Source organism: Plecotus auritus (genome assembly GCF_963455305.1).
Source record: "Plecotus auritus genome assembly, chromosome: 11".
NCBI classification, from domain to species: domain Eukaryota; kingdom Metazoa; phylum Chordata; class Mammalia; order Chiroptera; family Vespertilionidae; genus Plecotus; species Plecotus auritus.
In genome coordinates, this window is record NC_137777.1 from 45,134 (window position 1) to 570,646 (window position 525,513).

Below are 525,513 nucleotides of genomic sequence, written 5' to 3' on the forward strand. Positions count from 1 at the left end.
GTTTCTAACTCTCTGTCCCTCTTCCTTCATCTCTATAAAAAACCAATAAAATATATTAAAAAAAAAAAAAAAAAAAAAGACATTGTTCGAGTTATGATCGGAGACAAATTTGTTACGAAATGGAGTGCAATTTCCTTACCTAACAACACTGTCTGCAGAAGAATACATGACATGTCTGCTGATATACTTGATAAGGTAATCCAGGAAATTAAATATGCTCCACTTCCAATATTTTTTTTACATATATTTTATTGATTTTTTACAGAGAGGAAGGGAGAGGGAGAGAGAGCTAGAAACATCAATGAGAAAGGAACATTGATCAGCTGCCTCCTGCACACCCGCCACTGGGGATGTGCCCGCAACGAAGGCACATACCCTTGACCGAAATCTAACCTGGGACCTCTCAGTCCACAAGCCGACGCTCCATCCGCTGAGCCAAACCGGCCAGGGCTCCACTTCCAATGTTTAGTATCCAGCTTGATGAATCTACAGACGTTGCAACTGTTCACAGTTACTGGTTTACATGAGGTATATTAATGATGGTGACTTTAAAGATGAGTTTCTTTTTTGCAAACCTCTTGACAACTACTGCACATGATGTATTTCACCCAGTTGGTTCATTTCTGAAAGAGCATAAGATCTCTTGGGAAAAGGTTTGTGGTGTTTGCACAGATGATGCTCCAGCTATGCTAGGATGTCGATCTGGATTTCAACATTTGATACTGAATGAGTCGCCAAAAGTCATCGGAACTCACTGTATGATTTATCGGCAAATATTAGCAACAAAGACGCTGCCACAAGAGTGACAAGAAGTAATGAAAAGCGTCATAGGTTCTGTCAATTTTGTAAAGGCGAGCACTTTAAACAGTTGACTGTTTTCGCAACTGTGCAACGAGTTGGATGCACTGAACAATGCTATGCTATTTCACACTGAAGTGAGATGATTGTCAAGAGGAAAAGTTTTAAAACATGTTTTTGAGCTTCGTGATGAACTCAAAACATTTTTTAATCAGAAAGCAAGACCGCAGTTCAAAGCACTTTTCAGCAATAAAAGTGAACTGCAGAAAATAGCTTACTTGATTGACATCTTTGCCATCTTGAATGAGGTAAATTTCTCACTGCAAGGACCAAGTGCAACATGCCTCAATTTGTCTGAAAAGATCCAGGACTCATTTCCTTACCCAACAATAAAAAACATTTAGGATGAAAAATGTGTTAAAAAAATTACATCTTAAAAGCACAGGTGTCTTGGTGACATCATCATCAAACATTCAAAATGCTTCAACTGGCCAGCAGAGGAGATTAGAGGCAATCAGGCAGGCAGGGGAGAGCAGTTAGGGGGATCAGGCCAGCAGGGGAGAGCAGTTAGGGGGATCAGAATGGCAGGCAGGTGAGCGTTTAGGAGCCAGGGGTACTCAGGGGTGTTGTAGTGTAATCCCCATCTTACAAAGGACGCCTCAAAAAAAGGTCAAATTATGGAGTCATTTATTAAAAGCCAGCGGCATACGAGGGAGCAAAAGTGCTCCAGACCTCGCAGCCCCGAACAGCTAGCCACATCTGGCTTATATTGACAGAATATCACAAAGGTATTGATTACATCTTTGGGTCTGGAATGAGGAACCTGTTTCGCAAAAAAGCATTTTTACAGAAGCAGATTTTGAGCAACTTAGTTATCTAAAGTATCTACGAATCACTGAATCAACAGAAACGCATTATCTGGGACCACCTGGACAATTTAGAATAATTGTGCTGTCCAGATTCCGGGACCACTGAGTCAGCGGAAACTCAGTTATCTGTAGCTACTGAGACAATTTAGGATCACTATCTGTCCTGGGTCCCAGAGGAATGTGCTTCGATGACCAGTGAGATCACAATCAATGGGATATTCAAACCGCCATCAAGGGAGTATTCAATCATACATAAGTTCAGAAAATCAAAATCACTTTTAAATGAGTACAGAACCCAAAACAGCAAGGTTAAAATATTAAACAGCAATTTTTACCCAAGTATGGTTGCTACCATACTTCACTCAGGGGCCCCAGATTGGAGAACGTGCAGGCTGAGTTGAGGGGAGCCCCTTCCTGTGCACGAATTTCATGCACTGGGCCTCTAGTTTAAAAATAAAAACCTTGGCCGAGACATCTCACTGTCTGATGACTCACAGGTGGCTGTATCTGCTCCCGGCCCAAACTCACCTTGTTGCCCCCTCACCAGGCCCCATGGCTCACCTCAGCTCTCACCACCAGAACACACCGCTTGCATGCTCACCCTTACCTTACACTTAGATCCGCCTCACTGCTCACCTCACATGTATACTGACGATCACGGGTGCTCCTCAACCACCTTCTCATCTGAGCTGCCACCTCCTCTTTCCCTTGGGAGGACACTGCCCAACTCCTTTGTCCCATAACCGCCTCTCACCTCCACCCCCACATCGCCTCTGCCCCCCACCCAGAAAAAGGCCCATCTCTTACGCCTTGCTTTAGGTTTCAGTGACCTATGACAAGCAAAACTTGCTCAACCAAGAAATGCACACAAAACGCTCTAGCAGACAATCTTAGCAAAACAGCTACCTCACAAGACGATCATGCTACAAATACACAAAAGGACGCGAGAAAACACGCAACCACAACAAAAACAGGTAAACATGTCAAGCACCTCGACAAAGAACCTGGACAGTCAGGGGAAAAAGCGTCTAGGGAAATTAAGCTCTGGGGGATGTGAACTACAGCGCTGAGCATGCCCCAAACACATACCTTCTCAAGCACAAAGCTATTCTTGCTACGAATAAACCTACGCCCCTTCCTTCCCTTTCAAATAACCCCGGGCACTTCCTCCTTAGAAATCCTGGCAAGAACTCAGGAACTACTTTGTAGTCCCACGTTGCCCTTCTCTATCCCATTATCATGCAAACTGCCTCATGCTTCCTCCGGAATGACCAATGCTTATGTTCACAGGAAAAAAATTGAAACCGAAACCTGCAAACAATTTCTGAAACTTTCATGAAGTCAAACTGAGAAACCATACACAAAGGCTAGCACACACACTCTGTGACTCAGTAGCCTCATCAACATTCTTGGTAGCCTTTTCACAACAGTCTGCCATGGCAAGACCTCTTTTCCTAACGACTCCCAATTCAAACAGGGCCACACACAAAGAAGGGAACAGCTTCGCCAAAGACAAGACCCAGAACATGACTTTAGAGACAATCGAACTTCCCCATTCTGAAGGACTAGGGATGGACTGGGACTGTGAGGCCCACCACAAAAACCTGCGAGCTACAAAACAGATGCAAAACATACAAAAATAGGAACATATAGATAGGCCAATCTCATTGCATCATTTCTTCAGGATAAAAACCTTCCAATCCCCTGACACAGCAGCACTGCTTCTTCAATGTACGTCTCTTGTTAACGTAAAAAAACCATTAAAACCTGTAGAGGCCGAAACCGGTTTGGCTCAGTGGATAGAGCGTCGGCCTGCGGACTGAAGGGTACTAGGTTTGATTCCGGTCAAAGGCATGTACCTGGGTTGCGGGCACATCCCCAGTCGGGGAGGTGCGGGAGGCAGCTGATCGATGTTTCTCTCTCATATATATTTCTGGCTCTCTGTCCCTCTCCCTTCCTCTCTGTAAAAAATCAATAAAATATATTTAAAAAAAAACAAACAAAAAACAAAAAACCTGTACAGAATTTTTGTGAGTTTATTTAAGCCAAACTGTCAACATATGCCAGGAAGCAGAACCTCAATGAATTGAGACAATGCTCCGGAGAATGGCGGGTAACATCTGTATTTATACATTGCAATCAAAGGAGGGACCTAGGTGGGTTACATGAAATCCATTGGTGATGGATTAAGGAGGTGGGATAAAGCAAACCACAGGAAACCCCTGGGATTGAATAAAAAGTAAAATGATGGACACATACTTAGGTGGGTGCAGGAACAATTAACATGATAATGAAGGAATTTGTGGCATCTGTCCTGGCGCCCAGCACATTTGGTTGTGTCCCAGGGGCCCCACAAAAGGGGAAGTTACAAGTTACCCAGACATTTCAAGGGTAAGTTATCATAGATACAAAAAGACAGGTGGGCTCAGTTAAGGTAAAGGTTGACCTTGTCAGTGAAGATACTGGCCTAGGATGAAACTGCCCACCATCACTGCTTTTAGTTAAGTTTAATTTCAGACCATCCTTTGTGGTGACTTTAGGTCTCTGAGTTTGCCAGACGGCCATGCAGGCCTCCCCTGAGCTTGTCAGGTCAGCATGTGGCTCCTTTCGTCCACACATCCCCCTTTTGGTCATAAATCAATCCAAAGGATGCATTGATGACCAACCTTTTGGTTGGATAATGGAGTCCCACGGTGCTAGGAAGGCTCATTCCTAGGATGTCTCAGTGTCAGCATGTCTTTCAGAACAGGTGGACCACTGGGGATGGAGCCAGACCATAACCTTAGATGGCATTTAAGGTCAAATTATTATTATTCAAAAAGGGCAGGTAAGTGGGAGGTATTGATTACATCTTTGAATAATTGTGCTGTCCAGATTCCGGGACCACTGAGTCAACGGAAACTCAGTTATCTGTAGCTACTGAGACAATTTAGGATCACTATCTGTCCTGGGTCCCAGAGGAATGTGCTTCGATGACCGTGATCCGAGTCTTTTTTGCTGTTTGTCAAGTTTTGTTTTTCTCCATCTACTAAAACATTTACATACCAGGAACAAAAGTAACAATACTAAACCAATAACATTAATTAGGAACAGAAAATACTAGACAAGGAAAAGTCTAAGGGGAACAAGCATCCCAGACAACCGAAAAACGCTTTACATGTATAGCGTTACATTTACAATTTATATCATAATTGTTTATTAAGCTATTTTCATGTTTTCCTCTTTCATCGACTGTCAGTTGTACCTTATGATATGTTTGGCCAGATGAATTAATACTCTCTACTATTTCATTATCTAGAAGCTCTAATTTTCTTCTGGCCAATTAGTTTCCATAGAAATGACTTCATGGGGAGGATTAAGTTCAATTTCCCAATACATTGCTTTTTCAGTATCAATATTATCACAGATTTTATGAACATCAGGCAAAGTCATTCTGACTATAATTTCAGTTTACACCATATTCTAGTATTATTTAATGTAAACTTGGTGATATTACAGTAAAAATTGCTTAGTATAACAGAAGAGTCTTTTAACCCTTCCCAGCAAAAACGCCTCTTTCCCATATACCATATATTGTTATTTGTTGGGGTAGATACAATAGGCCAGGACTAGGTGAATTCAATATTCCACATGGATTGGGGGCATAACCATTCACTTTTCCAATTTTCACAGACAGTGAGATGGGTTCACATTGTTTATTATCTTTAAATATGGCCCCTCTACTTCCCATTGGAAGTATTCTAGTATTATTGAGGATGGTCCCTATGCCAGCCAGTTGAACTACTGGGAATTTAAGCTTAGGATTTAACTAGCACCTGGGTTTTTAAAACACAACATCGTAGATAGCATTTTCCATTCAAATTTCCCAAATTCCTGGGCAACCATATGAGTCCCAGAAGTGTCTGGCCTGGGCTTCTGCAGCCATTGGAGTTGGCCATTGTTTCATAGACACTTCAGATTCCTCGCATTAGCATAGACAGTAGGCCCTGTTGAGTTAGGGCACGTTCCCATTGTTGGGTTTGTGCATGAGTTTTTATAGTCTGTCGAGTCTGTTCTATCCATGAAACTAAGGCTTTATTGTCTTTCCATGCTGCTTCCCACCCTTTCTCCTTCCTGAAACAGCATTCCCTCTATACAACCTATTTGAGATAAAAACCTTTGTCTAATGAATGACGTTCTTCATTAGCTGCAAATTCAGCTTGTCCCAGGATACCAAGGCCAGCCCCTACTCCTCCAAGTATTCCCCTTTTCATTCTTTGGCGGGGGCCAATGTTGTTGGATCCACCAGGAATGTTGTTGCCATTGGGTAGTTATGGCTTGGGATCAGTTAGGGTAGACTGAGTGGACCCAAAAAATGATGAGTTTCCCGTGCCATAGTTAAATGGGTGAAGGTGACCCCCAAATGAGCTAGAGTTTGAGTATTCCATAGGGCTTCTCACAAGTGTCCAGGACACAAGGACGGTGGGGTAATTATAGACATCTCTACCCACCAAGTGATTCCAATGATTTCTGAAATGGGATCCATTGATTTCTTTCTTGTTTCATAGACATCCAGCCATAGGAGCATAGGGGGTGAGTCCGAGGACATGATATACTATGACACATAGGACAGGCTGCTGCAACCCTTTGGCTATCATACCCAGGTGTTTTTCTTAGCTATTCATCACCCATCTCTATAGCTATACAATATTCATCCAGATTAGATCCATATACAATTCTACCAGTGAAATTATCAGGGAGGTATTCTTTGAGATATTTGCCTAAGGTGGGTCCTTTATAATCGATATACCCAGAAAAAACTAAACAAAAACTTATATTGATAGTAGGAGAAGACCAATGTGTGGCTAACAAAGCATTAATTTCACTATCATACCTGATAATCAGAACATCATTGTGTACTAGGTGGGAAAGATTAGCAGGTATCCAAGTTAAATTTTTCATAGCTAATAAGGGAGGAGGTCTGGGGAGGTAGATATTGTTTCCACTAAGGAACCATAAAGATAATAATAATAATATGAAAATCATTTTATGTACATTCAATCAATAACAATCAGATGATATAAAAACAAGGTTCAAGCAATATCAGTTTGTGTGCATACAGGCCTTGTTGACGTCGTCTTGGGATAGCTGTCTGCCTCCGTGGTCAACGACTTCTCGTCCTTGGAAGGTCTTTGATCTCCGCTGCAGACAGGTGTCGGAGATGGGAGTAGGTGTCCATTCATAGTCAGGTGCCTTTTTTAAATGAAAAATGTGAATCCATGAGCTAACTCCTTTAAGTTTGGCAGCACATGAGTTAATTAGTAATACCTGGTAAGGTCCCCTCCAACAAGGTTGAAGAGTCTTTTATTTGGTGTCTTTTCCAATACTCCAAATCTCCTGGTTGTAAGCCATGATCTTGAAAACTTCATCTCCCGGGAGCTCACTGTGAAATTAATCTGCTACCAGTTTGTTAGTTCCTATAATGCAGAATGTCTGCTCTTTACTTTTGCTTATATTCGGGAAACAAAAGATTTAAAAGTCAACAATATTTAAAACAGTCATAAGAATAATTATCCTCAATTCGTTTAGTCCCATAGTTACTTTTGTTTATCCTGATTATTTGCCAGTAGTTTTTGAATTCAGTTATTCCTTGAAGTTCTATAAATCTTCATGCAGTTCAAAAATATGACCTGCTTAGAAGCCTGCAATTTAGAATAAGTCCGAGTCCTTTTCATGGATTTTTCTGGACATATAATATACCTACAAATACATCAGAATGCAGCTGTCCAGAAATGACAAAAATTTAAAAGTTGCATGATTATAGATTTGATTAAAAAAAAAAAAAACTTTGGCCCTAACCGGTTTGGCTCAGTGGATGGAGCATCGGCCTGCGGACTGAAGGGTCCCAGGTTCGATTCCAGTCAAGGGCATGTACCTTGGTTGCGGGCACATCCCCAGTAGGGAGTGTGCAGGAGGTGGCTGATCGATGTTTCTGTCTCATCGATGTTTCTAACTCTCTATCCCTCTCCCTTCCTCTCTGTAAAAAAAATCAATAAAATATATATTTTTTAAAAATTTGCTTTTCTATAAAATATAATATTCCAAGACAACAACTTCTTGCTAAGTAATAATCCCTGTAAAATGACATAGAGAATATAAAATTTGTATACCTTTAGATTCAATTATAATTTCAACATATAAAGAATAATATGTAATATTTTAAAATGAAGCACATGGCTTATTGCAAGCAGTGTATTGAGCATTGAAAATAATTCATAAACTCCCAATCTGTGAAATGCAACTACCCAGAGTATCACTGGCAGACGCCCCCACAGGGAATCAGGACGCTTGGCTTGCCCGGTGTCCCTGCCTGGACACATGCTACCTCCCTAAAGTTTCCTGTTTGAACTTGGCTCTGAATCTTTGCAAGTTCCTTTCTGAAGCAGAGTGCCTTAACAATGCACGTGACCTGTCCCTTGCTCTTGATTGGAGCACAGGCACACGGTCTTTCCCAATTGGCTAATTCAAAGCGGCGGGGGGGGGGGGGGGGTTTGGCCTTTGCTGTTCCAAGATGGCGGCCCCCAGGGGAGCAGCAAGCCATATGGCCAACATGGTGGCTGCCAAGTCACACATTCCCAAAGGAGGCTGTCTAAACTGTTCTTTGACAGAAAAGATGATTTGTTTATTCTCACAATAAACAAGGAAAGAGCAAACCGAAATCCCTAAAAGATACACAGCCACAATTACATTGCAGACAAACAGACAGAAATCTCACTAGCTGTTTCTGGCAGCTGAACCCTGAGAGGGAGAGCAAGAAGAGCCCCCAAAATGAAGAATTCTAGCCGAAACCGGTTTTGCTCAGTGGATAGAGCATCGGCCTGCAGACTGAAAGGTCCCGGGTTCAATTCCGGTCAAGGGCATGTACCTTGGTTGCGGGCACATCCCCGGTGGGAGGTGTGCAGGAGGCAGCTGATCGATGTTTCTCTCTCATCCATGTTTCTGGCTCTCTGTCCCTCTCCCTTCCTCTCTGTGAAATATCAATAAAATATATTTTAAAAAAAAAAAAAGAATTCTTGGCAGCTGCTGGGACGTTCTTGCAATCTCTCTCACGCTTTCTACCCCACCACACACAACTAGGCTTCCCCAGAGCGGGAACTGCCTCTTCTTTCAACAAATTAAACAACAACAAAGAGACACAAAAACATCAACACTCATACAGGCACGCAGAACACACTAAAAGTTTACACCAGAGAATGTCCAGCATTAAAAATTACCAAAGCAGTGTCTTTTGTCCCCAGTTCGGGAACTGCCCCTCTCTAGAATTTCAGTATATTCCCAATGGACTATTCAAAAAAATGGGTTGGGGTCTTTTCTTTTTGCCTCTAAATCAGAGGCATGCTTCCTATGGGGAAAAACAGGTTGTAAACATTTATTAACTTCAGGATAGTTCTGAGACAGTCTCTAAAATTCTTTATTAATTTCCATCTTATTGGAAGAAATTTTTCTTTCTGTGCTTTTCCTTAGAAGCTTCTAATTTCCAGAGGGGAGAAACCAAGATGGCGACATAGGTAAGCACCTAAACTGCTGCCTCGCACAACAATTTCAAAACTAAAACTAAAAGACAAAACGGACATCATCCATCAACACAGGAAAGCTGGCTGAGTGGAACTTCTACAACTAGTAGGAAAGAGAAAAGCACACGGAGACTCAGAGGAGCTGCAAAACTCAGGTACAGAGACACGCGCGCGCAGAGAGGACGGGCAGCTGAGTGCCTGCCTGGCTATCCCAAGCGGGAGGGAGACGGAAGCTCCCAACTGCACTGAACCCCAGTCCTGGGTGAGACCCTGGGAACCCAGACTCATACGGGAGGAACCTGGACTGTCAGGAAAAGAGAAAAGCACATGGAGACTCAGGGAAGCTGCAAAAGGCAGAGGTCTGGAGGCGCACGCACGAGCGCAAGTGGAGAGGACTGACTGCTGAGTGTGCCGCTGGCTTTCTCAAACGGGAGGGAGACAGAAGCTCCCAACTGCACTGAACTCCAGTTCCAGGTGAGAATCTGAGAACCCAGACCCATTTGTGGAGAAACTGGACTGTCTGGCAGCAGGCAAAACTCAAGGGCGGCTTTCTCTCAGAGGTGCTTGCAGCGAATACCAAGGGTCACTGACACCCAGGGGCCTCATAGGGCAGGGCTGACGGGAAGCCAAGGCTGTCTGCTCCGCCCTGAGACTCCGCCCCATTAAAGCTGAACACAGAGGCTTTTGCAATTTTGCAAGTCTTGTCTCATAAGGGTGTCTCCAGAACAGAAGTTCTCCCGGCGTAGACACATCTGATCCTCACAGCCAATTGGCCTGAAGGTCAATTTCTCCCAGTGATACCAACAACAATCAACACTTAACTACAACAAGGCTGTGCACACAGTCCACAAAGGGGTGCACCAAGAGTGTCCACCTCAGGTAACTGGGGAGGCTGAACCACTGGGCCCTAGAGGACACCTACCACACAAAGCTACTCTACCAACTCAGGGAAGCAACGAAAATACGGAGACAAAGAAACAGATCACAAATGAAAGAAATGGAGGAAAGCAAACGACTAGATATAGAGTTCAAAACCATGGTTATAAGGTTTTTTTTCAAGAATTTTCTAGAAAAGGCCATAAATTTAGCGAGACCCTCGAAGATATGAAAAAGAACCAACTAGAAATTAAACATACACTGACAGAAACAAAAAAAAATATTATACAGAGACCTAACAGCCAGACTAGAGGACCGCAACAATCAAGTCAAAGATTTGAAATACAAAGAAGCAAAAAACACTCAACCAAAAAAGCAAAAAAGAAAAAAGAATCCAAAAATTTGAAGATAGTGTAAGGAGCCTCTGGGACAACTTCAAGTGTACCAACATCAGAATTATGGGGGTGCCAGAAGAAGAGAGAGAGCAAGATACAGAAAACCTATTTGAACAAATAATGACTGAAAACTTCCCCCACCTGGTGAAAGACATAGACTTACAAGTCCAGGAAGCGCACAGAACCCCAAACAAAAGGAATCCAAAGAGGACCACACCAAGACACATCATAATTAAAATGCCAAGGGCAAAAGACAAAGAGAGAATATTAAAAGCAGCAAGAGAAAAAGTTAGTTACTTACGAGGGAGCACCCATTCGACACTCAGCTGATTTCTCAACAGAAACTATGCAGGCCGCCCTGACTGGTTTAGCTCAGTGGATAGAGCGTCAGCTTGCGGACTCAAGGGTCCCAGGTTCGATTCTGGTCAAGGGCATGTACCTTGGTTGCGGGCACATCCCCAGTAGGGGGTGTGCAGGAGGCAGCTTGTGGGAACCCCTTTCACGTCCCGCGTGGTTCAGGGTTCCGGTTCAGGGTTCGGGTTCTGGAGAAGGCCGCACACAAATGAAAAGAGACTTGGAAAAGAGTTAATTTGGGAAAATTGGGGGGCCAGGCGGGAGCCCACCTCTAGTGGGATGACTACCGCTAGGCTCTGGCCTTGCTATCCCTTTTATTGAGGCTGTGGGATACACCCATTACCCTTAAGCAGCTTTGGGAAACACCCATAGCCCTTAAGCAGGTAATAAGCGGATTATCATATCAGTAAGGATTTACATGATTACAAGATGGGGAAGTTGCCTCAATTACCATTGTCTCAATTAGATAGGGAGTGGTTGGCTCTGACCTTTCAGAGCTTCAAGGTTGACCAGCCTTCCAAGGTTCCTTGTCCACACCTTTCTGATTAGTGAGACAATGATCGGTTTCCGGCAGCAGCTGATCGATGTTTCTCTCTCATCGATGTTTCTAACTCTCTATCCCTCTCCCTTCCTCTCTGTAAAAAATCAATAAAATATATTAAAAAAAAAAAAAGAAAGAAACTATGCAGGCCAGATGGGAGTGGCAAGAAATATTCAAAGTGATGAATAGCAAGAACCTACAACCAAGATTACTCTACCCAGCAAAGCTATCATTCAGAATGGAAGGTCAGATAAAGAGCTTCACAGAAAAGAAAAAGCTAAAGGAGTTCATCAACACCAAACCAGTATAATATGAAATGCTGAAAGGTATTCTTTAAGAAGAGGAAGAAGAAGAAAAAGGTAAAGATAAAAATTATGAAAACCAAATACATATCCACCAACAAGTGAATCTAAAAAAAAAAAGTGAATCTAAAAATCAAGTGAATTAAAAATCTAATGAACAGAATAAACAGGTGAATATAATAGAATCAGGGTCATAGAAAGGGAGTGGACTGACAATTCTCGGGGGGAAAGGGGTGTGGGGGGTGTGGGAAGAGACTGGACAAAAATCGTACACCTATGGATGAGGACAATGGGGGCGAGGTAAGGGCAGAGGGTGGGGTGGGAACCGGGTGGAGGGGAGCTATGGGGGGAAAAAGAGGAACAATTGTAATAATCTGAACAATAAAGATTTAATAAATTAAAAAAAAAGAAGCTTCTAATTTCCAAATCAAGATATGCTTCCCGCCCGCTGCCCGGAGCCAGTGCGGCTGTGAGGGGCTGCGTCTCGCCGCCTACCGGCTGGGCATGGTGTTGGGCGCCGGGCCCCGCCTCGCCTGTCTCGAGGTGCCCAGGGTAAAGGCAGCAGTAATGCTGATGCTGGCGAGCAAACTGAAGCGGGATGATGGTCTCAAAGGGTCCCGGACGTCAGCCACAGCCTCTGACTCTACTTGGAGGGTGTCTGTGAGAGACAGACTGCTTGTTAAAGAGGTTGCAGAACTTGAAGCTAAGTTACCTTGTACATGTAAAGTGCATTTTCCTGATCCAAACAAGCTTCATTGCTTTCAGCTAACTGTGACCTCAGATGAGGGTTACTACCAGGGTGGAAATTTTTAGTTTGAAACAGAAGTTCCTGATGCATACAACATGGTGCCACCCAAAGTGAGATGCTTGACCAGGATCTGGCACCCCAACATCACAGAGACAGGCGAGACATGTCTGAGTTTACTGAGGGAACATTTGATCGACAGCACTGGCTGGGCTCCCACGAGCACATTAAAGGTTGTTGTTTGGGGATTAAACGCTTTGTTTACTGATCTTCTGAACTTCGATGACCCACTGAATATCAAGGCTGCAGAGCATCACCTGAGGGACAAGGAGGACTTCCTGGTACAAAGTGGAAGACTACATGAAGCGATACGCCAGATGATAGGAGGGGCGCTGCAGCATGGACTGTGCTAGAGGATCGTCTCCAGCTCTCGAGGGGCCCTCCATCTCAGTCCTCGCTTCCCGCAGACCCTGACTCTGCTGGGTCCTGTGACATGTCCTGCGGAGGAACCTCTTGACGACTGCCCATTGTAGACAGAGTTCCACATAAATACAGCAAGAAAATGCGTTTGGGCTCTAAAGAGTTGTCTGCTTGCCTTAACATGTTTACTTTGTGAACCTGTACTGTGTAGGCTGAGGAAATGCTTGAGAAGTTGTAATGAACTCAGAACCGGAGCTTGCTTCTTACCTTCCCCCAAATCACTTTCCTGCACAGCAATGCCAATGACCTGCCAGGAGCTGGCAGATGGGTGGTCCCGAGCCCACTGCAAACTGATTGGATGCGCAGTCTCTTATCTCCTCCCATGAATGTCAGCCCTGCCTCAGTGTCTGAGGCTTCCCAGAATGCAGTCATTCACTGTACATCTCTTACTGAAATGCGTATTTTATTTAATGTAAGTATATTTTGGAACAGATTTGTAATTTGTACAATTTAATGCTTTAATTATTTTTTCCTGAAAGGGTGAAGAGAGACCGACTCCATGTTCCCTTTGTTCCATGTCCTCCACCTCGCGGAGTCAGGTTCCCACCCTAGAACCTCTCCAAGAGCCCAACCCACACTTTTGAATTAGCCAATAGAAATGCAAGAGGAAAGTAAGCCGTGCCCTGCCCCCATGTGCAACCTGACCCCAACCAATCAGTGGAGGCCACACTACCTCACCCCTCCTACCTCTCCCAGGACCCCTATAAATCAGCGCGTTTGGGGTCTGGGGTTCTCTCTCTCCACCTTGCCGCTGCGCCTGTGTGTGTGTGTGTGGGCCTGAGCTCGAGCTAGCTCGATTAAAGGCTCTTTGCTTTTGCATCGGACTCGGCTCCCTGGTGGTATTTGGGGATCACGAAATCTGGGCATAACATTCCTATTCTCCTTTAGTTTATATTTTCATTGTATAGAGCAGACAGAAAGATGTTGGGTCAAGCAATTATTGAAGAGAAATACAAAGAAAATATGAAAGACAAAAAAAAAGATATGCTTCCCATATACTCATTCACTTTAATTTCAGAGCCGGCATTTTCTAATTTCTGCATGCAAAATATTGACATAGGTACCCCCAAAAAAACTGCATTTTGGGCCATTTCTCAGTTAATATTTTCTAGTTAAATCTTCTCATTTCTGTAAAGTACTTGCAAGTAAAGGCTTCCTATCAGGAGTATTAAATGAGGGCTGGGGTCTTGGGAGCTTCTTGCCTTGGAGGCACAATCTCCCATGTTAAATTATTTTATTTTAGGATATGTGTAGTCTGAGCAAACTGTAGACATGTTATGTAGTGGGTCAAATGTGGCCTCAGTTTCTCTCCCGGCTGTCTAAAACCACAGGAAAGTTTCGGGGCCCGGGCAGACCAAGCCTTATGGTGGCCCCCTAGATGAGCCATTTAGTTAACAGTTGCGTTGGGACTTCCCTATGGGGCTCCCGCATTTCTGACACCTCCACAAAGATGCTTAGTCACCTAAGAACACCCCAGAATCAGACTATTCAAAAAAAAGAAAGAAATGTTGGCCCTTTATCTTCGGAGCTAAATGAGTTCAGCTCATTTATACGGCGAAGGTTGTTTTTGCTCAGACTCAGCAATTCCAGTTGAAAAGCCAAAATCAAAACCAGCCACCCATTGTTTTTCCTCCAGTCCCGCCTTAGCCTGGGTTCTGTCAACCCCTAACCTGGGTTCTGTCAACCCTGGTTCCACCTCGAGGACTGTAAACACAGCTCAGATACAGTCAGAGCCTCTGCCAAAGCAAGGGAAGGTCCCGGATCCAAGACACAACTCACCCACATTCACCCAATGGGCGGAGAACCGGCGGGCTCCCTTTGCTGGATCCTAGCACCGAGACCGAGTCGAAGCCAAACTGTCGACATATGCCAGGTAGCAGAGACTCAACTAATTGACATAATGCTCCAGAGAATGGCGGGTTACATTTGTATTTATACATTGCCGTCAAAGGAGGGACCTAGGTGGGTTACATGAAATTCATTGGCGATAGATTAAGGAGGTGGGATAAAGCAAAGTGGAGGAAACCCTGGGATTGGATAAAAAGTGAAATGATGGACACATACTTAGGTGGGTGCAGGAACAATTAACGTGATAATGAAGGGATTTGTGGCATCAGTCCTGGCGCCCACCACATTTGGTTGCGCCCCAAGGGGTCCAGAAAAAGGGAAGTTACCAGTTATCCAGATATTTCAAGGACATGTTATCATAGATGCAAAAAGACAGATAGGCTCAGTTAAGGTAAAGGTTGACCTTGTCAGTGAAGATACCGGCCTAGGACATGACTACCCTCCACAACTGCTTTTAGTTGAAGTTTAATTTCAGACCATCCTTTGTGGTGACTTTAGGTCTCTGAGTTTGCAAGACCGCCATGCAGGCCTCCCCTGAGCCATCAGGTCAGCGTGTGGTCCCTTTCATCCACACTCTGCTGATACCTTGACGCTAACACATAGCTTTTCCATGACGATTACAATTAATCAACAATAATGCCGGACAGAAGAATATCCAGGAATGGAGGGAGTGCTCTCAGGAATGGTGGTTTCCCACGTGGTTGTATCCATTTTAACTCAAAGGAGGAGACGGCACTGATTACTTGAAATCCGTGGCTCAAACACTGGGGAGGTGGGAGAGAGCGAAGCACAGAGGCCTCTGGAGTGGGATACAAAGAAAAAAGTAAAACCTTAGGTGGGTGCAGGATACTTAAGAGTCAGCCATTCACAGGATCACAATAACAATACAGCCATTTCTACTCTGCACCAGGGGCTGGGACTGCGCCCTCAGGGGTCCGGAGAAATGGAACTTCAAAGTGACAAGGACATTTCACAACAGGTCCTCTCATAGGCAAAGGACAATGAGCCGCTAAAGACGCAAATGACTCGTCCTCAGGGAAGACATTGCCCGAGGACATGGCGACCCACTAGCAACTCCTTGCCATTGCAAGCTTTGGCTTTAAAGGCCATCCTTGGGGCTTACTTTTGGTCTCTGCAGTTGGGGAGGCTGACAAGCAGCACTTCCCTCACTGACTCAGGGAAACCTGCCTGGAAACCATACATGAAACACATCCACCAGTCACCGTACTACATGATAGATCCTCCCTTCCCCCAAATGATGGACAGAGTATGACGTAAACTGCACCTGCGGCCTGGACATTCCTGAGCACCTAACCAGGCACCTTATATGGACTATACATTGAACCGCCAATCAGCACCTGCCAAATACCCTAAGCCCCCGATTCCTAAGTACCTAAGTGCCTAATCATGTGCCTTATATGAAACCACCAATCAGTGTGTGCCGAGTACCCTAAGCCCCATCCCTTCCCGTTCCTCCCCTCAAAAGGCGTGTTCACTCCTGCACATGTGCTCTCTTCCTTTGCAAGGCAGCCCGGCAGGGTCCTTCTCCTCGAATAAAGCCTGTCGTCCTGGCTTTCGGCCTCTGTCTCATCTTTCACTACAAACACCCCATCTGCTTTCTCCTAATACAAAGTGGTCAACGCGCTTCCATGGCATTAGGAAGTGAATCCAACGCAGCACTCAATCCTGGGATTCAAACCACATCCTGGGCGGGGGGGGGGGGGGGGGGCGGGGCGGGGGGGTTGGCTATGGGCGATGCCAACATTTCCAATGTGAGCGAGCACTTCATTGTACAAACCTTACATACACCACACACCCCATGAGGTACTCACCACAGGTACTGAAACCCCTGGGCATATGTGGGCTTCCAACATGAAGCCTGGGGCGGGGCGGGGGGGGGGGGGGCACAGGGCCACAGTGGGTGGGACCAGGAAAGCTAGCCTCCTGACATGGATGGTGGAGATCACCTCCCAACACCATCACTCATTCCAGGGAAAGAGGTTCACATTCTTCACATATAAATGCCATCATTTACCCAATGACTCACAGACTGTCTCTTCCACCTCACACATCATCCAACTTCATTTCAAATCGAAAAAGGGACCCTCCACACAGGCAGCTCGTGACAACATTTGGGGATGCTCGGCTCGGTTCTAAGACGGTTGGGTGGGGGGAAGGCTAAACTACACAGAAGAATGGACAGGGTGACACCTGCCTCAGGGAACGTACCTATTACGAACACACCTTTTGCCTTAGCAGCACCTGAGCTGGGGGGCGCTCACAGGATCCCTCCTTTCACACGCCCGCTACAAAGGGGCACATCTGGCCTTAGTGTCCGGTCAGTATCCTGACATCATGGAGCAAATGGAAATCCCTCCATCAAAAAGCTATACACCAACATTTCTCCTCGGCGAGGACTTGGCGCCATCTTCTGGGAAACACGGGCAAGGGCTTTACAACTGGAGTCCGCTCAGCACCACGGACAGAGACACAATGGCTCGCACAGAGGTTCCTGGGAGGAAGTTGGCAACAGTACGATGCTCTGCTCTCCTCCATCATTCAATTCCAAAGAACATACTTGCAATCCGAATGGATATTTCTTTAAAAACGAACAACAAAATATTATTTTTGTAGCATAATATTCACACACAGAGTGCAAGAAAAAAACTACCATGCAAACCTTTAACTTTCAAAAAAGATCGCTTCTCTTTCGTCACTTTATCTCACACACAGGTAGTGAGTTTGGCCTTTGAACTTCACAGGATTCAGAAAAATCATCAACGATGACGCGTTCACATTTAGGATACGGAAAATGAAACATCAATCCTACTTTATCACATGAGAAATTCAACTGCAACACCTATGGATGCCACATGCTGCCAGCAGGCACAGGAGAACATGTTTATTTAGACTCAGGGCGGCTAGGAATTGTTTGAATTTTACATCTTTAACAGTCAATAGGAGTAGTATCCCGCTGGTGCTCACTGGTTACAGCATCAACTTACAAGATACACAACTCAACACTCTCTACTTTTCTTACAAAGGGCAAAAAAACAGAATCTTGGTCAGGATGGCAGTCACCTGACAGGGAACTTCCATACAACAGTCTCCGAGACACCCCTCCCCCGCTTGGCAGGGATGGGAAGGAAGAAGTGCACAACCCAGAGCCGTAACAGTGACTTCTGGGAATTCTTCCTCATCATGGATTCTATCGCAGAATGCATATTTCTTCTCCCTCTCTCTTTGTTTTATGAAGTAATAACCTTTTACTTTAATAAAAAAACACTCTGTTTCAACACCAACCTATTCCGCAGAATGTTTTTCTCGAGGCACTAACACGTTCCCATGATAAAAACTGCCTGCGTCTAGCAAAACCCTCAGGATAGACAGCCTCCCCAATACTGGCTGCCCCTACAGTGGCGGTCTCCAGGGTACAGACGGCCTCATCAGGGACAGCCTTGCCTCCCCGGTACGAAATAACTAACTGCCTCCAGAATGGCGGCCTCCAGCTCGATGGCTGGCTGCTTTGGTCATGGCCGCCTCCAAGAAACTGGCTGCCTCAATCACAGCGGCCTCCAGGTCCCTGGATGCTTCAGGAATGGCCGCCTCTCGCTGACGATCGCGGGAATAACATGTTCTCACGATACCCCTGCTATTCAATGGACAGACTGGATGCTCCAGAATGGCGGCCTCCTGGGGACTGACTGCTTCAAGAATGCCCGCCTCCAGGTGAAGAGTTCACATCCTGAAGGTATCGGGTCATGATGCCAGTGCAGCAGTCCCTAAGGCCTCCCTTGGCAGGGCTGGGGCGGAAAGAGGTGACAAGTCGACACCCGTGACTTCAGTCCACTCAGCGACGGGATGGTTGCCGCCCTGGACAGCCTCCATGATTTCCTGGGTTTCTTTTTTGCTTTTTTTCAGGCGAGATTTTTTGGGACCTGAAACTTCAGCACCAAGGACAGAAGCACAATATGTTATTCCTGGAATGGCCACAAGAGGGCAGCAGAGGATCGCTTTTGCGCAGGAATTGCCTGACAGCGTCCTTGCAAGTTTGCTCATCCAAGCATGCTCTCTTTTCAGTCAAAAGACAAGAAAAACCCTTGGAAATCCGTTACCCCAAAATGGCAACTTTCATCGTCTGCGCCTCCTCATGCCCAATCACAGTACTTAGGACAGAGGGGACTCCTAAGCGTTAGGTCCCTCCCTGGAATTTACCTGAGCCTGCCTCTAACACTGACAGCCTGTTTTCTTTTGAACAACACCGCTAGGAGTCTCAGTTCTATAAATTGTAAAATTCACACCCCGGCCCTCTTTGTGTGTGTCTGTGTGTGTGTGTGTGTGTGTGGTTAATCCTCACACAAGGGTATTTTCTTCTTTGATCTTTCAGAGAGAGCGGAAGGGAGGGATAAAGCACACAAGACACAGATAGAAACATCCATGTCACGGAGAGACATCTATGATTGCTTGCCTCCCGTACTCGCAGGGGATCAAACCTGAAACCCACAAACATGTCCTTCACTGGGAATCACACAGGGAACCTTCCGGATGCAGGCACACACTCTAACCAATGACCACACCGGTCAGGCCACATTCCTGGTTCCTACCTTAGAACATTCATGGCTGCCAGAACGAGCCATGACGCCTGGGCTCTGCCTCCAGAGAGACTGTAAGATGGGACTGCGCAGCTAAGTAGACGGAAAGGGAAGTGGTGCTCCAGATGCTGCTGTTCAGCTGCAGGACATGCTCCTGAAAAGTGGTCGGTACCACAGGAAAGGCTCCCTAATCTCCACCCCGCCTCTCTCTCCAATTGGGAAAAATTCATACTGCTTGCCCTTAAGCTGTGACCTAATGTGGGTCTGGGTCCCAAAACCAGTCATTTTACAAGGCATGTGGACGCAAATTATCTAAGGAAACATCTTCTTCATCATACAAAATTTAAGGATGGTTTTGGATCATTTACTAAAACTTCTACGCTGTTCCATTAATTTACATGACAATGAAGGCAAAAAGAAGTTAGGTATTTGGAATACATACGTTCTGGGACATGGTGAAGCGGGCTGATATTTAGGAAAAGGGCAACACACTTGGAAGGTTAGAGAATCTCTAAAAATAAACCCACAACCAATAGCACATGTACAGCTGGGGATGCTCAATAGGCTCCTGTGGGCAGCTTGAAGACCTAAAGCTGAGGCCTTTAGGCTGACGTTCCCTTCCTAACACCAGGGATCGACATGGAAATCTCTGAGGAAGAAATGGGGGAGACCTATAGGTTCTTTCTTCACTCTTTCCGTCAGCCGGAACCCACCTACATAAGCACCTACGTCACTCACATGGAGCACATACACAGCAGCAATGAAGTGAAACACTAAAAAAAAATTAAAAGAAATATAACAATTCCTGACCTTTACTTGTGGTAAATAAATAATAAAAAACATAAAGCACCTATATACATACATAAAAATGACGGAACTTGTTTTTTTAAATAAATAAATGGGAGATGGCGACGTAACCACAAAACGATGTACCTCAAGTCCGATGTAACCCGGAGGACTGCCTGTATTTACAAGTTTTACACCCTTCTTAGAACCTAGAATAGTAAATTAAGCCCACAGAAATTAGAAGGAACTGTGCATGCACAGTTGTCTGGAAAGTTATGTACTTAAAACAGAAGCAATTTTTAACTCTTGTGCTAGTATTTTGACTTAATTGTAGTATTCTGAATAGTTTAAGTGAGCTGCAACAAACAAAAGCTATTTTCAATTTAGAAAAAAAAGTACTAGAGGAAAACATGGAATAGTTTAAAAAGCATAAGAACCTAGATTGTTGTTCTAGAGGCCTTTTCTTTGGTCACCTAGTTCAGTCTCTTGACACTCAGAGCGGGGAAATTATTCCAAACGTTTTCGACCCAATTCACTCCTTTAATTTGCACTTCTTCACTTCTTCATGCGTAATTGCAGCAGTTCTGATAGAGGAAATTCTCAAAAACTGATCTTAGGCTGGGTCTGCATTTACAATGTTCTTTTGGACATGGAACAAACCTCTTACGGTCTTTTTTTATTAGTAATAAACTTACCATGTTTATAGCTACCACAGTCATTGTTGGAAGACCTAAGCTAAGACTCAGCTCTGCTCCTGAGAGGCTGTGAGGTTGGCCCTCGCAGTGCTCACGTAAACTGGGACCGGAACTGCACACTCCTAAGTCCCGTGTCCAGTCGAGGGGATGTGCTCACGGAAAGGTAGTCCCACGGGAATCCCTCACTTAAATTGGCACCTGAGACTTGTGCCCCAGAAGCAGTCCAGGCACACGTTCCTGGTCCTCACGGGCTGGCCCTGGGACCCCAGGCACCTCGGGAAGGCCGGGGCTTGCACTGAAGTCAGCCTCTTGGTCCCTATGGACTACACACCCCCAACTCTGCCCCCGCCTATGCACCTGTGTGCACAGGCTTACGTGCTCACACTCATCCACACATGCCCTATCACGCTCACACTCACTGACCGCTCCCTGAAGCCAGTCGTGCCAGACTCCGCCCTCCCCTCCCACAGTCCAGGCAGCAAGTGTTGAAACAGCCTCTTCCTGGAGGCAGAACCTCCCCTTCCCCACTGCTGTCCCCTGCCCTGCTGTCCAGTCCCCTCTGCCTGTTTGGGCCCCTCCCACTCCCCTGCTGTTCCAGGTTCTGGGTCCTCCCAGCAGAACACTGAGAACAGGCAGATCCTGGCTCACACGCATTCCTGCTTCCCTCCTCTTGGACCTCCAGCATCTTCCTCCTGCCCCTTCCCAGAAACTGTAGAGAGAGGCCCGGAGCTGGAGAGGTGCAGGCTCACACACAGTAGGGCCTAGGAGTCCAGCTCTCAGCGGCCAGGCCCCTCCTGGGCCAAGTTTATTTGGGGAGACTGGAGGTACCCCAGGTTCTAGGCCAGGCATCCAAAGCCATGCCCTCTCCACACCCAGTCCCTCCTGCAGAGGCACCCCCTCCCGTGGCCCAGGGCCCTGGTTCCCCTTCAGCGACGATAGCATTGCCTCGTCTGCCTTGGGCCAGTGCTCTTTTGTGGGTTGGTGGCACGTGTTGGTGGCACAAGTTGGCCTGCACAGGGAGGGGGCTGTGTCGGTATCCACAGAGAGGTCCAGCTCGGCCTGCTGAGTCCCGGGGTGACCTTGGTTGGTCTGTTTCCAGGGTGCCACCTCCCTCATCAGCTGTCTGCCCCTGGTTATGGCAGGGCCCTCACCAAGGATGGTGGTGAGAACCCTAGAGAGGCTCCAAGAGCTCCAGGGATGACAGGAGTCTCTGTAGGTTCCCCTGCCCCTACCTCCCCCGTGTACTGGCCCAGGATTCTGGGGGTGTTTGGACAGAACTGTGTGTTGAAGCATAGCCCCTATCTTCCTAGCTTGTGCAGGAGGCAACCAATGGATGTGTTTCTCTCACATCAATGTTTCTGTCTTTCCCTCTCTCTTCCGCTATCTCTAAAAATCAATGGAAAAATACACAACAAAAAGAATGGATAGGGCACCTGGATGGTGGCTCAGAGGGCAGACAGCACACTCCCATCTCTGGTCTTCAAATGCATCTTCCCCAGTGTGTTGTGCTTCTCAAGGCCAACCTGCTCCAGGGACTTTCTGTGAAGCCCAGCAGCATGACACAGCACTCAGCTGTGTGCTCCTCCGTAAGAGTGGGAGGAAAACATCCATGTGAGACACTGATTGGCTGCTTCCTGAGCACAGGCTCCTACCAGGCCTGGGGTGAACCTGAAACCCAGGTACATGCCCTTGACTGGGAATCAAACCAGCCACCCTTTAGTGTGCGAGCACATTCACCACTGAGCCACTCTGGCCAGGGCACTTACTTTCTTAAAGCTGTTTACTCTCCCAGAAGCCAGTGAAGACCTCGATGCAGGATTAATGTGGTTACTTCAGGAGCAGCAAGATGGGAACAGGAGGAGGGGGGGCCACATCAGATAGCCAGCCAGGAGCATAAAAATGTGCAGGCCCTCTGTGAGGCCGCACCCACCAGCCTTCACATTGTGTCCTGGCACAATAAAGTAACTGATGAGAGAAATAGTACCCAACAGGTAAGGAGAATCACTCCACGAGTGTTGGGACTAACCCTGGAGGCTCAAGCATCATTCAGGATAAGAGATGGGGATGAGGCTGGGGGGTGAGGTGGGTGGTATTGAGCAAAAAAACAAAAACAAAACAAAGACAGAGAGAAACCAAGATGGCGGCATAGGTAAGCACCTAAACTGCTGCCTCGCACAACAATTTCAAAACTACAACTAAAAGACAGAACGGACACCATCCAGAACCACAGGAAAGCTGGCTGAGTGAAAATTCTACAACTAGAAGGAAAGAGAAAAGCTCACAGAGAATTGGAGGTACGGCAAAGGGGCTTTGTGCGCGCAGAGAGGAAGGGCAGCTGAGAGCCTGGCTGACTTTCTCTGGCGGAAGGGGGAAGGAAGCCTCCGACCGCACTGAACCCCAGTTCTGACTGCACTGAACCCCAGTTCCGGGTGAACCCCTGGGGACCCACGCTCTTACGGGGGGAGTCTGGACTCTCGGGCGGAGACTCGGGAGCCGGGGAAGGCGGAGGACTGAAAGTGCGCACGCGCGCACGCCAGTGTGCACAAAGGCTGCGGAAGTTGCCACAGGCTTTCCCTAGTGGAAGGGAGTCAGAGGATTCTGACTGCACTGAGCCCCAGTTCTGACTGCAGTGAACCCCAGTTCCAGGCGAGCCCCTGGGGACCCACACTCTTGTGGGGGGAGTCTGGACTCTCAGGCGGAGACTCGAGCTGGGGAAGGCGGAGGACTAAAAGCGCACATGCATGCAAGGGCAAGGCTGACAGGAAGCCAAGACTGAGACTCCACCCCATCCAAGCTGAGCACAGAGGCTATTGCAATTTGGCAAGTCTAATCCTATAAGGCTGTCTCCAGCACCGAACTTCTCCCAGCATAGACACAGCTGATCCTTACAGCCAACTGGCCCGGAGGTCAATTCTTCCCAGTGATACCAACAACAATAAAGACTTAATTACAACAAGGCTGTACACACAGTCCACAAAGGGGTGCACCAAGAGTGTCCACCTCAGGTTAACTGGGGAAGCAGACCCACTGGGCCAGATTGGAAACCTAGCACAAATATCTACCTTACCAACTCAGGGAATCAGTGAAAATGCGGGGTCAAAGAATCAGATCACAAACGAAAGAAATGGAGGAAAACAAACGACTGGATATAGAATTCAAAACCACGGTTATAAGACTTTTTAAGAATATCCTAGAAAAGGCCGATAAATATAACGAGACCCTCGAAGATATGAAAAAGGACCAACTAGAAATTAAACATACACTGACTGAAATAAAAAATATTATACAGAGACCCAGAAACAGAATAGAGGAACACAAGAATCAAGTCAAAGAATTGAAATACAAAGAAGCAAAAAACACTCAACCGAAAAAGCAAAAAGCAAAAAAAAATCCAAAAAGTTGAAGATAATGTAAGAAGACTCTGGGACAACTTCAAGCGTACCAACATCAGAATTATGGGGGTGCCAGAAGAAGAGAGAGAGCAAGATACTGAAAACCTTTTTGAAGAAATAATGACCGAAAACTTCCCCCACCTGGTGAAAGAAATAGACTTACAAGTCCAGGAAGCCCACAGAACCCCAAACAAAAGGAATTCAAAGAGGACCACACCAAGACACATCATAATTAAAATGCCAAGAGCAAAAGACAAAGAGAGAATATTAAAAGCAGCAAGAGAAAAACAGTTAATTACCTACAAGGGAGCACCCATACGACTGTCAGCTGACTTCTCAACAGAAACTATGCAGGCCAGACGGGAGTGGCAAGAAATTTTCAATGTGATGAATAGCAAGAACCTACAACCAAGATTACTCTACCCAGCAAAGCTATCATTCAGAATTGAAGGGCAGATAAAGAGCTTCACAGATAAGAAAAAGCTGAAGGAGTTCATCACCACCAAACCAGTATTATATGAAATGCTGAAAGGTATTCTTAAAGAAGAGGAAGAAGAAAAAAGTAGAGAAAAATTATGAACAACAAATACTTATCTATCAACAAGCGAACCTAAAAATCAAGTGAATTAAAAACCTGAGGAACAGAATAATCTGGTGAATATAATAGAATCAGGGGCATAGAAAGGGAGTGGACTGATAATTCTCAGGGGGAAAGGGGTATGGGGGGTTCATGAAGAGAATAGACAAAAATCATACACCTATGGATGAGGACAGTGGGGGGGAGGTAAGGGCAGAAGGTGGGGTGGGAAATGGGTGGAGGGGAGCTATGGGGGGAAAAAGGAGAAATAATTGTAATAATCTGAATAAAGATTTATTTAAAAAAAACAAAAAAACAAAACAAAAACAAAACAAAAAACTCCTGGACAGACAACAGTGTGGTGATTGCCAAGGGGAGGAGGGATGGAGGAAGGGTATGAGGGTGGGGGAGATAAATGGTGATGGAGATTTGACTTGGGGTGGTAAACACACAATTCAGTTGTACCGATGAGTTATAGAATTGTGCACCTAAAAGCTGTATAATTTCATTAACCAGTATTACCACAGTAATTCCAAACAACATTTTTGGTAAACAGAAAACAGACTTTGGGGGCTAACGGAATGTTCTTTAGTATTTTTTAAAATATATTTTTATTTATTTCAGAGACAGGAAGAGGGAGACACAGAAACATTAAAGATGAGAATCACTGATTGACTGCCTCCTACATGCCCCCTACTGGGGATCCAGCCTGCAAGCTGGGCATGTGCCCTGACCAGGAATGAAACCACAGCCTCCTGGTTCATAGGTTGATGCGCAACCACGGAGCAACACCAGCCGGGCGCTAACGGAACGTTCTGAACAAGCTTGAAATGCCTACCAAACATCCGAGTAGAGATGCTGACTGGGTAGGTGGGCTCCAGGTACCTCTCAAGTGTGGGATGCACACTTGACAGACACCAGCAAAGACAGCATCGAAGCCACTGACTGAGACAACTGCAAAACCTGGTTCAGTGCAGCACAGGCCCTGGGACTCCGGCCCGGTCCCTGAGAACAAAGGCTTGCCTGCAGGGCCACACTGCTCCCAGGAGCAGGACAACACCAAGGACTGAGCACTGGGATGAACTGGACTCCACAGTGCCCGACGCTGGCCTCACCTGTACTTCGTCTGACACAGGCAGTTCGCACACACTCCCATCCGTTTTTATTGTTTTGTTTCTTTCTGTTGTTTTTACTATTTTTTTCTTTACTCAAGTACCATCCGGTGTAACAGCATGCCTTTCCTAAGTGAGCACCAATGTGCGATTATGCAGCTTCCCCCTCACCCTCAGCCACAGTCTAACCCTGGAAACTGAGCAAGACGTTCAAGCCTTTTAAATGGACCGCCCTCTTCTAGCAGCAGGAACCGTTCATCTGGAAACCTACAAACGGGGTCTTGTGCTTGTCAGGTAGTAATTCCATATGCTGGCCTCACATCTGCCCAGCAGCCATGGCACCAGGTTGACTGACCGTCCAGGGACAGCCCAACCCCCATCCCTCTGACTAAGTGCACTCCCGGCAAACCCCTACACCCTTGGGGGAGGCGGGCAGTCGCAGGATGGGAGGAGAGGCTAAAAGAAATTGAACCTAAACTCTTCATCTGGAATGTCCAGGGTGGACTTAGTTCCCCTTTCCAGGCGGGGCCTGCAGACCCTTCGGCTCTTCTTTCTGGTGGCCTCACCCACGGGCTGCACATGGGCTGAATGGGCTGCTGTGGGAGAGGGGAGAGTGTCAGACAGTAATAGCAGCTAACGCCAACTGGGCCCATACAGCTAGAACCACTTTGTGTGCATCCACGGATTGACTTCTCTCAGTTACAGGGTAGGTATCATCACCACACCCCAGTGAGAAGCACAGAATTTCTCTACCCTTGCGCCCCCAGAGAGGCCCGAGTTCCGTGCTGCGGAGACACAGGCTTCCCCTCGCAGCCCTGCTGCTGGGGATCCTTCCTTTCACTCCCAGGCGTTTGGTCCGTCAGCCTCTTCCCAGCTCCTCACCTGCCTGGAGAGCCCGCAGGGCTTCTCGCCGCTCGGCTTCCATCCGAGCCCTGTAATCCCCGAACAAGGAGCGCATCAGCTGCCTCTTCCGGGGCAGAGGGGTTCTCTCGCTGCGCAGGGTTCGGATCGCCCCAATAGCCTGCTCTTCTGCAGATAAAACCAAGGACTAGAGACCGCTCCATCCTCACCTCCTTCGCAAAAGCAACAGGTCCGACCCCTGGCAGCACCTGCAGGCCACAGTCCTGTCACGGTTCGCCTCCCCCCAACGCTGCCCAAGGGCCCCTCACTCTGTTTCGGGCTGGGCCTCTGCATCTTGAGGCCCAGTTCCAGCTGCTCCACGCACCAGGCCAGCTCCCGAGCCAGCTGCTCCGCCTGAGACAGATGAGAGACAGGGCCTGTGAGAGGCCACCAGGACCCTGAGGCCCCCACCGCCCTGGGGCCCCTGCCTCAACTCCCGCAAATCCCGGCGGACTCGCACCCAGAACGCACCCGGGGCCTCCACCCCCGACGCAGGGCCGCCCTTGCCTGGGCCTCCGGGCTCGGAGGGGATTCCTCCGGGGCCGGCTTTTCGCAGGCCTTCCCGGCTCCATTCGACACAGCTTTCCCACTTTTCTTCTTCCTTTGCTTCCTGGAAGCTGCGCCGCCTTCACCGCCCACGGGACGCGCCCTGGAGGTGTCGTCACTGCACACGGGGTGTCCTGAACAGGGACGGACGGGGTGAAACCCGACAGTGGAAGGACTTGGGGGGGCGGCCCGAGGAACCAGGGACTGCGGGGCGCGCGGGCGGTACCTGGGGCGGGGGCCGCCGGTGTCTCCCGAGCAGGATGTCCTAGGGTCTGGAGAAAAGGGGGCAGCAAGAGGCTCACGAGGGGCAGCCCACAGCCCGAGGCCCCGCCACCCACGCAACCTCTCGACACCGCTCACCGCCATGCGCTGCAGTCGCTGCCGCCGGAACCTACGCAGCCGGAGTCCGCGGCGTCATCCGCTCCTCCTCCTCCAGGAACGGTCTGCCGCGCCGCCCGCGGTGGGCGGGACCCGCGAGATGGGCGGGACCCGCGAGATGGGCGGGACCCGCGAGATGGGCGGGACCCGCGAGATGGGCGGGACCCGCGAGATGGGCGGGACCCGCGAGATGGGCGGGACCCGCGAGAGCGGGGTGAGAAGTGGGCGGAACCCGCGAGGTGGGCCGGATCCACGAGGTGGGCGGGGCGAGAAGTGGGCGGGGCGTACGGAGGGCGGGGCGTGTGGGGGCGGCTGCAGGCGTGACGCCCTCTGGAACACGTGTTTACGCGCACCCACTAAGTGCAGACGCTGTTCCGGAGAAATGACAGCCGGAGAGGAGGCAACTGGCTCTCCAAGCGCACCTTCCAGTGGAGCAACAACAGCAGGTAAACACACGTGAAGGGCTGTCCCGCAGCGCAGCGCTGTGACTAGCGGCTGAGAGTCAGCAAGGCTTCCTGGGCAATCACCTGGTAGAAAACGGAATGACAGGTGACAGGGAATCGAAAAGGTAATTAAAACCCAGATGGTTAGAGCATCTGCCCGTGCAGCCAAGGATCGTGGGTTCGAATCCCGGTCAAGGGCATGCACCTGGGTTGCAGGTTCCATCCCAGGCCCCAGTTAGTGCACGTGGGGGAGGCAAACCATGTGTCTGAAATCAATGTCTCTCTCTTCATCTCTCTCTCTCGCCCGCCCTCCCACTCTCTCTAAAAATTAATGGAAAAAATATTCTTGGGTGAGGATTAACACAAAAAAATAGGCGCTTTGAATGAATGGAGATAAATTCTATATTACTTTATTGGAAAATTTGCTATTATAAGTGTATTAATTTTCCTCCAGATAAACCTATAAACTTAACAAACTTAACAAAATCCAATAAAAATACCTGTTTTGTTTTGCTTTTAACCTTTTTTGTTGAAAGTATTACATATGGCCCTAACCGGTTTGGCTCAGTGGATAGAGCGTTGGCCTGCGGACTGAAGGGTCCCAGGTTCAATTCCGGTCAAGGGCATGAACCTTGGTTGTGGGCACATCCCCGGTGGGGGGTGTGCAGGAAGCAGCTGATCGATGTTTCTAACTCTCTATACCTCTCCCTTCCTCTCTGTAAAAAATCAATAAAATATATTTAAAAAAAAACTATTACTTATGTCCCCCTTCCCCCCCAACACCTTCTAGCCCACCCCCACCCCACCCCCCCACCTCAGACCTTCACCACCCTGTTGTCTGTGTCCATGGGTTATGCATATATGTATACAAGTTCTTTGGTTGATTTCTTCCCAGCCACTCACCCTACCCCATCTTCCCTCTGAGCTTCCTCAGTCTGTTCTATGCTTCTGTGTCTCTGGATCTATTTTGTTCATCAGTTTATTTTATTCATTACATTTCACATATGAGTGAGATCATGTGATATTTGTCTTTCTCTGATTGGCTTATTTGGTGCGAGTGTACCCCCCATGTCCCGTGTGGTTCAGGGTTCAGGTTCAGGGTTCCGGCTCTGGAGGAGGCCGCACACAAATGAAAGAGACAAGACGAGAAAATACTAATTTGGGAATTGGGGGCCAGGCGGAAGCCCAAGAGAGGACTCGGCTTTGCTCTGGCCTTGCGATCCCTTTTATTCAGGTTTGGGATCCACCTATAGCCCTTAGGCAGGCGATTTCCAGTAACAGGCAAACTATCCTATCAGTAAGGATTTACATGAGACTGAAAGGTGGAAGTTGCTTCAGCTCCCTTTGTCTCCATCAGACAGTGGGTGTTGGGCTCTGACTCTTGCCAGAGCCTCAAGGTTGACCAGCCTTCCGACTCCTTGTCCACCCCTTCCCGCTAGTGAAGGCAATGGGCAGCTTCCAGCAATTTCGCGTAGCATAATACCCTCCAGGCTCCTGCATGCTGTTTCAGAGGGTAAAAGGTCCTTCTTCTTCTTTTTTATTTTTTTAAAAGATCCTTCTTTTTTTAGTGTTGCATACTGGAAGGACTGGGGGGGGGGGGGGGGGCAGGCGGCGGCCGGAGGAACCAGGGACTGCGTGGCGCGCGGGCGGTAAATGTACCACAGCTTTTTTATCCACTCATCTGCTGATGGGCACATGGGCTGTTTCCAAACCCTAGCTATCCAAAATTGTGCTGCTGCCCTAGCTGGTGTGGCTCAGTGGATAAAGTGTCGGCCTGTGGACTGAAGGGTCCCGGGTTCAATTCTGGCCAAGGGCACATGCCCGGGTTGCAGGCTCGGTCCCCAGTCGGGGCATGTGGGAGACAGCCGGTCAGTGAATTTTCTCTCATCGTTGATGTTTCTATTTCTCTCTCCCTCTCCCTTCCTCTCTGAAATCAATATATATATATATATATATATATATATATATATATATATATATATATTTTAAATGTGCTGCTATGAACATGGGGTGTATAAATTCTTCTGATTGGTTTTTCCATCTATTGGTTGTAATCATTTGATTGAGGGCTTCAGGTCTTCCACGTGCAGTCTTATCTGTTCAGACTTTAGAAGTTGCGTATCAAAGTCCACACAGAGGTAGATCTGATTCTACCTGCATTTCTAATCGGTTGTTTTTCCCTATTTAGTTACCACCCCGTTAGCTGCATGGACCGGTTCTAACAGTGGCGCCCCGGCTGGGAGCTCCGTCTACGCTGGGGTCCCGGGCGGACCCACCGAGTCGCTGCGGCCTCCAGCCACCTAGAGCGGCTACGCTGGCCCGGGCCGGTCGGGCCCTCCGACAGGAAGTTGGGGCGGGACTTCCGGAGTCCGCCTCCGGGCCGAGCCACTTAGCAGTCGCAGCATTGCCCCTTCCCAGAGCTACCCCAGGGCGCGAGGGCGGAACCTGTACGGTGCCGACCACCCTCCCGCGTGATGTCCGTGCCCACGCGGTGGGTGCTGGCCCCGGACTATCAAGCGCAGACGGAGGGGGGTCGTGGGAACCGCGGGCGGAGGGACGGGGTCTGCTGAGCCTGGGCAGGTCTGAGCCCTGGGGGCTGCGCGGGGGGGTCGGGTGGCACCTTCCGAGGGTGCACCGCAGTGGCCGACCTGCTCCTGCCCGGAGCGTGGCAGCGGGACCGCCTGGCGCAGCTGCCGCAGAGTGACGGGGCAGCTGTGCGGTGAGTGCTGTCCTGGAGCGTGGGGTTGGTGGGAGGAAGGGCCTCAGGAACTCGGTGGGAACGCAGGCCCCGGTGAAAGGTGGGGCTGTCGCGCAGCACTGGATTCACTGCTTGGAGGCCTCCTCGGTGGTGGATTCGCTCTCCGGGTGGAGGGGTTCTGGGGAGTCGGGGGAATTTGCTCTCTCTTGGGAGTGGGGTGAGGGGTGGGTCATGCCCTTCCTGTGGATGCCTGCCGTGGACTGGTGACTGCTTGTCCTTCCACTTGTCCTGTTCAGCACCAGGTTGAGCCCTGAACCATGAGAATTTGCTTCCAAGTTCATTGGCAGGATGCAGTTTCTTGAGATTGTTGCACCGAGTGCATGTTTCCTTGCTGACTCCTTTATCTCCTGGAGGCCCCAGCCCTTGCACGTGACCCTTGTGTCTCAGAGTCAGCGACAACACATGTCATTTCTTAGAATTCAGGAGGCTAACCCAGGCGCATAGCCTTAATTCCCTCTGCAGAGTCTGTTTTACTGTGTAATGTGACATACCCACAGATGCCAGGCATTCAGATGTGGACATGGGTGGGACGGGTATTCTGGCTACCGCTGATTGGGTCTATGTCCTCCTGGCCAAGATGCCACCATATACTGGGATGAGAAGAACAAGATCTAACATGAGGACAGTTTGTTACACTTTATAATGAAAAGACAAAATATAGCTTAGAATAATCTGGAAGGGTACATTAGAAACTGGGAAGGGGGCTGAGTGGCTGGCTGGGCGATACTTCCTAAGTCCTTTTCTACCTTTTGAACTTTGAGACCTATGGTTGTGCCCATTTGGTGGCAGTGATAATGATTTAAAGAATCTTAAAATTAAGTGAACTGCCTGAATATTGCAAATGACTGAGTCTCCCCTTGGGAGAGGGAGTGTGACCCCCCCACCCCCCCCACACACACACCATGAAAGCGACATCTGCTCTGTTCTGCTGCCACATGGACAGGTGTCTTAAGTCATTGCTCTCCCTGCTTACCACTTTACCAGGCTAATCTTCCTGGCATGGTTCCTTAGTTCTATCTCTTTAGTAACATAGAAATGTGGCTGGTGCCTCACCTTCATAGACAAACAAGGCTTCTTACAGGCAGCCGCCCCGGTAACCCTGCCTCTGAGCCCCATCCACACCTCTACCCCATCTCACCCATGCCTTCTTCCACCTTTCTAAGAAGGTCTAGCCTAAAACCCTTCTCTGCGCCTGGTTTAAATGCTCCCCAGCCCTAAGGCTCCCCCCCTCCCCAGAACACTTGCCCATCTCACTGATGCATTTGCTATGATCTGTCTCCCCACTGAGTCCCTGAGTGTCACTCTCACTGCTGTATCTACACAACATCCCAGAACAAGCCCTGATTGGCATATGGTGGTTGTTGGGGAAACACTGAAAAGATGTTTCCAATATGAAAAATCCAACTTAGCCAGGCAGCTCAATTAGAGCATCGTCCTGATACAAAAGGCGTGTGTAAAAGCACATAGAAGAATCAACAATTGAATGCATAAATACCCCCACTTTCTTCCTTCCTCCCTCAAATCAAAAGTTTTAAAAAATCCAGTCCATAGCTTGGCAGGCAATGGTAGAGGGGTCAATGTACCCATTGGTGGTACAGTGTGAAGAAGGGGCTAAGGAAGGGGTGTTACCCAGCTCCTGGGTGAGCCACTGGGCACACTGGATTTGCACAAAGATGGAGCACTAGGATGGGTGGGGTGTCATGTCACTACTTCTGTGACACTGAGCTGGGAACCACGCCCCTCACCATCAGCAGCCAGGTACTGGGACTGAGTTCCCCACTGGAGCCCTCCTTCTGGAGGGGACTTTGTCTGCGTCACCCTGCGATCCCCATGAGTTGTCTGTGTTATAATTAGAGGCAGAGTGCTTCATGAACTCGAGGGACCAAGGCTAGAGGCCAGAAAGGAAGTTGGCCTGGACTGGCTGCCCTGGTGTCCTGAGTGTGACACTTTGTCGTGTATCCAAGTGGGAATGTTTTGTCTTCCTGCTCAGAGAGAACAGTTAGGGCTGGAGAGATGAGCCCAGTTTGGGAGTCTTTACAGGATAAGGGTTGTTTTCTTTGTTTGTTTTTAATATATTATATTGTGTTTGTTTTTAATATATTATATTGATTTTTAACAGAGAGGAAGGGAGAGGGACAGAGAGTTAGAAACATCGATGAGAGAGAAACATCGATCAGCTGCTTCCGGCACACTTCCTACTGGGGTTGTGCCCACAACCAAGGTACATGCCCTTGACTGGAATAGAACCTGGGACCCTTCAGTCGCAGGCTGATGCTCTATCCACTGAGCCAAACTGGTTAGGGCGATAAGGGTTGTTGATGCCTCAGGCCTGGACAAATTAACCGAGGAAGTTGGTGCGGGCACAGAAGTGAACCCTGGAGCACCAACACACAGAGGGAGATGAAGAACCTGGGAGGGAGCCGCTGGTGCAGAGAGAGGATAGCTCAGGAGGGAGGAGATGAGGATATCTACTGTGGATGCCGCCGGGAGGGCACAGCTCTGACAGAACTGACCACTAGGATGCCACCATGATGACCATGCACCTGTGTGCAGCACAGGCTGCCCCTAGCTACCCAAACTCTGGGGCTGCTGGTCCTCCTGTGAGCGGGTCAGGTGGTCCACCGTCAGGGCATTGTCAGGAATGAGGGCAGGCCCACAGTGGGTGAAGGCTCTGGGGGCTGCTCTCTTCCTGTCATGGCAGGCCTGGGCTCTTCCACAGTGTGCCCATAGGGCAGGGTGTACGCACCCACCTGGGGCTCTGGCTCAGGAGTCTGTCCCTGTGGCTGGCTGACACTCTACTTGAATCCAGGATCAGGGAATGTGGTGGTGATCCCCAAGACTCAGCATCAGGTTCTCCTCAGGCCTCGGGGTTGCAGGGGTGGAGGATGGGTCCCTGGGGCTAACCCTCCTGCACACTCACAGTGTCCTTTCTGGCCTCCAGGTCCCAGTCATGCCCAGCCTCAGAGCTCGCCCCGAAGAGGCAGAAATGGAGCCCTCAGTTCCTGGACCGTCCCCTTGGACCCCTTCAGCCCAGGCCTGTGTGAGTGATGCTACCACCGCGACCCACCCTGCATCTGAATTCTGTGATCCCCTCTCCTGCAGTGACACTGAGCTGGGAACCACCCCCCCTCACCACCAGCAGCAGCCAGGTACTGGGACCGAGTTCCCCACTGGTGCCCTCATTCTGAGGGGCCTTTGTGTCACCCAGCGATCCCCATGAGTTGTCTGTGTTGTAATTAGGGGTGGAGTGCTTCGTGAACTTGAGGGGCCAAGGCTAGAGGCCACAAAGGAAGTTGGCCTGGACCCTGACTGCCCGGGTACCCTGAGCGGGACACTTTGGTTTCCCTGCCTGCCATAGAGGAGTGCAATGTGATGGTTGCCAGCTGATCCCTGTCTGGGCCAACCACCAGTGGTGATGGTCCTCTTCCCTCAGAGCTCTGCAGGTCTGGGCCCTGCCCACGCTCTTCCTTCGCTCTGCCCAGCTGCTTCATCCCCTTTAGAGCCTGGCCGAGTCCTTCCTAACCGCTCGCTAGCTTTGCTCTGCTGTGGCCCTCAGTGGAGATCAGAATGGTTACTCAGTATTAGCTTTCTTCAATGGCACCTGATGAGGGCTGTTGTGCAAGAGGACACTCTTGTGTTCTACGTGGGACTGTTATACTTGGGACATCTGGGCGGAGTACCCTAGTCAGAAACTCTGTGGCCAAGGAAGGCTGGGCTAAGGGCAGAGATGGTGTGGGGCAGTCCTGTGTGTGTCAGAGGGGAGAGGCGAGGCCAGTAGCATGTGGACATTCCCTAGACACCTCGGGGCTCCCAACCCTGGGGTTGCCACAACATAGTGTGTCTGGACCAAGGGTTGGACGACGCATGGGTGTGGTGGGCAGACAAGCTGAGCATGTGGCCACGCCAGGTCTGCGTTGAGAACAACAGAAGCATCCAGACAAGCCAGGGAGACAGTGCTATTGTGATAGCAAATTCCTAAAGTTCCAAGTGGTGGTAACCTGAATTGAGGGACAGGTTGGAAGGTGACGGGCCCAAGGAGGCGGTGAAGTTCAAGAGGGGTGTCTTTTACCTATCTACTCAGCACCGCTGACTATGGCCAGACAAGGGGTTGCCCCAGTCCTGGGACGTGAGCCCTGTTGGGGCACAGTCTGGGCTGTGCAGGAGACAACAAGAAGGAGTGGTGGTCAGAGAAGGCCTTTCCAGTGAGGTGTGTTCCACACAAGGCAGACCTTAGGGGAGCGTATCTGCCATGCTTGGGAAACAGCAAGAGCAGAGTTGGGGTGAGTTTGGGGAGGGACTAGGAGGACGAAGTGGTCTGCCTTCACCAGGCTGCCTATGGGCAGGGGGGGAAGGTGGGAGGCCAGGGGTGTGACTCAATGTCCAGGCAGGAGAAGACAGCAGCAGCATGGCCTGGGTGTCACAATTTGAATGAGACAGAGACTCAAGATCTTCCTTCAAATGAGAGATTCAGGGGAACGAGGGTTTCCTTGTTCCTTCAGGCATGAAGAGACAAGAGGGAGGTGCCAGAACCCTTCTGGCGTGCCATGGGACCTTCAGAAAGATGGACACAGGTGACGTGGTCCCAGGGCAAGAAGTTGTTCAGCTGACACCGGTCACATTTGCAGGTTTTAGAAGGTAAAGGTGGCTTTGGCAGGACAGGACACGGTCTCTGAAGGCTCCTGTGTGGAACAGGACAGAACCTGACATTGCCCTGGAGTCCACACCACACAGCTGGAACCAACTCTGCCTCTCTGGGCCCACCTCCCCCCATAGCGACTTCCCACAGCAAAGCCCAGAACCCACTAGTTAGCACTCAGTGAACAACAGATGAGCCCAAGAAGCTTACCACGTGCATCATGGAAAATAAACATGGGGAATGTTTACCAATGTCATGCAGGGCATGTAATGTTTTCCTTGTATAGGTGGGGGGGTGAGTGCCTGGGTTTGGAACACACGCCAAGATACAGTCAACAGGACTTGCTGATGACCTGCTGTGGGTGAGGAGAAGGGCAGGCAAGGGGCATCTGGGACTCTGGCCTAAACCAAGCATGTCACACTTGCGGCCCACAGGCCGCATGCAGCCCACACAAATATTTTTTGCAGCCCAGCCAATATAACGGTAGGTAAGAAATGTTTTAATAAAAATTTCGTAACTTAATTTCTACAATTCCCTGTTATACATAATTATTATTTTTTTTAAACATATTTCTTTATTGATTTCAGAAAGGAAGGGAGAGGGATGAAGGGAGAGGGACAGAGAGAAACATCCATGATGAGAGAGAATCATGGATCGGCTGCCTCCTGCACACCTCCCACTGGGGATCGAGCCTGCAACCCGGGCATGTGCCCTGACCGGGAATTGAACCGTGACCTCCTGGTTCATAGGTCGACGCTCAACCACTGAGCCACGTTGGCCAGATACACATAATTATTAATAGCGAACTACAACGTTCATTAATGATTGATTACTATAATCGTGTTGCATTCATTTCCCTTACGTGCCTTACGCGCAGGCACACCATTTCTCTCCACTAATGCTAGCAGCAAATATTTCAGCAGCCGATTGCCACATCATGAGTCTTGTACTGACTTGTTTGGTGTTTGCAACAGGAAATATTTCGCTTTCGGAGAACAAGAAAAATGGGTTTATTTATGTTATGCTTATTAATTTGTGCAGTTATTCAGTGTCTGGTAAGTTAATGTTCAAGAAAAAATTAATTTTTCTTAAAATGTTCTATTATTTTATGTTAACGATTACTCATTTATTTCAGCCCTTTGTATTTAGCGTGTCTCTATAGAAAAAAAAACCTACGTTTCTATGAAAATTGAAGGTTTTTCTTGCAGACCACATAAACTTAAACCTTGTTTATTTGGCCCGTGTTCGCCTTTGAGTTTGGCATGCTTGGCCTAAACCAGTGGTTGGCAAACCACGGCTCGCGAGCCACATACAGCTCTTTGGCCCCTTGAGTATGGATCTTCCACAAAATACCACGGCCTGGGCGAGTCTATTTTGAAGAAGGGGCGTTAGAAGAAGTTTAAGTTTAAAAAATTTGGCTCTCAGCCCTGACCGGTTTGACTCAGTGGATAGAGCATCAGCCTGCGGACTAAAGGGTCCCAGGTTCTATTCCAGTCAAGGGCATGTACCTTGGTTGCAGGCACATCCCCAGTGGGAGGTGTGCAGGAGGCAGCTGATCGATGTTTCTCTTTTATCGATGTTTCTAACTCTCTATCCCTCTCTCTTCCTCTCTGTAAAAAAATCAATAAAATATATTTAAAAATAATAATAAAAAATTTGGCTCTCAAAAGAAATTTCAATTGTTGTACTGTTGATATTTGGCTCTGTTGACTAATGAGTTTGCCGACTACTGGCCTAAACCAATAGATAGACTGCAGGTGATTTCCTGAGATGTGGGTACTGGGGCAGGTGGCTGAAGGTTGGTGTTCACTTGCCATACTACCTTGTCCCTTTGGAACTTCCCTGCCCCTCCCTGGTCCCCTTGAGAGATCTGGGACTAACACCCCAGTGGGTCCCACACTCCCAGACCATATTTTCCTGTTTCCTTCCAAGTTATTTTACGTTTGTCATTTCAGATTGGGACACCAGGATTGAGGGCAAGGAGTTTCTTCAGAAGGAAGAAGTTTCTGAGGATTTAGACTCACAGGCAGAAATATTAGAAAACTGTACCAGTGATGTTTCCCTGGCACCTGAGCTCGGAGAACTCTGTGAGGACGTATTAGAAAGAGACTGGGGAGTCCCTGATGACACCAGCCAGGTGCAGTCCCTCTGCGGAGAGGAGGACCTCACACCAGTGGCAGTGCTCCTGACCAGCCCCTTAGGGGACAGAGAGATGCACTGTGATGATTTTGAGAGCAGCTTTAGTCGGAGCCCACACCCGGAAGCATATCAAGGAATCTCTGTGGAAGAGAGTCCACATCTGTACACGTGTGGCCAAAGCTTCCAACACAGCATGGACCTAACTAGCCACGAGGGTACCCACACAGTTGAAAGCACCTTCATATGTAATGAGTGTGGAAAAACCTTCAGAGGAAACACTGATCTTATTCAGCATCAGATCATCCACACTGGACAGAAGTCCTTCATAGGCAGTGAATGCAGAAAAGCCTTCAGCCAGAATTCAGCTCTTAAAAATCATGGGAGATCTCATGTGAGCGAGCCCTACCAGTGCAACGAATGTGGAGAAGCCTTCCATGTGCGCTCAGACCTTATTAGGCATCGGGTCACCCATGGGGGAGAGAAGCCTTACGTTTGCAGTGACTGTGGGAAAGCCTTCAGCCAGAATTCCAGCCTTAAGAAGCACCAGAAGTCTCACATGAGCAAGAAGCCCTATGAATGCAGTGAGTGTGGGAAGGCTTTTAGGCGGAGCTCAAACCTTACCCAACACCAGAGGATTCATTCTGGGGAGAAGCCGTATGTGTGCAACGATTGTGGGAAAGCCTTTAGGCGGAGCTCCAACCTCATCAAACACCACAGGATTCACACAGGTGAGAAGCCTTTTGAGTGTAAAGAGTGTGGGAAGGCATTCAGCCAGAGCTCCCATCTGAGGAAGCACCAGAGGGTTCACACTGGAGAGAGACCTTATGAGTGTAATGAGTGCGGCAAGCCATTCAGCCGGGTCTCCAACCTCATTAAGCATCACCGGGTTCACACAGGAGAGAAGCCCTATAAATGCAGTGACTGCGGGAAGGCCTTCAGTCAGAGTTCAAGCCTCATTCAACATCGGAGAATTCACACTGGAGAGAAGCCTCATGTGTGTGATGTGTGTGGAAAAGCCTTTAGTTACAGCTCAGTGCTCAGAAAGCACCAGATAATCCACACGGGAGAAAAGCCCTATGTGTGTGGTGTCTGCGGGAAGGCCTTCAGCCACAGCTCCGCCCTCATTCAGCACCAGGGTGTGCACACGGGTGAAAAGCCCTACGAGTGTCGGGAATGTGGGAAGACCTTTGGCCGCAGCTCTAACCTTATCCTTCACCAACGAGTTCACACTGGAGAGAAACCCTATGAATGTACTGAATGTGGAAAAACCTTCAGCCAGAGCTCAACTCTCATTCAGCATCAGAGAATCCATAATGGATTGAAACCCCATGAGTGCAACCATTGTGGTAAAGCCTTCAACCGAAGCTCAAACCTCATTCACCACCAGAAAGTTCACACTGGAGAGAAGCCATACACATGCACTGAATGTGGTAAGGGCTTCAGCCAGAGCTCACATCTCATTCAACATCAGATCATCCACACCGGTGAGAGGCCCTACAAGTGCATCGAGTGTGGGAAATCCTTCAGTCAGCGCTCGGTCCTTATCCAGCACCAGAGGATTCATACTGGAGTGAAGCCCTACGACTGCACTGCCTGTGGGAAGGCCTTCAGCCAGCGCTCAAAGCTGCTCAAGCACCAGCTGACCCACACCAGGGAGTGAAGCCACCCGCCTTACCGTGAGGCTCACTCCCTGCTCTCCACCCACAATTCGTTCACAAAGTCTTCAGCCCTCCAGTGGGGTGTTTTTCACATGCTTCCTCCCGCCTCCCTCCTGCCATGGCAGCCACCTGAGGTGACCTTTTGGTTCTTTCTCATTTTGTCTTTACATGTTAGGAGCCATGTTTGTTGGGAGGGAAAAGATGATAGAGGCTGCATATTTATGAAGAATTTATTACTATTATCAAATATAACCAAAAAAGTAGGCATTTGCTTCCAGGTAACCACAGTAATTCTTTTGTTTGGTAATTACTCACAAGGAGGGAGTCCTTTGTCAGTGGCTGTAATCCATGTTCTGTTTACATTAAATCAGGTTGAGAGGATGTCTGATCTGACTGCTGTCCCCCTCTCCCAGTGTGGTGTGTACTCATTACCAGCAATCCCTCGCCTTCCTGTCCACTGCTGCTCCCTTTCCTTTGTACCTATCTGTAGTCTGAACCCATGCTTTTTCCTCACAGCTCCGCGGTGACTCAGCCCCTACTCAGGGCCGCTGTACAGTGACACATGCAGCTGTTTCCCTGCCTCCAGTTCTGTGCTTTCCAGTCCTGGCTGTCAGCCCACAGAGGACAGCTCTCGCCTGGCCCCACCTGTTCTCCCTACAAGCTCCCAGGCTTGGGGTTTCCCCCAGGTCCATTCATCAGCAGACATTTATAAAGCACCTGCTAGCTGCCCCCAGATGGAGACTGGCCCTCAGTTTCCCAGAGCTGTGTTCACGCTCCCTGAGCAGGGCGACTTGATCGAAAAGCAGCACTTTTGCTACCAGGAGGCCCCTGGTCACCAGCTGCCAGGTCTCAACCTGGTGGTGTCATAGGGTGGATGGGTGGACAGGCCCCTCCCTCCTGCCTTGTTCCAGGAGGAGAGGAGGAAATGGATAGGTGTAGTCAGGTTTGTAACTATGGTGGGGAAATAAGGGTTTGGCTTCTGTTTTCAATGAGGAAAGAGGTTGTAGGAGGCTTGCAAAAGGTTAGTCCGATGGGGGTGGGCCAGAATGGGCTGCCCCAGAGACCATCAAAAGTAGCCCATCATTGCTCACTCAGAGACACAGGTTCTCTTCACCCCAACAGCCCCCCAAGCCGTGTTCACGAGGTAGCACTCTAGAAAATGCCGCCCTGTTACCTCTAACTCACTTGGTCTCTCAGCCTCCTGGAGGCCTCCAATCTGCTGACCCACTTGCTCCCTCTCTGGCATCACATTTCTCCTCGTCCAGCCTGAATTCGATCCTTGCTTTTTTCAGCGAGTGCTTGCTGGCCCTCACTGGGATACAGCAGGAAACGACAGACAGAAATGGTTGTGCTTGAGGAGTTAACATCTAGTGAGCGAGGACATGACCCAGCGGTCTGACTACTATGAAGCAGTGGGAAGCAGGGGATGGGGTCTGGGACGACCTTGGCCCCGAGCTTCACAGTCCTCGGTAGAGACCGTGCTCCACGGGTAAGGGAGGGGCGGGGGGAGGTGATAAACGGAATCCCCTGGAGAAAGTTGCTTTCACGACTGTTAGGAGGCCGCTGGCGCAGCACCAGCTCGATGTCCCCGGCTGCCTAATCGCGCACGTCCTCCCACTGACCTGCCTTGGCCTCGGCTAGACCGAACCCCTCCGGCACCGACCTGTCCTGCCGAGTGCCTCCCGAGACCTCTGAGCCCACACCACATGTGCCAGATGGAGGGTCACAGGCCCACGGCTCCTCCCAGGCAGCCAGGACCGTCCCCTTCGGACGCCTCTCCCAAGTGCGTGTAGGCACCGCGGTGCCGCCCACCGCCTCCGGGGCGCACGTCGCACACACACCCCCCCAATAGGTAAACACCGGCGAGGCGGTCACTGTCACCATAACCACCGCTGCCAGGCCCTCGCTGGGTACCGGAGCAGCGGGCAGAAGCTACGCCACGGAGGGAGTGGCAACCCGCACAAGCGGAGTAGAGACCCGCCAGCGCAGAGGCCAAAAGCCGGGCGCGAGCGAGGTACCTTAGTCCCAGGGATGGAGCTGGGCGGGGTGGGGTGGCCGCACCGGAAGCTCCTAGGAGGCCGTCGGAAGTGTGGCCGGTAGGAGGCCCGCGCGCGGGGTGGCCTCTCTAGGCAGCGCAGAGACCTCCGATCTCGGTGGCTCCAGAACGCGCGCCTCGCTGTCACTTAGGAGAAAGGCGCCGGGAGGGGGAGTCGGGGCCGACGTCAGGCCTGGGGGATGTCGCGCTCTAGGATTGGTGATCCAGGCGAGTGGGCGGTGACTAGGGAGGCGGGGCCCCCAGGGATTGGTGGGAGCACGTGCGAGGCGGGGCGTCCCCTTTGTTCCAGAGCGCAGCGGCCGGCCGCCCCTTGGTGTGTGAGGCTGCGGTGGGGACGGTGAGTGAGGCCTGGTGGGCGCGGGCGAGCCGGGACTTCTCCCCTCACTGATGCAGGAGCCGGCCCGTCCCCGCACGAATCCGGTGCTTCCCCACGAACACGCACTGCCCCCTCCCTTCGCGCCGGTTCCCTCCTGCGAGGACGCGCGGGAGCCTGCTCCCTTCCCCGGACCCCAGCGAGCCCCACCCCAGCCTTTGCCCCGCCCCGGCACCCACTCCCCCTCCCCTGCGCGTTCAGGCCCTTCCCCGGCCCCCTCTCCCGCGGACGGCGGGCCTTCCGGGGTTGGACGGGTGCAGCGGGTCCCGGCGGGGAGGGTGGTCGGCCTCGGGGGCGCCGGGCTCCCCGGAAACCGCCTGAGGGGCCCGGGGCGAAAGTGCTTCTCGCCGCAGCTCACACCCTCCCTGCGTTTTCCTACCGACGCCGTCTCTTTCCTGTTACTTTGTAAGAGTCCTTTTCCAATGAATGAGACCAACGTTTTCTAACAGTTTGCAGATATTCCCCTTGTTTAGCACTTGCTTAATATTGTAGTAGACAATAATATGCAATAATTTTCGAAAAACACAAACATGTCGTAAATATAAAAAGTGGAAGTCCTTCCGCGAGGAGCTGCCATGCGCGCGGAGGTGGCCCTGGCTGGTTTGCTTTGTGTCCTTCCCGGATCTACCTGCGCTTTTTTGTTTTTAAGCTGAAAGGAGGCTCCGACGCGCGGCGCTTGGGTTTTCTCTGCTGCAGACCGCCTTCTCGGCCGATCGGCTGTGACCCCCGGCCCCCTGCAGGGCGACGGGGAGGTGGACAAGGTCGAGGCGGGGCCTCCTCCCCGACGTTCCGCATTCTCGCCAGGTCAGTGTCTTACTTTCCGTTCTGGAGGTAGATGAGGTGGACACTTCCGTGTGCTCTGGCCTATTTCCTTTGTGATATGCCAGTTCATATTTTCCATATACGTTGAAAACGTTCTTCTCAAAGGGTCGTTCTGTTCTGGTTTGGGGTTCTTTGAGATGGAAAACCTGAGGTTTCTAATACTCAAATGTTTACATTTAAGGCTTTGTGTTTTAAGGGCTCTCCCCAATCCAAAATTATTTTTACAATACACTCTTGTTTTTCTCTGATCCTTGTAAAATGTTGGATCCCTCCGGAATTTGTTGTGGTGTGGGTGACCTGGGAATACAACTTCATTCTCCACCGCAAACCGCCCCCCCCCCATATCATGCTATTTCTAAGTCTACTTATTGAATAATACTATTTTCATTGATTTGGAAAACCACTGCTATTGTGTATTGAATTCTTACATGTCTTTGGGCCCATTTCTGGATTTTGTGGCAGTTTTGATGTGCATAAATTTTTATTTTGTGAGCAGATCTGCATCCCAGGCATTCTGTTTTGGGTATTTAGAAAGGCCCTTCCTACTAAAATTAATGAAAACTTACCTGCGTTTTTATTCAAGTTATTTTATGATGTAATTTAAAATTTTAACTCCTGTTCGTGAATTAGCCTAGTGGATACTTAGACTTTCCGTATAAGGTAGGAGATGATCTGTTTTGTCTTTTGTGTTTTTTTTTTTTTTTTATAATATATTTTATTGATTTTTTACAGAGAGGAAGGGAGAGGGATAGAGAGCTAGAAACATTGATGAGAGAGAAACATCGATCAGCTGCCTCCTGCACACCCCCCACTGGGGATGTGCCCGCAACCAACGTACATGCCCTTGACCGGAATCGAACCCGGGACCCTTCAGTCCGCAGGCCGACGCTCTATCCACTGAGCCAAACCGGTTTCGGCGGAGATGATCTGTTTTGTCCTATTTTTTTGTTTCTTTGCCTTGAGAGATTTGTTGAGCTTTGTGTGAAGATGGTTTCATTTTCCTCAGAGCACTGAGCCCTTTGTCCTGGCACAATGCACTGAACATCTTCCCACAGCGCCCTGAATCCTGGACGGCCCTGCACTGCGGTTCGGAGCCGCCTCTTCATCCAGGCCCATGTGGCTCTGGCCCAGCTTTGGGGGTGCAGTGGGCAGCATCAGCAGCATGTTTCCTTGCCATTTGTGACTCGAATCTTTTCCCCATGTTTTCTGGTATGGATTGTTAGTGTAAGGAGTCTAGTGGCTCACATGTCTGTTTGTGGTCACTCACTCGGCTCAGAGCTGCCTCTTCTGAAGGCGTTTGTTTGCACCCTGAAAGCAGTCTCCATGGACATGATGGGGCAAGGCATTCCTGCAGGAAAACCTGGGGGTGAGAGGGGAAGGGGAGGGAGGGAGCTCTGAGAGCCGCCCAGCCCAGTGTCTGTCACAGCTTGTCACGTGACTTTGGAAGGACAGGCATGCTGGCATCAAGACCATCAGAAATGGCTGCTCTGCCTGTGGAGTAGCCTGCTGTCTGTCTCAATGCTTCACTAATAAACTCACTTTTGCTTTAAACTCTTAAAAAAAAAAAAAAAAGACCATAATGAATTCCAACAAGGGTGTTAAGTTCCTAAAGCTTAGCTTACAAAACAAAATAATAATAATAAAAGTTAAGTTCCAAGCTCTTTGCTTCTCTGCACTCCCCTTTTTAGGTCTTGTCTGTGTTCTTATTCATCCTGCAAGAGAGTCATTGGAATTCCATTAGAGTTGCATTGCACTTATACACACAGGTTTGGGGGAAATGGGCATTTTGGGTGAATAAAGGGGCGGATGCAGTGAGTTCAGTGTGTATCTTCTGGAAAGGTGTCGGGATAAACAGGCACGCACATCTCTTGTTTTAAAGAGAAAGCAGGGTTATGGCGCCCCCCTCCAGGTGGCCTGTAGTGCATTCTCCAGATGGGTGTCTCTGTTGTTCCTGGTGTGGTCTGCCTGCTGGGCTTCTGTGTCCTGTTGCAGACCCCTGTCAGCACTCCAGAAAATGGGAACCCACTCCTGCCAGGACGTCTCCCGGTCCCTCCTTTTTCCCAGCACCTTAGTGTGATGGATATCTCAGCCTCACTTGTCCAGAACCTGCCTACGCCTGGGCCTCCCTTAGACCAAATTCCTGAGTCACTCCAGACTCACTTTATCAGAAGCCAACCTCCCACGAGGCACCAAGGCTGCCAGGCACAGCCAGGCATAGCTGAGGTGTCAGTAGTAGCCGTGGAGGGTCATGGTCAGGCCAAGCATGCAGGGCCTGGGGTGGGGTCCCCGCAGGAGTGTGGGCCTTGAGCAGAGCCATCCCTCCCCACCTCTCCTCTTGGGGGGTTGTCTCTGGAGCAGCCTGGCCTGGCACCCACACCAGACCAGAAGACCACTGGGCACCTGTGCACATGCTCTCTGTCTTGCATAGGCCCTTGTCAGCAGACTGTGGGCTGGGCCTGGTGTGGGGGCAGATGGCCCAGAGTCCTCAGGTGCACAAGTGTCCCCAGCTTCCCAGGGTCTTTACCTTCCTGGGTCCACTCCCAGGAATGGCGTGTTTCTTTGACTCCTGAAGAGTCAGGTCAGACCTCACAGAGGGCAGGGCTCCCCAGAAGTCAGGGTCTGCAGGACAAGGCCAGGCTCCTCATGTGCTCCCTCCTCTTTCTCAGCCCCACAGGATTCTTTCAGTTCCATCTTCATAAGAGACTCCAGGGGCCGAGCGATGGCAGCGGCCAGTCTCCTGCCACCAGCAGCAGGACCCCAGGTGAGCTGCCCCTGAGGCCTGTGGAGCTGCATTTTCTCCCTCGCCCAGGGCTCCCAGTGGCAGCCTGAGCATCAGCACATCCCCTGAAGTCCATGGCCCCTTCCTGTCACCCTACTGGCTCCCAGGGTACCCCCATGTGTCATAGGGCTTTCCCCCAATTTTGGGGTCTACCTCACCCCATGTTGCTTGTACCCACTCTTTTTTTTTAATATATTTTTTACTGATTTCAGAGAGGAAGGAAGAGAGAGAAACATCATTGATGAGAGAGAACCATTGTTCGGCTGCCTCCTGCACACCCCGTACTGGGGTTCGAGCCCACAACCCAGGCACATGCCCTTGACCAGAATCGAACCCGGGACCCTTCAGTCCACAGGCCAATGCTCTATCCACTTAGCCACTCTGGCTAGGGCGCACCCACTCTTTCTTAGCAGCCCCTGTCATTTCAGGTGAAGGTGACCTTCGAGGATGTGGCTGTGCTCCTCTCCCAGGAGGAGTGGGACCAGCTGGGCCCTGCTCAGAGGGGCCTTTACCGACACGTGATGATGGAGACCTATGGGAACGTGGTTTCCCTGGGTAAGGCCCCTCAGCAGGCCAGTCTGTGTCTGTGAGCTTCCCGGGGGCGGGGCCGTATGGGGGGGGTGGCCTTGGGGTTTCCTCAGGGTGCTCAGCTCCAGAGGGAGGTTGGTGCTATCTCCCACCTGCAGGCTGCTCAGGTGGGGTGGGACGCTCTAGACAAAAGACCTTCCTTCCTCGTGAGCAGGACTTCCAGGAACCAAGCCCAATGTGATCTCTCAGCTGGAGCGAGGAGAGGAGCCCTGGGTCCTGGACGGGCATGGGGCCAAGGAGAGCCGGGGCCTGGGCAACGACAGTTCAGGTGAGTGAGAGGAGCTGGCGCACCTGCCCTGAGGGCTGAGCATGTCCCAGTGGCCGGGAGTAAGCAGATGGCTTCCACCTGGGGCCTCTCCCAGGAAAGGAGTCTGGGTTGGCGGGACTGAGCCAGGAGAGGCCACTGCAGATGAGTGCACACTTGTGATTCTGCCTGCCAGCACGTAGTTATGGGATGTCAGAACGTGAAGGTTACCTGGCTTATTTAGCAAAGAGCAGCCCTAACCAGTGTGGCTCAGTGGATAGAGCGTCGGCCTGCAGACTGAAGGGCCCCAGGTTCGATTCCAGTCAAAGGCATGTACCTTCGTTGTGGGCACATCCCCAGTAGGGGGGTGTGCAGGAGGCAGCTGATCGATGTTTCTAACTCTCTATTCCTCTTCCTTCATCGCTGTAAAAAATCAATAAAATATATTAAAAAAAAAAAAAAGAGCGAAGCACCCTAGTGTGGAAGGGAGGTTAACCTGACCCTGTGATGAGGCTGAAGTACACTGTTTGAGATGATGAAAAGGGAACCCGCCATCCCCATGTCTGTGTAATGTTGTGCTGGGGTCCCACACATTAAAACATGATACACACACACACACACACACACGACTGAAGCTAAAAAAAAACTGGGAAGAAGAAAGGTATTTGATTGTCTACTTGGAAAAAGGTTGATTAGAATTCACAATCAATTAGGGACAAACTCAGTTTTACTTTATTCATCAACAACAAAGGTGTGATATTTTCGCCAGTTTTATTGAGATAAAACTTATCTGCTGTCCTCACGGCTGCCCCAGAGGCTCCATCTCTGGCCTACACCTGTCTCTGCCGCCTTGCTCCCCAGCACAATATACATGAAAAACTCACAGCTCCTTGAGCACAAGTCTGTGGTCTTGTGTCTGTGGGATTAGTCTGTGCAGTGCTCCCTGAAGTCATAGATGATCCTGCATTTATTTCTGCTCCAAATGGCCTCTGGGAGCCCAGTGCACAGAGGACTCCAGGGAGAGCAGGGCTCAGGCTGTGCTGGGCTGTCACCTGCTGCCATGGCACATGTGTACCTCACACAGGAGTGACCTCAGGCTAGAGGTTTACCTTTCAGCCTGGACACCTCTCTTGTTTGATAACACTGTGCTGTCCCATCCTCTCAGCCCACACAGCCGAGTGCCCCACACCTCTGACCATCCCTCGGCAGCCACCTTCAGGGGTACACTGAGCTGCAATTTGAGTGGGTTAACAGTTGCGTTAACATTTTCCCTTTGGATGTGTGGTTTCAGAATATGAGAAGAAGGGAAGGAACCAAAGTAGTTTGAAGCCATTCATTTCAGAGGAATTCTCCGTGATTGTGGACAAAACTCCCCCAGGGTGGATTGATCAAGGAAATTACAAACCTGAACAGAGCTTCTGTCTGAGTCCAAGTCCTGTGGGCCCCCCTGAAGTTCAGGTCTCCAGCCCCAGCAAGCCACTCAATCAGCAGCCGGCTGCTTCTGGCGGCGGGGAGAGACCTTACAAGTGCATCGAGTGTGGGAAATGCTTTGGCCGGAGCTCCCATCTCCTCCAGCATCAGAGGACCCACACTGGGGAGAAGCCCTACGTGTGTGGGATATGTGGAAAGGCCTTCAGCCAGAGCTCAGTCCTCAGCAAACACAGGAGGATCCACACAGGCGAGAAGCCCTATGAGTGTAACGAGTGCGGAAAGGCGTTCCGTGTGAGCTCAGACCTCGCTCAGCATCACAAGATCCACACAGGGGAGAAGCCCCATGAGTGTCTCGAGTGCCGCAAGGCCTTCACTCAGCTCTCACACCTCATTCAGCACCAGCGGATCCACACGGGGGAGCGGCCCTACGTGTGCCCACTGTGCGGGAAGGCCTTCAACCACAGCACTGTGCTGCGCAGCCACCAGCGGGTGCACACGGGGGAAAAGCCCCATGAGTGTGCGGAGTGTGGCCGGGCCTTCAGCGTTAAGAGGACGCTGCTGCAGCACCAGCGGGTGCACACCGGGGAGAAGCCTTACTCCTGCAGCGAGTGTGGGCGCGCCTTCAGTGACCGCTCGGTCCTCATCCAGCACCACAACGTGCACACGGGCGAGAAGCCCTACGAGTGTGGGGAGTGTGGCAAGGCCTTCAGCCACCGCTCCACTCTGATGAACCACGAGCGGATCCACACGGAGGAGAAGCCCTACGGCTGCTACGCCTGCGGCAAGGCCTTCGTGCAGCACTCCCACCTGATCCAGCACCAGCGGGTGCACACCGGGGAGAAGCCCTACGTTTGCAGCGAGTGCGGGCACGCCTTCAGCGCCCGCAGGTCTCTGGTCCAGCACGAGAGGATACACACAGGTGAGCGGCCCTTCCGCTGCACACAGTGCGACAAGGCGTTCAGCCTGAAAGCCACGCTGATCGTGCACCTGAGGACGCACACGGGCGAGAGGCCCTATGAGTGCAGCCGCTGCGGGAAGGCCTTCAGCCAGTACTCTGTGCTCATCCAGCACCAGAGGATCCACACGGGCGAGCGGCCCTATGAGTGCGCTGAGTGCGGTCGAGCCTTCAACCAGCACGGGCACCTGATCCAGCACCAGAAGGTGCACCAGAAGCTGTGACCTCGGCAACCACGAGTCGCTCACACTTGGGCACACACTCGGGAAGCCCCCAGCTCAGGAGAAGCTTCTGTCAGCTGCATAGGAAGGAAGCCCTTTGGTGACTGAGGGTCACAGAGTAATTCCAGGGAGAAGCACTGAGCTCATCATCCTGGGGAATAACTTCAGAGGTGACAATTCTATTTTTTTCAACGTCTTGGAGAGTAATCACAGTTGTAGTGGATTTTGGTAAAGACAGTCATAATTCTTTAACATTAGACAGTTTGTTTAAATTGAGAATAAGCCCTAGCTGGTTTGGCTCAGTGGATAGAGCATCAGCCTGCGGACTGAAGGGTCCCAGGTTTGATTCCGGTCAAGGGCACATGCCTGGGTTGCGGGCTCGATCCCCAGTGTGGAGGGGGGGGCCTGCAGGAGGTAGCCAATCAATGATTTCTCTTATTGACATTTCTATCTCCCTCTCCCTCTCTGAAATCAATAAAAATATGTTTAAAAAATAATAAAATAGAGAAACTAAAGGAAATTAAAGCATGAGGATTACTGTCACAATAACACTTGTTTACATCCCAATTAAAGGTTCTTAGAACACTTAATGCCTTTCCTAGTCACAATGATTGTTCTAATTACTGCACTTAGAATTAGAATATTGGACTATTTTCTGTTAAACCACTTAAGTGTCTTGGATGAAATGATATTAGAAAGTGTCACCAAGTAGCATCATGTAATACGGTTGGAAATCATAAGTGTGTGGAATCTTCTGTTTTGTGTGGAGGAAAAAAAAGTAAACATTAGTGAGAAATTATAAATTTAGGGAAAAACCTTTATCTGGGGCTTTAAATTCATTCAAGATCAGAAGGGATATCCTGACTTTTTATTAAAAATTTCATCTCAAAAATGAATGTTTTTCTCAAAAACCCATCTTTATAACCAACAGACGCTGTGCCCCAGAAATCATGGGATGTTTTGGGTGCCGGGGCCCCATTTGAGTGGAGGTGGGAAGCTCTGCTCAGCCCAGACATAGTTGCTGCACCTAGTGGGTGCTGCTGTTTCCAAAAGATGTGACTTAAAAGACTTCTTTGGTGCCTGTTTTAAAAATAAACTTCTCAAATTCAAATAGCTCTTTTTCCTATCAAATATTTCTGTTCCTAAGTTTAAGGGACTTTGTTTTTTTTCCTGGTTCCAAGAGTGTTTATTATCCATTGTCATGTACTGTAATGAATCTGGTTTATTAATAATTTTTCAGTTTTTTCTCCAAAATTTTATCCATTTCTCAGGAGAAATGAAGCACTGTGCCATCGGTCCTTAAATCCACAGCAATGCCTGTTCCCCGTGCACACCCTCCTGAGGAGCCGATCACATGTCACCACCCGCCCTTCCAAGCGCAGCGCCAGCCCTCCCTCATGGAGCCCTCCTCAGACACAGGTCCTAATCCGGTGGGAGGGTTAGGGCAGGAGAGAGACATGTTGACGGCAGCATGAGAATACGTTCAGTTACGTTATGCTGTTCAGTGTAGAGAATACCATTATGCCTTTTAAAAATATATACATATATTTTTATTGATTTCAGAGAGGGAGAGAGACAGACAGAAACATCAATGATGAGAGAGCCTCATTGATCAGCTGCCTCCTGCATGCCCCCCCACTGGGGATCGAGCCCGCAACCCAGGCATGTGCCCCTGACCGGAACTGAACTTGCAACGACCCCCTAGTCCAAGGCCAATGCTCTATCCACTGAGCCAAACTGCCTAGGGCCCATTATGCCTTTTCTTGATCAGATGCCATGGACCTCTTGGTGAGCATCAGGCTCAGTGTCCATGGAGCTGGGGGTGAGCACAGCGCCCTCCCCCTAGGGAGGCTCCTGGGCTGTGCATTTCTGCCCCAAGAGTGGGAGGTGACACACCACCTGCTGGGTCACCAAGTGGCCCTGGCATCGAAGGCCAAAATGCTCTGGGTTCCCCTCACCCGGGTAACTGCCTTCTCAGCCATTACTTCCCAGCTCTGACTTGTTGGCAGCATTCAACACTTACTTCGAAGTCTGCACATTTTATGTATTTAAATCTATAGTATTTCTCCTTACAGCTAGCAAGAATTTGACAGTTCTTTTCAAATTTTCTATTGGAGAACATTTTAGTCCACCTGAAATTTGTTTCTGTGTAACTGTATAACCTGACATACCTTCCAATAAAAAAGCAATGAGCAGAACGTATTTGTGGGTGAAGAAAAAGCAGTAACTTTGGCATAAGGAATTTCTACAAATAAGGGAAAACACTGCCAGGAAGACCTGAAAGAGGCTCGTGTGCCAATTCCAAACAATTAGGAACATGTATTCTGTATCACAGCTGTGAAGGCGTGGGGACGGGGGGCTTTGGTGCTGGCTGCTGCTGTTACTCATAAAATCAGACTCACCAGGTGTGGGGACACAACGCATGATCCACCTCTGGAGCAGATGACTGGAGCCTGAGGTGGCCCTGAGAGAGGCAGGGGCACTCCTGGAGGACACGCTGGGGGAGCGAGGCCACTCCACGCAGAGGGCCTGGTGGCACCGGTCCAGGATGGTCTCTCCCATGCATGGATTTGGCCAAGGGCAGAGGGAGGTCACAGGTATGGCACTGGGAGCACTGGGGTCTGCCATGGCCCACCTGGGTGAGAATGGGAAATGCTTGTTGTCATGCATAAAAGTTCTCAACCTGAGAAATGAAGTTGACATGGTGTGGAGGTCACGGGTCCCCAAGACTTGCCCTCACTTCTAATACCAATCAAAAGTTCAGAGGTCACCAACATCACCCTCAATTTCAATAATTTGCTACATTGACTCAGAACTCACCCTGAAAGCTGACTACAGTGTGTTACAGGGAACAGACATTAAAAGCAATCAGCCAAGGGATTGCATGGGGCAGAATCCAGGAAAAATACCAAATGCAGGGATTTTGTTGTCTTCTCCCTGGGAAGTCACAGCTTTTCCTTCTAGGCACCGATATGTAACAATGTTCAAGGGATGTTGCCACCCAAGGAAGCTCACTTGATCCTTGGCATCCAGAGTTTTCATTGGCTTGGTGACATCAACATAGCTGACTGCCTGCATGCCTGACCTCAGACTCCAGCGCTGCCAGAGGTCCAACCATAAATCAGACTGCTAGCAAACTATTGGCTGTGGCCCTAGGGTACAAGTAAACACCACCAGGGAAAAGCCAGCCCGCTCCTGGGGTCAGGTTAGCCCTTTCTGCACGGGGGTTAAGAGTGGGTGGGAGCCCAGGCCTGCCTCAAGCTGCTCTGACTTCAGTCACTTGTCTCCAGGTTATTGTCCATGTCATAGGCTCATTGCATAAATGAAATGAAATCACAGCAGGAAGACAGTTTCTGTGTGACTGTGTTGTGTGCTCACAGGACTCTGCACAGGTGCAGCCACCAGGGAGCCGTTCACTGCTAAGAGGTGGGCATCCAAACATCTCACAACCCCAGTGGGTCTAGGAGAGGCTCAGTCCTCAGCTACAGGAAGGAAGGATGCAGAAAACGGACAGACTGGGGTGGGGCACAGGCTGCACAGCCACCTCCAGGGGGGACTCAAGGAGAGCCTAGAGTACGGTACACTCGGACTGGGCCAGCCCCAAGGACAGCTCCCAGTGACACTCTGGCTCAGGTCTGATGTCCTGCCTTGGTCTCTGTCCAGGGATGTGCACAGGGTCAGCCACAATCCTAGGTCATGGCACCAAGCATGAACACAGCATGACTCCACCTGGCCTCATCGTGCCCATCGGGATGGGTGCTGTCACCTCTCACCTGGGGATGCTGACAGTACGTGGGCCAAGGGCTTCAGCTGTCTGACCCTCTGACCCAGCAGCTGAGCTGAGTCGCTGCCAGCTGCTCAGAGCTGTCCACAACCACCAATCCACAGGCAGCCCTGTCACACGCTGCTGCTCCCAAAGGCCTCTTGTGACCTGAGAGGCAACAGAACAGCTGCAAGGAGTCAGCCCACCAGGTGCCCAGGGGTAACGGCCTGAGACGGCCCAGTGGGGACATCTGGAATCCATGGGGCCCTTCGTCCATGCTGCCCCCTCCCTAGATGGGCTTGATCTTGGCCCTCGTGAAAGTGTCACCAACTCACGTTACATGCCTTTTTGAGCCAAAATCAAGCACAACAGAAAACTTGTCACACCATGTTCCCTAGTTTTGCACAATGAAAACAACCAGCATTTTCTTCTTCCGGGGACACTGTATCATTAAATATGCTTCTTCACCTGGTGCTGCCCACCCGCCTCTCCGACCCTCCCACAGAGGGTTTCTGTGCTCTCTTCAAGGGGGCCACAGTCACTTGGGGTGCCCCTTGCTCAGGGGACATCCAGACTGATGGTACGAAGCTCGGAGCAGCAGTTCTTAACAATCTGAAGGAAGACCATCTGGCCAAAGCAGTATCGCGCACGATTCCACCTAACCGACATAAAGATTCCCAGTCGAGGGCATGTACCTGGGTTGCAATTTCAATCCCTGAGCCTGGTCTGGAGTGCGTGCAGGAGGCAACCAATTAATGTGTCTTTCTCACATCGATGTTTCTCTCTCCTCTCTTTCTCTCTCTCCCTTTTTTCTGAAAATCAATGGGGGAAAAAAAGTATCCTTAGGTGTAGATTAAGAAATAAATAAATAAAACATAAAACTCTGAAGAAAACATGGGGAAAACCTTCAGAACCTTGGATTTAGCAATGATTTCTTAGATATGATACCCAAAGCACAAGCAACAAAAGAAAAAAATAGATAAACTGAACTTCATTAAGTTAAAAACTTTTGTACATCAAAGGACATTATCATGAGAGTATACAGAGCCCAGCTGGTGTGGCTCAGTGTTTGAGTGTTGACCTATGAACCAAGAGGTCACTGGTTCGATTCCTGGTTAGGGCACATGCCTGGGTTGCAGGCTCCATCCCCAGTAGGGTGAGTGCAGGAGATAGCCAATCGATGATTCTCATTGATGTTTCTGTCTCCCTCTCTCCCTAATGATCAATATAAACATTCTTTAAAAAAGAACTGTGGGCCCCCTCTCTCTCTACCCCCAGCACACAACGGGTTCCTGACGTGCCTGTGGTGGCGAACACATCTCCTCTGTCCATGTGGCTTATGGCCATGTGGGACTCTACACATGGACTAGTAGACTTGAACATGGCAAGGAAGCTCTCCAGGGGTCCTCAAACTTTTTAAACAGGGGGCCAGTTCACTGTCCCTCAGACCGTTGGAGGGCCGGACTATAGTTTAAAAAAAAAATCTATGAACAAATTCCTATGCGCACTGCGGGCCCGGGACGCGTCGGCTGCTAAGAAGGACAGGCAGCGGCACCTGGCGGGCCGCATGTGGCCTGCGGGCCGTAGTTTGAGGACCCTTGCTAGACACTGGCCTGCTCCTGGAACCCCAGATACACCTTTTCCAGGAGTGCTTCTCTCAATAAACTTTGCCTCCGTTAAAAAAAAACAAAAACACAAAACTGTGCATATTATTTAAAAAAGAGAAAGTAGACACAGAAAAAAAGAGAGTAGACAGACAAGTCACAGAATGAGGGAAAATATTTGCAAATCATATCTGATAAGGACTTACTGTGCAAAATATATAAAGAACTACTCAACAACAAAAAAACAAAATAACCCAATTCAAAAATGGGCAAAGGAACTGAATAGACATATGAGTCAATCAGCACGTGAAAAAGTCATTACAAAAATGCAAACCAAAACCACAGTGAGGTACCGGTTCAAACCCTTTTAAGACGGCTATTACAAAAAAAAAAAAAAATAGCAACTGTTGGCAAAGATGTGGAGAAATTGAAACCTTCATTGTTAGTAGAGATTCAAAATTGGTACAGCCACTGTGGAAAAGTTTGGCTAGTACTCAAAAAGTTAAACATAGAATCACCATATAATCCATCAATTTCACTCCTAGGATTATATCCAGATGTATTGCAAGTAAGAATTCAAACAGATACTTGTACACCAATGTTCACAGCATTATGCACACTAGCCCAAAGGTAGAAACACTCAAGTGTCTGTCTATCAATATAAATGTAAAAACAAAATGTGTTATCTACAAAGGATGGTATACTACTCAGCCATAAAAAAGAATAACTTTCCGATACAGACTACAACACGGATGAACCTTGAGGACATTTATAATGCTAAGTGATATAAGACAGACATAAAGGGCAAATATTATATGATTCCATTTATATGTGTACCTAGAATATGTACATTCATCCAAACGGAAAACAGAATAGAGGGTTGCCAGCTGCATGGGCAAGGGGAGGATGGAAAGTTACTGTTTAATGGGTACAGAGTTTCTGTTTGGGATAATAAAACAGTTCTGTAGATAGTCAGTGGTGATGATTAAACAACATTGTGAATGTGTTTAATATCAATGAATTGTACACCTTACATGGTTAAAATGATAAATTTTGTTATCTGTACTTTAGCACAATAAAAAAGCAATCATCCACTCTATTAGGTACACAAAACAAGTATGAATGCTGTTAATTTTTTAACATTTACAATATATAAATATGTAGAATTCTTTACAGTGTGAATTTTCTAGTATTGAGGAAATAGCAATGGTGACAGTAGCAAAGGTTTTTTTTTGTGTTTTTTTTTTAAATATATTTTATTGATTTTTTACAGAGAGGAAGGATGAAGGATAGATAGTCAGAAACATCGATCAGCTGCCTCTTGCACACCTCCCACTGGGGACGTGCCCGCAACCAAGTCACATGCCCTTGACCGGAATCGAACCCGGGACCCTTCAGTCCGCAGGCCGACGCTCTATCCACTGAGCCAAACCGGTTTTGGCAGCAAAGGTGTTTTGCTGCAATGACAAGCACAACAGTATTTTCTTTAAAATAATTAGACACCTCTTGCCCAGCCAGGATGGCTCAGTGGTTGAGTGTCAACCTATGAACCAGGATGTCACGGTTTGATTCCTGGTCATGGCACATGCCTGGGTTGTGGGCTCAATCCCCAGTGGGGGCGTGCAGGATGCAACTAATCAGTGATTCTCTATCAACATTGATGTTTGTATCTCCCTCTCCCTTCCTTCCTCTCTCTGAAATCAATAAAAACATATTTAAACATATGTATACTGAGCTGTATAAATTTAGGGTTCCTCCCATTTCTGTAAGTATTTATATTCAAATATACAAACTTACATAAGAGAATTCAAATCCTTTGAGCCAGGTGTTCCTTCCAGGACATCATCAAGAAGGGCAGGACCAGCCCTAACCGGTGTGGCTCAGTGGATAGAGCCTCGGCCTGCGGACTCAAGGGTCCCGGGTTCGATTCTGGTCAAGGGAATGTGCCTTAGTTGTGGGCACATCCCCAGTAGGGAGTGTACAGGAGGCAGCTGATCGATGTTTCTCTCTCATCAATATTTCTAACTCTCTCTCCCTTTCCCTTCCTCTCTGTAAAAAATCTGTAAAATATATTTAAAAAAAAGGGCAGGACGGTCTATGGCAGTGAAACTGGAGAGTGCCTCCCTGCGGGCACTTCCGGTGACTGGGTGACCGAGTCTCCTGTGCACAGACAGGGACATGCACTGAAGTGACAACAGGGGCCACCGAGTCTGGGTGTGGACCGGACAGGGCTGGAGCTCATGTGCCAGCTGCGACGGGGGTGGTGTCTTCCCTCAGCACTCCCCTTAATGTCGGGAACTGGCAGAAGCTGGCGGTGATGAAGTGACTGGCACTGTCTGACCCTGCTTGCTCTCGGGAGCAGAGCTCCCGGGGTCTCACACAGGCATCCTCAAACTACGGCCCGCGGGACACAGGCGACCCTCGGAGGACATTGATCCGGCCCGCTGGGTGCCGCTGCCTGTCCTGCTTAGCAGCCGACGCGTCCCAGGCCCGCAGTGCGCATAGGAATTTGTTCATAGTTGTTTTTTTAAACTATAGTCCGGCCCTCCCACGGTCTGAGGGACAGTGACCTGGCCCGTTTAAAAAGTTTGAGGACCCCTGGCTCACATTTCACCCAAATGCCCTTCCCTCTTCTTGTCGACCAACACTGCTCCTCTCCCACGTAGAAGATTCATCTCAGGAATCATCCCATCGAAACACTCAGGCTGATGGAGTGGACCTGGGTTTCAGCAGAGGCCGCCCCCAGGGCTGCAGTGCTGGCCCATAGACATCTTCCCCCAAACTCCTGTCATTAGCTGCACACACTGGACCCTACAATGCTGCTCAGTGACTTGTGAGGGACCCAGCTCCTCAGCCACCTGAGTCTTCGAGTCCCAGCCGCTCTCTCCCCTCCGCACCAGTACACATGGCTCATCACCTCACTCCAACTGTGTGGTGATCCCAGGCCTGGGACCTGCAGGTCCAGCTCCTGGGAGGGAGACAGGGACTGGGGTTGGTGCCTAGCACACAGGGGTAGGGGCCGGCCAGGGGCCTGCAGGGGCCAGGGAAGCACATGTGGGGGGAGATGGGAAGTCCTCACACGCCAGGGGCTGGGGTGGTCATGAAGACTAAAATCTGAGCACAGGAACAACAGCGCAGGGTCCCTCCCCACAGGACTACGCAGCCTCCCCTGGAACGTGACCTGCCTTGGGCCCGGGGCAGGGAGAGTCTACCCAGGAGCTCAGAGGAGGGAGAGGCTAACCCAGCCACACCCAGGCCGCTCCTAGGCACAGACCAAACCTGTCTCTTAGCCCCCATCCCAGTCACTGTGGAGCCCTCAGTGCCCAGGGCTGTTCCCTGAGCTGCAGCCTGGCAAGGGGCCTAACCCCGGGAGACCAGGTCTCTGTAGGTCTCTAGCATCACGTCCCTGTAGAGGCCCTTCTGAGCAGGGCCCAGACATTCCCACCCCTCCTGGGAGAGGGGCACAGCCACGTCCTCGAAGGTCACCGGGGCCTGAAATGACAGGGACTCCCGCAGGACCGGGTGAGGCTCAGACGGGGCCCTGGGGCAGGTCAGATGAGGGGGATCCTGGGAGAACAGTCCTGAGGGGGCCCTGGGCAGGCCAGCAGAGGCATGCTGCGCACACAGCAGGTCTGATCCCCCAGCACGGCCTAGGCAGGTGGACTGACCATTTGGCTACTGCGGCAGCTAATTCAGGGAGACTGGGGGAGTCCCAAGGTCACCCCTCCTTCGCTCAGCACCTAGACCAAAGATGTCTGACAGTGTTTGCTGAGGCAGAGCAGGAAGGGAAGCCCTCGGTGGAGACCTCATACCTCCAAGGGGGGATGGATGCTCACCTGGGGCGCGGTGGACAGGTGCAAAGCCGCCATTACGTGGTACGCTGGTCTTCCCGGGGGTGGGAGGCAGGAGTCAGTCACTCAGGTGCTGAGGGAAGAGAGGAGCACATGGAGGCCCAGCCTGGTCCCTCCTGCGGGCCCAGCTCATCCCCGTGCGGCACAGCTGGCCTCCCAGAAAACTTCCTGCCCCGGCCCCACACACATCAACACCCGTACGTGAAAGAATAAAGATAACACACCAAGGGTTGAGGAGGAAAATGGAGTAGCAAAAACACACAAAAAATAGAAGGCACAGAGTGAAGACAAACTATAGGAGGTAAAAATACAAAACTATGCCCTGACCGGTGTGGCTCAGTGGATAGAGCGTAGGCCTGCGGACTGAAGGGTCCCGGGTTCGATTCCGGCCAAGGGCATGTACCTTGGTTACAGGCACATCCCCAGTGGGAGGTGTGCAGGAGGCAGCCGATCAATGATTCTCTCTCATCATTGATGTTTCTGTCTCTCTCTCCTTCTCTCTTCCTCTCTGAAATCAATAAAGAAATATATTTAAAAAAAAAAACAATTAAAAAAAAATACAAAACTAGTAGAAACAAGTCCCGTGGATGAGTGATGGTGAGAAAGAAAAGGGTTAAACTCACCTACGAGAAGCACAAGCACATAAGATGCATCTACATAACCTAAAGTGAAACAACACACACAGGAGGAATATCATACACACCACACAAACACTAATGAAAACAAAGCAGCTCTTTTTTAAAAACCATCGCTCGAATCTATGCTTTTCATTGATTTTAAAGAGGAGGAAGGGAGAGGGGGAGAGAAACACCGATTGGTTGCCTCCCGCATGCAACCCGACCAGAGATTGAACCCACAACCTGGGTATGTGCCCTGATTGGGAATCGAACCTGTGACCTGTCAGTGTACAGGACAATGCTCCAACCAGTGGAGCCACAGCAGCCAGGGCTAAAGCAGCCCTTTCCTGGAGTGGCACCACCCTGACTTCCAGATGCATCAGCTGTGCCTCTGCTGAGCTAGCCCCGAGCTGGGGTCTGCACGCCTCTGTGCTGGCTCCCCCTTCGGTGTTGTGTTACTGAGCTCAATAAGCATTGCTGCATGTGATTGAGCAATGTTTATATCAACCAAATGGAAGTGAAAGCAAAATTCACTAATAGGAACAAAAATGAACACTGCATATTAAAAAGGAAAAACCACCAAAAACTGTCATTGCAAACATGTATCTACCAACAAACGCTCAAACTGTAAAAATCCAAAGCTAACTGAAGCATCAAAGAGGAGCTGGTAACCGTCCTGAGAATGAGAGATTTTATCACACTTCCCTCAAACCCGTGGATTAACAATTTTACCTAACGCATGAAGAATACACATTTTTCCCAGATGTACATTATTATTTAAGAAAAAAAAACAACACACATGCCAGACAACAAAGACAGTGTCAACAAATTACAAAGGCTGCGTTATTTGGCAAAATATTCTCTGACCATACTGTTTTTATACTAGAAATACATGATTAAAAAAGTACCCCCTCCAAGAAAAACAGAAAATAATGGTGGAAATGTCAAAAAAGGCTCCCTAAAAAAAAAAATGTGCATCCTTAACGCACTAATTTGAACACAAGAGAGACTCAAATACATGATCTAAACATTTAACAAGAAATCAGGCACAGTGTAAGAAAGCAATTCAGGAAAAGATGATGAAAGAAAAGAAAACAATGTCAATAAGTAAATAATCTCAACATTGGTTCTTTGAAATTGCTAAAAATACACAAACATCTGGCAAGGCCAATGTGGGGACCTGGGGGCCACAGAGAAAGAAAAGAAATGTTTTTTTAAAAATATATATATATTTTTATTGATTTTTTACAGAGAGGAAGGAAGAGGGATAGTCAGAAACATCGATGAGAGAGAAACATCGATCAGCTGCCTCCTGCACACCTCCTACTGGGGATGTGCCCGCAACCAAGGCACATGCCCTTGACTGGAATCGAACCTGGGACCTTTCAGTCCACAGGCCGACGCTCTATCCACTGAGCCAAACCAGTTTTGGCAAGAAATGCTTTTAAGAACAGAAACGGGAACTAAGTACATACCACACACACAGCAGTGGTTCCCAGTGTGGCCCAAGACCAAAAAGAAATATGAGCCATAAGGACTGGAAGAGAATAAAATCCCATTATTAAGAGAATGATAAGATCATCCATAGAGAAAATCCAAGATGTTCAACCCACTGCTGGAACGATACGAATTCGACAGGACTGCCCCATAGGAGAGCAGTAGGGAGTATGTCAGTGCCGCTCTGATATAGTCAGAAACCAGAAACCAGAAACCTGCACTCACAACAGCCACAAACACTCCTAGGCGGCACCTAAGAAGACTAACAAAATATATGGGAGGACTTTATGGACAAAATTATAAAACTTTATTGAAGGACATTAAAAAGACCTATGGAGAAAGACAATGTTCATAAATAGGACTCAATACCACACAAATGCCACCTCTCCTCCAATGAATCTATTACTTCTGTGCAATCAAAACTGCAACCGGACATCTCACGAAAATCACTCTAAGTATCACAAGAGTAATGATCCCAGATTAACCACAGCAATGCCAGAAAGCCAGTAAGGTGGTCAGAGGTGTGCCTTCCAGGCATGACGACTCACTGAGGCTGTGGGAACAGTGAGTGTGAGCCTGGGGGGGAGGTGACAGAACATTGCAGAGTGCACGTTGACGGCACATTTGCCATGTGAGCAGCTGGGTAGTGTGCAACAAAGGGTGCTGCCACCATTGGCTTCCACAGGAAAACCAAGTTAGCTCCCTACTGCCATGGCACACAAAGATATGTGTCAGGCTGAAGACCTAAGTGTTTGCAAAAAAATGCTTCTAGCCATTACGGAAATGTTCAATTTCACTCCATCAAAAAAAAAAAACTTCGATACGAAATACCACAAAATTAAAAGACAAGCAGCCGCTCGGCAGGTGTGGCTCAGTGGTTGGACGTCAGCCCATGAACCAGGAGTTGCAGGTTGGATCCCAGGTAGGGGGCATGAAGGAGGCAGCTCATTGATGTTTCTCTCTCCATCCCTCTCCCCTTCTCTCTCTAAAATTATTATACATACATACACATATATATGCTCAAAACCATGAAGCACACAAAGAAGAAGAGAAACAGGAATGTGGCTGCCGGAGCATGCAAGGCGGACTGGGGAGGAGGCGGTGCCACAGACGGGGTTGGGGACTGCCTCCGGCGGCAGTGGGGGCCCACGAGGGACAGTAGGGAGACCGTGGCAATGGGAGCGCACGGGGCCAGTGGAGGCGCACAGAGGGCAGTGGCAGTGGACAGGAGGTGTGTTGGCATTAAATGCCCGGAGCTGGAGGCCAAAGGAAGAAGGAAAGGCGGAGATCCTGCACCTGAAGGACCCGGGCGGAGGGGGAAGCTTTGCAAGGGGAGGGCCGGCTTCGCTGGGGGCGGGTAACCGTCGGCAAGGTCGACGCGGTCCCTGGACGCAGAGGGGACGCCACGCCGGGAGCGGGTGGTCAGGGTTTGGGGGTCAAATGCGGGAGGTGTGGCCGACCCCCGGGCGGTTGCGAGTGGAGGTTCGCGCCAGGGAGGGCCCCCCCCGCCTCCCGGCCCGCCCAGTAGGGCCCACACTCACCTCCCCGCAGCCAAGGAGCAGAGGCCTGAGAAGGCACCGCCCGCCTCCCGCCCCGCCAATTGAAACCCGCCGGAAGTGATGCAAGCCCCGCCCCTGCGCCCTGGCCACTCTAGGAAACGGCTCCCACATCTCGGTGGCTCGACTCCTCCAGGAACTGCAACTGTGGTGCAACAAGTCAGGATGCTGCCACGGGGTGCAGTTGGAAGCCTGTGTTCAGAGTGGGGCTTTGTGGACCAATTTCAAAGACTAACATTTTACAGCAATTCTTTTTCAGTGAAACTCTCTAGGGAGCTGCTAAAGGCGCTACAACCAACAGAAGACCAGGCCTTTCTTCTACAGAGAAAGCCAGAGAATCATGTGGGTCACCAGGATGGTATCACCCAGGAAGTTCAAGAGGATGCTTACGGGTCAAAGTCAACCCCTGTAAATGGGCCGTGTCCACTCTACCTAGACAAAAGTCCTCCCCCAGCACCAGCTTCTGCAGCATTCCTTCTTGATAGCCAGTCTCGTGGCCGGCCAAGGCCCCTGGTAACTATCAGGAGCAGTAATGCTGTAGCAGGTCACTTAACTATAGGTAACCAAGACTCAAGCTCTTCCCTTCAGGTGTTTCTCTGCACAGAATGCTAGGCCTGCTAGCCCAGGGCCAAGGCCAGGTTGGGCCAGGGAAGGAAAGGCTGAGAACTGGGGGCAAAGCCCACACTGAAGATGGGTTGGATCATGAGAGCAAGGAGCCACCTGACAGTCACAGGAAGGCCTTCTCACCCAGGAGGGCCCCAGCAGCACAGCCCATGGAATGGCTGAGTGGCCCCGTGTTCAGGTAGGTGGTCATCATGGAGTGCCAGCCAGTGCACCTGTCTGCAGTTAGTGCCCTGCAGCCCTTTTCACTGGCTCACAAGGGAACCACTGTGAGGCAGATTCTTGGGAGTGTCCTGGTCCTAATGGCTGATGGGTTAGGCCGCAGCCGTGGGCAAACTATGACCTGCGGGACGGATCCGGCCCGTTCGGCTGTTCTCTCCGGCCCGCGGAGCTGAAAGAGCAGTGGAGGGTTCTCTTGCTCTCCCCTCTGCTCCTTTACTTCGAATTTATATTAGTTCACACAAACACTCCATCCATGCTTTTGTTCCGGCCCTCCGGTCCAGTTTAAGAACCCATTGTGGCCCTCTAGTCAAAAAAGTTTGCCCACCCCTGCTAGGGTCTCACTTTGGTGCCTGCTTAGCAGCTTCTGCCACCTTTGACAGAACTGTCAGGAAATGTGTCATTAGCTGTGGCCAAACAGGAAGCCGTTTGTTCTGAGAAACTCCATCTTCTCATCACAGAAGAGTTCTGTGGCTTCAGACATCCACACCCTCACCTACTTCCTCCCAGTGCTCAGGACACAGGTCCATGTGTTGGATGCTGGTGGGATTCCAGGAATGAAGGTGTGATTGGATTGAGCACCCCCACCTACACTCGAGCTGCCTCTGCTCGGTGGTCCTCCCAGCAGAACACTTCCCTCTGAAACCACAGGCAGAACAGCTTAGTGTCAGGAAAACAAACTTTATTGAGCCCCCCACCCTAGTTCTCTTTCTCCTGTACAGTCTTGGTTCCCCGTAGACGCCCAGTCCGGCGAGCGGCAATGAGACCCACTTTTCGGCCAGCAGGGGCATCTCTGCGGATGGTGGAGGGTTTGCCGATGTGCTGGTGGTTGCCACCTCCAAATGGATGCTCTACAGGCTGCAGACAAAGGGAGGTAGTGTTAATGTGGGGTGGTCCCAATCTATCTAAGGGAGGGGTTGGGGAAGGGGCTGGATCAAGAGGCCTATACCTATGAATTGTCACCCAAATCCCCCACCTGAGGGGAGATTCTAAAGGACCTGCCTACCAGACTCAGGCCCTGTATCCTGAACACTCCCCACTCCTATTACAGGGCTACTTACGTTCATGGCCACACCCCGCACACGTGGCCAGCAATTTCTCTTTGCTTTATACTTGTGGTAGGCACGCCCAGCCTTCAGAATGGGCTTGTCAATGCGGCCACCTCCAGCCACCACACCTGTTGAGGATAATTAGGCAATTCAGAAAGGTGCATCATATTCTCTCATCAGACAGAATATCCCCTGCCAGGTCCTTCTCAGCACCCCACTGCCTGCACTAATCACCTTCTCTCTGTACTGTCATATAGAATCACAAAATTCACCGAAGTGGCAGTAACACTTGGCAACCACCACCCAGAAGGAAGCCCCCTTGTGGCCTGTCAGTGACTGACAGCAAGCGTCTTCAGGCCCCACGGGATGCCAAGCCACACATTTACAGACCATGTCCTCTGGAATACCCATCTCAACCCAGGGTTGTCCAGGGAAGCCCTCCCCGTACCATGTCTGACATGGGCAGGTCACTCAAACTTTGAACCCCAACGTGATGGCTGAGCCACCATGCCATATCTCAGCTAGCTTTGCCACAGGACTTGAAAACGTTGCCAAGCAGCACAGTGAACAAACCTGGGTACAAATCCTTTTTAATGCACATACCGGGCAATTTCATGGAAATCACACATCTCTGAAAAGGTTGTTAGCAGGTGAAGGCAGGGGGGGCAGGAACCAAGCAAGTCCAGGTTATGGGAGAATGCAGACAAGTCCAGTAGATTAAACCTGGTCTCCTTCACCTCCCACCACGGAATGAAGCAGATACCGTGCCCACTTTTCAAATATTACGACTCGAAAACTACGTATGTACTCAAGCTTACAGAGCCTACACTTTATTGGAGTAGGAAGTCAGGTTCCAGGGCCCAGGTCTACCGGCTTGCTAACGGTTCACAAGCGACCCAAAACATTCAACTGCTGCCTGCCACTCACCGACCACAGCTCTGTTGGCAGAGGAAATGACCTTCTTGGAGCCCGAGGGCAACTTCACTCGCGTCTTTTTGGTCTCGGGGTTGTGGGAGATGACCGTGGCATAATTCCCAGAGGCCCGGGCCAACTTGCCCCGATCACCAGGCTTCTCCTCCAGGCAACACACGATGGTGCCCTCAGGCATGGTGCCCACCGGGAGCACATTGCCAATGTTCAGCTGGGCTGCAAGGGAGAACAGCCAGGAACTGTCAGTATGGTGAGATGGCACTTTCAAAAAAAACATTTTTATTGATTTCAGAGGAAGGGAGAAAACCATCAGTGAGAATCATCCATCAGCAGCCTCACCCCACTAGGGATGAGACCACAACCCGGCAAGTGCCCCAACCAGAAACCAAACGGTGACCTCCTGGTTCATAGGTCGATAATCTGAGACACGCCGGCGGGCCGGTTAGTGTTTTTAACGACTGCTGGCCAGAAGCAACGCAAATCCACTCCCTCCTCACAACACCCCAGCGCAGCCCTCCTCCATTCTCCGGCCACCGCACAGGTTATGTTCGGCCCAGCAGGGATCATCCCCCTGTGAGGCTTCTTCCTGGATGCCTTTCCTGCCGACCTAGGGGGTGTACCTCCCTATGCAACCCCATCCTCCCATCGAAGCATGACGCTTACCCTTCTTGCCACAGTACACGAACTGGCCGGTGTGGATGCCTTCGGCGGCAATGAAAAGCTCCGTCCGCTTCTTAAAACGGTACGGATCCCGGAAGACCACCTTGGCCAGGGGCGCACCGCGGCCTGGGTCATGGATGATATCCTGCGGGCAGAGGCGGCGTGAGCGTGGGGGACCCAGCGGAGCACCCCATGCCCGCGCCCGCACCGGCCTGCGCCCTGCACCTTCACGATGCCTTTGATGTAGCCGTGCCGCTCCGCGAAGTCCACGGCGCGGAGACGCGCGGCGCCCTTGCGGTGTTTCACGTGCGCGCGGAACACGGAGCCGGCGCCTTTCCTCTGCCCACGAATCACGCGGCCCATGGCGGCAGTCTGGGGAAACCTCACGGTCAGCGCCCGGGTGAGGCACAGACACTCCCGCCACCCGGCTTCAGTGATCCTTTTTCCCAGGCTCCATCCTCCAGTTCCTGGCCCACTTCGTGCCACCACCCCCAGCTGTGCACCCGGGAGTCATCTCAGGAGCCAGCCTAGGTCCTTCGCGGGCCTCAGGGGGGGGGACAACGGCGGATGGCAGCGGATAACAGCGGAGCGGTCGGCGCAAAAACACTACTTACCTTCTGCCTAGCGCGGCGGAAAGAGGATCCTCGGCTCCCGAAAGCGGCCTTATCTTCCGGGGCGGGCCCTAAAGCACTTTAACTTCCGGGCAGGCGCCGAAGCCGCAAACAAAGTGCATACTGGAACATGTAGTCTTACCCCGCCGCCCGGGCCTCTGCGCAGGCGCATTGGAGTGACCCGCCCAGCAGGCAGCTCTCAGGCCACCCGGTCGGCCAGCCGGCGGGGCTCGGAAGAAGGGTAGAGGGGCGCCCCACCCTCAAGGAGGACTCTCGAGGGACGGGCATCCCCCACTGAGCGATCGGGGAGGCCATGAGGGGTTGGGTGGTTTATTCAGGGTCACGCTGCCTAACACCGAGCGCGGGGTCGGGGGCTCCCGACTTGGCCTGGCGAGATCGCCTTTAAAGGAAACGGGTGGGTAGATTCGGGAAACGTGGTTTACAGTGAGAAGACCGGGGTCTAGAAGACAGGGCAAACGTTCGACTTCTGCGGAGGAAGAGGGGCAGCCAGCCAGTAAATGGGGAGAGCAGAGCTGGGGTTCCATGGCCCAGGACGAAGGCGGGAATGGGCGAGGGAACATGACCTTCCCCAGAACCTGAGGGGAGAGGTGAGTGGGATTTGAATCGGGAAAGGGAGCAGCTAGAGGTGGGGGTGGGGGTCTTAGCTGTGGAGAGGGGGCTTCCTGGGGACCTGGAGGGACAGCCAGCGGGGCAGGGAGGGAGTGAGGGCAGGGTCAGCGGTTTTTTTTCCTAAGTCAGTTTTTTATGGCTGGGTAGCTAAGGAGGCCCCATAAGCCAAGGTTTCGGGGTACATCCCGGGTAGGGCACGTACAAGATTCAACTAATGAACGCATAACTAAGTGGAACGACAAATCGATGTTTCTTTCTCTCTCAATTCAATAAAAAAGAATGTATATTCTCAGTTTTATTCTCCTTAAACCAGAGTGAGTCTTTATAAGAGAATTTCTTTCCCTGGGCTCCGGCCCCGCCCCGCCCCGCCCCGCCCCTGGGCCAGGGCCGGTCCCTTCGTTGGACCCCGACCTACCTCAACTTTGGCCCCACCCTTTCCTTGGGCCCTGACCCCGCCCTCCATTGTTTCAGCCCCCCCCCCCCCCCCGCTGGGGCCCCGTCCCTCCACAGGGCTTTGCACTTTCCCCGCGCTCTGGCCCCGCCCCTTCTCCGGCGCTCGGGGGACGGAGCTGGGAACCACCGAGAGGGCCAAGCTTCCTAGCCGCCCAGAGGGGCCGGAAATCAATAGAACAGCTGGCGCGGGTTTCGAGGCCTGTTTCCGGCGTCGTCGCACGTTAGGAGCTCCCGGCGGTCCTCCGGGAGGGTGAGTGGAGGCGACCGCGCCCTCCGCCGGAGTGCCCTCGCGGACCAGCGTCCGCCTGCCTCCAGCACTAAGGGCCCCGCGCTCCGCAGCCTCTCGGCGGGGAAGCTCGGGTGGCGCGGCGCCTTGGAGAGGCCCTGAGCGCCTGGCAGAGAATGGTGGAGCCGCGGCCGCCTTCCCCGCGGAGGCGGGAGGTGTTGGGACGAGTGCCGCAGGCTCCAGCGCGGCCTCCCCGCCAGCCTGCTCCAGAGGGATCCTGGGTTCTCCTTCCTGCATACCACCGTCTCCGAGGGCCTTCTTTCCCCCTCACGGCCCCTGGGAGACCTAGACTTAGATACGGTGTCCGGAAGGGCTGTTCCTTGCGTGGGTAGGAAGTTTGCCTCTCAGGGCTGCCCTTCTCTGCTGGGGACCAGGATCCAGCACTGCCCGACAATGGTCTCTTCTGCCCAGTCAGTATTGGGTGCACACGGCCTGGGGCACCCACCTCCAAGCCACTTCTGACCCAGAGTCTCCACTAGGAAACCCACTCCTCATTCTGACCTACCAGGGGGACATGGGGAGAGGATTACAGGAGGGGTTCCTGAATCCGTCCTCTTTGCCCCACGATTCGTTGTCAGACTCCTGGCTACTCTGACGTCCAGTCGCAACGTGCTTCCCTGTGATCCAGCCCCACCGGCTCCTTCAGCCCATTCCTTCCTGCCTGAGCCCCTTGGCAAATGCTGGGCCTGTTGCCTGGAGCACCTTCCCGACCTCAATCTCCTTGGCCTAGTTAACTCCTCCAGGAAGTCACCCATCCGAATAAGTCAGGGTATCCTACTTTATTTTTCTCTTTTTAATTCTCATCTGAGGATATGTTTCCATTGATTTTTAGAGAGAGTGAAAGACAGAAATATCAATTTGAGAGAAACACATCAATTAGTTGAGCCGGACCAGGGTCGGGACGGGGGAGGAGTCTGCAACCTAGGTACATGCCCTTGACCAGAATCAGAATTGAACCCAGGACCCTACAATGCTTGTTCAGTGACTTGTGAGGGACCCTTGGGTCCATAGGCCAACGCTCTATCCACTGAGCCAAATCGGCTAGGGCAGAGTATCCTACTGTAAATGCTTTCGTAGTTCCTTGTGTGTGGGTGTCATCACGGTTCTAACTCTGCATTTATTTGGGTGGTTACTAAACTTTTTTCTCTATTAGACTGTGCTTCGTGAAGGCAAAGCCCTTGTGCATTGCTCACGCTGCATCCCATTGCCTGGTTGAGCACCGGGCACGAGTGGCAACCACCCCTTAAGTGTTGGTGGAGTGATTCACAACCTCCACACGCTCTGAAAGATGAACGAAGCCTCGGGGGACCTATGCTCAAGTACTGTGGCTGCTTTGGTTTCCCCCTGTGTCACAGCCAGAGAATATCTGGAAGTGGAGGTAAAGGATCAGAAAACACAGTGCCCCCTGGGTTACCCTGGGTGTCAGGGGTGGTGGGGCCTCCAGCATCCTGACCTCTGACCCTTTCACAACTGTCAACAGGTTTCTCGGCCAGGACACACGGATACTCACCCACGAAGCCTCATGGTAGGAGTCTGACTGCCTCCATTCCCTCACTCTTCTTGTGAGGGTTCTGCCACCTCCTCTGGGTACCCACCCTGCCCATTTGTGCCTGGGCCTAGATCCTGCTTCAGCCTCTCGCTGTGGCCCTTGCCAGACTCTGGCATGCCCATCCCCAAGGTAGTGAGCAAACCCTTGCCGGGACTCGGGCCTGCCTGAGGCTCTCGAGTGGAGGGTTGTAGGTCCACGGTCTGGGTCCCTTCCCTCCTCCATACTGCCCCTGTCCTTGATTTTAGAGCCAAAGGCTCCTGGTGACTGTCTTGCCCAACCCTGTGGTCCACATTTCTGAGACACACCATGAGGTGGCCCCAGAATGGGGCTGGCACCCAGCGGTCCCTGGGGTGTTGGTGTGTGTCCTTTCAGGAGGCTGTGACATTTGGTGACGTGGCTGTGCACTTCTCGCGGGAGGAGTGGCAGTGTCTGGACCCTGGCCAGAGGGCCCTCTACAAGGAGGTGATGCTGGAGAACCACAGCAGTGTGGCCGGACTAGGTGAGGCTGTACCTTGGGACCCCTCCCCCTGCGTCATAGATCAGCACCTGCCTGGCCAGGCCTCTTTCAGAGCTGGGGATATGGAGGCCATGTGGTCAGGTCCTGACCCTAGCACGGGTCCTGGTGAGCCAGCCAGGATCTTAGATCTGCTCACGTCACAGGGTTTAATCCTCACGTGGTATGTGGACTTCTGGGAGGTAATACAACCTCCTTCTTGTCTGGGCTAAGAGATTAACTTTTAAGGAATAGAATTCAAACTAAGTAGCTTTTTTGCTATCTTTTTTAACCTCTGGAGGAGTTTATATAGATGGAGTTCGTTGAACTTGTTGAGTTTTTGGGGGAAGTCCCTGTAAAACACCTGGGCCCTGGGGAAGCCCTTCCTTCTTTCACGGTCGATGGTCCAACAAGCTTGTGAATTTCTCCTCTTGCCACCTTTGTCATTTCCAGTTTTTGTACAAATTCACCTGTTCACTTGGACTTCCCGTTTTCAGCATGTACTTATTCATAACACTCTCCGTCTTTACTTTGAAGCTCTGTTGTGTGTGCAGCTGTTCCCTTATGTAAGTTTTTGGCCGTGTCTTTTTTTTTTTTTTTTTTAATATATTTTATTGATATTTTACAGAGAGGAAGGGAGAGGGATAGAGAGCTAGAAACATCGATGAGAGAGAAACATCGATCAGCTGTTTGGCCGTGTCTTGATTGGTACAGGACTGTTTATTCATCTTTTCTTTTTTTTTTTTTTTTTTTTAATATATTTTATTGATTTTTCACAGAGAGGAAGGGAGAGGGATAGAGAGCTAGAAACATCGATGAGAGAGAAACATCGATCAGCTGCCTCCTGCACGCCCCCTACTGGGGTTGTGCCCGCAACCAAGGTACATGCCCTTGACCGGAATCGAACCCGGGACCCTTCAGTCCGCAGGCCGACGCTCTATCCACTGAGCCAAACCGGTTTCGGCTATTCATCTTTTCAAAGAGCCAGGTTTTGGTTTTGCTCAGCTTTTGGGGAGTGGTGTGTGGGGGTCCTTACTCTCTATTTCACTGGATTCTGCCCGGTTTTTGTTATTTTCTTCCTTTGTGTTTTGTGTTTGCTGTGTTGTTTCCAGTTTCTTGAATTTACCGTTCACCTCATTTGTGTTCTACTGTCCTTATTTCTAGTAAATATATTTAAAAACGTAAACTTCTGTCTTTATATACCACTTCAGCTTCATCCTACAGATTGTGCCAGTTAGTAAGTCGTTACGGAATCTCCAAGGGGCTGATAGTTGTGAGCTGCGTGTTGTGGTTACTTTCACGTTCTGTTGCATTTTGTTTGTGTTCTGGGGTCCTAAGCACTGCACCATGACACCTTCAAGGCTGGCCCAAGCATGTTTCTCAATGTTCCATATGTGCTTGGATGAGAACACATGATTCCTGTTCAGTGTGGGGTCCTGCCTGCACTTGAGGCCTTCAGCCTGGGATCTCTCTGCCTGCCCTTCTCCACCCCCGTGGTGGGGAACCTGAGGGAAGCTCCAAACACAGGGATGGGATGGGAGCTCACCACACTGATGCCCGCAGCCTGGGGCTGATGGCCTGGAAGGAGGGTGTCAGGTGGATGCCCACAGGTCTCCACCGCTTCCCAGGCTGACTAGCTCCCTTGCTTTGTGCAAGGATGCACGACTGGGGGTATCTGGTGTGAGGACTGGACCTCACTGCCTTCTGGTTTAAAGTGTGCTTCATTCATTGCTTTATTTTTGTTCTTTTGTTTTCATTCTTTTTCCTTTTTACAAATTTTTGTTATTGATTGATTTTTAGAAAGAGGAAAGAGAGAGAGAGAGAGAGAGAGAGAGAGAGAGAGAGAGAGAGAGAAAACATTGATTTGATGTTCTGCATATTTATGCATTCATTGGTTGATTCTTGTTTGTACCCTGACTGGAGATCAAACCTGCATCCTTGGCGTATCAGGACAACACTAAGCAATTGAACTACTAAGCCAGGCTGGGTTTTTTTTTTTTTGTTTTTTTTTTAATAAGAGTTTCTTTGACCCAAACTGATGATCTATGCTGAGAAGCAAGATCTCAAATGCTCCTGTCTTCTTTCTTGATCACCCCTGCCTCTTGGAGCACATCCCTGCCCTCTGAACTGAGGGACTTGCTGGTAGTGCCTAACAGCGGCCTCTTCTTGGCCAACTCTTGGGTGACAGGGTCCACTGGGGATCTTGGCCTTGAAGCAGAAGGTAATGGGCTGGGAGTCCAGGCATCCCTTGCTGTCTAGCCTCAGGAGCTGGACTGAACCCGACAGAGAGGGCCCATGAGCCCAGATCCTAACCCTAAGATGCTCCCTTTAGAGACTCTTGCCTGTACCCCAGCAGCCTCCCACCCCTTTACTCTTCGAAACCAGGGGGCACTGAGCCCTGAGTTGCATTCCCAGCAGCACCAATGTGGTTTCCTTTGTCACCTTGACAGCAGGATTTCTGCTCTTCAAGCCTGAACTGATCTCCCGGCTGGAGCAAGGGCAGGAGCCATGGGTCCTTGACCTGCAGGGAACAGAGGCGAGAGAGGCACGAAGGACCCTCCAGACAGGTGAGGCTTGGTCCTGTGGCACAGAGTCTGTGCCCGGGAAGGCAGACCCTAGAGATCACCATGTGAATTTGTTTTTAAACCACATTTTATTAAGTCTCTCATCTTACCAATACTCTTATTAAGATACAAACATGGATGCAAGAGAAGGAGTAATCTTGGTTCTGAGCAGCCTCTCGGGTGAACTTCATGTCACTGGTACTGTTGCGCTTCCTCCAGAATGTCTGGGATCCCGGATGACCCTAGCCTCTCAGGTCAGGCTCCGGGGCTGCCATAACAAAGCACCAGAGCCTGGAGGCTTGAATTGACAAAGATTAATATCTCACAGTCTTGGGGCCAGAGGTCCAAAATCAAGGCATTGCCAGTGTTGTGACCCCTCTGAAGTCTGTAGGGGAGGATCCTTCCAGCTTCTGGTGGCCCCAGCTGTTCCTCCGCTTGTGGCTGCATCACCCAGTCCTCCGCGTCACAGCGCATTCTTCCGTGTCTGTCTTTCCAAGGACAGCAGTCATACTGGACTAGGGCCTCCATACTTCAGTGTGACCTCATCCTAACTGACTCCATCTCTAGGGTCCTGTTTGTAGATAAGTTCGTATGCTGAGGTTCTGGGCTGGAGCGTCAGCACACCTTTTTTGGGAGCGCAATCAGCTCATCACAAGGGCCTTCCTGTCCAGACCTCTTTCTGACCCTTTTTGGGAAGGTGTAAAGCAAGCATGCAGCCCGCCTGGGGCGAGTTTGACGTGCTTGATGTAAAGGGACAGATTGGCCCAGTTAAAACCCAGCCCTCATGAAACATTTCCAGGGTGGAGAGAGATTTTTAAAAATTACATATTTTACTGTTTTTTTTAAAAAAACCAAACATTTTATTGCTTTTTTACAGAGAGGAAGGGAGTTAGAAACATTGATGAGAGAGAAACATTGATCAGCTGCCTCCTGCACACTCCCTACTGGGTATGTGCCCGCAACCAAGGTGAATGCCCTTGACCGGAATCGAACCTGGGACCTTTCAGTCCGCAAGCCAATGCTCTATCCACTGAGCCAAACCGGTTAGGGCAAGATTTAAAAAAAAACACAAAAAACAACAACATGTTTTTATTGATTCAGAGAGAGGAAGGGAGAGAGAGAGAGAAACATCAGTGGTGAGAGAGAATCATTGATTGGCTGCCTCCTGTAGGCCCCACACTGGGGATGGAGCCTGCAACCCGGGTATGTACTCTGACTGGGAATCGAACCACGACCTCCTGGTTCATATGTCAGTGCTTAACCACTGAGCCACGCAGGCCAGGCTGGCACCATGGCAGGAGAGCCAGAGCTCCTTAGTAAGTGGTTCACATATGGAGGTGACCTTCCTAGTGGTTAGGCATCAAGAAGACTTCCGTGCGATGAGACTTAGAGCTGCTCCCAGACCTGGATGTTCAGGGCAGAGGACAGCCTCGTGGATGACAGTTTGTGGAACGTGTTAGAACATGCCCAAGATGTGATATTGTTGGTTGTGAGCTCATATTCCAGGATCCTCCTGGTCATGAGAGAGGGCAGGGCCTGCAGCTGCCGCCATCACAGCCAGCCCAGTCCCAGGACTCGAGGCCCCCTGGGGACTTCATGGTCAGTGTCATAGTTGCAATGGTGAGGACAGAATTTAGTCCGATTGACAACTGCAGTAGGTCAGAGTTCACTGAGAGCTTACTCAGCTTCCACTTGCTCAGAGGTGACGGAGCCAGGCACGGGGTGTGACGGATCACAGAAGAGAAAGGCAGGTCCCTGTGACACACTTGGCTTGCTGACGGGCTCTGCTCTTGGGAGTTGGCTGCAACAAGCATCCTCCAGTTTTCTCGGGCCGATGCTTTAAAGGGGTTGGTGTCATCCTAGGGATGCAACTTGGAGCTGTTAGAAGCCATGCTAGTGTTTTGTTCTTCCATACCGAGGGGAGGCCTGGTTGAGCAAGGCTCAGAGGAGCCTGGCTGGGCTAGTGAGGAGAGGGTCATTGTCAGAGGAGTAGTCATTAGTAAGTGGAGACAGGAAGAGATGGGCTGTACTGTGTGCTGGTGTCTTGGGACCCTGAAGGGAAGGAACATGTGCATGTTGAGCCAGACAGGAGCCTGCTGGCTGTATGTAGGAGACTGTTGCTAGGGATGTGGCATGTAGGGAGGCAAGACCTTTGTAATGTCACTAACTGCTGCTTGCAAACTTGGCTACAAGAGAGAGGCAGGAGGACTCCGAGGCAGCCAGGTGGGTTTGCAGTGTCCTCATCTGGCTGCAGGAGGCCCAGGCAGTGCTGACATCCTTAACTGCTCTTTCATGGCTGTTCATAGGGGCCTCTGCCTTGAAGCAGCATGCAGAGGAGAGGAGTACTTGTCTGTTTATGTCCCACATCTTAAGGGCACAGAGATGTTGAAAAGGTGTGTGTTTGGTGAAACAGACCTGGATTCATTCCTTAGTCTCTCATAAGCTGTGTGACCATGGGCGAACTATTTAACCTCTCTGAGCCACACATCCCTTATCCACTACTGACCTCACTAGCTTGCATGCAGCCCCTTCCATACGCCAGGACTGACATAGAGATGGGTCTCCATTGCTGAAGCACTGATGTGAGGTGTCAGCAGAGCCCTGTTGCTGGGTCCTCGGTTTCACTGTGGGACAGCCCTAGGCTGGTGAGGGCCCTGGAGGTGATTAGGGATGACAGGGTCCAACTTAAGCAAAGACACTTCCTGGGATTGCAGAGTAAGAAGGAGGTTGAAGCTTATGTGGAGAGTCCAGAGGGTAAGTGAATGTCAGGAAGGCTTGTGGGGGCTGGCAGGGTAGGTGGACCCCCCCAGAAATACACAGGAAGGAGAAATCCATATGGGGAAGGTGAGGGGCAGACTGGCAAGGGACATGGTCAGTTGTCAAACTGGGGAGAGTGGCCTGGAGCAAGCAGAATTCTGGCCTTGGGTCGCACTCAGAAGCCCAACCAGGAGAGAGTCCCATGCCCAGCCCTTCGGCCTCACCCTTGTACACCTTTCAATAGCTTTCCTGCCTCGTCTTTCTCAGCACCTGCCCATCCCTCTGTTTAAAATTTAAAATTCATCTTTCTTCCTCACCACCTCCTCTGACCTCTCAGCCTAAATCTGCCTCTCGCTAAACCCCCCACCCTATCAGGTTCACTTTCTTTTTTTGTTGGTAATCCTCACTTGAGGATAGTTTTTCAATTGATTTTTAGAGAGAGTGAAAGCAGGGGGAAAAAAGACAGAAACATTGATGTGAGAGACACATTGATTGGTTGCCTCCTGTATGCACTCCAGCTGGGACTGGGGATCAAGCCTGTAACTGAGATACATGCTCTTGACCCGGATCTCGGGCTGATGTTCTATCCACTGAGCCAAACCATCTAGGGCTTACATTCTTCATGGACTTTTCCTCACACCATTTCCCCACAGAATGAACCTCTACTGATGTAGCCCCCTGTGGGAGAGTGGCTCTTAGCGCTCAGCTGAGTACACTGTGGTAAAATGAATGTGTAAAAGAAAAAGTATGAATGAAACCAAATTGTGAGAACTGTCAAAGGTGTCAAGTTTTGGTAGTGTCTTTGCATGTCAGGTGTCCTAGGAGGGAGCTCAGTTCCTAGTGATGATCCCCACCTCAGCCTCTGTCCTTTCTGTGAGCTCGGAAGAAGGAGCCTTATCCTGCCTGTATGTTTCAGATTCTACAATAAGCACTGATGGTGAGCAGGCTGGTGAAGATGTGCACATGCTAAAATCAGAATCCCTGACAGCGATGGTCAAAATCCCCCCTTGGGATTATCCGCAGAGTCCTGGCTTTGGAGACACCTCTGATCCCGAGGTCTGGCCAGAGAGTAAGCTAAGCTCTCTCTTTCAGAAACACCACTTGCACACAGGGACTGTGGCTCCCAGGAAGACCTCTGCCAAGGAGGATAAGCAGGGACATGTCAGCCTGGATTGTCAACCTGAGAAAAGTCAGGGGGTTGCTGTAGACGGGCCATCTCGAAGATGCGATGTGTGTGGCAGCAGTTTCAGATTCATGGCTCTGCCTCACTTCGGTGTACAGAAGAAATCTAACAGATGTCAGGAGTGTGAGAAAAAGTTATCTGATTGCTTAAAGGGGAAACATCAAAGTAACTGCCATGGAGAGAAGCCATATGAGTGTGGGGAATGTGGGAAAGTCTTCAGGTTGTGCTCACAGCTTAATCAGCATCAGAGAATCCACACTGGAGAGAAACCATTCAAATGCATAGAGTGTGGGAAAGCCTTTCGCCTGAGCTCAAAACTTATTCAGCATCAAAGAATTCATACTGGAGAGAAACCCTACAGGTGTGAGGAGTGTGGAAAAGCCTTTGGTCAGAGCTCCAGCCTCATCCACCATCAGAGGGTGCACACAGGAGAGAGGCCCTATGGCTGTCGTGAGTGTGGGAAGGCCTTCAGCCAGCAGTCTCAGCTGGTCAGACACCAGAGGACTCACACTGGAGAGAGGCCCTACTCATGCCAGGAGTGTGGGAAGGCCTTCAGCCAGAGTTCAACCCTGGCGCAGCACCAGCTGATGCACGCTGGGGAGAAGCCTCCAGTTCCAAGAACCCTGGATGGTGCCAGCCTCGTTGCACACCAGAGAATCCACGCTGCAGAGAAACCGTTTAAGTGCGATGAGTGTGGGAAGGCTTTCAGGTGGGTCTCTCGGCTTAGTCAGCACCAGCTGATTCACACTGGAGAGAAACCATATAAATGCAACAAGTGTGCAAAAGCCTTCGGTTGTAGCTCACGGCTTATTCGCCACCAAAGAACTCACACTGGAGAAAAACCATTCAAATGTGACGAGTGTGGGAAGGGCTTTGTCCAGGGCTCACACCTGATTCAGCACCAGAGAATTCACACCGGAGAGAAACCCTATGAGTGTAGTGATTGTGGAAAAGCCTTCAGCCAGAGCTCAAGCCTCATTTACCATCAGAGAATCCACAAGGGAGAGAAACCCTACGAGTGTCTGGAATGTGGAAAAGCCTTCAGTATGAGCACACAGCTCACAATTCATCAGAGGGTTCACACTGGGGAGAGACCCTATAAATGTGGTGAGTGCGGGAAAGCCTTCAGTCAGAACTCAACCCTTTTCCAACACCAGATAATTCATGCTGGAGTAAAGCCCTATGGATGCAATGAGTGTGGGAAAGCCTTTAGTCGAAGTTCATACCTTATTGAGCACCAGAGGATTCACACACGTGCCCAGTGGTACCATGAATATGGGGGCACCCTGGAGGGTTCTACCCATGTGAGCCGTAAAAAAGTTAACACTGTAAAGAAATTACACAAGTGTAATGAATGTGAGAAAATATTCAGATGGCGCTCCCATCTCATTATACATCAGAGGATTCACACTGGAGAGAAGCCTTATAAATGTAACGAATGTGGCAAAGCCTTTAATCGGAGCTCAAGACTCACTCAGCATCAGAAGATTCATATGGGATAGACCACTCACCTCTTTAAATGTGTGTAAGTGGGAATAAACCCACAGCCTTAATCTACTTAAATTATATGGGATCGTTGATACTAACAAGTTAGAAAGATTCAGAATTGCTCTTTTAAAAGTATCCAAGTTCATACAAAATGTGTTTATTGCTGGGATTCTGATCTTATCCCACTCCATAACCCGGTGTCCCTTACATCAGGGGAGTCATGTGTAGAGTTCTGAGTGCGCAGAGGGATGACCCCAGGTTCTGCAGCTGAGGCCTGAGAAGTCCTGTGAGCTTTGCCAAATGAGATGCTCAGTGTCTTCAGCACCAGTATACTCAGACTGGCTTAAGCAAGGATGTGTGAGCGTGCATGCGCTGAAATCCAGAAGAGGAGTGTTTGGAATTCCATTCTGCCTTCACCTGACTCCTTTTCTTTAAACCTCCTCCCCCATCAGCAGTCCAGGCATGCAGCCACCCTGGGTCAACTTGAGTTTCCACATGGGTCAGGCCACTATGATTAATCTGACTGACAGGCTGGGCCCATGTTCATTCACTTTGTCTCACAGAGCAGTTACTGCCATGGAGGCCACTGGATGAGACAGACCTGCCGCATTGACCCCCTCCCTGTCCAGTGTCCTGGATTCACCAGTTGGGAAGGAGTCCAGGGGCCAGGAGTCCACTTGAGACCTGCTGACCTTTGGTACCATTGCCACAATTGGAGGGGCAATATTTGAGATACCTTCATCCCAGTGGAGGAGCCATTTTTTCCACATGTGGACGGGTATCCCAGAGGGACACAGGTTAGTCACTTCAGGATTTGTTGTGACAATTTGGGTCACCATCACACTGGTTTGGCCAAGCCCACGGCAGGTCCCCAAGACCTTGCCGCGTCTATCGCCGTGCATGGCATAGCCTGAAGCAGGGTATGGATTTGAGTCGGGTGAAGAAAATGCTTGCTGGTCCCTGTGTTTGCGTTAGGAGGTTCCCGAGCTTTCTGCTGTTGTTGGGAGCAGTGGACTTCGAGGTGGTTGAGTTTATGTGAGTTTGTGTTTCCAGCACATGGGTGGAGCCAGTCAGCCTGATCACCAATTGATACTGCTTATCCATCACTGCCTGACAGGTTCTCCACCTCGTGCCAGGATGCCATGAAATCAGTGGGCCCATCTCTCTAGTCATCCCTACTCTACCCAGAACTTGCGTCTGGAATGGTCAGTGCCAGAGGACCAGGGACTTCTGTACATCATGCAGAGGTTATGCTCCTTGTGTCCCTACTTCAGCTGCTGTGCTCACCTAGGTGGTCACTGCTGGCACACCTAGATGGGTGGGCCCAATTTGAAAGGGCCGTAAATATTTTAGGCCAGCCTACAATGGTTCTGGAGCCAAGGTCCTGAGTGGAGAGGGCACACTCCTGCCATCTGCTGGCACTTGGTACTGTTGTGCACCGAAGGGCCTCTTCATTGGACCCCACCTCCCTTGCCTACTCCTGGGTAATGAGGGACAAAAGGACGGAGGATTATATAGACTCCTCCAGACTCCAGCCTGGACATGATGCTCTTTTTTCCCCCTAACAGTAACTGCAGGCCAGAGACTTCTACCTTAAATCTCGTTCAGCATTTGAGTCTGCACAGCCATGGTCCTGGATCAAGGGCTGGTGAACCCAGCCCAAGGCCTGGTTTTGTGTGGTGCTGGGGCATTAATCAAACACTGAGGCCATAAGACTGGGTGTTTTGAATGCCTACCAAGCAGACCAGATGTTTTGAAATATTCTGTCCTTTTTTTAATATATTTTTATTGATTTCAGAGAGGAAGGGAGAGAGAGAAGTATCAATGATAACAAAGGATCACCGATTGGCTGCCTCCTGCACACCCCACACTGGGGATTGAGCCCGCAACCCAGGCATGTGCCCTGACCGGCAATTAAACCCTGACCTGGTTCATAGGTTAATTCTCAACCATTGAGCCCTGCCAGCCCAGCTCTACTTTCATGCTATATTCTCCAATTTGGGCTTCAGTAAATATGAACTCATTTTAAGGACTTCCAGCACTGTTTAAGAATAGGTTTTAAAATACTTTGGAAAAAAAAAAAAAAAAGAAAAAAGAAAAAAAATAAAATACTTTGGACTTCTCTTTTTGAGTCAATAAACCCATAATTTTAAGCTGGTTGCTTTTATTCTCAATTATTAGATTGAACTTTGACTTATGATGTTGGATTGTAACTATTTTGACGTTTGTGGAAACTTCCAAAAGCGTTTGTGGCAAGGCAGAACCCAGTGAGTTTACGCACCTGCATCCCCCGTGTGTGTGACTTACACTCACATCCCAGGAAATGTTTGTTGAATGAGGGAATGATGAATCGGAGGAGTCTCCAGGCTTTGAAGTTGAGAGGTCAGAGACCCACAGAAGAGGAACAACTACCAAGAGCTTCCACAGGATCTAAATAAAGTTGACACAACTGAAAGGTAATTTTCCAGGTGCATCATTCCCTGTGCAGGCCTGGGACAAAGGTGGGAAAGGCCAGCCTCTGCCCTCATGGCCGGGTCCATGGCGATCAACCACAAACAAGGGTAGAAGATTCCTTTGTAGCCTGGGTGAATCCTGTGGGTGTACGGGGTCTGCCCACTTCAGCCTGACGAGAGCTGAGCCAAGGGAGCTGTAGCAGTTAGAGCTGACACCCACCTACCACCTGATTTTGTACGATTCTGGAGTGAAGAATGATTTTTTTAAAAATTGATTTGACAGAGAGGGCGGGGGGAGAGAAACACTGATTTGCTCCACTCTTTTATATATTTATTGGTTGATTCTTATATGTGCCCTGACAGGAGATCAAACCTGAAACCTTGGTATATTGGAACTACGCTCTAACCAATTGAGCTACCTGGCCAGGGTAGGATGGAGAACATCTCAACCACCTGTTCCTAACTGGATGACAAAAGGCACAGACCATCTTCTGATGGGGGGAGGGGAGGCTGGTGGGTGCCCCCACTTACCTGGGGTGAGGGTGGTGGTGGGAACATATGGCACGGGACCAAAAGCTGTGCCTCAGAAATCCCCCTTCCCCAGTCTACTGACCCTCTCGTGACCCTCAGAGTGGACTACCAGAGTAGATACAGCAACACAGCCATGGAGATAGCCAGAAACTCCAGCTGGTGCACGAGTGTTCTCTGTGGCCTGGTGGGCAGAAAAACTGAAAATCCCAGTGGTTACCTGCTATTTGATGCTGCAGCTCCAAGTGTCTGCCCACCCCCTGCTGCAGGGGCTGCTGAGAGGCTCGAGGTGGGTTCTTGAGTAACAGGTCCATTTCCCCACCTGGTGTCAGTAAAACAAGGGTGGCCTGGAAGATACCTTTCCTCACTGCCACCAGGTGAATAATTTTGAGCCATGGAGTCCCAGCCACAAGGTCCCACAGTGGCAGTGGAGCTTATAGCGCCCTGGTGGGGCACACAGGCTGGGCTCAGACCCAAGGTCTCCATTCCTGATTGCACTGGACAAACATCACTGGTAATCTTGCACACCAGAAGCTCCCAGGTCTCAGTTGCTTTCACTCTGGGACCACCAGCCCAAGGTGACCAGCACACCCACCCTGGAGGTGCTGGGAAAGGCCCCTGCTCCTTCCTGGGCTCAATACAGCATCCAGTATGATCCTTCTAAAACAGCTGTCAGGGTAGGGCATGCACTCAGTACCCTCACTCACCTCTACACTCCCCTTCTGCCCATAAGTCTCCCTTGGGTCACTGCTCCCTGACCTCTTGCAAGTCTTTGCTCACATACCATCTTCTAGGAGGCCCACCTAATGACCCAATGTAAAATGACAGCCCAATTCTCCTCAGTCCTGCTTCCCATTCCCTGGACACTGGCCTATTTTGTCATTTACTATCCTATTTAATAAAGAGGTAATGTGCAAATTGACCCTCACGCCCTTGCACAAGATGGCCCCCCCATGTACTCAAAGATGGCTGGCAGGGGAGGGCAGTTGGGGGTGACTGGGCCTGCAGGGGAGGTCAGTTGGGGGTAATCGGGCTTGCAGGGGAGGGAGGGTAGTTGTGGGGGAACCAGGCCGGCAGGGGAGGGCAGTTGGGGGCAACTGGGCCAGCAGGGAAGGGCAGTTGGGGCGACCGGGCCTGCAGGGGAGGGCAGTTGGGGCGACCGGGCCTGCAGGGGAGGGCAGTTGGGGGTGACCGGGCCTGCAGGGGAGGGCAGTTGGGGCGACTGGGCCTGCAGGGGAGGGCAGTTGGGGTGACCGGGCCTGCAGGGGAGGGCAGTTGGGGCGACCATACCTGCAGGGGAGGGCAGTTGGGGCAACCAGGCCTGCAGGGGAGGGCAGTTGGGGGGGGACCAGGCTGGGAGGGGAGGGCAGTTGGGGGTGACCGGGCCAGCAGCGGAGTAGTTAGGCATCAATCAGGCTGGCAGGGTAGTGGTTAGGGGGTGATCTGGCTGGCAGGCAGGCAAGCAGTTGGGAGCCAGCAGTCCCGGATTGTGAGAGGGGTGTCCAACTGCTGGTCTAGCCCTAAACCAGCAGTCAGACATCCCCCAAGGGGTCCCAGATTTGACAGGATGCAGCCTGGGCTGAGGGACACCCCCCCCCTCCGCCAGTGCATGAATTTCATGCACCAGGCCTCTAGTATCCAGTAACAAGCTACACCAGTTATTAGTTGTTATGCACTCTGTAATGCCTTCCTCTCCCCACTACAATGCTGGCTCCTTGAGATCAGGGATTTAAGACGAGAATGAAATATCCACTCTGAAACACATGGATCATAGAAACAAATGAGCAGAACACTCAGATGCTACCTGGGGCCCAGCTGAACAAACGTGGCATCTGCATGAAGACCTTGGACTGGGCCCTAGACTGACCGGACCAGATGGCCACCCTGGAGCAGCAGGTACCCTCACCCAGCAACGCCACCAATAGCCAGGGGAGGTGTGTGCAGAGTGATACTACCTAGGAAGACATGTTTTTAATTGTTGCTTTACTCCCAAACAAAGGAAAAACAGTGCTGACTTTTTCAATCAAACAGAGAATGACATGGCTGCATTCACACTCTCACTGAAGAGTGCCTCCTAGGCAAGGTGGGCTTCCCTTTGGAGATGTCTGAGCAACTGTCCCCAGGTCACCAGAGCAACTGGGAGTGCAGGTCAGTCCTGCAGTTTGTGCTCACACTTCTTCTCCAGATCAGCCATCTCCTTCAACACCAAGGCCACGCTGTACCGAAGCTCCTGGAATTTGGCTGTGGGGACCTCAAAGCGGTGTGCTGACCCATCCGAAAGTGTCAGCTGCATCAGGACACTTGGCTGCAGGGAGCGGGCCAGGGCACTGGTGGAAATTGCCACGTCCACCCTCCACCGAAAGTTGGCAATGTGGGGCAGCCAGGCCCCCTGCTGCCTGGCCACAGAGTCAAGGAGAGGTCGCTGGCTCCCAAACACCACACTGGCCAAGTCCATGACCAGGTCTTGGGGGATGCAGAGTTCCTGGAGCTGGTCCTTGAAGGTGTCGGGCTTCAGACTGGCTGGGGGCAGCCGGAGGGCCTGCTGGAGCAGCGTGTGGGTGCCAGCAAGCAGGGCACCCAGCCGCTCCTCTGACAGGTGTGCAGTAGTCCCAAGGCGCTGCACAGCTTCACGGCAGTCCTCTCCCTGCAGGCCACTGACCACCAGCTTCAACAGTTTTCTGAACGTGCCCCTGTCCAAGTCCCCCAGGAGCCGGGGCATTGCTGCCACCTCTGGGGGAAGCTGGGCCCCCAGGAAACTCACCTGGCCGCTGTGACTGACACCAGGGTGATGCAAGTATGGAGCTACAGCTCCCACGGCGGACATTACTGCTTCCTCCTCTCTGATCAATCAGCTCAGAGGCAGGTCCCAGCTGCAACTGCCTGGAGGGGGTGGAGAGAAACCTAGTGATTTCCCACGTCCTTTGGGTGACTGAGGACTGACCTGATTCCCACCTTCGAGACAGTGACAGTGGGAACTACTGATGACAGCCCATGTGACGGGAAGCACCCTGGGATCCGGTGGTCCCAGGAAGAGGGGAGGCAGGAGTTAGCAAGAGAGACGGCAGGGATGGGAAGAGAGCAGCCACCGGCGCGGGGGAAGGAGTCGACAGATATGGGACCGGTTTGAGTCATGCCCTGAGCTCGCCGTGACTTCCTGGACACCTTACATGGGCACGAGCCGCGGTCAGCGTTCTGCAGCCGCGCCCCAAGCTGCATCGAATGGGCGGGCCGGCGCGCCACTGTCGCGGACAGGCCTCCGGCCTCCAGAGTTACCTAGCCGCGGTGACCAAGGGACGGCGTGCCGCTCAGGAGACCCCTCCCGGAAGGGGCGACCCAACCCACCGCACCCCCAGGCCCGAGCAGCCCCCGACCTGGCGCGCGCACGGTCTGAAGTGGAACAGCCCGAACAAAAAGCGGCAGGGCGGCCGGAAGCGACCCAAAAATACTTCCGGGAAGCTCTAGGACACCGGGAGGACCCGGTCCTCTGTGATCCGCGGGCCCGAGTGTTTCCCCTTCCACACAGATTGGGAAATGCAAACAGATTCTTTTCTTTCCAAGAAAAAGAAAATAAAAGGTTGTACAGGGCTGGCCCGGGCCTGGAGCGGAGAGTGGGCTCGATGTTCGGGGTCCAGCCTGTCCTGCCGGTCCGCCGGCCCACCGGGACCCTCTCCGACGCCCCTCACCCCACCCGACCACCGACGGCGCGAGTCCTCCGCGGTCCTAGAGCAGCCCCGGAAGTGCCAGGCAACCGCGCTGCCGTTTCCGGCCCCCGCGGCCTTTGAGGCAGTGAACCGGGAGGGAGCGCCTTGCTCGGGTGCCGCCCGACCCCGCCCGTTCCGCCTGGCCCCGCCCCTCTCGTCGGACCCGCTACGCCCAGGTGAGCAGCCCCTTCTGCGCGCTGGCTCTCCAGGGCGGGCTGCGAGTGCGGGCGGGAGCCGCTGGGGCCGACTGCGGACGGTGGAAGAGCCAGCCGAGTGGGCGGGTTCGAAGGGAGGCGTGGGAAGGCCCAGCGGACCGAGGTGCCCTGGCGGAGCCTCGGGAGGTTTCACCCGAGGTCGCGACGGGCTGGGACGACGGCGCGGAGGTTTAAGTGACCTGCCCGGCGGAAGGTCGGTCCCAACCAGCTTGGGCGTGCGGTGGAAGCGTCGGGATGTGTCTGCAACCCTGGGCTGCCAGAGCTCGCGGGCCGGAGGAGGCCACCGGGGAGACTTGGGGAGAATGAGGACCTCCGCTTGGCCTGAGGGGCGGCGAGGATATGGGAGGCGACCCAGGAGGCTGGGGACGAAGGGGTGACAAGGGCGGCGAGTTTCTGGCTGCGTCCTGGGTCTCCCACCCTGTGGGTGGGGGCGGATGGGGGCTGCACACCTTGTGCCAGATGCGGCTCTACCCCAGGTGGGCCCGGAAACCGGACCACTGGAGCGGCCAGCTTTCACCCCTCAGCTCCCGGCCCCACCTGGATTCTGGCTCTGCCAATTCTAGTGATTTTCCGTGTAACTGGGCAGTCAGGCACGCGCCGAGTCCTGCTGCAGAGTGACCTGCCTCTGACCAGCAACTTCTATAAGAGAGTGTATTCGTGGCCCCAGGGGGCCACTCTGGGAACCCACTAATGCCACCCTTCGCCTGTCCACCCTCATACCCCTTGGGCCCTGGAAGTTAATGAAGTGATGTAATGACACTGAGTGGGTCTGAGTGTGGGTCCCCTCCCTCCGAGGGTGAGCGTTGGAGGCCCAGGCCAGGGCAGCCCCCCTCAGGTCCTGAGTCTTCCTTCAGATCCTGCTCCCCCAGGATGGCAGATGCACTCGGGCTTCCAGCGCCCCAGGTGAGTTCACTTTCCTCCCTACCTTCCCTTTTCTGGAGCGGTGAGCCCAGCTCCTGGAGAAGCCGGGCGTCCCTGGCACCCAAGGACAGGGCTCTGGGATTGGACTCACACCCTCCCCAGGGATAGGGACTCTGGGAACTCAGCCGGGTCCTCGTGGCCGGCTGGTCCTCGGGCTGAGCGCAGCAGGTGTGCCCAGTGGGCGCAGCCCCAGGGCAGCGGCCACCTGTCGTTACAGGAGGCGGTGCCGCTGACCTTCCAGGATGTGGCCGTGTACTTCTCTCGCGCGGAGGGGCAGCAGCTGGACTCAGACCAGCGGGCACTATACAGGGATGTGATGCTGGAGAACTACGGGCACGTGGCCTCACTGGGTGCGGTTCTGCCTGGGCTTGTGGTGTGGGCCTCCAGGGAGCTCGGGGGCTGCTTCCACACTTTGGAGCCCAAAGGGGAGGGTCCTGCCTCTTGTCCCCAGGTACCAGTCTGGTCTCTGCCTGGTTCCCAATTCCAGACTTCACTCTGCATGCCTGTGCCCACCTGTGTACCCAGGGGCAGGAGAACTGATGAGTTATTCTCCTTCAGCGCTCACTCTCAGCCCCTGCTTCTCCTGACCAACCCCTTCCACTCCACCAACACACACATTTTGTGACCCCTGCCCTCTCCCACCTGGGGTGGCGGTGTGGAGAAGCAGGAGGCGTCGGGGAAACTACTTCTCACCCGGCCTGGAAGATGCAGTGGGCAGTGCTCTGTTCCAGCTCACCCAGTGCCCTCACCTCAACAGGACTCCCTGTCCCTAAGCCGGAGCTGATCTCCCAGCTGGAGCAAGGTGAAGAGCTGTGGGTCCTGGATCTCATGGGAGCTGAGGAACCGGAGCCCTTGAACAGCTGCAGCACAGGTGAGAGTCCGTGGGGCTGGTTAGGTGGTGGGCTCACTTCCATGGGCTCCTGGGGGCAGTCTGAACAGCGTTGTGTACTCCTGCAGACATGTGTGCCTGTTTGAACAGCTTTCATTTTACTGACTTGTTTGCTTTCCTTTTAAAAATACACAGTTCTTCTGGTTATTAGGGAAGTTTGCATTTAGTAATTACGTCTATGCTAAACCTGTATAACAGCTTCATTTCTTCTTTATATAATAGCCTTTCTATCTTCCTCCTCTAGACAGTAGCTATTGGTTATCTACCGATTACTCCTGCATCTCCCAATCTTAGTAAATAGTGTTTTTGTAAATGTTTACCTTGTTCTGTTGAACATACTTTTTTTTTTGTTTTATTGATTTTTTTTTTTTACAGAGAGGAAGGGAGAGGAATAGAGAGTTAGAAACATCGATCAGCTGCCTCCTGCGCGCCCCCTACTGGTGATGTGCCTGTAACCTAGGTACATGCCCTTGACCAGAATCGAACCCGAGACTCTTGAGTCCGCAGGCCAACGCTCTATCCACTGAGCCAAACCGGTTAGGGCTGAAAATATTTTATTAGTTGACTTGTCAGCACCAAGCGCCATCTCTGACTCCCAGCTACTGAGATGACCAGTGTTCTGCTTTCTCTGCCCATTATCCTCCCATTTTTGGTCAGTTGTCAAAGCACATAACACATCATCACTCTTATCCTCATCTTTGTTAGTACCCTAGGTCTTCAATTACTTGTATTAATTTTCCATCCTGAACCCTTCTCCGAAATTTTCTCCAGCATTTCCTGTTTGGATGGAATTTACCTCTAGTAGCATAAAGTTGCTGAGTTTTAAGAGACACAACTACGTCAACCAAATCTCTATCAAGATAAAGAACATCCCCATGACTCAGAAGACTCCTGGGTGTGCAATATATGTTATTGAGCACATGCATGCCTTTTTTCGCTAGAGATAAATTAAGAGCTTAATTGTTTTTTAAAACCATGATTCTGGCCCTAACCGGTTTGGCTCAGTGGATAGAGCCACGGCCTGCGGACTGAGGGGTCCCAGGTTCAATTCCTGTCAAGGGCATGTACCTTGGTTGCGGGGACATCCCCAGTAGGGGGCGTGAAGGAGGCAGCTGATCGATGTTTCTAACTATCCCTCTCCCTTCCTCTCTGTAAAAAAATCAATAAATGTATATAATTTAAAAAATAAAACAAACAAAAAACCATGATTCTGTCCTAGCTTGTTTTGCTCAGTGGGTAGAGCGTTGGCTTGCGGACTGGTCCCAAGTTTGATTCCAGTCAAGGGCACATGCCCAGTTTGTGGGCTCAATCTCCAGTGGGGGGCATGCAGGAGACAGCCCATCAATAATTCTCTCTCATCATAGATGTTTCTATTTCTCCCTCTTCCTCTCTGAAATCAATAAAATTATATTTTTAAAAACAACAACAACAACATGATTGTAAAAGCCACTGTTTTGTTGTAAATTTGACTAAAGTGTTGATTGTGCTGTTCTAAATTTGAATGGTAGTAGGCTGTTATGTATGGTTAGTGCCATGATATGAACGGAATGCCCAGTGTGGTGTCAGCTCCCCACAGTGCTCAGGAGAAGAGTCCTCATTTAGGGACCTGAAGTCCTGTCTGGGGAGGTGAGAGAAAGGGCTGCCCAGGATATGTAGTGTGGGTGTGATGGCACCCCTGATTGGGCAGCCCCCCCAGAGTGTCCGGGTGTCCAGGCCTTTCAGTTTGATGGGAAAAGGTGGTTCTGTTTCTGTGAGGTTTTCTCATGCAGAGGAGCAGTAGTGAACACAGTTGCCTTGCTTTATTTTTTATTTTAAAAAATATTTGTATGGATTTCAGAGAGGAAGGGAGAGGGAGAGAGAGAGAAACATCAATGATGAGAGAAAATCATAGATCGGCTGCCTCCTGCATGCCCCCGACTGGGATGGAGCCCACAACCTGGGCATGTGTCCTTGACCGGATTCGAACCTGGGACCCTTCAATCACCAGGCTGACACTCTATCCACCACCTAGGGCAGTTGCCTTACTTTAGAAGTAATTACCTCAAAGTTTGTTGGTGACGGGTGCCAGGTAGAAGCTGGTGAGTGTCGAAGGAGAGGATGTTTCTCAGTATTAATGTGTCCTGGGGCCTGAGGCACTGGTTGTCCTCAGAGCTTGCTGTTCTAGCTCCAGCAGCGAACCTGCACATGGACTCTTGTTGGGCTGTGGTTGCAGTGACAGTGACCTTGTTAGCATCCTTGGGCTGGTCTTCCTTTGTCACCATCTCTAGTGCTTTTATACGTGCTGTCCTACCACAGATGACCTCTGGGAGGCAGCAGAGCCTCACCCCTGCTGCTGTTTCCTGCAATCATCCAGAAAGGCCTGGCAGCCAGGTGTGGGAAGTTCTGTCTGTTCACTTACCTCTTTTGTTTTCTGGATTCTGTTTTGGCACATTTCAGTGGATTCTGGTTCTGCTGGGTCTGTCATAACACCGATGACAGTGGGTGAGGTCACCCACATGGATGTAAGCAGCTCTGTCCCCGCAGAGTTGAGAACATGTCAACAGTGGAACGTTTTCGCCAAGTGTCCCAAAGAAAAGGGGTAATATGTGTACAACAGCATGAAATCTATTTTTAAAACTCTCATTACATTAATATGAGACATCAGGGAGGAAATAGAATTTAAGTTTTGTTTGATTCCTAAAAGGAGACTATAAAAAAAAATAGGTATTGGATATTTTTCCATGCTAATTTAGATTCTCTCTCTCTCTCTCTCTCTCTCTCTCTCTCTATCTCTATCTCTATCTCTTTCTCTCTCTCCATATATATATGTGTGTGTGTCTGTGTGTCTGTATATATATGTGTATATATACATATATGTGTGTGTATGTAAAACTTTTATTTTTTTCTTTATATCATAGCCAGGACAAAATACTATTTTTTCCTTTAAAAGCACTTTTTGGCCCTGGCCGGTTTGGCTCAGTGGATAGAGCGTCGGCCTGCGAACTGAAAGGTCTCAGGTTCGATTCCAGGCAAGGGCACGTACCTTGGTTGCGGGCACATCCCCAGTGGGGGGTGTGCAGGAGGCAGCTAATCCATGTTACTCTCTCATCGATGTTTCTGACTCTCTATCCCTCTCCCTTACTCTGTAAAAAATCAATAAAATATATTAATAAAAATAAAAGCACTTTTTGTTGCCCTGACCGGTTTGGCTCAATGGATAGAGAATTGGCCTGAGAACTGAAGGGTCCCAGGTTCGATTCCAGTCAAGGCCACATGCCGGGGTTGTGGTGCTTGATCCCCAGTGAGGGGTGTGGAAGAGGCAGGCAATCAATAATTCTCTCTCACCATTGGTATTACTATCTCTCTTTCCCTCTCACTTTCTCTCTAAAATCAATTTTTAAAATATATTAAAAAATACTTTTTATTGAAAAATAACGTACATACATAAAATCACACCATTTGTAGCTGTAGCGCTTACTGGATTTTCATAAATTAAATGCGGACACATTTAGACCTCTGCCTTCCCTGGCTCCCGAGTCTCCGCCCGAGAGTCCAGATTCCCCCCACAAGAGCGTGGGTTCCCAGGGGCTCACCTGGAACTGGGGTTAACCACCAGATAAGAAACAATTTTATCAGCAGCATGGAAGCCCCCTTTCTGACCCTCCAGTCACTGATCATTGCTACCTCCAGGGTAACCACTAAGTTTTGTTTTCAACTTTACATATATAAACTGAATTGCTTCCCCCCTCAGAATTATGTGTGTAACACCTGCGTGTAATAGACAGGGATCGTTTCTTCAGTTCTCATCAACACTGGATATTGTTATTTTTTTTTTTTAATATTTTATTGATTTTTTACAGAGAGGAAGGAAGAGGGATAGAGAGTTAGAAACATCGATGAGAGAGAAACATCGATCAGCTGCCTCCTGCACACCTCCTACTAGGGATGTGCCCGCAACCAAGTTACGTGCCCTTGACCGGAATCGAACCTGGGACCTTTCAGTCCGCAGGCTGACGCTCTATCCACTGAGCCAAACCGGTTTTGGCTCGTTATTTTTTTTTTAATAAATCTTTATTCAGATTATTACAATTGTTTCTCCTTTTTCCCCCATAGCTCCCCTCCACCCGGTTTCCACTCCACCTTCTGCCCTTACCTCCCCCCCACTGTCCTCACCAATAGGTGTATGATTTTTGTCCAGTCTCTTCCTGAACCCCCCCATACCCCTTTCCCCCTGAGAATTATCAGTCCACTCCCTTTCTATGCCCCTGATTCTATTATATTCACCAGTTTATTCTGTTCCTCAGATTTTTAATTCACTTGTTGATAGATATGTATTTGTTGTTCATAATTTTTATCTTTACTTTTTTCTTCTTCCTCCTCTTCTTAAAGAATACCCTTCAGCATTTCATGTAATCCTGGTTTGGGGGTGATGAACTCCTTTAGCTTTTTCTTATCTTTGAAGCTCTTTATCTGCCCTTCAATTCTGAATGATAGCTTTGCTGGGTAGAGTAATCTTGGTTGTAGGTTCTTGCTATTCATCACTTTGAAAATTTCTTACCACTCCCGTCTAGCCTGCATAGTTTCTGTTGAGAAATCAGCTGACAATCGTATGGGTGCTCCCTTGTAGGTAATTAACTGATTTTCTCTTGCTGCTTTTAAGATTCTCTCTTTGTCTTTTGCTCTTGGCATTTTAATTATGATGTGTCTTGGTGTGGTCCTCTTTGGATTCCTTTCGTTTGGGGTTCTGTGTGCTTCCTGGACTTGTAAGTCTATTTCTTTCACCAGGTGGGGGAATTTTTCAGTCATTATCTCTTCAAATAGGTCTTCAGTATCTTGCTCTCTCTCTTCTTCTGGCACCCCCATAATTCTGATGTTGGTACGCTTGAAGTTGTCCCAGAGTCTTCTTACACTATCTTCAACTTTTTGGATTTTTTTTTCTTTTTGCTTTTTCAGTTGAGTGTTTTTTGCTTCTTTGTATTTCAATTCTTTGACTTGATTCTTGTGTTCCTCTAATCTGTTGTTGGGTCTCTGTATAATATTTTTTATTTCAGTCAGTGTATGTTTAATTTCTAGTTGGTCCTTTTTCATATCTTCGAGGGTCTCATTATATTTATCAGCCTTTTCTAGGATATTCTTGAAAAGCCTTATAACCGTGGTTTTGAATTCTATATCCAGTCATTTGTTTTCCTCCATTTCTTTAGTTTGTGATCTGTTTCTTTGACGCCGCATTTTCACTGCTTCCCTGAGTTGGTAGGGTAGATTTGTGTGCTAGGTTTCCTATATGGCCCAGTGGCTCAGCCTCCCCAGTTACCTGAGGTGGATACTCTTGGTGCACCCCTTTGTGGACTGTGTGTACAGCCTTGTTGTAGTTAAGTCTTGATTGTTGTTGGTATCACTGGGAGGAATTGACCTCCAGGCCAGTTGGCTGTAAGAATCAGCTGTGTCTGCGCTGGGAGAAGTTCAGTGCTGGAGACAGCCTTATAGGATTAGACTTGCCAAATTGCAATAGCCTCTGTGCTCAGCTTGAATGGGGTGGAGTCTCAGGGCGGAGCAGACAGTCTTGGCTTCCAGTCAGCCTTGCCCTTGCGCGCGCGCACGCGTGCACCTTCAGACCTCTGCCTTCCCTGGCTCCCGAGTCTCCGCCCGAGAGTCCAGATTCCCCCCACAAGAGCGTGGGTTCCCAGGGGCTCACCTGGAACTGGGGTTGAGTGCAGTCAGAACTGGGGTTCAGTGCAGTCAGGAGCTTCTGACTCCCTTCTGCTAGGGAAAGCCTGTGGCAACCACCGCAGCCTTTGTGCACACTGGCGCGCGCGCCTCCAGAACCCTGCCTGCCGGGGCTTCCCTGGGTCTCCCCCGGGTCTCCGAGTCTCCGGGTGCCTTTCTCTCTACCTGACAGACCAGACTCCCCCTGTATGAGCCTGGGTCCACGGGGTTTCGCCCGGGACTGGAGTTCAGTGCAGTCAGAACTGGGGTTCAGTGTGGTCGGGGGCTTCCTTCCCCCTTCCGCCAGAGAAAGTCAGCCAGGCTCTCAGCCACCCTTCCTCTCTGCGTGCACAAAGACCCTTTGCCATACCTCCAGTTCTCTGTGAGCTTTTCTCTTTCCTTCTAGTTGCAGAATTTTCACTCAGCCAGCTTTCCTGTGGTTCTGGATGGTGTCCATTCTGTCTTTTAGTTGTAGTTTTGAAATTGTTGTGCGAGGCAGCAGTTTAGGTGCTTACCTTTGCCGCCATCTTGGTTTCTCTGATATGGTTATTTTTTAAGTACTTAGAATAAAGCCTTAGGTTTTTCTTTTGTTTGTTTGAATTGATTTTAGAGAGAGGAAGGGAGAGAGAGAGAGAAACATTGATGTAAGAGAAACACATCCGTCAGTTGACTTCAGCACGTGCCCCAACTGGGGATCAAACCTGCAACCTGGGTATGTGCCCTGATGACAAATTGAACCCTCCACCTTTTGGTGGACGGGACAACACTCAAACCAAGCCATCTGGCCAGGGCAAGTCTAAGGTTCTTGAGCTTGTGTTGGTGCCCTCATGACCATTCCCTGTCCCATCTTGCCACTCTCCCCTCATACTTCTTGCTGCCGCCACAGTGAGATTCTTGAATTTGATGGGTTCTGTCACACGTCACATCCAGGGCCTTGTCTGCCATTGCGAACTGTGTCATCTTCAGGCTCTAGCGGAAACCACTTCCTCCCAGAGGTCTTCTGTAACCATGTAGACCAGCTTGGAGGCCATGCTGTATTTCCCACATTTCTGTGTAGTTTCCCTGTCACGTGATTTCTCATCCTTGTTAAAAACTTGCTTAATTGTCTATCTACCTGAATAATATATAAGTCTCAGGAGGTCAGAGGCTGTATTTGCCGCCTTGTTATATTCCTTACCTAACACATGCCTGGCCTAAATATGTGCTGAATGGATTAATTTGCCAATTTGATAGGTGAAACATTATAATTTGTTTTAATTTTCATTCCTTTGATTACTAATGAACCTAAATATTTTTAACCTATGGACTGGTCATCTTTACTTCTGAATTCTGCCTGTCACCTATGTTTATCTTTTTTTTAAAATATATTTTATTGATTTTTTTTACAGAGAGGAAGGGAGAGGGAGAGGGATAGAGAGTTAGAAACATTGATGAGGGAGAAACATCAATTCAGCTGCCTCCTGCACACTCCCTACTGGGGATGTGCTCACAACCAAGGTACATGCCCTTGACCAGAATCGAACCTGGGACCCTTCAGTCCGCAGGCCAACGCTCTGTCCACTGAGCCAAACTGGTTAGGGCTATATTTATCTTTTACAGAATGCTTTATGGTTGCTTTTTGACACATTAAGGATATTATCCTAGTGGATGGTTTTCTTCAATAATGCCTTTCTGCTTTTATGTAACAGATTTTGAGATTGGGACCAAGAAAGACCTGTCCATTCTAAACCAGAAATGCTCTGAAGAAGTAAAAACCCCAGAAGTGATATCAAGCAGATTCTCAGGGTGCAATCCACAGGCCCCTGTGTTGCAGGGAATTCGGGAACCTGAGGATAAAGTAGAAGGACACATGTGGGATTCTGTTGGGCAGAGTTTCAAGAAACTTCATCTTCAGAAGAGAGTTTTTAGGAAAGAAACTGCCATGTGCAGGGAAAGGTCTCCAGGAGAAAGAACCCAGGAAGGTGGTACCTTTGATGGAAACTTGAATCTGAATCAAAATGCTGTTAGACTTCAAAGAAATAAAACAAGAGAGAGAGCTTTTACATGTGAAATATGCAGCAAAACCTTCAAATACAATTCAGACCTAACTAGACATCAGAGAAGTCACACGGGGGAAAAACCTTATAAATGTGGTCAGTGTGGCCGAGCCTTTGCTCTGAGCTCAGGCCTAATTTTGCACCATCAAGTTCACACTGGAAGTAAACCATTTAAATGTAATGAATGTGGGAAGACTTTTCGTCTCAATTCCCACCTAGTTCTCCATCAGAGACTTCATACTGGAGAAAAACCTTTCAGGTGTAGTGAATGTGGGAAGGCCTTCAGTCGTAGTTCAAGTCTTATTCAACATCGAATCATTCACACAGGAGAGAAACCATACAAATGCAATGAATGTGGAAAAGGCTTCAGCCAGAGCCCGCAGTTAACACAGCATCAGAGAATCCACACTGGCGAGAGGCCGCACGGGTGTGATCAGTGTGGGAAGGCCTTCAGTCGAAGTTCAAGCCTTATTCAGCACCAGAGGATCCACACTGGCGAGAAGCCCCATGTATGTGACCAGTGTGGGAAGGCCTTCAGTCAGAGCTCAAGCCTTTTTCTCCATCACAGGGTGCACACGGGAGAGAAGCCCTACGTTTGTAATGAGTGTGGCAAAGCCTTTGGTTTTAACTCTCACCTCACCGAACACGTAAGGATCCACACGGGAGAGAAGCCCTATGTTTGTAATGAGTGCGGCAAAGCCTTTAGCCGGAGTTCAACTCTTGTTCAGCATCGAAGAGTTCACACTGGGGAGAAGCCTTACCAGTGCATTGAATGTGGGAAAGCCTTCAGTCAGAGCTCACAACTTGCCCTACACCGAAGAGTTCATACTGGAGAGAAGCCCTATGAGTGTGGTGATTGTGGGAAAGCCTTCAGCCGGAGGTCAACCCTCACTCAGCATCAGAGAGTTCATACTGGAGGGAGCACTCATGCATACAGAAAGTGTGGTTCAGCCTTTGTTCCTGGCTCCAGCCTTAGGCCACACGGACAGATGCCCACTGGAGAGAAACACTCTGTGTGTGATGGACACAGCACAGGCTTCAGTCGTGGCACGAACCTTGTTCTGCACTGGGCGATTCACAAACGTTTCATGTTTTCAGAATCAGTCACTGTGTAGCCTTTTGAATCTGGCTGCTTTGGTTTAAGTACAGATTCATCGTGATGTGTGTGCCAGTAGTTCTTCCTTCTTTACTGCCCAGTAGCATCCATTGTACAGAGGAGGCAGTTTGTTTACCCATTCCCCACTGAAGAGTATTTGGGTTGCCCTGTCTGGAGCAAGTATGAATAAAGCAAGTATGAATAAAGCTGCTGTAGGCATTTGTGACAGGCCATTTTGTGGATCTGACTTCTCCATTCTCTTGGGTCACAGAAAGTGGGCTACATGGTAAGCTTATGTTTAACTGGGAAGTTTGAGAAACACTGGTCCAGTTCATCTCCATGGTGTGAATGCCCTGCATCCTGACTCAATGCTGAGACTGCCGGAGGAATCTTTTGTCTAACCCACTCTTTTTTTTTTTTAAATATACTTTTATTGATTTCAGAGAGGAATGGAGAGGGAGAGAGATAGAAACATAAATGATGAGAATCACTGATCAGCTGCCTCCTGCATGCCCCCCGCTGGGGATTGAGCCCACAACCCAGGCATGTGCCCTTGACCGGAATTGAACCTGGGACCCTTCAGTCTGCAGGCTGACACTCTATCCACTGAGCCAAACAAGCCAGGGCTGTGTAACCCACTCTTCATTCCCTCCAGGCCAACTCTAATGTGACCCCTTCAAGTCTCTTCCTCAATCTCTGCTCCCACCCTCCCTGGGTTTTCTTAGGGAATTTGGGGTCGTTTCTGCATTAGATTTAACATTTGTCCTGGGATTTGCTTGACTTATTCCACCTGCTCATGTTCTGCCTCTCCTGTTAATAAAAATTCTTAAGCACAGAACCTCTTCCAAATGTGGGCTTGGCCAACCCCAGTGTGGTCTTCTGTGTGGAATGGTCTGCAGGCCTTTTTTCTTCTGTGCTGGGCTTATCCTGTGGACTTTTCCCTCAGCTCTAAAATGTGAATAAAAATACCTGCCCCACATAATGTATGTCCTTCAGGAAAAGTAAGTCTCCCACCCGTGGGCCCCATAGCACAACTCTCATACTCAAATTGTGTCACAGCTCATGCTTTTTTTTAGTTCACTTTCTACCTGGTTCTCCATTATACCTGGAGTTATTTGTTGTCAGAGGATTTTCTTGGACACCGTTCTATCTCCAGAACATGATAGAGATAGATGCTTTAGACATATTTGGGAAGGAAGAGAGGAAGAAGCAAGGAAGGAAAGAAGCGAGAAAAACTCATGAAATCACCTTGTGAGTTGAAGGCAATGCGTGAATGTGGAGCACTGATACAGTGTCTTTTTGCTCGTTTTGTTAGTAAAGCACGTGGGTGAGTTAGAGCAGCAGTCCCCAACCTTTTGGACCTCATGGACCCCAGTGGTCCACGGACCACCGGTTGGCAACCGCTGCTCCAAAGGTTTCCTTAAACCAGCGGTCGCCAACCTTTCGAACCTCATGGACCACATTGGTCCACAGACCACGGGTTGGCAACTACTGTCCTAGAGGGCCCGAGTGTTGTTCTTCTCGTGCCTGGTGTAAGCATTGGTGCAGGTAGGAAAGACAAACATGACTCAGGAGAGGAGGTGGCTGAACACAATTTAAATATATATATATATATATATATATATATATATATATATATATATAAAATATCTTTTATTGACTTTTTACAGAGAGGAAGGGAGAGGGAGAGTTAGAAACATCGATGAGAGAGAAACACCAATCAGCTGCCAAGGTACATGCCCCTGACCAGAATCGAACCCGGGACCCTTGAGTCCGCAGGCAGACGCTCTATCCACTGAGCCAAACCGGCCAGGGCTAAAATATTTTTTTTTTAATATATTTTATTGATTTTTTACAGAGAGGAATGGAGAGGGATAGAGAGTTAGAAACATCGATGAGAGAGAAACATCGATCAGCTGCCTCCTGCACACTCCCCACCGGGTATGTGCCTGCAACCAAGGTACATGCCCTTGACCGGAATCGAACCTGGGACCCTTCAGTCCGCAGGCCGACGCTCTATCCACTGAGCCAAACCGGTCAGGGCTAAAATATATTTTTATTAATTTCAGAGAGGAAGGGAGAGATAGAAACATCAATGATGAGAATCATAGATGGGCTGCCTCCTGCATGCCCATCACTGGGGACCGAGCCCACACCCCAACATGTACCCTGACCTGGAATGGAACAGTGACCTCCTGGTTCATAGGTTGATGTGTAACCACTGAGCAAAGCCTGTGGGGCTGAGCACAATTTTTGACAGCGGTAGAGGGAGTGGTTACTACATCACCAGGGGAGGGACTGCATTAAGAACTGGAAAGGTGCTGAAACCAGTGTGGCTCAGTGGATAGAGCGTCGGCCTGCGGACTGAAGGGTCCCAGGTTCGGTTCCAGTCAAGGGCACATCCCCAGTAGGTGTGCAGGAGGCAGCTGATCGATGTTTCTCTCTCATCGATGTTTCTAACTCTCTATCCCTCTCCCTTCCTCTCTGTAAAATATCAATAAAATATATTAAAAAAAAAAAAACTGGAAAGGTGAAGGGGCAGGGTAGGATGTGGCTGGGCCTTTGAGTTTTGGTCTCATCTGGGAGGCTCAACTACTGAGGCCTGAGAAATTCAGATGGTCACTTTGGAGAGTGGAAGACATCATCCTGGAAAAACATCCTAAGATTGCTGCCAAGTGCTAGTTTACGTTTAAAGTGAAGCCAGCCAGCCTGGCTGTCTGCAGTGGTAATGATGGAGAGTGCTTGCCTTCACCCAGTCGGGTTTTCTCTGGTGGGGAGGACGGAGAGGCAGCTGGAAAGGAGAGCAGAGACCACCTGACCATTTGTATGGGAGCAGTCAGAGGCTGGGTCACAGGGAAGGGACAAACTGCAAGACAGGACACGGAACTCAACCCAGGGCATTTGGAATTGAGCTTCCAGCCCTCTGCAGTTTCCGGTGGTGACAGGATCCAGGGTGTGGCCACGGGCTGAGTGGTGTGGGCTTCAGTGTCCTGTTGTGCGAGAGTGTCAGGCTGCTCAGCTTCCAATTCAGGCTAAATGCAGATTAGAAAGTGCTGAGGGCGTACCAGTAAAGATGAAGGCGAGCAATTACCAAGAGCTAAGATGACAGAGCAAGAAGACAAAATGATAGACATGGAGGACGAAGACTGTCCCGATTAAAAAATTACAGGTGTAAAATAAAAATTTTAGCCCAGACCGGTGTGGCTCAGTGGATAGAGCGTCGGCCTGCGGACTGAAGGGTCCCAGGTTCGATCCCGGTCAAGGGCACGTACCTTGGTTGCGGGCACAACCCCAGTAGGGAGTGTGCAGGAGGCAGCTGATGGATGTTTCTCTCTCATCGATGTTTCTAACTCTCTGTCCCTCTCCCTTCCTCTCTGTAAAAAATCAATAACAGCCCTGGCCGGGTTTGGCTCAGTGGATAGAGCGTCGGCCTGCGGACTCAGGGGTCCCGGGTTCGATTCCGGTCAAGGGCATGTACCTTGGTTGCGGGCACGTCCCCAGTGGGGGGTGTGCAGGAGGCAGCTGATTGATGTTTCTCTCTCATCAATGTTTCTGACTGTCTCTCTCTCTCTCCCTTCCTCTCTGTAAAAAAATCAATAAAATGTATTTAAAAAAAAAATCAATAACATATATTTAAAAAATAAAAATAAAATAAAAATTTTAACTTCCTGGGCTGAAAGCCTTTTAAAAGAGTCTATTGAGCCATTTCTAGCAAGAAAAGGAGACCAAGTCCTGGGTCGGTAGTCTAAACCGCCCCCTGCCACACACACACCCCCACCCCGCTCCCCAGCAGCGGCAGGTGGAGAAGACCTGCAGGTGAAGACAGGGTTCTCTGTCCAGGAGTTGACAGGCTCACACAGGAAGTGGGAACAGAGATGCGTCATCTGGAGAGAATCTGCACTGGGTGGGGGAGGGGTGGGGGTGGGACGGTGAGGACCGCAGGCTCGGGAGGGCGCAGTCCCTGAGGAAGGAGGCTAGGCTCGGGAGGGTGGGGGGCCAGGTCCGGAAAGTTCACGTGTGACGGAAGCAAAAGCCCGAGGGTACCGGGCTGCTCTCTCCAGACAATCGCGGGAACATCCCTGGACACTCATCCCGCTCCTGCCCGACGGCTCCGGCTCCTGGGATTTCCCGTAGGGCAGCTCGGAGGGGACCGACGACTGGGCGAGCCCGGCGTGCAAACCCCGGCTCGGGACCCGCCGCCGCGCCGGCCTCGTGGGAGGAGCCGGCCTCCGGCGCTCCCGGCTCCCGACATGCCGCGCGCCGGCGCACGCGCACGCGCAGGGGACCGGCGGCGGCGCCCCCTGGCGACAGGCGCGGGCGGCGCGGGGGCGGGGCAGGAGGCGGGGGGTTGCGCTGGTGACGGGAGGACGCGCGGCCGCGGCGCACTGGGCCGGTGGAGGCGGCGGCGGTGGCGGACGCGGATCGGGCGGCGCCGGCGGCGGGGAAGCCGCAGGCATCTCACGCGCGGCGCGCGGGCCGGGATGAGGGGCTGTGTCGGCGCGGCCCGCGCGCAGCCAGCAGGTGAGAGCGCGGGCGGTGGGCGGCGCGGCCGGGAAAATGGCGGAGAGGCCGGCGCAACGGCCCCCGCCGGGCCGCGCGAGGATCCGGGGCCGCGGCCACCGAGGGGTTGGAGGGGAGGACGGACGGGGCCGCCGCCGGGCGCGGCAGGGGCGGGGTGCGCGGAAGGCGAGGGCCCGGGCCGCTCTGGACGGGGTGTGAGGGGGCGTGGGTGGGCGTGAGCGCCCAGCCGGGGTGGGCGTGAGGGCGCTGCGGCCCGAGTTCGGGCGTCGGCGCGGCCTCCGGGTCGCCGTCGGGCGGGTGCGGGGCCGCCGGATTAGTCCGGGTCGGCGCGTGCGGATGCGGGGCCGCCGAACCCCACGGACACGGCCTCTGCAGCAGGGCGGGCTGGGCGCTTCGCCTTCCCTCCCAGGCGCCCCCCGGAGTGGGATTCCCTCGGCCGCCTCTCGGTTGCGGGAGCGGAGTGGGCGGAGGTGGAGCGTTTTGTGCCGAGGCCGCGAGCGAGGCAGGCGGTGGACTTGGGTCAGGACGTTTTTTATCTGCAACGCGCAGCCGGTGCGAGGCCGCGGCAGCTGTGGGTGTGTGGCCTGCTGCTCCCACCAGCAGCTGCTGTGGGCGCTGCGCTGCCTTCACCAGCAAAAATGCGGCGCCCCCTCCCCTCCCCCCGCCATCCCTCAGAGCCGAGTGGTTTAACCAAACCTCCAGTGACCTCTGCAGAAACCTGCCGTTGCAAAGGCTCGTGTTCCTCCCCCGGGGCAGACAATAGGGGATTTGTCTTTGAAGCCAGTGCGGGGAATTGAACCCTGTGCGTCCTGGGTGCCTCTGCAAACAGCAGGTGGTTCCCGATCCGCGGCTCTCCCTTCACAATGAGCAAGGTGTGCTTCTCCTCGCTGGGGGAAGGGGAAGGAGATCTGATAGGAGGTGCGACTGTAAAGCCAGGAGACTCATTCCATAAAGCGTCCTGGCCGACTGGGTGAGCCACAGACGCTGGCTCTGTGCAGGAACGGGGGCCAGCCGGCCGGCCTGCCCGCCCGCACTTTGTCTCCTCAGCTCTCTTGCCAAGAAGCTGGAGAAGAGGGCGGGTTCTGGAGTCAGACGCCTGCCTTTGTACTCAATGCCTTTGGTCCCTCATCTGTAAAATGGGAGCACCAATCATATTGGCCTCATAGGGTGGTGATGAGGACTCATCGAACCAAAAACTGTAAAACGCTTTGTGCTTGCTACATACTAAGTGTTCACAAAAGTTAGGGTGCCATCACTGCCGAGATGTGGTTCCAGGTGCATTTGCTGTGGTCCCCGAGCTTCACCCTCCTAATTGTATGTTAACGTCAAGTCAGTGGCTCCATTTTCTTACAAAGGCAAGATTGGGCCATCTGTGGAGAAACAAGACTTTTTTTAAAAATATATTTTTATTGATTTCAGAGAGGAAAGGAGAGAGAGAGACATAGAAACATCAATGATGAGAGAGAATCACTGACCGGCTGCCTCCTGCAGGCCCCACACTGGGGATCAAGCCCGCAACCCAGGCATGTGCCCCGACTGGCAATCAAACCATGACCTCCTGGTTCATAGGTCGATGCTCAACCACTGAGCCACGCCTGGCAAGAAACAAGTCTTTATGAAAGTACACAAGGACAAGTCTCGTGTACTTGGATAACTTACATAGAACTGCTTTTAAAACATTTTTAGAAAAAGAAAGCTCTGATGAGCCACCTGAATACTCTGTTCTTACTGCCCTTGGGAGTTGGTAGGATTGTTGTCGACAGAAATGAGATTTAGAGCAGTTTTTGGGTAATTTCCTGTTTTAGTTGTGCCACCCAAGCCATAGTTGTTATACTTTACAGTGTTATCCTTGAAATAGAAAAGATAACTTTCTAACAAACTTTAAGTAACAGTAAGGACATAGCAATAGACAGTGAGAACTTGGATATACCAGTGCTGTAACATCCTATGTTGCTAAACTGTTGGAAGAAATTAGACTTAACTTGCTTCAGAACAAAGTGGAAAATTTCCTAAGGAGATGATTCTCTTTCTCAGATGGAGGGAAAGTACCTCAGACTTAACCTAGACCAGTGGTCAGCAAACTCATTAGTCAACAGAGCCAAATATCAACAGGACAACGATTGAAATTTCTTTTGAGAGCCAAATATTTTAAACTTAAACTTCTTCTAACACCACTTCTTCAAAATAGACTCGCCCAGGCCGTGGTATTTTGTGGAAGAGCCACACTTAAGGGGCCAAAGAGCCGCATGTGGCTCGCGAGCCGCAGTTTGCTGACCACAGCCCTAGACACTACACCTGTCTCCGCTATCGGTGTGATACTGAGACTAGGGGGGAGCCCTTCCCCTTAGGTAGTCTTTTGGCATTTATGGGATTTATAATGAGAACATTTAATGTTCAGAACAAATGGTAACAAAACAGCTTTTGTGAGCAAATTTGAAAATATCTCAAGATAGATTTTAAAATGTCCACCCCATCCTTTTCTCCTGCACGCGTGCTGGCATGGACTGCCCTTGAACACCTTAATAACAGCGACTCAGTGTCTTGTTAGGCTTCTCTCAGGTTCTTGGTGCTTTTGGGGGGAAAAAGTAATCTGTGCTCACAGGGAGGCAGCTAGCTTTGCTCACAAGACCCTTTGCTCAGCCTTTCCACCAACCCCTTGTCATTTGGTCATTTGTTGTGAGTCTTAACACGTTCCCTCCCCAAGTTCGCTCTGTGCGTGTCCTATGCCAGCACAGCCCCATGCTCGCTGGGCCAGGGAGACACCTCTGGCAGAACCGAGCTGGAGTGTCTGCCTGCTTCCAGGTCCCTTCTTCTCTACCTTCCTTGCTCCCCGAGGTAGATCCACACCCCCTCTGCTGCCTCCGGGACCTGCTCGCTGTGCTTCCTTCAGCCTTGGGGCCTGCTTCCCGAGGCCCTGTCTGACCCTGACCCCCATCCTCTGCCCACACTGTTCCACCTTCTGGGATGGACCTCCTCATCCGGGCCTATTGCCTGGATCACTCCTGCTTCTGCGGGGCTCCCGTCTTGGGCTTTTTGGGACAGACATTTTGCAGATTTTTATATTTCCCTGAAACTTGAGTTTCTCAGCAGTGCCTGCCATCTTGTTCCCCAAAATGTGGTGGTGACATAAATGAAGTTTATCTTCATATGTCTGAGAGTTCTGATAATAGGAGTTGCTTCCCTACTAAACTCAGAAAGTCATACTCATCTTTGACACAGTTTGTGTATTGTGAAAAGTGCTTATTGGTCATTATTATGCTCCATCAGGTGGAGTTTTTCTTGGCTTAACATTTGGTGTGGATTTTTTCTACTTTTTTGAAGTCTTTGGGAAAACTGTACTATTGAGTATTAGGAATGTTTTTCAATATTCTGTAATGTTTCCTAAGTATCATTCACTCAGTGCTTTTTAACTGAACATCTAATCTGTGCTCAGTTAGTTGTGTGTAGACTGTGGCACACTGTTCTTTGAAGAAGTTTGAAAAGGGCAAAGCCTATTAAGGCAATGAGCCCTTCAAACAGGTCTGTACACTAGAGCCACTGGCAGTTCCCCTGCCTGTCTTTATAAATAAAGTTTTGTTGAAGCCTTCACTTTTTTTTGTCTGTGGGGTGGGTGCTTTGGCAGAACTGACTAGTTGAAACAGAAACTGGTGTCAGAACAAAGATAAGTTGGGTTATGAGTGTTTGTGGGGGTTAGAAGGTTGTAAGGAATAAGGAAGTAAGGATTTTAATGTGAGTGTCTTTGAATTCAGGGGAAAGACTTCAGATTGTAGCTCTCTAGCTAAGTCCTGAAAAAACGGTTTAGGAACCTCTCACTGACAGTATGAGCAGGACGGGTGGGAGAAGGAAGAGATTTGATTCAGGGATTTAATTGGACAGCTTTCTCAGCGGGAGGCTGAGGTGACAAATTACCTCAACATTTCAGTGGCTCACAACAGCAGATTTGCTTCTTGCTCACATTTCATTTGCTTTCCTCTGAGAGTCCATTCATGGGTCTAGGGCCAGCCCTTGTTTGAATCATGGTATCCTTATGGCAGCGTGGCAGAGACGGTGTCTCTTCACGCTTCAGCTGACAGCTCAGAGTCCATGGGCCAGAGCAGGTCATCTGCCCCAGCCCACCAGGGGAGGGGACTGATGCTCTTTCCCTCTTTCCGTAAGTGGGCAGGCAGTCCCCTGGCAGTACGGAGGACAGGCAGCCCTCTTGTGGGGAAGGGCTGAGCAACCCCCTCCTCCCACTGCACCCAGAGAAAACAAGCCTGTTCCATGCTCTGAGCCTTCTCGGGGCGTTGGGGGGAGAGGAGGTGCCAGCCAGCCCTCCCTGCTCAGCCTGGGGCACTGGAGCCAGCCTCCTTCAGGCTCCTCAGACCCTGCATTCTCCACTCCTGGCGTCTGGTGCTGGGGGACCTTGGGGACCGGCATCGGCTTGGTGGCTACCTGGAAGCTTGGCACCCTGGGCTCTCCCCGACTGCTGCGTCCCACTGCTCCGGTGTTGCTCATTGTATCTCCCAAGTAGTTACCAACCTGTCATTCCCCTGTCACCAGGGCCACTGCCAAGCAGGGCCTGTACCAGGTCCCGTGTGCACGATGACCACGCCTCCTGGGTGGGCTCCCTGCCCTCTGTCCTCCACAGCGCTGTGCAGGGGTGTGTGCAGAGCTGTGGTTCTCAGGGGTGGTTTGTCTGAGACATTTGTCATTGTCCCGACTGGGAGAGGTGCCACTGGCATCGGCTACGTGAGGCCAGAGGTGCTGTCAGCATCCTGTGGTGCGCAGGAGGGCCCACGCCTATGTGCCGGCCGCAGAGCAGGCCCCGAGCCTGTCCTGGAGATCGCACCCCTCCTTCCTGCTCCCGTGCTCTGCTCTCCAGCCGAGTGCACCAAGCTTGCCCTGCTCCTGTTCCTTCCTCCCCCCAAAAATGCAAAGCTCAGGTGCCCCTTCAGCTCCTCTGACCCTCCTGGGGCTTGTCCTAACAGGAGCCCGTCCTGGTCCCTCCCTCAGCCCAGAAGTTCTCCTGCCTCCCAGGCCATCTGAGCTGGGCCTGTGGTCCCTGCACAGCCACCAGACGTCTGTGCGCGTGCTAAATAGATTAAAATTGCACACTGAATGGGTAAAAGAAGAAATGGGGGCCAGGAAAAGGCTGTTGCAGAAGGGGAGGTGGTGCCCCCACGTGCAGAAGTCAGCACCAGGCACCTCTGTTTGCTCTTGGTCCCCCTGCAATGGCTCCTGGCAGCCCTGTGCACTGTGAACCACCACCACCTTGTCCAGCCTCACAGCAAGCTGCTGTCCACGCCAGCCCACCCCGCTCACTGCCTTGTGCTGGTGGCCACCTCAGGGGCCAGGCCCATGAGTATGGCCATCTGGGCTCGCCTGTGGGCGTAGGAAGACAATCATGGTTGAGCCCAGTGGTCTTCTGGGTGCATTCAACATAGATGGGCGCGCGAATGGGGCTTTCAGAGTCTTGGAGGGAAGAGGGTTTACCGGCAAGTGTGGTGAGAGTTTGGCTGCGTAGTTTCTGGGCCGTGTCCATGGTGGGGGTCGGGGGGGCTTGACTGTCATCACCAGCAGGCTGTGGGCTGTCAGAGCTGCAGCTCATGCCTCTCAGTGTAAAGTGTTGTGGAGTTTTCGGCTAAACTCAGGCCCCGCACCCACCACAGTGCCCCTGCCCGTGCCCTGTGTGGTGGTGTCTCCCTGCACCAGCTCTGACGCAGTGAGCACCTGCTGCGCATTTCACAGCAGCAGCTCGGGACCTGGCCCCAGCCCACCACCCCGTCCTGTGCCTGCCTCCCACCTGCTCAGCCCATCCCCCACTTCCTGTCTCCGGGCCACCAGCGCCCTCTCCTCCCCTCAGTCACCTCTGCTAGTTCATCTCAGCCTGGCTCTCTGCCTGTCCCCTCTCCTGCCTGTAAACACACTGATGAGGGAAAGTGGAGTTTCTGTTATATGCTGATTTCTTCTAAACTTGTATCCAAAGCTCGGACCTTTTCCTGAGCCACCAAGGTGACTTGCTGCTGGGCCTGCAGAGGCTCTGCCTCTGGCAGCCTCCCCTCCACAGGGCCCTCCAGCCCTGCCTGACCCCGCCCTTGGACTGCCCTGTGCTCTGTCCTCCATTCCTCCTCGTGCCTGCCGCTGGGTGGTCACCTGTGTGCCTGCAGGACTCACCTGCTAGGGGCTGCGCATGGGGTGCAGTGAGAGGGACACGACGCAGACGCAGGATGCTGCCCCACGCAGCAGGTGACACGCAGGCTCTGAGCCAGGCTCCCCCAGGATTGAGGAGGCAGGAGGGAACCAGGCATCTGGGAGGTGCCTGACCGGGAGGGTAAGGGGCGGGCTGAGATCTGGGGAGCAGACATGCAGGGCGGTTCTCCCCTCCGCAGGTTGATTTCTGCTTCCTCGTGTTTTTCAAGAAGCTTCTCCCCACTGGGGACAGAGTGGCTCCAAAGCTGGTACTTTCAGCAGTGAGGGTGGTTTCTGCCGCCGTGGCCCGGTGCCCATCCTGGGGGGGGGGGCAGATGGCACTCAAACACCTGAGGGCCTAGGGAAGGGGTTTCCAGAGGAGGGGAGGCGACAGAAGCTGAGCAGCGGGAGCTTCAGAGCACGAGTTCAGACATTGTGGGACCTCGGGGTCCTGCCTTGTGAGCCCCGTTTTCTGTCTGAGGTGAGGACAGACACAGCTGCCACCTCCTCAGGCGCTGGATGGTGTTTGTACGGCTCTTGCCTCGCGTGACACTGCGTACAGTAGGTGTTAGAGGTGGTTCCTGATGCACGTTACACTGCGTACAGTAGGTGTTAGAGGTGGTTCCTGATGCACGTTACACTGTGTGCAGTGGGGTTAGAGGTGGTTCCTGATGCACGTTACACTGTGTGCAGTGGGGTTAGAGGTGGTTCCTGATGCACATTACACTTTGTGCAGTGGGGTTAGAGGCGAGTCTCTGTGGGTACTTGGAAGGGTAAGGGGTTGTGTTCCCGTTCAAGCCAAATGCTGCCCCTCCACTGTCTGCGAGGTTACTTATGGGGTGATGCTGTTACCCGCACATCAGTGCAGACACCACCTGACATGCGCATGGCTGACCTGCTGTTCACTGCGTGGTGCAGTGTAGTGGTCAGCAGACCAGGTCGGTGCCGGGGAGACTGCCTGGAGCTCTGCGTGCCCCGCAGGGCCTGGGCTCCCTCGGATGGCGGCTGCAGCCTCCCATGCTCGTGACACGTGGTTGTCTGTCAGCCTTCTGGTCCCCGAGGCTGCTGCCTCCGGAGCCGGCACCCACACCCCTCTTTCCCCTCAGCGGGCTGTCGTACTGACACCAGCTGACCGACGGGCTGCCTCGCGTGGGCTGTGTGTGTGGCTCATCTGCCAGCATGTGCGCCCGGACAGGGACTGGGCCTGGGCAGCCCATCCTTGGACTTTGGTTGAGAACTCACGTTAGGCCCTGGCATGGAGTCAGTTTTCAGGAATGTTCCATGGATGGCGGGCAAGGATCTGAGCCCTGCGTGCCCCCGAGAGGAAGCCTGGCGCGCCGAGCCCCTCTCCTGCCCTGGAGGTCCTGCCCGCGCTCGCCTCCTAGGCTGGGTGGCCACATTTCTGGAGCCGCACCGGCGTTGTCGTCGGGCTAGCTTGTCCCTGCCTGACGTTCAGAACCCCACATCCGTATGTTTTCAGTGTGCTGGGCACAAAGCACGTGTCTGGAGCTTTAAACATCTTGCCTGACAACGTTGGTCTCCTTTCTGTTTGGTACGGTCCTCTGTCCGTTTATCTCTGCGAGCTCGGTATTCTGCGTGTCCTGTCCTTTGGGACAGGTCGCTCTTTTCCTCCTTTCTTAACTCCTTTTGGGCTGCTTCCCTTCTCTTCTCCCTTTTCTCCTCTGCTAGCTTGGGATTCAGTCCTCGGCCTGCATGGGGCCGCCCCAGATGTTTAACACGCAGAATTCATGTGTCAAAATCTAAACGTAACTGTTGTCTTTTCTTTTCTCCAAACAATTCAGAGACCTTAGGACACTGTGGTTGTGGTGACCTAGGTCCCGGCCCGGGCCTGAGCCCCGTGTCCCACCGCTGCCTGGTGCTCTCTGGTGCCTGCAGCTTGGCCCTGGCCCGTCCCAGGCTCTGTCCTCGCTACGGGCCAGGCCTCACGTCGGCTCCTGGGTTCCCTTCATGTTTCCCTCTGAGGCTCTGCACTATCTTCCCAACTCATCAACAGATGTAACTTTTTTAAAATAGTTTAAACTCTCATATGGTTTGTTTGTTGTTTCTTAGAGGCTGGTCAAAGCTTTCTCGTCGTTATTGTGACAGAAATGGGCACGTTTGCTCTCAGGTATTTATCGCCAGTAGGTGCTGAGGGCTCCCACTGCTGCTCTGGTCCTCCCATTGGTCTGGCCACGCTCGGCCCTTCCGGTGAAATGTTTCTCAGATTCATCCACAGTTTTCTGGAAACTCCAGCAAGTAACTGGGAGCCGCCCCCCCTCCCCCGAGGCAGCAGAGGCCCCCCTCAGACCCACTGCAGACACGGGGCAGCTCCCCAGCCCCCGAAGCCCTGCTGTGCCCAGGCCCTGTGCAGACCCAGCCTCCCCCCCAGGACTGTGTTCCTGATATTTGTATGCCCTGCTTTTACTGTATTACAAGTTTGTTTTGTTTTACTTTCTTCTGGTGTGAATGAGCCTTTCAGGTGAGAACCGCTCCGTAACTGCCCATCGAACCGACCTGCCTGTGGGTTTGACTCGATAACGGCCTTCTCTGCCTGTGACACCCTGAGCATGCTTCAGGGCTCCAGCTCCGGCCCTCTGCCCTCCATGCTCTCAGGGTCTGCTCTTGAGTCTGCATCTGAAAACAACTTCGTTTCACTCCTCTTCCTGAAAGGGAGCCTCCCTGGGTTCAGTTCCCACGATGTGGACACAGACCAGACCTTCCGTGGCCGCTCACACCCCCAGCCGCACCCCCCAGGGAGCAGTGAGTTCCCTCTTCCGTGGGCTCTGCTCAGCTGCGTGGGTGTGTATGTTCATGGAAATTGTCAAACTGCACTTAAGAAATGTCTGCTGGCCTTTCACCTGGGGGACGGGGACCTACTGTGGCGCTGGGCTGTGTTCTGGAGCCCTGCCTTCCAGAGTGCCAGACCTCAAGCAGGAATCGAGGGTCCAGCCTCCTGGAGGCCTCTGACAGGTGCTGTTTACTGTTCCAGTTGCTCACCTCCACCTGAGGGCTCTGTGGCTGTGGCTGTGGGAGTCTCAGGATACCTTGTCAGGCGTTGGCCCCTTCCCTTCCCTCCAGTCACCCTCTCCTCCAGGTCATGGGTGTGGAAGGAGCTCATGGAGAGGTCAGAGGCTGGGCCAGGTGCAGGGGTGGCCACACGGTGGAGCATGTGCCCAAGGGAGTGAGGAGCAGCACGCAGGGAGGGCCGCTCCGGACCCTGTCAGGCCTGCTGTCGGTCACACACATGCCCACACAGGGCTGCACCATGCTCTCGTGTGCTCATACATACACGTGTCCACACACACGGTCAGCACCACCCAATGTGTGCAGGCGGACCTGCCAGCCTGTGGGTTGGAGGGTGTGGGGCTGCCCTGGGGACAGGACAGGACAGGGCTGGGTGGGTGCTCACACTCGGGACTGAGGAGCGGGCACAGCACCCTGTCTGCGGGAGGGGCGTCGCCCTGTTCCAGGAGCAGATTGCCGTTTCCTGGGCTGGGTCTCCCTCCGCACAGGCCCGCCAGTGGCACAGAGCATCTTCTGTTCCAGCGCCCGCGTGGGAAGTTGGCGTCAAGGATCTTCTCACCCACTCACCACTGGAACTTTCCCACCGTGGGAATGGGGGGATGGCGAGAGACCCGGATGGCGACTAGGGGTCCCTCAAACATGGTGTGTAGGTGCGGCATCTTGCCCTGCTCTGGGCATGTTCCTCGCCTGCCGGCCGTCCTGCTATCCCACTGAAGCTCAGTGTTGGCACAGGCAGGTCTGGCCAGGCTGTGGCCCTGGACCGCTCCCGGCTCACGTGTGGGAGGAAGGCTGAGGCTGGGGCAGGGGGCCCAGGAGCCCCTGGTGGGAGGAGTCCACAGAGGTGCTGTGCCTGCAGCTCTTGGGAGCAGGGCGGATGTTGTCACGCCGAGTGAATTTCACGAGTATTCACTGCTCATGGTGCCAAGCGACTGTCGGGGCTGTGAGGTCCTCAGTGGGCGCCGAGCCCCATTTCTCCACACTGACACCTGGTTCTGGGGCTGGCCACCTCCCCTTGCGGGGCATGGAACCAGAGGCCCGGGTCCCCAAGGGGCAGCCCATGGCTGAGGGGCGGGGGGAGGCGGAGTGCTGTGTGCTGGGGGCTCGGAACCCTCAGGGCTGCTCCGCTCTGTTGTCCATCCGAGAGGCTTGGGCTGGGGTGACTTTCAAGGTGACGAGCCTCCTTCCAAGTGAGGGGTCTGCATGGAGCATTGGGGGTGTTGGCCAGGACAGAGTGCAGGGCCCTCCTCAGCTTCCTTTCCCAGGAAATAGGCAGCAAACCCACCACAGGAGGCTGTGATGTGAGTTCTGTTTTAAAAACTCTTACAAGATACTGAGCAGAGATAGGGGAGGGAAGGGGCAGGGGTTCTCTCCACAATGGGACCCCCCAGGAGCCTGGCGGGCTGCCCCCGACCTGCACAGACAGGTGAGAAGTGACCTGGAAACAGCTGAGAACTGGAGAAGTGTAGGCTTCAGGACTTTTTTTTTTTTTTTTTTTTTTTTAATATATTTTATTGATTTTTACAGAGAGGAAGGGAGAGGGATAGAGAGTTAGAAACATCGATGAGAGAGAAACATCGATCAGCTGCCTCCTGCACACTCCCTACTGGGGATGTGCCCACAACCAAGGTACATGCCCTTGACCGGAATCGAACCTGGGACCCTTCAGTCCGCAGGCCGACGCTCTAGCCACTGAGCCAAACCGGTTAGGGCAGGACTTTTTTTTTTTTAAACATATTTTTATTGATTTCAGAGAGGAAGGAGAGGGAGAGAGAGAGATAGAAACATCAATGATGAGAGAGAATCATTGATCTGCTGCCTCCTGCAAGTCCCCCACTGGGGATCGAGCCCACAACCCAGGCATGTGCCCCTGACCAGAATCGAACCTGGGACCCTTCAGTTTGCAGGCCAACGCTCTATCCACTGAGCCAAACCGGCTAGGGCGGCTTCGGGACTTTTTGAGAAAAGTTGCAATGACCACTGATAGAAATTAAAAACTATTTTATTGCCCTAGCTGCTGTGGCTCAGTGGATACAGCGTCAGCCTGCGGACCAAAGGGTCCCGGGTTCAATTCTGGTCAAGGGCATGTACCTTGGTTGCGGGCTCCTCCCCGGCTGTGTCAGGGTGCGTGCAGGAGGCAACCAATCGATGTGTTTCTCTCACATTGATGTTTCTCTCTGTCTTTCCCTCTCTCTTCCACTCTCCCTAAAAATTCAATGGAAAAATATCCTCGGGTGAAGATGAACACACACAAAAAAAGTAATAAAATAAAAAATATTTAAAAAAACAAAAAACTATTTTATTGAAAATACAGTTTTAAAAGTAAGTGCAGGACAGAAGCAGAGCATAAAACCACAGAAAGCAAACACCCTGAACGCAGGGTGGGAGAGAGGGGCACAAGCGAAGGTTCCGTTCCCACTGGTGCCAAGCACAGATGCTCACGGCGGGTCCCGAGGCCAGGTGTCCGGCGCCAGAGGTGGGCCAGGCTGCCTGGCACTGCCTTCTCTGTGTTTTCAGTTTCACTGTTGAAGACTTTGCTTCTTTTCCTTGAGACCCTCCATTTTCTCCTTTTAGCAGCTGTGGCCTGGGGCAGGGCCAGCCTGCTGGGTGCCCTGTGGCCTGAGTGTGACTCCTTCCTCTCTTAACCGTTTTCATTCGAAAGGAGACTTCTGTTAAGAGATCAGCCAGTGATTCCATCCAGTGTTTGCTGACTCGCTGAGCAGAAGGTGAGGCACTGGGAATGCAGTTGTAAGCAGAGTCCTCATCCTAATTTCACCTGTGACACCATCACAGGGAGGCTTCCGTGTCAGAGCAGCATCTGCTGCCGCAGGTGCTGCTGGCTCTCCTTCCCCTGGGCCAAGTCCTCTGTCCTGGGTCTGAGGTCACCAAGCTGCCCCAGCGCCCCTGCTGAAGCCCCTGGTTCGCCATGTAAGGTGGGGCGGACGTAGCAGCATGGAGACCTCTGACCCCCAGGGCACTCACTGGAAGGGGTGTGTGTTGGCACAGCCCTGCAGGCTGGGAATGCTGCTGCCTCTGTCGCGGAGCCTGCCACCACGGCTGTCGTGTCTCCGAGCCCAGCGGGCAGCGCCGTGCTGCTGGAGGGGCGCTGTCCCTGCTCGTGGCAGCTTCTCTGTTCCGACCACTTGCATATTTTGTTCTTGGTCCCGCCGGGACCCCTGGTGCCATTTAGTTGGCAAGGGAAGTCCAGGAAGGCAGGGATGGTGGGGGCTTGGCCATGGCCCAGGGGTTGGGGGGTCCTGACTGCCTGTCCTTGTGCTTAGGATTTGATCTAGGTTTCACCAGGCTCAGCCAGGCTCCATCCCTGCGGTGGCCGCTCTCCGATGCTTCAGAGACAACGCCACAGTCAGATCCACTTTCCGCCCGATGGTGTGGTTCCACACACGCATCCTTTCGCTGTGGGGTGGCCCGGGAAGGTTTGGGAGCTGATGCTAACCTGCGAGCTGATTCCATGACTTGATGATGGGCTGGGCCACAGCTGTAGCGGTCAGGGCGGTCATCCTGTGGAGCAGGGGACCGGAGATGCCAGCCGCCTGCCTGGCAGAATGGGGCATTGTGCCTGCTGCTCAGAGCCCAGCCTGCAGACGTGGGACTGAGAGCACTCATTGTTCACACGGGGAAACTTGGGAAAACAGCAGTGAGAGTGGCACTCGGGCCTTCTGGAAGCCATGGCTGAGTCAACACTTGTTTATTCACCGAAATGAACAACAAGATTGAAAAATAGGGAACAAGATTTAAGTCAGAGGAGGATGTCAGCCAACTGGGAGGAGTGGAAGCCTGAGCCTTGAGGGGGCTGAGTGTGTGTTGAACAAAGAGGACTTTTAGGGGTACCAGTGGGGCGTGGACTTGACAGAGGGGCTTGTGGCCTGGTGGGCGTGGAGAACGGGGCATGGTGCCTGGGGGAGGTGCGCTGCCAGAGGAAGGTGGGTGCTCTGCCTGCATTTCTGTAAGACCCCACTCGGGAAATGGGGAGAAGATGGGAAACCCCGACTTGCTGTGGAGATGCCGACCACTGGCCGAGCCGAGGGCCTCTGTGGCCTGGGCCATGGCTCCCTTGGACTTACTCGCAGACTAGCAAGGGTTGGGTCCCGGCTGGAGTTCGGGGGCAGGGCCAAGGTCACCCTGAAGGAGCTATTGCTGAGGCGTCACCCTCCTCCCGCCCACCTGGCAGCACCAGCCGTGACTGTGACCGAGGCCCTGATGGCCCTGATGGCCCGTCAGAAACCCTCACACCTTGCTTGCTGGCACCTGAGGGAATGGAGGGTTGCTGTGTGGCAGACGGAGAGCCGGCCTGCAAGGGCAGCCAGCCTGGCAGAGCTGGAGGCAGCTGCAGGCCTTCCTGAGAGTCTTGCCATGGGGGCTCACCCAGGGGAGGCGCAGGGCATTGTGTCTTCCATCTGAGCTGGGTTTCTGTCTCTTGCAACCAAAAAATGCCCTAATATACCAGAAACTCATTTTCAGAGCGGAGCCTGTAAGAAAACTTGGCAATAGAGCCTTCTGGGACAACACACCTGATTTCATTCTGTCCTGCCTCTTGTCTCTTTCCTTAGGGATGAGCAGTAATCAGGGGCAGCAAGGGACCCTTAGGTACACACGAGAGAAAGGGGAGAAAAGGGGCCATGGAACGGCTGGCGAGAAGACGTTTAGAAGATTAGCCCAGGAGACAGAAGGGAATTTTTGATAGAACTGTCTCTGCACTAAAAACATTCAGAATGCATAAAGAGAGGAGAGCTCTAAGAAAAGGCAAAATTAACCAAAGGAGAGAATATGAGAGAACTAAGAAAGAAAAAACAAGAGCATTACAAACCTGAGAGCCCAGTTACCAACAGCAGGTAACGGGGCGGACGTGGCCGGAAATGAATTGGTCCTCAGAGGACAGGCTGCTCGGAAGAATATGCTGCGTTTAAAAAGAACAGAGAGCAGACCAGGGCGGGTAGACCAAAGGGACACAAAAGTATACAGCTTCCAAGGGTAAAATCCACCATGTCTGGCATCCAATAAAAAAGGACGAGGCGCCGAAACCAGTTTGGCTCGGTGGATGGAGCGTCGGCCTGCGGACTGAAGGGTCCCGGGTTCGATTCCGGTCAAGGGCATGTACCTTGGTTGCGGGCACATCCCCAGTGGGAGGTGTGCAGGAGGCAGCTGATCGATGTTTCTCTGTCATCGATGTTTCTCTGTCATCGATGTTTCTGACTCTCTATCCCTCTCCTTTCCTCTCTGTAAAATATCAATAAAATATATATATTTTTTTTAAAAAAATGATGAGGCATGGAAAGAAACAGGAAAATGCAAATCATAATGTAGTGAAAAGTCAAACAAAACTGATGCAAAACTGACTTATATGATAGGCTGAGTAGACAAGGTCCTTAAAGCAGTTATAATTGCATTCCATTCGTTCAAAAACTGAGGGAAACACATAAGTACAGACATGGTGAAGTAAAGACAGTTAACTAAAAAATAAATAAACCCAAATTAGACTTCTAGAGTTTAAACTAAACTGTCTGAATGCAAGCACAATGGATGGGATTAGCAGCTGAATAGGCATTGCAGAAGCAAAGATGAGTGAACTTGCAGACAAAACAGTGAGACTGATCCACGCTAAAACAAGGAGAGGAAAAGTACTTTTAAATAAACAAAAGCAAGAAAGAGCATGATGGAAATGTGGGACAGCTGGCAGAGGGCTGATGTCTGTGTAATGGGAGTTCCCAAAAGGGAGGGTGGGAGGTAGCGACAGAAACACTGTTTGGTGAAACCCAGATCAAAGTCTCAACAAACCCTAAGCACAAGAAATGTTAATAAATTACACAAGGCCCATCACAATCAAATTGCTCAAAAATAGCAATGAAAAGTCTTACAGTTTGATTTTTAAATTTCTCTTTTGTTTTAATTTTCTTTTTAAAAAATAATGACATTTAATTCTTAATATATATGTATTTTTAATTTTTTTAAATATATATTTTATTGACTTTCTACAGAGAGGAAGGAAGAGGGATAGAGAGTTAGAAACATCGATAGAGAGAATCATTGATGGGCTGCCTCCTGCACACCTCCTACTGGGGATCAAGCCCCCGCAACCAGGGCATGTGCCCTGACTCGGAATTGAACTGTGACCTCCTGGTTCGTAAATCCTCACTCAACCACTGAGCCACACTGGCCGGGCAGGTTTTTCTGATTAAGATACCTGTACCTACTGTAAGACCACAAAGATTATTGTCTACATTTTTCCTAAAAGCCTTTTTGTTTTACTTTTAACATTTAGATCTACAGTTTATCTGGCATTGAGTTTTGGGTCAAGGTTCTTGTTTTGTTTTTTGTGGTTTCTTTTCCCCCTATGTCTGTATGTAGTCAACACAACACTTTTGAGAAGTCCACTCTTTGTCATGACTCAGGTGCATCGAATATTCTGGAGCGTTGCCCTGTCGGGCTGCGTTGTGTGCTTCACCCATGTTGCCACCATAGCGCCCTGCCCGATGCCCGAGGGCACTACATCTGAGAGGCAGTGGGCAGCTTTCCTGGGGCCAGCTGGTGAGGGGGTCTGGATGCCTTCTCACGGTCTGGCAAGGGCTGGGTCCCGGCTGGGGCTCGGGGGTAGGGCCCGGGAACCTGAGAAACTGGCTCAGGACGGGGCGTTTCTCATTCTCGCCAGCGCTCTGGGCTGTGAGGGACCAGCTGGGCTGTTACTGGCTCCAGAACCCCAAGGTGTAATAACATGTTTCCTGGATGTATGTGCTTAGACAGCAGAGCTCTCTTGCAGGGTGGCACCTTCCCTTGTGGTGCTGAAGGGGGCATCCCGATGATCCGCTGACTGTCTGCCGGGGTCACGGAGAGGCTGCGATGTCCCAGGCGCAGGACTGCGAATGTGAGAGCCATCATGCTGGCCTGCCGGAGCCTCGGGCCTCGGGGCCGAGCACCAGGTGAGGGAAGCCGCCGCAGGGCTAGGCCATCAGAGGACTGGCTCAGTGGGGCGTCGAGGCTGATCTGCACTTGCTTCTGAATTTGCCCTCTTCCGTGGAAACCTAGCCCAAGGCATCGCCCCCACTTTGTGCCCTGGATGCAAGACAGAGGGAGAGGTTTTTCTCACGCAAGTGGACACGGCTGCCTGGGCCGGACACTCTGCAGGCCCTGATGCTGGGCCCGATCCCGGTGCCCTCTCTGGGCATCGACCCACCCCGAGGCAGGTAGCTGTAGCTCATCATTTTCCTTTTTCTTCCATTTTTATTTTTCTAATTTTTAACTTTGTCTGGAAATACTTGCACACTTACGGAAAAGTTGCAAGAACAGGAATGTGTCCTCTGACCAGATTCACCCTTTGTGACCGTTGTGTCCTCTTCCACCCTTCACACACATCGTCCAGGGCGGGCCACAGATGTCACGGCCAGGGTTGGCGCACATCACCCAGGGAGGTGTCACCAAGAGTAATCTGCCCCTTTAGAGAAGCCCTAAATGAGTGGATAAATTATGGTTGGGTGTAAGACTAAGTCATCACAAAGGCTTCTGTTTTCTCCTGGAATAGATCCCGTGAAGGTGCCAACAGAGTGTGAGAGGTGACAGGTGATTCCACAATTCATAGGGAACACAGGGTCAAGAATAGCCAGGACGTGGCTGAAGAAGCAGGAAGTTGGGGTCTGGGAAATTCTGCACCCAGTACACAGCCAGTGCTATTCAGACACTGGTGCTGGTCAGGGGAGGCTGAGCCAGTGAGCCATCAGGAGCTCAGACACAGTGCCCTGCCACACCCATCAGGGGGGTCCCCTGGCTGTCCATGTGGGGAGAATGAGGTTTCGCATCATAAACAAAAGTCAGGTAGATTAAGAATTTCATGAAATTCATGCAAGGCAAATCTGTAAAACTTTGCAAGTCAACTTAGAATATTTTTGACCTAAAAATAGGGACGATTTCTTAAACACAATAGACAGAGGAGAAATTATGAAGAAAAAGATTTATAAATTCAACTATGTTGTAAGCCTTTCATCAAAAGTCAAGGTATTATAAAGAGAGTGAAAGGACAAGCCTCAAGCTTTTTTTAAAATATATTTTTATTGATTTCAGAGAGGAAATGAGAGGGGGAGAGAGAGATAGAAACATCAGTGATCAGAGAGAATCATTGATGGGCTGCCTCCTGCATGTGCCCCAACCGGGAATCAAACCCTGGTTCATAGGTCGATCCTCAATCCTCAGCAATGCTGCCCCGGGCTCAAAAGATTTATTTTATTTTTTTAAATAAAACTCCTGTTGCCCTAGCTGGTTTGGCTCAGTGGATAGAGCGTCGGCCTGAGGACAAAAGGGTCCCGGGTTTGATTCTGATCAAGGGCACATGCCCAGGTTGTGGGCTTGATCCCCAATGCGGGGAGTACAGGAGGCAGCTGATGGATGATTCTCTCTCATCATTGATGTTTCTCTCTCTCCTTCCCTCTCCCTTCCTCTCTGAAATGAAAACAAACAAACAAACAACTTCAAATCAGTAAGAAAAAAAATTTTTTTTTTTCACTGTATTCCCCCATTCAATCTTGGCTGCCACAATCAGACAGACAGAAAGCGCGAGGACTCTCTTTTCTTGCATCTGAAGAAAAAAAATTTAATGTGCAAAAGTTACATGTGTTTTTAGTAAAGGACAAATATAAAAGGCTCATGAATTATGAGAAAGATGCTTGACTTCATTAATAATCAGGAAAAATTAAAACCACGTACATGGGTATTCATTATACTAATCTATGTTGGTGTATGTTTAAAAATTTGTTATAAAAATTTTGAAAAAAAACGTATCAATCAAGGGGTGGAGGGTGTAAAGTTGAAGTTGTGGCAAATTCTACTAAAGGTAACCCTCCCCACAATTTTCTACACAACTACATATGTATAGGCGTCTGCATGGCTTTTTATAAAAAGAGCTTACAGAACTTTGTGTGGTTACTGTGACAGTCCTTCCCTGCCATTAAGTCTGGATTCACATTAGAACACATCTTTACAAGGAGGTAGTGTTGACTCTGCCCCAAGGACAGACATTGACCTCACCCCAAAAACTTTAAAGATCAACATGGAAAATCTCATTTACTGTACGCTGCAGTAGAAAAACACACTATTTTTTAGAGGATAACGTGTTCTAATTGTGTCCAATTACAAAAGTTAGCGATCTGTAACATTGTCGACAACCCAGAGGCTGCGGCACAGTGAAAAGTGTTGGAGGGTCTGAGCTCTTGTCCCCTGTGTGTCATCAGTTGGGCTCCAGGGCACTCTGATGACAATTCTCAGAAACAAGGAAGAAAGGTGTCTGACACACGGCAGCTGCCAGTGCTCCGCGCGGTCTCTGTTCCAAGACGCTCTGGACGGAGCCCTGCCTCCGGGCACGGAAGGGAGAGGGAAGCGGGCGCTGCGCGTGGCCAGCAGCTGGTGATGGTGTCGCAGGCAGAGTCCCCGTGCTAACGTAGTGGGCCCGGTAATGGCGAGAGGCGGCAGCTTGCACACGGCAGCTGCCATGGCACTCCAGCCCGAGAGGGCTGCCATGTGAAGGTGGGGAGCCTGGCCGCTGGGCTGTGGACCTGCCAGACCTTGACCCTCCGGTGCTCTGGGCACTAACTGGAAAGCTGGAGGAAGGCCATCTTTCCAACTTCTTTATAACCTGAGATTGTTTCTGTGATGGCCTGATTGTGTGTCCCCCACGTTGGACGTGAAGAGGAGACACTGGTCAGCTTCAAGAAGGTCTTGTGGTGTAAGGGCGCTGTCTTGCATTGGAAGCTGTGTTGTGAGGAAGTGCCCCCTGCAGGCGCGCCCAGTGGGTGGGTGCTGCATGGTGCTGGGGGCTGGGACGGGGCTGGGGCAGGGCCGCCTGCCCACACACTCACGCTGGCTCTTTCCCAGGCTGGAGTGGGTGGAGATCATCGAGCCACGCACGCGCGAGCGCATGTACGCCAACCTGGTCACCGGCGAGTGCGTGTGGGACCCGCCCGCGGGCGTCCGCATCAAGCGCACCAGCGAGAACCAGTGGTGGGAGCTCTTCGACCCCAACACGTCGCGCTTCTACTACTACAGCGCCACCACGCAGCGCACCGTGTGGCACCGGCCACAGGGCTGCGACATTATCCCCCTGGCCAAGCTGCAGACACTGAAGCAGAACACGGAGTCCCCTCGCGCCTCCGCGGACAACAGCCCCGGGCGTGGCAGCAGCCTCAGCCGTGATGGCAGCACCAGCTCCTCCCTGGACCCCGAGCCAGACCCTGGGGAGAAGGCACAGGAGCCGCTGGGGAGGAGCAGGCCGATGGCATTCGGGGCTGCAAAGGAGGAAAGTGGCAGGTGGGGCACTGTGGTGCAGGTGGGGGGCCCACGGGGCAGGTGGGGGGCCGGCTGGGTTTCACCAGGGACAGTGGAAACCTGGAGACCTGACTTGCACAGTGGGGTCCATCTTGCTCCTCTGAGGATGATGGCAATGCCTGGAAGGGAAGGGGCGGTGGCACAGGCAGGTTCTGTGTGTTTGGGACCTGCACTGCTGGTGTGGTGCTCCTGCATGTGGGGGAGAGGTGGGCCGCACAGGGGTCAGGTCAGACGGAAGAAACACTCACTTGTCCTGATGAAGGGGACAGCTTTGTGGGCAGGAGCTAGGACACTGGGGTCACACCTGAGAAACAAAGGGTGACACACACATTCTTAAAGGGAAAGTGTGCTGTTTTAAATGCACCTGTTTCTACCTGTTCATGTCCTTTGTTTCATTTCGCTGCATTTCAGTTCTTCCCCACCAGGAGTGTTTCCTGAGAAGGACTATGAGGTTTACCGGGATTACAGTGCAGACGGCCAGCTCCTTCACTACAGGTAGAGCCCGCCGTCTCAGGCTTGGCCTGTCTCCTGGCGGAGGGTGGTTTCTTGGCAGCTGTCGGGTGAGCTGGAAAAGAGTCGGGCTCAGCAGGAAGCACCTAGCGGCTGTGCGTGGCGGGTCCGCCGGCACAGGGCAGAGACCTCCGGAGCGGCCCCAGGCTCCTGTGGCAGCTTTTGGGTCTGGAAGAACCTTATCTCTGCCCACCTTGGGGGATCATGGGGCCTCTGGCCAAGCAACAAAGCACCTCAGCATGTGGTCTTCCTGGGAGCTCCCGGCCAGGCACCAAACACTTCCCAGGTGAAGGGGCACCTTGGCTTTAGTCGTAGGGAAGGGGGCTTGGGCCTCTCTTGGCCCTGGGTTTGACCTTGCAGGGTGTTGGAAGGTTCTGGAAATGACGCTTGGGACCCTGGTGTGCAGCAGCCATTATGCTGGGTGGGGCCATTCCTTGGCCAGCTCTTGTGTCCAGGCTGCAGCAGGAGTCTCCTGCCCCGGCTGTGGGGGTCCAGGTGGGTGTGTGCCTGTGGGTGGCCTGGGTGCCCCAGCACAGACCCGGAGTAACCCCAGTGCTGGGGAGGGATTCGAAGGCCTGAGGGGCCTTTGCTCCGGCAGTTTCAATGATTGAGCTTAGAGGTGGTACCCGGGTTTGTACTTCACCCGGCAGGGGATCTGCGCCGACCCTGGGTCCAGCCATGTGGCTGTGTGACCATGGGCGTATTTCCAGCCTCCTTGTGCCTCTGTCCTCGTCAGAGAAGCGGGTGCGGGAGGCTGGCTGGGTGGGCCTCTGTGCTGTGACAGTGCTGGGAAAACTTCCCAAGGTGCAGGGGAGCCAACCTTAAAAGGGGTATGGGGCCGAGAGACTGAAGAAAGAGGCGGACAACTCCAGGACTAAAACGTATTATTAAGGGAGCTGACAGACAGCAGCTGAGGCCTGGGTCTCTGCACCCTAAGGGGATGTGGGTGTGATACATGTGGCCTCCCGGGACGCATGGCTGTAGACCACATGTTAGGACATAAAACAAGTCTCTGCAAGTTCAAGAAGATGGAAATCATATCAAGCATCTTCTCAGATCATAGTGGAATGAAATTTGAAATCAACTACAGTAAAAACACCCCAAAACATTCAAACACATGGAGGCTAACTAGCATGTTATTAAACAATGAATGGGTCACCAACGAGATCAAGAAAGAAATAAAAACCTCCTGGAAACATATGAAAATGAACACACAACAACCCAAAACCTCTGGGACACAGCAAACGCAGTCCTGAGAGGCCTGCCTCAAAAAGCAAGAAAAAATAATACTAAACTATTTAGCCCTACAACTTAAAGAATTAGAGAATAGCAAGAAAAGTCCAGAGTAAGTAGAAGGAAGGAAATAATAAAGATTAGAGCAGAGATAAATGACATAGAGACTAAAAACCAATACAAAAAACCAATGAAACCGAGAGCTGGTTCTTTGAAAAGATAAATAAGATGGATGAACCATTAGCCAGGCTCATCAAGAAACAAAGAGAAAACCCAAGTAAGTAAAATCAGAAACTAAAGCAGTGATGTAACAGCTGACACCACAGAAGCACGAAGGATTGTGAGAAAACGCTGAGCAGCTGACTCCACAGGCCTCTGGGAGGGCTGCCCACTCTGTTCGGGCAGTGCTGTGTGTGGTGCTGGGCCGGGGCCCTTGCGAGGAGTGTCAGAAGGCGGTCCAGTGGGGGTCTGGGGGGAGATCCCTGCAGGAGAGCCCCGGAGGGAAGCCTGCAGGCTGAGTCAGGAGGTGTGTGGAGGAGCTCCCAGGACAAGTGGCGTCCAGGTCATTTACAGGGAGCCCCTCCTACAAGGACCAGCCCCCACGGGGAGCGGGGATGAGGAGGAGGAAGAGAAATGACCAGGGAGGCGGGTGATGGTCCAGGCAGGCAGCAGGGCCAGACTTCCGCCTCCACCAGCATCCTGTGCACCCCACTGCCGCCTCCAGGTAACCTGTGCCTGTTCCTCCCCCAGGACCTCCTCCCTCCGGTGGAACTCGGGCACCAAGGAGCGCATGCTCATCAAAGTTGCTGACCGGGAGCCCAGCTTCCTCTCCCCACAGGGCAACGGGTACCCCCTGGACAGCCAGCCTGGGGGCCGCTCCCGCAGACCTTCAGGTGGCCAGCACTCACCCAGCCTGCAGACGTTTGCCCCGGACACAGACAGCTCCGTCTTCTTCCCGGAGCGGAGGCCATCGCCCTTCCTGAAGAGGTCCGAGCTGGGGAGCTGCTCCCCACTGCTGACCCAGCCCCGCAAGCCGGCCTGTGACTCACAGCCCTCTTCCCCGCGCTATGCCTACGAGCCCCCCCTCTACGAGGAACCCCCCATCGAGTTCCAGGCCCCCATCTACGATGAGCCCCCCATGGACGTGCAGTATGAGGCCGGCGGTGCCTGCCAGGGTGGCTCCCCCCAGCGCTCTCCGGGCCGGAAGCCCGTGCCCTTCCCGCAGTCGCCCAAGCATGCCTCTGCCTCCCCCTTCCAGCAGCTGGTGCTCACCCGGCAGAAGTGCCCAGAGCGCTTCCTGAGCCTGGAGTACAGCCCTGCGGGCAAGGAGTATGTGCGGCAGCTGGTGTACGTGGAGCAGGCCGGCTCGAGCCCCAGGCTGCGGGCAGGCCCGCGGCACAAGTACACGCCCAACCCTGGTGGGGGGTCCCTCTCACTACAGCCCAGCCCCTGCTTGCTGCGGGACCAGCGTCTGGGGATCACATCCGGGGACTACAGCAGCATGGAGGGGCCTGAGGTGCGGCATGCCCCTCCCTCGCCGCTCCCCCAGGCCCAGGATGATGCCATGTCCTGGTCTAGCCAGCAGGACACCATGTCCTCCACAGGCTACTCCCCCGGCACACGCAAGAGAAAGAGCAGGAACCCCTCTCTGTGCCATGCCCCCAGTGCCTCGTCCACCGATAGCCCTGGGGACCTCGACCTGCTCCCCCAGTCCCTGACGGAGGAGCGGCCCAAGTGTGGGCCCAGCCTGGCCCCAAAGCACCTGGAGGCCAAGACGGGCGAGGCGGACGGGGCACGGGGTGGGGCCGAACCCTTCCTGGCACAGGCAAGGCTGGCCTGGGAGGCTCAGCAGGCCCACTTCCACATGAAGCAGAGGGGAAGCTGGGACTCCCAGCAGGATGGCTCAGGCTACGAGAGCGACGGGGCCGTGCCACTCCCCATGCCCGGGCCTGTGGTGCGCGCCTTCAGCGAGGACGAGGCCTTGGCCCAGCAGGAGAGCAGCAGGCACTGGCAGAGGGGCGCCTTGGAGAGGCTGGCCTTCCCCCAGATCTTGCTCGAGAAAAGCGTCTCCGTGCAGACCAACCTGGCCTCACCCGAACCCTACCTCCACCCCTCACAGGTATGAACAGCTGGCAGGCAGGGGTGGGGCAGGCGGTGGTCCCAAGACATGGTGGGTCGCTCACTGTTGCTGACAGCCAGGTGGACAGGTAGCAAATACCTCCCTCCAAGGACTCTCCCAAGGCCGGCCTCCCTCAGGTCCGTTCCTGGTGAGGCCTAGCTGGGTGCTGGCAAGTCACCTGGGGCCCGAGGCCTTGCCCTGACTCCAGGCCGTGGATGCAGGGGTGGTGGACAGGCATGCCCACCCTCTGAGCCTGAGCCTCTCCCACCTGTGAACGGGCTGTCAGGCGAGGCACAGTGCCGGTGGGATGTCAGGCACTCAGGTGACTTAGAGCCCTTCCTGAACAGGCTCCTGCACCCAGGGAGCCTGACACCAACCCTGGGGCCGATGAGCTCACCTGGGCCAGTAGTCCCAGGACCTCAGGCTGTGGCTGTGGCTGTGGCTGTGGCTGTGGCTGTGGCTGTGGCTGTGGTTGAAGCAGAGGCCCAGCCAGATGTGTCCTCCTGGGACAGCACCAGGCAGAGGCCAAGGTCAGGCCCTAGGAGCCTGCATGCACCTCCTGTCCAGGATGCATGCTGGGAATGTGGTGTCGGCTGATGTTCTGGTTCTCACCTCCTGACCTGCTTTATGAAGCCTCGGCCGAGGGTCTACACTGGCATCTGCTCAGAGCTGGCCGTGGTCACAAGGCCTCCCAGTGTCAGGCTCCTCCGTCTACTCCCAGCCCTGCCAGGGAGCCGTGCCCAGTGATCTTGGGTGGTCAGCATCCCCGTGGCAGGGCCACCTTAGTGGCCCTCCAGGCTAGAGAGCTCAGAGCACGTTCCTGTCCATAGCTCGTAGCACTGGAGGATGATGGACAATAAGACCGATAGGAAGAGGCTGGCCCCCCAACCCTAGGTCTCAGGAGTGGGGAGGGGCCTTTCTGGGTCCCTGCGCAGCCTTGCATGGGGAGGACGCTCACCTATCTTTGTGAGGCTGGTAGAAATTGAGGAGGCCAAAGCTGGGGGCATAGCCTGGCGCCACCATGGGACACCCTGAAAATGTTGCTGCCCTGCCTCCCCTCGAGCAGATTCACTGAAAGCCCCACCTAGAACCTTGGGACCGGTGAGGGGGCGAGCCTGTCACCTGCTGGGTTACGTAGGGCCCACCCCTCACAGCCCCTCTCTCCCTCCCAGTCCGAGGACCTAGGCTCCTGTGCCCAGTTTGAGAGCGGCCGACAGCCCCGCAGTGTGATGCCCAGTGCCAGCTGCGTGTTCCCCACATTCACGCTGCGCAAGCCGTCCTCAGAGACCGACATAGAGAACTGGGCCTCGAAACACTTCAACAAGCACACGCAGGGCCTCTTCCGGCGGAAAGTGTCCATCGCCAACATGCTGGCCTGGAGCAGCGAGTCCATCAAGAAGCCCATGATCGTGACCAGCGACCGCCACGTGAAGAAGGAGGCGTGCGAGCTCTTCAAGCTGATCCAGATGTACATGGGTGACCGGCGCGCCAAGGCAGACCCGCTGCACGTGGCCCTGGAGATTGCCACCAAGGGCTGGAGCATGCAGGGCCTGCGGGACGAGCTGTACATCCAGCTCTGCCGGCAGACCACGGAGAACTTCCGCCTGGAGAGCCTGGCCCGAGGCTGGGAGCTCATGGCCATCTGCCTGGCCTTTTTCCCACCCACACCCAAGTTCCACTCCTACTTAGAGGGCTACATCTACCGGCACATGGACCCCGTCAACGACACCAAAGGTAAGGCCCAGCTCTTGGCCCTTGGCACCCCAGGCTCTGCCGCCAGCCAGGTAAGGGCCGAGCTGAGAGCTTCCCGGCCTGTGCTGGGCAGTGCCTCAGAGCAGCAGGTATGGGGGGTGGGCACGGCACTCCGAGCAAATACCTGGTTTGTGCACTTGCAGCCTCGGGAGCCCCTCCTCGGCACTGAGGCCCGGAGAATAGCCACAGGGTCCCTGGCCACAGGCCGACAGGTTGGGGGCCAGGACAAGGACTCTGGTATCCATGGCTCAGCCAGCTGGTGTCCACTCTGCTCTGAGGCCACTGTGGCCGGTAGCCCTGCTTGATGAGGCAGGAAGGCCCCAGTCAGCCCATGTGCGCGTGCTGCAGTCACTCTGAGGTGTCCTTTGGCCGGGGTGGTGGCTGTCTGTTCTGCGGAGAACTGGGGTTTTGGAGGAGGGTTCCTGGGAGCAGGGAGGAGCATGGTGACCGTAGCGTGTATGGGCCCAGCTCTGGGTCTGGCAAGACACCAGCAGACCATTAGGGTGCTGCAGACTGAGCTGGTCCTGAGCCGCCCCAAGAGGTCAGGGGTTGGGACCAGCATAGGTAGCCACCTGCTGACAGCTGCCGGGATCAGGTGCAGGGCCAGCTTCCACCCTGGGCTCCTGAAGTTCACGTGTCGGGTTCATCTGGACCCAGGCCTGGCCTACTTAAGGGAGGATTTGGGGCTCAGGTGCTGCCAGCCAAGCGGCTGGACTGAATCCTGGGCCAGGCAGAGTGAGCACGGGGGCAGGGCCATAAATAGCACCAGGACACACATGTGCACAGCCCCATGCTGACACGCTCTACAGTCAAGACATGCCACCGCCTGCTCTGCAGGATGACGGTGCACCAGCCTCAGTGTGGGGGCCAGGCCTATATGCTTGTGACGGGGCTGCAGCGCGGCGCAGTGCTACTGCAAGGGAACGGGATCGAGCACAGGCGCCATCCAGCATGTCTGTTGCTTGGGAGCCAGGAGGTTTTCACACAGGCAAGCCGTTTTTGAAGCAGAATCCTGAACACAACAGACAGATTTCCCCAGGCGGCTCCTGCATGTGCAGCCAAGTAGGCTGGCAGGCGGCCTGGCTCTGCTCAGTCTTCCTGGGCCTCTCCAGGAGCAGCGCGTCCCGTGGGCTCATGGTTCAGCTCAGTGTCTTCCAAAGGCCTTACAATGTCACTCCTCTGAGTTGAAAGCTTGGAAGAGTGTCCACTGCTCAGCATACAGCCTGCGGGTCCCCAGGGAGTGCTTGCTGAGGGGAAAGGTGAGTGAGCAGTGTACAAAGGTCAGGGGCTTCCAGAACCTTCCTGCCTGTACTTCCTTTGGCACGGAAGTTTGTGCGCTTGCGTCCTAGTGTTTGTGCTGTGAGAGCCTGGCTGGCATGTGAGAGGGAACCGGATTGGCCTACGCAGCCATGGCTGAGTGAGGCCAGGATGGTCCCAGCATACCGTGCGGCCGGGGCCCACAGCGGAAGACTGGGTCTCTGTGGGCACACTGCAGAGACCTGCGTCTGGGCTGTGGGATCTGGTCTCACTTGTGTCACGGGGCTGCCCTCTGACCTTGAGACCTACTCCTAACGTCTGCCACAGGCCCAGCTCAGCAGTGAGCCCAGAGAAGAGGCTTTGTGCTCCCTCCCACTGGCCCCGTCAAGAGCGTGGGTGCTGGCTGATCAGTAAGGCAGGCCTCATCAGCCCAGGAGGATGCAGCCTCTGCTCAGAAAAAGGGAATTGCTGCCTGTCTCAGGAGTGCTGGCGAGGGCAGAGCTGAGCCTGCTGCCATGTAGGGCACCCCATCCTGGACCGTGCTGCTAGCTGAGACTTGGAAGCCTTTGGTTCATCTGCTAGCATGTATGTGACATCACCACCCTTGGGAACCGAGGCAGAACACGCTGAACCCTGGTTCACATGTTCCCCACCCCCAGCTTAGCCTCATGTCAGACATGGTCACACCTTTATGCCAGCCACCATCAGGAAACTAAAGAACGTGCTACTAAATAACCCATGGGTCAAATAACAATCAAAAGGAAAATTAGAAAGTATTTTGAACTGAAAGAAAAAGAAAGACATTTTGAATATGTAGGATGCAACCAATGCAGTTCTTAGAGGGAAATTTATAGCACCTCCTAGTAAATGCCAGTATATTTATCGCAGTAAAAAAAAATGATACCCACAAGGAAAATAAGATCTGAAGTTAATGACTTCAGCTTCTATTTTAAGAAACTTCTAAAAAAAAAAAAAAGGAAGTAAATTATATTGAAAGTAAACAGAAGAAAGGAAATAAGATCAAAATAGAAGTCAGTGAAAGGGAAAATTCTATATAATGAAAGGCTAATATACAAGTTGACCAAACGACAGAACGACCGGTAGCTGTGATGCGCACTGACTACCAGGGGGCAGATGCTCAACGCAGGAGCTGCCCCTGATGGTCAGTGTGCTCCCACAGGGGGAGCGCCACTCAGCCAGAAGCCGGGCTCACGGCTGGCGAGCCCAGCGGCAGTTGTAGGAGCCTCTCCCGCCTCTGCGGCAGCACTAAGGATGTCCGACTGCCGGCAGTCAGACCGTGAGAGGGCACAGGCCAGGCTGAGGGACCCCCTCCCCCACAAGTGCACTAGTTTCATGCACCGGGCCTCTAGTGTAAAAATAATACAGAAAATCAGTGAAACAAAATGCTGATTATTTGAGAAGATCGATAAAATTGATAAGCCTCCAGCCAGTCTGATCAGGACAAAAATAGAGAAGACATAAATTACCAACATGAAGAATGGGAAATGATATCACTGCATAGTCAACAGATGTTCATAATAAGAAAACGTTATGAACAACTTAATGCCAATAAACTTGACAATTTAGAGGAAATGGACAAATTCCTTGACACAAACTACCAAAGATCACTCAGTAAGAAATAGTTAAAGTGCAACTTTATGCAGGAAGGGAAATAGAGGGGGGAGGGGGGAGAATAAATAACCAAAAAAAGTCTGTCACGGAAAAATCTTTGTTTCTATTGGTGTTTTTTAAAAATATATTTTATTAATTTCAGAGAGGAAGGGAGAGGGGGAGAGAGAGAGGAAAGTCAATGATGATAGAGGATCATTAATCGGTTGCCTCCTGCATGCCCCACACTGGGGATCTAGCTTGCAACCTGCGCATGTACCCTGACCGGGAATCGAACCGTGACTTCTTGGTTCATAGGTCGACACTCAACCACTGAGCCACACCAGCTAGGCAGTTTCTATGGTTTTAATACTCTAAGCTAATAAAGAATTTTAATTGGCGCTTAAAAAACGTTCCACAAAAAATTCAAGGCCCAAATGGCTTCACTGGTGTATTCTACCAAACATTTTATTGTTTGTATAGCAATTCTTTGCAAACTCATCTAGAAAATTGAAGTGGAAGTAATATTTCCCAATCCATGCTATACCAAAGTAGAAAAGGACATTACAAGCAAGAAAAGCACAGACTGTCCCTCATGAACCTAGAGAAAAAAGTTTTAACAATATTTTAGCAAATGGAATCCAACAATATGTAAAAAGAATGTTTAACATTCAAAAACCCATCGTTGTAATTTTTCACTCAACAGCGAGAAAAAGAAAAACCGCGTGACCATGTCAGTTAATGTAGAAAAAGCTTTTGACAAAACCCAGCGTGGTGTTTCTGACAAAGTGGAACACACTGGGACTAGAAGGGAACCTCGGGAACCTGATGAAAGGCACCGGCCAGGGCTGGGCAGCAGGGCTCAGCAGACCGTGCACAGCCGTGCACAGCAGACCGTGCACAGCAGACCGTTCACAGCAGCGTGCACAGCGGGAGCCACCAGCGTCCGTCAGCAGGTGAACGGGGAACGGTGCGCCCTGTCCATACTCCGCGATAGTTTTCAGCCACAAAAGGGAAGTTCTCTTTTCTTCTTAATAATTTTTATTTTTATTTTTATTTTTTAAGCCTTGTTGAAACAAGGCCACCAAAAATTTTGGTTGCCTCCTCCAAAACAATTAGGAGAGAGAATTTTTTTAAAAAATTTTTATGAGTTTACTTGGGCCAAACTGATGACGTAGGCAGGGAAGCAAGACCTCAAATGCTCCAGAGAAGGACAGTCTTGCAGCTTCTTTTATGCACTTGAGATTGAAAAGGGGAGGAAGGAAGATTCCCTGGAGGTGGGAGAAAGCAGGGAATGTAAACAGTCGAGTTAACAAGATCAGGTGCTCTCTTGAGGGTTAATGCCCCCTTGGAGAGGTATGACTTCTGGTATTTCAGAGGTAGAAAGTTCTAATGTGAACTACAACATAGATGAATCTTAAAAAATTATACTAAGCCCTACCCGGTTTGGCTCAGTGGCTAGAGCGTCGGCCTGTGGACTAAAGGGTCCTGGGTTCGATTCTGGTCAAAGGCACATGCCCAGGTTGTGGGCTCTATTCCCAGTGGGGGGCGTGCAGGAGGCAGCTGATCAATGATTCTCTTTCATCATTGATGTTTCCATCTCCCTCTCCCTTCCTTTCTGAATTCAATAAAAAAAATTTTTTTTAAATCCTATCTAATACAGAGGGAATATGCTAATTGACTGTCACGCCCTCAAAGAAAGGTGGCGGCGCCCACAACTACAAGATGGCAGTGCCCAGTCCCCTCAGCCCTGCCAGGGCAGCAGGTGGGTGGCATGGCCGGGCCTGCCCCGAGGAGGGTCCGGCCACTCCGCGCACCTGCCTCCGGAGTCCCCCAGTCCCCCCAGCCACCCAGGGCTGCCCGAGGCTCAGGTAAGGCTGAGGCTTGCGCTGCCGGCAATGGCAGCAGCAGAGGTGTGATGGGAGCGTTGCTTTCTCCTGATCGCTGGGTCGCCTCCCGCCCCTGAGGGCTCCTGGACTGTGAGAGGGGGCAAGCCGGGCTGAGGGACCCCCTTTTCCAGTGCATGAATTTTCATGCACTGGGCCTCTAGTAAATAAATAAAAGATAAACCAGTTATAGACAAGCAAGGAGAGAAGACAAGGGTCCATGTGGAGGTGGGTCAGAGTTGAAGGCATCAGCGTGGAAGGCAAACGGCCAGCACACACGTCTTTCCTCCGATGCCAGCTGAGAACGCCCAGAAGCAGTGGTATCCTCAATAGCATGACGACCAGATCTTGGTTTCTAATACCATTTTCTGTTAAAAGGAATCAGAGCTCCTTGGAGCAACAGCTGACTCTAGGGCTGGTCGCGGAATGCACACAGTGCCAAAGTGAGGGTGTGCTGGGGGTGAGGGGTGAGGGGTGAGGGGCGTGTCACAGGACACAGGGCCCACCCACAGAGCTCCCGTTCCCATAGCTGCAGCAACTGAGCAACAAAATGAAGTCACATCAGATTATAACCCAATGTGTAAAATCAACATCTGTATTTCCATCCCGATACAAAAAAACGATTAGATAAATGTCCCCTGTGCTGGGTGGAGATGGCCCACCCTTCCTATGGCCCAGGCCTGACTTCCTTCTAGGGAGCACAGGCAGACAACGGTGGGGAGCCCTTTGTGCAGAGAGGAGGGTGCCTGGAGAGCCTGAGCAGGCCCAGCGTGCAGCCTTTTCAGAAGGCGGTGCGGTGCGCCCCTGCCTGTCTGTGCCGGATGCTCATAAGCTGACTGTCCCCTCCCCATACCTTCCTCCCTTCCCCATGGTGCCCAGAGGGCCCCTGGCACCTGCCCAACCACTGGCCCAGTTAGCTCAAGAGGCACCACACGTCTGTCTGGGTGCTCACCCTGTCCCCAGAGTGTGAGCAAGAAGCAGCCGCTTATAAGATCCTCGCCTCGCCAGCACTCCTGGGCTGGGGTCCCCACATCCCCGCTGGGCATTGGCTGGTGGCCCTGTCGCCCCTGCGGAATCCAGCTTGGGGGCAACAGCTTCCCCGCTGACCGGGCAGCCCTGCAGACCCAGGGCCTCCTGCAGCCGCAGGGGACCAAGTGGGCACTCGCTCCGGCCTTTGCGTTCGTGGTCCTCATGGCTCTGTTTGCTCCCCAGTGACACAGCACATGAAGCAGCTCCTGGACAGAAACTCTAAGAAGAAGTCCAAGTTGAGAAAGAAACCCAAGCCCTATGTTGAGGAGCCAGATGGTAGGGCCTCTCTCTGCAGCCACTGCGCTGCTCTGCACAGCTCTGCTCTGGCCTCGGCCACCTGGCCTCTCTAACCGCTTCTGGGCTGGGGTTGGGCACTAACCATCAGCCTCCAGCCTCCTGAGCCGGCTGGAGGTCCTGGTCACTGACACGCGCCTCCAGCTCAGGCCTCCTTGGAGCCCTGGCTCAGAACCACACCCTGCCCAAGCTCTAGGGAAGCCGTTCACCTGAGGCTGCCCTCCCTGCGGGGGAACTGAGTACTGTTGCTGTCAGGCTCACCTCCCCCTTCTTCACTCTGCTTACCTGCGCCTTCTCCCCTGAGCTACTCCACTGGGTCCTTCCTCAGGGCTGCCCTGGGCAGGAGAAGGGCAGTTGAAACCCAGGATTCCTGGCTGCTCTTGGTCTTGCTGGCACAGGAGTCGAAGGAGCTTGTGAGCTCCTGCCTGAGCCCACTTCTTGAGAGTCAGCTGCAGCTCCAGGTGGGGCTGGGGGTGCAGTGATCCTGTCCCTGGGACCTGCATCCTGGGGTGCTGTGGGTGGGAGGAGTGTCTACCTGGCGCAGCAGCGGAGACTGGGAGAGCTGCTTTCGTCCCTCTGTGGGCCTGTCTCCCGACCTGTAACAGGATGGGTGTGTCCTGGTGAGTCCTGGCGAGGCCAGACGGGCCGTGGGCTTGGAGCAGAACACCCACAACACTGCCAGGGTTTCCCTGGGCTGCCCATGGGCACTGCTGACCCCACGCACACAGCGGACACCCCACGTCCTGGCCCAGGAGGCTGTGCCCACGGCAGCACATGGTACAGAGGGGTCTGCGCACGCGTGGCCTCCGTCTGTGGTCCACCCTGTGGTACCAGCCTCTGAGGTCAGCCCTTCAGCCCCTGGGAGACAGGTGTCCCCGTCCCGTCCTGCAAAGGAGGGGCCTCGGGCCACAAAGGCTGCATCTGGCCAGTCACCAGCTGAGAGGTGGCAGCCTCTGGGTCTTTAGATCACAGCCTGTAGGAGAGGCTGGGTCAGGCCCCAGGAAGCCTTGGGACAAGGTCAGGGGTGTCTCCCACAGTCCGCAAGACTGGGGACAGGAGGCGCTCCCCAGAGGGAGAGGTAGGCCTGCCCCACTGTGAGGGCCAGCAACTGCTGCGAAGTGCTCCCTGGGCTCCATTGCTTGAGCACCGTCCATTCCAAACCGGAGCTCACCCGGAAGGGCCGCGTCAGCCTGTGGCACGAGGATCCGGCCACGTCCACAGCGGGCTGTCAGAGGCGGCACTAGGGTTCTCTGCCAGGGTCCGTGTTCCCCAGGGGCCTGAAAGAGATTCTCTAGGTGCAAACATCATGAGAAATGTTTAGGGTTGGTTTTTTGTTTAGTTGGTTTACTTTAAAAAAGAATCCCCTTGTCAGTTGAAATGACAAAACTCTTAAGAAAATTAGAAATGAAAAGATTTTTATGACTAAGACATGCAGAGTGTGTTTTTAAAATGTTTTTATTAATTTTTAGAGAGGAAGGAGAGGGAGAGAGAAAGCATGGATGTGAGAGCGAAACATTGATCCGCTGCCTCCTGCACACCCCTACCCAGGATTGAGCCCACAGCCAGGGCATGTGGTCTGGCTGGGATGGGACAGCAGCCTTTCCATCAGGGGACGCTGACCAGCCACTGGGCCACACTGGCCAGGGCTGTTCTTGTTTTTCACCCTGGGGTCCAAGGACCCCCATGTCCGTGAAAAACTGACTTCTTTCTTTTTAATTTTTTAAAAAATATATTTATTGATTTTTTGCAGACAGGAAGAGAGAGGGATAGAGAGTTAGAAACATCGATGAGAGAGAAACATCGATCAGCTGCCTCCTGCACACCTCCTACTGGGGATGTGCCCACAACCAAGGCACGTGCCCTTGACCGGAATCGAACCTGGGACCCTTCAGTCCGCAGGCCGACGCTCTATCCACTGAGCCACACCGGTTAGGGCAAAACTGACTTCTTTAAAAGATTCAGACATTTCGATTTGAGACTTGGGAGGCTTCCCTTGGGCAAGCAGGCGGGCCCAGCAGGGTACCGTCCAGCCCACCTGTCTGTCTGCCCCTTGGTCTGCAGCTGGCCAGATGGCTCCTCTGGGCTTGGCCTCACTGTGTGTTCTCTGTCCCACTGCTGCTCCCCTTCTCGTCCCCCCTCTGTGCTCCATATGTTCCAGACCCACCTAAGCAAGGTCTCCTTCTCTCCCTCCTCCCTTCTCATCTCTGTGTCTGGAGAGCCCTGGCCAAGGCCCCTGAGGTCCTTGCCCTTAGAATGCTGGCCAACCCCCCAGCGAGAAGGGGGGCTGCCAGGGGCAGAGGGGGAGGAAGCTGCAGACTCCGAAGGCAGTCCTTGCAAGGCATGGTCTTTCCAGGGCACTGTCCTCCCAGTGACACCCAGGCTCAGACACAGGGCCTCCCCTCCACACTCGTCCCCTTTGCACCATGGACCAGGCCTGGGCCTCCCTCTCCTGACTCCCACCCAGGCAGCCCTCAGCCCCGCAGGTACGGGGTCCTGGGGCCAAAACCCTCTCCCAGGGCAGCCCAGGATTCCCATGAGGAGAAGGGCTGCAGGAGAGCAGGGTCTGGTGTCCAGCCAGCCCGACCTCCCCTAGTGCTGGCCCAACACAGCATGTCCTGAGGACCCCTAGGTGCTGCACGGAGATGGCTCTGCAGGGCCAGCGGGGGAGGGAGCCTGAGGTTTGGAGGCCCTGGAACCCAGGCCTTGCCCTGTCTTTTCTGTGACTCCTGCCTTGCCCTGTCCTTTCTGTGACTCCTCCTGGGGAACAGACCTGCAACCCAAACTGCCCTTCCTGCACGGATGGGAGAAGGGTGGGACAGCAGAGAGGTTCCTCCTCCAGCCTGGCTCTTCTGGAGGTGGGAGAAGTGCCCCTTTCTTGTGTGTTTTCTGCTCCAGAGGACAGCCCTGGGGAATGAGGACCAACTGCCCTGGGCTGGGCGGGCAGGAGCCTGCTGGCCACCGGGCACCGGCCAAGGCTGCCTCTCTCACCCCTCTCTGCTGCTTCCTCTCTCTGTCACGGGCTGGCTGCAGCCCCTATGCCACACACCTCCACACCAAGCTGACCAGCACCCGTTCCTTTCCAGGGGTGGCGATAAGCACATATGCCAAGTACTGCTACCACAAGCTGCAGAAGGCAGCCCTGACAGGGGCCAAGAAGGTACACGTGTCTCCTGGGACAGCCTGGCAGGGTGGGGCGGCGGGACTCTGGGGCAGCCTACACCTGGGGGCAATGACAGCCACGGTGTGGAAGGTGCCGGGGAGAGTCCACAGGGATGGGCAGCCAGGAGTGCACCCCCAGGTCAGGAGCCAATGCAGACAAAGGGGCGTGTGGCTGGGCAAGGGCTTCAGGCCACCAGTCTTCAATGAGGGTGGCAGCAACCCCAGCTGCCCCAGGCTTGCCACCTTCTGGCTGGTGTGGCCGGGTTCAGAGGGCAGGCCGAGGGGCCACCCCTCTCTAAGGGGACCTCCCCCGCGGGTGGGCTCGGGACTGTTCTTTGCTCACACCGGGCCACCCACCAGCCTGGAGGTCTGAGAGCCCAGAGTCATCACAGGCTCCTGCCAAGGAGGGGCCCCACCCCACAGACCGGGGAGCCCGTCCCACATGGGCAGACGGGCAGGTGGTTCCAGCAGCACCCTCCCCTGCTGCTTCCCTGACACCTGCCTAGAGGGGACCTCCCCCACCTGGACGAGCTTGGCAGCCACACCCCTTCCCACAGCCATCTGCCCTCCGGCTCCAGTAGAGGCAGGAGGCCTCAGGCACCGCCAGCTGGGCCTTGTTCCTGGACTGTTGGGACCTGCAGCCGTCCCCTTCCGTCTGCCCTGGGGGGGGTAGTATCTGCACCCCTCCCCCTCCTCCCTTTCCACCCACGACTCCACCCAGGAGCCCCTCAGGCCCTCTACACCTGACCTCCCACCTCTGTTGAGGGCACCTACCCCCCACTATCCCAGAGCCTGGTCTCCCCTTCCACTTCCTCTCCCCTTTGAATGCATTGCTCCAGCCCTGCCACAGACTTCAGAAGCGACCACTGCACCCCCGTGTGATCGACTGTGGCCCCCATCCACCAGCCTGGCCCCTCTGGCCCAGGCAGCTCCGACTGGCCTGCCCAGAACCATTCCCACCTTCTCCTCTGAGGCTTCTGGATGCTGTAGGCGGCCCAGCAGGAGGCTGCTGGTGACTGGCCAAGCCAAGGGTAGTCCTGGGGGTGGGGGCTGGGAGCTGGGCCTGGCAGGACAGAGCAGCTGTCTTTGCAGGGACTGAAGAAACCCAACGTGGAGGAGATCCGGCACGCCAAGAACGCGGTGTTCAGCCCGTCGATGTTCGGCAGTGCCCTGCCGGAGATCATGAGCATGCAGAAGGAGCGCTACCCAGAGCGGCAGCTGCCCTGGGTGCAGACGCGGCTGTCGGAGGAGGTGCTGGCGCTCAACGGTGACCAGACAGAAGGCATCTTCAGGTGCCCGAGGCCTGGGCCGGGGGCTGGGGGCGGAGGTGGCTAAACTGTGTGTGTGGGACTTCAAAGCAGCCAGGAGGCCAGCGTTCGTTCAGGTGGGGAAAGGCACCTTGAGAGGCAGGGCAGGCCATCCTCAGGAGGCAGAGCCAGGCGGGAGGGCTGGCTGGGTCAGTGCCGCTGCAGAAATGGCCACCAGGGCTCGGAACGCTGGGAGTCCAGCCATGAGCAGGCTGAAATGGAAGCCGGGAGTGGCAGCAACCCAGCCGTTGGTCCTCACCGTGACAGGACGACAAACCCGTCCCACGGGCAGTGGTACTTGTCCCCTCACCTGCCCAGGCCCCAGGACAGCAGCTGGGTAAACTGAGGCTTGTGGGTTTGGGCCTCAGTGTCCCTAAGAGGAATCATATGTATGGGAGTGGGAAGGAGGCCCATGCTGGTGGGGGGGGGGGGCGGCTGAGCAACCTGCTGGGAAGCCAGGCTCCTCCTCCCTGACACCCTCCTTCTGCTCAGAGTCCCCGGGGACATTGATGAAGTGAACGCCCTGAAGCTTCAGGTGGACCAGTGGAAGGTGCCTACAGGCCTGGAGGACCCCCATGTCCCTGGTGAGCCCCAGGCCCCTGGGCAGCAGGAGCAGGCCCAATCCAGGTGATGTAGCGGCTCCCGGTTCATTTCCAGCAAGGGCCGCCTCCTGTCCGCTGGAAAGCCACCCTGGGTCCTCCCTCCAGCCTTGCCTGCTCACAGCAGCTGCACAGCCCTCCCTGAGAAGCCATATTTTGGGCCTGGATCTGTCCCGGCTCTCAGGTCCGTAACCTCCATAGGCCAGGGTCATCGCAGCCCACCTCGGCTGGGTGGACCCTTCCGTCGGGTCTGCCAGTCAGCCCTCAGGCTGCCTGCCGCCTGCCCTCCCCCTCCAAGGCCCCTTTCACGCTCTTGTTGCGGAGTCTGTTAGGTGGTCCATACTGCTCTCTGCCCAGGGGTGCCAGCCCTTGGGCCTGGCTGAGCCGCTCACTGTGTCTGCAGCGTCTCTGCTGAAGCTGTGGTACCGGGAGCTGGAGGAGCCCCTGATCCCGCACGAGTTCTACGAGCAGTGCATCGCTCAGTACGAGAGCCCGGAGGCGGCCGTGGCGGTGGTGCACTCGCTGCCCCGCATCAACCGCCTGGTGCTGTGCTACCTCATCCGCTTCCTCCAGGTGTGTGGGGGCCCTCGGATGCCACGCCCCCCACCCCGGCACCCCCCCCCCCCCAGTCCAGGCCCACTCCGCCCCACCGTATGCCCCTCCCAGGCATGCCCTGCCCCTGCCCACCAGCCACTGCCTCTTGCAGGTATTCGTGCAGCCTGCCAATGTGGCCATCACCAAAATGGATGTAAGCAACCTGGCCATGGTGATGGCGCCCAACTGCCTGCGCTGCCGATCCGACGACCCGCGCGTCATCTTCGAGAACACTCGCAAGGAAATGTCCTTCTTGCGCGTGCTCATCCAGCACCTGGACACCAGTTTCATGGAGGGCGTGCTATAGCACGTGGGCTGAGGGACCGAGGGTGGGGACAGAGCCAGGCTCGGTGCACCAGGGCAGGGGAGCACGTGGGGAGGGGGGAGGGAATGCCCCAGCCATGGAGGTAGCATGCCAGGCTCCAGCCATGCCCGACCCAGCCCTGGAACATCCCCCCCTCCCCCAGGACTCAGCCAGGGTAGAGGGACTTTGAGAAGGGTGCCTCTGACTCCACCTGCCTCATGGCCAGTGCCGGGTACTGCCCACCCCCCACCACAAGCCAGCCAGGGTCAGCCCCAAGAAAGTGCCTTCTGTTTCCTGGAGCCAAGTGACACTGCCCCACGGGCGCCGAGGGCACAGCTGCCTCCCAGGGGCTCCTGTGCTCAGCCTGGGCCTGGCGTGGGCCCTCCCAGGTCGCCTCTCTCTCCCTCAATCTTCTGACCAGTTTCCTCCCTCCTCAGCCCCCCATTCCCTAGCCACCTGTGGCCTCCAGCATACTAACTGCACAGGAGTTTGGGGGCTCCAGGACACTGGCCTATCCAACATCTGAGCCTGGCCCAGGCAGAGCCCGGCAGGCTATCTCTGGGTGGGGAGGGACCCCCAAACCAAAGTCCTGAGGGGGCAGGCGTGGGCAGGCATTCTTGGGGCAGGGTGGGGGTGGGGGGACGAGAGTATTTTTTCTTGGTGTAACTATAAATTCAGAATCTATCCTGCAGCCCAACCCTCCTGTGTATAGAGATATAAATAGAGGGAAAGATATAAGAACTACATTTGCTAATGACATAGTTTTAACCCAAATGCTATTTATCTCCAAGCCATCCTAACCCGTCCTCTGTGCAGAGCAAGTTATCGTTCCTTTTCTTCTCCACTTCTTGGCTTCTGACCAAAAACCAGACCCTGCCCCTCCCCAGGGGGAGAGGGAAGGAGCTGAGGGCGCCCAGGACTGCCCTTCCTGGAGGCCAGAGCTGGGGAGAGGGGACCCCTAGACTCTCAGTTTGTACGTTTTCCATTTTGGAATTTTCAGTTTCAATTACAAAACTTAATTTCTCCCCAGTTTTTATATATATATATATTTTTAGAGTTGAGTTTTTATTTATTAAAAAAGCCCAGCCCTGCAGAAGCTCGGGTACCCTTGGATGGTGTGTCCTCAGTCGGGTGATTTTGGGCCTGAGTGGGGCCACCTAGCCAGACTTGCTCTGACGCATGGACTGAAGAGGTGACAACTGTGTGAATAAAGTACATATGGAAACTTGGGAGCCATGGTCGCTGATGTTCCTAAGGGTGGCTGCGGGGGTTTGGCCAGCCAGTTGCTGGTAAGGGCCTCTGGATGGACAGGCCAGGGAAGAACGGGAGAAGCGGCAAGTTGGGCGGGTGGGGGGAGAGCAAGGCTGCTGGGGAGGCGGGTACACAAGGAAGCAACCCAGGCCAAGGAGACTGATTCTGGGCCACCTGTGGTCACTGGGGTAATGGACTTGACCCCAAAAACCCAGGACTCCCCGGGGGTTGGGCCTTTTCTGATCCGCCCTCCCCCAACCCGGCACAGGCTTCTGGACAGTACTGGTTCAACTCTTTACTCAGCACCTGGCTGGACACCCAGACTCTGCTGCACCGGGCTGGCTGCCTAGGGAGCGGGGAGAAGACAGGCAGGCACATGTGGGCCGGCCTGCACCCCACCCGCATCTGACCACAGGGCGGGTTGCCCCACAGGCCCAGAAAAGCAAGTGTCCGGGCCGCCCGGAGTCCGGCACGCGGGAGCCGCCAGAACCGGTGACCTCCGCCGCCGTCCCCGGAACCCGAAGCGCGAGGCCTTGGCCGCGGGGGGGCGCGTGTTGGTGCAGCGCCTCCACCACCTGACCCGCCGGCCGCTTCCGGCGCGGGAGGAGGATGTGGCCTGTGTGCGGGGCGCTCCGGGCCTGGGCTCTGCCCTTGGCGCGGGCCTCGGGGTCGCGGGCCTGCAGTGGGGCTGGGGGCGTTGCCTACACTCAGGGCCAGAGCCCAGCGCCCCGCACCCGCGAGTACTTTTACTACGTGGACCACCAGGGCCAGGTGGGCCGGGGCGGGACGGAGGACCACTGGGGAGGGGGGGCGGGCCGGAAGGGCGGGCGGGTCCGTTAGACCCGCGAGCGCGTGTGAACTGTGGCCAAGCGCTGGGGAGACACGCCCTCGGGTCTTAGCTCTGGAGGGTTGGTCGTCCCTCCCCTCGCCCCCCGCGCCCCCAGCTGCCAGCTCTACACGTGTCTGCACCCCCAGTTCCTTCCCACCTTCAGCCTCCAGTCCTGGGCTGCCCCGCCTGCTTTGGAAGCCCTGGCGGTGGGCAATGGCCACACCCAGGAGGAAGCCAGTCAGGTAGCCCCGCGGAGAATGTGGCACCTGATTAGAAGCTTGAGGTTAAAGACGCGGAAAAGGCCGCTTAGTGAACCTGAAGCCGGGCTCGGGTGCGGGCCAATCGGGGAATGGGAAGGGCCCGGGTTCCCTCTACGCGCTCCTCTGTACACGGTGTGCACAGACGAGCAAGGGAAGCGGATACAGGCCCGGCCAAGGGCCATAAGGACCTTCCGCCTCGGGCAGGCCGGCCGGCCGGGCTCATGGGTACCGCCTGCTCCTCTGTCTGCAGCTTTTCCTGGATGACTCCAAAATGAAGAATTTCATCACCTGTTTCAAAGGTACTGCTGCGCCCTCCTCTCCCACCTTCCTTCTCCCTTCGGGGAAGGCTTCGGAGGGCTTCGCTCCCCAACCCCGCCCGCGGCAGGGGCTGGGCATCCTGAGCTCCCGAGCTCCGCTATCTAGTGCGCCAGGGCGGCCCTCCGACTGCCGGCGCCGGCCCCTGGCGTGGCCCTGGGGTAACGAGGCCTGGCATGGTGAGCAGCCCGTGTCCTTCGCCTCCCCAGACCTGCAGTTCCTGGTCACCTTCTTCTCCCGTCTGAGACCCAACCGCAGCGGGCGCTACGAGGCCTCCTTCCCCTTCCTTTCTCCCTGCGGCAGGGAGCGCAACTTCCTGCGCTGCGAGGACCGGCCCGTGGTCTTTACGCATCTGCTGGCTGCAGGCCCCGGGTCCCCGCGCCTCTCCTACTGCGGCGGCGGCGAGGCGCTGGCCGTGCCCTTCGAGCCCGAGCGCCTGCTGCCCCTGGCCACCAACGGGCGCCTATACCACCCGGCACCGGAACGCGCAGGGGGCGTAGGTCTGGTGCGCTCGGCCCTGGCCTTCGAGCTCAGCGCCTGCTTCGAGTACCCGCCCGGTGCGTCCGCGGTGCCCTCCCACGTGCACTGGCAGGGCCAACGCCTCCCCCTCACCATGGATCTGGCCCCACTGCTGCTCGCCGCCCCCTCGCCCTGAGTGTCAGGCGGGAGGCCGCGGGCCCTGAGCGCTCCTCTCGCCCGCGTCGCTGCGCACGCGCCACCTGGAGAGCGCGCAGGCCGCGTGCGCGTGCGCGGCGGGGAGCATCTAGGCCCCGCCCCTCCCGGCGCTGTCCGAGGTGCTGCCGCGGCCGGTCCCCGACCGAATGCCGGAAGGGGCCCGGGCTCGGGCCCTTCTACTCCCTCCCGATCTGGGGTGTCCTCTGCTTCCGCCCGCGCTCGCGACGGCAGGCCCGGACGACCGAGCGGGAGGCGCAGGGGCTCCAGCGTGCGTGCGCGACCGGCGCCCGCCCCTCCCCCGCCCGGGCTGCTCCGTGGGCTGGGGCGCCGTGGGCTCGGCGGGGGAGCCGCGCTGCAGGAGCGTCAGGTGAGGGGGCGCCCGTACGAAGGTCAGCGGGCGTGGGGCGGGATCGGGGCCGTCTACTGCGCGCACCGAGGATGTGCGACCTGGCGGGACCACGCCCTGCCCTGAATCGCCTGGAACAGACCCGTGCTCTGGGGATGCAGGCGACGCCTTGGGGTACCGAGGTGCCTGGTTCGGTTTTCATTCTGCACCTGATGGGTCGCGGGGCTTCCTCCCACCCCACCCCCCGCACAGATGGGCGCCCTGGAGGCAGTGCCAGCCATCTCGAAGCCTATGCGTGACGCCCGGCCCCCTACCCAGCCGGATTAGGGTTTGTCTGCTGAGTAAAAGGATTTGTGTGCGGGCCTCCCAGGCTCTTCCCGCCTGGGCCCTCATCCCTGCCCAGCTGGCCCTGTGACATGGATCCCCATCTAGGGGTGCCCGTAGGATCAGCAGTGCCCTGAGTCCCGAGGAGGAAGCCAAGAACCTTCTCTACTGGAGAGGCCTTGCCCCTGGAAGATGGGTGTGGGCAAGCCCTTTTGCTCAAGGAGATGAGTGCCAGGGGCCAAGAGAAACCCCCTGGCTTCTTGGGGCTCGCAAACATCCTGACACCAGGGAGCTGCCTCTGCCTGGGCCAAAGCTACTCCATTAAAGCTTTTGCTGTGCCTACTTCATCTCTAGTGACTTTAAGTAATCGCTTTAGGGCAAGATTCAACCAGCAAGGCCACCTAGTTCCTTTCTACAAGACTCACTCTTGATAGCGGAAAACCTGGGGAACAGGGGGGTGCTCAGAGCAGGTACCACTTGAGGTGGCGCTTGAGGCTGGGTGACAGCCAACCCTCAGCCCTGCCACCCTGGTTGGTTTCTCAGCTCAGATCCCCACCTTTAAAACTGGACTCCTTGTGCCTGGAACTAGATCCAGGCCTTCCTGTCTCTCTAGGACACAGTTGCATGTGCATAAATCCACAACACACCACATTCCTTCAGACCAGAAAGTCACTGTTGAAACTACACTAGAAACCCAGTTGGTGGCCCAACCATTCCAGGGCCCCACTGTCCCCCAAAAGAGGCACCTTTTTGGGAGCCAGCATGAAGAACACAGGCCTATAGCTTGGGAAATGTTCTCCCTTATCACTTGCTTCATCATCCTACTCTCTAACAACTTCCCACAGAACAAGCCCTCATTCCAGTAAGCTGTCCCACCCACCCCACTCCTGGGGCAGGACAGAGGAGGGCCTGGATTTTTCTGGGACTCTTGACTCCTCCAAGACTAGTTCTGCCCTGCCTCCCATCAAGTGACCTTATTTGGGGGGTACAAAAGGGATCTCTACTCTGGGCTCTGGGCCTTACAAGATCTCATGCCAGTCCCGAGAGCAGAGTCCACATGTACAAGGGGTGGTATCTGCCCCTCCCCCTCTGGCCCAGGCTTGGGGAACGGCTCTGGACTTCACCACCCACGTGCTCCCAAGCCCATATCACTATGCCTTCCACCAGCCTCTTGCAATGTAGGTCCAGAGTGGCTAGTGGGAGGGTGTAGAGGGCGGTGCTGCCTAGACAGACATGCACATGGCTGGGCGGGCAGCCTCCGTGCCAGGCAGAGATGGAATGGAGAGAGAAGGGGATGGGGTGGGCTCTCCCCATGTGGCCTGTGTGCAGACAGAGGACATCAGAAACTCAAAATTGGAACCTAACATCCCAAATCCTTGACTATATTCATTAAGGAATTGTTTTATCAGTTTCTTAAATTGATTTATAACTTTTCAAACATTAGACACGGTGTGAGCTTCCATCCATGCTTTTCACTGACTCTCAAGTGCTAGGGCAAGGCCTTGCCAAACTGTTTCAGGAAGTGCTTCCCATCTGGGGCCCCATTGTAGCGAAGTTGGTGAGGAGGCTGCCACTTTGTGGTTGGCCTCGGGAGATGGCCTCCGGGGCCCCGGCACTGCTGCTGCTGTCGCTGCTCTGTCTGCCCAGTCTCCCGCCCGGAGCCACCAGCTGCCCGGCTGCCTGCCGCTGCTACAGCACCACGGTGGAGTGTGGGGCCCTGGGGCTGCACGTTGTCCCGCCAGGAATCCCGCCTGGGACACAGGTGGGAACTGTGAGGGACTGCGGGCGAGGAGGGAAGGGTGTGTGAGCATCCTGGTGGGTAGATGGGGACCTTAGTTGGAGGAACACTCCCTCAGTGGGGTAAACACTGCCTGCCTCCCTCCCTCTGGCCTGCAGACGCTGTTCCTGCAGGATAACAGCATCGCGTGCCTGGAGCTAGGCATCCTGGCGCCCCTGGCCGCCCTTCACAGTCTCTACCTGCACAACAACAGCCTTCGCACCCTGGAGCCAGGCACCTTTCACGCACAGTCGCGCCTGCTGGAGCTCGCACTCACAGGCAACCAGCTGCGAGGCCTGCGCCTGGGGGCTTTTGCAGGCCTGGCTCAGCTGCGCATACTCTACCTGGCTGGTAACCAGCTGATGCAGCTGCTGGATTTCACCTTCCTGCATCTGCCGGTGAGGGGGGCAGCGGGGGGGGGGGGGTTCAGGGGGGGAAGGGCAGGGATCCTCCTGTACTGTCAGCTGCTCTGAGGGGCTGGAGTTGTGAAGGGGACAAAAGTCAACCAGCCTAGGCTGGAGCCATCCAGGCTCAGCCACCTGGTGTGCGGATGATCGAATAAATTCGTAATCCCTCACCAAAAAAAAAAAAAAAAAAAGTCAACCAGCCTAGCCTGGTAAGGAAACATGTCTGCTAGGACCCCTTTCCCTGATGATCTGCTGTCCTTGCTTCAGCGACTGCAGGAGCTGCACCTACAGGAAAACAACATTAAGCTGCTGGAGGACCAGGCCCTGGCCGGGCTCTCCTCACTGGCACTGCTGGACCTCAGTAGGAACCAGCTGGGCACCATCAGCCATGAGACCCTGAAGCCCCTGGCCAGCCTGCAGGTCCTACGCCTCACAGGTACCTCTCTGGCACAAGGGATCTCATGCAAAGATATCCAGCCACAGTGCTGGCAGTAGGGAGTAGGCCCAGCTATGGAGGGCAACCCAATGGCAGTGGCCAAGAGCTGTACACCCCCAGGGCAGCTCTGGAGGGCCACACCACTACCAGCAACCACGGCGAATGCTGCCAGGAATGGGGGTATTGGTAGGGGCACAGTTCAGAGAACCTTTGTAAGAAGACAAAACAGTCTCTAAATAAAGTAGACACAGTTGAGGGGCCATCAGAGGGCAGGTAGGTGGAAACTAGAAGGATGAGACCGGGATTGTGGCATTTCTAGGAGACAACACCTGAGAGACAAGGCTGACAGCATTTGCAAGGTTTTAGTGGTGGTGAGATGTCTATGTGGACACCAGGATTCCCCCCAAATAGTGGGACTTGTTGCAGACTTCAGAGGGACAAGACTTCTTAGATATCCTGACTGAAGGGGCCAGGGAAGAGTCGGCCCACACTCTAAGGAGCTTGGTTGGGGTCAGCGCAGGGGTGGCAGGGGTCCCTGACTCTGTGGGAGGTAGTGAAGGGCTCCTGCTCTGGCCAGCGGAACCCCAACTGCACAGGCTGTGGTCGCAGCTGCCCCCGGGCTACCGGCTCACCGCTGCTCTGTCCACAGAGAACCCGTGGCGCTGTGACTGCGCGCTGCACTGGCTGGGCGCGTGGCTCAAGGAGGCGGGGCAGAGGTTGCTCAGCTCCAGGGACAGGAAGATCGTGTGCGCAGAGCCCCCACGCCTGGCCCTCCAGAGTCTCCTGGATGTCTCTGGCAGTAGCCTCATCTGCATCCCACCTTCTGTGCACGTTGAGCCGCTGGAGGTGACAGCCAACCTGGGTGAGAACCTGCGGGTTGCCTGCCAGGCTTCCGGCTACCCGCAGCCCCTGGTAACCTGGAGAAAGGTGGCCCAGCCTCGCGAGGGACAACCGCGGGCCCAGGTCCCGCCAGAAGGCGGGGCGCCAGGCCCAGGCGGGCACGGAGCCTCCGACACAGGCAGCGGCATGCTCTTTCTCACCAACATCACCCTGGCCCACGCCGGCAAGTACGAGTGCGAGGCCTCTAACGCCGGCGGCGCCGCTCGGGTGCCCTTCCAGCTCCTGGTCAACGTGTCCCAGCAGCAGCTGCAGCGGGCGCCCCCGCCGGCGGCCGTTGGCCCCGCGCCCCTGCCCGAGGCGAGCAGCATGGCCTTCCGCGCCCTGGGCCTGGCCACGCAGACGGTGATCGCGGCGGCCATCGCGCTTCTGGCGCTGACGGTGCTGCTGCTGGCGACCCTCATCTGTCGCAGGCGCCGGCGGCGGAAAAAGGCGCCCGGGCCGCCGGGGGAGGGCGCGCTGTTCGTCAATGACTACTCAGATGGGCCCTGCACCTCCGCGCAGCTGGAGGAGCTCCGGGGCGAGCGGGGCCACGAGATGTTCGTCATCGACCGCTCCAAGCCGCTCTTCGCTGAGGACCCAGCCCAGGCGGTGGCGCCCGGGCCCGCGCAGGGGTTCCCGCTGCAGCCGCCCGCCGCCTACGAGATCCACTGCTGAGGGCTGGGCGGGCGACGCCCGGCGGATGGGCCAGTTGGCGGACTCCGTTCGCGCATGCTCCAGCGTGATCAGTAAAGGGTGGAAGCTGCGCGATGTGAACCGAGCTGTGTGTGAGGTCTGGGGGCACGGAGGCGGGGACGGGGCGATGCAGGCACCCGGAGCGCCGCAGCTCTGCAGGCACAAGTCCTGGGATGCAAACGTTGGATGGCCAGGGAGGCTCCCACCACCCCTCCTGAGGTCCTCTCGTCCTGTGAAGATGCCCAGACCTGCTAGGAATGCCCCGGGGAGGGAGAGCAGACTGGAAGACAGTTCCCCGGGGCCATACTGGGTGTGGCAGCAGAGCCAGGGACAAGGCGCTGACCAATTAGGACAGAAAAAACAGCCACAAATTTAAGTTCCAAACACACTGCACATTTGTACCGTAATAACACGGTCTGGTCCCAAAGCCAGCCGACAGTCTCCGGAGTGCCAGGGCAGGGAAATCATGACAGGCCCGCGTGCAGAGGACCAACCTCCTCGAAGCAGGCCAGTCCCAACTTGAACACAGGGCAGTGTGCTCTGGAGGGGGGCCCAGAGCATTCTGAAGCGGACCGGGACCCAGAGGGTAGCCAAGTGCAGACGAACCAAGCAGGGCTGGGACCCAGACCTCAGGCCCACAGACGGGTGAGCAGTCAGGGGAGCAAGCGCGGGGCGGAACTTCGCAGGGCACTGCAGAACGCGCAGGGAGGCTCAAGGGGCACCCAAGGGGCACAGAAATCAGACACCAGTGCCTTTGTGCCAGGCCTCTAGCAGGGTCCCGGCCAAGGCTGTGCCGACCCAGGAGGGGGAGGGGCCTCCAGCAGCCCTGGACTCGGGGACAGCCTGTTTGTCACCCGGAAGCCCAGCGATCACAAACTGAAGTAGTCTGCAGCCAGGCGACCATAGATGTCCGTGGTCCAGACCACATGGGCACGGCCCGAGGCTAGCAGCAGCTGGTGCAACTCGGCCTCCACACGAGCAAATTTCTCCTCATTGATGGAGGCCTCCAGCAGAACAGAGGCGGGTGGCGGCCAGGGCAGGCCCTCATAGCAGTCCACAGGGAAGGGATGCACCACTGTGCGCAGCTCGGCCTGTGCCACCGAGTCCCGCAGGAGCTCCTTGAGACCTGCCATGGACAACGGGTTGCCATAGAGGCCGAGGTAGCGGAGGCTGGCACAGCGGGTCAACACAGGGAGTGTAGCCAGCAGCTGGGTGTCGGCAAGCTGACATTCGGTGAGCTCGAGGTGCAGCAGTGTGGCCGCCGCCGCCCGCAGCAGACCCTGGAAAGGCTCCAGCTGGCTGCCAGACAGGTCGTTGCCACTCAGGTCCAACTTCTTGAGTTGGACAGCATGGGGGCTGCGTGCCAGGAAGCGCAGGTCCTCAGGCAGCAGAGCACAGAAGGCCAGCTCCAGGCTCTCCAGGGGGCTCTGCAGAGTGCTGCAGGTAAAGCAAGGGGTCATGAACAGGCAGGGCAGGGGAGGGTCTTGGGGAGGGGACAGGCAGAACAGTAGTAGGGCCCACTCACCTGAGCAGCTGGTCCAGCCGCCCCGAGAGGAGAGAGGAGCCCATGCTGAGCTCCCGCAGACAGGTGAAGCGGCCCATCTGGGCCAGGAAGTATCGGAAGTTGTCCTCGCCATCCACGGAGGGCTGCCGTGAGTCCCCGTGTACGTAGTGCAGCCGAAGGCTGGCCAAATGCTGAAAGCGGGCCACGTGTGGGATGATGACAGACAGGCCACGCAGGCCCAGGTTGTTGAAGCGCAGGTCCACGCGGCGCAGGCAGCCTGCATCCAGCAGCTGCAGCAGAGCCACCGTGTTTCGCATGGGCAGGTCCTCAGCCCGCAGGTCCCGGCAGCACAGCCGCAGCGGGCTGCCTGCACCGCTACGGAGGGCCTCCCGCAGGAACGCGTAAGAGGCCCGGTTCACCCGAAGGTCCACACGCACCTCCACAGGAACAGGCTTTAGCCCAGGCTCCACAGTCCCACCTTGCTGCTGTGCGATGCACGTGCGGGCCACAGCTGCCGTGCAGTCCCACATGCTCATGGTGCCGGGGTCCTGCTCCACGCCGTCGTCCAGGAGGCCCGTCATGTCCAGCACCCGCAGTGCATGCTTCCTGGGAGCACAGGTGGGCTGAGACAGGTGGTAAGAGGGAGAACCCACACCCAACCCCAGCCACCTTGGGACAGAAGCAACATGCCTACTTCTGCACTGAGCTCTTAGCACCAGCCTGAAACCTCTCTGGGGACCCTTCCTGCACGTCCCAAGCCTGAGGGCCCTCGGTGAGCCCATCCATACCTGCAAAAGGATTGTGCGCCAGCCTCAGCCTCTGGGGTATGGAGCCGGGCTGTGAGCCCCAGGATCACAGCCTGCATGCTCTCCGTGCTGGGCCGCTCCTGCAGCAGGGCCCGGCTGCAGTGGGCGCACTCCTGCAGCAGCTGCTGGAAACTGAGCAGGGGGAAGGGCCACGTGTGCACCAGTTCGCGGAGCACAACAGTCTTCTTGTCCATGAAGGCCACCTTGAACAGCAGGGGGAAGAGCTCGCGCGGGAGCAGGGGCAGCGCCTGGCAGGCTGCAGGCTGACACTGGAGCACCTGCCGCGTGCTCAAGAACACAAGCGTGTGCATGACGCCGGGCCAGGCAGGAGGCCACCTGCGGGGAAGGGACCTTCAGTGGGGAGGGCAGACCCCAGGCTACCGCCTGCCACAGATTCCTTCACACACTAGCAGCAGGAAAGCCCAGCACAGTGCCTGCCAGTCTGTGGTCAGTGGGACCCCAGCTCTGAAGAGGAAGTGCTAGGTGCCTAGCAATGGGCGAGGCAGAGTGCAGAGGGGGACAAGCCCCCCCCCCCCCCCCCCCCCCCCCCCCCGCTAGTTCCCACACTCCAGAAGCACGGGGGCTTGTTCAGGAAAACAAAGCCATCAAGCAGCAGGCAAGAGCATGGCCCCAGGGAGGACCCGCCCACCTGGTGTGCTTTTGACAGCTGTTGCCTGCAGGCCCCCCACCCCCTCCACACGTCAGGCCTCCCAAATTACAAAGCAGCTTATTAGAGATCCGCCCTCAAAAGTAAAATACAGTTCTGGCCCTCCCCCTTCACAAGCACTAGAAGGGTGGGATCCTGGGGAAGAGGGGCTGGGAGCTGCATCTCAGTTCCCTCCCGTGCCCTCCTCCAAGGCCACTGCAGGCTGTCCCAGGACAGGACAGCAGAGGAGCTGCTCAACAAACACCAGGGCAAGTGTAAAGGACCGGGGCCCAGGAAACGGAATCCAGATGGCCTGAGTAACCCAAACCCTAGACGTGACCCTTAGTCCTAACTTCTACATCCAGACGTGTTGCTAGGCATGGGAACCCCCGGAAAGGAACCCTCACCCACCGATCAGCTGTGTGAACATCTCCCTCCTCTCTGAAGAGCCAAGTCAAGAAACCAAGTTTCAAACCCATAGATTCAGAAGGCCCCAGGCCAGGGAACTGCTCAGATAGTTCGAGGCCACTGCCAAAGGGGCATTCAAGCTAACGAGAGGCACCAAGGGATGCCTCAGGCCGCAGGAACCTGGGTCAGCTCTGCTGCTGAATCAGAGCACCTCACCCCCAAACTGCCTCCCGGTCACAGGAAGCAAAACAGATGAGGACTAAGGACTAGGCCTCCCCGGCTAGGGCTGCAGCCTGGGTGATGGGCCGGGAAGGGGCGCCTGGCCTCAGACCTCACAGAACCTAAGCCCTTGGGACAGCGGTTCCTGAGAAGCCGACGCCAGCCTCGGCCGCGCTCTGCCCGTGGACAAATCTCGCGAGGACGATGCATACCTCGCTGAGAAAGGACAGACCAACGAGCACCTGTCACGAGAGGAAACGAAAGCAGCCCGTGCGGTCACCGGGGGAGGAGCTCTGTGCGGCGACTGCCGCCCCTCCGCCGGCCCGCAGTGCCCGGCGTTTCCCGAAGGCGCCCCCGCACCGCCTCCCGGCCTCGGGGCGGCGCTCGCCCCGACCCCTCCTCCTCCCGGCCGTGCAGCCCGGGTGGGGACCCGCGTCCTCTCCCGTCCCACAGCCCCACCACCCGAGTGGCGCGCCCGTGTCCTGCGGCCTGGCAGGGCCGGGAGTGCAACGCCCCGCTCAGTCCCAGCCGACGGCCCGCGCTCACCGGCCCCGCAGCAGCCTCCGCTGCCGTCAGCACCGCCCCGCCCAGCGCGCCGCGATGACGTCGTCTCCCCCCATTGGCCGTCGCTCCAGGCATCCGGGGATTGGCTGCCCCAGCTTCGCGTTGGCTCCGACGCCCCGCCCCCGACCCCGCCGAGTCCCCATTGGCTGCCGGCCGGCGGCGTCCTCGCGGCGGGAGAATCGCGGGGCGCGGGAGCGGAGGCCGCGCGCGGTGCCTGCGTGCATGGAGCGGCTGCGGGAGGTGCGGGCGCAGCTGCAGGCGTGGGAACGCGCGTTCCGGCGGCAGCGCGGGCGGCGGCCGGTGCAGGTACGGGCTTCCCGGGGGCGGGAGGCTGCGGGGGCGGCCCCGGCTGACGCTCTCCCTTCACAGGAGGACGTGGAAGCGGCGCCCGAGGAGACCCGCGGTGAGCGCCTGGCGGCGGGGTCACCGGGTGGAGGCACGAGGGGTGAGGGAGCCGAACGGGAACCGCTGAACCCTGACCTCTAACCCCTGACCCGTCCCCAGCGCTCTACCGGGAGTACCGCGCCCTGAAGGAGACCTTGCGTCCGGCCAGCAGCGCTGGAACCCGCGTCCCCGTGCAGGCGCTTCCGGAGGCGCCCGAGGAGGTACTGGGGCCCCCGTACCCTAGCTTCCCGGCGTAGCTTTCTTTGCGGCGAGGACCTTCGGGAGCTCCGTGGGGCACAGAATTTGGGGGAAGCGCTGGACGGGGTGGAGGGCCCGGCCCCCTCCAGGTCTCTCAGGGTCTGGGGCTGGAGACACCTCTGTCCCCCACACCAGCCTTGCCGACCCCACTGTCTCCTGCAGGTGCCCGAGCCCAGCTGCTGGGGATCCCACCTGAATCGGGCTGTAACCCAGAGTCTCCCTCCTGCTGCAGGGCCGAGCCCTCGCGGGTCTGTGCCGGACTATGGGAAGAGGCTCAAGGCAAACCTGAAGGATGCTCTGCAGGTGAGGAGTAGGGCCACGGAGGCGTCCATCCTGGTCCAGAACTGCTCTCGGCTCAGGGGCAGAATGAGCAGACACCCCTCCACAGGCGCCCCTGCTCGCTCCAGCACGCACACGCCTCCCGCACTAACCAGGCCTCCACTTCTGAAAGGAGGTCTGCTCCCAGCTTCCTTTGCGTTCGGTCACACGGAGGGGTTAGGTGGGGACCCTGGCAGGCCGCAGGATCTTTGGCAGCTCAGGGCCTGAACGCCTGCTTGCTTGTCTGTCCTCCCCTTTCCAGGCTGGGCCAGCTCTGCGCCGAATACCCCGGCCTCCGCAAAGACCCCCACCCGAGGTGCCTTCCCCGGGGCTGCCAGCTGCAGGGGCTTCCCCCGTGTCTTCTGAAGAAGTCAGGGAGGTGCTGCCCCAGGTCCCCAGGCCCCAGCGAAGGCCAGGCCGGCTCCAGCAGCTGCAGGAGTCCCTGAGCCTGCGGCTGAGCTCCCTAGATCCTGGCTGGCTACAGAGGTGTCACAATGAGACCCGAGGTTTTCTGGGGACTTCTGAGGCCTGCCATCCTGTCCTGGGTACAGAGGAGCCACAGCCCCTGACTTCAGGTGTTCCCCCTGATCCTGGCCCCAGCGGGGGCCCTGAGGCATCTTTTCTGGGCTCAGAGGCTCCAGCTCTGAAGGTACCCGGGGTCAGTGCAGGGAGCCCCCTACTGGGCAGCAGTCAAGGCAAGAAGCGGAGACAGAGTGGGGAGCCAAAGGCCACCGCTGCACAGACCCAGCAGCACAGCAGCCAAGAAGGCTCCCCGCCAGAGGGAGCGAGGGCTGCACTGCATGCAGAAGATCACCCAGGGGAGCCCGTGCGGGCGCAGCCCCTCACCAGCCCCTCAGCCCCCAGGTAATACAGCTCAGCCTCCCAGCAGGGTCACCTGGAGTTGGGCCAAGGTGGGGATGCTATGGGCAAGACACACCTGTACGTCCCTTCTAGGCCAGCTGTCCGGGACAGGGGTAATTACGTTCGGCTCAACCTGAAGCAGAAACGCTACGTTCGGGGCCCAGCCCTGCGTGGCAGACGCCTCCGAAAGCAGGTGAGATTGTGGCAGGCACTTCCCTCACCCCTCCTGCCTCTCGCCTTGTGACCCTCCGTTGTGCCCCACCCCAGGCGTGGAAACAGAAATGGAAGAAGAAGGCGGAATGTTTCGGGGGTGGGCAGCCCAGCGCCCCGGTCAAGGATTCTTGCTTCCGGTGTGGGCAGCTCAGCCACTGGGCATCCCAGTGCCCCAAACCAGGTGAGGTTTCTGTGCTGGTGTGTTGGGCCAATGCTGCTTGGAGCGGGTACTGTGCTCTTTGGGGTCTGACGGAAGCAAAAAGCCCTCCTAACTCCATACCCCAGGCCCGAAACCTACCCGGGTCCCCAAGAAGGAGGGTGGCGAGGATGAAGACGACATGCAGATGTTGCCCAGGTTGGAGGCAGTAGCTCAGAGGACACACACTGCCTGTGGCCAGCTCCTTGGTGAGTGGAATCCGCCTTCTTGCTAGAATGAGGCCAGACCAGCCTAGAGTTCCCACAACACCCTCTCCTGTCCACCCCCTGCAGGTGAGGAAGATACGGATCCTGCTGGGTCCGAGTTGCTAGTGCCCATGGAGGCACCTGTGCCTGGGGCACCCTGCCCGTCCCCAGCTGTGCCGCCACTCTACCTGCCAGGTCCCTTGGGGCAGGTGGCAGGTGAGCAAATGCCAACCAGCCTAGGACCTTTACCCAAAGGTGGGGGCGACTCGGCCATGCTGACCCAACACCTGTGTCCACAGCGACGCCAGTTGAGGTGTTGCAGGCCCTGGAGCAGCTGGGGCACCGAGCCTTCCGTCCTGGGCAGGAGCACGCGGTCATGCGAATCCTGTCTGGTGAGCGTGGCTGCCGGGGGCGTGAGGGAGGCTGAGGCCAGGCCACAGAGCAGCTCTGCTGACTTGGCTCCCGTCCAGGCATGTCCACACTGCTGGTGCTGCCCACTGGTGCCGGCAAGTCCCTGTGCTACCAACTCCCTGCGCTGCTCTACGCCCAGCGTAGCCCCTGTCTCACGCTGGTCATCTCTCCTCTCCTGTCCCTCATGGACGACCAGGTGTGTGGACTGGACCCTCGGGTGTGGGTGGAAGGCAAGCACCGGCACCCCAGGCTTTGCTGTCCCTTTGGGCTGCTGCTTCTTACCCGCCAGCATCCTGCAGCTGTGGGGGTCCCGACAGTTCTCGGTCCGCCAGCTCTGTTCACAGCCCTCAGCCTGGACGTGGCCTAAGGGCAGCAGGGACATGGCTGGCAGATCCTCCCCTAAAAGGAGACGTCTCCATTGAGGCCTGTCTGTTCCCAGTGCCTGAGCCCAGGCCCAGCGCAGCTCTGAACTCTTAGTTCTATTCTAGGGTTTGGGTGTTTTCTCCTCATAAGACTTGGGGTGGATACAGCAGTTGCTATTGAGCTGAGTGATTTGGGGGGGCGGGCTTTATGGCCTTCAACAGACTGGCTCCTATGTCTGCAGGTGTCTGGCCTGCCCCGAGGCCTGAAGGCGGCTTGCGTACACTCGGGCATGACAAGGAAGCAGCGGGACGCAGCCCTGCAGAGGGTGAGGGGCCTTCCAGAGCAAGACCCTTGGGGGCACCAGGGCCCAGGGCAGTGGTCCTGACCTTGCTGTTCACAGGCTCGGGCAGGCCAGGTACACGTGCTGATGCTGTCGCCCGAGGCGTTGGTTGGAGCTGGGACCGGGAGTCCTGCCTGCCTCACTCAGCTGCCCCCAGTGGCCTTTGTCTGTATAGATGAAGCCCACTGCCTCTCTCAGTGGTCCCACAACTTCAGACCCTGCTATCTACGTGTCTGCAAGGTGAGCCGTGTCCTGAATACAGGTGAGCAGGTCCGGGGGCAGTGGGCATCCTCACCACCCCACTCTGCACAGGTGCTGCGGGAATGCCTGGGTGTGCGCTGCTTCCTGGGTCTCACAGCCACAGCCACACGCAGCACCACTCTCGATGTGGCCAAGCATCTGGGCATAGCCAAGGAGGCTGTCCTCAGGGGACCGGTCACCATCCCTGCCAACCTGCACCTCTCTGTGTCCATGGACAGGGACCCCGACCAGGTAGGTGTACACACACAGGGAGAGGCTTCGCCTCCCGCCTGCCCGCACTGACCACTGTCCCTCGCCAGGCTCTGGTGACACTGCTGCAGGGTGACCGCTTCCGCACCCTGGACTCCGTCATCGTCTACTGCAACAGGCGTGAGGACACTGAGCGTGTCTCCGCTCGGCTGCGCACCTGTTTGCCTGAGGCCAGGGCTCCGGGGCCTGGAGGTGAGGCTGGGCAGGGCTGTGCCTCAGACGTCCCCGTGCATACAGCCCACCAACCATCCGTGTCTTTCCTGCAGGCCGGGCCCCGGAGGCTGTGGCTGAAGCCTACCACGCCGGCATGTGCAGCCGGGAGCGGCGGCGGGTGCAGCGGGCCTTCATGGAGGGCCGGTTGCGGGTGGTGGTGGCCACAGTGGCCTTTGGGATGGGATTGGACCGGCCAGATGTGCGGGCTGTTCTGCACCTGGGGCTGCCCCCGAGTTTTGAGAGCTACATTCAGGCCGTGGGCCGGGCTGGGCGTGATGGGCAGCCCGCACACTGCCACCTCTTCCTGCAGCCCCAGGTTGGTGCCCACCAGCTCGAACTCCCTCCCACCCCCCAGTGCCATGGCCGCACGCTCACGGCCATCCTGATGCAGGGCGAGGACCTTCGGGAGCTGCGCAGACACGTGCACGCCAACGCCATCGACTTCCTTGCTGTGAAGAAGCTGGTGCAGCGTGCGTTCCCGCCCTGCACCTGCACCCAACGGCTGTCTGAGCAGGAGGGAGGCGAGAGACAGGAGGGGTGCTCCTCCAAGCAACCCAGCCGTGAGCAAACAGCCCGGTGCCCAGGCCACAAGCGGGCGCTCCCAGTGCAGCCGACAGTGCAGGCTCTGGACGTGCCTGAGGAGGGTGAGGAACTGGGGCAGGTATGGAGGGGCATCTCACAGGCCCATGTCTTCTGAGACCTGCTCTTCCCCCAGTCATTGAGACTCTTCTGTGCTACTTGGAGCTGCACCCACAGCGCTGGCTGGAGCTGCTGGCACCCACCTACACTCACTGCTGCGTGCGATGCCCTGGGGGCCCCACCCAGCTCCAGGCCCTGGCCCGCAGGTGAACACACGTCCTATCCCAGACGGGTGACAGGGACAGAGGACTTGGGCTGCCACTCACTCACCCCTACCCCGGCACAGGTGTGTCCCCCTGGCTGCATGCTTGGCCCAGCAGCTGCCCGAGAACACAGGTGGGGGAAGCAGCACTGTGGAGTTTGACATGGTTGAGCTGGTGGACTCCATGGGCTGGGAGCTGGCCCCCGTGCGGAAGGCTCTCCACCAACTGCAGTGGGACCCGGAGCCCAGGAAAGGTGCGCCCCCACCCTTGGCCCTGTATGCCACCTGCCTGCCAACCTGCCCATCTGACACGCTCTTTGGCAGGTGTGCCTCGGGGCACAGGGGTGCTGGTGGAGTTCAGCGAGCTGGCCTTCTACCTGCACAGCCCTGGGGACCTGACCGCCCAGGAGAAGGACCAGATCTGTGGCTTCCTTCACGGCCGAGTGCAGGCCAGAGAGCGGGAGGCCCTGGCCCACCTGCGCCTTATGTTCCAGGCCTTTCACAGGTGCAGGGATGGGTGGGCAGAGGGCGGTTCACAACCCCTATCCCAGGGGGTGGCTCTGACGAGCTCATCCCACCCCAGCGTAGCCTTCCCCAGCTGCGGGCCCTGCTTGGAGCAGCCGGACAATGGCCGCAGCACCAGGCTCAAGGCCCTGCTCAGCCACTACTTGGAGGAAGAGGGGCCGGGGGCTGAGGAGGAAGAACAGGGCCCAGAGCCAGGCCAGGCCAAGGTGAGCGCTAGTCCCTCCTGGGCCCGGGGCCAGGTCGGACAGTCAAACGTGTGTGTGCACACCTCCTGCCCTGCCCCTGCCGTGGAGCTTAGTGGTCTGAAGCTCAGGTTGTGCTGACACGCCCCACCCTCAGCTCCAGGACTGGGAGGACCAGGTCCGCAGGGATGTCCGCCACTTCCTGTCCTCGTGGCCAGAGCAGCAGTTCTCAGGCAGGGCTGTGGCCCGCATCTTCCATGGCATCGGTGAGGGCCTGGGCAGCTCGGCCCCACCTGGTGGGCAGGGGGCTGGACCCAGTTGACAGTCCTCAGGGCCATGTACCCCATTCCACCACAGGAAGCCCCTGCTTTCCAGCCCAGGTGTATGGACGGGACCGACGCTTCTGGAGGAAGTACCTGCACCTGAGCTTCCACGCCCTGATCAAGCTGGCCACCGAGGAGATCCTGTTGTGGGGCCGCTGACACCTGGCCGCAGCCAGGCCCTGTCCCCCGTGTCAGACACGGCGTGAACAGGCACATGGAGAGTGGCAGGTGCCAGACCCAAGACGAGGGGAAGTCAGTGGCTGGGACAGTGACTGACCACCTTGGACAAAGCCTACTGCCCGGAATGTGGGCACAAGGAGGCCCCAAAATACAAAATAAAAGATGCTCAAGTTGCAGGGACCCTCCTCTTCGGTGGGGCGGTGCCACAGTCTGGCAGCCTTGGGCACCACACATCCCAGACAGACAAGCAGGCCGGTCACACTGGGCTTTACTGACTAGTCTTAGCACCCAGCTCAGGCCAGAGCTCTGGGTGCCAGGCTCAGGTACAGAATGGGTGTGGAGAGCAAGGAAGAGTGAGAAACAGAGGTGCAGGCCCAGGCTGTCGGCCAGGGCTCCAGCCAGTATACCCATCAGCAGCTTCCCCAGCAGCTCCAGCGTGGCCAGGAGGCTGTAGTGTGTGGCCTGGTGGGCGGGGGGGAGGGGGGGGAAGGAGGGGGGGGGGGGACAGGTTAGGACTTGCTTGGACCTCAGCCCTGCATCCCCTTGGTGTCCTGGCCATGACCCCTCACCTGCAAGGCACTGTGTGCCAGCTGGCTGCAGCACATCATCAGAGTGAAGGTGGCGGTTGTGACCAGGCCCCCCAAGAAGTGCTGCAGGCACAGGCTCAGCAAGACTGCCCCTGGGAAGACCAAGGTCAGCAGAGCCCAGGATGTAGTGTTCTTCCCCCATGCCCAACGCCCAGCCCCTCACCTCTCAGGACTGTGCCAGGGTCCAGCCTGGCCCACGGGGTGTCCAAGCAGAAGAGCAGAGTGGTCTGGCAGGCAAGGCCCCCAAGACGGAACTGAAGTACTGACCTCAGCAGGGGCAGCAGCTTTCTGGGGTGGGAAGACTGGGCAGGTCAGGGGTTTGGGGAGATGGGGGTGAGCAGGTGAGTGGGACATGCTGAGGAAGGCTCACCGGCGTCCGGACAGCAGGGCCCCACCCAGGGACGAGCCAGCAATGGAGCAGGCCACGGCGCCCACACTGTTCCACAGCCCCAGCTCCGGGGCAGAGAGGCCTCGGTCCAGCAAGAGGAGTGGGAACAGGCTGCTGGCACCCTGCTCACCTGTGGGGAGAACATGAGTAGGTGTACAACTGCCTCCCTTTTCCACCTGGGGCCTTGGCCATGCTCCCCAGCCGGCTGCTACCTGCCTCTGGTGCTGAGATGGTAGAGAGGGCATTTGCAAGCTCAGGGTCAGCAGGACCCAGGGAATGTGGCTGGAGCTCAGTGGCACAACATAAAGCCCCAGAAAGAGGATGGCCCTGCAAGTGGTTCCTGGGGACCCACCTGGAGGTCCCCACCATGCCATTGCCTGACTCAAGCCCTCACTCACCCAGCTTGTAAGTGAGGACAAAGCCGGCAGTCCACAGGGTCCCGGGCACAGCTACCAAGTCCTGCAGAAGGCTCAGGGTGTGTGGGGGGAGTTCTGAGGGCTGACGAGAGGGCAATTTTTGCAGGGCTGGTGTAGCCCAAGCCAGGGCAGCAGCCAGCCAGTAGGTGGCAGCCAGGAGCAGAAACAGCTGAGGCCAGGAGAGGGTGGGCACCAGGGCCAGCAGCCCACCACCCGCCAGCACTGACCCCAGCTTGTACGCAACCACCTGCACGGTATTGCCAGGCCCCAGCTCCGCCGGTTCCAGGAGCTGCATGGCCAGTGTGTCGAGGGCAACGTCCTGCACGGCTGCACCCAGGTTCAGCAACAGCAGCAGCCCCGCCACGGTAACCATAAGCTCCGCCTGGCCACCTTCAGCCGGAGGCAGAGCTGCCAGCAGCCCGCACACCAGGCCCAGAGCAGCCGTGCTGAGCGTCAGCCAGGCCCTGGGAGAGCCCCGCGTGCCCACCAGCGGGGCCCACACCAGCTTGAACAGCCAGGGCGCATACAGCACCTTGGTCAGTCCCACGCGAGTCAGGGAGAGGCCGCCCGCTCGCAGCAGCACGGGCAGCAGGCCAGACTGCAACCCGTAGGGCAGGCCCTGCACCAGGTAGAGGCCGGCCAGCGGCAGCAGCTTCCCACGCATGGCCGGGGCTGGGGCCGAGTTCAAGGCTGGGCCTGGAGCGGGACGGGCAAAACGGCTCGGTGTCTGGTCTGGTCAAGGGTCACACGGCTGCATGGCCTTTGGACTGGGCCGGGCGGGGTCAGGGTTAGACTGGCTGGCGTCCGACCCGCAGAGCCGCAGGCCACCCTCCGCTCCTGGGACCCCGCTGGCCATAGAGCGCCAGCGGGCCAGAGCGGCCGCGTGCGCCGGCGCCCCCAGTGGCCCACGTCGGTACTGCGTCCAGAGTAGAAAGCGGCAATGAGACCCATTCTGGTCCTTCTCAGGGTTATCAGGTCCGGCCCCCAGATCTCGGGGACCTAGACCCAAACTCTGCAGAAGTGTTTCCTGGCCCAGTGGCCGCAGTCTCTCCAGCACTCCCCATGGAGGAGCTGGTTCAAGTTCCACTGTCTGGCCCAAGGCCCTGGCTGTGCTTGCGGTTTCAGCAGCTCCCAAGCTCCCATGCCCAGCCCACTCCAGCTGGCCCTGCGGAGACACACCCATCCAAGCAGAAGCTAAACGTGGGGTCTTTGTGGCCTCTCCTGCCCAGAGCTGCACGCACACACACACACACACACACACACACGCCCCCGTTGGTAAGAACTGCTTCGGTTTCTGAGCCTAGACCCATCTGCAGGCTCGAATCAAAGCGTTCCCTCAACTGCTGGGGTCACCGTGAGTGGGTTTCCTGTCATGTCTACATATTTTGGGGTCCCAAGTTTCCTCCTCTTTAAAATAGGGCCATGTGGCTCAGTTGGTTGAGCGTTGTCCCATGCACCAGAGGTGGCCAGATTCCCGGTCAGGGCAATGCCTGTTGCAGGCTCTATCGCCAGAAGGCGTGCAGGAGGCAGCCAATCAATGGTCCTCATGGATGTTTCCCTCTCTCTAAGATCAATAAAAAATATTTTAAAATATAAGTAAAATAGGGACTACCATGCCTACCTCGGCGACACACAGCAGTGTCTGGCATGCACACAGCAGGCATCACCTGCATGTTCCATGGCAAGGACACCGGCTACCCACCTCCCCGTCCTGGGTCCTCCAGCCCAGCTATCCCGGGCGTCTCCTCAGCATCACACCTGGTCTCTCTCTTCACCCTCCGATGCTCCAGCTCCGGGGGGGCCTCCCCTCACTGCCTCCCAACCCGAGGGCTGCATGTACACTCCCATGCCACACACATTCACCACACGCTTCAAACACAACCCAGGCTGGGAGACCCATTTGTTCCTCGGCTCCCCCAGCAGCCCCGGGTGGCAGTCAGGACACCAAGCCTTTCTCTGAGCCCCCACGTGCAGAGCCAGACCCCTGATGGGGCTGCGATGGCAGGAAGGGCACCTCTTCTGGGAGTCCCCCTCAACCGCTCCTCTGGACGGCAGACCAGGCCTGCGCAGACAGGCCACAGGAGGCAGGGGAAGGCACACATAGATGTGCACACCTACGCCAAACGTCAGCTCTCACAGCTTTATTAGAGGCCGGCAGAGAGGCAAGTGCCCAGCCCACAGGTGGCGGGGCCCCTCAAACCCAGGCACTGTCACCCAGGCCTGGTCCCCAGAGTACTCAGGAGTACTCGCGGGTGAACTTGGCGTGGAACTGGCTCAGCTTTTCCAAAAGGGGACGCAGTTTCTCCATGGCGGGCAGGATGGTCATCCTAAAAGGAGAGGAAGGTAAGTGAAGAGCAAAGGGCGTGGGGCCGCGGGGCGGGACAGTGCGGCGCGGGGCCTCACCGGAAGTGGTAGGTGCCTTCGCGCTGCCCGAAGCCGCTGCCTGGCACCACGCAGATGCCCGTCTCCTCCAGCAGCCTCAGGCAGAAGAACATGTCGGGAGCCAGACCCAGCTCCTGGGGGGGCGGGGGGGGGGCGGTCAGGCGGGTGTTCCAGGCCGCGCCCTCCCTGGGGACCGGCCTGCCCACTGGGCCCGCACCTTTGCACGATGAATCGCGCGCGGGGGCAGCTGTATGCGCGGGAAGGAGTACATGGCGCCCTGCACCGGGTTGCAGCGGATGCCAGGAACCTCGTTGAAGACCTGCTCTGTTAGCTTGGCCTTGGCCGCCAGCTCGGCCAGCACCGCCTGTTTCTCCTGCGGGGGGAGGGCCCATCAGGCGTGGGCGCAGCGCCCCCCGGCCCAGCCGCTCACCGCCCAGCGCGCCGGCCACTCTGCTCACCGCCTGGAACTGGGTGAAGGAGGGGTCCGAGGGCTCGGGCGGGCTGACCACTATGTCCAGCACAACCTGGCCCGGCAGCGGTGGGCACAGCCGCACGCTCATCAGCTTCTGCATCTGCTGCTGCACCGCGGGGTCCATGTTCACCACCTCCACGTAGCCGCCGCGGAGCCCGCACCTGCAAGGCGAAGGCGAGCGTCCAGGCAGGGCCGCAGCGGGCGGCCGGCCGGCCGGGGTCAGAGAGGCCCCGCCCAGGGTCTGGCCCGCACGCACTCGCCCATATAGCCCTTGGAGACCGAGTGGAAGGAGGCGAGCTCCTGCTGCGTCGAGTACGGCGGCCCCATCTCCATGAGCACCTTCTTGAACGAGTGGAACTGCGAGCCCTCGGCGTACACGTTGTCCTGGTACACCTGCGGGCGACGGCGTCACGGGCGCCCGGGCTGGCCCCGCCCCCCGCCCCCGCGCGCCCCGGCCAGCACCTCGTCAGCCATCAGGAAGAGCCGCTCCTCGAAGGCGAAGCGGATCACAGCCTCGATGCACTCGCGGGTCTGCACCTGGCCTGGGGCGCAGGGACACGGCAAGTCCGGGGTCAGCCAGGCGCGCCAGGCTCTCAGCCGGGCGGTGGGGCGAGGACACGCGGTCGGGACAGCAGGGGCGGGACGGGCGGGGCAGGGATGGGTGGGGGCGGGGACGGCGGGCGCGCACCGGTGGGGTTGCCGGGGTTGATGATGCAGAGCGCGCGGGGGCGGCAGTGGCCCCGCGCCTGGCACAGTGCCCGCCGAAGCTCCGCCACGTCCAGCGCCCAGGCGCGGTCCTCGTCCAGGTAGTAGTCCACCTGCACCGCGTTGAGCTCGGCCAGCGCCGCCGAGTAGAGCGGGTACTGAGGGATGGGGATGAGCACGCCCGTGCGGCAGCGGCCCTCGCCGGCCACCAGCAGCTTCAGCACCGTCTGCGGGCGGACGGGGAGGCGGAGGAGTTGGCGGGGCCGGGGCTGCCCGTCTCCCCCACCCCACGCTGCGTGCCCGGAGGAGCCTGACCGCCGGACACACAGAGAACCGCGGTGTCCTCTGCCCGGCCCGGCCCCCGCCTACCACGATGGCATCGCTGGCCCCCGTGGATAGGAAGATGTTGTTGGGGTCCGCGGGGATGCCCCCGTCACGCCGCTGGATGTACTGCGCCACGTGCTCTCGGATGGGCTGGATGCCCGAGCTGTTGCTGTAAGCCCCTGGCCGGGGGCGGGGGAGGCCCGTTAGGTCCGGGTTGCTGGGGGTGGGGGGAAGATCCTCTCCTTCCAGAGGGTGGGTCCGCCCCGCCCCTTCCCTCGCCGCCCCGCCCCTTCCCTCGCCGCCCAGCCCTGGGACAGCCTCCTCCAGTCCTCCTCCCTGGGGCTCTGTACGCGCTCACCTAGGCTGTGGCCCCCGCACGCCTGTAGGATGCTCTCCGCCCTTCTCTTGGCATCTTCGGGGAAGTCCGGGCTGTTCAGAAGACCCGGGTGGACGCAGAGGGCCAGGACCTGGGAGGAGCGATTGCTGAGGCCAGGCTCAGGGCAAAGGGCACAGGGCATATGGCACAGGACACAGGGCTGGCACGGGGCTCAGGACACAGGACACGGGCCACGGGGCTCAGGGCTGACAGGCTGACCGGGAGAGGTCGTCAGAGCAGCACCAGCCTCACCTGGCGCAGGAAGGTGATGGGCTTCTGCCCCATGGCATGTGCATCCCCGATGTTAGCACGGATGACCTCAGTAAAGGGCTTCTTTACCCCCTGGGAGGATGGAGGTGGGACACTGAGAATGGGCCTTCTCACTCCCCCAGGCTCCTGTCCCATGGGCTGCTAGGTGCTGCCTGGAGGGCTGTGGTGGGTCCAGGGCCATACCTGGCGCAGCTCCTGCTCCAGCTCCAGGGCGCGCAGCACAATGGGGCCACGGACGGCATACTCCACCCTCTTCACACAGGCATTCATGGTGTCCAGCGTCAGCACCTTTTCCTTCAGCCCGTTCATCTCAGCCTGGTTGTGGCCACCCGCCCTCACTGCCATGACCCTACTTAGACCGGGCAGGAGGGAGGCTCAGGAGGTGGCAGGATCCAGACGTAGGAATGAGGGAAGCTGAGTCCCAGCTCAGCGGGCCAGGGCTGGCAAGGGGGAGCCTGGGTAGGGGCTCCAGGTAAGAAGGGCCCTCTTCTCGACAGCTGCTGGCCCCACTGAGAGGGACAGGAAAGGCTGAAGGCGGAGCTAGGGCCTCTGGGGCCACAGGGCCCCGCCCCACCCATCTGGGCACAGCTCTGCCCCAGGGAGCCACAGGGAGTGGGTGAGGAGGCAGGCGGGGCTTGGGGCTCAGCCCAGTGCCTGCCGTGTCCCCATGACAGGAGCAGGAGACCCACATGGGGGGTAGGGACAGACGGTGCAGGAAGCTCTGAGGGACTGAGTCTGGGGGAGGGGAGCTGGGCTGAGTGCCCCAAGGAGGTGGGCAGAGCTAGGCAGGGCTGAACCCAGAGGAGAGAACGGAGATTTACCCTAGCTGGGCTAGGAGGCAGCCTAACCCGGTGGAGTCCCCCATCTTTGCTTGGGTCAGCAGCCCTATCTCCCAGGTAACTGAGCCAAGCCTCAGGAATCCTGGGGTGTTGGGGGAGGGGGGGAGGCCCTGGGGATTCCATCTGGCCCCTCCTGGGCGGGCGGTCATGACAGGGTGGGGGCTGCAGGGGCCCGTGCTCAGGCCTTGGGTGCCATCAGCACTGCGAGACCCGAGCCCGTGTTGGGGGGAGGCCCTTGGACACTTGCTGCCCTGCACGGGGTGCCCTTTCACCAGGCCGGCTGGGGCTGCCCTTGGGGCCACCCCACGGGCAGGGTGACCTCAGCTCTACTTCCCGTGGCTGCTAATTGGTGGAGAGCGGGAAGTGAGCAGTGATAGGCCCGCAGAGCCCCACCCCCACAGGCCCTGCCCAGGGTGGCCACCCCAGCTATGGCATCTGACGCTGAGCCAGGGCCTGAGCTGAGGGTCAGGGAGCCTGCATCGCGCTGTCCTGGGGGCGACTGGTCAGGCCAGAGGGGAGCCCAGCTGTTCGGCTCCTGCTGGCTGGAGAGGACAGAGGGGCCCGGGCACAGGCGCCGGCCTCACTCTCACCTCACACCTTCTGCTCCGCTGCCACTCCGCTGCCTCTTCAGCCTTCCTGTGAGCAGGCCTGTCCCTCCGGCCCCCAGGCCAGAGTGCAGGCTAATATGGGCCCAGCCCCAGGCGGAGCCAGCCCCTCCCACCCCGGCAGCTTGGTGGCAGGTGGACTTGGGCAGCACACCAGCCCCACGACATTTAACCAGCAGCTCACACCTGCCCATCCCCAAGGTGAGACCCCTCCCACCACCAGGCTCAGGGGAGGACTGGCCTGTGTTCAATGAGCTGACCAGGTTGGTGTTCAGCGAGGAGGGGAAGGTGACCTGAGCCCATGCTACCCAGCGCTGATGGCCATGCAGAACCTCCCTCCATGGACAGATGAGCTGGCAGTGCCCTCAGCCCTCCCACGCGAGGCCCCTAAGGGGCCCCTGTCACATCGTACCCAGCCAGCTCAGAGCTTGAGTGGCCAACTGCTGGCCCCCTTTGCCAGCCCAGGGAAAATCTGGCAGCTAGGCCCCAGGAACGGGCTGCATGCCAAGCATGGGGGACCTGCCCCCCAGGTTTCTGACACTAGCCTTGTATGTCTTTGCCCCTCCCTCCCCAAACCAGGATCTCTGCTCCCCTGGCACGCATCCCTGTCCCCAGGGAGTGTCCTTCCACAGCTCCTTTAGGACAGCAAAGAGTTACAGAGGAGCCGCCAGGAGCCAGGGAAGGCAGGGCACAGCGAGGGCCAGGCTTCCTGCCTGGCATCTGCGGGCCTCACTCCCACACGGGCTGGGCCACCACCAGCGAGCCCTAGCGTGCACCCACAGGCCCGACAGGCGCACCCAGGCCCAGCGCACAGCAGCTCCCATGGGGACGGTGGCCCAGCTGAGACACAACAAGGCAGGTGGCAGAGGGCTCTTTATCGAGAGTCACAGGATGAAACAAGGTCTCTGTAGCCAGGTGCCCCCCAGGTATGGCTTCTGCCAAGGCCCATTCCTGCCTGAGGAGGTGGGGTCCCAGATGGCTGGCTGCCCGCCCACAGGGCACACGTCGGGATCTCCAGCAAAAGGCCTGAGGCAGCCTCCGCCGGGCCTGGGAGCAGAGCCTTGGCACCCCAGCGCCAGCCCCTCACATGAGCAGGCAGCACGGCCTCTTCTCCACGGGGGCCTCCTCTGAGGGGGCTGTGAGCTTGAGCAGGGGGGCGTCCCCACCAGCCCTGGAGCCACACTCTGGCTGGGGAGCCTCTGTGTCCGCAGGCAGACCAGACCCGGGGGCCTCGGGCCCGCGCTGCAGCTTAGCAGCCGCTCGCTGGCGCTTGAGCTCCGCCAGGGTGTGGTGGGCCTTGGTGCGGCCCAGGCTGTGGCCTAGGCTGTCGGGGGCCACGCTCTCCAGGGGGTTCAGCTGGTAGGAGACACTCCGGTCGAGCCGCTTGGAGTACAGGTGCCGTCCCGGGGTGCCCCCAACTCGGCCGTTGTGTGGCCTAGACACTTCGGAGTCCTCCTCCTGTAAGAGGAGCGTGGGCCCCAGAGGCCATTCAGGGGGACCCTGTCTGGCCTCCCCTGGTCCTGGGCCCACTGCTGTGTAGTAAAGGGGAGGCACGGGGGTGGGGCACCAGCTAGTCTATGGTGCAGGGTCACTGATCCACCGGCTCCTGGGTCAAGGCCTGCTCCACAGTGAGGGGGAGGGGCTCACCTCAGGGGGCGGTGGCCCGAGCTCAGTGTCTGTCTGGCCGTCCTCATCCTCCTCTGGTGGCTCTGGGCTGGTGGGAGGTGGCTGTTGCCACACAATGGCCTCCTGGGCATGCTCCTTGCGGTACAGGCTGGTGCGCTGGGTTAGACTCACTCGCCTCACCACCTTCCTGGGGGAGTGCAGGGTGAGGTTGGGGAGGACACTTCCCGCCCCGTGGACTCTGCCCCAAGCTCCAGGTGGCACCGTGGCCTGCCACTGCCGTCAGTGGGGGCAAAGGCCTGGGCATGGCCAGAGGGGCGGGGCGGGGGCGGGGCCAGGCAGGGCGCAGGTGCTCACCCCCGGCTGCCAGCACTGGAGGTACGGCGGCGCAGCAGAGAGCGCTGGCGACCTTGGCCCCGCAGGAGTGCGTCCTGCTTGTGCTTCAGCTCCAGCAGCTTGGCCCGCACCTCCTCATCCCCGCACACGTCTGCGGAGAAGCGGGCAAAGGGTCAAGGGCACCCTCCCTCTGCTCACCTGCACCCCGAGGAGGTGGTCCCAGCTCACCGAGAGGCGTCTCTTCCATCAGGGACTTTCCATTGAGGTCGGCACCGTGTGCCACCAGCAGCTCCACCAGGTGCACCTGTGGGTCAGCGGACCAGGCTGCTGAGTTCCAGAGCTGGGAGACCATCAGTGGCCGGCCGCCCACTGCTCCAGCCCACTCACCTGGCCCCAGTACGCCGCGGCATGCAGCGGCTCCCAGCCGTCGCGGTCCTTGGCGCCCAGGCTGACCCGATGCTCCAACAGCAGGGCCGCTGCCTCGCTGAACCCGTTGGCGGCAGCGATGTGTAGCTAAGGCAAACCACCCTCCTGAGTCCTGGCCACGCCCGCAGCACCCCCCCCCCCCCCCCCCCCGCGTTCCCTGGCCAGTCCTCACCAGCGTGGCCCCGTGGTCCCCAGGGGCGTCCAGGTCGGCCCCTGTCTGCAGTAGGCCCCGGATGTCCTCCAGCATGTGCAGCTCCGGCAAGGCCCGGGCCCCCTCAATGCCCTCCTGGGTGATGCCTGCAGGGCAACAGGCTCAGAGCCAGCACCGCGGGCCCCCCGCCCCCCCCTCCGGCAGCAGGTGGGGTCACACTCACCCCGGTTGGCCATGGCCGTCTCAAGGCAGTCCAGCGTCTGCTCATCCTCACAGAGGTCGTAGGGCATGTTTCCATCAGTGTTGACTGCCAAGAGGTCAGCGCCGCTGCAGGGAAGATGGATAGGGTGCTGGCCATAGGGCCCCCTCACCTTCTCCCTACAAGGGAGGTCCAGGCCTCACTCAGAGGTCCTCCTCTGCCAAAGCCTCAGCCTAGGGCTGCCTCCAGGGCAGTGGGGCCGACAATGAGGAGGCCCAGGCCCCAGATGCTGCTGGGAGAGGCTGCCCTGTCCTGTTGGTGCCCCTCAGCCTTGGCTCCTGTCTTCAAGCCCTGCAGTCTTCTCCTGTGTCTCTAGGTTATTGGCACCCATCAGCCCCCATGAACATGCACATTGGGCCCACCTGCCAGGAGTGGGTGATGGTACTCTGGAGGCCCCAGGGGCAGAGCCTGGGCACCAAGACAGCCCTGCAGAGCTGCAGGGAGCAGAGCTCACGTGGGAGCCTGGGGGGACACGGGGGGGTTCTCACTGTGGAGAGGAGAGGGGCTCAGTACTGCCGCTCCCTCGCACATGCCATCAATAAATGGGCCGCTCCACAGACAGTCTGAGCAGCTAACCATCTATCCCCGTGGTCGGCAAACTGCGGCTCGTGAGCCACATGCGGCTCTTTGGCCCCTTGAGTGTGACTCTTCCACAAAATACCATGGCCTGGGAGAGTCTATTTTGAAGAAGTGGCGTTAGAAGAAGTTTAAGTTTAAAAAATTTGGCTCTCAAAAGAAATCTCAATCGTTGTCTTGTTGATATTTGGCTCTGTTGACTGATGAGTTTGCCGACCACTGATCTATCCTACTAGAGGGGTCAGAGTTGAGGAGCTGTGGGCGCGGGAGGGGTGACTACTGGATCTGGTGAAGCCGACCATTGGCACGTTCACTCCTCAGGATAAAGGCCTCACCTGGGTCCAGGTACTGCCTCCCTCCTTGCCAATTTCACCCTCATCACTGACCAGATGGTATTTCTCTGTACGGAGCCTGGGGAGGCCAGGAGGCCAGTGCTGGAGGTCAAGGCTTGCCCTCAGGGAGTTCCTGAACTCATGACAGTCCTTGGCAGGACGTACCCAGGGAAGCAGCCAGGCGGCAAACAACGACCCTGTCCGCAGTGCGTGTGGCCCCTGCCACGCCTGGCTCTCCGTGCCAGGACACAGGCAGTAAGCAAAGGCCAATGGGAACCAGAGGCGAGGGCACGCTTCCTCCAGACGGTGCCCGGGCCGTGTCTCAGGACCAACTGCCCGCTGCCCAGCCGTGGCCCCTCCCTGACCCAGATGCCCACTCTGGCCACACCTGCTCCCAGGGGCCCTACCGGGCAATGAGCAGCTCCACCAGGTGCAGGTGGCCGCAGGTGGCCGCAGCGTGCAGGGGGGTCCAGCTCTCACTGTCACGGGCGTTGACCGTGGCCCCGGCCTCGAGCAGCTGCTGCACCATTTCCCGGAAGTCGTCGATGCAGCTCTGCAAACCAGGCAGCCTGAGCACCAGGCCGGCCCCCTCCACACCCCCGCCCCCAGCCAGCTCGCCCTCCCGGCCCCTGCATGGCTCACCTGGTGCAGGGCCGTCAGGCCGTCCTCATTGGCCAGGTCGGGGCTGACCCCGCTCTGAAGGAACTGGCGGACTGCAAGAAGGAGGGGTGGCTCAGGGGCAGGAATGGAGATCCTGCCACAGGCCGGCTCTGTCCTGGGCGGGCCCTGCACCTGAGGTTACCTGGCTGACTGCTGTGCTGTGGCTGGGAGCAGAGAAGGATGAGGAAGATGGTGGTACAGGTGGCAGGAGGTCTCTGCCTCCAGTCCCTAGCAGGACCCACCCTTCCCAAATCCTGGCACTCCACCCCTCAAGACTCCCAGACGTACCCCCTCCTATGTGAGCGTGGTCGCACTGGGCTCCAGACTACCCCACTCTGGCCTGGGTGTTGGCGCACTCCTCCAAACCCCCTCCCCATGTCCCGTGTCTCCCCCCAGCCTTCCCCACAGACCACTTGGCCCCCACAAACGCCCATCCCTGGTACCTGCACCCCCCTCCCCCCTGCAGGGTGGGCTGAGTGCCCGGGCTCCCCAGGGTCTCCCAGGAGCAGAACTGGCCCGGCCCTCAGGCCTCTTCAGCAGCCCCGCCTTGGGCCCAGGCTCTTGCCAAGGTCACCGGGGACCGCTCTGTGGCCTGGACCTCCCTGGGGGTGCCTGTGGGCAGCACAAGGACGCACCCTCTTCCCCACAGTGCCCTGTGCCACACCCACCGCGCCCTGTCTACTTCCCCAGCCTGGGCCTTCCTCGCCCCCGGCTCTGCAGCAGAGGTCCCTGCCCCGGAAGGAGGCGGGGGAGGGACGGGCAGCCGGCCCAAAGCTTAGGCCAGGAAGGTCCTGAGGGGAAGCCCTGCTCCCCACAGCACTCTCCTGAGCACCGTCCAGCCCCCGGGCCTTTTCCTCCCGGGTCCCCAGCCCAGTCCCCAGCAGGAAGACTGGGCCGCCCCAGCCCACTGCAGCCACACACTGGACACCTCTCCAGGCTCCTAGAAGCCTCGCATCTGAAGCAGGAGCCTGCATGCTGCCCCCTCACCTGCAGCCACAGCTGAGGCAGCTGGGCCGGACCCCAGGTCCCCGTGAGATGCAGCGTGTCCTGGGCAGGCCTCACGAGGACTATGCCAGGGGGGCACCGCCCTAGGGTCAGCCATACTCACCTTCTTCCAGGTCATTTCGGGCAGCGGCCTCGAGAAGGGTGACGCTGGGAGGGAAGAGGACCCGCTTCTGCAGCCTGCCGCCAGCCGCCTCCTTCCGCAGCCGCTCCCTGTGGCCCTTTCTGCCCTGGGCCTCCTTCTCAGCCTGGGCCCACATCTTCACCTGCTGGGCACGGCGCTTCTGGGCGTGCTTCAGCCGCTCCTGCGTGCTCATCCTGCCCACCGCGGGCATCTCTGCCAGCAGCTCCAGGTGCTCGGCCATGGCGGGGGCTTCCTGCCAGGGGGGTTGCTCGGGGCACCAGACAGGGAAACAGGGGGGCCAGGCTGGGCCTGAGGGGCGGGGCAGCCGGCTGGACTGGGACCCTCGGGGGCATCCCCTCCTCAAGGCTCGGTGCCCTCTGCCCCTGGCAAGGCTGGGTCAGGAGATCCCACTCTGACCAGGCTCAGGCAGCCTGAGGGGCACAGGCCCCTGGCAGAAAGGGCGGCGCCAGCAGCCACTTCTCAGGAGCCCTGGCAGCTGGGCTGTTCGAGGGCAGGGCCGCCCTCTCTCCCTCCTGGGGTCAGGGTGCACAGCCTGGGGAGCAGCAGGACCCGTCTGCCTTCGTCCAGGTTCTGCAGCTAGTCGCCCAGGTAACAAGGTCGCAGCTTCCTGGCGCCCCGCCGAAGGGGACGGGCGGGCAGGACAGTGGGCAGAGGCCCCTGCGAGCCCCTTTCCTTCCAGCCTCAGGGGCCCGGGTAGGGCCTGGGAGCAGCCATGGCCTGGCCTCCTCTGTCCTCTGCCTCCTCCTGTCTGTCCCCTGGGTCAGTGCATGGGCACAAACAAGGTGTGGCCGGGGGCGGGCTCAGCAGCCAGGGCAGGGTGTGTGCTTAGAGCCTTGGGGTCCCAGACATGGTGCCCGGGGCGAGGCGGAGCAGGTCTTCCGGAGGGTAGCCCGTGGCGGAGCCGGGCAGGCAATCCAGCCGCAGACAGCAGCGGCTCCAGCAGCCTGAGGAGGAAGAGGAAGCACAGGGAGGCTGGCTCCGGTGGGGACTGGCGAGGCTCCCAGCAGCTGGCAGGTGAGACCGGGGCCTGCCCTGTATGAGGCCCACCCCGCGCCCACAGAGAGCCCTGCCAGGCAACAGTCCTGGCTGCGGGGAGTTGGGGGCTGGGAGCCGGGGGCCCACGGCTTGCTCTGCCCCCTCTGAGTCACACTGTGTTTAAAAAGGCTGAGAAGGGCCCGGTCAGTGTCACTCAGGGGTTGAGCTTCGAACTATGAACCAGGAGGTCACGGTTCAGTTCCTGGTCAGGGCACACGCCTGGGTTGTGGGCTTGATCCCCAGTAGGGGTGTGTAGGAGGCAGCCAATCAATAGTTCTCTCATCACTGATGTTCCTCTCTCTCTCCCTCTCCCATCCTCTCTGAAATATATACACACTAGAGGCCCGATGCGCGAAATCCGTGCAAGGGGCTCAGCCCTCACTGCCCTGGCTGCCTCACGGCCCCGCGGCCCCACCCACTCGTCGATCGGGGAAGGTCGGTCCAGAAGGTGGTTCAGCAGTCCAGTCTAATTAGCATATTAGCTCTTTATTACATAGGAGATATATCCTTTTTTTTTTTTTAAAGAAAGGGCTGAGGAGGGAGCAGGAGGCTGCCTCCAGGGCCCAGGGACTGCTTCGGGGCTGCTCTCTGCCGCTTCCCAAGGCTCCAGGTTCTGGCCCTGGTCCCACAGCATCCGACCTGCCTGCCCCCAGGCCGGGCCAGGCAGCACTGCCTTCTCCTTGGGCTCTCCAGGAACTGCCCAAGGGCAGGCCCTACCTCCTGGGCCATAGGCCAAACAAGGCCCCGCCTGTCCTGGCCAACACCCTGGCTCCCCAGGCCCAGCATCGGGCCTTTTCCTCCTGGGTCCCTAGCCCAGCCCAGTCAATGCCCCAGCCATCTGGGCTGCAAGAAAAGCCCCCATCACGTGGACATGGGCAGAGTGGCCTCCCAGGGCTGGGGTCTATGAAGCTAGGCAGGCAGCTTGGCTGGGGCACAGCCACATAGAATCCACCGTGGCCTTCCTGCCCAGTACCCCTGTGTGGTCACTGGGTGTGGTCACATGACATGCCTCCGGAGGCCCTGGCTGTATTCCATCCAGAAGGTCCCCTTTTCACTCGGCCAGGCCTGTGGCCATCTAGATACTGACCCCTGCTCTGGCCAGACTTGTATTTAGGGCGCCTAGTGAGCACCCCTTCTTTCTGTCGTGGGCCAGATCAAACGAGATCCGGTTCTTCCTGCTTCAGGACCTCCAGGAGCTTCCCTGTCCAGGCCCGACGTGCTCTGGCCTCTGCGAGCCTGGCCTGGGTGGCTTCTTGGGGATGGGATTGGGGACTAACTTGGCCCGGGGAAGAGCTAGCTGTCCAGGCAGCACCCCGATCTGGGCAGCCTGTGTCCAGCTGCCCCCTCTGCAGACTCTTGGGGCCAGGGGCAGGCGCAAGCTGTCCAGACTCCCCGTCCCAGCCCCAGTCCTGCCTTGGCCCTCAGGCACACAGCCTCCCACAGTGAGACAGGCTGGGGCCGGGCCCTGCAGATACCTGCCAGGTCCAGACCACACCTGAGGCACAGCAGAGCCTCACCGCCCCCCCCCCCCCCCGCCAAGGCCCCCTTCCCTCCTTTCTGCTGGTTACCTACAGCTCCCCTCAGGCCCCTCTCTGCCGAAGAGCTGGGATCCACCCCCTCGTCCCTCCTGCAAGGTGGGACCTTCACCTCTTCCATCAGTCTCTGGGCCTGTCAGGGAAACTGACCCCAAGAGACCAAGAACACGGGGCAGAGGTCAGCGCCCTCTGCTCGGCCCTCAGTCTCCAGCCAAAGGAAGTCCCCCCGCCCCAAGCTTCCCAGCAGAGTGGGCCCCAGGGTCTCCTGCACCAGTTTCACTTCTCCAAGACGGTGCCAACGTGAGAGCCACTGCCTGCCTTTGGGAAGTTTAACGAGATGTAAGCAATGTCGTCATTTCATATGAGAAAGGAGACTCTGAGGCCCACGTCCTGCAGACAACCACCTCGAGTCGCTGCTAGCTTCCCACAGAACGCATGCTGTCTTTGGTTTTGAAACGTGAAGGCCATCTCTGCAAACCCATCACCGAGCAGGTCCCCCCGCAGCCGCAGTGGGAGGAAAGGGCGCTGGCTGCGCTGCACACCGGGCCCCGCCCGCCCCAGCACCTGGGGCCGCCCACCCAGGTCCTCTGCCCACCCAGGTCCTCCCTCTGCGGGACACCTGCGGGCCACCCTCCTGCTGGAAGCCCCTGAAGGCAGGCTCCGGGGACTTGGGGCAGCTGGACCTGGGCATCCTCGGAGAAAGAAGGTGCCCAAGGTGACTCCAGGGCCCCGCTGCAGTGGGCACCCCCTCCCAGGACCTGACCCCCCCGCCTGAGACCCCTGCCCCCTGCCCTCACCTCGCTACGCTCAGCCTCCTCTTTCAGCCACAGCCCAGGAACAGCTGCCGGAACCGGAACCGGCGGCCAGCCCCTCGGTGGGGCCAGGAAGGCGAGACCAGCTCAGGAGGGTTTCCCCGGAACGGCCCACACGCCACACCCAGGCTGAGGGGGCTCAGCAGGGCAGCTCCCGCCTCTGTCTACAAAGCCTCCCCCAAGCCTCCCTGGAATGTCAAACAGAGATAATCTGGGCCACTTTTTCCAGTTCTCGGCTCTGTGCCAGGCGAGCTGCACAGGAGTGTGGACGGAGGTGGGAGGCCCCAAAACCTGGGCTCCCCAAGACTGCCAAGAGCACCCCGGGACCCCTGGCCTTTTGGACGGGAGGCCCTGGTCCCCGACCCCAGCCTAGGCGTGTTCCAGCAGCCCCCACACTCACTGCCACTGCCCTCCAGCAGGTCCCTGTCATGACCCCCGCCTTCCACAGGGGGGACAGCCTCTGCCTGAATGCAGGTGCCCGTGAGCCTCTGCTCCACCTGCCTCTCGTGCCCACCCCCGGGCACCTTGCGAGCGAGCGAGGGACAGGGCAACAGGAGCCAGAGTCTGGGAGAGCGGGGGGGGGGGGGGGGGGGGAGGGGAGAATCTCAGCAATGCTGGGGGCGGGGCAGCCCCAGCGGCAAGGCCGGGCCCCTGCCACATCCCCTGGTTCTGGGGGTTTCACGTCTGCCCTGCCTGGGCTGTTGGAGTGGGCTCCCATAGCTGCCAATCAAAAGAGCTGGTTCTATTTGTGGCATCCTATATAACAAATATGCAAATTGACCCTCACACCCTCACAAGATGACTGCCTATGACCAGGCCGGCAGGGGAGTTAGTGAGGGACGACCAAACAACTGAACAGCAGACTGAGTGGTGAGACCAGGCCGGCGAGGGGGGGTAGTTGGGGGCGACCAGGCCAGCAAGAGGGGTGCAGTTGGGGGCAACTAGGCCAGCATGGGGGGCAGTTAGGGGTGATCAGGCCGGCACGCAGATGCAGTGAGGGGCGATCAGGCTGGCGGCGGCGGGGGGCAGTTAGGGGCAACCAGGCAGGCAGGCAAGTGAATGATTAAGAGCCAGCGGTCCAGGATTGTGAGAGGAATGTCCGACTGCAGGTTTAGGCCCGATCCCTGGGATGGGGCCTAAACAGACAGTCAGACATCCCCCGAGGGGTCCCAGATTGGAGAGGGTGCAGGCTGGGCTGAGGGGACTGCCCCCCCCCCGCCCCCATGTACAAATTTCGTGCACAGTGTCTCTAGTTACTTATAATAGCCCGAAGGGAAACTTTCACAGATGCCCCGACTCTAAGTAAAGTGTGTTGTCATTCTGCAGAAACACAGAGACAAGGTGAGATGAGGTCATTGAAACGTCATGGCGCGGGACTGTGCACCTTCACCAGACTCCGAGGCAGAGCGGACACTGCCCTGGCCTGCAGGCGCAGAGAGGGCGAGACTCCTGGGCAGCGAGGGGGCCGCGCAGCAAGGCCTCAGGGACACCCGTAGTTCATTAGGCCCCCCAGCCCCACCCGGACTTGGCTCACCCGGGAGACTGCGTCCCTGCAGAACGCCCCACCCCACAGGCACAGGTGCCCCATTTCCAGGCGGTGAAGGCCAGATGCCCAGACCCTGTCTGGGGCCCTGGCCTGTCTCTTCCACAAGCGGACACGCTTGTTGGGGGCTCAGCGAGCGCCAGCACCTGGAGGAGGGGCCTCTGTCATGTGGGAAAGCTGGTGGCGAAGCCGGCAGAGCCATGTGGCTGGGCAGCAGGCCCCTCAGGCCCACGTGCCCCGCGGCTCACTCCGCCCAGAGCCGGAGCAGGTGCCCGGAGACCCTGAAACGTGAGGAGTGCCGCACGGGGCCGTGAAGAAGCGGCCGTGTGAGGGCTCCGGCCCCCCGACGGCTCTCCTCACTGCCCTGCTCCCCCCGGCTATGCTCGGGGGGGGGGGGGGGGGACAAAGGGGAACAAGGGCAGGCCCTACCCTCAGCGAGGCCCACTGCAGGCAGGCAGAGGTCACGGGGTGGCCGTCCAGGGGCCTCGGCGCCCGGATCCCTGTGAGGAGAAGGGCCCCGAGCAGGCCGGGGAGCGGCAGTGCGGAGCTGGGGGCCGGCGGGTGGGCTGAGGAGGTGTGGGTGGCAGGGGCAGTGTGGCAGCGGCTTCTCAAAATGGTGGGGAGACTGTGGAGGAGCAAATCGGGTGCTGCCATGGGCACCCTGCCCACGGACACCCTATGTGCAGAGCAGCACCCCCAGGGCACACTCACCTGCCCAGAGGCCTGCCCTGGAACTTTCTAGACGCTAACCCCCAGCACTCCCACCAGGCCCCTGGCCGCAGCACCTTTGGGACAAAAACGCTGGAAGTGACCTGCCAGCCTTCGAAGGGGCCGCGCTAAGGAGGTCCCAGGGGCTTAGGAGGGAGCCCGTGCACGCGTGGCGCCTGTTCAGTGGAAAGGTGTAAAATCTGCGTATGACAGGCTGCCTTTCGGTAAACAGGGAATAAACAATGTAGGTTTGTGTCCACGTAGACACACGAGAGATGACTGATGGGTCACAGGTGGGGGGGGGCGGGGGCGCGCAGCTGGGTGGTGAGCACTTTAGGTCATTTCTGTTGTTTGACTCTGAGACCTGAAGGTAAACTTCAAAACAACCTGACACGCTCTGCTCGGACCGGGCGGGTGGGGCTGTAGAGCGCATGCCGCCTTCTGTCCTGGCCAAGAAGCTGGCCTCTGCCCAACCGGCCGCAGGAGCCAGAGGCTTTCAGACAAATGAGTGATGTGATCAGACCCGGGTGGGGGCCTCACCAGACGCTGACACCTGCGCGCTCCCCAGCAGGGAGTGGACAGAGGACAAGAGTAACCAGGGGCAGGTGGGGAGGCGGTCAGATCCCAGGAAAGGCTAGCAAGGGGCGGGGGGGGGGGGGGAGGAGGAAGGAGGGCCCTGAAAAGGGGGCGGGGCGGGGCTGGGAGCATGTCCAGGTGAGGGGCAGAGGGGAGAAGACCAGGTGGCTGCTGCAGGGACCGTGGGGAGGGCTGAGCAGGCGGCAGGGAGCCCCAGGACACAGACAGGGTCCCCCTCTTCTCATGGTCACATCAGACCCCGTGGGAGAAACAATCAAACCACAGACGGGAGGGGACAAGCAAAGGGATAGCCTTTCTGAGCCTGACACAAAACCCAGAAACCGAAAAGAAAATGGATTAATCCGATTACACTCCATTTCCAAAACGCCCGCGCTGTGCAAACACCACCAAACCTGCTGAGCTCGCCTCGGGCACACACCCCTTCCTCCTCCCTCCTCTGCCGCACGCCCCTCACCTCTGCCTTCCTCTCTCCCTCTCCGGAGCGCCAAGGGCCCTGCCTTTGCCGCTGTAACTTGTAACTTGTCTCCTGAGCCCGTTTCTTCTGCTCACGTGCTCCCCTCATCTGTCTCGGAGGAGGAACGGCAACAAAAGGCACCGGAGTCTCCGGGGAAAACCACACGGGAGCACCGCGCCGACGGGTCAGACTCAGAACGGGAACGGTGTCTCCCCGGAGCTCACCTCAGACGCCATGGAATCAGCCAAACCCCGCAGTTGTGCTGCAAACTCTAATTTCCCAACACAAGTCTCTCTCCAAACTAAGTCTCCATTTTACAGGAAATGCAACAGGTCAAGAATAGTGGGGACCACCCTAAAAGGAACAAGTTTCAGGTGCTTATACATGTAGATAGCGAGGTCCATCATAAAGGTTAGCAAGACGCTAAGGCACGGGCTTGGGGGGGAGTGGGCTCCGGGGGCAAGCGCGCCCGTGTGCAGGCAGCGGCTCCGGCCCCGCACAGCGGGAAGGGAGTCTTTCCAATGGAGACACGGGTCCAGGCAGCTCAGGGGGCCAGGGGCTGTGCCTCGCAGTGTGCCCGAGGGGAAGCCTGCAAGGACAGGGGCGGCCCCCGAGCTAGCGCGTGGCCAACTGGACTCAACACAACTGGAGCGTCTGCTCGGCCAAAGACCCTGTGAAGGGGCTGGAGGACATGTTTGCACACCACAGAGCCAACCAGGACACAGGGCGAGAGGCCCTGCCGGCTTTACCCTCAAGGAGACGCCAACGGTGGCCATAGGGAGCCCCCCCGCCACCCCCAGGAACGGCACGGCGGGAGCAAGGGTCTCCCACGGCTGGGGTGCGGCCACTCTGGAAAAGTTTGGCAGTTTCTTAAAAAAAAACTAAACGTGTGCTTACCGCATGACTGAGCAGCTGTGCTTTGGGGCACTTATCCCAGAGAAAGGAACATTTAAGTTCACACAAAAACCTGTACGTGGGTTTCATAGCGACTTGATTCATGACAGCCCCACGCTGGAAACAGGTGTCCCTTCACGGAACCCACCAAGACCAGGTGCGCACAGCTCACCTGGGGCAGGAGGGCACCAGCGCGGCCCCAGCGCAGCCCAAGGCACTCCCCGGCGGCCAGATCCAGCGTGTGGGGCGGAGCTGGGGAAGGGGAGGCTGCCCCAGGCTCACGGCGTCCTGGGTGGTGACACATATCTACACGTGTGACACGTGCGACAGGCTGCACAGAGCTAAGCACACATTCACGCACTCACACGCAACACGTGGAACGCTGGTAAGCCTGTAAGGGTCTGTGTCCCGGGCGAGGGCGGCAGCGCGGGCACGTGCCTGTGGGGGACCGGGACGTGAGGGGTCTCTCTGAATGACTTCTTACAACTATGTATGTACATCTACATGATCTCAAAATCACATTCAAAAGTAAAACGAGTGACAAAGCAAGCCACCAAGTAGGAAGTAATATTGGCAACGCTCTCCCCAACAGGAACGCGGGCCGAAGGCTTCCCTCGGCAGCCACTCCGCATCAGCACACACCCACAAAGGTGCCCACGTCCTTGGTCATCAGGGAAGCGCACAGGAAACCTGACACAGCCCGGGACACGCCCACCATGGCTGCGCCCGACCACGTGGGGGTGTCCGTGAAACACGCACTCCCCCACCGCCATCCCGCTCCTGGCACTGTCCCCAGCAGAAACGTGCCGGGTCCCCACACGGAACCCGCTCTGGGCCATGGCTACCACGGACATCCCAGGGCAGCTGACCAACAGGGACACAGGCTTTCGTTCACGGACCAGAGACGCTCGGCTCCCTGAGGCTCCCGGCGGCACTGGGCCACGCAGCGGGCAGTGCACTCCGAGACGAAGGGCACCCGTGGCCTCCCAGGCCCGGCCTCATTGGCAGTGGGAACCACCAGGATGGCTCCCGGCAGCAGCAGAGGAGGGATCAGCTGTCAAGTAACCCTTGCCGGGCACAGTGTCAGAATGCCCTGCCGGAGGCCAGCCCTGGAGGCTGGAGGGTTAAGAGCCCCTGGGAGGGCCCAGCCAGCCAGGGCGCTGAGGCCAGAAGCAGAAAGCGGGCAGATGGAGAGGAATGTGCAACACTCTGAGACAGAAGGCGTGTGGGAGACGTGCAGGATATTCTTAGGAACCTATAGGAGGGTTACTCAAATAAATAGCAAGGTTGTAGAGCACAAGCTCAGTGTCAAAATCAACTGCATGTCTCTGTACTTGGACAATGCAGAACTTTAAATACCATTTACAAAATCCGTATCACAAAGCATGGAATACACACACACACACACACACACACACACACACACACACACCAGGCAAGCAGACCCGGAGGACAACCCCAGCTGCAACCACGTGAGGTCAGGAGCCACCCAGCTAAGATGATTCTGAACTCCTTACCCACACAGAAACTCTGAGATAATGTGTATTGCTTAAACCATTCTATTTTAAGATTATTTGTTAAAAGGCAATAGACAGCCGAAACTGGTTTGGCTCAGTGGATAGAGCGTTGGCCTGCAAACTGAAAGGTCCCGGGTTCGATTCCGGTCGGGGGCATGTACCTTGGTTGTGGGCACATCCTCAGTGGGAGGTGTGCAGGAGGCAGCTGATCGATGTTTCTAGCTCTCTATCCCTCTCTCTTCCTCTCTGTGAAATACCAATAAAATATACTTTAAAAAAAAATAAAATAAAAGGCAATAGGCAATTAGTACAGAGACCTAAATAAATGGACATGTATCATGTTCTATATTGTTAAAATGTCAATTCACCCCAAATAGAGCTACAGGATTAATACAATCCCAATAAGCTTCTTTTTTTGTGGGAAATCACAAGCTAATTCTAAATGTATAAGGAACTGCACAACATCTCAAAGAACCAAAATGATGTGAAAAACGGAAACCAAGTTGGAGAATTTACGGTTCTCGACCTCGAGACGTACGAAGCTACAGCAATCAAACCCGTGGGGTAGCGGCACAAGGTACATGCATAAAACGGAGGATCCAGAAACAGACCCACTCCTGCACGTCAACCGGTTTCCAACAAGGTGTTGGGCCATATGACGGAGGGAGGGTGGTCTTCAAAAAGGGGAGTCGGGACAGCCAGATGCCCGCAAGGAGACGAGGCCCTTGGCCTCTCCTCGCGGCGTGGAAGGAAACACGGGCAAACTGGACTTGGTCGAAATGAAAAGCGTCTACCGTTCAAGACACTGGCACACAATTACCAGGCGGGCCAGCCCGGGAGAACGGGACTGGCATCCTAAAGATGCAAAGAACTCTGAAAACTCGGTGGGACAGCCCTAACCGGTGTGGCTCAGTGGATAGAGCGTCGGCCTGCGGACGGAAGGGTCCCGGGTTCGATTCCGGTCAAGGGCACGGACCTGGGTTGCGGGCACATCCCCAGTAGGGGGCGTGCAGGAGGCAGCTGATCGATGTCTCTCTCTCATCGATGTTTCTAACTTTCTATCCCTCTCTCTTCCTCTCTGTAAAAAGTCAATAAAATATATTTAAAAAAAAAAAAAAAAACTCGGTAAGACAAACAGCCCTTTTTTTAAAAAAATATATTTTATTGATTTTTTACAGAGAAGAAGGGAGAGGTATAGAGAGTTAGAAACATCGATCAGCTGCCTCCTGCACACCCCCCACTGGAGATGTGCCCGCAACCAAGGTACGTGCCCTTGACTGGAATCAAATCTGGGACCTTTCAGTCCGCAGGCCGACGCTCTATCCACTGAGCCAAACCGGCCAGGGCCAAACAGCCCATTTTTTAAAAAAGTTTTTATTGATTTCAGAGGAAGAGGGGGAGAGAGAGAGAGAGAGAAACATCGATCAGCCGCCTCCCGAAAGCCTCTACCAGGGATTGAGCATGTACCCCGACCAGGAAGCCAACCAGTGAGCCCCCGGTGCACAGGACGACACTCAACCAGCTGAGCCACACCGGCCAGGGCACACAGCCCGTTTTTTAAAGGGCAAAGGATTTGAACAGACACCTCACAAAAGAACATATACAAACGGCCAACAAAGCAAGCACATGAAGAAGATGCTCAACACCACCCTTAGGAAATGCCCCCGACACGCCTGTGAAAGGGCTGAACTTTTAAAAGGATGACAGCGCTACCTTAAAGAGAATATGGAGCGAGGGGGGATGTAAAACGAACGTGAAGCCATTTTAGAAAATAGTTGGGCACTTTCTTATGAAGTTAACCACACACTTCAACCCGTTCTATCATTTCGGACCAAGAGAAACAAACCCCATGTCCACACAGACTTGTAAGCATGAACGCTCAGAGCAGCTGTGCTCACAGCCGCCGAACCCTGGTGTGCGTACACCTGCCCCGCCGGTGTGTGGCTCGGTGGCTGAGTGTCAACCCATGAACCAGGAGGTCACAGTTCAATTCCCTGTCAGGGCCCAGGCCCGGGCTGTGGGCTCCGATACCCAGTAGGGAGTGTGCAGGAGGCAGCCGATTGATAATCCTCTCTCATCGTTGATGTTTCTATCTCTTTCCCTCTCCCTTCCTCTCTCTGAAAATCAATAAAAAATAAGTAAATAAATGTTACTATAGGATAATTTATCTTTAAAAAAGAAAGAAAAAGAAAGAAAGAAAGAAAGAAAGAAAGAAAGAAAGAAATGGCTGTTACCTGCACCATGGAATACCCCACTCAGCAAAACAGGGATCAACTACCCAACGTTCCCGCAGGGGAAGGAGTCCGACACCAAGGGTTTGTGTATGGTTTTGTTCGTGTGGAACTCTACGAGGGAGACGGGAATCTATAGGAGAAAGCCATGCACTGGTCGCCGAGGCTCTACCCCTAGACGGCGGCCGTGCTTCCCAGACGGGCACATGTCTCAAAATCCACCAAGCACACGCTCTCCTCCGTGGCACCCTCCCCCTGGGCATCTGTGGAAGCAGACTTCCGGGCCCCTCTCGGGGCCCCTTCTCAGCATGGGTGCTAGGGAGGGCCTGCCCAAAGCCACAGAGCTGGAAGGGGTGGGAGAAGCTCGCTCTCTCCCTTCCACCTCCACGCAGAGGTTGTGCGTGCGTGGTGAAAAGGTGGTGGGACGGGGCCAGAGCAGAGGAGGGAGGATTTCGGGCGAGTACAAGAATCAGATCACTCACCTGGCTAAGGCACAAAGGATGAAGGCAAAGAGCTGAGACTGAGCCAAGGTCACGGGGCGGGGTGGGGGTGGGGGTGGGGGGGCAGCTGCCGCACCCAGCTATTTGGATGGAGGAATGGGTGGGAAGTGCCCTATCAGGGTTCTTCAGGAGGAAGTTTTGAGAGAGCCAGGAGGTGAGGGAAGAGCCTGGGACTCCCACTCAGATGCCTTGCTTTGCTGACGCGTGGACTGTGCTGGGGCTGGGGTGGGGCACTCTTGGGCAGCTATGGTATGCTGGTCACCCGAGGTTCACCTGAGACGCAGACTCCAAAACGGCACACAGTGAACAGGCCGCTGGTAGACACCAGAGATTTGGGGAGGGCCCCCCCTTTCTCTGGCTTCCCTAAACCTGGCCCTCTCCGCAGCCACGGAGGTTAATCCCACAATCACCGCAGCCTTTGCTCCAGGACGGCAAGGGGTCCCCACCGACCCTGGTACTTGATTGCAGGCCTGGGGTACCCCCTGCACAGCACGGGGCCAGGCGCTTTCCACACATTAGGACGTCTCCACGTGACCCCAATTTGTGAGGCGGAGCCCGGGATCCCCACACTCTTAAGTGAGGTCACTCGAGCCCCTGAAAGTTTAAGGAACTTGCCGGGGAGAGGCCCCAGTGGGTCCCCTGGCCTGAGGCCGAAGCCCACACCAAGCCTGGGTGAGTCACTTCCCCGCGGGCCCCGCAGGGCCTGGGCTGAAATGGAGATGCTTCCAGAGCTGACCACAGGCTGCAGGAATGAAAACCACCCCTCGCGTCGGCATTCCGGTGCCCTTCACGGGGCGTCTCTTCTCCAAGCTGCTCCTGACCCTTGGCACCGACCCTGGGCCTCACCCACCAGCACCCAGTGGGGCCTGGAGAGACCTCTGCCCTGGCCTGTGTGCGGCCCAGACCTGGGATTCCCTGAGGCGGCCCATCTGGGCCCAGCCTCCTCTTCCTCCCCACCTGATCTTATCTTCCTCTTCCTCTCAGCTCAGCACAGCCTCCCCTCAGGCCTCCTCCCTCCTGGGGGCCCGCATCCCGTCTCCCCCAGGCTGGCCTCCCGTCTCCCCAAGGACCCATCCTCCTCTCTCCCTGGGGGCCCGGCCTCCCGTCTCCCCCTATGACCGGCCTCCGATCTCCCCCAGGCTGGCCTCCCGTCTCCCCAAGGACCCATCCTCCTCTCTCCCTGGGGGCCCGGCCTCCCGTCTCCCCCTATGACCGGCCTCCTGTCTCCCCCAGGCTGGCCTCCTCTCCCCGTGACCGGCCTCATTCCCCAAGGCTGGCCCGGCCTCCCATCTCCCGGGGGGGCCCGGCCTCCTCCCTCCTGGGGGCCCGGCCTCCCGTCTCCCGGGGGGCCCCGGCCTCCTCCCACCGCAGGCCCCGGAAGTCTGAGCCTCACCTTCCGCCGCGCGCAATCGGTCGGATCCGATCCACCGGTCAGACAGCCCCGCGCTCCTCCAGGCGCCGCAGGGGTGGGTCCCGCGCCGGGCCCTCGCCATGGCAACGCTACACTTCCGGCCGCGCGGCCCAGAGCCGGAAGCCCGGCGCCCGAGGGAGCCGGGGGCGGGGTCTGCCGTGAGCGGCGGGTGAATCTCTGCGGCAGGGGCGCCCTCGGCGTGGGTGGGCCCGGGTGGGGCGGGGAGGGCGAGTCGTTGGGAGGCTCTCGGGAGGGTGGTCATCCCTGCAGGCCGGGCTTTAAAGGAAGGGTCGGCGTTCAGCCGACGGAGCGGAGGCACCTCGCGGACAGGGAGCAGCGGGCGCGGCGGGGAGGACCGGTGCGGAGCCTCGGGCGGCAGCGGGCTGTGGTCAGAGGTGGCCGGGCTGGAACAGGAGCTGGATCTATCCTGCAAGCGAGGGGGGACCCGAGAGGAGAGCGGAGACGGAAGGCCCAGTGGGCCAGGAGGCCATCGGTGGTAACCGCCTGGTGAGACACACGACACCGTCCGGAGCTCTCGGAACAGAGGCAGCCGAGAGGCGCCGAGGGCAGAGGCAGCCAGGCGAAGTCTGAAGGGAGCGGCGGGCGGTGCGAACAGCGGGGCACCCCACGTGCACCTCAGCCCAGGCTTCACCGTGCTCCGTCCGATAGCCGCCCTGGGGCCCGGGGGCCTTGGGACCAACAGTAGCCACCACTGCCAGTAAGATCTGGACAAACTTGCCCGGTGTGTGTGGTTGAGGGCATCTGGGTTTTGTTTTTTTAAAAAATATTTTATTGATATTTTACAGAGAGGAAGGGAGAGGGATAAAAAGCTAGAAACATCCATGAGAGAGAAACATCCATCAGCTGCCTCCTGCACACCTCCCACTGGGGATGTGCCCGCAACCAAGGTACATGCCCTTGACCGGAATCGAACCCGGGACCCTTCAGTCCGCAGGCCGACGCTCTATCCACGGAGCCACACCGGTTTCGGCGGCATCTGGGTTTTAAGGCCTGGACTGACTCATAGATCAGGCAGCCTCAGGGAGGACACGGTGAGGGGATGGAGAGGGTCTGGGAGTTAGGAGGACTGGTGAGTCTGGGTGGCTGCCAGAGACGTTTTGCTGGGACCACACCTGTGGATCAGTCCTGTCCCTGCTAAAGCCCTCACAGGGGGCCAGGTCTGCGCAGGGGGTGCTGGTCCCTCAGGCTTCACTAGCCTGAGCTTCCACCACCTCCCCTAGAGAGCCCCTCCCCCACCCAGGCCAGCCCCCTCCAGCCTGGAGCGCATTTCCCTCCTAGACCCCAGAGGAACCCTGGTGTGCCCGCAAGGACTTTTTAAATATGCAATACCGAGGGAAGGTAGGGGAGGGTGGGGGTAAGGGCGAGAGATCAACCAAAGGACTTGTATGCATGCATATAAGCCTAACCAATGGACACAGACACCAGGGGGGTGAGGGCATGAGTGGGGGAGTGGGGGGGGGAAGGGGGGGATAAGGACACATATGTAATACCTTAATCAATAAAGAAAAAATAATAAAACACACACACACAAATAAAATAGGCAATACCTGACTATTTAGAGAGGGACGCTGACCTCTTTTCCTTTAGATTATCAAATAAAAATATAACAGTCAACATAGCTGGTTTAAATGAATCAAAGTTATACCGATTTTAAAAATATATGTTTTTATTGATTTCAGAGGGAGATGAAGGGAGAGGGATAGAGAGATAGAAACATCGATTGGCTGCCTCCTGCAACCAGATGAAGCCTGCAACCCAGGCATGTGCCCTGACCAGGAATCAAACGGGTGACCTCTTGGTTCATGGGTTGATGCTCAACCACTGAGCCACACCAGCCAGGACCTATTTGGTTTGTTGTTGTTTTTTGTCAGATGGGGGGGGGGGGGATTTTTTTTGGTGTGACACCGCAGACTTTTAGTAATTATTTTATGTGCCATGAGATGAAAACAATTGAAAACCGTTGTTCTAGGCCAGGGGTGGGAAACCTTTCTTCTGCCAAGGGCCTTTGGATATTTATAACATCATTCCCGGGCCATACAAAATCATCAACTTAAACATTACGTGGCTCTGAAAAAAGCTCCTAGGTTTATTGAATTTCGAGTCCCGCCTGCAGTTGCCCTGATGGGGCCAGACCAAATGACACCGCATGTCCCCGCCAGACATTCCCCACCCCTGTCCTAGACCAAGCGCCAGGGCGCTGTGGCCGCCTCGAAGTCCTTCCTGTGCACCCCCCCACACACAAGCCTGCACGCACTCCCACGCGGGGTGAAGCCAGGTGCTCCTGGAAGACTCTCCTGGGGAGGGATTGTGACCCATGGGGCTCCCTGAGAAGTGGCTAGGAGACCCGTTCCTCCTGTGCACCCCAGCCCAGGGTACTGCCCAAGTGCCCCCAAGGAAGGAGAGGCATCCTCCCCCAGGGGTAACCCCCAGAGCAGGAGAAGAAAGGTGAGGCAACCCTGGCTCCTAGAAGTCCTCCATGGCCAGCAGGTCCAGCTCACCCAGGGCCAGCGTTAAATGAGGGCCGTCCGCTCCAACGACCGACTGTGGACGGGCACCAAGATCTCCAGGGCCTGGGGAGCCACGGCGGCCCTGCAGCAGCCCCTGGGAAAATCCTTTGAATCAACTGTGTCTCTCTCCGCCCCCCACTCGAGGTTTCCTCCAGTCCACCACTCAGGTCCTCCCAGCTGCTTGGCCTTGAACCCCTCTTGGCAGCCTGGCTAGAGCAAATCACTCTCCTGTCTGTTAAATGGGAGCCTATAAGCCCCAACCCGGACAGATTGATAAAATAACCCTGAGTCCTGGGCCCCTTCCGGGCTTTTCCTTCCAGCTCATAGGGGGTGCCAAAGGCAGCCCAGGGGTGAGAAACAAGGCCTGGGTGGCCTCCTGCAACCCCCACTGGAATCTCCCCTGCCCCTCCCTCCCAGATTAACTGAAACCTGCTAATTGTGGCAGCCCTCTGCCTGGTCCCCTCCCCCACCGCCCTATTTCACCTCCCTTTGCCTCCTCTCCCCTCCCCCTTCCATCCGAATGATAAAGGGCCCGGGGCCCCGCCTGCCCCCACCCAGCCTCAGGCCCTAGCCCTGCCTCCCCATCCTACCCTATTGCCCTGCGCCCTCAGCCCTTCCAGACCCTTGCCCACGTTGCTGGCCTCCCCTTTATGGGGCCCTGCAGCAACCCAGGCCTGGGGCTCGCGGGGGCAGAGTCGCCCTCCCAGCCCCCCAAGAGGAGGAAGAAGAGATACCTTCGGCATGACAAGCCGCCCTACACCTACTTGGCTATGATCGCCCTGGTGATCCAGGCTGCACCTTCCCGCAGGCTGAAGCTGGCCCAGGTGAGAGGGTCCCCGCTCTCGCTCGCACTCCGTGTTGGGACCTTTCCCCAGACCCGACCCCCACCTACTTCCAGGCTTAGGCTCCGGCCTCCATGCCCACCTGGCCCTGCCCAGCTATGCCAATGGGGCCAGTACCGATTTGGGCACCGGAGGAGAGAGCTGAGGTGCTCAGAAGGCCCAACCCTCACTAGCGAGGTGCCCTCTTCTCCCTCGGGCGTGCAGGTGTTGGGAGGTGGTGCAGGGGCGCCCCTAAGCTTGGCTGTGGGGGAGGGGCGGCGCTGCCCCCCTGCGCGCCCAGGCTCACGGCGCCCACCCCGTGGTTTCAGATCATCCGTCAGGTCCAGGCCGTGTTCCCCTTCTTCAGGGACGACTATGAGGGCTGGAAGGACTCCATCCGCCACAACCTCTCTTCCAACCGCTGCTTCCGCAAGGTGGGGCAGGGCCGGGGCCGGAGCGGGAGCCGGGGGCGGGGTGAGAAGGGAAATCCTGAATATCCCGGGTCGGGCGGCCCCACCAAGCTTGCGCCCCCCTCCCCCCCCACACACACACCAGGTGCCCAAGGATCCTGCGAAGCCCAAGGCCAAGGGCAACTTCTGGGCGGTCGACGTGAGCCTGATCCCGGCGGAGGCGCTGCGGCTGCAGAACACGGCCCTGTGCCGGCGCTGGCAGGGCAGGGGCGCGCGGGGGACCTTCGCCAAGGACCTGGGCCCCTACGTGCTGCAGGGCCGGCCCTACCGACCGCCCAAGCCGCCCCGTCCTCCCAGTCCCCAGCTGCCACCCAGCGAGGGCTTCAGCATCAAGTCCCTGCTGGGGGACGCCGGGGAGGGAGCACCCCCAAGCAGCCAAGGTGGAGCGGGTGCCCTTCCAAGTAAGGAGGAGGTGGTGCCCACACCGCCCGTGCCCTCTGAGCGGCCACTGTGGCCCCTCTGCCCCCTCCCAGGGATCATGAGGCCAGAGGGGGAGACTTCCCAGGGGAGAGCCAGCAGGCCTCCACCCCTCTGCCCTGAGCCCAGGGCCTGGCCTCTCCACTTACTGCCGGGTACCTCCGACCCTGGGGGTCACAGGGCTTCCCTTTGGGGGCAGCTCCCCACCTCCTACTTGCCCATATATACCCCCAACGTGGTAGTGCCCTTGGCACCGCTACCACCCACCTCCTGCCCCCAGTGCCCGCCCTCATCCAGCCCAGCCTACTGGGGTGTGGCCCCTGAAACCCACAGCCCTCCAGGGCTGCTCTGGGATCTAGATGCCCTATTCCAGGGGGTGCCACCCAACAAGAGCATCTATGACGTGTGGGTTAGCCACCCCGGAGAACTGGCCGCCCCCACCCCAGGGTGGCTGCTCTCTTGGTACAGCCTGTGAGCTCCAGGGCAGGGGCTGCCTCCCCTCCCCCACCCCCACCCCGCCCCACCCTTGCTGCCACTGGCTTGTTGAGGGGACCGAAGGCCAAGAGGACTCAGAAGTGTGGCCACAGCGGCCTGGAAACAGCAGGCACCAGCCACTGTGGGAGTCTACCATGTTTATTGGCCACCCCACAAAGGGCGTGTCAACCCGGCCCTGCTGGTCCGTCAGGCCCCTGCTACCCCACAGGCAAGGCTGGGAGGAGTGGCAATGCTGGAGTGGGCTTGCCTGTCCCCTTCCGAGCCCCTCCTTCTCTGGCCTCTTCTGTCCGTCCATCCATCCATCCATCCATCACCATCTGCCGCCACCCTCTCCTGGCTGCGGGGTTGGGGGAGGGAGAACTTACATGGCAGCTCAGCCTGAAGCGCTTTCCTTCCTCAACTGTCTGGGCAGAAGGAAGCACCTTTTTGGGGAAAGGCATAGGGGAACAGGGACCCGACCTGGTGTGGGTGGTGTGGTGGGGGAGAGAACAGTAAAGGAATGGACCGCATTTTAATGCCAAGACTGATGTTTGGTGTCGGGGGGCCGTGACTGTGGTGACTCAGAAACCAGTAGGCCAGGCCCGGCTGCTCTGGGGTCCCCCGCTGCGTTAGGAGATAGTAGCAAATGGTGATAAGGAGGGAGCCTGGGCCTGGGCTGAGGGGCGGGCAATCTGTACTCCGGGCGGAACACTCCTCGCCGGGAGGGGGGTGAGACAGCTCTGGGAGTTTGGGAACCAGGGAGCTCCCAGAGGTCAAAGGTTGTCGGAGTGTAGGGGTTTGGCTGCTTCCGCCGGCAGAGGGCGCAACCCCAGACTCCTGGGCCTGACTACGAGAGCAAGTCCTCGGGGGACCCGGGAGCCGAGCCGTCGGGGCCCGGGCTGGCAGGGCTTCCCGGGGACGGCGTAGGGGTGCAGAGGGTCCCGGTGAGCGCCGTGTCCGTGCTGACGGAGGAGGGCGTCCCGGAGCGCCGGGTTCTGCGGCGCCGCGCCGGCCCCAGCTCCACGCGGCCCACTCGCTCCGCGAACTTGAGCGAGCATACGGTCTCGCCGAGATCCTCGGGCCGCGTGGAGATCTGCGGGGAAGCGGCGCTGTGGGCGGGACCTGGCATGCAAATCGCCCCCCCGCCCCAGGCTTCGCCTCCGCCTGCACCCGCGGACGCCCACCTGCAGCAGCAGCACCGCCGTGGCGCCCGGGCCGAGCGCGGGCTGCAGCAGGCGCGTGAGCTGCGAGTCGCGGAAGGGCACGTGCGGCCGGCGGGCCCGCAGCGCCGTCATCACCCCTCCCAGCGCCAGCAGCGAGCGGTTGATGGTCCGGGCCTCCCGGAGACGCTGGGCGTCCTGAGTGTCGCCTCTCGCCCTGCAGACGGCCCCCGCCTTCCGGGCGCGCTCAGACCCCGCCAGGTCCACCAGGTGCAGCGTGCCTGCGGGGGCGAGCGAAACAAGTGGAGGGGACTCCCAGCAAGGTCCCCGTGAACCCCTGCTCTGCCAGCGCCGAGAGACCCTCCACCGCGGTGCGGGGCGGGGCGGGGCGGGGCGCGGCCGTGGTACCCGTGGTGCCTGAGCCGCGCGGGGAGGATGCTGCCTGCAGTGTCAGCGTGACCAGCGCGTGAGAGCGAGAGCTGTGCTGGTTCATGGCGGTGGCAGCGGTGGCCCGGTTGCTCCTCCCCAGGCTCAGCATCTGGAACGCGCAGCGACAAGGCATGGCCTACTGCAGGGTCCACGTCCCCAGGTGTGAGCACAGCTGTGGGCCCCCCTGGGCAGCCTTACCTGGTGCAGGGTCTCCAGGTTGGGCACATCCCAGTACGTGAGGCCGGCCACTTGGATCCCTCCCTGACCTGCAGGGCCCTGCCTCACCGCCAGGCGCTCAGGGGGCCCGGGGGCCAGGAGGTCCCTGGTGAGAAAGGTGAGGCCTTGGTTCAGGGGTTCTTGGCAAAGGGGCGGGAGGCGGGGGGGACCTAGGAGGCAGCCAGAGTGTCGCCCTGACCTGACAGCCTCGTTGTAGATCTCCACCATGCTGAGGGTCACTCGGGGGTGCCCTCCGGCCCTCATCTCCCGGAACAGTGACTGCAGCGCCCTAGGAGCTATGCCGGGGTCCTCAGGTGGGCCCTGGAGAGGGGGTGGGTGCCACATTGGGCTCACATCCTAGTCCCTGGCCCCAGGAGCCACCCAGAGCGCACACCCCCCCTTCCCACCTCCATGCTGTAGGTCTTTCCGGTCCCCGTCTGGCCGTAGGTGAAAATGCAGACACTGTAGCCTTGGAGGCAGGACAGCACCGCAGGCTCCAGCTCCCTGAAGACCTAGGGGTGTGGGGAGGGCCCTGAGTCCCGGACCTGGGCAAGGTGGGAATAAAGTGCGAGTGCCCTGGAAAGTCTGCTGGAAGAGGGTCTCCTGCCAGGCAGAGGTTCCCTGATAGGAATGTCCCCCGCAAAGGGAGGAGTGTGACAGGAAGAGGGAACAGGCGTGCAGAGTATTGGCGTACTGGTGACCACGTGGGAGGACCAGGGCGTTCATAGTCACTGCCAGGGTCAAACCCAAGGGCATGATTGCAATGCCCCCTCACAGGAGACCACTGTTGTGAGGGTTAAGGGGGAACGTGTGCCCAGGGGCTACCGTGGTGCTCTCCACAGGAAGGGTGAGCCCAGGAAGGCTGGGAGGTGGGGGTGGGAACGCTGGCCCACCAGGATGCTGGTGCAGAAAGGGCTGGGGGGAGATGGGGCTGTGACTTTGTGTCCTGTTGGCAACTGGACATCAACAGTAGCCTGTGAGCAACGGCATGGCCAGCGTTCGTGCACAGCAGGTGGGCAAGTGGATGAGCTGTCGTTTCTGCTGAACGTGCTGGCTGCCAGCCAGGAGAGCAGAGTCCAGCATTGCGCGTTGGTGCCTAAGCTCCCATGTCTGGAAGGAAGCACCGGGGGTGACGGTGGCACCATCGCAGACGTGGCACCGAGAGATGCCTTTCAGTCTCGCCCAGACACTCTGACTTGGAGGGCCCTGTCCAGGACAAGCTCCCTCCCCACCCCAGTGCAGGACTGCAGTGTAGGGTGGGAGTGAGGCCTGGCTAGTGTGTCAGGTACAGAGGTAGGTGGGAAACAGCTGTAGTACCCCAGGATGTGGGGGAGGGAGACCTGGCCACCCCGAAGCCAACAGGAGTCTGATTCTCAGTCCCCTCCCAGGCCTGCCTCCATTTCCTGAAGCTCCAGCAGCAAAATTTTGTGTGCAACACATCGTGTGCGTGAAGCAGGGTGGTGGTGGCTGGGTTAAGCCTCAGCTTTTCTGCTGGGTCTGGCAGGAAAGGGGAGGGGTCAGGGAGGCGGGGTCCGCACAGGGTAACCCAGCCCAGAGGCTGGAGGCTCGCTTGCCAGTGCCCTGTCTGTGCCCTTGGCCACAAAGCAAGGAAGGCTGCCTGTCCTCACAGCTGGCAGACTCTGGGCCTGGCCATGGAGCAGGCAGCCTGGGAAGCCGGGGGTGGGGGTGGGGAGTGGTCACAGCACCATCATCCCCAGCCAGCTGTGCGTGAGCAGTGACCTCAGACAGATTCATTTTCTTTAGTTTCCTGGTAAAAAACATTATTTTTAAATGTTAACCTTCCTGTCTGAACCAGATCTGTTCCCCCTGGGCCTGCACAGCTTGGTGAGGGGACGCAGAGGGGAAACCCTGGAAGGAACGTTATGTGCCCAGCTCGGCTTCCGGTCCTGCCTCCCAGCCTCCCAGCCTCCCTCCCCCTTCCCTGCTGGAATCTAGCCATGTTAGCTCCTGGGAGGGCAGAAGGGCAGGGAAGGGGCACCAGAGCCTCCGGGGGCTCTGAGGGAGGGTCAACACAGGTGTGAGGGTGGAGCATCACCTCTTCCTGGCTGGCGTCTGGAGGGAAGACCCAGTCCAGACGGAAGCGACGCTGGTGCCCTCGGTAGCAGGTAGTGACCGTGCCGCCTGGGCCGGGCTCCGAGCTCACCAGGCTGGAGGGTGTCCCTGGCCTCAGCCGACACAGCACACGGATATTTCCTGGGGTTGAGATCACGGCAAGGGGCTGCCTCCCAGACCCTGAGGCACAGAGAGGCTCCAGTGCCTCTGGCCTGCCCACCCCACCCCGCCATGCTCCGCAGTGGCCATACCCTTGAGCTCCAGTAGCCGCCCTGGGCATCCAGTTGGGGGCTCCTGCTGCCCTTCAGGGAGCTGAGCTCCGGCCCCACTGACTGACAGTGTCCTCAGGGCCCAAGATACCTGGGGGAACAGGGGTGTGAGCAAGGCAGGGAGGGACAGCCAAGGAGAGGGGAGGGGTGCTCAGGGCAAGATGGAGCCACTCTATGGCCACCAGCTGTGGGAATCCACAATATTCCGTGGCTGGGGTCCCTGGGGGTATCACTCAGTGGGCCTGGATGGAGCCCACCAATCAGGACCGTGGGCAAGGATGCCATCTGTCTCCTCTGGGCTTCCTGACAATCCTGTGAGGGATTCACCGCCACCCCAGTTAGCACAGGACAAGAATGAGACCCAGAAGTGAGGTAACACCTGGGTCACAGGAGCTGTCCTGGTTCCAGAACCCACAACCTCCATTAGATCAGGCAGCTCCCTGGGGCTGGGAAGGAGGAAAGAGGGGTGGTTCCCTGAGGGGAGGACACCGACTGGCTGCCCCCGAGCGCACACACTGGAGAGAGAGCAGGTGGTCCTGACCTGGCCCCGGGCCTCACTCAGGGAGCCCTGGCAGCTCTGAGTGAAGGTGCTGACCAGGCCTCGGAGGTCCCCGCAGCCCTGACGCAGGCTGGCCATGCGTGCCCGGAGTCCTGGTGGGAGAAGGAAGTTGTGAGGGAAAGCCCCAACCCCATGGCCTTCCCAGGAGCCCCCAGCCCCAGGTCTCACCTGCCAGCTGCCCGTGCACCTGCTGCAGCTCCCTTCTGCAGCTCTGTTCTGTCTCCTGCTGGAGCTGCCGGAGGGCCCCCTGGAGGCCCTGCAGCTGCACCTCCTGCACCCCCAGCTGCCCCACCCCACCCCGTCACTGAGGGAGTAGGCACTTACCAGGCCTAGCCTCAGACATCCCCCTCCCAGTGCCTCCGTCTCCCCAGGCCCCGGGCCCAGCACTCACCTGGACTCGGAGGGCGTCTGTGGCCTGCTGGGCCTCCTGAAGCTGGCCCTGGAGCTCCACCAGTGCCTCTGCCTCCTCCTGCGGGAGGGGTGGGAGCCATGGAGCCAGAAGGAAACTCACTCGGGGAGGGCATTCTAGCGGCCCCATTGCACACAAGGGGCAGTCGGGTCAAGAGGGGCAGACAGAGCCAATCATGAATCCATGCAGGACTTTACCCCAAGTCCCTTGCTCGCCTGGGGTCAGTCACTCAGAGGACCCATGGTGAGTGTGTGTGTGTGTGTCTCTGTGTGTGTGTGTGTGTGTGTGTGTGTGTGTATGTATGTTTGGGGGAGGGGGAATCTCCCATGGGCATCAGTCTCCTCCATGGGGTTGCCCTGGCCCTGTCCACATCCTGGTCCTGGAAGGTCAGAGAGCGCCCCCTGCCTCTGTTCCACAGAGCACCAGGTCCTGAGGGCGATGCTGCTGGAGACCAGGTGTGCAAGAGCCCCAGGCTGCAGGGATAGCAGCAGGTAAGGAGCAGAATACCTGCGGAGCCCTGGCGGGGAGGCCAGCACCCCAGTGCCTCAGGAGGTCCTGGGTGAGGATCAGGCTCTGTTTCAAGGCCTCGTTCTCCAGGGTTAGATGCTGAACCCTTTTCTCTGAGTCTGTTGCCCCCTACAGGAGAGGAAGATCTCTGCACTCACCGGAAAGCCCTGGCCCCTCTCCCCAGCCCTACTTGAGCCCAGCCTAGCAGCCTCACCACTCCCAGGTGAAGTTGGCCCAGTCCCTCCTCCTGCAGATCCAGCTGCTGCTTCAGCTCCTCCAGCTGGGAAGGAGGAAGGGAGACAGGGTGGAGCACCTCCTTCCAGCCCCCCCAGTGCCCACCCCTTCCTGGGTCCTCACCTGTCCAAGAACCAGCTGCTCCAGCTGCTGCCAAGCCCTCTGGTCCTCCACCAACTGGGGAGGCTGCTGCCCCTGGGCCTCAGCCCTCGGTGAAAGGGAAGGGTTTTCTAGGGATGTGGGTCCTGAGGTGGGGTGCACACAGTTAGGACTGATTGAGATTTCTGGCCTGGAAAGGGGGGTGGGGGCACCTTGGGAGCAGGGCTTGGGATCCCGCACTCTAGGCTGCCCGCCAGGTCCTGGTAGTCTTCACGCCCTCCACACACTCCCTTTTCAAATCACTATTTCTTACGCACCACCAGTAGTGGGGGGCTGCACCCTCGAGGCTGGCTGAGTTTCCTGGGGCAGGGCCTGCCTCCCCCTGGGGCTCCGAATCCATGCCAGGAGAGCCAAGAGCTGACCAATCACCGTCAACAGTGGGGGGACATCACCAGGCTGTGAAGGAGATAAGATTCAGAATGCAAGAGACTCCGGGGGTCCGGGGGTGTGGAGGCCAGGACTGGGAGAAAGGACCCTTGGCCAGCTCACCTCTCAGCCCGGCTCACCTTGCTCAGATCGGCAGGATACCCGCAGCTCTCTTCCGCCCCCAGCTGGACTGAAAGGAACTCGGCAAGACGCACGAGAGCCTCTTCGAGGGAGACCTCAGCGGGGCGGCCCTCGGATCCCTCTCCAGGCCTATCTTCCGACTCTGGGCAGCCTGCAAGGCCAGGTAGTGGGAGGGGGAGGCGTGCTGGAGGCTAGGCTTCCAGATGGCACCTGTCGGGTATCCCTCCCAATGAGGTCACGGACACCTCTCTCATCGCCCCGGGGACGCAGCGTTCCGGACGCACGACAGCACCTACCGACCAGGCCTGTCAGCTCGGTCCACAGTTCTGCAGGGGGCTGGTCGGGGCGGCGGCGATCCCCGGGCTTGCAGCGGGCATTCTAGAGAGGGAGCAGGGGAAGCGCTTGAGGAGAGGCCGGCCAGCCTCCCTCCGGGAAGTGGGCCACAAGGGTCTCTGCTTGCAACCTGAGCAGAGACAGGGTCCTCTGCACGGCCCTCCTCCCCAGAGTCAGAGCCCTGGTGACCTGCGCTGCGCCGGCCTGCGCAACCCGCTCTCAGAAGGGGGTTGCAGGTCGTGCTGCGTCCGCCCCCGCTCACCTGGGCGGGGTCCCTGGAGTCGGCGGACGCCGCGGCCCCTCCATCCCTGCGAAAAAGGCTGTAGAAAATGTAGATGAGCAGCGAGTAGAAGGCGTACATGGGAGCGCGGGGCGGCAGAGGGCCCGGCTTCGCGCCGCCCCGCGTCCCCGCGCCCGGACTCCGCTCCCGCCCGCAGCACAGCCGGTGCGCATGCTCGGGGCGGCCGCCCCCACGGCCCGGCTCCCGCGGGCGTAGAGCGCGCGCCCGAGGAAAGAGGTGCTAGAGACTGGTGTCCCCGGGCCCACACCCGGACACCTGCCCTCGGCCCCTAATCCCGACTTCCAGGAGACCGCAGGCTGAGATTGCCCACAGCCCCGCATCTCCTTTTCTCCGAGTCCCTCCCAGCCCTCCGCGGGGGTCCCCACGGCTTTCGCCCCTTAGAGCCAGAGCCCACCAGCATCCTCCCTCTCCTCCCCTACAGCGCCGCCCCTCCTCTCAGCCCCGCCCATCAGATCTCCTAACACCCAGCCCTCCTAGAAACCGCCCCTGACAACCCCGCCCCCGCCCCTGCCCCTCCACTCCCTGCCTCGTCCAGCCCCTTTTTACGGTCCTGCCCCTCCTCACAGCCCCACCCATTCATTCAGCCCCGCCCCCTCTCACAGCCCCACCCCCTCACACCCCCACCCATCATTTTCAGCCCCGCTCCTTCCGGCCTTTCCTCTTATAGCCCCGCCCATCAAAGCCCCGCCCCTCCCCTGCCACGCCCCTTACGGCCCCTTCCTCCGACTCTTCCCCCTCCACCCCCGCAGCCCCTTCTCCAAGCCCCACCTTCCAGCTCCGCCCTCCATCGACCCGGTTTGCGCTCCTAGACTGTCTCCTCGGCCCCGGCCTCGTTCCCGCCACTCTAGCCTCCGCTCCTCTCGTTGGTTCGTGCCGGGCCGACACAGGAACGGTGGCGCCGTGCGCAGGTTCCGGCCTCCCGTGTGCCGCTGAGTTGGGGCCGCGCAGCTGGGCCTGGGCCGGCTCTGAGGGCCGGGGCCGTCGCTCCGCCCGGGCTGGGTTCCGGAGACGCCGTCTCCCCAAGCGCAGGGTCCAGGCCGTGGGCCTGCGCTCGTCCCGAGCTGTTCTCCCCCGGGCCCGGCGCCCCCATTCGGGTTCCAGGGCTCACACGCGCCCAATCTAGGCCCCCCCTCCCGTTTTCTTTTTCCGGCCAAAATAGGTTTTCCTCCCCAGTGGTGTCCAGTGGCCTCGGAGCTGCAGAAACGTTCGGGTGAGCTGCTCCCAACATTTAGAAATGGGGCTCTGGAAACTGGGAGTCCTCGAGAGCTGCCCTTAGGGCTCCAGGGCGCCGGCTTCTGCGTTCCTTCTTAACTTTCCAAAGTGTCTCCTCAAACTCACCGCCGCCCGAGGTGCCATGGCACCCAAGCCATGGGGTGAGTGGAGCATGGCCCTGTCCCACCTGGCGCTGGGAGTGGTGTCTCTGCATGCAGCCCTGAGCACTGCCCAGGTGAGTACACAGGGGCTGGGTAGGGAGTATCCCATTCCCGAACCCCAAGGACCTAGCCAGTTCCTTGGGTCAGGGAGAGAGTGGTGAGAGGTGAGTCTGGAGTCCAGGCTTTCATGAGACCCCCCTTAGACCCTCCCCTGTTTAAAGGAAGGTCCTGGCCTCTTTTCCCCACGTCTCCCCTCCCTGTGTTGACAGGCAAGTCGAGGGGCTGCTGCTGGCTTCCTGCTCCAGGCCTTGGCTGCTGCCACCATGCTGGTTCCAGGGCTAGGCACCGATGAAGATTGTCTTGCTGGAGCCTGGGTGGCCACTGTCATTGGCCTGCCCCTTCTGGCCTTCGATTTCCACTGGGTGAATGGGGATCGCTCCTCTGCAAACCTGCTCCTGGGAGGAGGCATGGTGCTGGCAGTGGCTGGTGACCACCTGGGAGCGGAGGGCCGCTCTGTGGCCGGTCAGGCGGTGGTGCTGGTGGTGGCAGTTACTATTCTCATTGTGGCTGTATTCACAACCAACACTTACGGCATGTGGGGGGGCTTGATGCTGGGTGCTGCAGGCCTCCTGGGCCGGCTGGAGGAGGACAGGCTGCTGTTGCTGCCGAAGGAGGACATCTGTCGCTGGGTCCTGGCCGCGGGCAGTTGGGCCTACCACCGGGCCTTGCACACACAGCGCCTGCAGTGGGAGTGATGTTTGGAGACTGCTGGACTGGGCTTCTGCCCTGGTTACCACCTCACCTCCTGGGGCCTCCTTCCCTAGAGATAGCGTCTCCTGCCTCCCAAAGTGGGCTTGCTGTAGGGTGACTCCTCTGGGGCAGAATCTGGGCACTGGTCCTCTGGTGGAGTGTGAGGACCCGCCTAGACCAGAATAAAGGGGATGGAGTCCAAGCACATTTGGGGGTCTGGTTCTGAGCAGGCTATGGTTGTGGATCCAGAGAGAGGCTTGGTCTCCAATAAACCTTAGGGATTCTACAGGAATATGGAATCTGCCCATTCTTGAGAGGGACTGAGCTTTCTAAAGCTCCCAGGTCAGCAACCGGATTCCAGGAGCAAAGGAAGAGGATGCACTGGAAGCAGCCTAGGGCCTCGCCCACCCTGGGCTCCTGCTGGCACCTGGACTGAGAAGACATAATCCTGGGAGCCTGCTCTCCGGGGACATGGTGGAGTTCTGAACACCCTTGCATAGCCTGGCAGGTGGGCCTCTGGGCAGTGACCCTGTGGGCTGCTGGCTGGGGTGGGGGACAAGGGAGGTCTGTACCGCAGCTGTTCCCAGAAACGCACATTCCCTCCCAGGGCTGCCTGGACCTCTACCTGTTTGTCCTCCAGCCTGTGCAAGGCAAGTCCTCGCTTTCCTCTCTGGACCCTCTCCAGCTCCCTACCCCAGGGTTAGGAAACCAGATTGGGCAGAGCAGGGAGTCAGATTCGGGCCTGGAGTGCTCCCTCCGGCAGTCCCCGCGCTTGCCTCCTATGGACGCACATTTGGTCCCGCACAGGAGGGCGAGGGGTGGCCGCGGGATTTATCCATCCAGTGAGCAAGATCGAGTCCACGTGAGCTCGGGTATTGGGGGACAAAGGCGCGGACACACCCTAATGTGACGATCCCGTAGGCCGCGCCTTGGACCCAGCAGAAGCGCGGCCGGTTCCCGGCGGCCCCAGGTGCGCCCTCCGCGGGCCTCCCTCGGCCCCGCCCCTCGCCTGCCCACTCTGCAGGGGTGGGCCCTCGCGCGCTCATTGGCTCTGCCCGCCGCACCGGCTAACCCCAAGCGGAACATCCATTGGTCCGCGCGTGTCACATGACCGAGAGACCCAGGGGGCGGTGGCGGCGGTGGGGGAAGGAGCGCGGAGCAAAAACAAAGATGGCGGCCGCTCCGGGGTCGGTGGCCGCGGCAGCTGCGGGGCGACGCGCGGGCCGGATCCACTGAAGCGGCGGCGCAGGGAGCGGGGCTGCAGGGTCGCGGCGGCAGCGACAGGGCGGCGGCGGCGCGCGGTGCTCCTAACCTCCAGCCTCGGGAGCGCGCCCTCACCCGCCCGCCGGGCCGGCCGGCAGCGATGTCCGGCGCCGAGGAGGCCGGCGGAGGCGGTCCGGCTACGGGGTCCGCCGGCGCCGTGCCGGTCGGAGCCGGGCCCGGGGCGGCCGCAGGGCAGGCGGCCGCGGCAGCGCTGGGCGAGGCGGCAGGGCCCGGGCTCCCGGACGAGGCGGGCCTGGCCGGCGCCCGGCAGCTGCAGGAGGCGGCGGGCGACCCCGACGCGCCGCCCAAGAAGCGGCTGCGGGCGGCCGAGGCAGCCGAGGCGGCGGCGGGCAGCGGGAAGCTGGAGGAGCGGCTCTACTCGGTTCTGTGCTGCACCGTCTGCCTGGACCTGCCCAAGGCCTCCGTGTACCAGGTAGGGCCGCTGGCCCGACCCCGACCCGGCCAGGCCGGCGCCCCGGGCACCACGTCTCCTCCGAGGCCAGGCCCAGCGGTCGGGACTCCGGCGCCTGTTTGGAAGCTCCTCCTCCTCCTCCTCTCAGGACTTTATTTCCTGCTCGAACCCCCTTCTTGTTCCGATTCCCCTTGTTTCCTGGCCTGGACCTTTCTCCCACCTCGATGTGTCTTTCCCCTGCTGACCCCAGAGAAAGCGGGTGACAGATCCCCCCCCCCCCCAGCTTACTCCCCGCATTGCTGAGCTCCCTGGACTCGGGGAGCTCCCGACTTTACTCCTCACTTGAGAGCTATTCTGTTCTTTCACCAGCCACCCCCCCAAAACCTGCACTCAGGCACCCCTTCTTCCTCCTGAGAGGAAGAACCCCCTGGGCCTCCTTTTTTCTGGAAAAATGCTGAGAAGAGAGGGGATGCCTCTTCTCCCTCCCCCATTTCTCACCCGCATTCCGTTCTGAATGAAGCATCTGCATCCAGCGCCATAGTCGGGGTCCCTTCCTAGTCTGACCCGGTGTCACTAGAACATGCTGTGCCCCAGGGTAGACTCCCTGCCCTGCCTGCCTCACCCAGACCTGGTTTCCTAGGCTACCGCGCTCTAGGAGGTCTGTCCACCCTCCTCTGGTGGCTGTTTTCCCACTTCTTAACCGGTTCGGGGCAGTTCTGGAGGGTACCTGGACCAGGTGGGTCTTAAGAAGGTACCCAGCAGCAGCAGCAGCAGCAGCAGCAGGGACCACTCGCTGGCCCCAGAGTTAGTGTACAGTGTCCTGCCTTCTGTCTCTCCACCTCAAGCCCTCCACCCACCCACCCACACACACTCACTTACCTGTCTGTTCCAGCCCCCAGCATCCCTTTGAGGGATGAAGCAGGTTCCTTGTCACTTGTCTGCACTACAAGAGTTGGGCTTCTACTCAGACGGGGCCTGGGTGAGACGGCCATTGTTGTCACAAGCAGTTTGGGGCTAGTCCCGTTTACCATTTCCCAACCTCGGGGTCTCTCACATCCTTTCTGCTGTGCCTGCCGTGTGGTTGCTTAGGAGGCCCCTGGTGTGCCGGAGAGGAAGTGGGTTGAGTTCTCAACCTCCCTCCTGGGTTTTGGGGAGCTCCTGGCCTGAGGCCCTGGTCAGGGACACTGCAGGCCTTGGGCCTGGTGCCAGTGGGGGAGTGCTTCTCATAACCCCGCAGCCTGGGGATGCGCCTCAGGACTCTGGGCACGGAAAAAGGGGCTGAGAGAGGACGGACCTTTGGTCCTCCCAGGTGGGAGAACTTCCTTGGGCCTTGAGTGACAGCCCAGGCAGCCAGGCCAATGGGATGGGACCCCAGGGAAATGTGAGGGTCTCCTCATCCCTCCTCCAGTGAGTGGGCTGGAGCTGGACCTGGCATGATGGCTCCTGGTCCACTTAGCACAGAGAGCTGAGCTCTGCCTGTGGCCAGAGCTGCTGGTGACCAGGCCTCTGAGCCTGGCTGGTTCAAACCGGCCCACACTGTGCTGGGAGCTGAGTAGCTGTGATGGAGAAGGAGGTGCAGGGGCATCACTGACCATGGCCCTCCCCATGGCCTACGGCTCTACTCATGGCTTCCCTGAGAACATGTCTGTGAAAAACAAAATGAACATGTCTGTGCAGCAGGGAGAGTCCCGACGCTGAGCCCCAGGCAAGCCCGTTCTTCCCAGTGACACCTGGGCCTGGTTGGGATGCTTTCCTTCTTGCCTCGAGGCCTGGAGAAAGCCCCAACACATGGGGTCAGCGGGAGAGCCCTTGGCACTATAAGGGCTGGCTGGAGCCCTACCCTGGTCAGAACTTGCTTTGGGTGCTGGAGGATCTGCCATGGGATGGGGTGCCTGGCAAGGGTTCAGTCCGGAACCGGGTGGGAGAGGCCCGAGAGCTGGGGGAAGGAGGGAAGGTTTCTTGGTGACTTGCTGCTGTGTGGTGTCCCATTTCACCCCCAGTGACCCTGGATGGGGGCATCGAGGGCAGGGGCCCAGACAGACAGACCTGGTTGGTACCAAAGCTGAGTGTTCTTGAGAGGATCTGGGTTCCACATGCTGCCTTGAGACGCGGGCCCAGAGCCTTGTGCACGTCGCGGGTCATGCCCATTGCTGGCCACCACCTGTTGGCCTGGGCTCAGCCCTTGCCCTTCTGCGGGCCTTCTTTGGGGAGCAGTGTTGGGCTGGTTTGGGCAACATTACCCTGACCCCGTCTGGACCCAGGCTCGGGGTGGGCAGCAGCCACACCGGCCTCTGAGAGCTGTCTCAGCTGGTGTCTGCTGCTCCTGGCACTGGCTGTGAGGACAACTCCATGGGCCTGGAGTCAGCTGAGTGCTTGGTCCCGCAAGAGCTCGCTCTCTGGCCACCAGACCCACCTCCATGTCCCCAGAGGCTCGCCTTGGTGGGTGATGGGCCCATCACCTGCTCTCAGGTCTGAACCTCAGCCCTGCAGGGCGGCTCTCCTGGCACGTCGTGTCACACACCTGGGTCAGGCACTTGCTCAGGGCTCGGCCACGAACAGCACTGAGGCCAGTGGGTCTCATCGTGGCCTGCATGAGGTCAGGTCAGTGCAGAACAGGTACAGCAGGTGCTGGCTCTGATGTTCTTTGTGTGGGTGTTAGATGTGTCCTTGGTGACTGGCCTGACAAGGTATGTGGCCTAGGAGGACACTGGGGTAGGCCCCTGGGTGGGGGCAGAAGGACTGCATCTGCTCTGGATGCAGCCGTGTGGTCACAGCCATGGGACCAGCCCCTTTGCCAGGGGCACCTTCTCTGGGACAAACAGCTTCGATGGTGTCTGGAGCCTGGAGCCACGGCCTGATCCCTCCCTCCCAGCTCTCCCTCTGCCCTTCACACGAGGCCCAGTGCATCCTCCACCCGGTTCTGACATTAGCTGAGGCCTTGAGCCATGAAGTGTGTCTGGAGGGAGGGGCCACATAGCTCTTTCACTCCTCACTGGTGCTCAGCCAGAAAAGCTCCCTATGACCCTCATCAGGAGGAAGGCGCTTCTGGGAGGTGGTCCCAACTGGCCCTCTGACCCCTGTGCCTCCAGCTTCTGGCCTCAGACCCAGGCCTGTTCCTCCTGGGCCCCTTCCACCTGGTGCCCCTCCTGCTCGTCCTCACAGTCCCTGCTGGGCCTCCTCTCCTTAAGGCCTCCTGTCATTGCCCGAACTGAGCTCAGGCCCTGGCCCAAGGGGCCTTTTACCTGATTGGTAAAGGGCTCAGGAAGCAGGCGCCGGTGGGTGTGGCACAGGCATTGGGGAGCCTCATGCACACCTTTGCAGCAGCTGTCTGCAGGCCTGAGCTGTAGGCACTGTTCCAAGTAAGTCCAGGTGGGTTTGTCCTCCTCCAAGGCCTGGGGTCCTCCCCCCCCCCCCCCCCCCCCCGCTCCCGGGCCGTGGCTGGCTCATGCTTTTAGGTGAGACAGGTAGCAGAGAGGAGCTTTAAATGTATCTGCTTAGGTGTCCAAAGCCGGGGCAGAGAGAGGGTTCTGGACTGGCTAGATGCGAAGCTGTGTGTGTGGTGGTTTGTCGTGTGCGTTACCTTGTGGTCCAGGCAGCACTTAGTTCTGAGTAATGAGCCTGACTCAGTCGGAGTGACAGGTTCCCACCTGAGTCCTGGCTCTCAGGGTGGTGTGACGTCAGGAGCCACTGGCCCAGGACTGCAGACTGAAGTGTGGCTTGCACGGAAGCACCTGGGTGCCTGGGACGCTGCAGTCCCTCCCACGCCCCTTGATCAAAGAGTGGAGGACACTTTGGGCGGAGCATGTGGGATATGTGGTGCCCAAGGCCCTGCTGGGCCTGGTGAGGGGGACCTCCGCTGGGCTGAGTGGCCCTTGTGGGTTTGGTGCCCCCAGCTGTGGCTGCTCAGCAGGAGGTGTCCAGACCTAGAGTGGCACAGGGCCCAGGCCCAGGGGTGTCTCCATGGTGGTGTCCTGTTGGCCTTACTGAGCCAGATGCTCCGGGGCTTGGCCTGAAGTGTCCTCCTGTTACCAAGTGGTGAGTCGGCCGTGTCGCTTTCCTCCCTGCTGAGGCAGGGACGGGCTCTTCCCGAGCCGGCGGCAGCACCGGGCTCTGCTGGCTCAGGCCCTTGGCGAGAGGCGTGTGATCTGGGCCCTTGGTCTGCGCCTCCCAGGAGGTGGCAGGGGCCTGTGGCATGTGTCCCCCACTGACCCCTGTGGGTGGGCAGGACAGACTGCTTCTCCACCCTGCTCCTCCTGCCCATTCCTGGGACCAGCTGTGTGTCCCGAGCTGGAGCGGGCTAGCTAGCCCCTGCCAGATCTGTCCTCCAAGACTGAGCCAGCCAGCTCCCCGCCATCTTACACTGACTTAGAAAGTGAGGTTTGCATGCAGATAATCTGTGAAGTTTGTGTGGGCATGGATTCTGTTTGCACCAAGAGGACACTCAGCACGAGTCTTTTTTTTTTTTTTTTCCAATTTTTTATTTATTGATTTTAGGGAGAGAGAGAGAAGCATCGATTTGTTGTTCCACTTATTTATGCATTCATTGGTTGGTTCTTATATGTGCCCTGACCCGAGATCGAACCTGCAACCTTGGTGTATCAGGACGACACTCTGCCCGATTGACCTCCCTGGCCAGGCTCAGCTCAGCTCTTTATTCTTGCACCTCTTTGGCTCCTGTGTGTGTCTCTCCTCCCCTTACACTGAGTGTGTGGGGGCCCGGCCCGTGGTCCACCGTGCCTCGTCTCGGCACCACGTGGGTGCTCGGGTGTGTGGAGCTAGTGAGAGACCCACAGAGTGGAGCTAGCAGCCTGCCGTCCACAGGCTCAGGGCCTCGGTGGGAGTGGCAGGTTGCTGATAGGCAATCTCTGGGCCTCAGATCTTCAGGTTCAGAAAGGGAGGGGGGCCTGGCTCTTACCCATGGCAGCAACATGTCCCCCTACACTTACCCCCCACCCATTCCCACCTCCCTCTAGCATGCACTGTCTATGTGCCCTTGTCCCAGGCCAACTCGGCCTCCCCACCTGCATCAGCTTTTTTGCCACCAGGTCTTGGGAAGGCACCTGCAGGTAGCCACCATCACTGGGTGGGTGGCAGCTGCCTGCTCACCTGTGCCCGTCAAGAAGGCAGAGGGAAGGGGACCAGGTCCCAGCCCCAGCATGAGGTGGCCCTTCTGAATGCCAGGGAGAGGCGCACCTGCCTCGGCACGGGAACAGCATCGGCTGCCTCGCTCCATCAAGCGTCTGAGTTCCTGTAGGCACCCAAACCAGGAGCCTCAGGACTGTCCCCGGCTCCTTTTATGGGAAAGGCCAGGCTCCCCAGCAGCAGGCCTGCCTCGGTGATGAGCCGGAACCTCTACAAGCTGCCACAGGCCACCCTGGAGACCAGCTCACAAGGAGCCGGCTGGCTGTGTCTCAGCAGGGCTCCAGGAAAGAGGCCTGACCCTACTAAGCAGTGTCCCTGTGGGTGCTGAGCACCAGCGGAGCTGGCGGGCAGCGTGTGTGTGTGTGTGTGTGTGTGTACATGTGTGTACATGTGTGTACGCGCGAGTCCACAGGTCTGTGAGCTCATCTCCCTTTCCTTCTTCGCAGTGTACTAACGGTCACTTGATGTGCGCTGGCTGTTTTATCCACCTACTAGCAGATGCCCGGCTGAAGGAGGAGCAGGCCACGTGCCCCAACTGTCGTTGTGAGATCAGTAAGAGCCTCTGCTGCCGCAACCTGGCTGTGGAGAAAGCTGTGAGCGAGCTGCCCTCCGAGTGTGGCTTCTGCCTGCGCCAGTTCCCCCGCTCTCTCCTGGAGAGGCACCAGAAGGAGGAGTGCCAAGACAGGTGACCGCCTGGGGCAGGCTGCGTGGGGCCGGCAAGGCCTCGGCGTGCGTCATGCTCTGGCTGGTGCTTGTTGCCCGGCCTTGCGTTCTGCCTTGTAGGGCTGGGCCAGCGTGAAGCTGCTCAGGGTCCAGAGGGCGGGGGGCTTGGATCTGTACACAGTGGCTGTCTGGACATCACCCTGGTTCTCTCCGGTGCTCTGGATGTGAGGTGGCCTCTTCGAGGCTGTCCTTGGCATCCCTGGGCCCAGGAGAGGCCAGCTCAGGAGCTCTGGGGTCTCGATGTGAGGCACCCCAGCCCAGTCCTGGCCACTCCCCAGTCCCCAGCAGCTGGGGCCTGGCCAGGAGCCTCACTCGGAGTGAAGCTGTACCGGGTCCGGGATAGTAGTTGGCAGCCACTGTTTCCAAGCAGGACGGTGACTCCACAACAGTGGGTGTGAGTGGCTTGTGCTCACACAGCTCCTTCTCTCCATCTCACACTCTGTCCTCTTCCCGAGTGGCGACACACTGAGTGTGTGCTTCAGGGAGCGGCTTGTGTGCGGATGGATGGAGGCCTGCGGCATAGGCCTTGACCACGGTGCCCCTCGCCCCCAGGGTGACCCAGTGCAAGTACAAGCGAATTGGCTGCCCGTGGCACGGCCCCTTCCATGAGCTGACTGTGCACGAGGCCGCCTGTGCCCACCCCACCAAGACGGGCAATGAGCTGATGGAGATCCTGGATGAGATGGACCAGAGCCACCGCAAGGAGATGCAGCTCTACAACAGCATCTTTAGCCTGCTGAGCTTCGAGAAGATCGGCTACACAGGTGAGGCGTCCGCCACCCCTGCCGGCCACAGAGCCTGGGGCTGGCGGCTGGGAGCCTGGGAGCACTGGGCTCTGGGCAGTGGGCGCAGGCCGAGCCAGGCGGCTGGGCTCTGAACAAGCTCCTTTGAGTGGAGGACACCTTGGGGGAGAAGATGGACCAGTGGCCGAGCAGGGGAGGGGCCCAGGCAGGACCTCAGGGCACCTGCATGGCTCTCACAGGCCCCTCCCACCCGTCGTCCCCACCCCGGCCCTACCGCCTCAGTAAGTGGGGTCCTCGCTGTGTGGGGGATGGGTGGGGCTGTCTCGGGGGCCCAGGAACTGGTGGCCTGCCCCGCAGAGCCAGGGCCAGAAGAACTGTCGTCATGTTGGGTCCTGCACGTGGGTGTGAGCCTGCAGTGGCCACAAAGCTTCCGAGGCCACAAGAAGATGCTCAGGGCCAGGGCTTCAGAACAAGCTGAGGGTGCCCAGCTCAAAATGCAGAGCTGGAATGGACTCCCAGGGACAGGCAGGCTGGACCGCATTCGGGCCCACTGGATCTCCTGGGCTCTCCTGGTCACTGCCTTTGGACATGCTGGGAACAGGAGCCAGGCCAGAGCCTGGTCTAGACACAGAACAGCCAGAAGCACCTGCTGATGCTGGGGCCGCTCAGGGAGACTCCAGCCTCTACGGCCCAGCCCATGCCGCGGGCCGGCTCAAAGCACCAAGGGCGGTCGCTGGCAGCCAGTCACCATGCTGCCTGGACTGGGCCTGGCCCAGGGTGGGCCTGCACAGGCCGAGAGGCTGAGGGCCTGGGGCCTGGTTAGTTGCAGCCTCAGTCTCCCGGTGGGCGCCGCGGCACAAAGAGCCCAGGCCAGACCTCGGTATCTGGGCAGGCCAAGGCGGCGTGACGTGGGCGGTGGCAGGGCAGGGAGCCCATCCGCGCAGGAAGGACTGGCCGCCTCTGGAGGGACAAGCCGGCCTTGGGCACGTGCTGTGCTGAGGACTGGACAGCAGAGCACAGCAGTGGGCCGCATGCCAGCGCTCGACTCTGGCCAGATGCCACGCACTGGCCTGCCTGCCGGCTTTCTGGCAGCTCTGTATGGAACCAATAAAGTGCACTGTTCTCAGAACTGCATCCTGTCTGTGTGTCTGCTTACCATGGCCCTGGGGCGGGCGGGGGCCAGGAGGGAGGCCAGGGGGCGGGCTGGCCATCCACCTCACTGCCTCTGGACTCCCTGCAGCTAACGCGTGTCACTTCTTTCCCCAAAGCTTGTGTGTGCCTCCATTTGCCATAATTGCCTTTGATTTGCCTTGTGACAAGTAGAGCACCTGTGTCCTCCTGGTAAGTTGCCTTCCTCCCTGGCTGAGCCTGTGTCCTCGGCTGGTCGGAAGGCACCGCTACCAGCCCGGCCCACCCTGACTGCCGGCTCTGTCCGGCCTATCTGTCTCCACAGAGGTCCAGTTCCGGCCGTACCGCACGGACGACTTCATCACGCGCCTGTACTACGAGACGCCACGGTTCACCGTGCTGAACCAGACGTGGGTCCTGAAGGCGCGAGTGAACGACTCGGAGCGCAACCCCAACCTGTCATGCAAGCGCACGCTGTCCTTCCAGCTGCTCCTCAAGAGCAAGGTCACGGCGCCCCTGGAGTGCTCCTTCCTGCTGCTCAAGGGCCCCTACGATGACGTCAAGATCAGCCCCGTCATCTACCACTTTGTCTTCACCAACGAAAGCAACGAGACGGACTACGTGCCGCTGCCCATCGTGGACTCGGTGGAGTGCAACAAGCTGCTGGCCGCCAAGAACATCAACCTGCGGCTCTTCCTCTTCCAGATCCAGAAGTAGGCGCCGCCGCGCTGCCCACACCTGCCTGGCCGCGGCTTTGCAGTGCTGTCTGACCATCTCAGCAGAGGAGGAACAGACGTGAACACGGGAAAGTCTGCATGCGTGTGCGAAGGTGTGAGCGCTCACCACCTGGCCCTCCACCTGCCTCCCTGTCCAGGGCACGGAGGCTGGTCCAGGGACACGGCAAGGCGAGCTCAGCAGACCCGCCGGCCTCTGCCACTCGGCGAAGCGCCTGCCTGCCCTGGGCCGCACACAGCTCCTGGGCCGGCTCGGGCGCTGGCTTCAGACAGCATATCTGATTGCAATTAAAAAGGCACCTTGTTTCCTACTTTCTGTTTTGTTCAAGGGTAAGGCGTGGCTGTGAGTGGACAGTGGGGCAACTTTGGTGGCCTGGGGGTCAGAGCCGCTCATCCCTCAGTGTGCCCCTAGGAGGCACTCGGAGATGCTGCTTGCTCCACCATAGGCCCCAGCAGGGGAGTGGACAGGGGCGGGGTCTCTGACAGCCTCAGCGCACCCCCAGCCACTCCAGGGAGGCAGGACCTGGCCACCTGGGCTGGCGGACGTTCGGAATGCAGGGTGAAATTCTGTCTCTTCCCAGGAAATAAATGGAATTCTTCACAGGCTCCTCTGTAAGTTATGCAAATTAGCAAGAGAGAATCTCTTTTCTGTATTCAGCAGTGAGGGCGCAGCACCCTGGGCTGTGAGGGAAGCTTTGGGAGCCACTGGTGGTGGCGGAGCCTGGCTGGTGAGGGTCAGGTAAGCCAGCTGCCCCCATGCGCTCGGGACCAGCTGCTAGTCCTGCGTCTGGGACCCACTGTGGTCAGCACCTGGGCAGCGTAGTTTCTCACTGGAGGGTGGTCCCTTCCTAGCCTCGACTTTGGTGCGTCCCTCCCCCCAAACACACACCCAGGCCCCACGACCCTGCAGCCCATCCCCAGTGAGCATGCCCGGTGTGCGGGCCTCAGGGTAAAAGCAGCCCTGTCTGGAGGACCCTGGGACCCTCACAGCTACTGGAGAGGACCCTCCCCCCGCTTCCCGCCTTTGCTAAGGAGACACAGCTTTTCATTGCTTCAATACCAAAGAACTGTTTCCTTTGCCCCGGCCGGGCCCATCCTGGGCCTCAGAGCAGTCCTATTGCTCTGACCCCACAGGGCTGTGGGCAGCGCAGCCACAGCTTGGCCTCTCTCAGGCTCCTCCCTCTCCGGCCCTCCACTTGTTCTCCTGCCAGGCTGGCTCCCCAAGCTGCTCTGAGGAAACTATTTGGCTTCCTGCTCCAGCCCAGGGCATGGGGTTTTGGGGGGTCGCTCGTCTGCAGACGGCCTGGCCACTGAGGGGACCAGGAGGCACTCTACAAAGGACCCCACTGCAGCCCTCTACCCCCTTCGATCTCAACTTGAACACACCCTGGGGTGAGTCCCACTGTCCTCGGGCTGTCCCCCGCCTGGTGGGCGAAAAGGAGACATTCAGGTAGATGCATGTCAGGGGTCCTGTGTAGGAGATTGTGCTGTGTCACTGCATCTCGGCCTCTCTTGGGGACCGACACCCTCTCTTAGAGTTTCTGGATTTCCAAGTGATGGTGGTATGAGGGCATCCAGGCTGGGATGGGGCCTCCCAATTGTGCCTGGGTGGCTTGTGTGAGATTGAGTCAACCTGGGCAGCCCCAGTGGCTCTCCTGGGGGCAGGGGCAGGGTGGGAGAGGGCAGGCTTCTGTGTGCAGGTGAAGGAAGGTATGTGGCTTCCTGGGACTAACAGCCTTGTTTGTGTGGCAGGAGGGTCCGCCACACGCGAGGGCTTACAGCCCACATTGCCTGCAGCCAAGGGCGGGTGAGGGAGTGGGACTGCGCCCAGGGCCCTCCTTGTAGGAGGTACGGGTGTGTCTGGGTTGCCCAAGAGGACTGCTAACACATCCCAGCCCTGTGATGTCACCTTGCAGCCTGGGGCAGCCAGGAACCCTGGTGAATTTCGGCTTCCATGGGGTTGCCACAAACCTGTGGCATCATCTCTCTGGGCCACTGATTTACAGAGACACCAGTGGTCTGTCTCCAGGACCCCCTGCCATCTTGGCACCCTGACCTGAGCGGGTGGAGGTGCCACCTCTGCGGCTGTGGGGGCAGCGGGGCAGCGCAGACCCAGCTGCCTGCTCCTCAGCCCCACTCCCTGCGAGCACTCCATTCTCAGTTCACCCAAAGTGAGACATTGCAAAAATAATAAAAATAATTTTTTAAAGAGTGGAGTGAGAGGTGTTTTTACCACTGTTGGAAATGACGTACATGTCACTTTTGTGGTCTGCGTTTCCTTTGGATATTTTCTGTATGTAACTATAGTTTTAAAAAAATTCCAAACCATGTTTTGTCTGTGTTTCTTTATGAGAAGACAGCCTCATGGGTGGGCTTCCCTGGGTTCTGTTAGTCTCCCAGCCAGGGCTTGGCCTCCGTCCCTGCTGGCCGCCAGCCCGTGGCCTCCCCACCTTAAGCCTCCAGCCCCTGCTCAGCACCACGTTGTATATGCATATCCCTGTCTGATCAGTGGGGAAACTGAGGCATGGAGCAGTTGGGTCCTCTGAAGGGTAATCGGGCCCCCAGAACCTGGGCTGCCTTGAGAATGCTGGTGTGGCAGGGGGAGCCCAGTCACCATCTTTCCAGAAGCTCTGCCCATTCAGCTGATCCAGTCCACTTCCTGGCATTGCTCCCCCATAACCAGGCCTGCCTGGATTCCCAGCGGAGCACCGCACTCTGCAGAAGAGGAGGAGGGTCTCAGGTCTAGCTTCCCACCTCTGGCAGCTCCTCAGGCTTGGCCTCGCCCCCACCCCTGTGGCCTGGGCAGTGGCCCAGGGTAGCCTTTCTTGGACCTGAGGACCCATCTGCCCTCCACATCCCTCCCTCCTTAACAGACCTTGTCGTCCATCCACTGGGTGAGGCTTTACCCCACTGGGAGTCTTCTGATTTCCGTACAGAAGAAACACCCACCCCTGCCTGGTTCGGTTGGTTGGGCGTCATCCTGTGCACCAGGAGGTTGCCAGTTGTATTCCTGGTCAGGGCACATGCCAGGGATGCGGGCTGCAGGCTTGATCCCCCATAGGAGGCATTCAGGAGACAGCTGATCAATGTTCTCTCTCACATTGATGTTTCTCTCTCCCTCTCCCTTCATCTCTCTAAAAATCAAACTATTATTTTTTAAAATAAACACGTCCATCTCCCACTCCTTCCTTCCATGCCTCCTCTGGGGCCTTTGGGACGCCAGCCACGGCACCCAGTGCCCTGGGCATGCCATTGGCAGGGACTGAGCCCCAAGTGTGGCAGGTGCTGGAATCTCCCAGCGTGGGGCCAGGGCGGGCGATCAGAGCCTGGGCCTGGATGCACCAAGCCCACGGGGTCCAGACGTGCGCAGAGCTCCGCAGGAGCAGCCAGCACCGCGTTGGGGCAAGTGCCACTCTTGCCGCCTCTCAGCACAGCCTGGATCTGCAGCTCTAACGGAGAAATACCTCCCTCCCCTGGCAGCACCGAGTTTGAGTCTCCAAAAGGGTCGGTAGTGCAGCCACATTCAGGGCTCATCTGACCACGTGGATGTGCACAGATTCTCAGCCTGCGGATCACCGATCACCTCCTACGTGAGGACAGTGTCCCCTTAGGAAAATTCGCACCTGTGATTGGTTTGTTGTGGCGGGAGGGAGGGGTCCTGCGGGGCAGTGGCGGCGGTGCGGGTTCCTACGCATCCAAACGACCCGTAGTCCTGGTAGGCGGCGCCCTCTCTCAGCTCTTCCCGCCCAGCAACAGCCAGACTACAGCTCCCGGGATGCTCCGGGCGACTGGACTACACTTCCCGGGATGCTCTGCGCCGCGCGGGGCGGTGCTGGGCTTGCGCAGGGGCCAGGGGCCAGGCCGCGAGAGCGCGGGAAATCCGGATTCTTCCCGGCGGCTGGATCCCTGCGCGGTGCCCGGACTATGAGCCTGGACCGCGAGCTTCGCCGTAAGTTCCGCGGCCGAGCGCCCGAGGGCGAGGGCTCGGGGCGGGCCCGGGAGGAGAGGCTCAGCCTCCCGGCCTCGTTCTCTCTCTGTAGAGCTGAACAAGGCCAAAGCCAAGGCCCAGAACAGCGGGCAGCTGCGGGAGGAGGCCGCCCTCTGCCACCAGCTGGGGGAGCTCCTGGCCAGCCATGGTGCGTTCCTCGCGCGGGGCCGGGTGGGGTCCACGGCTGGGGTCCGGGGAGCTCGGGATGGGGTCCACGGCTGGGGCTTGGGGAGCTCAGGGGCCTGGGGACCCGGGACGGGTGCGGGGAGCCTTGTCCGGCGCGGCCCTCGGCCGACCGCCCGGCCTGCTGAAGCCCGCCCGCCCGCCTGCATCCAGGCCGCTATTCCGAGGCTCTGCAGGAGCATCAGCAGGAGCTGCGGCTGCGGGAGAGCGCCGAGGACGCCCTGGGCTGCGCCGTGGCCCACAGGAAGATCGGGGAGCGGCTGGCGGAGATGGAGGACTACTCAGCCGCCTTGCAGGTGGGCGTGCCCACCCAGCACCCAAGCTTGCCAGACCCAGTCCTCCCGGGCCTGCCCTTCGCGGGGGGAAGGGGTCTCTTTCTTTCCTTTTTATGTTTTTATTGATTGACAGAAAAGGAAAGGGAGGGAGAGAGAAAACATCAATGATGAGAATCAGTGATTGGCCACCCACTGGGCATCGAGCCCACAAACCCGGCATGTGCCCCAACCAGGAATTGAAACGTGACCTCCTGGTTCATAGATCCACGCTCAACCGCTGAGCCACGCTGGCTGGGCAGGGGTCCCTTTCTGAGGACAGAGGAACAGCCTGCTGTCCCAGCCTCTGGCCTAGAGGGGGACATACTGCAACTGGGCAGGCCTGTGCCAGTGGATGGTCACCTGGTCCTTGGGTGGCTGCACCACAGTCTCCTGAGAGCTTGGCCCCAGAAACAACCACTAATGAACCCATCACTTAAGCTGTGTTTGTGGACTGGGGGGTGAGGGTCAGGACCCACTGTTCACACAGAGCCTAGCCTGGCATTTGCTTGTTGGGTGTGGAACCAGTGTCCCCACAGACAGCCCTTGGCATAGCGGAGATGCTCGGGGGAGGGGTGTTCCAGGGACTACGGAGCTCTCCTGTGTAAGCATAGGGACCCCCGGGAATTGAGTGACATGTGGGGTTTGGTTTGCTTGAAGCAGGGGTTGGTCACAGCCACTGTCCCTCTGTACCCCAGCACCAGCACCAGTACCTGGAGCTGGCCTGTTCCCTGTCCAACCACACTGAGGTGCAGAGGGCTTGGGCCACCATTGGCCGCACCCACCTGGACATCTATGACCACGGCCAGTCGCAGGATGCCTTGCTGCAGGCTCGAGCTGCCTTTGAGAAGAGCTTGGCTATTGTGGATGAGAAGCTGCAGAGTGAGTGCCCGGGGTCCAGCCCTACCACCCTCTGCCTCCAGAGCTGTGGGTGGAGGCAAAGTGTTCCCCCCCCTGCCAGCCTGTGTGGTGGGTTCTGCTGCCTGGGCCTCCCCTTGTGAGGCTGGGGTCTGTTCTTAGAAGCCCCCTCGTGTGGGGGCGCCCAGTCTGTGCTTCTGGCAGCCTCAAGCCTGGCAGTCTGTTGTCTGCTCTTGGTTCCTCCACACTCTGTCTGCAGCACAACCCCTGAGACCCCCCACCCCCCCGTAAGAGGCAGGAGGAGGGGTGGGGGATGGGGTCCAAAGCCGGAGACCCCAATTGGGGTCAAGGCCCTGAGTGTCTTAGAGGGGTCATCTTCCAGGGATGTTGCCCAAGCGAGAGCTGAGTGAGATGAGGGCCCGACTCTACCTCAACCTGGGCCTCACCTTTGAGAGTCTGCGGCAGACGGCCCTGTGCAACGACTACTTCAAGAAGAGCATCTTTCTTGCCGAGTAAGCCTGCCCCACTCGGCCCAGGAGGGAGCTAACTCCCCTGTTGCTAGAGGAAGCAGCCCTGGGGGAGGGGGGCAGCCTGGCGTGTCTGCCACGTGCCAGGGGAGGAGCTGGGGGCGGCTGGGCCAGGTGGCATCCACCAGCAGCCGTGCCTCAGTGCTCCGGGTGTCCGTGCTGGCGCCTTGGGCACTCAGCGCCCGTCACCCGCAGGCAGAACCACCTGTACGAGGACCTGTTCCGTGCCCGCTACAACCTGGGCGCCATCCACTGGCGCCAGGGGCAGCACTCCCAGGCTATGCGCTGTCTGGAGGGGGCTCGGGAGTGTGCGCGCACCATGCGGAAGGGATTCATGGAGAGCGAGTGCTGCGTCCTCATCTCACAGGTGCCCTCTGGGGTGCGGGCGCAGCTGTGGGCTGGCCGGAGCCCTGGGGAATGCAAGCCTCACCTCCCTCATCCCCCAGGTACTCCAAGACCTGGGTGATTTTCTGGCTGCGAAGAGAGCGCTGAAGAAGGCCTACAGGCTGGGCTCCCAGAAGCCTTTGCAGAAGGCGGCTGTGTGCCAGGCCCTCAAGTATGGTGAGCCTGGAAGGGGACCCCAGGCGCTAAGGGCTCCCCTTCCTTGGCAAAGGGGGCCAGGCATGTGTCCTTGGGGGAGGTGGCAGCCCCAATTCCTGTTGGGAGGAGAAGCCCACGTTTATCTGAGTCTACAGCACAGTGTACGCAGAGGCCATGAGGGTGGTCAGGAGACGAGGCATTTCCACGTGAACTGGCATCCTCACCAAACGAGACAAAGGTTGTCCCCACTTGGAGTGGACAGGGTGTGTGGCCCGGGGCGCCCATGGGTGGCGTCAGCAGCTGCCGGCAGTGGTCTGCCTTTGCTGCGAGCCAGCATCATCTGTTAATTCTCGTAACCCTTGCAACAACCCCCCGGGGCTGATCCTCTGACTACCCTTTCTTACCAACGGGCAAACAGGCTGGGCAGGGCGGGTGGCCCTGAGGGCACAGGGCTAACGGATGGCAGAGCCGGGCTGGGCCCTGTGTCTGCCGCCCCCTTGCATGAGGCTCTTCCTGGCAGTGCTGGCGGTGATCCGGCTGCAGCAGCAGTTGGAGGAGTCCGAGAGCAGTGACCCTCAGAGCGCCATGGGCATCTGTGAGCAGCTGGGGGACCTGTTCTCCAAGGCAGGCGACTTCCCCAGGGCGGCGACGGCCTACCAGAAGCAGGTGCACACCCGGCTGGAGGGGAGGGACAGGGAGGGGGAGACTGCAACGCTCTGGGCCCGGAAGGTGTGCAGTAGCCGCCCTATCGCATCCCCAGCTGGACTTTGCGAAGCTGCTGAAGAGGCCGGGGCCCGAGCTGGCCGTCATCCATGTGTCCCTGGCCACCACCCTGGGAGACATGAAGGACCCCCGTGGGGCCGTGCGCCACTATGAAGAGGAGCTGAGGCTGCGCGAGGGCAACGCCCTGGAGGTGAGCCTCTGCACCTGTCCCCATGGCTCTGCCTCGGGACTGCCACCTGGTGCCGGCGCAGATGGGCACTTCTTTCGCAGGGGCAGCCATCACGGAACCCGTTTATCTTCCTCTTGCTCCAGGAGGCCAAGACCTGGCTGAACATTGCCCTGTCCCGCGAGGAGGCCGGTGACACCTATGAGGAGCTGGCACCATGCTTCCAGAAGGCTCTCGGCTGTGCCCAGCAGGCTCAGCGGCCCCAGTTGCAGGTGTGGCCCCAACCACCCAGCTGGTGCCCTTGTCCCCACCCTGTGTCTCCCCCCCCCCACCTCCGCCGGGGTGGCTGGCGTCCCCGTGGCCCTGATTGGGCGTCGCCTGCTCCGTAGAGGCAGGTCCTGCAGCACCTCCACACAGTGCAGCTGCGGCTGCAGCCCCAGGAGGCCCCTGGCACTGAAGCCAGGCTCCAGGCGCTGCGTGTGGACCAGGACGAGGAGGAGGAGGAGGATGGAGAAGGGGGAGAGGACAGCGACACCCCAGAGGCCAGCGAGGTGGAGCTCTCAGACAGCGGTGAGGACTGAACGTGGCCGGTGGCCCTGCTGTTTCTCCCCTTCGTCCGCTCAAGCTGGGCCCGGGGCTGCGGTTGGTGAGGATGGGGCCTGATCACAGGTCGTGTCAGGAGACAGCTCCATGCAAGGAGGAGGCCAGTGCCGTGAGGTGGGCCGAGGGGTGCACAGGGAGCCTGGGCAGCTTGGGACTTCCCGGAGCGTCGGTGATGGGAGCTGGTGGGTGCCACGGGGAGGCAGTGCAGGGTTGACCTGCAGAAAGGGCACCTTCGAGCACACTCTTCCTGAAACACAGTGGTGTGGGTTCCCCTGGAGGCCGATGTGGTCAGCCTTGTGGCAGGTGGACCTGAGGGACAGTCTGAGGTGGGCATGGGTTGCGCATCTCAGGGAGTGGGGGAAGGGAGGGCTGGGCCTAGGGGGAGTGGCTCAGTGTTGGACGTGAGAGGCTCTCGGCGAGCGTCCAGGGCAGGTGGGAGGTTTGGGCCTGGGCTGAGAGGGGCTGGCGGGGTGCAGGGGGCCATGGGCAGGGCGTAGCAGGAGGACCAGTGACGACTTTAACATGGTCACCACGAGGAAAGGCTCCAGAAGGGGCCAGAGGCACAGGCGGGGCAGAGGCAGGAGCAGAGTGAAGGGGGGGGTGCAGGGAGCTGGGGTGAGGCCACAGTGCACGGAGACGGAGCCTGGTTCGAGGACAGCTGTTGTTTGATTTAAGGACAAGCTGTCTTTAACGTGTGTGACTTGTCCTAACAAGGCTGTTTCTCGGTAGAGGGAGGACACACCACAGCGTGGGGTCTGGGTGGGGGCGAGAGGGCTGGGTGGGCTGGGCTTGCTCACCGGGGCCCACTCGGCTGTCAGAGGGCGAGAGCCAGTCCCAGGACCTGGAGGAGGAGGAGGAGCTGCGGGGCTGCCTGGGCCGGCAGCAGGTGAACAAGGTGAGGCCTGAGGGGGGGGGGGGGGGGGGCGGGGCGGGGGAGGTCCCTCGGGGGCTCACCAGCGCAGCCTGGTCCCCACTGCCTCTGCCCCCAACACACGTGTCCCGTGGTGCCTGTGCCCACAGTGGAACCGGCGCAACGACGTGGGGGAGACCCTGCTGCACCGAGCCTGCATCGAGGGCCAGCTGCGCCGCGTCCAGGACCTCGTGCGGCAGGTGGGCCTGCGCCCGTCCCTCCACCCGTGGGTGCAGCAGGGGCTCTCAGAGGGTCCGCTATCGGCCCCAAGGGGAGGGGAGGCAGCCCCGCGCTGATGGACTGTGGGACCAGGCCCTGGCCCTCCTCCGGCCTCCGCCCTGAGGGAAGGCCAGGCTGTGGGGCACTCGGGTCAGGCTCCTTCCCATCCTTGGTCACAGGGTCACCCCCTGAACCCTCGGGACTACTGTGGTTGGACGCCCTTGCACGAGGCCTGCAACTACGGGCATCTGGGTGAGCGTGGGCCAGGGATCTGCACACACACAGGGAGGGGTCCGAGCAGGGTGCTGGAAGTTGGCTCACGTTCCCCGTCCCACAGACATCGTCCGCTTCCTGCTGGACCACGGGGCCGCGGTGGACGACCCGGGCGGCCAGGGCTGCGAGGGCATCACTCCCCTGCACGATGCTCTCCACTGCGGCCACTTTGAGGTGGCCGAGCTGCTCATTGAACGGGGGGCGTCCGTCACCCTCCGAACCAGGAAGGTGAGTGGGGACAAGGGCCAGGTGGGCACGGCCACGGTAGGTGGGTCTGTTCCCGCCGGCCCTGCTCAGCTGGGTGCCACACAGGGCCACAGCCCACTGGAGACGCTGCAGCAGTGGGTGAGGCTGTACCACCGGGACCTGGACTGCGAGACACGAGAGAAGGCTGGTGCCATGGAGAGGAGGCTCAGGGCGGCCTCCTCGGGCCGAGGCAAGCAGGGACCTCCTGCCCCGGGGACAGCGCCCCCACCTGGAGAGTTTCCTGGGCCTTGGGCATTTTCACGCGGGTGGCAGGGACGTGCAGGGCCCACCTCATCGCAGATTCCATCTCCCCACAGCTCCCCACAGCCCCCTGGCTCCCCGGAGCCTCTCAAGTGACCATCTATTTGACCCTGAGACCTCTCCTTCCTCGAGCCCCTGCCCAGGACTCCCAGAGGCCTCTCAGGCCAGTGCCAGGGTCTGGGAGGCACAGGCAGTGCCGGCTGTGGCCAGGCCGCGGAGGAGCAGGCACCAGCTGGCCAGCAGCAGCAGCAGCTCGGAGGGTGAGGACAGTGTGGGCCTACCTGGGGCCCCCCAGAAGAGGCCTCGGCACTCTGCTCCAGCACAGCGAGCCGGGGCCTGCGTGCTTGGCCATGTCAACAATAGGAAGGTGGCAGCAGCTGGCCAGGCAGCCTACAGGGCAGCCATTCGAGGAGTGGGCAGTGCCCAGAGCTGCCGCCCCAAGCCTGGCCCACCTCGGGGCCCGGGTGAGGCCCCCACTCCCACGGCAGCGCTGATCCCTGAGGAGGAGTGTCTGGCCGGGGCCTGGCTGGAAGATGACTTGCTGCTGACCCAGGGCTGCCGCCCGCCCCACCCCCAGAGCAGTGGGTACAGGGCCAGGCGCAGTGCCTCGGAGTCCAGCGGTGACGAGAGTCCTGTCAGGCCACGGGCCCAGGCCAGGCAGAGCCAGCTGCCCCGTCTCAGGAGTTGGCGTGCCACTGTCCGAGCGGTCCGAGCAGGTGGAGACAGCAGCTCAGCCATGGAGCCCCTGCGGAGCCCTCACGTCCCCGGCAGTGGGGACACCCCTGCAGCCGGCCTTTCCTCGGTGGGTGCTCAGGCCTGGAGCAGAGCCAGCCCCTGGCTCGGGGGCGGGGCAGGGCGGGGGCTATTTTTTCTGACTGCTATCCCTCTCTGCCCCCTTCCAGGGGCCGGTCCTGCCTCCTACCATCCGGGTTCGAGTTCGCGTTCAGGATAACCTTTTCCTCATCCCCGTCCCACACAGGTGAGGCGTCCCCGCTCCCTCTGTGCCCCTGTGGGCTCAGCCGGGTGGCAGCCGAGAACCCTGGTGTTTATGCATTTTGTGCATCAGGTGGAGCCCATCACCTTGCTGGCCTGAGGGCCTGGTAGCTGGGGTGGGGCCGCAGGCAAGGGCGGGGGGCTCTTCTCTAGCATAGGTGGGCCCTGGAGTGGCCAGTGAGGTCCTGTGGCCCCTGGGAGGGGCCCGGGAGCTGGAGGCGGCATGTGGAGGAGGGGAGGAGCCAGGTGAGGGAGCTTTCACCCGTGAGCGTGAGGGTGAGCCCGGGGGCATTTCCTCAGCTGTGCAGGGACGTGGCCAGGTCCAGGCTCAGCGCAGCCTCTGGTCCCACAGCAAGGAGGCCCACTCTGTGGCCTGGCTGGCCGAGCAGGCCGCCCAGCGCTACTACCAGGCCTGCGGGCTGCTGCCCAGGCTCACCCTACGGAAGGAGGGGGCCCTGCTGGCCCCGCAGGATCCCATCCCCGATGTGCTGCAGAGCAACGAGGAGGTGAGTGGCGGGAACCAGGCCCCGAGTGTGGCCGTCCCTGGTGCTGGGTTCCCCAGGGCTGCCTACCTATGGTGCTTTCAGGTGTTGGCTGAAGTGACCTCATGGGACCTCCCGCCTCTGACCGACCGTTACCGCAGGGCCTGCCAGAGTCTGGAACAGGGTAAGGGCCCAGGAGGCCCACAGTGGCCTGGGTGAGGGGCTGGGCACCTGTTACTCACACTGCCAGGTCCCCAGGTATCCACACCTGTCCTTGGGTTTTCCTCCCCCACCAGTGCCCCCAGTATGAGCAGTGTGTGGGGGAAGCTGTGTGGGACCTTGTAGAGACCTCAGAGCTGAGAGGCTGGGCCAGGCTTGGCCCGGCAGGAAGTCTGGCACCTCTGGGAGCTGCCAGGCTGAGGTGGGGAGAGCCTTATGGGGCAGATACAGGTCTGCACACCACCAGCCTGCACTGGGGCCCACCGGCTTGGAGCAGGTGGGCTGGGGAGTGAGGGGGGCTGTGCAGGTTTCAAGGGGCAGACAGGCCGGCTCTGGCCCTGGTGACACCACATCCCCTTGGCAGGGGAGCACCCGCAGGTGCTGCAGGCCATGGAGCGCCAGGGTGTGGGCCCCTTGTTCAGCGCCTGCTCCCTGGCCCTGCGCCAGGCCCAGCTCACCCCCTTGCTTCGGGCCCTCAAGCTGCACTCGGCACTCCGGGAACTGCGCCTAGCGGGGAACCGGTTGGGGGATGGCTGTGCCACTGAACTACTGGCTGCCCTGGAAACTTTGCCGGGCCTGACCCTCCTCGACCTCTCTTCCAATCACCTGGGCCCTGAAGGCCTGAGCCAGCTTGCCTCCGGCCTCGTGGGACAGGCCACCCTGCAGGTAAAGGAATGGGGAGCAGCAGGCCAGAGGCGGGTGGGAAGGCACACCTGCGTGTGCTGACTGGTGCCCAGCCCTGGGGAGGGAAGGGGGGACCAAGGACATCAGATCCTGTGGGGGGGCCTGTGTCTTCCCAGAACTTGGAGGAGCTGGACTTAAGCATGAACCCCCTCGGGGATGGCTGTAGCCAGGCCCTGGCCTCAGTCCTGCGGGCCTGCCCTGCACTCAGCACTCTGCACCTCCGGGCCTGTGGCTTCGGCGCCGGTTTCCTCCTGAGCCACCAGGCAGCCCTGGGCCGAGCCTTCTTAGGTGAGCTGACCACACGTCCACTTCCTGGCCCCAGGCTTCCAGTTGCCATCAGGAGGGCGTGTGCAGGGACTCAGAGAGCCTTGAGCAAGGGGGGCCTTGGGGCATCACCTGGCTGCTGGACGCATGTAGGTAGACAGATACGGTAGAGGCATCTGGTACTTTCCCAGCCAGATCGTACCACAGGGCAGAGTCCCAGCCCCACTGCTCTCACCAGCTCAGTCCCGTGGGCCCGAATCATTCCATGTACACCCAGCAGGGCTGCAGAGAGCCAGGTCTCAGCGCTGAGGCTGGGGTCAGTGGTTCCCCAGAGGGCCTTTCTGCAGCGGTGGTGGGGCTGTGAGCAGCAGGGGAGGAGTTTGGGGTTAGGGCAGTAGAATGTTCCCCGGCCCCACCCACACATCCTGCCCGGGCCTGTCTCAGGCGACCTGGGTGTCCTGTGACCTGGGTGTCCTGTCGTGGGTCAGGGCAGGCAGAGGCCAGAGACATGGGCAGAAGCTGGGCTCAGGAGTCTGGCCCGCCCCCCATCCCCAGGCAAGAGGCCTGTTCCCTGTGCACGAGGTCTCGGTGACAGCTCCCCAGAGGGTCCAGGACTCTGCAGCTGGGCTGGGTGGTGCTGTGTAGGGCTGACAGCGCTTCTGGCCCCTGGTTCAGATGCCAAGCACCTGAAGACACTGTCCCTGTCCTACAACATCCTGGGCACCACCGCCCTGGCCCAGACCCTGCAGAGCCTGCCTGCCCAGACCCTCCTGCACTTGGAAGTCAGTTCCATGGTGGCCAGCAAGAGTGACTCGGGCCTGGTGGAACCCGTGGTCAGATACCTGACCAAGGTACATGGTTGGGCCAAACGCCGAGCCACGGGAACCCTGGGCCACCCGGCCAAAGCCTGGGGCAGGGGCTGGGAGGGTTGCAGGTTCTGAAGAAGAGCTGTGGGGAAGCTCCCTGACCTGGGCTCTGGATCCCAGGGGGCCCCCTTGCCCCCAAGCCAGTCCAAGGGAATGTCAGGCCTCCCAGTGCTCAATCCTGGGGGTACTTCCAGGCGGGGCGGGCCATGATTCTCAAGTCATTCTGACCTACAAATTGAGGGGCTGTTGCTTCCCTCTGATGCCCCGTCACCCCTAAGAAAGAAGGAAGGTGTCTGGCCTCCGCTGTGCCGGCCTCTGGGAGGCAGGGAGGACCAGCACCCACTCACTGCAGCCTTGGGCCTCTGTGTCTAGGAAGGCTGTGCCCTGGCGCACTTGAACCTGTCTGCAAACCACCTGGGTGACCAGGCAGTGAGAGACCTGAGCAGGTAACACCACCCTGCCCGTGCCCACTGCCTGAGGGGGTTCTGATCTCCAGGCCCAGGAGCCTTGGGTTTGGGGGGCACTAGGTCAGGCAGGAAAGGGGAGCAAAGGTGGTGCCAGCTCCTTCCTGAATGTGCCCCAAGCCTGGCCACTACCACCTTGGCCCCTGGCAGTGCCCTGACAGCCGTGGGGGAACACCTGAGCCTGTGCCAGTGCCTGTGCCAGGCTGGGGGCAAGACCTACTGGGCTTAGCCCGCGGCCCGCAGAGCAGTGGGTTTGTCCGGAGCAGCTTTTCCTAGTGATGGGGGCCTCCCTCCCTGGAAACTGACGCCTTCACTTCTTCCCTCACCCCAGATGTCTCCCTCTTTGCCCCTCACTTGTCTCGCTGGACCTGTCTGCCAACCCCGAGATCAGCTGTGCTGGCCTGCAGGCGCTCCTGTCTGCCCTCCAGGAGCGGCCCCAGGGCCTGAGCTTCCTGGGCCTGTCCGGTGAGCTCGGGATGGTGGCCACATCTGCCCCACCAGGGGTGGGGACACAGCTTCCTCCTCGGGGACCTCCTGCGGCCCAGGTGCCTCCTTTGAAGGGGCTGTCACTGCCACTAGCCAGAAGTTGAGGGTGGGCTGGGCCCCTTGCAGCTGACACAGGGCAGGACAGGTAACTGGAAGGGGGGTAAAGGCTGCCATTAAGGGACCTTCCCAGTTCTTGGCAGGGGCTCGCTGACCCTCCCTTCCCAACCTGTGGCTTGTTCTCCTGGTGGGCATGCCCAGCAGTACCCAGGGGTGACCACCCAGCAGCCTGGCACATTCAGCTGGAGCCTGGGGCAGGAGAGCTCAGCTCTGTCCTCAGCCGGACAGGCTGGGAGTGGGGTACTCAGGAGTCTGGTTCTTCCTGCTCCTCCAAGTGGCAGATCTCCCACCTGGCCTCCTGGGGTTCCACCCTCACCAAGCCCTTGGGGTCCTGAGTGTACCAGGCCTGAGCCTCACAGGCACCCCTACTGTGTGCACGTTATGCATGGGAAGACCCAGGCGTTGTCATGGACACTCAGGCACAGATGTGGACGCAGTGTTTATTTCCGCCACCCTCCCTCCTGCCTGGCCGCCTGGGAGAGCACTCCCTCCTAGAGTGGCCCACACCTCTTGGGCCCTGCGGTGTTCCTTCCCCAGGGCAACTGGTCACCAGGAAGGACACGCGGGCTAGAGAGCGCCCTGGGGCGCGGCTCCCACGGGGCCGCCAGACTTTGCTGGAAGCAGCTCCCTGAGGCCTGCTCCCGCCTCCCCGCTGCAGGCTGTACTGTCCGGGGTCCCCTCGGCCCCGGCCTCTGGGACAAGATCGCCGCGCGGCTGCGGGAGCTACAACTGTGCAGCAGGCGGCTCTTCGCCGAGGACCGGGCCGCCCTGGGCCAGCTGCTGTCCGGACAGCCGGACCCCGCCGCCTGCACCCTGGACCGAGGCTCCCGGCTGTTCTTCCGGCGACTCTGACAGCCGGGGCCGGCGCCGTCCCGTCCCCTCCCAACCCCCGCGCCCCCAATAAAGCACTGCTGCCGCCTCACCCGGCTGCCCCTGAGAGGTGGGCGGGAGGCGGGGTCGGCTCTGCTGCGGGGAAGCACCCACGGGATGGGGGGGGGCAGCTGCCGCCACTTGGAGGACCCACGGGCTCCGAGGCGGGGTGGCCTGCGCGCCGAACCCAGCGCCCGCTTCCGGGCTGTCCCGGTCCCAGCCGCGTCGGGGGCGGGGCGTCCTGTGCGCGCAGGCGCGGGGGGCGGGGCAAAGGGAGGGAGGGCGCGCATGCGTGGATGTGGCCGAGCGGTCGATCGGAGCCCCGCCCCGGCGCCATCTCTGGGACGCGGCCGTGGTTCCTGCCCAGGTACTCGGGGCTGGAGGGCGGGCCAGCACCGCGGGCCCGAGGAGGAGGGCGACTCGGGCTCCGGCCTGCGGGCATCGCCACCCCGCTGAGCCCTTTGTCGGGGTTTCCTCTCCTGGTGCCCGGTTGGCGCCTCCGCGCGTGGCGGGTGGGCAGCAGCCCCAGGCGTGTCCCCGCCTGCGCGCCGGGTCCCCCTGGACGGGGTGGCAGCCCAGTGTCCCCACAGCCACATCGCGAGCATTCTCCGGAAACTCGCTTTTCTGGCTCGGAGTCCGGTTTGTGAGGTTTAGTCTCGTACTCGCCTGTAACCGGGGGGCATCGATTTGCGTGGCTGAATGGAATCCGCCGACTGGGCGCTCCCCACCCCCGGGGCCCGGGAGGGTTGCTCAAGAGTCTCCGTGTCCCCGCCCAGTGGGCTCCTGCCCTGCCCCCGCCTCCGCAGGCAGGGCCCCGCTTCTGTGGGATGTGCTGCTGGGCTGGGACGACCCCGCTGCCCAGCCCCTGCCCTCGGTGTGCGCTGCCCGCTTCGTTTCCCGCATAGCTGCCTGCCCACCCCCGTGGGACCGCACCGCCTCAGCACTGCCCTCCCGCTGCCTCGGCTCACGTCCCGGTGTCTCATGGAGCCTCCAACCCAACACATCCAAACCAGGGCACACTCCCCGCACCCCCGCCTGCCCCGCAAACCTGCTCCCTCCCGCCTCCGTCTCGGCTCCTTATCATCACGGCACCATCAGACCCAACAAGACTGTCATTCTTAACTCCTTATGCCCCATTTCAAGTCCTCTGGTGGGTCCACCTCCAGACCCAGCCACGCACCCACCTCCTGCCTGGGCCCCTGCTTCCCGCCCACTGTCCTCCCGAGTCCAAGAGCCTGTCTTAAATCCTCCAGGAGCTCCTGACCCGGGACACCCCTTACTCAGAAAGACCCCTGGCTCGTCTGTTCTCCCCAATCAGACCTTTACACAGACCCGGGTCCTGGCCCGTGGGCTCAGCGGTTGAGCATCCTCCCGTGCAAAAGGTCTCCGGTTCCTTTCAGCCAGGGCACATGCCGGGCTGGCAGGCTTGATCCCCAGGTGGGGGGAGAGGGGTGTGCAGGAGGCAGCCTATGGATGTTCCTTAAATATGGGTGCCCAGGTGGGGGGAGAGGGCGTGTGCAGGAGGCAGCCTATGGATGTTCCTTAAATATGGGTGCCCAGGTGGGGGGAGAGGGGGTGTGCAGGAGGCAGCCTATGGATGTTCCTTAAATATGGGTGCTGTTCTTTCTCCCTCCTCTCTCTCTCTCTCTCTCTCTCTCTCTCTCTCTCTCTCTCTCTCAAAAAAAAAGACCACCTGTAACCTGTGCTGTTTCCTCTGCCCAAACGCTCCTCCTGGCCGGCCACGTGCTGCCACCGCCTCCTCCCGGTCACCAGGCTCAGGGCAGCCTGCCCTTCCCCGTACCATGGCTGCTCTCCTTTAAATTTTTTTTTCTTATTAACTTAGAGAGAGAGAGGGAAAGAGAAACACTGACTTGTTGTTCCACACATGTATGCATTTGTTGGCGGGTTCCTTCTTGTGTGTGCCCTGGCCAGAGGTCAAACCCCCAGCCTTGGCGTATGGTGACTTGGGCAGGGCCGTGACTGCTCTGCTGAGATGCTTCCCCGCCGGGGAGGGGGGGCGGGTCCCACACAGCACCACTGCCCTGGGCTCATTGCTGTTTCTCCTCCGTCTCTGCCGAGAGCGGGAAGCTCTTCGCAAGGCGTCAGGGGTGCCTCTGAGTTGGTGCTCGCTCTGCTCCTCAGGTCTCTGCTGTGGCCGCCTGAGCCTAAGGATGTTCCACGGGATCCCAGCCACGCCAGGCGTGGGAGGTGAGCTGGGTCCGGGGACCGGAAGGGCCCAGGCTTTTAGCCACTGCAGCAGAGACCAACCTGAGCCATGGCGGGGGTTATGGGAGCCTAAGTGTCCCCTCCCATATGGGGACCAAGTGGGGACGTAGCCTGGGGGTGGTCTCTGGAGGGCTGGGGTGGGTGGATGGACTGCCAGCTCTCTGCCTGCTCTGTTACAGCCCCTGGAAACAAGCCAGAGTTGTATGAGGTGAGTGGCGGGCACCCCTTCCTGGTTGGCACTGACCCACAGCGTATGCCCACGTGAACACCACCCTGATGCCAACCTGCTGCCCCTCTCTCCAACAGGAAGTGAAGCTGTACAAGAACGCCCGAGAGCGGGAGAAGTGAGTTTAGCGCCCAGGTCACCCCCCAGCACACCCCCTGAGGCCCACGCTCCTACCCTGACAGCCTCCACACCCAGGGTCCGGAGGACGTGGGTCAGAGCGCTGCCACAGCGGCACGCACCCACTGGGTTGGTGCCTGGCCCTGGGGGCCTCGTGGCCTTGGCCTGACGGACACGCCCTCCTCAGGTACGACAACATGGCGGAGCTGTTTGCCGTGGTGAAGACCATGCAGGCCCTGGAGAAGGCGTACATCAAGGACTGTGTCACCCCCAACGAGTGAGGCCCCGAGGGCCCGCTGCCACCCACAGATGGGTGCCTGGCCCTGGAAGCCGTGTCTGCCGTCCAGGGCCAGGGTTCTTAGGAGTGAGAGGGGAGAGGGGTCCGTATGTGGGCATCTGCCTCCCCCGCCGGGCTGGAGGGTGCCCCTGGGTGCTGGCAGCCCGGGCACCGTCTGCAGCGTCCCCACGGAGAGGTGCCCACCGCCCTGCTCTCGGGGTTCGTCCCCGCCTGCTCCCCCGGGTGCAGATGCCTCATTGGTGAGGACTCCGGAAGGCGAGCAAGGGAGTCGGGAGGGACGTCTAAGGCGCTGCTGATCCTGGCACCCGGGAGGTCCATGGAGCCTTTATTCAGTGGGAGAGGCCCACCCAGAGGCCACGAGCTGTGGGTGTGGGGCATGACCAGCACAGTCCCGGAGAGCGGGCGGCGGGGAGAGCCTCTGCCAGCGCTGGGCTCTGGCCCATCTGCGGTCCAGGCCTGGTCCCCCGCCCCCGCCCCCAAAACCTTCTCGTGGAGACCCGAAGGAAGGTCTCGTTTCGCCCGCAGTGGCCCAGCTCTGACTCGTCACCCCGCTCCCCTCCTCCCCAGAGCGGCCCTGGGCGGGGGGCAGGCAGGGCGGCCCGGCTGGCCCTGAGCCGGTCCTCTCCCCAGGTATACCGCGGCCTGCTCCCGCCTCCTGGTGCAGTACAAAGCCGCCTTCCGGCAGGTCCAGGGCTCAGAGATCAGCTCCATCGATGAATTCTGCCGCAAGTTCCGCGTGAGTCCGCCAGGGGGGCGAGAGGTGGGCGCGATGCGGGTGCTGTTGGGAAGGGGCTTGGCCAACTCCCACACGCCCCCCCCCCCCAGTTGGACTGCCCGCTGGCCATGGAGAGGATCAAGGAGGACAGGCCCATCACCATCAAGGACGACAAGGGCAACCTCAACCGCTGCATCGCAGACGTGGTCTCGGTGAGCCCGCTGTGCGCAGGGTCCAGCCTCCGGAGCTGCGGGCCCTGGCTCCTCACTGGCAGGGCCTGTGGCTTAGAGTAAGGGGCGGCAGGCCGCTCCCCTGGGCCATGTCCAGGAGGCCTCCGAGTCCCCCCCACCCCATGCCTGAGACCCACGTGGGGCGGCCCGGGGTCAAGTCTGCCAGAGCTCCCACAGGCAGCAAGGTGGATGGACCCCAGGCTGTGGGAACAGAAGTGTGGGAGGAGCCTGAGGACCAACAGCCAAGGCGTGGAGGGAGAGGCTGGGTTCCTCAGGAAGAGAGGGGCTGGGGGGGCCTGGGCCAGATCCTGCGAGGGGCCGCCCTCTTGGCCCCTGGTGGGGGTATCGCCTCATGCGCACACTTGCCCCCAGCTCTTCATCACGGTGATGGACAAGCTGCGCCTGGAGATCCGCGCCATGGATGAGGTGCGGCTCCGGGGGGCGGGGGCGCGGGAGGCGGCGGGGGGCTGAGGGCCGGGGGAGTGGGGCTCACAGGGCCACGTGCGTGCAGATCCAGCCGGACCTGCGGGAGCTGATGGAGACGATGCACCGCATGAGCCACCTGCCTCCCGACTTCGAGGGCCGCCAGACCGTCAGCCAGTGGTGAGTGTCTGGCCCTTCCAGGTGGCCCTGGGGTCCCTCCCTCCGAGCCCACTCCAGCGCTGTGCTCCCCCTCCTCCCTCCAGGCTGCAGACCCTGAGCGGCATGTCCGCGTCCGACGAGCTGGACGACAACCAAGTACGCCAGATGCTCTTCGACCTGGAGTCCGCCTACAACGCCTTCAACCGCTTCCTGCACGCCTGAGTCCTGGCCTCGCTGCCCGCCTGAGTCCTGGCCTCCCTGCCCGCCTGAGTCCTGGCCTCCCTGCCCGCCTGAGTCCTGGCCTCCCTGCCCGCCTGAGTCCTGGCCTCGCTGCCCATGCGGAGCAGACAGGAGTGGGTGGAGCGGGAGTTCTCAGCCCGGCCCCCAGGAACCCAGCCTCCCAGGACGGTGTCTTCGCTTTCTGTGGCAGCCCTGTCTGTCTGTCTGTCTGTCTGTCTACGTGGGTCTACCTGGGACCCCCTCCCCACAATAAAGATGTTTTCTGACCTTCCTGCTGCTGTGGGCACCCACCTGGGCCTGCCTGGCATGTTTGTCTGCCCTCTGGGCCTCGTGTGGGACCCTGGCATCCTGGAGCACACCGTTCATCCAGGGAAGGTCAGGGTGCCCTTCGGGGCAGCAGCCTCCCTGCTGGGCACAGCCTGGGCAAGCAAGGGGGTGGTCGAGCCTCCACCTGGGCCAGGGGTGGCGGCAGCCCAGGCAGACAGCAACACGGCAGGAGACCAAGGCTCTGGATTCCAGGATGCACCGTTTCAGCTTTTAGCACCTGTGGGTAAGGGACAAGCCAGAGTCCAATGGAAGCATTTTCTCTTTCTGAACTGCCTCTTGCTACTGTGGCCACTACAGGCCATGAAAGAAGGCATCTCACAGCGTTTTACAAGGAAAAGAGCAGAAACAGGGACCGGCGTGGGGGGTCAGAGCCAGGGCTGGCGGGAGGGTTGATGGGGACCTCAGGTGGGGTGTGGGCTATGCCGAGCGGGGCACCTGTTACCGTGAGGAAGGAACGGCCCTGAGCAGGTCTGCCTCAGGCTGGCCTGTCGTCTGTGGGTTCTTCACTCACAGCACAAATCCAGGTGGATTTTATTTTATTTTTAACTTTTTAAAAGCTTTTTTTTGTTTGTTTTTAAAATATATTTTATTGATTTTTTACAGAGAGGAAAGGAGAGGGATAGAGAGCTAGAAACATCGATGAGAGAGAAACATCAATCAGCTGCCTCCTGCACACTCCCTACTGGGTATGTGCCCACAACCAAGGTACATGCCCTTGACCGGAATCGAACCTGGGACCCTTGAGTCCGCAGACCGACGCTCTATCCACTGAGCCAAACCGGTTAGGGCTAAAAGCGTATTTTTTAATTGACTTCAGAGAGGAAGGGAGAGGGAAAGAGAGAAACATCAATGATGAAAGAGAATCACTGATGGGCTGCCTCCCGCACGCCCCCCCATGGGGACCGAGCCCACAACCTGGGCACGTGCCCTGACCGGGAATCCAACTGTGACCTCCTGGTTTGTAAGTCGGCGCTCAACCCCTGAGCCACGCGGCTGGGCTATTTTCATTATTGCCATCAAACATATAAAACAAAGTTTGCCTTTTTAACTTCAGTGGCATTGAGTACAGTTAGTGTGCGACCTTTGCCACCATCTGTCCCAAGAACCCTCTTCCCCTCCGTAAACTGGAACTCGCCCCATTAAACTCCCCGTCCTTCTCCGGCCACCGGCACCCACCGTCCTGCTTTCCGTCCCAGGCTCTGACTGCGTGCCCCCGTGGTGGTGGTGGACTGCCGTCCTTGTGACCCATGTCGCTCACTTAGCATCGTGTGCTCCAGGTGCATCGTGTAGCATGCAACTCTTTTCTTCCTTTTTTAAAATATATATATATATTTTTAATTTTATTTCAGAAAGGAACGGAGAGGGAGAGAGAGAGAGAAACACCAATGATGAGAGAATCATCACTGGGCTGCCTCTTGAGCATGGAACTGATAGATCCTCCCTTCCCCCAACTGATGAGCGGAGTAACAGTAAACATGATGTAACCTGCAGCCCAGAAATACCTGAGTGACTAACCACGTACCTTATACGGACTATACATTGAAACAACAATCAGCACCTGCCAAATACCCTAAGCCCTTGGTCCTAGGTACCTGAGTGCCTAACCACGTACCTTATATGGACCATACATTAAGCCACCAATCAGCACCTGCCAAATACCCTAAGCCCTTGTTCCTAAGAACCTGAGTGCCTAACCATGTACCTTAGGTGGACCATACATTAAGCCACCAATCAGCACCGCTGAGTACCCTAAGCCCCCATTCCTTCCCATTCCTCCCCTCAAAAGGAGTGCTCAGCCCTAGCCGGTTTGGCTCAGTGGATAGAGCGTCAGCCTGCGGACTGAAGGGTCCCAGTTTCGATACTGGCCAAGGGCACATGCCCGGGTTGTGGGCTTGATCCCCAATAGGGGGCGTGCAGGAGGCAGCCGATCAATGATTCTCTCTCATCATTGATGTTTCTATTTATCCCTCTACCTTCCTCTCTGAAATCAATAAAGAAATAAATTTATTTTTTATTTTTTTAAATATATTTTTTATTGATTTTTTACAGAGAGGAAGGGAGAGAGATAGAGCTAGAAACATCAATGAGAGAGAAACATCGATCAGCCGTCTCCTGCACACCTCCCACTGGGGATGTGCCCGCAACCAAGGTACATGCCCTTGACTGGAATCGAACCTGGGACCCTTCAGTCCGCAGGCGACCCTCCATCCACTGAGCCAAACCGGCTAGGGCTATATTTAAAAAAAAAAAAAAAAGAAAGGAGTGCTCACCTCTGCCTGAGTTGCTGCTCTCCCCTTGCGAGACAGACAGCCAGCAGGTCTTTCCCCTAATAAAGCCTGTGTCACCTGGTTTTCAGCCTCAGACTGATCTTTCATTTTTGGTGCCAAAAATCCGGGAAGGGGGTATGCCATTTTGGGCTCACTTACCTCATGGCTCCTCCCATTGTTAGGCCCACTGGTATCTATTCTTTTAATTCTGCTCTTTGGCCCCTGTCTCATGCGCTGTTTCACTAGTTTCTTACAGAACAGAATGCAGGCGTTCACCAACCAGAAGGTGGGAGAGATCTCTCTGGCCTTGAATTCAGAACCTAGAGACACCTATGTCCCAGAATCTTTGAGACCCCGGGTAGATGCCCCTGACGACGCCCCCTCTCAGCAGGAAGCAGCTACGGAAGACGGACCTTCGCCCCCTGACCTTGCCTGGACTCTCCATATTTTTTTTACTATTACCAAAAGCCTGGAATGATAGATCCTCCCTTCCCCCAACTGATGAGCGGAGTAACAGCAAACATGATGTAACCTGCAGCCAGGAAATACCTGAGTGACTAACCACGTACCTTATACGGACTATACACTGAACCACCAATCAGCACCTGCCAAATACCCTAAGCCCTTGTTCCTAAGTACCTGAGTGCCTAACTATGTACCTTATATGGACCATACATTAAGCCACCAATCAGCACCACTGAGTACCCTAAGCCCCCATTCCTCCCCTCAAAGGGAGTGCTCACCTCTGCATGAGTTACTGCTCTCCCCTTGCTAGACAGACAGCCCGGCAGGTCTTTCCCCTAATAAAGCCTGTGTCACCCGGTTTTCGGCCTCAGACTGATCTTTCAGGAACAGAGAGCAAAATCTCGGAGGGAAGGTGGGGGAGGTAACCAACCAAGGACCTTGTACGCATATATGCATGGCCCGTGGACAGACAATGGGGTGGGGAGGACCTGGGGCAGGGGCGGGCTGAAGGGGATTAATGGGGGGAAAATGGGAACATATGTAATACTTTAAACAAAGAATTAAAAAAAAAAAATAGGCTGCCTACGGCCTCCCCTCCCCTCTCCACCAGCCCCCCATTGGGGATTGGGGAATCCAACGGTGACCTCCTGGTTCATAGGTGAATGCTCAACCACGGAGCTACGCAGGCCGGACAGTTCTCTTCCTGTTTAAGGCTGAATGCTATTCCATTAAACGGACAGGCCAACACTTTGTCACACACAACAGTTGACCCCAGACCGAGGACACTGCCCTTAGCCCGACGCCCTGCCCTGGGACCACCGGATGCCAGGGAGAGTCCCTTGGACACGGGCCCCTGCTCCCTTGGAGCTCAGAGTCAGGGGTCAGGGGTACTGACCCACTGTAGGTGTGGAGGGGCTGCCAGAGGCAAGGCTGGCTCCCTGGGGGCCTGCCCCTTCACCCAGATGCCAGCGAGACAAAGATAAGGCCAGGGGTCAAAGGTCTCAAGAGGCAGCCTGTAGGGAGGGGCCAGGGCAGGTTTCCTCACTCAGGAGTCCCTTTGCTGTTAAGGCTGAATAGGACAGTATCTGTATTTCATGTGTGGACCAAAGGGGCCACATGCTGACCTGACAAGCTCAGGGGAGGCCTGCATGGCGGTCTTGCAAACTCAAAGACCTGAAGTCACCACAAAGGATGGTCTGAAATTAAACTTTAAGTAAAAGCAGTTGTGGTGGGCAGTTACGTCCTAGGCCGGTATCTTCCCTGACAAGGTCAACCTTTACCTTAACTCACTGGTCAGCAAACACATTAATCAACAGAGCCGCAGTTTGCCGACCACTGCCTTAACTGAACCTGTCTTTTTGCATCTAGGATAACATGTTCTTGAAATGTCTGGGTAACGTGTAACTTCCCTTTTTCCAGATCCCTCGGGGCACAACCTACTGTGCAGGGCTCCAGGGCAGAGACCACGAATCCCTTCATTGTTATGTTATTGTCCCTGCACCCAGCTAAGCATGTGTCCATCATTTTACTTTTTATCCAATCCCAGGGGTTTCCCCGCTTTGCTTTCTCCCACCTCTCTAGTCCATCACCAATGGATTTCATGTCACCCAGCTACGTCCCTTCCTTTGATGGCCATGTATAGATGCAGAGGTAGCCCGCCATTCCCCGGAGCATTATCTTGATAATCCGTTGAGTTTCTGCTTCCTGGCAATTGTGGACAGTTTGGTTCAAATAAATTCACAAAAATTCTTGACCGGTTTGAGTGTTTTTATGTGAACACACGTATCCATCTGAGCAGACACCTGCTCCCCACGTTCTGTTGCTGTGGACCCGGGTGTGTGGGTGTTGTGATTACAATGAGTTTATTAGATGATGGGACGATGCCAGAGGGGCCTGGGGACGAAGGAGAGGGCCTGGCACCCACAGGACAGGCCGACACCAGCACAGAAACCGCTGGGGACTCCATCTGCCTGCCCCGGCTGAGCTAGGAGGGGGGCATCAGTGGGAAGAGGGGGGGCAGGCAGAAGTGGAGGAAAGTGGACGGGCACGGAGGTCCCCTGAGGCCTGCCAGCAGGTGTCAGGCCTTCCAGGGGTCAGGCATGGCAGAGACCTTTCCCAGAAGCTGACAGGCCCCAGGCAGCGGGGTCCTGGTGCAGGGAAGACGGGCTCAGCTGTCAGAACGGTGTAGGGGGAGCCTGAAATCCAGCTCCCCTCCTCATTGAACCAGCGTACAGGATCATCTGAACCCCACCGGGCTCCTGCCCCTTCCCTCGCGGGTCCCCCCCCCCCCGCAGACGGCACCCTGTGGCACTGTCCTGGGACCTGGGTTCCGCTGCCGGGAGCTCCCCCTCCCTCACCCCCCTCACTCAGGCAGGGCCCAGGGTCAGGAGACAAGGTTGGCCTTTCCCCCAGACGCCAGCTCGGCAGCCGGGTCAAAGGCTGAGAGGGAGCCTCAGGGAGAGGCCGGGCCAGACGCCACACCCAAGAGGCCCCCTGCCCCCAGGTGCCAAAGGAGAGACAAGCAGGCTCCTGGCGGGCTTGGCCATTTCCTGAGGAATTCCCCAGGAGCCTGGGGGAGGGGAACATGACTCAGCCCACCTCCAACAGGGAGACAGCCGCCCAGGGCAAAAGGCCCCACGTTCTCAAGGCTCTGGGGGTGCTTCAGCCTCCGGAGCCAGGGAGGACCCCTGGGAAGGGGTGGGAGGGGGCGCTCAGGTGGAATGTCGGGGAGCATCCTCGCTTGGGGGCACCCCGAGAAACAACTGCAGGAGGCGATGCCCGAGGCCCTCAGGGGAGCAGCAGGCAGGTAGTGGACCCCCAGGGTGTGAGTCCAGGGAAGGGGCCCTCGTCCCTGCAGGCAGCGGCTCCTGGGCTGGGACAGGGTCTGTCCTGGATGCTCAGCCTCAGTGTCAGACCAGCACGGAGTGCAGCAGGAAATTCCAGGAGAGCTTCTCCCGGCCCCACCACCACCCCAGGCCCTGGCCCAGGCCGCACAACCCCCAGGCAGTGGCTCCTCGTTTTGGGGAGGACCTGCCTCTGGAATGGTTAATCTGCGACTCTGCTGACAGCCAATCACAGAGCCCTCTGCAGGGAGTACCTGGGAGAGAGCTTGTGCCTAGCCCCAGTCTGGCCCCAGGCAGCCCTCTCCGCCCGCAGCTGCCCCAGCGTGTCCGCCTCCGCGGCAGCGGCTCCGGCATGGCGGTCTGGACCCCGCAGAGGCCAGGGCTGCTGCTGGCGGTGCTGGCGGTGACCGTGGCGGCAGCCCAGCCTGCTCACCTGCTGACTTCGAGGTCCTCGGCCCAGGGCGCTCTGGACCGCGTGGCTCTGGGCGGTCTGTTAAATAGGCTTGCGGCCCGTGTGCACTGCTCCTCGGGGCCGTGTGGAAAGGTGAGTGCCCCACCCCCACCCGACAGTCCCCCTCTGGCCCGGCCCTGCCTGCTCCTCCCCAGGGACAAACTCCAGGAGGCGGGCAGAGGCCAGGTGCCCCAGTGCCACGGCCCTGCCTGGGGCTCCAAGCCCAGCCTTCTCCTCCCCGGGAGCGGGGCCGTGATGGGTACACGAAGCTCTGGGGACCCGGGGCCACCTCTCTCGTCGGCCCCCAGGCAGTGGTTCCAGGGAGAAACCACCTGGAAGGGGGGACCACTGCCTGGGACCCCTTGTGTGTGCACCCGTCCTTGAGGGGAGTGTGTGGGAGCAATGGATGGGGATGGGGGGTGGGGAAGCAGCAGCTCCCCGGGACCCCCAGGTGCCCGGCCCCCTGCTCACCTGTCTCTGCCCACAGTGCCTGTCTGTGGAAGACCTCCTGGCCCTGGGCCAGCCTGAGGGGCCGGGGACAACCCCAGTGTCGGTCCTGGAGCCCGAGCACATCCCCCGCCTCAGTGCGGCTGCTGCCCTCTATCTCAGCGACCCTGAGGGCACGTGCGAGGACATCCGGGCTGGCCGCTGGGCCTCCCAAGCTGACCACCTTCTGGCCCTGCTCGAGGGCCCCGAGGCCCTGATCCCAGGCCTGAGCAGGCTGCTTCGGAGGATTCAGGTCCGGACCACTGGCCTGCCCTCCGCAGAGGAGGTGAGGGGTGAAGGCCGAGGGCCAGGGCAGGCCGGCCGGGGCGCAGGGGGGAGGGCCAAGGGGGACCGAAGGGAAGGGACCCACTCCGGAGGGTGGGCTTGGCTGGGGGGTCATCTTGGATGTTCACCACTGAGTGGGACAGGGGCTTCGGGAACCCCTGGAATGGGCTCCTGGGGCCCCAGGAGGGGAGCTCAGCCCAGGTCTCAGGTGAGCAGGAGGCGGGGGTGCCCTGGGGAGGGGACTCTGGGGGCTCTGGCATCCGGGGGCCACTGGGGGCGGTGGTGATGCTGGGGGCCAGGAGAGCCACAAGGAGGTGCAGCTGAGGCCCTGCCCCTCTCCAGGCCTGCGTGGACCTGCCTTGGCTGCTGGACCAGGCGGAGGGGGCAGGGGCTCCCGGCAGCCCCGGCGCGGTGTTGGCCGCTCTGCTGGACCAAGTCCAAAACGGGTCCTGCATCCACGCCCTGCCGAACCCCCAGTACTTTGTGGACTTTGTGTTCCGGCAGCACCGCGGGGACACTCCCAACATCACACTGGACGGTGAGGCCTGGGTGGGCCCCCGAGTGGGATGTGCCCCCCTGGGAGGGCAGGGCCGGAGCCCACACAGACTGGTTCTGTCCCCTCTGCCAGAGCTGGAGGCCCTGATGCAGCACCTGGGGGTGGGTGGCACGGCGGCAAGCCATGGGGACCACAGCGACGACCATGACCATCACCACCATCATCGGAGAAAGAGGGCCCACCTCGGCCCCCCCAACAGCAACAGCAGCAGTGTGTGGGACACAGTGAGCAGCCCCCGGGGCCGTAGTCCTGGGGAGGGTAGGAGGTCCCCCCGGGCTGCTCCAGTCCTGACCTCCAGTCCTGCCACCTCCCAGGTTTGCCTGAATGCCAGGGACGTGATGGCCGTGTACGGGCTGCCTGAGCAGACTGGGGTGTCCCCAGAGGCTTGGGCCCTGCTGAGCCCTGCACTGCTCCAGCAGCAGCTGAGTGGGGCCTGCGGCCCACAGCCCAGCCACCCCGCCCAGGACCAGCTCAGCCAGGCAGAGAGTGAGCGCCAGTCCCCCGAGTCAGCTCGCCCGGCTGTGTCCAGGGGGGGCTGGCCACATGCAGAGGGGCTGCCCGGGGAGGAGGGAGTGGGTGCTGGGCTGGTGGGAGAAGACAGTGGAGTGGAGGGGTCACAGGAAAGTGTGGGAGGCCTGGAAGGGAGGGGGGTGGAGCTTTAGGGAGGAGAGAGGTTAGCGCGAGCAGAGGCCAGGCCGGCCCTGACCACGGGCGGCCCTGGTGAGTCCCTGCTCACTCCCCTGGGGAGGCTGAGGGAAGGCCTCTCTGGGTCCTCATTGCCCCCTCCTCCCTCAGAGTACTTGTACGGCTCCCTGGCCACCCTGCTCATCTGCCTCTCCTCGGTTTTCGGCCTCCTGCTTCTCATCTGCACCGCCTGCAGCAGGGCCACCCACTACATCATCCAGACCTTCCTGGGCCTGGCCGTGGGCGCGCTCACCGGAGACGCCTTCCTGCACTTGACCCCCAAGGTCAGCCCGGCTGGCCAGGACCCTCCCTCCCCGCCCCCGGGACTCCCCTGCATGGTCCTCCTTCCAGGCCCACTCTCCTCGGGCCCTTCCCTGAACCCTAACCTCTCTTCTTCATCTGTGGGAGGGAGACCCTGAGGCAGCCAGCCCCGTGCCCCTGCCCCCGCCCCCAGGTTCTGGGGCTGCACCAGCATGGCGGGCACAGCGAGCTCGGAGGGGACGACCACGAACACAACGGCGTGCAGCCCATCTGGCGCCTCCTGGTTGCACTCGGGGGCCTGTACACCTTCTTCTTGTTTGAGAAACTCTGTGACCTCCTGCTGCCCCAGGACCCGGAGGTCAGGCTTGTGGGACTGGGTGGGGAGGCAGGCGGGGAGGGGGTATAGCAGGCCCTAAGCTGTTGTCCCCACAGGACCTGAAGGAGGAGCCCTGCAGCCACGGTGGCCGCCACGGCAGCCACGGCCGCAGCCACGGCCACAGCCACGGCATGTCTCTGCAGCTGGCGCCCAGGGAGCTCCACCAGCCCAAGCAGCCCCACGAGAGCTCCTGTGCAGACCTGGTGAGCCTCCTCCCCCCTTCCAGTGCCTGCACCCCAGGCTCCCGCTGCTCCCCGGAGGGTGACCTGGCCCCAGCCCCCCACCTTTCAGGGGCTCATCCACATGCCCCCCCCTCAGGTGGTGGAAGAGAGCCCTGAACTGAGCCCGCGGCCCCAGAGACTGAGTCGAGGTGAGCCCTGGGGAGGCCCCAGGAGGGTTGGGGGCCAGAGGAATAGCCGCAGCCGGGCCCATGCCGACCCATGCCCGCCGCACCCGCAGAGCTGAGGCTGCTGCCCTACATGATCACGCTGGGCGACGGCCTGCACAACTTCGCCGACGGGCTGGCCTTGGGCGCGGCCTTCTCGTCCTCCTGGAAGACGGGGCTGGCCACCTCCCTGGCCGTGTTCTGCCACGAGGTGCCTCATGAGCTGGGTGAGCAACGAGGGGCGGGACTCGCGGGGACTGGGCCTGTGGTGGGGCGGGGCCTGCCGGGAGCTGCTGGGTGGGGCGGGGCCTGCCGAGTGGGGCGGGGCCTGTCGGGAGCTGCTGAGTGGGCGGGGCCTGTGGTGGGGTGGGGCTTGTCGGGAGCTGCTGGGTGGGGCGGGGCCTGCTGAGTGGGCGGGGCCTGTGGTGGGGCGGGGCCTGCCGGGAGCTGCTCAGTGGGCGGTGCCTGCGGTGGGGCGGGGCCTGCGGTGGGGCGGGGCCTGTCGGAGCGTGGGCTCAGGCTCTGACCCCAGCTTGCGGGCCCCAGGGGACTTCGCGGCCCTGCTCCACGCCGGGCTGTCGGCGCCCCGGGCGCTGCTGCTGAACTTGGTCTCTGCGCTCACGGCCTTCGTGGGCCTCTACGTTGCGCTCGCGGTGGGCGTCGGCGAGGAGAGCGAGTCCTGGATCTTGGCGGTCGCCATCGGTCTCTTCCTCTACGTGGCGCTCTGCGACATGGTCAGGGCTGGAGGCGTGGAGGGGGCTGCCTGGCGGGGAGTTGAGCGGGGACGCCCGGCTGACGGCTCACCCGATGCCCACCTCCTCAGCTCCCGGCCATGCTGAGTATCCGGGACCAGAGGCCCTGGCTGCTCTTCCTGCTGCACAACGTGGGCCTGCTGGGCGGCTGGGCCATCCTGCTGCTGCTGTCGCTGTATGAGGACCACATCGCCCTCTGACGCCTCCTCCCCACTCTCCAGCCTTGAGACCGGCTCGTGGCCCCGCGCTGTCTCAGCCCCTTGGACCTACGGCTGGGTACTTGGAGCGTCCCAGGCCTTTGAGAAGCCCCCTTCCCCATGCCCCAGCAACCTGGTTTTGATAAAGACATTCCTGGCTCGACCGGCATGGCTGAGTGGTTGATCATGGACCTATGAACCAGGAGGTCACGGTTCAATTCCCAGTCAGTGCACATGCCTGGGTTGAGAGCTCCATCCCGTGCAGGAGGCAGCCGATCCATGATTCTCTCTCATCGTTAATGTTTCTGCCTCCCTTTCCCTTCCTCTCTGAAATCAATAAAAATATATTTAAAAAAAAAAAAGACATTCGCCAAAACCGGTTTGGCTCAGTGGATAGAGCGTTGGCCTGCGGACTGAAGGGTCCCGGGTTCGATTCCGGTCAAGGGCATGTAACTTGGTTGTGGGCACATCCCCAGTAGGGGGTGTGCAAGAGGCAGCTGATCGATGTTTCTCTCTCATCGATGTTTCTGACTCTCTATCCCTCTTCCTTCCTCTCTGTAAAAAATCAATAAAATATATTTAAAAAAAAAAAAAAAAAAAAAGACATTCCTGCCCTTGTTGTCCAATCTGCTCTTCCTTCTGGGGAGGGAAGGGCCCCCAACAAGAAAGGCCTATGAGGGGGGCAGTGCCAGGGGCTCTGGTAGCTGTGCACAGGGGTTTCCAGGCAGCCGGCCAGCACCCTAGCCTCCAGCCCATCCCCTCCCTTCCAGGCAACTCCACTCATGGAAGAAGAGGACCGACCCTCCAGGCCGGGCCCACCTTGGCCTTCCTGGTTCTGCCTGCCCGAGACCTCCAGCCCCTCTGCCTGGGTGGGAGCTGCACCCTACTACCACTGCCCTCCCCACGGCTGCTCCTTCAGTATCTGTCTCTGAGCACTGACCACCTCTCTCCCACAGACCAGTTCTTGTTCCCTTGTTAGGGCACTTGGCCAGGCCAGTCTGCCCGGCCTGTGGGCCCCGACTTACTCGGTTATCACTGGTCCATGTGGTGTGGATGCTGGGAGCTGCTGTTCTGCCTCCTCAGCACATCCCTCAGTCCTGGCTTCAGGACTTAGGACTCTTGAAGGGGGTCTGGTGTGGCTCAGGGGTCACACACCTGCCTGGGCATCCAGTGGCCCCTCCTGCACAGCTCCAGGGTCCAGACTTGGAGCCTGGTTGCTGATGTGAGCAAGTGGGCCAACATGCACGCAACACGCATTTATATCCCATTTCCTCGGGTGTGACTATAGTTTCTTTATTTCTTATGATTCTGTTTCTAAGGCCCAGGCCTACCCCAGAGTATCTGGGGGCGACTCCCTACCAAGGGAGGAGAGGGCTGCTTCGCTGTGAGAGGTCCTGGCTCCAGGGTCCTCAAAGTGGACAACTGTGCCAGGCCTGGGAAGGGAGCAAGACCAGGAGAAAATGGCTGTGCTGGGAGGAGAGCAGGGAAGTGAGGTGGTGATGGTGGTCGCAGGGAGTGTGTGTGTGTGTGTGGGGGGGGGGGGACTGGCAAACACGTGGCCCCAGGCGCCTGGGACTGGGCCTTGGGCGCCCGGGTTTGGTGGTCACGGTGGGGAGGTTGCTCTGCGGGGCTGGAGGGTGGGGTGGAGAACACAGCTTAGCCTGGGACTGGTCGGGCTTCCTCCACACCAGCGGGCGGCACAAGCCGGGGCGCCCCTTCTCTCCTGGTCAACACTATGAGGCTCGCCTCGCTCACTCAGGCGCCAGCTCCGGGCACAGCGCCTCGCACGGGGGCTTGGAGACTCGCCTCTTCCTGCAGGGACAGCCAGCACGCGGACTCCATCCTGGGTCAGGCGGGGGCCCAGCCGGCCCTGAGCCGTCGCACCCTCGCCTCCAGCGGGGACCCGGGAGGGAACTCGGGCGAGCTCGGGGCGTCGGAGCTCTAGACGCGGAACCGCTAAACCTGCCCGCGGCCACCAGGGGCCGCTGTCGCCCCTGCAGCCGCTCCGCCGCGGGGCATTGCGCAGGCGTAGGACCCGGAACCTTCGCGCTCAGCTTCCGGGCCCGGCCGGACTGTGTTCACCGCCGTCCCGGTCCCCCGCGAGCCGGCTCCAACCGCCAGGTGAGGGGTGGTCGCGGGCGGCCCGCTCCCTCTCGCTCTCGGCCCCGCGTAGCCCGGGACCGGCACCATGTACGCCGTGTACAAGCAGGCGCACCCGCCCACCGGCCTCGAGTTCTCCATGTACTGCAACTTCTTCAACAACAGCGAGCGCAACCTCGTGGTGGCCGGCACCTCGCAGCTCTACGTGTACCGCCTGAACCGCGACGCCGAGGTAGGCCCGCGCCGCCGGCTCCCGCCCTCCACCGCCCAGTGCTCGCCGAGGCGGCGGCCCGGGGGCCAGGGAGAAGCCCGCGGGTCGCAGCGCCTGAGCGCGAGGCTGCCACGTGACCCTGCCGCCCCCCAACCCCCTCCTGCCCGGGCGTGCGCCCTCCCTCGGGCGCCCTACTTGCTCTTTTGTTTCTCCAAGTCGGGGATGGGAAGGCCTGCTGTGGGATCGGTAGTAGGTGAACAAAACCCAAAAAGAACGGGGTCGGGGAACTTCCCCTTAAAAGGAGGCGCACCTGTGAGCACGCGTAGGTTGCAAGAAGCGGACGGGGGAAGCAGACGATGGGGGAGGCCGAGTGTTTCCAGCTGGCGGAGTGGGAGTAGGTCGGGGGAGGACAGGGAGGCGCAGGGAGCTCAGCCGGAGAGGAAGTCGAGCGGCTTCTTAGCGGCTCCTGAAGGGCGAGTGAGACCTAGGGTCACGGATGGCGAGTGGAGGGTGCGCCGGCTGCGGGGACGCCCTCCGCAGAGGCCGGGCAGGGCCAGCAGAGCTGGGCCGGGGTGTGGAGTAGACGGTCCGGTGAGCGTGGACAGCCCTGAGGGAGCGTGTGCACAGGGAAGGAGGAGACGGAGGAGTAACTGGCAGGAAAAGAAGGGTCGGTGCAAAGACGAGCGAGTCGGCAGCATGTTGGCAGGAAGGGAAGGAGCCAGGAGAGCCCTCAGGAAGCTGTTCACGCCCTTAAAGAGCCGAAAAAATCCCAAAGATGAATGAGACCAGACTGCAAAGTCCGCGCCCCGCACCTGCTCTCTGGCCCTTTGCCAGCTCTCACACCAGAGGGTAACGTGCGGGCAGGTAGTGATGCCGAGGGAGAGCTGGGCAGGGTCCCCAGTGGTCCTGCCCCCCCCCCCCACAGTGCCCTGGAGCTGCCAGCAGCGCTGTGCCCCTGGCCACACCCCCGCGGGCTGCTCGGAGCAGCACAAAGCACAGTTCTAGGTTCATCCATCAACGTTCTTCATCTCAGAGATGCAATAAGTTTCTCAGTAGATTTAGTAATCTCCCAAAGTTACATGGAAGTGACAAAAGTTAACAATATCCAAGGTAATTCTAGAGATGGCTGAGGTGGGTACTTGCCCGGCAGGAGTGTAGAAAAGTGTGTGTGTGTGTGTGTTTGTTTTAAAGCTGCTTCATGAGACCGACTTAGGGTGATGGATGTTACACTTCTTTAGTGGTTTTTACGTGTGAACGGACCTTTTAGTCGTGAAGTGTCTCTTTTTAACTCAAATACTTTTCACCTTAAGACCCACTCGGTCCAGCTGACATGTCTTCTCGTTGGAGAGTTTGTCCCCACGGATGTGGTTCCGGTATTTGGGGCTGAAGGACTGTGTCAGTGTCTTCCTGTTTGTTCCTTTATTTCTCACTGTTTCCTTCTTCTTGGCTCCGCTTTGTATCGGTCGTGTGTTTCTATTTGTTTGTTGTTGCACGTTTGTGTCATTTCCTCATTAGTTACATTGGAGATACAGCAGGCCTCCTTGATTTATGACATTTTGGCTCAAATGAGCACTTTTGCCCCAAGTGATACAGAACATTTGTATTGCTCTAGCCCTGTGTACACCCCCCCCGCCTTTGTTCTGCGGACCAGTGTTTCACTCTGCGGGGGCAGAGCCAGGCAGGTTAGGGGTGTGTAGAGCATCTGCCCAACCTTTGACCCTGCTTGGGGTGGGCTCGAGAAGCCTGTGTCCAGGTTGGGGACCCACGTGTGAGCCTGTGGGGCTGGGTGTGCGTGGCTCTCCATAGGCCTCGTGCTCCCCACTCCACTGAGGGTCCAGTCGGGGCCACCCGGGTGGTCATTCCTCCTCGTCCTTCCACGAGGTGGGGCCACTGGTGCAGCAGCTCCTCCTCACTGCCTCCCCTCCTTCCTCCAGGCCCCGGCCAAGAATGACAGGAACACAGGTGAGCACCCGGGCGGCTGTGCTGGCCACGTGCCTGAGGGTGGGCGGCTGTGGCGAGGGAACCAAACCTGTACCCATCGCCTGTCCCCCAGAGGGCAAGGCTCACAGGGAGCACCGGGAGAAGCTGGAACTGGTGGCCTCCTTCTCCTTCTTCGGCAACGTCATGTCCATGGCCAGCGTGCAGCTGGCAGGCGCCAAGCGGGATGCCCTGCTGCTGAGCTTCAAAGACGCCAAGGTGGGTGGTGGGCTTGGCGGGGGTCCCGGGCACAGCGGTGGGTGGGTGGCAGGCTGGCAGGGCTCGGTGGCGGGTCGAAGCTCTGGCCTGCTGTCCCCAGCTGTCCGTGGTGGAGTACGACCCGGGCACCCATGACCTGAAGACGCTGTCTCTGCACTACTTCGAGGAGCCGGAGCTGCGGGTAGGCAGGCTGTGCCCGCCCCGCCCCTCTCCCTCCCCCACCGCCCAGCCCTTCCCACCCCCTTGCTTCCCCCGAGGTCTCCCACTGGCCCCTGGCCCCATGGCCTGCCTGATGGCTCTCCACCCCCCAGGACGGGTTCGTGCAGAACGTGCACACACCGCGGGTGCGTGTAGACCCCGACGGGCGCTGCGCGGCCATGCTCATCTACGGCACGCGGCTGGTGGTGCTGCCCTTCCGCAGGGAGAGCCTGGCCGAGGAGCACGAGGGGCTCATGGGAGAGGGGTGAGTGCCGGGGCACGTGGGGGGCCGAGCCCCACCTGCCCTCCGCCCTCCACCCGCTGAAGCCCTCACCCCCCAGACAGAGGTCCAGCTTCCTGCCCAGCTATATCATCGACGTCCGGGCGCTGGACGAGAAGCTGCTCAACATCGTCGACCTGCAGTTCCTGCACGGCTACTACGAGCCCACCCTGCTCATCCTGTTTGAGCCCAACCAGACGTGGCCCGGGTGAGGCCCCTCTGCGGCGGGCCCTGGGGGGCGGGAGCGGAGCGGGAGCCCTGGCTGACCCACCTGCTGGTCTCAGGCGGGTGGCCGTGCGGCAGGACACGTGCTCCATCGTGGCCATTTCACTGAACATCACCCAGAAGGTCCACCCCGTCATCTGGTCCCTCACCAGCCTGCCCTTCGACTGCACCCAGGCCCTGGCGGTGCCCAAGCCCATAGGTGAGAGCCTGGTGGGTTGGGGGAGGTAGTGTGGAGCGGCCGGGCCCTGCCCACCAGCCTGTCCTCCTCCAGGTGGGGTAGTGGTCTTTGCAGTCAACTCGCTCCTGTACCTGAACCAGAGCGTCCCCCCGTACGGCGTGGCCCTCAACAGCCTCACCTCAGGCACCACCGCCTTCCCTCTGCGTGAGTGTGGGTCGCGCAGGGCTGGGGGGTGGTTTGGGGCGGGGGGGGGGGGGCTGCTGGTTCCCTGACACCCCTCCCCCGCCTCAACAGGCACCCAGGAGGGCGTGCGGATCACTCTTGACTGTGCCCAGGCGGCCTTCATCTCCTACGACAAGATGGTCATCTCCCTCAAGGGCGGAGAGATGTGAGTCCCCCTTCAGGGACCCCTGTACCCCCAGTGTTGTCGTCCCGCCCGCCCCGGGAGCCTTGCCCAGCTCAGTGTCCCTCTCCCACAGCTACGTGCTGACCCTCATCACCGATGGGATGCGCAGCGTCCGTGCCTTCCACTTCGACAAGGCCGCCGCCAGCGTGCTCACCAGCAGCGTGAGTGGGGGCGGGGCTGCGGGCAGGCTTGGGTCTGGGTCTGGGTCCAGTCCCCCTCACCACCGCCCCACCCTCCCCTCTCAGATGGTCACCATGGAGCCTGGGTACCTGTTCCTTGGCTCTCGCCTGGGCAACTCCCTCCTTCTCAAGTACACGGAGAAGCTGCAGGAGGCCCCGGCCAGTGCTGTCCGGGAGGCCGCTGACAAGGTGGGTGCCGGGGGTGTCTGTGGGGACTCTGCCCCTGTGCAGGGTGTCCCCAGGGCTGCTCACCGCCCTCCTGCTTCCCAGGAAGAGCCTTTGTCAAAGAAGAAGCGAGTGGACTCCACAGTGGGCTGGTCAGGTGAGGGGGCAGAGGGCAGAGGGCAGGGGCGGTGCTGGGGCCAGAGAACAGGGCAGCTCAGAGCGCTCCGTGTGCTACAGGTGGCCAGTCCGGGCCGCAGGACGAGGTGGACGAGATCGAGGTGTACGGCAGCGAGGCCCAGTCAGGCACACAACTGGCCACTTACTCCTTTGAGGTGAGGTTGTGCTCAGAAGGGGCCCCACCCTGGTGGGCCCACCCGCCTGACCACTGCTATGCCCTCAGGTGTGTGACAGCATCCTCAACATTGGACCCTGTGCCAACGCGGCCATGGGCGAGCCCGCCTTCCTGTCTGAAGAGGTGCCCGGGTTGGGAAGGCGGGTGGGGGCGGTGTGCAGGTTGGCAGGTGGCTTGCCTGGGGGCCCTGTCCTCACCTCGGCCCCTACAGTTTCAGAACAGCCCCGAGCCGGACCTGGAGATCGTGATGTGTTCTGGCTACGGCAAGAACGGGGCCCTGTCTGTGCTGCAGGTGTGTGGGGGGCAGGCCAGGGTGGGGCCTCCTGGGGACCTGGGTGGACAGATGCACCCCATTGTCCTTCCAGAAGAGCATCCGGCCCCAGGTGGTGACGACCTTTGAACTCCCTGGCTGTTACGACATGTGGACAGTGGTTGCCCCTGTGCGCAAGGAGCAGGTGCGTGCGCCCCAGGCTGCGAGAAGGCCCCGAGGGTCGACAGGTGCTGTGTCCGTGAGGCCGAGGGGCCGGGGGCTGAGGCAGGCCCTGCTGTGCGGGTCCCAGCGGAGGCGTCAGAACTTGCTCTGGCTCGGCTGAGGGGCCGCCCCTCTAGGCACCGGGCTGGGTGGTGAGGTGCTCTTTCTGTCCTCCCCTCACAGGAGGAGACCCCTCAGGGCGAGAGCGCGGAGCAGGAGCCCAGCACCCCTGACACAGAGGACGACGGGCGGAGACACGGGTTCCTGATTCTGAGCCGGGAGGACTCCACCATGGTGAGGGGCCTGGCGAAGGGGTGCTGGGTGGGGCCCCTGCTAGGAGTGTGCCTCACCACTGTTGCCCACAGATCCTGCAGACTGGGCAGGAGATCATGGAGCTGGACACCAGTGGCTTCGCCACACAGGGCCCCACAGTCTTTGCCGGCAACATCGGGGACAATCGCTACATCGTGCAAGTGTCACCGCTGGGCATCCGCCTGCTGGAAGGAGGTGGGCCCAGCGGGCGGGTGTGCGTGCGGGCGGGCCGGCGGGCAGGGTTAGTGTGTAGCGGGCAGGGTTAGTGTGTACTGACTGGCCTGTGTTTGCAGTGAACCAGCTGCACTTCATCCCCGTGGACCTGGGCTCCCCCATTGTGCAGTGCGCCGTGGCTGACCCCTACGTGGTCATCATGAGCTCCGAGGGCCACGTCACCATGTTCCTGCTCAAGAGCGACTCCTATGGGGGCCGTCACCACCGCCTGGCTCTGCACAAGCCACCGCTGCACCACGTAGGCCCCTCCACGCCCTCCACCCCCGGCCCTTGTCCCCAACCACGTCCCTACCCCTCCTAGACCACTGAGCCCCCTCCCCCAACAGCAGTCCAAGGTGATCGCCATGTGTGTGTACCGCGACGTTAGTGGCATGTTCACCACCGAGAGCCGCCTGGGCGGGACCCGCGATGAGCTGGGCGGGCGCAGTGGCTCCGAGGCGGAGGGCCCAGGCTCAGAGACCAGGTGTGTGGGGGCTGGGGCCGGGGTCCTCGGGGCTGGGGTCCCCAGGGCGGGCCACCCCTGATACACGCCTGTGCTCCCCAGCCCCACAGTGGATGACGAGGAGGAGATGCTGTACGGGGACTCGGGCTCCCTCTTCAGCCCCAGCAAGGAGGAGGCGCGCAGGAGCAGCCAGCCCCCCACCGACCGGGACCCCACCCCCTTCCGGGCTGAGCCCACACATTGGTGCCTGCTGGTGCGGGAGAACGGAACCATGGAGGTGGGTGGCGCCCTGTGCCCACGCAGCCGCCCCTCCCCACTCCTGCCTCCACTAACCACCTGTCCTCTCAGATCTACCAGCTCCCTGACTGGCGGCTGGTGTTCCTGGTGAAGAACTTCCCGGTGGGGCAGCGGGTGCTGGTGGACAGCTCGTTCGGCCAGCCCACCACGCAGGGCGAGGCCCGGAAGGAGGAGGCTACGCGCCAGGGGGAGCTGCCCCTCGTCAAGGAGGTGCTGTTGGTGGCGCTCGGGAGTCGCCAGAGCCGGCCCTACCTGCTGGTGAGCACAGGCGGGCCCCCCGCCCCATCCTGAGCCGGCGCTGTCCAGGCCCCTGATGACCCGACACCACCCCCCCTTCCAGGTGCACGTGGACCAAGAGCTGCTCATCTACGAGGCCTTCGCCCACGACTCGCAGCTCGGCCAGGGAAACCTCAAAGTTCGCTTCAAGAAGGTGCGGGCTGGCCCAGGGGTGCTGGGCAGGGTGGGGGCAGGGGCGGGTGCTACAGAACTCCCCTCCCCCAGGTCCCCCACAACATCAACTTCCGGGAGAAGAAGCCTAAGCTGTCCAAGAAGAAGGCGGAGGGTGGCGGTGCTGAGGAGGGGGCCGCGGCGCGTGGGCGAGTCGCGCGCTTCCGCTACTTCGAGGACATTTACGGCTACTCGGGGGTAGGCCGGGGACCGGGGAGCCCGCGCGGTGGGGCCTCGCCCCCGCAGGCTCCTCACGGTGCTGCCCCCAGGTCTTCATCTGTGGGCCTTCACCTCACTGGCTTCTGGTGACCAGCCGGGGGGCCCTGCGGCTGCACCCCATGGGCATCGACGGCCCCATCGACTCCTTCGCCCCGTTCCACAACGTCAACTGCCCCCGCGGCTTCCTGTACTTCAACAGACAGGTAGCTGCCCGGTGGGGCTGCCAGGCAGTGTAGGTGCGGGGCCGGGAACAAGGCCCTGGTGACGAGTTGGAGCTGCAGAGGGTGGGGGTGGGGGGGCAGGCCAAGGAGGGGAGACCTGGGCTTGCTGCTGAGAAGGTTGAGGGCACCTGCCTGGGTGACCGGAGTTCAGGCGCTGCCACTGCTGTCAGCTGAGACCCCAGCTCTGCCCCTTAGGCGCTGTGGCTGGCTGAGGCGCTCACCCTCTCCGAGCCTCACTTTCCTCATCTGTCACCCGAGAACTCAAGTGATGATGGTGCTGATGCACCCAGGACTGGGTGAGGGGGGCGCTGGGCCCTGGCAGGGCCCCTCACCTATCTGTGCAGACCCCGGCATGGCCAGTGTGGGCCACCCTTTGCCTCCAGTGCTCTCGGGTCCTGGTCCTTCCTTGCCCTGGACGACCCCAGCTGCCTGCTCACCGTGCTGCACAGAGCGGAGGCCGATCCCAGGGAGCCCTGAGGGTCTGGGGTCACCTATTGTTTTCAGTGGGTGCCTGGCCTCACTGATCCCCTCAACATCCAGGGCGAGCTGAGGATCAGCGTCCTGCCTGCCTACTTGTCTTACGATGCCCCGTGGCCCGTCAGGAAGATCCCGCTGCGCTGCACAGCCCACTATGTGGCCTACCACGTGGAGTCCAAGGTCTGAGCCCCCCTGAAGGCCAGGGACCTTCTGGGCCTGGTCTCTGGTCTGTGACACCTCCACTCCTCCAGGTATACGCTGTGGCCACCAGCACCAACACGGCATGCACCCGGATTCCACGCATGACGGGCGAGGAGAAGGAGTTTGAGACCATCGAGAGAGGTAGGAGACGCTCCAGCTGGGCCTGCTCTTGGGGCCGCCCCCCCCCCTGACCGGAGCCCTGTCTCTGCAGATGACCGCTACATCCACCCCCAGCAGGAGGCCTTTTCCATCCAGCTCATCTCTCCCGTCAGCTGGGAGGCCATCCCCAACGCCAGGTGAGGCTGGGTCAGGTGGGGCGGGAGGGAGGCAGGTGGCAGGGCTGCATCCTGACCCCGACTCCTGCAGGATCGAGCTGGAGGAGTGGGAGCACGTGACCTGCATGAAGACGGTGTCGCTGCGCAGCGAGGAGACTGTGTCAGGCCTCAAAGGCTATGTGGCTGCTGGGACCTGCCTCATGCAGGGGGAGGAGGTCACCTGCCGTGGGCGGGTAAGCAGCCAGCGGGCAGAGACCCGTGTGCCAGCAGCCCCTGTGTGTTCCCTCACGTCACCACCTCCCTCCCTGCACGCAGATTCTGATCATGGACGTGATCGAGGTGGTGCCCGAGCCTGGCCAGCCCCTGACCAAGAACAAGTTCAAGGTCCTGTACGAGAAGGAGCAGAAGGGGCCTGTGACCGCCCTGTGCCACTGCAACGGCCACCTGGTGTCGGCCATCGGCCAGAAGGTGGGTCCCTGCCCCTGTGGCCTGTGCCGACCCACGGTCCCGCCTGCCTGCGAGCCACGGGCTGCCACCTCTCCCACCACAGATCTTCCTGTGGAGCCTGCGTGCCAGCGAGCTGACGGGCATGGCCTTCATCGACACCCAGCTGTACATCCACCAGATGATCAGCATCAAGAACTTCATCCTGGCCGCCGACGTCATGAAGAGCATCTCGCTGCTGCGCTACCAGGAGGACAGCAAGACGCTCAGCCTCGTCTCCCGGGTACCTGGGCGGTGGGGTGGCCCTGTGCCAGGTGGTCCCTGTCCCCGGTGACCCTGATGTGACACCCACCCCTCGGTCCCCAGGACGCCAAGCCCCTGGAAGTGTACAGCGTGGACTTCATGGTGGACAGCACCCAACTGGGCTTCCTGGGTGAGTGCAGGACTGGGGCTGGGGTCCATCTGAGACTGTGGTGACCAGGCTGACTCGGGGCTCTGTTCCCAGTGTCTGACCGTGACCGCAACCTCATGGTGTACATGTACCTGCCGGAGGGTGAGTACTCCCTGACCCAGGGCGGGGGCTGGGTGGGGGCTGGATGGGGCTGGGCGGGCTATGACCTGAGGTCCCCCTGGCCCAGCCAAGGAGAGCTTTGGTGGCATGCGCCTGCTGCGTCGGGCGGACTTCCATGTGGGTGCCCACGTGAACACCTTCTGGAGGACCCCGTGCCGAGGTGCTGCTGAGGGGCCCAGCAAGAAGTCGGTCGTGTGGGAGAACAAGCACATAACGTGGTTCGGTGAGGGCCTTGTGGGTGGGGACGAGGGGCAGTGGCACGGGTGGGCAGGTGGTGCTGGGATCACCGGGCTCACACTGTGCCCCATAGCCACCCTCGACGGCGGCATTGGGCTCCTGCTGCCCATGCAAGAGAAGACCTACCGGCGGCTACTGATGCTGCAGAACGCGCTGACCACCATGCTGCCCCACCACGCCGGCCTCAACCCCCGCGCCTTCCGGTGAGCATGCCTCTGCTTCCCACCCCCACACCTCCCCAGGTCTGTCCCATCCCCCCACCCCCCCAGGCCTGCCCCAGCTCCCCATGCCTAACACCTCCCTAGGATGCTGCATGTGGACCGGCGCACCCTGCAGAATGCCGTGCGGAACATCCTGGACGGAGAGCTGCTCAACCGCTACCTGTACCTGAGCACCATGGAGCGCAGTGAGCTGGCCAAGAAGATCGGCACCACACCTGACATTGTGAGTGACCCGTCTACCTCCCCTCCCCACCCCGCCCGCCCCGCCCGCCCCGCCCCTCCCCTCACCTGCCCTCTCCCCACAGATCCTGGACGACCTGTTAGAGACGGACCGGGTCACTGCCCACTTCTAGACCCCTGGACACAGCCACTGCCACCACCCCTTTTTGTACAAAACACAGGAGAAAAGATTTGTTTGGTTTGATAAGTACGTGTGGTCATTGCAGGGCCTCCTGGCCCTACCAGAGGTCAGAGCCCCCGGGGTCCCCCCACTCCAGCCGACAGTTGCTCAGTGTCCCGGGTCGGGGGGCGTCCACATCTCCAGTCCTGGCTGCCTGCTCTAGGGCCCTAGGTTGCAAGGTACTCGTACAGCCCCTCATTCCTGGGCATGAGGTCCAGGTGCACCAGCACTCGAATCAGGAGGACTGTGAACCGCATGGACAGGCTCTCCAGCCTGGGGGGGGCAGAGGAGAAGAGGGGCCGCAATTCAATGGGGAGCAGGCCCTGGCCTCCCACGTGCCTGCTGGGCCCCACCTGTCCACTCACCTCAGGGCCACTTCAAACTTGAATGTCTCCCAGATGACCCTGATGTGGCGTAGGAGGCTAGTGCCATAGACACTCGTGTGCGCTGAGCCTGCCAGGCGGCTCCAGCCCTTGACCGCACTGCCAGAGACATGGTCAGCCCAGCCCAGCTCTCCCCCGCCCCCACCCAACCCCACCCCACCCCCACCGGGCTCCCTGCCAGCACCTACCTCTTGGCCATGAGGAAGTAGCGATCGACAGGGGCGCCAAGGGAAGTGTTGATGGCGCGGACGGTATTGATGTTCCGCAGCACGAGCAGCATGGGCCGCGGCAGGGCCTTGAGCACGGCCATGATGTCCTCGAAGTGCTCCCGCGCCATGGCCTGCATGTAGGCCGCCTCCTCTCGGCTCAGCAGGTGTGAGCGCCACAGCTGCCCCAGGCGCACGGGCCTCTGCATGAGCACCTCCGAGAACAGGAAGTAGTCTGGGGGCGGGCTGAGTCAGGCTGCGTGCCCGCGTGTCCCTGTGCTCGTGCGTGCACACACGCCCCTGCCTCACCTTGCACCCCAAGTGCCGCCGCGTGTGTCTTCATCGAGCTGTCGTCTCTCAGGATGATAGCCCGCCACAGCTGGCACAGGGCCGACCGGTCCCTGCAGGGCCCAGAGTGAGCCCAGCCCAGCAGCACAGACAGGCCAGGCTCAGTCCTGCACCCCCCACCCCACTTACTTCTCATCCAGGAACTGGTAGAGCCCGTGGTCCAGCAGCACCAGCTCTGCCTTCCCGTCCGGGCCTTTCCGCACCAGCACTAAGGACAGGGCACACGGCTCGTGCTTGCCTGCCCCAGCCCCAGCCCCAGCCCTGCCCCAGCCCCAGCCCTGCCCACTGTGGCGCTTCCTACCGTTGCCAGGGTGGGGGTCCGAGTGGATGAAGCCCGTGTAGAAGATCTGCTCAGCGAAAGCCTTGATGAGCTTCTCTGCTATCTGGGGCAGGGACAGGGCCACGCCACTGTCAGGGCACATGAGGCACCCCCTCCCTTGTGACTCCCTGCGTGCACGGCACACCCATGTCCCCACTGCGCACGTGACAGGCACACCCTCCCCCACTCCACACCCGCACATGCACTCACATCCTGCACGGCCAGCCCCATGGACTTGATGGCCTCCACGTCGTTGACCTTGCAGCCCTCACAGAACTCGGCTGTCAGCACGCGCTGGGAGAGAGCGAGAGGCTGACCTCAGCAGGCCGTGCATCCCTGCCCCCACCCAGAGGGCCCAGCCCACCTTGCTGGACATGTCCCAGAACACTCGGGGGACCACGACGTAGTGGAAGTGCTTCAGGTCCTGTGCACAGCGCTCCGCGTTCCGGGCCTCGTTCTCGAAGTCCAGCTCCTGGGCCAGGATCCCCTTCAGGTCCTGGGGGCCACATGGGCAGGCAGGTCAGGGCCAGGCGCAGCCCAGCCCCGCCCCGCAGAGGGTGCCGCTCCTGCCCGTGGGTAGTTACCTGGAGGACCCAGCTGAAGCCAAAGCTGGGGTGCATGAACTCCACCAACCTGAGCAGGAGCTCCAGGGTGTAGATGTCCCCGTCGAAGCGGTCCCGCAGGTCAATGTACTGCACCTGCACGGGCAAGGCACTGCACCTGCTGCCACCCAAGCCTGCCGCTGCCTCCCCAGCCACCGCCAGCAGGGGGGGCCTGTACCTTCACAGCCACGACGGTGCCATCATGCAGCCGGGCACGGTGGACCTGGGCCAAGCTGGCAGCGGCGATGGGCTGGTAGTCAAACTCCTGGAAGAGCTTGTGGGGTAGGGCGTGGAAGTCTTCAAGGAACAACTCGTCCACCTGGTGGAGAGGGTTCTTAGGGCGGCGTGGAGGCCCCGCCGAGCCCGCCCAGCCTCTGCTCCAGGGTGGGGCTCACCTCCCGGAAGCCACGAGTGAGGGCCCTGTCCTCCAGCACGCGCAGGGTCCGGATGTACTCGGGGGGCAGCAGGTGGTTGAAGGAGCACAGCCCCTGGCCCAGCTTCACGTAGAGGCCCCCGTTGTAGATGGCCCCGGACACCAGGGCGTCGGCCGCCCGCTGATGACACGCAGACATCACCTCCAAGTACCCCGGGCTGTTCTGACCATAGGCATGGAGGGGGGATGGGGGCAGGCAGGCACCTCCTCAGTCCTCCCAACACCCAACTCCTCCAGAATCCCGCCCCACAGCACAGACGGGCCCCGCTGTCACCGAGGGCGCACGGACAGACCTCTTCCACCCCTCGCAGGACGATGTTCGTGCACCACCAGTAGTCCGCGGAGATCTGCAGGCCGACCCTCAAGGACCTGCCGGCACAGGCTCCCTCAGCCCCAGCAGGCGCAGTCTCAGGCCCCCCTCCACCCGCCCCTCGGGGCCCAGGGCCACAGGAGGCTCGTCCCAGCCTCTGTGCTCTCAGCGTCCATCTCATCTCCTGGTCTGCAGAACCGGCCACCTGCACCCACTCCACCCTTCAGCCCCTGAGCAATGCCCCGGGGCCCAGGACCCATGGGAGTGACAGCTGGGTGGGGGTCTGTATTCTTTTAGAGCACACTCGTCCTAAAGGAAAACCCACCCAGGACTGGGCACACTTGCAGTGGCCGGCTGGCCAGCTCCCATGTGAACACACCCTTACCCCAGGCCCTCACACTCCTGGTCCTGCCTCCTCCACACTCCCAGGCAGGGCCCGTGGACAGGAGCCCCCAGGGAGTCGATTCCCAGATGGGGATCCCCACTGCTCTCCTGCCAAGGCGACAGCCCAGTGCAACCCCAGGCCCAGGCCCCTTCTGGTGCCTCCAGATCTGTCCAGGGCCCTGTGTCTGAGGAACTGACTACTGAAGAGGTCTGGCTGCAGCCCCGACTCAACACCCATGGAATTTCTTGAGTGACAGCAACATCTCTGACTCATGGTGGCCCCGATGGTTTATAACGAAGGGCCTGATGACTAGAAAGACCCACCCTATGATTAGAGTTTTGGGGCTCTGAGCCAAGTGGTAGCCCAGCGGGGAGGGGGCTGGCGTCTTAAATTCAGTCACGAGGCTACTGACATGCTCAGCGGTGCCCGGGCACTGAAACCCCAGCTGGGACTCTGGACACCAGTGCCCAGGGCACTCCACGTGGACAGGCACATCAGTGCCAGGTGGGAACAGGTCCGAGGACCGGAGTTGTGATCTGAGACTTCCCAGGCCCAACCCTGTGCATTCCTCCCTTAGCTGGTCCTGCTCTACACCCTTTCTGTAACAGCACCCCAACCCTCAGCACAGCATGTCCTGAGTTCTGGGAGTCGCCCTGGGGACTGTTAACACTGAGAAGGCTGTGGTCCCCCCCAATGGGGGCCCCAGAAGTAGCAGCTGGTGTCAGAGTTGTGGACAGATGTGGGGGTTTGGAGGACTGTGCCCTGACCCCCAGTTTAGCCAAGTGAGCCCAGGAGACACTGGGGACTGCTCCAGAAGGCAAGACCCAAGACACGGACTCTAGACCGACCCTGGTGCTGAAAGGGCTGCTCCTGGGGCATGTGGTGATAGGGAAGGTCAAAGGTCATAAGGGAGCAGCTTCCTGGTTGTGTTTATGAAGGAGAAAGTCCTTGTTTAGGAAACACTCAAGCTTTCAGGGATAATGAGGCATGTTGACAACTTGCTTGCAAAGTTTCCAGCAAAAAGTTCTTTTGTGTTACTCTTGCAACTTTTCTGGACATTTGAAATTGTGACCAAAAAGAGGGGGGGGGGGCAGAGACTGTAAAAAGGTCCTAAGCAAACCTCCCAGCCCCCCACCCCCGAGTCTTTGTGCACGGGGCACCTGTGACACACTCTGACCTCGGCCTCCGGCCACAGAACAAGCATCGGTGAGTCCTGGTCACACTCAGCCCCTCCCCGCGACCTGTGTCCTTCCCTGGGCTCCTGCACCCATGCTGACCGCTACCCAGGACCTGCTGTATGTCCTCTGTCTCCAGAGGTCCTGTGGTCACCCAGCCCCCGCCACGACGCCCCATCAGGCCTGCCTGTCCTGGCACCTGTAAGGCTTGGCGCAGACGGGGATACTCGTCTGGCTCCCTCCCTCCAATCCCAGCTCAGCCTCTGACAGTGGGCGATGGGATGTGCTCCCGGGAGGGGTGTCCGACACGCAGAGCAGCCACACGAGGCAGGCGGACAAGCCCAGGCCAGCCAAGGGGGCATTTCAGCACCAAGCTGCACAGGGACAGAAGAAAAGGCAGGTCCAACTCCATGCTCGGTCATCAACCTCGAGGCTTGCACAACAGAGGTCCCCGCCAGGAACCAGCCCAGGAGGGCAACTGGGAGTTCCGGGCAAACCTGTCAACTGCCCACCAGGGAGAAGTAATGGGCTTGCTTCAACCTGGAGGCGGGGTGAGCGGGCGGTCAGCCATCTGGCATCTCCGGCCTCGAGCAAATCTCAGCGAAGCCTCTGGCTAGGTGCCTGAAGGCCTCCGTGGCCTCCGCCTTCCTTCCGGGGGAATCGCCCAGGCCCGAGAGGCAGCAGGTGTTCACAGCTAGCAGATCGGACACCTGCCCCAGCAGCACCCTTAACTAGGGTCTCAGGTGAGCCCTTTCCACAGGCAATCTTGAACACAGTGCATTTGGGCAAACAAAGGTTTTACTCAGTGCCAAGAGCTGGTTCTTAGGCCTTTGAGGCTGAGGAACTCCTGGATCGGACCAGGAGCAGGAGTGCTGACCCGAGGGGCTCCTCTGGGAGGTCAGCCCTGCCCCCGAGGGTCAAAAAGCCTGAGGAGCAGACAGCACCAGGTCCACTCCCGTGCTCTGGGGTGGGCTGAAACCCCTGTCTGGGTGCCAACTCCAGACGGGGAAGTTGGGGCAAGAAGGCAGGTGAAGAGGAGGGTGGAAGGCACCATTCCCCTCCCTACCCCCAGCAGTCAGGGCTGATCTGGAGGGTCTGTGGAGGCGTGTCCAGTGTGACTGCACTAGGCCCATGAGGGCGGGGCTGTGCAGGGAGAAGGAAGGGCCACGCCACCCAGCCCTACCTGCCAAAGCGCGCGACGCCGTCCACCATGAGCCGCATCCTCCTCCTCTCCTGCGGCTCTGCGGTGAGGTAGCGGACGCCCAGGAGCAGCGGCAGCCCCACGGCCGTGGAGGCGAACACCTTCTTCCATAGGGGCTGGGATCCCAGGGGCCTGGGGGGACAAAAAGGCACAGCTGGCTGCTTCCCGTCTGCACCCCATCCCTGCCTGGCCTGGGTTGTGCAGGTGACGCTGGTCTCAGATGCTCTCTGACCCCGGTGTCCAAGTCACCTCACCTGAGCCCACAGCTCCCCCGATGCCAGGCTCCAAGGGGCCAGTGGATGGAGAAAGTGGATCGTTGACCACATGGAAAGCCACTCACGGGACCAGGCCCGCTCACCCTATAGTCACCCACCATGCACCTTGCCAATGGCCCACTGGACTGCAAGCGCCAGGATGGCAAGGCATGCAGGTGGCACACACTGAACATGGGGAGAGGTCAAGGCAAGGACCACAGTGGGACCAGCACCCACTCCGAGTCTCGCCCGCACCCCCGCCCAACTCACTCTGCCCATCCTGCAGAGGCGGCCACATGCCCTGCCCAGCACTACGGGCCCTGGGACCTAGCACTGAGTCTTCCCTGGCTCCAGTCTCGACCCTCGTGCCCCTGTGTCTTGTTCTGGCCCCACTACAGCAGCCCCTCCCACTTCCTGTCTGAGCCTCAGCTCTGGCTGCCCTCTGCTCGTCATGCTGTGAAGGGATCCTGCCCTGGAGCCCCAGTCCCAGGTCCGCCCACCACACCAGGAGCAAACCCAGCCCGTCTTGTGTGTGGAGGGTGCGCAGAGAAGATCCGGCCACAGGCCCACAAGAGGCCGCCCATCCTGCCTGGAGAGGCTGCCGAGAACTCACCACTGAACAGGCGGGACCCTGAGGCTTCTCCTGAGGAAGGCGGGGGGGCCTGGCCAGCGCTGCAGCCTGCCCTGCACAGCAGTGCAGTGCAAGTGGCAACGTGGTGACTGCAAAGTGAACAAGAGCACAGGGTCAGGTGAGGCGGCCACACGCCCTGCCCTGCCCTGCCCGGCCTGTGGGCCCTGGGGCCTAGCACTTAGTCTCTCCTGCGGCTGAGACCACTGGCCCAAGCCTGAGGGAGGCATTCCGCAGGAAGTGCCAGCAGTGCTTCACCACACGGGGAAACGGGCCTTGCTTAGGTCATTGTTCTGAGAGTAGACGAAGGCGCCAGAACTCCTGTTAGGCAAAGTGGAGGCGCCAGCAGGACGGGCAGAGAAGCTAAGTTCCCAGGAGGCTCTCTGCCCACTGGCAACCTTGGTCCCCAATCTGACTTGAATTACGAGTCTTATCAGTTCCTCAACTACAAATGTTCCAACTGCAAATTCTCAGTTTCTAGGGAAAAAAACACTGTGTATAGTAAGTCATAGCCCACAGCACAGATGTTAAGATTATCACTGTGTGCCCGGCCGGCATGGCTCAGTGACTGAGCGTCGACCTATGAACCAGGAGGTCATGGTTCGATTCCTGGTCAGGGCACGTGCCCGGGTTGGGGGCTTGATCCCCAGTGTGGGCTGTGAAGGAGGCAGCTGATCAGTGATTCTCTCTCATCGTTGATGTTTCTATCTCTCTCTTCCTCTCTGAAATCAATAAAAATATATATTTTTAAAAAGATATCACTGTGAACTCTGGGCCATATAAGGAACTGACTTTCCAATCACTTTCTGGCCAAAGCATGCAGCCCTGAATACAATTTCAAGGACAGCAAAAGTCAAAGGAAAATGTCCATGACCTATTGTCCCGAGAGGAGGACGGTGCTGGCAGACCTCTGCCCAGCAAGGCCACACACAGTGAGGCCAGAGCGGACGGGCGTTCTGCACCCTGCTGCCCCTCTGGCCTGCACACCTGACCCGGCCACATGACGGCACACGGCCATGCCGCACGGAAGAGCAGGCCCAGAGAACGTGTCCGTGCGCACACGGCGGTCAGTTCCCCGGACGTCAGTCAGAGCCTGCAGAATGGCTGGGTCCAGGAGGGGGTCCCAACCACCTCCCACTGGGCATCCAGAGGGGGTTTGTGACAAGCACACTTGCCCGGAGGGTCAGCCCCACCTGCCCATACCATGCCTGTCCCTAATGCCGCTCTGCCCAGGCCCCGCCCAGGCCCTCCTGTGCGCCCCACCTGGCTGGTATCTTCTATAACGCACATCCACCCGCCCACCCAACTCTGCCAGGAAGACCAGCCTGACAGTGGGCCCTGTGTGTGACCAGGGCCGTGGGGACAGCAACGGTTGCCAGGGAGGGAGGGACCCTGCAGCCTGGCAGCGAGGGGATATCCACGTGGAAGCTGTGGGTTTTCTAGGCAGAGGACACGGCGTCAGTGAAGGCCCGAAGCCAGGAGCGGACAGGGTGTTTCTGAGGAGACCGGCCGTGTGGGTGGAGAACGCATGTGGCCAGAGGTGAAGAGGGGCTGCCCAAAGGGAAGGGTAGGGGCAAAGAGCCGGAGATAGGCGGGCGTCCCAAGGCCCTCGCCAAGGTCTTCCCCAGGGAGGGGGCGCTGTGCTGGGGACATCAGCCTTGGGGAAGGCAGGGACAGGTGTCCACTCAGAAGGCTGAAGCCCAGGTCAGAGCGGTGGCCGGGGAGGGGCTGCTGGGAGAAGGAGCCCAGAGTGTCCTGGGCAAGCGTGAGGAGCCCGGAGTGCAGCCCACGGCCACGAGCAACAACCCACAGCAGCCACGGCTGCCAGCGCCAGGCTCACACTTACTACCAGTGACCCCAAGACACCCCGACAAGCAGACACGAGGGGCCCTTCTCTCGGCAGCTGCTGGCCTCTGCAGAGTCGTCAGGGCCCAAGCGTTGGGCACTGGTGCTGGGCACGGTCACTTACAAGCCTCTCTACTTCTGTGAATATTTCCAGTTCTTTCTAACAAGATGTGAAGTAAAAGGTCATTGGGAAACGTGGAGGACCGCTGAGGTCAGGAGACTAGAGAAGCGGAACACCAGGTGCAAAGCAGGAACCCGACCTCGACCTGGGACCGTGGTCGGCAAACCGTGGCTCGCGAGCCACATGCGGCTCTCTGGCCCCTTGAGTGTGGCTCTTCCACAAAATACCACAGCCTGGGTGAGTCTATTTTGAAGAAGTGGCGTTAGAAGAAGTTTAAGTTTAAAAAATTTGGCTCTCAAAAGAAATTTCAGTCGTTGTCCTGTTGATATTTGGCTCTGTTGACGAATGAGTCTGCCGACCGCTGACCTGGGAGAACCCCACCCCAGACGACCTGAGTGGGCACAGACGTGCAAGCCCACCTCGATGGGGCAATTTTCACAAATTAAAGGTTTGCACCAAGTCTGTCGGCCCCATTTTCCAACAGGCTCACGTGATGGTCAGCATTTCTTAGCAATAATAAGCGCCAATTAAGGTGTGTACGTTCTTTTTCAGACACAACGTTCCCGCACACTCAATAGGCTATATGCACCAAGAAACAAAAAATCCACAAGACTTGCCTTACGGGGACACTGGCATTACTGCAGGGTCTCCAAGGTCTGCCTGAGCTCTTAGCATGTGGGGCATGATAAAGTTTCCATGGTGACGGGAGCATATGTCCTTGTTCAGGGAGTGCACAGCGAAGGCGAGAGCAGCGGTTCCCAGCCTTGCTCTGGCCACGCCCCCTCAGCATCTCTAACATCCTGATGCCCTCCCTGTGGTGTATAATTCTTATTATTCAAAAAGTGAGCTCCTGTTCACGTGGAGGAAGCCTAAAAGGCCAAAGCTTAACTTGGTCTAAACAAGCTTCCCAAGAACATGGCGTCCATGAAAGAAAAAAATAAGAGAACGAAAGGACAGTTGAAGTCCTGAGGAAGAAATCCCTAAGAAACTGTTAAAAAAAAATAAGCGATATGAAAAAATAGCAAATAAAGTTTCAAAACATGTAATAGAGAACTGAAATGCATCAGTATGTCACAATACATATTCATATACTGTATATGAGGCCCCTAGAACCACAAGAAATGCAAAAAGTTCATTTACTTCATCCTCGATCGCCCCTTTAAAAATCAAATGACCCCCCTGCTGGGAACCACTGGCCTAGAGCAGCCGTTGCCACCTTTCGGACCTCGCAGACCTGTGGGTCCACGGGCCACCAGTCAGTTGGCAACAGCTGGTCTAGAGGGTCTGAGTCGGAATGTCTGTCTTACTACCAAACGGTCCAATGACAACAAAACGTACGTTGTCAAAGAGAAACAGAAACACCGGGGCAGGACGTCAGCAGTGGGCAGGCCGAGGTGGCGGGCTGTCAGCGGGTCCCCGTGTGTCTGTTTTCACGACAGAGGCTCCAGCACCTGCTGTCCTACTGGATGTCTCGGCCGGGAAGGTGGCGTTTCAGAGCCAGGCCAGGGGTCCTCGCTAGGACGTGGGGCACTGCCGGCAGACACTCGGTTGTCACCGTCGGGGGAAGGGGGGCTCCTGGCATTGAGCAGGTGGAGACCGGGCCAGGACAGCCGCCCAGGCTGAGCAGCGGGGGGCAGGCTCTGGATCTAGACATCAGGGGCCAGCACTGGAATCCAGGCACCGGCACGTACCGGCCATGCTTCCCTCTCTGTGCCTCAGCTTCCCCGGCTGTGAAGCGGGACCGCCGCACCGGCAAAGTACCGATCAAGTGAACGGGGGCTTGCAACGCTCGGAGCACAGGAAGGCAGAGGTGCGTGCTGAGCTCCCGTGGAGTCAGCGAGTCGCTCCGCTCTCCCAGGCGTCCTCCTCACTGTGCCACGCCACCTGGCTGCCCCCAGGCCCTCCCCTCCCCTCAACAACCTGTGCACCCCACCTGGCACAAAGCAGGGCACACGTGCTGGGTCGAAGTGACCTGTCTGTGTCAGCACAGCTTCTCCCAAAGGAAAAGAAGGGCTTATTTTGCCAAGAAGAGAGGAGAGACTATTCCCAATACATGGAGAGCTTGGCGAGGGTTAGTTACAGGATGCAGAGAGTGGAAGGACCAGAGGGGAAGGGCGGCAAGGTGGGGTGTGCTGTAAGGCCCACGGGGTTCACCACGGCAGACTAAGAAGGAAGCTTGCCAGAGCTGACCAACCACACTCATTCTGAGACGTCAGCGTTCAGAGCCAAGGTCCGAAGGTTATCCTAGCAACGGGCCAACCATCGGAGAAGCGGAGCCAAGGGCCTGGTTCAGAGGCTGTGTGTGCAGCACCCCAAGCCTCGGCACAGGAGCCCCAAGACCACGCCCAAACCCAGCATCACCGAACCCCCAGGTGCCCCTGTGAAGGCTGAGCATGTGGCTGCAGGTGCTCTGGGCACCTCTGACTCAGCTGGCAGAAGCCTGCAGGGGCGGGGGGCGCTCCCCCAGAGGGCTTGCCTTCCCGTCCTTGCCCTGGAGAAGACCCGCCCACCACTGGGAGGGCTCATCCCCAAAGAAGCGTGGGCAGCCCCCGCCAGGCACAGGATGGCCGTGGCCACTCAGGGTTCCTGGTAACCCCGTGAGGTGGCACAGGGCACGCACATGGCTCCTGACCCGCAGCAGCCTTGTGTGGATGGGGTGTCATGAGTGGGGAAGGGTCCCCGAGTGCTGAGCCCCAGGACGGAGGAACAGGCTGGCCTGCAGCCTCGAACCACCACCTGGTGCCGGGGCTTCTGCCCTGCTGACACCTTTCCTCTCTGACCGGGTAACCGTGTCCACCTTCCAGGCTGGAGGTGAGAGGTGGTGGAGATAAAGCTCCTCACTCAGGGCCTGACGCCTAACAGATGCTCGACAAAAGGAAAGCGTTTGCTGAAGGGGCCCCGGCCCAGCCGACACCATCCTGGTCCCACACTGGCCCTCCCTGAGGCCCTGGAGAGCAGAGGGTCCTGACAGCCAGCGGGAGAGCAATGCCCCCAGGGCATTCATTTGCAAGGGTTTGGTGAGACAATGTCAAGTCACCTAACTCACAGATAACTTTCAACGGTTCTTAATGTCACCCCCCAACTCACAGACAACCTTCAACGGTTGTTAATGTCACCCCCCAGTGAGTCCAATAAAAACTTTGTAAAGGATTTTTTTCTGTTCTAGCCTAAATTACCCATCAATCGATAAACCTATAGGCTTGGCCCCGCTGGGCAGCTCGGTTGGTCAGTGTCGTCCCGATAACCAAACTTGCGGTTTCGATACCCAGTCAGGGCACATACAAGAATTAACCAGTAAATGCACCATGTAGTAGTACAACGAAGAGACAGATGTTCCTGTTTTCTCCCCCTCCTCTTCCACTCTCTTAAAAAAAACGGATGGAAAAGAATCCTCAGGTGAAGAGTAACGACAACCCCACACGCTGTTCCCTCACAGAAAAGAACGCTGCGTCGTAGCCATTTCACTAGCAGAGCGGAGCATGACGCCCCGGCTGCGCCCCAGCCTCCTGACGACCGTCACGGCTGCCACAGGCTCCGGTGAGGAAGCGGAGGACCAGCGTCCACAGCCTCTGAGCCATGACAACCCGGTGCCAGGTGCCCGTGGACAGACCTCCTGGTAGGCGCTCCGCCTGCATCATGTCCTCACCAACTCAATTCCCAGCAAGGCCTCCTCCCTCACGCCCCTGTGACCAAGGTCCCTCTGGGAGACCCTGGACAGCCCGCCCTGTCCTCTGGGCTGCTGTCCTTCCAGGAATACCCTTCCGTCCACCCTGACTCACCCCCACCCCTGCACCTGGCCATCCCTCCGCTACGGACCCTATCACACAGGAGTGACTGTCAGCTTAGCCCCTGTGCCCCCGAAGACTGCGCAGGGCCCACCTCTCAGTCACGCCTGTACTCTGAGATCCAGCATGTGCTCGGCCAGATAAAGCAGGAACTCCACGGGAGTTGAACCGAGATCAACAGTGATAAGCACAGAACGAGCCAGAACCCACGTGGCCCCGTCGAGGACACTGGCTGCGCAGCAGGTGGAAGGACAGTCCAGCAAGAGACATCCCCGAAGCCCAAAGGGGTCACGTGGCTATAAACGTGGGGCAGAGCCTGCAGCTAAACCTTCCCGGGTCCCGTCCAGGGTAGCTTCCAGCACATCACACATAACCTGAGCCACACGCAGGGCCTGAGCACCAGAGGTATCTGGACACAGGTGCAGAGAGGGCTAGGGGTCCCCAGGAAATGCTCCCACATGCCAGCACCTTCTTGCCAAGACACTTGTCCCTGCACCCCTCCCACTCCCTCAGCCTCCAGTGTGGACAAGAGGAGATGGGCTTCCCGTCCCCGGCCTGTCCTGCTTCCCTCGAATGTGCGCACAGTGTGTCTGCAGACATCCAGGGCTCATCAGAACTTAGCTAACAACGTACAAAGCAGCAAAAAAAGATCTCTGAGCAGTGACACGCTAACGGATGATGGGTAAGTGTGTGTACTTTAATGCAGGACAAAGACCGTGTGTGGTCACCAGCCAAGCTGCTTGCTTTCCTAGCACCGTGTCGATTAGACAGCCGATTAGAAGGAATGTTGGCGAGATGTCACTGCAGACAAGCTGCCCAGGGCAGTAAGAAGCCACCACCAGCCCTGGCTGGTTTGGCTCAGTGGATAGAGCGTCGGCCTGCGGAATGAAGGGTCCCGGGTTCGATTCCAGTCAAGGGTACGTGCCCGGGGTTGTGGGCTTGATCCCCAGGGTGGGGCGTGGAGGAGGCAGCCGATCCATGATTTTCTCTCATCGTTGATGTTTCTCTCCCTCTCCCTTCCTCTCTGAAATCAACAAAAATATATGAGAAACAACGAAGAAACCTGCACAGACCTGGAAGGACCCCTGACGTTTAAGAACAGGTCAACAGCACCAACTCCCGCCAGGAGGGGCGGCCACACAGACGTGTGAGCCTGGGAACCTGAGCTCCTCCGGGTGAGCCTGGGAACCTGAGCCCAGGGGCGGGGCCTGGAGGACCACCTCGGCCCCCGAGGTGCCACGCCCTTCGGTGGCTGCGAGCAGCTCCTAATCAGGGGCTAAAGCCATGGCCTGGGCACTGACTCCATCTTCTGAGCCCCGCGTCCTGGGGCTGCTCACTGCCAGCCACAGGCTCACGGCGTGAATGTCTCCACCTACCAGGCTAGGTTTGCAAGAAAAAGGCAAGCTCCACAGAAAACCGACCTTTCGACCTTTAGGAGAGCGCAGGCCAGACCCCTGGGGGGAGCGGTGACAAGGGCGCGAACTGCGGAGAAGCTACGGACGGGAGGCCGCCGCCAGGCACCAGCTGCCGGGTCAGGGTCAACGCGAGGAGTGGGCAGGCCGCCCAGGGCCAGACGGTGCAGGAAGGACCGAGGGCGGGAGGCTCGAGTGGGGAGCCGGGGCAGGTGCCAGCTCAGCGTGGCCGGGTGGGTCGGGGACCAGAGGGAAGGGAGACGGCGAGGGCTCGCAGCCTGGGTCCTGGCAGGGCCTGAGCAGCGGCGGGTCTAAGGGACACACGCGGGCGGGCCGGGTTTCCACGGGCGGGCTGCCGTGGGAAAGGGCGTCTGTCCGGGGAGGTGTCCGTGAGGTGAGAGCGAGGCCTCCGAGCCCGTGAGGAAGAGGGCTCCCGGGTGTGCGGAGCACACTCTGCCGGGGGCTCCTGAGAGGCACCGGCACCTCCCAAAAGGGCCTGGGGGCCGCGAGGGGAGTCCGGGGGGCAGGGCACCTGAGGCTGTGAGGGACCCTGAGAGCGCTGAGGTCGGGGCGGGGCGGCCCGGGGGACAGGCTCCCTGACGGGCCCGGACGCCCCGGCTGTGGGGTGCGCAGGGACTCGGGTCTCGGGGCCCTGAGGGGCCCGCACCGGTGCCTGGCGGCGGCGGGGAAAAGGGGCGCCGAGCCACGCCGGCGAGGACTCACCGGTCTCCACATGTTCCGGCCGCCGCTCAGCTCCCGCTCCCGCTCCGGCTCCCGCTCGGCGCTGGCTCGCGTCGCCCCGCCCAGCAGCCTCTGCGGGGGAGGCGCATTGCGCACGCGCGCCCGGTGGAGGTGGGCGGGGCCTGAAGCCACGCCCCGACGTGCCCGCGTCCGCGGTGGCGCAGCGCCCCCTGCCGGCCCCCGAGGCCCAGCGTTAGGGCTCAGGCGACCGACGCGCGGCCGGGGTGCATCGGGGCCGCTCCCGCAGGCACGCCCCGTCCTCCCCGCCGCCCTGGGGTCTCCTCGCATTCCGTCCAGCCCTCACGAAGGGGACGGACCTGGGACCTGCGGGCTCAACGCTTTTGGGCCGGTGGGTGGGGCGGGTCTCGGCCAGAACTCGGTTTCCTCGCCGCGGAACGAGGCCGCAGCCCCCGAACTAATGGGGCTCGGTGTTCCGTGCAACGCCAACGTCCATTTGGCCGATGGAGGCCGGTGATTCTCATAGCAGCGGTGCCGGGACTCCCCGTGAAAGGTGAGCAGCGGGGCCGGGCCCGAGGAGAATGTGTGCTCCTCCCTCAGGAAGGTCCTCCCAGCCCCGCCAGGGCCGCCCCCGCCACCCCGCCTTCTGCTTCCCGCTCACCCAGCCGGGCAGGTCACCCCCACACGCCCTCCGCTGCCGGCTTCTGACGTCAAGCGGCCCTGCAGCCCGGACCTCGGTTGGTGACACCTGGTCTGGAACCCGCCTGTCGCCTGGCCATCTGCCTTGTTCCCAGCCCCCACCCCCCGGGTCTCCCACTCCACACCCACGGCTTACTAGGTGTACCGGTTAATAATGCGGGTTTTTTCACTAGATGGAGTTACACATATGTTGATATACATGCGATGTGAAATGTATGCTATTTTGATGTGTTGGTCCTTCAGATGACCACCTGTTCCGATCGATGGCACACGCACTTTCTGAGCAGCACTTCAAGACGTAGGAAGAAGTGGAAAACTGGGTCTCTGAATGGTCTGCCTCAACACAGGAAAGTTCTATCGGGAGGGTGTCCACCAATGACCTGACAGATGGGAAGGAGGCCTCCTCAAGACTTGCAGGTCTGCCAAAACCGGTTTGGCTCAGTGGATAGAGCGTCAGCCTGCGGACTGAAAGGTCCCAGGTTCGATTCCGGTCAAGGGCACGTAACTTGGTTGCGGGCACATCCCCAATAGGAGGTGTGCAAGAGGCAGCTGATCGATGTTTCTCTCTCATCGATGTTTCTAACTCTCTATCCCTCTTCCTTCCTCTCTGTAAAAAATCAATAAAATATATATTTTAAATAAAAAAAAAAAAAAAAAAAAAGACTTGCAGGTCTGCCATCAGCCTGTCCCCTCCGACACCGCGCCTCCCTCCACAGGGTCAGCCGGCTCCCCTGGGCCCACGTCGGCCGAGTCTCTGCACTCACACCCAGGCCTCTCCTGCGGCCTCTGCCCCGAACCGCCTGGCTCCCATGCCCTCCGGAGCACCCACACCCTGGCCGAGTGCAGACAGCATCCTCAACGGCTTTGCCCACCTTGCCAGGACGGGAACTTGGCGTTTCGCCTTCACCCTGTGCCCTGGTGTCCCGGCGCAGTCCTGACCCAGTGGATCTGAAGCCCCTCCCACGAGGCTTCTGGAATGTTCCCAGTTGCACTGTTCCGCCTCCCCTCCTAAGCCCATAATGCTTGTGAAACAGGCCAGGAAGTAGTGTAGGTGGGCGGGGCAGGAGGCCTCAGAAGTACCCGCTGGGCCTCTGAGAACTGACACCAGCAAGGCAGGCGTGAGCATGGCTGTGCGCTGCCCGGGTGAGAGAGAGAGAGAGAGAGAGAGAGAGAGAGAGAGAGAGAGAGAGACACACACGCACACACACACACACGCACGCACGCCTGGAAGCCTGGGCCCTCCCGTCCTGGGCTGGGAACTGGGGGCAGCAGGAGGCCTTCCCGGCCCACTCTTGGGAAACAAGGACCGCAGTTTCCCACCCCAGCCAAACAAAGGCATGAACTCTGTCCTGTTTCTGCATCAGAGGACCCTCGTACTGGACTGCTCCTGGCCCAGGCTGTGGCCGCCCTCTGCATGGCAGGGCACAGGCCCCTCCACTGAATGGGGACACGACCTCCTGGTGGTGCTGTGTGGGGTCAGTTTCCCAAAATTGGACTGCTGAGCCTAGGGGCAGCCCATTCCACTCAAACCCAGACTTCTGGGTCGGTCCCCCAATCCCAAGCCCATCTTCTGAATCTCCCAGCACCCCCCATCCCCGTTCCCAGGCTCTTGAGTCTCCCAAAACTGCTGTTAAAGAAAAAAAAAAAAAAGAGAAAAAGAGAGGGACCTGGCCTGTTTGATTCAGTGGTTAGAGCGTAGGCCCGAGGACTGAAGGGCCTCCGGTTTGATTTCCAGTCAAAGGCATGTATCTTGGTTGTGGCTTCGCTGGCTGCCTCAGGTCAGGGCGTGTGGGGAAGGCAACCAGTCCATGTGTCTCTCTCACTGTTTCTCTCTCTCCCCTCCTCCTCCCTCCCACTCTCTCTAAAAATCAATGGGAAAGATTATGCTCAGATGAGGATTTAAACACATAGCAGTACAATTCACCACAGCTAAGATCTGGACACAGCCTGAGTGCCATCCGCAGATGGGTGGATTAGGAAACGGTGGCACATCTACACCATGGAATACTCCACTGCTGTGAAAAAGAAAGACCTCTGACCATTCGCAACAGCATGGATGGACCTGGAGAGCACTATGCTAAGCGAAATAAGCCAGCCAGAGAAAGATAAATATCACATGATCTCGCTCATTTGTGGAATATAATGAACAACATAAACTGGTGAACAAAAGTAAAACCAGAGACAGAGAAGTATCGAACAGACTGTCAAACTTCAGAGGGAAGGTGGGGGGGGGGGGAATGGGAGAGGGGGAGTAAGAGATCAACCAAAGGACTTGTATGCATGCATATAAGCAGAACCAATGGACACAGACACTAGGGGGGCGAGGGCATGTGCTGGGGGGTGGGGTGGCTGGGGAGAGGTCAATGGGGGGAAAAGGAGACATATGTAATACTTTAAACAATAAAGAATTTTTTTAAATTGCTCCAAAATAAATAAAAAGAAAAAAGAGGAAGTGTGTATTAAGTATGACTGGCACGCAGATATAAAATGGGTGATGTGTCCACGTTCTAAGCTCCAGAATCTGTCCTGTGACTTTACTTGGAAATAGGGTCATTACCGATGTAATTAAGGCTCTCCATGAGACCAGCCTGGATGCGGATGGGCCCTGAACCCAATGACTGGTGTTCTGAGGCGGAGAAGGAGGTCTGAGACACAGAGGAAAAGCCCCTGTAAAGATAGAGCCCTGGCTGGTGTGGCTCAGTGGACAGAGCATCAGCTGCGGACTGAAGGGTCCCGGGTTCGATTCCCATCGGGGCACATGGCTGGGTTAGGGGTTCAATCCCCAGTGTGGGGCGTGCAGGAGGCAGCTGATCCGATTCTTTCTCATCATTGATGTTTCTCTCTCTCCTTTCTCTTTAAAACCAATAATTTTTTTTTTAAAAAAAGCGATGGCAGTGATGTGGCCAATAGCCAAGAAATGTCAGTAATTGCTGGCAGCCACAGGAGCCGGAAATGGGCCTGGACCCTGCTCCCTGCGAGCCTCAGGAGGAACTAGCCTTGCCGCCACTTTAATTCCTGACCTCCAGCCTCTGGCTCTGTGACAAAATGAACGGTGGTCGTTGTAAGCCACCAAGTCCCTGGTGACTTGTTCCAGCAGCAACTCAAAAACTAACAGTGTTCCGAATATAAGGCGACAGGAGATTTGACTTTGGGTGGTGGGCACGCAGTGCAATAGACAGATCTCGTAAACATAGAAACCCACACCTGAAACCTGTATGTTCCTGTTGACCAATGTCATCCCGACCAACTTAATATTTTGTTAAAAACTAGTACAGTGTGCCCAAGGTTTATTTAAGTCACTAAGTAATGAGAGAACCAGGAATGTGGTTACAAGTTCAAAAGAGAAGTTCAGAACCACAGATTTATACGGAGTGAAGGAAGGCGGAAATGAATTTTAAAAAGATGGGAGACTTGTTCTTTCCACAGGGAAAAAACAAAGCACATTTGAATCTCCCCTGTACCAAATTTATTTGCATATGTATAAAAGGAAGGGCACCTGGCTGGCCTGGCTCAGTGGTGGGGAGTCAACCTATGAACCAGGAAGTCACAGTTTGATTCCCTGTCAGGGCACATGCCCAGGTTGCAGGCTCGATCCCCAGTTGGATCTGGGTCTGTCCCCCTATCAATGATTCTCTCTCATTACTAATGTTTCTGTCTCTCTCTCCCTCTCCCTTCCTCTCTGAAATCAACAAAAAAAATATATTTTTTTTTAAAGGAAGAGTTTTGCCCTGGTCAGTGTTGCTCAGTGGGTACAGTGTTGGCAGCACGCCTGTGCGATTCCTGTGCTGAAGGAAGGCCCTACCTTCAGTCAGTCACCCGGAGCCCTGTCCCGGGACTCAGCAGCCCCAGTGCGGTGGCCACACCGGGAAAGGAGGTGCCTGTCCAGGCCCTGGCTGCTTGGTCTGGTTCTGGGGAACGGAAGGGCCTGCTCCTGGTGGTGGGAAGGACAGCAGTGGCCCTGGTGGCTCAGGCTCCGCCGTCACCCAGGGGGGCTGTCCTCAGGGTCTCCTTCTAATGCCCCAGCCCCAGGCCTGAGAGGCTTTGGGGCAGAGTGGGGAGCTTCAGAGCAGCTGACACCTGCTGTCCAGCTGGAGGTTTGCGTTTGTGGTAAGCACACTGGGGCAGACACTGGGGCAGGGCCCAGCCCTGAAGGTCCTGGCACGGGGGCTGCCCTGCCTCCCTGGCCGCGGGCCTTGGCTCTGGGCAGCCACGAGAGGGACGAGCAGGTCGATGGCTCTCAGGACTTGGCTCTACAGTATCTTCCTCCCCTTGTTATTTTGGCCCCTGTCCTGTTTCCTATGGGCACTGACCACTGACCGGAAGGCCCTGCAGACTTCAAAGGGCAGAGGCTTCCTCACCCCCACCTCCAGCTCCAGGGAAGCAGGAGAGGGTGTGGTGGTGCGAGGCCATGCCACCCATCCGCCTGCGTCCTCCTCCCTCTATCTTCACTCACCACCACCAAAGGCCAGCAGCCAGGCAAGTGCCCCTGCTCCACACGGCAGGCTGGGGCCTGGCCTCCGGCCCTTAGGGCTGGGCTGTGTCTGAGCCACTTGGGAGTCCACCCCCGGTGCCGGTGCCGGTGCCGGATGGAACTCTAGACCAGAGGCTCCACAGCCCAGGCATGGGGCCCCTCCCTCCCACAGGGAATGCCCTCATGCTCAGCTGGTCCTGCCAGGGCGGGTGGAGGGTGAAGGGGCTGAGGGAGGAGGCAGATGAGGCCCTCAGAGGCCCCCACAGGCCGAGTCAAGGAGCCGGGCAGCAGGGACGGAGCTGTATCTCCCAGCACCCACTTTCCGCTCCCAGTGGCTGCAGGGGCTCCCTGCAGAGGTGGGGCCCTCGTCTGCCCCGCCCCCTGCAGCCCCATCAGCACACCCTGTCCTGGCTCAGGCATTCACTCCAGCCTTGTGGGAGAACCGCCTGGTCCTGGACAGACTGAGGCTGGCACAGAGATCCCGCTCCCTGCAGGTGCTGGTTCCGGTACCCAGGCAGTGAGCTGCTCGGGAAGGAGGTGATGCCGGTCTGCCTGAACACTAAAGCGTTGGGGGCCTTTGATCACAGGAGCCAGAACTGGAAGCTGGTGGCTTGGGGGAGGGGTCAATGCTCTTGAGCAGAAAGGTCCCGACTGGCTGGAACCTTAAACCAAGGCCTCTTCTAAGTCCTGCGCACTGAGCCCCTCCTGTGCCTGGACCTTCCAACAAAGCCCTGGCGTCCAATCCCCCAGAGGAGCGGTGAGTGGGCCGCGCCCAGGTCACAAAGCAGGGACAGCCCATCCTGTCCATTGTGCCTGGCTGGCTCGGCCACCACAGGCCTGCAGGTGCTCGTGGAGCAGCAGCCCAGCTGGGAAAAGGCCCCACCATGCAGCTCCGGTCCCGGGCAGGCTGACGCTGGTGGACACCACGCTGCCTGTGTGGGTCCTTGGCCTGGATTCCAGGCCCTGGAAGCTGGCCTTTGCCCTCCCTCTGGGCAGTTCTCAGGGGGTGGGGGAGTCCAAGAAGCAAGGTGTCGGGGGCAGGAGTCCTGGCTCAGAGGCCATAACCCCAGGAACATGAGAACAGCGTGGGGGTGGCAGGCGCCTAGGAACAGCCAGACCATGACTGTGGCCGGGGAAGTCTGTCTGCACAGGAAAAGGTGCTCCTGGGGTTAACAAGTCTGACTCACGGAAAAAAAATGCTTTACTGTGCAAACCCCACACAGGGCCCAGGCCCGAGCCCCGTCCACAGCGCCAGTCGGGACCTGACTGGGGCCTGCTCTAGAGCCCCCAGCCTGGCCTGAGGTGCCAGGCTCTCCTGTGGAGTGTGCAGGTGTCCGTGTTCATGCCTGGCGTGGGGAGGGCCTCCCGGACAGTGGGCATCAGGCACCGGGGCAGCCCCCCCTGGAGTGAGAGCCCCACCTGCCCCGCCTCAGGGCCCACACAGGTCCACACAGTCCTTCCCGCTGCGGAACACGTGGTACACGCTGGTAGGCGGGAACATGGCGACAGCACCAAGCAGGGAGCCCACCTGGATGGCCACACCAACGGCCAGCAACGCCGGCCGGCCGCCCCCGTGCAGCAGGGAGCCGGCAGCCACCTTCACATACGAGAACAGCCCCAGACACAGCACCCAGGACAGCACCTGGGGAGACACAGCAGCCGGCTGAGCATAAGATGCCTCTGGCTCCGGGGCAAACCTCCCCCTGCCACCCTCTTTGCCCCAGTGTCCCCAGAGTGCTCACCACAAGAACCATCCCTGCGGTAGTGCCCACGAGGGGGGGGCAGGGGCTCAGGATGGCCAGCACCATCAGGTAGGCCCCGAAGAGCAGGCCCAGCAGAGAGAAACCGCCCAGCCCTGCCAGAGACCTGCCGGGGTAAGCAGAAAGTCAGGGCCGCCTGCTCCTGGCCGGGTCCCCACCCCTGAGTTCCAACCCCAGTGGCTTAAGGCCCCTGTGCACCTGCACAGCACGCCCATGGCCAGGAAGCAGGCGAGGGGGTTGGCGGCACTGCCCAGCACCGCGGCCAGGTGGTAGGCCAGGCGCCCATAGGGCAAGCAGGAGAAGCTCTGCACAGCTGGCAACACGCCATTGGTCAGCGCATTGGTGACGGCCAGCAGGCCCAGCAGGCAGGCACTGCGGGCAGAGAGCAGTCGATGGGCCTCAGGGTCTCGGCCGGGCGTGGTGCCTGCCACCTGGAAAGGTGGCTCCTGCAGTGGCTCGGCCTCTCCCTCGGCCTCCTCCTCCACTCCCGGGGCTCCCTCCCGACGGCCAGGCCCCAGGCCTCCCGTGGGCACGGGCGGTGGTAACGGCAACAGCAGCAGAAGACCCTGGAAGGCGGCAGCCGAAGTGACCAGAAGGGCAGCCAGTGTCCAGAAGAAGGTGCTGGCGGAAAAACGCTCCGGGAAGTAGTGGGGAGGCCCAGGGGTGCCGTTGGTGGGGGCTGGTGGGCACTGGAGGCGGCCCACCCCCTGCGCGAGGGCCAGCACGCAGGGCAGCAGGGCACTCAGGCCCTGACCCAGGAAGAAGGACCGCAGAAAGGGAGGCGGCAGGTGGCTCAGGAAGGGCAGGAAAGTGACATTAGAGGCACAGCAGGCCAGCGCCAGCACCAAGGCCAGCGTCAGGAAGGCCACGGAGTGATCCTGCCCCCCCACTGGGGCCACCTGCTGCCACAGGGGGGCCAGCAGGGCAGTGCCCACCACACTCAATGCCTGCACCACCTGGATGGGGGCCCGCTCGCCCTTGCCTGGGGCCAGTCGTCTCCACAGCGTCACCACCAGCAGCCCCAGGTTCCCCAGCGCCACCAGCACAGAGAGGTAGGAGGGGAGGCTCCAACCTGCAGGGAAGGGAGGGGGCCACATCAGAGGCAAAGCAGCTGCAGCCCGCCTCCCTGCCGGCCTGGCCCGCTTTTGCCTGCAACTCTCACTCACCCTCAGGCAGGTCTTTCACCACCACTGGCAGCTCCACCCAGATCCCGTTAACGGCAGCCCAGGAGCCCATGCCGAAGAGAGCTACCAACAGGTGGGTCAGCACCAGGCGGCCCAGTGGGGGCGCTGCCATTAGCCAAGGCGGGCCCCCCCCAGGACAGGGCACACCTCGGTCCGAAGAAAGCGCTTCCGCTCTTCTAGAAACTGATAACCTTTTCTAGCTTGAAGGAAACAGACGCAAATTCGGGATCACAAGGAAGAGACGCAGGAGTCAGAAGAGGGTCAGACGGCCAAGTGGAGGGTGCCTGCGGGAGGGGAGGGGGCGGAGGAGGGTCCGAAGTAGATCAAGTAGCACCTGCCTCTGGGGTCAGGACCCCGACACAGCAAGGCTGGTAGGTGGGGACGCGGGAAGCCCGGCCCCAGGTGCCAGGGAGGCCCCGCTAGAGGATGAGCAAGAGGGAGCTGACGTCGGGTCTGAGTTGCCAGACGACCACCCCCCAGAACAGACGTGGGGACCAGGGCACCTCTCAGGCGCCACGCTTACCTTCACAGCTTAGCGCCCACCTGGGAGTGCCGAGCTTTCGCGAGGCCGGGGAGGCTGAGCCCAGTGGGGCTCTGAGGGGTGTGGCCGCGACGGGCCCCGCCTCCTGCGTCAGGTGGGCGGTGGACAGCAGCCAGGGCGTCCGGGTCCCCGCGCCTCCCGGTCCAGCGCCCGAACGATCCCCGACTCGGTGGCCGGCCTCCCGCCACGCGGCCTGCAGTCCAGGATCGTGGTTCCAGCCTAGAGCCGTTGGTGCCGGGGATGTGGCCGGGACAGAGCGGAGACTCCACCTCCCCGGCCCGGACACGGTTAAATCCCGCAATGCCGACCCACCGGAAGCCCCGCCCCGGAAGTAGGTGCTGAGTCGTTAGAAAGATGACAAGTCCCTCCCTCCGGGCACGCCCCTTCCGCCGTCGAGTTCCGCTGCTTCCGCTCCACTGGATCCGTCCCTGGAGCGCAGCGAGTACCCATGGCTCCCGGGCGCGCCCGGCGGGTCCGGAGTGCCCGGCGCCGAGTGCAGGGCGCGCCACCGGCCGGGGAGCGGGCCCGCTCGGCCGAGGACTGGTGGTGGGACCGGCTGGCGCCGAGCGGCTCCGGGTTCCACCTGCTGCAGGCTGACAGCATGCTGCTCCTGCTGCCCGGCGCGGGGCCCGCTCGCGCTCGCGCGCACCGCCGCGCCGCCCGCCGCGCCCAGCCGCTGCCGCCCCCTGGGGCCCGCGCCGCGGGGGCCAAGGCCAGGCACAGACCCGCACCCACCACCGCGCCCGCGCCGCCGCAAGGGCCCGACTCCGGCTGGGGCGACCGCATCCCTTTGGAAATCCTGCTGCAGATTTTCGGGCTGCTGGTGGCGGCCGACGGGCCCATGCCCTTCCTCGGCAGGTACCTCGGTCCCGTCGAGCGCGGCGGACCTGTTGCCACCGAGTGGGGGGCAGAGGCGGGGGCAGAAGCCGCGCGCCTCTGAACGTACACACTTGTGCCCGAGAGGCTGGTCTCTCTTGGGGTCCATTTAGAGCCCCAACGAGCCGGACTTTGAGCTGAAGTGTCGGCGGCGTTGTAAGAGCTGCGGCAGCCGGTGCGATGGCATCGGCCACGAGAGGCGCGGCCCTTCAGCAGAGGGTTTCTTCCAGGGCTGCACGCGTGTGCCGCCGCTGGCACGAGGCCGCCTCCCAGCCCGCTCTCTGGCACACCGTGACCCTGTCGCCCCCGCTGGCTGGCCGATCCACCAAAGGCGGGGCCAAGGCCGAGAAGAAGCTCCTTGCTTCCCTGGAGTGGCTTATGCCCAATCGGTGGGGCATCCCCTCTTTTCCTCATCCCGTTTCTGTACCTATGTTGTGTGGGAAGCCCCAGGCCCCTTCCTGTTTCCCTGCACCAAGGTGATGGGCGGGGAGGCGGCATGGGAACATTTGCAGCTCAGCCTCTGCTGTCTCCCCAGGTTCTCGCTGCTCCAGAGGCTGACCCTCATCCACTGGAAGTCCCAGGTACATCCCGTGTTGAAGGTGAGTGCTGAAGGCTGCCCTGCACGCCAGCTGTGAAACTCTGGGGTTGCCCATTATTACTTCCAGAGAGTGGGCCAGTCACCATGGGGTCCAACCCTGGCCCATGGGGATACCTGCCTGGTTCTCCTTCCCTTTTGTCTCCTCCAGCAGGGAGGTGTCAGAAGTAGGAGCCCCCAGGTGGGCCTGGCATGGGAAGAAAGGAGGTCACAGCCGAGGCAGTAGAGCGGTACCAGTCACTGGTTTCTTTCTCTTGCTGACCATGGCCTGCCCTCCCCCAATCCCGCCGCGTCTCTGTCTTCTGCAGCTGGTCAGTGAATCCTGTCCTCGGCTCACCTTCCTCAAGCTTTCCGATTGCCATGGTGTGTCTTCTGACACTCTGGTCATGCTGGCCAGAGCCTGCCCCCAGCTCCACAGCCTGGACCTTCAGCACTCCATGGTGAGCCCTGTGTCCCCAGGGGCCCCGAAGAAGCCCAAGCCACGGTGACAGGTACCCCTGTGCTGGGTCCTCAGGTGGAGTCCACGGCTGTGGTGAACTTCTTGGAGGAGGTGGGGCCTCGAATGCGCAAGCTGTGGCTGACCTACGGCTCCCAGACCACTGCCATCTTGGGCGCCCTGCTGGTAGGTTGGTGACAGGCAGGAGCCGAGTTGGTGCCGAGCCAGGGGCTCCCAGGCCACTGACCCCCCCTGGTCATCCCCCACTTCTGCAGGGCAGCTGCTGCCCCCAGCTCCAGCTCCTGGAGGTGAGCACAGGCATTCACCGAAACAACACTCCCCTCCAGCTGCCTGTGGAGGCCCTGCAGAGAGGCTGCCCCCAGCTGCAGGTACCCGACGCCCCACCTCTCCCACCTGGCACGCCCCTCCCCACCTGCAGCCTGGGCTTTGCCCCCAGGTGCTGCGGCTGCTGAACCTGATATGGCTGCCCAAACCTTCGGGGCGAGCGGCGACTCCTGGCCCAGGCTTCCCCCGCCTCGAGGAGCTCTGCCTCGCCGGCTCCACCTGCAGCTTTGTGAGCAACGAGGCTCTGAGCCGCCTGCTCCGAGGTTCCCCTGGCCTGCGCCTGCTGGATCTTCGAGGCTGCGCCCGGGTCACACCCGTCGGCCTGCATGACCTGCCGTGTCAGGGTCAGCTCCCCTGGATGGCGGCAGGGCAGGTGTGATGTGGAGCCCTTGCCCACCCCACAGCTCATGCCCACCCCTCTCACCTGCAGAGCTGGAGCAGCTGTACCTGGGCCTGTATGGCATGTCAGACCGGCTGACTCTCGCCAAGGAGGGCAGCCCCCTGTTGACCCATAAGTGGTGCCACACTCTGCGGGAACTGGACTTGAGTGGCCAGGGCTTCAGTGAGAAGGACTTGGAGCAGGCCCTAGCTGCCTTCTCAGGAACGCCCGGGGGCTCACCCCCAGCTCTGTGCTCCCTTAACCTCAGGGGCACCCGGGTCACACCAAGCACAGTCAGGTCAGCACCCCCCCTCCCCCATCCCTTGGAGCCAGGATGGCGTGCCTCCTCTCCTGCCTGGCTTGCCAGTTCCAGGGTCTGAAAGTGGAGCATATACTGGCAAAGCCCCTACTTGGAGTCGGGCTTGGTGACACCAAGGGAACTGGAATTGGGCCTCGATGGCTTGGGTGGCAGAGCCAGCTGTGGTGCGTGGGCAGAGAGGGCTCCCCGGCCTGGCCCAGCCCTGGCAGGGCCTGGTCTCCTGGGAGCCAGTGGCTCAGTGCCCCATGGCCTACCTTGCTCCCACAGCTCTGTGATCAGCAGCTGCCCAGGCCTGCTGTACCTCAACCTGGAGTCCTGCCGCTGCCTTCCCCGGGGCCTGAAGCGGGCCTACCGCGGCCCAGAGGAGGTCCAGTGGTGCCTGGAGCAACTGCTCACCTGCCCCCCCTCCCCCAGCTAGGCCGCCTGGCCCTGCACCCTTTTCCAGTTTTGGATGTTGGAGCATTTTGTTACAATAAACATTTTAAGAACTGTGTGGCCTTTGGTTTGGGGTGGGGGGTCAGGGCTTATACCTGAGGGAACCACTTGAGGCTAGAGCTGGCCGGGAGTCTGTTTTTTTTTTTTTGTTTTTTTTTGGGGGGGGGCCCTCAGGATCCTGAGTCTGCCTGTGGCTGTGCCTTGGACTGGAATCCTGGATTGTGAGTCCCACCCTCGGAGATGTGATGCAGGGGACGGCCCTGCTCAGCTATAGGGTTTGGTGTGGGGCCTGTACATCTTAGACCTGGGGGGGGGGTCTCACCACCCCATCCCTCAGGAAAGGTTTTGAACCAGGTTGTACAGCGAGCCTCCACACAGGTGGGGGTGCCTGTGAGTGCCCACAGCAGGGACCTGGCCAGGGGACTCTCCTGAAAGGGGGTGGTCAACAATACAGACCCTTCTAGAACCCAACACCCCAAGCTTCTAGAACCCAAGCGCACCCCGCAGCCCAGCCTGGACTGCCTCCTGGGGTCTCCCCTGCTGATCGCCTAAGCGCTCCAGCTCCTTCCTCACGGCAGCCCTGGCAACTTTCTTCCAGGTACCAGTAGGACTGGGGAGTGTGGGGGGGGCGGCGGAAGAGCTGCCCGGCTGAGCGCTTGTGCCTGACCCAGACCCAGGTCCCCCACGACCTGATCAGCAGCCTTCCCACTCCCCGTGGCAAGCGCTTCCAGCTCTGGGTCCTCGGTCTCTTCTGCAATGAGCGCCACCTGGCCAGGTGCCTCAAGAGCAACAGCTTCTACCCGTTCACGCAGCAGCAGCCCAACGGTGCGGTGCGCACTGCCAGGCCCGCCTGGCGGGACGGTGACCTGAGTGGGGCGGGGCCAGGACGCGCGGGCGGGCCTGAGACCTGAAGGGACGGGGCGGGGCTGGCCGGTGCCGGGAACTCACAGGCTGGACGCTGGTGACAGCCCAAGGCCTGGTGCTGCTACCCCATCCTCACGCACCTCCCCTCCCCGCGCGCAGTCTTCGTGCTCGAGTACTACCTGGACACGCTGTGGAAGGGGGCGCTGCTCTTCCTCGTCTGCTTCTTCCTCGTCAGCTTCGGCCTCGTGAGCCAGGTCTGAGGTCCCGGCCCCCGCCCAGTTCCCCTCACCCCCCCCCACACCCCCGGCCGCCGCTCGGCGCCCCGCCCGCGTCCCCGCCCGCTCAGAGGCTCCCGCGGCGCACGCCCGCCCGCAGGTGCGGAATCAGGATACGTGGGGCTTCCCAGCGTACGGCGTGGGCGTGGGGCTGTGGATCATGATCTCGTCGCTGCCGCGGCGCCGCCTGGTGCTGAACCACACGCTCGGCACCTACCATTTCTCCATCCAGGGCCGCACCGTGTGCCAGGGCCCCATGCACCTGGTCTACGTGCGCCTGGCGCTCAGCTCTGACGGTGACCAAGGAACGGGGTGGGCGAGGGTGGCCCGGGGACCAGGCCAGGGACGGGGCTGCTGCTGGGGAGCGGGAGGGGCGGGCCAGCTGGCCCTCTGCCCGGTTCCCTGGAGCCCCGCCTCCGGTACCCCGCCCCTGGAGTCCCCGCCCCCGGTGCCTCGGGCTGAGCCGCGCGCCCCTCTCCAGCCCGCGGAAGGTGCTTCTTCCAACTGGTTCTGTGTGGCCACAAGCTGGAGCCGCTGATCCTCGTGCAGCTGTCGGAGCGCTACGAGGTGGGTCCCGCCCGGCCTGCCCTCTCTCCCCCTCGGCTCCACGCGACGCTGACCACGGCTCAGGGCTTCCGATGGCGCCATTCCCCAGGCGGTCGTCGGCCTGGCCTTGGCGCTGCAGCGGGCGGCGGAGAGGGCGCTGGGGCTGAGCACCAGGCTGGACCTGCGGCCTGGCGAGGCGGGTGGCGGCCGCGGGGCCGCTCCTGTCCCCGCGAGAGCTGAGCACCGCCTGCTCGCTCCCCCAGCAATTGGAATTCCTGGGCCGGCACATCGCCCGGAAGCTCAACATTAACTACTTCGACTTCCTGGCCACCTCCTACCGGCACGTGGTCCGCCACTGGCCGGTGGGGGTCAACAGCGTAAACCCAGAAGGCGAGCAGCAAAACTTCTTAAGCCCTTACAGGGGCGCTCTATCAAAACTGGACGTGTGAGGCTGCGCACTCCACCTCCTGCACCCGCGAACATGCCCCCCTCCCTCTCACCCCCCACCCCTCCCTACCTTCCTCTCCCTTCCCTACCGCCACCTCCTCTCAATAAAGCTGCCACTTGCTTTTGAGGGTCCTTTTCTCTATGCGGGGGAGGCTTCCCCTCCCCGTCTTCTAGTGCGCACCTCCCAGGGCCTCCAGGCTGCTGTCAGTGAGCAATGCCCCTGGGTTGGAAGGTGGGGGCAGCCCAGCCAGTGTGGCTCAGGGGTTGAGCATGGATCTGTGAACCAGGAGGTCAGGGTTCGATTCCAGGTGAGGGCACAGGCCCAGGTTTCGGGCTTGATCCCCAGTGTGGGACGTGCAGGAGCAGCCGATCCATGATTCTGTCTCATCATTGATGTTTCTCTCTCTCTCTCTCCCTCTCCCTTCCTCTCTGAAATTAAAAAAAAAAAAAAAAAAAAAAGGTAGGTGCAGCGGTGGGAGCGAAGTGGAGGAGCAGCCGGGAATCTAGGAGGTGGGGTCCAGCTGAAACTGGTTTGGCTCAGTGGATAGAGCGTCGGCCTGCGGACTGAAGGGTCCCAGGTTCGATTCCGGTCAAGGGCATGTACCTTGGTTGCGGGCACATCCCCAGTGGGAGGTGTGCGGGAGGCAGCTGATCGATGTTTCTCTCTCATCGATGTTTCTAGCTCTCTATCCCTCCCCTTCCTCTCTGTAAGATATCAATAAAATACATTAAAAAAAAAAAAAAGGAGGTGGGGTCCATCCTCAGGAGGGTGTGGGCGCACTGCCCCTCTTGGGCAGCAGCAATGGGATGGGGCACGGCCACAGATCCAAGCCCTGTGCCCGGAGGTGGTCCTGGACTAGACAGCCCTAACGTTCCTGCCACAGAGCTGGAGGCCAGAGGTCGCCACAGGCTGGGCGGGACCGCGTGTCTGCTGGAAGCCCAGGCCATGTTCCCTGGTCCAGTGGGTGTTTCTGCCTCCTGGGTGCTGAGAACAGAGAAGGCCGTGGGCCACGGGGACCCAGGTCTTAGTGAATTGTGTCCAGCAAAGTGTCCCTGGAACAAGGACCAGCTGCACAATGTGCGGGGCCCCATGCAAAGTGCAAGTGCGGACCCCGCTGTAAAAACGGTCAAGCATTCCCATGAGACTGGCCTGGCCGGTGTGGCCCAGTGGGTGGGGTGTGTCGTCCGCTGCCCTGAAAGGTTGCCGGTTTGATTCCCGGAGGGGATGTGCAGGAGGCAGCCTACGGATGTTTTAGTCTCACATCGATGTTTCTCTTGCTCCCACTCCCTTCCCCCCTCTCTAAAAATCAATGTAGCCCTAACCGGTTTGGCTCAGTGGGTAGAGCGTCAGCCTTCGGACTCAAGGGTCCCAGGTTCGATTCCGGTCAAGGGCATGTACCTTGGTTGCGGGCACATCCCCAGTAGGGAGTGTGCAGGAAGCAGCTGATCAATGTTTATCTCTCATCAATGTTTCTAACTCTCTATCCCTCTCCCTTCCTCTCTGTAAAAAATCAATAAAATATATTAAAAAAAAAAAGAAGAATAGAGCAGCAATGCCTGGCGGGCGTGGCTCGGTGGTTGAGCATCCACCTAGGAACCAGGAGGTCATGGTTCAATTCCCAGTCAGGGCATATGCTTGCGTTGTGGGCTCGATCCCCAGTGTGGGGCGTGCAGGAGGCAGCTGATTGGTGTTTCTCATCTGTGTTTCTAACTATCCCTCTCCTTTCCTCTCTGTAAAATCTATTAAAAATATAAGAATCAATAAAATGACTTTCCTGATATTCTCTCAGCATCCTTTAATTAAAAAAAAAGTTATTTCTGCACACCAGTTGAAAATCGCTGGGACAGAGCACAGAAAAGTTGAAAGTCGCTGGAATAGAGAGCACAGAAAAGGAAAAAAAAATAGTACTTTTCTAGTAGAAACACCTGGCGGACGCCACCTTAACCACGCGACTGAGGCAGCAGCATCCAAGCCATCCCTGTCCACTCTGTGTCCTGGGCTTGACCGTGGGCCCTGGGAGAGCACCTGCCGCTCTGGCCCTGAACACGCACTGCAGAGCACAGGTTGGTGTTCGGTACAGGTTTGTAAGGTGACGGCAGAAATGGGTCCAGGTATGCCCACGCCTCCCAGTTCTTGTTAACGGCACCTGCACCAGCCCCAGCTTGTCCCTGGCGAAGCCCAGAGACAGGCCCCAGAGGGCAGGACCTCCGGCACCGGTGCAGTGATTTCGAATCCTGAGCTGCATGCAGGTGGGGAGGGGCTGCCCTGAACCCCGAGTCCCGTTTCTTCTGGGGGCGGCTTCAAGGAGAAGGAGATGCCGGGGGCTGGGTTTGAGATGGAACAATGAAGCTCTGGGCTCTTTAGCAAATCCCTCAGCCTCGCTCTTCATTTTTTTAAAAAAATATATTTTATTGATTGTTTACAGAGAGGAAGGGAGAGGGACAGAGAGCTAGAAACATCGATGAGAGAGAAACATCGATCAGCTGCCTCCTGCACACTTCCCACAGGGGATGTGCCCGCAACCAAGGTACATGCCCTTGACCGGAATCGAACCCGGGACCCTTCAGTCCGCAGGCCAACGCTCTATCCCCTGAGCCAAACCGGTTAGGGCGCTCTTCATTTTTTAAAATATATTTTTTACTAGTGGCCCGGTGCACGAAATTCGTGCACATTAAAAGGGGATTAATGAGAGGAAATAATTTAATATTGCTATTTGCCCTTTCTCTATAATAGAAGTGTCAGATTAAAGAAAATTAGAAAAATGTATATGAAAACCTTCCTCCTGTCAGAGTCTGGGGCACACCACAGGACCCAGAGTCAAGTCCCCGCCCATCCACATGCGCCTCAAAATCTTGTGAGACCCAGACCTGGCTGACCACCCCCCCACACACTCATTGGGATAGATCCAGACCTGGCTAGACCCACCCTTGTCAAGCCCCGCCAGGCAGGGAACGTAGCCTCAGGTCCCCTGGCCCGGCGCCAGGATGGGGGGCGTGGCCTGAAGTTCCCCCAGCCCAGACCGGACCTTGAGGTCCCCCATCAAGCCCCGCCAGGTGTGGGACATGGCCTGAGATCCCGTCAAGCCCCGCTGGGTGGGGGGCATGGCCTGAGGTCCCCCGTCAAATCCCCGCCAGGCTGGGGGCGCGCAGCCTCAGGTCCCCCAGCCCAGCACCAGGAGAGGGGAACAGCCTCAGGTCCCCTATCAAGCCCCATCGGCAGGGGGGTGCAGCCTCAGGTCCACCCTGGGAGGGGGGGTGCAATCTGAGTTCCCCCGACTCAGCACTGGGGGTGCACCTTGAGGTCCCCTGTCAAGCCCCACCAGGTGGGGGGCGCGGCCCGAGGTCCCCTGTCAAGACCCATGGGGGCAGGGGAGGGCGTAGCCTCAGGTCTCGGCTGATTGCTTATTAAGGCACCTTATGGGAACTTGGCCTCAGCTGTGGGTGCAGCCATCTTTGTGACGGAGTGATGGTTAATTAGCATATTCCCTCTTTATTAGATAGGATTGGTTTCAGAGAGGAAGGGAGAGGGAGAGAAACATCAAGGATGAGAGAGAATCACTGTTTGGCTGCCTCCTGCACGCCCTCTACTGGGGCTCGAGCCCACATCTGGGGCATGTGCCCTTGACCAGAATCAAACCCAGGACCCTTTAGTCTACAGGCCAACGCTCTATCCCCTGAGCTACACCAGCTAGGGCTGAGCCTCTCTCTTCTTATCTGAGTATTGGTGGTAAAAATCCCCGCTCCATTCCTTAATATAAAATGCACACTGTGCCCTAACCGGTTTGGCTCACTGGATAGAGCGCCGGCCTGCGGACTGAAGGATAGAAGTGGAGGGACATAAAGCCAACACTGCATCCCTCCCATCCCACAGGGAGACGGGGCCAGGCCCAGCTGCACCCTGACTGGGGAACAGTCCCTGAGGCCGGAAGCTCGGTGGGCGGCCAAGCGCAGCTGGTGTGACCAGGGCACTAGAGTGTCCTGCAACCTGGCTGGGTCTGCGGGGGCATCCAGGAGGTGCCTGGGGACCCCATCTCCTCTCCTGCAACAAAGCCCCTCTCCCCTGGGTCTCCTGTTCTCAGAGGGCGAGGCTCAGGGTGGCCTCCCAGGGCGGAGGGCTGAAACTTTCCCAAAGTGGCCGAAACCGGTTTGGCTCAGTGGATAGAGCGTCAGCCTGCGGACTGAAGGGTCCCGGGTTCGATTCCGGTCAAGGGCATGTGCATTGGTTGCGGGCACATCCCCAGTAGGAGGTGTGCAGGAGGCAGCTGATGGATGTTTCTCATCGATGTTTCTAGCTCTCTATCCCTCTCCCTTCCTCTCTGTAAAAATATCAATAAAATATATTAAAAAAAAAAAAAAAAAAAAGAATCACCCGGCAGGCGAGGCTCCGTGGTTGAGCCTGGACCAGGAAACAAGAGGCTTCCTGTGCGATTCCCGGTCAGGGCACATGCCCAGGTTGCAGGCTCAATCCCCAGGACAGGGCGTGCAGGAGGCAGCTGATCAATGATTCTCATTGATGTTTCTATCTCTCTCTCCCTCTCCCTTTCCCTCTCTCTAAAAATCAATAAAAACATACTTAAAAAAAAAATGTAAGCCGAAACCGGTTTGGCTCCGTGGATAGAGCGTGGGCCTGCGGACTGAAGGGTCCCAGGTTCGATTCCGGTCAAGGGCATGTACCTTGGTTGCGGGCACATCCCCAGTGGGAGGTGTGCAGGAGGCAGCTGATCGATGTTTCTAGCTCTCTATCCCTCTCCCTTCCTCTCTGTAAAATATCAATAAAATATATTTTAAAAATAAATAAATAAACTTCCTCTCTGTAAAATATCAATAAAATATATTTTAAAAATAAATAAATAAATAAAAAATGTAAGAATCACCAACTGTTCCCTTCCAGCCTCTCCTTGCTGAATCCTAGGACTGGGGCACGGGGACCTTGGGATTGGGGGGAAGGGGGTGTCAAGGCGAGGAGGCCCAAGTAATTGAGCTGGACGCATGTGCGCTCCACACCCAGGCGGCTCCGTTTCGATGACCAAGGCCTGGGCCCAGCTGCCCTCCCTGCCGGGCTCCCCCAGGCGTGGAGAGCCCACCCCCCGCCCCGGAGGAGCTAGAGCCAGGGCCCCCGCACAGGGTCCTCTGGGGAGCACTGGCCGCGGGACCCATGTGTGGGAGCTCTGACGCCTCCTCTTCCCAGAGGGTTGGGGACCACAGGGGTGGGGACATGGACTGAGTCAGGGACCCAAACCAGGGAAGAGTGAAGGTCGATCGAGAAGAAGTGACGAGGGAGGGACAAAGGACTCAGCGGCAGGACGACTGGGGTCGGGGATGCAGCAGGGGTGGAGGCAGATCGTGCGCGAGGAGGCTGGGAACGCGGGGAGAGGGGCTGCGCCTGGCACGTACCGCCGGCACCTGGAGGGCTCGCCCATAATTAGGCTTCAGTCCAGATGGGCCCCCCAGTCCCGCAATCAAAATGCTAATTGGCCCTGGGTCTCCGGCTGAGCCTCGGCCCGGCCCCCCTGGGAGGATGCTGGTCCCCGCCCCCACCTCGGACCTCTCCGGCTGCGGCTCCGTGATAAGGGGGCGACCGCGCCCCGCCCCCGCCCCTCGGGAGCACCTGCCACGCAAGATGAATGTCCCGCCGCTGCCACGGCCGGGGTCGCGGGCCACAAAGCGGGCCTGTTATCTGCGCCGCGTCCCCGAGCCCGGCCTGGCCCGAACCCACCCAGCACGGCGGCTGCGTGGCCGAGATGCGGGAGGAAGCGGGTCGCCGCGCAGGCTGCGGCGAGGCGCTGAGCTCAGCACTCTCCGCGCGCCCCCGCCCGCGCGCCCCCGCGTGGCCCGCCCGCCGCGCGCTTCCGGCCCCGCACAAGGTCACCGCGCGCAGCGACGGGTGCACGCGCCTCTGGCTCCGCCGCCCCCGGCGCTGCCCCCGCAGCCACCCCTGCGACCTTGGTCCCCGGGAAAGTGGGCCTCAGGGGGACCCGAACCCCCTGTGGGGGCGGAGACAATGGCAGAGCCGAACCCTAAGAGGGGACATATGTCCCCGCGCGGCCATTGTGCAGCTCGCACCCCCCCCCCGTTCCGCACCCGCGCGCCCCACCATTGGCCACCGGCCTAACGTCATGGGGGCTGCAAACCCTGGGCGGGCGGCCGCGGGAAGGGTATCCGCCTGGTTGCGGGGCCGAGGGGGGCCTGGGGGAGTGGGGTGAGCTGCAGCCGCGCCGAAGGGCGGAAAACCACCAATGAAGCCAAATTTCTGGAGCGAGGGGATGGCAGCCCCTCTTCCCTTCCACACCCCGCTCGCTGCGTCGCCGCTCGGGGAGACAGGCGGGGTGGAGGGAGGCCTCTTCAGTGAGCACGGGGTCAGCCCGGGTGACCGGGTGGCAGGGAGACACTGCGGCACAGGCGCGCAGAGCGTCCACACTGCGCTTTCGCTGCCTCAGCATCCGCTCCCGCGCCTCCCGCCTCCCCCACCCGCCCCCGCAGATCCCTGGCCTCCGCATCTGAAAGCGAGGCCGGCCGACCCAAACTGAGGTCTGCCTGGCGTTCCTTCCCGAAAAATCCCAAGTCCGGGACTCGTGGGTCCCAGGCCGATCTCCCCCGCTCCCCCCACCCCCGACAATGCCGCCGGTCGCTGGGCCTCCATTCCCGGCGCTGCACGGGGAACTTCACAATGCGGGAGCCGCGCATCCCTAGGACCCTTCCCAGGAGGCCCTGGCGGGCTGGCCCCGCGCAGCCATTTCCGCCGTCCTGCGCCCTACCCCTCCCGCAGCTGCTGGGCTTTAAAAGCCAGAGGCTGGGCCGGGCCGCAGGCAGAGGCGCCGCGGGCGCAGGAGGCCAGGCTCAGAGCTGTCCGAGCGCCCAGCCCCGCCCCCGAGCCCTCGTCACTCCCTCCCTCTCTCCCTCGGCCCACCCTCCCCGCGCACCCCTCCCCCCGAGGACCCCCGCCCCCCGCCCCCCGCCCGCCGCCAACGCCGCCGCCGCTCGCTCGGGCTGCAGAACAATAAAGCGAGCCTCCCAGAGACCCCCGCCGAGGACCCCCGCCCGGCCGAGCCCCTGCGCCCGCCCCTCGCCGCCCGCGCCACAGAGCGCGCCGGGTCGCTGGCCGAGGTGCTGGCCGGGCCGGCGCTGGCCGCGGTGCTGAAGCTGCCGCCGCTCCCGCCGCCGCGTTCTCCGGGCCCGGCGCCGCCGCCCCCGGGGGCATGGGGGGCCGCTGACTGAGGCTCCGCCGCGGTGGCGGGGGGGAGGGGACGGGGGCTGCGGAGCCGGGCCAGCCCTGCACCCACTCGCAGCCTCCGGGCCCGGGACGGAGCCGCTCCCCCCCTCCCACCCCCCAACCTCCTCCCCCGCCTGTCCAGGGGCGGCACTGCGGGCTGGGAAGCCGGGACCAGAGGAGGGAAGGAAGGGAGGAAGGAAGGGAAGAAGGAAGGAAGGAAGGACGGAAGGAAGAGGAGAGAAGAGAGAAGAGGGAGGGAAGGAAGCCGAAGAGGATCCAGAGGAGCCGAGGAGGAAGCGCCGGGAGGCAGGAGGCCAGAGGACGGCGCTCGGGCGGCAGCTCCCAGGCCAGCGTGGGGACCCGGCCGCCTGCAGCGCTACTGGATGGTGACGGGGCCTCGCCGCGGCCGCAGCCCCCCCACGCCCCGGCTCCGCAGGCCCGCAGCGCCGGAGTCCCGCAGAAACCATGCCCAGGTCCTTCCTGGTCAAGAAGGTCAAACTTGACACATTCTCCTCGGCGGACCTCGAGAGCTCTTACGGGCGCGCCCGCGGCGACCTCGGCGCACGGCTGCAGGAGAAAGGTGGGCGCAGGCCGATGCCAGGCCGCCTGGCCACCAGCCTACGCTGGGAGGGGTGGGGGGCGGGGGCCCCAGGAAAGAGACCCTAGGGAAGGCCAGAGGGAGGTGGAGTGGATGGAGATGGGGTTGGGGAGAGGCAAACGCAGAGACAGGCCTGAGCTGGCCTCAGGCCCAGCAGGGGCCCTGTCCATGCAGCAAAGAGGGTGGGGGGCAGGGGTCAGGACCAGCAAGTGCCTGAAGGTGCACAATGATCCGCACCACGGCTCACGCCACATGGACACCTGCTGACATGGCAGGACCTAGGGGTGCATGCAGACCCACCCCCAGAAACCCAGGCCTGCTCAGTACCCGCCTCTCTGCTTTGGCGACACCTCCAGAACGGCTTGCTAGGGCCAGCAAGGGAGTTCTGTGAGCTGCAGGGAGTAGGCACAGGGTCCAGGGGGGCTGCCCACCTGCCAGGGAGAAGGTACCGGCAGAGGCAGCGGCAGCTCCTCCCTGCAGCCGGGGTCAGGAGGAAGGATGTGGGTAGGCAGGCGCAGGCGGTGGGCACAGGAGGCCCAGAGTGCTGGGAGCAGGGGGAGGCTCTTTGTGTGAGGGAGCCCAAGTTCAAGGACAACTGTTAGCATGCGGGCAAGGATGCCAGGAGTGCCAGCCACACGGGGTGGCAGAACCAGTGTGACCTGCAGGAACATGAGCCCCTGTGTGTGCGCCTGTGTGCGCCCATGTGACTGCGTGTGGCCATGTGACTGTGCGTGTGTGTGTGACCCTGTATGAGGGTGTACCTGCCTGTGTGCCCCTCCAAGGGACCCTGTGATTCGGAGGCCGCCGTGCACCCATGTGACCGGCGACCCTGGCAGGGCTCATGTGGGTTGGGGGGAGGGGTGGCTGCATGTGTGACCCCGCATTAGTGGGTGAGATGTGTTCCAGGACCAGGGGACCCCGGGGGTGATAGTGGACCCCTGAAGAGCCAGAGCCTGCATCGTGTGGGGTGTGCACTTGTGACTGAGGCTGTGAGAACCATTTTGTGCCTGAGAACAACTGCAGATTCCAGTATGAATGACAACCTGCCTGCAGCTTGTCCCTGAGAAGGTGTCCCCTGGTGGACACCTGCCCGGGCTGCTGGCCTGGCTCAGGGAGCGCCCCCCCCCCCAGGGGTTAGGCCTGGGGGAAGAGAGCGATGGGGAGCAAGGTAGGACACAGGGGTGCAGGGCATAGAAGGGACTGCCGGGAGAAGCAGATGGAAGGAGGGGGGATAGGGCTGGCGCCAGAGGGGTCACCACGTCCGGGGCCTGGGGCCTGGGGAGATGAGAGGTGGTGCCAGTGAGGGCTGGAGGGCCTGTGGGGTACACGGCTCCAAGGCTTGTTGGGCGACTGAGGGGACAAGAGAGGTTATCATCCAGGCTGGCTGCAGGCTCTGTCTCCCCCCCCTTCAAAGCCAATGGGAACCCCCAGAGGCGGTGGTGACGGGGTCCCTGGGCGCGCAGCCCTGGCTTTGTGCGCTGCGGGTCTGCAGTGTGTTGCATAATCAGAGAAAACTGCTGAAGTGGGGAGAACCCGAGGGGGAGGGGCGGGGACGGGAAGGAGGGCGAGGGAAGCCCCGCCCCTCCCCCCTGACCTTGAGGCGCTGCGGAAGGGGGGCCTTCTTCCTCCCCTGGCGAGGGTGGGGCCCTGGGCGGTGGGATGGGGCCCGCCTGGGCTCGGTCTCATCTCTCCTCTCCTCTCTTCGCCTCCATCCTCCCTGCCCCCTGGTCCCTCGCCCCCTTCCCCTTTGTCCTTCTCCTTGGACCCCGGTGTCTCCTCCGCTGCCCGGTTGGTTCCTGTCCCGCTGTCCGCCCGTCTGTCCGCCTCGGCCTGCAGGATACCTCAACGACTACGCGGGGCCCAACTCCGTCTACGATGGCGATGCCGAGGCGGCCTTGCTCAAAGGGCCGTCCCCGGAACCCATGTACGCGGCGGCCGTGCGGGGAGAGCTGGGCCCGGCGGCCGCGGGCTCGGCGCCCCCGCCCACACCGCGCCCGGAGCTGGCCACGGCCGCGGGCGGCTACATCAACGGCGACGCGGCGGTCAGCGAGGGCTACGCGGCCGACGCCTTCTTCATCACCGACGGGCGCTCGCGCCGCAAGGCCGCCCACGCCGGCGCCGCCGCCCCCTCCACGGCCTCGGCTCTGGCCTCCGACGGCGATGGAGGAGGCGGGGCCGCGGCTGGGTCCCGCGCGACGGGGTCCGGGTCGGGGGGCCGGGGAGGCAGCGCGCGCGCGGGGGCTGGCACCGAGGCGCGCGCGGGGCCAGGGGCCGGCGCCGGCAGCTCAGGGGGCCGGCACGCCTGCGGCGAGTGCGGCAAAACGTACGCCACGTCCTCGAACCTGAGTCGCCACAAGCAGACGCACCGCAGCCTGGACAGCCAGCTGGCGCGGCGCTGCCCGACGTGCGGCAAGGTGTACGTGTCCATGCCGGCCATGGCCATGCACCTGCTCACGCACGACCTGCGCCACAAGTGCGGCGTGTGCGGCAAGGCCTTCTCGCGGCCCTGGCTGCTGCAGGGCCACATGCGCTCGCACACCGGCGAGAAGCCCTTCGGCTGCGCGCACTGCGGCAAGGCCTTCGCCGACCGCTCCAACCTGCGCGCGCACATGCAGACGCACTCGGCCTTCAAGCACTTCCAGTGTAAGCGCTGCAAGAAGAGCTTCGCGCTCAAGTCCTATCTCAACAAGCACTACGAGTCGGCCTGCTTCAAGGGCGGCCCTGGCGGCGGCGGCCCCTCGGCCCCGGCCGCGGCCGCGCCGCCGCAGCTCAGCCCCGTGCAGGCTTAGGGCGGCGGCGCCCCCGTCGGCCGGGTTGGCTCTCAGCAATACGGGCCCCCAGAGAAGTCTCCGCCGGCGCTCGGGTGGAGGGGCCGGAGGGCGGGCCCCTCCTCACAGCAATAGGGGGAGGGGGCCCCTGCCTCGCCCGCCAGGGGCCTTGCCGGCCCCCCTTCAAGCAATAGGGTCCCGAGGGGAGACCCACCCCGAGCTCCCTCCCTTCCCCTCCAGGGTGCCCCAGGCTTTTCCCCAGCAATAGGGTCGAGGAGACCCAGAACCGAACCTCATCTTAGGTTTCTGAAGACGGGGGCGGGGCGAGGAAGGGAGCGCCCCTCCTCCCTCCTCTGCGCCCTGGATCGCGCCGCAGAGACTCAGGTCTTCCCCACCCCTTCCCGAGCCGTCCAGGGCCAGGCCCGCGGCCTAGACGTCCAGGGAGCCGGTCCCTCCCCGGCAGCAGGCCCAGCAGGAGCAGGAGCTCAGCCTGCAGAAGCTCCCTGCTCCCCAGTCTTCGCTGAACCCCGGGAGTGTTAGACGCGTGGGGGGCCGGGGAGGGAGGCGGACAGCGGCACCCTTTCCCCTCGGGTTCCTTCTGGGGCCTCAGTCCGAGCCGCTCTCTCACCCTCGCCTCGCATTCTCTGCCAAATCAAATTCTTCCAGCCCAGCTTCCCGGGCTCTGTCCTCCACACGAATATAATGACGCATATCGAATCGCATGGACTTCTCCGACCTCTCAGCCCCCCGCCCCCGTCCTGCCCCGGGGTCCCCCTCCCTCGTCCCCGGGGTTTCCGCGATGGAGGACGGATTCCTGGGGCCCAGCAGGCAGGCCTGGGCGGCCCTCCACACACCTCTCTGTATTCGCTTTGCGGGTAAAGCCCCCTGGGGTGCGGGTGCGTCGGGTTTTTCTTTCTGTATTTTACGTTTTATGTATGAACGGATTGCACTCGGGTCAGGGAAGGGGCGCTGAGGCGCATCCTTCCCATCGACGCCCGGGGCTTGGAATGTCCAGGACCACGTTCCCCGCCCACGGGCCCCGCCTCCTGGGAGCCTCAGGCCCCGCCTCTCGGAGGCCGGCCCCTCCCCCGAGCCCCAGGCCCCTTCCCCACTTGGTTGCCAACTTTTCGCCCGTCTATGCCAAAGCCTCGGCGGCGACTCCGCCCCAAGGGCCCGCCCCATTGGCCGCCGCCTTTGTGACGTCACTGCATGCAGCCCCAACCCTCCTCCCGTCCCTTCCCGGGGCTGCCCGCTCCCTCCTCCTCTTAGCTAGTCCGATGCCGATATAGAGCAATAATGCGCACTGCATGCGAAGCTGCCGCCGCCTCTAGTTACTGAGAATCAGGTATCCCCTGCCCCGCTGCCCCATAGGCCCCTAGATCAGGGATGCTGCGCGGGGCCGGACGCGCAGCCTTTCTCCCCCCCTTCCTGCCCCGACCCCCCACGGCAGAACCCGGCGGTTGTAATGGTGTCAGGGGGGTTGCCCCAGGACCCCTCCTTCAGTTGTTCATCACCCACTGAGCGTGCATTGGGTACCTCCTATGCGCCAGGCCCATTGCTGAGTCTGCCAGGGCCTGGGCGACCTGCGGGGGTTGCCTATTGGTGGCGGGGGCCCAGCGCCCTTGGGTGTGCCAGGGACGGTGGCAGAGGCGAAGAGAGAGGCCAGATCCCTAAACCCAAATCCGCACCCCACCTTCCCACCCCGGGCCAGTGCTGGGCGCAGTCGGGTCTCTGCCTCTGACTTGGGCCTGACTCGGGGGCAAGCACCTAGGCCCCAAGGTTGGCACATTGACCCCAGGGGCCCCAGGATTCCATGCCCTGGCTCTGCCGGCTCTGCCTGTGGGGACAGGGCCCCAGGCCAAGCGGAAAGGTGCAGGCTGACGGTAGGACTTGGTCAGCCCTATCCCCCAGGGCCCCAGCCCCCGCTGCCGCTCAGCTGCCTCCGCAGGCAGGGACCGCATCCCCAACCCCTACATCCCAGGTCGATGCCCACACAGCTCCCAAGCCGGGGCCTGCCCGCCTGTGCCGGGCACACCCGCATGCACACGCACACACAGGCACCCCACCTCCCCCCACGCCTGTCTACCTACCTAGGGAGAAGGCCGGAGGGCAGTGGGCCGGCCAGGCTTCTCCCCCCCACCCCCCGCCGTGGAAAGCCATGGGCCCCCTCCTGCCCCCATAACTAAGCAGCACAATAACCGACTTAGCGAATTCAGGTAGAAGGAACGTTTAGGTAGCACCTATTTTGTACTGATTCTACGAGCAGGGCCCGAGATGCGGGGGCCCTCGGGTGGGGGCTGCGGCCGCCGGCCCGCCCCGCCTCCACCCCCGCCTGCGCCCCGCCGCCTTGTACATACTCCCACCCGGAACAGGCCGGGATTTTTACTCGGGCCGCGCCCCTCTTCCGCCCCCGTTTGGGGCCGGGCCGGCCGGACAGACGGACGGACGGACAGACCTCCTTCCTAAGCACAATAGCACCAGCTCCCCGGAGCGCCGCACCTCCACGAGGAGAATAAACGCCACTCTTGATAGAACTCGGAGTGTCGGCTGGTGTGTCCAGGGCTGGACCCGCACTGCAGGGGGTGCTGGCCACGTCGCGGGGTGGGGGCGGGATGGACAGGCCAGGCCAAGGCCCGGCGCAGGGAGTGGCAAGCAGCCTGCTCACACCGCCCTGGGGGCACCCTGCTGCTTTTCCCTAAGGTGCACTCCGTGTCCCTGTCCCCTTTTGCAAGAGCGTCTTTACAAGCCCCAGGGCACCCCTCCCCCCCAAAGCAAAGCAACTTCCATTTCTCCCCGGGCAGGTAAACCTCCTCTCTGTAGGAGTTGCAGGAGCTGCGGCCTCCTGCGTGAAGCCAGGCCCAGCTCAGGGCGGTTCTAGAATGGCCTGGGGTCCCCAAGGCCCGAGGCACCCCCACTCTCCCTGTGGTGGCTCCTGCTGCCCTGGCAAGCCCTCTTGATGCCAGTGAAGAAAAGTGGAATGAATTGACCAGGGTGCGAGGTCTGATCCCTTTCTCCAGCCTGCTCCCCACATCCTGACCCTCCGACCCAGGGGACAGGTTCCCCCATCTGAGGAGGCCTCCGTGGTTCTGGGGAGGAGTTGCCCAGGGTCAGAGAGGCTTCTACAAGCGCCCACAGCCCCTCAGCCTGAAGAGGATGAGTCCAGCTGAGGAGGTGAGGGTGGGGCTGTGCGGGGTGGGGACGGCCCGGGGACAGGGATCGCCTACGCATGTGCCCGAGACACTTAAGATAGGCAGGTATGAGCTGAGAGGCCCGAGGTGAAACGCGGTCAGCCCACACTGGCAGGAGAGAGGCCCACCCAGACTCCCTCGGATGGACAGCAGGGAGCCTGACCTGCAGCAGGTCACAGGGTGGGGCTCACATGGGCCCAGCTCCTCCTCAGAGCCCAGGTTCCTCCTTATTGGTGCCTTTAGTCTGTGCCTTCCCACTGGCTCCTGGCCCTCAACTTCCGTGTGGGAACCTTGGCTTCCCCGTCCCCACTCCGCGCCCCTCCAACCCCTCCTCCTCCGTCCCGGGTCCTTTCTGGTCCCCTCACTTGTGTCGCTCCTTGCCAGCTTACCGCTTGCAGCTGGGATGTGGACGTAGTTATTAGGCCTCCAACACGATCCTTCACTTAAAAAAATATTTTTATTGATTTCAAAGAGGAAGGGAGAGGGAGAGAGAGAGAGAGAGAGAGAAATATCAATGATGAGCCCTAGCCGGTTTGGCTCAGTGGATAGAGCGTTGGCCTGCAGACGGAAGGGTCCCTGGTTCGACTCCTGGTCAAGGGCACATGCCCAGGTTGCGGGCTGGATCCCCAGTGGGGGGCGTGCAGGAGGCAGCCCATTAGTGGTTCTCATCACGGATGTTTCTATCTCTCCCTTTCCCTTCTTCTGTGAAATCAATAAAAAAATATATTTAAAAAAATAAAAGTTTAAAAAACAAAAAATACCTGCCAGTTAGGGATGCCAGGCTGGCATCAGCCCCAGAAGGTCCAGTGGCAGCAAGAATGTGTTACCTGGGGCCCTGGGCGCAGTCGTAGAGGTGGTGGTGCAGAGGCCACCGACCTCAGGCTGAGCCTGCTACAGGTGTTTTTTTTTTAAGTAAACCAGGCCTGAGCCCCCAGTAAGCCCCTGAACCCTGAGATCCAGGATGCTTGCATTCCATGCCCCGTGAGAGATGCGGGTTAAGCCAAGGTGGGACGCGGACTTGCCTGCCCGCGGGCCACATTTTGTGGTTGTCGTGGTGGCTTAGTTTCATTTAAGCACAGGGGCGATTGCAGACTATACACAGACACAGAAGCCGCCTGGCTAAACTGGCTGGGTGGGGACCGCCCGGGGGCGTCTGCGGACGCAGGCGGGAGGGAGGCCGTTTGGAGGTGGTCAGCGCGGTCTCCCTACCCCAGCCGGGTCCTGGGAATCCGCGGGCTGGGCGGGCATCCCGGGGACGCGGGACCTGGGACTTTCTCCCGCTCCATTCTCTGGCCCGGCGCGTGTCTGACAACCTACGCCGAGGAAAAGCTGGTGCCCGCGGTGGTAACCACAGTCGTGCTCCGCAAGGTGCGCTCTCCAGAACCGACACGCTGGGCGGGGGCGGTGGGCGAGGCGAGCTCCCACGGACGGGGCTCCGATCGGCGGCCAGACGGTAACGCCCCATGAGTTTCATAACTAACCTCCATCCCCACACCCCGCGCCTGTTTTTGCGGAGTGGGCCATGGGGCAGGCCAGCCGCCAGGGCAGGCGCACAGCTGCCAGCAAGCTGTGGGGAGCAAGGTCCTCCGCGTTCTAATCCGCGCTGGGAAACTACAACTCCCAGGGTGCCCCGCATCGGGCGACCACGACTCCCAGAGTGCCCCGCGCGCCTGCGGACTACAAATGGTTGCGCGCCGAGCCCGCCCGCCAGTGAGCGGCTCTCAGAACGACCCGGCGGCCCGACACGGGCAGGTCTTGGCGGGCGCGCGCTGATTGGCGGCACGGGCGGCGCGTGGGCTACGGCGGCCGGCAGGGGGCGGCGGCGGCAGTTGGCCTTGGGTCCAGAGGCGGGGCCGCGGGCCTCGGGCGCGGAGAGCCCGTCGGGCTACGACTCGGCCGCGGCGAGGTGCGGGCTGGATCATGAGCGACCGCGGCGGCGCGGGCGGCTCCCGGCGCCGGAGGACGGGGTCGCGAACCTCGGGCCAGGGCGGCAGCGGCGGCCCCGCTGCAGCGGAAGAAGAAGTGCGGGACGTGGGCGCCGGGGGGGACGCGCCAGCCTCGGCCCCCGAGAAGGACAAGGACCGAGACGCCAATGTGGGCAGCGGCCCCTGGGACCTAAGGTGAGCGGTGCCACTAACTCATAACCTCTGACCCCTGACCCAGGCCCCTGCGACCCTCCCTGTCCCCTGGGGCATGGCCGCAGCAGCCAGGGGTGCCCCTGGGGCTCCCACAGGGAAACTGAGGCCTAGGGGTGCAGGTCGCCTGCCGAGGTCACTCAGGCGGGGGCGCCGAGGGGAGCCGGCAGCAGCCCCCGTTTGCAGACCCGCCTCCGTCTCACATCTTCAGGTGGGTCAGGAGCTCGGCGGCTTGGGCGGGCTGGTCCCAGCCGTGCACAGCTTTCCTCCGTCTGGTCCGAGATGGTTCGGATCCGGGGATTTGTGATGAAGGGGGTCTCTCCTGGGGGCTGTGAGGGTGCCTTAGGGGTGGGGGAGCGTGGGCCCGCTGGGGAGGCCAGCAGGAGACGCGGCTGCCTGAGGACAGGAGGGGGAGGGGGCAGTGAGTAGCTGTCCCTGTGGAGGAGGAATGCGGGTCCCTTCCTTTCCTGGCGCTTCCATCCCTTACCCAGCGCCCGGCCGGCCTGGGCCCTGCGTGTTACCAGGACGAGTGCTTGCTGTAGGGACAGAGCTGGGCCTTGGTTGGGAACAGGAGAGGGGTGGGTTTGAAACGGGCCCACCCGCAGTGAAGGACTGGGAGGAAGGGATGGAGGAAGCAAGTCAAGGCTGACGGGACCCCTGGGGCTCTGGCTCTGAGAGCAGCCTCAGGACTAGAGGTTATGGAGGAGGAAGTGGGCGGTCGGTCACTCGGGCGGCAAGGATTTGCTCTCAGTAAACAAGGACTGAGGCTTTCTTCACGGGGCGCCCTGGGGACGGGGGCGAGGGCAGCTGGGGTGTGGGCACTGTCCTTGCCCTTGGAGTGCTCACAGTCCACCTGAGCGATAAGATAACCTGCATGCCGTGTGAGCAAAGGTCAGACACGAAGTTCATGAAGGCTCGCCCTGAGAAGGGTGGCTCTAGGAGAGGGATGCTTACTTCCGGGGCGGGGGGGGGGGGGCGTGCTGCTGAGGGAGGCTGCAAAGAATAGGGATTCTTGAGGGCCCTCGGCTAGTTCCCCAAGTCACTTTACATGGGCCAGAACCGGTCCTGTGCCTTTGCTAGCTGGGCGGAGCGGGACCCTGTCTGCCTGCCCTGGAGGTCTGGACCCCTGGGGACAGAGCAGGGGTCCCTGGGGCTGTGGTCATGGTGGGGGGGTGCGGGGGGCTGAGCCTGCCTGGCTCTGGCTGCCCTCCTGGATTGGCCCCTGGCACTCCCCTCCACCTGCCTGCCCTCCCTCCTTCCTGCCCCCGCCCTCCTGCTCACCTGCCGGCCAGGATCTGGTGTGAGCTCTTTTCTTCCAGCCCAGGGCCAGGGTGTGGCTGTGGGCAGGAAGGAGAGAGCACCTCTTTCTGCCCTGCCTGGCTCACTCCTTCCCAGGATCCGCACACTCTCCCTCAGCAGGGCTCTCCCAGGGGGTTTGTCCCTGGGGTGTCCTCTGCCTCTCCCCGCCCAGCAGGGTCCGAGGACATGGGAGCTCACTCAGCCACCAGGCTTGGCCCAGAGGCTGGGGGAGCGCTGAGGCGGTGGCAGCTGGGGGTGAGCTGGCACTCTGCTCCCCTTTGCTCTGCTTGGCCCACGAGCTGGACCGTGTGGCCCCAGGCGTGGCTCACCACAGGGGCTGTGCCTCTGGGCCAGCTTCAACCCGTGTCGGGCCTCAGTTTCCCTGTGCCCAGCCCCGTGTTGATGTGCGGGTTGAGTGAGGCTGCACATGTGATGGTTAGAAGGGCCCTGCTGGCTGGGTGGGCCTGGGGCGTGGGTGTGGGCGCTGCAGGGCAGAGGCTGGGACGCCCCTGCAGGAGGGGAGAGGGGGAGAGTCTGGCATAGGGCAGAGCCTGCCTCCGGTGCCAGCATGCCTGTTGGCTCTCTGGCTCTGCTGCTTTCTCCCCTGGCTGGGGCCTCTGACCTGGGGCTGAGGATGGCCAGGAAGCTGGTGGAGGGCCCTGAGGGGTGGGGGTGGGCTGCTTGGGGAAGGTCTGAAAAGGTTCTGGAACGTTATTTTGTGTCCGATTGGAAAAGACACCCTTTCTCCACCCCCATCTTCATCTTAGAGACTGACGCAGATAAAGCCAGCACAGTCTTGGTGGCCCAAAGGGGGCAGGGGTCATGGTATTGTGAAAGGCCCGTGGGTGTGCCAGGCTGGCACCACAGGAGGCGGCTTTCGGCTGGTTCCAGTGAAAGCCAATGGGTTTGAGCTTGGGGGAGGGCGTCTGGGACAGGCTCAGAGACCCTCCTCTCTGGGGAGCTGGGCCTTGCGGAAAGACAGGTGCAGGGCCTCAAGGGGAAGAGGGCCTTGGGTGGAAGTCACAGGAGGGACCCAGAAGGTGGTGCCAGGAGGCCAGGGAGAGGCAGGTGGGCCAGGCAGTCCAACCTTGGTCTGGAGGCAGGAGTGCGTGTCCGTGCTGCCTGGTCTGAAGAACGCTGAGCAGCATCTTGGCTCCTTGGTCCCTCGCCTCCCACCTGAGTGCTGACCCCAACCACAGCCAGGCCCGCAGCGCCCGCTTCCCCATCCGGTACCTCTCAGGCAGAGATGTGCGTGTGCAGGAGGGAAGGGAGGTCCTGGCCGCACCTGTTTCAAAACTGGAGGCCTTGCTCAATGTTTTGGGGCTTCCTGCTGACGTGCTGCTGGGGTGAGGCTGCGCACAGCCTGAGAGCCAGCTGTGGCCCCTCCCCCACTTCTGCGGCCCCTGAGGATCAGGCAGGGACGTGAGCGTCCCCCAACCCTAGCACTGGGTGGGAGCAATCCTGCCTGCTTCTACGGGAGACCCCAGCCATCAGGTGTCCGGCCCCCGGTGGGCTCCTCTCAGCCCCCAGCCCAGCAGGAACACAGTGCTGACCTGTGGTTGGAGGCCACAGTGCCTGAGAGCTGGCCGCACTGCTCCCCGAAGGCCACTCCAAGCTGGGTGCTCAGCTGGCCCTGGCTGGGTCCCTGTGCCCGCTGAGCTGTGTAGGCCAATGGGGGGGCGTGGTTTGAGGGGGGTCCCTTCAGCTCCCTGGTAGGTGGGATGGGCCGCCCACCCCACCTCTGCCCAGCCTTGCTGGGTGGACCCTGCCTGTGGGCCACACCACTCCGTAGCTAGGTGGGCGGCAGCAGCTAGAGGCCTCCGCGGAGCGAGGCTGGGTCCTGGCCTGGAGTACTCCTGCCTCCGTTGCCCTGGGCTGGGCAGGCCCCTGCCTGGCTCCCCTCAGACTGTCGTGGGGGAGGGTTGGAGTGGGGAGAGGACACAGCTGCTGGCCTGGGAGGGATGAGTTGCCCAGTGTGAAGAGCTGGGTTTGGCTGCCCCGGACTGGGAGGGGTGGGCAGCTGTGGCCCCACCTGAGGTTCTCACTGCCTCCTGCCCTGTCAGGTGCCACCGCCTGCAGGAGTCTTTGTTCAGCTCGGACAGCGGCTTCAGCAACTACCGTGGCATCCTGAACTGGTGTGTGGTGATGCTGGTGAGTGGCTGGTGGCTGGTGGCTGGTGTGTGTGGGGGGGAGGCTTCTGTGCTGTGAGCTGTGGCTGAGGGGCACCGAGGAGCAGAGAGGAGGGGACAGGAGAGGTGGCTGGCCCTGGGCTGTGGGGTTGAGGATGGGGTGTTCTGTGCGTGTGGGGCTCCCTTGGCAGCATGTGTGAGTGGTTTTGGGGTCCCAGAAGAATCCCCTCTGCTCCTGAATGGCCCTCGTGCGTGTGGAGCCCTGGCTGGCCTGGCCTGGGGCGACCAGGGGTATGAAGATGGCCTTTGGGCTCAACACAGCAACCAGCCACTGCTCTGCAGGCCCCCGTCCCTCTCCCTTAGCCTGGGTCGTAGGTGCCCCCAGGAACGTGCCTCTAACGCACCCTATGGCCTGGCTGAGGCCCCTGCCGCTGGGCCCAGTTCCTGCTGGCACCTTGTGGGGGTGGGACTAGCAGTCCTGGCCCAGGAGCAGCTGGAGTCCAGGGCTCAATGGGCGGCATGCAGGGTGGGGCTGGGAACAAGGGTCTGTCTGGGCCCAGCCCCCTCCACTCTGGCTGATATGGCCCCCGGCCTTCAACCCTCAGCCTGACGGGACACACCTGCCCCAAGGCTCCTGGCTGCCTGTGCGGAGGCCCCAGGCACACCACACCCTCCCTGCGCAGTCCTAGGAGGCGCCCTGGGAGCTGTGGGCACACTGCCTGGTGGGTGAGAGGCCGGTGGGATGGGGTCCCTGTCCTCTGGAGCCATTGCAGGTCTGGGCTGGGCTGGCAGAGGCTTGGCAGCGGGCAGCACTGCTCTGCTCAGTCCCGGGGCCTGCCTGGCCCTTGGCGCAGCCCCACAGCCTTTCCCCTGCTTCTGGAGCCTCTGCCGTGCCCACCGCCGATGTGCGCGCTCAGGCTGTGCGTGCCCGCCTCTCTTGCAGATCTTGAGCAATGCACGGTTGTTTTTGGAGAACCTCATCAAGTGAGTGTCTTCCCCAGGGCTCCGGCCCCACCCCCGAGGCCCAGCCGCACTCACTGCCAACTCGGGCCCCCCTTACCTGCTCAGGCCTTCATCTCCCCAACCCCCAGGTACGGCATCCTGGTGGACCCCATCCAGGTGGTGTCTCTGTTCCTAAAGGACCCCTACAGCTGGCCCGCCCTGTGCCTGGTTATTGGTGAGCTGGGCACTGAGGAGGGTCTTGGGTGGGGGAGGGCTTACTGGGCCTGAACCGCCCTGTGCTCTTCTGTCCTCAGTGGCCAATGCCTTTGCTGTGGCCGCCTTCCATGTGGAGAAGCGCCTGGCGGTGGTAAGCAGGGCCCGCATGCCGCTGCCCGGGCCAGAGGTCCCCGCCTCACAGACCTGGGCCCAGGGCAGGTGCCACCCTCCCCACTGTGTGCGGCTCTCCTGGGAGGGGCTGCACCCTCGGCCTGGCAGCCTTCCCCAGGGAGACCCATGGTCCAGGGAGTGGGCCCTGGCTGAGTGCTGCCCCCGCCCCCCAGGGTGCTCTGACGGAGCAGGCGGGGCTGCTGCTGCACGGGCTCAACCTGGCCACCATTCTCTGCTTCCCAGCGTCGGTGGCCTTCCTGCTGGAGTCCATCACTCCAGGTACCCCCCATTCCACCTGCCCCATCTCAGCCAGTTGTGGGGGGACCCCAGGAGAGATGCAGGCCAGCCTCAGGGGCTGCCCCTGGCCGCAGCTCTCCTGTGGGTGGTGTGGGAGGCCCCGGCCTGAGCCTGTCTTTCCTGCAGTGGGCTCTGTGCTGGCCCTGATGACCTACACCATCCTCTTCCTCAAGCTGTTCTCCTACCGGCATGTCAACCTGTGGTGCCGAGAGCGCAGGGCTAGTGCCAAGGCCAAGGCCGGTGAGGCTGTCTGCCGGGGGCGGGCGGGATCGGGCAGCAGCAGGGCCTCACCTTGCGCATCCCTCTCCTTCCCCGCCACCTCCCAGCTTCTACCGGGAAGAAGGCCAACGGTGGGGCGGCCCAACCCCCAGGCACCGTGAGCTACCCGGACAACCTGACCTACGGAGGTGGGGGCCTGCAGCTGGCCTGGGGTGGGAGACGGGTGGGGTCCACAGGCTGGGCCCTGGTGCCAGCGCTGCCCTCCCGTTCCAGATCTGTACTACTTCCTCTTTGCCCCCACGCTGTGTTACGAACTCAACTTTCCCCGCTCCCCCCGCGTCCGAAAGCGCTTCCTGCTGCGGCGGCTGCTGGAGATGGTGAGGCCGGGGCTGTGAGGGGCTGGGTGGCTGCACCTGCTGGGGCTCAGTTCGCTGCTCTGCTTCCTCCCCCAGCTCTTCTTCACCCAGCTCCAGGTGGGGCTGATCCAGCAGGTATGGGGAGCAGGACGGGCGGGGGGAGGGGACCGCCCGGTGCTCTGGGGGAGCTGATGCGTGCCCTCCTTTGCAGTGGATGGTCCCCACCATCCAGAACTCCATGAAGCCCTTCAAGGTGAGTGCCAGGCTCCCCGAGGCGGGAGGGGTGTGGCCTGGGAGCCAGCTGAGCCTTGTTCCCGCAGGACATGGACTACTCCCGCATCATCGAGCGCCTCCTGAAGCTGGCGGTGAGCAGGCTGGGCCTGGGGTGGGCCTGGGGGGTGGGGGTTCTGGAACCCGACACCACCTCTCCCCCAGGTCCCCAACCACCTCATCTGGCTCATCTTCTTCTACTGGCTCTTCCACTCCTGCCTGAATGCCGTGGCCGAGCTCATGCAGTTTGGGGACCGCGAGTTCTACCGGGACTGGTGGTGGGTGACCTCAGTGGGGGCTGGGGCTGGGGCTGGGGCTGGTCATGGCGCCCTCTGATCACGGTCTCTTACCCCAGGAACTCTGAGTCCGTCACCTACTTCTGGCAGAACTGGAACATCCCTGTGCACAAGTGGTGTCTCAGGTGAGTGTGTGGTGGGTGGTGGCAGGCCCTTGAGTGGACCTGGGCGCCTGCCCACGGCCGCCTCCTCCCACAGGCACTTCTACAAGCCGATGGTCCGGTGTGGCTACAGCAAGTGGGTCGCCCGGACCGGGGTGTTCCTGGCCTCAGCCTTCTTCCACGAGGTCAGTGCTTTGTGGGCACCCGCCTTGGGCCCGGAGCTGGGGTGCCGTGGCCCCAAGGAGCCAGCTGACAGCCCTCTCTCCCCCACCCAGTACCTGGTGAGCATTCCTCTGCGCATGTTCCGTCTCTGGGCTTTCACCGGCATGATGGCTCAGGTGAGCACCAGGGCCTCCTCGCCTGTCCTGTTATGTGCCCGGGGCAGCCAGCCCGTGGTCACCGTGGTCAGCTGACTGCATGCCCTCGTCCCCAGATCCCACTGGCCTGGATAGTGAGCCGGTTCTTCCGTGGCAACTACGGCAACGCAGCCGTGTGGCTGTCGCTCATCATCGGGCAGCCAGTGGCGGTGCTCATGTACGTCCACGACTACTACGTGCTTCACCACGAGGCCCTGGCGGCAGAGGCCTGAGCTGCTGCCCACACTCCTCACTGCCACCTCGCCTGCCTCACTGCCCATGGCCTCCTCCTGGCCCTGGGAGGCCTCTCTGCCCCTATGGGGCTCCTGCCCCTCGGGAATGGGAGCAGCAGCACAGGCCAGTGCCTCAAGGACCTGTGCTGACCCTACCCAGGGTCCGAGGGTGTCAATAAAGTACTGTCCAGCGTGAGCTCCGCCTGCTGAGGGCGCTGGGGACGGCCTCACCACCTGGTCCAACAGCACTGGCTGTGGGGGCAACTGCTCGGGGGCTCAGAGGACCTCAGGCTGTGCTCTTGGGATGGGGAACTGGGTCCCCTGGGGTCCATGCCCTGGGAGGACAGCACCCTTGGGGTGGGGCCACAGGGGCTGGGCAGATCCCACCTGACGTCATGGGTGGCAGCTCTCACTGCCTGAGGTCTGCTGTGGCCAGACTTCCTGCCCAGGCCCCCACTGACCCCGTGTGTGGTGTGGGTCAGAAGTGGGTGCCCAGTCTTCCTAGAAGTGGACCTTGGCTTGGGACTGGGCCTGGAGAAGGGTCAAGTATTGTGCCAATCCTTGCCTGGGGCCTCCCCCTTGGTGGTGGATGTGCCCATGGGGGTGGGGCACCCGTCTCCGGAGCAATCGTCTGCATGACCTGAGCAAGCGTGCTCTTCCCACCCTGCTCTGGCCCTGGGCTGGGTGGTCCCCATGGTGCAGCCTCAGGACACTGCCCAGACCCTGCTGCTGGCCAGGTGGGAAGCAGCCGGCCCATTCCCACTTCATCTTAAGGATCCGCTTTCTGGACGTCAGAGCCTGGGGCTGTGCCAGGCCAGGTGTGCCGATTAGCAGCTGGGGCCCCACAGGGGGTGTCTGAGATGCCCAACAAGAGCCTGCTCCATGCCGTGTCCTCCTCTTCCTTTGGCCATGGAGGCATTGCGGGGAAGGGGCCTACCCCACGGAGGATGGGGAGCGTTGGGGAAACTCCTGGGGGCGCCAGCTGTCAGGTGGGCTGTGCCTCGCCGCCCCGTGGCTGACAGGGCAAGAGCCGGACCCACAAGGCAGGGCCACACACCCTTCCCTTCAGCCAGAACCCTCTTCTCCCAGAGCAGGCCCAGCACTCAGTGAAGGCTCTGCTGGGCAGACAAGCCATGCCCCCCTCCCCCACCAGTCCTGCAGCCCCACAGGCCCCTCCCTGCTCCTTTAATAATCCTGAGAGCAGGTGTGCTGGGGCCTCCTCACTGGCCCCCGGGAGGAAGTGGCCACGGGCCAGGGTAGAGCCCGTCTTGTCCATCCACGGCTGTCTACATAGATACCTGTATGTTTATTTCTATGAAGGGGGACTCATGTAAAAACCAAAATACACTTTGTGAAAGCCACAGTATTGGTCAGTGCGGCGTGGCTGTGAAGCCCCAAGCAGGCCATGGCATGTGGGGCTGGGCCTCCTGAACCCGCTAGGAGACAGTGGGGTCCTTGGCTTTGGGGGGCTCGGAGCCTGTCAGCAGGGAGATGGTGGGGTCGTCTGCATAGTCGTCCCCCTCTGAGAAGTAGGACCCATCCCCAAGCTCGAAGAGTACAGGCAGGTCACTGCTCCCCATGTCCAAGGGGCTGGGGTCCCTCAGGAGCAGGGGCTGTGCTGTGTAGTGCACCAGCTGCTTTCCTGGGGAGGGGGGGGGAGGGACGACACGGTTAGGATGCTGGCATGAGGGGATGGGAGGGGACAGGAGGCGGGCAGGTGGGCTTGCTCACCTGAGTCGGGGCTGCTATTCTCTGTCTCGAGAGGCCTGGGGGGCTCCTGGGGAGAAAGGAGCTCCTGGATCTGCTGGGGCAGGAGGGCATTGAGGGTTCCTGCTCCCCCACCCTTGTCACCTCCCCCCACCCCACCCCCACTCTACACACACTGGCCAGGCTGCTGTCCAGGTCTGGCAGGTTCATGTCTGGCACTGTCACCGAGGGGCTGAACAGCTGCGAGAGAGGAGGAGAGTCAGGCTGGGCCTGCGAGCAGGGTGGGCGGTGGGAGGTGGGTGGGGCGGGACTCACGTCCAGCAGGGCACTGGTGTCCACGCTGAAGCCGTGGCTGGTCAGCATGGTCTGCAGGTTGTCCAGGTTGGAGTCCATGGCATCCAAGTGCTCACTGAGTTCAGCCCTGGCCGGGTGAGGGAGCAGCTGAGGCATCGCCCCAGAGCCTTCCCCCTCAGCCACACCCCCTGCCAGAGGGCTCCCCCTCAGCCACACCCACCCTGCCTGGGGCCAGAGCAGCAGTGTGTGAGGACAGGCCCTGGTGCCTGGCAACTGGGGGGAAGAGTGGCTGGGGTCACACGGGCTGGCCCGCCCCTGCAGGCCTCTGACAGCACTGGCCTGGGCCAGGAGGGTTCAGACTCTGAGCAGGATGGGGGCAGTGGTTTAGGCTTGAAGTCTTGCCTTTGCATGGAAGACAGTGGGAGGGGAAGGCTGTGCTCAGTGTGAGGTGGGCCGGGCTTCCCTCGTGCGGGTGGGAAAGACCCAGGTCTGGTGGCTGTGACCCAGAGCATGCGGGCCACAGGGCACACCGAGGACATGGGAGTGGCCAGCCCGCCCTGAGAGAAAGGCAGTCTGCACAGTAGCAGGGACCCCGGCCAGACCAGTAGCCGAGCTCGCCTGGAAGGCCCCTCACTGTCAGCCAGTGATTTGGGGCACAGGCTTGGGCCCCGGGGCCTGGGGGCCACGCTCCCTGCAGGCGGCCTGGGATGCTGTTCACCAGGCTCGGCCGAGTGGTCCTCAGCTGGGGAGGGCCCCGAGCTCTGGAAGAGCCCTCCTCCCTCCCCAGTGGGGACGGCGCTAACCCTGGCTGGAATCGGCCATGCAGAGAGGAGGAGGGGTAGGGGAAGAGGCGGGCGACCCCAGACATCTGTGGAGTGCGAACCGAACTGCAAGATACAAAGACAAGAGCCCATTGCAGCCGGGCCCGGAGTGCGTGCCCGCCCGCGTGCCTGGCTGGTGGCAGGGCCTCTGCTGGGCAGCAGGACCGGGTGACCGACAGCTGCAGCTGGGGTGGCCCAGAGAGCAGGTGCGACAGGCCACCATGCGGCTCTTGAGTGACGAGGCTGTGGGAGCCGGGCTGGTCCCCATCGCCCTCCCCGATCCCAAACTCGGAGCTCAAGACCAAGTCTGCAGCCTGTGCCCAGCCCTCCAGGACAGTCCTAGCCAGAAGCCCCCGGGACGTCCAGGGGGAGGGAGAGGAGGAGAGGGCAGCACTCACTTGTCCAGGCATGCGACGCTGAGGCACTTCTCAGGGGACGAAGAGGTGGGCGGGGTTGAGGGGGGCCGGCCCCCCGCATCTGGGAGGGGTGTGGCTGAGGCAGCTGGGGCAGGCTCACTCTCCCGCAGAATGGAGTCAATGAGGGCAGTTGGGGACAGGGGGGTGTCCACAATGGAGGACAAGTGCCCAGGACTCTCCTCCACCGGGGGGCTCCGAGGAGGACTGGGAGGCTCCTCCTTGACGTGCACCAGGGGGCTGCTCGACAGGGGCCTGCGGGTGGGGGCACAGGCGTCAGCAGGCACCCCCGGGGCCCCAGCCCTCTTCGGACCACTAGGGAGGTGGCGCGGTCCCCACCGCTCATCTATGCTCCTGCTGGGGGAGGCCAAGGGGCTGCTGGGAGCCAGCTCGGTGATGTCGGAGATGATGGGTCCGGAGCTGGAAACGGCCTCTGGGGAGTAGAGGCTGGAGCTGCTGTAGGCCGGGGACGGAGCCTGCCATCAAAGGAGGGGACACATATGGCTTTGCCCGGGCAGCACTGCCCCCACCGCCCGCTGCACCCAGAGCTCACCGAGTAGGGACCAGAGCCGTGGATGGGCTCCAGGGAGTACTGCCGGCTGTACTTGGGCAAGGAATGTGCTGAGCCACTGTCGTTCAGCATCAGGGGGCTGCGGGGAAGGGTGGGTTAGCTGCCTCCTGGCCCCGGTGGCACCCAGGACCCAGTGCTGAGAGACGGGCACCCACAGCGCCTCACATCTTTCTCTTCACCCCCAGGATCCGGTTCGACTGCACCAGCGAGATGAGGAACTGGATAAGCTGTGGGGGGTGGGGGGAGGCGGCACAGTTAGCCCAGCCGAGGAGGGGACAGCGGGCGCCCTGCAGGCCCGCCGTGTACCTTGTTGACGACTTTCTGCTGCTGGGCGTGCTTCTGCCGCAGGCTGGCCACCTCCCGCCACAGGGCCTCGTTTTCACTGCAACAGACCAGGGCGCAGTCAGCGGGGCCAGGTCCCAGGAGCCCCAGACTGAAGGGCTCCACAGACACCCCACCCCACCCCGGCAGGTGCAGGGTGCAGGGTGCAGGGCTGTAGGTGACCACCTATCGCTAGCTTGTCTCTCCACGCCGGACGAGGATGGGCTGTGTGACAAGACCAGGGGCAGGCCAGACCTTGCTGCCACTACCCCCCTCCTTCTCACCTGCACCTCAAGGGAGGGATGCTCAGAGTCAGGTGGGGGGGTCAGCTGGAGGCTAAGGTCAGATGCAGGCGGAGTGTTGGCTGCACCCCAGAATCCTGCTGGGACCTCTGGGGGCTTCCTGGGGCCCTGTCGGCCTTTGCCCAGCCTGAGGACAGGAAGGCCGGCCAGAGGGACAGCGGCAGCCCAGCTCTCCAGGCCGCAGAGCAGCATGTGGGGCTGACTGTTAACTCTCCAGGGCTCAGGGCCTGAGTGTAGCTCAGAGGTGGTCCAGGGAGTGGGAAGAGCCAGTCGAGCCCACCCTCCCAACAGGTGAGCAGAGCTATGAGCAGTCTGCCCTCCGCTGGGCCAGCCCTGCCAACACCCCCTCCCCACCCCGCCCCTGCATGTCTTCTTGACAGAGTGGACCCTCTTGGCCTCACCTACAGAGGTGCCCTGACTGAAGGCCACGCTCATCTGGCCCCCAATGTGAAGAGTCAGAGCCCAGGAGCCACTTCCATGACACAGGTCACAAGGGCACCAGCACCTGCCCCCTGAGCAGCTTTGAGGTGCCCTGAGCCAAGGACAGTCACCCTGGCTGGGGTTCCTGAGGTCCCCAGGGCCCTTGCGGGCATGGGAGGAAACCCAAGCTGGCCTTTCTGAGGGTCTTGGTTGAGGGGGTAGCACAGGGCTGTTATGTGGTCACCAGACGTGAGCCAGGGGTTCCAGAAAGTACCTGCTCCTTGCTCCCCAGGCCTAAGGTGGGGATAGGCAGGAGAGGGGACGTCTGTGCTGAGTGATGCCAGGGACAGTGGGAGCCAGCAGGAGGGGCCTGGCCACCCTGGTCTGCGGGGAGGGCCAGGAGGGCTGGTGTGAGCAGGCGGAGAATGGGGCCAGTGCTCTGAGCCCAGCTCCACATGCTGCTGCAGGAGCGGTCAGACCCCACCTGGCCAGGCAGGCGCCTCGAGGTGTGCAACCCCAAACCTAACTCTGTTTGGGAGCAAAAGGCCCGAGAGCACCTACCACACCTGCTATAGGCGGGGGGCAGTGCCCGCCACGTGGCCCAGCACCACACCCTCCTCTGCCCCACCTGCCGCCCGCTCCCTGTGGGACCTTACTGCTTCATGGCCAGGAGCTTGGAGTCCATGCTCTCCTGCTTCCCCTTCATCAGCTGCACGTCGCTCAGCAGCTTGGTGACACTGTCCTGGTGAATCTTCATGTCCTCACTCTTCAGGGTGGACACCTGGGTCCCCATAGGAGGTCACTGTGACGGGCCCCTCAGAATCGGGGGGTCTGGACACGGGGAAAGGGCCAGGGGCTGCGGCCTTGAGATTGGCCTTCACAGGCAGGGGTCCTCGTGGACAAGGGGGAGGGAGCCATCTGGAAGAGGGCTTGGAGCAGCCAGGCCAGGCCAGCAGGGCACCGAGTGGACGCGGCTACCCCACCGCCGGAGGGAGGGCGGAGGGTTGGGGACAGGGAGGCGGCTACTCACGCTGGTCACCTTCCTCTTGATGTTCTCGAGGAGCTGCTCCTGGCCGCGCAGGAAGCAGGGGTGCTGGAACTCGGTGTCGTCCCGCTCTGGCTTGACCAGGCCGCCCTGCTCGATGTGCACCACCTTCCGGAAGCCATCTGCACACGACGGGCAAGGGCAGCTCTGCCTCAGACCGGGGACCAGACCCGCTCCCCCGGCCCCCGCCCAGCACCGCCATCTCAGAGCTCCTGCCTGCAGTGGCTGGGCAGTCTGGCCTGAGACCCCGTGTCCCCACAAGACGTGGCCTCTGGACCTCAGGTTCAGGCTCATGAGGGCTGCTTCCCCCCAGGGAGAGGCCGCCTACCCGAGCCCCCAGGTGTGCTGGCTCCATGCCGCGCCCCTGGAGAAGATGGGCCGAAACCTGGTGGCTCCACCCTCACCACAGGCAGGGTCACCGCTGGCGCCCTCTGCCCCACACAAACCCGCAGCGGGCGGGGCACTCACACATGTTGAGCTGCCGCACGAAGCTGGCCATGTTGTTGTGCTTGAAGTACTTGGGCAGCACCTCCTTGGCAAACTGGCCCTGGTCGTACACGTGGAAGCTGTTCCCACTCTGCCGGGAGACATGCAGGCGAGTCAAGCGCAGCCGTGAAGGCACAGGGCCTTCCGCGAGCAGCAGGCAGCCTTGCTCCCTCCTGTGGGGCGGGGGCCACGGGAGCCACTGGGCCAGAGAGAGGCGGGACCCCACCTCTCTAGCAGTCAGGTGCCCCACCCAGGGTCCTGGAGCTTCCCCAGGACCAAGGTCCCATCCAGGAAGCACCGCGGCACTGCGGGCCCATGCTTTAGGGCAGTGGTCGGCAAACTCATTAGTCAACAGAGCGGCAAACCGCGGCTTGCGAGCCGCATGTGGCTTGTGAGCCGCGGTTTGCGGACCAGTGCTTTAGCGGATCCACTTTTGCTTCAACAAGCACATGCACCCAGAGGAGCCGAGATCCCACCTACGGCAGCCAATACACGGGGCCCTAATTCCAGTTACTCCGCAGGAAACTGTGCTCAGAAACACAACTTCACCTTCCTCGTGGCTCTGAGAGGACAAACAGGGTTACAAAACCCCCACACTACCCGCTTCTTCCATGTCTTTCCACGGGGGTGTCAGGGCAGGCCCTGTGCGGTGCAGGGTGACACGCGACCGTGAATGTAGTGACACAGGGAGCAGGCTCCCCTGTGCGGAAGAGGGTTGAAAAGGTGGGGAAAGCCCGGATGATCCCTGCAGTGTTAGTCTAGGACTGGAGCACTTTTTTTTTTTAATTTCAGAGAGAGAGGAAGGGGGAGAGGCGGAGGGAGGGCGGGAGGGAGGGAGGAGGGGGGAAATATCGATGGGAGAGACACTGATATTGGCTGCCTCCTGTACACACCCCAACTGGAGAAAGAACCTGTGGCCTGGATGTGCCCCGAGTGGGAACTGAACCGGCGACCTTTCAGTGCGTGGCACAACACTCCACCCACTTAGCCACACTGGCCACAGTTAGAGCTTCCTTTGTTAAAGCCTTTAGGACAATTTCCAGAGACTAAGTTACTTAAATAAGCTTTGCTGTCTTTGTTTGATTTAACCCACAGCTCTCCCAGCATAAAAAGCCTTTTCTCTAGGGATGTCTAATTTTCTTTTTTTGTTAATCCTTATCTGAGGATTTTTTCCCATTGATCTTCAGAGAGAATAGAAGGGAGAGAGGGAAGAAGAGGGGAGGGAGGGAGAGGGGGGCAGAGAGAGAGAAACATTTGATGAGAGACATATAGATTGGCTGCCTCCTGTACTCGCCCAGATGGGGGGTGGGGGGTCGAACCTGCAACCCTTTAGTGTACAGGCGGACACTCTAACCAATGAGCAAAAACTGGCCTGCACGGATGTCTAAGTTTCGCATCTTGTGGCTGCCTAGACAGTGGATAGCCCTAGCTGGCTTGGCTCAGTGAATGGAGCATCGGCCTACAGACTGAAGGGTCCCAGGTTTGATTCTGGTCAGGGGTGCAGGCCCAGGTTGCGGGCTTGGTCCCCAGTGGGGAGCGTGCGGGAGGCAGCCAATGAATGTTTCTATCTCTCTCTCTCCCCCTTCCTCTCTGAAACCAATAAAAATATATTAAAAAACGAACTCCAAGAAGGGTAAATGCAAAGAAATCCACACCTGGACACTCATGTCAAACTGCAGAAAGCAAGAGATCAAGAGAGCCAGGAAGCAGCAAGAGAGGAGACTCCTCACGCACAAGCCGTCCTTAAGACCAAAGCTGGTTCCCACCAGCAGCCTCGGAGGGAGGAGGCAAGGGGTCCTATTAACGGTGCTGAGGCACCCTCACTCCAGGGAGCACGCCATGCCATTCCCTTCTCCCTCTCCTTCCCCCACAGGCATGCACCCCTCACCTCTAAGGGACCCCACGAGACTTGCACCCAAGGGAGCGATGGGCAGCGGCGGCCGGTCCCAGGCCAACCTCTGAACCTGTCTCCAAGGCTCCCTTCAGTCCAACGTCCCAGCGAGACAAAGCAGCCCGGCCGGGCGCTCCGTGGCTGTCTGCAGGCCCTGGGCCGCGCTGCCCGGGGGGTGTGTGCGGTGGTCGGTAAGGCTAAGCGTGGAAAGGAAGGAGTGATCCCACTCCTGGGATGGCCGTGTGAGCAGGCCAATTCTGAGCGGTCTCATGGGGAGCTGGGACCTTACTGCAGGTCTGCTCTGCTCCACTCTCCAACCAGAGGCCAGCCCCTCAGTGACCCTGATCGCTGTGGCCTCTGACACAGGCACCTGGATGGACCCGGCCTTGGGCCCTCCTGTCACCAAGTGTCTGGGACTTCTCCCAGCCCCACCCAACGGCGAGGGTCATTCCTACTCCCAGCGAGAAGGGAACGGCACCGACCAGGCTGGGACAAGGGTGCGTGCGGCTCAGAGACACCAGGGCCAAACTGTGAGCAGGGCCTCCAAGTGGGAAGAAGTGCCTCCTGAACTGGGAGTGCTTCCGGCCTCACCTGGCCATGATCCCAGGCTAGAGACCAGGGTCAGGCATCAGGCTCCAGCTGTTGCTCATCCCCAGGAGAACTGGCCCACCGGGCTCAGGCTGCTGTGGCCGCTGTGAGTGGAGGCTGCCACCGGTCTGATCGCATCGGACTTTTCTACTCAAAGGCTTTGCCCAGAACACAGACTGCGGGTCCGGGAGTATGCCGGCAGGGCTCCCCCTACACACCTCACAATCTTTTCTTCTTTAAAATACATTTTTATTAATTTCAGAGAGGAAGGGAGAAGGAGGGAGAAACATCAATAATGAGAGAGAATCATGGATCGGCTGCCTCCTGCACACCCCACACTGGGGATCAGCCTGCAACCCGGACACGTGCCCTGACCGGGAAATCGAACCCTGACCTGGTTCACAGGTGGACACTCAACCACTGAGCCAGGCTGGCCAGGCCGCCTCACAGTCTTGAAGCACAAACAGCAAGCAGATTAAGGGGCAGGACAGATCATCCTAGTAGAGTTAAGCTCCGATGTCCCTCCCAGAACTGGGTGAGGGTGTTCTCTGAGAGTTCAGGGCAGGAACAGGAGGAGGAAGGCAGAAGAAAGGAAGACAGAAACATGGGGCCATTTCCTTTGGTCGGTAAAGTTCAAGGTCTAGACAGGCGTCCTCAAACTACGGCCCGCGGGCCACATGCGGCCCGCCGAGGACATTGATCCGGCCCGCCGGGTGCCGCTGCCTGTCCTGCTTAGCAGCCAACGCGTCCCGGGCCCGCAGTGCGCATAGGAATTTGTTCATAGATTTTTTTTTAAAACTATAGTCCGGCCTCCAATGGTCTGAGGGACAGTGGACTGGCCCCCTGTTTAAAAAGTTTGAGGACCCCTGGCTAGAACAAGGGAAGGGCGGTAAGGGGGCCGCCTGTGGGGACGCACCCTGCCCATGAAGGAACAGGCTCTGGGGAATGGGGAACACCCACCCGCAGGACCACATCCCTGGGGCCAACAGAAAACGTCTCCAACAGGACTTCTAGCCTCTTTATTCTAAACACTCTCCCCGCAGAGCGAGCTTCAGCCACCAGACCACCCAAGGGCGAGAGAGCCTGGCTCGCGGGGGATACTTGCAGCCCAGCCTCCCCCTCCTCTCCTCGCAGCTCAGGAGCAGGAGCGGGAAGTGCTTAATGGAGCCGGGAACCCCGGCCTGCCCGCGGGCACACGCGCTGGCCCCTCAGCGGGTAGGGCGCTCGGACGCACCCAGAGCCTCTGTGCACCCGGACAGGCCCGTTTGGAGGCCGCACAGTCGCCGGCCCTGGCCCTCTCGGGAGGCGGCGTCACAGCCAGGAGGCGAAATGAACAGCAGGGCTCTCGTCTCCAACTGCAGACACAGCCGCTGGTGTGCCCCGCGGCCGGAGCGCGCCGGGCCAGCAGGCTCAGACCACGCATGTAAACAAGACCGCTGCCAGGCAACTGGGCGCGGGGACCGGGATCAAGACGCCCCCGCGAGGAATGAAAAAGCTCGTCTTGGAAACCCAGCTGTGCTACCTGGACGCGGTGTGGAGGTCAGCCTGAGCTTTCCGACCCTTTCCTTTCCGTTTTCTCTTTTCTTTTCGCACCAGAGCAACGCCCTCGGACTCGTGAGCTAAGTCCCGGTGCTTTACGAACGGCTGCCGAGCACACAACTCGTTTGGGAAGAGAGAGGCCGCCTGGACGCAACTTTCAGCAGCGGAACTGGGCGCCCGTCAGAGCACAGGCGCACCCCGCAGCTGTCCGACAGTGAGCAGCCCAGGAAGGAGAGGCCCGCCCTCCTCCCCTCCCCGCCCCAGGGGAACTTGGCGCGGACCGGAGCCGGCGAGGAGGCCTCGGACGCTCTTCCCCCTTGGGCCCTCCGTCCCCACACCGAGCGGCCGAGGCGGGGACATGCCCCGGCCCTCACCGGGCTCCAGCAGATAAGCGCGTCGGTGTCCGGGTCGCTCACGAGGGTCCACAGCTTGGTCAGGAAGGCCGGGACGTTGCTGGGCCCCGCAGCGCCGGGGCCCACGGGCAAATCCATGGCGGGGAGAGGCGGAAGTAGCGACCGCAAAGAGAGGCCGAGGCCGGGCTAGCGCCGCCGCTGCGTCTGTAGGCCGGGCCGCGCTGCCGTTGCCGCCCGCTGCGCAGACACGGCCCACAGGCCTAGCATGGCCGCCGCCATCTTGCGACTGGCGCCCCCACGCCGGCGCCGCCTTTCTGCGTCCACACGGCCCTAGGCCCCGCCCCACACGCTGCGCGCATGCGCATCCTGGCTTCGCTGCGCCTCACCAATCAGAGCGCGCGGGGCGAGCCTTCCGCGCCATCTGACCCCGCCCTCAGGCCCACGCGCCGGGTCGCTGCCGGAAGTGGCGGGACCCGCTAGGATCATGGTGGGCGCGCGGAGCACCGGGGGCGCGGGCGCGGCGACGGGAGCTCGGCCCGGGAAGCGGCCTCAGGAGCCGGAACCAGAGCCCGAGGAGGTGACAGCGGGCGCGCCGCGGGATGTGAGCGGGCGGCGTGGGTCCCACGTGGTGGCTGGGGGCGTGGGTCGAGCTCGCGTGCGGGAGTGTGAGCAGGAGTCTGTCCTCCGGTGCAGGCGGCCCTGGGGCGTCCAGGGCAGAGAGTGCTTCTGGCGCAAAGGGCGGCCCAAGTGGGAGTGGAGGGGACGGGTCTGTGGGGTGGAAAGATGAGCAGCAGAGAAATAGCGACGGGAGCCGGCCCCCCCCACGGTGCAGCAGCCTCTCAGCCCCGCGGAGTTCTGCCTGCCACCGGAGACAGGTTTCCGCTCACGCCCGCCGCCAGCACTTCCATGTTTACACGTCACTTACGTGTTAGATACGTTTCCAAAAGGAGGGAGGCTGTGCGAATAAGGAAGCCTGAATAGAACCCACTGCCCGCGGCCTCGGACACCTCGTTCTCCCCGGACTCATGGCCGCTGGTGCTGTCCAGCCGAACCCCCCGGCTCGGCTGTGGGAATGTCGTCCAACCCGGGTCCTACCAGGCACGGGCAGTGGGGCCTCTGGCTGACTCCAGGGGGCGGGGTTGCCCCTCACTTTGGGGCACGTCCTCCTGCCCCCCACCCGCAGGCCGCCCTAACGAAGTGTTGGAAATAAGCAGCTTGCTTCTGTGAAAACGGGAGTGCTGTGGGATACCTGGTGCGTGCAGGCTGTCCAGGGAGGCGAGGGACTTGTAAATACTGAGAAACAGTGAAATATAGGACTCTCCACTCAGATGCTTCCTAAATGTCTGCGAGTTCTACTTTTCAAAGAGGAATTTATTTTTCTTTTTAAATTTTTTGAAACATTTCTTGGGAGGGAGGGAGGGAGGGAGGGAGAAACATTGATTGGCTGGGATGACGCCCAACCAACGGAGCCACACCAGCCGGGGCTCTTGTTCCACTTTTAAAGGCAGTGACGGGCCCCGGCTGGTGTGGCTCAGTGGACAGAGCATCAGCCTGCGGACTGAAGGGTCCCAGGTTCGATTCCAGTTAAGGACACATGCCTGGGTTTCGCGCTTGATCCCCACTAGGGGGCGTGCAGGAGGCAGCCGATCAAGGATTCTCATCATTGATGTTTCTATCTCCCTCTCCCTCTCCCTTCCTCTCTGAAATCCATAATAAACCGACAAACAAACAAAGGCAGTGATGGGCCTGTAGAGTTAGGGATGAGATGATACCTTCTCCACCAGGGGGTTGCATGGTAATCTTGTTTTTAAGTCAAACTTCATTTTTATCGTTCTTCAACCAAACTTTGCACCCACTGCTGTCCCGCCTGGTTGGGTACGGAGGCCCTTCAGGGGGGAAAGCCTTGCCCTCGCGCCCTCAAAGCTCTGGGGCCTTGGGTGCTGGGTGGGTGTGGAGGGGGAGAGCGGATGGGAAGTGAGTTCTAAGAAGGGGACATCCCTTATGAGATGCTGGGACTTAAATGTCCCTTTCAAGGGCGGGTGGTTCTGCTGTTGGCAGAGGTGGGCTGTGAGGAAGGCCTGACCTGGCCGTGGAGGCTGGCCACACCGAGCTGTGGGTCCGTGTGTGGCCAGGGGGGCAGGCTGTGGGGTCTGCCATCATTCACACTGTGCTTCTTGCAGCCTTCTCTCCTCTGGGCCCGTGCTCCTGGCCTCGGGGACGGCAGCGATTCTGGCCTCTCCGACAGTGAGGAGAGTGTATTCTCGGGCCTGGAAGATTCTGGCAGTGACAGCAGCGAGGACTCTACTGAGGGACAGGATGGGGCCAGCCGTGGTGAGGGCCATGGCAGGACAGAGAAGACGGCTGGGCAGCAGGTGAGTGACCCAGGACCCCGCCGTGGGCTCCCTTGTCTCCATGAAATAGTCCAGGAAAGAAAGCACCTGGCAGGCCTTGGGCCCTTGGGGGCGGGGGGGACACAGGTCCCTGCACTGCTTGCTCCAGTTTCCTGAGGAACCCAGGCCTTGTCGCTCCTCTGATGCACCTGGGACACATCTGGGACCAGGTGGAACACGTGTGTGAAGCTGGGATGCTCTCCAGGGCACTCAGCCCATGTCGCTAGGCTGGGTTTTTTTAAAAAAATATATTTTATTGGTTTTTTACAGAGAGGAAGGGAGAGGGACAGAGAGTTAGAAACATCGATCAGCTGCCTCCTGCACACCCCCCACTGGGGATGTGCCTGCAACCAACGTACATGCCCTTGACCGGAATCGAACCTGGGACGCTTCAGTCCGCAGGCTGACGCTCTATCCACTGAGCCAAACCGGATAGGGCTAGGCTGGGTTTTTAGGGGCAAATCCTGAGGGGATTTGCAGGCAAGGGACACCTGAGGGAGCCAGGCCACCTCACCGGACCCCGGGGCCACTGGTTCTGTGATGATGGGGAAAGGTGCACCTTGCTCTTTTCTTTTCTTTTTTTTTTTTTTTTTAATTTATTGATTTTTTACAGAAGAAGGGAGAGGGAAAGAGAGTTAGAAACATCGATGAGATGAGAGAGAAACATCGATCAGCTGCCTCCTGCACACCCCCACTGGGGATGTGCCTGCAACCCAGGTACATGCCCTTGACCGGAATCGAACCTGGGACCCCTCCGTCCACAGGCTGATGCTCTATCCACTGAGCCAAACCAGTCAGGGCCACCTCGCTCTTTCTTAATTAGCAACAGGGAGACGAGCTGAATTTAACGGAAATGCGGCGTTTGTTAGGTAGAATGTTCTGAGGAACAGCTTTAACCGTGTGCACTGGCCCCGAGTCCTAGAACGGAAGGCCTGGGCTCTCTCCTGACGGACCAGAAAGCAGCCTGGTGCCTGTGACGCTGGGCGCTCAGAGGAGAGGCGCCTTCACACTCTTGACCCTGGTCGTAGGGGTATGAGCTTCCACGTCTTTTTAAACTTTTTTTAAAATCCTCACCTGAGGATATTTTTCCGTTGATTTTTAGAGAGAGTGGAAAGGAGGAGGAGGAGGGAGAGAGAGAGAGAAACATCGATGTGAGAGAGACACACCGAATGGTTGCCTCCCACAGGCACCCCAACGGGGGTCGGGGATCGAACCTGCAACCCAGGGACGTGCCCTTGGCCGGGAACGGAACCCGAGACCCTTCCTTTGCATGGGCGGACACTCTAACCCCTGGGCCACGCCGGCCAGGGCTGCCCTGTCTGTCCTTTTGAATCCCTTTTCCTCGAACTCCCTTTCAACTCACCTTTCCCCCTAAAACGCAGTTAACTGTCCAGCCTGAAGTCCCTTTTCTCTTTTCCTGGGTGGAAACAGCTGTGTGTTTACCTGGCATGTCCTTCCCACGGGGCTGGGGAGCACGGTCATCCTGGCGTTGGATTTCTGCGCTCCCTCACTGGCCGTGGGCAGGAGGAGCTCGCTGAGGAAGAGCCGTGTCCTTGGGGGTGAATGAGGACAGGGACCGCCCGGCAAGGCGGTCGGGTGCTGGCCGCTCCCCCACCCTTCCTGCGGGAGCCGTGGCCCCAGCCCTGTTGCTTGGCTGGGTGTCGTTGCGGGGGGACTTCTTGCTTCTCATCATCTTGTGTCCGCTCTCCTCTGTGCACCCTGCCTGTCTCCGGCCCCCTCGGGGTGACAGCCCTGTCCCCGTCCTTTATCGCCCTGCTGACCCGAGTCCCGGTCTGCCGGGCCAGTGGCCCGGTCTCCTGGCCGCACTCTCCAGCTCTGCCCCTCACACTCTTTTTTGAAAATATTTTTATTGATTCCAGAGAGGGAGGGAGGGAGAGAAACAGCAATGATGGGAGAAATAATTGATCGGCTGCCTCCTGCACTCCCCCTACTAGGGACTGAGCCCGCAATCAGGGCATGTGCCCTGACCCGGAACCGAACCCGGAACCTTTCGATCCGCAGGCCGTCACTCTCTCCACTGAGCCAAACTGGCCAGGGCTGCCCCGCTCACTCGTGTCTTCGAGCTGCTGCTGGGAGCTCTATGCCAGCCGGTTGCACCTGGGCCACTGAAGGAGGCCGCACTCCCCATGTCTCCCATGTCCACCTCCATCCTATCCCTGGCTCTCCACTGACCACCCACACTGTCCTCTCTCTCCTTTGGGCTGGTTTTAGCCCCCCACCTTCCCCCCCACCCCACTCACCCCTTCCTGGGGCCTCACCCATCTCCCAGCAGAGAGGCTGGCCAGGGTCACTGCCTGCTCTTGGTCCCACGTCTCGGGGGTTTGTGCCTAAAGCCGTGTCTCCCCTTTTCTGCTTGTTTAGACCCACTTCTTCCTGCTTGTTGTGTGTGGTTTGGTCTTTTCCATTGACATGGGGTCATTTTCTATTTTTTTAAAATATATTTTTATTGATTTCAGAGAGGAAGGGAAAGGGAGAGAGAGAAACATCAGTGATGAGAGAGAGTCATGGATGGGCTGCCTTCTGCACGCCCCACACTGGGGACCAAGCCCACAACCCGGGCATGTGCCCTTGACTGGAATTGAACCTACAACCCTTCAGTCCGCAGGCCGACGCTCCATCCACTGAGCCAGACCAGCCAGGGCCATTTTCTGTTTTTTTTTTTTTAAATATATTTTTATTGACTTCAGAGAGGAAGGGAAAGGGAGAGAGAAACATCAGCGATGAGAGAGAATCATGGATGGGCTGCCTCCTGCACGCCCCCTACTGGCGATCGAGCCCGCAACCTGGGCGTGTGCCCTTGACTGGAATCGAACCCAGGACTCCTCAGTCTGCAGGCCGACGATCTGTCCGCTGAGCCACACCGGCTAGGGCTCTATTATGTTTTTTAATCTTTGGTGAAGAAGTTCCCACTTTCAGTAGTTTGCTTGCTGCCGTCAAAAGAGACCTAGTGATGTTTCAGCCGAAGGTGCAGTATTTTCCGGATAACTGAGTCCGCGCACAGAGCTCACTGCAGACCCCGGGAATGGGGTGGGGGACCCTGCCAGATCTGGGCTCCTCCACCCTCAGCCCCTGCTTCCCGTGCCTCCTGCCTGTGGCCCCAGCAGCCCACATGGGCAGGTTCGGGGGCAGTGCCAGATTGTGACTGAGCCCCTCCGGGGCCGTGTGGATCTGGTACCCCACCACCGTGGGTGTGCGGGCCTGAGGACCCGGGGTGCCGTGCAGGGACCTTCCTTTCTGTGCTGGCACCCTTTCTGTTTTGTGTCTTCCTGGTCTTGTTCCTTAACTGAGTGTTTCTTTAATGCATTGCCCCCTGGCGGCTGCCGGCTGCCCTGCAGCATCATCGGGTCTTGGAGGGGGGGGGGGGGACGTGGTGCCCCAAGGGGACTGCGCATTGAGTCTTGTGGGAGTCACTGCTGCATGCGGGACAGGGCACGTGTCTGCGTCTCCCGCCAAGATCCCTGGCCACACCTGTGGCACAGATGCTGTGGGACTTGGCGCCTGAGGAGCGTCGGGCAGGCTGGCGCCGTGGGCGGCCGTGAGCAATGGCCCATTGGGTGCTTGTTGAGATTCACAGCCGGGCCCAGGGCCTGGGGCAGGTGTGCCTGCTGGGGGCTTCGTGGGCACGAATGGCAGAGAGCTTTGGGCCTGGGTCGGGCAGGGGCTCGGGGGTCGCCCTCTGTATCCCTGCCTGCGCCCACACCTTCCAGGCCTTGCCAACCCACTTTGACAGGTGGTGCTGGGAGCAGGGGCAGGGGGACATGGAGACCAAATCCTGCCTGGGTCCTGGCCGGGAAGAAACTTAGGGTTCACCTTCCTCACACTGAGGGGAAGAACAGGAGGAAGAGCTGCCCCGGGGGCGGGGGCGGGGGCGGGGGGTGGGCTCTGGGTGGAGGGGGGCTGTGCTGGGGGTTCCTGCTCCCCAGCACTTACTGCCCCCAGGGGCGAGCGCGGACTGTTTTCCCCATCACCCCCTTCCAGTGCACCGGTCCCCCCACCCTGCTGCTGGAATCTGTTTTCCAGGTTGAGGTGTAAATGCTCAGCAACACCCACTCACTGACCTGGTGGATGGGGTCAGCCTGGGGCCAGGGATGTGGTGGGTGGGGTGGGGGCCTGAGGGCCGGACCCAGGTGCCTGGGGGCTGGGCCGAGGGCGGGGTCTGCTCTGGGAGGGGCCGCTGTGGCCCCTGGGATGTGGCTGACAGCCCACACCTCCCTCAAGTGGGACCCCCAGCCCTCACTTTGGCCTGGACCCCAAGCTGGCACTGGGCCTGGCAGGGCTGGTGGTGGGGCTGTTGGGCCAGAATCCCTGCAGCCCCCTCTGGTTATGGGGCTCAGGGACGCAGGTCGCTGGTTGCTGCCTGGCACCAGGTGTCGGGCGCTCCCCCCCCCCGCCCCGGGTCCTCTCCCAGAGCTTGGACATGGTGTGGGGTTTGGCCCTGACAGAGGACCCGGCTGGGCCACCCCCCAAAAGGCCCACTGAGACCTGGGTGTCCCTGGCCTTGTCCTGAGGCCCGGCTGCTTTGGAGCTTCTCAGAGATCGGGGGTGGCGGGAACCGTGACCTCAGAGTCAGCTGGACGGACAGTTTGTCCTCACGCCCCCACCCCCCAGGAGGGGCCTGGGGCCTGCCTGGGGTCAGAGGGCTTTGGTGTCCACGGGAGCACTTTCTCCTCCCTCCACAGGCCGTCAGCACCCCCTCCTCGCCCCCGAGGACGGAGGCGGCAGGAGCACAGGGCGAGGACGAGTATGCGGAGGACAGTTCCGACGAGGAGGTAGGCCGGCGCTGCGGGCAGGGGAGCCGGCCCTCGGGCGGCCGAGTGGGCGTCTGGCCCCGGCCCCACTCGGGATCTGGAAGAGTGATCTGGGGTCTGGGACTCATGACTGCAGTGTGTGTGTCATCGCGGGGGGAGGGGTGCAGCGGCCCATGCCTGTGCCCTGGCCTGTGGGGGGCTGGCACGCCACGGTCACACTCGGGTGGCGTTCCCCACACCACCCAGGCCTGTCACCCCGGCCACCGGGCCACCTGTCTGCAGCGCGGAGGGAGGAGGGCAGCAGCCCTGGCACTTCCTGCAGAAGCCCTGCCCGAGGGCCCTGCCCATCCCGGCCCAGGTCCTCCCGGCACAGGCTGGGCAAGGCCCCGGATCTGGTGGCCTCTCAAGTTCACAGTCGGGAGGGAAAGTGGGGACCGTGTGATGTGGGGCCAGGGGGGCTCCGTTTGGGTCCAGAGGTCCTGAGGGGTGGGTGGGCGGGGAGCTGGGAGCTCTGAGCGCTCGGTGGCCGTGGTCCTCGTCCACCTGTCCCCTCCCTGGTACCTCTGTCAGGTGTGGCCTGGAGGCTGGGGGGCCAGGTCCCTGGCCTCGGGAGCGCTTCCTGTGCCTGTCGGGGGCGGCCAGGCCTGGGGAGGGCGGCCCCCCACTTGCTTCCACCCCCATCCTAGGCTCTGCTGGCAGCGGCTGCAGGAGCCTTGGCTGTCCGCCCGATCCGGTCTCTGTGCGTTCAGAGAACAGAGACAAAACAAAATAAATTGGTTTCCTGGCCGGAGCAGCGGGCGCGCGGCGAAGGGGGGCCGAGCGGAGCGGCTCCCTGCCTGTCTCCCCCTCCCAGGGGCTCTGGCTGTCGGCAGCCACATCCTGTCGGCTACTTTTTTATATTCGGTATTTTGAGAAATCGATGATGATTGTAAATGGAGTGCAGGCCGGGGGAGGGGCCTCCCACCTGGGGGAGGGGCGCTCCTGTCCCGGAGCCACTGCGGGGGCTGCGGGCGCTTCCTCCGAGATGAGTATCCCATATGGCGGCTGAGTGACAGGCCGGAGCCGCGCTGCCCGCCCTCTGCTGCCAGAGCAGCCCCTGGTGGCTGGAGGGGCGACCGAGCCCGGCTTTCGGGAGTCCGTTGGGTGCCCCCCCACCAGAAACGGGTGCCCCTTGGGTGCTTGCGGGCCCATGGCTCCCACCCTGAGGTGGTTGTGGCTGTGTCTCCAGCGTCTGAGCAACGTTGGGTGGGCGTGGGGAGGAGGGCTTGGAGGCTGGGGCGCGTGTGGGGTGCGGCCAGGTGGCCACAGGGTCAGGGTGCAGACCCCGGCGCTCCCTGGGCTGTGCCTGCTTGGCTGGTGCCTGTGCGGCCAGGATCTGTGACCACTGCTCTGGTCAGGGCAGCCTTTCTCCCGCGAGTCTGGAGGGCCCAGCGGTGCCAGGACCCCACTCGGCGGAGGGCAGGCTCCTGACGGGGGTGCTCCTGGGAGAGAGTCCCTCCATGCGCCAGCCTCCCGCCCCTCGGGCCTGCCCTACCCATCGCCCGGGTCAAGAGTTGAGGGCTGGGGGCTTCTGGTCCTCTGGCTGTGCCTCTGCTGGGCCTGCCCCCCCACCCCCATCCAGACTCTGCTGGCTTGGTGCCGTCTGCCTTCCTGGGAGACCTGGTCCTGTCTTAGGACTCACCCTCTGTCCCTTTCCCCAAGCTCACTGGGCCAAGTCCCCGGATGGGTGCTGGTCCTGGCAGGGTCCTGGCGTGTGGGGAGCCCTGAGGAGCCTGTGGGCTCGTCCGCCCAGCCCCCACATGTCCACCTCGCCCCTCTCCAGGGCACCGGCACCTCACAGACGTGATCTCATCCAGCCGCCAGGGCCCAGGGGTGGGGGAGGGGTGCGGGGAGGGGGCTGGCGGTCTGCACCGCGCTGCCCCTCCTCTTTGTTTAAGCAGCTGGAGAAACTGAGGAAAACGGTGGGCGGGGAGGGCCCCCAGCAGGCTCGCGGCCGTGTGTCCAGGGTGAGGGGTCAGGGCCTCTGTGAACTCTGGCAGAAAGCAGGGAGGACCCCGGGCCCGAGCCAGCCGGTTGCGCCCAGGCCTGGATGGGGGCAGGGCTGTGGCGCTGGCCGGCTCCTCGGCCCCCTCGGCCCCCCTCGGCTCGAGCTATCTCGGATCCGCAGGGACAGCCAGGTCTGTCGGCGTCCAGAACCCGCGATCCCCTCTGCTCTTGCGCCAAACGCCGTTAATGGCTTCTCCGAGCTACCGAACCGGCAGCTGCCTCCAGTGCTGGCGGCCTCCCGCTCCTCCGGGGCGCCCACCCCGCCCGGCCGCGCACTCAGAGCGCTTGCGTCGTTGCTGGCAGCCGAGCAGGCGGCTCGGGTTTCTGAGCTGTTTGTGGGACGCCCAGCGCGGAGCCTGCTAGTGTCTCAGCCTCACAGACTGCCCCGCGCCCCGGCCTCCCTGGCAGCCTCCACCCCTTAGCCAGCCTCCGAATGGGGCCGCTGCCAGGGCCGGGTCTGGTCCCTGCCTCTCCTGGGAGGGGCACTGGCCGGCACTGCTGACCCACGGCCTCAGCCTTGTAGGTGGCGGAAGGGCTAGGTGGGAGTGATGGTCGTGACCGCAGGTTGCCCCCTGGTGCCTTTGCCCCGCTCCAGCTCTGAGCCAGGCCAGGGTGCTTGGTTGGGGCCCCTGCCCCGGGAGGGCCTGGCGCTTCCCAGGAGCCATTCTTGCTGGAGAGAAGCCTCCCCGGGGGCAGGCAGGGCAGGGCTGGTGAGAAGGGAGCAGTGTGTCCTGGCCCCTTAGGGGGTGTGCGGTGAGCACCCTGGGACCCAGCGGGTCTTGGGTCTGTGCAGCAGCCGAGGTGAAGGTGGCTGCAGAGAGTTCTGGACGCGGGTTCTGGACGCCTGCTGGGTGCCCACTGAGAGCCACTTTCCCTGGCACTGGGAGTCTGGGCGGGGGGAGGGGGTGCTGGGCAGAGCCTCCTTCCAGAGGAGGGCTGCCTGGGGCTGGGGGTATGACCCTGGGAGGCAAGCTCTGTGGGGAGGTTGGCAGGGGTGTGGCTCAGGCAGGGACAGCTGATGGCCCTGCTTGGGGCTGGAGGGGCCCTGCAGGAGGTGGGGGCCAGGGGTTGGGGTCTCAGTATCTGAGGACCTGGGAGCAGGGGTGTCTCAGTGCCTTCTCCCTGCAGACCCCCTGGGGGCAGACTTGCTCCCCACACAGCCGAGCAGGTAGGGGCGTGCAGTGAGCTTGGAGGGCCCTGTGTCTACAAGTGTCTGCTGGCTCAGGGGCGGGCCCAGCCAGCATGGCTTTGTGAGGGACGGACAGACGGACGGACGGACGGACGGAGTGTGGGGCGCCTGGGCTGGTGTCGCAGGGTCCCCTGCTCCTGAGTCCAGACGTAACGGGCAGCCCCTGGAGGAGGTTGGGGAAGGGCCCCGAGGCCCCTGCAGCCATCAGGGGGCTCTGCCTGCCTCCGGCCCCCTGCTGGGGTCCCCTCCGCCAGCTTTCTCAGACCCTTGGGTCTGACGACCAGGCCTCCTGCCGGAGCCCCGGGGTTCCCTGCAGCAGGTGAGCTGGGCACCGAGATCAGACACCTCGGAGGAGCCCGAGGACTGGGAGCAGGAAGGCCCAGGCCTCCAAGACAGGCGGGAGCTTCGTGCAGGGGCGCTGCGAACAGGGCCGCATTGTAATCGGAGAGGGGCCGGGAAGAGCGAGCGGAGCGAGGGCGGCTGACCCCGCGCTCCCGGGGGACAGGTGGAGAGGGAACGAGGAGCGAGTGAAGGATTCCAGAGGTGGGCCGCTTCCTCCCTCGCAGACAGACGGGCGGTGGCAGCCGGCCAGCGTACCTGCAGTTCCAATCTGCGGTCCTGACAGCTGCAGCCACTTTGGGGAGGGGGAGGGGCGGGCTCATCGGGCGGAACCGTCGCCGCCGCTGCCGCACGCACGCAGCCACTGGCTGCCTGGTCGGTGCCGTCGGGGTGGGGACCTGCCCGTGGATCCCACAGACTGATGGGGCTGGTGCCCGGGGCCGGGGCCGCCTGTGCCCTCAGCCCGGCCTGCAGCTCAGGGCCTGACCTGGAGGGGCTGGCGTGCTCACCCGCGGGGTCACATGTGCTTCCTGGCAGACGCAGGTGCTGAGCAGGGTGGGGGCCGGCTGGCCGCGGGCGCAGGCGGCCTGGTGATGAATCATGTGGTGCCGCCAGCAGCTCGTTCCCCAGGCCGGGGACAGGGAGCTGACAGCCCAGGCCGATGGGAGTGTTTCCAGTCCAGCTTGGCCTGCAGAGGCGGCTGCTGGCCCCGGTGCGGCGGCCCCCGCCTGTCCAGATGCCTGTGGGGCACACAGAAAGCCCTGGGCCTTTGTCCCTGGCCAGCGGTGGAGGGAAGGAAGCAGGGCTGCGGTGGGCGGGAGCACCTGCCACCCCCGGCCCAGCGGGCTGTGCAGCCGAGGGGACGTGCATGGGGCCGCCCCCAGTCTGGTTTGAATTTCTGGAGCAGTGGAGGGTGACGGAGTGCTCCTCCCCGCCCCCCCGCTGGCTGGCGGTCCAGCCGCTGCTACTGGTGCAGCTCCGGGAGCAGCCGGGCCCGCTGCCCAGGCCCGAGGCAGCCAAGCTGCAGCCGCTGTGGGAGTCATAGGCGCGGCAGCAGAGGGCTTGGCCCGCGTGCACCCGACCAGCGGGGCCCTGGGGACCATCCCAGCAGCCTGTCCTCCCACTGACTTCCCACCTCCACACGTCCTCCTCCCGCACGCGCCCAGACGGGTCACTACCGCTGCTCCCCTCCACACCCCCCTGCCTGCCCCCCACCCCGCCTCCCGTCTGTCCTGCTCCTCAGGATACTCTCTCGGCCTCACTGCGTGCCCCCCTTCCCCATGGGGACTTTGTGACGGTGAGGTAGGCGCACAATGGCTACCCATCATCTTGCGGGGTTTCATGAAGGAGGTTTGTCCCCCCAACCTGGGCCCAGGTGTGGAGATGTGAGGCCAGTGTGCCATGGAGCCTCCCACAGCCTGCATGGTGCTCAGTGCAGCAAGGGGTGCCTCGGACACCCCAGAGCACCCCCTGCCCAGCCTCCCCCAGGGCATGTTCTTGGTGTCCTGGGGTCCCAGGAGGGGAAGGGGAGCCTTTCTCAGTCCCCAGGTGGGCCCCGGAGTTCCCTGCTGGGTCCTGCTCCCCAGCAGGCGGGTGGGGGGCTGGTGCAGTGACCAAGCACGCCCTTCGCCCTCCCTGGGCCAGCTGTGGGCTCCCTCAGGATTAAGGAGAGGAAATTTGGGGTTGGGTTTCTCTGAGTGGACCTGCCGCTGTGACTTTTTATCCTGTTATATTTCTATCAGATTGGACACAGCCCCCCTCTAGCCCTTAATGGCTCTGGCTTTGAGAATTTCCTCCAAAATTACACCACCGCTTCCTGTTCCGCAGTTCCCTGGAGCCCATCCATGCAGAGGAGGGGGCAGCTCTGGCCCTGCCCTGCTGGGTTGCCCACGTGAACCTCAGCACCTGGCCGCTCCCCCGGGGCCCAAGAGGGCATGTCCGAGGGGCCCAGTGCCTGCACGGAGGGCTGAGGGCCGGGGCTGGTATCTGCCCTTTGGGCCGTTCCTCACACTCGCCCAAAGTCAGGCTGCTGGCCCCTGGGGTGGGGGGAGGAGGCCCACCGAGGGCCACCCCGGCTTTCTTCTCTGCTGTGCCCCTGGAGCGCACAGCCGCCGAGCTGTAATTGTCACCTGCAGGGTTTTAATGGCGAGCCAGCTGTGCACAGCCCAGGGGGGGGGCCCCGTCGCCCTCCTCATGGGCAGATGGCACTTTTGGGTAGACACGGGGGGTAAGTGGCTAAGGGTCCGTCCTGTGTGGGCCAACTGCAGGGCTGGGTGTACCCCGGGGTGCATGCAGGGGCTGCCTCCTGGCCCAGGCCTGGGGACCCACTCTGCCAGGCAATGCCCCTCACTCAGCTTCCCCACACGTCCATTTCTTGGGGCTCCATGGTCACAGGCTGCAGTGCCAAGGCCCTGAGGCCCACACGAAGCCCTGGCACCATGCAGGTCCTGAGAGTGGGGCCCCAGGGCGGCTGTGCCCCACCAGCCCTGTCCTGCCTCCCCTCTGGTCTCCTTTGTCCCCCAGACCCAGTGCCCTGGCAGGAGACGCCACACTGTGCCTTGGGCCTGGGAAGGACAGCCCCGAGGCCTGGCGGGTGGGACCTGCCTGAGAGCTGGGTGCCTCCAGCCCCGTGAGGAGCGGGCCGTGGGGAGAGACGGCCCCTGGGGGTGGGCCAGGATGGACTCTGGGCCCTTTGAGAGGAAGTGGGCTCCCACTTTTGGAAGATACTGTTTTGTTTTTAATTATACAAAATTTCCAGACTTTATATTATCATATCAAAGACACAAGATGCCAACATGCAGTGACCAAAAGAAAACCCAGGGAGGAAGCCAGCGTGGACAGTTCCAGTGGCCTGGGCAGTGCTGTGGCCAGCTCAGTCCCGTCGCCACCTGCCTCTCCATCGGCCCCCTCGCAGCTGGAGGCGGAGCAGGCCTGTGGTGCCCGCACGGGAGGCCTGTGCCCGAGTCAGGTCCCTGGGCTCTCCGGGGTCGCCCAGTGGCATCAGCCTCTAGCTCCGGATCGCCGTCTTTCTGTCGCGGTCCTTGCTCTGCAGAGGGGAGGGCAGTGTCAGGGCCTGGCAGAGACCCAGTGCCGCCGCCGGCGCCTCGGACCCTGCGCCCACAGGGTGGCGGCCAGGGAAGCCCCCTTTCGCGCTCACCCCGCTTCCCCGGGCAGTGGGGAGGAGAGCACGCTGCTGCGCAGCCGGAATTGTAAAATTAAATTTCCCAGATGTTCAGGCCCCAGGAGCTCGCGCGTGCTGTCTGGAGAGGAAGTGGGGATTGGGGAAAGCCGAGCCGTATTTTCTCCACTCACCCTGCTTCTCCGGTGCCACCAAGCACAGCAGGAGCTGTAAATCACACGCCCTCGCGGAGCCCTCACCCCCGCCCCAAGCCCCTGCCAGCCTCCTGCCTTCAGACCCACAGCCACATCTGGGTGGGCAGCCCTGGGGCCCGGCTGGGCCAAGGGAGGGACAGCAGGTGCCCGAGAAGCCTTAGGCCAGGGCAGGGGCTGTAGCCTGGCAACTGGCCCTGAGGGGTCCTTCCCGCCTCACTCCCCGTCCTGTGGGGGCAGAGGGCCCAGAATTGCTCAGACCAGCCTGTGTGCCCCCAGCTTGTTCCAGGCGGGTGCCTGCCTCTCAGACCCCACCTGGTCCTGGGTGGGCCTTTCTGGTCCCCGTAGGACCTGTTTGGGGACCACAGAGGCCCGGCCCTGCTGCCTCCAGCCTTGCCTCCTCCCTGGGACGCGCGCCCTTAGGTTACAGGTGCTGCTCCTTGGCCCTGCCTCTGCCCAGCAGGTGTGGGCTGTAGGGGTGAATTGGAGGTAGGGGTTCCACGTCCTTCTCAGGGCCCAATCCATGGGTGCCTGTGTCCACACTCACCAACTTCCTCTGGTTGCTGAGGCAGAAGGTGCAGATCTGCTTGGGCTGGGCATTCTCTGCGTCGCGGGCCGGGGGCGGCAGGGGCGGTGGAGGGCTGCCAGCCCGCGCGGCGTGGAAGAAGGCGGGCCCCGAGTGGCAGGGCTGCCCGTCGCCGCAGGCCTCGCCCACCAGCAGCACGTTGCCCAGGTGCGAGATGTAGCTGGAGGCCAGGCGCAGCGTCTCGATCTTGGAGAGCTTGCGGTCGGCCGGCTCGGTGGGGATAAGGGTGCGGAGCGCCGTGAAGGCCGTGTTCACGCTATTGGTGCGGTCCCGCTCGCGCGCGTTTGCAGTGTGCCTCTGTCGGGGCTCCCGGCCAGGCCGTCCTCCGGGGCCCGGGCCGCCCCCCGTCCTGCGCCCCCCGGCCCGTCTCCGGGCTCCCTGGAGGCCGCAGCGCGCGGCGTGCACGCGGCAGGGCTTCTCGTCGGAGCCCGAGCTCTCGCTGCCCTGGTCCTCGTCCTCCGACAGCGGGCTCACCTCTGGGTACAGGTAGCGGCCGGGCGGCGCCGAGCGCAGCATGGTGAGGGGCAGGGCCGGCGGGCACGCCGTCAGCTCCTCCGCGCGCAGCGCATGCCGCCGAGCCTCGTGGGCAGGCGCCCGGGCCGGGGAGGCGCGCGTCTGGGGCGCCCACGGTGGCGGCTGCAGCACCGCGCGCACGTGTGCGTCCCGGGCTGGAGTGGGGCCGCGGGCCCGGCCTTTATAGCAGCGGCGGCCCCTCCCCCTCGCGGCCCCGCCCTCCTCCCGCCTCCCCGCCCTTGGAGGCCACGGAGCTGGGGCCCTGCGTCCCTTTGCCTCCAGGCGCCGCGCTGAAGGGGCACTGGCGTGGCCCAGAGCATCTCGCTGCCTCTAGGGCATGCGAGAAAGTGGGAGCCCGCTTCTGGGTGGGTCTGGGGCTGTGCTGTGCAGCCCCCTCGCTCCCCCTCAGCATGGCCGGGGGGGTCAAAGGGGACCCACGACCCCAGCCTTTTTCTCTGGCATGACCAAGTTAACCCAGCTGCCCTGGCCCCGGCGCCTGGCCACACCCTGTCTGTCTCTCCCTCCCATGTACACTTGGGCCTTTTGTGCCAGGCGGCCAGGGTGGGGGGGACACAGAGGATTATTGAGGAGCTACAGTTCAGCCCCAATTCCTGCAACTCCCCCTTACATTGACATGTGGGGTCCCCTGGTGGCACACAGCCTCCTCTGCACCTGCCCCCACCTGGCATCAGCTGTACCCTCCAGGTCTGGCACAAGCCGTGTCCTCTGCCTGGGCACCCCCCCCCCTGCTTCCTGGCTCATGCCTCTTCTCTGGAGGAGCCTCCGCGTGCCCCTCCACACCCCCGTCCCTGGAGTCCCCCCGAGGGTTGTCCAGTTCAGAAATGGCCGTGTGGACTTGGGGGCACTGGAGGCCCCCACCCTTGCAGAGAAGGAAGGGCGTTCCTGGCACTGAGCAGGCACAGGGTGCCCATGCTGGGCGTGCTGAGGCCGGTGGGCAGGTGCAGAGGGCTCTGTCCTGCAAGGCCTGGGCTCCAGCTGGGCTCCCTCCCCTCCGGCCCCTCCCCCTGTGGCTACTGTTGCAGGAAGTGGCGCCTGGGCAGCAGTCTCGGTGCTGGGTGGAGGGAGGGTGGTGGCTGGCAGGGGCCTTGACCAGGAATGTGTGTCCAGGAATGCGGCTGCTCTGCCCATAGGGGGTGGCGGGCAGGATGGGGGTAGCTGGGGGTCCTTGCATGCCTGTAGGCAGCATGCGGTGGCCTCTGCCTCCCCTTGGAGGGGTTGACGGGGTCTTCCCTGCCTGTGGCTGCCCATTTTTGCTTAAGGCCCTGCCAGGGGAGGGAGCCCACGCGATGAGCTCACCCTTGTCTGTGGCTCCAGAGCCTTGGCCAGGGAATCCGGGGGGGCTCAGGGTCGGCACCACTTCAGTGGAAAATGTGAGGTGCAGCTCCGGAGCCTCTGTGGGCTGAAGGGGGGCAGCCTGGCCACTGTGCCACGTCACGCCCCAGAGCAGGCACGTGTCGGGGTGCCTGGTCCTGCCTTGAGGCCTGTCCCCTGGTTCTCGCCCTTCCCCCTCGCCTGTCTCTGAGGGGCTTGACAGGGGGGTGGCATGGTGGGTGTGCAGTGCTGACCTGCTTCCCGCTGCCCTAGGACGTGCGGAACACGGTGGGCAACGTGCCCCTGCAGTGGTACGATGACTTCCCACACGTGGGCTACGACCTGGATGGCAGGCGCATCTACAAGCCCGTGCGGACCCGCGATGAGCTGGACCAGTTTCTGGACAAGATGGATGACCCTGATTACTGGTGAGCCTGGGGCAGGATGGGGGCTGGGAGGGGGCTGGGAGCTGGGCTCTGACGGGCGGCCCCCCCCCCCCCAGGCGCACAGTGCAGGACCGGACGACGGGGCACGACGTGCGGCTGACCGACGAGCAGGTGGCCCTGGTGCGGCGGCTGCAGAGGGGCCAGTTTGGGGATGCGAGCTTTGACCCGTATGAGGTAGGTGGCGATGGCTGGCCCCGGGGCCGGGCTCCTGCAGGCACCTGGCCACAGCCTGTGCTCGTCTCCCCAGCCGGCCGTGGACTTCTTCAGTGGGGACCTCATGATCCACCCGGTGACCAACCGCCCCGCCGACAAGCGCAGCTTCATCCCGTCCCTGGTGGAGAAGGAAAAGGTGGGTGCCCCTCCTCCAGGTGCGGCCACACCGCCCGCCCCGCCCCGCCCCGCCCCGCCCTGACCACCTCTGTCTGCAGGTGTCTCGCATGGTGCACGCTATCAAGATGGGCTGGATCCAGCCTCGCCGGCCCCGGGACCCTACCCCCAGCTTCTATGACCTGTGGGCCCAGGAGGACCCCAATGCCGTACTGGGACGTCACAAGATGCATGTGCCGGCGCCCAAGCTGGCCCTGCCGGGCCACGCAGAGTCCTACAACCCGCCCCCCGAGTACCTGCCCAGCGAGGAGGAGGTGGGTCTGGCTCAGGTGGGGTTTGTGTCCCGGGACCTGGCCCCAGCTCACCCCCCTCTCTGTGTCCACAGAGCCTGGCCTGGGAGCAGCAGGAGCCCAGTGAGCGGAAGCTCAACTTCCTGCCACGCAAGTTCCCAAGCCTTCGGGCTGTGCCCGCCTATGGCCGCTTCATCCATGAGCGCTTCGAGCGCTGCCTTGATCTCTATCTGTGCCCGCGGCAGCGCAAGATGAGGGTACACAGAGGGGGTATTCCTGGGTAGGGGCGTGGGGGGAGGGAGGGGTACACGGTGACCGCGTGCTTTCCTGCCTCAGGTGAATGTGGACCCTGAAGACCTCATCCCCAAACTGCCTCGCCCACGGGACCTACAGCCTTTCCCCACATGCCAGGCCCTGGTGAGCAGGGGGTGGGAGCACACGCCTGGGAACTGTCCATGTCCCCATGTCCTCACTGCCCCTTCTCTGCAGGTCTACAGGGGCCACAGCGACCTCGTCCGCTGCCTGAGTGTCTCCCCAGGGGGCCAGTGGCTGGCTTCAGGTGGGCCTAAAGTGGGGGAACCCCAACATGGGGGCCTGGGTGGGAGGGTGGGCGCTGAGGGCCTATCTGCTGTGTCCAGGCTCAGATGATGGCTCCGTGCGGCTCTGGGAGGTGGCTACTGCCCGCTGTATGAGGACTGTGCCCGTGGGGGGCGTGGTGAAGAGTGTGTCATGGAACCCCAACCCCACCATCTGCCTGGTGGCCGTGGCCGTGTAAGTGCGAGGCTGGGTCGGGGGAGGGTCTGGGGCAGCAGGGGCTGCCTGTCCGAGCGGCCGCGCACGGCTCTGCCTACAGGGAGGATGCGGTGCTGCTGCTGAACCCAGCTCTGGGGGACCGGCTGGTAGTGGGCAGCACGGACCAGCTGCTGGGCACCTTCACCCCACCCGAAGAGCCTGCCCTGCAGCCCGCCTGCTGGCTGGAAGCCTCAGAGGAGGAGCGCCAGGGGGGCTTGAGGCTGCGTATCTGCCACGGCAAGGTGTGGGGCATGGAGTGTGGGGGCATGGGAGGGCGGGGTGGGGGTGCAGAGGAGGGCCTGCTCAGCCAACCTCACCTCTTGCAGCCGGTGACCCAGGTGACCTGGCACGGGCGTGGGGACTACATGGCCGTGGTGCTGGCCACCCAGGGCCACACCCAAGTGTTGATCCACCAGCTGAGCCGCCGCCGCAGCCAGAGCCCCTTCCGCCGCAGCCACGGGCAGGTGCAGCGCGTGGCCTTCCACCCCGTCCGGCCCTTCCTGCTGGTGGCCTCCCAGCGCAGCGTCCGCCTGTACCACCTGCTGCGCCAGGAGCTCACCAAGAAGCTGATGCCCAACTGCAAGTGGGTGTCCAGCATGGCTGTGCACCCTGCAGGTGAGGGGGGGGCCTAGGGGACGCACCCCTTGGGTGGCACCACCGGCACCAGGTTCCCACCACCACGTCTGCCCCCAGGTGACAACCTCATCTGCGGCAGCTACGACAGCAAGCTGGTGTGGTTTGACCTGGACCTTTCCACCAGGCCTTACCGAGTGCTGAGGTGAGGCCCTGCGCCTGCGTGTGCGTGTGCGGGCGGGAGGGCTGTCATCCGCTGGGCCATCCCCCACGCCCCCTCCCCCACCTGCCCTCAATCAGGTCCTCTTTCCAGGCATCACAAGAAGGCGCTGCGGGCAGTGGCCTTCCACCCCCGGTATCCGCTCTTTGCATCCGGCTCTGACGACGGCAGTGTCATCGTCTGCCACGGGATGGTGTACAAGTGAGTGCTGACCACTCTCCCCCAGGGACTGGCCCCAGGGGACTGTCCTTGTCTGAACCCTCCCCTCTCCCACAGCGACCTGCTGCAGAACCCGCTGCTGGTGCCTGTGAAGGTGCTGAGGGGGCACACGCTGACCCGAGACCTGGGTGTGCTGGACGTTGCTTTCCACCCTACTCAGCCGTGGGTCTTCTCCTCGGGGGCTGATGGCACCGTCCGCCTCTTCTCCTAGAAGCCCGGCCTGCGCCGGGTCCAGGCACTGGCTCAGACCCTCAATAGAGATGTTTCTCCCCCGACTGGTGCTGTGGCCTTGCGTTTGAGTTGCTGACTAGCTACCCCCACACCTCACCAACTCAATCTTCCCAGTGGGGGGACCAGCTGACGTGTCCCACAAGGAAAGGCCACGCATTGCACCCCGGTCACCTGCTGAGGAGTGAACAGCTTTATTGGAAGCGGGGGGGAGGGGCACAGACTGCCCGCCCTGCTTGGTCCCGCGTGGCCTGGGCAGGCGCTCCGAGGCCCAGGCCAGCCCTGGCGGTGCTGCTCGTCGGGGACAGCATGCCGGAGCCTCAGGCGAACTTCACCAGGCGGCCCAGAGTCTCGGCAGCTTTCACTCGCACCTTGGGGGCTGGGTCCTTGAGTAGGAGTTGGAGGGCTGGGGGACAAGGAGCTGCATTGGGGCGCCTCTGTGGCCCTCCAAGAACTGACTCTGAGCCAGGGCCCCCACTCAGGCAGTGCTAGGGCTTGTCCCACCCCCTTCCTGGCGCAGGACCCCATGGAGCACTCCCCACCCGGTGCGTGGGGCCACCCGCCTACCACCCTCCTAAGACAGGCCTCTGCTGGGAGGGCTCGGGAGCCAACGGAAAGATAGTTTTTCCTTTTTTAGTGTTTTTTAAGCTCTTTTGGAACAGTTAAGAAGTTTCCGTGAATTACTAGAGACGATGAGGTCACCAGTGACAGGGAAAAAATCCTTGAAATCCAGGAAAATCACTTAGTCCCCCCTGGTGCCCACAGGGTCAGTGGGAGCCCTGTGCAGCCAGACAGGTGGGGGTGGCAGGGGGCCCCTGGGCCCTGACCTTGGGGGGAGGGGGTGCTGCTCACCGGCAGTGAGCTGCTCCAGGTCCACCTGCGACTGCTGCTGGGGCTCCACATGCAGCACCAGGAACCCTGTGGGCAGGGGCTGGGGTCAGGGGGAGGGTCAGGCCCTGGGGAGGGGCAGAGAGGAGGGCACTCACCTGTGAGCATGGGCGCAGCCGCGCGGACGTCCTCCCAGCTGCTCTTGAAGTAGAACAGACTGGTGCTCACGAGGCGGCCCAGCAGGTCTGGGAAGTAGCACATCTGCAGAGGCCGCCAGCCAGTCAGGAGCACCCCACGCGGTCACACCCATGCAGTTCACGCACCCCACGCCCACCCCCTCACCAGGTGCTTGCAGGCGGCATTGAGGAACTCCCCAAAGTGCAGGCCACGGCCATCCTGCAGGTGCTTCTGGAAGACGGCTGCCAGCTCCTCACACTCCAGGTTGGGTCCGCACATGCGCAGGGCAAACCTGCAGGCCTGCGGGGCAGCACTCAGCGCCCTGCCCGTCCCAGCCCCACCTGGCTCTCCCCTCCCCCGCCGGCCACTCACAGCAGCCACAGAGGCCTGGGGGTCTTGCAGATGCAGCAGCAGGGGCACCAGTCCCCCCACCACCTGCTCCAGGAAGACGTCCTCGCAGGCCCCGTGGCAGGCCTTGTTGAGGTGCCCAAAGAGGCGGATGGACACGGAGCGGAACTCCATCTTCTCCTGCGGGGACAGGTGTCACCCCCGGGCATTGTCCCAGCCCTGCCAGCCACAGCACCAAGCCCTGGGCCCTTCCCCTCCACATCCTGTCCTTGTGCTGTGGGTGCTGCCTGCCTGCCACGGGCCTGACCAGGAGCAGAGGTGGGGCCAGGCCACATCCACGCTCGGAGGGAGCCAGGGTGACCCAGGGAGCAGGTGGGGCAGGGGCTGAGGCTCAAGAGGCAGGAGGGCCGGGAGCAGGTACCTGGCTGGGAGTGGGTGCCCTCCCGTCCCCGCCCGCCTACGCTGTCAAAGAAGGGCCGGATGCGGACGGCCGTGTGCAGCAGCACCGCGCGCAGGTCCTCGGGCTCCACCAGGCCCAGCAGCTTGACCAGGCCTGCCATGGCCTCCAGGGCCACCAGGCTGTGTGGGTCGTCCCCGTCGTCCAGCCCGCTGATCATGGCTGTCAGGAGCTGGGGGCCGTGGGCCCGCACCTGGGGACGCCCTGCACTCAGCCGTGTCCCCAGGTCACCGAGCCCCGGGGCCTGTCACAGTTCACAGAATCACCAGACCCCGCCCACAGGCTCGCCAGGCCACCTCCACGCACACCTCCCCACCTGCCCGGGTCTCCTGGACCACAGCTCCACTGTCCCTCAGTCGGCCCCAGGGGCTGGCGGGCAGCTCACCTTATCGGGGGAGCCGGAGGCGAGGTTGGCCAGGCCGCGGAGCACCAGCCGCCGTACACTGGCACATGGGTCCTTCTGCCGGGCGGCCAGGTTGTCCAGCAGCGACTCCAGAAGCATCAGGTCATTCACCACGTTGCTGGTGAGCAGCTGGAGGCAGAGGGGCTGTGACCTCCTGTTCCCAGGGGCTCACTCCCTGGCCCGGCCCCCTCCCCGACGCTCTCCAGTGCACTGCTGGGTAGCCGAGTCCCAGGCCACTGTGAGGTGGATGCTGCAAAGGTCAGCTAAAGCCAAGCTGGGCTAAAGGCCTTCCCTGTCCTCTTTCCCACCTGGCCCCAGCCAACCCGGCCCCATGGTGTGGCCTGGGCACAGAGCAGACAGCCCAGGGGCCTGGGCGAGGCCAGGTCAGTGCCGGCCTATGGGGGCTGCCCCCCTACAGGGCCCTAGCCATCAGAGCAAGCAGCACCTACCTCGGCCAGGAAGGCTGTGGAGGTGACCCTCTGGGCCTCATACACACTGCTGTGTGTGCCCAGCAGCGCCTTCATCACCAGGGGCAGCCGGGGGCCTGCAAACTTTGCCATGGCACTGGGGGAGGAGGCCACGCCATGCAAGGGTGGGGCTTTGGGCCACCCCCGAGCCCATCCTGGGCCAACTCCCCCATGGAATGGGTGGGGCCTCTTCCACCCTGCACGTCAGAGCCCTCAGTCCCAGGAACCTGTGCCCCCTCCGCCCCCCGCCCGCCAGAGGGAGGCTGGTGGGGGCCCTCGGGTATACCTGCTCTCAGGCTGGGCAGAGACTCAGGAAGCTCCACCACTAGGGGGCCCTCACGTGTGCCTCCCTGTGGGTCCCAGAGCCCTAGCCATCGCCTCGACAGGAGCTGCCCACAGTGCTCACCTGGCCAGCCGGGCCACCCCATCCTCATGCCCTGCAGAGGTGCTCAGCAGCTCCCAGCCCCCCTCCAGCTCCACACGCTGCACCACGTCCTCGCTGCCGCCCCGCAGCAGCACGGCCCGCAGAGCATCCACTGCAGTGCTGGGGGGAGAGGCAGCTGCAATCAGCCCCGCCCCCCCCCATGCACACAAGTCCCAGAGCTGTGCAGCCCACACCCGCCAGCTCCCCCTCCCCACTCGGCACAGTCAGGCGGCTACGGACCCTCTGTGAAGACTGCTGCCCCCACTCCTGAGCCTGGACCCTCACAGAGTTGTCCCTGCACCTCAAGCCATCTTTCCCATGTGCACAGCCTTCCCCACCCAGGGGCCCCCACATCCTTCAGGAAGGGACAGCAGGTGGGGCCCAGTCCACTCCCAGGGGTCAACTGGGCTGCTGTACAAGTGATGGAGGGAGCCTGCTCCGAGGACACATGGGCGCCAGGAGCCGGAGCAGCTCGTGGGAGATGCCCAGTGCTGCCCACCCGCTTGGCCAGTCGCAGATGGTAGGGTGGGCCGTACCTGCGTCCCAACCGGAGCCCCGCAGGAGGGACCACGCCCCTCTCGCTGGGCAGGCCCCCAGCTCAGGCAGAAGCGTTCAGTTCAGGGTCGGGGGAGGGCAGTGGGCCTGCACCTGCAGAGCCTCCCAGCAAAGCCTGTGGCCCACAGACAGTTTGGCAGGGTCCTCAGAACCACACAGGGAGCCCCTCCTCCCGCACTGACCCCCCTCCCCTGCACAGTGGTCCCCTCATACTGGCCCGCGGAGGTGTGTGTCGGCGAGGCACCCTCCCTGGGAATTCCTGGCCTAAGGGCAGACACCCACCCAGGGGCCAGCGGAGAGAAAGCACTGGACGGCGACTCTTGCTCTCCCCTTTGCTGTCCCTGGAGCCTGGAGTCCAGTGGAGGCCCCGTCATGGGGTGGCCTCCCTCACCGACCACCAGGGTCACTGGGCAGACGCAGGGCCACACCCCCAGGGCCAGCCCCTCACCCTGCTCCAGGCCGAGACCAGCGCTCTGGGCAGCTCTCGGTTGCAACACAATGAAGGCGTTGGTCTGGCCTGGGGGGTGTGGACCATTGCAGCGAGGAGCCTCCCTCCGGTGCCTGCTGCCGGAATTTCTGTGCATGTGGCATTTGCAAGGGTCTGACTCGCAGACTCACAGCCTCCATCAGAGCCAAGACCTGCGCCAGGCTCTGCTCCGGTCCCAGCTCAGGGGTGGCAGCCCAGGGCCCCAGGGCAGGGAGTGTGGCCTGCGGCCTGCGGCCCCCACAACTCCCAGCCGTGGGGCAGCGTCCAGCGCGCCAGGCCCTGGGCTCGCTGGGTTAGTGTCCTCTGGTCCGTTCACATTTTCCACTTGGCCTTGCAGAGCTGGGCAGGCCCTGGCACGCAGCTCTGCGAGGCTTTACGAGCTGGTCCTGTGGCAGAGCAGCCTGCGTGGGGGCGGGGTGGTGACGCTGTCCCCGTGCATCCCAGCCAAGGGGCACATCCAACCCCAGACACCTGGCACGGATAAGGAGGTGGCCCGGGCTCACGGGCACTCAGCTCCTGTGCTCACCTTGTGGCCGAGGTAGCTGGAGCCCTGAGGGGCCACTGTGTTGGGCCTGGTAGTGGCCCTAGGGACCAGGGCGGGCAGGCAGACACCCAGACTGCTGAGCTCAGTGACCCACCCTCAGCGAACAGCTGACCTCGCCTGGGCCCCGTCTCCTGCCAGGGCCAATGCCGGCTTGGCAGAGACCACAGGACCCTAGGCCCACGTGAGCCGGGGGAAGTGGCTGCATGAGCTGAGGCTGGGGGCTGACCTGGGACAGCAGACCTGGGGGAAGCAGTCAGGCTCCTGTAGAGCTTCTGCCTCGGGGTCGGGGGGACTGGGCCGAAGAGGCTGTGCTGGAGGAGTGGCTCCCTGCAGACCCCATAGGACCCCAAACCCTTCCCGAAGGAGGTGCCCTCTGCACCTGCCTGACCGTCCCCACCAGCCCCTGCCCACCAGCGCGAGGTGAGGCCGGCACTGCCCCAGGGACCTGCAGCACATCCCAGACAGTCCCCAGCCAAGCTTTTCAGAGGAGAGGAGGGGGGACAGCCCAGGACAGCTGCATTCCCAGGACAGTGTGCTCCCAGGACACGGCTCCCAGGCACAAACTGCCCCGTGGCCTGGCGCACACACGCCAGAGGCACCCCAGTGCGGCGAGGCGCTCACACCACACGCTCTGTGCTCACAGGAAGGTGCTGGGCAGGAGCTGAGGAGCTGTTACCTGCAGGGATCGAGGGTCCTGGAGGCCAGCGCTGAGCTGCCGGCCCTCCGCTCCTTGGCCTGCAGGTTCCGGGGCAGCTGGACGCCCACCGTGCAGCTGACGCGCAGCAGCAGCCCCGCAAACAGCTGGGGGTAGAGCTCGGTTACCGCAGGCCCGGACGCCGGAGCGGACATGACCTCGTGAAGCGCGCAGGTGGCCTGGGGACAGGGGCCACCTCAGGCTCACCCTCCCTTTGGGCCACATATAACGAGGGGAGGGCAGCCACTACGAAGGCTGGGCCCTGCCTCCTAGGACCCAGACTAGCCCACCAGAGGTCTGGGGTGTGCGGGGACCCCTGGGGGCTGCCCAGCTGGGCCCCTGGGGCAGGAGGAGGCTCAGGAGCCGTGTGCCCACCCGGGCACGGCCCCCAACCATCTGCTCTTGACTCCTCAGCAGAGAGGAGGAGGGAACTCACAGCTGCTTTACTGTTGAAATCGCTGCCAAGCCAGGTTTATTTTTTCCGAAGGATGAAACAGAGTGGTCTCCCTTGGGGACCAACACCTGTGGGGCCTTTACGAGGCTGGGCTCTGAGCATGCTGGCTCTGGGGCCCCAGGCAGCTGCCAGGTGCCTTTGGGGGCGGTGCCCAGACCACCTGTGGGGTCAGCCCGCCAGTGAGGAGAAGGGAGCGCGGGGCAGCACTCACCGCGAGGGGCAGCAGCGTGGCCACGCGGTCGGGGGAGCTGCTCAGCAGGAAGGCCCGGCTCTCCTTGAAGGGGACGTCTCTGCTCATCCTCTCCAGCAGCAGCCCCAGCACCTGGGCGCTGAGGCCGGGCTCCACCGCCAGTGCTCGCCACAGGGAGCAGGTGTGGCTGGGCAGGGAGGGTGGTCATCGCGAGGCCACTGCCAGCCCCGGCTCCACCTCCCACATGCCCACCAGACTCAGCTCAGCCGGGGGGAAAGGGTGCCCTGACCTCAGACCTAAACTCACCCCTCCCCTGACCCCAGGGTCCATAACAGAGGGCCTCAGTGAGGCGGTGGGAGGGGTCCCGGGAGCATCTACAAAGCGTGCGGCACGTGGCTGAGACCAGCCTGTGAGAAAAGCAGAGGCCCCTGCATATGGGCTCAGACACAGGAGACGGCTCTGCTTGCTGTCAGCGTGTGTGCAGAGGACGTGACAGCCCAAACACCTGACAGAACGGGGATTCTAAACACACAGAGAACCGACGCCCGTGAGGAAGGGGTGTATCGCTGCTTGGTGGACACATGAGCAGCCTGGATGCAACAGAGGGGAGAACAGGGACCTGGAGGACGGAGGGGAGGAACCAGCAGGACCCAGCGTGGGGAGAGGCCACGGGGGGGTTCAGAAGATGGAACCGGGGACAGGTCTACAGACACTGGCCTGGGTCCCAGGAGCAGAGAAAGAGACTGAAGAGAAGCAGGTTGAAAAGTGTCCAGAATTCAGGAAGCTCAGCGCTGCCCAGCAGAATCCAAGGACCTGGGGCCCGACCCAGAACACGCGCAAGTCAGTGACCGGGGATGGCTCCTGTGCATCCAGGGAGAGCGCGTGGCACCCTCAGACAGCTCGCCAGTCAGACACGGGAGCCAGAGGCGGCACATCACCTGACAGCAGTCGCCAAGTGGTGGTCCGTGAGGGCCGAAAGGTTGGCGACCGCTGATCGGACACACACAGTGAAAGAAAACGCTGAACCCGAATCCCAAACGCTGCAAACCATAGTGAAGAAGGCAGCAAACGAACCCACTCCAGGCCCCACGCAGTGCTGGGATGCCACACAGGCTGAGCATCGTCCTGTGCACGGAAGGGTCCCTGGTTTGGTTCCTGGTCAGGGCACATGCCCAGGTTTCAGCTTGATCCCCAGTGGGGGGCATATGGGAGGCAGCTGATTGACTTTTGCTCTTACATCCATGTTTCTCTCCTCCTATCCTTTCTTCTTTCTCAAGAAAAAAAAAAATCAAATTAAAAAAAACTGAACAAAAAGAAGTACATTTCAGCTGACAACGTGCGGCGTTTTCAGCAGCAGACCCTCAGCGAGGAAGCCCTGGGGGAAGCCCTTCGAGTGGGAGGAAAGTGAGGGGCCGAGATGCAGTGAGGACCAAACCTGGTGGCCCTGTGGCCAGACGCACATGCCCACCAGGATGGCGAGGACACACCAGGGGAATGGGCGGTGGGCAGGTGGACGACCCGTCCCCTGCACCCCGGGCGGCCGCACACTGCTGGGGAACAAGGGGGCATGCTGGGCCCAGTAACGTTCCTCATGGACATTGAGACCGACCTTCACGTGATTTCACGTCACGAAACATGCTCCTGATTTTCTCAGCTCACAGGCTGTGTAACAACGGGCCGGTGAGATGTGGGGGAGGGCTGCACGTGCCGACCGACCCAGGTCAGCCCACCCCTGTCCTCGCCGGGTGCCCACAGGACACCAAGTGACCAGAAAGACGGAGCGGCCGCGCATGCGCAGAGACAGCACAGCCCACGCCCCTCCACCAGGCTGCCCACGTCCCACGGGCCCGTGACTCCTCAGGCCCCTCTGGAAGTGACGCCCCAGGAAACTGAAGCCCGGGACGGACGAGGAGCCACATGCAGACATGGGCGGGCACCGCCCCAGAATGACCTCCAGGAGCTATGGTGACAGCGGGCGGGCGTGCACAGGGCCTGGAGGGAGGCCCCGTGCAGGTTCCTCCCCTGGGCCCACGTGGTCATTTGAGAACGACCACTGAAGGAGCCGAGGCAGAGTGTACGACCCCCCCAGGATGACGTTACAGCTGCGTCAGCGAGATGACGAGGCCGAGAGGGGAGGGCGGAGGAGGCACCAGGCAGGCAACGGCTAAGGTTGCCTCCATGCAAAATCCTCGCCAGCGAGGAGAGGAGCTCCGCCCTGACGGCTGTGGAGCCAGCGCAAAAGCAAGGCTGGCAGGACCCGAAACGCAGAGCACAGCGTCTCCAGGCGACAGTGGGCCGCCATCACCAATGGAGCAGCACAGAAGGGCAGCGCGGCAGCAACGGCCACCAACAGGCTGAGGTGACGAAGGAGACGCGGGGCACAGGACGGGCACTGATGGGAGCTCGGGAGCCGGGTGTGCGACACGGGGGACGGGAACCCCTTCCTGGCTCAGAGTGAGGACCAGGCCCCAGGGTCTGCTCACAGATGGGGTGACACCCTACAGAGGACAGGCCAGGAGAAGTGACTGCGAGCCCAGGGTGCCCACTGAAACCTGGAGGGCACAGTGACCCCAGGGCAGGTGTCTCTCCCCGCCGAGGACCTGGGGTCTCGCCGGCTCCCAAAAGGAGGCGCCAAGTGCAGAGGCAGGTGGAAACTGGGGGCGCAGGGACCTCTGACCTGGTGCCCACTCCAGCCGCTGGTAGATAGCAGGTACCTGTCGAAGGGCAGGGGACTGCCCAGGAGGCTGGTCGCCACGGCCACGCAGTGCTGGGACGCCAGGACATACACACTGTGCTGGGCGGACTGCAGCACGTGCTCCTCGCGCGTCTCCTGCAGCTTGGAGCGCAGCACGCTCATGATCTCGGGCACCTGTGGGTGGTGGGCACGGCGTCAGACCTGGAAGCAGGCAGCCCGGGAGCCGGGTGCTGTCCATAAGGGGCCATGGGAGGGGGCAGCCCAGGAGCTGCAGGGCCCCTCATGGGGCTGGGGCGGAGAAGGGAGCCGGTGCCCTCTGGATCTGTGTGGGGCACTGAGGCCAACAGGCCCCACCAGCCCCTCACTCCCTATTTAGGGCGTCCCAGCCTCAGGCGCTCTGACCAAGAAGAAGATGGGCAATGGGCTGGGATGGAGGAGAGAGAAGGGGAGGCTGACCGGTCCCCAGACTGAGGCTGGGACGGGCCAGGAGAGGGAGGGCCATGGCCCCACTGCGGAAGCCACCAATGAGGCAACCAGAGCGAGGAGCCTCCTCCCTGGCCTCCAGCAGGCTCAGCACGGCCTCATCATTCTGGGCCCCCTGCCCTCAGCAGGTGCTGGCCCGACCACAGGGACCCCCCACTGCGTGCCGCACACGTGGAAAACACCTTGGTCTGGGTGAAAACGGGAGACAGAGCTGCGGGGACAGGGCCCGGGACAGGGCTGCTGGCAGACGGTGCACCCCACCAACCGCTGGGCCCTGGGCAGGGCTGGCCAAGACACCTGCCCAACGGGACCCCGAGAAGGAGCTGGCGTGGCTGACGTGAAACCTCCCAGGCCAGGCCTCGCCTGCTCTTCCATGCAGTGTGGGGCATGGGGTCCCCTCTCAAAGGGCTTGTGAACAGTGACACCTCGAATACAGAACGAGGACCAGCCCACTCGCCATGCCCCTCCCAGAACCTGGGCATGGCCATGTCTCCTGGACCAGGCGCCCTCTGCTCCCAGCTCGGGCAGCGTGGCAGGAGGAGGCGCTGAGCCTGAGCTGTGCTTCCTGCACAGGCCTTCTCCCGCTCTTGCCCTCTGTCCTGTACAATGTGCTCTATTTTGCGATCACGGGTCACACGTCACCTGCTAGAACCACATTTTCTGACTCGATGTCAGAGGAAGTGTCCAGGTGTCTCCTAGAGGCGCCCTGCCAAGCCCTCTCAGGGCAGGAAGGGAAATGCGGCCCCCTGAGATCCCTGTGGGCGCCAGGCACTAGAGGCCACGTCACTGCAGCTGAGGTGTCAGGAGGCAGGTCCGCCCAGGACGAGCCTGGGAGTCAGGAGACCCGCCCCTGTGTCTGTGACCCTGAGCTGGAAGGAGGTGGCTCGGCAGCTTTCCCCCAGGAGCCCAGCAGCTGGCTCAGTATGTGGGGCGCCTGCCTTTACCAAGAACGAGGGGGGGATGGGGGGACCCAAAGTTATAAAACTTCTAGAAGAAAACAGGAAAAGCTTTATGACACTGGATTTGGCGATGGTTTCTTCGACACCAACAGCAAAAATAGACATGGGACACATCAAACGTCTATGCATCAAAGGACACAATCAACAGAGCGAAAAGGCAACCTACAGAACGGGGAAAAATACTTGCAAGTCGTATACGTGGTAAGGGATTAACATCCAGAACATATAAAGAACTCAACAACAACACCGTCCCACAGCCTGGTTTACGAGTAGGAAAAGGACTTGAATAGACATTCTCCAAAGAAGACACCAAGGGCCAGCACGCCCACGAAAAGACCTCAGCATCACCAATGGTGAGGGAAATGCAAATCACACCCACGGGGGAGCCCTGGCCGCTGTGGGTCGGCGGTTAGCGTTGGCCCGCACCCCACAGGATCTAGTTGGATTCCCAGTCAAGGGCATGTACCTGGGTTGCACGTTCAATCCCGGGCCCTGGCGGGGGCACATGTGGGAGGCAGCTACTCCACGTGTCTCTCTCACATGGACGCTTCTCTCCCTCTTTCTGCATCTCCCTCCCTCTCTTCCGGACACAGGGGCGGGGCTCCTGACTCCCAGGCTCGTCCTGGGCAGATCTGCCTCCTGACACCTCAGCTGCCGAGCCATCTGCTTCCAGGAATCAATGGAAAAAGTATCCTCGGTCAGGTTTAACAAGAAGCCCACAGGAGACACCACGTCACACTCATCAGGCTGGCTATACAGCCAAACGGGCAGTAATCAGCGTTGGCGAGGATGCAGAGAAGTCGGCACCCTCCTGCACTGTTGGTGGGAATGTAAATTGGTGCGACTACTATGGAAAACAGTACGGCGGTTCCTCCAAAAATCAAAACAGATTTACCATACGACCCTGCAATTCCGCTTCTGGGTATCTACCCAAAAGAACGAAAATGACTGTAAAGTAGGTATTTACACACCACGTTCGCAGCCTTGTTCTTAAAATAGAAGCTAAGGGACAGAAGCAACCCCAGTGCCTGTGGACAGCTGAAAGGAAAGACACGACAGGGGACGCTGTGAGTGCGCTGGGCCCACCAGGGGCCACTGCCTCCAGCGGGCCGGTCCCCTCCGCCTGCCCAGAGCCACAGGACACCTCCTGCCGCTCACATCTGACCTGGAAGCCCCACTAAATGCAAAATAAAAGCCAAACCTTCGCCCAGCAAACCCCAACTGTCACAGCTGTGCCTTCTTCCCAACCTCCTGCCACATTTCCCCTCCCAGGTCCTGAGGCCAGCGCCACCCCGCCCGAGTGCCCGTTCCTCTCCAGCCTTAGGCGGCGCTAACCCCTCAGCAAACTGCCCGCTCACCCTCCCTGAGGAGAAGACCTTGGCGCTACCCAACGGGGAATCCTGTCCACGGGGTGTCACCTGCTGCTGAAATCAGTAGGAAGGGCACAGACAGCCCAGGAGAAGGGCCACGCCCGGGGTGGCGCAGGAGCAGCCAGGAAACATGCGGAAGCACAGCCAGAGCTCATGGGAAGCCAGGGCACCCACAGAAAGGGACCCGCCCTCCCATCCTGGTGGCCACCTGGTACTTGGAGCCTCCAACTGCAGTCATTTTGGGGAGTCGAGCCAGTGCGTACCTCAGCGGCCTCTCTGGGGAGCCTGCTGCGGGCCCTCTATGCAGGCACCTTCTACTCTCAGGGCCTGAGACCTCACCAGCTTCCAACTCCACCCCTCGGAGCATTTAGCTTCCCGTTCCCATTTCCCACCTTACTTTCTGAACGGAGTGACTTTTGCCAAATTCTAACCTCAGCCTTCACACAAAAGAGAATTTGGCCCTATTAGATCCGCAGGGAAAGGGGGCAGAGCTGGGGGCCCCCACTTACGCAGCCCCGCCCCCGCCAGACGCAAGGTCCATGCCTAGCCACACCCCTCCCAGACAAGCCACGCCCATAAAATACCTCCCCGCCCCGCCTCACCTTCTCCAGCAGCATGCCGCCCCGCTCCTTCAGCAGGCAGTTGATCATGACTGTAGCGGCTCGAGAGCAGTTCTTGTCGGGGTCTCCCAGGCTCTCAAACAAGGTGAGCAAGAGGTTGATGAGCTGATCCGGCGGGAGGCGCTTTGCAATAATCTAGGAAGACGGCTGTGCATCAGAAGAGCAGAGGAAGGGCTTCCAGACAAGGCACCTCTGGGCGGGGCCAGCGCCATTCTGCCTGCAGGCCCCTCCTGCAGTCTCAACACCCTCTTCCTGGCCCTGCGCTGTGAGGGGCTCCTGCCGGGTGCCAGGGGCTGTGGCCCAGTCACAGAAGCCCCATCTCCCCACTGGAGCCTGGTGCTCCCATCCGTGCCCCAAGCCCACTGCCCTGTGCTGCACCCCGTCCAGCGCCCTGCCCGGCCCACGATGCAAGGGGCTCGTGCGAGTCCCTCCCAGCCCAGACCGCGGCCTCCCCTCTGTGGGTGCCTGGCGGGTACCTGAGCTATGCTGTGGCAGGTGTGGAAGAGGATGGCAGGGTCGGGGTGCACAAGGCCGTCCTTGAGGGTGAGGAGCCGCTCTGCCACGTCATCCCGGTAGTCGCGGGAGAAGCCTGTGGAGGCAGGAGGCACGTGGAGCTGGGCAGGACCCCCCGGCCACCTGGGCCCAGACTGCTCCTCATCCCTCCGGCACCTCTGCCCAGCCAGAGGCTCACCCTCGTAGCCCAGCTGGAGGTAAAGCAGGGAGTAGACACAGCTCACAGCCTCCTGGCGGGTGGCAGGCCACAGGTCCGCACACCGTGGGGAGAAGAGGCCGACGAGGAGGCCCAGGTTGTGGAAGGGCACCAGGGCCTGGAGAGAGGGGGCGGGAGGTGCTGTGGGGACACTGGCGGGGGGGACAGTCAGAGAGGGGTGCTGGGGATGTGGGGGATGGGCAGGTGCTGCCTGTACCACTTAGACCCAGCTGTGGACCAGCTCAGACCATACAGTCTACTGGGGCCCCTAAGAGGGGACACAGGGCAGGCCCATCAGGAGACAAAGATGGAGCCCCACAGGCAGCAGGGGGGCAGCCTCTGATGATTCCACCAACCCCCGTGGGAAGCCCCCTGCCCCAAGGCAAATCCCACCAGGTGAGGGAAACTGCAGGAGACCCCTTACCAAATGGGTCCTGGTCCGTTTTCAGGGCCCTTTCTTCTCTCCTCAAACACTGAGCCTCGCGTCCTGCCCTGGGCCTTTCAACACCAATTACCACCCCCAACTCACACCCCTCGGCCTTCCTGCCCCCTGCCCGCTTCCTGGTCCTGGAGCCACCAGCCTGGGGATTCGTGGGAGGGGGGAGGCTGAGGTGTTGGGCAAAGAACCCTGGGACCAGCTGCTGCTCGTCTTGGGGAGGTCAGATGTCTGTTACAGCTGGACAGGGTCCTGGGAAGAGCAGGCACGAGGGAGCCTGAGTGGAAGAAGTCTGGCCATGCACACACAGAAGGCAAGAGCCATTGGGGGGCCTGTGCAGACCTGGCCACATAAGGAAGGAAAGCTTGGGCACATTTTTTAAAAACAGTAAAGCATCAAGCCTATCACCACCGATAGATGGAAAAAAGTCATCTGGCACATCGTCGGTGCTCCTGATAAAAGCCCTCATTACGACCTGGGCCGGGTGCTCGGAGGGTTGGAGCGCCGCCCCGATACGCCAAGGCTGCAGGTTTGATCCCTGGTCAGGACACATACACGTGGCAACCACGGAATGCAGAAATAAGTGGAACAACCAACTGAGGTCTCACTCTCTCTCTCCCCTTTTCTTTCTCCAATCAGTACATTTCAAAATCGAAGTCCTCACTGAAATGTGCGATGTGTGGAACATGAGAAAGGGTAAACGTGGCCCAGCAGGTCAAGCCTTGGCCTCAGCAGCAAAACTTCCCAAGGAGGGGGTGTCGTCCCGTCGTGTCCCCGAAGTGCTGGACGAAGACGGGACTAAGGTGCGAGTACGGGGGGGGGGGGGGGGGAGCCCGAAGTCCCAGCATTTGAAATGTGACATGCAGCATCGGATTCCCTATCTGAGAAGCACAGGAAACTCACCAAAAGCTCATTGGAAGTAACAGAGGAGCCCTGTAAACCACCCAGTTACTAAGCACCCAGAAATCCAGGTCCCTCCATACCACAGCCAGCAGCAACCAGGCCCACGGGAGGAAAGTTACACTGATAACAACTACCCTGGGGAGGGCTGGAGGCTCAACCACTGTCCCCGGGTTCCGTCCACTGCCCCACGAGTGCCAGGGCTGTGCACATGAACCCAAACCACCTGGATGACTGCCTCGTAGGACACTGTGGAATTCTGGGAGCGCACACACATGAGCTCCGTGTGTCTCACCAAACACTGAAATGCACACACTGGCTCTCGGGCCAGCTCTGACCACCCACCGGAGCTGTCCCCGTCTCCGCCTCTTCCACAACATCCCCTGTGGCCAGGATCCGTCTTTGCCTACCTGCTGCTTCCACCTCCAAAGCCCTCATCTTCTCCCCTACACCCTGCTCCCCAGCATGCTTTCCCTCACTCGGGGACCACAATACCCATCAGTCCTGGATGACATGCGGGCCCCGTCAGACTGAACTCCGAGTGGCCAACCCTGAGGACACTCCTGGCTCTGACGGGCCTCCGCCCATGTCTTCAGAAAGAGCGCAGACACTGTCCGGGGCGGGGGATGAGCCTGGGGTGGTGGCCGAGGACAGCGGGAAGCCCACTGAGTGCTTGGTGACATGAGGGCAGCCAACGCAGGCCCCGACCATGGGACCCAGGGACGGGACAGTCAGGAAGGTGGAGGCGGAGTGTGGTGGGGGCAACTGTGTGCTCACTGCCTGCTACTCACACTGACGTGCAGGTGCTCCAGGAAGAACTGCAGCAGACAAGCGCTCAGGCCCAGCGCCCGCACCCGCTCGTAGCCCCGAGGGGACTTGATCCACGGGCTCAGGTGCTGGGGAAGATGGGAGTTTCACACGGGTGCCCAGGGGGACAGCCCAGGAGGCAGGAGCCTGTGCGCACTGGGCAGCTCAGTGGCCCTGCCAGGCCACCCTTCCAAGCTTCAGGGGCCAGCAGGCCACATCAGGGTGGGTCACCACAGCGGCAGCTCATCCCTGTCCCGCTGGCCTGCACCACACACATGGCCCCCAGGTGGACCCAGAGCAAGCTGGGCCTACAGAGGGATGGGGTGTGCCCAGGGAGGGAGACAGCATGGCCACCACCTGCCCATCCCAGCGTCTCGATTGCCCCAGACGATCCAAAGCTCACATCTGAGGCACCTGCACGGTCTCTGGGTCCCAGCACCATGAGATGAAGGAAATGCGGGAATGGACTCTAGGCCCCATCTGGGTGAGGGCCCACCCCACCTGCACACCTGCCCACAAACCCCAACTGCAGAGAGCACCAAATGGCCCCTGTGCTGCCCCTCGGCAAGGGGGGTCCTAAGAAACAATGGAGGGCTGGCTGCCAGGTGCCCACCCCCGGACAGTGTGTCCCATGGCACACCTCCACCATGAGCTGCAGGCCCTGGGGGGTCATGTTCCGCCGAAGGATGCTCCTCAGCAGATCCTCAAGGGCGTGCATGGTGTCCAGGTACAGGGACTGGAGGGAGAAAAGGAGGCGCCGGCCCACCAGTGACCACACCGCCCACAGCAGCCTCCTCTCCGCCCCCCACGGACACGGACAGGGGCGGGGGCACATGGAGACACCTCCTGGGGGCCATCCTGCCCCTCGGGCTCGGGCAGCACAGCCATAACGCTGTGCAGGCAGCTGTGGATCAGGTCCGCCTGCACCTGCTCGTCCAGCTCGGGCTCCAGGGAGCTGAGGGGCAAGTTAAGGGCGGGGTCTGTCCAGCCACACCCCCACCCTGGGCCCTCACCCCAGGAGCCCATGCCCAGAGAAAGGATACACCAGGTGAGTGCAGGCGAGCATGGCCTTCTTCCGAATGGGTGTTCGCAGGGAGTCCGGGGGCTCTGCCTTGATGAAGTCCTTAGGGGCAACAGGTGACTCAGCCCTGAGCCAGAGCACCGGCTCTCCGCCCCGTCCGGCTCCCATCAGGCTGTGCCCAGTAGGTGCTGGGCCCTCACTGCACGTGCCCAGCCTCCCCAGACCCACCTCCCCTCGTCCGAGTCAGAGCCCTCCAGCCGCCCCAGGCACCCCAGAGCCGCACGGCCTCACCATCATCTGGGCCACCAACTCGGCCTTCCTGGCGAAGTGGAAGGAGCCGGCCTGCGCGCTGCTACAGATGGCCTGGCACACCATGCACACGCTCTGGACGAGGCACAGCTGCAGGCCCGGGTCCTGCAGGGACAGCAGGCTGCAGGAAGCCGCCAACACCGCTCCCCAGCCACTGGCCCTGGGTCCACAGGGCTGAGCCCATAAAGAGGGGCTGCCCACAGCAAGAGGCCGGCCACACGGCCTGTTCTCAAGGGCTTGTCAAAGCCACAAGGACAAGAGGGCGCCTGTGAAGGCACCTTGAGCACTGGCTCTCTGCCCGGCCCAGGCCCTGAGGCCCGGAGGCCCCTGGTCATGGCCGTGGGCAGGCCCTGCAGGCAGATGGTGAGCTCTGTCCCCGTGTCCCTGCACCCTGTGGCTGGAAGGGTCCCCCAGGTGGGAGAAGGAAGCACACCCAAGAAAAGCCCCACCAGATGGGGATGCCCCTGCCTGTCCCACCGACCCGGCCTCTGAGGGTTTGGAGAAGGTAATGAGGACAGTTGGCTGGGGGGAATGGGTGGTCTCCCCCCACTCTAATGGGTGTTGGGGGGACAACTCTTAGGACAGACCCTCCCCCAGCAACCCCAGGAGAACAGAGGGTCTGTCTTCGAGGGGAGGGCCCGACGGTCACAGGGGGGCTTCCGGGTTAGTGCCAGAGGTCCCCGCAGGAAACAGGTTAGTGAGGCCGGAGGCCCTGTCGCTGGCTCAGAGCTTAGCCTTCTCCCGGGAGCGCTGTGAGGCCAGCCCCGTGAGCACAGGGAGCGGAGCCAGGAGAGGGACTGAGGTCCGCAGCTCCCTGCCCTGCCTGCCAGCCTCTTCCCACTGCCACCGAGGCCCGGGCCAGAGCGGGGAGGGGCTGCTCCAAGGTACATGAGGACGCCCCCTGGCTCCTCCCGTGAAGCCCAGCCCAGCCCAGCAGAGAGAGAAAAGCACAGTCCACGCTTATCTCCTACGCACTGTACCTTGGTCTCTACCTTTATTCCCAGAACCTGAACAACAGAAAGTGAGAGGCATTAACACGTGCGATGCCAGGTCGTGGTGTCAGTGCCCGCCCGGACGCCCGCCCTGTGCCCACCTTGGTGCTGAAGCACTGAAACATGTTCCGCAGGATGTCGGACTCGGCCCTGGCCAGCACCAGCTCGCGGGGGGCCTGCGCCGCCACGTGCCCGTAGCACAGGATCAGCGTGCCCTTCACTTTGTCTATGTCGTTATCGCTCCGGTCCTAGGTGGGGTGGGGCAGCGGGCCTCCATCACACTGTCAGCCCCCTCTAGCCCCTGCCCTGCATCCCACACCCCGCACAGCAGGCCTCCCACGCAGGCCCCAAGTCTCTCTGGGAGAAGGCAGGGCTGCAGCAACAGCAGAGGCTTACCCAACCACACCAGCCCCGGGAGAGCCCCTGTGTGGGATGTGGGGTGAGCCCCTGTGTGGGATTGGGAGCAGCAGGACAGCCAGGTCTAGGCTCTTTGGGGGCCAAGGGACAGACCAAAGGTCTGAGCAGGGGACAAGGTGGGAGGGTCAAGCAGGAGGAAGCCGAGCCAGGGTTCCTCCGCCCTGGGCCTGCTCACACCTACACACAGGAGTGTGGGTCGGCCCTATGCACACAGCCCAGCCCTGAGAGTCTGTGACTGGGACCGGCCTCGGGGGCAGGCACCCAGCCCTCCTGTAATGGGTTTTGGCAAGAACGCAGCCTCTACCGGCCACCAGGGGGCAGAGAGGAACAGACAGCGGATGGGACAGCCAGCGGAGGAGGCAGCTTTCATCCTGCCTCCCAGACTGGCGGAGGGCTGGGTGCCCCTTGTCACCGGCTCAGGGGGAGCCCACACTCAGTCGCCCCACCCACGAGGAAACAGAGGCTGGATGCAGCTCCCCACCCCACCCCTGGCCTGCACCCAGAGCCAGGTTGCCCCACCACCCAGGACCGTAGAACCCAGTCTAGTCCCATCAGACCTCCTCCCCAGACCGACTACTGCACCTTAAAGATATTGAAGATGCCGATGGATTTTCTGAACACATCCGACCTCACAAAGTCCTCCAGCTGGGCCAGGGTGTCGTCCAGGTGGGAGATGGCACAGATCCCAAAGCAACAGGCCAGGCCCTGGGGAGGTGCATGGGGCACTCACACCAGGGCAGGGAGAGACAGGGGTTGGGGGTGAGGACAGGAGGAGCATGCATTATGCATGCACACTGCACACACCATATGGTTGCATCTGTGCACAGCACACACGTATACACTCACACTCACTAGTGCCTAAGAGAGGACAGTGAACACTGCCAGCCAGTCGTAGGCCCAAGACTTTGGGGGGTGGGGGTGGGTGCTGGCACCTCACGCTCGGCCTCCTCCTGGTATCTGGCTGTTTCCAGCAGCTCCTGCAGGAGTTTCCTCACCACGTCCTTACTGGAAGCAGCACCCAGGGTGGTCCCCACACACTTGTACAGGAAGTTCTGCAGCAAAGCCAGGGAGTACACTGCGCTGGTGCCCGGTGGAGGGAGGCCCGGCACTGCCAGCCAAGGTGGGAGGGGCTGTTGGGAACCTGTGGTTCTGGCCACTGCCTGAGCGGGGCGTCTCCAGCCACCAGTCACTATGAGGCGGCTCACAGGCCTTCCCTTCTCGGCTCTGCCAGAGCCACAAGGGCCCAGAGGTAGGCTCAGGCACCAAATGATGCAGAATCAAAGCCCAGGAACTTGGACCTAAGGACTACGCCCAGAAAACCCCAGCAGACTATTCCCCCACACTTTCTCCCAGGGTGCCCCCCACCTGGGCACCTTCTCCTGGGGCTCCCCCCCTGCACCTTCCCCTGGGGCTCCCCCCGCCCAGCACCTTCTCCTGGGGCTCTCCCCGCCCAGCACCTTCCCCTGGGGCTCCCCCCCCCCCCAGCACCTTCTCCTGGGGCATCCCGTTGTAGCAGGGTAGCTGCTTGCACATCTCCAGGCTCAGCTGGCAGGTCCACGTGTTGTCAGACACGACAGCAAGACTGTCCCGAAGGAACTGCAGGCAGGAGCAACAGTGAGGCTGGGAACTCAGCCTCCCAGGACGGGCAGGGGAGGGTGGTCCTGTGCCATGGTTCGGAATGGTGGTGGGTGACCCTCAAGTCCACGCAGACATGCAGTGGGTTAGGGTGCGGACAGCTCTGGGTCAGGCAATGGAAGACAGAGGGCGCCGTGGCTGGGCAGCTCAGAGGCCCTGGAATCTGGCTGTCACAGCAGGCCGGGCGATCTGTGACAGTCCTCACCCCAGAGACATCCATCTGTCCCTCCCCCAGGCATGCCACTCGGTCAAGGCAGGTGTCACAACCCTAGAAAGCTACAGTCCCCCAAGCTCTCCCCACCCAGGCTGGCCACACCTCAGTCTCTTCTCCCTTCTCTCACCACCAACAGCTTTTCCTCCCATTCCTTCTGTGACAGGGTCTTCTCAGTATGTTCTGAAATGACAATCACCAGTCAGCCTGCCAGGCAGGCCCGTCACACAGACAAGAATGGAGTGTTCAGAACACTCAGCCCAGGCCCCGCCCAGCACCCCCACCTGGCTCAGGTCCCACCCAGCACCCCCATCTGGCCCAGGCCAAGGCCCCACCCAGCACCCCCACCTGACTCAGGCCCTGCCCAGCACCCCCACCCAGCCCAGGCCCCACCCATCACCCCCACCTGGCCCAGGCCCCACCCAGCACCCCCACCTGACTCAGGCCCCGCCCAGCACCCCCACCTGGCCCCACCCCACCTTCCAGAGCACAAAGGAAACCCAGAGGGGCCCGCAACCAGGTGCTCCCAAGTGACACCAGCAGGAGCACCCTTGGGCCTGCTGACCCTCTCTGAACCCCAGTGCAGGCTACTTCTTCCCAATTAGGGAACCCTGGTCCTCAGAAGCCAGAGCTGCCCTGACAGGCATAGTGGGGTGCAGGGGCCCCCACCTCCTGGGGCCTCACCTTCCAGGTACTCCAGCAGCAGGGCGATGGTCGTTGCCCACCGCTGACCCAGCAAAGGGTGGATGTCCCGATGCAGGACGTTCAGGAGGCACAGCGAGGCCGCCCCACGGCTGCCCCCCAGGTAGGGGCTGGAAGACACTGTCTGCAGAGGCGCAGGTGAGAGTTCGCGCCCATGCCCGACCATAAGGCCGCCCACGAGGTACTGGGGTGGAGGCAACAAGCCCCCCAAGACACAGCTCCCCGATACCCAAGTAGGGGTGCCTGTCTGGCCCCCATTGAGAGGCAGCGTTCTTTGCTCGGCCATGACGGCGCCGCGAGCACGGGGGGCCTCAGGAACAGAGGGGAGCGCCCACTCCTCTCCCCATCCCTCGGAGGGAGCTGCATGCTCACCAGAAGCCTCGTGGCTATGGCGTATGGAGATGGCAGGGTCACTGCAAGGGAGACAGGACGCTCAGAGCGGCTTCCAGGGCGCGGTGGGTGGGGGCGGGGTTAGCAAGGGGCAGGGACCTAGAGGGGCGGGGCTAGTGAGGGGCGGGGCCTGGGGACCTGGGGCCGCGCACACCAGCTGCGCACCGTTGTTGCCGTCATACTGGATGAGGGGGGCGTCAGCCGCCGCCTCCTGCCTCTTCTGGGCCAAGTGCACGAGGCTCCGGCAGAGCGGGGTCAGCGCCCCCGTGAAGCGCATGGGGGTGAGGAACTGGAGCAGGTGCGGCCAGAGGACCTAGGGGCAGTGCCATGGTCAGTGCAGCCGTGGAGGCCACAGCCTTGGGGAGGCTCCGCGCCCCCCCGCCCCCTCCCGCAGGCCCCACGGAGCTCAGGAAGGTTTGGCCAGTCAGTAGGCCCTGGACCCAGGGGCCCGAAGGGCGTGGTCAGTCACAGGGCGGGGCGGGGCGCACACTCACATCGCTCATCCTGTCCACGGTGGTGCTGACCAGGTAGAGGGTGCTGACGCTGATGTCACGCACGCTGTCGGCCGGGGGCTCCTCCTCGCCGCCACCGGGCTTCTGATGCTGGGGGTGGGGCGAGGCAGGAGCACGTGGAGCGCACACAGCATCGCTGTGACCCAAGGTTACGCGGCCATGGCTCTGGGCCGTGAGGTCAGCCCCGCCCAGCCACCACCCAGCGGATAGCCTGGTCCAGGATAGCCTGGTCCCCATGGACGGGAAACGCAGTCTGCACCAAACTCGCCCAAGAAAGCAGGCTCACTGGCTTAGGCCTAGTCTCCACAGTAAAGGGAACCCTGCGCACGTCCTTGGGCCACTGCCTGCCTGAGGAGTAACCTCACCCCTGACTCTGGCCCTGCTGACGTCTGCGGAAATGGGGGCCTTCCTGGAGACGTCACCACCTGAGAACACGCCCACTTCCACCAGGAACAGACTACAACCCCCGGACAGTGTGGGGCCTCCGAGAAGCGTGCATCCAAGAGTGACCAGCCTCCTAGGGCTCTGCCTGGCCTCCCACTCCTGCTTCGGAGCACCAGCGCCCACACCACACTCAGCAGCTGCATGACTGCAGGCTGACACCACTCGCGGGATGTCCAAGCCGAGGAGAAACACGAGGGTGTGCAGGCCTGGAACTGCAATGTTTAAGCTCACTCTGAAAACACACCAAACACACAGAAACAACTTTGAAGGCCTGACCACCCACTAGGCCAAAAAAGTATCTGAACCGACTCTTAAAAGCGGAATTATACCTCGCCAGATTCCACGCAGATGATGCAATAAAGTTACAAACCCACAATAGCCACGAGAAGCCGCTCCTCTAGAAAAGGTTAAGTACCCTGAGGGGAACTCTGGGTGAATAAGGAACCCAAATAGAAATGGCAAACTATCTCACAGTGGCCAGCGAGACCACATCCCAGTCCACCAGGAGCAGAACTATGAGGACACAGACCAAGAACATACCTGCCTGAAGGACAGACTACAGTGTCTTTCGAAAGGCAGCTTTAATATTTCAGAAGCCCAGTTAATCGCTTTGTTTTTTGTAATGGATAGATCATGCTAGTAAGTAAATCCTCACTTAACCCCAGGGCTTTCTCCTATGTCATCTTCCAGAAGTTTTAAGTTTCAGGTTTTAGATTTAGGTCCAGGATCCATTGTGAATATTAATTTTTGTTCTGGCTGAGGTTCATTATTTTGCATATTTGTCCAATTGTTTCAGCTCCACTGTTAAGAATATAAAGACACCATGCAACAGAGGTGTCAGAACATCTTTACAAACCCCAAATCTGACCGAGAACTTGTACCCAGAATTCGTAGAGAACACTCACTACTCAAGAACAAGGAAACAAACAATCCAACTCAAACACAGGCAGAGGCTGTGACCAGACAGTCGGAGAAGATACACGGGGCCGTGAGCGCCTGAGGAGACCAGGCCCCGCGTTCCCCAAGGCTGGCGACAGGATGGCGTGACCACACCGTGGTGCCTGTTTCTTCCGCCAGAGTCTAGCTTGCTCTCCCTCCAGAAGAAAAGTGGGATTTGCTTAGTAACATTTTAAATAGAAAGCCTCAAAGAGAGCCCCGTGCCTGTTCTGTCTCTCCTGTCTGAGGAAGTGACCACTGGAGTGCAGAGGCCCCGACTGACTAGAGAAAGCTGCTGGGTGCGCTCCGCCTGCCCCCACCTGGGGCCACGCACCTTCTGGTGCCCACTCTCCAGCAGAGCCGACAGGTCCCAGCCCAGCAGGGGGAGGGGCCCCTTACCTGGGCTTCGGGGGGCAGTGCACACTGCTGCACGATGTACTCCAGCATCGCCTCGCCCCCGGGCTGCTCCAGGTAGCCATGGTGGGCCATGGCGCTGATTACCTGCACCACCGCCCGCTTCACCTGCACAGAGGGACAGGCCTGGACAGTCCAGTCTGGACACAGGAACCTCGCCCTTTTCTCTGCCTGCACCTGTGCCTTTCTCATAGCCCCTCAAAGGTGCCTCACATTCGGGGCTGGGCTCCTCCTACCCCCTCCCCCTCTGAAGGGTGAGAGGGAGGCCCCTCAACCGCCAACTGTCACCAAAACTCCCTTGGGAGTCCTGAGCCTGCCTTCCAGCCCCGCAGTGGCTCCACCTGAGGGCACGGCCAGGTCACCTCCTCCAGGGCCACATTGCTCCAGCTCAGCCTTCAGGGGGCTGGCAACCGAGGTCTACATGATGGGAGCCCCGATAAAGACCCTGAGGCAGGCTAGGGGCCCCCGGAGTGGCAGCCTCTGTGCAGTCACCTCCCTGCCCACGATTCCACGGGGACAGGGCGACTGGGGCTCCCATTCTGCCCTGTGGGCCTGCCCCACGTGCTTCCTTCCCGGCTGAGCTCGCTCTGTCTTTTCATTGTAATGAGCCAAGACTGAGGATGGCAGCTCTCATGAGTTCTGGAGTCCTTCTAGAGAATTCTCGAACCTGAGGGTGGTGTTGGGACCAGTGTCTAACTTCGTGCCTGGGAACTGTCAGGAGCAGGGCGTGGGGCGCCCAGACACACAACACCTGCGCACACTGATGCTGAGGGCTGGCTGAGGGCCACACCCAGGCAGAGCTGGTGCAGACCCCGGCCACGCTCTGCAGCAGCCGAGGGCCCAGCTCAGCTGGCCCCACCCCTTACCTTGCTATTGGGGTCCAGAAGAGGAAGCCTCATAGAAGAGAGGATGAAGGGCTTCTTAACTTCCATTTGAGCAGCTGCAAGAAACGAACCGGTGGCTCAGCCTCCCCACTGAGACCGAGGCCAGCTGGCCTGTTCACCACCAAGAGCCCCAAGGCCCTGTGGCCGGGGCCCAGCCTCAGCATGGCCCTCCACGTCAGGGGAGAGGGGAATGCGTAAGCAAAGCCCACCACTTCTCTCCAGGAGATAAATAACATTTTTTCCCATTAAAAAGCTAGAAAGGTCGGCAGTTTAGGGCAACAGGACAGTCAAGGAAATGTGAACCAAAAATTTTATAACCAGCAAAACTGACCAAGTATAAAGGCCCAATGATTCTCTCTCATCATTGATGTTTCTATCTCTCTTTCCCTCTCCCTTCCCCTCTGAAATCAATTTTAAAATATTTTTTTTAATATATTTTATTGATATTTTACAGAGAGGAAGGGAGAGGAATAGAGAGCTAGAAACATCGATGAGAGAGAAACATCGATCAGCTGCCTCTTGCACACTCCCCACTGGGGATGTGCCCGCAACCAAGGTACATGCCCTTGACCGGAATCGAACCCGGGACCCTTGAGTCCACAGGCTGACGCTCTATCCACTGAGCCAAACCGGTTTCGGCAATTTTAAAATATTTTTAAAAAATATAGAAGATGGGCAAAGATGATACAAAACATAGAAAGTCCCAAACAAGAATTTTGAAACAATGGAGTGAGGGGTCCTTATTCAGGAGCCAGTGTGCTGCAGGCTGGGTCTGTCTGGGCTGCCACTGTCCCGTCCCTATCCCTCTCCAAGCTGCCTCACATCCACGGTGCTGTTAGCAACCTGGCCCAACCCTGACCCTCATGAGACGGGGTCAGCACCCTTGCTCCCTAGCGGGCCAAAGAGAAAACCCTGCCGACGCAGGGCCGCGTGAGGTCTCCATCACCTCTGCTCGCCTTTGCAGCCTGTTCATGTTAAAAAGCCCTCCCAGCCCGCGGACTGCGGGCCTCACGTGGCCTCTGCACGCAGGCGGTGACAGGGCAATTCAAGACACACTGAGAACACAACGCAGTGCGAAATAGGCTCCAGCTCTGTGCCGGGCAAACCATCCATCAAAGCAGGAAACCTGGAACCTTCCATCCTACTGTGAGGAAACCATCATACACAAGCAGACCTAGGGACCTTCTACAGGACCACCGGCCCCCACTCCCCCGAAGGCCCATCCAAGACCAGCGTGCGACCCATCCGATTCTTCAGTAACAACGAGTGGGGCCAGAAGAAAGGGCAGGAGCGGGCACCAGCCATGGTCCCTCCAGGGCAGCTGCTGCAGACATGGTCTGTCTCATCTTGTGACTCTAGGCCAGTGGTCAGCAAACTGTGGCTCGCGAGCCGCGGTTTGCCGCTCTGTTGACTAATGAGTTTGCCGACCACTGCTCTAGGCCATCCAACCACAGCACGTGGCCAATGCCCACCGGGTCAGGATGCAACATCCGGCATCTGCAGCCGGTGTCAGAGGCAAGCTTTTCAAAACGTTGCAATTTTGCAAAATAGGAGGTTGGGAACATTTTTAAAGAATTCAAAGTGAGCCCTAACCAGTTTGGCTCAGTGGATAGAGCGTCGGCCTGTGGACTGAAGGGTCCCAGGTTCGATTCCGGTCAGGGGCATGTACCTTGGTTGCTGCACATCCCCAGTAGGAGGCGTGCAGGAGGCAGCTGATGGATGTTTCTCTCTCATCGATGTTTCTAACACTCTATCCCTCTCCCTTCCTCTCTGTAAAACTTCAATAAAATATATATATTTTTTAAAACAATTCAAAGTGAGACGCCCCCTCACCAGATTCTCAGGCGCTACCCTGTGCACTCACCGGCTGAGTTGATGATGTGCCTCAGAACCTGCAGGGTGCCCACGCGGGTCCTCTCATTGCTGGTGTCCAGCTTGGGCAGCAGGAAGGCCAGCAGGCGTTGGGGCGAGCAGCACGCTGCAGGGGAACTCACAGACAGTAAGGATTTGCCCCTGCTCCTTGCTGCTACACCTCCAGTCCCGCCAGCAGGGGGCACACTTGGGACTGAGGCCCTTGGAGCCCCACACAGGCCCAGGCAGAGGTGGACCCACACGGAGGCTGCCACCAGGCCCATGCCCAGGCCAGGCGGCCACTCACCCAGCACCGTGAAGCAGCGCAGCACCTCCTTCTGGTTGCTCGTCACCAGGGGACTGGAAGTCTCCACAGGCACACAGATCTGCGGCCAGGGACAGGGGTGACGATGGCACTGCCGCCTGGGCCTGGCTGGGCAGGAGGGCAGGCCACACGTGCTCCTGACAAAGCACCCAGCTCACACATTGCTGAGGGCCCCGGCGTCTACCCACACCAGCCACAGCCAGGTGCAGGTCAGGGGCTGGCCTCCCCTGCGGGGTGAGGGTGGGCTGGGGTGGGGGGCCAGGGAGGCTATCGGGATTTCCATGCACACGGCTGGGCTGTCTCGAGGGGGAGGAGTTTGCCGGCTTCAGTAGGGCCCAGCTTGTGAACCAGAGCGGTGACTGACAGTGCAGGGAAGCCCTGACCCATAGGCCCTGCCCAGTTGTGCGCGGGCAGTTCTCAGCGCTGGAGAAGCAGCTGGGGCAAGGCTTACACGTGACAGGTGCTACACTAGAGGTTCCATTGTAGAGCCCTGACCTGGTCACAAAAGGCTCTCCTCCTGCCCGCTCTCCTGTTAAGCTCGCACTCTGGAAGAGCAGAGCCGGGTCCTGAGGACCCTCAAGCAGTCCTAAGCAGAGCCATGCGGCCGCGAACCACGCCTCTGCCTGCAGCCACCAGAGGGAGCCACGTGGGAGCAGAGCCTACAGCCTAGCAGTGCGGGCAGCCACCCAGGACCCAGGCAGAGCCTCTGGCAAGCTGCTCCGGGGTGTCTGGCCATGTGACTGAGAGAGACACAGTTTCTGTCTAAGGCGCTGCGTTTCACAGTCACCAGTTACAGCAGTAACTAATGCAAATGGGTGGTCACGTGGAAGAAAGGTAAACCTGGATTCTCACTCGCTTTTCCCTAAAATAAATTCCGGGCGGATTCAGTAATATAAGTACAAGGAAATGGGAGAATCTGGCAAGCAAGTGTGGGATCAAGGGGCTAAGTATAAGGAAACCTGCGTTGAAAAATAGAAGACAGATTAGGATGATGTAAAAATTCAACTACGTTGCATGCAAACAAATATAAACAGAGCCCCAAAATAAAGGACTTTTTTTTTTGGTCCTTTCCACGGATCACTGCTGGCGCAGAGAAATGCTGTTGCAGTGTAGGGTGAGTTCTCGTGGGGCTGCACTGACTCAGCGCCCACGTGAATGATTTCTGGATGAGTCATGCGCACAGGAACCACTGAGTGCTTGCAGGCGACAGGAGCTACACTAGGGGTGGGACCGCTGTGAGCAGACAGACAGAACCCAGCCTCACACGGAGGGCCCTCTGGTGGGAGAGGCAACAAGCAGTCACCGATACAGTCGACCCCTGAACTCGCGGCATCAGGGACGCTGACCCCCAAGCAGTCAAAAATCCACACGTAACTTCAATGACCCAAAAACTTACTAATAGCCCCATTGTGACCGGAAGCCTTACCAATACCATAAACAGCGATGAACACACACTTTGTAAGTTACCTGAATGGAGGCCCAAAACTTTTAAAGATTGATTTAAAAAGTATAGAAGAGATCAACCAAAGGACTTATATGCATGCATATAAGCCTAATCAATGGACACAGACAACAGGGGGGTAAGGGCATGAATGGGGGGGTGGGGAGTAATGGGGGAATAAGGACACACATATGTAATACCTTAATCAATAAAGAAATTTTAAAAAAAAAGTATAGAAGAGCTGGGCTGGTATGGGTCAGTGGTTGAGCATGAACCAGGAGATCACGGTTCAATTCCCAGTCAGGGCACATGCCCAGGTTGCAGACTCCATCCCCAGTGGGGGGCGTGCAGGAGGCAGCCGATCAATGATTCTCTCTCATCACTGATGTTTCTCTCTCTCTCTCTCCCTCTCCCTTCCTCTCTGAAATCAATAAAAAAATATTTTAAAAATAAATAAGTAAAAAATACAATAAAAATAAAAGGAGGTCAGTACCGAGGGGAAGCACAAAGCGGGGACCAGGGCTGGGATACAATGATAAGGACAGTCCATCCTCTCACCGAGCCAAGCACGTCCCATTTGTCTCCCTCCTCCTAGAACTGGGATGAGTGGGTTCCTCATGCCCTTGACCCTGACGGGAATGTGCCTGTCTCCCACTTAGTATGACGCACGCGGAGGGTGTGGGTAAACTTTATCAAGTTAAAGGAAGTCCTCTCGGATTCCAGCAGCTGAGAGTTCTAAGGATAACTGGGTGCTGACCTTCATCAAAAGCTTTCTCGGCATCGACTGAGATCAGAGGCTATTTCCCTAATCCATGTCCATGTGACACAGGAGCCCTGCCCCCAAGTTCCCATGACCTCCACACCTCTCACCAGACCAGGGCTCCCTGCAACTCACCTCGTGTCAGTGTGCCCTCCACAGACACCCCTCAGCACCACCCCTGCAGCCTACCTGAGCGTGCAGAGCGGCCAGGAGCGAATCCAGCTGGACCTCCAGCGTGCGGCTGCCCACGCTCACTGCCGCCTCGAGGATCTGGCCCAGGCTCTGCTGGGCAGAGGGGCCGTCAGTCCCACCTGAAGCCCCAGCCCTGCCCCCACCTCTAGAAGTCAGAGGGCAGGGGAGGGATCAGGAAAGGGGACCTGGGGAGAGGCGGTAGTGCAGGTCCCAGCTGCTGTCCAGTGCGGGTGGTGGGGAGAAATGTGGCGGCCCCACTACCACTGACCCTGAGCGGCTCGGGCCCTGCTGCTCCAGCGGAGGGGACGTTCTTGACCAGACCCTGCTGAGCTCTCACCTTGGACACGTGGGAGGTCTCGGCGTGCTTCCTGTAGAGGGCCAGGACGCCCGGCAGGAGCTTGGGGAGCTGCTCCTCCAGCTTCTCGCTGGGCAGCAAGTGGCTCATGGGTCCCAGGGCCTCCACCACAGCAAGCCGGAGCTGAAGGGCAAGCAGGACAAACCATGCGGCAATGCTCACAGCCCCCGGGGCCGAGTGCCAAAGAGTTCATTCACCAAGAACCAGGGCTGATGGGAGGAAACCACGTGACAGGGTCCTAATGGGGCTAGGCCACCGGCTGTCACCACTCCTCGCCCTCCCCCAAGGCATCATGGGGTGAAGAAGGGAGGTGGTCTCCATGGCAACTGGGGCTCAGAAATCAGTACACCCTGAGGGGACCTGCAGGTGAGACTGCACAGGGCACGTCTCCTCCCTGATGAGATCCCACCTTCTGACTGAAGGGCACTGGATGGGGACAGGTGTACCCAGATAGCTCCATCCCTCCCCGCAGAAGAGCAGGAGGCCCAGGCGGTGGGAGGGGGCCTGGGTGGGCAGGCTTGGGTGGGAGGGGGTGGCCAGCAAGGTGAGGCATACCTTGGCTTCGCGGCTCTGCAGCCAGTGGTGAAAGAGGGTGTCGTAGGCACTGCTGATGTCGGAGGCAAAGGTGTCCTTCCTGACTGTGGGGTCTGGGGCTTGGTCCAGGTTGGCCAAGTACTCAAGGGTGCTCTCGCTGAAGCGCTGCAGGGCTGCGGCAACCAGGTGGTGAGTGGTGAGTGGTGAGTGGCCGCGGACTTCACACCTAGTGTGCATGTGGTCATCCTTCCAACCCGATGACCACCCCAGAGCACCGGCCAGGCTGGGATTCCTGAACTACACTGGGCAAGCACTGTCCCCCCAAGTTCATGTCCAAGCCCTCAGGACAGGGCCTTTTTTGGAAATAGGGTCTTTGCAGATATGAGTTAAACGTGGTCACAGTGGGGTGGACCCTAATACAACAGGACTGTGTCCTCATACGACAAGAACAGAGACACAGGGAGACCAGTCACCCTTCCTCTCACTGTCCCGCCCTCCTCCTGAAGCCTGAAGGACCTATGGCCTCCACAAAGAGAAGGCAGGCAGCACCCAGCCCCCACCCTTTAAAGACCCCAGCGCCCTGGAGGCCCCGACTTACCACAGCAGAACACCACCCTCATGGAATCGTGCTTGGCCATGCCCAGCATGGGCAGCATGGTGCTCAGGACAGACGTCAGGAAGGGCACCATGCCGAACACTGCAACAGACGGCGTCATGGCAGCCCTGCGCCACCCTGCCTGTCTCCCCCACGCCTCGTGCCCACCACACGCTGCAGGGCCTTGAGCTCTTTCTGCTCAGCCCAAGGCAGGTGGCGAGGCTGCTGAGACAGGAGGAACCGAGGTGCCAACAGGGCTCAGAGGAACTCACGGCTCGCTCGAGAACGTGGGTGAAGGGGTGGAGGCCACGTCGACACCTACCATTGAAGACGGAGAGGTTGGCCAACGTCTGCACCACGAAGTAGTGCGGCAGGACCCCGGGCTGGAACTTGCCCAGCAGCTCCTCCATCACCATGCCAACGAAGCGCTTGCCCACCGCCACGAGGACGCTGCTGGCAGCCTGCTGCCAGTCAGAAACCAGGTCCTGCAACCCCAGAGAAAACGTGACCTGTCATCCCAGCCAGGAAAAGGGTGCAGGGCCCTCACCCTGCATTTGCCTGAGAGGCACAATGCACACCCTGCCCTCAGGGCGCCGTCTTCAGGCTCCCCACTGAGCGCCTGCCAGAGACTCAAGCCCAGCGCCCGCTCCAGGCGCCACTGCAGAAGGAGCACAGCCCTGGGAGAAGGGACCCTCGCTCAGCCGGGCTCCCTGCCCCAAACACCGGGATGCGGGCACTGGTGCCCCTACATTCACTCGGAGAGCTCAGGCACTTTCTTTCTGCTTCGGTTCCCACCTCTGAAGTGACAGGGTGGCCCTCCCCACCCAGGAGGGCGGTCAGTGTGCAGAACCGAGGGGCCAACCCGAGGCAGCCAGACCCAAACCCACATCCCAGCATGCTGGGCAAGAAAGAAGCCCCTGAGCCACGGCCACATCCAGCAGGGGCAGCGCATGGCCTCTGAGGGGGCTTGGCCAGCAGCCGCAGACCTTCGCCTTGGTCATCTCGCTGGAGGCCAGGAGGATGATGGCCCTGACCATGTCCTTGTCCAGCTCACTGATGTGATTGCTCACGATTGTCTCCATGGCCCTCAGGATCATCGTCCGGTAAGGATGTGCCAGCTGAGGAGAGAAACCATTGAGGAAGGGCCTGGAAGGTGAGCTGAATGCCAGGCACCCAGCCAGGGCCTCCAGCGCTCTCCATGGGAATTGCTCAAAACATCACCCCTCTCTGCCCCACACAGAGCGTCTTCCTGACCCTCAGGACCCACTCAATGCCTTGCACATAAAAGAGGCACATGGCCTTCAGAAGGCTCAGGTGACCTGTGCAGCCCAATGCAGAGCAGATGGCGAGCAGCGGATCCTGCCATCCCCGGTGTGGTGTGCTGAGCAGTGTGGTGAAACGGCACTCCGCCCCGGGTGTGAGTCCCCCCTCTGTCCAGGGCCTCCAGGACCTTTACACGCCCCGCCGCGTGGCCACTGAGTAGCCGTTGGTTCTCAGAGCGAAGGCTATGGGGTTGGGTGCTTGGGTTCAAGTCACCCTCCTTTTCCCTAGTGAGGAATGGCCACAGAGCGCCGAAGGAGTGATGCTGACACCAGGTTTGCCGAAGAGAGGCCACGCTCCCCTTAAGTGAAGGGTGTGGCTATACCTCCTCTGCAGCCCCCTGGAGGGTGCCCACCTCCCACCCCTGTCCACGTGCTCCTGTGACTGTAGCTGATGAAGGGCTTTCTCTCCCTTGGTTGGGACAGCACAGACCCTGCAGGGAGAGCCATCCAGTCTCCACCAGTGAGTGAAAGGGGATGGCCACACTAGCCTTGGCTTGCCAGCGCAGGAGCTGCAGTGCTGAACACCCAGTCCTGGGAGGTACCAACCCACAGCCCCCACTCCCCATCCCAAATGCCTAGCCTGGAGAGCTTGGACTTTGGCTTTCTGCCCAGTGCCTTATGTGCCCGGCCCCGCCCTTCAGACCCCAAGGCCCCGCCCCGCCCATAGCCCCGCCCCCAGAGCAAACAGACCCCACAGCCCCGCCTCAAGGCCCCGTCCCCACAGTGCAGAGTGCAGGCCCCGCCCCCAGAGCAAGCTGACCCCACACGCCCCACCCACAGCCCTATCTCAATACACCGCCCCAGAGCCGCAAGGCGTGCCCCAGTCCCACACCTTTTCGTGCTGCCGCAGGTGCTCCTCGCAGGCGCTGAGCGTCTCCTCCGGCTGCGACTCCCCAAGGGCACACAGGGAGCTGCATACCTGCTCCTGCACCAGGGGGTCCTTGTCGGTGACGGAGTCCAGCAGGATGGTGGACAGCTCTGCAGCGACAAAGCCCACGCGCGTGCTCAGGCCGGTGGGAGGACTCAGACCTGTGCTGGAGGGGTGGGGGTGGGGGGCGCCTCCAGGGCCCGCGCACCACTGCACTCACTCTTCATGTAGGGCTCACTCATCGCGGGGGTCTCGGAGGTCTCGGCTTCCTCTCGCCCGGCGTGAACATGGACAGCGCCTTCCCAAACCTGGCGTAACCAGGGCACAATACGGAATTCACAGCCTCCTCGATCGCATCGCGGGCAGTCACTACGTCTGCGAAAAGAAGACAGCTTCAACACGGGGTTCTGGGGGCGGTCTCTGCTGTACTTGGACAGCTGGCAGGGAGGAAGGGCGCCCTCCCCTCCGCAGGTCCCAGCTCTCCTGTCCGGTCCCCAGGGCCCATCCCTGGGCAGGCAAGTCACTGCCTTCACCCACAGCACCTGCCTTCACTCTGAAGGGAGGCCAGGACGCACTAAGGCCTGGGGTCCTGGGGGTTTGTGTGGGGCAGGGAAACCTCAGAGCCAGGATCCCCCAGGCGGAGATTAAGTGACCCCTGGGGGCTGAGAGGGGCGGGACAAGCAGCCCCTGAAACCAGTCCGCCCAGCCCCCGGGCCTGGAGGGCAGCAACTTTCAAACCTCAGGTGCCTCCCAGCACCGAACAGAACCCCCTCCATTGACGTGCAGGGCCCCTGATCTCGATGGCCTGCTCAGGTGAGCAGAAACACCCTCAGGCCTCTGTCACACCCTCCCAGGAGCTGTAAGGTAAGCGGGCCCAGGCCCTGGTGCGGCAGCCACCTGCTTCCTAACACACACGTCCTCTACTCGCCGATGAACCCACTGCCCTTCATCCCCTCCGTCAAGGACTGCGGTGCCACCAGTGTGGCTGTGCACAGGCGGGAAGAGGCAGCGTGGAAACCCGTGTGACGGGGGGAGGGGAGGAGCTGGGGAATCACAAATAAGGGAGAATTCCGGTTCAAGATAGCAGATGGGTCCTACACATTCACCCGTCACCAAGACCTCAGGGAAGTGACAGGAGAGAATAAACTCACAAGAGCACTAGAAGACACGAAAGATAAAATTAGCAGACCAGAAACTTCCAGGGATCCCAGGCGGACAGGAAGCAGATGGAGAAGGCTGTCTTGAAGAGGGTGGCATCCACTGGGCGTTTCTGCTTTCTTCCTGGAAAGCAGCTGAACATCACAAGGAAAACGAGATGTAAAAAGACGTCTTCCATTTGGGCAGAGCAAGGAGAAGGCAAAACCTCAAACCCCACAAGGCCGGGGGCGGAAAAGCACCACGGCTGTCCGGTGGCCGTGAGGCTCCTGAAATAGCCCACGGAACCCACTTCTCCAAGGCGGGCACCCCCGACCCGGAACCCTAACCCTGAGGCCCCAGACCCGGTCTGCGTCCAGGAGGTGGGCAGCCCGTGCCTGGGCAGAGGCTCTGCCCCGTGAAAAGCCACAGCTGCCTGTCTCCAGAGCCTTCGACAAAACAAGGGCTAAGTCAGCTCCCACGCCACCCAGCTGGGAGGGCCGCGGACAGGAGTGCAAAGGGCTGTGCTCAGCCAACCCAAACAGGAGCAAGCAAAAATACACACGCAGAAGAGACGTCAGCTCCCAGCCCTATGGGCGTAATGGACCCACGTTTCCTCCCAGCCAAACAACTGGACAACTGGACAGAACAAATGGTGGTGGACATCAGGAGTGACGGGCGAGGAACCCGGGATCACCCAGCTCACCGCCAGGAGGCACTTCAGGCTGAGCTGCAATACACCTGAGGCTGAGGAGATGGCCTGGGGGAGCCTGGGAGGCCTAGGTCCTGTGGGACTTGGTAGGCTTAGGACCAGAGAGAATTCCAGAGATCTGCACAGGGTCCCTGGTCACTCGGCGGGTACACTGGGCAGTGCGGGGCAGCAGAATAATGTTCCCAAAGATGCCCAGGCTGTCCTCTCCAGAACCTGTGACTATGGTAGGTTTTGGGGCAAAAGGGATCTAGCAGATGGGATTAAGGGTACAGACTGAGGTGGGGGTTCCCCTGGATTATGTGGGTGAGTCCAGACTAATCACATGAGTCCTTAAAAGCAGACCAGCGGAGAGGAGTGTGTCGGTGCTGAGGATTAACAATGGACACCCAGAAGGACGTCCAACCCCCAAAGCAACAGCCAATGATATATATCTGTGGAGAATGTCACGCAGAAAATGAAATAAAATCCAGGGATCCAATCAGATGCAGAGAATGTGGATACAGAATAATGTACAAGAAAAGGACTAAAAGATTGGTGGTTTTTGATGTTCGATGAAACGGAATTCAGAAGAATATCTTTGTTTGCATTTGGATTTGCTGTTGTTGTATAGTTTTTGATGAGTATACTTATCTTTATGAATACAGCTATATACACATGATTACATTTTAAAAACGATATTGTATTTAGGTGTCTATTATAGATTGTTTTTTGTTCAGTTCAAAAAAAAAAAAAAAAAAAGCAGACCATCTATCCCAGCTGGGGAAGGAGATGCAGGAGGAGGACGAAGCAGTCAAAGCACTGGAAGGACTCAACCTTCCACGCCTGGCTTTGGGGGTGGAGGAAGGAGGCTCTGAGCCAAGGCACGTGGGTGGCTCCGAAGCTGGAAACATCCCCCAGCTTATAGCCAGCAAGCGAACAGGGACTTCAGTTCTACACACACAGAGAACAAAATTCTACCAACAGCCTAAAACAGGAGGAAGCAGATCCTCCCCGGAGCCCCCAGAAAGGAACTTGGCCCGGTGAGATCCCTGGCAGACTACTGACTTCAAGGGCTTTAAGACAGTAAGTATCTACCCAGCCAGCGTGGCCCAGTGGTTGAGCATCAATCTATGAATAGGAGCTCACGGTTGGATTCCCAGTCAGGGCACATGCCCAGGTTGTGGGCTGGTTCCCCAGTGTGGGGCATGCAGGAGGCAGCCAACCAATGATTCTCTCTCCCTCTCCGTTCCCCCCTGAAATCAATTTTTAAAAAATGTAAAAAAAGAAAAGGTAGTAAGTGTCTGCTGTTTAGGCGGCGACGTCTGTGGTTCCTTGTTACAGCAGCCTTAGAAAACTAATACAACACCATCTTGGGAAGAAACCCCCGAGGCTGCGGAGAGCCACCCCAACAGGTGAGCAGAAACAACCCTGGAGCCCCTGGCCAGAGGGGACAGCACCAGAACGCCCAGAGCAGCAGGAAGAGCACACAAAAAAATGTGCTTCCCCCCGGCCAGTGTGGCTCCGTTGGTTTGGCATCATCCTGTGCACCCAAAGGCCGCCAATTTGATTCCGGGTCAGGGCACATGCTGGGTTGTGGGCTCCATCTCCGGTCTCCGATCTCCGGTAGGGGGCGTGCAGGAGGCAGCCGATCGATGTTTCTCACATTGCTGTTTCTCTCTTTCTCTCTCCCTTCCTCTCTCTCTAAAAATCAATAAACTATTCTTTTAAAAATTAAATTAGAATAAAAAGTATTTGCCTGGGGGGGTTTCATCTTGAAGGGTGTCTGCTGGTTTCTGTTCTGAAAGGGCTGCATTTAAGACCAGTCTCTGCAGGTGCCACTCAAACTGATAACCACTGGCCTGGTTGCGAAGAATAATGCAGAAAGGGTATTCAAGTAGAATCTGTAGACGTTTCGTGATTATTTCTGGTATTACGTGTTTCTTCGTTCACAAGCTGATGGTCATTTATGAAAGATACTGGGAGCCAGAGGAAATCACCATGATTCAACCTGAATTACCGGGGCGTTTCATTAACATGGATCAAATTGTTGCCTCATTAAGGAAGAAACTGAAACTCGGGATGGTCTTAAACCTGGACATCTCTGAGCCTTTTTATTTTTTATTTTATTTTTTTTAAATATATTTTATTGATTTTTTACAGAGAGGAAGGGAGAGGGATAGAGAGTTAGAAACATCGATGAGAGAGAAACATAGATCAGCTGCCTCCTGCACACCCCCTACTGGGGATGTGCCCACAACCAATGTACACGCCCCTGACCGGAATCGAACCAGGGACCTTTCAGTCCGCAGGCCGACGCTCTATCCACTGAGCCAAACCGGTTTCGGCCTCTGAGCCTTTTAAAAAGTCTCTTGAGCATCTTTTAAATAGAAATTAATTCTGGCTTTACAAAAAAAAAAAAAAAATTGCCTCAGTAAAGAATAAAATGAGTCCTACACTAAACACCATGGTCTCAGCTAACGAAGCTAAAAGCAGGGCCCACAAGGGTCAAACCGCTCCCAAGAACTTAGCCACATCCCAGCACCAAGCTCAGGAATAACAGGAACACGGAACTATCCAACAGGGTAAGACAGCAATGTCTGACATCCAATAGAAACTACCAACCAGCCGAAGCCGGTGTGGCTCAGTGGATGGAGCGTCGGCCTGCGGACTGAAGGGTCCCGGGTTCGATTCTGGTCAAGGGCATGTACCTGGGTTGCGGGCACATCCCCAGTGGGGAGTGTGCAGGAGGCAGCTGATGGATGTTTCTCTCTCATCAATGTTTCTAACTCTCTATCCCTCTCCCTTCCTCTCTGTAAGAAATCAATAAAATATATTTAAAAAAAAAAAAAAACTACCAAGAATTCAAAGAAGCAAATATGCATACAACCCGTAATGAGGGTGAACCAATCGATGCAAACTGACTGGAAATGATGCAGAGGAAAAAATCAGTAGACAAGAACATGTAGACAGTTACTATAACTGTATTTCATACATTCAAGAAACCGTGGGCAACCTGGCCAGGCAGGTTGCTTAGAGCATCCTCCCGATATTCCAAGATGGAGGGTTCAATCCCTGGTCAGGGCACATACAAGAATCAACCGATGAATGCATAAATAAGTGGAACAACAAATCGATGCCTCCCTCCCTCTCTCTCTCTCTCTCCCCCTCTCCCTGCCTCTCTCTCTCAAAAAGAAATGAATGAAATAAAAAACTTTAAAAAGAGTTTTTAAAAAAAGAAGTCATAGACAAGTCTGAATATGTTAACATGAAGTTAAAGTGGAAGGATGGAAAATAAAAATGAAGCTGATACTGGACATAAGAAAACTGGAGTGTCTACATTAATATCAGGCCAAGTAGATTTCAGAGACATACAACCCGAAACATGTATGCATCGAATAATAGAGCTTCAAGATACACAGAGCCAAAACTAATAAAAATGCAAGGAGAAATACACAAATCCAAATTATAGTAGAGGTTCCAACACTCCTCTCTTGATAAGGAAGAAATAACACCAACGCTACACGAATTCTTCCAGGAAAATGAAAAGTAAGGGAATACTTCCCAATTGACTGAGGCCAGCATTAGTTTGATAACAACACCAGACAAGAATAACAAAGAAAACATAATAATTAAAACTATAGACCAACATCCTTCATAGATACAAATGCAAAAATTCTGAACAATATTTTATCAAATCATATCCAACAACACGTAAAAAAGGATAATATATCATGACTAAATAGGGTTTATCCTATGAATACAAGGTCAGCTCAGTATTCTTATGTGCACCCAATGTAATTCACAGTAACAGACCAAACGCGAAAAATACGGACAGTCCCTGACTTACGATGCTTCAACTTACAATTGTCCAGTTTTGCAAGGGTGCAAAAGCAACCGTATTCAGTAGAAACTGTCCTTAGACTTTAACTTTGATATGTTTTCTCAGGCTAGTGGTACGCCGTACTGGGCAGGGGCAGAGAGCATAGGTCCTGGGCAGCCACGGGCACACCAGGGTGAACAACCAACACTCTACAGTGTAGCCTTCCATGCATTTTAAATACACGTTTTTATTGATTTTAGAGAGAGGCCGGTGGTCTGCAGGATGCCGCTGCAGCCGGAGCGGAAAACACCAGAACTCTGGGGATGACAGCACCGCGGGCCCTGCTCTCCACTGACAGACCCGTGAGCACGCCGAGGCACACACGCCAGTGCTGACGCCGACAGCCCGCCAGCACCTCCAGGCACCAGCACCTGCCGTATGCATGGCTGAGTGGGCCTGGGGAACACAGTTAGTTAGCGGCTACTCAGTGGTGGGGCAGGACTCAACCAGGACCGGCTCCCACCGGCTCCACCCCATGGCCAGGTCATGGGGCAGGCCTTCCCTCCCTGCAGCAGACACAGGAGTCAGGAACCAGCTTCTTCCACGCTCAGGCACGCCTCCAACCGCCTTTAGCCAACGCCCCGTGCACCGTCTCGGCATATTCCCACAGCCCCCGCCCCCCCCCCCCCATGCGGCACAGGCTCACAGGCCCAGGGCCCCCGGCGCTGGGACTGCGGCCACAGCGCAGAGGCAGCCGTGAGTCCATCTGGAGGGCTGGTGTGCTGGGGAGCCTGGGAAGTCAGGACCCAGTTCTGGGTCAAGGGGATGCCCCCCCACAGCAGGCCCTCCTGACTTCCCCTCCCGGTGGAGCTGGAGACGCAGTCAACTCCCAGAATCACCAGCAAGAACCTGGGCTGTGGTGGCTCAGGGCTCGCAGGCGCCCCCCACCCCCAACACTGCTGCTCCACACAAGCCATCCGTCAACCCCCAAGCCAGGACCCTGCAGTTCTGTGAAGAAAGCACATTGCTCATAGCGTCCAGCGGCCACAATCCCCTGAGCACAGAAGCCACAGGGCCTTCCTGGAGCCCCGACATGGCGGGGTCCCGCCAAGCTGGTGCAGGGGCCGCGGAGCACCCACAGGCAGCAGCCCCACCGCTCACCTGGGCCTCAGGGACCGGGTCTCCTGCTTCCAGGCACCGGGGTCAGCCCTGATGGGAGCACGCCTGGGCCCCTCGGGCTCCACCTCGGGGTCCCCCTTGGACACTGACACCCCCAAAAGCCCGCACACAAGACACCATCCCAGGGCAGGGCCATCAGAGACGGGCTGGGGCACTGCCGTCCACTCGCAGACACACGCCTGCCCCGTGCAGCGCCAGGCAGCCCCGCCAGGCACACGCATGTGCTCTGCATCTCACACATGAGCACCCACACTGGACACCCACAGAGACCCCGCGAGGACGGGGTGCCGGGAAGCCCAGGCAGCTCCGTTCAGGTCACTGGGCTCCGACACCAACGCGAGGCCCACACACCTGCCTGTTCCCTGGCGGGGGGGGGGGGGGGGGGGGGGAGGGGCGCCACGTCCAGGGCGCAGAGCGGGGACAGCGCACTCGGCCCTGTGGGTGCCCGGCAACCACCCCACCCGCGGGTCCCTGCGTGGCCCACGGGGCACCTTCCCCTGGACCCCTCGCCGCCCAAGCCCAACAGCGCCCACGGGCTCGCCCTCGCCACCTCCCCGCCTCCCCCGCCACCGCCAGCACCTCCCTCCCGTGGCCTCCTTCTCCCCCAGCACCCCGGCCAGCACCTCCTTCCAAGGCGTCCTGCCTCCAGGGCCCACCCCTCCAGGGACGCCGCACAGCTCACACCGGGCCAGGCCGCTCCCGGGACCCCCCTGCGCCCTCTGCCCCCCACCTGCCCCCTGCCCCCACCTCCTTCCTACTCCCCACCCCCGCTGGTGAAGGGGAACTTCTGCGAGGCTGCAGGTGGGACTCCCTGCCCCCCCAGAACCCTCTCCCTAGGCCTCCCGCTGCGGGAACCAGAACTCCAATCCCGGCCGGGATCCCAGAACCCCAATCCCGGCCGGGGGCCCCGGAACCCCAATCCCGGCCGGGGGCCCCGGAACCCCAATCCCGGCCGGGGACCCCAGAACCCCAATCCCGGCCGGGGGCCCCAGAACCCCAATCCCGGCCGGGGACCCCGGAACCCCAATCTCGGCCGGGGACCCCGGAACCCCAATCCCGGCCGGGGGCCCCGGAACCCCAATCCCGGCCGGGGGCCCGGACGGCGCTGGCCCAGCACCGCAAGCGCTCGCCTGGTGCGGTCTGGCTCCCCGCCTGCCCGCGGCCGGCCCTGACCCGCAGCCCTCGTGACCCGCCGAACACCTGCCTCTCGGCCTCGCTTCCCTTCGTGTCACAGGGAGAAGGATACAGGGCTCCGCGCTTTGGGGCTCTGGCGGTTTGGGCTCAGCTTCACACACAGAGGGCCCCCCATGTGCCCTTGGGGGAGCAGGGACGTGGACCCCAGGCCCCGGGGAGGTGACAGGCGCTAGGACTGGGGCCCTCGTGCCCTCCGCGCAGGGGACGTGCACCGCACCGGCGTGAGGAAGCGGCCGGGAGGAAGCAGGCGGGAGGAAGCGCCCCGAGCCTCTCTTCCGGGTGGTGACGCGGCCACCTGGCCCCGCGGGGACCTGGCGCACCTGAGCCCGGAGGGGGGGCGGGCTCGGTCCCGCAAACCCGGTACCTCCCCGCGCTCCCTGGTGACCTTGGCAGGCGCCTCCCTGACCCGGCCTCCAGCGCGACCCGGACGAGGCGGAACCCCCAGCTCTCGGGCCCAGGCTTCCCCGAGGGGCGTCTCCCCGAGCGAGGTCCGAGGGCCCCGGCCCCCGCCCGCCGTTTACCTCAGGAGCTGCGGCCGCCGTGGCCGGGGTGCAGCCCTCCCGCCCTGCCGCGCGAGAGTGGGCGGGGCTTCGTGTTGATTCCGCCCCCGGCCGCTCTCCGCCAACCGAGGCCCGGCGCGCGGCGTCCCGGGCCCGCCCCCATGCGATCTCAGCGCTCATTGGTCGGAGGCGCGTCCCTCTCGCTCTCTACACCCCGCCCACCGAGCCCCAGCGAGCGGCTGTGCGCAAACTCCGCCCCGCGCGCGGCCCCGCCCCGGGCGGCCCTAGGCCTCCGCTCCCGACTGTTGGGCTCCAGCGCAGGTTCGGGCCGGCACTGCGCAGGCGCGGGTTTCCTCCGTGCGGGACGCGGACACCTTGCTCACTCTTCCCTGTCCCCCTCGGACACTTACACCCCCATGATCCCCCCTCACAAGACACCGTCCCGCACAGCAGGGAACCCATCAGAGACGCGGGCTCGGCGCGTGATTGCGCCCGAAGCCGGTCCACTCGCAAACACCTGACCCAGTACACATGCCAGGTGGCCCCGACCTGGGCACTGGGCTCTGCATCCCACACGTGAGCGCGCACCCTGAACACCCACAAACCAACACGCACCGGAGATCCCGAGGCCACCGACCTCTCCTCCAACAGGTACTGGGTGTACCGGTTAATAGTGCGGATTAACCATCCACCGGTTAATAATGCGGATTTTGCAATCGAAGAAAACACGATCATTTCAAGAGAAACATCAAAAGGGCATCATTCAAAGCAACGTCCATCGCTAGCTGCACATTTCCCCCATCTTTCAGGTAATTTGTGGGTACCGTCCCAATAGGACTTGTCTTGTTTTGAGGCAGACCATTCAGAGATCCAATTTTCCACTTCTTCGTACGTTTTGAAGGGCTGCTCAGAAAGTGTGTGTACCATCGATCGGAACAAGTGGTCATCTGAAGGAGCAAGGTCTGGTGAATACAGTGGGTGGGTTCATACTTCCCAGGCAAGATCTTTTAACGTGTCTTTCACTGGTTTTGAAGTGTGTGATGGTGCATCATCGTGAAGCAAAATTACTTTGCCGTGTCTTCTGGCCCATTCTGGTCGTTTTATGATCAAAGCGTGGTTCACATTGATTATTTGTTGTCGGTAGCGATCAGTATTAACGGTTTCACCTGGTTTTAGAAGCTCATGATACACCACACCTTCCTGATCCCACCAAACGCAGAGCATTGTCTTCTTTCCGAAGCGATTTGGCCTTGCAGTCGATGTTGATGGTTGACCTGGATCAACCTATGATTTTGTGCGTTTGGGATTCTCCAAATAAATCCATTTTCATCGCCAACCACAGTTTAATGCAAAAAAAGACTTGCTTTTGTGCTGTTGAAGCAATATTTTACTGATGACTTTTCGGTTTTCCATTTGTCTTTCGTTCAGTTGATGTGGCACCCATTTTCCTTCCTTTAAAATCTTTCCCATTGCTTGTAAACGATCGGAAATTGTTTGCTGGGGACCCTTTCCCCCTCCCTACGTGGGAGTACATTCTGTGGGCCTCTTTCCCTCTCCCCATGTGGTCGTCTGTACTTCTTCTTCAATAAATCTCCACCTTTGCTATACCAAAAATAAAAAAAATAAAAATTGTTTCCTAAGCAACGTGTAATCTTTCTGCAAGTTGTTTTTGAGTTTGACACGCATCTTCATCCAATAATGCTTGTCATTGTTGGTCTTCAAACTTTTTTCGGTTGACCTGGACGTTCTTTGTCTTTCACATCGAAATGGTTTAAAGTATTTAAACCAGCATTCACAAGTACCTTAGGATGGAGCATGTTCACCATAAGCTTCCCGAACTATACGATAGCTTTTAGCAGCACTTTTCTTCAAAATACGGTAATGAATTAAAACTGCCCACAAATGCTCTTTTTTTGGCACGAAATTCGACCAATATCTATGATGTTAACACCTTCAGGAAATTTGACATATGAAGTTTAGAAGCTTGTTGTCAATGCAACAAAATAGCATACATATCAAATCGCATATATATCAACATATGTGTAACTCCATCTATTGGAAAGAATTCGCATTGTCAACCGGTACACCTAGCACACACATGCACACACACACACACACACACACACACACACACACACACACGAGGCCAGCAGACCGACCCCGGAAATGAAGACCCCGGAAATGAAGACTAGCAGTTCTCTTCCTTCAGGGCCTTGGGTCTGGAGAGGCAGACAAGACAATACACAAGTAAAGACCCAGAAGACACACGATGTGCTAGAAGGGGGCGGGGCTCCCGCCTGGGAGAGGGGCCCGCGTTCTGGGCGGAGACACTGGCACCTGCAGAGCCCCCGAGGCTGAAATCGCTTGGATGTGTTCACAAACCAAAATAAAGGAGGGAGTGACATTCTAGCAGCTCAGGAAGTGAGCAGCGCGTTTGGAGAAGGAAGTGGTCAGCGGCAGGACATCCAGGGTGCAACAAGTGTCTGCAGAGAGCTGTGGGCGAGGGGACAAGGTGGCAAAGTGGGGCTCCCATATGAGGGCAGGTGGCAGCTTAACAGTGAGGGGAGGCGCATTCTTCCACAAAGAGGACTTCAGGCTGTTTCTTTTCTTTCTTTTTCTTCTTTAATATATTTTTTTATTGATTTCAGAGAAAGAGGGAGAGGGAGAGAGAAACATGGATGATGAGAGAGAATCACTGATTGGTTGCATGCAACCCAGGCATATGCTCTGACCGGGAATTGAACCGTGATTTCCTGGTTCATAGGTCGATGCTCAACCACTGAGCCACGCCAGCCAGGCCAGCCTGTTTCTTTTGTAGGGACGGAACAGAACACGGATGGCTGAGTGAGATGCTGACAGATGGGGCTGGCACCTCAGAATGAGCCCCAACCCCAACCCCAACCCCAACTGGCTGGAGGGGAGAGGTCAAATAGGACATGTGGAAGTTGCCAGGGAGGGGGATAGGAGGCTTCTCCCAAGCTCACAGCTGGACGGCCCGCTCTCCTGCAGAAGCCCTGCCCATGCTCCCCGTGGCCGGTGCCCGGCCTGCCCTCCTGGCCCCACCCCCTCCCCAACTCAGCCAGACTTCAGTCCCCAAGCACACACACTGCCCAACACTAGCACAGCTGTCATCTAACTTCTATTAAATTGCTAAGCCCATCTCCCTTCCACTCCATCAGCTCTACGACAGGCCCATATCTGCTCTTTGCTTCCAAGAGCTCAGCACCACGTCCAGCCTGTGTTGGGTGCTCAGTGCACGTCCCGGGAATGGAGGGGTGACCTAGGGTGCAGAGCAAGAGGAGGGTAAGACGGACTTTACAGAAGGAGGGTGGCTGAGGCTGGGGACCGACTGGCTGGCCTCCAGTGTGTCCTGGGCCCTGGTGGGAGCAGAAGGTGAGAGGGATGTGGGCAGTAGCACAGCCACCCTTGGCCCGAACCCCATGTCTTTCCCTTGTGCTGCTCTAGCTCTAGACAGGGCCCTTCTCCAGACCTTCCAACACCTGAGTAGCAACCCCATCTTAAATCCCCCCCTGACCCGGCCGGTATGCTTCACCTGAGCATCAACCCATGAACCAGGAGGTCAGGGTTCGATTCGTGGTCAGGGCATATGCCGGGTTGTGGGCTCCATCCCCAGGACAGGGCGTGCAGGAGGCAGCCAATCAACGGTCCTCTCATCATTGATGTTTCTCTCTCTCCCTCTCCCTTTCTCCCTGAAAAACAAACAAAAAAAAAAACCCCAAAAAAACATGTTAGCCCTCTGCTTGGAATACTGGAGTGGCTGTTCTTTTCCTCACCTCCAGTCAGCCACAAACCAGCTAGTTTATCCACATTGGCTATATTCTAGGCCAGTGGTCGGCAAACCGCGGCTCGCGAGCCACATGCGGCTCGTGAGCCGCGGTTTGCCGCTCTGTTGACTAATGAGTTTGCCGACCGCTGTTCTAGGCACTTTGCCGGACACAGGCTGCGGGTGAGCGAGGGAATCGCAAACACAAGCCTTGCTCCCAAACAGCTCCCAGTCCAACAGGCAGGAAAAAAGGAGCCTCGGCCTCCCAGGCGGAGCATTCCCAGGCCTTCCCTGCAGCGGGCACGCCCCCCCTACCAGGAGTCCCAGTGGGGGGACAAGTCAGGCCCACAGACACCCAGCCTCCACCACGCCCCAGGCTGCCCTGTGGGACACTCCCAGAGCAGCGGCCTCCGTCCGAGCCATCCAGTTCATGGCAGAGAGACTGCGTATTGGGGCCTCAGTCCTGTCACCTGTAAAATGGGCATTACCTGGTTATGCTCCGATTTTAGATCCTGAATGTGCACTGCCTGCCTCCTGGGACAGGCACATCAGGTGTGGTCTGTGGGAGGTGGGAGGTGGGAGGCGCACCTGCTACGGCCGCTTCCCACAGCACCTGGCATGCAGTAGGCTCTCAATCAATGTCACCTGCTACTCCCTTTGCTCACAGAAGACTCTCCAGGGCAGGAGAAGGCGGGGTCATGTTGGCTGCTCTCTCCGGAAGCTGCGGGGATTGGGGTGGGCCCTGGGGGCCACACTTCCTTGGGGGCCGTGTCCTTGAGTCTGCAGAGAGCTCTGGGGGCCGTTTGCCCGGGCGGGAGAAGCTTCCGGGCCTCAGCAGAGGAAGGCCAGTGCTCCCCTCCCCCTGGCTGCCAGCTTGGGACCCTCCCAAAGCACAAGGGGTGCAGTTAAGATAGCTGCTGGAAAGTGTTGTCCTTTCCCCACAGAGGGGGGGGCCCCTAAGCAGGACAGGGCTGGTTTCAGCAAGATGCTCTCGACAGGCAGGTTCTGGGGACAGAAGGGCACCCCTTTGAGGGCACAATGCAGGTGCAGTTCTAGAACCTTTCATTCTAGAACCTGCCCTTCTTTCCCAGAGCTGGCCCTCCCCACAGCCGTCCCCACAGCCTCAGTCCCCGCCCTGAGCTCTCAGCCCTGGCCACTCCCCCTGCCTCTGCCCCAGTCCCAGCAAAGCTTCCCAAAGCCGCGAGGGGGTGCAGGTCCTGCCTGGCCTCCTGCGGCCCTGTCACCCCAGTTCCTCAGACACAAGTCAGGCCTCTGCCAAGCCCTCCTCCTTCCCCTCCCAAGAGCTGGACAGCCCCAGCTCCGTCCACAGCGCCCTGCCCTCCATGAAGGGTAACGGCAGGCGGAAGCCGGACCAGCGAACCTTCATGGCCCAGGTGCGTGAGTGCAGGGACAAGGGCTACCTGCTCTCGTCCAAGAAGATCGGCTCCGGGGCCTTCTCCAGAGTCTACCTGGCCTACGCCACGCAGGAGCGCATGCAGCACAACCCCAGGCTGGCCTCCGACCTGCGGGGCAAGCGCCACAGCATGGTAAGGCAGCTGCCTCCTCCCGGGCCCAGGACTCGGGGTGTCCTCCAACCCAGCCCTAGTGGGCCCCATCCTAACCCTTCTCGGGCACCTCCCAGCCGCTCTGGCGTTCTCCCAATCAATCCCACATCCTCCCTGGAGGCCAAGGCTCCCACAGGCTGACCACTTGGAGTTCTTGGATCCCTGAGGAAGTGCCCCGGACAGGAGGGAGAAAAAGGTCAGCGCTGTCTCCCAGGACTCTACTTACTTCCCCCCACCCCACACCAATGTCAGCACTGTGTCTGCCCTGTCACACCCTGCCCTGGGGGCTGTGGTCCGCCCACAGCCACTCCCACCCACCCTGCAGGTGGCCATCAAGATCATCTCTACTGCCGAGGCCCCTGTGGAGTTCGCCCAAAAGTTCCTGCCCCGAGAGATCTCCTCCCTCAATGCCACCTACAAGCACTTGAATGTGGTAGGCAGAAACCTCCAGATGTCTGACCCCATCCTGCCCACCCCCCTGCGCCAGCTCTCACCATGCCGGCCGCCCACCCAGGCCTGCCTCCTTCCCCATGCTGACAGCCCAATCTAGGGCACCGGACAGTCCCTTCCTGGGGTGCTAGCAGGCGGCTGGGGTCCTGCAGGTGCAGCTGTACGAGACCTACCACAACAGCCAGCGTGCCTACTTGGTCCTGGAGCTGGCGGGCCGCGGCGACCTGCTGGAGCACATCAACATGGTGTCGGATCACCGCCGCTGCCCAGGGCTGGAGGAGAAGGAGGCCCACAGGCTGTTCTGGCAGCTGGTCAGCGCCGTGGCCCACTGCCACAGCTCGGGTGTCGTGCACCGGTGAGGGTGCCCGCCCTAGCCCACCCCTGCCTGCACAGAGAGGCAGCCCGCCTGAGCCCCGGCCCAGCCCCACCTGCGCTTCCCCACGCAGGGACCTGAAGTGTGAGAACATCCTGCTGGATGACCAAGGCTTCCTGAAGCTGACAGGTGAGCCCCAGCCCAGCTCCCACCTGGCCGGGGCCGGTGCTGACTCCTGACACACACTCACCTCACCTGCAGGAGGCCCCCAGCCTCCACACTGGAGCAGTCCAGACTGGCTTGACCTTGCACCCTCCCCCCAGGAGGCCGGCCCCCACCTTGCCTACAGCCACCCTGCAGTCACCCCCACCCCCCATGCCCACCACACAGCCCTCCCTGCAGCGCCCCCTCCCTCACCCCCTTCCCCGTTGCCCCGCCCCCGGCCCCCTGCACAGACTTCGGCTTCGCCAACCAGTCGGCGCTCAAGAACGCGCTGCTGAGCACCTTCTGCGGCTCCGTGGCCTACACGGCGCCCGAGATCCTCATGAGCAAGAAGTACAACGGGGAGCGGGCGGACATGTGGAGCCTGTGAGTGTCCCCCGCGGGCACCCCGGCGGGCCAGGACCCGGGACGGGGTGGGGGGCGGGCCCAAAGAGCCCCCGCCCCCAGAGGTGTCATCCTCTATGCCATGGTGACCGGAAAGCTGCCCTTCAAGGAGCGCCGGCCGCACCGCATGCTGCTCCTGATGCGCCGGGGCCCCGCCTTCCCACCCGGCCTGTCCGCAGGTGAGCCCGCCGCCCTGGGTCCCGCCCCAGTCCCAGCGGGAGACCTGGGCCAGAGGGGCCATTCTGCGCCAGGAAGAGGGTAACAGGGGAGAGACTCACCGGGCACCCCCTCACCCCAAACTGGAAGCCGAGGGCAGGCTGCCTGGCTCTGTGCCTGTCTCCCCATCAGTGACGGGCCGGGGGGGGGGGGAAGGGGGCTTCAGTTGACACCTCCGAGCTGCCCTGTTGGCGGGGGATGAGCACCAGCTGGGCGGGGGAGGCGAGAGGGCAGCGGCGACGGGGCAGGCGCTGCAGCCGTGAGCCCTCGCCCTCAGAGTGCCAGGACCTGATCCGCGCGCTGCTCCAGCTGCGCCCATGCGCGCGCCCGGACCTGCAGCAGGTGGCCGCTCACCGCTGGATGCTGCCCGCCCCGCCCGCGCTCTTCCGCGCGGTGCTCGGTGCTGCGCCAGGTGGGCGGTGCCGGGGGGGCGGGCGGGCGGGAGGGCTGGCTACCCTTCAGCGCCCAGCCTGACCCCGCAATGCGTCCCCCGGCAGAGAATCCGGCGGATCCTAGAGAGGACTCCGACCCCACCAGGCCGCTCCTGCAGTTGCGTCGCCCCCAGCAGCAGGGGACCCCCAAGAGCGCCTCTGGCCCAGCGCCCCCGCCTTCGGGGGCCCGCCCTAGCCGAGGGGCGTGCTCTGTCCCTGCTGGGCTGGGGCTCCAGAGCATGGCGAAGGCCAGCCCCGGGGTGGGCGTCTCCAGGCGGCCCCCTTCGCTGTGCCCCCCGAGCGCCCTCAGGAGCGCGCTGGGGCACCACCTGGTCAGCTGAGGGCAGTGGGTGGACAGGGTGGAGGCCAGATAAACCGTTTCTTCTGTGGAGCCGAGGTGTGAACCAGCGGCCTGGGGGAACTGGCGAGCCTCCTTAACTAGGGAGAAGTCTACACGCCCACATGCCAGAGCTTTAACTGGGGGAGGGGGAGGGGGGGACCACGCGATGGGGAGGCACCATGCACCCGTGAGCACTGGCCTTCAGGGGCTGGCACGGGTGGAGCAGACCTGCGGCTTCGGGAACAGCAGGGGACAGAGGACAGGAGGGGTGGCAGTGCTGGGGACCCCTGGGGAGCCTTGCTGGGCTACAGCACCAGGGCGCCCGGGCCTGGAGGGCAGTACTTGGGTGCTATGCAAAGGGTGGCACTAAATGTGGTGAGAGGCCCAGGAAGGGAATATATAGAGGGGTGAGGGCCCCACTGACAGCCCACCAGGGACAGCCCATGTGACTACTTGGAGGATGCAAAGTAGGGGGACCACCCATGGGGAGGAGGGGGGAACTAGATCTTGCGCTGGTGGGGAGCTGCGGGAAGAACGGGGTCTGGGTCAAGTGGAAAGCTGGAGAGGATGAAGGGGAGGCAGCACCCCGCTAGTGCTCCAAGGACAGGCTGGGGGGGGGGGCAGGGTGCAGCTGACATCCGGAAGATGGTGCAGCTCTAAGAGAGCCCAGGGACAGGCTGCAGGGGGTGAAGGTCTCAGGTCAGGCCATGGAGACTGAGGGTCAGCAGAGGGCCCAGGTGGAGGGACTTGCTTACACCTGCCTAGGCCTCGACCCCGGTGGAAACCCTGGGACTGGGAAGCGCCAGCTGGCCTCTCAGGTTGCAATGGCCAGGCCCACCACCACCAGGCTTGGGAGGAGGCGCATGGCTCCCGGGCCATCCCGGTGGAGGCACCTGAGAGCCATAGGACCTGGCCAGCTCCTCTGAACAAGTTGCATTTTTTAAAAAATATACATTTTTATTGATTTCATTTTTATTGATTTCAGAGAGGAAGGGAGCGGGAGCCAGAGCTAGAAACATCAGTGATGAGAGACCATCATGATTGGCTGCCTCCTGCTCGCCCCAAGCTGGGGATGGAGCCTGCAACCTGGCTCAATGTGCCCTGACCTGACCGGGAATCACACCACGACCTCCTGGTGCATAGGTCCATGCTCAAGCACTGGACCACGCTGGCCAGGCACCAGCTGCATTTTTGCTCAAGCAACAGGGCACAGGGAGGTGCCCGCAACCCTCCAACGTCTAAGGGGCATTAGCCCCAGAGCCCTCAGCAGGAACCCAGAGCTTAAGGGTAGCTCTGCTTCTCAGGAGGGCACAGCCTCCGAGCAAAGTGACCCAGAGGCCTGCAGGCAGCTGCAGGACGGCCTGATCTGGGAGGCCAGGACGGATGGGCTCCTCACGGTGGGCCTGGAGCTGGCAGTGGTCTGTGCAGGTGCCTCAGGTGGGTGCAGCCCCCTCCGCGTGCGGCTCTGGAGATAGTTCCCGCTCCTGCTGCTCCCGCTCCTGCTGCTCCCGGCGGTCCAGCTCCTGCAGCTGCCGCTCCACATCCTCAGGCACCTGCACTTCCAGCAGGTTTTCCATGCCACGCTCCGGCTCATCCCCAATGAGCACCTGCAGCAGCGGAGGCAGGCGAGCCGGCGCTGGCACACCGTGGGCACGCCCCTCCTCCCCTCCCCCCAAACGCCGCACCCACCTGGATGAGTTTCTCACAAGTCCCCCGCACATCAGACTCAGGCTCCCAGCTGTGCAGCTCCCGGAGAATCAGGTAAGCTCCCTGGTCCCTCACCTGCTGCCGACCAGGTGCTGTGGCCGTCAGCTGAGAGAGAGCAGACATTAGCCAGGGGTCAGCGTACATGTTGGGGGGCGGGGTTCCTGCAGCCGGACCCCTGCTCACCAGCATGATGGCCTCAATGAGCATCTTCCGGATGTCAGCGTCAGGCTCCCGCTGCTTGTCCGGCGGCAGGTACTGCAGGTCCACGGGCAGTCCTAGGGGTGAAGGTGCGAGTCCCTGGGTCCCTGTGCTGGGCCACCAGGCCAGACCCCACCTTTGTCAGCCCCATCTGTGCTCAGCCACTCGCGCTGGGTTTCAGAAGGGGCCCTGATTGGGACAATTCCTCCCCCTCCCACTACTGTCCTCCCCTCCTGCCAAGCCACTCACGCTCCATCTCCTCCTCAGAGAAGTCCTCAGGCCCAGCCAGGGGCAGTAGCAAGAAGGGGAGAATGTCCACCTCGGGCCCCAGCAACCATTCGTGGTGTCCTGGAGGGGGTAAGAGACAGGGATGGGGCCCACTCCAGTCTAGAATTCAGTCTCCCCCCTCCATTGCCTCCCACCGCAATGCCCCCGCCCCCCCGCCGCCGCCACCACTCACGGTGCTCGAAGCAGCAGTTTCGCAGCGTCCCCACGACCCCGCCCCTGCGCACTGTGGAGTCTGGGTACTGGGTGAGGGGCAGCAGCCGCTGGATCACGCACCTGAAGGGAGGGGCCGCTCAGTGCTGTCCCTGCTCACTCCCCGCCTCCCCGCGGGCCTCATGGGGCTCACCTGTCCGGGTCCAGCAGGAAGGCCCTCGCCGCGGGACGCTGGCTGAGGTTGGAGAGCACTGGCCCCAGGTAATGCAGGGGCGCGCGGGCGTTGTAGCCGGGCGTGCACAGCGCGCGCACCAGCCGCTCCAGGCCGGCCTCCCCGGGCTCCGCGGCCGTCAGCGCCTCCATCAGCGAGGCGCACGGCGCCGGCTCGCGGCTGAGGTTGGCCAGCACGGCGGCCGCCTCCTCCGCCCAGGGCCACTGCGGGTCCAACGCGCGGCCGAGCAAGCGGGCGGGCAGCCCGGGCGCAGCCGCCAGCAGCGACTCGTGGAGGCTGGGGTCGGCGGCCAGGTTGACGAGGGCGCGGGCGGCGTCGCGGGCCGGGGCCGGGGCGGGTGCCGCCGCCAACTCCACCAGCGCCCGCAGGAGAGCCGCCTGCCCAGCCAGCAGTGTCCGGCCCGGCCCGGAGCCCGTCAGCGCCAGCACGTGCCGTGACGCCGCCTCCTGCAAGTCCGCCCGCGCGCCGGGCGCCAGGAAGGGCAGGAGCTTTGCCGCCTCCGTTTCCGCCTCCGGAGTCAGCGACCCCACGGTGCCAACGCCGCCGGCCCGCGAGACCGCGTCCGCCGCAGCTTCCCCCGAGCCTCCCCGCATCTCTCGAACTCCCGGGAAGCTCCGCCCGGGTCTGTGCGCCCCGCCCCGCCACTGGGTCCGCGGCTCCGCCCACCAGGAACACGGAAGCCATGGGGACCAATCCGAGGCCGAGGACTCTGTGGAAAGGGCGGGGCCAGCGTGTGGGGCGGGGCTACGCCGAGGCGCGGAGCATTGTGGAACTGGGTGCCGGCCGGAAGCGGCTCCCTGGGTGCGGGGGACGGGGCCTTGGGGCCCCTTCAGGCACAAACATTGGGGCCCCTCTATGGCACCTTCCCCCGGGGTGACCCGCCAGCCCCTGGTGGCTGACATCACATGCCCTCTCCCATCTTGGGCTGGGCAGAGGCCCATCCTCGCTGGAAGAGACGATCAATGGCGTTGATTTGCCGATGTCAGGCCAGCCTTGCATTCCTAGCCTAACCCCGTTTTGTTCATATATTTTCATTTTTATATATTATATATATTTATTTAAAATATTTTTATTGATTCAAGGGAGAGGGAGAGAGAAATATCAATGAGGAGAGAGAATCAGGGATGGGCTGCCTCCCGCATGCCCGCTACAGGGATGGAGCCGCATGCGCCCTTGCCTGGAATGGAACCCCAACCCTTTGGTCCTCAGGCCTACGCCCTATCCACTGCGCCCCACCCGCTAGGGGAGACGGCTCTTCTTTCCTATTATAAGGTTTCCCCCATTTATCCTTTGTCGTGGGTTATTTGTTAGGTACTTTACTTTTACATGGTTACAAGCCCCTTAAAAGACGGATGTTGCCCTAAGAGGACCTAACCGGTGTGGCTCAGTGGATAGAGCGTCAGCCTGCAGACTGAGGGGTCCCGGGTTCGACTCCCGTCAAGGGCACGTACCTTGGTTGCGGGCACATCCCCAGTAGGAGGTGTGCAGGAGGCAGCTGGTGGATGTTTCTCTCTCATCCATGTTTCTAACTCTCTATCCCTCTCTCTTCCTCTCTGTAAAAAAATCAATAAAAAAATATTTTATATATAAAAAAAGATGGACGTTATTTTTATCTACACGGAGGGCTAGGAGCAGTGACGCCCAGGAGAGCCACTCTCGGGGAACAGCACGCCCCTGACGCCTGTAGGTAATAGGCCCACGAGCTGGGATTGGCCCCGGACGCAGACCCATGAGAAGGGCACTCCACAGCCGCCATCCCAACCTAACCTGTCCCATGGAAGCTGAGGAAGAGGGTGCCCACCTCCCCAAGGAAACTCCATGCTCCCCACACACAGATCATTCTTGCCCCGTGGTCGGCAAACTGCGGCTCGCGAGCCACATGCAGCTCTTTGGCCCCTTGAGTGTGGCTCTTCCACAAAATACCATGGCCTGGGCAAGTCTATTTGGAAGAAGTGGCATTAGAAGAAGTTTAAGTTAAAAAAATTTGGCTCTCAAAAGAAATTTCAATCATTGTACTGTTGATATTTGGCTGTATTGACGAATGAGTTTGCCGACCACTGTTCTAGCCCATAAAAGCAGAAGTTTCTCGGGAAATGAAGTGGGATGTTGGGGATCACATAGGTAAATGGTGCCCTCTAGTGGGCACAAATGTGAGGTGAGACAAAAATGTGCACCTTCAGGGCCCACTTGCAGTCCAGACGTGTTTGCAGAAATCACCAGCTAAGGGAGCTTTAAATATTTCCAAGATAAATGAAAAGGTAAAATAAAATAATTTTAAAGTTAAAATTACGAGAGTTGGCCAGGCTGACGTGGCTCAGTGGTTGAGCGTCAATCCATTGTTTTATTCAGCAAATATGTCTATCTTTCCCTTCTAAGTGTTCTGGTTCCCTTCTGGCACATTTATAGTTTTATTTCCTACACTAGTGGCCCGGTGCACGAAATTCGTGCACATTAAAAGGGGATTAATTAGAGGAAATAATTTAATATTGCTATTTGCCCTTTCTCTATAATAGAAGTGTAAGAGATGAAAGAAAATTAGTAAAATGTATATGAAAACCTTCCCCCTGTCAGAGTCTGGGGCTCACCACGGGACCCAGAGTCAAGTCCCCGCCCATCCACATGCGCCTCAAAATCGCGTGAGACCCAGACCTGGCCGCCCCCACCCCCCCATTAGGATAGATCCAGACCTGGCTAGTCCCACCCTTGTCAAGCCCTGCCGGGCAGGGGACGTAGCCTCAGGTCCCCTGGCCCGGTGCCAGGACGGGGGGCATGGCCTGAGGTCCCCCGTCAAGCCCCGCCAGGTGTGGGACATGGCCTGAGATCCCCTGTCAAGCCCCGCTGGCAGGGGGGTGCAGCCTCAGGTCCCCCCTGGGCGGGGGGCATGGCCTGAATTCCCCTGACCCAGCACTGGGAGTGCACCTTGAGGTCCCCTGTCAAGCCCCACCAGGCAGGGGGGTGCAGCCTCAGGTCCCCTGGCTCGGTGCTGGGGCGGGAGTGTGGCCTGAGGTCCCCCAGCCTGGTGCCGGAGTGGAGGGCGTGGCCTGAAGTCCTCTGTCAAGCCCCACCTGGTGGGGGGCGTGGCCTGAGGTCCCCAGCCCAGCACCAGGACGGGAAGCTCACCTTGAGGATACCCTGTCAAGTCCTGCCGGGTGGGGGGTGTGCCCTGAGGTCCCCTGTCAAGCCCCCACGGGGGGTGGGGGAGGGTGTAGCCTCAGGTCCCTGCTGATTGCTTGTTAAGGCTCCTTATGGGAACTTGGCCTCAGCTGTGGGTGCAGCCATCTTTGTGACGGAGTGCTGGTCAATTATCATATTCCCTCTTTGTTAGATAGGATTCCAATACTCAAATCATCTGAAAGTTCCTCCTGTCAATCACCTGAGGAAGGGGTCCAGCTTCATTTTCTATCTGCATCCCCTGTGCTGAGTGGTCCTAAGCGTTGAGAGGTACTAATTAATTTCATCCTCACAGCAGTCCGGTGAGGTGTCCCCCTTTCATAGATGGGGAAACTGAGGCTTACAGTAACTCACCTAAGATCACACAGGAAGTGGAGTAAAAATTTTTTTTCCTATTTCGACTTCTATAGGGAAATCACATTCTGGCTTTTTGTACAATTTTTTTCCATTAGGTTGTGTGATTTTTCTTGTTGTTATTGACTTGTAGAAGTTCTATGTTTTGGAGGTCATTTTTAGTTACATGTGGCCTGCCTTTTCACTCTTTTATATATATATATATATATATATATATATATATATATATATATATATATATATAATTATTGACATTTCACAGAGAGGAAGAGAGAGGGAGAAACATCAATCAGCTGCCTCCTGCATACCCCCTAGTGGGGAGGTGCCCGCAACCAAGGTACATGCCCCTGACCGGAATCAAACCCGGGACCTTTCCGTCTGTAGGCCGACGCTCTATCCACTGAGCCAAACCGGTTAGGGCTCATATGGCTGTTTTGTTTGTTTGTTTGTAGTTATTGTTAATCCTCACCTGAGAATAGCTTTTCCATTGATTTTTAGAGAGTGGAAGTGAGGGAGGGGGGAGAGAGAGAAACATTGATGTGAGAGAGACTCATTGACTGGTTGCCTACCACACAGCCCCAACCGGGGCCAGGGCTTGAACCTGAAACCCAGGTACGTGCCCTTCATGGGGAATCGAACCCTCAACCCTTCAGTGCATGGGTCAACACGCTAACCAATGAGCGACACTGGCCAGGGCTCATGTTTTTAATTTTAAAAGCTTTTGTTGCTTTTGTAATGTAAACCATGAAAACCAGTAGAAGCAGACCATCGTAGGCCCCACAAACCCCCATTTATTTATTTATTTTTTATTTTTTAAAAAATATATTTTATTGATTTTTTACAGAGAGGAAGGGAGAGGGATAGAAAGTTAGGAACATCGATGAGAGAGAAACATCCATCAGCTGCCTCCTGCACACCTCCTACCAGTGATGTGCCCGCAACCAAGGTACATGCCCTTGACCGGAATCGAACCCAGGACCCTTCAGTCCGCAGGCCAACGCTCTATCCACTGAGCCACACCGGTCAGGGCACAAACCCCCTTTTAAAAATGGCTCCGCCCTGCAGCTCTCCAGGCTGGCACTCCTGGCCCTGCTTGGCCTCAAAAGAAGCCTCTACACAGCAGCCCCATATCAAGACGCCCTGAACAGCTTGGGGGCGATGGCAAAGGGGTGAGAGGCCAGCTGTAACTCACAGGAGAGACACTGCTGCCCTGGCAGCCCGAACGAAGGTGTGAACGCCAGGCGAGGCCCTTCCCCAGCGGGCCAGGTAGCCAGTGTGCAGGGGAGTCACTGCGAGACCGTCCAGACCCTGCACTTCACAGATCAAGCCTGCCCCCTGCTGGTGGTAAGTTCAAGGGTCCTGAGAACACTGCCTCTTTCATTGCTTTTTGGATGAGACAGGTGGAGCCCCTTCAGCAATTCTTCCTTAGGGCTTAGTCACAAGGAACAACAGCAGCCTGTAATTATGGGAATCGAGAGTCCAGGTCGGTGGTCGGCAAACTCATTAGTCAACAGAGCGGCAAACCGTGGCTTGCGAGCCGCATGTGGCTCGCGAGCCGCAGTTTGCCGACCACTGTTCTAGCCTAAAGGTAATGCCGAAACCGGTTTGGCTCAGTGGATAGAGCGTCGGCCTGCGGACTAAAGGGTCCCGGGTTCGATTCCGGTCAAGGGCATGTACCTTGGTTGCGGGCACATCCCCAGTGGGGGGTGTGCAGGAGGCAGCTAATGGATGTTTCTCTCTCATCGATGTTTCTAACTCTCTATCCCTCTCCCTTCCTCTCTGTAAAAAATCAATAAAATATATATATTAAAAAAAAAAAAAAAGGTAACCATGTGCCAACAGACTCCCAGCTTCACCTGCATCCAAAGACCACAGCCCCTGCCCAGCTGGTGTGGCTCAGTGGTTGAGCGTCGACCTATGAACCAGGAGGTCACAGTTTGATTCCCGGTCTGGGCATATGCCGGGGTTGTGGCTCGATCCCCCGTGGGGGGCATGCAGGAGGCAGCCAATCAATGATTCTCATCATTGAGGTTTCTCTCTCTCCCTTCCTCTCTGAAATCAATAAAAATACATTAAAAAAAAAAAAAAAAGACTACAGCGCACCCACACCTGTGGCCATCCAGACCCTCCCCTCCCCCCAGAACACCTGGCCCCCCTGCTGGCTTGTAGTCCGCCCTCCCTTCCTGCCCTCAGTAACTGACGGAGAAACGTTGGCTGATGCCTGAGCAGGGACGAACCCACACAGGTCCGGCCCACCAGGGGCTGACCACAGCCCCAACCCTGTCCCACCCACTCCACCAGCCAGACCTCCCTGCCCGCCTGGTGGCCCCCAAAGATGGTCGCGGCATCCCGTTTGCTGGCCGGACTTTATTCCAGTCCCCGGTCTTGGCCAGGGGCGGATAGCCGGGTGGAGAGCTGTGTCCTGTCCCCCTGCTGGAGGGCAGAGGTGGGGGGGGGGCTGGGAACGGGGTCCAGCCAAGGTCGCCAGCAGGTCAGTCGTAGTAGTCCGGGTCTGCAAGGTCTGGCAGGAAGTAGCGGCGCAGGGCGGGCTGCAGGAGCGGGGGCGGCAGCGGGCGGGCAGGCCGGGGCCAGTCCAAGGGGAAAGGCCGCAGTTCCACCCGAGGCAGCGGCAGCTTCAGCGTCCGGATGGAGCCATCCAGGGTGAGGCCCTCCCGGTGGTGCCGGGCCAGCATCTGGCCTGGGGTCGTCAGGGCAGTGAGGCCTTGGGGGAGGTGGAGGCCCCGTGGGACCCCGGCTGGGGTGGGGGTGGGGTGGAGCTCAGGGTCCAATCTCTACCCCTTGTCCCCACTCACCCCTCAGTCTCATGGCAGATCCCTGGGGCTTGATCTCCTGGAGCCTGAGGATGGGGTCAAGCCTAGGGTGGTAAGAAGGTGGGTGTGAGCCCTGGCTGGTGTGGCTCAGTGGATAGAGTCGTCGGCCTGCGGACTGAAGGGACCCAGGTTCGACTCCAGTCAAGGGGGACACGCCTGGGTTTCGGACTTGATCCCCAATAGGGGGTGTACAGGAGGCAGCCAGTCGATGACTCTCTCTCATCATTGATGTTTCTCTCTCTCCCTCTCTTTTCCTCTCTGAAATCAATAAAAATATATTAAAAAAATAAAAATAGCCCTAACCGGTTTGGCTCAGTGGATAGAGCGTCAGCCTGCGGACTGAAGGGTCCCAGGTTCGATTCCGGTCAGGGGCATGTACCTTGGTTGCGGGCACATCCCCAGTGGGAGGTGTGCAGGAGGCAGCTGATCGATGTTTCTCTCTCATCGATGTTTCTAACTCTCTACCCCTCTCCCTCTCCATTCCTCTCTAAAAAAAAAAATCAATAAAATATATTTTTTAAAAAACAATAAAATAAAATAAAAAAGAAGGTGGGTTTGACTGAGCCAGGCCCCCAGCTACCCTCCTGTGGGCCCTGCCCCAGCCCGTGCCCGGCGCCCTCAGCCGCTCACAGGTGATCGCGGGGCTGTGGCACCACAGCGTTGGGCGGCAGTCTGGGCAGCCTCTGGCCCCTCGCCTCCTCCTGCAGGCAGCTCCTCCTCCGCTGCTGCTCGCAGAACAAGTTGAGTGCGTCAATCGGCCCCAGGTCCAGCATCTTTGACCTCGACCACTCTGTCTGCTCCAGCGGCGGTGGGCGGTCCGGCAGCGCGTCGGGCGCCGAGGAGCGCACGTGGATGTCGGGCACGGAGGAGAAGGGCATCAGGCTCTCCGAGAGGGTGCGGCGGGTGCGGCTGATGGAGATCTGCGGGATCAGCTGCTGGGCCTGGGGGTCCAGGGCCATGGAGCCCAGGTCCCTGGGCAAGACCAGCTGCGAGGGCGTCCAGGAGACGGTGGAGAGTGTGGACGAGTGGACCGAGGGCGGCACAGAGAGGTGAGCGAGGGCCCCCGAGGAGATCTGCGACAGCGCCGTCTCGGAGACCTTGGGCAGCACATCCGACAGCCTGGCAACCGATGGCTGCAAGGCTTCTACCTGCGGGGGAGGAGGCCGGGGGAGGGCGGATCAGGGCGCTGCTCCTGGACCCCGGCTGGACCCGCTGCAGACTCCCTCCCAGGAAGGAGCAGGGAGATCGCGAGAGAGGCGGACGGACGGACGGGAGGACAGGGGCCGTGGCTCTAGCAAGGCCAGGCCTCTGGCTCTCCCCTGCACCTGGGGAAAGCCCTGGGCGAAGGCAAGAGGTTCCACTGGCAGGTCCTCCCCCGCCCCCCGCTCCCCCCGCCCCCACCTGCAGGAGGTGGATCATCTCCTCCAGCTTCTGCGAACAGTAGCTGCGCACCACAGCCTTGCAGTGCAGGTCCAGGTCCCGCACCCACGTCATCATCTCCCGGAACAGGAAGCCCTCCGGGTCCTGGAGGCCCAGCCCGTCCAGCAGCTTCTTGAGCTCAGGCCTGTGACAGGTGAGGGCGGCTCATCCCCATCGCCCGCCGCCCGCCTCCCGCCTCCCGCCTCCCGCCTCCCACCCTGCTGGCGAGGAGGGCGGGCAGAGGGCGGGCAGAGGCGGGCAGAGGGCAGGCAGAGGCGGGCAGAGGCGGGCAGAGGGCGGGCAGAGGGCGGGCAGAGGCGGGCAGAGGGCGGGCAGAGGCGGGCAGAGGCGGGCAGAGGCAGGCAGAGGGCGGACAGAGGCGGGCAGAGGGCGGGCAGAGGCGGGCAGAGGGCGGGCAGAGGCGGACAGAGGCGGGCAGAGGCGGGCAGAGGGCGGGCAGAGGTGGGCAGAGGGCGGGCAGAGGGCGGGCAGAGGCGGACAGAGGCGGGCAGGGGCGGGCAGAGGGCGGCCTCACCTGCAGGAGGCTGGCGAGTAGAGGAGGTAGGACATGAGCTCCAGCACCACCTCGCGGGATTCCAGGGAGCAGGCTAGCTGCAGCTGCAGAGCCAGCATCACGAACTGCTTCTGGGCCCTTTCCTGAGCGGACAGGAGGGTGCATCGTGGGCCTGGAGCATGGCGGGGCGGGGCGGGGCGGGCGGGGCGGGGGCGAACCTGGAGGTTGGGGGGCTGGTCCAGGTTGAGCAGGTACAAAAGGATCTCCTGCAACCTCGCGTAGAGGGTCTTGCTCATCTCGGGCAGCAGCCTCAGCAGTGCCCGCAAGATGTGCACGCGGTCCTCCCAGGAGGCCTCCTTCAGCAGGTCCATGAACCACCAGGCCAGGCCGTCCACTGTGCCCACCTCGGGGTATGCCTGCAAGGACAGCGAGCGGAGGCCCTGCCCCGCGCCCCGCCCCCCTCCCCCAACCAGCTTCCCAGGCGTTCCCCCCCGCCGCCCCCCCGAACCTCCAGGGTGAAGATGGGGAACAGCTTCTTGAACCAGTTCTGGATGACGAAGAAACGCAGGAACCTGGGCAGGTGCCCGTAGCGCAGTTCCCAGAGCGAGTGCCCGTGGCGGAACTGGTGGCGGCGTAGAAAGGTCTCGGTCCTGGTAGTGCCCTCCCGGGCGCGTCTCTTGACCATGGACTCGAATCTCTGGGTGGTGGTGGTGGTGTGGAGGGGGGTGGTGACCACCGCAGGCTTCGCTTCTCTCTCTGGTCCACTCACCGCAGCCTTGCTGGGGATGCTCGCCCGAATAACTGGCAGCTTCTCAGACGTCAGCAGCTCCTGGGAGAGCTCCGGAGAGGGGCTCGGGTAGTCCAAGGTCCAGTCCAGCTCCAGCTCCAGCTCCAGCTCCTGGTCCTCGTCCCCCTCCTCGCCTGACCACTGGATCTGGCTCCTGGTGTGGGGCCGTTTGCCCCGCAGCAGCCACAGGTCCTCCTGGCTGCCCGCTGGCTGCAGAGGGGACAGCACCACTAGCCACTGGCACGAGTGGCACCCCCCCCCCCGCCAGCTGCAGAGCCCTCCCCTGCCCACAGGGCAAGCCCCAGCCCCATCCCTTGCCTTAGGTGAGCCTCGGCTGGTGAGCTGAGGGAGGGTCCCCAGGCCGCTGACCTCCTGGGGCAACCACAGCTGCTGCAGCACCGAGGAGTTGGGGACCCAACCTGGGAAGTGGATGGGCCTCCACAGGTTCTAGGGGTAGAGTGCAGCCTGGTGGGCGAGGACCTCAATTCTGCCCTGTTCCAGAGGCGGTCTGGGCAGAGCACCTGCCACCCGCCCAGCTTCCTGCAGGTCTCCAAGCGCTGAATGCACCCCCCCCCACCCCCACCCCACACACACAACACACAGACAGGTGGAGAGAGCCTTCAGGAATCAAGGGAAGCCCCGGCCGGTGTGGCTCAGTGGATAGAGCGTCGGCCTGCAGACTGAAGGGTCCCGGGTTTGATTCTGGTCAAGGGCACATGCCCGGGTTGTGGGCTCGGTCCCCACTGTGGGGCGTGCAGGAGGCAGCCGATCCCTGATTCTCTCTCATCATGGATGTTCCTATCTCTCTCTCCCTCTCCCTTCCTCTCTGAAATCAACACAAAGATATATATATATATTTTTTTTTAGAAAAAGACAATGGGGAGCAAATCAGGGTGCCTCCTGCAGGGAGGGCTCTGGGGTGTGTGTGTCTCACCTTGTAGTGCTGAATAGCAGCAGGAAAGAAGCCCCCGAGGTTAGAGAGAAGCTCCTTGGGCCGCCTCTCCAGCAGCAGCGGGACCTGGGGACGGGCCAGGGGCTCAGAGCCCAGCGGGGACTCAGTGCCCCCCTGCAGCTCTGCTTTGGGGGGGGGGTAGCATCCCACCTGGCTAGGCCCCTCACCCTGTGCCTCAGGTGGGAAGATGGTGCCTCTGGGGCCGCAGGCCTCCCCTGTAGGAGCTGCTCTGACTGCAGCTGCAGGTCCACGCTGAGGCCCAGGCAGGAGCTCAAGGAGGAGCGGGCCAGCAGCTGGGGCATGGGAGGAGTCAGGGTGGGGGGCAGGGTCCTGCCATTGGGGCAGAGGGGTGGCAGGGGTGGCAGGCCTCACCTGGGATGCCCTGCTGTGTACCCGCTGGTGGGTGGGTGGGATGGGCAAGGTGATTCGGGAAGGGTGGGCCAAGCGCAGGCTCAGGGCCCCCCAGTCCCGTGGGGGCAGCGTTCTGGGGGAGTCCGTGCAGACCCCAGCCTTCACCAGACTGGGGGTGGCACTCGGCTGGGTGGACACATCCCCGCTCTTCTCCACTGTGACGCTCTTCTCCACTGTGACGGCCATGCTGGTCCACTGCTGGGACTCTGTCCTGGGATGCATGCCCTGGGGGTGCAGGCAGGGCGGGGGGGGGGGGTGGTGGTGGTGGTGTCAGAGCCCCAGGAAGGGGGAAGGGGCTGGGTCAGGGCTGGTGCGGGGAAGCGCCCCACCCACCAGCAGGGCCGGGCCGTAGATCAGATACAAGTAGTCGTCAAAGGCCTCCAGTTGCTGCTGCCAGGACAGCGGGGCCCGGGCTGCTGGCACCACCTCACCCCGTCTCAGCTCTTGAAGGTCTTGGTCCCGGGCAAATAAGGGTTCCAGGTCCTGGGGCAGGGGGGCAGAGGTCAGCCCATTCTTCCCGGAGTCTTGCCATGTGCTACCCAGATAACCACAGGGATCCCAGGCCTTGCCCCAGGGATGTGGGCCAAGCCTGGGCAGGGGGCAGGGCTGGGCCTTGGGGTGGGGAGGGGGTCAGGACCCACCCCACCTCCTTCAAGAGCGGCTGCTGAGGTACTGCCGTCCAGCGGTGGACGAAAGACAAGGCTGAGCTGTAGCCAGAGATGACAGGAGGTACATAAGCGGGACGGGACTGAGGCCGGGGCAGTCGTTCAGGAGGGTGGCCAGGCCCCTGAGGGCGCACAGGAGACAGGAGGGGGGGGGGTGCCAGGGCTGGGACAGGCTTGAGGTGGCCCCAGGTGCCTAGGAGCCCCGGGACTTCGTGCTGGGACACTGGGGGCACATAGCCAGACCTTGAGCCAGGGCAGCTGGGTGGGAGTCTCCAGGCTGGCTCAGCAGGCCTGCTGGATGCCTTGAGGCTGGCCACCCCATGCAGGCTGGCCAGCCTCTGCAGCTGGATTGAAGTCAGCGACTCCTGGCTGGTCAGCGGCAGCGGGGGGTCATCGAGCACATCGGGGGCCTTCTGGCACAGCTTCTGAGCAGGGAAAGGAGCTGGAGCCGGGCCTGGGAGCCATCTGTGCCCGCAGCAGCCCCACCCGCACACCCTGGGCTCACTACACACCTTCACCAGGTAGGTCGTGGGCAGGTAGAGACTGTGGGATACCACGCAGAGGCGGGAGCCCAGGGCCAGCACCAGGTCCCCATTGTTGCTGGAGAAGGTCAGAGCCTGAGGTGCTCTGTTCAGCTGCAGGAGTCTGCAGGGGGGTCCGGGGCATGAGGCCAGCCTTGCTCCAAAGAGCAGGAAGTACAGGGAGCAGGAGGGGCGAGAGGCTCTCTCCCCAGTTCAGCTGCTAGACTCTGCTGGGGGCGAGGGAGGGGAGCCCAGCTGGCTGCCCCCAGGCTCCCAGCCCAGCCTTCCCTTCCTCCCTCTTCCCCCCTTCCTCCCTCCTCCCCTCCCTGTCCCCTTCCCTTCCCTCCCCTTCCCCCCTCCCTCCCTCCCCCCCTCCCTCCCTCCCTCCCGGCATCAGGGCCCAGCCCACCGCAGCAGGCGGTTCTCTGAGGTCCAGATCCGGATGGTGCAGTCCAGGCTGGAGGAGGCGTACAGCTTGAGCGTGGGGCAGCAGCACAGGCCTGGGGGCGAGGCTCGGAGTCAAGAATCAGGGCCAGCCCTGGCCGGTGTGGCTCAGTGGATAGAGCCTAGGCCTGCAGACTGAAGGGTCCCGGGGTTCCATTCGTGTCCAGGGCACATGCCCAGGTTGCGGGCTCCATCCCCAGTTGGGGGGTGCAGGAGGCAGCCGATCAATGATTCTCTCTCATCATTAATGTTCCTATCTCTCTCTCCCTCTCCCTTCCTCTTGTGAAATCAATTAAAAAATATATATATATAAAAAAAGAACCACCACTGGCCCCGCCCCCGGCCCCGCCCCCTCACCAGTGACGTGGTCCAAGTGGTCGTCCTGGGGCCGGTGGTCGTAGCGCTGGCTGCTGTGCAGGCCAAACTGCACCAGCCCGTAGGTGGCGCTGTTGGGGTCCTCGAAGGCCACCATAATGTTCCTCCCGAGCGCGCACAGCGCCAGGGCGGGGTGGCAGCAGCAGAAGGTGCGCAGCAGGCTCAGGCTCTCCTCCGAGTAGGGGAACACGCGCCACATCTTCACCGTCAAGTCCCCGCCTACCGGGTGGGGCGGAGCCAGCGCTGGGCCTTTGCGCAGGGAAGGGGCTCCCGGCTCTGGGGGAGCGGGAGGGGGTACTGACCGGAGGACAAGACGCTGTTCCAGGTCGATGCAATGGCGGTGACCGGGCCCGGGCTGTGCGCCTCTGTATGGAAGGCGGGCTCCAGTGTGTGCCAGTTGAGCACCGACAGGGTGCCATCCGTGTGCCCCACCATAGGCAGGTACCTGCAGGCGACACCAGCCTGCCTGTTGGCACGGGCCCTACAGGCCCTCCCGGCCCTCCCTGGCTCCGACACCTACCTGTTCTTTTCTTTTAATATACATTCTTTTTTAAAAATCTGTTTTTATTGTTTTTTTTTTAGAGGGAGAGGGAGAAGGAGAAAGAGATAGAAACATCAACGAGAGAGAATCATGGATCAGCTGCCTCCTGCACACCCCCCACAGGGGATCCAGCCCGCCACCCGGGCCTTTGTCCTGACCGGGAATTGAACCTGCGACCTCTTGGTTCCTGGGTCAACGCCCAACCGCTGAGCCACAATGGCCGGGCCACCTACCTGTTCTTGTCCTTCCAGGTTCGGATGCTCCTGTGGCCCAGCTCACCTTTGTGCTGGCACACCGCCTCCCAGCCGGTGAACGCGCTGCTTGGGTCAGTGAGGTGGCTGTAGAGGTGCAGGCAGCAGGGCCGGGGTGCCGGGGGCGGCAGCGGGCTCCCGCGGAGCAGCACGCGGATGGGGCTGCACGCCGTGTTGGCCCGCACCAGGTGCCCGGCGCGCGTCAGCAGCCACAGCACCTCGCGCGGCAGGCAGTAGGCCACGGCCTCGGCGCAGTCCTCAGGCCCCAGCAGCAGCGCGCTCACTGTGCGCCCGGTCTCGGGGTTCACCAGGTAGACAGAGCCATCGGTGCAGGCGCACACGAGGCGAGCGGGCAGGTACGTGGACAGGGGCAGCTCGGGCGCCAACTGCAGGTGCAGGACGGGCGCGGACAGCTGCGTCAATGGTGAGTATAGCTCGCGCAGGCACCACAGCTCCACGCTGCCCGCGCGCACGGAGAGCACCGGCCAGCCGGGGCTGGCGGGCGCCAGCAGGCAGTTCACGCTCTCTGACCGCGCGCCCTGGTCCCAGAAGCTCAGCATCACTTCGCCCACCTGAGCCACCGCCTGCAGGTCCCACGTGCGAAGCGTCCCGTCCTGAGAGGCGGACAGCACCAGGGGCGTGTTGGGGAGCACGGCTATAGCTGTCACCGGGCCTGCAGGAGGGCGCGTGTCACTCGGGTGCACCAGGGCCTCAGAGAAGGGAAACCACCAGCTCGGGTTTCCGATACAGAGAAGCTTGGCCAGAGATGGCCGAGATTCTGACAGCGCAGAGCTCTTTACGGCTGGGTGGAGGGAGGAGGGGCCTGGAGAGCCACAGGGGCGGGGTGTACCTGTGTGGCCCACAAACACCATCCGGATCTGCCAGTCAGCCCCCCACACCTTCACCGTGCTGTCTCGGGACGCTGTCACCATGGCCTCCATCTCCCCGCAGTACGCCAGGTCAGAGATGGTGCTGGGGGAAGGCCCAGCGGGCTCAGCATCGCCTCCTGGGAGCCTCGGCACCCCTGCCCAACTGGCTTTCCCTCCCCCCCACTCCCTGGGCCCCCCTCACGTTTTGTGCAGATCCTGGCGCACATCTATGACAGTCCAGGTGTGCAGATCAAAGGTGAGCACAGCCGAGCCATAGGCCGCGAAGCAGCGAGGGACATAGTTGGGAGACAGGGGCCCCAGAGCCAGACGCGTGAGTGCACCCGTGGGGCTTAACTGAGACTGCAGCGAGGGCCCGCAAGGCAACAGGCAGCGACCCCCTAAACGGAACTTCCAGAGCGCCAGACCGCCGCCCGCCTCCGCCACCAGCAGCAGGCCCAGGTCCGGCACCGGCAGGCAGCATATGGGCTGGCGGCGGGGCGGCTGACCCACTCTTGGCTCACTCAGCCACAGCAGGCTGAGGTCTGGCTTTAGGATGGCCAGCCCTGCGGGGCCCCAGCCCACGAAGCGGCTCATGGAGCCCAGCGGGCCCAGCACAGCCACCAGCCCCGTGAGTGCCACGGGGGCCGGCAGCGTTCCGAGCACCCAGCCGTCCTCTCGGTGCAGGTGCAGGCAGCCCGCCCGGTCCAACACCACAAAGCGTCTCCCCACCGGGTCCTGCGCCACCGAGCACAGCCCGGCCGCCACCTCCAGGCGGCGCAGGGGCTCCAGTCCGTGCGTCAGGCGAGCCACGCGCAGCTGGGCCCTCTTTTCCTGCGGGCAGGCCGGGTGGGGAGGCCGTCAGTCCACTTGGGGGAGTGGGGGAGAGGGAAGGTGCCCCTGCCTAGGGGAGCCCAGAGGATTGGCTGGGGTCCTGCTAGGGACCCCAGGGGAGCCACCAGGCCAGCAGACAAGCCTCCAGGCAGATGCTTGGGCCCGGCGCACCTTTTCCAGGAAGCTGTGGAGGCTTCTACGCAGCAGCAGCCACAGCTGGCGGGCGCGGGCCCTGGGGGTCGTGCTTTTCCTCCAGGAGCTCCTCAAGAAGAGCTGCGGGACCAGCTTCGAGAACGACAGCTCTGCGGGCCGGTGGGGAAGCGCCGTCACGTCACCCTCACCGTGTGGCCCCGGGCCCCCTCCCCAGGAGGTTGCGGGCAGCCGGGGACCTTCTGGAGGGCCCTGTGGGTGAGGGGCGGCCCGAGGTGCTTCGGGTTCCCGGCTGAGATGGCGCCTGAGTGAGGGCCTGGCCAGCTCACCGTTTTCTTCGAGCAGCCCGGGGTCCGGGACGTCATCGCTGTCACTGTCATACAGGTCTGGGTCCAGAGTCAGGTAGTTGCTTTCTAATGAAAAGGGGTTGCTTGCATCGGACACATCCGTCTCCATTTTGGCGGCTGCAGGTTCAGGCGGCTTAACAGCCCCTACTGCCTGTTGCTAGGATACCAGGGGACGTAGCCCCGCCCCCACGCAGGCCCCGCCCCCACGCCACACACAGCCCAGGTCCACAGTAAGTCACATAAACTTTTATTGGAAACAAACAAGCTGCAGCAAAGTGACACTCAGTGCACGCTGCCCGGTGGGCGAGGTGAGGGTACGGGTGGGCACCAAGGGCGGCCCACGCCTGCGGAGGACGACGGCCAGGCCCGCTTGCTGGGTCTCAGGCCCTTTGGCGGGAGTGTGCAGGCCCAGGTACAAAATACAAAAATAAACTCTGTGGTCCAGCTGTCCCGCCTCCGTCAGTTCGTTTGGGCAGGGTAGTGGCTGTTCCCACCAGGCCCCGTGCTGTCTGTCCAGTCCAGCCACAATGTGGGCAGCAGAGCCTGTGGGGGAGTGGCCATCCATAGGCTGGAACCAAAGGGCTAGGTGGGCAGCGCTGGAGCTGGAGCCGTGCCAGGGTCTGGCCAGCAGCTGGGGAGGCCCTGGGGCCCCTCAGGTGAGCAAGCAAGTCCAGGCACTGGTTGATGCTGGATGAAGCTGGGCCTCTGCTTCTCCTCCTCACATACAGATCACGGGGACTCTGGGCAGAGGGGGGCACACAGTGGCCTTGAGGAGCTAACACCTAGGAGACCAGGCAGAGGGCCCCACCCTACCTGCCCACCCCACGCTCCAGGGAGCCCGTCTGCCGCCATATTCACACACCTGTCCTCCATGGGGCTGGTCTCCTCGGATCCGCCCTCATTGCCTCCATCTCTGAGTTCCTCCTCCTCCTCCCCCAGCTCCATGTCCAACTCATTGCCTGCCTCTGAGGGTGTGTACGTGGATCCACTGGGGGAGATGGGGAAGCAGTCTTAGAACTGCCCACCCCTGGCCTGCTGCTGCCCCCAGAGGGGACAAAGTCAGGAGTGGGGTGGGCCTAACAGGAAGCTGGGGAAGGGACAGATGCCAACCTGATGGAGCGGCAGCTGAAGAAAACAATCCGCTTAAGCCGCTTGTTGTAGAAGAAGTAGTTAAAGGACCAGAGGCTGCCATCTTCCCCAAAGGGGTCAGAGTCCAGGTCCGGGTTGTAGCTGGATGGTGTGGAGGGAGATGGGTGTGAGGCCCCGGGTGTCACACACACCCAGCGCCCACCTGCAGGGATGCCAGCCCACCTGTAGATGTCACACTCAGCCAGGCAGATCTCCTCATCCACTGCATTCCACAGCTGTGGCTTCAGGGCCTTGAAGTCCTCCCGCACAGCCGAGAACAGACTGCAGTTGACTGCATTCACCACCTAGGATGGGCACAGCTCGGCTGACTAGGTGCCAAGAGCAGGCAGGGGCTGCGTTAGGGACCACTGAAAATGGGGAGGACAGTGTGAATAGCTGTGGGCTGGGGAGTCCTTCCCCCACCCGGCCCTCACCCAGCTGAGACTGGGCTCCCGGCTGAACTCGTGGCTTCGGGCCGTGCTGAAGTCGTAGTCGGGGCGGAAGGACTCGTTGAGCGTGGCGATCAGGTAGAAGAGAGTCTTGCGGCTGCACTTGTCGCTGAGGGGGCCCTCGTCCTCGCCACCCTGGCTCTTGCTCAGTCTGCACAGAGAAGCAAGCGTCAGCCCCGCTCTGCCCTGCACCCGACAGCCCCCGGTGGGCAGGCCCTGCCCAGGCTCACCTGCTGGGGCTGAGGCCCGAGGTCTGGGGTGGGGACAGTGCCTCCAGCACGTGTGGTTGGCCTTCCTGGCAGAACTGCTTGAACATGTGCTTGTCATCTCCCGCCATCTTACATGAGTAGCTCTCGATCCTGCACGGTGGGTACAGGTGGGACCGTGGAGCATGCCACCCCCAGGTTCCACTCAGGGCCAGGGCAGAGGCAGCTCTGGGACCTCAGCTCCTAGAGCCCCACCCTCACCTGCCAATGATGTGGGCATCTCCAGTCTCCACAGTCAGCTGTGAGTTGATGGCCTCAAAGCTTGAGTTCTCCAATAGCTTCATGTCCTTGGGGAGGGCGTCCTGTGCTCTGAGGGGCTAGTGCTGCCCTGAGGACAGGAGGCCAGTCCATGGGTATCTGGCCCCAGGCCCTTCACCTCCAGCCTTCTCTCCGGTAAACGAAGCCCAGGTAAACAAGCTAGGCCCCTCCCACAGCCTGCTCCCCGGTCCAGGTACTGGCAGCAGGCGGTGAGATCCCGTTACCTGAGAGTGGCAAGTCCAGGCCCCAGCTCAGCCACACCCCCTTTACCTCTTTGGAGTCCTGTGGTCAGGCTGGGGGCCCACAGAGATTCTGCTCACCCCAAGACTGCTGGGTTCGTCTCCTTCCTTAACACTCCCCATCCCGGTTTGGAACCCGGACACCTGGGGCTCGGGCTTGAGGTCACCTGGACTACGCGCTCTGCCCTGCTCTGCGGGCTGCTTTACAGCGAGGGGAAGAGGAAACCTGTAGGCTCCTCCGTTCTCCAAAGTGTGCCGAGCTTCTTCGGAAACGGAGGGAGAGCTCACGGCCCCGGAACGGCCCGCAGCGCCCGCCTTCCGGCCGGGCCTAGTGGAACCACAACCTAGCCGCAGCGAACTACAAATCCCAGAAGGCCGTGCAACCCAGACATGCGCAGGGGCCGGCGCGAGGCCTGCTGGGGCCTGTAGTTCTGGAGGCCCCGATACGACGCCGAGCACAGGGCGGACACCTACTTGCTTGCTCTACGCTCTTTCTGGCCGGGCAGAGCCAGGCCGGGTCAGGTCGGTTGGTGTCGATGCGGGTGAGAAGGCGGTGCGGGCTCCGGGCAGCGCGGGATCCTCAGGATCGGAGGGCGGCGCCGCGGCCTCCGCTCGGGCCGCACTGTATCCGGGGGAAGAAGCTCTGCGGCGACATCCCGTTACTCCCGGCCCTGCCGGCCGATCCGGGCTGCCACCGCGACATAACCTCGCCCCTGCACGACACCCGACTATCGCGATGGACCTGCCCGCCGACCGCCACAGATCACCCCAGCTAACGAGCTAGCGACCGACCGACCTCTGCCTCCTCCGGCCGGACAACAACAAGCGCCCGCAAGGCCCGGCCCCACGCCTCTGAATGGCCAGCTTCAGCCGCTGCAATCGAGAGCTCGGAGAGCCATTGGGAACGTTACCCGCCGCTCAGTCCTGTCTTTTACATCTACTGGCTGCAGCACCTGTCCGTCACTCTTCTCACCGCCCGAACCCGTCTTCCTTCCTAGCGCCCATTGGTCACGGCTTCTTGCCTGCCCCGCCCTCGGTGGCCGCCGGGTTCCCAGGAGAGGCTGCTGGATCTGTACGGTGTGGGCGGGACCGGGCTGCAGAGAGCGGGGCGCGGCGACCTGGGAAGGGGCCTGGGAGTGGCGTCCAGCTCCCGCCCGGGTAGACATGGGCAGTTGGGCTGCTGCTCTCCCGCTCGCCCAAGCCTTTAAGGCGACGGGACCGCGCCTGCCTTCTAGTCTTGGCCGGCGCATCCGTCCATTACACTTTGCCCCGGCGTAGAAGCCTCCAGGCCCAGCCTCGACCACCCGTGTCCGAGACCCTTGGACCGAGTATATCCTGGGCTAAGCCGCAGGGTCCGATTCCCACCCCCCACCCCCCCTACACCCCGGTCTTCGACCCGCTGGCCGATCCCGGAGATCCCGGAACCCCAGGCTCGCGGCCTCGGTTTCCGGCCGGCACAAGCGCCCGGCGGTCCCAGCCCACGGAAGCGAAGTCGGACGGCCGAGACACGGCTGGACCAGAGATGGCGCCGCCGGCGGGCGGAGCGGCGGCGGCGGCAGCCTCGGACCCCGGTTCGTCCACGGTGCTGCTGGCTGTGCACGCCGCCGTGAGGCCGCTGGCCGCCGGACCGGACGCTGAGGCGCAGCTACGGAGGCTGCAGCTGATCGCGGACCCCGAGCGGCCCGGGCGCTTCCGGCTGGAGCTACTAGGCGCGGGGCCTGGGGCGGTGAGTGGGGGCGGCCAGGCCCCTCCGCTTGCCCGTGGAGCTCCCCGTAGCTGGCCACTTTCCTTGCTTCCGTTGCCTCCTCTGTAAACGGGGATAATGGTGGCAACTTTACCTTTATAGGACTACTGTGCGATTTCCTAAGAGAAGCCTTAAAGCGCCTAGGACGGCGTGGTGGCCCATACCTGTTGCCGCGCCTTCGGTCCCATGTAGTATGTGCTTGCGGGGAGGCATGAGCTTTGCCTCTTCCATCCTCAGGTCAGTTTGGAGTGGCCTTTGGAGTCCGTCTCCTACACCGTCCGAGGTCCCAGCCAGCACGAGTTGCAGCCTCCACCAGGCGGGCCTGGGACCCTAAGCCTGCACTTCCTCAACCCTCAGGAAGCCCAGCGGTGGGCAGACCTGGTTCGAGGTGCCACGGTGGAGGGACAGAATGGTCAGTGCCATGGAGCAAAGGCGCATTTGGTTGGCCAGGGACTGTGCTGGGAGAGCGGGAGTAGCCCTGGCTCCTCAGGCTCGGATGGGGAAGGTAGTGGGTAAAGCTGGGCCCACTTGACCCACCGCTGGCCTTCTGGGAAGGCTCCCAGGAGGAAGTGGGGAAAGGAACAGGCCCAGAGCTGGGGCCTGGAGTACCAGACTAGTGTGGAGGGCAGAGCAAGCAGGCCCAGGACCTGGGGAAAGTATTCCGTGCGAGAGTGACAGGCTCAGCTTGAGCTCCTAAAGGTTGGCTGAGACCTGCATTCGTAGGGCGTGGTGCAGATAGGGCTGGAGAGAAGGATGTTTCCAGAGATGCTTAGGAGATGGAATGGGCTGGGTTTTGTGGGTGTTGTAATTAGAAGCGTTAGTGGTTGAGACAGGAAGACCGGGGACCAAATACCCTTGGGCTCCCAGAGAGGAGTCCTGTTTGGAAGAGCATGAAGGTGGCCCAGTTTTTATCATTGGGGGAGTGGGAGAGGTGGGAAGGGTTAACCGAGGTCAGCAGGGGAGAAGAGGCAGACAGTGTATCAGCTGGAAGAGCCCACAGAGGCATCCGAAGAGCTGCCAGAGGGGCAGGAAGAAAACCACACGAGATGGTGTGCCGTAGCCCAGACAGCATGGCGTTTGCAGAGGAAGAGGAGTTTTTCATTCCCTCGATCGATCACCAGGTGTATCCCCAGTACCGTCCTGGACTCAGCACTCCCTTAGACTTTGGAGACCGAGCATGAATAAAACTTCAAGTGTCTGCTCTCGCGCAGCTTTTGATTCTAGAGGGGAGGCAGACATACACGAGTAAATAAAATTGTCAGAGGGTGGGAGGGAGGCAGTGAAGGTGACACCGAGTGAAATTGAAGATTGAGGTGTCACCCAGGTGGCCAGAGAGCAGTGGGTACATAGGCCCTGAGGCAAGAGCATGCATCGAGACTGGGCCGGGCCTGGTGCGGGGTGCTTGGGAGCCCTGCTTGTCTCAGTGGGCAGACAGCTCAGGATTCTGAGGGCCTGAGCTGCCTCAAACTCAGTGGGCTGGGCAGCAGTGGAGGGACGAGGGAGAGACGGAGCAGCCAGCTCTGTAAGGACGCCCAGGGCAGACAATGGCCTGAGAGGGTTTGTTTGGGATGGGAGAAGTCTGCGACGACGTGCTGGAGGGAGAGGAAGGAGAGGGAGGGGATGGAGGTGCCCTCAGGCACCAAGAAGGGGCCATGCTGACGGCAGGGCGCCTATGCACCTGCTTTGGTTCTCCTGTGAGGCCGAGGGAGTACCCCTGGCTGGTTGAGAGGGCCTGTGGAGGCCGAGAGAAGTCTAGCCTCCGCGGAGGAGGGACACAGGTGGGACCAGGCGGCAGAGGGTCCCGGAGGCTCCGGAGCACAAGTGCAGCTCCAGCTCTGACAGGAGTCAGCAGGGACCTGAGGGGTTCCTTGGCCCTTGGAAAGGCCAAGGCTTGAGGGAAGGCCTGGCTGACAGTGTGGCCAAGGCAGAGCCCTGGCATGAGCTGAGGTGAGGAGGGAGGAGGCAAGGGTCCTGGACACCTGAGGGCAGAGGGCAGAGGCCCAGGTGAGAGGCTGATCTCGGGAGACCACCTGCCCACCCCACATCTTCCCTCCTAGGCAGTGACAGCCTGCCTCCAGCCCTGGGCCCAGAAATGTGCCCTGTCTCCCCACCCAGTCCCCCTGAAGTGCCCACACTCAAGGCCCCCAAGATGGATGTTCCCTCGAGTTCTGGAGACTTGATGGAGAAAGGTAAAGGCAGGTGGCCCAAGGGGGTGGGGCGAGCAGCCATGCCCAGCTGTGATGGTGCACTCTCTCCTTGTAGAAGAGCTGGCGGGGCGCCTGGCGCAGGCCATTGAGGATGGAGACGAGAAGGGGGCAGCCCAAGTTGCAGCCATCCTGGCCCAGCATCGTGTGGCCCTCAGTGTCCAGCTCCAGGAGAGCTGCTTCCCTCCTGGCCCCATCAGGTGAGACCTGGGACTTTGTCCTCACCCCACCCTCCCAATCACCCCATCATTCTCTGAACCGAAATCCTGGCTCAGGCTACAGGTCACAGTTGAAGATGCTTCGTCCTCTGCCCACGTCTCACTTGCGGTCCACCCCCACTGCACCATCTCAGCCCTCCAGGAGCAGGTGAGCACAGGGTCTGGGGAGCCCCGCTGGGGGCAGGGACCCTGGTGACACTGCCTGGCCCTGACACTCTGGCTTCAGGTATTCTCGGAGTTTGGCTTCCCGCCAGCTGTGCAGCGCTGGGTCATTGGCAAGTGCCTGTGTGTGCCCGAGCGCAGCCTCGCTTCCTATGGGGTCTGGCAGGACAGGGACCCCGCTTTCCTCTACTTGCTCTCAGCCCCTCGAGAAGCTCCAGGTCAGTCCTTGCTTGTGTCGGGGTGAGGAAGGTGGGGTACAGCTGACAAGGCCCTGAGCCCCCCCGCTTCCTCCACAGGACGCAGCCCTCAGTGCCCCCAGAAGATGGACGGGGAACTAGGCCGCCTGTTTTCTCAGACACTGGGGCTGCCCCGAGCTCCTCAGCCAGCCAGCTCCAGCCTCCCCAGTCCCCTCCAGGTAGGCAGGAGCCAGGTGAGGTGGGCCTGGGCGGCTGTGGGCATCGGAAGGACGGGGTCAGCAACTCCTGTCCCTCCTCCTCAGCCCGGCTGGCCTTGCCCTTCCTGCACCTTCATCAATGCCCCGAGTCGGCCTGGCTGTGAGATGTGTAGCACCCAGAGACCCTGCGCTTGGGACCCCCCTCCTGCAGCCTCTACCCAGCAGTCGCCAACGGTACTAGAGGAGGGGAAGGGATGGGATGGGGAGGGCAGCAGAACAGCAAAATGACCCATCTCCCCCCTACCCCCAGGTCACAAGGAGAGAGGACGGCCCTTCCCTTCCAGGCCCGAGGTCCCTGGATGCCCTCCTGAACCTCTCAGGGGACCTCCACTGACTGCTCCCTGGGGACAGATCCAGAGATGGGGGAGGGGCCTTGAGCCAAAGTCATTAAAGATTCTTCTGAGCCAGCTGAGTGCCCCCACTTTGTGCGGACTGGGCAGCTGGGAGGATGGAGAGCAGGGCACAGCTCCACCCAGGAAACTTGGCAGAGAGGGGCAGAGTCTGGCTCTCAGCAGGGCTGCCCAGCCGGGTCCAGGCAGCTACACAAGAGCTTACTTGGACCCCAAGTCCCAGGAGTCCTACAGGCATGGTGCTGAGACCTTTTCATAGACTCAGAGGCTTGCAGAGCCCTCACCCCCACCCCAACTGCTGACCACTGGGCTAGGGCCCTCTGTGAGCCCCACTCCCAGGTACCATGCCTCCCCTCATCCACCTAGAGCCCCTCAGGCATGCACCCTTTTCCTTTCTCCCACTCAGCTCTCTGTCCTCCCAATTGGCCACCGCTCCTTAGGGCTGCTCCAGCCAGGACGCCTTAAATTCCCTTCCTGGGGACAAGAGAAACTCGGGAGCCCTGAGCCAGGGCCCTGTGCTACTGCTAAGGCAACGTGTCCGTGGCCCTCCTACCACTGACAGGCCCACGGCGGTCCCCCTCCCCAGCTTGCTGCTGTTGCACCCAGCTCCGCCTGGCTGTCTGGCCGGGACGCCACAGCTGCCTGTTGACTGCTAGGAGCACTGCACTCCCCGCTCCCCTCCAGCACGACCGCTTCTCCGTGGACCCCTCCAGCTGCGCAGCCAGGAGGCCAGAGCACATTCTGGGCAGGCTCTCCTTGCTTATCTCTGTTTCCTGAGCAGAGGTGAGAGTTGTCTCCCTCTCCCAGCCAGGCCCAGCCCAGCAGCTCCCTCAGCTCCTCCTGCAGGCCAGGCCCCTCCCTTTGGAATGCCGCCAAGGGCTCCCTTCCCTGCTGTCCTCAGAATGAAGGCCAAGTGGTTCAACACAGACACTGGCTGGGTTCTCTGCCGATCCCTAGGCCATGGCCAGCCAGGCCCTTTCCACCTGTGACCAGGTGCTCCTCACCCCAACGAGAGCTGCCCCCTTCTCTAACAGGTCTCTGCTTCCTGTCCCACATACAGAACGGAGGGGAGCCCCAGCCCGCAGTCAGTGCCACACTGCATGAGACATTTCTGGGAGCTCCGAGGAAAAAGGTCTTCCTCTCAGAGTCCCCTGCAAACTGCACTCATCACACAATAGCCCAAATGTATCTATTGAGAAACTTAATTTATTTCCATGATAGAAGCTGAAGATCTGGAGCTCCAGCCCGGTCTCCTGCCCCCTCCCCTTGTGTCCCAAAGAGGGCCAGCTGCGGGCTGACGAGACCCAGGGTGGCTTCTGGGCTTGAAGGCCCATTCAAACAGGATGGCAAGCAGACCTTGGGCAGGGTCACTTGGGTGGACGATATGCCAGCTTCCGGCTCTTCAGTACTGACCACTTATGCCGCTTCATGGCGTAGATCAGAGGCAATAGCAAGCCCATCATCATCAACATCTGGGGATGAGACGGGCTCAGAGAAGGGAGGCAGAAAGGACCCCTGCCCAGCTCCCAGCCCCTCCCTCTGCTATGCCCACTGTGCCCCCATGCCCGATCCTTTCACCTTGAGCCCCATGCGTTTTCGATGGTCGTGCTCTGGCTCAGATGCCCAGCGCAGGAAGGTACACACATCCTTCGCTACCTGGGACATGGTAGCTGGGGTGCCTGGGCCAAGGACAAGAGGTGAGGGCTACCCTTGGGGCCCCTGCCCAACCTAGGATAGCGCCCAGAGCACCCCTTCCATGGTAGATGGGTCCCTGCCCAAGGCCTCAAATGGGATGGGACCCCCTCAGGACACAATGGCCTGAGCTGGACAGGGCAGTGAAGGCTGCCCACAAGCCTCAGACACACACAGACAGTGCCCCAACCAAGGAGACCCAGTGGGGAAAGTAGGGCCTAGCTTGCGTGCCTACCCTCAGGGGAGAGGCCTCACCATCATCAAACTCCAAGACCTCGTCGTAGATGGGAGGAGCCATGCCAATGGACTGGCCAGGGAAGTAGGGGTTGAAGTAGAGGCCTTCCCGTAGCGACACCCCGGTGGGCGGCTCACAGTAGCCCGTGAGCAGGGAGAAGACATAGTCTTCACCACCGTGCCTAGGACCAAATCCATGCCTCCTCAGCCTCTGGCGTGAGTTGGACCTTCCTCCCCTCCCACCAGCCCCTGCAGGAAGCCCGCGTACCTAGCTCGCACGATGTAGCTGAGGTCAGGGGGCACCGCTCCATTGTTGGCTGCTCTGGCAGCCTCAGGGTTGGGGTACGGTTTGGGGAAGTAGTCAGACAGCTTTCCTGGCCGCATGAACATCTCCCCGTCATCATTGGGGCCGTCCTGAATCTCCACCTGCCACGGAGAGCACCATCACAACCCTGCTCTGTCCTCCAGAGGGAGCCCCGACCCCTGGGTCCTCCGCAGCATCCCCAGGCACCCCACCTCTTCAGCCAGGGCTTTAGCTTCACTCTCAGTGTAGCACACGCCCACCAGGTGGCGGTAAGCCACGTAGTCCATGCTGTGGCAGGAGGAGCACACCTGCTTGTACACCTGGAAGCCCCTCCGGATACTAAAGAGAGGGGAAGGTTAGTGGAGCCCGGGACCCACCCCCACACACCCCCCCCCACACACTCCCCCAGCCAACAGCCGCACACCTGGTGTGGTCCAGGGAGGAGAGGAGGCCGCGGTGAGACCACGGATAGCTGGGGGGGTGCAGCTCCAGGTCGCTGGCACTCACGGCCGTATGCAGAGCCACAGCCAGCCCTGCACCCCCTGCCGCCAGCATGCCCAGTGCTGACAGCATCACTTTTCGGCCCCGGGACTGACCAGACTTCGACGACAAGGACACTGCCTGAAAGAGCCGCGCTCAGCGCCTGCCAGGACACCACCCATCCCCACCTGGGACCTGAATCCCATTCATCACCCAGCACAGGCCACCTCCTGGGGCCGCCAAAAGACCACACCGCCGACCCCTCGACCGTGAGTGCCCCCCGAGGACGGGGTGTGAGGCGTGTTCTTGGATCCTGGGCCGGGGATCAGGCCGAAGTGCACAGGGTGCAGGGGCGGGCCAAGGTCACCGCAGCGGCCGAGGTCAGGCTGAGGTCACTTCAGGACGCCGGCCCCGTGCGGAAGGCGAGAGCCCGCGCGGGCCTGGGCGCGCCCCCGGGGGAGAGCCCTCAGCCCCGACCCGGCAGCAAGCCCGCCCCGCCACCCCCACGCTCGACACGCGGCGCCGCGGCGGTTCGCAGGGGTGGGCGCCCAGCCCTGGTCCCAGGAGGCACCTAGGTCAGCAGGCAGCGGAGGCCCGGCAGGACGCCGGGTGGCCGAGGCCGCTCCCCGCTGGCTGGCCCGCGCCCGGAGCCTCCCCGCCGTGACCTTCAGGCCTGTGGGGCCGCGCGGCGGCCGGGTCCGGGGCAGCGCTCACCTGAGGCGTCCGCAGCGGGAGCTGCCCGGGCCGCGCGCCGCACAGCAGACCCCGGGCCCGCGCACCGGGCAGCCCCGCGCCCCGCGGGCCCAGCACCGCCCCGCGCAGCGAAGCCGCCGCCGCCGCCGCCATCTTGGCCTCTGCAGCGCGGCCGCCGCTCCCGACGGCCCCTGCGGCTCCACGGGAGTTCAAAGCTCGCGAGAGCCTGGAGCGCGGGGCGGGAGTCCGTCAGTTGGGGCCAAGACGCTGTTCGTCGCGTCCTGGGAACCAGCCGTGGGCGGGCCCCGTCGCCGTGATAACGGTCAAATCCCCCGGTCTCCGGGCTCAGCGGAGATGCGCCCCCAATGCCCGGGCGACCCCGACTAGAACCCTAGGCGTCTCCTAGGCCATCGCGCGCTTTTATCCGTGCAAGTCCGCATCCGGCGCGGGGGGCGGGGGCGGGCAGCGGGCCCTGCTCCTCCGGGTTGAGGGCAGGCACGCCGCCACAGCGTAGCCACCGCCACTGCATAGCCGCCGGTCACACCTGGCCGGCTGTACAACAGACACGTGTCAGAGTGCGGGTGTCAGAGTGGGGGCCAGGGAGAAACTGACCTTGGTGGAGAAGTCACCGCACTGCCAAGCTTCAGAGTGAAGTGCTTGGGATTGTATGGTCACCCTTTCTATAACTGACCCACATCGTTACCACTTGATTTTTCTAAAAAAAAAAAAAAAGTGACTGTGAAAATAAAAATAATAAATAAAAATGTATTTTTTAGCCCTAGCTGGTTTCGCTCAGTGGATCGAGAGTCAGCCTGCGGACTGAAGGGTCCTGGGTTCGATTCTGGTCAGGGCACAGGCCCGGGTTGCGGGCTCCATCCCCAGTGGGGGTGTGCAGGAGGCAGCCGATCAATGATTCTCTCATCATTGATGTTTCTATCTCTCTCTCCCTCTCTGAAATCAATAAAAATATATTTAAAAAAATGTATTTTTAAAGAAGTGACTAGAGGTTCCAGCTAGACCTTGGGGACCAGCAGGCCAAAGACAGGCTGGGAGTCAGAGTGGGTCTCCAGCACCCTTGCTCCACGCCCATCCCCACATGCTGGACAAAGTGCACATGCCCCTCAACAGGGACTAGCAGAGACCTCTCTGGAGAGAGGTCCCAGAGAAAGCCCCTTTGGATGCTGGCCCTGGGAGTGTGCCAGCTGAGCCCCCACTGTGGAACCACGGGGTCCACGGGAAGACAGGAATACAAGCCCCACCACAGGTGCAGGCCTGGGCGGGGGTTGGCGGCTGGGGCTTCCTCCTTGGGACCCCCCAGGCCACAAGCAGTACTGAAGGGACATTGGTCAGGAGTTGATCCTCCAGGCAGCACAGCTCTGCCTCCCTCCAACACTGAGGCCTGTACTCCTCACAGCCCTGTGGGGTGCTGGTGGGGGCACCTGGGCCCTCCCACAAGAAGAGGCATTTCCAGCCTGCAATTTCCACCCATGGTGGACGGGCCAGGGCATCACCGAAGGGTCACCCTTTGCCTTCCTTCCCTCCAGAATGGACACCGGATCCCAGTTCCTTTCAAGGGTCTCAGAACAAACAGCAATTCTCTCCGTGACAACCCACCAGTGCCCTCCCGTGGGGGGCTGCACCCCTGTAGTCTGTTTCTCAGTGGGCTCCTGTGCCCCGTCCATCATGGGTGCCTGGTCTGGTTTAGCTGAGGACGATGGGCCAGGTGCTGCTCTCTGCTCCATCCTAAGCCTGCTCACAGTGAGGTCCCGGCCCTGGCTGGGCTCCCAGGCCCCCCACCAAGCCGCCTCTGCAGGGCTCCAGCTCCAACACCTGTGCCCATTCAGCCCCAGCACCGACTAGGGTGGCGTTGTGAGGTCTCTGGGTGCCTCAGCTCCTGTCAGACACCCCCCTGCTGCCCACTGTTTTCTCTTACCAGCCCTGTGCCTCCCACAGCACTGGACGGTGATGCAGAGACCTCTGGGGTTAGCAGAGATGCCGCCCAGTACGTGGACCAGGGCGGCGCCCTCCAGGAGGAGCTGTGCAGGAATGCCAAGCCCTGCAGGCACAGCTTCTCCCCCACAGGCCCTGGAGCCCCCCAGACGGCCGGTAGTGGGTCAGGAGCACAAGGGCAGCTCAAACAAGACACCTGTTTATTTCCTGGGAGGGAGAAGACCGAGTGTTTGGGGAGTTCCTGCCACAGTCTTTGTGCCACAGGGCAAGCACACATCACTTCCAGAAGAGAACATTCCAGAAGAGCAGCCAGCAGGGGTAGAGCCCCAGCGCCAGCAGCGGGAAGAGCAGGGCGCCGTAGATGTGGTGCTCCAGCACGCCCTGGGCCAGCGCCGCCAGGAAGAGCTGCCAGCCCTCGGCCAGCGACAACGGGGCCTCCTGCAGCTCCCGCCACAGGAACAGGCTGCCCAGGAGCGTGGCTGCTGGACTTGTCAGCACCAGCAGGGCAGCGTAGAGGGGCCTGGGTGGAGGAGCAGGGTCAGGGCTCTGAGTTGGGGGCACAGGCAGTAAGCTGGTGTGGAGGGGTACTGTGTGGAGGCGTAGTCTGTGGTGAGGGGCACAGGCCCTGGAAGAGGCGGGGGGGGGGGAAGGGGCGTGGAGGGGGCGCGGGGAGGCTGACCAGTACGTACCGGGGCCCACTGGGCTCAGTGAGTGCAGCAGCAGGCACCATGGTGGCGGCCAGCAGGAAGCCCAGGGAGAAGTTGGTGAGGGCGATGCAGGCCAGCTGGAGGGCCAGGTAGATCAGGGCTACCAGCTTCAGTGCCATCCAGCCCCTGTCGGGGGCCTGTGTGCTCACCACACTGAAAGGGAAATGCCTCTTCTTGTGGGAGGGCCCAGGTACCCCCCCAGAGACAGCTGCCTGCATGGCCAGGGCGCCCCCCTGCCTGTGCCCACCCAGCCCAGCTCCTCACCGGTGGGTGTTGTGTGGAAGGGCCAGGCCGGCGGCATAGATGGCCAGCAGCGTCAGCACCACCGCTTCGGCCTCGGCCACAGGGAAGTGCTGGGCGGCCACGTGCTGGCCCAGCACTGGTAGGACGTAGAGGGCCAGGCCCATGGCCTGGGAGATCAGCAGGGGTGCCACAAGGGAAGCCAGCCCCATGCCCTGCAGGGCACACAGGTGGTTGGAGATGGGCCCTGGGGCCAGGTGAGCCCAAGGGTCCTCACCACCACCCCACCAGCTGAGACTGAGTGGCAGCAGTAACCACCCCCTCCCCCCCCCCCCCTGCCGGGCCCAAACGGAGAGCAGGAGTGGAGGGACCGTCACCTGTGTTGGGGGAAGGGGAGGACTGGGTCCAGAGGCTGCCCCAGCCTCCTTAGGGCCCACTCCAGCCTCATGCAGCTGCATCCACAGTTCCAGGGCGTGGCCTAGTCAAGGACTTTGACGAGAGGTGTGACAGACCTGCCAGGGCTCACCCTGCCTCCCTCACCCCGAGGATGAGGGGCTCTCCCTAGCCTAGAGGGCAGGGGACCTGAGGGAGGCTGGTGACCAGTGGACTGTGGGGGTGCAGAGGATATCTTGAGACCAAGGACCAGGAGCAAGAAGCCAGCGGCGGGCATGTAGAGGCCGATGGAGACAAAGCGGGAGAGGGCGGGGAGCAGGTAGAAGAAGAAGGACTGGTGCAGGCGCTCCAGGAGGTGGTTGAGCTTCCGAAACATGCCCTCCAGAGCCCTGCAGGTGAGCGACAGGGTCAAGGCCGGCCAGGGCCCAGGCACTCCCACCCCCGAGCAGGGAAAGGGAGAACCAGAGCCACTTACTTGCCCACTGCCACCAAGTCGTACTTATACTGGCGGAAGCTGTTGATCCCACGCAGGGTTAGAGCCTCCACACGGTAGCGCAGGAAGAGGCCGTGGGGACCGTGGGGGCGGCCAGAGGCCTGCTGCAGAACCATGAGCAGCAGGGTCTGCAGACCCTGCAGCGGCCCATCTATCGACGTCCAGTCCTGGGGCTGCAACTTGGAGGGTTTGGGGACGGTCAGATGCCACCCTCCCCGCCACAGGCCCCGCCTCCCCAGGCAGGTGGGCCCTACCTTGCCCTGCAGGGTGCACAGCAGCCCCCCTTTCTGGCAGAAGGTCTGGAAGAGGTTGAGCAGGTCAAGGTTGGGCAGCTGCCCATTCAGCCCTTCCACCGCCACGTCCAGGCTAGTGACCACATCGCTGCTCAGCTCCAGGGCCACAGCGGCTTGGATGGCCCCGGCCCGGCCCTGCAGAGGGGATGACTGCATGCCTGTGGGAGCAGGTGAGTGAGCTGCCCCTGGGGGCTGGTGAGCGCAGGGCCGGGGAGAGAGGGCCGGGGAAGCAAGAGCACCCACCGGTGACGTTGACGTCGTGGTAGGCTTCCAGCCAAGCCTCGGTGCCCAGCAGGTCGTGTTCCGTCACCAGGAAGATGATGTCTTTGGCCCAGTAGATCTGCCCTGGGAGGCCGGCAGCAGGGTCAGCAGCCCCTGAGGCAGTGGCCAAACCCTCCCTTGCCGGGAGTAGCCCAAGACTCACCCCGAAAGTGGGCAGCCAGTGCCAAAAGCAGTCCCACAGCCTGGCTGTTGGTAGAGTCGGGGCCACAGGGCACGGTGAGCACCAGAGACTCGGTGCTGGCAGCGCGTGGGGCCCGCAGGATGCCGTACACGTTGGTGCCCGATACCATCTGCAGGCGGTATCGGTGGGGCAGCCTCAGCACGACCGGGGCCTCTCCCCTGGCCCCGACCCAACCCCCAAGGCGCTCTTTGGTCCCGGGCACCCCCGACCCCCAAATACATAGCGCTCGTGGGTCTCATCTGGAAAGGGCAGTTTCCGGGAGAAGCTCTGGGTGTAGACCTCCAGCCCCACGGACCGCATCGTCCGCTCCAGCCAGGCCACCGGCAGAGCCCTACACACAGAGGCCTCTGGGTAGAACCTGGCCGTGACGACCCGCGCCCCCCTCCCCGGGCTCCGCCGCTCACCCCAACTTCCGGCGGTGGGCAGCAAAGTCGCGGGCCAAGGCGCGGGCGCGATCTCCGGCCGCAAACTGCTCCTCCACCATGGTGGAGCCCATGGCGTTCTCCGACATGTAGGTGCGCTGGGTCAGCGGCGGGAAGGCCAGCGCAAGGAACCAGGCGATGCCGGCCACGTAGCTCAGCACGCTGCGCGGGGCAGAGGGGCCGGAGAAACGGGGCGTCAGGGGGTCCTGGGACCCTGGCCTGCGCTCTCACCGGGGCCGAGGGGGCGTGTCTGCGGGGCCTGGATGCGGAGTCCCTGCACCGTACTCAGGGTGGGAGTGCTGGGCCCCGAGTGATGCCCCCGGCGCCCGCGGCCCGAGGGGGGCCGGCAGCTCGAGCCCCGACCCCCGGGCCCGCCCTCACCAGAGAGGCGCATTGAGGCGCAGAACCAGGCGGACGAGCGCGCGCCGGCGCACCGGGTCCGACAGGAGGCCCATGGCGGGCGGGGCGGCTCGGGCCGCGTTCCCGCTGCCGCTACGGCCGCCAGCCGGGCCCCCCCTTGTCCTGTACCACACGCCGGGCTCCGCGCCGCCCCCTCGCGCAGCCGCGCACGCGCAGTGCCTGCCCATCCGCACGCCGCGGGCAAAGGGGTGGGACAGAGCAGGACGGGGGCGGGGCTCCGGGCAGCGGCGTAGGGCGCGGAGGAGAACCCGCCCCGCCCCCGGCTGGCCGAGGCCGAGGGAAGACGGGGCCGCAGAGAAGGTGCTGGATGAGGCAGGTGAGTGGGAAACCCGAGGCTGCTACTGGGCATGACAGGTCGGATGCGGCGGGGGGGGGAGGGGAAGGGGGCTTCTGGGGACTGAGGCCAAGGCTGTGGCAGACTCATGCCCATGGCTGTAGGTGCCCAGACATGGCGGTGGGTGCCCAAGCGGAATCACCAGGTGAGCCCAGCACGGAGGTCATCGGGGTCAAAAGGCCACAGGAAGGTGCAGATGGCAGTCCTAGCCAAGATGGGTTTCAGAGAGCTGGGGGGCCTCCAGGTCGGGAGGTGCCTGGGATTTTAGGGGAGAAGCAGCCTCTGGGTGTGGGCTGCAGGGCTGGTGGCCGGGGCTCAGGCAGGTCTGAGAGCAGGTGGAGGAAGGGGCTCTGCCAAGAGCAGTGGGGAGAGGGCAGTGTTTGTGTCCCACTAAGGGTGGTCCGAGCTGAGGAGACAAGACTCCAGGTGAGCACATTCGTCTGCTGTGCTTGGAGCCCAAGGTCAGTAGGACAGGCCCAGAGTTCCGAGGGGGGAAAGGGGCCATTTAGTGCAAGCCATAGTCCCTAGGATGTGGGACATGCCCCCCACATCTCCATGGTGGGTACCCATAGCCAGCTGAGTCTCCCTCAGCCCTTGTTCTCAGGGCCCTGCATGGGCTGGGCAAGACAGACTCCATGGTCTAAAGGCCTGGCTCATTGGCTGCCTTGAACCCTTCTGAGCATAAGCTGCTCTCTCCACCCAGGGATACGCGCCCCCCACCTTCTTCAGGATCTGAATTCTGAGGCTGTAAGAGGGACGTAGTTCATGTGGGGGCAAGTCCCAAGTCACCTCCATGAGCCGGCACAGGCCAAGTTCTGAGAGAAGGAACTCCTGTGGGGATCAGAGTATGGTGTGTGGATTTTATTCTGGGCACAGGTGGCAGGATGCTCAGTCCCCCAACAAGATAGAGGCCTCACGTACATGCTGCCGGACCACTCGGTCCAACAGGGTGTGCACATCTCGGGCAGCCCGGGCAGCGGCCTCTAACACCCGCTCCAGGTGGTCCTCATGCAGCCTGGCATCCATCTCAAGCAGGGCGATCTGGCCTGAGGCTGGCAGCAGGGCCAGGGCCAGCTGGGGGCCACCAGCTGCTTCCTCTACGTGGCTGAGGTCCGCCAGGGCGGTGCTGTCCACAAAGCCCGCTGAGCAGGCACACACAAAGTCCCGCATTGGTATCCCAGCATCCAGCACTGCCAGCGTGGCTGCGTTCACACAAGCCGCGTAGGTCCCACCGTCTGCCTGCAGCACCTGCGGGGAGCCCCGCCCACAGTGGCGTAAGTCCATTAGGCTGCCCACCCTTGTCCACCCTCACGCCCTCCATCTCCCTCCTCTCCCCAAGTTGAGGGCTGCTGCCTGCTCACCTGCACATAGATGTCAATCTGGGAGCGTGGGTGCAGCTGCGTAAGGATAGCCGCCTCGAAGGTCTGACGCAACTGCAGACCCATCTCGCAGGACTTCCGGTCCCCATGTGGCCGCCGCTTGCGCTCACCGGTGCTGAAGGTTGCAGAACTGTACTGACAGTTTACCAGGGCCCTGTCGGGTAGGGCTCGTGACCGGGAGCCCCGGATCTGAGGGAGAAAGGACAAATGAGCCAGGCCCGCTCCTCCCAGCTTACACTACTACGCCTTCCTCTGGCCCAGGTCCCAAATCTCAGCTTCCCCCATCTCCCTCCAACATCTCAACAAGCGTAAGTACTTGACCTCAAAAACAGACGGCCAGGAGAACAATCTCAAAGCCACCATCACCTCTGGGTCTTAACAAGCCTCCCTGTTTCCGTCCTTGCCTCATCCCCTCCAAACCCATTTTTCACCCGTAGCCAGTCTGTTTACAAATACGAAGTCTGAATCTGTCTCCTCTATACAGTCCCCCCCACCCCCCCAAAGGCTTAAATAAAATCCGAAATCTACAAAGCTTCGAGTTCGTGCCTCCCTAGAAACCCCTCAATCTCATTTGGAATTATTCTCCTTCTCCCCCACCAGCAGCCTTTCTGCTCTGCAAAGACGCCCTGCTTGTCTCCACTCCCTCTGGCCTTTCCCCTCTTAAGTTCCCGCCCCCGGAAAGCGGGGTTCGGTGCCTGTGCTGAAGACCGGCAATGAACTGGGGTGTGTGTGGGGGGGGGCGGGGGGTGTTATTTAAAGCCCCTGTACTTACGGAGCTCATGTTAGTGGGGAGACAAAGAGTGAGAAAGAGAAATGAAATCGGTGTCTGAGGTGACAGGTGCAGAAAGGCAGGGGAGCGTGCGTGCCGCTGCGTGGTGGTAGGGGACAGGACTTGGCACGTGAATTAGGGCGCCTGGGGAGGTGCGGTCCGGACGGTGAAGTCGGAGTAGAGAGGTGAGGACTCAGGGGGAGCGCGCGGACGCTTTGAGGAAGAGGAGCGGAGGGCGCAGGGGGGCAGAGGCCGATGACGAAGGCAGGGACCCTCGCGCATCACAGGACTCCGGCTTTCACTCCGACTGAGCCGCGGCCCCCCAGGCCGTGCCGCGTAAACGGAGGCGCGAGCGGGCCGTCGCCTCCGGGGCCTCTTTTCAGCCTGGCGGCCGCCGCCCACCCCCGCAGGTCGTCCGGCCCGCGCAGCCCACTCGCCTCGTGCGGCCCGTAGACCACGGCCAGCGCCTTGGTGTTGCCCTGCTCGATGTAGGCCGAGCCGTCGGCCTGCGAGAACACGCCCATCCGCGCCTGGATCTTGCGCAGCTCCCCGGCGCGCCGGCCGTCCACCCGGTAGCCCTGGTCCGACAGGAGCTCTAACCCCGCCATGCCGCCCAGCCGCCAGACCGGCCCCCGCCTCCCAGAGAACTACGGTTCCCAGCGGCAGAGACGCCCCACTCCAGACTTGGCGAGGGCTACGGTTTCCGGCGGTCCGGCTCTCCACTTCCTGCCTCAGAGAACTACGGTTCCGGGAAACCCTGATGCCCCACTTCCGGTCTCAGAGAACTACAATTCCCGGCGGCACCACTTTCCTCACTTCCGGTTCCGGGGAATTTGGGCCGTTCCGGCCGCCGAGCTGGAGGCCAGCGGGGGCAGAATTCCCTGTTCCCTCGCCGGCCTGGTCGCCCGCGCAGGGCTCGCTCCCCTTCGGGTCCGGGAGTCCCCTCGGATGTTCGCAGGCGCAAATGCATCTATTCGCCCAAGAAAACACACTTTCTCTTACCGTTTAGTATTTGCATTTGTTCACTTGAAAATAGACACATGGGCCCTAGCTGGTTTGGCTCAGTGGGTAGAGCATTGGCCTGCGGACTGAAGGGTCCCAGGTTCGATTCCTGTCAAGGGTACAAGCCTGGGTTGCGGGCTTGATCCCCAGTAGGGGGCGTGCAGGAGGCAACCAATCAGTGATTCTCTCCCTCTCCCTTCCTCTGAAGTCAATAAAAATATTTTTTTTAAAAAAGGACACGTGATTTTGTATTATGCGCACATGTGGTCACATTTTTATTTTTTAATAGATTTTTATTGATTTCAGAGAGGAAGGGCGAGATAGAAACATCAATGATGAGAGAGAATCACTGATCCGTGCACGCCCCCCCCCCCCCGCCCCCTCTGGGAATCCAGCCGGCAACCAGGGCATGTGCCTTGATGAGGAATCCAACCCGACCTCCTGGTTTGCAGGTTGTTGCTTGTAGGAAATAGGACTCTGTGATCCATCTCCAGCATAGTCAACTATTAATGGGAACGGTTACTGAGTTTCCCCAGGGCAAACAGAATGTAGGGAGGAGGGAAGAGGGTATAAGAACAAACCCTCCAGGTGCCCAGGATGATACACTTGGTGCAGCCTCACCTAGACAGGGGAGGTGGAGACAACTAGAAAGGGCCTCAGCTTACTTATTTATTTTTACAAACCCTGTGTGCAGGGCAGCACGTTTTTTAAAAATGGCCCAATGGGAGACAATGAGACCTCCCCGAGGTAAGAGGAAAACAGTCCCACAGTACTCAGCCAATGAGGAATGGGAGGAGGGACTCTTGCACCCTAGGGATAAACTATGCTCACTGCTCCCTGTGAGCCTGTTCAACCACACCCGCTCTTGCAAGAGCGCATGAAGTCTTGTTTTTGCCTTACTTCTGTCCCTGAATCTGTTACTGAATTCGGACAGGACAGCATTCCTCACAATGCTCAACCACGGAGCCACACCAGCCGGGCCTCTTGTGACTTTTGAGGTGTTCTCTTTGTCTCTCCATGTTCAGGCTACACGTCAACTCCTGGAGGTTTCTAGGAGAATCCGAGAATGCCCCCGGCATGGAATCGCTTTCACGGCCTCCCTCCACCAGGAAGAGATCTGTCCTTCCAGGAACGCACCCGATGACGTGAGACTCAGCCAGCATAGTCTCCACTTACACCTCAGCTGTGCTACAAACTTACCCTAATTCTGGGTGTAACTTCCGTTCTAGTCACAGACCCGATCGTGCAGGGCCTGTCCACCAGGCAGGAAGCCTGGGGGCCTCTTAGAATTCTGCCTCCACAGCCTGCTGTCTGGCTTCAAGAGGGTGTGAGTTGAAGTTGACTGCCCTGAGCCTGTCGCTCTTTTTTCTTGTTTTTTTTTTTTTTTTTTAATCCTCACCCAAGGACATTTTCCCCATTGATTTTCATTTTTATTTATTTATATTTTGGTTAATCCTCACCTGAGGATATTTCTTTATAGATTTTTAGAGAGAGTGGAAGGGAGGGAGGGGGAGAGAGAAACATCAAGGTGAGAGACACATTGATTGGTTGCCTCTGGCAGGTGCCCTGACCATTCACGTCAATGGTGCCAGGGATTGAACCTGCGGCCCAGGTGTGTCCTTGGCTAAGAACTGAACTCACAATCCTTTGGTACATGGGCCGATGCTCTAACCACTGAGCTACTGGCCAAGGTGAGCCTGTCATTCTTTTGGGGTAAGATCTCTAGTCCTATCATCAATACTCTACCCCATAATCCTTAGAATTAGGATTACTTCCTAATTATTGGAACCTTTAAAATTGTCATTATGTTCATTGAGATTAAGTGCAGTTGCCCCTTAGTCCCCTGGAACACTGCTCTTAGAGGCTTCCCCCCAAGTCAGCAAAGGTAAGAACTCCCCAAGAGGTCGCCGTGCCACACTGGAGGTCACCAGGCCACACTGGAGGTCGCTGTGCCACACTGGAGGTCGCCTTGCCACACTGGAGGTCGCCGTGCCACACTGGAGGTCACCGTGCCACACTGGAGGTCGCCGTGCCACACTGAAGGTCACCAGGCCACATTGGAGGTCGCCGTGCCACACTGGAGGTCACCATGCCACACTGGAGGTCGCCGTGCCACACTGGAGGTCACCGTGCCACACTGGAGGTCGCCGTGCCACACTGAAGGTCACCGTGCCACACTGGAGGTCGCCGTGCCACACTGGAGGTCACCATGCCACACTGGAGGTCACCGTGCCACACTGGAGGTCGCCGTGCCACACTGAAGCAGCTGGAGAAGGAACATGCAAATCCCAGCCACACTTGCTTGGTGAGTGCGAACTGCATTGAGCAGACCAGCGAGAAGGAGCCTGTGACGTACAATAAGCAGTGATTAAATCAATAAAATAAAATGAAGTAAAATAACCATAACGCAAGGAAAGGCCTCAAACCGGGAGCTGCACAGAACGGCCCCAGAAGAGGACAGACCATGTGAGAGAAGAGAGTCCTTTATGTTTGTGAACCGTACACCCAATTGTTGGCCTTGGGGTGGCTCCCCTGACCCCGAGAACCTGCGGATTGCCCCAAGACTGGGGCCCTGAATGTGGGGCCTCTTACAGGGTGCCTGCCCTCTATGTGACAATGCCACTGCCTGCACCCCTGTAACACCCCACAACCTGGCACAGGTGGGTGGGGACCTGGGAGTAGTGGCCAGATGAGTAGGTGGGGATGACTGGCTCTCTACCCCCCTCCCTGCAACACGGTGCTGGGCTGGGACGAAGAAGCTTTTGTCACCCCGGCTGGTGTGGCTCAGTGGATTGAGCATCGGCCTGTGGACTGAAGGGTCCTGGGTTCGATTCCGGTCAAGGGCACATGCCCGGGTTGACAGTAGGGGGCGTGCAGGAGGCAACCGAGATCAATGATTCTATCAGTTGATGCTTCTATCTCTCCCTCTTCCTCTCCCTCTCCCTTCCTCTGAAATCAATAAAAATATATTAAAGAAAAAAAAAAAGGAGAAGAAGCTTCTGTCCTCCAGGAGGGATCGTCCTCAGGGACCCCAAGGCCTGGGCGGGACCCCGCTAGTCATTCGGCCGTGGCCTGTGTGCCTGCTCCAGGTGGTTGGAATCGCTGGGCCTGGCCCCGAAGCCCCGGAATGCCCAGAGCCGCGGGGGCAGGGGGAACGCTGACCTCACAATGGCGGGTCTGCCGTCCCTGGCTAGCCCGCTGCAGCTGGTCGCTGATGCCCTTCCCCGCCCCCCACAATGCCGGGCATGTCCCTCCTCAGCAGCTACGAGGGTCTGCGGCAAGAGATCCAGCGGCTGGCCCAGGAGAACGAAGAGCTGCGGCGGCTGGTGCAGCTGATCCAGGAGAACCAGGAGCTGAAGCTGGTGCTGAGGAACCGCGGCAGCAGCCTGGGCTTCTACAGCTCTGAGCTCCTAGCGGAGGTGGCCTCCAGCCCCCGGCTGCCCCGGCGCAGGACCATCAAGTTCAAGGATGCCGAAAGAGGTGAGTCGCACGGGGCATGCAGGGGCTGTACGGGGGGGGGGGGGGGGGGGCGGGGGGGGCCGCCAGGCTTCGAGGGACACCGCCCGCCTGCCTGGCTCAGTGGCGGGGCGTTGACCTATGAACCAGGAGGTCACGGTTCGATTCCAGGTTGTGAGCTCAATCCCCAGGAGGGGGCGTGCAGGAGGCACCCATCAGTGATTCTCTCTCATCATTGATGTTTCTATCTCTCCCTCTCCCTCCCTCTCTGAAATAAAATGTATACATATATTTTTAATATATTTATTGATTTCTTACAGAGAGGAAAGGGAGAGGATAGATAGTTAGAAACATCGATGAGAGAGAAACATCGATCAGCTGCCTCCTGCACACCTCCCACTGGGGATGTGCCCGAAACCCAGGTACATGCCCTTGACCAGAATCGAACCCGGGACCCTTCAGTCTGCAGGCCGACGCTCTATCCACTGAGCCAAACCGGTCAGGGCTAAAATGTATATTTAAGAAAGAAAGAAAGAAAGAAAGAAAGAAAGAAAGAGAGAGAGAGGGAGGGAGGGAGGGAGGGAGGGAGGGAGGGAGGGAGGGAGGGAGGGAGAGAGAGAGAGAGAGAGAGAGAGAAAGAAAGGAAGGAAGGAAGGAAGGAAGGAAAGGAAGCGGGACTCCGGGGTGGCTCATAGGTTTTGGCCAGACGCTGCACGTGGACGGCTGCCTGGGCACAGACAGGTGGGAGGTGACCACATTTGGGAGGCCTCTGGCCCCACAGAGTCAAGGGGAATGTAACCGGACAACCGGGGGTCCGGCTGCCTGTCGCTGCTGCAGCCAATTGAGCAGAGGCCGGCCGGGTTGAATCCTAGATGCGCGTTTATTCCAGTCCTGCCGGCAGCGTGGGGAGCAGCAGGCCCTCCCCAGGCATCTGCTCTGCACCCCTCAGCCGCTGCTTACTGGGCGGAAGGAGGAAGGGCACACGGGGAGCAGGAGTGACAGGCGGGGAAGCAGGCCAGGCGGGCGGGCGGGGGTGGGGGCTGGCGTGGGTGCTGGCGTGGGGCAACCAGGTTGCTCATTTTCCCGTGCTGGGCAGGTCCTGAATGGGGATGGACCGCGTTCCAAAGCTGACTCCCAGGTGGGGGCTGAACTCCCAGGCGGTTAGCGTGTCCTTTCTTTAACCAGAACTAGGCAAGCACGGTGGACAGACCATGATTACTATTTCCCACAACCAGAGCTCGTCCCCGATGTTCGATTTCTGCCCCCAACAGGGAGACACGAGTGGGTGCGCCGGGGTGCCTGAAGCCAGGCGGTGGGGGAGGAGATGCGCCTGGCATCCGGCTGGAAAGCCCCCGTCCCCCCCCGCCCGCCGTCCTGGGGTGGCTGGCCGCCCAGGGCAGAGGCAAATCCGGGCAGGCTGAGCCTGACGCAACCGGGAGAGCCCGGCGCACGGGGACTGGTCGTGCAGGGGGCGGGCCCGCTTCCGGGCCGGAGCGGGCGGTGCGGGTGTGGGCAGGGCGTGCAGCCGGGACGGAGGGCGAGAGACGCGCAGCCGCTTGGCCAGGTGGGTCCCCGCAGCTGGACCTGCCGGTCCTCCCCGACCGCGCGCGCGCCCCGCTCCTCCCAGTGCCGACCCGCCCTCCCCCGCCCTCCCCCGCCCCGTCGCTGCTTCGCTGAGCAGGCTCCGCCTGGTCCCGGTCCAGTCCGTGTCCCACAGGCCTGGGCCCAAAGGTCGCACCACTGGGAAGTGGAGCTCCCCAGGGCTCCTCTCTGACAGGCCTGCTGCAGGCCCCATCCGGAGCAGTGAGGTGGGGGGGGGGGGCATTAGGCCTGGCGCCCCAACCTGCCCAGCCCTGGCCCTGCCTCAGGCTGCCCTCTGAGCCTGGTCCTGCAGCTCCGCCTCCTCCCAGACCTGGATGCCCCTCCCCACTCTGCCCCCCTGAGGGTGCGCCCCTCCCCCTGACCCCCTGAGGGTGCGCCCCTCCCCGCTGACCCCTGGCCTTTGTCCAGTGTTCCCAGGTCTGCAGCCTGAAGACTCCCTGCTGGACCCCAGCCCCGTTGCCATGGGCAGCCCCGAGGGCCGCTTCCATTTTGCCATCGACCGCGGAGGCACCTTCACGGACGTCTTTGCCCAGTGCCCAGGGGGGCATGTGCGGGTCCTGAAGCTGCTCTCAGAGGACCCTGCCAACTACGTGGATGCCCCCACCGAGGGCATCCGTCGCATCCTGGAGCAGGTGGGGGCGGGGGCAGAGGGGCGGGGCGGGGAGGGGCCCAGGGCCAGAGGCCTGACCCTAACGTGGTTCCCAGGAGGGGGGTGTGCTGCTGCCGAGGGACCGGCCCCTGGACACCAGTCGCATCGCCAGCATCCGCATGGGCACCACCGTGGCCACCAACGCGCTGCTGGAGCGCCAGGGGGAGCGGGTGGCGCTGCTGGTCACCCGCGGCTTCCGAGACCTGCTGCACGTGGGCACCCAGGCCCGGGAGGACCTCTTTGACCTGGTGAGCTCCCCCAGGCCAGCAGGCGGCTGGGCCCTCGTGGGGCGGGCGATCTTTGGAAGGGGCAGTGCCAGCCCAAGGCCACCCGCGGATAGGCAGAGAGGCGGCTCGGACTGCTCCCAGCATTCAGAACGGCCACATGTGCTGTTCCTGCCTGCCACCATGCCTGGGCCCAGGTGTGAGGTAGCCCACGCCAGCCTGTTCCCCTGCTGGGGGAAGGAGCTGCTTTTGCGGGGGCAGGGAAATTGGCCACGCTCAGCTGCCCGGGGGCAGGGAGCCGCCTCCTGGGTGGGCCGTGCTGGGGCCACCCCTCTGACCGTCTCCTGGGCCTGTCCACGGGCCTGTTGGGACGTATTTCCTCGCCTGCACTGCCCACCGATGCAGGACCCCAGCGAGGACCCTCAGGCCTGGGCCCACTCTAAGCCTCTGCCACCCCCAGGCCGTGCCCATGCCTGAGATGCTGTACGAAGAGGTGCTGGAGGTGGATGAACGCGTAGTGCTGTATCGTGGGGAGCCAGGCTCTGGGACGCCTGTCAAAGGTATGTCTCGCCCTAGCCGGTGTGGCTCAGTGGATAGAGCGTCGGCCTGCGGACTCAAGGGTCCCGGGTTCGATTCTGGTCAAGGGCATGTACCTTGGTTGCGGGCACATCCCCAGTGGGAGGTGTGCAGGAGGCAGCTGATCGATGTTTCTCTCTCATCAATGTTTCTAACTCTCTATCCCTCTCCCTTCCTCTCTGTAAAATATCAATAAAATGTATATATTTTTAAAAAAGGTATGTCTCGCCCTAGCCGGTTTGGCTCAGTGGATAGAGCACTGACCTGAGGACTGAAGGGTCCCGGGTTTGATTCTGGTCAAGGGCACATGCCCGGGTTGCAGGCTTGATCCCCCAGTAGGGGGCGTGCAGGAGGCAGCCAGTCCATGATTCTCTCTCATCATTGATGATGCTCTCTCTCCCTCTCTGAGATCAATAAAAAAATATTTTTAAAAAAGGTGTGTGCCTCCAGCCCTAGCCGGTGTGGCTCAGTGGATAGAGTGTCGGCCTGCAGACCCAGGGGTCCCGGGTTTGATTCTGGTCAAGGGCACGTACCTCGGTTGCAGGCTCTTCCCTGGCCTGGGCCTTGGTCGGGGGCGCGTGCAGGAGGCAACCCATCCGTGTGTTTCTCTCACTTTGATGTTTCCTCTCTTCTCCTCTCTTCCACGCTCCCTAACAATCAGTGGAGAGATATCCCGGGTGAGGTCTAAAAAAGGAAACCGGTGTGTGCTTCGGCGCTGGGCTCGGGCAGCGTGAACCCGGGGCCTCTGATGGGGCCGTGGGGCTTCCTTGCAGGCTGCACCGGGGACCTGCTGGAGGTGCAGCAGCCCGTGGACCTGGGGGCCCTGCGTGGGAAGCTGGAGGGGCTTCTGGCCCGCGGCATCCGCAGCCTGGCCGTGGTCCTCATGCACTCCTACACGTGAGTGCGTGTGCCGGGGACCAGGGCTCCTGGCGGCGCCTCCCCCCTCTGAAAGGCCTGCTCCAGGCCCTGGGTTTCGGCCCCAACCAGGGCGTTGGGGAAGCGGGGGGGCATTAGGCCTGGCGTCCCAACCTGCCCAGCCCCTGTCCCTGCCTCAGGTTGCCCTCTGAGCCTGGTCCTGCAGCTCTGCCTCCACTCAGAGCCCCTCCCAGACCTGGATGCCCCTCCCAGCTCTGCCCTCCCTCTCCCGCCCCGGGGTAGAGCGGGGGAAAGCCTCCTGAGCAGAAGGCCAGTACCGAGTGGGGGGCAGTGGCTAGGCGGTGGGGCGATGGGGGAAGGACAGTGCCGCAGGTCCTTGTCACAGGTGGGCCCAGCACGAGCAGCAGGTGGGCGCACTGGCCCGGGAGATGGGCTTCACGCACGTGGCGCTGTCCTCGGAGGCCATGCCCATGGTGCGCATCGTGCCGAGGGGGCACACGGCCTGTGCTGACGCCTACCTCACACCCGCCATCCAGCGCTACGTGCAGGGCTTTTGCCGGGGCTTCCAGGGCCAGCTCAAGGTGAGGCCCCGCCTGCCCGCTCCAGCCCCCCCTCCCCGGTGCGTGCCCGGCCCCTCACCGCCCGCCCGCCCGCCCGCAGGACGTGCAGGTGCTGTTCATGCGCTCCGATGGCGGCCTGGCACCCATGGATGCCTTCAGCGGTTCCCGCGCGGTGCTGTCCGGCCCCGCTGGGGGTGTGGTTGGCTACTCTGCCACTACCTACCATGCCGAGGGTGGCCAGCCTGTCATCGGCTTTGACATGGGAGGTACGAGAGCCCAAGGGTACGAGCTTTTCGGGGGAGGCCCAGCAGCCGGGCTGGGCAATGCAGGCATCCAGGTCTGTGGGGAGACGCCTCACCCCCCCCCGCCGATCCCCCACCAGGCACGTCCACGGATGTGAGCCGCTACGCCGGCGAGTTTGAGCACGTCTTTGAGGCCAGCACGGCGGGCGTCACCCTCCAGGCCCCCCAGTTGGACATCAACACGGTCGCAGCTGGTGGGGGCTCCCGCCTCTTCTTCAGGTCAGCTCCCCCCCACCCCCGGGCCAGGACCCCCTGCCCTGCACCCAACCCGCCTCCAATTCCACTTGTCCCTCCCCCAAGGTCCGGCCTGTTTGTGGTGGGGCCGGAGTCTGCAGGAGCCCACCCTGGCCCCGCCTGCTACCGTAAAGGTAAGATCTGGGGTCCCCCCTGCAGGACCCTCCCCTGCTGCCCAGGCCCACCCACCTCTTCAGCCAGGCCCCTGCTGCCCACTCCTGGCCCCCAACTTCAGCCCCCAACCCCACCCTGTGCACACCTCCCAGGGGGCCCCTTGACGGTGACGGATGCTAATCTCGTTCTGGGTCGCCTGCTGCCTGCCTCCTTTCCCTGCATTTTTGGACCGGGAGAGGACCAGCCTCTGTCCCCTGAGGCCTCCCGAAAGGCCCTGGAGGCTGTGGCCGCCGACATCAACAGCTTCCTGACCAACGGGCCTTGCCCCGCCTCCCCGCTGAGCCTGGAGGAGGTGGCTATGGGGTTTGTGCGCGTGGCCAACGAGGCCATGTGCCGGCCCATCCGTGCCCTCACGCAGGTACGCCGCCTGCCTTTGCTCTCGCCCCCCAGCCCTGCCCCCGGCCTCTCCCACTCAGGCACCCCCTGGGGGTGAGGGGTCAGGAGTTAACAGGTCTAGGTTAAGCCCCAGACCCTCTTCTGGCTCCCTAGGCACGAGGTCACGACCCCTCGGCACATGTGCTGGCCTGCTTCGGAGGAGCTGGCGGGCAGCATGCCTGTGCCATCGCCCGGGCCCTGGGCATGGACACTGTGTACATTCACAGGTGTGTCTGGGCCTGGGGCACCACGGGGCCCAGGATGGGGGACTGCCTTGGGACGCTCCCCTCACCGCCCTGTGGCGCCGTCTCCGTAGGCACAGCGGGCTGCTGTCAGCACTGGGGCTGGCGCTGGCCGACGTGGTTCACGAGGCCCAGGAGCCCTGCTCCCTGCCCTATGTGCCCGAGACCTTCATGCAGCTGGACCAGAGGCTGAGCCGGTTGGAGGAGCAGTGCATAGACGCCCTGCGGGCCCAGGGCTTCCCCAGGTGGGGTCCTGGGGCTGGGGCCGGGCTGGGCTGGGCTGGGCCCAGGGCTTGCAGCACCCCAGCTACCCTCTAGCCCAGGCGTCCTCAAACGACGGCCCGCGGGCCACATGCGGCCCGCTGAGGACATTTATCCGGCCCGCCGGTGCCACTGCCTGTCCTGCTTAGCAGCCGACGCGTCCCGGGCCTGCAGTGTGCATAGGAATTTGTTCATAGATTTTTTTTTAAACTATAGTCCGGCCCTCCCACGGTCTGAGGGACAGTGAACTGGCCCCTGTTTAAAAAGTTTGAGGACCCCTGCAGGCTGTTTAGCACTTGGCTTCCCCGATGATGCCGGGCCCCCTTCGGGCCGTGCTCAGGGAGGAAGGGACGGTGAGTCTGGAGGAGGTGGGACAGGCGTCCTGGCGGGGTTCCTGTGTGAGGGTCCCGCCTGTGCGCCCCCGCAGGTCCCAGATCCGCACCGAGAGCTTCCTGCACCTTCGCTACCAGGGCACGGACTGTGCCCTGATGGTGTCTGCCCACCAGCACCCGGCCACTGCCCGCTCTCCCCGCGCTGGCGACTTCGGGGCCGCGTTCGTGGAGAGGTACGCAAGCTCGAGGCCTGGGAGCCCTGGTGGGGGGCCTGCGGGCCGGGCCGCCTGGCCCTGACCGCTCCCTTCGGCCGGCGGGTGCAGGTACATGAGGGAGTTTGGCTTCGTCATCCCCGAGCGGTCAGTGGTGGTGGACGATGTGCGGGTGAGGGGCACTGGCTGCAGCGGCCTTCGCCTGGAGGACGTGGCCAAAACCCAGATGGGGCCCCCTCGGGTGGACAAGGTCAGTGGCCCTGCCATGCACCCCCCCACCTATGCCCTCAGGGACACAGGGGGAGGTGAGGATGGGGAGGTTGGGGACGGTGCTGGACCGAGGAACCTCCTTCGCCCCACACCTCCTCAGATGACCCAGTGCTACTTTGAGGGGGGCTACCAGGAGACCCCCGTGTTCCTGCTGGGAGAGCTGGGCTACGGGCACAAACTCCAGGGACCCTGCCTGATCATCGACAGCAACAGGTAGGCGGAGGCCTGGCCAGGGGGGGGTCCTGGGGGTGCAGGTCGGGGCCACAGCTATGGGGGCCCGGCAGGGGGTTCTCTGGCCCGAGGCTGCAGGAATCTGAAGGACTCTAGGGTCCCATTATGTGGGACCCCAGCCTGGGGAAGCGAGGTTCCTGGTTGGGAGCGGGGTCTGGCTTGGCCCCTCCAGCCCCCCTGCGCCCCTGCCCCCCCTCCCCCCCAGCACCATCCTGGTGGAACCAGGCTGCCAGGCCGAGGTGACGGAGACCGGGGACATCCGCATCTCCGTGGGGGCCGAGACCCCCGGCACGGTGGGCGCCCAGCTCGACCCCATCCACCTGTCCATCTTCTCACACCGCTTCATGAGCATCGCGGGTGAGTGTGACGTGCCTCTGTCCTCCCGGCCCTCCTCGCCGTGGTGTCCGGTGGGGGGGGGGGGGTCTGCCAACCAGGCAGAGGCGGTGCAGAAAGTGTTGCCGGGGAAGGGGCCGAAGCAGGATCGTGGCTGTGACAGGGCGAGCCGTGTGGCCCTGGCTCTGTGGGGGGGCACCGCCTCCCTGCACCCGCCGGCCGCGGGCAGAGCGTGCCTCCCTCCGACAGCGCCTCTGGTTGTGGGCAGGAAACGGGCTCTGCACCGTGAATCGTGAACCGTGCACGGTGAACCGATCTGAGCAGGGCCAGACCGGGGGCCCCAGGCTCTTGCGGTGCCTGGCAGGGCAGGGACTGCTGTGGGACCCCACGTTCTTGCTGGGGCTCCAGGCAGCGGTGGGGGAGGGCCAGACGGCGTCCAGGTGGGCCGCTGCCGCCTTTGGGTCCTGGCTCAGGGACGTGGGTCCTGCCGCTCCCCCTGGGGCGGAGCTGTGGGTGGGTCCGGCCCCCCTCCCGCCCCCGGGGCGGAGCTGTGGGTGAGCTGGGCCAGCAGCACCGGCACGCCCCCTTGGGGCGGAGCTGTGGGTGGGTCCGCCCCCCGGCCCCCCTCCCGGCGGAGCTGTGGGTGAGCTGGGCCAGCAGCGCCGGCACCCCCCCTTGGGGCGGAGCTGTGGGTGGGTCCGGCCCCCTCACTCCCCGGGGCGGAGCTGTGGGTGAGCTGGGCCAGCAGCACCGGCACCCCCCCTTGGGGCGGAGCTGTGGGTGGGTCCGCCCCCCGGCCCCCCTCCCGGCGGAGCTGTGGGTGAGCTGGGCCAGCAGCACCGGCACTTGTTGCTCCAGAGCAGATGGGCCGCATCCTGCAGCGCACGGCCATCTCCACCAACATCAAGGAGCGCCTCGACTTCTCCTGCGCCCTCTTCGGCCCCGACGGGGGCCTGGTCTCCAACGCCCCCCACATCCCTGTGCACCTGGGCGCCATGCAGGAGACCGTGCAGTTCCAGGTTTGCCAGGCCCCCTCTTCCTGCCCTCTCATCTGCCCCACCCCCACCCACCCCGCCCCTTCCTGACCCGCAACCTGTGTCCTGGCTTCAGATCCAGCACCTGGGGGCTGACCTGCACCCTGGCGACGTGCTGCTGAGCAACCATCCCTGTGCAGGGGGCAGCCACCTGCCGGACCTGACGGTCATCACGCCGGTGAGGGCCTCTGCCTGGGGACCGGGAGGGGGTGGGGGTGGGGGCGGGAGGAGGCAGGGAGGCCATACAGCTGACCGCGGCTCTCCACTCCTAGGTGTTCTGGCCGGGTCAGACTCGACCTGTGTTCTACGTGGCCAGCCGCGGGCACCACGCAGACATTGGGGGCATCACCCCGGGCTCCATGCCCCCGCACTCCACCGCCCTGCAGCAGGAGGGCGCTGTCTTTCTGTCCTTTAAACTTGTCCAGGGAGGCGTGTTCCAGGAGGAGGGTGAGTGGGAGTGGGCCTGGGGCCGGGCGTTGGGGACTCAGTGGACTGCTGCCTCCAGCCAGGCCAGGGCAGGTACGAGGCACAGCCCCCGGGGGGCCCAGACTTGCCAGAGGCTGGGGGCGCAGGTGGTGAGTGACCAGAGGCGCTGAGCTGAGCTCTGCCAGGGCCCAGGAAGGAAGGCCTTGGTGGCTTTAGGGGCCGGGAGTGGGCACAGATGCTGCGGGACCAGGTGCAGGAGGGCAAGGAGCCTGTTCCAGGCGTTTCCCATCTGCACTGGGTTGGCACCGCGTCTGGGGGCTGCAGGCTCTTAGAAGGCCCAGGTCCACGTTATTGGGTGGTAGGGCCGCGGGCGGCTGTGAAAGTCCCAGCCAGGTGCACGCCGGTCTGCCTGTGCCCCCTGCCTACATGCAGAGTGGAGCGGGTCCAAGGGTGGCCCAGACCCTGGGCCGGGGGAGTGGGGTGGGGCAGCTGCAGTTACCCTGGGGGGTGCTGAGCCTTCCGCTGGGCAGCGAGGGTAGAGTGGGGACAACTGTTGGAGGTCGGGGTTGGTATTTGATGGGATTTGGGGGCGCGGGGGACAATGGAGTCTGGGCGGCTGGAGGATGGAACTCTGGCTCTGAGCGGGTACAGAGCTGCTGCGGGGATGGTGGGACCGAGTGGCAGTGGGGCCCAGGAGGGAGGAGCAGCAAAGATGCCAACATGGGGCCCCAGAGTGCCCAGCAGGGGTGCAGCAAGTGGAGAGCAGGGCACCAGGCAGCCCCCCGGGCTTGGAGGCTGGCTCAGTGGTGACTCCGTCCGTCCGTCCGTCCACCCAGCGGTCACGGAGGCCCTGCAGGCCCCAGGCAAGATTCCCGGCTGCAGCGGGACTCGGAACCTGCATGACAACCTGTCAGATCTCCGTGCCCAGGTGGCAGCCAACCAGAAGGGCATCCAGCTGGTGGGGGAGCTCATCGGGCAGTACGGCCTGGATGTGGTGCAGGCCTACATGGGCCACATTCAGGTGGGTCTGGGGGCAGGAGGAGCATGGGGGCAGCTCTCTGCCAGCCCCGAGGCAGCTAGGAGGGGAGGGGGGTGCTTGGCCCACCCGGAAGTTGGCATGGCTGCCTCTAAACATACTCCCTGCCAGGCCAACGCGGAGCTGGCTGTGCGGGACATGCTTCGGGCCTTTGGGTCCTCCCGGCAGGCCCGGGGCCTGCCTCTGGAGGTGTCTGCCGAGGACCACATGGATGACGGCTCCCCCATCAGACTCCGCGTGCATATCAACCTGAGTCAGGTCTGGCTGCCGGAACCCAGGGCCTGGGGGAGGGGCGTCGATGGTATGGCCCCCTCATCGCTAATGGCCTCTCCCCCCTCCCCTCGGGTGGGCAGGGCAGCGCGGTGTTTGACTTCAGCGGCACCGGGCCGGAAGTGTTTGGCAACCTCAACGCACCGCGGGCCATCACGCTGTCTGCCCTCATCTACTGCCTGCGCTGTCTGGTGGGCCGCGACATTCCGCTCAACCAGGTGTGCAGGCATGTCCCGCGTGGGAGGTCAGGCGGGTCGACCCTAAGCCCCAGGTCACCCTGAGCAAAGTCAGCCCAACGGCCAGTAACAGACTGATGATCCTAGAGGTGCTGGTGGCGGTGGTTGGGACATCCATCTCCCAATTGACCCTGAGAGCTGGCCCCTCCCTGCACAGGGCTGCCTGGTACCTGTGCGCGTCGTGATTCCTAAAGGCTCCATCCTGGACCCCTCCCCGGAGGCTGCCGTGGTGGGCGGCAACGTGCTCACGTCGCAGCGCGTGGTGGACGTCATCCTGGGGGCCTTTGGGGCCTGTGCCGCCTCCCAGGTGCGCGTGGGCGCCCGCGGGTTTGATGGGGGGGGTTTGATGGGGGGGGGAGGCAGGGGCGGGCCTCGGGCTGGGGCGCTCGGGGAGCGGACACGGTGGCTTCCCCAGCCTCAGCGACCGCTTGTCCCTGCCAGGGTTGCATGAACAACGTGACCTTGGGAAACGCGCACATGGGCTACTACGAGACGGTGGCGGGCGGCGCGGGCGCGGGCCCCGGCTGGCACGGGCGTAGCGGCGTGCACAGCCACATGACCAACACGCGCATCACGGACCCAGAGATCCTCGAGAGCAGGTGAGGGGCGGGGCGGGGAGCTGGGCGGGGCGTGGGAGCCGGACCCGGATTGGTGGGCGGGGAGAGGGCGGAGACGAGGAGCCCGTCCTGGGTTGGTGGGCGGGGCGGGGCGGGGGCGGAGCCGGGACCACCTCGCTGAGCCCCTGGCCGGCGCAGGTATCCGGTCATCCTGCGCCGCTTTGAGCTGAGGCTGGGGTCCGGGGGCCGCGGCCGCTTCCGGGGCGGCGATGGTGTTGTGCGTGAGCTGCTGTTCCGCGAGGAGGCGCTGCTGTCCGTACTGACGGAGCGCCGCGCCTTCCGGCCCTACGGCCTCCACGGTGAGCGCCCCGCCCCATCCCCCAGCCCAGTCTCTTTCTCTCACCCCAACCCAGTCTGTTTCTCCCCGGCGCCCTATCTCCTTACCAAGCGCTCCCCTTCTCCCTTCCTGGCCTCCTGGGCCACCCCGCGCCTCGCCTCTTCCTGCAGGGGGTGAGCCCGGTGCCCGCGGCCTAAACCTACTAATCCGCAAGGACGGCAGGACGGTGAATCTGGGCGGGAAGACGTCGGTACCCGTGTACCCCGGGGTAAGCCTTGTCTTCTGTCCCGTCCCATCTCCATCTCCCCAGCGGCTACCGTCCCACAGAAGGTGCACAGAGTTGCAAAAGTAACGAGACCCCGTTTAATTCGGCTTCTGGAGAAAAAGGGGGGGGGGCGGGCAGCAAACCCGGCTCCATGGCTCACGCTGGGCTGTGCATGGGCTGCTGCGGGGTGGGACCGCAGCAGGAGGGAGGTGGGGACCACGCACGCCTGCGCTGAACTGTTCCTCTGCTCCACAGGACGTGTTCTGCCTCCACACGCCAGGTGGCGGGGGCTACGGGGACCCCGAGGACCCCGTCCCACCGCCCGGGTCGCCCCCGCAGCCCCCATCCTTCTCCAAGCGCGGCAGCGTCTATGAGTACCGCAGGGCCCAGGAGGCTGTGTGAGGGAGGCCCGCACAATAAAGATCCACTCAGTCGCTCTGCTCCCGCTGCTGCGGCCCGCCCGGCTCACGCTGGGCCTCCGTGCCCGTCTTTCCCCCGGGCCTCGCGGCGGTCTCCTGCGTGCCTACGTGCATCGAAACTCGGAGCCGAAGGCCCACGGCCAGGTGGTCAGTGAGCCCTGCCAGGGCGGTGCTGAATGTCACCTGTTTTACTTCCTGGCGGGGGGGGGGGGGGCGGGAGTCAGGTTGAGGGGTCGCCCCAGCGCCAGCCTGCCCGGCGTCCTGAGCTTGGGCACTTACTGGGCTCAGCGGGCCTCCGGGCACTCCCCGGTAGGTGATGTAATCCAGGCGCCGGCCCCGCCAGGGCTTAGCCCGGGGTCTCCCATGAGGAGGGCCTGCCAGGTAGCGGTGGCGACCTTCCTCCTGCTCCAGGGCCCTGAGGAGGGGCGGTGTCATCAAGGCCAGGGCGCCCCTCCGTTCGGGGCTGTTCGATGGTGCCTCGCCCCCAAGTCGCCACTCACCTCCGCAGCATCTCTGGGGAGCAGGCCACCGAGTGGCGGAGCCTGGAAGTGCGCAACATCGTTCCTGGGGGAGGCGGGGGAGGCTGCATCAGCGGAGCGCGGGTCAGCGAGCCCTCCTCCCTGGGTCTGTCCCCCGCCGGAGCGCCATACCCAGGGCCCACGGCTGCTCCCGGCGGGTGTCCAGCCGGCAGGGGTCCCGGAAGCGGCTGAAGAGCTGGTGCTCCTGTTCCCGCGCGTCGTCTGCAGAGAAAGGCCCGCGCTAGGTGGGCGGGGCCAGGACCCCCGCCCCGCCCCTCCGCGGGCGCCCCTCACTTAGGCAGCAGTTGTCAAAGTTGAGGTCCCCCAGGAGCACGCTGAAGGCCACGGTTTCATCGCTGGAGCGGCTCTCGGCCTCAAACTGCTCGGCCCAGTTCAGCAGCAGGGTCAGCTGTTTACACCGCAAATGTCCGTCCCCTGCAGGAGGGGGAGGGGGGAGAGGAAGGCTCAGTTCAGGGTGCCCTTTAGAAACCGGAACACACCACCGAACCTCCCCATCACCCACCCTGCCCATTTCCTGTGAGCCCACCCAGGCACTCCTGGGATTCGCCGTGTCTGGGGCAGTGAACAAACGGAGGGGGAAGAGGGGGGCCCGTCGCCACGCAGAGGCGGGTGGGTCTGCCCACGCGCCCACAATCCCGCCCCCCGGGCTCACCACTCGGGGCATGCAAGTGCGTGCAGTGCAGGAAGCCCACGATGCGGCGCCCGTTCAGGATGCCCACCTGCGCCTGCAACACCACGGACAGCCCCAGCAACCCTCTCCCGTGGGGCCCCACGCCCCACCCCCTCCCCGGCCTCCCAGAGCGCAGCCGCGGGTGGGCGGGTACCTGTGCAGAAAGAAGGCCCTTGGAGGCCAGCGCGTCCTCGCGGCGAGCTTGGGGGAAGGCCCGGAAGGCGGCGCGCAGCAGCGGGTAGCGCGAGGCCAGCAGCAGCCCGCTGCCCAGAAGTTTGAGGTGCGGCCCAGGCTGCAGGCCGAACGTACCCACGTCATGCAGCACTGGGCCCAGGTTGGGTGCCAGGCGGCTCACCAGGGGACGCGCCGCGCGCAGGTCGAACACCTCCTGCAGACACACGAAGTCGAGGCCCGCCGGCAGGGCAGCCGTCAGCACCCCGCAGGGCGCCCCCGGCTCTGGCGGGCTGCAGTCCGTGGCCCCGTAGCGCGAAGGCGAGGAGCGCAGGCCCGCGAGCAGCAAGGCGCCCGCCGCGTCCGCTCGCCGCTGGGTGTGCTGCAAGTTGCTGAAGCGCGCCAGCCCGTCGGGGAGCAGGCACAGGTTGGCGCTGAGAAAGCCGAAGCAGCGCGCGGGCTCCGCCGGGGGGCGCCAGGGCGCGGGGGGCGCCCAGCCTTGCGGAGGGGGTTGGTAGCAGAAGGGGCGGCGCCAGGCCTGGAGCGGCAGCCAGAGCAGCAGGCCCGGCAGCGCCAGGGGCAGGCCGAGCAGCACCAGCAACAGCAGCGCCGCCCCGGCCCCCGCGGCTACGCGCAGCCCCTTCAGGCAGCTGGGGCGCGCCCTCGGAGCCCAGCATCCCAGCAGCTGGTCCAGGGCCCAGTAGGCGGGGAAGAGCAGCACGCGGGCCAGGTCGTGGAGGGCGTGCAGCACAGGGTGCGGGAAGGGCGAAGGCCTGAGGGCGTCGGGCACCGGGGGCCAGTCCGGCAGAGAGTGCATGGCGCGCGGGGCTTCTCGGCCAGCCGCGGGCGCTTCAGCGACTCATCTGTTAGTTGACCTGCAGGTGCGTCCGCCGGAGCTGGTGCGGGGCCGCAGCGGTCAAGGCCAGGTGGCGCAACCTGTGCGCGGACCCGGGAAGGTGCCCGAGAGCCTGGGGACACGCGCACGGGCGGAGACTTGCGTCCGGGAAACCGCCCTCTCCCCCGCGCGAAATCTCGTTGGCGGTTAGAGAGAACCAAAGGGAAAGCGAAAGGGACACTGGCCTCGCAGTCCCGCCCCGCCCCTCCTCGCCCCGCCCCGCCCTCCCCTGAAGGCCGCATGGGGAACTAGACGCGTCTGAGGGAACCAGGGCTGGGGTGCAGCCCGCACCGGGCGGAAGGTGATCCTTGGCGCGGGCGGGGGTGCAGCGCTAGCGAGCGGCGTGCGGTGGGCGCTGCGTCCCGCTCGCTCCCGCCTCCTGCACGTCCGCGTGGAATTGGCCAGGTGTTCCTGCTGCCAGACTTCGGGATGTACCCCATCCCACCCCCGCCGTCTCCCCAGGGGCTCGGTGTCCAGCCCTTGAGTCAAAAGAGAGGTCCCCAGCGAAGGGACGGTCTCCAGGCTCGGAACGGCCTAACCAGCCGCCCAAGCCACGCTCCGCGGAGCCCCCCAAGGCCGGGCGCACAGTAGGACGGCTCTTGGACCCTACCCCACGGAGCTTCCCACCTGGGGGGCAGGGGCCGTTGGTTCCACCCTGCGCGGCCACTCCCCCCGCCCCCTCCTGGAACGAGAGCCCCGTCTCCGTTACCTGCTGAGCCCGCTCCCACCCGCTCAGGTGGTGGCCGGGGAGCTGCCTCCGGCTCCCTCTGGCGTTGCTGGCCCCCACCTTTCTAACTGGAGCTGTGAACCAGTCCCTACAGCAGGTTCTTTTTTTTTTTAAAGCATGTTTTAAAAATATATATGTTTATTGATTTCAGAGAGGAAGGGAGAGAGAGACATAGAAACATCAATGATGAGTCATAGATCAGCTGCCTCCTGCACGCCCCCTACTGGGGATGGAGCCTGCAACCCGGGCATGTGCCCTGACTGGAACAGAACCATGACCTCCTGGTTCATAGGTCAACACTCAACCCCTGAGCCACGCCTGCTGGCCGAGCTCTCCTGCTCTGTTCCGCTTTCCCATCCTGCCTCTGCCTCCGCCCCTGCAGCAGGCGGGGGCTGGTCTCGCACCCGGTGGAGCTGCCTCTGCTTCCTGGGCCCCCGGTGCCTTGGGAAGGGGTCCCACCCCCCTGGGCCACCCATGCCCAGGTTTGCGGAAGGCTTTCTCCTGGTTCCCTTCCCTTCCTCTCATGTCCCCCTGCCCTCAAGAGGGTCCAGAACCCCCCTTCATCCCTGCCTGGTCCAGAGGGAGGAACTCCCACAGCCACATCCTCCTCTCCCGTCCAATCTGCCTTCTGCGCTGCGCCCAGGCCTCAGCTCCACACTTGGCGCCAGGGGTGCAGGCACTGCCACAGCCCTTCCCTGCCAGCTCGGCTCCTTCCTGCTTCCTGCTCTTCCCCTCCGAGTCTCAGGGCCTCTTGCTGCGCCCAAGGGGAGCCTTGGGGCCTTCTGAATCCCCCCCTCAGCCAGGCAGCTGCCCCAGGGCCGGCAGGACTGACCGGGCAAACGGGAGCGGGCACTGGGAACCACCCAAGGAAGCAGCACGGCCAGGAGTGTGGGCAGGCCCAGCGGCCAGCATCAGTGGGAATCTTTAATGTCTACGCGTGGGGGAGCTGGGCCCGGCAGGCCTGGGCCGGCGGGGCAGGCAGCCGTCACCAGATGAACATGGGCTTGCCGTCGTCGTGCGCCAGCTGGCTGAGGCAGGAGAGCAGCAGCAGCGCGTCGGTGAGCATGCTGGGGTGCACCGTCTCCACCAGCACGCGCTGCAGGAAGTCCACGGTGTAGGAGCCACCCTCGGACACGGCCAGCTCGGGCCGCTCACGCAGGATGCCATAGGCATTCACCAGCTGCTCGGTCAGCGCCGGGTGCACCCGCCCGTTGTAGCCCAGGCTCTGCAGCCGGTTCATGATGCTCACGTAGCGCTGGGTGAGCGTCTGGCACAGCTCCTCATCCAGCTTGTGGTCATTGGGGTTCAGGGAGGCCTGGGAAGAGGGAGGGGACACGGTCAGGTGAGGGGCAAAGGTTCCCTAAGCCCCATCCCCGGATCCATCACCCCAGGGACTCAGGACCGAGCTGAGGACCGAGAGCGAGAGCGTGGCTGGGAGGTGGGGTTGGAGGGACAGTGAGGGAGCTCCGAATGCCCCCAGGGTTGCCTGACCCACCAGAAGCCGCTTGGGGGCTCTCCCCGGCTTCCTCCTGGCTCCCTGCCCTTCCTCTCATCTCTCCAGGCACCACCGCCTCCTCTGCACCCTGCACAGGCCCCTGCTGGAGTCACTCCCACCTCTCATGCTCACATGACCACCCAGGCCGGAGCCAGCCATGCTGCCCCAGCACGGGTCCTGCTGTCCCTCAGGTGTCTGCTCCTGGTGCCCGGGCCTGGGGACTGGCAGTGGCTGGGGGTGGTCTCCCCCTACAAGGTCTTCATCACCCTCGCCAGGTGGTGGCTGCGTCCTTCCATAGCATCTCACCACCAGTTCAGTCCCTCCTCCCCCCCGCCTCCTGCTGTGGCCTCCTGGACATATGACCTGGACAGTCACAGGACCGCAGGCTCGGAGGGCCCTGCGCTCTGCCGAGTGCTCAGCTGTGGCCCTGTATGTTCCTTTGCACTGGGTCCCGCACATGATGGACCTGTCACAGATGCGGTGGCCCCCAGGCCCGCAGAACTAAGGGTCGGACGTGGGCGTCCGATAGGGTGTCTCCCTGCCTGAGCCCTCAGTGGCTCCCACGCTCCCGCTCTGGGGGCCAGGGCCGACCCGCGAGGTTGTGGTCTGGCCCTGCGTGCCCCCTTCCAGCTACTCCCTAGATCAGGGGTGGGCAAACTTTTTGACTCGAGGGCCACAATGGGTTCTTAAACTGGACCGGAGGGCCGGAACAAAAGCATGGATGGAGTGTTTGTGTGAACTAATATAAATTCAAAGTAAAGGAGCGGAGGGGAGAGCAAGAGAACCCTCCGCTCTTTCGGCTCCGCGGGCCGGATAGAACAGCATCCGGCCCGCGGGCCGTAGTTTGCCCACGGCTGCCCTAGATGCTAGCTCCTTACCTGATGGGAAGGCTCAGACAAGAGGCTTAGGCATCGCCTCCTCCAGGAAGGCCCCTCTGTCCTCCCCGCAGGTGGTCATGTGAGCAGAGCACCGGGCTTAGGGCTGGGCTCAGCTGAAGTGACCGCTGACCTCTGGCAGGTGACACTAGAGCTCTAGGCTCTGCTCTTCACTTCCTGGGCAGCCTGTCTCCCTGATTCTAGCCTCCTCCCCAGGCCCCAGTGGGAAGGACTTCCGGAGCTCAGCCAACGGTGGAGGGTAAGCAAGGGCACTGTCACCCCAGGATGGCAGGGAGCACTGTGGGTGTGCACAGCTGCGGGCCGTGCCGGGAGGAGCCCCACGGCCTGCTCAGCCCGGGGCCCTGGCTGAGCTGCTGCTGCTGTGCGAGGTCTGGGGCACGGATCTCAGGACAGGAGCAGGAGGTCAGTGGGGACCAGACTGAGCCCCCACCCTGCAGGGTGCTGGGCCCTGGAGAGCCGTGTGGGCGGAGAGACAAGGCCAGGGCTGCCCCAAGGAAGTGACCCTTTAAGAGTGGAGCGGAGAGCATGTGGGAAGAGCAGGACAAGCACCCTGGGTCGGGGAGCAGTGGGCATGCCCCCCACCCAAGGTGCTGAGAGCAGAGCTGGAGGAAGGGCCCTGTCCTGAAGGGACGGAGGCTCTTGGTGGGCTTTGTGGGGGGGTTGGTTTTTTTTTAAAAAAATATATTTTATTGATATTTTACAGAGAGGAAGGGAGAGGGATAGAGAGCTAGAAACATCGATGAGAGAGAAACATCGATCAGCTGCCTCCTGCACACGTCCCACTGGGGATGTGCCCACAACCAAGGTACATGCCCTTGACCGGAATCGAACCCGGGACCCTTCAGTCCGCAGGCCCACGCTCTATCCACTGAGCCAAACCGGTTTCGGCTGGTTTTGTTTTTTAAAAGTTAGTTAATATTTTTATTTTGTTAATCCTCACCTGAGGATATTTTTTCCATTGACTGTTAGGGCGAGTGGAAGAGAGAGGGAGAGACAGTGAGAAACATTGATGTGAGAGAAACACTTCGATGGGTTGCCACCTGCACGCGCCTGGACCAGGGCCCGGGCCAGGGAGGAGCTGCAACCCTTGACGGGAATCGAACCCGGGACCCTTTGGTCTGCAGGCCAATGCTCTATCTACCGAGGCAAACCGGCCAGGGCGGCTCTGTGGTTTTAAATGCTCAAGCTGACCACTGTAGGGGATGGACAGGGTCTGGCCATAGAGGGCGAGGGCTGGGTTCGTCCACCCTGCAGGTATTGTCCGAGGCAGGCGGCGGGGGTGGGGGGGGTGGCAGACACAGGGCTGTGGCGGCTCTGAGACGGCTTCCCCGCCAGCTGCTGAGCAACAGAACCTCTCCCTCTGCCCTAGATCCCGCCTCGCCGTCCACTCTGGCTGGTGTTCCATAGTACCAGTTGTTACAGGATTTTACTGCCGCCACCCCCCCCCCCGCCCTAAATGCTTTATTTAAAAGCAAAATAAATGCAAAATAAAATGAAGTACTCAATCCAAGAAACAAACAGCCCAGCCCGTGTGTCTCAGCGGCTGAGCGTCGACCCGTGAACCAGGGGGTCCCGGTTCGATTCCTGGTCAGGGCACATGCCCAGGGGTTGAGGGCTGGATCCCCAGTGCGGGGCGTGCAGGAGGCAGCCGATCCATGATTCTCTCTCATCATGGATGGCTCTCTCTCTCTCTCCCTTCCTCTCTGAAATCAATGATAAAAAAAATAGACATATTTTTTTAAAAGCCTGGAACACACATCACACTTAACAGGAAGTGTTCCTCGTCCAGTCAGAAACAGGGTGAGGTTGCCACATCGTCGGCTTCCCGTAACGACTGCACAGAATGATTGTCTGCGTAGAAAACTGAGCTCATGGGAAGTGAGCCCTGAAAACGAGTAAGAGGCTTCGGCCGGGTAACTAAATCACCGCACAGAAGTCACAGACATTCCCGGAGCCAGCGAGGGGACTTGGGGAGCATCGAGGGCACCACGTTCAAATGAAAGACCGAGGGCCCCTTAACAACCGGAAGAGACAAGCGCGTGCGTCGCTGGGCACGGATGGACCCACTGGAACCAAAGTTGTTCCTGCCCCGTCACCCCCCAGGTGGATGGTGCACAGACACAGGGGCCTAGAGGAGGCGGCCGGGAGCACAGGGGGCTGTTTCCCCAGGGAAGGCCACATGCACGCCCCCTTCCAGTCTTGGGGGGGCCTGGGAGCCATTGCAGGGGCAGAGGGGGAATGCGCAGACCTGACCACGCTCAGCCGCTCCCCTGCCCTGTTCTCTGGGGAGTCGGTGCAGCTGGGGCCACGGCCTGCTGCTTGGTAGATGCCCCGGGCACTGCTGGCCACTTGGACAGAGCGCCGTCCTTGCTCCGTCCCAGGTGCCCTTGGGTGACACTGTGCTCACCTGGCTGGAGTGCAGGGCCCCCAGCAGCCCCTCAGGGGCCAGCATGCTCCCCATTCCTGCCCTGTGCCGGCAGGCCCTCTGGCTGTGAGTGGGGGGGCGGGGGGGGGGGGACAGGCACACACCTGGATTATCTTCTCGGGGATGTTGGAGACGGTGAAGCCATAGAGGCGCACGCGCTCCGGGAAAATGCTGGACAGGATCCTGCGGTCCAGCTGGAACGCGATCTCGCCCACCAACCGCTCCAAGGCCAGCTGCTTCGGCTCTGGGAACGGCAAGGGGTGGAGGGGGTGGGCAGTGGCGTGGTCTATCGCCCAGGCAGGCACCTGCGGGGGTCTCCGAGGGCGGCCAGGAGCCCCCAGACAGGAGTCCACCCCGGGACAGCACCGACCTCGGGGGGTCTCAGGGAACTTGCTGGTCTTGCGGTGAGCCAGCTTCCGCTCCAAGTCCAGGATGCTCTTCCGAACCGTTTCAGGGCCGCGTGGGCCGTTGACCGAAGCAGGGGAGGAGGAGGTTCGGGGTGGGGAGAGGGGGTTTCGTGGCGGGGAGTGGGAGGTAGGTGCGGGCCGGGTGGGGGAGTGGTTCACTCCGGTGGCGGAGGCGGAGTGGGTGGTACCCTGGGCGATGTGGGCGGTGTTTGAGGGGCTGTGACTGGTGGCAGCTGGGGGAGCAGGATCAGGGGCAGAGAGGACGGTGGGGGAGGCATTTGGGGTGGTGGGGACTAGGGCAGCCGCTGCTTGTCCCTGAGGGGGACCCGGCTGAGTCTGGGCCTCTGAGGTGCTGAAGGAGAAGGCGGTCACGGAGCCTGGCGTGCCCACGGCGCCGACAGGGGTGGAGGTCTGGATGGGCCCACCCACGAACGTCATGCTGAAGGACTCGGGGTCCTGGGTCGGCAGGGGGTGCTCGGTGGAGAGTGGGACTGGTGACAAGGTGGGGCAGAAAGGAGAGGAGGAGGGTAAGGGCGAGGTCGGACCAGAGACCGGCCTGTTGGGGAGTCCCTCCCCGCCCCCCCCCCCCCCCCGCACCCACCACTTACTTTTGCCGGTGGCAGCAGGCCCCGCAGCGCCCGCGGAGGGATGGGGTCCAGAGGCGGATCCTTGGAGGGGCTCTGCCAGCCGCACCCGGGGGGCCTCATTGGTCATAGGGTTGGCCAGAAGGTTCTGAGAAACACCTGGAGGGGCAGCCGTGGAGGTGAACAGGGGACCCACCAGGGGGCTGCTTGGCGTCAGGGGGCCGGTCGAAGGCAGGCCCATGGAGCTGGTCAGCGTGCCCGCCGGGGACACCGTCATGGAGCCGCTCAGGTGGCTGTGTGGCGTCAGGGAGCCGGTGGAGGGCAGGCCCAGAGAGCTGGCGATGGCGCTCGGCACGGGCATCGCCAAGGAGCTGGCTAGGTGGCTGCCCAGGGGGCTGTTCAGGAGGCTGGCGAGCGTGCTGTTCTGCGACAGGGGCCCTGGGGAGGGCAGCAGCATGCTGATGGGGCCTGCGGTGGGGCTGAGCTGGGGGCTGTTCAGTATGTCGGCCGTGGACGGCAGCCCCACAATCCCCACTTCGTCCAGGACAGGTTCATTGGCTGCGGCTGGGGCCGGGGGCAGGAAGACACCTGGGGGACACAGAGAAAGCACTGAGACCCCCTTGGGCCCCCGGGGCAGAGGGCTTTCTCCCGAGGGTGGCAGGGCCTGGACCCAGGTGCCCATCTACCTCTGAGGAGATGACCAACCTCTCTGAGCCTCACCTCGCCAGGTGGGGGGACCCTCAGGGAGGCCAGAGCTAGAACAGGTGTGAAGCTTCGTGTGGTGCGTGCCCTTGACTGGGAATCGAACCCACAACCCTTCAGTCCGTGGGCCGATGCTCTAACCACTGAGCCCCGGCCAAGGGCTGTCATTGATAAGTAATTGATTTAGATGTGTGAGTTGAAATCTCCTGGGTTTTAGGACAGTTTCAGAAACATAAAGAGAATTTTAGGTTCGTTGCATTTACATGTTTATTTGATGTGTACGAATTACTTAGTGTCCAAGGAGGACTGTTTGTTACCGCGGACAATTTAGGTTCAAAAGGGAGGCCAGTGCTTTAGATTTGCAAATGTCGTTTACAGTGTTTTCAACAGTTTAACGGAAGGGATTCACTGTCCCCAGGGCTCCCAGCGGGGCACTCCGTCCTTCCCGGGAGACCAGGATGGGGAGTGGCCCCTCGGGTCTCCCATCCTCACTGCACAGGTCAGGTCGGGGCGCGCCTTCGCACTGTCCTGACCTCCACCACACCACGTCCGTCCCCCACCGGCCTCCACTGGGCTGCAGCCGCCTCCACGTGGTCCCTCCCGGGTCTGCCCATCTCCCGCGGCCTCTCCGGCCTCGGAAGCCCCGGTCCATGCAGGGACAGAGCGGGCAACAAGGTGGCTGGAGGGGCGGGCCCTGACCTGGCAGAGACCCAGGTAGCATAGGGGCCCTGCACGGGGCGGGGCTAGAGGCGGGGGCGGGGCCCGCCATGGGGCGGAGCTAAATCAGATAGACATGGCTGTACACGGGGCGGGGCCCGCTATGGAGGCGGGGCTAGAGTATTGGGGCGGGGCTACGGCGAGGGGCGGGGCCCGCGGTGAGGGCGGAGCTATAGTAACAGGGCTGGTCCGGGTGGGCGGGGCTCCGCATGGGGCGGGGCTAGGGGCGGGGCGGAGCCCGAGCGGCTGGACGGGAGGACGCCCGCTTCCGACGCCTGCGGACCAAATGGGGAGGCGGGACGCCCTGAAGGTAGACAGTGAGCAAAGGCGGCTCTAGCCAAGTTCTGAGGGGCCTGAGCAGCGGGAGGGGGGCCAGGGAGAGGGGGCCAGGGGCGGCCTGAGGGGAGACGTCCTGAGGGGAGACGGGGGTCCTGAGGGGAGATGGGGGGCCTGAGGGAGGGGGTCCTGAAGAGACAGAGGGGCCTGCGCTGGGGCCCAGGGAGGAGGACGCTGAGGGGAGGGCCTGAGCCCTCATGGGGTCCTGGTGGTTCCTGGTCCCACAGGGCCGCCCCCCTCCACCTGCGAGTTAATCCAGCCCCAGCCCTCATTCTCCTCTGACCCCGGGCGGGTCACCCACTCTGACCCCGGGCGGGTCACCCACTCTGACCCCGGGCGGGTCACCCTCTCTGACCCCGGGCGGGTCACCCTCTCTGACTCCCAGGTCACCTTCTCTGACCCCGGGCGGGTCACCCACTCTGACCCCCAGCGGATCACCCTCTCTGACCCCGGGCGGGTCACCCACTCTGACCCCCGGGCGGGTCACCCACTCTGACCCCCGGGCGGGTCACCCACTCTGACCCCGGGCGGGTCACCCACTCTGACCACGGGCGGGTCACCCTCTTTGACCCCGGGCGGGTCACCCACTCCGACCCCGGGCGGGTCACCCTCTCTGACTCCCCGGGCGGGTCACCCTCTCTGACCCCGGGCGGGTCACCCACTCTGGCCATCGCACTCATAGCCCTGCCACGTGGCCTGTTTCCTCTGCAGCCAGCAGCCCAGCCGTCCCCACGTCCCTCCGCAGGCCCCCCTCTTGCTGAGCTGCCTCAGCGCGGGCCTCCCCCCACCAAATGCTGCCGGAGAAGGGGGCGCTGCCTTAGGACCCGCAGATGCGCCCCTTTGGGCCTCGGCACAGGGAGCCGTTCTGCCCAGGCCCTTCCCCTGCCTCCTCCCCTCCGTCCCTCGCTTCCCCGTCCTTCTGTCCCCCCCCCCCCGCCCCTCCCGCTCTCAGAGGAAGACATTTTTACGGAGAAAGCGGCGTCATGCTCTGGAGTCCTGGTTGCACCTGGCGTCCTCCCGCCCTGCCTGCCTAGATGCCCTGGCTCCTTCCCCCCAAACCAGCAAACTCGGGGTCTCTGCGCTCCTGAAAAGCCACTCTCGGTGCCTCGTGAAAAGCAGCCTCCCCTTGTTCTCACTCCCTCTCCCCTCATCCTGGCCTCTCCCGCCCAATCGCTCCGGCAAGGCCATGACGCCAAGTCACCAGCCTTCTTCTTCGTCTCTTTTCAGTCCTCACTCGAGGGTATTCCCCATTGACTTTTAGAGAGAGTGGGGGAGAGGGAAAGACAGAAGTATCGACATCCATGTGAGAGAGACACGTCCATCGGTTGCCTCCTACACGCGCGGACGAGGGCCTTGACCGGAACCAAACCCAGGACCCTTTGGTCCGCAGGCTGACGCTCTGTCCCCTGAGCCAACGGGCCAGGCCGGGGCTCGCTAGCACGCTCCCTGCGGGCCCTCTCCTCGGCTTCCGTTTGCCGCCGCTGCCCCTGGGAGCTGTCTCTTGGATTCCCCAGCGGCACCACGGCTGGGGCTGCGTCTCCCCGTGTGCCTTTGCCGGGTCCCCACCTGCCCTGACTCGGGACTGGCTCCTCCCTCTGCTCTCACTGTGCTCTGTCCTCAGATGCTCTCGCCGCCTCCTGCAGCTTCAGTCATCAACACAGAATCCTTTCTCTCTGGCCTTGACCCCTCCTCTGCGCTTCAGGCCCCTAACGACCACACGGACAGACGTCCTGCGAATGTCCGAAAGTCAGTGCGTCCCAAATAGAAGGAAGGCGTCCCCTTCCCCCCAAACCGCAGGTCCCTCTCCCAGGCTCACCCTGGCCAAGAGCACAGAGAGAGCCCGCGTCCTGGCATGTCAACGTCATTCAAAGCTGTCAACTGAGCGAGCAAAGTGTTAAATGATGGTCTCGCTTCCTACCTGACTAATGCACCTGGGTAACAGCCTGAAAGGTCAGGGTTCAATTTAGGATTTTGCCCCTGGAGTTCTGTGCCACAATGTGGTAGCTTGGGAAGAGCTGTCCCCCGCCCCCATTTCTCACCCCTTTTCTTCCCATCTGGGCTGGGGGGGCAGGGCTGGCACATGTTCTGTGAGCACCCACAAGCACTCCCCCCCCACCCCGTATTCCTCCTAAATGGGGATGGGCTAGAGCTCTGGCCGGAGGGTGTAGGAGGGAGAGCTGTGCACAAGAGTCCAGGGCAAGAGAAGGGGGGTGGGGCCAGAAAGAGGAATTGAGGGCCAAGTTCACTAGAGGAGATCGAGAGTAAGAGCCTGACCCCATGAGGAAGGCCAGTCACAAGGAAAACAGGCAGGGTGAGGCAGTGGCCCAGAAAGGGCCTCGGGGGCAACTCAAGGGTTAGGCTTAGGCTTAAGGTTAGGGCTGGGGTTGGCTGGGTTAGCATGAGGGTTAGGGTTAGGGTTAGGGCTGGGGTTGGCTGGGTTAGGGTGAGGGCTGGGATTGGCTGGGTTAGTGTTAGTGTTAGGGTTAGGGCTGGAATTGGCTGGGTTAGGGTGAGGGTTAGGGCTGGAATTGGCTGGGTTAGCATGAGGGTTAGGGCTGGGATTGGCTGGGTTAGGGTGAGGGTTAGGGTGAGGGCTGGGATTGGCTGGGTTAGTGTTAGTGTTAGGGTTAGGGCTGGGATTGGCTGGGTTAGGGTGAGGGTTAGGGTTAGGGTGAGGGTTAGGGTTAGGGTTAGGGCTGGGATTGGCTGGGTTAGTGTTAGGGTTAGGGTTAGGGCTGGGATTGGCTGGGTTAGTGTTAGGGTTAGGGTTAGGGCTGGGATTGGCTGGGTTAGGGTGAGGGTTAGGGTTAGGGTTAGGGTTAGGGTGAGGGTGAGGGTTAGGGTTAGGGTTAGGGCTGGAATTAGCTGGCTTAGGGTAAGGGCTGGGATTTGCTGGGTTATGGTTATGGTTAGGGTTAGGGTTAGGGTTAGGGTTAGGACTGGGCATGGAGAGGTCTCTAGTCCCAGGAAGGGGCGCCATCAGTCACTCAGCCGCCCCAGCAGGAGCTGCAGAACATTCTGGACTTCCTTTTTCACGCCTCACATCCAAGCAGCTAGTTTTCTTACAAAATAACTTGAATCAGTTTTTCTTCACTGCTAGTTCACGCCCTCCTCTCCCACCTGGGTGATCGATCACACAGCCTCAGCTGACCCTTCTCCCCGCCTCACTCTTTCTCCCCGATTCCATTTCCCCACAGCAGCCGGGATGGTCTTCCTGAAGCACAAACATGACTCCGCTCCCTTAGGCATCACCAGTGTTTGCCTGTTGCCTTTAGGAACAGGGCCGAGCTCCTGAGCGTGGCGGCACTCGCGTCCTTGGCAACGGATGCCTGCTGACCTCTCCAGCTGCACTGTTCACCTCTCGTTGGCCCCAACACACACACACAACCCCACACACATACACACGTCAAACACATTAGCACACACAGCATAAATACACACCTTCATACATATCACACATAAAAACACACACACACTATCACACAACTCACAAAACAGTCACACACACCATACATAGCACACTTTCATGTACTCATAGCACACACACTTTCCCACGCTCACAACTCTCTCAAGGTACATATACCACATACGCACACACACACACATCCTATCTAATGAAGAGGGAATATGCAAATTGACCATAATGCCATAACAAGATGGCTGTGCCCATAGTGGAGGCCGAGTTCCCATAACGAGCCTTAAGGAGCAATCAGCAGGGACCTGCGGCTGTGTGGTGCTGGGCTGGGTCAGGGGACCTCAGGCCGTGCCCCCGACCCCAGCACCAGGCTGGGGGACCTCAGGCTGTGCCCCCCACCCTGGCACCAGGCCAGGGGACCTGAAGCCATGCCCCATGCTCTGGCACTGGGCCATGGGACCTGAGGCTGTGCCCGCCACCCCGGTGCCAGGTGGGTGGACCTGAGGCCGCACCCCCTGCCATGCGGGGCTTGACGGGGGGGACCTCAGGCCACGCCCCTGGCCTGCGCTAGGGGACCTCAGGCTGCACCCCCTGCCCAGCAGGGCTTGATGGGGGTGGGGCTGGCTGGGTCTGCATCTAGCCCAATCGGGGAGGGGCCAGCTGGGTCTGGGTCTCACGCAATTTCGAGGCACACATGGGTGGGTGGGGACTTGACTCTGGTTCCCGTGGTGCACCCCAGACTCTGACAAGAGGAAGATTTTCATATACATTTTACTAATTTCCTTTCATCTCTGACACTTCTATTATAGAGAAAGGGCGAATAGCAATATTAAAATATTTCCTCTAATTAATTCCCTTTTGATGTGCACGAATTTCGTGCACCGGGTCACTAGTTCTCATATACACATGTACCACACACCCTAGTCACATACCTGCCCCACACACTGCATACACATGCCACACAATACACATACACGTCACACTGTACACTACACATTCATGGACCACACACACTGGCACCCCACATTCACATGCTTGCACACATGTGCTAATGGCTGAAACAACAGGTCATTCACATCACACATGCTCATTGTCTCCCCCCCAATCAATACCCACACCCACACCCTCTCACACACAGACCACACACTCAATACACAACACACACACCCCCACACACGGAGCCCTGGCTGTCACCACACTGATCTGCTTCTCATTCCTGCACCTCCAAGGCCAGACCTTCCACAAGTTGCTCCTCCTCCTGGAACGTCCGCTGCCCCCTTCGCCACTAGCTGACTGGGCTCACCTCCAGAAAGCCTGTCTTAGCCCCCTAAGCTTGACCCTCCAGGAGCTGGAAAACCAGAAGTGGCCCAGGATTTTATTAAGAACCAAACCTAAGTGCTCGCTTCGGCAGCACCTATCCTAAAACTGGAATGATACAGAGAAGATTAGCATGGCCCCTGCGCAAGGACGCCACGCAAATTCGTGAAGTGCTCCGTATTAAAAAAAAAAAGAATCAAATTTAAGAGGAGAAGGCTTGCTTGGTTAGCCTGGGGGTGAGAAAGCAGAATCTAGTTTCTTAAACTATGAGATTTCTTCAACCTTGAACCTCCCTGTGCAGTGAGGGGCCGCTGAACCTCTCAAAAAAAGGGGCCTGTGTGCTTGTGATCAGTCAGCGGGGACGGTTGTTGGACGGGTCCCGTGCCACAGCCAGGGTGGGTGGCAGGGAACCCAGCGGGTCGGTAACTTTCCCAGAGGAAAGGAGAGAAGGCTGTGAGCTGGAACTGGGGAAGGAGCCCCACCTGAGGGCTCTAGCATCCTGGTGGGAAGGACAAGTTCTGAACCAGAAATGTGTCGAGTGTGGAGCGAGCTACGTTCCAGGGACTCAGTGGGCCTGCCAGCGCCTCTGGGGTGGGGGGGTGTCCCCGCTTCTAGGAGAGGGCCGAGGCCCGCAGTGGGCAGGCTGGCTGAGGGCGGAGGGCCCGGAGCCGCCTGGAAGCAGCAGTGGTTACGCTGAGCCAGGCGGGCTAAAGGTGCTCTTGGAACTCAGAAAGAGAAGCGTTTTCCGTCCCAAACGGACGCAGAGGTTCAGCAGGATGTGGCACCTGTGCCCTTTCTACGACAGCAGTGCCGGGCCGCTGCCAAGGGGGCTGTGGGGTTCAGGGCAGAGACGCAAAGAGCAGCGTCCTCTCCGGAAAGGAGCCGATTCACACCTGAGCGAGCAGAGTGGGCCCCCCCCCCACCCCCGCAGGCTGAGTGACAGGACAAGAAGGAGGTTGTAAGGCAGGAGGAGGGGCGGGCATTTCAGCACCTCCTAGCCCTGTAGAACCATTACCAACACACTGTGACAGCCACTGACTCCTGTTGCCACACCCCGAGATCTTGCACCCCCAGAAATCCTCTCTCTAGTCTCTTTAACGCCAACCGCTTTCTGCCCACCGTTTTCCATTCTGCTGGCACCTGCCTCCTTCCTGCCACCACATTCAGCTAGCTATGGGGCCGCTTGGGTCTCCTGGCCTCTGAGTGCCCTCCCGGCTCAGCCCCTAAGCTCCAGGTTGCACGCCACAGGCCATCACGTCACCTGCTCTTCTGAAAACACCTGTAACGTCTTTGCCCCATCTTGTCTCGCCCGACTCTGGCCATCTCCAGCCCCAGGGTTCTGTGGCCCACTAAGTCCCACACCTCCAGCTTCCGTCCTGGTTTCTGCCCTTGGCTTCTGGACTTGGGTTGTCCATCGCCTACTGACCATCTCTGAGGGGAGAGTAACGGGGGAGAGGGACAGGGGTGCTGAGGAGGAGGGACGGAGGAGAGGAATGGGAGGCTGAGCGTCAGTGACATGTCGGATCCTACACATTTGGATTCCAGAGCTGGGAAATCCGTCGTGTATGGAGCTGTTGGGAAGTTTAGCTCGAGGGAGGCGTGTGGGACTGGTGGATGGGACTGGTACCCACTTTTGCCTTTTGATTCTAAGGGTCCTGTGTCCTTACCCTTCCCTCACCTGGCGGGGCCACTGCCTACCTGTGTGTTTTTATCTACCAGGGGTCCTCAAACGACGGCCCGTGGGCCACAGGCGGCCCGCCGAGGACATGGATCCGGCCCGCCGGGTGCCGCTGCCTGTCCTGCTTAGCAGCCGACGTGTCCCGGGCCCGCAGTGCGCATAGGAATTTGTTCATAGTTTTTTTTTTTTTTTTTAAACTATAGTCCGGCCCTCCCACGGTCTGAGGGACAGTGAACTGGCCCCCTGTTTAAAAAGTTTGAGGACCCCTGATATGCCCTTCTCCCCGGGACTCCCGAGACCCCCGGCATAGTCTCTCCTCTTTATTGCGGCCTCACCCTTTTCCCTTCCTGCTCTCCTTGACTTCAGGCCTCGGATAGTTACCCTGGCGTTGAGAAGGTCCACTTGGCGCCTCACCGAGCCCGCTGCTGAACCCGCTGCCGAACCCGCTGATGCCCAGGGCACCTGCTTGCGTCTTGATTGCCGACTTAAGCTCGTGATTCTCCCGAATGAGCCGCACCAGCTTCTTCAGTTCCTCGTTTTCCCGCACCAGCCTCTCGATCTGATGCCGAAGCCCCTCATAATTGGTGAGTAGAGACATGCCCCAGGGCAGCGGGAAGGGCGCGGCCCACCGGAGGGGGCACTGCACCTGGAGGCTGCCCAGGGCCCCGGGCCTTGCCCGGCCTGGAGGAGGGCGCCAGAGTTTGCAAGTTGCAAGGCTGGCCCAGTGGGTATTGTGAGGTCAGAGGCTGTCTAGACAACTTTACTCTCAGGGTGACCCCCTCTGTGAAGCTTCCTCTCACCCACGGCAAGCTCGTCACTGCCCCGGAGGCCGCGATTCCTCTGCAGAGGCACTCTGTGTCAGGACGCTTACCTGGCCCTGTCCGGTCAGCTCATTAAGGCCGTTCTACTCTCTGTGTGTTGAAGGCAGGGATTTGTGGGACTCCCCAGAGTTCGGCAAAGGGCCTGGTGCAGTGTAGGTAGGTAACCAGCGAACGTCTATTGAATGAAAACTCATCGCCTCCCTCCTGGCCAGGGTGGCCTTTCCTTCTGATCTTGGGCACACCCAGGTGTAGCCTGTCAGCCTTCACCTGGGGACCTTCTATGGACATCTAGACACCTGGACACTGGGCCATGCTTTCTTCTGGCCCCAGTGATCGGAGTCTTTCTCTGACTGCCAGCCCGGGGCCTTCCTGGTCCAAGCATCTGGCTCCCTATAACTTGGAGTTTTCCATTTCTGGTGACTCGAGCTCCCCTCTTCCAAATCGCCCGCAGGGCCCCCTCCGCACCCATACCTCCATTCTCTGGCTCCTTGGATTTTCCTGACTGTGGTCCTTCAAGAACCCGACCGCATTCCTCGTCAGGTTCCAAGAAGTCAGACCTCTGAGTCCTGATTGCGCTTCCTTTTTTTAAGTGCTACCTACACAGACAACGCTGTGGGCCTGACCTTGGGAGTCAAGCGAGGCCGTGTCTTCACGATCTCCATGGGCTCTGCGGGCATCTGCTCTCCAGCAGAAGAGGATGGTGAAGTCCAGGGTGAGGCCAGAGGGCACACTCCTAGTAGGAGGTTGGGGGCGAGGACGAGGTTGGAGATCAGCCAGGACTGGGGTCAGTCTGAGCTGAGCATTCTACCTGGACCTCACAATGGGGGCAGGGGGGGCTTGCCCCCACCCTCCTCCGACACCCTGGACTGTAACCCTGCCTGAATCACTCTGGCCCTGGGAACCACTCCGCCCTTCAGCGGAGAAGACCTCTGCTCGTGGTAGAACATCTCTGCTGGGTTTCCCCTTTAGCCTGCTCAGTCCCCTCCTCCCTCTCGTCTTGCCCCACTTGTTGGCCTCTCCTGGGGCTGATGCGGTCTTTACCATCTGGGATGGTTCCGTCGTATGGGTCAGCTGGGCTGGGCTGTGGTGCCCAGGTGCCGGTGTGAGGTACTTTGTCGATGTGTTTGACACCGACCGTCATCTGGCTTTAAAGAAGATGACTCTCACGTGGGTGGGCTTCAGCCAGCCCAGTGGTTGGCAAACTGCGGCTCGCGAGCCACATGCGGCTCTTTGGCCCCTTGAGTGTGGCTCTTCCACAAAATACCACGGCCTGGGCGAGTCTATTTTGAAGAAGTGGCATTAGAAGAAGTTTAAGTTTTAAAAATTTGGCTCTCAAAAGAAATTTCAATCGTTGTCCTGTTGATATTTGGCTCTGTGGACGAATGAGTTTGCCGACCACTGAGCCAGCCAGTCGCAGGCCTGCCATGCAGCACACTGAGGGTTTCCAGGGACGAAGGATTCTTTCTCAACCGTCCTACAAATCCCGTCGGAGTTTCCGGCCTGCTGCCTGGCTCTGCAAATTTCGAACTTGCCAACCCTGCCATTGTATGCGCCAATTCCTTCAAACGAATCTTTGAATAGATAAGAACTCTCACTGATACGTCATCTCTGTTTCCCTCTGCATCACGCTTCTTTCCTCCAAAAAAACAAACAAAAAGTATTGAGCACCGACTGCGTGTCAGGCACTGGGTTAGGAGTTGGGGGTTCAGTGCTTGTCACAATGGGGCACTGGCCCCGCCTTACGGACCGTACAGTAGAGCGGGGAGCAGCTGTGAACGGAGTACTCACCGGCAACTGTCGAATGGGCATGGTGATACATGCTGCTTGCTTTGCTGGGAGAGGGCATCGTGGGCGGGTCGGACCCGGCCAGGCCAGCTCAGGGCAGCCTTCCCTGAGGAAGTTCTGAGCGAGATGCCATGGAGGGCTCTCTGCTGTGGGAATGCAGAGGCTGCCGGGCAGTGGCCTCCCTGAAGGAACTAAAGGGGCTGGCATGGGAGGGGGCAGAGGAGGGGATGGGACATATGGGGAAGGACGCAGGCCGTGATAAGGCCTTCTGGCCCCAGGCTGATGTGGATCTTCATCCTAAGGGCCCTGGGAAGCCCTTGAAAGGCTTAAGGGAGGGGCTGTGGGAAGGGGCTGAGGGGAGGGCAGCTCTGACCCCAGTGGAGTGAGACGTGGGCGGAGGTGGTGGACGTTCGGCGGGTACTGGTGGACTGGTCTTGGGCATGAGCGAGAGCCAGGACGGCCTCCTCGTTTCTGGTATGGGTGCTGGAGCTGCGGGGTCACCGTCACCCTGCTTCTGCCTCCAGCCTCTCCATAGGCCTGCAGGGCTCAGGAGAGACCCCCAGGTCCCCGGCACCTGAGCGGGAGCCCTCGGCCTTTCTGAGCTCTTACCTTCTCCCGCTCATCTGCTCTCTCTCAGTTCCTCTCATTACAACTGTCTTACCTGTGCTGTTGTTGTTACGTCAGGGTTGAGTTTGGGACAGAACAGAAGTTTGGAGAGCAAGGTTATCAGCGTTAATTTGGATCCCGTGTTTGGAGGAGCGAGCCTGGGAGTGAGAGCTACTGGGCCGTGTTCGTCGTCCCCCGTCCGGCTCTGCTGTCTGAGCTCTGGGACGGCGTGGCTTTGGAACGGACCTTGGCTCTGGCCGCCAGGAGGTCTCGCCGGCAGGAGTGATAGGGACCTCCCGGTGTCCACCCAGGGTCTGTGCTCCTCACACATCTGCCGCAAGCAAACCTTCAGCGTTTTCCTACTCGCTTAGCTGACCCTCTGGTTGGGGGTCACTGGCTTTTGTGTCGTTTGTCCCCCTTGGGATGAGCCCATGAGACTCAGCTGGCTTGGCGAGGCCTTGGGGGGGTCTTTGCCCCCATTTGGCTTGGGATTCTTTTTTTTTTTTTTTAAATATATTTTTATTGATATTTTACAGAGAGGAAGGGAGAGGGATAGAGAGTTAGAAACATCGATGAGAGAGAAACATCGATCAGCTGCCTCCTGCACACCTCCCACTGGGGATGTGCCCGCAACCAAGTTACGTGGCCCTTGACCGGAATCGAACCCGGGACCTTTCAGTCCACAGGCCGACGCTCTATCCACTGAGCCAAACCGGTTTCGGCTGGCTTGGGATTCTTTGTGGGGTTAACAAGCTTCTTTGCAAAGCCATCTTCTCAAGGCATGAAATGGTTGGAGGACAGGGACCTCGAACCCGAAGCCCTCTGTCCATACCTCCTACCTCCCATGCAGGCAGACAGTGGGAATGCCCCGTCCTACAGGGGAGGGCACCAGGATGCAGTCATGTCAAGTTCCTGGGCTCTCCCCCAGGTCCCCACGACCAGCCCGTTTTTCCTGTTTTCCAGCTGTCAAGGATGGCCTAGTCTCTGGCCTAGTCTGCTTTGCCTGCCTCCAGCTCCCCCATTCTGCTGCAGCCTTTCTCTGCACACCTGCCAAAGGGAGGTCTTTCTGACCCTTCTCCCCCCGCCCCCCCTGATTGGATCTAGGCTGTACTCACAGAGAAGACCGAGGTGATGGGGAAGGAACCTCAGGGAGTCGCAGGAAGCGGGTGCTGGAAAGGCCTTACTAGGATTTGGCTTGAGTGGCGCCTGGGGGGACTTGAGGAAGCAGGGCTTTGCTCTGGATTGGGTGCTGTCAGGAAGGGGAGCCATTCTGTGACCGGGTATCTCGGCACACCTCTGGGAGGAGGATAGACTGGAGACAGGCCCATGGCGCTCAGGGGGGAGGGCAGGGTGCTCTCGCTCTCACTGGCTTGGACGGGGCGCGTGTCTTGTCTGTGTTCAGATGTGATTATGGAGTGGGCTTTTTTTTTTTTTTAATCTTCACCCGAGGATATTTTCCCACTGATTTTTAGGGAGAATGGAAGAGAGAGGGAAAGACAGACAGAAACATGGATGCGAGAGAAACACGTCGATTGGCTGCCTCCTGCATGAACCCCAACCAGGGCCGGGGCCGGGGAGGATCCTGCAACCGAGTATATGATCTTTTTTATTTTTTTTTAAAATATATTTTATTGATTTTTTTACAGAGAGGAAGGGAGAGGGATAGAGAGGTAGAAACATCGATGGGAGAGAAACATCGATCAGCTGCCTCCTGTACACCCTCCACTGGGGATGTGACCACAACCAAGGTACATGCCCCTGACCGGAATCAAACCCAGGACCTTTCAGTCCGCAGGCCGATGCTCTATCCACTGAGCCACACCAGTTAGGGCGAGGTATATGCTCTTGACAGGAATCAAACCCGGGACCCTTCGGTCCACAGGCTGACGCTCTATCCACTGAGCCAAACCGGCTGGGGCTGGAGTGGTGTCCTTGTCTTGACGGGTCACAGAGGGGCTTTGTCTGAGGCTGGTTTGTATGAAATGGTTTATGTCGAAACGGAGAACACCCAGGCCTGTATCTGAGAGTGCCGGGCCGGCTGCTCGCGACACCAGGGCCTTGCTGATAGGCCCAGGCCGGGGCCCAGAGGGAGGCTGCTTCCTTCCCCACCTGAAGCATCAACGTGGTTGACGGCACAATTGCTGTGGTTCCATTCAGCTTCGGGGATCAGTGTGCACACCTTCTGCACGCCCACCCACCCAGTCATATCAGAAGCTGCCCCTTCCCCTCCCTGGGTGGGTCACAGGTCACAGTCCACTGACAGAAACACCCGCCTGACCCCTCTTTGGCACTAAAAAGACCTCCCAATGCCCACCCCCCGTCCCCTCTCCCCCCGCGGCCCCCAGCACTGCTCCCAGCTCTCCTCCGGCTCCTCAGCGCTTCTTCCTCCTGGCTTTCTTCACCCGTTGGCACCTGCGCACCATGGCCTGGTCATTCTGAGGCTGGACTCATCTGCCTCAACACCCAACGGTGGCCCTGCCGGCGTCCCCTTCCCCTGCGGGACAGGCCCACGCCCTTACCCCTGAGCTGGTCTCCCTGCTGCAGGAAGGATCTCCTGGTCCTTGCCCGCCCCTGCCCCACAACTCGAGGCCCTAGCTGTCCCCAGGAGCCTCCCTCATGGGTTGGCTTAGCCCCGAGTTTATCTCCTTGAACTTGAGGAAAGACTGTCCTTGCGCTGTTCGCCCGACGCTCACGCCTGGGATCCTTCTGCCTTGGCTGCTGTTCTCTTCGGCCGCGTGAATGCTCCACGTCCCCTCCTCCGTGGGGAATCCCGCTGGGTCTGTGAGCTCCCACTGAGCGCAGAGCTCTGGCGGGCAGGGCCCCCTCGATGAGGAACTGCTCCTGTTCAGGAGGCAGCGCACAAGAGGTGGGGGGAGGGGCCGCGGCGCCTGCCGGTCAGTGGTCAGTGCGCAGCATGTGAACAAAGCAGAATGACTAAGGGTGGCTGGACAGCTGCCCTAACGGGCCAGGGGGATGCCAAGAAGGGGCCCAGGTGGCTGGGAAGGCAGTCCGCATCCGAGCTCAGGGAAGGGGGGCCTGCCTGTGGCTCAGGCTGTACAAGGTCAGGCCTGGGAGTGGAGGGCAAGGGGCTAGCGGGAGGCCAGCTGGAGCAGCCTGAGGGCATATGGCAGGGACCGTGTTCCAGGGAGGAATCTGGACGTCGTCCCACCGGCAACCGTCAGAGGGCTTGAGGTAGGCAGGTGGTGTGATCAGTGTTTCAGGCAGAAGGTTGGTGGAGTGGCGCTGACAGGTGAGCACGGACGGGCAGGCCTGGGCAGGCCGGGAAGGTGGGCAGGGAGACAGGAGTTGAGGCAGGAGAAACAAGGGGAGAGAAAACAGCCCCATGTGGCCTGGGCGCTGGGGTGGGTGCTGCTGAGGGAGATGACACAGGAGCAGCAGGTTAGGGGGGAGGATGGACTTGGGTTTTGGGCAGGCCTCAGCTGAGGTGCCTGCTGACATTGGGGTGGGAGGGCGGGTGCTGGCTCCGTGTGGATCTCAGATGCTGGGTGCTGTGCAGGTTAAAGGAGGGGGTTGATGGATTCCCAGGGAGAAGGTGGAGCCCCAGGAGGGTTCTCAAGCCAAGTGGGATGGAGGGTCCTGCGGAAGAAGGCCGCAGCGAGGGGGTCCCATGGGTTAGGTCACAGGGGTGGGCAAACTTTTTGACTCGAGGGCCACAGTGGGTTCTTAAACTGGACTGGAGGGCCGGAACAAAAGCATGGATGGAGTGTTTGTGTGAACTAATATAAATTCAAAGTAAAGGAGCGGAGGGGAGAGCAAGAGAACCCTCCGCTCTTTCGGCTCCGCGGGCCGGATAGAACAGCCGAACGGGCCGGATCCGGCCCGCGGGCCGTAGTTTGCCCACGGCTGGGTTAGGAGCTCAGGAAGGCTCAGGCAGGATCCTGGTCCTCAGAGCTGAGCCGGGGCAGTGGAGGGACCCATCTTTGGGAAGCCTGGGTGATATGGACAGCTCGCTGGCATCTGGACATACACCCGAGAGCCAGGGTGCAGATGGGTGAGGGCTCAAGTTGTGGCAGCAAAGCCACGGGGGAGGACATGCGGAACACGCTGGGCCGAGGCTCCTTGAGGGGTGGGGCCTGTGGAGGCCGACGGAACGTGCCGGAGGCAGACTGAGAGCCCAGCTGCTGAGCCTCAGTCTCTGCCCAGCTCTCCGCCGGGAGCTCTAGTCCGCCGGCGTCTCGTGGGGTGGGCGGAGGGCGGGGGAAGGCCTTCGCTGGGGCCAGGCCTGGGCAGCATGTCTGGTGCCCAAGGATGGGCTGCCTGGGGGGCCCTGCAGGGACAGAGTCGGAGGAGCCTGGCAGGGGCATTGCTCTTCAGCACGACGGTCAGGGTCTCCCGTGACGCTGTGCGGGTCCCCGGAGGGAGTGGCAGACGCGGCCGGGCCACTTACCAACATGTCACCCAGGCACCTTGCTTAACTTCCAGGAGCCTCAGGGTCCTGTCCACCCCCTGGGAACACTGGCTCATCCCTTCGGACATGGCTGGCAAGAGTGCCAGGAGGGAGGCGGGAGCGTGGCTAGGGCAGGATTAGCTACTGCCATTTGCTCTGCTGTCAGCTAACCCCACCGCCGAGGCCCGGTCCTGCCCCTTCATCCCTCGGGGGCGGCCCGGAGCCCCACCTCGCCTCCTGGAAGAAGTGGCACTGAGAAGCGCGACAAGAAGAGCAGAGGGCCCCGTTTATTGGCATCTTAAAGACAGCAGAGCGAGAGAGGCCTTCTCCTCCCCGGAAACACTCCATCCTCTCTGCCCTCAGGGCTCAGCACAGGAACGAGACCCCCCGCCCCCGCAGGCCCCCCCGAGGGCAGCACTCCGGGGTGGGGGCGGGGAGAAGGGGATACTTCATGCCAGGCGGGGAGCTGGGACAGGAGGTGAGACGTGCACCCTCACCTCTTGGCTCGATCCCTCTCCCCTGGGACCTGGTATTGCCCCCTGGGGTGGGCTGGCAGACAGGGCTCATGCAACGGTGAGTGGGCAGGAGGTGGCACAGAAACCCAGCCCCCGCTGCCCTTTGTCGGGGCGGGAGGGCTGGAGGGGGCCATGCTGGCCACAGCGGGTCCAAATGGAAGTATCTGCAGTGTACACACAGGAGGGTTGGAGAGGGGCTTCCTCCGTCCCAGGCTGCATCCAGGGAGAGAGAGGGGAGGTCCAGATGGCACTGCCACGCCAGCCACACCACCCGCGTGGGGCCCCCCCCGCGTGGCAGGGCTCGGGCTACTCCTTGGCGCGGCCGATGATGGTGAGGATGAACAGGAAGATGTTGATGATGTCTGTGTACAGGTTAAGCGCCGCGAACACGTACTCCTCCGGGCTCAGCGACAGCTGCTTGTTCCCCAGCAGCAGCTGGGTGTCCACGGCCAGGAACTGAGGGGACAGCGGGCCGTGCTGAGGGACCCGCCCCCCCCCGCGCCCGGTGCCCGCCCCAGGTGGCCCCTCACTCACGCAGGTGAAGAGCAGCGCGCCCAGCGAGGCGTACACTATCTCCAGGATGCGGTTGCGGATGAAGATGCAGAGGATGGCGAAGAGGACCAGCACCACCATGCTCACCAGCAGCACGCCCATGCACGACGTGAAGTCGTAGCGGGTCTGCGGGGACAGCGGACTCAGGCCCTGGGGCCCCCTGCCAGGCCCCTGGCCAGCAGCCTCCCCGGCCCCCCAAAGCCCTCCCAGGCATGGAGGAGACCCCCACCAGGACCCTCACCTGCATGGAGAAGATGACCACCGTAAAGCAGACGATGGTGGTGATGCCCACAGCCATGATGACCGCCTCGGTGTTGTAGAAGCTGGCGATCACGCCCACCATGTAGGACAGGCTGATGGTCAGGATGGACTGCGGGGAGACGGGGGCCTTGCGTGTGAGGGCTGCTCCAGCCACAACCCTCTCCCCCTTCCGTGCAAACGGAGTGTGTGTGTGTCGGGGGGGCGCGGGGGAGGCAGGGCCCTGGCGGCCAGGGGCTCGGGATCTGGAGTTACCAGGGCAATGAGGTTCCAGGGGTGCTTTCGGCGGAAGTCCCCACAGCAGCTGAGGGCGATGAGGGAGATGAAGAAGATGGCGTAGGAGACGTAGTAGGTCCAGACGTTCTCCCGGACGAAACCCTTCACTTCCTTGACGAACGTGAACACGGCCACGGTGGACAGAGTCAGGGACAGCTGCAGGGTCAGCACCAGGAACACCTGAGGAAGGAGCCACTCAGAGCCTGCCCGGTGCCGCCGCCCCCCAACCCCAGCCCGGGCGAGGCCCACCTTCCGGATGAAAGCCTGGCGGATGCTCTTGTCGTCCCAGTTGGTGGCAGGGAAGTCCTGGTTGTCGTAGTAGGACGGGGGTCCCTCCTCATGATACGTCCCACGTGGAGGTGCTGGGGAGCAGGGGGGCCGGGTCAGGGCCACTTGTGGGATCCCTGGAGCCCCTGCCCTCCCCGAGCCCCTGTCCCGCTACTCACAGCCAGGGTCCTGGATCGGAAAGGCCTGTGGCTGTCCGTAGGGGTTGGGTGGAAAGGGGCTCTGTGGATATGGCCCCTGAGGATAGCCCCCTTGGGGGTAGGGGCCCTGGGGGTATCCCCCTTGGGGGTAGGGACCCTGGGGGTAACCCGCTTGGGGGTAAGGGGCCTGAGGGTAACCCCCTTGGGGGTAGGAACTGGGGCCCTGGGGATACCCTGGCTGGGCATAGGGGGAAGGCTGGAACTGGGCTTGTGGGTAAGGGGCCCCAGGGTAAGGAGCTATGGGGGGCTGGGGCACCCCGGGATATCCAGGGTTGGGGGGAGGATAGTTGTCCGCAGACACCAAGAAACTCTTCTCATGAGGCATGGCCTCAGGTTCTGTGGCTCCCCCTAGAGGAGAGAGAGAGAACAGTCGGCCTGGGGCGACTTGTCCCCCGCATCCTGGGGCGGCCCCACCTGCTGCCGGAACCAGGAGAAAGGGGGAGGACCCACGACCTTTGCCTCTGGGCAGTCCCGAGCCCCACGCAGAGGGCCACTTGGGTCCGGGAGGGTCGGTGGGTGGCTGGGCGAGGGCTTCCCGCCGAGAGCCGGCTCCAGACCAGCTCCCAAGGTGAAGGGGGTGGCTGTCCGCCTGGGGATCTGGCTCCAGTTTTCTTAGAAGCAGCGGGAAGGGCCTTCTCGCGAAGCCGGAGTGGGGCGAGGGTGCGGCCGGGAGGTGTGGGGTGTGTCCAGCCCGTCCCCTTCCCACCCCTCCCCTTAAGCAGCTTTAAGGGGCCGGAGCCAGCGGCTATTTCTATCCCAGAAAATCCCCAGGCCATCTGTGCGCGGCGCGGGCCCTGACCCCTCCGAGAGCTGGGCCCGTCCGGCCCTCGCCCCGGGGTGGGGGCAGCAGGCCTGGATCGGCTGCCGGGGTGCCTGCCAGTGGGGTACGCCAGCAACAGCGGGGTGCGGGGGTGTGTGGGGGATGGAAGCAACCGGAGGCCGTGCGGGGGAACAAAGCGGGCGTGGGGGCGGGGGGCGAAGCGGGTAGGGGCGGCGGCCACGGAACCTGCTCCGAGGGCGGGGTGGGCCTTCCTACCGGGTCGGGGGGGGGGGGGGCGCTCAGGCCGCAGGTCTCGCCGCCACCGCAGCTCGTCGTGCCCTCCCTCCCGCTCCAGGCCGCGGGCCTCCGACCCCCGTCACCACCCCGGTCCCAAACGGGTCGCGAGCCCCCGGCCAGACGGGCCGACGGACCCACGGGGGCGCCGCTGGCTGCGCAGGGTCCGCGCGGGGGCGGGGGCGGACGGCCGGCGGCTCAGCGAGTGGCCTCGGTGCCGGGCTGGGCCGGGTACTCACCACTCGCGGGGCCTCAGGCTGGTCGGTGCGTACGGTGGCCGCTGCGCGGCCGCGCGGTCGATGGCCGCTGCGCCCGAACCCGTACCCGCACCCGCTCCGCAGCCCGCTTGGCTGGGCCTGCGCCTGCGGCTCGGAAGACGCAGCGGGGCCTTGTGACGGGGCTGGGCGGGGCCGGGGGCGGGGCCTGGCGGCGGGGGCGGGGCCTGGCGGCGGGGGCGGGGCCTGGCGGCGGGGGCGGGGCTTCTCGGGCTGGACTGGACCCGCAGCGGCCGCTCTGCGGGCTCCTTTCCAGGTTGGAGCCGGCGAACCACACTGTCCGCCGAGAGGCGGCCTTGGGCCGTGGGGGTGAAGACCTCTGCAGGCTGACGTCTGCCCGGCCAGCTTGGCTCAGGGGGTGGAGACATGTATTCCCACACCCGGGATTCCCGAGGCTGCCAAGCACTCTCCATCCTTTCTTGGCCTTGAAACACCACTTTGCTTTTTTACCCAAGCCTCCCCCAAACCCAGAGGCCTCCTTCCTTCATCGCCCATCACCTGTCCCGGTGATGGAGCACAAACCATTCCAGTCCCCACAGGAGACCTTTATCCTCGCTGTCAACCTCCCTGTCCTCCTCACACCTCACAACCACAGGCTGCAGTCCTCACACCTGTTTCACTGCTAAGGGCGGAGGTTTCATTTCCTCCCTCAGCTCCAGCGGCCGGCCGTCCTGAGGGGCCGCTGATGGCCACAGCCAGGGACACCCCTGCTGCAGTGCCTCGGCCCGGGGGCTGGGCCTGGGGACTGGACAGTTCCGGCTGTTGCTCGGCTGGCCTCTCCCAGGCCCTGCCGTGGTTTGGAAAAGCTCTGTCCTGTGCCCGTGATGTGCGGGTCCTGTGGTTCACCAAGGGTCTGGCCAGGGGGGAGCCCTGACGTGCACCCTTTGCACGTGCTCGTGGTGTAGATACTCCGTCATGACTGGTTTCAAGCTACCACCAGCGTAACAACCGGCTCCTAAAAAGGCAACCTTCTGGCCACGGCCAGAGCTGTCCAGTGCCCGCTGCCCGGGCAGGGGCTCTGCAGCAGGCAGGGAGCACGCAGGCTGAGCTGTACGTGTGCCAGGGGGCGTGCGCTCTGCGAGGAGGGGAGATACAGAGCCGGCAGGGATGCGTCGCTGCTTCGCAGAACGAAACGCTCGTACAGTTTAGGAGACAATCGAAAACGATGAAGATGAAGTTGAGCTCAGGGCCTTGGCAGTGGCCTGTATAAGATCCTTAAAGACTTTCAGCTTCGAGTTAAATCTGCTCCTGAGAGGGGCCAGGGTGGCCAGGTGGCTCTGTGAGAAAGGCCAGTGCAGGGACAGAGGTGCGATCGGTCTGCTGTCCCGGAGGACCAGGATGGAGCTGGCTGAGCGTGGGGAGTTTAGGGGGGATAGGGGGCCCCAGAGGGAACTGGGGCTCCATCAGGCAGGGCCTGGCAGCGCCCCCCCCTCCAAAGGACTTTTACTGTGAGTGACTGGCTTTTCTCATGCCCTCAGCCAGGGGTCCTCAAACTTTTTAAACAGGGAGCCAGTTCACTGTCCCTCAGACCGTGGGAGGGCCGGACTATAGTTTAAAAAAAAAAAACTATGAACAAATTCCTATGCGCACTGCGGGCCCGGGACGCGTTGGCTGCTAAGCAGGACAGGCAGCGGCACCCGGCGGGCCGGATCCATGTCCTCGGCGGGCCGCCTGTGGCCCGCGGGCCGTCGTTTGAGGACGTCTGCAGCTGTAGCAGCTGATGGCGCCACTTGACAAGGCTCACTCTGCCTGCTCCGAGGAGGGACAGCGAGGTGGGTGGGGGTGGCGGGGGGCGGTTCCTTAGAGGGTTGCTGTAGAGACCCCAGGGAGAGATGATGGAGGCTCAGACCAGGGTGGGGGCAGCCAAGAGGCCAGGTGTGCTGCCGGGCGGGCGGGCGTGCAGGCTGTGCAGGTCCTCAGTCCCCTCGAGGAGGAGCAGCCGCCGGGGTGGAGGCTGATGGGAAAATGGGAGGTGGGAGGTAGCGCACAGCCGTGAGCACACCTCCCCGAGAGGCTGGAGCGTGGCCGGGGGTGGGGGGGCAGGGCTCTGTTGCGAGAGGGAGTTGGATTCTCGAGGTGAAGCCTGGGTGTGAACGCTGACTACCGCAGGCCCTGTGGGCGCCCCCATTTCCCTCTCTGTGACGAGGATTGGCTGCGGCAAGGCACGGTGCCTGCCCCTTGGGGGGTGGTTAGCCAGGATGACAACCATGACGAGGGAAGATGGGAAGACTGGGCGGGTGCACAGGCCGGGGAGAGAGGCAGAGGAGGGAGGCGGGAGGCAGAGGAAGGCTGTGCTGGGAAGCACTTGTAGGTCAAGGGTGGGAGCTGCTCACCCCTCAACGGGCATTATGTGTGAGGTCTGGCCACCTGCTAGGTGTAAGGGGCGAGGGGCAGGTTTGGGGAGGTTGCGGGGAGAGTGGAAAGCCAGCCCGAGCTAGGGGCATGCCTGGGGACCCCACGGGCTCAGGCTATGGGGAAGGGGAACACAGAGGCTGAGGTCCCTGAGTCAGGGACAGTGACTGGAGCCCCCTGGTGGACTTAGGAGGAAGGGTGACTGGCCTTTTAAAGGTTCACAGAGAGAGGCCAATGGGAGTGGAGGACGGAGGGGTCACGCCCCCTACCCTGCCAGTCAGTGGGCAGGGTGGGACCATGGGGCTGGTGGGCTGGGCTGAGTGGGTGCTCAGCCAACAACCCCCGGGGGCTTTTTCAGACTGAGGAGCTGGGGGAGCAGGCGGGGAGAAGGTTCCGCCTGAGGACTTGCCTGCAGGAGGCAGCCACCCAGCCAGGCTGCAGGCCCCTCCTTCCCTTCCTCCTCCCCTCAGACAGTTTCACTTTTGTTTCCTGGACCAGGTCTTCTGCCTGCACAGCAGGTTTGGGGCGGCCCCAGCAGCCGGCAGTGTTAAGTGAGGGTGTGGGTTGCCCTCGAAGGGGGGTGCCAGGGAGGGTTGTGGGGGCAAGGGGAGCTGGTGGGGGTTGGACGGGGTGGGGTTGGACCGGGGCGGCTACCCTACCCGCTGGTCCCGCCCAGGGCTGCGATGGCAGAGGAAGAGGAAGGGGGGGCGGCCGTGGAGCTCAGCGGGCTGCCCCCCAACGTCCCCGATGAGCTGCTCACGCTCTACTTTGAGAACCACCGACGCTCCGGGGGGGGCCCTGTGCTGAGCTGGCAGAGACTTGGCCTCGGAGGCGTGCTCACTTTTCAGGAGGCCGCAGGTGAGGGGCTGACGTCAGGGAAGGGCAGCCTGGGCACGGTGGGCCACCACGCCCTGACACCCCCCCCCGCCCCCGCCCGCAGACGCAGCCCGGGTCCTGGCCCAGAAGGAGCACGTGCTGCAGGGTGCCCACCTGAGCCTGCGGCCAGCCCCGCCCCGCGCGCCTGCCCGCCTGCTGCTCCAAGGACTGCCCCCTGGTACCACACCCCAGCGCCTGGAGCAGCACGTCCAGGCCCTGCTGCGTGCCACGGGGCACCTGGAGCAGCCCTGCCGTGCCCTGGCCAGTCCCCGACCGGACCGGGCCCTGGTCCAGCTGCCGAAGCCCCTCTCGGAGGCAGGTGAGAAACGGGATGGGGCAGGTGTGCCCGTAGGGGGGATGCACTGAGCCAACTTGCACCTTCCCCACAGAAGTCCGCGTGCTGGAGGAGCAGGCTAGGGCCCTGGACCTGGAGGGGGCCAAGGTCTCCCTGGCGCAGGTGCCCCAGGCCCGAGCGGTGCGCGTGGTGGGGGGCACTACCCCTGTGGACCTTCTGCTGCTGCAGCTGTACCTGGAGAATGAGCGCCGGAGCGGTGGGGGGCCCCTGGTGGGCCTGCGCAGCCTGCCAGGGACCCTGGGCACCGTGGTCTCCTTCCAGCAGTGGCAGGGTGAGTGGGGGCGAGGCACACCCGCCCACCCCTCTCATCCCTCAGACCGCTCACGGGCCTCCCGTCCTTCTCCCTTCCCTCAAGTGGCCGAGCGGGTGCTGCAGCAGGACCACCGGCTACAGGGCTCGGAGCTGAGCCTGGTCCCCCACTATGACGTCCTAGAACCTGAGGAGCTTGCTGCGGACGCCAATGGAGGGGACCGCTCGGCCAAGTTGGGGCCTGGGGCCGCTGAGCATGCTTTCCCGGAGGCTGGGGAGCCAGCGAGGGCCTTGGAGGGTGTGGGCACTGTGACCTTGGGCTCTGAGGAGGCACCAGGCCAATCAGGAGCCCCTGTAAGGACAGAGCCCATCGGGTCTCTGGGGCGGGCCGCGCCCATCAGCTCGGAGCCTGTGGGGTCTTGGGGCCAGGAGGGGCTAGAGAGCCTGGGGCTCCCGGGGTCTTCAGGGCCGGCAGAGCCGGTCAGCTCCAGGCCTGTCGAGTCCCCGGGCCCAGTGGGCTCAGTGGAGACCGCCCTGGGGTCTCCAGAGCAGGTGGGATCCGGGAGCCTGGAGCCTGGGGGGTCCCCGGAGCCGGAGGAGCTGGTGGAGATGGTGCTGTCGATGGAGCCGGGTACCGTGCGCTTCCTGCAGCTCTATCACGAGGACCTTCTTGCTGGCTTGGGCGACGTCGCCCTCTTCCCACTGGAAGAGTCCGATATGACTGGCTTTCGAGTGAGTGACCTTTGCCGATTCCTCCCCGGTGGCCCCCTCTCCCCCCCTGGGAGCTCTAGGGACCTTTCTGGTGCCCTAAACCTGTGAGCCGCCCCTCACTTCACCCCCTCGTCCTGCAGCTCTGTGGAGCCCTGGCGCCATGCCAGGCCGCGGAGGAGTTTCTGCAGAGCCTGCTGGACAGCATCAGCCACCACGTGCTGAGCCTGAGGCACCCGGGCAGCGCCAGGTTCCTGCTGGGCCCAGAGGGGCAGCACCTTCTCCGGGAGCTGGAGGCGCAGTTCCAGTGTGTCTTTGGGACGGATCGCCTGGCCTGGGTCGCCGTGGACACAGACGCCACCGAGGTAGAGATGGAGCCCGCCCCTGTCCCGCCCCTTCCTCACACCTCCGCCCGGCGCCGCCTCCCCCCCTGCTCAGAGGCCAGGGAGGGGTGTGGACCCGGGGACGCTAATGTTCTCTCCTGACAGGTGGACCCCACTGAGGCCTTCCAGGCCCTCCCTGGCCAATCCCACACTCGGTGGCCCCCAGACAGTACAGGCAGTGACCCGGAGGACCTGAGCCTCGGTAGGGCTCCTGGGACATCCTGTGGCCCTTTCCTGACCTCACCTTCTGCCTTGCTTTGCACGCCCACCTGTCTTGTGACCCCATATCCCCCAAGCCCCTCATTTTCACCCGTTCCCCGACTCCTCCTATCCTTCAGCCCCCACTTGGCTGGTCTAGACCCCTCCCCCAGTGCCTCTCTCTGTCCCCAGAGGAGGTCCGAGAGCTACTGGCCACTCTGGAGGGCCTGGACGGGGAGGACTGGCTGCCCCCGGAGCTGGGGGAAGAGGAACCCGAGGAGCCGCCAGAGGAGGAGCCTGCACCCAGCGCCCGGGAGGAGCCCGTGGCCCCCAGCACCGGGGCCCCTGTGCGGCTGGAGGAGGAGGCCGCACTGCAGCTGGCTCTCCACCGGTCCCTGGAGCCACAGGGCCGAGCGGCTGAGCGGGAGGAAGCTGCTGCGTTGCAGCAGGCGCTGGTCCTCTCCCTGCTGGAGCCGACGCCCCTGGAGGCCGAGGCGGAGCTCCTGGGTGGGGGGCCCGGTGGCCAAGGCCAGCTGGTGGTGCATGCAGCCTTTGAGCAGGACATGGACGAGCTGGACTGGGCCCTCGGGGCTGCCCTGGAAGAGCACCTGCGGGAGGAGGCGGTGGGGCTCCGGGGTCGCACGCTGCCCGCAGAGCTGCGTGCCCGCCTGGAGCAGCGCCACGGGGTGAGCGTCGCCCTTCACGATGACCGCGCAGTCCTCCGTGGCTTTGGGGCCCAGCCCGCCCGTGCAGCCCGCCACTTACGGGCACTATTGGCTGGCCCCCGGGGTCAGAGTTTGCCCTGTCGTTTGGAGGCTTCGAGCCCCACCGGTGAGTGTGCCCCTGGGACCGGGGAGGGCGGGGAGGGCTAGCTCTCCGAACCCACCCGTGCGCCGGGCATGGCCCAGACCATCTTCTTTCTCCCCATGCGTCAGGGCCACAGCAGAGGCCGAAGGGGCCCCTGGGCAGGCTGGAGTGTCTGGCTGAGAACAGCCCCGAGTTCCAGGCGGTGGTGCAGGCCTTCTATGACACCCTGGACTCTGCCCACAGCAGGATCCGCATCGTGCGGGTGAGTCTAGTTTTGGTCTTGTCAGCCTCCTGGCCTCCTGAGCTCTTGGCACCGTTTTCGCCTTGCAGAGCCTGCGGGCTGTCATTTTTGCCTGTCAGGGTCGGCTGGCCAGGAGCTGCCCGGCGTGGGGCAGGCTGGGAGCTGTCGGAGGAGGGAAGAGCACCGGCTCCCAGCACCATTCCCTGCCCAGAGGCGGTTCACAGAGTCTGGGTTGGGGGAGACAAGTGCGTAGAGGTGGGGGTGGGGGTGGGGGGCGGTGTCCCAGGACCTGGCCGGCTGGAGCCAGTCCCTGCATTGCCAGCTAGACCAGCGATGCCATCTTGTGGCGCTTGTAAGGATGACTCACTCCACAGATGAGCGTGTGGTTGCTGTTCTGGGTCTCTTCTGCCTCTCACAGCCGCTCCAGCAAGAAGAGGGCTGGCTGGCCCTGGCTGGTGTGGCTCAGTGGATAGAGCGTCGGCCTGTGGACCAAAGGGTCCCGGGTTCGATGGCGGTCAAGGGCATGTATCTTGGTCGCAGGCTCCTCCCCGGCCTGGGCCCTGGTCAGGGCTTGTGCAGGAAGCAACCCACCGATGCGTTTCTCTCCCATCAATGTTTCTCTCCATCTTTCCCTTTCTCTTCCACACTCCCTAACAATCAATGGGAAAACACCCTCGGGCGAGGAGTAACCAAACAGACAAAGAAGATGAGGGCTGGCTGCAGGGCCACCGCCTCCTCCTGCCATGTTCCTTGTTCATTGAGGCGTCTCTGAGCGTAGGTGCGCTTCACAAAAGGCTGGGACCCCCGCGGGACCCAGAGTGAAACCCCAGGAGTGCAGGGAGGAGAGGCTGAGGAGGGGCTGGGGAGGGGTGGGTGTTGCGGGGGGTGGGGGGGCGAGGCCCAGGACATCTGCAGGGCCAGAAGGGGTGGTGTATCGGACAGGAGGAGGCTGTGCCGGGCTGGTCCGCTGGCAGTGAGGGTGAAGGCAGGCAGGGCTGGCGCTGAAGCTGGGCTGGGGGAGGAAGGGTGACTCGGCGGGGAGGACAGGATCCAGACTGAGGAGGAGCTGGTGATGGGAGGCAGGAAGGGGAGGAGTAGCTGCGGCTGAGTGCTCATGGGCAGGCTCACGGAGAGCGGGAAGGGAGAGACAGCGAGAGCTGGGTGCCCGTGATGCCAGCCAGGTGCTCTCGACTCTGGATGCACCAAGTGTGGGTGGACCCAGCACCTGGGCAACCTGGAGCTGGTCAGAGAGGCAGGGCCTCTGGCCTTCCCAGACCCGCCCCGTCAGTTGCCACCACCTGCTCACCTTCGGACCAGGTACATTTCCTCCATTCTGCGCCTGGCAGCGGAGGGGAGGGACACCCTGCAGCCACGAGCTGGCTCCCTGCACGTGTGGTCAGTTTTGAGCACTTGAGTCTCCCAGGCACCACCTGTGTGACTCTGGAGCAGGGGTCCTCCAACTACGGCCCGCGGCCACATGCGGCCCGCCGAGGACATGGATCCGGCCCGCCGGGTGCCGCTGCCTGTCCTGCTTAGCAGCCGACGCGTCCCGGGCCCGTAGTGCGCATAGGAATTTGTTCATAGTTTTTTTTTTTAAACTATAGTCCGGCCCTCCCACGGTCTGAGGGACAGTGAACTGGCCCCCTGTTTAAAAAGTTTGAGGACCCCTGCTCTGGAGGGTACACTTGAGGCTCTCCCCCCGCCCCCGCTCCCTTCCCCGCCCTCACCTCCTCCATCGTCCACGGCACAGTGTGGTCGGTTCCATCACCTTTATTCTGTCGTCGGGGCTGACAAATGAACTGCGTCGTCTGTTCTGTAACCATCACAGAACCCCATCCTTGGGCTGCAGGCTGGTGGGCATGTAGAGATAATGGAAGATGTCCTTGCCATTGGGCCACAGAGCTCACGGAGAATCACAGCCCTGGTGATGAGAACGGGACTGTGTGCGAGAGGATGTGCGGGGCTTCAGGGACTGGCGGCTCTTTGCCTTCCTCACGCTCTCCGTTCTTTTCTGTGCTGTGCTTGGCGCCGAGTCGTTCTTTGTGCTCCTGGCGGCCCCCTGGCACAAATCCTTTTTTCTGTCCTGGAGTGGGTACGGACCATCTTTTTTAAAAAATGAATTTTTAAAAAATATATATTTTATTGATTTTTTTTACAGAGAGGAAGGGAGAGGGAGAGATAGTTAGAAACATGGATGAGAGAGACACATCGATCAGCTGCCTCCTGCACACTCCCTACTGGGGATGTGCCCACAACCAAGGTACATGCCCTTGACTGGAATCGAACCTGGGACCCTTCAGTCCGCAGGCCGACGCTCCATCCACTGAGCCACACCGGTTAAGGCAGGGGTGGGCAAACTTTTTGACTCGAGGGCCACAATGGGTTCTTAAACTGGACCGGAGGGCCGGAACAAAAGCATGGATGGAGTGTTTGTGTGAACTAATATAAATTCAAAGTAAAGGAGCGGAGGGGAGAGCAAGAGAACCGGATAGAACAGCCGGATCCGGCCCGCGGGCCGTAGTTTGCCCACGGCTGGGTTAAGGCCTAAAAAATTAATTTTGAGAGAGACAGAGGAAGAGAGAGAGACCTTGGTTTGTTGTTCTACTTGTTCATGCATTTCTTGGTTGATTCTCGTATGTGCCCAGACCGGGGAGGGGGGTGGTGGTTCGAACCCACAACCTTGGTGGATTGGGACGATTCTCTAACCAACGGAGCTACCAGCCAGGGCCTGGTAGTGACCACCTTGAACTTTTAAATTTTGTTTGCCTTTTACCATTAGAGGTAATTTGCAACTATAATTTGATATTGGTGCCAAGTATTCGCTTTCAAACAAAAGTTGCATTTGTTTTTTTTTTTAATTATTATTTTAAAATATATATATATCTTATTGATTTTTTACAGAGAGGAAGGGAGAGGGATAGAGAGTTACAAACATCCATCAGCTGCCTCCTGCACACCCCCCACTGGGGATGTGCCCGCAACCAAGGTACATGCCCTTGACCGGAATCGAACCTGGGACCCTTGAGTCTGCAGGCTGATGCTCTATCCACTGAGCCAAACCGGTTAGGGAGCATTTGTGTGCTTTTTTTTTTTTTTTTTTTTAACACTTCTGTTCACTTATATGAGCACAGCTGGTTCTTGCCTATGTTAATGTGCCCTGATTTTGTCCTCACCAATAACAGCTTGGCTGCCTATGGTGTTCAGGATCAGACTATGTCTTCTTTCCAGGAATCTTGGGAAAACATTACTCTTTTTCTTTAAAAAAAAAAAGGTTGCTCTTGGAAAGAAAAAAAAAGAAAAAAATCTCTCTTCGGTTTCTTAGCACCCAGTATCGGCGGGGAGGCGCCCCGTGTGAGGGTGTGAGACGTTTTCCATGCGTGTGTTGACGTCGGTGTGGGTGTGGGCATCAGTGGTCTTTCGCTTCCGGGAGGGACGTGTCCTTCCCCGCTGTCCTTGTCATCTCCTGGGTCCTTCCCACCTGAAGACGCCCCCTTCAGCTCGGGGGGAGGGGGACGACGACACTGCCTTGCCTTCGCACCTCCCGAGCTCCTGTCACCTGCTACCCTCTTCCTGCGCCTTTCCCTTCGCACAGGCCACAGCCGCCTCCCTCACGGGCCCTCACAGGTTCCGCTCTTTTCTTTAGCTCTGCACTCGGAGTCCCTCCTTAACTCCATCTCCAGGATCTGATTACGTTCAGCAATTTCATTCTTTTTTTTTTTTTTTAAATATATTTTATTGATTTGTTACAGAGAGGAAGGAAGAGGGATGGAGAGTTAGAAACATCGATGGGAGAGAAACATCGATCAGCTGCCTCCTGCACACCTCCTACAGGGGATGTGCCCGCAACCAAGGTACATGCCCTTGACCGGAATCGAACCTGGGACCCTTCAATCCGCAGGCCGACGCTCTATCCACTGAGCCAAACCGGTCAGGGCAGCAATTTCATTCTTTAAAAGATTTTTATTTATTTTTAAAAAAATATTTTTATTGATTTCAGAGAGGAAGGGAGAGGGAGAGATAGAAACGTCAATGATGAGAGAAATCATTGATTGGCTGCCTCCTGCATGCCCCCCCCCCCGCCCCCACTGGGGATCAAGCCCGCAACCCAGGCACGTGCCCTGACTGGGCATCAAACCTGAGACCCTTCAGTCTGCAGGCCAATGCTCTATCCACTGAGCCAAACCAGCTAAGGCTCTTTAAAAGATTTTTTAAAAAATTTTTATTTTTCAGCCCGAGCCGGTGTGTCCCTGTGGATAGAGCATCTCCCTGCGGACCCAAGGGTCCTGGGTTCAATTCCGGTCAAGCGCACGCACGTTACCTTGGGTTGCAGACCGGGGTGCGTGCAGGAGGCAACCAATCGATGTGTTTCTCTCCCATCGATGTTCCTCTCTGTCTTTCCCTCTCTCTTCCACTCTCTCTAAAAAAAAAAAAGATCAATGGAAAAACATCCTTGGGTGAGGATTAAAAACTTCTTTTTTCAGTTAATAGTTCGGTTCCTTTCTTGACGTAAGAACTCGCTTGTTTTCAGAGTTCTTCTTTTCAGGCTCGCTAGCTTTCCTTTGTGGATCTACTCTTCTCCTGCACCGCCTGCAGAGACCCGTTAGAATTCCCTTGGAAACTCTGCGTGTCCCTGCAGCTCGTCCATGGCTGGCTGTGTGACCGGTCGCCTGCTCTTCCCAGCACCCAGAGGCCCAGGGGTGTCTTCTTGGTGTTGGGGGTGAAGTCCTGCGTGGGGAGGTACCTGGCTCAGCTCCTCTCTGCAGAGGCCTGTCTGCGGTGCCAAGAGCTGGTGGATAGGAGGGCCTCCCTGACCTCCTCCAACAGTGGGCTCTTTTTAAAAAAATACACGTGTTTGCCGAAACCGGTTTGGCTCAGTGGATAGAGCGTTGGCCTGCGGACTCAAGGGTCCCCGGTTCTATTCCGGTCAAGGGCACGTGCCTTGGTTGCGGGCACATCCCCGGTGGGGGGTGTGCAGGAGGCAGCTGATCGATGTTTCTCTCTCATCGATGTTTCTGACTCTCTAGCCCTCTCCTTTTCTCTCTGTAAAAAATCAATAAAAATATATTAAAAAATATATATGTGTTTATTGACTTCAGAGAAGAAGGGAGAGGTGGAGAGACAGAAACATCCATGATGAGAGAGACGCATGGACCGGCTGCCTCCTGCACACCCCACGCCGGGGATGGAGCCCACAACCCGGGCCTGTGTCCTAACCGCGAGTCAAACCAGGAAGGACCTCCTGGTTCACAGGTGGACGCTCCTCCACTGAGTCGTCAGGCCGGCCCGGCCAACACAGGGCTCTTGGTCTCCAACCCCAGCACCATCCCTTTGGCCCAGAGGGTGGGGAGGATCTCCAACTAACGCTGTGGCCGCCTGGCAGGTGGAGCGCGTGCTGCACCCGCTGCTGCAGCAGCAGTACGAGCTGCACCGAGAACGCCTGGAGCAGCGCTGCGAGCAGCGGCCGGCGGAGCACGTCCTGTACCATGGCACGTCGGTGCCCGCTGTGCCCGAAATCTGTGCCTACGGCTTCAACCGCAGCTTCTGCGGCCGCAATGGTGAGCCCGCGGGAAGCTGGGTGCCGGGGGGGGGGGGGGGGGGTGGTGCGGGGGGGGGGCGTGGGCTCTGTCGCCCCGGGGCCCTAACCCCAGCCGTTTGGCCCGCAGGCACGCTCTACGGGCAGGGTGTATACTTCGCCAAGCGCGCCTCCCTCTCCGTGCAAGACCGCTACTCGCCCCCGGACGCCGAGGGCCGCAAGGCAGTGTTTGTGGCGCGGGTGCTGACCGGGGACTACGGGCAGGGCCATCGCCAGCTGCGGGCGCCCCCTCTGCGCGCCCCGGGCCACGGGCTCCTGCGTTACGACAGCGCCGTGGACTGCCTCCACCAGCCCAGCATCTTTGTCATCTTTCACGACACCCAGGCGCTGCCCACCCACCTCATCACGTGCGAGCACATACCCCGGGCTCCCCTTCCGGACCCCTCTGGGCTCTCGGGCCACTCCCCGGATTCCTAACCCCAGCGGTCCCTCTCGGCTCTGTCTCTGGCGCCCCGCCTTTGGCCTCCTGCTCTGCCCAGGCCCCAGCTGCGCACAGCCTTACAGATCTGCTGCCCGGACCCCCCCGACCCCCTCCTCTCTGCGCCTCCTGTCGAGGTGCGGGGACAGGGGGAGCCGCGAGGAGGGCCGGGGCGGGTCCCCTCAGGGGCGCGCCCAGCCACCAGGGGTCAGCAGAGCCCAGGAGGAGGGCTGACGCCGACACTCTCCGCCGAGGCCACACCTCGCTTAAGCGCGACTCTGTTATTTGAATAAACGTGGAACCGGGCGGAGGGACCTGCTGGAGCAGCTAGTCCGTCCGCGCTCCTTGGAACGGCGGGCGGGACCTCCGCGGGGTGAGGGGCTGGGCCAGGGGCGGCGGGGGGTGGGGGGCGGGTGAGGCGGGCCCGCTGCTTCTCTGGGGCGGTCCAGGGCGCGCACCCCACGTCGCCTTAGTGTCACGCACGCGCCCCCAGCAACGGACCGGCCCACCCCGTGTGCGCGGGGCGGTGGCCGTGCCTGGCGCTAGGGGCTCCGCCCAGGCCGAGCCGCACTCGCGTTCCAGTCCCACCGCGTCCGTGGGCTCCCAGCCCCACGCGCACTTGGGCGCCCCATTGCACAGGCGGCGTTCGGTGGGGAGCCTGGGCGGGGCTCCGGGCTCGCCCCGCCCGCGCCGCCGCCTCCGTGACTCTCTCCGGGTCCAGCAGTCTGGCTGCGGCGGCCGAGCCTCGCTGAGCTGAGCCACCAGGCACGTATGACCGGGTCCGATGCAGAGGCGCGCGGCTCTCGGGAGCCTGCGGTGGGGTGGGCTGGGGGCTCTCCGGCCTCAGAACTGGGAGCTGCGTCCCGGAACTAGGGGCTACGTGGCGGCCCATCCTCCCTCGGGAGGACTCCACCTCTGCGCCCCGAGACTGCGGAACTGGTCGGGCGGTGCCCAGGGTGTGGACAGGAAAGATTGTTGGGGAGGCTCGGCTGACCCCCGGGGCGCTGGGCGGGGTGGGGGGGGGGCTGGAGCACAGGCGGCCGGTGGAGGAGCTGGGAGAGGCGGGGCGGAGTGGCCCCCCCCACACCCTGGCCGGCGCCCCTGTCTCCTCCCCATACCTTAGCCCGAGGGCCGAGGCACAGAGCCCACATTGTGCCCCCACGCCACCCCACCCCCGCGGGAACAGAGCCCCATTCACCCCTCGCACGCCAGCGCTCTTGGGGACGGGGAGCTGAAGAGTGTGCACGCGTGGGTGTGCGTGCGCTCGGGCAGCGCCGGCGGTGCGGGTGCACTCGGGTGGGCGCTGAGCGGCTCCCTCCCAGCCCTGCCGCAGCCCGCAGCCGGCTCCCGGGCCCACGCCGCTGCGGCTCGGGCTATTTATAGGAGTTCACTGCGGAGACGCGCGTGCGGGGCTGGCGGTGGGGCCTTGGGGCGTCCTAGAGGCTGAGACGGCTTGGAGACAGCGTCATTGTCCAGGGGATGGGGTCGGGGCCTGGAGGGGAGGGGCAGCGGTCATTGCTTCCGGATGGCCTGGTTTTCCTGGTGGTCAGAGGCTTAAAGGAGACGAGGGGCAGGTGGGGGGGGGGTCTGGGCGTGGGGTGGCCGGTGTCTGAATGATGCGGTGGAGGACACTCCAAGTGGAGGTAATCACCCCGTCCCCTGCCGTTAGTTAGGGTCAAGGGTAGGATCAGTGTCCTCTGATGTGGCGAGCCCAGGGGTGACAGCACAGAGGGGTCAGCGTTTGGGTGACTAAGAGGAGGGGGGGCAGCAATGGGGGGAGTCACTGTCCTAGTGATGGCCTGGACGCAGTGAGGTCAGTGCTTGGGAGGGGTCACTGTGTGGTGTCCTAGGGGTGAGCTGGAGGGGGTGGGGCCAGCTGTGGGTGGAGAAGGTGGGGGTCAGTGTGTGATGAGGTGGGACACGGGGGAGGGGGAGGGGTCCGTGTCCAGGTGAGAGGGTGCATGGGGTGGGGTGGGGCCAGTGTCTAGGTTAAGAAGGTGCTGGTCAGTGTGCAGTCCCCCCAGGGTGACCCCTCCTGCTCCCTCTCCCGCAGGCCATGTCGGGGGAGGACCTTGAGGTGCGGACAGCGGCCGAGGATGGCTCCTCCAGCGGAGGCAGCGGCTCCCCCAGCCCTGGGGACACCCTGCCCTGGAACCTGGGCAAGACGCAGCGGAGCCGGCGGAGCGGAGGCGGCTCGGCGGGCAATGGCAGCGTCCTGGACCCCGCTGAGCGGGCAGTCATCCGAATCGCAGGTAACGCCACGGGCCTCGTCCTCCCGTTTCTAAGTGCCGGCTGGTTGCCCTGGCCGCTGCCCAGAGCTGCGCTGCGCTGCGTGCAGGTGTAGGGGCTGCGAGGACAGGTGAGGGGTCAGCGGGCGGCGAGGGCCGCCCTGTCCCCGCGATTGCAGGCAGCACAGCGCCACCTACTGGCCGCACCCGGTCTCCGCACCCTCGGGAGTCTAAGCTCGCTCGGTGGCGCCATCACTGGCCTCCTGACCCAGCCCAGCGCCCCAATGCCCTGAGGATGCTTTCTGGGGTTCCTGGTGCAGAGCTGCCTGCCAGCCCCCCGGGCCTTGGCTGCCCCCATGAGGGGCGGTGGAGGCACGTCCTCCGGACAGGAGGGTGCCCTCCCGGAGTCAGGGCCTGGCCTGGCTCTCCAGTCGTGGTTCTGGGGAGGAGGATGGGAAAGCCGGGTGCAGAGGCTTCCAAGGGGAGGAGGACTGGCAGCTGGACAGGGGCCCCTCCCTTGGGGAAGTGGTGGCCTCGTTCTGGACGCCCCCCAGGATGTGCAGGGCACGGAGGAGCCCGGGGAGGGTCGCTCTGCCAGGCTGTGGAGTCCTCCTGACCCCACCCACAATTCGGACCCGGACGAGGAGGAGGCGTTTGGAGGGCAGGGCTGGCTCTGAGGGGGCTGAGAGGGTGGCCCAAGGCGGGTGGGGAGAGGCTGGGTGGCCAGCTGCTGAGCAGGGATGGTGTGGGCAGCAAGGGACTTTGGGGGTGCAAGCACAGAGGAGCGGGACGGGGCGGAGGCTGCCCCCCTCCCCCCTCCGTCCCCAGGCGCCGGTGTGAAGGGTACCCAGGACCCGAGAAGTGTTTTTCAGGCGTCACATATGGATTTTAAAAGTGGTCCTTGCCCTGGCTGGTGTGGCTCAGTGGATAGAGCACCGGCCTGTGGACTGAAGGGTCCCGGGTTCGATTCCGGTCAAGGGCATGTACCATGGTTGCGGGCATGTCCCCAGTAGGGGTTGTGCAGGAGGCAGCTGATCAATGTTTCTCTCTCATCGATGTTTCCAACTCTCTATCCCTCTCCCTTCCTCTCTGTAAAAAAAAAATCAATAAAATATATATATTTAAAAATAGTGGTCCTTGCCCTGGCTGGTGAGCTCAGGGGTTAGAGGCCTGCACACAGAAGGGTCACAGGTTGGGCTCCCAGTCCAGGGCACGTACCTTGGTTGAAGGGTTGAAGGGTCCATCGTGGCCTCGGAGGCAACCAACCCAAGTTTCTCTCTTTCCCCCTCCCCTCCCTTCCCCCCCCCCCACTCCTTTCCACTCTCTAAAAAAAAGAAATCAGTGGAAAAGTATTCTCGGGGTGAGGATTGACAACAACCAAAAACAGAGGCCCTTTTTTCCCCCAAATGAAAGCGAATCGGGAATGTCCTTCCCCAGCCTCGCCTTCCTCCGCGCCGTCCCTGCCCCAGCAGCGGGCTCTGGCCACGGGCATCGCCTGCGGATGTTCTTCGCATGGACTCCCGGAAGGGGCTTCGGGTCCCTGTGTGCCCCGTTGGAGGAATATGCCAGGGGCATCTCACAAGGCCTGGCCCCTGTCAGTGCGGAGAGAAGGGTCTTTGCCAATTTGACGGGTGGAAAAGAATGTCTCTTATTGGCACCAAGCATTTTATTTCTTCTAAAAATTCCCTATTTCAGTCCTTTTATATTACACGAAGTTTATTTTTATTGTAATCGCCTTAATTTTTTTGGGGGGGGGCAAGGGGAGGGGAGATATTTACTTTTTTGTTGTTTTTTTCCCCCCCTTTTTAAATTAAACGTATTGAGGCGACATTGGTTAATGGGATCATATAGGTTTCAGTTACACGATCTGTACTTAATTTTTTATCCTTTTTTTTGGTACTTAATTTAAAAAAACACTAGGTGTACCGGTTAATAATGCAGGTTTTTTTCACTAGATGGAGTTACACATATGTTGATATACATGCGATGTGAAATGTATGCTATTTTGATGTGTTGCTCCTTCAGATGACCACCTGTTCCGATCGATGGCACACGCACTTTCTGAGCAGCACTTCAAGACGTAGGAAGAAGTGGAAAATTGGGTGTCTGAATGGTGTGCCTCAAAACAAGGAAAGTTCTATCGGGACGGTATCCACCAATGACCTGACAGATGGGGGAAATGTGCAGCTAGCGATGGACACTCCTTTGAATGAAGCACTTTCGATGTTTCTCTTGAAATTATCGTGTTTTCTTTGATTACAAAATCCACATTTTTAACCGATTAATAGCTAACCCCAATTTTTAACCGGTATCTGCATTTTTAACCCGTTAATATCTAATCGTTAATATCTAATCTGCATACCAGTTAAAAATGCTGATTAGCTATTAACTGGTTAAAAATACAGATTTTGTAATCAAAGAAAACATGATAATTTCAAGAGAAACATCGAAAGTGCTTCATTCAAAGCAACATCCATTGCTAGCTACACATTTCCCCCATCTTTCAGGTAATTTGTGGATACCATCCCAATAGGACTTTTCTTGTTTTGAGGCAAACTATTCAGAGATCCAATTTTCCACTTCTTCGTACGTCTTGAAGTGCTGCTCAGAAAGTGTGTGTGCCATCGATCGGAACAAGGGGTCATCTGAAGGAGCAAGGTCTGGTGAATACAGCGGGTGGGTTCATACTTCCCAGGCAAGATCTTTTAACGTGTCTTTAACTGGTTTTGAAGTGTGTGATGGTGCGTCATCATGAAGCAAAATTACTTTGCCGTGTCTTCTGGCCCATTCTGGTTGTTTTATGATCAAAGCGTGGTTCAAATTGATTATTTGTTGTTGGTAGCGATCAATATTAATCGTTTCACCTGGTTTTAGAAGCTCATGATACACCACACCTTCCTGATCCCACCAAACGCAGAGCATTGTCTTCTTTCTGAAGCCATTTGGCCTTGCAGTCGATGTTGTAGGTTGACCTGGATCAACCCATGCTTTTGTGCATTTGGGATTCTCAAAATAAATCCATTTTCATCGCCAGTCACAATTTGATGCAAAAAAGACTTGATTTTGTGCCGTTGAAGCAACATTTTACTGATGACTTTTCGGTTTTCCATTTGTCTTTCGTTCAGTTAATGGGGCACCCATTTTCCTTCCTTTAAAATCTTTCCCATTGCTTGTAAACTATCGGAAATTGTTTGCTGAGCAATGTTTAATCTTTGCAAGTTGTTTTTGAGTTTGACATGCACCTTCATCCAATAATGCTTGTCATTGTTTGTCTTCTAACTTTTTCAGTTGACCCGGACGTTCTTTGTCTTTCACATCAAAATCATCCCTTTTAAAGCATTTAAACCAGTGTTCACAAGTATCTTGAGATGGAGCATGTTCACCATACGCTTCCCGAAGTATATGATCACTTTCAGCAGCACTTTTCTTCAAAATACAGCAATGAATTAAAACTGCCCGCAAATGCTCTTTTTTTGGCACGAAATTGGACATTTTTAAGCGTAAAAATATCGATGGTGTTAACACCTTCAGAAAATTTGACCTATGAAGTTTAGCAGCTTGTTGTCCATACAACAAAATAGCATACATATCAAATTGCATATAGATCAACATATGTGTAACTCCACCTATTGAAAAACATCTGCATTGTTAACCGGTACACCTAGTATGTTTTTATTGATTTCAGAGAGATGGAGAGGGAGAGACAGAAACATCAATGAAAGAGAGAGAGATATCGGCGGCCTCCTGCACGCCCCCTACTGGGGATGGAGTGCACAACCCGGCCATGTGCCCTTGATTGGAATTGAACCCCGGACCCTTCACTCTTTAGGCCGATGCTCTATGCACTGACCCACACCAGCTAGGTCTCAAGCCCGGCTTCTTATTTTTATTTATTTATTATTATTTTAAAAAATATTTTTTATTGATTTCAGAGAGGAAGGGAGAGGGAGAGAGAGACAAACATCAATGATGAGAGAGAATCACCTATCGGCTGCCTCCTGCACGCCCCCTACTGGGGATCGAGGGCACAACCCGGCCATGTGCCCTTGACTGGAATTGAACCCCGATGCTCTATGCACTGACCCACACCAGCTAGGTCTCAAGCCCGGCTTTTTATTTTTATTTATTTATTATTATTTTAAAAAATATTTTTGCCGAAACCGGTGTGGCTCCGTGGATAGAGCGTCGGCCTGTGGACTGAAGGGTCCCGGGTTCGATTCCGGTCAAGGGCATGTACCTTAGTTGCAGGCACATCCCCAATAGGAGGTGTGCAGGAGGCAGCTGATTGATGTTTCTAACTCTCTATACCTCTCCCTTCCTCTCTGTAAAAAAATCAATAAAATATATTTAAAAAATATTTTTATTGATTTCAGAGCGGAAGGGAGAGGGAGAGAGAGACAGAAACATCAATGATGAGAGAGAATCACCTATTGGCTGCCTCCTGCACGCCCCCTACTGGGGATGGAGCACACAACCTGGCCATGTACCCTTGACCGGAATTGAACCCCGGACCCTTCAGTCCGCAGGCCGACGCTCTATCCACTGAGCCACACCGGCCAGGGCTCAAGCCCGGCTTTTTAAAAGAATCCCAGTTTTTTCCTTAAATCCTCCCCTGAGGTTACTCATTGTTTTTTTGTTTTTAGAGAGAATGGAGCGGGGAGGAGAGGGTGAGAGGGGGCAGAGGAGGAAGAGAGAGAGAGAAACATCGATGTGAAAGGGACCCGTGGATTGGTTGCCTCCCGCGGGCACCTCAACGGGCCGCGGGCTGGGGACTCGAACCCGCGACCCTCTGGTGCGCAGCCCCGCGCTCTCACCACGGAGCCCCCGGCCAGGGCCAAGCGCCTTTCCGTGTTGATGCCCCTTCTGGGTCCAAGGTTGCAAAGTGGAGGCGGAGGGCGGGGCGGGGCGGGCGGAGGAGGGGCGCCCGGGTGATCAGGTGAAGGCGCCGGATCCCAGGGGTGACGGAGAGGTCGGGGCTGGAGCGGGAGGGGCCGCCACGGGGCTGGGAGCCGGCCGGCCGGCCGGACGGGGAGAATTCAGGCTGTGGGCGCCCCGGCCCGGCGGGAGGTGGGGTACGCCCGCTGGCACGCGCCGCCGTGGGGCAGAGCGTGGGGCCCCCGGAGCCCGGTCCGGCCGCGCCGACCCCGGGAGTCGCCCCGCCGCGCGGCCGCAGCTCCCCTGGCCACGCCCCGCCCCGCCCGTGGGGCATCCTGGGTGCGCGGGGGGGGGGGGGGCGGACGGGGGCGGACACTTGAAGCGGCGCCGGCGGCCGCAGGGACAGAGTGGCCGCCGAGGGCTGGAGGCTCCCTCCGTGTCGCAGCGCCCCGCCGCGTCCCGCGCCCGCCGCCCGCATGGCCGCCCCGCCGCCGCCCGGCCCGCCCGACGAGCAGGACTTCATCCAGGCCTACGAGGAGGTGCGGGAGCGGTACAAAGGTAGGCGCCGCCGGCGGGTCCGCCAGCCGGTCAGCCCGGCCGCGGACACCCTGCCCGCGTGGCTGCCCATGGCGGCCCGGACCGAGCCCCGTCCCCCTGTCCGCCGCGCTCGTCCCCGCGGCCCGGCGCCCGCCCGGGAAGCGGCCGGCGAGCTCCGCCAGCCCCCGCTGTCATGCCCTTAATAGGGCATCGCGCTGCCCGGGTGGGTGGGGTGGGCCGCGCCGCGCCGCGCTCGGCAGGGGCTCCTCCCGGCCAGTGTCCCGTGTCCCGAGTCCGCGCTCGGCAGACACGTGGGTCAAGGCTGTGCTGCTCCTGCCCCGCAGCCGGTGCCTCCCACATGGGTCAGGGGCGGCTGCCACCGCCTGGCCGCGGGTCGCATAGCGGTGGCCTCTCCTCACCTCCCCAACGGGCCTCCCTTCCTTGGCAGGGACCCCGCCACACCCCTCCTCTGTCCCCTGTGGCAGCTGTGGGCTGGGGAAGTCCGGGCAGACCCCCGTGTCCTGCTCCATGACCCCGGACCCCTCCGGGCCGGCCGAGATCCAAACTGCTGTCAGCTGCCTGCAGCCCAGGCCCCCAGGCTTAGGGGTCTGGGAATGAGCCCCTGGGTGGGGGGGGGGAGGAGGGGGGCTGGGGATAGCCGACCAGAGCAGGTTCCAGCTCCCAGCGGCCGGTTCTGCTGGCTCTGCCCCCAGGGCAAGGGCAGCTCAGGGAGAGCGTCCCGCTGGGGCTTTGCCGGGAGCCTGTGGAGCTGCTCTGCACCCACACACATCGCCCAGGCGTGGGGGGGGGCCCGCTGGGCCCAGGACTCATCTGGGGTGGGGGTGGGGTCCTGAGTGGGATGGATGTGCTGCGAGGTTCTCCTTGTGGCCAGCCGTTGGCTTCCGTACCCGTTCACCTGTGCCAGGTAGAGACCCTCCTGTGGCAAGGGGCTCCGCGTCGGCCCACGGCACCCCCAGGGAGGGAGGGTAGACCTGGGCCGGGGCGGGGCAGGGCAGGGCCACAGCTCTCCTGACAAACCCTGGGACCGAGCTGGCCCTCAGCTGGCCGCTCTGTTGAATGTGGGACACCTAACTGTACACACAGGGCTCCGTTCCAAATCCCCGGTCCGGTCGGGCGCGGGGTTGCATGCGGCTCCATCCAGAGCCTGTTCTGGCCCGGACGCCTCCCAGGAGTGAGCTGTGGCGGGCCTGGCGGGGAGGGGGTGGTGGGGGGAGGGTCCTGTCTCGGTCGCCAGGGGGGGTGTTGGACGCACTGGGCTGCCTCGGCCCATGGTCCCTTCCTGGACTTGGAGTGTGACTCATGCCTCTGGGCACCCAGGCACCTGCCTGCACTGAACTGGCTAGAATCGTGGTGCAGCGCCCCCGGTGGCCCCAGCCCGAGGGCGGCTGAGAGTTTCCAAGCAGGAGAAGCGGTGCTGGGGGTCCCCATGCCGCCAGGGTGTCTGGTGCAGGAGTCGGGAGAGCGTCAGGGGCATCGCAGGCACCCCCAAGTCTCCTCCGCTCCTGGCTTGAGCCCGGGGACTACGTGAGGGTCAAGCCGGGGTTTTGGCTGAGCCCCAGGAGTGGCCTAGAGAAGGCTGGAGTGGCCAGGCTCCGGGCCCGTGGCTGACTGTGGTGAGCCCCTGGAGCTACTGGAGGCCTGAGACCCTGGCCCCCCGCTCCCCGGAGGTGCAGGGCTGCCCCAGGGAGGGAGGGAGGGTGAGCCCGGCCCCCGAGGTCAACCGGCTAGTGACCGCCCGGGGCTGGGGTGTGGAGGAGCCCCTTTCCTGCGCTGGCGCCGCCTCCTGCCCAGCCCTGCGCACCCGCCCTTGGTCCTTCATTGGGCCCAGGAAGGGCCCTGGCTTCTGCCTCCTGGCCTGTTCCCCCAGGGGGCAGTGACCCCCATCCCCACCCTCCCCTGTTCTTACTCACCAGACCCAACTTTTGTTCTTCCCCTCCAAAGTTCAGCCTCTTAGCCTCTCACCCCAGTGACCTCCCCACAATACTTTAGGCCCCACCCTGGACACGTCACCATCCCCGGCTACCATCCCCGGCTACCATCCCCGGCTCTGCCCTGGGAATCCCAGGCCATTCCATCTCCCAGCAGTCACAGATCCTCCCAGAACATTCTTGATTTCCTGCCAGCCAGCGCCCCTTGGCCCTCCCCGCCCTCCTCGCCTTTTCTCCAGGGCGGATTCCTGTGGGGCTGCAGCCCCCCGCGGTGGGTGTCCGGCCAGCCCAGCTGCACCCGGGGAGGCAGACGAGGCCCGAGTGAGCGCAGGGGTGCAGGGCGGGGGAGGGTTTGAGGTGAGCAGGGGAGTGTGGAAGGGGTGTCTGCAGAAGGAGCCTCCCAGGCCCTCAAGAGGTGCTGTGTGCACAGGGCCGGGGGCCTCTCCTGGGGTCAGGGTGTGAGGTGCAGGACCGCAGTGGGGGTGGGGGGGGTGGGCTCAGCTGGGAGGGCCTGGGCAGCCGGGGGACGGGGGGGGGGGCATGTCACAGTTGACCCCTCAGGGCTGGGAGCAGGTGAGGTTCAGTGTGGATCAGATTGGAGGCGGGGCTGCAGAGGGCGAGGCTGGATAGAGGTCAGGAGGTCACCAGTGTCAGCCTGTCCGCAGGGCACCTGTGACTTTCTTGAGCTCAGCTGAAGGTGCCCGTCCCACGTGGCTCAGTGGTCAGCGTCGACCTGTGTCCCGGGAGGTCACAGTGGCTTCTTGGTCAGGGCACACGCCCGATCCATGATCCTCTCTCATCGCTGATGTTCCTTCCTCTCCTCCCTTCCTCTCTAAAATCAATAAAGATATTAAATAAAGAAATAAGTAGGTAAAGCTTGGCTGAAGGGGCTCCCCCACCTCCCTGGCAGGCCCCAGGCCATGTGCCAAGGCACCCTCCTTGTATGTCTCGCCCTGTCCTGTTCTGGACTCTGAGCTCAGTTATCTGTGTCCCTGGCACCAGCCCTCAGCCCTCAGCCAGCGTGTGCAGGGTGCTCGCATGGGGGCGGGGGGGGGGAATGCCATGCCGTCATCTTTGGGGGGCCAGGGCTCCGTTGGCAGGAGCAGAGGTTGGCAGGTACCTGTTGCTCTTAGGAGAGGGTTTTTGGTCTGTGTTCGTTGTCAAAAGTAAACTGTGCTCAGCGCCGGAAGAACAGCAAGCACGATGGGAGTCTATCCAGGGGTCCTCAAACTTTTTAAACAGGGGGCCAGTTCACTGTCCCTCAGACCGTTGGAGGGACGGACTATAGTTTAAAAAAAAAAAAAAACTATGGCCCTAACCGGTTTGGCTCAGTGGATAGAGCGTCGGCCTGCGGACTGAAGGGTCCCGGGTTCGATTCCGGTCAAGGGCATGTACCTTGGTGGCGGGCACATCCCCAGTGGGAGGTGTGCAGGAGGCAGCTGATCGATGTTTCTCTCTCATCGATGTTTCTAGCTCTCTATCCCCCTCCCTTCCTCTCTGTAAATATCAATAAAATTTATTTAAAAAAAACACACACAAAAAAACTATGAACAAATTCCTATGCGCGCTGCGGGCCCGGGACGCGTCGGCTGCTAAGCAGGACAGGCAGCGGCACCCGGCGGGCCGGATAAGTGTCCTCGGCCGGCCGCATGTGGCCCGCGGGCCGTAGTTGGAGGACCCCTGGAGAAAACGGTTTAAGTCACAGCATCACAGCTCCGGCCCCCGGTCTCACTGGCTGCGGTGACCACAGTGTGTGTGTGTGTGTGTGTGTGTGTGTGTGTGTGTGAGTGAGAGAGAGAGAGAGAGAGTGAGAGAGAGAGAGAGAGAGAGAGAGAGAGAGAGAATATGAATCCAGTGGTTTTTAGCATATTATTAATAGACTGTTTACATCACCCAACCCTGGGCAAACCCCGCTGTGCTTCAGGCCCCACGGGTTGGCCTGGATACAGGGACCTCCTTCACTGTTCTCCGCAGGCAGTGCCTTTTTTTTTTTTTTTTTTTTTTTTTTTTTACTAATGGAAGGTTGTAGCAACCCAGCACCCAGCACCCAGCACCTCTGTGGGCACCATTTTCCCCGCTAATCAGCTGTTGGTGAGTGTTACTCAGCAATAAGGAAATGAAGGTATGTAGTTTTGTTTGCTTGCTGGTTAATCCTCACCCGAGGATATTTTCCCACTGATTTTTAGAGTGGAAGCGAGAGGGAAAGACAGAGAGAAATACTGATGTGAGAGAAAAACGTCGCCTCGTTGGCTCCCGCACGACCCTGACCAGTGCCTGGGCCAGGGAGGGGCCTGCCACCGAGGTACGTGCCCTGGACCAGAATTGAGCCCGGGACCCCTTGGTCCGCGGGCCGACGCTCTATCCACGGAGCTCACCAGCCAGGGCTGTAGTTTTTTTTTTTTTTTTTTTTTTTTTATGTGATGCCATCGTATACCTCATCGATGACACTTGATCAGGGGTCCTCAAACTTTTTAAACAGGGGGCCAGTCCACTGTCCCTCAGACCGTGGGAGGGCCGGACTATAGTTTAAAAAAAAAAACGATGAACAAATCCCTATGCGCACTGCGGGGCCCGGGACGCGTCGGCTGCTAAGCAGGACAGGCAGCGGGACCCGGCGGGCCAGATCCATGTCCTCGGCGGGCCGCATGTGGCCCGCGGGCCGTAGTTTGAGGACGCCTGCTCTTGATGGGTATTTGGGCTGTTTCCACCTTGTGGCCGGTCTGAGCAGTGCTGCGGTGGACGCTGTGTGTGCGTTCCTGTGCTTCCATAGATTTTTAGTGTCTGTGTGGCTCCTGGGCAGACACCAAGGAGTGGAATTGCTGGCTCAGGGGGTGGTTCTCTCTTTAGCTGCGAGGAGAACTGCCAGGTCCGTCCCCAAGCACTGCCTCCCTGCGCCCCAGGAGCCCCGCCCCCCTGCGCCCCAGGAGCCCCGCCCCCCTGTGCCCCAGGAGCACTGCCTCCCTGCGCCCCAGGAGCCCCGCCCCCCTGCGCCCCAGGAGCCCCGCCCCCCTGCGCCCCAGGAGCACTGCCCCCCTGCGCCCCAGGAGCACTCACTGCCCCCCTGCGCCCCAGGAGCCCCGCCCCCCTGCGCCCCAGGAGCACTCACTGCCCCCCTGCGCCCCAGGAGCACTCACTGCCCCCCTGCGCCCCAGGAGCACTCACTGCCCCCCGCGCCCCAGGAGCCTCGCCCCCCCGCGCCCCAGGAGCCTCGCCCCCCCGCGCCCCAGGAGCCTCGCCCCCCCGCGCCCCAGGAGCCTCGCCCCCCCGCGCCCCAGGAGCCTCGCCCCCCCCCCGCGCCCCAGGAGCCTCGCCCACACTCGGCACTATCTGCCTTGTTGACTGCGGACATCCAGTCGAGTGGGTGTCAAGTGGGCCCGGCCGCTGGTTTTCGTTTGTGTTTCCTGATGGCGGGCCTGCCGCGCGCCTTCTCGTCCCATTGGCCACCGCGTGTCTTCTTCGGAGAAACCTTTATCTGGATCCTTTGTCCACTTTTATTTTATTTTTTAAAAATTTATAAAGAGAAACTGATGTGCATTAGAGTTTTTAAAAATATATATATTTTATTGATATTTTACAGAGAGGAAGGGAGAGGGATAGAGAACTAGAAACATCGATGAGAGAGAAACATCGATCAGCTGCCTCCTGCACACCTCCCACTGGGGATGTGCCCGCAACCAAGGTACATGCCCTTGACCGGAATCGAACCCGGGACCCTTCAGTCCGCAGGCCCACGCTCTATCCACTGAGCCAAACCGGTTAGGGCCCTTTGTCCATTTTCAGAAAATATATTCTTATTGATTTCAGAGAGGAACGGAGGAGGGGGAGAGAGAGAGAATCATCTGTGGGCTGCCTCCTGCACGCCCCACACTGGGGATGGAGCCCGCCACCGGGGCATGTGCCCCAACCGGGAATCCAACAGTGACCTCCTGTTTCTTATTCTATTTTTTATTAAATATATTTTATTGATATTTCACAGAGAGGAAGGGAGAGGGATAGAGAGCTAGAAACATCAATGAGAGAGAAACATCGATCAGCTGCCTCCTGCACACCCCCTCCTGGGGATGTGCCTGCAACCAAGGTACATGCCCTTGACTGGAATCGAACCTGGGGCCTTTCCCTCCGCAGGCCGACGCTCTGTCCACTGAGCCACACCAGCCGGGCCCTTTGTCCATCTTTAAATTGGGTTTTTACCTGAGTGGGCGGTGAGTGCCCTGTGCGTTCCTGATGCGGGCCCCGAGCAGGTAGGCGATTTCCAGAAGGGTGAGCTGATGCTGCAGGTGGCGTTTTTACGTCCTGCTGTGTCCTTTGCAGGGCGTCATCATGTGAGCCCCCTTTATCTATTTTTTTTTTTCTGGTTTTATTGCCTGTTCCAAAGTCGTGAAGATGTACGGCTGTTTTTGTTTCCCCCCCCCCCAGGAGTTTTATAGTTTTAGCTCCTGTGTTTAGGCATTTGATCCATTTTGAATTAATAACTGCGAGTGGTGGGAGATAGGGGTTCACCTTCAGTCTTCTCCGTGGAGGAGCCCGGGGGGAGCAGCTGGGAGCAGGGGCCGGGATCTCGGTGCTGTGGGAAGGGACGCGAGGAGGCCAGGGAGGGATGGTGCAGGCGGCCCAGGTGTCTAGACACACCACGGCCTGGGGCCAAGGGCAGTGCCCAGGGGCAGGCCCACGGGGGGCAGGGAGGTGCAGGGCTGGGGGCCTGGGGGCCGTGGGTGCTGGTGGGCTGGATGGAAGGGGAGCCAGAAAGGGTTCTCAGGTGAGGCGAGGAGGGGGCCCCTGGGAAGACTTGGGGCGCCAGCCTGCAGGGCCTGCGCACCTTCACCTCCCTCTCGTTTCGGGGAGCTCGGCAGAGGGGCCTGGGCCAGGAAGAGGACGGGCACCTTGCTGCCCACTCGGCTCCTGGGTGGGGCAGGTCCAGGGCCAAAGCCGCGGGAAAGGAAGTTCATAAAGGGCGGTGGGGTCGGAAGGACAGCTGGGTTCTGGACGTTCTGGACCACAGGGCACAGCGGGGCTGGGGGGGGGGGGCGGACTGGCAGCTGGTGGAAAGCCGAGAGTGGTGTCCCCGGCAGGTGTCTCTGAGCTCGAGGCCATGTCATCCTCATTCTGTTCTTTTTGGTTTTAAATGCCTGTGGGTGCTGACCTTTTGAAACGTATCTTTGTTCTCGTCTCTGAGTGAATGAATGACTACATGGGAAGTTCATGGAACAGGCAGGGGGTTAGGTATCCAGAGATACAATGAGCCTCACTGTTCCTGCTGGACTCACCCCAGAGCCGTGTCCCTGGGCTGCGTGACAGAGTGACGGGGCTAAGACGACAGAAACGGATTCTCTCACGGTTCGGGAGGCCAGAAGCCCAACATCAAGGTTGTCGGCAGGGCTGTGCTTTCTCTGAGGCTCTAGAGAACCTCCTGGCCTCTCCCAGCTCCTGGTGGCCCTTGCCATTCCTTGGCTTGTGGCCACACCCCTACAGTCTCCGCCCCATCTTCACATGGCTTCCCTGCATGTCTCCTCCTCCCTGTCTTGTGAGGACACTCGCCATGAGATTTAGAGCCCACCACCCCATCCAGGGTGTTCGCCTGAGATCTGTAATGACGGTCGCAAAGGTCCTAGCTACACTAATAAAAGAGAAACATGCAAATTAACCATCACTCCGCTACACCCACCAGCCACGCCCACCAGCCAATCGGGAGCGAGTATGCAAATTAACCCAACCAAGATGGCAGCCGGCCACGGAGCTGGAGCATGCAGGAGGCTTGGGTTGCCCCGGCAATGGAGGAAGCCAAGCTTCCCGCCAGCCCTGGCCGGCCCTGGCCTCCGCTCAAGGCTACAAAGGTTCAATTATAGAAGATAAATAAATCCCAGATACCTGCTTCCAGCCGGCCCTGTCCTCCGCTCAAGGAGGCGCTGAAAAAGAAAAAAAGGAGGGGCTGGGACCTTGGGTCACTGGGGGTATCAGGCCAGGATGGGAAGGCAGGGGTTGTTGGGGGTAAGCAGACCAGCAGGGGGGCCAGTTGTGGGTGAGCAGGCCATCAGTGGGGGTCAGTTGGAGGTGATCAGGACAGTGGAAGGGCAGTTTGGAGTGAGCAGGCCAGCGGGGGGGGCAGTTGGGGGTGAGAAGGCTGGCACGGGGGGCAGTTGGGGGTGATCTGGCTGGCGGGGGGGCATATAGGGGTGAGCAGGCCAGCAGCAGGGGGCAGTTGGGGGCGAGCAGGCCGGCAGGCAGAGTGGTTAGGGGCAATCAGGCAGGCAGGCAGGCAGGTGAGCAGCTGGAGCCAGCAGTCCCGGATTGTGAGAGGGATGTCCGACTGCCAGTTTAGGCCCGATCCCTGTAAACTGGCAGTCGGACATCCTTCAAGGGGTCCCAGATCGGAGAGGGTGCAGGCCGGGCTGAGGAACACCCCTCCACCCCCCGTGCAAGAATTTTGTGCACCGGGCCACTAGTCTATATATATATATAAAAGGCTAACATGCTAAGTGTCCAACCGGCCGCTATGACGCACACTGACCACCAGGGGACAGACACTCAACGCAGGAGCTGCTGTGACGCGCACTGGCACCACGGACCTGGCGCCCACAAAGCCACACTCCGCTTTTCCCAAGTGGGACACAGGCCCTGCCACCACCCCGGAGCGACAGCCCACCAAATCGCAGCCAACACTGCCAAGGCCCCAGGACGCAAAATGCGGCCCACAGCCCAGCCCAGCCTGGAAATGGTGGCTGTGGGCGCCAGATAATGACATCACGTAGCAACGCCCAGCTTCTTCTCCCTAGCGACCAGCCTCCTTGCAGTTTCTTCAGCCCAGGAACACGACTCGCTTTATCGCCAGGTGCAAACATTTTACACTTTAACCAAATGTCTGTGAAGCCTTTTCCTGTGCCTCATCTCACTGATCCTCACGGAAGTCCTGGAGTAGGTAGATAGGAGACTCGGTGGAATCCTATTTTCTTTTCATTAGCCAGAAAACGGAGATTTAGAAAGCTTAGAAACTTGACCGGACTGAAAAGAAGTAAGAAATGGTGGACCTTGAAAATGACTTCAGGTTTTCTCACTGCGCAGAATATAGTCAAACACTGCTACAGTTAAACATTTTACCCTTTGCTCTCCCTGCGTGATCTACAATAATAATCTGCTTGGTGTTGATATTTACTGCTGTGTTGCTGACAATTACCTGAAAGAGAAGTTGGGGTGCTTCGCTGGGCTGGGAAAAGTTTAGCTACATCAGAAAACAGGTCTAATTAAGCAAGTTTATTCTATATCTATAAAAGGCTAAGTTGACTCGCGCACGCGCAGTACATACAAAGTTCTCGCTGGTGCCGAATGCATGTGTGTTTCCATCTGTCATTGTCGATGGTGAATTTTTAAAAATATATATTTTATTGATTTTTTTACAGAGAGGAAGGGAGAGGGAGTCAGAAACATCGATGAGAGAGAAACATCCATCAGCTGCCTCCTGCACACTCCTCACTGGGATGTGCCCACAACCAAGGTACATGCCCTTGACCAGAATCGAACCCGGGACCCTTCAGTCCGCAGGCCGACGCTCTATCCACTGAGCCAAACCAGTCAGGGCTTGATTGTGAATTTGGTTGACACTTCTATTATATAAAAAAAGGGCGAATAGCGATATTAAAATATTTCCTCTAATTAATTTCCTTTCAATGTGCATGAATCCGTGCACCGGTCCTCTAACTTCCAAATAAGATCACAGTCACAGGTACGAGGGGTTTAGACGTGAACTTATCTTTTGGGGGCCACCATTCAGTGCCCTCCCCAATTCACCCTGCACTGGTTTGGTTGATGTTCTGTAAAACTTCCACATCTTTTTGGTGTGTGTGTGTGTGTGTGTGTGTGTGTGTGTGTGTGTTGATTTCAGAGAGGAAGGGAGAGGGCGAGAGAGAGAAACATGAATGATGAGAGAGAATCATGGATCAGCTGCCTCCTGCATGCCCCACACTGGGGATGGAGCCCATAAGCCAGGCATGTGCCCTGATTGGGAATGGAATTGTGACCTCCTGGTTCACAGGTCGACGTCAACCACTGAGCCACACTGGCCAGGTGTCTCGGTTGGTTGGAGCATCGTCCCTTGCACCAAAAGGTTGTGGGTTCGATCCCCTGTCGGGGCATGTATGGGAGGCAACTGATGAATGTTTCTCATATGGATGTTTCTCTCTTTCTCTCTCTCCCTTCCTTCCTCTCTCAAATCGATAAACATATCCTCTGGTTAGGATTAAAAAAATGTGCACAGGGTTTTGTCATATAATTTAATTTATTTGTAATTAAATATGATAAAAAAATTTAAGAACAGGGCCTGCTTAAGGCAAAGATAACCTTTTAAACATATTTTTATTGATTTCAGAGAGGAAGGGAGAGGGAGAGAGAGATGGAGACATCAATGATGAGAGAGAATTATTGATTGGCTGCTTCCTGCATGCCCCTTACTGGGGTTCAAGCTTACAACCAGGGCATGTGCCCTGACCGGGACTCAAACCGTGACCTCCTAGTTCACAGGTTGATGCTCAACCCCTGAGCCACGCCGGCTGAGCTGATGATGAACTATTGTAGACACTCATAGCTTCTTCTGACTTACTGCTAATTGGACATCTTTCCACAACATTAACTTACAATATACGAGTCCCCTAAATGGTAACCCTATCATTATGTGAGCGCATCTCCTGTCGGGGGACATTAAGGTTATTTCTGTCCTGTTTTATTCTCTGGGATTAGAGACGGCCGCGGCGAACCGTTTTGTAGCTGGTTCTGGGTCAGAGGGTTCACACAATGTCAGCTTTATCTCCACCCGGATTCCCGTGCTCACCCCTCGGATTGGCAGAGGTCCCCAAACCTGGGTTTCTGGGTGGTGACGGTGCGGCTGTGGGACACGGGCCAGTGAGCGTGTCTGTCAGCTCTGAAGGCACCTGCTCGGGCCCCAGGCGTCACCGGAGGAAGGGGCGGCGTGCCACACGCCCGGGCGCGGGAGACCTCTGCCAGCGGTGTGTGTGAGGCGCCCCGTTTTGTGTGAAAAGGGGGGGGAAACCACTGCCCAGCCGGCGTGGCTCAGTGGTTGAGCATCGACCTATGAATCAGGAGGTCACGGTTCGGGGTTCGATTCCCGGTCAGGGCACGTACCCAGGTTGCGGGCTCGATCCCCATTGGGGTGGGGGCGTGCAGGAGGCAGCCGATCAATTATTCTCATCATGGATGTTTCGCTCCCTCTCCCTTCCTCTCTGAAATCAATAAAAAAAAATATTTTAAAAAAAGGGGAGCCCTAGCCGGTTTGGCTCAGTGGATAGAGCGTCGGCCTGCGGACTGAAAGGTCCCGGGTTCGATTCCGGTCAAGGGCATGTACCTTGGTTGCGGGCACATCCCCAGTGGGGAGCGTGCAGGAGGCAGCTGATCGATGTTTCTCTCTCATCGATGTTTCTAACTCTCTATCCCTCTCCCTTCCTCTCTGTAAAAAAAAAAATCAATAAAATATATATTAAAAAAAAAAAAAAAGGGGAAAACCAAGAATCCTGTTCATGTTGCCGGTGTTCCGTAAAGAAATTCCAGAGGATAAACAGGAATTGGGGATCACGGAGCCCCCACGCGTGTGGGTGGGCAGGGGCTGTCACGGGGGGGGGGGACGCAGTGGAGTTGGGCGAGGATTCTCTGTTTGCATACGGTTACGTCTCTCAGATGTTCTCCTCCCCACACCCGCCGCTCCCTGCCGGAGAGCTTCACCCGACAACACGGAGTGCGCAGCCGGGTGGTGGGCAGAGTGGGGCCGCCGGGCGGGGCCGCGGCAGGTGGGTCCGAATCGCGGTTTTGGCAAATGCGTCAGTGACCGTGGGGAGCGCTTGGCGGTCCTGTGGGGCCGGACCTTCTGGAAGTCACTTTCCCCCGGGGTGCCTGTATTCCTGTGTGATGCTGGCTTTCTGCCCTTACGTTCCTACTGGTTTTTAGTCATCACATTCCATAGCACTTTATTTTTTTAAACTAGAGGCCCGGTGCATGAAATTTGTCCACGGGAGAGGGGGGGGTCCCCTCAGCCCAGCCTGCACCCTCTCCAATCTGGGACCCCTCGGGGGATGTCCGAGGATGGGGACTAAACCGGCAGTCGGACATCCCTCTCACAATCCGGGACCACTGGCTCCTAACGGCTCACCTGCCTGCCTGCCTGATCGCACCTAACTGGTGCCCCTGCTGGCCTGGTCACCCCCAACTGCCCCCCTGCAGGCATAGTCACCCCCAACTGCACCCCCTGCCGGCCCGGTCACCCCATGCAGCCTGTTCGGTCGTCCATTCGGTTCTTTCGGATGGGATGGTTGCTTAGCCTTTTATATATATGGATGTTTTTATTGATTTTAGAGAGAGGAAGGGGGAAGGATAGAGAGACAGAAACATCGATTGGCTGCCTCCTGCACGCCCCACACTGGGGATGGAGCCCACAAGCCAGGCATGTGCCCTGACCGGGAATCGAACCAGCGACCTCCTGGTTCGTGGGTTGACGCTCAAGTGCTGAGCCACACCGGCCAGGCCACAGGACTTTCTATCTCGCATGGCTGATGAAGGGCCCTCCCGCCCCCCAGCCCCCACCCCCACCCCCGTCACCCCCTCCCCTGTTGCTGGCCAGTAAGAAAGCCCTCGGGCCTCAGAAGTGGGCTCTTTGGTGGGTTCAGACAGGAGCATGGTCGGCAAACCACGGCTCGCGAGACACAGGCGGCTCTTTGGCCCCTGGAGTGTGGCTCTTCCACAAAATACCACGGCCTGGACGAGTCTATGTTGAAGAAGTGGCGTTAGAAGATGTTTAAGTTTAAAAAATGTGGCTCTCCAAAGAAATTTCAGTCGTTGTCCTATTGATACCTGGCTCTGTTGACAAATGAGTTTGCCGACCGCTGAGACAGGAGATCCGTGTGGCTTGTTTGGGTGCTGAGAGTGCGCAGTGCCAGTCCTGGGCTGTGATGGCAGCCGCACAGCATCACCAGCGGCCTCCCATGGCCCCAGCTCACCTAGGTCCACCCACAGGCAGAGCCGAGGCTGGCTGCCCACCGCAGAGGGGCCCTGGGGGGCCTAGGCCTCCAGCCGAGGGTCCTTAAGGCGGAGCTGAGGGCCCTGAGCCTGTGGCTGAGGGGCACTGGCTTGCTCCCTACTGGCACCACCCTACCGGCCGTGTCTCCTGCCTGTGTGGCCCCAGGGGGGTGGGTCTCGGTTTGGGGGGGACGTCTGTTCTGGGGTTACCAGTTTGTCCTCTTCCCTAGAGTACTGGCCACTTCTTACAAGAAGTGTCGATGCCTTTTTGTCAGATGAGTTGTCAGCATTTTTGAGGCCAGCATACATATTTTTCCTTTTTAAATATATTTTATTGTTTTTTTACAGAGAAGAAGGGAGAGGGATAGAGAGCCAGAAACATCAATGAGAGAGAAACATCGACCAGCTGCCTCCTGCACACCTCCCACTGGGGATGTGCCCGCAACCAAGGTACATGCCCTTGACCGGAATCAAACCTGGGACCCTTCAGTCCGCAGGCCGACGCTCTATCCACTGAGCCAAACCGGTTTTGGCCATATTTTTTCTTTGTTTTTTTCTTAATCTTCCCCCGAGAATATTTTTCCCATTGATTTTTTTTCTTTTTTTTTGAGAAAGGGCGAGAGAGAGAGAGAGAGAGAGAGAGAGAGAGAGAGAGAGAGAGAGAAACATGGATGTGAGGAGACGCATGCATTGGTTGCCTCCTGCACACGCCCTGATGGGAATCGAACCCGTGATTCTTCGGTGCGTGGGCCGGCAGCGCGCTGACCTCGGAGTCACACCGGCCCGGCAGGCCTTCCCTCTTATTCGTGAGGGAAGCTCTGTCAGTAGCCTTCCTGGGAAGCACGTCACCCCTGACCTGCAAGAAGGCATCCCTTCCTCTCCTGTGGCCACGCATGCACGTCCAGGCCTGGGGTCCGGGGATGACAGGCGGCTCCGGGTTAGAGAGCCGTCCTTGCCGGGAGGGAACGCATAGGGTGGGCCTGACAGGAGGCCTCCCCGCGGGCAGGGAGGGGCCCCATCGCCCAGAGAGCAGGGCTTGTGTGCCCCGGGAGGTGATGGGTCAGCCCGAGGTGCTGAGTGCAGAGGCCGGTGCCGTCTTAGGAGGGAGCGTGCGGAGGGCGTCTTGAGTCATAGGCCCCGGTGAGGTGGCCCACAGGAGCATGTGGGTGGAGGAGGGTGCCAGAGGAGGGGCCAGGGTGCAGGGCAGGACTGGAGAGGGGGGGATGGGAGGTAGGGGCATGGATCGTGGTGATGAGGGGCATGACCGCGGGCAGGCCTCCGCCCCTGCCCTGGTGGGATCCACCTTCTCACCCAGAGTGCTGGGTGGCGGCCCGTGGAGGCCCAGACCCATGGGTAACTTCTGCAGGGAGGGACGGGGTGCGGGGTGCACGGTGCGGGAGGGTCCTGAGGGCCTGGAATGCGCCTGGACCAGGCGGGGGGTCCTGGCCATCAGAGGAGTTTGGGGTTAGCCGCCCAGGAGGTGGGGGCTCGAAGGGGTGGCAGGGGCTGGCTGGGAGCATGCCCGGGGCCCTGCCCGGCATCGATCCGCTGAAGCCCCGCCCCAGCCGGCAGGCCCCGCCCAGGCCTCCCGCCTCCTCCCGGGCTGCGGCTCTGGCCCCGGGCAGCACAGTGCGGGGCTGGACTCTGCGTGGCGGCTCCCAGGCCGCCCTCCGTGCCGCCGGAGACATGGACCCCTCGCGAGCCATCCAGCAGGAGATCAGCTCCCTCAAAGGTGCAGGCCGGGCCGAGCTGGGGTGCACGGGCCAGGCATGGGGTGCAGCGGCCTCGGGTGGGGTGCAGCCCCCGCAGGGCCGGGGTCAGGGGCTGCTGCAGGGACAGCTTCGGGGATGGGGCGCTGGAACGCAGAGACCTCAGGCCCAGGCCGCGTCAGGGCACCACCAGGGGTGGGGTCCGCCCGGGACTGGCCGGGGGCGCCTCCCGTCGCTGCCCTGAAGCCCGGCCGTGTGTCGGGGGGCGGGGCGGCTTCCGCGGGGCGGGGCGGGGCGGAGGAGGGAGCGGGTTCTGCAGCGGGGCGGCCCCTTCTCCCCTGCCGGACTCCCCGGAGCCCAGGGCCGCAGCCACCCCACCGCCCAGCGTCCGAGGGGCGCGGGGACAGGCAGGGCCTGGGGATCCCCGTGCAGAGGCGCCAGGCCGGCGGGCCCCGGGCGAGCCCACACTGCGGCTCTTTGTTCCGGGCGGGGTGGCCCGGGCTGCCCGAGGGCCCAGGCTGGTTGCTCTGGAAACCTGCAGGGGCCGGAGGGGTGGGCAGGGGGCCACCTCGCTGTCTGCCTGGCCCTCCCGGTGCTGAATCAGCAACTGCGGCTGCAGACCAGCAGGGTGAGGGCGGGGCGGAGAGGGGCGTCCTCCCAGCTCAGCGGAGAGGGCGGGGGGCGAAGCGGGGAGGGGGGCGTGGCAGGCCGGGAACTTCTTGCTCCTGGCGCCTCGGGGCGCCTCCCTCTTCCCCGCTTCGTCGGAGCGTGTGGGAGGCAGGGGATTCCCCACCGCGCTCCGCCCCCCTCTCTTCGGAGCCCCGAGTGGCCGCCCCCTCCTGCTGGGCCGCCGCAGGCCCGCGGCCTGAGTGTTGGGGAGGACTTAGGTCCGAGCCTTGGATGTGGCTTGGCGTCGCTTGGGGAAGGGGGCCTAGGTTGGTTTGGTGGGGAGCTCAGGGCGGGGAATCAGTTCCAGGAAGACAGCAGGGCTGTGTGGGGTGGCCATGGCCGTGGCCGGAGGGCCGGAGGGCAGTGTGGGGCTGTGGGGTGCCCACGGGGACCCTGAGAGGGTGGGCTTGCTTTGGGTCCAGGGCGGGGCCACTGGCCCGAGTGCTGGCCGGGACCCCAGCGCTGTCGGCTCCGGAAGCCACAGCCCTGGCGGCGGGGAGTCCGCGGGCGCTTCTTCCTGGAGCCCCAGCTCCACCCTCCAGGAGCTGGTCCTCCTGGGCTGGCGCGCTTCCCGCCTGTGGGGGAGAGTGGCCGCATGGAGCTGGCGGGCAGGGCCGGGCTGTGGGACGCTTGGCTGTGCCTTCAGAGTTTCCACCGCCGCTTCGGCCTCGCGCTACGCTCCGTGTGTGTGTGTGTGCGTGCTGGCGTGGTGTTTGCAGCAGGCTCGGTGGTGCCATAGCAACGGCTGCATAAACCTGCCCCACGCGCTGCCTCTTGGCTGCAGCAGCCGCAGCCGCAGGCGCCTCCTACCTCGGGATCCCCACCCCGCCCCGCCCCGCCCGCCCTATTTATAATCAGTTCCCGGGCTGGTGGGAATGGGTGTGTCCGCTTGGGGGAGGGGGGAGCCCGCAGATCCGGGAGTGGGTCCGTGTGGGTGGAAGCATCGCTGTGTTGGGGACTGGGGTGTTGGGAGGGATGGGGGTGGCACAGGATAGCCATGGTGGAGCCTCAGTCCTGGGGCCTGGAGGTGGCTGATGGGTGTGGTCGGGCCAGGCTCCGGGGCCCTTGTGAGGAGCCACTGCCCTTCCCCCGCCCTGCGCTTGGGCCCCCCGGCCCTCTCTGCTCTGTGGCGCTCCTCTGGCCAGCCTCTGTCCAGTTGGCTCTCCTGGGGGGGCACTCAGGGCGGGTGTGCGTGGTGGCCTGGGGCGGCGGGACTTGGTGACTTTGATTTCCGGTGGCAGCTGCATGTTTCTGGCCCCCGACAGCTGGTCTGTGGGGCGGGGAATGCAGGGAGGCCACGCAGAGCCCCCACCCTGCTCCCGGGGGCCCCATGTTCCCGGGTTGCCTGGGATCGGCCTGGGAAGTTTTAAATAGGGTGGCCATTGTCTCAGCCCTGGCCCGAGTGGGGGCTGCTTGATGGACAGCAGCCAGCGGTGCCCGCAGCCCTCCTGACCACGTGCTGAGCGGCTGCCCTTGCAGCTCCCTTCCGTCCTCTCCCCCAAGACCCCAGCCCGCCCTCCCCTCAGGCCTCACGTGCCCCCAGGCCCAGGAGGCCCCGGCACCCGCTTTAGATCTTGTGAGCCCGTGAAACCCTGGGGCCACCACCCTGTGTGGGGTCCCCTCCTGCCCTCTGCCCCCCACTCCCTCTGCCCATGTTGAGAGTCTTGGTCCCTAGCTACTCCTGTCCCTCCCCCCCCCCCCCCCCCCGCCCTGGCCTGGGGACCTGGAAGGAAGTGTTTAGAAACTGATGTAATTTCTGATGTTGGAGCTGAGTGGCCGGGGAGGGAGGGAACGGGGCTGCCCCCAGGGTGGCTGCCACGGTGAGGTGCCCCCACTCTCTTAGGGGCCCTGGGTGGCTGCGGGTGGGAGGGGCCGGCTATGCTGCTGAGTCAGAGGGGGCCGGCCTGGGCGTCCTGGAGGGAGGGCAGGCAGGCAGGCAGGCGGGAGGCTCCGCAGGCGGTGGGCAGGCCCAAGTGCCGGCAGGAATCGGGAATCGCAGGAGCCAGGCAGCCAGGCGCCAGAGCCTCAGGTCCGGCGCCCAGGCCCCCAGCCCAGCCCCAGGCCCCTGCTGCTCCCTTAGCGAAGAAGAGCCTTGCCGGCCTCCTCCCCGTGCCCCGCCCGCACCCTCGCCTCGCGGCCCCGCAGCCATGGTGGCAGGCATGCTCATGGCCCTGGACCAGCTGAGGGCCATTTACGAGGTGCTCTTCCGGGAGGGGGTGATGGTGGCCAAGAAGGACCGGCGGCCCCGCAGCCTGCACCCCCATGTGCCCGGCGTCACCAACCTGCAGGTCATGCGGGCCATGGCCTCCCTGCGGGCCCGGGGCCTGGTGCGGGAGACCTTTGCCTGGCGCCACTTTTACTGGTACCTCACCAACGAGGGCGTGGCCCACCTGCGCCAGTACCTGCACCTGCCGCCGGAGATCGTGCCCGCCTCGCTGCAGCGCGTGCGCCGCCCTGTCGCCATGGTGATGCCAGCGCGCCGCACCCCCCACGTGCAGGCCGTGCAGGGTCCCTTGGGCTGCCCGCCCAAGCGGGGGCACCCACCTCCCGAGGATCCTGTCGGCGAGGAGCGGAGGGTCTACCGCCGAAAGCAGCCCGAGGAGGGGGCCCCTGAGCCCCCTGTGGTGCCCGCCTCCACCCCCGGAACCCTGGCGAGGAGGCCTGGCCCGGAGCCTGCCCCGGCCACAGGTCAGCTGCATCCTGGCCCCAGCCATGGGGAGTAGGAGCGGGAGCTGGGGCCTGGGCCTGGGGGGGCTGGGGATGGGTGCAGCACAGGTGGGGGCTTGGCTCCCACCAGCAGGGGGTGCTCTCTCTGCCTGAGGGTGCTGGGTGCCCTGGTATTGGGCCACGTGGCTCCTCCTCCTGGCTTGAGGACCTGGGTGGGTAGGCCGAGGAGGAGCACAGCCTGGGGCGAGGGGTGGAGCTTGTGGCCCTGGACTGGCAGGACCAGCTGTTAGCCAGCCCTGCCCTCTCCCCATGCCGCCCTCACCCGGGCCTGTCTGCCCCTCGGCCTTCCCTGCTCCTGGCCGCGTATCCAAAGGAGGTGCTGGATGCAGGGGGGGTAGCTGCTGTCCAGCAGTGCGGCCGGGCAGCCTGCCTGACCTTTCTGAGCCTCGCGTCTGTCCAGTGGGGGTGACCCCTGCCCGCACCGTCTTGTGGCTCAGATGTTGTGGCTGGTGTTTGGCTGGCTTGGGGGTGGTGATGGCCTAGGGGGCAGCCTTGGGTGGGGGAGACGAGCAGACCCCAGCGGCGGGCCAGAGGCCAGGCACGGCAGGCACGGGGCCCAGCCCCACACCGAGGCAGGTCCTTTTTGGTCTCAGGACGGGACAGGCCCTGCTGTCCCAGGGGTTGCCAGCGACCCCTGGCTGTGCCCTGCTCTGTAGCATCCTCTGTCCCTGAGCACCTGTGCTGACAGGACCGGGTGGGTGGGTGACGTGTGTCCCATGCACTCAGGAGCTCACTGGCCTTGGTGCTGATGTGCGTGGCCCAGGCCCCCCAGCATCAGGCAGGCTGGATCCTGCTTCCCTCGTTGTGTCCCAACGCCTGGGAGGAATTGACAGCTGAGGGGCTGGGAAGGGGGCATGGATTTGGGGGGAGCAGGAATTTGCCAGGTGAATGGGGGTCATGGAACCCAGGTGTGGAGCAGGAGTCCCCGTCCTGGCCTGGTCTGGGTTGAACCCACCAGGTCTGTGCTGTGGGAACCCCCCTGGGCAGTTTGGAGGGATGGTGGGGTTCGGGGGCCGCCTCTGGCTCTCCCGTGGCCTTTCCAGCTCCTGGCCATGGGATGAAGGCGCTCGGTCAGGCAGTCGGCCAACAGTGACTGGTCAGCACTCACCAGCATCAGGGGGCCAGATCCCGGCCCAGGGCCTTCTACCCCGGCCTTCCCTCGCCACACCCCTGTGCCTCCATGGTTTGCAGACCCCCCTGCCCCCCCGGCACCGCTCCCCCGTCTCTGGTCCTGGTGTAGGGACCCTGACCCCCTCCCTCCTTTTCTCTCCTCCTTCCCCATCCGGGCCGGGTTGGACCGCTGGGCTGCAGGGCAGGCATTTGGCAGCAGAGCCAGAGGGGGACTGGGTGTGGCCCCCGTGGGCAGGGGAGGGCACCCCCAGCCCTGATGGAGGTGACTCAGTTCTCCCTTCCCTGCCGCAGCCGCGGCCGCAGCTGCTGCTGGTGGCAGCTCAGAGTTTCCAACAGGAAATGAGCTCCAGCCCCAGGCTGAGTCAGGGCCGCGGGCGTGGGCTCCCTCCTTCCCCTGCGTCCCTCAGGCCCAGCCCAGGACCGCGGGCCCCTCTCTCCATCCCCAGGGTGTGGCACGCTGCTTCCTCGTCGTCGTCTGCGGGTTGTTGAGTGAGGGCTCCGCACTTGGGCCGACACCTGGAACCTCCACTTCTCAGAGCTTTTTTCAAATTTTTATTTTATTTTTATTGATGACAGAGAGGAAGGGAGAGGGAGAGAGAAACAGCCACGATGAGAGAGAATCATGGTTCGGCTGCCTCCTGCACGCCTCACACTGGGGATTGAGCCCACAACCGGGGCATGTGCCCTTGACCGGGAATCAAACCGTGACCTCCTGGTTCAGCCGTGGGCAAACTACGGCCCGCGGGCCGGATCCGGCCCATTCGGCTGTTCTATCCGGCCCACGGAGCCGAAAGAGCGGAGGGTTCTCTTGCTCTCCCCTCCGCTCCTTTACTTTGGATTTATATTAGTTCACACAAACACTCCATCCATGCTTTTGTTCCGGCCCTCCGGTCCAGTTTAAGAACCCATTGTGGCCCTCGAGTCAAAAAGTTTGCCCACCCCTGTCCTGGTTCATAGGTCGACGCTCAGCCCCTGAGCCACGCCGGCCGGGCTGCAGCTTTTAAAGATGGTCAAGTAGGGAGCCCGTAACCTCTTCCCCAGGGCACTGCCTCTCTCGAGTGGGCAGAGGGCGAGGTCGGGAGCTTGTGGGCCAACGGCACTGGTTCCTAGAATGACCTGGGTCCAAGGGCCGCCTCTGTCCGTCCAGCCCTGGCCGGGGAGCCCTGATCACTGCAGGTCAGTCACACGTGCCCCCAGCCCCGCCCTGTGTCCTGGCGGTTTGCTCCTCGGTGTGGGAAGGTCTCTGCCAGCTCTGTCACCCACATACCAGCCGGACCCAGACCGAGCCCCTGGCCCAGGGTAGCCCCACCGTCTGGATGAGGGGCAGCTGTTAGGAGCCACCCAGGAGGGCCCCTCTGAGGTGGTGCCCTGAGCTGAGCCCTGACCGATGAGGAGGGGCCTGCTTGGCCTCGAGTAGCCTAGCCGAGGCGGGGTGGGGGGACAGGGAGGCCTGGTGGCCGGCCGGCGAGGAGCGGGACGGCCCATGGCCCTGGCTACCAGCGTGGGCTTGCTTTGTGGGGTGGGATGGGTTTCTATAAACGAACTTCATTTACATCTCAAAGTAATCACCCTTTGCCCGTCTCCAAAATCCTAAGTGAAGCCAGACATCTATAGCGAAGAGGCGCCATCGGAACGGTGTGCTCCCACCCGCTACGCGCCTTGATCTCCCCACAGCCCCGCCCTCGGGGGCTGTTGAGTCAGGACGCGGAGCTGTCTGGCTCTGTGGTAGGGCCCCGTGTGGCTGCAGGACATTCGGGTCTAGTCAGCTTTTCTTTTTAATGATATATTTTTATTGATCTCAGAAAGGGAGAGGGAGAGAGAGAAACACCAACGATGAGCGAGAATCATCCATCGGCTGCCTCCTGCACGCCCCCCACGGGGGGGTCAAACCTGCAACCCAGGCCTGTGCCCTGACCAGGAATCGAACCGTGACCCCCTGGTTCCTAGGGCGCTGCTCAACCCCTGAGCCCCGCCGGCCGGGCCAGGGTGCTTTTTGTGAGCCCCCAGGAGGCGCCTGGGTCCTGTGTGTGCCGGAGGGTATCTGTAGATTGGAGTGGGGGGGGAGTATGGCAGGATTTGGGTCGCCTTTCACCTGGTCCCGCAGTGGCTGGTGGGACATGCGTGGAGGAGGACCACTGAGCAGGGACACGGGTGTGGCTGTGCCCAGCTGGCCCCAGGGAGGGGCAGAGGAAGGGCCGGCTTTGGGAGCTGAGGGGTTGAGCGTGGGAAGTCCAGGGCAGGGGGCTGTGGAGAGGAGGGGGCTGTGGGCGGAGCAGGAGAGCACAATAGGGAAGACGGGTGCCCCCGGGGCCCTGCCTGGGGGCTCAGACGGCTCCGGCGGGGCGGCCGGGCTGGCCCACTGCACCACCCAGGCTGGTCTGACCCGTTGGCCAGCGGGTTCAGTGCTGCTCCCCTCTGACTAAGGGGTGGCTGTGAGGAGGAGCCAGGGTTCTCAGAGCTGGGTGGGGAGCCCTCCCTCGGCCTCCCACCCCTTCCCTCCTTCCTGCCTCCCTTCCTTTCCTCTCTGCGGCTCGGCTCGGGCTTGGAGCGGCTTGGCCGTGCTCGGCGCCATGGACAGGTACAGCATGGAGGAGCTGATTCAGCTGGGCCAAGGTAGGGCCGGGCCTGGCAGGGCTGCAGGCGTGCGGGGTGAAGGGGACAGACCTCCAACTGGGCTGGGCTCCCCAGGAGGCTTGTGGCTGGGGCCCGGGTGGGGGTGGGGGGGCTGGAACTCGGGGATGCAGGATGAGTGTGGCTTCCGCTCAGAGCTGCCCAGGGCGTGTCTGGTGTGGGATGGAGGTGCTGGCCCTGGCCCAGGTCTCTGGGGCGGGCGGGGGAGGGGGGGTGGAGGGCTGCCCTTGCCCTCAAGGAGCTGGTGCTGGCCCTGGCCCCGGCCCCGAGCCCCGATGGGCTCCTCAGAGCTGGCCGCAGCAGGCCAGGCCCCCGCAGACGGGAGTTTCTGGCTTGAGTGGGCCTTCCCGCGTGGGCCAGGCGGCCCCTACCCCAGCAGTCCGAGGCCCCGTGTGGTTTGCTGGGTGTTGCTGCAGGCCAGCTCCTCGCCCTCGCTGTGCCTCGGTTCCTCATCCGCCTGATGCTGGACTAGCACAGGACTCACTTCCTAGGGTTCTGTGAGGGTTAAATAGGATCGTGCTTGACACAGGAGTGCCACAAATGCCACAGAAACCCTGTGTGCAGTCCTCAGCCCTCCGTCTGCTGGGGCCTGGGAGGAGGGGGACAGGATGGTGACCCCTGTATCCTGTTTCCCGGGCACACTGAGGTCCAGGCCAGTCCAGGATGTAGCGTGGGCCTGCCTGCTGGCCAGGACCTCTGGCCCCGGGCCTTCCACAGACCGGGGCTCCTGGGGGGGGGGGCGGGACAGGGCAGACCCCAGGAGTGGCCTGGGGTGGGGTGGCACCGCCCCTTGATGGGGGACTCATTTATGTCTGTGTGGGTCTCTGGCCGGCCAGATGACCTTGGGGAGGCTGTCCGCACCCCTTGCCCATGTGGCCTTTTCCAAGTGTGCCCCACTACTGCTCCGCCGGGGGTGCACGCTCCCTCCCTAGGGCCGGTGCTGGGCCAGGAGACTTCTTCTTATTAGAACGGCTGTGGGAGCCTGGGGCTGATGCCGGGGGGCGCTACCCAGCTGGACTGGCCTCGGAAGGCCGAGGGCCCCGGCGCCCTCGCTCTGCACGTCATGTTCTAAGTCTGGACAGATGACGGGCCTTGCTTGTCCTCGGATATTTATATCCCTCGGGCCCCCTGCCCACCCTGCCCCTCCCCCACGGCCACAGGCGCTGCTGCTGACCGCGCACGCCCGTGCCCTCCCTCCCGACACCGCTGCCCGTTCTCTGCCGCCTCTGAGGGGCCTGTGACCCTCCCTCACCCGAACCCACTCCCGTCCGCCCCGAGGGCTCTCGCCGCCGTCCCCAATGAAGGTCGTGCCCGGTAGGTGGGAGCCCAGCCCGGCCGGCCTCTCTCTGTCCCGTTTCCCTGCACACTGCCTGCCTTCCCAGGCCATCCCCGCCTTCCCAGGCCATCCCCGCCTCCCCCGTCCCTCCGGCCCTGGGCCCTGTTTGCTGTCCCGTGTGGGGGGCCTCGGGACTGTGTGGGGCACTTGTCTTTGAGGTGGTTAGATCAGCTGCAAGCCTGGGGCTGGGGGGGGGCTGGGCCCTGGCATGCATCCCCTGTGGCGCCTGGCAGCTGTCTCCAGGGGGCACCCTCGGGGCAGAGTGGGGTGCTTGAGCACTGACTGGGGTCACCCTCCTGGTGGGAGTGGGGTGTCCCGTGCTGAGGCCGCCTAGGCTGTCCTGGGGGTGCCTTTCTTGGCCAGGAGTCACCCACGCCTCGCCGCAGGCCCCTCCTCCCGCGGGTGTGGCTGTGGGTAAACAGGGGTGAAGGCTCCCGCTAACCTTGAGCGCGATCACCGCGCGCAGGGACAGCTGAGCTGGGCTGGGCAGGCCGGTGGGGAGCGGTGCCGAGTGACAGGGAGGGAGGAGGGGCGGAGGCGGTGGGAGCCCAGTTGGTGCAGGGACCGCACTAGTCCCAGCCGGGCCGGCGGTGCTGCAGGGCGGTCCTGCGGGCAGGGCGGTCCCCGGCGCCCCCCTGGCCCGCCCTCGCGCAGGGAAGGGAGGGGGCTGCGGGCCTCACGCCGCCAGCGCCCCGTCCCGGAGGGCAGCTCCGCTAGCTCTGTGCGCACGCAGCCTGGGGGCCCCGAGCCATGGAGCCCTCGGGCGGCCTGTTCCCCTCCCTGGTGGTCGCGGGCCACGTCGTCACCCTGGCCGCCGTGTGGCAGTGGCGCAGGGGGCGCAGGCGGGCGCAGGAGGAGGAAGGTAAGCCGCCGGCTCTGCCCGGGCGCTGTCACCAGCCACAGCCGCCGCCCCTGCCGGAGGGAGCTGGAGGTGGGGCGGGGTGAGGGCCGCCTCCTCTCACCCCTGCATTTCCTCGTCCCTCCCCTTCCTGCCCCGAGCCGAGCAGCACGTGGTCGTGGGGAAGCGGTGTTGCCCCTGCCTCCCACCCGCACCGGACACCCTGCGCGCTGCCTCGTGGTCGGGTGGGATGAGGCTGGCGCTGGGCTCGGCGTGGGCAGCGCAGGAGCGCCCCCTGGGCGGGGAGGCCCTCCGGCCGCTGGGGACCCGGGGAGCACCCGCGGCTGTCAACACAGCCCGCAGGTGCCTGGCCGGTTCCTGCCCCGCCGAGGTCCCGCCCCCCGGAGGCCGAGCTGCACCGAATGGAGGCAGGTGCCTCCGCACCCTCTGCCAGGGCCCAGGACAGCCCGGGGCGGGCAGCCAGGCTGCACCCTGCCCCCCCCCCCCCCCAGCTCAAAGTCACCGCTCTGGGCTGCAGCCCGGCAGCCATGCCCAGCACAGCTCTGCCCGACACACGGCCGCCGCTCCCCGTGGGGCTGGGGGTGGGGGGTGGGGCTGCTGGCCAGAGGGACTGCCTGCCCTAAGGGGAACGGGAGGGGGTGCTCGGGTCTGCGCCCTGCACGGCCTGGGGTGCGGGCCTCATCCCCGGTGGGGGTGACAGGGCCACCCCCTGGCAGACCCGCTGGCCCTGAGGTCTGAGTCAGGATGGGGCTTCTAGGCGTGGTTTTGGGGGGCTGGGGAGCGGCTGGTGACTCAGCTGCGGTCAGTAAATGCGTAGGCCAGGGCTGCTCCCCCTGGCCTCGGCCCTCCCTCCCTCCCTCCCTCAGCCCACTCCCGTCCTGCCCTCCGTGGGGAGGGGCCCCTCCGGCCACTGTCCTGCCTGCTCCCTGCCCGGTGCTGCCCTGGGCTCGGTGTCTTTGCCCCGTTTTGGGCTGTTCTCTGCCAGCGCCTCCCCTCCCCCCCCCCCCCCCCCCCCGCCTCTGGCGCATCCCGCTGGGAGCCTCCTCTCGGGGAGTTCCCGGCTCCCGGGCGGAGCGGAGCGGGGCGGAGGGGGCTTCCCTCCCTGGGAGCCTGGGCAGCCCCGAGTTCCCAGGCCCCTTGGTCCTCGTGGGCTGCCCGCCCTGCCCCCAGCCCCCCAGGGTTAGCAGGGTCCTGTCCCTCCACATGGGGGTGCGGCTTCCGGTCCCGTGCTGGGCGGGGCGCCCCACCAGGGGCAGGTTCTTCGGGTCTGGGCTGCTCGCCCGCCGGCAGCGGGGGAGGGAGCGAGCGCAGAGCCTGGCTCCGCGCGTGGGCTGGGAGCAGAGGCACCGCCGCGCTGCTGGCCGCCTCGGTGGGCGACCCAGGGGCCCGACTCATGGCTGCGGCCGGCACGTGGGGGGCGGGGGGCGCCTTCGCCGCCCGGGAGGCCCTGCTGGAGCGGCCGTGCTGGCTGGACGGGGGCTGCGAGCGCGCCCGCAGGGGCTACCTCTACGGGCAGCTGTGCTGCGTAGGTGGGTGCGGCCTGCGGGAGGGCGAGGCGGGTGGAGGAGGAGCGGGCCGTCTCCCCGGGAACTGCTGCGGGGGTGGGGAGGGCGGCGGGGCCCGTCCAGGTGCAGCCCCGCCCCCTGCGCTGTCCCGGAAACACCTGGGAGGGAGGGAGGGAGGGAGGTGGAGGGAGGTCCCGGTGCCCCTTTCGTTTTTCCCTGCGGAGCGGGGCGGGGGCGGGGGCGGGGGCGGGGTCTGGCCTTGGATCCTGGGCCGCGGGCAGCAGGCAGCCGGGACGGGGGCGGAGGGAAGCGGGCGCCGAGGGCGGGGTCGGGCCTGCCTGGCTGTGGGGCTCCGCCGTCAGCCCCCCACGTCTGTCAAAGGGGCCGCGATGCCCCGCAGGGGCCTTGGGCAGCTCCAGGGGACACTGATGGGGGCAGAGGGGCAGCTGCTCTGGGAGAGTTCAAGGGTCAGGCATATGCGTAGGAGCCGGTGCTGGGCAGTGTGTCCTGGGGGAGGGGGGCCTGGCTGGGGGCACTGGGCTGGGCCAGCTGGGAGGGGGGTGTGTCTGTGGAGGAGGGGAGAGGATGAACCCTGAGACCCCAGAGCACCTCAGAGGAGGGGTGCCACTCCTCCCCCCTCCCCCCCTCACCTCCACCTGTGGGGGCCCCTTTGCGGCGGAGAGAAGGCTGGGGAAAGGGGTGACGGCTGCTCCCACCAGTCGGATGTCAGGCCCTGCTGCCTCCGGGTTGCATCCTCTGGGGTTCCTGATCCTCCTCCTGACCCGTTCCCAGGGGCCTCTGGAGTTGTCCCCTAACCCAAGTGACCCTCCCCCTGCAGGCAGGGACCTGCCTCCACTCCTGCTGGCCTAGCCCAGAGCCTGCCTACAGCAGGTGCTTGGCACAGACCCCTGAACTCTGACCCGCTGCTGGGTCAGGGGTCCTCCTAAGAGGCTCCGAACCTGGGGAGGGGCCCGGTGGGGGTTTCGGGGGCTGAGAGAAGTTCGGGGTGCGCCCTGTGCTGGGAGCGGTGGCCAGGCCCTGCCCAGGTGAGGGTGGGGGAGCGGAGGAGGAGGAGGACTAAGACCTTGAGGGAAGGTGGGGGCACAGCCAGCTCCTCCCGGCTTGGGCCCCGCCCCACAGGGTGTGGGCGCCCTCCTGTGGCCACAGAGGGGCAGCAGGGATGGGGGGGGGGGGGGAAGGGGGCTTTTCCCGGAATGGGGCCCCGAGTGCCGAGTGGGAGGGGGCTGCCCACAGCTGGATCCCATCAAGCCAGACGCTGGGCTGGAAAATTCTTGTGCATTCTTTCCCTCGGTGGAGAGAGCCGGGGTGCTGGGTGCTGGCCTTTGCAGCTGGAGGCCCGCGCCCTTCGCTCCGTCTTCCACCTTTACAGCCCTGAGGAGCTGCTATCTGGGAGCCCTGCCCAATGCAAACATCCCCACCCATCCTGCGCCCACTGCCCAGAGTGGCTTCCTTTCCCGTGAGTCACCAGGCCTGGGCCCCCTCCCCAACCCTGACTCACTGGCGGGGCCCCCTCCCAGCGCTCCCCGCTGCCCCCAGCCTCTCCCCCCGCTGCACGGGGCAGCGTTCCTGCAGCTCGGGCTGGGCGGTCCTGCTGGTGAGTCAGCGCTCAGCTATGTGCCGCTCTGCCCACCGTGGGCTCTGCCTCCAGACCGTGCAGCCAGGACGTGCGGGATGGGCAGCTTGGGAAGTGCCAGGCCTGCCCGGCTGCACAGAACCCAGCAGCGGGCATGTGGGCCGAGGAGGTGGGGTTTAGGGGGCAGTGGGTCCCCTCCCCAAAGGCCAGGAGTCACTCGGTTTAGGGAGCCCCGCCAGCAGGTGGGGTAGGCACCCTGGTCCCAGCCCCACTCTCGCCGCACGCCCTGTGCAGGGGGTGTCCCGGGGGGGTGGCCGTGGGCATGCAGACAGTGTGCGGCCGAGGCCAGGCCCGCGCGCACACACACACACACACACACCCACCCCTGGCTGTGGGCAGGATGGGTGAGGAAACCCCTGGGTTTCCTGTTTCTGCTGGCGGAGGGTGGGGCGGTGGGGGAGGGGCTGCCTTCTTCCCGCCGGAACACTCCCTCTGGGGGGTGGGGTGGGGCTCCTGGGGCGGGGACAGTGGTGCTGGGGAGTACCGCGGGCAGGGAGTGGCCACACGGACTTGGCCGGGAGCGGAGCCCGCTGCTGAGTGGGGAGCCAGGGAGTCCTGCGTCTGTCTGTCCGTCCGCGCGCACCAAGGGCGTCGGAGCGCAGCCCCGGGGGGCCGGGGACCAAGAGCGAGGGGCGGGGTGGCACCATGTCTCAGCACCGGCTCCGTGTGCCTGAGCCCCAGGGCCTGGGCAGCAAGAGAACCAGCTCCGAGGACAATCTCTACCTGGCTGTGCTCAGGGCCTCGGAGGGCAAGAAAGGTAGCCCACTCCCCCCCGGCCCGGCGGGCGGCACGGAGGGCAGGGCCCACTTCCTGTGGCAGGAAGCCTGGCTCTGGGTGGAGGTGGGGCCTGGACTCTGGGGTCTGAATTTGGGGGACAGACTCAGACAGGGCGTGGGGCTAAGGGAGGGGCTGGGCCCATGTTGGCAAGGCTGGCAGGGGCCTCTGGGCCTCGGGTACGGGGCCTTCGTGGGCGGGGTGCTCTGTGCCCCGCAAAGGGCCCATTACCCGGCTGGGAGGACACGGCGGGGTCCGGGGGAGCCTCTCCGCTCGGGTGTCTGGGAAGCGTGTGTGGGGACGGGGCAGGCTGGGACTTGCGGGCTCTGGCTCTGTGCTCTGTGCTCTGGGCGCGGCTGCCAGCTCTGGACCCTCCCGTCTCTGTGGGAGACAACGGGGGGACTGAGCAGTGGGCACCTTGTCTGGCCTCCTGCTCCCCTCGCTGCCTGGACAGGGCTGGCTGCGCCTGGGTCGGTCTGGGGGGGAGGGGGTCGCCGGCTCCGTGCACCTGGATCTGAGTGGTGGTTGCCTCCTGGGCCTCTGGGGCTTCTCCAGACCCCAGGTGACCTGGCCTTGTCTCTCCCAGATGAGCGGGACCGTGTGCAGAAAAAAACCTTCACCAAGTGGGTGAACAAGCACCTCATCAAGGTGGGTGCCTGTGTGTGTGCAGCGGGGGGCGGTGGGGGGGCAGGGGGGCGAGGAGACGGGTGGAGGGGAAGGGATGCCGGGCCCTCCAGGGAAACCAGAGCTGCCTGACCTGCCAGAAGGTGCCCCACCCCTGCCCTCAGGGTCCCGAAGGCCTGGGAGCTCACCTTTCATCTCCAACCTGTGGTTTTCTCTCTCGCTTCCTCCTGTCTCCTGTCTCCTGCCTCCTCCTCCTCCTCCTCTCTCTTCTGGACTCTCCTGGTCTCTCCTCACCTGCCCCGTAGCACTGGAGGGCAGAGGTAGGTGCCTCTGAACACCCAGGGGGCATGTTCTGTGGGCCTCCTGCCCCTGGGGTCCATGCCCCCCCCCCCAGGGCCCGTTAGTGGCGCTGGGAATACTGTGGCCGACACAGCCCCCTGTCCCGCAGGCCCAGAGGCACATCAGTGACCTGTACGAGGACCTCCGCGATGGCCACAACCTCATCTCCCTGCTGGAGGTGCTCTCGGGGGACAGCCTGGTACGTGCGCCCGCCCGCTCGCTCCCTCTGCGGCCCCGCCTGCCTCACCTGGACCCCCTGTCTGCCTTCCTCCCTCCAGGCCTTTCCCACAAGCCCGTTCTGCCTCGCCCCGGCTCCCGCCTGCCTCCCTGGGCCTCGGGGTCCCGGCGCCAGGCCCAGACCCCTGCTGTGGGCACACGGCCCTGCCGCTCTCCTCCCCGAAACCCTGATACAATAACCTCACGCTCTACTCTGCTTTGGTTTCTCTGCTGCTTGGACTCTGAACCTTGACCTCTGCCCTTTACCCTTTGCCCCGCTCTGGCCGGGCAGCCAAGAGAGCGGGACATAATCAGGAGCTCGCGCCTGGTGAGTGGCTGTGCCCGCTGGCCACGGCGGCACGTGGGCTCCCTGAGGCTGGAACCCAGCTCACCTGGCCCAGCCTGTGCCTGGCACAGGGGGCGGGCAGATGGCGGTGCATCTAGGCCGCCCGCTGTCCTGCCCGGGGGCCAGGCCTGGGACCCGCCAGGGCTGCCACCACTGGGCAGGAGGACCCCCCTCCCCCCATGCCACTGCCCTCCGCCCGCGGCTTCCTGGCTATTGTCTCCTCCCCAGCCCCTTCCTTCCTTCCCTCAGCCTAGGCCTGGCGGCTGGACTTCCCAAACCCCGCTGGGCCCGGCCTCTGGGTCCATGGCCCCCTTTGCAGCTACGGGGGTGGGGGGGAGGAGGAGTGGGGGGACCAGAGACCAGAGAGGGACGGCGGCCACACTGGGGAGGACCTCAGTTGCGCAGACGCCTGGGGTCCCGAGGGTGGCGGGACTGTGCCTCTGCCCCTGACGCGGACCGCCTTGCCCCTCACAGCCCCGAGAAAAGGGGAGGATGCGCTTCCACAAGCTGCAGAACGTGCAGATCGCCCTGGAGTACCTCCGACACCGCCAGGTGAGGCGCCCCTCCGACCCCATGTCCCTGCCCCTGGCCCTGCCCCTGCCCCAGCCCCAGCCGCCCGCGGGCGCCACTGAGGGCTTCTCGCTTGCAGGTGAAGCTGGTGAACATCAGGAACGATGACATTGCCGACGGCAACCCCAAGCTGACCCTCGGCCTGATCTGGACCATCATCCTGCACTTCCAGGTGAGCGCGCCGCCGCCGCCTCCCCCTGCGGCTGTGGCTGCCGCCCCCGCCCAGCCCGCACCCCGGCCCTGGGCTGCCTCTCTCGGGCGCCTGCCTACCCTGTGCCCTCTGGCCCTGTCTGGGCAGGGCCCGCAGAGCCTCCCTGCAGAGGAATGCCTGCCCAGGGAGGTTGTGGAGAAGCACCCGCTGCACCAGCTGACTCATCCGTTGCCTGCCCGGCTGCACAGGAAGCCACAAATCTGAGAGCTGGGCAGGCAGAGCCAGCCCTGCTGGCATGGCGGCTGAGTCAGAGAGGCGTGCAGGCCGACAGACAGGAGACAGGCCGGCCCTGCACAGACAGCTCGACGGGCTGGCGGGCCAGGCCTGAAGGGTGGATCCGCGCAGGGCCGGGCTGGTGCCATGGCGTGCCATGCCCAGACCCCGAGACCCTCCCCACAGCCCGCAGCCCGAGAGGGGCTGGCGGCCCTCCCCTCACCCATGGCCTTTGCTGGACCCGAGCTGGGGGAGCTCTGGGACCCGCAGCTGCTCTTCTTGGCCCCCCTCCACCACCTTGGGGGGCTCAGGCTGTGCTCCAGGTCCCATCTCCCCAGCGGAGGGAGCCCCGGGCACCCGTCTGTGTCCGCAGGGGGGCCGGGGGGCCCTGACTTAGGCTCCGGCAGCTGCAGGCTGAGGTGTGGTGGGTCCCAGCTGCTCAGGAGGGGCCCCGGGGCCCCCTGCGCACCCTCTCTGGGCCTGGTGGTTCCCGGGTGCTACAGCCGGGTCCCGAGCCGCCTCTGCCCCCAGGCAGGCGGTTGTGGGGCGGTGGGCACAGGTCAAGGCGGGCGGCGTGGCTGAGCTGCTCCTTGCCCACTGTGGGGCAGATCTCGGACATCCAGGTGAGCGGGCAGTCGGAGGACATGACGGCCAAGGAGAAGCTGCTGCTGTGGTCCCAGCGGATGGTGGAGGGCTACCAGGGCCTGCGCTGCGACAACTTCACCACCAGCTGGCGGGACGGCCGCCTCTTCAACGCCATCATCCACCGGCACAAGTAGGAGCCGCGCTCCCAGGCGGCGGCACTCGGGGGGGGGGGGCGGGGGCGCGCAGCCAGGCGGCGGCAAACAAGTCGGGGCAGGGAGGTGGCACAGGGGCGGCTCACCCTGACAGGAACCCGCTGCCCCAGGGGACGGGTGCCCGTGCCAGCCTGCCTCGCTGGGTGGATGCAGGCCCAGCCACACCACACCCAGCCTGCCTCCACGGGGCCCTTCCAGCAGCCCCCGCTCCCTCCAGGCCAGAGGGCCCACAGCCATGAGCATCTGCCCCCGGTGGGCTCTCCAGGGGGTCTGGGTGGCCAGGCCACGTGGGGGATGGTCCTCAGGGGACCTCCGCCCCCACCCAGGAAGGACCTGGGGCCTGTGGGGCAGGGTGGCTGCAGGGCGCCCAGCTGACCGGCACCCTGGCTCCACGCACTCCACCTGCACCGGTGCACACACAGGTCTTTGTGTGGGCCGGCCGGGCATCGTGTTCTTCAGGGGGAGTGTGGGGCTGGGAGGTGTGATACTGGGACGGCCTGTGTGCTGACGAGTCCGTGGGTCTCGCCGCCCCCGTGTCTCCGCCCGCCTGCCCCACTGACGCCGGCTCTGCCCACAGGCCCATGCTCATTGACATGAACAAGGTGTACGGTCAGACCAACCTAGAGAACCTGGATCAGGCCTTCTCTGTGGCCGAGCGGGACCTGGGAGTGACCCGGCTCCTGGACCCTGAGGGTGGGTGCCGCTGCCCCTCCTCCCGCCCCTCCCCTGCTGCCTGCGTGGGGCCCTCTGACCTCTGGCCTTCCTCCCCCCAGACGTGGACGTCCCTCAGCCCGACGAGAAGTCCATCATCACGTACGTCTCATCCCTGTACGACGCCATGCCCCGGGTGCCGGACGCGCAGGATGGGGTGAAGGCCAACGTGAGTGGCGGCTGGCGGGCCTGGGTGGGGTGGGGTGGGGGTGGGAGTGGGGGCGGCCTCGACAGCCCTGACGGCCCCGGCCCTCCAGGAGCTGCAGCTGCGCTGGCAGGAGTACCGGCAGCTGGTGATGCTGCTGCTGCAGTGGGTCCGGCACCACACCGCCGTCTTCGAGGAGCGCAAGTTCCCCTCCAGCTTTGAGGAGATCGAGGTGGGCGTCCTCGTCCTCGCGGTGGTGGGGGGGCCCGGGGCCGTTGTGGGAGCCCAGGCCTGGGTGCTGACAGCTCTGCCCCCACAGATCCTGTGGTGCCAGTTCCTGAAATTCAAGGAGACCGAGCTCCCGGCCAAGGAGGCCGACAAGACCCGGTCCAAGGGCATCTATCAGTCCCTCGAGGTGAGCGGGCGTTCTGGAGGCCAGCGAGGCTGTCGAGGGGCCTGGCCTCACGCCTGAGCCTCGGGGCAGGCTGGGTGCCCGGAGGCCTGGGGGGCTTGGCACCCCCACCCCTCTGCGGCCCAGGCCTGAGTCTGGCTCCCGCCCACAGGGGGCGGTGCAAGCGGGCCAACTGAAGGTGCCCCCCGGGTACCACCCGCTGGACGTGGAGAAGGAGTGGGGCAAGCTGCACGTGGCCATCCTGGAGCGGGAGAAGCTGCTCCGGAGCGAGTTTGAGAGGTGGGTGGTGCCGGAGGCTGCGGTCGGCGGGCGGGCGGGGCCCTGCGGTGGCAGGGAAGCCACCCGAGGATGAGTCACTGCCTGGGGAGGAAATCCCCCCCCAGGGCTGGAAACCCACACTGGGCCAGCGGGACACTGGGCTGCAGGCCGGCAGGGAGGCCGGGCGCAGCGGGCACTGCTCTGCCACCCGGAGCCGGCGGGCAGCCCCTCACGTTGGTCCCTGGCGTTGGGCCTTAGGCTGGAGTGCCTTCAGCGCATCGTCAGCAAACTGCAGATGGAGGCCGGGCTGTGCGAGGAGCAGCTGAACCAGGCCGACGCCCTGCTGCAGTCGGTGAGGGCGGAGGGGGGAGGGTTGGACTGGGCAAGCGGGGGGGGGGGGGCACAGGAGGGGGGAGGCCCACACCTGCCCCGCCTCCTGGCCCCCAGCTCCTCCCTCCTGGCATGTGGCCAACTCTGACGGCTCGTTGGGCTGAGCTGGCTCTGGGCACCAGGCAGGACCCAGAAGAGGCGCAGAGGGCTTGCTGCTAGGAGGGCGTTTTGCGGGTGAGGCCCCGGGAACACGAAGGGGCCGTGACTGAGGCCATGAAGGGACTGGCAGCTTGGACCCAGTGAGGCCTCTGGACAGGATCCTGGTCCCCGCGAGAGCCAGGGCTGGCGACGTTTCAATAAAATACGTTTTTATTGATTTCAGAGAGGAAGGGAGAGGTGGGGAGAGAGAGAGAGAAACGTCAGTGGTGAGAGAGAATCATGGAGCGCCTGCCCTCTGGTGGTCATAGTGACCGGTCCTTCCACCATTGGGTCGATTTGCATATTAGGTTTTTATTATTATAGGTTGATTTCAGAGAGGAAGGGAGAGGGAGAGAGAGAAACATCAGTGATGAAAGAGAATCATGGATCGGTGCCTCCTGCACGCCCCACACTGGGGATCCAGCCCACAACCGGGGTGGGGGGGGGGGCGTGTGCCCTGACCGGGAATCGAATCGTGACCCTTCAGTCTGCAGGCCGACACTTCCCACTGAGCCACCCCGGCCAGGCAGGGCCGGCAATGTGTGCGTCAGGGAGACGTGCAGGGAGGGAAGGGGAAAGGCCGGGGCCGGGGTCTGAGTCACGGCGACCATCATGCAGGACATCCGGCTGCTGGCCGCGGGCAAGGTGCCCCAGCGGGCGGGCGAGGTGGAGCGGGACCTGGACAAGGCCGACACCATGATCCGGCTGCTCTTCAACGACGTGCAGGCCCTGAAGGATGGGCGGCACCCGCAGGGCGAGCAGATGTACCGCAGGTGGGCTGCGTGCGCCCGACGTGGGGCCCCGGGGGCTGGGGGCACCGGCTCCCCGCTCACCCTCCGCCCGTCCCCCCAGGGTTTACCGCCTGCACGAGCGCCTGGTGGCCATCCGCACCGAGTACAACCTCCGGCTGAAGGCGGGCGTGGCCGCCCCCGTGACCCAGGTGACCCAGGTGACCCTGCAGACCGCCCAGCGGCGCCCCGAGCTCGAGGACTCCACGCTGCGTTACCTGCAGGACCTGCTGGCCTGGGTGGAGGACAACCAGCACCGCGTGGACGGCGCCGAGTGGGGCGTGGACCTCCCCAGCGTGGAGGCGCAGCTGGGCAGCCACCGCGGCCTGCACCAGTCCATCGAGGAGTTCCGGGCCAAGATTGAGCGGGCGCGGAGCGACGAGGTGAGTGGGTGCCCGTGGGGCGGACCTTGGGGTGGGCCCGGGGGCCTGGCCACGCAGGCCTCACCCTCCCGGTCCCCTGCAGGGTCAGCTCTCCCCCGCCATCCGGGGCACCTACCGGGAGTGCCTGGGCCGGCTGGACCTGCAGTACGCCAAGCTGCTGGTGAGCGGGGCAGGCCTGGCTGCAGGCCGACGCGTGCGGGGACCACGGGGTGTGGGCCGCAGGGACCAGGGGCTCTGGAGTCGGAGGCTACCAGAGGCCAGAGCAGGGGGGAGTTGGCGGCGGGGGGGGGGGGAGCGGGCCATCCCGTGGACACGCCCTGCTCGCCTCCAGAACTCCTCCAAGGCCCGGCTGCGGTCCCTGGAGAGCCTGCACGGGTTTGTGGCGGCCGCCACCAAGGAGCTGATGTGGCTGAGTGAGAAGGAGGAGGAGGAGGTCGGCTTCGACTGGAGCGAGCGCAACGCCAACATGGCCGCCAAGAAGGAGAGCTACTCGGTGAGGCGGCCCCGCACCCCACAGTGCACCCCAAGGCTGGTGGTGGCCCCTCGGTGCTGGCTGGGCAGGTCCAGCTCCAGGCCCCACGGGGGAGGGTCCCTCAGTGCTGGCTGGACAGTCAGGTCCAGGCCCCACGGGGGAGCCCCGAGGGCTCAGTTGGCCTTGCCGGGAGCCGGGCAGACCCGGGGCAGCCCTGACGCTGTCCCTGAGACCTGCTGCCCGTCTGTCAGGCCCTGATGCGTGAGCTGGAGCTGAAGGAAAAGAAGATCAAGGAGATCCAGACCACGGGGGACCGGCTGCTGCGCGAGGCCCACCCTGCTCGGCCCACAGTGGAGGTGGGGGCTGCAGGGACTGGGGGCTCGGGACCGGGCTGAGGGGACCAGGGCTGCGGGGACTGAGGACGGCAGGGCCAGGGCTGAGGGGACCAGGACTGCGGGGACTGGGGGCTCGGGACCGGGCTGAGGGGACCAGGGCTGCGGGGACTGAGGACGGCAGGGCCAGGGCTGAGGGGACCAGGACTGCGGGGACTGGGGGCTCGGGACCGGGCTGAGGGGACCAGGGCTGCGGGGACTGAGGACGGCAGGGCCAGGGCTGAGGGGGCTGGAGGCTGACAGGGCCCCCCTCCCCGTGCGCAGTCCTTCCAGGCGGCCCTGCAGACCCAATGGAGCTGGATGCTGCAGCTGTGCTGCTGCGTGGAGGCGCACCTGAAGGAGAACACCGCCTACTTCCAGGTGAGCCCGCCACACCCACTCAGGGGCCGTGTCCCCGGAGCCCCAGACCCCCACTGGGGCATGCGCCCCCCCTCCCGCCCCCGGCCCTGCACCGCCCTGCTGTGGGCGTGTCCCCGGCCCCCAGGCCCCGGCCCCTGAGCCCAGCCTGGCCCCTTCCCGCTGCAGTTCTTCTCAGACGTGCGGGAGGCCGAGGAGCAGCTGCGGAAGCTGCAGGAGACGCTGCGCAGGAAGTACACCTGCGACCGCTCCATCACCGTCACGCGCCTCAAGGACCTGCTGCAGGATGCCCAGGTGAGCTGGCGGCGCAGGTGAGGGGCAGGCAGGGTGGAGGGGCTCCAGGGGAGGGGTGGCGTCTGGGCACACGGGTGCTCTGGGAAGGTCCCTCTGGGCGTGGAGGGCCCGATGGGGCCGTCAGCACAGTGGGATGGGTGTGGGGGTGAGGCTGGCGGGGGGCACAGTGGGATGGGTGTGGGGGTGAGGCTGGCAGGGGGCACAGTGGGATGGGTGTGGGGGTGAGGCTGGCGGGGGGCACAGTGGGATGGGTGTGGGGGTGAGGCTGGCGGGGGGCACGGTGGTGGCAGCAGGTGTCTGGCCGGAGCTGGGAGGAACCCTCCCCCTCGGGGCCCCTGGACAGCTGCTCTGCTGCAGCCCTTTCCCCGAACATGGGTCCTTGGGCCTTGGGCGTCTCAGCCTGATGCCTGAGGGGCTGAGGCTGGCGGAGGTGGCATGCCCTGGGCTGGGGTGGGGTGCCCAGGTGGGGCCTGGCTTCTGGCAGTGCTAGGGGGAGGGATGGAGGAGAGAGAAGCAGGAAGCTGCTGGCTGGGGCATCCGTGCTCAGGAGTGAGGGTCAGTGGAGGCTGGGGGTCCAGGAGGCCCCGAGAGACGCAGGCAGGTCCAGGTGGACCCTTGACTTGAACCCCTGGACAGTCCTTGGTGGGTTTGGCCCCTTGGAGGGCTGAATGGGAGGAGGGGGGTGACTGGCAAGGGGAGGAAGAGGGGAGAGGAGACAGGCTGTTTGGGGACCAGCGTGCAGCTGGGGCCCGTCCCCTGGAGGGTGCAGCGTGTGGCCTGGGGCTCAGCGCTGGCCAGGAAGGAAGGAGCCATGGGAGGCCACGCCCTGGGGACCTGCCTCAGTCACGTGTCCCGTTTCCACGCGCCTGGCCCCCTCCCTGGGCAGTGGAAGGACCCCCGGCCTCAGGGTGGCGGCGCCCAGCGTGCCGGCTCCTTGCACGGTGCGGGGGGTGGGGGTGGGCCTCACGGACGGTCCCCGGGGCACCTGCTGCCTGGACACGGGGTGACGGCCTCTGGGCGGCCCCGCCCCCTCCCCTGCAGGACGAGAAAGACCAGCTGACTGAGTACCGGGGGCACCTGTCAGGCCTCGCCAAGCGCGCCAAGGCCGTCGTGCAGCTGAAACCCCGCAACCCGGCCCATCCCGTGCGGGGCCGCGTGCCCCTGCTGGCCGTGTGCGACTACAAGCAGGTGGAGGTGAGGCTGGGGGCCGGCGGGGCGCCCGCGGAGGGTGTGGTGGAGGGGCCCGGCTGGGGGGGCCGGGGCGTGGCCGCACTGACCGCCCCGGCTGCCCCAGGTGACCGTGCACAAGGGTGACCAGTGCCAGCTGGTGGGCCCCGTGCAGCCGAACCACTGGAAGGTGGTCAGCAGCTCCGGCTCCGAGGCCGCCGTGCCCTCCGTGTGCTTCCTCGTACCCCCACCCAACCCGGAGGCCCAGGAAGCCGTCGCCAGGTGGGTGGCCTGGGGTGTGGCTGCTGGAGCGGGCGGCAGGGGCGGGGGGGTGGTGCCTGGCACCTCTGACCGAACCCCTGACCTGCCAGGCTGGAGGCCCAGCACCAGGCGCTGGTCACGCTGTGGCACCAGCTGCACGTGGACATGAAGAGCCTCCTGGCGTGGCAGAGCCTCAGCCGGGACCTGCAGCTCATCCGCTCCTGGTCCCTGGTCACGGTAGGACGTGGGCCGCGGGGCGTGGCAGGGGCTTCCGCCCGGGCCTGCCCTGTGTGCTCAGCTCCCTGTGCGCCCCCCCCTCCGCCCCCCAGTTCCGCACGCTGAAGCCGGAGGAGCAGCGCCAGGCCCTGCGCAACCTGGAGCTGCACTACCAGGCCTTCCTGCGGGACAGCCAGGACGCCGGCAGCTTCGGGCCCGAGGACCGGCTGCAGGCCGAGCGCGAGTACAGCTCCTGCAGCCGCCACTACCAGCAGCTGCTGCAGAGTCTGGAGCAGGGTAGGCTTGTGGCCTGAGCGGGCGGACGGGCGGGCGGGCGGGCGGACAGACAGGCGGACGGGCGGCAGCGTCTGAACAGCCGTGTCCCCAGGTGAGCAGGAGGAGTCCCGCTGTCAGCGCTGCATCTCGGAGCTCAAGGACATCCGGCTGCAGTTGGAGGCCTGTGAGACGCGCACCGTGCACCGCCTGCGGCTGCCGCTGGACAAGGAGCCTGCGCGGGAGTGTGCCCAGCGCATCGCCGAGCAGCAGGCAGGCGCCTGCCCCTCCCCTCCCCCCTCCCCTCCCCCTCTCCCCTCCCCCCTCGCCTCCCCCTGGCTCCGTGCTCAGCTCACCTCCACGCCTCGCTCTCTCCTCAGAAAGCACAGGCGGAGGTGGAAGGGCTGGGCAAGGGGGTTGCCCGGCTCTCTGAGGAGGCCGAGAAGGTCCTGGCCCTGCCCGAGCCCTCCCCGGCCGCCCCCACGCTGCGCTCGGAGCTGGAGCTGACCCTGGGCAAGCTGGAGCAGGTCCGCAGCCTCTCCGCCATTTACCTGGAGAAGTGAGTGCGCCGAGGCCCTGACCTGGGGGTGCTGAGCGAGGCCGATCCCACGTGGGGGGGCACAGGCTGGCGTGGGGGGTCTGTGGAGGGTGTGGCCCTGACCTGGGGGGTGCTGAGTGAGGCCGATCCCACGTGGGGGGGACAGGCTGGCGTGGGGGGGTCTGTGGAGGGTGTGGCCCTGACCTGGGGGGTGCTGAGTGAGGCCGATCCCACGTGGGGGGGACAGGCTGGTGTGGGGGGGGGTCTGTGGAGGGTGTGGCCCTGGCCGGCGTGGCTCAGTGGATAGAGGGTCGGCCTACGGACCGAAGGGTCCCGGGTTCGATTCCGGTCAAGCGCATGGTGCTTGGCTGCAGGCTCCTCCCCGGCCTGGACCCCCGTCGGGACGCGTGCAGCAGGCAACCAATCGCTGCGCTTCTGTCGCATCGATGTCTCTCTCCGTCTCTCCCTCTTTCCCACTCTCTCTAAAATCAGTGGGAAAACATCCTTGGATGAGGATAAACAAACAAACAAAAAGAGGTGGTGGGTGTGGACCAAGGTGGGGCCGTGGACGTGGAGAGGGGCTCAGCCTGTGCCTTGAAGGCGGGACGTCCTGATGACTGGACCCGGGCCGAGAGGGGTGGCTCCCTGAGGTGGGGGGCTGTGGGAGTGAGGACTCGGGGGGATCCCACCCGTGTGATGTCAGGAGCTAGGGGTGTCTGAGGAAAGTGTGGACCAGGGACGGGCAGAGGGTGGAGCCCAGGAGGGTGAGGAAGGCCCACCGGGGAGGTGACCCTGGGCAAGTGAGGTTTGGGGGGGGGGGCGCCAGCCACCTCGGGCGGCTCCTTGGGTGTGGGCAGGGGGTGGGTCAGCAGGGCATGGGGCCGTGGATGTGGGAGGGGCCGTGCTGAGGTCGTTATGGGGGACCTGCACCTGCCCCCCACATCCTGACTCCCACCCCCTCGGCCCCTGTGCCCCTGGGGAAATGCACAGCCCTCTGGGGCCGTCCTCCCACTCGCCTCGTCCTCCAGCCCAGGGCCCCCTTCTGTCCTCCGGCTCATCAGCGTGCACACCACGGGCTCGCTGCTTCTCCTTCAGGGGGAGTGAGGACCCCCCCCTCCTCCGTCGCATCTCGGACTCACCCTTCCAGTCCCGCCCGGGTCCCACGTCCTTGTTTCTGACATGTTTCTTAGCCCCTTGGACGTTGTGGCAGCATGCCTACCTCTCACCCACCTTTTCTCTCTTTTTATTTTACTTCCTGTTTTTATTGACTTCAGAGAGGAAGGGAGAGGGAGAGAGAAACACCAGTGACGAGAGAGAGTCACGGATCGGCTGCCTCCCGCACGCCCCACACACCAGGGATCGAGCCCGTAACCCGGGCATGTGCTCTGAACGGAACTGAGCGGTGACCTCCTGGTTCATAGGTCGACACTCAACCCCTGAGCCATGCCTGCCGGGCGTTACCCTTCCCAGCCTGGGGCGGGAAGGCGGAGAGCTCCAGGCCACAGGCGTAAGCTCTGTGTCCGGCCAGCACGGCCTCCATCACACACAAGCATCCGTACCCCGACGTCCTCGAGTACTCTCCCCGCCCCACCCTCCAGCTCTGATCCTGCTCTCCCCCAGGCTCAAGACCATCAGCCTGGTGATCCGCAGCACACAGGGGGCCGAGGAGGTGCTCCGGCGCCACGAGGAGCAGCTCAAGGAGGCCCAGGCCGTGCCGGCCACCCTTCCGGAGCTCGAGGCCACCAAGGCTGCACTCAAGGTACCACCCTCAGAACAGGGCCGGGCAGGGGAGGGGGGGCCCGGGGGCTGGCAGCAGGGCCTCGGGCTGAAGCAGCACCGCCCCTCTGTCCCCAACAGAAGCTGCGGGCCCAGGCGGAGGCGCAGCAGCCCGTGTTCGACGCCCTGCGGGACGAACTGCGGGGGGCGCAGGAGGTGGGGGAGCGGCTGCAGCAGCGGCACGGGGAGCGGGACGTGGAGGTGGAGCGTTGGCGGGAGCGGGTGGCCCAGCTGCTGGAGCGCTGGCAGGCCGTGCTGGCCCAGAACGACATGCGGCAGCGGGAGCTGGAGCAGCTGGGCCGGCAGCTGCGGTACTACCGGGAGAGCGCCGACCCGCTGGGCGCCTGGCTGCAGGATGCCAAGCAGCGGCAGGAGCAGATCCAGGCCTTGCCGCTGGCCAACAGCCAGGCCGTGCGGGAGCAGCTGCGGCAGGAGAAGGTGGGCCTGGGCCAGTGTGGCTGGAGCCGGGTGGGCGGGGGGCGGGCGGGGGAGGGGGGGAACATGGCCGGTGCTGACCACCACTCCGCCCCCCCCCCCCCAGGCGCTGCTGGAGGAAATCGAGCGCCACGGAGAGAAGGTGGAGGAGTGCCAGAGGTTCGCCAAGCAGTACATCAACGCCATCAAGGTAAGTGGCTGAGCGTCGACCTATGAACCAGGAGGTCGTAGTTCGATTCTTGGTCAAGGCCACATGCCCGGGTTGCGGGCTTGACCCCAGTGGGGGGTGTGCGGGAGGCAGCCGATCCAGGATTCTCTCTCATCATTGCTGTTTCTCTCTCTCTGTCTCCCTCCCTAAAATCAATTAAAAGTAATTTTTTTTTTTTCCCAAAAGTGAGGCTTTTGCTTCCTGCCATCTCAGCCAGGCTGGGGTCCTGGGGCCTGAACCCTCAGGGGTGGTCCCAGGCACAGGCCTAGCTGGCGGGGGCGGGGGCGGGGGCGGGGCGAGCCGGCGGCTCACGGTGTCCCCCCGTGTCCCCCGTGTCCCCCCGCAGGACTATGAGCTCCAGCTGATCACATACAAGGCGCAGCTGGAGCCCGTGGCCTCTCCGGCCAAGAAGCCCAAGGTCCAGTCAGGGTCTGAGAGCGTCATCCAGGAGGTGCGGCGGAGGGCGTGGCCGGGTGGCTCGGGCGGCTCGGGTGGCTCGGGCCGTGGCTGGGGAGGGACTGACCCTGCCTGCCCCGCCTCCTGCCCCCAGTACGTGGACCTCCGCACGCGCTACAGCGAGCTGACCATGCTGACGAGCCAGTACATCAAGTTCATCAGCGAGACGCTGCGGCGCATGGAGGAGGAGGAGGTACGGCGGGGGGCGGGGCTGCCGCTGCCCAGACGCAGCCCTGGGAGCTCGGGGTCACCACGTAGCTCGGCCCCCCCACACTCCCGCTGCCTGATGCCGCCAGCGCCCCACTCTGAGCTTGGCCTGCTCTCCACGGTGGCTGGCACCTCCTCCTCCTCCTCTGTGTTTGTACCTGCCCCACCGGCTGCCCCACCGGCTGCCCCACCGGCTCTCCTTGGGATTCTTCCTCGGGAGCCCACGTCGCCGCTCCTCGCTCCTCGCGGCTGCTGCTCTGGAAGAGCTGGGGTGCTGGGCTGCGGGCAGGGCAGGGATGTCCTTGGGTGAGGTGCGGGGTACCAGCTCTCCTGCTCCACAGGTGGCCTCGCCGTTGGCCCACCTGCAGCCTCCTCTGTGGTCAGCGCAGGCGCGTGCATCCTTCTGAGCTGGCGGCCTGCACCCCTGTCCCGCTGGCCGCCTTGGGGTCGGGGCCCCGCGCTCACATGCTCGGGCGGGGCTGGTGGTGGTGCGGCTCGGGGCCTGCGAGCCTCTGCTTTGCTCTCTCTCCTCGTCTGTCTCGCCGCCTGTCTGAGGGAAGAGGGGCTGTGCCCGAGCCTCCTCCTGGGGCCGGTGAGCACTGTGGGGCCAGGCTGCGCTCGCTGCCCCGTGTCCCGGGCGGGTGCACGCTCCCTCCCACGCCGGGCTGTGACCTCTGTCTCCCTGACCCCCCATCGTGCTGTCCGCGTGGACTGTGGTGGTGCCGTGCCCCCCCGCGCGCCGGGCCCGCACTCACGCTCTCTCTGGTTCTCTCCCTCTCTCTGCCGCGGCCACAGAGGCTGGCCGAGCAGCAGCGGGCAGAGGAGCGGGAGCGCCTGGCCGAGGTGGAGGCCGCGCTGGAGCAGCAGCGGCAGCTGGCGGAGACGCACGCGCAGGCCAAGGCGCAGGCCGAGCGGGAGGCGCAGGAGCTGCAGCGGCGCATGCAGGAGGAGGTGGTGCGGCGTGAGGAGGCCGCGGTGGACGCGCAGCAGCAGAAGCGCAGCATCCAGGAGGAGCTGCAGCAGCTGCGGCAGAGCTCGGAGGCCGAGATCCAGGCGAAGGCCCGGCAGGCGGAGGAGGCGGAGCGCAGCCGCGTGCGCATCGAGGAGGAGATCCGCGTGGTGCGCCTGCAGCTGGAGACCACCGAGCGCCAGCGCGGCGGGGCCGAGGGCGAGCTCCAGGCCCTGCGGGCGCGCGCCGAGGAGGCCGAGGCGCAGAAGCGACAGGCGCAGGAGGAGGCGGAGCGCCTGCGGCGGCAGGTGCAGGAGGAGACCCAGCGCAAGAAGCAGGCGGAGGCCGAGCTGGCCCTGCGCGTGAAGGCGGAGGCGGAGGCCGCCCGGGAGAAGCAGCGGGCCCTGCAGGCGCTGGAGGAGCTGCGGCTGCAGGCGGAGGAGGCGGATCGCCGGCTGCGGCAGGCGGAGGCCGAGCGGGCGCGCCAGGTACAGGTGGCCCTGGAGACGGCCCAGCGCAGCGCCGCGGTGGAACTGCAGAGCAAGCGCGCCTCCTTCGCCGAGAAGACGGCCCAGCTGGAGCGCACCCTCCAGGAGGAGCACGTGACCGTGACGCAGCTGCGGGAGGAGGCCGAGCGGCACGCGCAGCAGCAGGCCGAGGCGGAGCGCGCCCGGGAGGAGGCCGAGCGGGAGCTGGAGCGCTGGCAGCTGAAGGCCAACGAGGCCCTGCGGCTGCGGCTGCAGGCGGAGGAGGTGGCGCAGCAGAAGAGCCTGGCGCAGGCCGAGGCGGAGAAGCAGAAGGAGGAGGCGGAGCGCGAGGCGCGGCGGCGGGGCAAGGCGGAGGAGCAGGCGGTGCGGCAGCGGGAGCTGGCCGAGCGGGAGCTGGAGAAGCAGCGGCAGCTGGCGGAGGGCACGGCCCAGCAGCGCCTGGCCGCGGAGCAGGAGCTTATCCGGCTGCGGGCCGAGACCGAGCAGGGGGAGCAGCAGCGGCTGCTGCTGGAGGAGGAGCTGGGGCGGCTGCAGCGCGAGGCGGCCGAGGCCACGCAGAAGCGCCAGGAGCTGGAGGCGGAGCTGGCCAAGGTGCGCGCGGAGATGGAGGTGCTGCTGGCCAGCAAGGCCCGAGCCGAGGAGGAGTCGCGCTCCACCAGCGAGAAGTCGAAGCAGAGGCTGGAGGCGGAGGCCGGGCGCTTCCGGGAGCTGGCGGAGGAGGCCGCCCGCCTGCGCGCCCTGGCGGAGGAGGCCAAGCGGCAGCGGCAGCTGGCGGAAGAGGACGCTGCGCGGCAGCGGGCGGAGGCGGAGCGGGTGCTCGCCGAGAAGCTGGCCACCATCGGCGAGGCCACGCGGCTCAAGACGGAGGCGGAGATCGCGCTGAAGGAGAAGGAAGCGGAGAACGAGCGCCTGCGGCGGCTGGCGGAGGACGAGGCCTTCCACCGGAGGCGGCTGGAGGAGCAGGCGGCCCAGCACAAGGCGGACATCGAGGAGCGGCTGGCTCAGCTGCGCCAGGCCTCGGAGAGCGAGCTGGAGAGGCAGAAGGGGCTGGTGCAGGACACGCTGCGGCAGCGGCGGCAGGTGGAGGAGGAGATCCTGGCCCTGAAGGCGAGCTTCGAGCGCGCGGCCGCAGGCAAGGCGGAGCTGGAGCTGGAGCTGGTGCGCATCCGCAGCAACGCGGAGGACACGCTGCGCAGCAAGGAGCAGGCTGAGCTGGAGGCCACGCGGCAGCGGCAGCTGGCGGCGGAGGAGGAGCAGCGGCGCCGCGAGGCGGAGGAGCGTGTGCAGAAGAGCCTGGCGGCCGAGGAGGAGGCGGCGCGGCAGCGTAAAGCGGCGCTGGAGGAAGTGGAGCGGCTCAAGGCCAAGGTGGAGGAGGCGCGGCGCCTGCGCGAGCGCGCGGAGCAGGAGTCGGCGCGCCAGCTGCAGCTGGCCCAGGACGCCGCGCAGAAGCGGCTGCAGGCGGAGGAGAAGGCGCACGTGTTCGCGGTGCAGCAGAAGGAGCAGGAGCTGCAGCAGACCCTGCAGCAGGAGCAGAGCGTGCTGGAGCGGCTGCGCGGCGAGGCGGAGGCCGCGCGGCGGGCCGCCGAGGAGGCCGAGGAGGCGCGGGAGCAGGCGGAGCGGGACGCGGCGCAGTCCCGCATGCAGGTGGAGGAGGCGGAGCGGCTGAAGCAGGCGGCGGAGCAGGAGGCGCAGGCCCGGGCGCGGGCGCAGGCCGCCGCGGAGAAGCTGCGGAAGGAGGCCGAGCAGGAGGCGAAGCGGCGGGCGCAGGCGGAGCAGGCGGCCCTGCGGCAGAAGCAGGCGGCCGACGCGGAGATGGAGAAGCACAAGAAGTTCGCGGAGCAGACGCTGCGGCAGAAGGCGCAGGTGGAGCAGGAGCTGACGACGCTGCGGCTGCAGCTGGAGGAGACCGACCACCAGAAGGGCATCCTGGACGAGGAGCTGCAGCGGCTGAAGGCGGAGGTGACGGAGGCGGCGCGGCAGCGCAGCCAGGTGGAGGAGGAGCTCTTCTCGGTGCGCGTGCAGATGGAGGAGCTGGGCAAGCTCAAGGCGCGCATCGAGGCCGAGAACCGCGCGCTTATCCTGCGGGACAAGGACAACACGCAGCGCTTCCTGGAGGAGGAGGCCGAGAAGATGAAGCAGGTGGCGGAGGAGGCGGCGCGGCTGAGCGTGGCGGCCCAGGAGGCGGCGCGGCTGCGGCAGCTGGCGGAGGAGGACCTGGCGCAGCAGCGGGCGCTGGCCGAGAAGATGCTCAAGGAGAAGATGCAGGCGGTGCAGGAAGCCACGCGGCTCAAGGCCGAGGCCGAGCTGCTGCAGCAGCAGAAGGAGCTGGCGCAGGAGCAGGCCCGGCGCCTGCAGGAGGACAAGGCGCAGATGGAGCAGCAGCTGGCGCAGGAGACGCAGGGCTTCCAGCGGACCCTGGAGGCGGAGCGGCAGCGGCAGCTGGAGATGAGCGCCGAGGCCGAGCGCCTGAAGCTGCGCGTGGCCGAGATGAGCCGGGCGCAGGCCCGCGCCGAGGAGGACGCCCAGCGCTTCCGGAAGCAGGCGGAGGAGATCGGGGACAGGCTGCACCGCACGGAGCTCGCCACGCAGGAGAAGGTGACGCTGGTGCAGACGCTGGAGATCCAGCGGCAGCAGAGCGACCAGGACGCCGAGCGCCTGCGGGAGGCGATCGCCGAGCTGGAGCGCGAGAAGGAGAAGCTCAAGCAGGAGGCCAGGTTACTGCAGCTCAAGTCGGAGGAGGTACCGGCCCCTCGCGCTCAGGGGCGGGCGGGGTGGGGGGCCCCCGGGCTGAGGTCCCTGACCGCCCTCCCCCTCCACAGATGCAGACGGTGCAGCAGGAGCAGCTGATGCAGGAGACGCAGGCCCTGCAGCAGAGCTTCCTCTCGGAGAAGGACAGCCTGCTGCAGCGGGAGCACCTCATCGAGCAGGAGAAGGCCAAGCTGGAGCGGCTGTTCCAGGACGAGGTGGCCAAGGCGAAGACGCTGCGGGAGGAGCAGCAGCGGCAGCAGCAGCAGATGGAGCAGGAGAAGCAGCAGCTGGTGGCCAGCATGGAGGAGGCCCGGCGGCGGCAGCGCGAGGCCGAGGAGGGCGTGCGGCGCAAGCAGGAGGAGCTGCAGCGCCTGGAGCAGCAGCGGCAGGCGCAGGAGAAGCTGCTGGCCGAGGAGAACCAGAGGCTGCGGGAGCGGCTGCAGCGGCTGGAGGAGGAGCACCGGGCCGCGCTGGCCCACTCCGAGGAGATTGCGGCCTCGCAGGCCGCGGCCGCCAAGGCCCTGCCCAACGGCCGGGACGCCCCCGACGGCCCGGCCACGGAGGCGGAGCCCGAGTACGCCTTTGACGGCCTGCGGCGGAAGGTGCCGGCCCAGCGGCTGCAGGACGTGGGCATCCTTCGCCCCGAGGAGCTGCAGCGGCTGGCCCAGGGCCGCACCACGGTGGCCGAGCTGGCGCAGCGGGAGGACGTGCGCCGCTACCTGCAGGGCCGCAGCAGCATTGCGGGCCTGCTGCTGGAGCCCGCCCACGAGAAGCTGAGCGTGTACGCGGCCCTGCAGAGGCAGCTGCTGAGCCCGGGCACCGCCCTCATCCTGCTGGAGGCCCAGGCGGCCTCGGGCTTCCTCCTGGACCCCGTGCGCAACCGGCGGCTGACGGTCAACGAGGCCGTGAAGGAGGGCCTGGTGGGCCCCGAGCTGCACCAGAAGCTGCTGTCGGCCGAGCGGGCGGTCACCGGCTACAAGGACCCCTACACCGGGGAGCAGATCTCCCTCTTCCAGGCTATGCAGAAGGAGCTGATCGTCCGGGACCACGGCATCCGCCTGCTGGAGGCCCAGATCGCCACGGGCGGCATCATCGACCCCGTGCACAGCCACCGCGTGCCCGTGGAGGTGGCCTACAAGAACGGCTACTTCGACGAGGAGATGAACCGCGTGCTGGCCGACCCGAGCGACGACACCAAGGGCTTCTTCGACCCCAACACGCACGAGAACCTCACGTACCTGCAGCTGCTGGAGCGCTGCGTGGAGGACCCCGAGACCGGCCTGCTCCTGCTGCCGCTCACCGATCGGGCTGCCAAGGGCGGCGAGCTGGTCTACACCGACTCGGAGGCCCGGGACGTGTTCAAGAAAGCCACCATCTCGGCGCCGTTCGGCAGCTTCCAGGGCAGGACGGTGACCATCTGGGAGATCATCAACTCCGAGTACTTCACGGCGGAGCAGCGGC

The 525,513-nt window shown here is 60.6% G+C and overlaps 47 protein-coding genes, 1 long non-coding RNA gene and 1 pseudogene across 155 annotated transcripts in view; 26 read left to right on the plus strand and 23 right to left on the minus strand.

The window, feature by feature from the left end:
* The first annotated feature begins 12,219 nt into the window (after positions 1 to 12,219).
* Positions 12,220 to 13,263, plus strand: LOC308236770 (NEDD8-conjugating enzyme UBE2F-like; annotated as a pseudogene). The gene has a single exon. The product of its transcript is annotated as an NEDD8-conjugating enzyme UBE2F-like (transcript).
* An 11,822-nt stretch (positions 13,264 to 25,085) lies between these two features.
* LOC308236941 (UPF0488 protein C8orf33 homolog) lies at positions 25,086 to 27,828 on the minus strand. Of its 5 annotated transcripts, none has more exons than XM_080647179.1 (6): positions 27,722 to 27,828; positions 27,588 to 27,633; positions 27,287 to 27,495; positions 27,085 to 27,169; positions 26,798 to 26,944; positions 25,086 to 26,511 (listed from the first exon to the last, which is right to left on the minus strand). In XM_080647179.1, exons 1-6 carry the CDS (start codon positions 27,725 to 27,727, stop codon positions 26,372 to 26,374), a joined length of 633 nt encoding a protein of 210 aa, XP_080503305.1. In that variant the 5' UTR covers positions 27,728 to 27,828; the 3' UTR covers positions 25,086 to 26,371. The 5 variants fall into 5 exon arrangements, with proteins under 5 accessions (XP_080503305.1, XP_080503306.1, XP_080503303.1 ...); XM_080647180.1 differs by having other exon boundaries at positions 25,273 to 26,508; XM_080647181.1 differs by having other exon boundaries at positions 25,279 to 26,511; positions 27,323 to 27,495; positions 27,722 to 27,821.
* A 247-nt stretch (positions 27,829 to 28,075) lies between these two features.
* On the plus strand, positions 28,076 to 39,780 carry ZNF16 (zinc finger protein 16). Of its 3 annotated transcripts, none has more exons than XM_080646393.1 (3): positions 28,076 to 28,185; positions 33,882 to 33,980; positions 37,532 to 39,780. In XM_080646393.1, the coding sequence occupies exons 1-3, from the start codon at positions 28,122 to 28,124 to the stop codon at positions 39,373 to 39,375; spliced, it is 2,007 nt and encodes a 668-aa protein (XP_080502519.1). In that variant the 5' UTR covers positions 28,076 to 28,121; the 3' UTR covers positions 39,376 to 39,780. The 3 variants fall into 3 exon arrangements, with proteins under 3 accessions (XP_080502519.1, XP_080502518.1, XP_080502517.1); XM_080646392.1 differs by having other exon boundaries at positions 28,077 to 28,185; positions 33,882 to 34,089; XM_080646391.1 differs by lacking the exon at positions 28,076 to 28,185 and adding an exon at positions 30,560 to 30,901 and having other exon boundaries at positions 33,882 to 34,089.
* Positions 39,781 to 41,672: 1,892 nt separating this feature from the next.
* On the plus strand, positions 41,673 to 51,037 carry LOC308236461 (uncharacterized protein). 5 transcript variants are annotated; one of them, XR_013959284.1, is made up of 7 exons: positions 41,689 to 41,766; positions 42,452 to 42,606; positions 45,291 to 45,385; positions 45,832 to 45,958; positions 46,146 to 46,259; positions 47,527 to 49,124; positions 50,575 to 51,037. XR_013959284.1 is itself a non-coding variant. In XM_080646154.1 (6 exons), the coding sequence occupies exons 3-6, from the start codon at positions 45,344 to 45,346 to the stop codon at positions 48,843 to 48,845; spliced, it is 1,602 nt and encodes a 533-aa protein (XP_080502280.1). In that variant the 5' UTR covers positions 41,673 to 41,766; positions 42,452 to 42,606; positions 45,299 to 45,343; the 3' UTR covers positions 48,846 to 50,461. The 5 variants fall into 5 exon arrangements, 4 of the variants coding, with proteins under 4 accessions (XP_080502280.1, XP_080502278.1, XP_080502279.1 ...); XM_080646154.1 differs by lacking the exon at positions 50,575 to 51,037 and having other exon boundaries at positions 41,673 to 41,766; positions 45,299 to 45,385; positions 47,527 to 50,461; XM_080646152.1 differs by lacking the exon at positions 50,575 to 51,037 and having other exon boundaries at positions 47,527 to 50,460.
* On the minus strand, positions 49,999 to 58,135 carry LOC308236462. Its single transcript, XR_013959285.1, has 2 exons — positions 58,046 to 58,135; positions 49,999 to 51,477 (listed from the first exon to the last, which is right to left on the minus strand). It is a non-coding gene; the product is annotated as an uncharacterized lncRNA (long non-coding RNA).
* Positions 58,136 to 63,235: 5,100 nt separating this feature from the next.
* Positions 63,236 to 65,887, minus strand: RPL8 (ribosomal protein L8). Its single transcript, XM_080646680.1, has 6 exons — positions 65,824 to 65,887; positions 65,435 to 65,581; positions 65,213 to 65,354; positions 64,547 to 64,765; positions 63,632 to 63,747; positions 63,236 to 63,428 (listed from the first exon to the last, which is right to left on the minus strand). The coding sequence occupies exons 2-6, from the start codon at positions 65,570 to 65,572 to the stop codon at positions 63,270 to 63,272; spliced, it is 774 nt and encodes a 257-aa protein (XP_080502806.1). The 5' UTR covers positions 65,573 to 65,581; positions 65,824 to 65,887; the 3' UTR covers positions 63,236 to 63,269.
* Positions 65,888 to 66,003: 116 nt separating this feature from the next.
* LOC308236490 (zinc finger protein 7-like) lies at positions 66,004 to 79,375 on the plus strand. 6 transcript variants are annotated; one of them, XR_013959296.1, is made up of 7 exons: positions 67,084 to 67,153; positions 68,343 to 68,567; positions 68,670 to 68,714; positions 69,111 to 69,237; positions 71,682 to 71,798; positions 77,787 to 78,020; positions 78,341 to 79,374. XR_013959296.1 is itself a non-coding variant. In XM_080646226.1 (6 exons), the coding sequence occupies exons 2-6, from the start codon at positions 68,478 to 68,480 to the stop codon at positions 77,235 to 77,237; spliced, it is 2,145 nt and encodes a 714-aa protein (XP_080502352.1). In that variant the 5' UTR covers positions 66,004 to 66,428; positions 68,343 to 68,477; the 3' UTR covers positions 77,238 to 79,375. The 6 variants fall into 6 exon arrangements, 4 of the variants coding, with proteins under 4 accessions (XP_080502352.1, XP_080502350.1, XP_080502351.1 ...); XR_013959297.1 differs by having other exon boundaries at positions 71,685 to 71,798; positions 78,341 to 79,295; XM_080646226.1 differs by lacking the exon at positions 67,084 to 67,153 and adding an exon at positions 66,004 to 66,428 and having other exon boundaries at positions 71,685 to 71,798; positions 75,469 to 79,375.
* Positions 79,376 to 82,161: 2,786 nt separating this feature from the next.
* Positions 82,162 to 83,931, minus strand: COMMD5 (COMM domain containing 5). 4 transcript variants are annotated; one of them, XM_080646783.1, is made up of 3 exons: positions 83,576 to 83,931; positions 82,966 to 83,084; positions 82,162 to 82,848 (listed from the first exon to the last, which is right to left on the minus strand). In XM_080646783.1, exons 2-3 carry the CDS (start codon positions 83,026 to 83,028, stop codon positions 82,354 to 82,356), a joined length of 558 nt encoding a protein of 185 aa, XP_080502909.1. In that variant the 5' UTR covers positions 83,029 to 83,084; positions 83,576 to 83,931; the 3' UTR covers positions 82,162 to 82,353. The 4 variants fall into 4 exon arrangements, with proteins under 4 accessions (XP_080502909.1, XP_080502908.1, XP_080502906.1 ...); XM_080646782.1 differs by having other exon boundaries at positions 82,168 to 82,848; positions 83,372 to 83,598; XM_080646780.1 differs by having other exon boundaries at positions 82,168 to 83,084; positions 83,576 to 83,636.
* On the plus strand, positions 83,736 to 94,985 carry ZNF251 (zinc finger protein 251; the record flags this gene model as incomplete). 9 transcript variants are annotated; one of them, XM_080646771.1, is made up of 5 exons in its annotated part: positions 83,736 to 84,081; positions 84,975 to 85,023; positions 85,207 to 85,391; positions 85,799 to 85,912; positions 93,301 to 94,977. In XM_080646771.1, 5 exons carry the CDS (start codon positions 83,736 to 83,738, stop codon positions 94,761 to 94,763), a joined length of 2,157 nt encoding a protein of 718 aa, XP_080502897.1. In that variant the 3' UTR covers positions 94,764 to 94,977. The 9 variants fall into 9 exon arrangements, with proteins under 9 accessions (XP_080502897.1, XP_080502898.1, XP_080502901.1 ...); XM_080646772.1 differs by having other exon boundaries at positions 85,210 to 85,391; XM_080646775.1 differs by having other exon boundaries at positions 83,947 to 84,081; positions 85,220 to 85,391.
* A 4,138-nt stretch (positions 94,986 to 99,123) lies between these two features.
* On the plus strand, positions 99,124 to 137,654 carry ARHGAP39 (Rho GTPase activating protein 39). Of its 2 annotated transcripts, XM_080646990.1 has the most exons (12): positions 99,124 to 99,265; positions 115,227 to 115,386; positions 118,325 to 118,756; positions 119,186 to 119,269; positions 121,268 to 122,636; positions 123,809 to 124,370; positions 130,352 to 130,444; positions 133,546 to 133,619; positions 134,714 to 134,913; positions 135,421 to 135,512; positions 135,931 to 136,100; positions 136,234 to 137,654. In XM_080646990.1, exons 2-12 carry the CDS (start codon positions 115,307 to 115,309, stop codon positions 136,426 to 136,428), a joined length of 3,351 nt encoding a protein of 1,116 aa, XP_080503116.1. In that variant the 5' UTR covers positions 99,124 to 99,265; positions 115,227 to 115,306; the 3' UTR covers positions 136,429 to 137,654. The 2 variants fall into 2 exon arrangements, with proteins under 2 accessions (XP_080503116.1, XP_080503117.1); XM_080646991.1 differs by lacking the exon at positions 130,352 to 130,444.
* A 613-nt stretch (positions 137,655 to 138,267) lies between these two features.
* Positions 138,268 to 140,772, plus strand: LOC308236959 (UPF0598 protein C8orf82). Of its 2 annotated transcripts, XR_013959359.1 has the most exons (4): positions 138,272 to 138,447; positions 139,016 to 139,064; positions 139,290 to 140,122; positions 140,354 to 140,772. XR_013959359.1 is itself a non-coding variant. In XM_080647241.1 (3 exons), exons 1-3 carry the CDS (start codon positions 138,286 to 138,288, stop codon positions 139,733 to 139,735), a joined length of 657 nt encoding a protein of 218 aa, XP_080503367.1. In that variant the 5' UTR covers positions 138,268 to 138,285; the 3' UTR covers positions 139,736 to 140,772. The 2 variants fall into 2 exon arrangements, 1 of the variants encoding a protein (XP_080503367.1); XM_080647241.1 differs by having other exon boundaries at positions 138,268 to 138,447; positions 139,290 to 140,772.
* LRRC24 (leucine rich repeat containing 24) lies at positions 139,987 to 144,698 on the plus strand. 5 transcript variants are annotated; one of them, XM_080647233.1, is made up of 5 exons: positions 139,987 to 140,122; positions 141,976 to 142,187; positions 142,322 to 142,600; positions 142,877 to 143,045; positions 143,695 to 144,698. In XM_080647233.1, exons 2-5 carry the CDS (start codon positions 142,020 to 142,022, stop codon positions 144,597 to 144,599), a joined length of 1,521 nt encoding a protein of 506 aa, XP_080503359.1. In that variant the 5' UTR covers positions 139,987 to 140,122; positions 141,976 to 142,019; the 3' UTR covers positions 144,600 to 144,698. The 5 variants fall into 5 exon arrangements, with proteins under 5 accessions (XP_080503359.1, XP_080503363.1, XP_080503360.1 ...); XM_080647237.1 differs by having other exon boundaries at positions 139,997 to 140,122; positions 141,945 to 142,187; XM_080647234.1 differs by having other exon boundaries at positions 140,007 to 140,122; positions 141,870 to 142,187.
* Positions 144,699 to 144,712: 14 nt separating this feature from the next.
* Positions 144,713 to 148,809, minus strand: LRRC14 (leucine rich repeat containing 14). Of its 3 annotated transcripts, XM_080647240.1 has the most exons (5): positions 148,747 to 148,789; positions 148,413 to 148,442; positions 146,910 to 147,263; positions 146,143 to 146,727; positions 144,713 to 146,054 (listed from the first exon to the last, which is right to left on the minus strand). In XM_080647240.1, the coding sequence occupies exons 3-5, from the start codon at positions 147,236 to 147,238 to the stop codon at positions 145,487 to 145,489; spliced, it is 1,482 nt and encodes a 493-aa protein (XP_080503366.1). In that variant the 5' UTR covers positions 147,239 to 147,263; positions 148,413 to 148,442; positions 148,747 to 148,789; the 3' UTR covers positions 144,713 to 145,486. The 3 variants fall into 3 exon arrangements, with proteins under 3 accessions (XP_080503366.1, XP_080503365.1, XP_080503364.1); XM_080647239.1 differs by lacking the exon at positions 148,413 to 148,442 and having other exon boundaries at positions 148,747 to 148,809; XM_080647238.1 differs by lacking the exons at positions 148,413 to 148,442; positions 148,747 to 148,789 and adding an exon at positions 147,985 to 148,388.
* Positions 148,810 to 148,950: 141 nt separating this feature from the next.
* RECQL4 (RecQ like helicase 4) lies at positions 148,951 to 155,263 on the plus strand. Of its 3 annotated transcripts, XM_080646744.1 has the most exons (23): positions 148,951 to 149,070; positions 149,134 to 149,167; positions 149,269 to 149,369; positions 149,569 to 149,709; positions 149,987 to 150,588; positions 150,679 to 150,778; positions 150,853 to 150,979; positions 151,084 to 151,203; positions 151,288 to 151,416; positions 151,500 to 151,592; positions 151,671 to 151,807; positions 152,216 to 152,299; positions 152,375 to 152,554; positions 152,627 to 152,806; positions 152,875 to 153,016; positions 153,091 to 153,353; positions 153,429 to 153,681; positions 153,753 to 153,882; positions 153,963 to 154,132; positions 154,203 to 154,383; positions 154,462 to 154,609; positions 154,743 to 154,851; positions 154,943 to 155,263. In XM_080646744.1, the coding sequence occupies exons 1-23, from the start codon at positions 148,987 to 148,989 to the stop codon at positions 155,065 to 155,067; spliced, it is 3,633 nt and encodes a 1,210-aa protein (XP_080502870.1). In that variant the 5' UTR covers positions 148,951 to 148,986; the 3' UTR covers positions 155,068 to 155,263. The 3 variants fall into 3 exon arrangements, with proteins under 3 accessions (XP_080502870.1, XP_080502869.1, XP_080502868.1); XM_080646743.1 differs by having other exon boundaries at positions 154,203 to 154,609; positions 154,943 to 155,154; XM_080646742.1 differs by having other exon boundaries at positions 152,375 to 152,806; positions 154,203 to 154,609; positions 154,943 to 155,154.
* A 118-nt stretch (positions 155,264 to 155,381) lies between these two features.
* MFSD3 (major facilitator superfamily domain containing 3) lies at positions 155,382 to 157,660 on the minus strand (the record flags this gene model as incomplete). The annotated part of the gene is given in 6 exon segments (XM_080646663.1): positions 155,382 to 155,433; positions 155,435 to 155,550; positions 155,658 to 155,767; positions 155,839 to 155,963; positions 156,046 to 156,193; positions 156,462 to 157,660. Coding segments are annotated over 6 exon segments (1,233 nt in total). The 5' UTR covers positions 157,144 to 157,660.
* A 927-nt stretch (positions 157,661 to 158,587) lies between these two features.
* On the minus strand, positions 158,588 to 162,826 carry GPT (glutamic--pyruvic transaminase). Of its 13 annotated transcripts, none has more exons than XM_080646410.1 (12): positions 162,438 to 162,826; positions 161,192 to 161,360; positions 160,991 to 161,080; positions 160,721 to 160,829; positions 160,408 to 160,541; positions 160,022 to 160,265; positions 159,796 to 159,875; positions 159,590 to 159,726; positions 159,320 to 159,494; positions 159,079 to 159,234; positions 158,883 to 158,995; positions 158,588 to 158,806 (listed from the first exon to the last, which is right to left on the minus strand). In XM_080646410.1, exons 1-12 carry the CDS (start codon positions 162,644 to 162,646, stop codon positions 158,716 to 158,718), a joined length of 1,707 nt encoding a protein of 568 aa, XP_080502536.1. In that variant the 5' UTR covers positions 162,647 to 162,826; the 3' UTR covers positions 158,588 to 158,715. The 13 variants fall into 13 exon arrangements, with proteins under 13 accessions (XP_080502536.1, XP_080502548.1, XP_080502541.1 ...); XM_080646422.1 differs by having other exon boundaries at positions 162,713 to 162,815; XM_080646415.1 differs by having other exon boundaries at positions 161,192 to 161,357; positions 162,438 to 162,811.
* A 481-nt stretch (positions 162,827 to 163,307) lies between these two features.
* Positions 163,308 to 181,317, minus strand: PPP1R16A (protein phosphatase 1 regulatory subunit 16A). The gene is made up of 11 exons (XM_080646428.1): positions 181,182 to 181,317; positions 167,924 to 168,906; positions 166,798 to 166,868; positions 166,563 to 166,708; positions 165,212 to 165,315; positions 165,010 to 165,134; positions 164,799 to 164,924; positions 164,640 to 164,715; positions 164,433 to 164,562; positions 164,100 to 164,265; positions 163,308 to 163,910 (listed from the first exon to the last, which is right to left on the minus strand). The coding sequence occupies exons 2-11, from the start codon at positions 168,180 to 168,182 to the stop codon at positions 163,536 to 163,538; spliced, it is 1,578 nt and encodes a 525-aa protein (XP_080502554.1). The 5' UTR covers positions 168,183 to 168,906; positions 181,182 to 181,317; the 3' UTR covers positions 163,308 to 163,535.
* A 3,045-nt stretch (positions 181,318 to 184,362) lies between these two features.
* Positions 184,363 to 185,910, plus strand: FOXH1 (forkhead box H1; the record flags this gene model as incomplete). The annotated part of the gene is made up of 3 exons (XM_080646559.1): positions 184,363 to 184,551; positions 184,878 to 184,982; positions 185,104 to 185,910. The coding sequence occupies exons 1-3, from the start codon at positions 184,378 to 184,380 to the stop codon at positions 185,908 to 185,910; spliced, it is 1,086 nt and encodes a 361-aa protein (XP_080502685.1). The 5' UTR covers positions 184,363 to 184,377.
* A 142-nt stretch (positions 185,911 to 186,052) lies between these two features.
* KIFC2 (kinesin family member C2) lies at positions 186,053 to 193,196 on the minus strand. 3 transcript variants are annotated; one of them, XM_080646854.1, is made up of 18 exons: positions 193,027 to 193,196; positions 192,728 to 192,809; positions 192,431 to 192,582; positions 192,182 to 192,320; positions 191,889 to 192,010; positions 191,746 to 191,811; positions 191,532 to 191,660; positions 191,007 to 191,084; positions 190,784 to 190,898; positions 190,598 to 190,707; positions 190,039 to 190,147; positions 189,771 to 189,928; positions 188,122 to 188,226; positions 187,914 to 188,035; positions 187,697 to 187,820; positions 187,478 to 187,607; positions 187,094 to 187,350; positions 186,053 to 187,002 (listed from the first exon to the last, which is right to left on the minus strand). In XM_080646854.1, exons 1-18 carry the CDS (start codon positions 193,123 to 193,125, stop codon positions 186,757 to 186,759), a joined length of 2,343 nt encoding a protein of 780 aa, XP_080502980.1. In that variant the 5' UTR covers positions 193,126 to 193,196; the 3' UTR covers positions 186,053 to 186,756. The 3 variants fall into 3 exon arrangements, with proteins under 3 accessions (XP_080502980.1, XP_080502979.1, XP_080502981.1); XM_080646853.1 differs by having other exon boundaries at positions 186,053 to 187,018; XM_080646855.1 differs by lacking the exon at positions 190,784 to 190,898 and having other exon boundaries at positions 193,027 to 193,179.
* A 730-nt stretch (positions 193,197 to 193,926) lies between these two features.
* On the plus strand, positions 193,927 to 205,939 carry LOC308236802 (zinc finger TRAF-type-containing protein 1). 3 transcript variants are annotated; one of them, XM_080646858.1, is made up of 4 exons: positions 194,286 to 194,512; positions 202,452 to 202,690; positions 203,281 to 203,492; positions 204,925 to 205,939. In XM_080646858.1, exons 1-4 carry the CDS (start codon positions 194,420 to 194,422, stop codon positions 205,314 to 205,316), a joined length of 936 nt encoding a protein of 311 aa, XP_080502984.1. In that variant the 5' UTR covers positions 194,286 to 194,419; the 3' UTR covers positions 205,317 to 205,939. The 3 variants fall into 3 exon arrangements, with proteins under 3 accessions (XP_080502983.1, XP_080502984.1, XP_080502982.1); XM_080646856.1 differs by lacking the exon at positions 194,286 to 194,512 and adding an exon at positions 196,338 to 196,884; XM_080646857.1 differs by lacking the exons at positions 202,452 to 202,690; positions 203,281 to 203,492; positions 204,925 to 205,939 and adding an exon at positions 194,708 to 195,478 and having other exon boundaries at positions 193,927 to 194,512.
* Positions 205,940 to 209,173: 3,234 nt separating this feature from the next.
* Positions 209,174 to 220,605, plus strand: TONSL (tonsoku like, DNA repair protein). Its single transcript, XM_080646920.1, has 26 exons — positions 209,174 to 209,282; positions 209,374 to 209,469; positions 209,658 to 209,800; positions 210,514 to 210,697; positions 211,056 to 211,185; positions 211,396 to 211,567; positions 211,647 to 211,761; positions 212,261 to 212,406; positions 212,501 to 212,653; positions 212,776 to 212,901; positions 213,019 to 213,199; positions 214,051 to 214,127; positions 214,253 to 214,342; positions 214,541 to 214,613; positions 214,699 to 214,862; positions 214,947 to 215,070; positions 215,198 to 215,943; positions 216,044 to 216,120; positions 216,487 to 216,640; positions 216,722 to 216,800; positions 217,200 to 217,501; positions 217,636 to 217,807; positions 218,459 to 218,634; positions 219,022 to 219,095; positions 219,445 to 219,578; positions 220,375 to 220,605. Exons 1-26 carry the CDS (start codon positions 209,258 to 209,260, stop codon positions 220,566 to 220,568), a joined length of 4,107 nt encoding a protein of 1,368 aa, XP_080503046.1. The 5' UTR covers positions 209,174 to 209,257; the 3' UTR covers positions 220,569 to 220,605.
* A 262-nt stretch (positions 220,606 to 220,867) lies between these two features.
* VPS28 (VPS28 subunit of ESCRT-I) lies at positions 220,868 to 225,491 on the plus strand. Of its 3 annotated transcripts, XM_080646922.1 has the most exons (11): positions 220,911 to 220,953; positions 221,840 to 221,968; positions 222,729 to 222,794; positions 222,992 to 223,020; positions 223,119 to 223,156; positions 223,343 to 223,432; positions 224,084 to 224,189; positions 224,279 to 224,380; positions 224,771 to 224,824; positions 224,910 to 225,001; positions 225,085 to 225,491. In XM_080646922.1, the coding sequence occupies exons 3-11, from the start codon at positions 222,758 to 222,760 to the stop codon at positions 225,200 to 225,202; spliced, it is 666 nt and encodes a 221-aa protein (XP_080503048.1). In that variant the 5' UTR covers positions 220,911 to 220,953; positions 221,840 to 221,968; positions 222,729 to 222,757; the 3' UTR covers positions 225,203 to 225,491. The 3 variants fall into 3 exon arrangements, with proteins under 3 accessions (XP_080503047.1, XP_080503048.1, XP_080503049.1); XM_080646921.1 differs by lacking the exon at positions 221,840 to 221,968 and having other exon boundaries at positions 220,868 to 220,953; XM_080646923.1 differs by lacking the exon at positions 221,840 to 221,968 and having other exon boundaries at positions 220,912 to 220,953; positions 222,666 to 222,794.
* A 5,917-nt stretch (positions 225,492 to 231,408) lies between these two features.
* On the plus strand, positions 231,409 to 235,905 carry SLC39A4 (solute carrier family 39 member 4). The gene is made up of 12 exons (XM_080646745.1): positions 231,409 to 231,666; positions 232,061 to 232,345; positions 232,687 to 232,882; positions 232,973 to 233,124; positions 233,215 to 233,386; positions 233,696 to 233,868; positions 234,039 to 234,203; positions 234,278 to 234,424; positions 234,540 to 234,591; positions 234,681 to 234,833; positions 235,153 to 235,340; positions 235,430 to 235,905. Exons 1-12 carry the CDS (start codon positions 231,475 to 231,477, stop codon positions 235,556 to 235,558), a joined length of 2,004 nt encoding a protein of 667 aa, XP_080502871.1. The 5' UTR covers positions 231,409 to 231,474; the 3' UTR covers positions 235,559 to 235,905.
* A 1,715-nt stretch (positions 235,906 to 237,620) lies between these two features.
* Positions 237,621 to 247,542, plus strand: CPSF1 (cleavage and polyadenylation specific factor 1). Of its 3 annotated transcripts, none has more exons than XM_080646148.1 (37): positions 237,621 to 237,887; positions 239,801 to 239,828; positions 239,920 to 240,062; positions 240,163 to 240,243; positions 240,374 to 240,525; positions 240,602 to 240,748; positions 240,825 to 240,964; positions 241,037 to 241,147; positions 241,238 to 241,331; positions 241,423 to 241,510; positions 241,595 to 241,717; positions 241,799 to 241,850; positions 241,931 to 242,025; positions 242,094 to 242,168; positions 242,257 to 242,337; positions 242,411 to 242,500; positions 242,701 to 242,811; positions 242,883 to 243,024; positions 243,123 to 243,301; positions 243,390 to 243,526; positions 243,608 to 243,782; positions 243,854 to 244,060; positions 244,143 to 244,232; positions 244,304 to 244,447; positions 244,519 to 244,671; positions 245,230 to 245,346; positions 245,418 to 245,508; positions 245,579 to 245,663; positions 245,734 to 245,875; positions 245,958 to 246,110; positions 246,193 to 246,369; positions 246,453 to 246,519; positions 246,592 to 246,639; positions 246,725 to 246,880; positions 246,968 to 247,097; positions 247,200 to 247,338; positions 247,421 to 247,542. In XM_080646148.1, the coding sequence occupies exons 1-37, from the start codon at positions 237,744 to 237,746 to the stop codon at positions 247,466 to 247,468; spliced, it is 4,335 nt and encodes a 1,444-aa protein (XP_080502274.1). In that variant the 5' UTR covers positions 237,621 to 237,743; the 3' UTR covers positions 247,469 to 247,542. The 3 variants fall into 3 exon arrangements, with proteins under 3 accessions (XP_080502274.1, XP_080502273.1, XP_080502272.1); XM_080646147.1 differs by having other exon boundaries at positions 237,652 to 237,887; positions 241,022 to 241,147; XM_080646146.1 differs by having other exon boundaries at positions 237,652 to 237,887; positions 246,725 to 247,097.
* ADCK5 (aarF domain containing kinase 5) lies at positions 247,529 to 261,728 on the minus strand. 2 transcript variants are annotated; one of them, XM_080646150.1, is made up of 15 exons: positions 261,646 to 261,728; positions 253,745 to 253,851; positions 252,860 to 253,009; positions 250,100 to 250,175; positions 249,769 to 249,969; positions 249,552 to 249,692; positions 249,356 to 249,469; positions 249,136 to 249,267; positions 248,982 to 249,065; positions 248,754 to 248,835; positions 248,582 to 248,660; positions 248,414 to 248,505; positions 248,087 to 248,339; positions 247,881 to 247,997; positions 247,529 to 247,788 (listed from the first exon to the last, which is right to left on the minus strand). In XM_080646150.1, the coding sequence occupies exons 1-15, from the start codon at positions 261,655 to 261,657 to the stop codon at positions 247,683 to 247,685; spliced, it is 1,746 nt and encodes a 581-aa protein (XP_080502276.1). In that variant the 5' UTR covers positions 261,658 to 261,728; the 3' UTR covers positions 247,529 to 247,682. The 2 variants fall into 2 exon arrangements, with proteins under 2 accessions (XP_080502276.1, XP_080502275.1); XM_080646149.1 differs by having other exon boundaries at positions 247,532 to 247,788; positions 248,582 to 248,835.
* A 6,246-nt stretch (positions 261,729 to 267,974) lies between these two features.
* On the minus strand, positions 267,975 to 270,596 carry SLC52A2 (solute carrier family 52 member 2). Of its 2 annotated transcripts, none has more exons than XM_080647045.1 (5): positions 270,259 to 270,596; positions 269,718 to 270,019; positions 268,750 to 269,623; positions 268,534 to 268,657; positions 267,975 to 268,433 (listed from the first exon to the last, which is right to left on the minus strand). In XM_080647045.1, exons 2-5 carry the CDS (start codon positions 269,845 to 269,847, stop codon positions 268,221 to 268,223), a joined length of 1,341 nt encoding a protein of 446 aa, XP_080503171.1. In that variant the 5' UTR covers positions 269,848 to 270,019; positions 270,259 to 270,596; the 3' UTR covers positions 267,975 to 268,220. The 2 variants fall into 2 exon arrangements, with proteins under 2 accessions (XP_080503171.1, XP_080503172.1); XM_080647046.1 differs by having other exon boundaries at positions 269,718 to 269,935; positions 270,259 to 270,376.
* Positions 270,590 to 273,773, plus strand: FBXL6 (F-box and leucine rich repeat protein 6). Of its 2 annotated transcripts, XM_080647043.1 has the most exons (9): positions 270,590 to 271,134; positions 271,383 to 271,541; positions 271,688 to 271,751; positions 272,056 to 272,187; positions 272,262 to 272,369; positions 272,459 to 272,572; positions 272,641 to 272,872; positions 272,959 to 273,205; positions 273,494 to 273,773. In XM_080647043.1, the coding sequence occupies exons 1-9, from the start codon at positions 270,725 to 270,727 to the stop codon at positions 273,642 to 273,644; spliced, it is 1,617 nt and encodes a 538-aa protein (XP_080503169.1). In that variant the 5' UTR covers positions 270,590 to 270,724; the 3' UTR covers positions 273,645 to 273,773. The 2 variants fall into 2 exon arrangements, with proteins under 2 accessions (XP_080503169.1, XP_080503170.1); XM_080647044.1 differs by lacking the exon at positions 271,383 to 271,541.
* Positions 273,774 to 273,906: 133 nt separating this feature from the next.
* Positions 273,907 to 275,817, plus strand: TMEM249 (transmembrane protein 249; the record flags this gene model as incomplete). The annotated part of the gene is made up of 6 exons (XM_080646474.1): positions 273,907 to 273,936; positions 274,270 to 274,486; positions 274,685 to 274,779; positions 274,901 to 275,096; positions 275,282 to 275,367; positions 275,610 to 275,817. The coding sequence occupies 6 exons, from the start codon at positions 273,907 to 273,909 to the stop codon at positions 275,793 to 275,795; spliced, it is 810 nt and encodes a 269-aa protein (XP_080502600.1). The 3' UTR covers positions 275,796 to 275,817.
* Positions 275,818 to 283,046: 7,229 nt separating this feature from the next.
* SCRT1 (scratch family transcriptional repressor 1) lies at positions 283,047 to 288,917 on the plus strand. Its single transcript, XM_080647118.1, has 2 exons — positions 283,047 to 283,583; positions 285,438 to 288,917. Exons 1-2 carry the CDS (start codon positions 283,469 to 283,471, stop codon positions 286,388 to 286,390), a joined length of 1,068 nt encoding a protein of 355 aa, XP_080503244.1. The 5' UTR covers positions 283,047 to 283,468; the 3' UTR covers positions 286,391 to 288,917.
* Positions 288,918 to 291,364: 2,447 nt separating this feature from the next.
* DGAT1 (diacylglycerol O-acyltransferase 1) lies at positions 291,365 to 299,937 on the plus strand. Its single transcript, XM_080646825.1, has 17 exons — positions 291,365 to 291,677; positions 295,055 to 295,142; positions 296,064 to 296,104; positions 296,212 to 296,297; positions 296,377 to 296,429; positions 296,623 to 296,728; positions 296,873 to 296,986; positions 297,073 to 297,153; positions 297,239 to 297,342; positions 297,418 to 297,456; positions 297,533 to 297,574; positions 297,642 to 297,686; positions 297,757 to 297,869; positions 297,947 to 298,012; positions 298,086 to 298,173; positions 298,264 to 298,326; positions 298,422 to 299,937. Exons 1-17 carry the CDS (start codon positions 291,478 to 291,480, stop codon positions 298,575 to 298,577), a joined length of 1,485 nt encoding a protein of 494 aa, XP_080502951.1. The 5' UTR covers positions 291,365 to 291,477; the 3' UTR covers positions 298,578 to 299,937.
* On the minus strand, positions 299,858 to 309,625 carry HSF1 (heat shock transcription factor 1). Of its 13 annotated transcripts, none has more exons than XM_080646822.1 (14): positions 309,350 to 309,616; positions 304,940 to 305,048; positions 304,457 to 304,593; positions 304,083 to 304,207; positions 302,690 to 302,765; positions 302,549 to 302,610; positions 302,366 to 302,462; positions 302,152 to 302,288; positions 301,798 to 302,067; positions 301,382 to 301,465; positions 300,600 to 300,705; positions 300,459 to 300,524; positions 300,309 to 300,378; positions 299,858 to 300,219 (listed from the first exon to the last, which is right to left on the minus strand). In XM_080646822.1, the coding sequence occupies exons 1-14, from the start codon at positions 309,464 to 309,466 to the stop codon at positions 300,014 to 300,016; spliced, it is 1,662 nt and encodes a 553-aa protein (XP_080502948.1). In that variant the 5' UTR covers positions 309,467 to 309,616; the 3' UTR covers positions 299,858 to 300,013. The 13 variants fall into 13 exon arrangements, with proteins under 13 accessions (XP_080502948.1, XP_080502946.1, XP_080502941.1 ...); XM_080646820.1 differs by having other exon boundaries at positions 300,309 to 300,381; XM_080646824.1 differs by having other exon boundaries at positions 299,864 to 300,219; positions 300,309 to 300,354; positions 309,350 to 309,625.
* On the plus strand, positions 309,594 to 328,969 carry BOP1 (BOP1 ribosomal biogenesis factor; the record flags this gene model as incomplete). The annotated part of the gene is given in 18 exon segments (XM_080646811.1): positions 309,594 to 309,633; positions 309,636 to 309,804; positions 309,806 to 309,905; positions 311,509 to 311,700; positions 316,419 to 316,508; positions 326,096 to 326,250; positions 326,325 to 326,442; positions 326,516 to 326,617; positions 326,697 to 326,909; positions 326,981 to 327,142; positions 327,222 to 327,302; positions 327,375 to 327,444; positions 327,524 to 327,656; positions 327,739 to 327,919; positions 328,004 to 328,292; positions 328,371 to 328,455; positions 328,564 to 328,671; positions 328,747 to 328,969. Coding segments are annotated over 18 exon segments (2,442 nt in total). The 3' UTR covers positions 328,901 to 328,969.
* On the minus strand, positions 322,951 to 324,655 carry SCX (scleraxis bHLH transcription factor). The gene is made up of 2 exons (XM_080646826.1): positions 323,939 to 324,655; positions 322,951 to 323,107 (listed from the first exon to the last, which is right to left on the minus strand). Exons 1-2 carry the CDS (start codon positions 324,491 to 324,493, stop codon positions 323,069 to 323,071), a joined length of 594 nt encoding a protein of 197 aa, XP_080502952.1. The 5' UTR covers positions 324,494 to 324,655; the 3' UTR covers positions 322,951 to 323,068.
* Positions 328,970 to 329,078: 109 nt separating the features above from the next.
* MROH1 (maestro heat like repeat family member 1) lies at positions 329,079 to 369,657 on the minus strand. 4 transcript variants are annotated; one of them, XM_080646787.1, is made up of 43 exons: positions 369,574 to 369,657; positions 362,224 to 362,326; positions 361,255 to 361,409; positions 360,999 to 361,144; positions 359,831 to 359,962; positions 359,167 to 359,329; positions 358,848 to 358,946; positions 358,271 to 358,422; positions 357,698 to 357,838; positions 357,358 to 357,450; positions 354,950 to 355,028; positions 354,656 to 354,769; positions 352,774 to 352,847; positions 351,893 to 352,015; positions 350,096 to 350,203; positions 349,767 to 349,914; positions 349,584 to 349,624; positions 349,194 to 349,335; positions 348,640 to 348,692; positions 348,152 to 348,259; positions 347,596 to 347,715; positions 347,246 to 347,368; positions 346,348 to 346,494; positions 345,237 to 345,359; positions 344,968 to 345,047; positions 344,768 to 344,879; positions 344,565 to 344,660; positions 343,909 to 344,013; positions 341,764 to 341,899; positions 341,549 to 341,661; positions 341,055 to 341,207; positions 337,660 to 337,814; positions 334,967 to 335,132; positions 334,284 to 334,480; positions 332,004 to 332,141; positions 331,580 to 331,694; positions 331,113 to 331,259; positions 330,732 to 330,920; positions 330,295 to 330,450; positions 330,088 to 330,222; positions 329,904 to 330,006; positions 329,770 to 329,835; positions 329,079 to 329,323 (listed from the first exon to the last, which is right to left on the minus strand). In XM_080646787.1, exons 3-43 carry the CDS (start codon positions 361,274 to 361,276, stop codon positions 329,238 to 329,240), a joined length of 4,899 nt encoding a protein of 1,632 aa, XP_080502913.1. In that variant the 5' UTR covers positions 361,277 to 361,409; positions 362,224 to 362,326; positions 369,574 to 369,657; the 3' UTR covers positions 329,079 to 329,237. The 4 variants fall into 4 exon arrangements, 3 of the variants coding, with proteins under 3 accessions (XP_080502913.1, XP_080502912.1, XP_080502911.1); XM_080646786.1 differs by lacking the exons at positions 362,224 to 362,326; positions 369,574 to 369,657 and adding an exon at positions 346,235 to 346,261 and having other exon boundaries at positions 361,255 to 361,404; XR_013959331.1 differs by lacking the exons at positions 362,224 to 362,326; positions 369,574 to 369,657 and adding an exon at positions 346,235 to 346,261 and having other exon boundaries at positions 329,089 to 329,323; positions 329,904 to 329,990; positions 361,255 to 361,404.
* LOC308236573 (DNA-directed RNA polymerases I, II, and III subunit RPABC4-like) lies at positions 363,209 to 363,573 on the plus strand. The gene has a single exon (XM_080646404.1). The coding sequence runs from the start codon at positions 363,259 to 363,261 to the stop codon at positions 363,433 to 363,435; it is 177 nt and encodes a 58-aa protein (XP_080502530.1). The 5' UTR covers positions 363,209 to 363,258; the 3' UTR covers positions 363,436 to 363,573.
* A 5,022-nt stretch (positions 369,658 to 374,679) lies between the features above and the next one.
* Positions 374,680 to 377,258, plus strand: LOC308236620 (testis-specific serine/threonine-protein kinase 5-like; the record flags this gene model as incomplete). Its single annotated transcript, XM_080646475.1, has 8 exons — positions 374,680 to 374,883; positions 375,227 to 375,334; positions 375,504 to 375,706; positions 375,798 to 375,853; positions 376,120 to 376,252; positions 376,334 to 376,449; positions 376,764 to 376,905; positions 376,949 to 377,258. 8 exons carry the CDS (start codon positions 374,680 to 374,682, stop codon positions 377,256 to 377,258), a joined length of 1,272 nt encoding a protein of 423 aa, XP_080502601.1.
* A 942-nt stretch (positions 377,259 to 378,200) lies between these two features.
* On the minus strand, positions 378,201 to 380,490 carry HGH1 (HGH1 homolog). Of its 2 annotated transcripts, XM_080647183.1 has the most exons (7): positions 379,794 to 380,490; positions 379,623 to 379,723; positions 379,412 to 379,510; positions 379,148 to 379,239; positions 378,947 to 379,069; positions 378,811 to 378,864; positions 378,201 to 378,677 (listed from the first exon to the last, which is right to left on the minus strand). In XM_080647183.1, the coding sequence occupies exons 1-7, from the start codon at positions 380,423 to 380,425 to the stop codon at positions 378,558 to 378,560; spliced, it is 1,221 nt and encodes a 406-aa protein (XP_080503309.1). In that variant the 5' UTR covers positions 380,426 to 380,490; the 3' UTR covers positions 378,201 to 378,557. The 2 variants fall into 2 exon arrangements, with proteins under 2 accessions (XP_080503309.1, XP_080503308.1); XM_080647182.1 differs by having other exon boundaries at positions 378,232 to 378,864; positions 379,794 to 380,472.
* Positions 380,491 to 385,645: 5,155 nt separating this feature from the next.
* On the minus strand, positions 385,646 to 395,374 carry WDR97 (WD repeat domain 97; the record flags this gene model as incomplete). Its single annotated transcript, XM_080646476.1, has 23 exons — positions 385,646 to 386,055; positions 386,171 to 386,232; positions 386,819 to 387,336; positions 387,590 to 387,752; positions 388,143 to 388,264; positions 388,340 to 388,537; positions 388,630 to 389,118; positions 389,227 to 389,355; positions 389,843 to 389,926; positions 390,028 to 390,153; positions 390,233 to 390,496; positions 390,605 to 390,754; positions 390,913 to 390,978; positions 391,071 to 391,361; positions 391,449 to 391,581; positions 391,867 to 391,957; positions 392,259 to 392,495; positions 392,579 to 392,721; positions 393,051 to 393,741; positions 393,919 to 394,040; positions 394,140 to 394,768; positions 394,940 to 395,070; positions 395,248 to 395,374. The coding sequence occupies 23 exons, from the start codon at positions 395,372 to 395,374 to the stop codon at positions 385,850 to 385,852; spliced, it is 5,172 nt and encodes a 1,723-aa protein (XP_080502602.1). The 3' UTR covers positions 385,646 to 385,849.
* A 121-nt stretch (positions 395,375 to 395,495) lies between these two features.
* Positions 395,496 to 398,462, minus strand: MAF1 (MAF1 homolog, negative regulator of RNA polymerase III). 2 transcript variants are annotated; one of them, XM_080646685.1, is made up of 8 exons: positions 398,080 to 398,462; positions 397,310 to 397,436; positions 397,073 to 397,201; positions 396,828 to 396,993; positions 396,577 to 396,698; positions 396,376 to 396,495; positions 396,128 to 396,253; positions 395,496 to 395,808 (listed from the first exon to the last, which is right to left on the minus strand). In XM_080646685.1, the coding sequence occupies exons 2-8, from the start codon at positions 397,390 to 397,392 to the stop codon at positions 395,646 to 395,648; spliced, it is 909 nt and encodes a 302-aa protein (XP_080502811.1). In that variant the 5' UTR covers positions 397,393 to 397,436; positions 398,080 to 398,462; the 3' UTR covers positions 395,496 to 395,645. The 2 variants fall into 2 exon arrangements, with proteins under 2 accessions (XP_080502811.1, XP_080502812.1); XM_080646686.1 differs by having other exon boundaries at positions 395,496 to 396,005.
* A 192-nt stretch (positions 398,463 to 398,654) lies between these two features.
* Positions 398,655 to 402,796, plus strand: SHARPIN (SHANK associated RH domain interactor). Its single transcript, XM_080646684.1, has 9 exons — positions 398,655 to 399,331; positions 399,587 to 399,761; positions 401,407 to 401,538; positions 401,612 to 401,753; positions 401,829 to 401,919; positions 401,998 to 402,151; positions 402,230 to 402,348; positions 402,433 to 402,561; positions 402,638 to 402,796. Exons 1-9 carry the CDS (start codon positions 399,128 to 399,130, stop codon positions 402,719 to 402,721), a joined length of 1,230 nt encoding a protein of 409 aa, XP_080502810.1. The 5' UTR covers positions 398,655 to 399,127; the 3' UTR covers positions 402,722 to 402,796.
* A 1,127-nt stretch (positions 402,797 to 403,923) lies between these two features.
* On the minus strand, positions 403,924 to 406,335 carry CYC1 (cytochrome c1). The gene is made up of 7 exons (XM_080646827.1): positions 406,162 to 406,335; positions 405,392 to 405,588; positions 405,180 to 405,306; positions 404,932 to 405,089; positions 404,685 to 404,845; positions 404,316 to 404,416; positions 403,924 to 404,209 (listed from the first exon to the last, which is right to left on the minus strand). The coding sequence occupies exons 1-7, from the start codon at positions 406,291 to 406,293 to the stop codon at positions 404,105 to 404,107; spliced, it is 981 nt and encodes a 326-aa protein (XP_080502953.1). The 5' UTR covers positions 406,294 to 406,335; the 3' UTR covers positions 403,924 to 404,104.
* A 1,933-nt stretch (positions 406,336 to 408,268) lies between these two features.
* GPAA1 (glycosylphosphatidylinositol anchor attachment 1) lies at positions 408,269 to 411,672 on the minus strand. Its single transcript, XM_080646563.1, has 12 exons — positions 411,483 to 411,672; positions 411,084 to 411,263; positions 410,899 to 411,010; positions 410,641 to 410,788; positions 410,460 to 410,561; positions 410,178 to 410,374; positions 409,906 to 410,102; positions 409,666 to 409,819; positions 409,415 to 409,510; positions 409,062 to 409,252; positions 408,780 to 408,950; positions 408,269 to 408,610 (listed from the first exon to the last, which is right to left on the minus strand). Exons 1-12 carry the CDS (start codon positions 411,554 to 411,556, stop codon positions 408,367 to 408,369), a joined length of 1,866 nt encoding a protein of 621 aa, XP_080502689.1. The 5' UTR covers positions 411,557 to 411,672; the 3' UTR covers positions 408,269 to 408,366.
* A 1,029-nt stretch (positions 411,673 to 412,701) lies between these two features.
* Positions 412,702 to 414,744, minus strand: EXOSC4 (exosome component 4). The gene is made up of 3 exons (XM_080646694.1): positions 414,441 to 414,744; positions 413,217 to 413,423; positions 412,702 to 413,103 (listed from the first exon to the last, which is right to left on the minus strand). Exons 1-3 carry the CDS (start codon positions 414,609 to 414,611, stop codon positions 412,744 to 412,746), a joined length of 738 nt encoding a protein of 245 aa, XP_080502820.1. The 5' UTR covers positions 414,612 to 414,744; the 3' UTR covers positions 412,702 to 412,743.
* A 3,531-nt stretch (positions 414,745 to 418,275) lies between these two features.
* Positions 418,276 to 430,509, plus strand: OPLAH (5-oxoprolinase, ATP-hydrolysing). 2 transcript variants are annotated; one of them, XM_080646687.1, is made up of 27 exons: positions 418,276 to 418,485; positions 420,472 to 420,695; positions 420,769 to 420,960; positions 421,397 to 421,496; positions 422,286 to 422,409; positions 422,774 to 422,969; positions 423,049 to 423,214; positions 423,331 to 423,469; positions 423,551 to 423,618; positions 423,751 to 424,016; positions 424,148 to 424,260; positions 424,350 to 424,520; positions 424,964 to 425,101; positions 425,192 to 425,330; positions 425,451 to 425,563; positions 425,787 to 425,938; positions 426,773 to 426,933; positions 427,025 to 427,126; positions 427,221 to 427,395; positions 428,211 to 428,395; positions 428,522 to 428,668; positions 428,764 to 428,898; positions 429,074 to 429,223; positions 429,358 to 429,515; positions 429,672 to 429,832; positions 429,981 to 430,078; positions 430,331 to 430,509. In XM_080646687.1, exons 2-27 carry the CDS (start codon positions 420,525 to 420,527, stop codon positions 430,475 to 430,477), a joined length of 3,867 nt encoding a protein of 1,288 aa, XP_080502813.1. In that variant the 5' UTR covers positions 418,276 to 418,485; positions 420,472 to 420,524; the 3' UTR covers positions 430,478 to 430,509. The 2 variants fall into 2 exon arrangements, with proteins under 2 accessions (XP_080502813.1, XP_080502814.1); XM_080646688.1 differs by lacking the exon at positions 418,276 to 418,485 and adding an exon at positions 419,909 to 420,025.
* On the minus strand, positions 430,151 to 432,864 carry LOC308236741 (sphingomyelin phosphodiesterase 5-like). Of its 6 annotated transcripts, none has more exons than XR_013959326.1 (7): positions 431,858 to 432,821; positions 431,686 to 431,758; positions 431,307 to 431,447; positions 431,145 to 431,217; positions 430,995 to 431,058; positions 430,774 to 430,909; positions 430,151 to 430,689 (listed from the first exon to the last, which is right to left on the minus strand). XR_013959326.1 is itself a non-coding variant. In XM_080646693.1 (7 exons), the coding sequence occupies exons 1-7, from the start codon at positions 432,689 to 432,691 to the stop codon at positions 430,504 to 430,506; spliced, it is 1,524 nt and encodes a 507-aa protein (XP_080502819.1). In that variant the 5' UTR covers positions 432,692 to 432,864; the 3' UTR covers positions 430,151 to 430,503. The 6 variants fall into 6 exon arrangements, 5 of the variants coding, with proteins under 5 accessions (XP_080502819.1, XP_080502817.1, XP_080502816.1 ...); XM_080646693.1 differs by having other exon boundaries at positions 431,145 to 431,234; positions 431,858 to 432,864; XM_080646691.1 differs by having other exon boundaries at positions 430,995 to 431,217.
* A 1,617-nt stretch (positions 432,865 to 434,481) lies between these two features.
* Positions 434,482 to 448,066, minus strand: SPATC1 (spermatogenesis and centriole associated 1; the record flags this gene model as incomplete). The annotated part of the gene is made up of 5 exons (XM_080646477.1): positions 434,482 to 434,811; positions 438,417 to 438,556; positions 438,683 to 439,210; positions 439,328 to 439,891; positions 447,850 to 448,066. The coding sequence occupies 5 exons, from the start codon at positions 448,064 to 448,066 to the stop codon at positions 434,482 to 434,484; spliced, it is 1,779 nt and encodes a 592-aa protein (XP_080502603.1).
* A 7,280-nt stretch (positions 448,067 to 455,346) lies between these two features.
* Positions 455,347 to 458,626, minus strand: GRINA (glutamate ionotropic receptor NMDA type subunit associated protein 1). The gene is made up of 7 exons (XM_080646722.1): positions 458,468 to 458,626; positions 457,136 to 457,522; positions 456,939 to 457,051; positions 456,669 to 456,869; positions 456,397 to 456,525; positions 456,138 to 456,281; positions 455,347 to 456,059 (listed from the first exon to the last, which is right to left on the minus strand). Exons 2-7 carry the CDS (start codon positions 457,497 to 457,499, stop codon positions 455,910 to 455,912), a joined length of 1,101 nt encoding a protein of 366 aa, XP_080502848.1. The 5' UTR covers positions 457,500 to 457,522; positions 458,468 to 458,626; the 3' UTR covers positions 455,347 to 455,909.
* On the plus strand, positions 457,664 to 471,004 carry PARP10 (poly(ADP-ribose) polymerase family member 10). Of its 4 annotated transcripts, none has more exons than XM_080646719.1 (11): positions 457,664 to 457,742; positions 461,532 to 461,713; positions 461,796 to 462,050; positions 462,121 to 462,357; positions 462,442 to 463,067; positions 463,187 to 463,408; positions 463,532 to 463,628; positions 463,817 to 464,455; positions 464,560 to 464,693; positions 470,053 to 470,227; positions 470,336 to 471,004. In XM_080646719.1, the coding sequence occupies exons 2-11, from the start codon at positions 461,539 to 461,541 to the stop codon at positions 470,680 to 470,682; spliced, it is 2,907 nt and encodes a 968-aa protein (XP_080502845.1). In that variant the 5' UTR covers positions 457,664 to 457,742; positions 461,532 to 461,538; the 3' UTR covers positions 470,683 to 471,004. The 4 variants fall into 4 exon arrangements, with proteins under 4 accessions (XP_080502845.1, XP_080502844.1, XP_080502846.1 ...); XM_080646718.1 differs by lacking the exon at positions 457,664 to 457,742 and adding an exon at positions 461,077 to 461,406; XM_080646720.1 differs by lacking the exon at positions 457,664 to 457,742 and adding an exon at positions 461,077 to 461,373.
* Positions 470,919 to 525,513, plus strand: part of PLEC (plectin) — a 60,536-nt gene continuing 5,941 nt past the window's right edge. Inside the window, exons 1-35 of one of the 22 annotated variants that reach the window (XM_080646711.1) lie at positions 470,919 to 471,056; positions 472,737 to 472,935; positions 506,861 to 506,922; positions 507,204 to 507,218; positions 507,347 to 507,436; positions 507,746 to 507,781; positions 508,274 to 508,351; positions 508,449 to 508,541; positions 509,402 to 509,568; positions 510,168 to 510,283; positions 510,364 to 510,470; positions 510,559 to 510,678; positions 510,766 to 510,861; positions 511,010 to 511,137; positions 511,375 to 511,468; positions 512,263 to 512,417; positions 512,497 to 512,815; positions 512,898 to 512,975; positions 513,147 to 513,308; positions 513,539 to 513,643; positions 513,944 to 514,039; positions 514,205 to 514,330; positions 515,372 to 515,524; positions 515,625 to 515,779; positions 515,869 to 515,995; positions 516,088 to 516,271; positions 516,363 to 516,520; positions 516,628 to 516,806; positions 518,406 to 518,544; positions 518,643 to 518,999; positions 519,103 to 519,186; positions 519,551 to 519,655; positions 519,755 to 519,853; positions 520,663 to 524,043; positions 524,124 to 525,513. The exon at positions 524,124 to 525,513 is cut by the window's right edge and continues 5,941 nt beyond it. In XM_080646711.1, the coding sequence (XP_080502837.1) occupies positions 472,740 to 472,935; positions 506,861 to 506,922; positions 507,204 to 507,218; positions 507,347 to 507,436; positions 507,746 to 507,781; positions 508,274 to 508,351; positions 508,449 to 508,541; positions 509,402 to 509,568; positions 510,168 to 510,283; positions 510,364 to 510,470; positions 510,559 to 510,678; positions 510,766 to 510,861; positions 511,010 to 511,137; positions 511,375 to 511,468; positions 512,263 to 512,417; positions 512,497 to 512,815; positions 512,898 to 512,975; positions 513,147 to 513,308; positions 513,539 to 513,643; positions 513,944 to 514,039; positions 514,205 to 514,330; positions 515,372 to 515,524; positions 515,625 to 515,779; positions 515,869 to 515,995; positions 516,088 to 516,271; positions 516,363 to 516,520; positions 516,628 to 516,806; positions 518,406 to 518,544; positions 518,643 to 518,999; positions 519,103 to 519,186; positions 519,551 to 519,655; positions 519,755 to 519,853; positions 520,663 to 524,043; positions 524,124 to 525,513 (8,950 nt within the window). In that variant the 5' untranslated portion in view covers positions 470,919 to 471,056; positions 472,737 to 472,739. Of the gene's footprint in view, positions 471,057 to 471,128; positions 471,449 to 472,307; positions 472,327 to 472,736; positions 472,936 to 478,287; positions 478,345 to 492,898; positions 493,012 to 493,830; positions 493,876 to 495,729; positions 496,346 to 503,704; positions 503,871 to 506,110; positions 506,258 to 506,860; positions 506,923 to 507,203; positions 507,219 to 507,346; positions 507,437 to 507,745; positions 507,782 to 508,273; positions 508,352 to 508,448; positions 508,542 to 509,401; positions 509,569 to 510,167; positions 510,284 to 510,363; positions 510,471 to 510,558; positions 510,679 to 510,765; positions 510,862 to 511,009; positions 511,138 to 511,374; positions 511,469 to 512,262; positions 512,418 to 512,496; positions 512,816 to 512,897; positions 512,976 to 513,146; positions 513,309 to 513,538; positions 513,644 to 513,943; positions 514,040 to 514,204; positions 514,331 to 515,371; positions 515,525 to 515,624; positions 515,780 to 515,868; positions 515,996 to 516,087; positions 516,272 to 516,362; positions 516,521 to 516,627; positions 516,807 to 518,405; positions 518,545 to 518,642; positions 519,000 to 519,102; positions 519,187 to 519,550; positions 519,656 to 519,754; positions 519,854 to 520,662; positions 524,044 to 524,123 lie in introns of those variants that run through there. The other 21 variants (XM_080646710.1, XM_080646695.1, XM_080646712.1 and 18 more) reach the window with 21 other exon arrangements.

What these genes read in the sequence shown, in the direction of transcription:
- CYC1 (XM_080646827.1), bottom strand. Translation starts at nt 406,293, where the DNA reads ATGGCGGCGGCGGCGGCGGCTTCGCTGCGCGGGGCGGTGCTGGGCCCG. An exon ending in TCCCGCTGCGGACGCCTCAG is followed by an intron (nt 405,589 to 406,161) that starts GTGAGCGCTGCC and finishes CGGCTCTTTCAG; the next exon opens with GCAGTGTCCTTGTCGTCGAA. An exon ending in AGCTACATCGTGCGAGCTAG is followed by an intron (nt 404,846 to 404,931) that starts GTACGCGGGCTT and finishes ATTTGGTCCTAG; the next exon opens with GCACGGTGGTGAAGACTATG.
- SLC52A2 (XM_080647045.1), bottom strand. Translation starts at nt 269,847, where the DNA reads ATGGCAGCGCCCCCACTGGGCCGCCTGGTGCTGACCCACCTGTTGGTA. An exon ending in GGTGAAAGACCTGCCTGAGG is followed by an intron (nt 269,624 to 269,717) that starts GTGAGTGAGAGT and finishes CCTTCCCTGCAG; the next exon opens with GTTGGAGCCTCCCCTCCTAC. An exon ending in CCGCAGGGATGGTTCTTGTG is followed by an intron (nt 268,434 to 268,533) that starts GTGAGCACTCTG and finishes GTGTCTCCCCAG; the next exon opens with GTGCTGTCCTGGGTGCTGTG.
- LRRC24 (XM_080647234.1), top strand. Translation starts at nt 141,891, where the DNA reads ATGCTTTTCACTGACTCTCAAGTGCTAGGGCAAGGCCTTGCCAAACTG. An exon ending in TCACCTTCCTGCATCTGCCG is followed by an intron (nt 142,601 to 142,876) that starts GTGAGGGGGGCA and finishes TCCTTGCTTCAG; the next exon opens with CGACTGCAGGAGCTGCACCT. An exon ending in GCAGGTCCTACGCCTCACAG is followed by an intron (nt 143,046 to 143,694) that starts GTACCTCTCTGG and finishes CTCTGTCCACAG; the next exon opens with AGAACCCGTGGCGCTGTGAC.
- ADCK5 (XM_080646149.1), bottom strand. An exon ending in TCCTGCGAGGGGTGGAAGAG is followed by an intron (nt 249,970 to 250,099) that starts GTCTGTCCGTGC and finishes GCCTATGGTCAG; the next exon opens with AACAGCCCGGGGTACTTGGA. An exon ending in TACTTCCTCATGGCCAAGAG is followed by an intron (nt 247,998 to 248,086) that starts GTAGGTGCTGGC and finishes TGTCTCTGGCAG; the next exon opens with TGCGGTCAAGGGCTGGAGCC.
- ZNF16 (XM_080646392.1), top strand. Translation starts at nt 33,891, where the DNA reads ATGCCCAGCCTCAGAGCTCGCCCCGAAGAGGCAGAAATGGAGCCCTCA. An exon ending in TCACCACCAGCAGCAGCCAG is followed by an intron (nt 34,090 to 37,531) that starts GTACTGGGACCG and finishes TTGTCATTTCAG; the next exon opens with ATTGGGACACCAGGATTGAG.
- PPP1R16A (XM_080646428.1), bottom strand. Translation starts at nt 168,182, where the DNA reads ATGGCCGAGCACCTGGAGCTGCTGGCAGAGATGCCCGCGGTGGGCAGG. An exon ending in GTGGAGCTGCTCATTGCCCG is followed by an intron (nt 165,316 to 166,562) that starts GTAGGGCCCCTG and finishes TCTTCCCTGCAG; the next exon opens with CGGCGCTGACCTCTTGGCAG. An exon ending in TCCAGTGCTGGCAGCCGGGG is followed by an intron (nt 164,266 to 164,432) that starts GTGAGCACCTGC and finishes GCACTCCCCCAG; the next exon opens with GAAGGTGGTGAGGCGAGTGA.
- RECQL4 (XM_080646742.1), top strand. Translation starts at nt 148,987, where the DNA reads ATGGAGCGGCTGCGGGAGGTGCGGGCGCAGCTGCAGGCGTGGGAACGC. An exon ending in TGCCTGTGGCCAGCTCCTTG is followed by an intron (nt 151,204 to 151,287) that starts GTGAGTGGAATC and finishes CACCCCCTGCAG; the next exon opens with GTGAGGAAGATACGGATCCT. An exon ending in CCGCATCTTCCATGGCATCG is followed by an intron (nt 154,852 to 154,942) that starts GTGAGGGCCTGG and finishes ATTCCACCACAG; the next exon opens with GAAGCCCCTGCTTTCCAGCC.
- LOC308236573 (XM_080646404.1), top strand. Translation starts at nt 363,259, where the DNA reads ATGGACACCCAGAAGGACGTCCAACCCCCAAAGCAACAGCCAATGATA.
- TONSL (XM_080646920.1), top strand. Translation starts at nt 209,258, where the DNA reads ATGAGCCTGGACCGCGAGCTTCGCC. An exon ending in CTCAGCGGCCCCAGTTGCAG is followed by an intron (nt 212,902 to 213,018) that starts GTGTGGCCCCAA and finishes CCTGCTCCGTAG; the next exon opens with AGGCAGGTCCTGCAGCACCT. An exon ending in CTGCAGCCGGCCTTTCCTCG is followed by an intron (nt 215,944 to 216,043) that starts GTGGGTGCTCAG and finishes GCCCCCTTCCAG; the next exon opens with GGGCCGGTCCTGCCTCCTAC.
- MAF1 (XM_080646685.1), bottom strand. Translation starts at nt 397,392, where the DNA reads ATGAAGCTATTGGAGAACTCAAGCTTTGAGGCCATCAACTCACAGCTG. An exon ending in GATGCCCACATCATTGGCAG is followed by an intron (nt 397,202 to 397,309) that starts GTGAGGGTGGGG and finishes CCCACCGTGCAG; the next exon opens with GATCGAGAGCTACTCATGTA. An exon ending in GGGAGCCCAGTCTCAGCTGG is followed by an intron (nt 396,699 to 396,827) that starts GTGAGGGCCGGG and finishes TGCCCATCCTAG; the next exon opens with GTGGTGAATGCAGTCAACTG.
- EXOSC4 (XM_080646694.1), bottom strand. Translation starts at nt 414,611, where the DNA reads ATGGCGGGGTTAGAGCTCCTGTCGGACCAGGGCTACCGGGTGGACGGC. An exon ending in TGGTCTACGGGCCGCACGAG is followed by an intron (nt 413,424 to 414,440) that starts GCGAGTGGGCTG and finishes TTTCTCCCTCAG; the next exon opens with ATCCGGGGCTCCCGGTCACG. An exon ending in AGATTGACATCTATGTGCAG is followed by an intron (nt 413,104 to 413,216) that starts GTGAGCAGGCAG and finishes GGCTCCCCGCAG; the next exon opens with GTGCTGCAGGCAGACGGTGG.
- FBXL6 (XM_080647043.1), top strand. Translation starts at nt 270,725, where the DNA reads ATGGCTCCCGGGCGCGCCCGGCGGGTCCGGAGTGCCCGGCGCCGAGTG. An exon ending in CCCATGCCCTTCCTCGGCAG is followed by an intron (nt 271,135 to 271,382) that starts GTACCTCGGTCC and finishes GGTTTCTTCCAG; the next exon opens with GGCTGCACGCGTGTGCCGCC. An exon ending in TGGACCTTCAGCACTCCATG is followed by an intron (nt 272,188 to 272,261) that starts GTGAGCCCTGTG and finishes CTGGGTCCTCAG; the next exon opens with GTGGAGTCCACGGCTGTGGT.
- SCX (XM_080646826.1), bottom strand. Translation starts at nt 324,493, where the DNA reads ATGCTGCGCTCGGCGCCGCCCGGCCGCTACCTGTACCCAGAGGTGAGC. An exon ending in TCAGCAACCAGAGGAAGTTG is followed by an intron (nt 323,108 to 323,938) that starts GTGAGTGTGGAC and finishes TCCCCTCTGCAG; the next exon opens with AGCAAGGACCGCGACAGAAA.
- SLC39A4 (XM_080646745.1), top strand. Translation starts at nt 231,475, where the DNA reads ATGGCGGTCTGGACCCCGCAGAGGCCAGGGCTGCTGCTGGCGGTGCTG. An exon ending in TGCTGCCCCAGGACCCGGAG is followed by an intron (nt 234,204 to 234,277) that starts GTCAGGCTTGTG and finishes TTGTCCCCACAG; the next exon opens with GACCTGAAGGAGGAGCCCTG. An exon ending in GCCCCAGAGACTGAGTCGAG is followed by an intron (nt 234,592 to 234,680) that starts GTGAGCCCTGGG and finishes CCGCACCCGCAG; the next exon opens with AGCTGAGGCTGCTGCCCTAC.
- LOC308236490 (XM_080646224.1), top strand. Translation starts at nt 68,478, where the DNA reads ATGAACGAAGCCTCGGGGGACCTATGCTCAAGTACTGTGGCTGCTTTG. An exon ending in GAGAATATCTGGAAGTGGAG is followed by an intron (nt 68,568 to 68,669) that starts GTAAAGGATCAG and finishes AACTGTCAACAG; the next exon opens with GTTTCTCGGCCAGGACACAC. An exon ending in CTCACCCACGAAGCCTCATG is followed by an intron (nt 68,715 to 69,110) that starts GTAGGAGTCTGA and finishes GTGTCCTTTCAG; the next exon opens with GAGGCTGTGACATTTGGTGA.
- LRRC14 (XM_080647238.1), bottom strand. Translation starts at nt 148,052, where the DNA reads ATGGGTTTGAAACTTGGTTTCTTGACTTGGCTCTTCAGAGAGGAGGGA. An exon ending in GGCGCACAATCCTTTTGCAG is followed by an intron (nt 146,728 to 146,909) that starts GTATGGATGGGC and finishes CTGTGCTCCCAG; the next exon opens with GAAGCATGCACTGCGGGTGC. An exon ending in CGGCTGGACCAGCTGCTCAG is followed by an intron (nt 146,055 to 146,142) that starts GTGAGTGGGCCC and finishes CTTTACCTGCAG; the next exon opens with CACTCTGCAGAGCCCCCTGG.
- KIFC2 (XM_080646853.1), bottom strand. Translation starts at nt 193,125, where the DNA reads ATGTACGCCTTCTACTCGCTGCTCATCTACATTTTCTACAGCCTTTTT. An exon ending in GCGGCTACTGGAGCTCAAGG is followed by an intron (nt 189,929 to 190,038) that starts GTATGGCCACTG and finishes TCTCAACCCCAG; the next exon opens with GAAATATCCGTGTGCTGTGT. An exon ending in ATCTACAACGAGGCTGTCAG is followed by an intron (nt 187,821 to 187,913) that starts GTCAGGGCGACA and finishes CTTTCTCACCAG; the next exon opens with GGACCTCCTGGCCCCCGGGC.
- SCRT1 (XM_080647118.1), top strand. Translation starts at nt 283,469, where the DNA reads ATGCCCAGGTCCTTCCTGGTCAAGAAGGTCAAACTTGACACATTCTCC. An exon ending in CGCACGGCTGCAGGAGAAAG is followed by an intron (nt 283,584 to 285,437) that starts GTGGGCGCAGGC and finishes CTCGGCCTGCAG; the next exon opens with GATACCTCAACGACTACGCG.
- PARP10 (XM_080646719.1), top strand. Translation starts at nt 461,539, where the DNA reads ATGGCAGAGGAAGAGGAAGGGGGGGCGGCCGTGGAGCTCAGCGGGCTG. An exon ending in CACTTTTCAGGAGGCCGCAG is followed by an intron (nt 461,714 to 461,795) that starts GTGAGGGGCTGA and finishes CCCCGCCCGCAG; the next exon opens with ACGCAGCCCGGGTCCTGGCC. An exon ending in CAGCTTCTGCGGCCGCAATG is followed by an intron (nt 470,228 to 470,335) that starts GTGAGCCCGCGG and finishes TTTGGCCCGCAG; the next exon opens with GCACGCTCTACGGGCAGGGT.
- ARHGAP39 (XM_080646990.1), top strand. Translation starts at nt 115,307, where the DNA reads ATGTCCCAGGCGCAGGACTGCGAATGTGAGAGCCATCATGCTGGCCTG. An exon ending in CCTACCTCCACCCCTCACAG is followed by an intron (nt 122,637 to 123,808) that starts GTATGAACAGCT and finishes TCTCCCTCCCAG; the next exon opens with TCCGAGGACCTAGGCTCCTG. An exon ending in CAGACAGAAGGCATCTTCAG is followed by an intron (nt 134,914 to 135,420) that starts GTGCCCGAGGCC and finishes CCTTCTGCTCAG; the next exon opens with AGTCCCCGGGGACATTGATG.
- CPSF1 (XM_080646146.1), top strand. Translation starts at nt 237,744, where the DNA reads ATGTACGCCGTGTACAAGCAGGCGCACCCGCCCACCGGCCTCGAGTTC. An exon ending in CCCAACCAGACGTGGCCCGG is followed by an intron (nt 240,749 to 240,824) that starts GTGAGGCCCCTC and finishes TGCTGGTCTCAG; the next exon opens with GCGGGTGGCCGTGCGGCAGG. An exon ending in CCTACCACGTGGAGTCCAAG is followed by an intron (nt 245,347 to 245,417) that starts GTCTGAGCCCCC and finishes CCACTCCTCCAG; the next exon opens with GTATACGCTGTGGCCACCAG.
- GPT (XM_080646410.1), bottom strand. Translation starts at nt 162,646, where the DNA reads ATGGGCAGGTGTGAGCTGCTGGTTAAATGTCGTGGGGCTGGTGTGCTG. An exon ending in CCATCACCTTCCTGCGCCAG is followed by an intron (nt 160,830 to 160,990) that starts GTGAGGCTGGTG and finishes CGCTCCTCCCAG; the next exon opens with GTCCTGGCCCTCTGCGTCCA. An exon ending in CAACCCCGGCAACCCCACCG is followed by an intron (nt 159,876 to 160,021) that starts GTGCGCGCCCGC and finishes CCTGCGCCCCAG; the next exon opens with GCCAGGTGCAGACCCGCGAG.
- LOC308236741 (XM_080646689.1), bottom strand. Translation starts at nt 432,691, where the DNA reads ATGCACTCTCTGCCGGACTGGCCCCCGGTGCCCGACGCCCTCAGGCCT. An exon ending in AGGGCCTTCTTTCTGCACAG is followed by an intron (nt 431,759 to 431,857) that starts GTACCCGCCCAC and finishes GTGGTGTTGCAG; the next exon opens with GCGCAGGTGGGCATCCTGAA. An exon ending in TCCCCAGAGATGCTGCGGAG is followed by an intron (nt 430,910 to 430,994) that starts GTGAGTGGCGAC and finishes GCCCCTCCTCAG; the next exon opens with GGCCCTGGAGCAGGAGGAAG.
- MROH1 (XM_080646785.1), bottom strand. Translation starts at nt 361,276, where the DNA reads ATGAGTGAGCCCTACATGAAGA. An exon ending in GAGTGAGCCCTACATGAAGA is followed by an intron (nt 361,145 to 361,254) that starts GTGAGTGCAGTG and finishes TTGTCGCTGCAG; the next exon opens with AGCTGTCCACCATCCTGCTG. An exon ending in GCGGCATGCTGCTGGAGAAG is followed by an intron (nt 337,815 to 341,054) that starts GTGAGGCGGGGC and finishes CACCACCCACAG; the next exon opens with GTGCCCGAGATCATGAGCGT.
- LOC308236461 (XM_080646151.1), top strand. An exon ending in CACCAGCAGCAGGACCCCAG is followed by an intron (nt 45,386 to 45,831) that starts GTGAGCTGCCCC and finishes CTGTCATTTCAG; the next exon opens with GTGAAGGTGACCTTCGAGGA. An exon ending in CCTGGGCAACGACAGTTCAG is followed by an intron (nt 46,260 to 47,526) that starts GTGAGTGAGAGG and finishes GTGTGGTTTCAG; the next exon opens with AATATGAGAAGAAGGGAAGG.
- OPLAH (XM_080646687.1), top strand. Translation starts at nt 420,525, where the DNA reads ATGGGCAGCCCCGAGGGCCGCTTCCATTTTGCCATCGACCGCGGAGGC. An exon ending in CCCCGCCTGCTACCGTAAAG is followed by an intron (nt 423,619 to 423,750) that starts GTAAGATCTGGG and finishes CACACCTCCCAG; the next exon opens with GGGGCCCCTTGACGGTGACG. An exon ending in CGGGCCCAGGGCTTCCCCAG is followed by an intron (nt 424,521 to 424,963) that starts GTGGGGTCCTGG and finishes GCGCCCCCGCAG; the next exon opens with GTCCCAGATCCGCACCGAGA.
- LOC308236941 (XM_080647177.1), bottom strand. Translation starts at nt 27,727, where the DNA reads ATGGCGGTGAGCGGTGTCGAGAGGTTGCGTGGGTGGCGGGGCCTCGGG. An exon ending in GTCGGGGGTGGAGGCCCCGG is followed by an intron (nt 27,170 to 27,286) that starts GTGCGTTCTGGG and finishes CATCTGTCTCAG; the next exon opens with GCGGAGCAGCTGGCTCGGGA. An exon ending in CCTGCGGGCTCTCCAGGCAG is followed by an intron (nt 26,512 to 26,797) that starts GTGAGGAGCTGG and finishes CCTCTCCCACAG; the next exon opens with CAGCCCATTCAGCCCATGTG.
- SHARPIN (XM_080646684.1), top strand. Translation starts at nt 399,128, where the DNA reads ATGGCGCCGCCGGCGGGCGGAGCGGCGGCGGCGGCAGCCTCGGACCCC. An exon ending in CACGGTGGAGGGACAGAATG is followed by an intron (nt 399,762 to 401,406) that starts GTCAGTGCCATG and finishes CTTCCCTCCTAG; the next exon opens with GCAGTGACAGCCTGCCTCCA. An exon ending in AGCCCCTCGAGAAGCTCCAG is followed by an intron (nt 402,152 to 402,229) that starts GTCAGTCCTTGC and finishes CTTCCTCCACAG; the next exon opens with GACGCAGCCCTCAGTGCCCC.
- LOC308236959 (XM_080647241.1), top strand. Translation starts at nt 138,286, where the DNA reads ATGTGGCCTGTGTGCGGGGCGCTCCGGGCCTGGGCTCTGCCCTTGGCG. An exon ending in ACGTGGACCACCAGGGCCAG is followed by an intron (nt 138,448 to 139,015) that starts GTGGGCCGGGGC and finishes CTCTGTCTGCAG; the next exon opens with CTTTTCCTGGATGACTCCAA. An exon ending in TTTCATCACCTGTTTCAAAG is followed by an intron (nt 139,065 to 139,289) that starts GTACTGCTGCGC and finishes TCGCCTCCCCAG; the next exon opens with ACCTGCAGTTCCTGGTCACC.
- DGAT1 (XM_080646825.1), top strand. Translation starts at nt 291,478, where the DNA reads ATGAGCGACCGCGGCGGCGCGGGCGGCTCCCGGCGCCGGAGGACGGGG. An exon ending in TTTTTGGAGAACCTCATCAA is followed by an intron (nt 296,105 to 296,211) that starts GTGAGTGTCTTC and finishes CCCAACCCCCAG; the next exon opens with GTACGGCATCCTGGTGGACC. An exon ending in TGGAGAAGCGCCTGGCGGTG is followed by an intron (nt 296,430 to 296,622) that starts GTAAGCAGGGCC and finishes CCCGCCCCCCAG; the next exon opens with GGTGCTCTGACGGAGCAGGC.
- RPL8 (XM_080646680.1), bottom strand. Translation starts at nt 65,572, where the DNA reads ATGGGCCGCGTGATTCGTGGGCAGAGGAAAGGCGCCGGCTCCGTGTTC. An exon ending in ACATCAAAGGCATCGTGAAG is followed by an intron (nt 65,355 to 65,434) that starts GTGCAGGGCGCA and finishes CTCTGCCCGCAG; the next exon opens with GATATCATCCATGACCCAGG. An exon ending in CGTGTACTGTGGCAAGAAGG is followed by an intron (nt 64,766 to 65,212) that starts GTAAGCGTCATG and finishes TCTCCCTTGCAG; the next exon opens with CCCAGCTGAACATTGGCAAT.
- GPAA1 (XM_080646563.1), bottom strand. Translation starts at nt 411,556, where the DNA reads ATGGGCCTCCTGTCGGACCCGGTGCGCCGGCGCGCGCTCGTCCGCCTG. An exon ending in TGTGCACCCTGCAGGGCAAG is followed by an intron (nt 410,103 to 410,177) that starts GTAGGGCCCACC and finishes AAACCCTCCAAG; the next exon opens with TTGCAGCCCCAGGACTGGAC. An exon ending in TCCTGGTCCTTGGTCTCAAG is followed by an intron (nt 409,511 to 409,665) that starts ATATCCTCTGCA and finishes TGACTAGGCCAC; the next exon opens with GCCCTGGAACTGTGGATGCA.
- HGH1 (XM_080647183.1), bottom strand. Translation starts at nt 380,425, where the DNA reads ATGCGGGGAGGCTCGGGGGAAGCTGCGGCGGACGCGGTCTCGCGGGCC. An exon ending in TTCCTGCTGGACCCGGACAG is followed by an intron (nt 379,724 to 379,793) that starts GTGAGCCCCATG and finishes CCCTCCCTTCAG; the next exon opens with GTGCGTGATCCAGCGGCTGC. An exon ending in TCATTGAGGCCATCATGCTG is followed by an intron (nt 379,070 to 379,147) that starts GTGAGCAGGGGT and finishes GCTCTCTCTCAG; the next exon opens with CTGACGGCCACAGCACCTGG.
- COMMD5 (XM_080646780.1), bottom strand. Translation starts at nt 83,028, where the DNA reads ATGTCCGCCGTGGGAGCTGTAGCTCCATACTTGCATCACCCTGGTGTC.
- VPS28 (XM_080646921.1), top strand. Translation starts at nt 220,875, where the DNA reads ATGCGTGGATGTGGCCGAGCGGTCGATCGGAGCCCCGCCCCGGCGCCA. An exon ending in AACGCCCGAGAGCGGGAGAA is followed by an intron (nt 223,157 to 223,342) that starts GTGAGTTTAGCG and finishes CGCCCTCCTCAG; the next exon opens with GTACGACAACATGGCGGAGC. An exon ending in AATTCTGCCGCAAGTTCCGC is followed by an intron (nt 224,190 to 224,278) that starts GTGAGTCCGCCA and finishes CCCCCCCCCCAG; the next exon opens with TTGGACTGCCCGCTGGCCAT.
- LOC308236802 (XM_080646856.1), top strand. Translation starts at nt 196,552, where the DNA reads ATGTCCGGCGCCGAGGAGGCCGGCGGAGGCGGTCCGGCTACGGGGTCC. An exon ending in AAGGAGGAGTGCCAAGACAG is followed by an intron (nt 202,691 to 203,280) that starts GTGACCGCCTGG and finishes CCTCGCCCCCAG; the next exon opens with GGTGACCCAGTGCAAGTACA. An exon ending in CGAGAAGATCGGCTACACAG is followed by an intron (nt 203,493 to 204,924) that starts GTGAGGCGTCCG and finishes CTGTCTCCACAG; the next exon opens with AGGTCCAGTTCCGGCCGTAC.
- GRINA (XM_080646722.1), bottom strand. Translation starts at nt 457,499, where the DNA reads ATGCCTCATGAGAAGAGTTTCTTGGTGTCTGCGGACAACTATCCTCCC. An exon ending in CCTGGAACCTCATTGCCCTG is followed by an intron (nt 456,526 to 456,668) that starts GTAACTCCAGAT and finishes GTCTCCCCGCAG; the next exon opens with TCCATCCTGACCATCAGCCT. An exon ending in TGGTCATCTTCTCCATGCAG is followed by an intron (nt 456,282 to 456,396) that starts GTGAGGGTCCTG and finishes CTGTCCCCGCAG; the next exon opens with ACCCGCTACGACTTCACGTC.
- HSF1 (XM_080646812.1), bottom strand. Translation starts at nt 309,466, where the DNA reads ATGGATTTGCCCGTGGGCCCCGGCGCTGCGGGGCCCAGCAACGTCCCG. An exon ending in TCAAGAGGAAGGTGACCAGC is followed by an intron (nt 304,208 to 304,456) that starts GTGAGTAGCCGC and finishes ATGGGGACCCAG; the next exon opens with GTGTCCACCCTGAAGAGTGA. An exon ending in AGCGTCGCATGCCTGGACAA is followed by an intron (nt 301,466 to 301,797) that starts GTGAGTGCTGCC and finishes TGTATCTTGCAG; the next exon opens with TTCGGTTCGCACTCCACAGA.